This window comes from Orcinus orca, chromosome 2 (assembly GCF_937001465.1).
Source record: "Orcinus orca chromosome 2, mOrcOrc1.1, whole genome shotgun sequence".
Lineage (NCBI taxonomy): Eukaryota > Metazoa > Chordata > Mammalia > Artiodactyla > Delphinidae > Orcinus > Orcinus orca.
In genome coordinates, this window is record NC_064560.1 from 13,437,367 (window position 1) to 14,007,615 (window position 570,249).

Sequence of the window (570,249 nt, forward strand, 5' to 3'; positions counted from 1 at the left end):
CCTATGTTTTCTTCTAGGAGTTTTATGGTTTCAGGTATTATGTTTAGGTCTTTAATCCATTTTGAATTAATGGGTTTTTTTGGGTTTTTTTTTGCGGTATGTGGGCCTCTCACCGTTGTGGCCTCTCCCGTTGCTCAGCACAGGCTCCCGACACGCAGGCTCAGCGGCCATGGCTCACGGGCCCAGCCGCTCCGCGGCATGTGGGATCCTCCCAGACCGGGGCACGAACCTGCGTCCCCTGCATCAGCAGGCAGACTCTCAACCGCTGCACCACCAGGGAAGCCCAGAATTAATGTTTTATATGTTGTAAGATAAAGGTCCAACTTCTTTCTTTTTTTTAAATCGATGGTTGTTTAGCAGTTAGTTGTGATTTGGGGTGTGCTCATGAGAGGAGGTGAGCTTCGGGTCCCTCTACCTGCCATCTTGTCTTTCCTGCATTTCCCAACTCTCTTTTGCATGTGGATATTCAGTTTTTGCAACCCTATTTGTGAAAAGACTGTCCTTTGGTCTAGTCATCCTTGTCAAAAATCATTTGACCATATATGTGAAGGTCCATTTCTGGTCTCTGTATTCTACTGTATTCATCTATATGTCTGTCTTTATGCCAGTACCACACTGTTTTAATTGCTGTAACTTTGTAGTAAGTTTTGAAATCAGGAAACATGAGATCTCTAACTTTGTTCTTCTTTTTCAAGATTGTTTTGGCTATTTGGAGTCTCTTGAGATTGCATATGAATTTTAGGATGGATTTGTCTATTTCTGCAAGAAAAAAGTCATTGGGATTTTGATAGGGATTGCATTGAATCTGTAGAGCAATGCAGTACTTTAGGTAGTATTGACATCTTAACAATATTAAGTTTTTCAATTCAAGAAGACAGGATGTCTTTCCACTTATTAGTGTCTTTCATTTCTTTCAGCAATGTTTTGTTGTTTTCAGTGTATCTTTCACCTGCTTGGTTAAGCTTAATCCTAAATATTTTTTCTTTTTGATGCTATTGAAAGTGGAATTGTTTTCTAAATTTCCTTTTCAGATGGTTAGGTGTATAAAAACACAACTGATTTTTGTGTGATGGTTTAAAATCCTGTGACTTCCCTGAATTCATCTATTAGTTCTACCAGGTTTTTGTTGTTGTTGTTTTGTTTTGTTGTAGATTCTCAGGTTTGCACCTATCTTTGATACTTCCTCTTCTCTCTTGCTCTCTCATTCCTCTACATGCAAATAGCCACCAATTCATTTCAGTTTGTTTTGATTTCACAGTGTTTCTAATCTTTGACACTTTCTTTAGTATCATTATAATCCAGTGTGATTGAATGAATATTTCTATCCATGATATCTAGGGCAATGTGTGAGAAATTAGTTTATAAAATAGTCCTTTTATCTCTCTCTCCCACTCAAATCTCTAGGAGTTCCATATAACAGTAGAGGCTCCAGGCTTCTCTCCCATCGTCTCAGAAGCAACACTGAGGCTATGGGCTCAGGAAGACCTAAGGTGGAAGCAGACATGCAGCTTACTAGCTGTGTGACCATAGGCATGTAATGTAGACCCTTCCTGGAAACTGGTGATGATAATAATAATAACTACCTCAAAGGGTTGTTGGGAGGTATAAACCCATTTGAGCTGCTGTAACAAAATACTGCAGATTGAGTGGCTTCCAAACAACAGGAATGTATTGCTCACAGTTCTGGAGGCTGGGAAGTCCAAGATGAAGGCACCAGCGTGGTCACATTCTGGTGAGAACACTCCTCCTGGTTCATAGCTGATACCTCCTTTCTGCGTCTTCACGTGGTAGAAGAGACTAAAGATCTCTTTTTTAAGAGCACTAACCCATTCATAAGGACTCCACCCTCAAGACTTAATCACCTCCCAGAGCGCCCCCCCCAACACTATCACACTGGGCATTATTATTCCAATGTGTGAATTTGCAGGGGTGGGAGGGAGAGGGACACAGACATTCAGACCATAGCAGGAGGCTTAAACAGGACGATGAACATAAAGCACTTCGTAAAACACCCCCTTTCTCCGACTCCCTTTCTCCAAAGACACAGATGAGATTGATCTCCTGAACCCTCTTGTCTTTATTACTCCTTTGGCACTTACCATCTACTGCCTTGTACTATTATCTTTTTATGTGTATCTGTGTTATCTTCCCCACAAAATATATAAATTCTCCAGAGGCTGAGAGTTTGTCTTTTTTTCTTTTTCCCTTCTTTTGTGCTTGTGGCATATTGTAATACAATACCTTATACATGGTAAATGCTCAGTCAACATTTGCTTTTCAATTGTTTGACATAATGAAATCCTTTATTACCTGGTTTCCAAAGTCTTCAGAATTGATGTTTCATTTATTTCAAGTAGTTTTTTCCCCCATTTTGATTTTAAAACATCTGACAACACTTAAAAATAGCTAACAAGAAAGTAATGAAGACATCACCACTTCCTGGAAGACCATTTGAATGTATTTCAACCTATGTCTCTATCAAAAGTGGAAAAAACAAAGACAGACCAGGGTTGCCAGATAACATACCCAGTTAAATTTGAATGTCAGATAAACAACAATTAATTTTTGTTAGTATAAGTATGTCCCATGTGATATTTGTTGTTTATCTGACATTCAAATTTAATTAGGTGTCCTGTATTTTTGTTTATTAAATACGACAACCCTACACCAAAGGCTTTAAGTTTAAAAAAAAAATTGTGAGCAAGCATTATTCTCTGTTGAAATGAGACTATTCTTATGTGCTTAAAGTGTTCTTGTGTCAAAAGAATACAGTTTGAGACATCATTATGAAACAAGCTTTAACCACAACTATGACCTTACATGGAAAAGGCATGTGATGAAAAAGCTAATGAAAGATAACATTAACTGAAATATCAACACACATTGCTTTGGAATATAAATGAAAACAGTTATGTTTCCGTAAAATGCAATCCTGTACTAAATGAAAGAATTGGTTGGGCTTTAAAACCTTTTATAGTGAGTGTGTAAAATGATCATATTTGCATATCTAAGTCTTCTCAGAAATACTATTGCTCTGCATGTTGAAGACATGACTTAGAACTTACAGGACAAATCTTGAGAAAAATTAGAATTATCTGTGGCATGTCCTATTGCCACTCGGGAGAACATAAATATAAATTGTACCTGTCAGCTTTATTTATTCAAGATGTCAGTGAGAACTTTTATGTGACTGAAGAACTTTTGGACCTAGTCTTCATTTTGGCACCACATTAGAATCTGATTTGTTTTTAAAAGTCATGACTAGTTTAATATATACTGATCAAAATGACTAAGAATACCTACAGTGTCCCTGGGGAGTCAGTGTTACTTCAGACTTGTTACCCAACCACATAGTGCAACCAATGATTTGTATCAATGCAGCATGTAGGTCAATTCATCACATCCTCCACCATGAACCACATGGTTCTACTAGGTAAAACATGGAACTTGTCATGCACGTAGCAGCTTACCTTGAGAGCTGGCTATTCTCCTATGGCTTGAACTCGGGCAATTCTCCAGTTTACTTGATTGTTTTAGAAGTCTGATCCATAATACAATAGATTATTACCCTCGGAGAAAGAAAGGTGTTTTTCTTTTTCAATTCAACAATATTTATTGAAAGCCTAATATGGGCTAGGCACCATGTGGAGGAATGAGCAAGAGAGACATAGTCCTGCTCTCATTGAGCTTGCATTCTAGTGAGTGGAATCACACAATAAACAAATAATGAATGAACAAGGAAGATAACTGAGAATGGTAAATGCTAGGCAGCGGATTGAATAGGGGCGTGATGTGAAAGAGAGCATCTGGGTGCCCTTTTAGGTTCGGGGATTAAGATAAGCCTACCAGAGGTGGTAGAATTTCAATGCAGGTCCAACGGAGGGAAGACGCCAGTCAGACAAAGATCTGGAAGAGTATTGGAGCAGAAGGAGGGCGAAGTCCCTAAAACGGGATGAGCCTGGTGTACTCTGAAGGAGAACCAGTGTGCTGAGAGAGAGGATGGTACAAGGTGAGGCTGCAGGTAGACAGAGTCCAGATTATGGAGGATTTAAAAGAACGGGGATTTATTCTAAGTGTGATGGGAAGCCATGGGATTTTTCAATTAAAAAAATTAAATAAACACACAATGAGGAAAAAGTAAATGCTTTGAAAGAAAATTAAGCAATGGAGAAAAATATTTTTAAAGTTAACCTTAAAATTGACCTAATCATTGTATCATGAAGTATTGATTAAACCAAGATTTTCTCCAAAAATGAAGAATATTATCACCATCTATTTTTATTGAGAGAAAGCTGGTTTAAAATGATGTGTTAATTTAGAAATCTGGTTGAACGTTTTGTGATAAATTAAAGGTCCAATTTTAATTTCAATTTATATAGATGCTTAGTTTGAATGGGTGTCATAGGTGAGAAAGATTCCTCACAAAGAGACATAGATCTAAATGCAAGAAGTGTATGCTTGGCTCTGCTACTAAGTCATAGGCTCTTTTTGCATTTCCATTCAGCAATTGTGCAAAGGTTTTTGCTAAAATTCAGCTTAGTAATTTTCCATCCTCCCTTATGTCAAATAATTATTCTTGAAAACGAACTGAAAATGAAGGGTTTTTATATTAACAAAGAGACTTTAAATCCACTGAAAAGCTACATTTGGAAGATTTAAAACAAGTTCTTAAGAGTCCAGGTAGGAGAATTTTTATTAGTGACACATATCATTTTTGGCAAAAGAAAAAAATCATATTCACCTAATGATGAATTTCCAAACACCCATTTCCCTACTTTCTCTATAGTATGAGATTCTTTCTCAGTCATTTTTAGAATATTGTCTTTACCTTTAAGAGATTCTATGTGGTTTAAAGCTTTTTAGAAAATCGTAGATAGCGTGCTACTGACAACCATTTGCCATTACAAAAGGAGCTCAGAAAACGTGGCCCAAGGCAAGGAGCTTTCTGGGTGCACCTGTAGGAGGCTGGCTGAAGCAGCGTGGGAATGGTCACTGGCCCGAGGTTAGTTTACACATGAGGCAGAGCGGACTTGAAAGGATGCACCAAGTTATCTAACACAGGCTGTCAAGGTTCAGAATGGAAAGGTTAGCCTTCTCCGGCCTGCTGCCAGTGGCTGGGCAACAGCTTGAGGACACACTAGAAAGAAGGATTCCGTCAATTCACACTACAACAAATAGAAAAAAAAGCAAATTGACAACAGAAAAAAACCCGCCCTTTGTCTCTCCGTTTCCCTTTATCACTAATATATAAGTGGTGGGTCATAGAATGTTCTTTAGTGTGTGCCTCTAAATAAACCCTTAATGCTGACCTTTTGCAACTTCTCTTTCTCCTTAAGTTTGTAGTCCATATTTGTTTCAACATGATTTCATCTGGACAAAAATGTTCTGTAGGTGAACATACATACGGTGGTATCTGGCCCAATTCTGCACCCCCTGGAGACAGCCCTGGTGCCAGGGGGAGGGAGAGGAGGAGGGGCGGTGGCGGCATGGGGGGCTGTGGCTGACAATGGAGATGCTGACCAGGCCCCGGGGAGCAGTAGAAGGAAAGAACAGTAGCAGAAGTTACCAGATCACTGTGTGTCCATTCTACTTCAGGCCTGATTTGAAATAGCGGTATCCTTATAATCGATTCAGGGAAATGTGGTTTCAGCAGGTACTTAGAAGCAGGAAGAGGGGAAAGAAAATAAGCCAAGGAATAAAATGTGGTTGTTTGCCTACACCACAGATACCTTGATTTAAAAACTCTCAGTTTCACTTCCGTTACTGGAACATTCATCAACGTACAAGTCAGAAATAATCAAATCTCCTGAAACTTCAGGATCCGGGACTTAACACGTGTTAGACCAAATTTTTCACCTCTGAACAATAATTTACTATACAGATAATTCTGTTTATTGTCTATTCATGACTGTAGTACTTTCTTAGTAAATTCAGCGATACCCAGGTCTCAAAAGAGGTAACTGGTGAATTGATGTGCTTATCAGTTATTTATATCATTTCTCAATTATAAAATTAACAAATGACAAAGCATTAATTGAGTCAATGAACCCAATTTTAGAAGGAGGTAAAGACCTGAGTACATCACTTAATCACATTAAGTTAACAAAAAAGCAGAGCTGAAATACATGCTTAGGAAACCATTTGTCAAAAAATACCATGAGCTAAAAGCCATTTAAAGACCAGCATAGACAAAGGCTAAATTAATATTTCAAAAGTTCAAATTATGTTTTTCCTCCTCTTGTGCAAACATACAAAAGGAAAGGGAAAAGGGAGGTGGAAAATTTCTTTTTAAGCATCTAAAATGATAGTGAATGAAAGGGCACCTGGTTAATGGTAACTTGTACTATTTTATAAACACGATTCTTCCTTAAATTTAAAGGTTTTGGTTAGGATCTGTATCTCTTAATTTGAAGCTATTGAAATTCTAACAACAAAAACTGTGTTCACACGAGGTAACTCCTTTAGAATGTCAAAAATAATCTTTGCCTGTAAAAATGTTCTTTGCCCCCTGGTGGTGAAAATATTATTATTTAATTTTTTAAAAGTTAAAAGACTTTCATTATGGAGTCTTGGCACTAAAAATCCTTCCATGGTTGCAAAAAATAAGAGAGGATTATATATTGAAGTGGGAGAAATGAAGCTAGGCCATAGGTGTGGTAAAGGAATTTAAATTTCTCCTATCTTACCATTTAGAATTGTTGATTGCTAATTCAGTATTATTTCAAAACGCCACCTCCTTTTAATAAATTTAATAGTAAGCATTTATGAGGCATGGAATTTCTATGCATAATCTAATGCCTTAGCTGTGCAGCGTGTTGACCGAGGTGATCAGCAACTTTGCACTGTTTCCTTTGTGTTTCAGTTTGGCATCACAAACAACATTAGAGCTCAAGGGCACAATGCCAAAGCCAGCCTGTTGAGCCTGGAAGAATATGAAGAGGCCTGTTCAAATTTTCTTTTGCAGACTAATTGGAGCTTTTGTGTATGAGGGAAGTACAACGATTGCTGTACTCAGTCTGAATGGAGGAGTCGGGAGAGACTATCCTTGTTGGTTGGTTAAAGGTAAAAGGGGAAAAGCTAATTTTCAAATTTAAAAAGTCAGTGAGTTGATGGAAACCTTTGAAAAATGAAGGATAATCTTGGGATTGTGTAAGATGTTAGGAGAAGGAAATTTTTACATGGATTCTACTGAGGCACGTTAAAGTCTATGTAAAGCAGAAGACTTTATCTGAAAAGACAGAGCTACTTCAGGGTAAGACAATCACCAATGAGTCTTTAATGACTTAATGGTGAATGTATTTTCCTTTCCTCTTGTTCATGTGTGTCACGTGCTTTTAATTAGGTATTTATTAAAGCCGAAGTTGGCAGGAAAATCATGAATAATATGTTTTATGGAGTTGGAACAAAAAAAAGTAAACTGACTTTGAGAACCAGTCATTATTTTGTAAAGGTGGTCTTGTCTGCCACCATCTTGGGCAGACAAGTGATTGGACAAATTTCCGGTGAAGTGGGCATTTGCAGCCTAAGTTTAATAACAAATGACTTTAAACACAAAATCTAAACATTTAAGAATAGATAAGCTTTATTTATGGAGCCCTTAATACAAAGTAGATAGAGACCTTCCATAACATAATGGTAACATTTAAATAGCAATTACTATATACCAGGCTCTAATTATCTCACTTAGCTCCTACAACAATTTTGGTAGTATTTTATGGTCTTGGTAGTATTATTATCCAAATTTTATAGATGAGGTAACTGAAACACAGGGATCACCCAGCTAGTAAGTAATAGAGCCAGAATTCATACAGAATCATCTGGCTCTAGAATCTGTATTCTTTTGCACTATGAGATTAATTGAGTAAACAGTACATTATCCAGAGAAGTAAAAGCCATAGTGTCAACATGATAGAAGTATTTATTTATGAGGCCCTTCAAAAGATTAAAATTCAGTACTGCAATAAAAAAGGGATTATTTTTCAAGAAGGTGCTTCCCCAAAACAATATTTTTCTAACCTTTGTCAACTCAATATGTTTGTGAATGATGTTTGCATAAATGAATTACAAGATAATGTTCCATTAGAGAACAATGATATCTTAGAACTTTAAGTCCATATATTTGAGAAACAGCCAAAAAGGGGCAAAAGAGGGCTTCCCTGGTGGCGCAGTGGTTGAGAGTCCGCCTGCCAATGCAGGGGACGCGGGTTCGTGCCCCGGTCCGGGAGGATCCCACATGCCGCGGAGCGGCTGCGCCTGTGAGCCATGGCCGCTGAGCCTGCGCGTCCGGAGCCTGTGCTCCGCGACGGGAGAGGCCACAGCGGTGAGGGGCCCGCGTACCGCAAAAACAAACAAACAAACAAACAAACAAACAAAAAAAAAAGGGGCAAAAGAGAAAATTTCAGAATAATATTCCATTGTATGGATATACCACATTTTGTTTATTCATTCATCAGTTGGTAGGCATTTAGGTTGTTTCCAACTCTGGTTAGTATGAATAATGTTGCTATGATCACTTGTATACAAGTTTTATGTTTTTACTTTTCTTGTGTATATACCTAAGAGTGGAATTCCTGGGTCATATAGTAACTCTATCTTTCGTTTTGTTTTATTGTTTTTTTTTGTTTTTTTATCTTTCGTTTTTTGAGGAACTGCCAGACGGTTTTCCCAAGGCGCTGCATCATTTCACATTCCCACCAGCAATAAATGAGGGTTCCACTTTCTCCACATCTTTACTAACCTCTTTTTTGTCTGTCTTTTAAATTACTGCCATTGGAACGGATGTAAAGTGGTATCTCTCTGTAGTTTTGATTTACATTTTCCTAATGACTAATGATGTTGAGAAGCTTCCATATACTTATGGGCCTTTTGTATATATCTTCTTTGGAGAAATCCATTGCCCATTCCAAAAAAATGTTGAGTTGCAAGAATTCTTTACATATTCTAGATGTAAGTCTCTTATCAAGTATATGATTTCCAAATATTTTTCCCCCGTTATCTTGGTTGTCTTTTCACTTTCTTGATGGTATTGTTTGTGACACAAAAGTTTTAAATTTCTGTGTAGTTCAATTTATTTATTTTTTCCTCTGTCACATGCTTTTGGTGTCATATCTAAGGGACCACTGGCTAACCCAAGGTCACTAAAATTTACTCTTATTTTTTTAAATAAGAGTTTTATAGTTTTAGCTTTTACCTTTAGGTCTATCACCTATTTTGAGTTAATTTTTTTTTTCATCTTTGGTTTCATGTCTTTCATTGGTTTTGTAAAATTCTTGGCCATTGTTTCTATAATTATTGCTTCTGCTTCTCTCTCATTTTATTCTCTCTCTCTCCTCTTTTTCTAGGACCCCAGTTATATATGTGCTAGATTTATTCACTGTGTCCCACATGCATTTTTTTAAACATCTTTATTGGAGTATAATTGCTTTACAATGGTGTGTTAGTTTCTGCTTTATAACAAAGTGAATCAGCTATACGTATACATATATCCCCATATCTCCTCCCTCTTGCGTCTCCCTCCCACCCTCCCTATCTCACCCCTCTAGATCTGAGCTGATCTCCCTGTGCTACCACATGCATTTAAAGCTCTGTTCTCTTACCATTCTTTTTTCTCTCTGCTTCAGTTTGGGTATTTTTTCTTGACCTATCCTCAAATTCACTAATCCTCTCTTCTGCTGTGTCCAGTCTGCTGTTAAACTCATCCACTGAGTTCTTGATTTCAGATATTACATTTTTAAATTTGAGATTTTCCATTGATTCAATTCTCTGTTGAAATTCTGCATCTTCTAATCCATTTTGTCCACTTTTTCTTTTCTTTTATTTTATAAACTATTGCTCTACTTTACAATAGTTATTTTAAAGTTCTTGTCTGGACTCCAATAGCTGGCTTATCTGTGGGTCTTCTATTATCTATTTTTTTCTCTTGACTATTGGTAAAATTTTCCTGTTTTTCTCACATCTCATAATTTTTTTTATTATGTACCAGAGTTTTATATTAAAAACAATAGACAATAGGATTGATGTTATTTTCCCCTAGAGATGAAAATAGACAAATAGGGTGAGGATCAGGGATGGAGCTGGGTAGGGATTGGGTTGGAGTTTTAGTAAGGTTCATTCGACTTCTGGTTTCTCTGTTTCTTAGGTGTGATTCCTCTGGGCTTTTGATAGAGAGCCTGCAAGGTTTCTATCTCCTCAACCCAGCAGATTCACTTCTGCTTTTCAGAGTTTTAAACTTAAATCTTTATCCTCCTATTCATATAACTTCAGAAATATTGCAAATGTCTTGAGGGAGAAGACTGCCTGTGTATTTAAGCAGGCTCCTCTTTTTCGGTAGAGTTCATTTTGTATGCACTGGTAGAATGTGGGGAGATTTTACTCTTCCTATCCTTCAGTCTTTCGGCCTCCTGCATGACCCCAGAATTCAGCAAATATTCTGTGGGAAAGCTAGCTGTAAGTCTGGGCCTCCTCTCTACGTTTCCAATCCATTACACAACTCACAAGACTGTTAAACATTTCACTGGCTTCTCTCTTCCTGTGTACATTGCCTCTGCCCAGGCTAAGCGTCATCAGTCCATGCCCAGAATCATTAAATGTCACCAGATAAAGAAAACAGCTGTTCATTGTGAGCTCACTTAGTCCTGGCTTCAGCAAAAGAAGATTTACTCAACTGCATTGTCCTCTGGGGGATGAGACTGAACACGTGAAGATGCCAAATTAGAAGTCTAAATGTAAATAGCACTGTGGTCTTTGCAGAGACCTAGACCAGAACAAGCAAGGACATCACTTCAGAGTGGACTAGTGTTATTGGAACTGGTAGGAAGAAGCCTCCAGAGCAATACCTTATAGCAGTGAGAAGCAATAGCAGTGCTATATTGAATAGACTTCAGTTCTGCTTTTCAGCTTGACCTTGGGAAGAGAACTATTCCCTTTAGATGGAGGAAGTCCTTGGGGTTCTTGGACAACATAAGAATAGAGCTCAAGAGGGAAATACCAGATCACTAAAATATCAGTGGCAATATGGCACCAGTTTCAAATGTTATACTGCACTTAATTTAATGGTCAAATTAGGAGAAAAGATGAATATTGGGATATCATGTAAAAGTAGTTCTTAAGATTATTGCTCTCATTTTATTTTGATGTTTTAATCATTGAATAAACAGTAAGCTAACGTAGATGTGGTAAAAATGCCTCTCACTTTAAGAAAACTGATATATCAAAAAATCAAACTAAAAAACTGTAGGGGGAGGCATGGAGGTGGGGAGGTGTTCACAGGATTCCATTCAACTAATTGAATGCTAGCATGTGCTATGCATTGTGCTTGGAACTGGGAATACACAGAAAAGGTGATACCCTTTGCTATGGACTGAATGTTTGTGTCCTCCCCAAATTCATATTTTGAAGCCCTCATTCCCAATGTGATGGTGTTTGGAGGTGTAGCCTTTGGGAGATAATTAGGTTTAAATGAGTTCATGATGGTGGAGCCCACCTTGTGGGATTAGTGCCCTTGTAAGAGGAAATGCTAGATCTCTCTCCCCCTCCCCCACACTCCCACCATGTGAAGGTACAGCAAGAAAGCAGCCCTCTGCAACCTGGAAGAGGGCTCTCACCAGAACTCGACCATGCTGACCTTTCCCCGTTACAGATTTCCCAGCCTCCAGAATTGTGAGAAATAAATGTCTGTTGTTTAAGCCACCCAGTCTATGGTATTTTGTTACAGCAGCCCTTGCTGACTGAGACACCCCTGCTCTTGTATCTTTGAAAGTTAAGCCTCATGATGAATTTAAAATGGGATTAATTCAAGCATATATATTATTTTTAAGCAAGATATACTTGCATTCATTTAACTATTTTAAAAAAATATATATATTTTTAACTCTGCAGTAATGGAATGATTTCTTCAGTAAGATTTACTTCCTGGATCCAGTTATTGTTTTTCTAACCTTTGACAAACATAATATATTTTTACTATGAGAGCTTTATCATTATCCTGTTGAGCTTAATTCAGCTGTCTGGATCCAAGATGGGAAAAGCATGAGATCAAACTCTCAAAACTGGTCAAGCAAAAGCTAAGAAGAAAATATGGTTCACACAAGAGAAAGCAATAGCGGTGAGGAGGAGGATGGAGTAGGAGGTGAGACACTGGTGGGAAAGAGAGGAGGTTTTTAGCCTAAATGTCATTAAAAATAGACCTCAGTTGGGAAGGGAACACCAATTGGAAATCGGCTAAAGCAGATAAACTACACTTCCCCTAAGACTATGATTGAGTCACGCTTATTAATTTCTGCCAGGTTGCCTACTTTATGGTATTATGCCTATAAATCTTAATTCATTATTAGAAGTATGCTTTTTGTCTTGGTTCAAATTTCATTTCTTCTTCACCTCTCTCAAAAGGATACTTTAGACTACTCACTAGATTTGCCCCTTTCAAGTCCTAGGTTCAATTCCTCCTATATCTTTGGGGATGGAATAATGAAATGTGTGGAACAGAGGCCGTAATCAATAAATCAGTTTTCAAATATACTCTTAGTTTTCAATATTTGGGGGAGGGTAAGAAGGTAGCTGTTTCAGGGATATTTGGGATGTTCCAGGTGGATGCGCGATGTCTATAACCGTCCACGTCTCTTAATCTGTGTCAATACACGCACAGCTTCGCAGAGCGCGCCAGCGACTGAGAGGCATTTCGCGGAGGCCCAGCTCTGGGGCGCAGGTTTCTCTACTTCCGGCCCCGCCCCCTCTCCCGCGGTTGCTAGGAGACGTGATGTCACCGGAAGCAAGGCCTGGGATAGGCTAAGGCGAGGGGAAACCTCTCCCACCCGGTGCAACCTCGGCGCCCGGCGCTGGCTCGCCAGCTGTTTGTAGGCCTGGGTAAGGGGCGGGGGTCCGCGGAGGGTAGAACCGCCCGCGGCCCAGCCTGTGCCTCAGGCTAGGACCGGCCGCGGGGCGGGCGACTCCGGGGCGGCTGGCGGTGCTTCCGACTGACAAGCACTGTTCCCAACCCGCGCTGCCCGCCGCGTCCCTGGTCTCGGCCGACGGCGCTGCGCGGCGGGTGACCTCTCCGAGCCCCGCGCGATGACGGCGCCCTGCTCCCGGCTGGCCCGGCTTCCTCCGCGCCGCCGCCTCCGGCTCCGGCTCCGGCTCGTGCCGTTCCCGCCGCCGCTGCTGTTGCTGCTGCTGGCGGCCGCGGGGCCGGCGCGCGGCTGGGAGAGCGGAGACCTGGAGTTGTTTGACTTGGTGGAGGAGGTGCAGCTCAACTTCTACCAGTTCCTCGGGGTGCAGCAGGTAAGCGGGGCCGGCCGGCCGGCAGCCAGCCCGCCCGAGGGCTGCGCCTCCGGGGTAGAAAAGTGCGGGTACGGGCGGAAAGGAGGGGGTGGGGCGGACTCTGACCCAGTTTCCTCCGAGGGAGCCGGGCACGCGGGGCAAGACTTGGTCATACTGGGCTCGTCTGCCGTCCTCAGCCCAATCCACCAGGATCTCCTCGTAACCAGTCTCAGAGGGAATGACCCGCCTTCCCCAATTCCTCACCGCCCGGCTCCCCTTCTCGAGTTCCAGTCTCAGTGACAGCAGTCTCAGTGACAGCCTGGACGGTGCCACCAGCCTGGGGTGGCGATCCCTTCTCTTTCCTCTGCCATTCTGGGGGAGATCCTTGCACCCAGCTGTGCAGGAGGAAGAAGGAAGAGTGGTGTGGGTAGATCTTTTACCCTTTCCTTGCCTGCCCCGTGGATGTGGGAAGGAGTAGTCGTGTCTGCCTCCAAATTTTCACCTTCCCAATTATACTTATCTATATTTTAGCAGCCTCCTTTCCTCTGCCTTTCCGGGAAGATAGGAATACATTTTGGTTGGCCTCTGGGTTGCAGAAATTTTTCTTGCACTGTACTTTGGAATCTATGTAGCCTGTTGGATTAGGCGTTCGTATCATAGTTTAGAAATATGGAGGAACTTGAAGCCTCTACAGTGTTGGTCCTGGAAGTCATAGAAGGAGCCATCAAGTGTTCGGGGCAGTAGAGGCACTTGGGGAGCTCCAGGAAGAGAAGTCCAACCAGTAACGCAGGATCGTTGTCTTTTTCTTTTCCTTTCGTTTCGTTTTCTTTCCTTTTCTAGCTTGAGACTTTAACTTGTAATGTCCGTTTGTTGCTATTTACTTACACCCTGGGAATGGTGAATGAGGGTAGATATCCCGTCTCCGACGCCATTTTACTGGTTTAAGAATTATGGGGTTAAAGACTTAGAATTTCACACGATCTGATTGAGCCCTTCATAAAATGCTTTGAATAGTTATGGGGGGAAAAAAATGTTTACAAACAATTGTCATTCAAGGCACACTTCCCGTGACCAGATGTGAAGTGTACATTTCACTCCTACAGGTTATCATAAATTTGTGTGAACTGTTGAGCTTAACATTAAATGGAAATTCACTTTTCAATTAAATATATATAATTGAATATAAAATAGCAGTTGCCATGGCACCCTGATTTTAACGAATTTCAATTTTGTAAGTTATAAAGTAGTTTAAGAATTTCACACTTCAAATTCTTCTGTGCAAACGATTATGTGGCAATTGTCTTTAGTCATTGTCTTCACCTGGTGCCACTTCCTGCTTGTAGAGATAAAGTATACCTCATTTCAAAGTAAATGGTGTCTCAATATGTGTAAAAATCACTAGTGAAATATAAATCTGAAGACTTTTAAGAATGCTTTTAATATTGAGAATATTTGTTAGAATTTACCATAGTTGATTAAATTCTGTAGCTAGAGTCTTTTACATAACCTATCCAAAGATTTTGAAGATATTTTCCAGTTATTCAAGGAAAATTAAGCCCCTTTCAGAGAATACAGAAACTTAGTAGCAGTGGTTTAAACTTTAGATTATGTAATCTAGCTTGCATGTGAACTCTCATAGAATTTTCATTTATAAATTCATGCAATTAAATTTGCAGAGTTAATTAGGCAGTGTGAACAACCAGAGCATTTAACTATATGGGCAAAGATGGGAAAATAAAGAAGCATAGGTAATTGAGAAGATTCTGTGTGGAGGTAGCATTTTAATAGAAGGATCCAGAAAATTGTTTTCATGTGTGTTTCTCTACCCAGTTGTGTTAAATTGGAAAGAACGCAGAAGAAACTTTATTCTACCTAAGCAGAGAAACTGATTGGAACAAGTGCTTTACATTACATTGAATCTTAACTTTCTTAAGAGACTTTCAGGAGACCAGAAATTTGGTAGAGACAAATGCAGCCTGTCTTATGTCCTTAATGTGTAATTTTCAGGCTAAAGCCAATGAATCTCTTCTTGACTAGCCAGACATGAGGAACCAGAGCAAAGTAGGTAGGTTACTTAAGAGTGGTGACCTGGCTTTACACACTTAATCAGTTTTGTTGTCCATTCAACAGAGATTTGGTTCATACCTACTAAATATTAAACACTGGGAATTGGCTAGTATGTAACACAAAACCCCTAGACTCATTTTAGTAGGGGGAAATAGTAAACAACCAAACAAGTAAATATAAATGTCAGATGGTCAGAGAAGTCCTCAGAAAGAAGTAAGGGAGTGAGCCATGTTGATAAGTGCATTCAAGGAAGGCAAACGGTTAAGCGCAAAGGCCTTGGAGCTTACTTAGTATTTGAGGAATGGCAAGGCAGCCAGTGTGGCTGGAGCAGGGTGTATGGGGAGGACAGTAGTAGATAAGATCAGAGTCATGGGGGGCGGGGGAAGATCTTGTAGGGCTTCAACGTAAGTCATGAGGACTTTGGCTATTATAAGTAAGTTGGGGATCAAGGGGGGTTTTGAACAGAAGAGGTACATAATTTGACTTAAATTTCAAAATGATTATTGAGTTGGAGATCAATGATATGTATGTTATCAATTATTGGATAATTGTGGTGTACAATGTAGAATGGACCTGGGTGGTGCAAAGTGGTCAGATTCTGGATATAATTGGAACATAGAGCTGACAGCATTTTGCTGATTGTTTGAATGTGGGATGTGGAGGCGGGGAGTGGGGAAGAAAAGTTGAGGATAATTTGAAAGCTTTTTCTAAACCTCAGAAAGTGAATAAATACTTGTCTAATTGCACTTGCCAGTTACTGAGATGGAGAAGCCTGGAATAGAAGCAGGTATGGTTGGGGGAAAATCAGTAATTTGGTTTTGGTCATGCCAAATGTGAGGCGTCTAATAAACTTTCAAGTTGGTTATCTAAGCCTGGAGTTGTAAGGAGAGGGTTTGGGCTGTGCATAATAAATTAGGGAGTCCCTGGCACTCCGTAGGTAATTTGAAGCCACAAAACCAGGTAAGTTCACCAGGGGAGTGAATGTAAAAGAGAAAAGAGGGGTCTGGGAGCTGGACCATGGAAGGAACCAGCAAAGGAGAAGAGGAAGGAACAGCCAGCGAAGTAGCAGGCAAATCAGCAAAAGATGGTCTCTTTCAAGTCAGGTGAGGAAAGTATTTTAAAGAGGAGGAAGCAATCAGCTGGGCTAAATGCTGATGATAATTCAAGTAAGATGCGTTCTGAGCATTGACTGTTGAATTCAACAGTGTGGAGGTCATTGGCTACTTTAACAAGAGCTGTTTCAGTGGAGTGGTGAGATCAATAGATTGGTTACATTGGGTTCAGGAGAGAAGGAAGGGGGCGGAATTGGAGACAATTAATAGAAAAAAGCTTTTTTTTGAGATCTCCATACCCCAAACTAGACTCCAGGGATGATTAGTGACTTAATGTGGCATCCATTTTATTCCTTTTTCCACCAGGTCTAAAGTAGTTTGCTCAGTCACTCCCTAAACTCTATAATTGGAATAATCAATTAGATTATTAGACTTTTCGAACTTGAACTAGGCTTGAATTAGACTTTTAGAACTTGAACCAGGCCACTTACTGACTTATGACCTTGTCAAGTTATTACTTCATTTTTAGGACAAATGGTATTTTCTTTCTTTATTTACTTCATAGGAGACACTTAAATATTTATTAAATGAAAAAATATGAACATGGTAACTAAAACTAAACAATAATTCACCGAATGAGTAATTGCTTGACTGTTTTTATTCAATAGGTTATATTTATATTGGTCTTTTATTGCTCTCATCCAGCAAAGGAATCCCTCTCCTTGTATTCCCAAGTTTCAAATTGGTTCTAAAAGCTTTCAGAGGGATTCCAGAAGATTTTAGTGGACGTGTGTGTACCGGTGACATAGCAGAGGCTCACTCTATTTTTAGAATGGCTTTGATTGTTCACAGGGCATTCCAATTTGGATATTGCATCTTTTCAGAGAATACAAGATAGAAGATTAGAAGAATGTAGGAGAAAAGTAGTGTTATTGAAATACCTCTCATTAGTAACTTAAATTCTAGGTCCCCAAACAGTATTTATATTTATTCTAACAGCCCCTGCTCCTTGGATACCTGTATTTCTTGTGGGATCAATTTTTTTCATTGTCTTTTGGGTCCATGACTTTCTTTATACTTTGTACAGTGTTCTAGCCAACAATAAATACTTCATAGTCATTTAAAAATCTGTCAGTTGATATTGTAACAAGCTAAGTTAGCTTAAATTTTGCAGCATTTACTTTCTGATGAAATCAGAGTAATTTTCTTGGTGCCAGTCATTACAGATTCCTATTCATAGAGCTAGAAAATGTGCCTCTTTCTCTTAGAAAATTTTTAATAACTGCATCCTTACATTCAAATGAATGCTAAAACCTGGTTAAAAGAAGAAAACTATTGTTAAGTGACATGTGCTTATAAAATGTTGGATTTTAACTTTTTAATCAGAATTAATAAATCTTTTAAGCTCTTTCAGTCTGTATTTCAGATGCACAGAATGTACAGAGTAGCAGCCTGTATAAGGAAGGGACAGTTACGGCACACTCATCCTACATATACCCAAGGGGAAGGACTCCCTTAAAGAAACAACTGCTGATCTCTTGACTCATCTCTTACATCTTTCCATGGATGAGTTACCTTGTTGGAGGGTGATCACCTTTGGTCTGCTTTGCTTGATTGGGGAGAGCTAACTAACTAAAAAGCTAGAAGTAATGAGGCTCATTCTTAACAGACCAGTAAGGCAGTTGTTATCCTGGCCAGACTTTCTCTTGAGTGTACTGTCTCAAAGTCTAGGCTGGATCATCAAAAACTCTAGAAACAATAAATGCTGGAGAGGGTGTGGAGAAAAGGGAACACTCTTGCACTGCTGGTGGGAGTGTGAATTGGTACAGCCACTGTGGAGAACAGTGTGGAGGTTCCTTAAAAAACTACAGATAGAACTACCATATGACCCAGCAATCCCACTACTGGGCATATACCCTGAGAAAACCATAATTCAAGAAGAGTCATGTACCAAAATGTTCATTGCAGCTCTATTTAGAATAGCCCAGAGATGGAAACAACCTAAGTGTCCATCATCGGATGAATGGATAAAGAAGATGTGGCACATATATACAATGGAATATTACTCAGCCATAAAAAGAAACAATTGAGCTATTTGTAATGAGGTGGATAGACCTAGAGTCTGTCATACAGAGTGAAGTAAGTCAGAAAGAGAAAGACAAATACCGTATGCTAACACATATTTATGGAATTTAAGAAAAAAGAAAAATGTCATGAAGAACCTAGGGGTAAGACAGGAATAAAGACACAGACCTACTGGAGAACAGACTTGAGGATATGGGGAGGGGGAAGGGTGAGCTGTGACAGAGCGAGAGGGAGTCATGGACATATATACACTACCAAACGTAAGGTAGATAGCTAGTGGGAAGCAGCCACATGGCACAGGGATATCGGCTCGATGCTTTGTGACCGCCTGGAGGGGTGGGATAGGGAGGGTGGGAGGGAGGGAGATGCAAGAGGGAAGAGATATGGGAACATATGTATATGTATAACTGATTCACTTTGTTATAAAGCAGAAACTAACACACCATTGTAAAGCAATTATACTCTAATAAAGATGTAAAAAAAAAAAAAAGTCTAGGCTGGGGCTGGGAGGGCCAGAATTTCTAGCAAGCCCACTTGGCTCCTGTACGTAATCTCAATTCTCCAGTAGCTTTTCAGCAATAAAGGTGCTATTTGTTCTCTATTTGCCTGACTTCTGTGTTCAGTTTTTTTGGGTGGGAAAAGCAGAAAGTCATTAATGGGGCCTTCTCAAACCCCGGCATAGGGGTTTGAGAAATAAAGAGGAAGATCTCTTTCATAAGTGACTGGTGAATCTGTACTGTGAGTATCAGTTCTCTCCAGTGATTCTTGTAGATTCCACTGAGTTTGTGGTGTTAGTTGAATATAGTGCAGTCTTTCTCTAGTGAGTGTATTCCCTTGTAAATCTATGTCATGTAATAATCACTCCCCCATTTTCATTGTAAAATCCGAAATTATTTGTTGATTTGGAGAGAGGGAGATGTACAAAATCTGGAATGGTAGATAACCTTCCAGCCATTTATATTTCTGATGTAAAGCATATCATGTATAGAGTTAGAGCCGAATAAATACTTGTTTAGTTGTATACATATTTGCATCAGCTTGGATTATTGTAAAATTGATTTACTTTTCTTATGTGTACTCTGTTTAGTGGAGGTTGCCTGGACATATTTTACAGGAAAAAGCAAGTTTATTGGGAAACTTGCCACATAATCTAGAGCTGATGGAACAGAAATCCTCTTCTAGTTGTAAGTTTCTGTTTTCTTTTTATACTATTTTTTTTACACTAATTATGAGAACAATCCTAGAATAGTTTGTCTTTTATTATTCATAGATACACCCTAAGCTGAACTGGGAAATGGAATTGTCCTTTGTTATTACAATTATTCTTAGAGATACATTCTAAAATCTTTTTAATAAAAGTCACCATTTTACCCAGTGATTGGTGTAATGTGGTGAATTTCAACATCATATGTTTTATTCAGTGTTGGGAATGATACACAGGGTAGGATGGAGGTGAGGGTAGGTACTTGGCTTGATGATTGCTGAGAGAAGAACCTCCGTGGCAGTTATAAGTAACACCAGTTGATAAAATGCTTGGTATCTATATTAAACATGTTCTGACTTATTCCAAGACTATATGGTCTTGGGAATCTTTTTCTAAGTCAGGCATTATTGGGTCTATTTGGACAGTAATGACGTCAATTAATTTTACCCAGAATTAAAAACAAATCCAAAGTCTTTTTTTTTTTTTGCGGTAGGCGGGCCTCTCACCGTTGTGGCCTCTCCCGTTGCGGAGCACAGGCTCCGGACGCACAGGCTCAGCAGCCATGGCTCACGGGCCCAGCCGCTCCACGGCATATGGGATCTTCCCGGACCAGGGCACGAACCCGTGTTCCCTGCATCGGCAGGCAGACTCTCAACCACTGCACCACCAGGGAAGCCCTCAAAGCCTTTCTTGTATAGAAGTGTGCAGAGATGGAAGGAAAGGAGTGGCAGTGAAAAGAGAGACTTCTGATTGGGTGAAGCAGGACCCTAGACCAATTGATAATGAAGCTATGGTCATATGTATTTTCAAAAACCTTTCTTTATTTTCATCAAAACACCTACTTTTGAAAGGTGGGTCCTATACTAATGAATGTAAAAATATGATTATGTTTTACGTAACATCATGGTATTCCATTTGAAGAGCTAAATTTTTTTTTTTACTTATATTTACTGAAATTTTTGTCTAAGAGTGTTATTAGCACTTAATTAGAAACTTAATCTAGGATTTGTGTCTCATTCTCATCCTCCTTAATGCTACATTAAGTAAGGTTAGGACTCATGCACTTACTCAGAAAGTGTTTCTGATTACCATCATCCAGCAACTGGAATCTCACGTGTAATCAGGCATGTTGCAAAAGCAAGGCATGCCGCTGTCTACATTACTGGTTAGAATATGTGCATAAAACAGTATGCTTCATTATTAGACAAAATGCCCATTTTAGTGCCAGTGAAGCAGTGGACATAAAGCTATGTGCAGCTACATGGTCAGCTAATAGAATTTGAATTAAATATTAAAGATAAGAGTTTAAGATCAAGAATTAAATAAAAAGACACATGTCATGGTATAAGCAGCAGTATTTGTTTTTTACATCTTTATTGGAGTATAATTGCTTTACAATGGTATGCTAGTTTCTGCTTTATAACAAAGTGAATCAGTTATACATATACATACGTTCCCATCTCTCTTCCCTCTTGTGTCTCCCTCCGTGCCACCCTCCCTATCCCACCCCTCTAGGTGGTCACAAAGCACCGAGCTGATCTCCCTGTGCTATGCGGCTGCTTCACACTAGCTATCTACTTTACGTTTGGTAGTGTATTAAGCAGCAGTATTAAAATGGAAAAAAAGCAGTATTAAAATGCCACTGAGTGCAAACACTAGAATTCTAAAAGGAAGTAATTAATTAAACAAATTCTGGAATACATACAACTCCTGATTATAGACGGTACAAGAATTTTTAAAAGCTACATGAGACCCCACTGTGACATGTGTAGTAAGCAGTAGTCAAAATGAGTTAAGACCAGAAAAATTGTTGTTGTCATTTATTGGGAAGGTCTGAACAGACCATAGAGAAATCCTAGGGTCCATATATGTGCCTGCTAAGGAAAGCAGAGGCTTCATATTTCTAGCCAATACTTAAGGACTTTATACCATTAAAATGGATCAGGTTAAGGAAACTATCTCATGGCCAAATACCAAGAAGCCTCTGACATTTTTGGAATTAAAAAAAAAAAAAGCAAATCTTATTAGCAGTTATTTTCAATTACCACACTTTTAGTTAACATATAAAAGATTAGTATTTAGGTTCTTCTCTGACTTTAAGTAGTGTTTTGTATTAATATTGGTGATTAAATTTGATTTAAGGAAGTTAATATATGTATGTATAATGTAGGGTGACTGGAACTTGTTGTTCCTTGTACTTAAGTATATCATATAAAGTTCAAATGATTGCCATGCTATGCAGTTCTATAGTAGTTATACAGAATTAGTGTGACTTTTTGTATCACAGATTTGCAAGTATATGTTTAACTTAGAGTAAATTAGATCTTGAAATTAGTTTTGTGGAAAGCTTTGCAGGTTTTCAACAATGCTGCCACCTCTCAAAACATTGTTGAAACCTCTTGTTTTGCGTTGCTTTAAAAGCCTGCAACATATTTGGCCGATTTATTCATTAATAGTAAACTTTTAAGTTGGATTTGATTTTTGCCTATAGCTTATAGTCATTTGGAGCTAAATTTGATGACTAAATTGGGTTAGCAAACTTGGGTAAGTACGCTTTGGATTGATAAAGAGATCTGAAAATAAATTTCAAGTAAGGCTCATAAACTGCTTTGAGGACTGTTGTCAAAGAAGAATTCCAGGGAAGTTTGGAAGGGTATCAACATGAAGTAAATCTGTAACCTTACAAAGCAACAGAATGTATTCCAGTAAATGGCTTTTGGAGTACTTATTACTTTGCGGGTAGCAAATTTTTTAAAGAATTTTTACCTATCAGAGAAAAATATGTAAATAAAAATCATCGTTAATTTTAGAGAGGCGGGAAAATACTGAGCTAGAAGTAAATATTTTAATTATTTGCCTGCTTTTAAAATTAAGAAGGATCATAAAAGTATTTATAATATTTCTCTAATAATGCTAGTTAAAACAGAGTGGTGGAGGAACCAATATAAACGTTAGGGATAGAGACAGTAGCTGAGAATACCACTGAAGGAGAAAGTAGGAAATACACAGAAAGAGGGACATGTACACAGAAAAAAAAATACATCAATACAAATACTGTAATGGAGTAGTATCTCCATCTTGTGGCCTTCTTTGTATATTGTTGTTAAAAATGTTGAGGGGTTGTATTTTCACAACTGTAGGCATAAGTAAGAATAAAATATAAGTCAGATGAAAATAAAATATGGTTCAGAGATTTTTTTGCAATGACCTTTGAGCCTGAGCTTCCCAGTTGGTGTGCAGTAAGTCAGTGTGTTGGGGCGGTGCTGCCCTCCCTGGAAAGGGCTTAACTCCAGTGTGTCTTACAAATGTAATTTTCTGTGAAATGCCACGGTATGGAAAAAGTTGGAAGAGCACTGTGAAGGCATGCAGTTATAATGTTTTTCTTCCAGGGAAAATATTATAAGCCTGTGTATATATGTGTATACATATAAAAATAAAATTGTCCTATGTAATTACTCCTATCAAAATCTTTGCTATACTAAAGATCTTCATTTAGCTCTCATAGAACCAAGAGCATTAGTTAACATATTGGTGAGTGAATCTGGATATAAAAGGAATCAAGGAATCTGATGAATTAGTGTCCTTCAGTTACTACTTGATTACTTATTCTGGATGGTGGAGTGACCCTTAAGTAACTATGGGTACTGCATACCCATAGTTTGCAGTAACTCAGAGGAATACTTTAATGGTTTGTAACAATCTGTGTGAAGAGGATACAAATGTCTTTGGAATGTATAAGTATACCAATTCTGAGTAGCCTATAGTAATACTTTGTGACAGTAGGAGATCAGGATTTGTAAGTAAAATACCACCTTACTGACATATATTTCAGATTTTTGACAGATGACTTTCTTTTTAAAGCCATTGATCCCTTAGAGCAGCACTGTGTAATAGATACATAATACAAGCCACATACGTAATTAAAAATTTTTTTAAAGCCACATTTTAAAAAGTAAAAAGGAAACAGGTAAAATTAATTTAAAAATATATTTTATTTAATCCCATGTATCAAAAATATTATTTCAACGTGTAATCACATTTTTTAAAGTTATTGTGACGTTTCACATTTTAGCTTTTTTACTAAGTCATCAAAATCTGGTATATATTTTTAATTTATACTTCTTAGCACACTTCAATTTGAATACTCAATTTTGATTGAAAATACTTAATCTGTGTTGAGATTTCATAGAATGTGCAGCTAACAAGTAGATTCATGTAATCAAATTCTTCCAAGCTAACAAGCAGAGTCATGTATTCAGGTTCTTCCAAACATACTTAAAAAGCTTTCCAGTAACTGAATCAAGTATCATTAAAAAAATTTAAATATAAATGACTCAAATTAAATAAAAAATTTGATTTCTGTGTTGCACTAACACATGTCAAGTGCTCAGATATGGCTAATGGCTACCACATTGGATAGCACAACCTTAGAGAATGAACATTTCTGTGTTGTATAGATATATCTAAATATTTTTGGATAAAATCACTGATTGCTGTTTCCATTTTGTCAGGGACATTGTTTGTAGGTTTTGTTTTTGTGTCTTAACTCATTGTGGTTTTTACTGTTTTGCTTTTTTTTAGGATTGTTCCAGTTATGCTATATATCATCTTCCTAGTTAGTTTTCTGTCCGTTTTGTCCATTCTTTTCTTTGGCCTGTAAAGGCTGTTAGTATAGTACATGCTGCTCTTCTAGGGACGATGGGTTCTGAACGTCTGTCTGCTGAGGGTGTTTTCAGTAATCAGCTTAATCCAATTTGGTCGTTTACTTTTGCTGACTAGCCTGTTATATTTTATAATTCTTAAAGTGTTATTAAGTTAATATATTAGGTCTTTAATGATGCTTTGACCAAGAAATCACCAGTGTTCCTACTTTGTAATTTTAACTTTGAGGTTGCCTGTTCTCCCTAGTTATTCTGAAACTCATCCATCAAATATATTATTAGTTATGAAATATTCACTATATTCTCTACTGTCATCTATTTTGATTATTATAACATCTTTAATTAAGTAATTTTAAAAAGGGATTTCCAGGTGCAGTTCTATTTGTGTGCGAGTCTTTTGGCTCATTATAATATCAATTAGGGATTCCAGAGTCATCCTTTTCCACTAGCCACCTTTGCCATCTCCACACAGCTCCTAAAAGTACTGCTTTATTTTGGACTGATTAATTGCTGATCTTTTTGCTTTTGTCTTCTGTAATTTCATAAGTTAAGGAAAAGAAGTAAATCTTAATATTGATCGTTCTTATACCTGGCTATTATTGTTTTAAATAGTCCCGTTATAGGAAAGAATTGCAGTGGGGTCAGAGATGTTAAAACTCTATGCTAAGGGAAAAAAAAACAACGAAAATTGGAGAATGGATATAGAATCCTGAAGTTAGAAGAGACCTCACCAATATCTAACTTGTTTCTTCATGTAGGAGTCTCTTCTGTAGCTCTCCCCGAAGATGGTCATCCAGTCTGTCTGCTTTATGTCTAACGATGGGGGATTATGAAACAACCTGTTAAGTTTTTGATAAAGTACTCAATGGGAATTTTATTCTTATGTAAAGCCCAAAATCATAATTCTTATACTTACTTTCAACTTTATTTGCAGTCTTCTTTTGGAGTACCTCTGAGTATATATTCCCTCTAAATTATTTTTCTGAAATGCCTTAAAATAAAATGCACAAGAGAAATAATTACTTGTTGATTCTCTCCACAACAGTAGAGTTATTTAAAAACAAACCACAGTTCTTTGTATAGCAGTTATACCTCAATAAAGTTGTTTAAAAAAAAAATACAGGCAAGCTGAGAAGCCTACTTGGTTTCATGGTCTTTAGATATGTATTAAGTCCACCCTAGAGAAGACCCAAGCATGATTTGAAGTTACTATAAATAATTCCCTGGGCTCATCAAAGTCAGCAACAGGAAATTTCTGAACGTTGAAAGCATAAGATGATTTGGGGTATGTTGGCTTTGATAATATGGACCACAGGGTTGATTTAATTAAAACTGTACCCCAGAGTTGTTACAGACTCTTAAAGCAAGACCTGTGTGTACAGTTGTGCAGGTTGTGTGTCTGCTTCAAAACTATCGTGATACAAAGATGTTTTAGACTGAGGTTTTTATGAAGAATTGCACATAGGTAATTAAACTGTGAAGGAGATAATTTCTCTTTCATAATTAAAATGTTATGTTTCTGTAGGTAGAATTTTAGTTTTCAGGTCCATCTTGAGTGGCTGTTTCTCTCTCCTTTTTATTCACCCGTCCTCGCTTTATAATGGCTTTCACTCCTTTCCCCGAGACACCTAGACAAGCAGTCGGTCTGATATAGGCAGCTTAGGGCTCCCTCCTGAGGTTATATTGAGGCCATTGCAGATCCAGATACCAAGCCTGCAGATTGTTTGGCCTGGTTTCAGCTGTTGGGCTGAAACTATGGCCTCTTAGCATCTCAGATACATAATATTTTATAAGCTTGTAGCCTCAGGCAGCGGACTTCTCACTTTTTTTCGCAGGCGGTGGAGTCCCACTGCAACCCTTGGTTTCCAGCATGAGTTTCCATCAGAGTCTGGCTCTGATCCCAGGCCTTTTGTAGAGTACTTTCAGTCCTCATTACTCTGTGGGAGTCAGACTTCTTATTTCTCCTGCCTACTACAGGTGTAGAGTCCAGGCTTTTAGCTTAAGCTCTGTTGGTGGCTACACGTTTCCTTTAGTTTTTGTCTACAGAGATACTTAACTGGTTTTGGCCGTGGCTATATGTTTATGATTTTCTCTCTTTAAATTTTATCATTGGTACATATTTGGAGTAGGGTTTAGGAGGAGCAGTGCTACTTTGACTCCAGAGTATTTTTTAAAGCTGCACTTTTTAAATTATTATTTTTAATGCCATTTTTCTATTATCTAAGAACCTTTTTACTACTTAACATCCAGAAATATAGTCAGGCCTATTACTCACAGCAATATAAGAGGCTGTTACTTAGGCATTGAAAGGAACAGTAAACCGTCAGTCCCTGTCGCTATCAGTCCACTATTCCTAGACTTGATCCAAGTCTGGGTGCTAAAACAGGCAAGTAACATTTCTAAAATAATCAGATCCCACAGGTTTTGAATATTGTAATAAGTAGATCCATTAGCTCAGAGTGATATATGTGGCCCTGTTATTGGAGGTGTACAGAGGAGAGTCCTGAACTCTGTCTTGAATCTAGTTAGAAAACCATGCCAGGTGGAGAAATAGTTACTGAAACTCAGGTACATGTCAGAAAAACCATTGCTGGAGGAACTGAATGGTCCTGAAATTAAGATATATGCAGATAATTTCATGTTGATGTTTTGTAAATATATACCAATCACAAACCTCTTAAAAAGACTTTTAAGAGAAAAAGTCTTACATATAGTCTTCAAAATTCTCTTACATATAGTTTCTTACATATAGTCTTCTCTTACATATAGTTCTCTTACATATAGTCTTCAAAAGTCACAAAACAAAAAATAAGACAGTGAGGGTTAACCTCACTGAAAAACATTTTCAATAGTCAACTTGATGGACAATACTAAAATCATAGAGTTTCAGTGGATATTAGCTTCATGGAATTGAGTGATCTTTAATCAAAGCTTCAAGCAGTTTGTAGAGTGCACATTTGGAATGTACTTTAAATTATTTTAAGGAAAGAAGTATACAATTCAGACTTACAAGAAAAGATAAAGGGTCTTTTCATATTAGGTCCATAGGATTTAAATATAATCGGTTTACATACAATTTGAAGGACATGTTTATCTTATTATTGTATACCTTTAATATTGAGTTGTTAATCGAAGGGAAATCTTTAAAGATACTACCATGGATGAAAACCATGGTATAATGATCTTCTTAAAAGACATTTCACTTACAGACTGTCATTGTTGCTTTTCTTTAACATGGATAACAATACTCTGTTTCTGCAGCAGTTCTCTGCAATAGTGTTTCTAACCTTTGTTTTTGTGACAAAATAGAATATGCACAGCTATGTAGGTTATGTTATGAAATTCTGATAAAGCCTGTTTTTCATATTTATTAATTCATTTGTTCTTTCTACAGCACACTAATAATAGTAGAGAATGGAAACAATCAGATTCTAATAGTAGGAGAATATTTGAGTGAACTATGATATGTTCTTGGTGTGATATGTAATCATTAATAACAATATAAGTGAAAAGTACATAGCAACATGGAAAAATATGTATAAGTGGAAAAAGCTAAATAGCAAGTTTTATTCACATTTGATTATAATTTTGTAGGAATCATATATATGCACAAGGGTGAGACAGTAACATGGGCTAATGAGAACAGTTTAAATTGTGGGATTGGTAGAATCATTTTATTTAGGGGTGGATATTTCATTTAGAGTCCTGATAACATTACTAATATATGCCCATGTAAATTCTATTACTTTGGAAAAAAGAATGTTATATAATTAAACCACAATTGGATAAACTAAATTAGCAACATATCTCATATTTATGAGATAAAGTATATGGGTATTTTAAAGTTGCTTTTAACCTATAAGCTATTTAAAATTATGAGTGGGAAATTAAGTAAATCAAATAATTTTAGACTAAAAATCCCATGTATTTATTTTGTTATTTAAAAATATTACCAAATAATTTCTAATAATTATTTCAGTGAATCAAACTGTTTCATCATAAGTCTAATCTTCCAGAAAAGACTATAAAATTCTGTTGTTGAGCTTACAACACATAACGATTACTATATATGAAAATGATAGCACAAAGAAAGGGGCAAGAGATGGAGCTGTAATGGAGCAATGTTTTTATATTTTTCCAGAATAAAGTTAGTATTTATCTGAAATAAATCTTTTTTTTTTTTTTAATTTATTTGGCTGTGTCAGGTCCTAGTTGCAGCATGCGGATCTTCATTGCAGTGCACAGGCTCTTCATTGCGGCACGCGGGCTTCTCTCTAGTTGTGGCGCGTGGGCTCAGTAGTTGTGGCGGATGGGCTTAGTTGCCCCGTGGCATGTGGGATCTTAATTCCCCAACCAGGGATTGAACCCACGTCCCCTGCATTGGCAGGCGGATTCTTAACCATTGGACCACCAGGGAAGTCCCTGAAATAGATCTTGGTAAGATACATATTGTAATCCTTAGAGCAACCACCAAGAACATAACTAAAAAACTTATATAGTAAAAATTCTAACAAACGAGGTAACATAGATCACTAGGACATATCTATGTAACTAAAAAGAAGGCAGTAAAGGAGGAGAGGGGGAAAAAGACATGAGGTATATAGAAAACATAGCACAATGGCATATGGTAAATGATATGGTAAATCTGACCATATCAGTAACTAAATTAAATATGACCGGATTAAACATTCCAATAAAAAGGCAGAGAATGTTAGGCTGGATTTAAAAAAAAAAAAAAAGATAAAAGATTCAATGATATGCTTTCTACAAGAGACATACTTTAGATTCAAAGACACAAATAGGTTGAATGTAAAAGGATGGAAAAAGCTCCCAATTTTTGGAACTTAACACATTTCTAAATAACCCATCAGTCAAAGAAGAAAATCATCAGGGAAATTAGGAAATGTTTTGAACTGAATGAAAATGAAAACAGAACGTATCACCATTTATGTGATGCAATTAAAGTAGTACTTAGGTGGAATTTATAGCTTCAAATACCTATAATAGCAAAGAAGACAGATTTTATTTTATTTTATTTTTTATTGTTTATTTATTTTGGCTGCATCGGGTCTTTGTTGCTGCGCACGGGCTTTCTCTAGTTGCGGTGAGTGGGGGATACTCTTTGTTGCGGTGCGTGGGATTCTCATTGCAGTAGCGTCTTTTGTTGTGGAGCGTGGACTGTAGGCACGTGGGCTTCAGCAGTTGTGGTATGTGGGCTCAGTAGTTGTGGCTCACGGGCTTAGTTGCTGCGCAGCATGTGGGATCTTCCCGGACCAGGGCTCAAACCCGTGTCCCCTGCATTGGCAGGCAGATTGTTAACCACTGTGCCACCAGGGAAGTCACACAAAGAAGACATTTAAAATCAATAACCTTACACTTTTGCCTTACAACACTACGAGGGGAAAAAGTGCAAACTAAACACAAAGCAAGAAAAAGGAAGGAACAGTAAAGATAAGAGCAGAAACCAATGAAATATAAAACAGTTAATAGAAAAATCAGTGAAACCAAAATTTGCCCTTTGAAAAGAGCAACAAAATTGATAAACTGTTAGCTATACTGATCAAGAAAAAAAAAGAAAGAAGACATAAACACCAACCTCAGGAATGAAAGAGGTTGTATCACTGCCAACTCTACAGAAATTAAAAGGATTATAAGAGAGCACTATGAAGAACTTTGCCTGCAAATGCGACAGCTTAGATGAAATGAACAAAGTCCACTGACCAAAACTACTCTCAATAAAAAATCTGAATAGAATTATAACCAGTAAGTAAATTGAATTAGTATTTTAAAGTCTTCCCACAAAGAAAAGCCAGATGGCTTCATTGGTGAATTCTATCAAATATTTAAAGAAGAAATAATCACAAATTTTCAAAAACTTACAGAATATAGAAGAGGAGGGGAGGGAATATTTCCTAACTCATTCTGTGAGATAAGTATTACCCTGATAACTAAAGCCAGACAAAGATGTCACAAGAAAAGAAAACTACAGACCAATAAACCCTCATGAATAGAGATGTAAAATTTCCAGCAAAAATGCTAGCCAGCTGTATCCAGCAACATATAAAATGGATTAAACTTAATGATCAAATGGGATTTATCCCAGGAATGCAAGGTTGTTTTAACATCTGAAAATCAATTAATATAATACACTGTATTAATAGAATCAAAGACAAAAACTGCATGATTATCTCAGACACAGAAAAAAAAATTAAAAGAATCTAATACCTATTCATAATAAAAACTCTCAGCAAACCAGGAATAGAAGGTAATTTCATCAGCCTAATAAAGAGAATCTAAAAAGCTATCCGTGTAGACATTTCCCCCAAGAAGATATACAAATGGCTAGTAAGTGCATGAAAAAGTACTCAATGGTATTTGTCATTAAAGAAATGCAAATTAAAGCCATAAGGAGATAAAACATTACACCCACTAGGATGCCTATAATCAAAATAGTGGACAGGAAAAATCATTGGTGAGGATAAACTGGTAGTAATGTAAAATGGTACAGCAACTTTGGAAGACAGTGTGGCAGTGTTTTTGTTTTGTTTTTAAAGTTCAAGTAAACTTAGGATATGCCCCAGCAGTTCCTCCTAGATGTCTATAGTGTCTTAAGACAAAAGTGAAAGTATATGTCCATACAGATTTGTAGATGAATGTTCATAGGGCATTATTCATAAGAGCCAAAATTGGAAACAATCCAAGTGCCCAGCAGCCTACAAATGGATAAACAAAATGTGATATATCCATGTAATGGAATACTATTTAATATTTAGTACAAAAAGGAAGAACTTCTGATACAAACTACAACATGGATGAACCTTAAGAACATTATGCTAAGTAAAAGAAGTCTGACTCAAAAAGACTCCATGTTACATGATATCATTTATATGAAATGTCCAGAAAAGGTAAGTATGTAGTGACAGCAAGTAAGAGTAGTAGTTGTCATAGTCTGGGAATGAGGGTTGACTGAAAATGGCATGAGGGATCTTTTTTAGGGTGATAGAAATGTTCTAAGACAGGATTTTAGTGATGATTGCATATCTTTGTAAATTTATTAAAATCACTGAATTGTGTACTCACAGTGTGTGAATTTCGTGATATGTAAATTATACCTCAACAAAACCGTTAGAAAAAAGATATGTTATTTTATGGGAAACGTGAGGGTTCTTTGAATTGAGAGTCTTGTTTGACAGATTACTCTGTAAGGAACCTAAATTGTGACTTCCGACATGTCTGAGCATTTAAAAGTTCTTATGATTTGTCCTCTTCCGTACAGATGCACACACACATACACATACCTATGTTAACTGAATATACAGACTTGTTTCTACCATTGCATCTTTGCTGTCAGGGACTTCCCTGGTGGCACAGTGGTTAAGAATCCGCCTGCCAATTCAGGGGGCATGGGTTGGAGCCCTGGTCTGGGAAGATCCCACATGCTGCGGAGCAGCTAAGTCAGTGAGCCACAACTACTGAGCCTGCGCTCTAGAGCCTGCGAGCCGCAACTACTGAAGCCTGCGGGCCTAGAGTCCATGCTCGGCAGCAAGAGAAGCCACCACAATGAGAAGCCCACATACCACAAAGAAGAGTAGCCCCCTCTTGCAGCAACTAGAGAAAGCCCGCTCGTAACAACAGACACAATGCAGCCAAAAATAAAATAAATAAATAAATAAATAAAAAGAATTTGATCTCACTATGTTCTGGCTTTGACATTCATTAAAATGTAATTTTTTTTTTAGTGTAAAATGTCCTAAAGACTTGTTAATGTGTATCTTTTTATTAGATTTTATAGTTTTTAGAGGTGACTCCAAATAGTAAAGATGAAAGCTGAAATTTTAGTTATATGAAAAATGCTTTTAAGTATCTGAGGCAGGCTGCTAACCATCTATCTATTTTTCTTTTCTTTAGTAGCAGGACCCGTGTATTATTAGATACTGGAGTTAAAAACAAAACAAAACAAAACAAACAGCATTTTCCTGTCTTCTTTACAGGTAATGGTGGCCAGTGAACAGAAGACATAGGGTTGGGCTTCTAGTGAAGGAAGCCCTTAAAGGGCAATACATCATTTTGTCCTTGTTTCTCGCTCCTTTCTGCTCACTGGAATGTATCAATAGATGAGATGTTAGTAGCTGCTGCAGCAGACATCTTGCAAGTAGAGGTGACCTTGAGAAACCAGGAGCAGAGAGATAGTAGGGGCCTGGGTTCTGGTGACTGTGGAGCCACCATAACTGCCCTGGATGCCCACTTCTGTACTTCTCTATCATTTAAAAAGCCATTTGGTATATTGAGTTTCTATTACAAGCAGCCTATTTTTAATACACTGTTCTTACCTGTATGAGGGGTTGTTCTTTAAATATTTTTTATTAAATTTTTTTATGTAAAAGCAAAGAAAAACAAAATTTTAAAAATCCAAAGAAAACCGCTTTTGACATTTTTACCTATATCATTTCAGGGTTTTTTTCCTCATATATGTTTTTTTACCTAGTAACTCTGCTCATACTGTTAACTGTGCCTGAAGTTTCTTCCACCTCCAGAAATAATCTATGTGAGTACTTTTATGTGAGTACAGCATGCTAACTGCTCTTTTTAAAATTGTGGTAAAATACACATAGCATAAAATTTACCATTTTAACCATTTTTAAAGTATACAATTCATTGTGTATATTAACAGTGTTGTGCAACCATCATCACTATCCATTCCTAGAAATTTTTCATCATCTCAAAAAGAAACTCTGTATCCATTAAAAAAAATTGCTCACTATTCCCTCCTCCCCCAGGCCCTGATAACCTCTAATCCATTTTCTGTCTCATAAGACCTTGCCTATTCCAGGCACCTCATATAAATGGAATCATACAATATTTATCCTTTTGTGTCTGGCTTATTTCACTTAAGTCTTCAAGGTTAATCCATGTTGTGGAATGTCTCCAAATTATATTCCTTTTTATGACTGAATAATATTCCATCGTATGTATACACCACATTTTGTGGAATATATACATTCATCTGTTGATAAACTGGGGTCCACCTCTGGCTATTGTAAATACAGTCGACTCTTGAACAACATGGGTCTAAACTGCACAGGTCCACTTATGCGCGGATTTTTTTCAGTAGTAAATACTACAGTGTTGCATGATCGGTGATTGGCTGAATCTGCAGATGAGGGGACTGAGTTTAAGTTGTATCTAGATTTTCAACTGCACAGAGGGTCCGTGCCCCTAAACACGCCCCCTCCCATCCCCACCAACATCGTTCAAGGGTCAGCTGTAAAGTTGCTTTAGACACCGGTTAACAAGGTATTTGCTGGAGCCCCTGCTTTCAATGCTTTTGGGGATATACCTAGAAGTAGCATTGCTAGATGATATATATGGTGGTGATCTTTTCCACAGTGGCTGCATCATTTTACATGCCCACAAGCAATGAACAAGGGTTCTAATTTTCTCCACAGTATCACCAGCGTTTTTTTATTTGTTTTTGTTTTGATAATAGTCTTCATAATGGATAAGAAGTGGTATCCTATTGTGGTTTTGATTTGCATTTCTCTAAAGGATTGGTGACGTTGAACGCCTTTTCATATGCTTGTTGACCATCTGTATGTGTTCCTTGCACAAATGTGTATTCAAATCATTTGCCCATTTCGGGGGGATTGTTTGGTTTTTTTTGTTGTTGAGTTATGGGAGTCTTTGATATATCGTGGATATTAATCCCTTGTCAGGTATATGATTTGCAAACATGGATTGCCTTTTTACTCTTTTGATAGTGTCCTTTGATGCACAAAAGTTTTTAGTTTTGATGAAGTCCTAACTTATCTTTTTTGTTTCTTTTGTTCCCTGTGTTTTTGGTGTCTGTCCAAGAAGTAATTGCCAAATCCCATGTCATGAAGTTTTTCCCCTATGTTTCTTCAAACAGTTTTATAACTTTAGCTCTTACCTTTAAGCCTTTGACCCCATTTTGAGTTAATTTTTGTATATGGTGTAATATAAGGGTCCAGTTTCATTCTTTTGCATACAATTTTTCTGGCACCATTTGATGAAAAGGCTAACTGCTTGAGTATATATTATTTAATCTCTAAAACAGTTCTATCAAGTTAGGTATTTTATCAATGAGGAAATGGAATTCCAAAGACTTCCCCAAAACTAATAATTGGCGGAGTTAGGATTTACCCTCTTGTTTGTTAGGTTCAAAGATCATAACCATTATTCTGTATTATTTCTTACTATTCAAGTGCTGCCTATTCTTAAAGTTCTAGCCTAAATTTAATCTCTTTATTAAGATTTTCCCTACCCTTCTAATCAGGTATGACCACTCCATGGCAAATTTTTTATATACTCTTAATTCGTAGTACACTGCAAATGGTATGTATTCAATACACGGCAAGTGAGTGATAGAATTGTAATTCAGAATAATCTAACTGGTACCCTTACCAGTGTAAAATATGAGCAGAAACCAGAAGGGTGGAAATAATCACAGAAAAAGGTAACTCCACATTTTGCTGAAAAAAATCACTTGCACAAGTATAGAATGGGAAGATCTAATTTGACCTTACTAAACGCTCAAGTTTTAGTTGATCACAAACTGAATTACGCCAACTGTATGATGCATCTGCTTTTAAAAACCAGCTCTAGGTTGCATTAACATACGTATAGTGACTTGATTGTATGAAGTGAGAAATATAATGCAATCTGTAACTGATTATGTACATTCCTGGTAACAAATGGAGTGTTTTAAAAGGGGAGCTGTAAGTATAGTAGGGGTTCTGGGAATCTTGTCCAATGCAGAACATATTAAATGTGAAAAAGAAAGGCTAAGCGGGTGTATGATCACTGACTTTGAATATTAGAATTAAGAAATATATTTTTTAACTTTTTACTTATCTTTCATTTTGGAATAATTTCAGATTTAATAAAAAAGTGGCAAAAGTAATGCAAAGAGTTCCTTTATACTCTTCTCCTAGTTTTCCCAAATGTCTTACATAACCTTAATAAAATGATCAAAATCAGGAAATTAAGATTGATACAGTGCTATTAACTGACCTACAGATCTTATTCAAATTTTATCAGCTGTCCTGCTAGCATCTTTTTTCTAGTCCTGAATCATACATTTAGTTCTTATCTCATTGATGTCCTCTACTCTGGGACAGTTCCTTAGTCTTTGTCATTCTTGACCTTGACACTTTTCAAGAGTATTAGATAGTTATATTTTAGAATGTCCCTCAATTTGGGTTTGTCTCATGTTTTCTCATAATTAAATTCAGGTTATACATGTTTTGCATGAATACCATAGACTTGATGCTGTGCCCTTTTCAGTGTATCATGTCACCAGGCACATGATATTGATGTATCACATTGCCGCTGAGCTTAACTTTGATTACTTGGTTAAGTGTATGCCAAATTTTTTCATTGTAAAGCTACTGTTTTCCGTTTGTCATTTTTCATATGGGAAAATACTTTAAGATTATGCAAATATCTTATTTCTTTTTTTAAAATAAATTTATTTATTTTTGGCTGCACTGGGTCTTTGTTGCTGCGCACGGGCTTTCTCTAGTTGCAGTGAGCGGGGACTTCTCATTGCGGTGGCTTCTCTTGTTGCGGAGCACGGGCTCTAGGCTCACAGGCTTCAGGAGTTGTGGCACGCAGGCTCAGTAGTTGGGGCGCACGGGCTTAGTTGCTCCACCGCATGTGGGATCTTCCCGGACCAGGGATTGAACCCATGTCCCCTGCATTGGCAGGCAGATTTTTAACTGCTGCGCCACCAGGGGAGCCCGTTTATTTCTCATCATTCTTTTGCCCAGTAATTTTAGCATCTGTCGATGATTCTTGCCTGTAGCCAACATTACCATGGTACTTACCAAATGGTGATTTTTCTATTTCCATTATTCTTTCTGTACTGTAAGGAAGAGATAGCCCTTCTCACTGTTTGGTCAGTTACTTATATCAGTATGAATATTTATTTTAATCTATGGGTTATGCTCCATTACTATCATTATTTTTTTGCTCATATTATACTACATTTGGCCATTAAGAACTCCTTCACATTGGATCCTGTGCCTTTTGTCTTACTCCTGTTGTTTTTCAGGGCACTTATTTTCTGGCACCGTAAGATGTTCCAGACTTATCTTTCACTCTCACTGCCCCAGCTCTGTAATCGGTCATTTTCCCAAGGAGCTCAGGTTCTTTTCGTTGAAGAATAATATTTAGAAACCAAAATATGGACACTAAGTGTGGTTGTTGCTTTGTGGTGCCCTTGCGTCCAGTATTTCTTGATGGACAGAACTAGGAAATACATGTATGCATATGGTTTGCTCAGTGTCTGGATTTTGTGTCTTTTTGTTGTTGTTTACTGCCATTTCTTCAACAATTAGCACAGTGTTTAGCACTATGGTCAATAGGTATTCGTAACTAACAATATAGAAGGGATTCCTCACTTAGTGAGGTTAGACTATATAACCTAAGGACTTTCTAATCCCATAAATCTGTTGTGTTTTGATTCTGAGAAAGGTAAACTGGGGAATTAGACAAAATATAAATTCAGAATAACGAAAATAAAAAGCTGTGGGAGAAGGAAGTTTTGATTATTATCAAAACAGTGAAGGAGCTGGAGGCCTAGGACAAACTTTGCTCAGAGTAGTAGGTAAGCAAGAGAAGATTGATAGTCCTTTTATCCATTATGCCTTAGTCTGGCTGTCTTGAGAAGGTTGTATCAGTAAGCCATGGAGACATCCTCAGAGAAGCAAACGAGGATATCCCCTTCACTGGAATTCTGTCCTTTTATTTGCTTTCCATTATTTTCTACTTTATCCAGGTGGACCAGATCCAATAACAGTTATTTCTGCTACAATACCGTATTTGACTCCTTGTTCTGCAAAATCACACCGTGAAAATAACAGATTTTTAGGAGAAATAGGATTGAGTAGAGCCCTCAAAATCTATGGAACTTTATAAACACTAACAAAAGCAAAAAATACTTAAGAAACAATCTCCCACTGACATTTGTACCTAGCCTCATAGTCAGTCAGTTCTTAGAACCGTTCAAACTCTTCTGTTCATGCTCCTTTATTTGAGATATAGATTTTTTAGGTCATTTGAATAAAAATTCAAAATATGATCCAGAGCAGAACACTTTTCACTGATACACAAGTTTAAAAATGGAGGAAATATACTTCTTCAACTATACTCACAGTTTCATCAGATAGCTTTACATAGTAGAAACCATAGATGTTCTCAGAGCCACTAAACCAGGTACTACTTACATTAAAGGAAGGCATTTCTGTGAATTTTTAGCTTTTTAAAATTTTTTTATTTTTTTAAGCTCTTCAGAAAGAGCTAAGGCTTTGTCTTTAATTGCAAGAAAGCTTGTCTCCAATCATTAAAAAAAAATGAATGAGCTGGGAAAAGATCAAATTGGGCTAACACAACTTCTGCATTATAAGGACATCATACCACTATTTACTAATCACATAATAAGGTAGTTCAAGTTAAAGAAGCACATGTCATAGCAGTAATTAACTAACCTGCAATAAACTGAGTAATTGATTGCTAATATGTGTGCACTTCAATGACAGTGTTTAACCAGAGTTGCTATTTGCCTTTTCTTATAGCCTTAGATGTTTCTGATAACATTGTGCAAGCATATCTTCTAGTCTTTGAATAGAAGATGGGCTTGTGTGATGTATGTAGTACTTTAGTCTCTGGATTCTTGGGTTTTGGAGAGGTGCTTTTGGGTAGTGGTTTTGTGTGTGTTTCCACAGTCTTTTAAATTCTTTTCCCTTTTTTTCTATGCCTCTTTCTATTCCTCCATCTATTCTGTTAGTCCCTGGCACTGTGCTAGGTTTTATGGAATCTTTGAAAGAAGAATATAATATAATTCCTGCCGTTTATAGACAGGAGGTAATTTGGTTTCATTGCAAGACAAAATATAATCAGCTGATGGACTGCTCTGTGATGCCTGTAAACAGTAGGCCTGCCTGTGCTCTGGCATTGCCTAGTTTGGCTGAACACATTTCAAGCTTAAGAAGTTGCTGACCCCAGTCTGAACAGGTTCTGAGCCAATGCTTTCACTTGCTAATTGACTTTCCCACTTTACTGAGAGACTTTCTGAATTCTATAAATTACTATATCAATATGTGAGTACTACGAAATCTTGTTTCAAGAAGTAATGGAGGGACTTCCCTGGCGGTCCAGTGGTTAAGACTCCATGCTTCCACGGCAAGGGATGTGGGTTCAATCCCTGGTCAGGGAACTAAGATCCCACATGCTGCACGGTGCAGACAAAAAAAAAAAAGTAACGGAAACTCTTGTAGAGTTTGCCTGTTGTATTTCTCTCCCTTTCTTCTTCCCTCCCTCCCTGTTAAAATTGCCCTCTCTTAGTGGAGATATGCTTCTAGGTGGCTAGTGGCCTTTTATATTTTGTATTCTTTAGTCTTCTTGACTATTGTATTACCTGTTAAAGAGTTAATCAAGAAAAATCTCTATATATTTGGTTGAAGAGGAAAGAGAAAGGTGTGGAAAGACTTGAAGTAGAAGAGCTTTAGAAAGAAAACTATTGAAGCTTATCTAACTTACAAAATAATTTAAATGTTCCTCTTTAGAAACTAGACACCCTCATTTAAAAAAAAGGGCTTTTGTAGTTATATATTATCTAAATGTTGGCTTGATGTACAGAATGTAGAAAAATAACTTGGGCATGGATTTTATTCCCATGTCACTTTGAAAAGTATTTTCTTCATTTATTTATTACTTTCCTGTTGACTTTTCAAAGAATTTTTATATTAGACAATCTTGTCAGCTTTCCAAAATAGAGAAAAGACTGATTATCAACCCTTATTATCCAGGTGGGGAAGTGGAGATCCAGAGTGATACAAGGATCGCATGTAGGGTCAGCACTAGAACAAAAGCTTGACTTAAATGTTCTTTTGGATGTATTAAGATGTATTTGCTTTATTTAATGTGAAAATATCATGGTAGCTGACTGTCGTCTCCTGGGTATGTGTATTTTGGTCCCCTGCACTGGGGATCAATTCTAAACTCAAGTCTCAAATTGGCTCCAGAGACTAGTGTTCAGAAGAGAAATAGGAAGAGATATCTGTACTTCTTCAAATCACACAAATAATTGCTTGGATTAAATTAATAATTACTACTTTTGGAAACCATTTCTCATTCTGAATTTTATTTTAATTCATATTATAGTTTGTGTTTATAAAACAAGGAAGTGAATTCCTGAAGAAAACCTGATAATAGTTGCTTTAGAGAAACCGAGCTTTGTAAATTAATTAATTAGACTATACTGCAGCTTTAAGCTAAATAATGTTTACTTAGCATAGTCTATTATTCATTTTTTACATTTGGTAGTTTTCTTTTTAAAAAAATCACTAAGGTAAAACCTTGAATCTTGTCTGGCATTGAAGTACTAAGTACGATGACTTGCGTTTGTGAGTGTGAGAATATGTCAAGGGAGCTGGAGGCCAGCTGTGTGAGTGTTCACCATATTCTCTTCCTACCTACAAAGAAGCATCATGTGCCCGACTCATTCATGAGACCAGATTTGGAGTCATCACTGCTCCTTTTTTCTGTCCCTTACCATTGGCCCCATTTCCTCCTCACTGATGCTGCTTGTCTTGATGCGTTGCTTTTGCAGTGGCTGTGTTGGTGCTGTTATGGAAGAAAAGAGAAGTAGGGGAACTTGGTGGGTGGCCTGCATTCAAGAAAAGACTTAGAGAAAGGCAAAGGCTGCTAGCCTTCTCTTCCTCCACTGATTTTTAACATAGCCATAGAAGTCAGTAAACAGCCTCTGTAGCTAGATGAGGGTTGAATTCGCCAGCTCCTTTGCCTTTTGTTACCCATTGAGAAGAACTGAGAAAAGCCACTAGAAAAAGTCCCTTGCTCCCCAAAGCAAGTGTAACCTTTTCAGACAGGTATTGATCTTCGTTGGGTTAAGAAATACAGTGTGTATTCCTTTAAACCCCACTTCAAAACTGTCTGTTGGCATTTTCCCAGTATTCAATTAGCATTTTAAAAATTACTGCTATTAAGACTCTGATAAATAACATGGCTAGGGGGAAGATTTGGCGTGGAATTTTAGCTGATAGTGGGATGATATTGGTACCTTCCGGAGGGAGGTATGGGTAGTAGGGAAAAGAGAGTGTTAGGATTAACGAATAAATATTTATGTAGACTGTCTTAACTTACTATTGAACAACTATATTCTTTTATTATTGGCCCTCTTAGCTCATAGGAGCAACGCCTTTCACATATGCCAAACATTTTACAACATTGGTCATTACCAAATATTTGCATGCCTAGTATATGATACTTTTCTAGGTTTTATAGACTGTGTGGAAGGTACGATCCTTGCTCTCAAATATAATTTAAAGACGATACATGGCTGTATTTTGGAATCAGGAAGATGAATACAGTTTCCAGTGATAAACCTACTATTATCTTTAAAAAAAATCTTATATAGCCCTTCAAGATACAAAGTTTCCTTTATAGTAGTAAATTATAATTAGATACAATTGCTTATGCAGCAGCTGGTTGATTTACAAACCTCTTCAGTGCATATTAGGATAACATTTTTGCCCACTTAAATATGTTACTCTTTTCCTAATTTCCCCCTAATTTGTCTAGAAGAAATTTGAGGTGAACCTAACCTAAAAAAAAAACAAAAAATCATTTAGGCTGAAAAACTTGAGTAGTAGTCAATTCATAGTTTAATAAAGGACATGTGTAGTTTGAATTTCTGGATAACCACTCTTCCTTTGAAAGTGTTCCTTGATTAAATCCAGATGAGAGTAGCGAGGAAGGTATTCAGAATACTAAATAAATAAAATGGATGTGCTTCATGGAATTTGAAGAATTCATCAATACATGTAACAATGATTTATAATTGCATTTGGTCCTAACACATATCAGTGTAGATCTAACAGAGGCACAGTAAGGTAGCTAGTATAAAACGCTAAGGTGAAAGGGTTAATTGGCCTTGCACAGTTCAATTTGCCACTCTAGTGGCACTTTCTGTTGTCTGTGTAAACAGAGCTGCTAAGTACTTTCTCACTAAGCTGCCCCCCTTTTATTTATGCAGTTGAACCACCAATAAGGAATGGATCAGTTTACCAGTTGTTAGGCCTTTTCTTCCTGCCTTTTCTGCCCACTTCATGCTTCCCTCCCCTCCCCCCAAGCTGTTGCTACATGCCTCTCTAATCTTTCCTCAGTCCTTATGCTTTTCGTGGGTTTTATTATTTTTTTTCCAGCTTTTTTCTCTCATTCATTGATTTAACTGTATGGGTGTATGTACACCTGGTTCTGCTCATCTGTACCTCATTCTTTCTCACCCCAACTCCCATTCATTCATTCTACTCCAATTGCTATCTCAAAACTTGCTGCAACTTTTCTTTTTTCAAATAACATTTAAATATTCTTAAAGAATTTAAACATTATATATATAGCTAAAGGCCTCTCTAGCCAGACACTTTACCGTCTGAGAACCCCCCACCCGGCTGTGAGTTAATATATTAGTATATATACACTTCTAAGCCATTTTAGTAATTTTATATTTGTACGTATACCTATTCATAATCATAATATGATTGCTGGAAATCTGCAGAAATGATAAAATTCTGGAAATATTGTTCTGCTTGTTTTCACTCTACATTATATATATGTATTTTTCATTTATTTATTTTTGGCTGTGTTGGGTCTTCGTTGCTGCGCGCGGTCTTTCTCTAGTTGTGGTGAGCGGGGGCTACTCTTCGTTGCGGTGCACGGACTTCTCATTGAAGTGGCTTCTCTTGTTGTGGAACACGGGCTCTAGGAGCACGGGCTGCAGTAGTTATGGCATGTGGGCTCAATAGTTGTGGCTCGCTGGCTCTAGAGCACAGGCTCAGTAGTGGTGGCGCACGGGCTTAGTTGCTCCGAGGCACGTGGGATCTTCCCAGACCAGGGCTGGAACCGGTGTCCCCTGCATTGGCAGGTGGATTCTTAACCACTGCGCCACCAGGGAAGTCCCTACATTATATTTTAAAGATATATACATATTACATAGACAGATCTAATTTAAACAACTTTTTCATAATATTACATTGTATTTTGTATTTAAATTATGTGGTTGTGTGACACGATGGATATATAAGTTGTGTCCAGTTTTTTCTCTATTTTAAACAATGCCACAGTGGACACTTTTACAGATGATGTCTTGCACATATTACTACAGTTTTTTAGAGCAGTGTTTTCCAAACAGCAGGTAGTGAAATCAGTTTAGTAGGTTGGAATCTGCATTTTGAAAAAGAATAGAATGTAATAGAAAGTGTCAGTGTAAAGGGCACTTATTTTTTCATGAGACATGTATCACAACTCAGAACACAATTATATAAAATGTATTCCCTACTGCAGGTCTCAAATATATATTTTGTATGGTGTATCTCAGTCTGTTTTGGATTATACCCAGAAGTGGATTAACTGGATCGTGGGCTACATAATATTTTGAATTTTGTTAGATACAGCCAAATTACTTTCCTTACTGTCTACATTAATTTACACTCCCTAGACCCTAATCGGTATTTGATAGTCTAGTCAGATTTTTACATTTTCTATATTCTTAAGGGTGAAAAATTCCATCTTATTTTCATTTTAAGTAGTGAAGTTGAGCATAACTTCCTTATCACTAAAAATTAAAGTGTTCGGACCCATCTAGTTGGTAAATTGCTATTCTTGCAGATCATATTTCAAACTAGAGAAACCTTCATCTCCACAATCTTTGCCAGCACTTTTTAAAGTAGTGAACGTAAAACTATATGACCTTAGTAAGTAATTGCTACTAAATATAATTTTGTTAACCATGCCACATTGTGTTACATTCAGGTTTATCTCAAATTTGTTTTGAAACACAGTTCTCTTACCCAATGTGAGTAACTTCTGGTAAAACAGCATATTTGAGGAATACTGATATCCCTCAGGGTGTGGATTTAGATTCATTTCAGCAAAATTCTGTCTATCATGCCTATTCCTTCTGTTGTAGAAGAAGAGTTCTAGCCAAGTGCTAGGACGTATTTCGTCACTTAGTGAGGACCACTGTGGACTGATAATGATCTTAGTATTGAGCAGAACATTAGAAAATAATTTTAGTTTGTTATTACTTAGCTACCTTCTGTTTGATTTTCTCGGGTAATAAAGATATTGTCACTTTCTTTCTAGACAGTCTTTTTTGTTGTTAGTGTTGGTTATTAAATTTTAATCTGGGGCTTCCCTGGTGGCGCAGTGGTTGAGAGTCCGCCTGCCGATGCAGGGGACGCGGGTTCGTGCACCGGTCCGGGAAGATCCCACATGCCGCGGAGCGGCTGGGCCCGTGAGCCATGGCCACTGAGCCTGCGCGTCCGGAGCCTGTGCTCTGCAACGGGAGAGGCCACAACAGTAAGAGGCCCGTGTACCGCAAAAAAAAAAAAAAAATTTTAACCTGATACCTGTTGGTTTTATTCATTGGTGCCTTCAAGAGTCACATAGGAAAGACTGTACTTCTTTCATTAGGACAGTTCAATATTGGAAGCAACATAATTCTTTGTTATGGGAGTTTCGATCTTTAGAGAGTTGAGAGACCAGAACACACGACCAATAACACGACTCAATTTTTAGAGAATTGAGAAACGGGAACACACAGCCAATAACACAAGCAGCAACAACACACACTAGTATCACTTCTGGGTTTATTACTTCCTAAGGCTTATTCCATAAATTGCCAGTTTTTAGTATTACTTCACTTAAGTATGTGGTTTGTAAAGCTGTAAACAAAGTTGGAAGCTGATTTGAAAAATGGGGTTATATTTTGAAGAGCCTTTCAGCTTGCTTTCTTTTTCTTTTCTTCTTTTTTTTTTAATAAAGACTTTTTACTAGAGTGTATCATGCTATTTAGGTGATCTGGTTCTGTTTTTAACCTGAAATTGCCCTACTTCTGTTTTCTTGGTGTAGAGCATGAAATATACCAGCAACTCTTCTCAAGTAGTAGAGTCAGGGTAGAAGTAGTTCTGGATTAAAACCAGTCGGTGATCATCAGTCCATTTGATGCTGCCCATGGTAGTAGCCTCCTGAGCGCTCATTTAGAGCGTTTAGAGTTTTATACTGGACAAGTGGGAATTGTTTATAGGACTGCTTGGACAACCCAATGTTACTCTTGAGAGAAACAGATTAGATTAATTTATAGTTTCATTTATTTTCAAGACTTAATATTTTTCCTCATTTAAATTAATTGCATGCTCAAACATAATTCAAACTCAGCACTTGGCTTCAAATGTGATAAAGCTGCTGCTTAATTTTTAAGAAAATTGTATTCAATGCATTTCTTTTAGATTTAAATGTGTACTGTTAAACAGCAAATTTATGGAATACTTAGAACTTAAAGCTTTAGTCACTAATTCCGAATTAATTTCTTATTGTTACCTTCTTTCTTGTTTCTGAGATAGTGCTACTCAAGGTGTGGTCTGTGGACTGGTGCTGGTTTGTAAATTGTTACTTGTTTGCAATGAGATAAACACAGACATTGAGAGTGAGCATTTAGACATTTTTATAGCAATTTGACAGAAATTTTGTGCCTGTTGAATCTAATAATAACAAAATTTGTGGTTATATTTTATATATCCTTGTCTTAAAACTTGTTTTTCCAGTAATTAATTTATATTATATTTTAAAAAGTCTCCTTGAAAGCAAAATAAAGATTAGGTCACATTCCATATCAGTAAACAACTACAGTAGAGTGGAGTTCTTAATTTTATACAGCTGTATTAATATATTAAATAAGGAAGATAAAGGAAAAAGGGGGAGATGATGAGCTTAAATTATAGTATTCCAACTCCTGAAAATTTTTCTAAGAACATTTTATTTTGTATTTGAAATCTGTTTACATGATATATTTAGTCATGCTGTCTCGTCTTTCAGTATGCTCCAGTTACTCTATGCAGCTTATAATACCCTCCAGATCGCTCTAATATTCTAAAGTTCTATAAATTATTGAGTTTTTTTAATGCTATATATTTATATTTGTGCCATTTGCTCTTTAGTTTTAATGTTTACTTTCAATAAATGTAATTTGAATAATGTCAAACTCTCAGTTCCAAATATTTTCCAAATAAGTTTTAGAGGAGTTTCTGATAAGAACAGAAATCAATTATGACAAGTCTTTTAAAAAGTACAGCATATCTTATGTTTCTCAAAGCAAGAACCTTTAAAAATGACTCTGGGGCTTCCCTGGTGGCGCAGTGGTTGAGGGTCTGCCTGCCGATGCAGGGGACACGGGTTCGTGCCCCGGTCCGGGAAGATCCCACATGCCGCGGAGCGGCTGGGCCCGTGAGCCATGGCCGCTGAGCCTGTGCGTCCGGAGCCTGTGCTCCGCAACGGGAGAGGCCACAACAGTGAGAGGCCCGCGTACCGCAACAACAAAAAAAGGAAAACTTAGAAACATCAAAATGCTGACTAGAAAAAAAAAAGCTAATAGAAATCAATGAGATTGTTAAAAATTTTCACGATAACAAGGATAATTTAAGAAAGTAACTTAAATGTCTAAAATATTTTTAGTTGTTTCCCCAGCCTTGCAAGTTATATATAGGTTAACATAAAGAAAACTAGGAATTGTGTAAATTCAAAACTCATCAGAGAACATTATACTTTATGAATCAGAAAAAACTGGGAAAGTGCCAATGCTATATGATCTGGGTTTAACATCAGATTTTTATCCTCCATAATGCATAAGCTCCTGGTCAAAAGATGAGGTTGGGTGGAAGCGGGCATGATTTTATTGATGTTATATATGAAGCTCAATATTAAGATGTCCTATCGTGAATTATATAGTAAGCACTGGTTTTGCTATCATAGCATGTTGTACCATTATTTTATATACTACTTACAAGGAAAGCATACTGTCAAAACTTTTTACCATTTAGAATTTTCATGTTTATCAAAAGAACTCTGTCAGAATTAATAAGACATAGATTTTATTGTTTATAATTCTTACACATACCTGAAAATGGAAAATACATGTGAAAGAATTTGGTTAAGGGATTTTTAAAGTTCTTTACATTCAGAATCACTTTTTGACTCAGTCACTGATGTTCAGTTTTTTCACACGAAGTCTTCCTCTGTGCAGCATTTCTGACAAAGAATCAGGAACCCTTGGTGCTGAGCTCTTAAGCCAGCTTTGCACTTACGTGGAGTGAACCTACTTTTGATATCCACTTTGGGAGCGCTGCTAAGTGTGTCCGATTTTCCCCACCCCATCCTCTCCTCACAGTTGCTTGCTTCTTAGGAATTAAAAGGAGTGTTCCAAGATCATTTCTAGGATTTTCTTCCAACTCAAATTCTGGAAGTCTTGGTACTAGTACTTTGGAGGTTTGCATGCGCACAGGGAGTGACAGTTGCCACATTATTGTCACTTAGAATTGCTACAACAGCAACTGTAATATACCAACAATTTTAAGATTCACCCTGAATTTAGAGTTTCAAGTGTGGGGGAAACATTTATTTTAAAGCATAGTGGCTAAGAGCTCAGAGTTGGGTTGCTCTAATACTTAACTAATTGTATGATCTCGGGTAAGTAGCATAAAAGTCTCTAAATCTTAGTTTTCTTATCTGTGAGATAAGCAGCCCTTACCTTATCAGGTGGTTGTGAGGTTTCAGTATTATGATACATGTAGTACACACTGCTTAATAAATGTTAGCTAATACTTTATCTTAGTTTTTTCGAGAATATAATTTTATTGAGCTCCTTGTATATTCTTTTACTTAACGTATGCTTTTACTTTGAAGGAAGTAATGACTTGTGGAGAAGAAAAGATACTGATAAATTTAGATACTGAGTGAAAATTCTGGAAAAAATTTCTAATGAAACAAGTGTTGGTGCAATATAAAACTATTCAAATATGCGTTATAATTAAAGGATGGTATTGTATATAATGGGTCATTTTGGAAACTTGACACTAAGTTATTTCTGTTGTTTTAGAAGCTAATTAATGATTTTAAGTTGTAGATTTTGAAATGCTACATTTTGTAACCGTTATAAGGATAAAAGCTTAAAGCTATTTTGTAACCTTTGTTTTGGTTTTTGATCTGTGATCGTTCAATGAATTATTACCATCTTGTACAGTTTAAAAGAGTAGGCAGTAAATATTGTTTTTAATGTGGTGGAATGATCCTGAATGATCCTGTCAATTGAAACAATTGAAATCCTGAATGAAATGGGAAAAAAATTAAATGCATTGCTCAGCTAGCCTGAGTTCGCATGCCTTAGAGGGTCAAAACTTGCCTATCTCAACCTGGTTGCTTGGTAGAGAGGCAAAAACATCTCCCCTGAGATTTTGTAACCAGGAGTGAGTCTTCATAAGTTGGTGGTCCTAAGTTATGTTACTTATGTAGGACAAAACCTCAAGTGGGGAATTTAATTTGAAGTGGTTCTAATTGGCACAGGGCCTCTTGTGCTAGTTATCCACAACGACTTCCTAGTTTATAGATGAATATATGGCTTATAGCTGCCAAGCTGGAAACTATTCACTAACTTCCCTTGAAGGTTGATATGGCTAAGGCTAAGTTTTGGCAATTGATTATGAACAGAAGTCATGTGTGGCCCTTCTATGTCTTGCCTTAAGAAGGAATGCCTGTGCATGACCCCCTGCCTATGTCCCTGTTGTGTACTGATAGCTGACGAAAACTCGAATCAGCAGAATCTGGACACAGAGATTGTAGTGTGTATGGAGCTGCCCGTCCAGCTATACACGGCTTATTTCTAGACTATTACATGAGAAGGAAATAACCTTCTATCTTATTTAAGCCACTCTATTTTAGAATCTCTTTGTTACAGCAGCTTAGCCTGTATCCTAACTAATGCCCTTTAAAGAATAGCCAAACAGATTTTTAAAAGGACCAGTTAGTACTTGTATAAATGAAAAAAAAAGAAATAAAAACTCACTGATTAAATTAGAAGAACCAGGGCTACATGGAGAAATGGTTGATTCCAGGGCTGGGTCATGAAAGATAGAAGATGAATCTCGAACACTGTGCTGCAAGAGAATAAGGCAGTGCTTAAAATATGATAAGGTTGGAATACTGCTCAGTAATTTTTTTAATAAATGAATAACTGATACATGTAATGACATGGGTGAACCTCAAAAATGTGCTCAATGAATGAAGCCAGATACGTACGACTAATGTTGAATTATTCCATTTGTATGAAATTTCTAGAAAAGATAAAACTAAAGAGATAAATTCGTGTTTGCCTTGGGTTGAAAGTTGGAGTGGGGATTGACTGCAAATAGATTTGAGGGAATGTTTGGGCTGATAGAAATACTCTAAAACTGGATTGTGGTAAAAGTTGCATAACTGGATAAATTTATTAAAAGTCATTGAGTTCTACACTTAAGATGGGTGAATTGTTTGTAAGTGATAATTTCAGTAATGCTGTTAAAAATATTTGAGAGATACTATTAAAAAAATGATGGAGTGGCAAAAGCTAAATTAAACATAGCAAAAGAAAAAAGTCAGTAATAGTAGCAGGCCTTTAATTGTAGAACAGACTTTAGAGTAAAATTAGAGCCCTCTCCAATTTTGAGGAAGGTTTAAGAAGTGGCATGTCTTAGTAGTTGATCAATAGTTGTTGTTGTTGTTGTTTTTTTTGCCGCACGCGGGCCTCTCACTGTTGTGGCCTCTCCCGTTGCGGAGCACAGGCTCCGGACGCGCAGGCTCAGCGGCCATGGCTCACGGGCCCAGCCGCTCCGCGGCATGTGGGATCTTCCCGGACCGGGGCACGAACCTGTGTCCCCTGCATCGGCAGGCGGACTCTCAACCACCGCGCCAACCAGGGAAGCCCGATCAATAGTCTTATATTAGTGATCAGAATAGTTCACTCTTCATTCACTCAACAGTGATTTATTGACTGCTTACGATGTGCCTGGCACTCTTTTAGGGACACAGCATTGAACAAAATAGACAAAATTCCTGCCATTATGGTGTTTACATTCTAAAGGAAGAGAATGATAATAAATTTGTGATTTATACACACACACACACACACACACACACACACCAGATAAAGTGCAGTGGAGGAAAATAAAGTGGAGAAGAGGGATAGGACATGTTGGGGGAGGGGCTGAGTTTTGAACAGGATAGTCAGGGGAGCCCTTAGTGAAAGGGTGATATTTGAGCAAAGACCTAAAGGTGAGGGGGAAGTCCATTTCAGACAGACGGATCGGGATCAGCAGATGTAAAGGTTCTGACTGTGCCCGTGTGTGTTCGAGGAACATCAAGGAGGTGTGAGTGTGGAAAAAGCCAGAGGGAAAGTGGTTGGAGATGAGATCCAAGAGATAATGAGACATCAGGTCCTGGTGACTTTGTAGGCCCTTTAAAGGATTTTGGAGGTTTTAATGTGATTGTAAAACCTTTGGCTTTTAACAGAAGTGGTTAGGGAATTCCCTGGTGGTCCAGTGGTTAGTTCTCTGTGCTTCCACTGCAGGGGGCATGGGATCAGTCCCTGGTCGGGGAACTAAGATCCCGCAAGCTGCGCAGCACAGCCAAAAAAATAAATTTAAAAAATATAAAGGAAGGAAGGAAGGAAGAGTGGTTAAAATATGTAAAACAAAAAGGTTGCTATTTTAATTTTTAAGTATACAATTCAGTGACATTAAGTGCATTCACAGTGTTGTACATCCCTAACCACCATCTGTTTCCAAAGTTTTTTCATCACCCCAAACTGAGACTCTGTACATATTAAGCAGTAACTTCCCGTCCTTCCTCCCCCAGCCCCTGGTAACCTCTAGTCTATTATTTTTTGTCTCTGTGAGTTTGCCTATTGCAGGTGCCCACGTAAGTGGAATCATACAATATTTGCCCTTTTGTAGCTGGCTTAGCACAGAGTTTTCAAGGTTCATCCATGCTATAGCATATATCAGTACTTCATTGTTTTTATGGTTGAATAATTTTCCATCGTATATATATACTACATTTTGTAGTATTTGCATTCATGTGTTGATGAACTTGGGTTATTTCCACTATTGTGAATAATGTTGCTGTGGACATTGGTATCCCTGTTGTCAGTTTTTTAGGGTATGTACTGAGAAGTGGAATTATTGATCGTATTCTAATATGATGTTTGACTTTGTAAGGAACTGTCATACAAACTATTTTCCATAGTAACCACCATTTTACTTTCTCACCAGCAATGTGTAAGGGTTCCAATTTCTCTATATCCTCGTCTACACTTAACATTTTCCATTTTTAAAAATTACAGCCATCCTAGTAGTTCTGAAGTGGTATCCATTGTGTTTTTTTTCTTTTTTTAAATATTTATTTATTCATTCATTCATTCATCCATTCATTTTGGCTGTACCGGGTCTTCGTTGTGGCAGGCAGGATCTTTTAGTTGTGGCATGTGGACTTCTTAATTGTGGCATGCGTGAGGGATCTAGCTCCCCGACCAGGGATCGAACCCAGGCCCCCTGCTTTGGGAGGGTAGAGTCTTAACCACTGTACCACCAGGGAAGTCCCTCCATTATGGTTTTGATTAGCAGTTCCCTAATTATTAGTGATGTTGAGCATCTTTTCATGTACTTTTGGCCATTTGTATATCTTTGGAGAAATGTCTATTCAAGTCGTTTGCCCAATTTTTAACAGGATTGTTTGCTGCTTGTTGTTGAGTTGCAGGCGTTTTATATGTATTCTGGATATTTACCCCTTATCAGGTATATGATTTGCAAACATTTTCCCTCTTTTGTGGTTGTCTTTTCAGTCTTTTGACAGTGTCCATTGATGTTATTTGATTTCTATAGCTTACGGGTTTTTGTCCCTCAGTTTCTCCATTACTGCCAGGTTTTGTATTTAGTTGAATTTTTGTAGCGCACCATTTTATTCCCTTATTTCTTTACAAATTTTTTTAAAAGTTATTTCTTAGTTGTTACATAGGTTGTTAAAAGTTAAACTAGATTGTTGTAAGTTTAAGGTGTTAATTGTAATCACTAAGGACTTGGACTTTTGATCTGAGTAAAAGGGAAAGCTGTTGGAGGTTTTTGACTGGATCTGTTTTTTGTTTTAGTCTGGCTGCTGTGCTGAAAACAGACTGTTGAAGGAAGGGGCCTGGCAAGGGCTGAAGTCAGGAGTTGTGTTAGAAGTTTTTTTACGATCCAAGCAAAAAAGGATGGTGGCTTTGGACCATTGTGGTAATGGTGAAGGCATTAGTGTTCAGATCCTGAATATAATCGGATAATAGAACCATCAAGAGTCGCTAATGAATTGGATGTGGACTGTGAGAGAAAGAGGAGTAAGTGATGCCAGAATTTTTTGGAGGATGGATTTCTATTTGGAGATAGAATTCCACTTGGGGATAGAATCCCAAATGTTTAGAGACCTGTATTAAATGGATTTCTCATCAATTTTTAAAAAGTATATTCCACATTTAGGAGAAACTAAAACATCTCAGGGAAACGATATGTTCTTATGTGGGATTTCTGTTTTGTTTTTCGATAAATTTATTTTATTTTTATATTTGGCTGCGTTGGGTCTTCGTTGCTACACGTGGGCTTTCTCTAGTTACGGTGAGCGGGGGCTACTCTTCGTTGCGGTGCGCGGGCTTCTCATTGCCGTGGCTTCTCTGGTTGTGGCCCACAGGGCTCTAGGCGCGCGGGCTTCAGTAGTTGTGGCACGCAGGCTCGGTAGTTGTGGCTCACGGGCTCTAGAGCGCAGGCTCAGTAGTTGTGGTGCATGGGCTTAGTTGCTTCATGGCATGTGGGATCTTCCTGGACCAGGGCTCGAACCCGTGTCCCCTGCATTGGCAGGCGGATTCTTAATCACTGCACCACCAGGGAAGTCCCTTGTTTTGTTTTTCATTAAACTATCAGGATATGTGTTGGAGTGGATATAGAAAGGTCCATTCCTTATACCTTCCATGTATACTGTATGGAAAACTGTGGTCTATTAACAGTGATGATCACTAAATACTGTAAGAGTGAAAACTGGCAAAAAGAAGAAAGGAAGGAAAGGAGGGAGGGAGGGAAAGAAGGAAAAGAGTTCAGTTATATTTATAGCATCCTTACCAAATGAGCAAAGCATGTTAACTTTTAGCAAAGACTTCAGCAAAATCTTTATGCAAAAAGTATTTTTTTTTTTGCTACTAACTCTGATATTTAAATATATCAGAAAAACCTCATCCCTTCCATTTATATGAAATGTTCAGAAAAGGCAAATCTATAGAGATGGACATGAGAGATCTTTCTGGGGTGTTGGAAATATTCTAAAACTGGATTGTGATAACCTTGCACAGCCCTTTACATTTACTAAAAAATCATTGTGTACTTAAAACACGTGACTTTTATGGCTTATGCTTCAATAAAGCTGTTTAAAAAAAAGTACCAGAAAGAAAATAAAACCCTAGTTCCTTGATCATTCTGATTAATATTTTAAAACTTAGAGAGAATTTTTTTTTTTTTTTTTTTTTTTTTGCCGTACGCGGGCCTCTTACTGTTGTGGCCTCTCCCGTTGAGGAGCACAGGCTCCGGACGCGCAGGCTCAGCGGCCATGGCTCACGGGCCTAGCCCCTCCGCGGCATGTGGGATCTTCCCGGACCGGGGCACGAACCTGTGTCCCCTGCATCGGCAGGCGGACTCTCAACCACTGCGCCACCAGGGAAGCCCTAAAGAGAATTATTTTTGTTAAACTTTTAAATCCAATTATAGTTTTAGTTTCAGGTCCCTACATATATATTTTATGTTAAAATAGTGTATGTTTTACGCCATGGTATTTTCAATTAAATATTTCCAATAATAAGCCAAATCCTTGGTAAAACTAATGTTACGTAGCATATCTTGTATGCAAATGAATATTAACATCAAAGCCCAGCAAAGCAATGTGTGAATGGACAAAAGCAGACATTAATTATGAGTTCTTTTTTTAATACAAGCAAAGTGCTTTGCTTATTGATGGTATAATATAAAGTGGAAGATTTCTACATGTACACATATGTGAAAGTAAATTAATTAAAAAAAGAAAAAAGATCTAGAAGTGTGTATATGCACCAAACTGATAACCATAATAACTTCTGTTGGAGGAGTGGGCTTTGCCAGGGGGGGTAGCTAAGGGGGATGTTTTACTCTGTGTTATTTAAATTTTTATAATAAGATGTGTGTATTTATTCATCTATTACTTGTATAGCTAATAGCTAGCAAAAGTATAACGAGACTAAACAACTGAAAAGAAAAGGAAAAAAAAGATCAGAGCCTAAATAAAGGCAGTGAGGATAGAGAAGAAGGTAAAAATGTGAAAAATATTTAGTTGCCAAGTTGATATAGTAAAAAATCATTGCAGAGATCAACAGAATGGATAAGTAGATTATACTAAATTAAGTGGAACTGTGAACATTACTTGAACATAAACATTATAAATATTTATTAAATTTATGAAACAAAATGGAAAATTGATATGTATACTGACTAAAAGAAAAGGATACAATGTAGTATGTACAATTTAGTTTACAGTAGTAAAAACAAGTAGGAAAATGAAGGAAAAGAAATAAAGATGACAATGAGAGAATTTAAAGTTAAATGAATAGAAGAGTACTTATTACTCTGTGTTTTCTTTAAAGGATTTCTGAATAATCAAAGTAACTGGAAAGAAAACTTGCTATGATTGGGGATTGGCAAAATGTACATGGTTAAAGTTATTGCACAGAGTTCTAGAAAAAATAAGAATTGTTTGAAAATTGTATACCCAGTTTTATACACATCTTTAAGCAGCACTCTTGAAAAATACACCTCTAGTAGTCTTTTAATTTGTTATTCAGTTTACTAGTTTTCAAACCCATGGTTAACTATCTAGTTAATATTTTTTGTCTAAGTAAGCACGATTATTTTATCATGAATTTTATTATGAATTTGTTGTATTTCCTACATTAGTATGTAAGATAAAACCTAACAGAGAGAAATATGGGAAAACCAGTGAAAACAGCTCATGGGAAAACATCAGTGAAAAAGATTCTTCCAGGCCCAGCACAGAGCATTATGCCCTCTGGAAGAATCGCTGCCTAGGGTGAGAGTGGCGTTTCCTAGGCCGTACGTGGCAATGTGGGCCCTGAAGCAGCCTGGTCTGAGCTGTGGACTGAAGCGCTCAGCTTGAGGTGGACTGATGGGCGAGGATGTGTTCTTTCTCTAGCCTAGGTGGACACCGGTTGCCTGGGTCCTTCCTCAGTCTAGCCTCCTTCCCATCTGCAACCCTGTAGTTAATAAGCATAACTGAAATGCTGATGTCAGAAAGAAAACGTTTTTCCTAAAATTTGGTTTCTCAGAAACTTAGTAAAAAACCAAAATGTTATTTGAAAAAAAAGTTAACACAGTACCAAAATACATAAAGTGAAAGGTGATATTCCCATACTTTGTCCCTCAGTCCCATTTGCCAGAGGTAACTACTTCTATAAATTTGGATGAAATTTATGTATCTCCTTATTATTTTCATGTTTGCCTACATAAACCTTGTATGAGGTTTGCCCCTCATATTATGATTTTTAATTATATGACATGTCATCCCCTAAATGGTAAGACTTAGAGTATTGCTATCCTAAACCATCTGTTTTAGATTTAAAATTTTCTGTATTGTGGTAAATAATTTAAAATGGAGGAAAACTAATTTCAGATTAATTGGTCGTCCTTTGTTTCTGCAGTGTTATAACAGATAAACTAATCTTATATCATTGATTTTTAACTGGGGGCAGTTCCCCACCCACCCTCCCTCCCCCCCCCACCCTCCCTCCCCCCCCCCCCCCAGACATTTGGCAATGTTTGGAGACATTTTTGGTTATCATAACTGGGGGTAGGGGGGTGAGGTCATGTTAATGGCATCTGGTGGTAGATGCCAGGGATGCTGCCAAACATCTTGTAATACACCAAAGAGCACCCTCCCCCCCCAGGTAAAGAATTATCTGGTCAAAATGTCAATAGTGCCAAGATTGAGAAAACCTGCCTTATACCCAGGCAGACTACTTAGGTTCATATCTCATCCCTACACTTAGTGTGTGACTGTGGGTGGTTATTTAACCTCTCTGTGCTTCAGTTTCCTTATCTATATAATATTAATAGTACCTATCTTATAGCTTTGTTGAGAGAATATTTAATACATGTGAAACATCTAGAAAAATGCTTGGCACATATTAGGAACTCCATGAATGTTGGCTGCTATTGTTAATTAACATGGTAATTCATAACTATAATCAAAGCTACAAAATTTTCATGTTCTCTGTGATTTGTAAACAAGTGTCTCAGTAAAAATTTAAATCCAATCAAAAGAATAAAATCAGAGTACTCTGAAATTTTCATGTTACAAATATATAAAACAGAAAGAGTGGTCCATTAATATCTATTTTAGCAATGTTGGAAAATTTCTAAACATGATTATGAGATGAAGTTAACTACATTCCTACATACTATTTTGTATACAGATAATTTTAAAAAATATTTTAAAATTATATCATGAGTGATGCATCTCACATAGCAGCATTCCTTGAACTGAGACATTATTTCATGGGTCTTTTCCCCTAGGTTCTGTAGTTGTAGTTTTGTTTCTTTGACAGTCCTAACTCCTGTAACATAATTCAGGAAGTATATGTTCATTTAAAAAAAAAAAAGGAAAGATATTAAATAAATTTGAATTCACTTTTGACTTGTTTCCTCATGGTTAAATTTTTTACTTTTTCCTTCCACAATGTTAAATCATTATTCTGATCCTTCTCCATTCATAGGCTGTGGAAGACCTTTTGGGGATATTTTGCTATCACCACATCCTGAGAGTACAATGAGAGTGTTCAGTTTATTAAAATCTAGATTATTTGTAGAGGCAATAGAAAATCCTTATTTTAGCCACATCATTTTTTTAAATAACTGTTGTAATGCACTATAAAATTCATCAATCTTAAGTAATTCTTTGTGTTTCTCACTGCTATCCCTATCAGTGAAGTAATTTATGAACTGTAGTTACATTAAATATATCACTAAACTACATAATGACTTAATTCAAAGTATTTTTATGTACCTTGTAAATGTAAAAATATCCAGAAAAGTTTCTGATTTATAGGAAATGACTATTTTCTAGAAACAGATGGCAAATCAATTTTCTCTATAATCACTAAGATAGTAAATGACACAGGAAAAAAAAACAAACTTATTTTTTGAACCAAAAAAAGAGGGTACGTAAGTGGTATAGGTATATCATTTTTTTTCCTGTTTTTTTTTTTTTTCTTTTTTCCTTTCTTCCTTTTTTTTTCTTTCAAAGTTCAGTTTTAGCTTTTTACCACTTGATGGCAGTGATGGAGCTAGAGCTACCCTAAGAAGGTTAGGTCAAGAACTCATCATGAATAACAAAAGGGTATATACAAAAGAAATCTCTGACATTTTAATATTATTCACATTTCTAGGTGATATTACTTATATTGCAAGTGACAGTAATAGGGCGAAAAGCCTCTAGATGGAGCTTCAGTACTTTCTAAGGGAGAATGTTTGCTGTATCTTTCCAAATATATGCTTTATATTGTTTTACATAAGATATTGAAGGCAGAATGGATTTTTATAAAATAATATTTAAGGATGAATATATGTCAGTTTTAACTAGGGAAGCTGATTCAGCAAGTCCACAAATAATTTGAAAAAATGGCTATTTAAGTATCTGTTTCATTGTTATTATTTGTTGAAAAAAGTATGTTAAAATTGTTAGTCAAAGGTTCCTAACTAGTATTAGAATGAGCTTGCATATCTAACAAGTTAGTAAAAGACATTTTATTAGTAGGAAATCAGGTGCTTAAAATCAGTATTGCACCATAATTAAACATGACCATCTATATTATTGTTATGCTTACTATCGTTCAACATTTGAGTTCTTAAGAGAACGTATTTTTCCAATTCAGTTCCCTGATTTTTAAAAAAATAAATCAATTTAAATTAATCCAAATTTAGGAATTTTTTTGTAAAATATTCTTTTTAGGAACACACATGCTCTTTAAGTGGTAAATATTCTTACCCATCAGAAATGGTTTTCTTTCATAGTCAAATAAAGAGTCCATTGTCACTATATGTAGAAGTGTGGTGGAAATAGGGAAAAAATATGGATGTTAATGTTCTCTGTACACTGTTGATTTTAGTGTCTACTTCTTTTAGAATATCAAGAAAACTGGAAAAAAGAATAGTAAGTTTTCTTACCTTCCTACTCATATACCATTACCTGGATTAATTTTGATGTCTTATAAAGCATTTCAGTAGGTATGTGCCATTGGTTTACAATTGGTATTTTTAATCCTCAAAGTATTAGCAGCAAACCATGAGTAATATTTGGTTTGATATTTACATGAGATAATTGTTTTTTGTTGAAGGAGAATGTATAACTGGAAAATCATATTAGAAGTGTGAAAAATGATATACAGTGGTTTTTTAACTTTTCTTCAGTGTCTTAAGTTCTTATTCTCTGTTGAGACAAAAAGCTCACTGAAACAGTCATTGCTAATAACTCTTTTTTTTTTTTTTTTTTTTTTTGCGGTACGCGGGCCTCTCACTGTTGTGGCCTCTCCCATTGCGGAGCACAGGCTCCGGATGCGCAGGCTCAGCAGCCATGGCTCACGGGCCCAGCCGCTCCGCGGCATGTGGGATCCTCCCATACCGGAGCACGAACCCGTGTCTCCTGCATCGGCAGGCGGATTCTCAACCACTGCACCACCAGGGAAGCCCGCCAATAATTCTTTATAATTAACGTTTAATGATAGTGTTAACAACAGTTGATTTTCTTTTCGGCTAAGCAAATATTGTATAAATTCATTTCAGGCTGTGTTATAAAGTCAGCTAAGTTTGCAGCATAGTTTGCTTGTGAATCACCTCAGTAGTAACAATCTCCTAGAAAGCCGTGTGTCGCTTTATTTGTTTCTTATCTTATTAAGTTTTGGGACTCTAGTAAGAAAGAAACATATTTCAAAAGCATCTTGTAATTTTCCAAGCATTTCCTTTTGTTATTAATACCTCCGAAGCCAATATAATTGCATTAAATTAGCTTTTGGTTGTGTAATGACATGAACTTGAAAAGATATAGTCTGTTTATCATTGATAGGCAAACTCCAAATCAAAAAATTGTTATGCTACTACAAATATCTATAAATGGTAACCTTATAATAGTAGTTACTAATGAAATAAATTCATTTTAAGTAGTTATGGTTAAGTTTCAACTTAAGTTTTAACTTGAGAAATCTCTCTTGACAAAGGGAAACTGAAACATTCTCCATTTCTCTGAAGCACTTGCCCTATGACTAAATCAGTTATACGTATATCAAGTTAATTTTACATGTCAAACCTCTTTTAAAAGGAAAAAGGATAAAGGATGCAGTTGTTACTTGCTACAGTCAAACAAGTTTAAAACTGTCTTTAATTCGGTGGAGGAAAAATTCCTCTGTTTTACATTGAGGTTGCTGAGTTGCTTTTTCTCCTTTTAACCAGTATGTTGGTGTTAGGTAGTATCATCTCTAACATTTAAAGTTTACTTAGCTTACCTTTTTATCATGCTGGTAGTAGCGCCGAAACCTGCAGTGAAGCATTCCTATCGCCCAGTACTTACTGTTAAGAGTATTATACTCACTTTCAGTATTAGTACCATAAACATCATTAACAGTAACTTTTGTCGATAAGACAAAAATAAATTAAGTAGAAAAGGACAAACTTCTCATTTTTTTTGTAAACTAGTTTTTTTAAAAAATAAATTTTCCTGAAATGTAGTCTACTTAACAGGTTTTTATTAAACTGTATGTTGAAAGTATAATAAGCACAAGGAAATCTGTAGTAGTTATTATAGTGGCTAATAAAAATCTTTTGATTTGTCAAAGCATTCTATTAATAAACCAAAAAAAAACACCCACTGACACAGCCCCTGCTGTTAATACAGACTTTAAACAATGCAGATTACATTTGTCAATTCTTAGAATGTGTCTGGACAGCTCTGTATCCCATTAACTATATATGTGTTCTAATACTGTCTTCTCACTCTGTGTTGAAGTTTCGATTTTACATTATTATTGCATAGCTTTCAGTACTATCTAAAATATGGTCGTACAGCAACTAGAAAAACAATTTGGCTCTCTAGTTGTTATTTTGTTTCATCAAAAATTTTATTCTTTTCATATATTTAGCATTAAAGATTTCCTGCTTTATTTTGCTTTTGAAAATAAAGTATATGTAGTAAAATAATCTAAGTTTCACTTTATTTTTATATCATCAGGCTACCTAAATAGCTATTGAAATACTTTTCAAAGCTCACTTTCTTTTGAAAAAAATTTTTTTTTTTACTTTTTTTTTATTCATTTATTTTTAATGACTTATTAGAACAAATACCTATAGATATCATTATATATATGATATATAAATTAATTATACAATATATCATGTATTAATTATTAAAACATACTCTGGTAAATATTATATATTCAATATGAAACAGGAGGAAAGGGGGCAGGGCACAACCTTTAAAAGAATTACATAGCCCGAGGACACAACATAAACTGATTAGAACAAAATAGGTCCAAGATGGCGGACGAGTCTACTTCCACTAGACCTTGAGCCTCAGTATACACTCATTGTAACACATCAGCAAGCTAAGCGACACACCCACAGGTGCCACGACAGTTCCAAGGATGACCATAAAGGTCAAAAAGTGGGCGGTGGCTCAATTCCTAGAAATCCCCACCCCTTCCCCAAAATAGCTGGAATACTCCTCCCACTCATCAGCGTATGAAATTACTCACCCCTATAAAACTAACAACCCCATACCCTGGTGCTGCCCTCGCCTTCTTTTTTTTTTTTTTTTTTTTTTTTAATAGGTATACCTGGATTTAATTCTCACTTCTACCGCTTGGTAGCTGGATAGCCTTAGGCAAGTTTCATACCTCCCTGAAATTCACTTAATTCAGTCTGTAAAATGGCATAATAACTTATTATAGCATCCTTTTAGGAATTTTAAATCAGTTCTTGAAATAAAAGTACACAATATATAGACAAGTATGGATTCCTCAATAGATGTTTGATCTTTCATTTCTCCAGTATCCCACCCGCATCAAATAAAGAAAAATACTTTTTAAAATTTACGAATATTTCATTGTTGTAAAGTTAAAGCCATAAAAATAATCAAATGGCCTACTATCATACCGTTAGAAGAAAAAAAAAAAAAAAAAGGTGTTCATGAGAGTTCCATATTAGAATACAAGTTTTCCTTAGGCACCTGTTTATGTATGCTATTCTGCTCTTTACAATAAATAATTAAATTTAAAAGACTTAATTCCTCACTTTTAAGACCTTATTAGTTTACAAATTACATATTGACCTATGCTAAATTTTATACCGACCCATGCTAATGAATTCAGTACAGAAAACAAAAAACACTGCACTCAAGCAAACTACATATATATATATATATATATATATATATATATATAACTTATATGAGAATTGCTACTCCAGCTTTCTTTTGGTTTCCATTTGCATGAAATACCTTTTTCCATCCCCTTACTTTCAGTCTGTATGTGTCTCTAGGTCTGAAGTGGGTCTCTTGTAGACAGCAAATATATGGGTCTTGTTTTTGTATCCATTCAGCCAATCTGTGTCTTTTGGTGGGAGCATTTAGTCCATTTACATTTAAGGTAATTATCGATATGTGTGTTCCCATTCCCATTTTCTTAATTGTTTGGGGTTCGTTATTGTAGGTCTTTTCCTTCTTTTGTGTTTCTTGCCTAGAGAAGTTCCTTTAGCAGTTGTTGTAGAGCTGGTTTGGTGGTGCTGAACTCTCTCAGCTTTTGCTTGTCTGTAAAGGTTTTAATTTCTCCATCAAATCTGAATGAGATCCTTGCTGGGTAGAGTAATCTTGGTTGCAGGTTTTTCTCCTTCAACACTTTCAATATGTCCTGCCACTCCCTTCTGGCTTGCAGAGTTTCTGCTGAAAGATCAGCTGTTAACCTTATGGGGATTCCCTTGTGTGTTATTTGTTGTTTTTCCCTTGCTGCTTTTAATATGTTTTCTTTGTATTTAATTTTTGACAGTTTGATTAATATGTGTCTTGGCGTATTTCTCCTTGGATTTATCCTGTATGGGACTCTCTGTGCTTCCTGGACTTGATTAACTATTTCCTTTCCCATATTAGGGAAGTTTTCAACTATAATCTCTTCAAATATTTTCTCAGTCCCTTTCTTTTTCTCTTCTTCTTCTGGAACCCCTATAATTCGAATGTTGGTGCGTTTAATGTTGTCCCAGAGGTCTCTGAGACTGTCCTCAGTTCTTTTCATTCTTTTTTCTTTATTCTGCTCTGCAGTAGTTATTTCCACTATTTTATCTTCCAGGTCACTTATCCGTTCTTCTGCCTCAGTTATTCTGCTATTGATCCCATCTAGAGTACTTTTAATTTCATTTATTGTGTTGTTCATCGTTGCTTGTTTCATCTTTAGTTCTTCTAGGTCCTTGTTAACTGATTCTTGCATTTTGTCCATTCTATTGTCCATTCTATCTCCAAGATTTCGGATCAACCTTACTATCATTATTCTGAATTCTTTTTCCGGTAGACTGCCTATTTCCTCTTCATTTGTTAGGTCTGGTGGGTTTTTATCTTGCTCCTTCATCTGCTGTGTGTTTTTCTGTCTTTTCATTTTGCTTATCTTACTGTGTTTGTGGTCTCCTTTTTTGCAGGCTGAAGGTTCGTAGTTCCTGTTGTTTTTTGTGTCTGTCCCCAGTGGCTAAGGTTGGTTCAGTGGGTTGTGTCGGCTTCCTGGTGGCGGGTACTAGTGCCTGTGTTCTGGTGGATGAGGCTGGATCTTGTCTTTCTGGTGGGCAGGTCCACGTCTGGTGGTGTGTTTTGGGGTGTCTGTAGACTTATTATGATTTTGGGCAGCCTCTCTGCTAATGGGTGGGGTTGTGTTCCTGTCTTGCTAGTTGTTTGGCATAGGATGTCCAGCACTGTAGCTTGCTGGTCGTTGAGTGAAGCTGGGTGCTGGCGTTGAGATGGAGATCTCTCGGAGATTTTTGCTGTTTGATATTATGTGCAGCTGGGAGGCCTCTTGTGGACCAGTGTCCTGAAGTTGGCTCTCCCACCTCAGAGGCACAGCACTGACTCCTGGCTGCAGCACCAAGAGCCTTTCATCCACAGGGCTCCTTAATTTGGGATGATTCGTTGACTATTCAGGTATTCCACAGATGCAGGGTATATCAAGTTGATTGTGGAGCTTTAATCCGCTGCTTCTGAGGCTGCTGGGAGAGATTTCCCTTTCTCTTCTTTGTTCTCACAGCTCCCAGGGGCTCAGCTTTGGATTTGGCCCCGCCTGTGCGTGTAGGTCGCCGGAGGGCGTCTGTTCTTTGCTCAGACAGGACGGGGTTCTGAAAAAAAATTTTTTTATGAAGTTGTACTACACAAATCATGTCTTGCGGTTGTCCCCAAACCTGGATCCATCCGCTTTCCTTAAATTTTTCATAATTAAGCAGAAAATATATATGATTACTTCTGTAACATCACCATGGCTTTTTAAACTAAAAAGCAAAATACGTCAATGAATAAATACTCTGAATTTAGTCTTCTCTATCCTTTAAATTTTTATGAAGGTAATTAACACTAAATGAAAGGCCATATTAATTAATATAGGTATAATTTTTAGTAAAGGCATTATTTTACTTTTAAATATAAATTTTATGTTAATACTCTTTTAAGTGAAGTAGCCCTGATTTATGAAACAAATTTATATGCATCCAAATACATGTTTGATGGTGTGCAAAATGGCAGTTGTATTTGTATCTCAAATTCATAGATATGCAAAAAAAATTTAGCTGATATCTGTAAAAGAAACTTCAGTATGAATTAACTTATTAATGAAGGTTAACTAAAAAAGTCATGCCATGTGAGGCAAAGAGTGTATAAAGTATGTAGAGTGGATTATATACTGTATGAATATAATTATAATATGTATGTCATATAATATTTTATGACACATTGAGGATAATGAAATAATTAGTTATCAATAAGAAGTAATAGTGTAAACATCAGGAACTGTGTAGAAAATTATCAAGTTTCTGTTCATCTGTTCTATAAATGTCAGCTAGATAGTTTATTATTTTAATATTTTGATAAGACCTTAAATTAATCTGTGTCGACTTAGTCCTCTTGCTAACATATTAATTGAACTGTAGTATAAAAGTAATAATTAATAGCTCAGTAAATTTATGTAACTGAGGATGACCCGCGAAAAGAAAATTGAATGGGCATTTATTATGTGTACGTAAAGAAACTAATAAAATAACTTTTAGGGTTATTTCATAAAGTTTATTTTCTTATAGGCTAGCATAAATACTGCATTTAAAACTAAATACATTTTATCTTAATGGGTATGATGTTTTGATATGAAAAGCTATAACTTAAACCCTTTTATACCAAAAAACCGTAACATGTCAAAGTTTATAAATTAAGAATACTTAAGTACTTAATCAGTTATAGTTATTAAATACTTCATAACAATACATAAAATGATGAGGTTGCAGAATAATAAGAATTTAAGTGCAAAGTGAAACTTAAATCTTGCTTGGTATGCTTTTTTGCATTTAAAGTAATCATGACTTAAAAGATTTAAGAGCAGAGGATTAAAGAAACTTTCTCATCTGAATTCCTGACTTCTTGATCACAGGTACTTTTCTCTGTGTATACTAGTTCCTCTTTCTGATTCATTATATACAAATGATCATTACAAAAATATATGATTGTCGAGGTTTTTAAAGGAGAGTGTTTTGTTCTCAATGTAAGTTGTCTTTTAAAAATTAATTTGGTTTGACTTAAAAATTTTTTATCAAATTATCTTTAGTAGAGTTCCCTGCAAAATCACATAGCCTCACAGAACTGTGTTTGTTACCATTAGCAAAGTAAGCCTAAATTATTCTGATAAGGAACTGTAAGTATAATTAATTATCATCATTCATAGTTTTGTTAGCTTATCAATTAAATTGTTTTCCACATAATTGTGATTTTAATCAATAATAACATCCAAAGGTTTGTTTTATTTTGTTTTAATTTTAAGTACAATTTTTTTTTCAGAAAAGTTTTTCCAATTTATTTTTTTTAATTAATTTTTATTGGAATATCATTGCTTTACAGTGTGTGTTAGTTTCTGCTGTACAGCAAAGTGAATCAACTATACGTATACATATATCCCCTCTTTTTTGGATTTCCTTCCCATTTAGGTCACCACAGAGCACTGAGTTCCTTGTGCTATACAGTAGGTTCTCATTAGTTATCTATTTTATACATAGTAGTGTATATATGTCAATCCCAAACTCCCAGTTCATCCCACCCACCTTCCCTCCTTGGTATCCATCTGTGTGTCTATTTCTGCTTCGCAAATAAGTTCATCTGTATCATTTTTCTAGATTCCACATATAAGCAACGTTATATGATAATTTGTTTTTCTCTTTCTTACTTCACTCTGATGACAGTCTCTAGATCCATGCATGTCTCTGCAGATGGCACAGTTTTGTTCCTTTTTATGGCTAATATTCTACTGTATATATGTACCACATCTTCTTTATCCATTCCTCTGTTGATGGATGTTTAGGTTGCTTCCATGTCCTGACTATTGTAAATAGTGCTGCAGTGAACATTGGGGTGCATGTGTCTTTTTGAATTATGGTTTTCTCTGGATATATGCCCAGGAGTGGGATTGCTGGGTCGTATGGTAGTTCTATTTTTAGTTTTTTAAGGAACCTCCGTACTGTTCACCATAATGGCTGTATCAACTTACATTCCCACCAACAGTGTAAGAGTGTTCCCTTTTCTCCACATCCTCTCCAGCATTTATTGTTTGTAGATTTTTTTGATGATGGCCATTTTGACCGGTGTGAGGTGATACCTCATTGTAGTTTTGATTTGCGTTTCTCTAATAATTAGTGATGTTGAGCATCTTTTCATGTGCCTCTTGGCCATCTGTGTGTCTTCTTTGGAGAAATGTCTATTTAGGTCTTCTGCCCATTTTTGGATTGGGTAGTTTGTTTTGTTGATATTGAGCTGCATAAGTTCTTGTATATTTTAGAGATTAATCCCTTATCAGTTGCTTCATTTGCAAATATTTTCTTCCATTCTGAGTGTTGTCTTTTCGTCTTGTTTATGGTTTCCTTTATGCAAAAGCTTTTAAGTTTAATTGGGGTTAGATCTTTTCTGGGTTGGGGTGGAAGCTATTTAGCTATTGAAGACTAGTTTGATTTCTCAGATATTTCTAATGTCATGATTCAAAGAAATTGGATATAATAAAAGTATTAGTACTAACCATTCCTTATTTCTTTACCAACTTGTAGTCTTAATATTCAAGTCTATGAGTCATCTGAAATTCTGCATTCTGCATATTTACTGCCTTTAAAAATGTCAGAAACCATTGCACAAAGTAATTTTGGGAACAAAATAAATGGCAAAATATTGAATCCAAGGAGCACTTAGATGTAATATCACAACAGTCTCCAAATCATTGCTGGTAGAATCAGTATGTGAATTTAATAATTCCAGGCAGATTGTATTTGGTGACCTGTAGAGTACATTAGGATGAAAGGTCAAAAGAAGCTTAGGACAAGTTAAGAGCAAGCACCTCTTCTTTAAAATACTTGTCACTTGGGGCTTCCCTGGTGGCGCAGTGGTTGAGAGTCCGCCTGCCGATGCAGGGGACCCGGGTTCGTGCCCCGGTCTGGGAAGATCCCACATGCCGCGGGACGGCTGGGCCCGTGAGCCATGGCCGCTGAGCCTGCGCGTCTGGGGCCTGTGCTCTGCAATGGGAGAGGCCACAACGGTGAGAGGCCCATGTACCACACACACACAAAAAAAATGTCACTTATTTCAGCTTCATTCTCCACTTCCTCCCAATTGGAGACTTTCTAGGAAAGCAATGTTACTAAAACACATTTAATTAATTCAGAAGAGTAGCTCAAAGAAATTGTGTCTGTCTTACTGAGAGGTCAGACTCCACCAGTTACACTGGAGGGAATATATTTTTAAATCTTTTACTCACCTTCAGTAGATAAAAGTTTTAAAATTTGGATAAAGTATATTTGGGTTTTCCATTTCTATCTTTTCTGTCTACTGCTTAAAAATGAAACAAACAAAAAACAAAAATAAGTAAGGTTCCAGAAAGAGAAGTGAAATATCCCTAACCAGTGTAAGAATGAAGTTTCAAAAAATTTCCCTTATGTTACCCATGTATGAGAACCAGGAATAAATTACTGCAATAATTTCTGGATTAATTTAAGGATAGGGTTTTTTTCCTCTCTACCTTTAACTGATTTAATAAATGATTTAAAATCATTTCTGGATTCACAAGGATTATGTCCTATTCCCTTTTGAAGACCCCATGTTTCAATAAGTGATTGCTTTCTAACCTCCTTTGTAGCCTTCCAAGAGATAGTACTGTCATACTAATATATTATTTATAAATAAATAAGCATATTTTGGTAATTCATGCTCAAAATTGTTTAGTGACCATTTCATTATGTTATCTTTGTAAGGTCTGATATAGTGACTCAGGCATTGTTCACTGCAGTAGTCTTTTTTCTTACCTTGTTCTCCTATTACTAAATTCTTTAATCTTGTAGACATTTCTAGCATCTAGTTGTTTTTTACCTTGCTCCCCAGATCACATCAGACTCCCAGGTAAACTCTTCTCTGTCTGCATACCACTGAGGCACTTCCTCCTTGCCTTTCATAGTCACTTTCTACTTCAGCTATTGCCATAATCTCCCCAACCCATTCAGGCCATGTACTAATTTATTGAAACGTAGGTGAGATAGAATTTAGATTTTAGTAAGCTATATTTGCCTTGTTTCTTTCTTTTGTGATCTGTGCAAAGGTGGGCTTACAAATTATTATAAATAATTTGACAAAAATTTTGGCCAACAGGTCAAATGTGACAAATATGCTAAAGCAAAATATTTTTTTTCAGAGGAAGAACTATCAGTAGCTTCCTAGAGTATAATGATCATAAAATAATCTATAAGCAGCTATTGCATAATAAAATGCCCCTGAGGAAATCAGAGTCTTCTTAAATTCTCGGCATCAGGAGCTGCTAAAATGCGTAGAAAAGATACATAGTATCAAAGTATATGCTCTGACATAGATTTCCTTTTATTAAGTGTTGATTTGCTTCTTAGAAATTTGCTTCATAGAAATTAGACTACCCTTCAAAAAGGGAGAGAAATTATTGCAAATCTTCTCTCTGGTTACAGCCCTAACTACTAACTACAGAGCTAAGCAGAAGAATAACTCAGGCCTCTATCATTTCATATAGTTTTATCTTTTGGAAGGCTACAAATGAGGTGTCTTTACTTTTTTTGTTTCTTCAAGATAAGGAAAGGGAGGAAGTCCACATGCTCCTTGGAATGAAGGTGGTTGGCAGGTAGTTTTTGTTTAATTTCCGTGTAATTTTTTTTTGTAATAACTATTTTTTTTTTTTTATGAAAGTGTTCTGTTTTTTTGTTTGTTTGGTTTTATTTATTTATTTATTTATTTATGGCTGCGTTGGGTCTTCATTGCTGTGTGCGGGTTCTCATTGCGGTGGCCTCTGCCGCCGTGGCGCACAGGCTCTAGGTGCATGGGCTTCAGTAACTGTGGTTAGAAGGCTCCAGGACACAGGCTCAGCAGTTCTGGCACACGGGCCCAGTTGCTCCGCGGCATGTGGGATCCTCCCGGACCAGGGACTGAACCCGTGCCTCCCGCACTGGCAGGCAGATTCCCAACCACTGCGCCACCAGGGAAGCCCGTAATAACTATTTTTATTCTAAGTTTTTATTGGAGTATAGTTGATTTGCAGTGTTGTGTTAGTTTCAGGTGTACAGCAAAGTGAATCAGTTATACAAATATATATATCCACTTCTTTAGATTCTTTTCCCATACAGACCCCATGTAATGTTTCTTTTTCTTTCGGAAGAGAGGTTGCTTACATGTTTAGGTTATATATTTTATTTTCCATTGGATTGTTGCTATTTCTGTAAGGAGCTCATTTGAAGAGTCAAATCTACCAAAGTAGTTTAAGAGATACACAGTTTTCTGAAGTAAAGTTTTTATTGAAATGCACACTCGTACATTCAGAAAGATGCAAAAATCGTAAGTATATAGTGAAATGAATTTCCACAACTGAATCCATCCATGTAATCACCAAGGACAAAAAATAAAATGTTACCAGCACTCCAAAATCCCCTCTTGTGCTCTTTCTCAATTACTCTCCCCTCCACGGACAACTGTTATCCTGCCTTCTAACATCATAAATTAGTTTTACCTTTTAAAAAAATTTACATTCACATAATCATACGGTATATGCTCTTTTTTTTTTTTTTTTTTTTGCTTGGCTTCTTTTGCTCAACATTATGCTCATGAAAGTCATCCATATTGTGTCAAACAAAAGTTCACTTGTGTTCATTGCTGTCTGTGTATTCCATTGTATGGATGTATCCCAATGTATTTACCCATCCTATTGTTGATGGATATTTAGGTTGTTTCCCGTTTGGAGCTGTTATGAACAGTGCTTCTGTGAACATTCTTGTACATGTTTTTTGATGAGCATATCTATGCATTTCTGTTGGGTTCATACCTAGGAACGAACTTGCTGGATCGCAGGGTATGTGTCTATTCAGCCTTAGCACATACTGCCAAACAGTTTTCAGATGGTTGTACTAGTTTGTAGTCCCTCTAGCAGTGCATTGATGGTGTAGTTGCTCCATATCCTGTCAACACTTGCTTGTTAATTATCTTTTTTATAAAGAGAAAATCTTTTACAAATTTTCATTTTTACAAAAATAAAAGAACTACCTTCTTTATTTTGGCCATTTTGTTAGGTATGTAGTGGTATCTCATTGGGGCTTTAATTTGCTTTTCCCCAATGATTAATGAAGTTGAATACTTTTTCATTTGTTTGTTGGCCATTTGGATATGAAATACAGATTTTAAAGTATTATCTATTTCTATGTAATACTGCTACACAGAGAGAAAAGCTGGGAATTTGAACTTACTGATCATTTCTAGTATATCATTTCTAGTGATTGTCTAGTATAATTTGTGTGTGTGTGTGTGTGTGTGTGTGTGTGTGTGGTACGCGGGCCTCTCACTGCTGTGGCCTCTCCCGTTGCGGAGCACAGGCTCTGGACGCGCAGGCTCAGCAGCCATGGCTCACGGGCCTAGCCGCTCCGCGGCATGTGGGATCTTCCCGGACCGGGGCACGAACCCGTGTCCCCTGCATCGGCAGGCGGACTCTCAACCACTGCGCCACCAGGGAAGCCCTGTCTAGTATAATTTTGATTTTTCACCTGTCACTTCTCAAATTACTAAGTAAACAGTTATTTTGCATAAAATTGGAAATAAGATGAAACAGTAAAGTAGGAGAAAGGGTTAAGGTAAATGTGGAAATAGCCACTATGTACATCAGATCTTCTGTTAACGAATAGCTAGGCAAAGTTGTACAGACTGAATTACTAGTTCTGTCTCTCTGTCTACATGTCCACTTTTTTCCTTAGTATGCCTTCCTACTACCTCTAATGAAGAGTTCAGCCTAAAAGAACTCTCTCACCGTCAGCTTGCATTCTCATTCCTGTTAATTCAAAGAATCCCCCTCAACTTTTATTAGCAATGATATTTATGCATCATCAGGATTTATAACATTTACAGCCAGATACTTGCAGCTTCCCACAATCACCCTACAGACTTACTCTTACGTCTATCCTCTCCTTCTTCCTGAAGGCCAGTTTTTCTCTCACAATTTGGATTCTATCCCCACCTGCTCTGAAACAGTCTGTCAGTAATCCTGTGTATCACTTATATTTAAATTCTCCTGTCAGCTGAATCCTTCTTATCAGTGTCAAAAAGGAAAGAAAACCTTTCTCAATCCCACATCTCCTTTTAGCAGTCAGATCTCTTGAAAATCTGTCCTCATTTCCTCACTTCCCACCCATTCCTTACTGCTCTCTAGTTTGGCATCTGTACCCATTACTCTATCAAAACAGCTCTTCCCAAGGTCGTTGGTGATCTTCAAAATAGCAAATCCAGTCAGTATGTTTCAGTGTTTATTTTACCTAACAGTAGCAGTATTGATACTGCTGACCATTCTTTTATTCTTGGAGTAAAAGAAAACCCTTCTGATTTTCTACCGAACTTTGGTTCTCTGTTATTTATTTAGATTCTTCAGACTCATTTAGGCCTTCATGTCTTACCACTCCATACTTTTTTCTTTAAGCAATCTTATTTGTGCCTGTGTTCGATTTTTCTTCATGTACCAATAGCCCCTAAATCTGTATGTCTAGCACAAACTACTTCTTTGAGCTTCAAACCTGTATATTCAGGTGCTTAATCGACACTTCCACTTGACTACTTCAAAGGCATCTCCTGCTTGGTAAACTCATGATCTTCTCTGCCCTTCTAATCTTACTCTTACAGTATTCCCTATCTCCACCAATGGCACCAGTATCCTTACTTGTGCAAGTCTGACACTACAAGTCACCTGTCAATTTACATCCCTCCCCCAATCTAAATTATCAACAGAAGTTCTCTTAATAACATTTCTTAAAGACTTTTTATTCTCTCTCCCCAAAGATTACCTAAGATAAACTCATTGCTACTTTTCTACAATACTGAATTCTGTCTCCCCTGTGATTATCCTAGACTTTTCCAATATCTCTTAATTGGACTGTACTATGATTGCTACAGTTAGGAAGCTATCGTGATCAGGGAACTGTCATGATCAGTTAGCCACTGCAACTGCTGCACTATACCTGTTCCACCCAAAGGAGTGTCTGGCAGCCATGAAGCTAGTGGTTGAAACAGGACTTCTTATACTATCACAGAAAAACCTGTGACCTTGTTTGGCAGCAGAAGTGGTCTTTGCCTCAGTTTTGCATACTAGATCAGAGTGCGTCTAACTTCTTTAGTATGGGAAGATGCTCTAGAAATTCATTGTTGAACATAGTAGCCGCTAACCACATGTGGCTATTTAAATTTAACTGAATTAAAATTAAATGAAATTTAAATTCAGTTCTTTAGTCATGCTTCCCACATCTCAAGTGCTCTGTGGCTACATGTGCAGGTCTGGAACATTTCTCTCATTGTGCAAAATTCTTTTTAGACAATGCTGGATTAGAAAGAAGGTGGACTGAATATCCACTTTATATACCAGAGGAGCCATGATATTTGAAGCAACATATACTTTGAACAGAGTCCCATAGAAGGGCCAAGAATAGGTTGCTTGGACTAGGATCAGGGGAGTGTTTGGACACCTGACAAATTACATAAGGAAGCTGAAGGAACGAAAATAATTGAGGTTTACCGTTAGATTTTTGGCTGTGGCTACTGAGTAGATAGTGGTGCCATTTACCTAAAAGGAAAAACTGGGAAAGGAGGAAGAACTGTATTATTATTGGGAGAACTGTATTATTTATGCTTTCTAGTGGGAACTTATAAAAACATAAATTGAAAGAATTGGTCTCTGTCTTCTGGGATTTACAATCCATACTATGAATAATTTAGAAATTTACCCTGACAGTCCTTGAAGAAAAGGAAAAATGTAGTGGACTATTACACGTCTTTATTTGGAGATAAAGGTTTCACCCTAAAGAAGTGAGTTAATTTCAGAGATCCAAAGAAAAGCATTCAAAAAGCATTTCCTGGTTTGCACATTTATTTTACAAATTTATCAGCTTTCTTAAATGCTGTAAGAATTTATATATTAAAATTAGAGGATGATATGAGAAAACAAACCTTCTATGTAGTAAATACAGTGGATTGGTTTCAACATTTATTCCTTCCTTCTGGTGTGCTTTACTGCACAAAGTGTGGAAAGTTAATAACTATGTTTCTCAGACTCACTTGCAGTTAAGTGTTCTGGATATAATATAGCTTTGACCAATCAGACATACTCTGGTAAATTTTGGAAGGTGGAAATCAGATGGAGGCTGTGCTTCTGCTGCTTTTACATTTCTGTTAGTAGGCATGGACGCCTATCTGTTTTTCCTTTGGTGTGGCATGGATTTGAAATCATGAAATCACTTCCATTGACTGTAGCCACCTTCTCACTTACCATGTCAGAGCGGAAGCATACCAGTGGGAAAATGGACAAACCATTTAGCAGTAGCAGTCAGTTGACTGTTCTCTAAGAGGTCCAGCTGTGAGCCTTGGGGACTATTCCCTGGGCTGACATTCAGGAGTTGGGGCTTCTGTCATTGGAAAGAAGACTACCAGGGACAAGACATAGTCTGCAAGAAACACAGCAGCAAAAAGCCCTGTAAGGGGAACGGTGCTCTGGTATTAAGAACCAATCTGTCGGGCTTCCCTGGTGGTGCAGTGGTTGGGAGTCCGCCTGCCGATGCAGGGGACACGGGTTCGTGCCCCGGTCCGGGAAGATCCCACATGCCGCGGAGCGGCTGCGCCCGTGAGCCATGGCCACTGAGCCTGCGCGTCCGGAGCCTGTGCTCCTCAACGGGAGAGGCCACAACAGTGAGAGGCCCGCGTACCGCAAAAAAAAAATCTGTCTCTGAAAGGGAGTAAATGCAAAACTGATTAGGTGAAGGACAGACTTTGAAAGTTCCCAGTACCATATCTAGAGCTTGTCTTGGCTGAGCTTTCAGATGAGATCGTTTGGCTCTGCTATTGGACAGTGCAGGAGGCGGGGTCAGCGGAAAGGAAAGGAAAGTTGATATGTGAGAATATTCAAGATACAGAAACTGAGGTTTTAAGGGACCATCAAGGCACTCTGTGTCTGGAACGTTTTATTCACTTTCCCAAAGAACCAGCTTTTTTTCCTTTTCGGTTTCATTACTTTCACCTTTTATGTGTTTTTGTTCTTCCTGTTTTCTTTTGTGTATTTTGTTGTTCTTTTTCTACTTTCTTAGGCTGGGCACTTCATTCATTTTCGGATTGTCTTGTTAAAAGAGTATTTAAAGCTACAAGTATTATCCTCTCAGTAGAGCTTTAGCTGTCATAGGTTTTGATACCAAATATTTTCCTTTTCATTAATTTCTAGGTAATATGTAATTTCACCTTTTATTTCTGCCTTGCTAAATTTTTTTTAAAACATACATTTGGTTCTGTCTCTCAAATCTCTTTAATATAGAACTGTCCATCCTGCTTTGTGCCCCTGCCATTGACTTCCCTTTCAAGATAAATTAGTTACAAAATATAGTCTAAGATAACTAATCTGGTTACCAGAAATGATGATTTTGTTTTGTGAATAGTTGATTTGATGTTCCTGCCAGCTCAGTCCCCCAGTAATTAGATATCAGAAGCAGCTGTCTCTTGAGGCTGCAGTATTTTGTTTATCTACATTTTGGAGAAGGCTTGCATTTTTAATCTTATGGGGAGGGCAGAGGTGTGTTCAACTTAAATAAACATGTTATTAATCCAAATTTATTTTGATGCAAGTTAAAAATAAGAGGATAGAATGCATTCCTCTTTTACTGTACTGGAAATTATCTGATTTGTCAACAAATTATTCTTACCAACCTTGACTCTCAAAAAATAATAAGATGTATGTTCTATATGAGCATCAATAACCAGGATTTTGATATAAACTAGCCCTTTATTGGTTCCTATATATAGTTTAAGGCTAAGAAAAGTGAACTAAAGCTGTCATCTTACATAAATTTTAGTAGTTTTCTCCAAAGGCAATTGACTTTTAACAGTGATCTCCAGTGGAAGAACCCAAAGCTTCTCCCTGCTTCTTTTGTAGCAGGTCAACCATAGAAGCCCAGACTTAAAATTTATTATGAAGTAAATGACTTTATTATTTATTTATTATTGCCATGAAAAATCATTTGAAAAACATTTTCCTTTTTCAGTTTATTTTGATTTTTTTTCCAATTTATTTTGAATTTTCTGTGAACCTGGAAAAAATCCCATAGTCCTGAAGTTACGGTGAGCACAAGTTTCCTGTCTTATCCTCCTGGTCCTTAAATGCCTCCTTAAATGCCTCTATTATTTAGTTCTTCTAGTGGTAAATGCACTTGTATCCAGGCACGTAGTTTTTTGTTTATTTTTTGTTGTTGTTGGCTTTTTTGGGGGGTGGAGGGTGGGAGTGGACTATAAATTTAAGTGCAAAGGCCCGAGTAAAGAGGACGATGTCATTATCAAGAGTTCAGCTTGAGCTTTTTACTCAGTAATATCAGATGAGAAAATGACCCAAGGACTTAGAAAGATTGCATGGAATTAGTAAGTTTGAGGCAGTTGACCTTGGGTAATAACATTACAGAAATTAAAATACCCAGATGTCAATCAGAGTTTGAAGTTCTTCAACTATGTGCCTAAATATATAGTTTGGATAACTATAGTCTTCCCTTTTTACTGAATCTGATATATGTTCTTCTCTTGGATTTAATATTCTTGAGTTTTTTCAAGGCAATAGGAAGTTTTATTAAGAACAGTTTACTGAAGATTGGTTCAAGATGATGGAGTAGAAGGACGTGCTCTCATTCCCTCTTGCGAGAGCACTGGAATCACAACTAACTGCTGAACAGTCATTGAGAGGAAGACACTGGAACTCATCAAGAAAGATACCCCACATCCAAAGACAAAGGAGAAGCCACGAGATGGTAGGAGGGGCGCAATCACAGTAAAATCAAATCCCACAACTGCTGGGTGGGTGACCCACAAACTGGAGAACACTTAAAGCACAGAAGTCCACCCACTGGAGTGAAGGTTCTGAGCCCCACATCAGGCTTCAGAACCTGTGGGTCCGGCAATGGGAGGAGGAATTCCTAGAGAATCAGACTTTGAAGGCTAGCGGGATTTGATTGCAGGACTTCGACAGGACTGGGGGAAACAGAGTCTCCACTTTTGGAGGGCACACATAAAGTAGTGTGTGCATGGGGACCCAGGGGAAGGAGCAGTGACCCCATAGAGACTGAACCAGACCTACCTGGTAGTGTTGGGGGGTCTCCTGCAGAGGCAGGGGGTGGCTGTGTCTCACCGTGAGGACAAGGACACTGGCAGCAGAAGTTCTGGGAAGAACTCCTTGGCGTGAGCCCTCCCAGAGTCCGCCATTAGCCCCACCAAAGAGCCCAGGTAGGCTCCAGTGTTGGGTCGCCTCAAGCCAAACAACCAACAGAGGTGGGACACAGCCCCACCCATCAGCAGGCAAGTGGATTAAAGTTTTATTGAGCTCTGCCCACCAGAGCAACAGCCAGCTCTACCCACCATCAGTCCCTCCTGTCAGGAAACTTGCACAAGCCTCTTAAATAGCCTCATCCACCGGAGGGCAGACAGCAGAAGCAAGAAGAACTACAATCCTGCAGCCTATAGAACAAAAACCACATTCATAGAAAGATAGACAAGATGAAAAGGCAGAGGGCTATGTACCAGATGAAGGAACAAGATAAAACCCCAGAAAAACAACTAAATGAAGTGGAGATAGGCAACCTTCCAGAAAAAGAATTCAGAATGAGAGTGAAGATGATCCAGGACCTCGGGAAAAGAATGGAGGCAAAGATCGAGAAGATGCAGGAAATGTTTAACAAAGACCTAGAAGAATTAAAGAACAAACAAACAGAGATGAACAATACAATAATTGAACTGAAAAATACACTAGAAGGAATCAATAGCAGAAAAACTGAGGCAGAAGAATGGATAAGTGACCTGGAAGACAGAATGGTGGAATTCACTGCTACGGAGAGAATAAAGAAAAAAGAATGAAAAGAAATGAAGACAGCCTAAGAGACCTCTGGGACAACATTAAACACAGCAACATACACATTATAGGGGTCCCAGAAGGAGAAGAGAGAGAGAAAGGACCTGAGAAAATATTTGAAGAGATTATAGTCGAAAACTTCCTAACATGGGAAAGGAAATAGCCACCCAAGTCCAGGAAGTGCAGAGAGTCCCAGGCAGAATAAACCCAAGGAGAAACACGCCGAGACACACAGTAATCAAATTGGCAAAAATTAAAGACAAAGAAAAATTCTTGAAAGCAAGGGAAAAACGACCAATAATGTACAGGGGAACTCCCATGAGGTTAACAGCTGATTTCTCAGCAGAAACTCTACAAGCCAGAACGGAGTGGCATGATATACTTAAAGTGATGAAAGGGAAAAACCTACAACCAAGATTACTCTACCCAGCAACGATCTCATTCAGATTTAATGGAGAAATCATAAGCTTTACAGACAAGCAAAAGCTAAGAGAATTCAGCACCACCAAAACAGCTCTACAACAAATGCTAAAGGAACTTTTCTAAGTGGGAAACACAAGAGAAGAAAAGGACCTACAAAAACAAACCCAAAACGATTAAGAAAATGGTAATAGGAATATACATATTGATAATTACCTTAAATGTGAATGGATTAAATGCTCCAACCAAAAGACACAGGCTTGCTGAATGGATACAAAAGCAAGACCCATATATATGCCATCCACTTCAGACCTAGGGACACATACAGACAAAGTGAGGGTTGGAAAAAGGTATTCCATTCAAATGGAAATCAAAAGAAAGCTGGAGTAGCAATACTCATATCAGATAAAATAGACTTTAAAATAAAGAATGTTACAAGAGACAAGGAAGGACACTACATAATGATCAAGGGATCAATCTAAGAAGAAGATATAACAATTATAAATATATATGCACCCAACATAGGAGCACCTCAATGTAGAAGGCAACTGCTAACAGCTATAAAAGAGGAAATCGACAGTGACACACTAATAGTGGGGGATTTTTTTTTTTTTTTTTTTTTTTTTTTTGCGGTACATGGGCGTCTCACCGTTGTGGCCTCTCCCGTTGCAGAGCACAGGCTCCAGACGTGCAGGCTCAGCGGCCATGGCTCACCGGCCCAGCCACTCCGCTGCATGTGGGATCTTCCTGAACTGGGGCACGAACCTGTGTCCCCTGCATCGGCAGGCGGACTCTCAACCACTGCACCACCAGGGAAACCCTAGTGGGGGACTTTTAACACCTCACACACCAGTGGACAGATCATCCAAGCAGAAAATTAATAAGGAAACAGAAGCTTTAAATGACACAATAGACCAGATAGATGTAATTGATATTTATAGGACATTCCATCCAAAAACAGTGGATTACACTTTCTTCTCAAGTGGGCACGGAACATTCTCCAAGATAGATCACACCTTGAGTCACAAATCAAACCTCAGTAAATTTAAGAATATTGAAATAATATCAAGCATCTTTTCTGACCATAACGCTATGAGATTTGAAATCAATTACAGAGAAAAAAACATAACACAAACACATGGAGACTAAACAATACGTTACTAAATAACCAAGCGATCACTGAAGAAATCAAAGAGGATAAAGATGTAAAAAAAATAAAAAGAAGAAATCAAAGAGGAAATCAAAAAATACCTAGAGACAAATGACAATGAAAACATGACGATCCAAAACCTATGGGATGCAGCAAAAGCAGTTCTAAGAGGGAAGTTTATAGCTATACAAGCCTACCTCAAGAAACAAGAAACATCTCAAATAAACAATCTAACCTCACACCTAAAGGAACTAGAGAAAGAAGAACAAACAAAACCCAAAGTTAGCAGAAGGAAAGAAATCTTACAGATCAGAGCAGAAATAAATGAGGTAGAAACAAAGAAAACAGTAGCAAAGATCAATAAAACTAAAAGCTGGATCTTTGAGAAGATAAACAAAATTCATAAACCGTTAGCCAGACTCATCAAGAAAAAGAGAGAGAGGACTCAAATCAATAAAATTAGAAATGAAAAAGGAGAAGTTACAACAGACACCGCAGAAATACAAAGCATCCTAAGAGACTACTACAAGCAACTCTATGCCAATAGAATGGACAACCTGGAAGAAATGGACAAATTCTTAGAAAGGTATAACCTTCCAAGACTGAACCAGGAAGAAATAGAAAATATGAACAGACCTATCACAAGCAATGAAATTGAAACTGTGATTACAAATCTTCCAACAAACGAAAGTCCAGGACCAGATGGCTTCACAGGTGAATTCTGTCAAACATTCAGAGAAGAGCTAACACCCATCCTTCTCAAACCTTTCCAAAAAGTTGCAGAGGAAGGAACACTCCCAAATTCATTCTATGAATCCACCATCATCCTGATACCAAAACTAGACAGAGATACTACAAAAAAAGAAAATTACAGACCAGTATCACTGATGAATATAGATGCAAAAATCCTCAACAAAATACTAGCAAACAGAATCCAACAACACATTAAAAGGGTCATACACCATGATCAAGAGGGATGCAGGGATTCTTCAGTGTACGCAAATCAATCAGTGTGATACACCATATTAACAAATTGAAGGAGAAAAACCATATGATCATCTCAATAGATGTAGAAAAAGCTTTTGGCAAAATTCAGCACCCATTTATGATAAAAACTCTCCAGAAAGTGGGCATAGAGGGAACTTACCTCAACATAATACAGGCCATATATGACAAACCCACAGCAAACATCATTCTCAATGGTGAAAAACTGAAAGCATTTCCTCTAAGATCAGGAACAAGACAAGGATGTCCACCCTCACCACTATTCAACATAGTTTGGGAAGTCCTAGCCTCGGCAATCAGAGAAGAAAAAGAAATAAAAGGAATACAAATTGGAAAAGAAGAAGTAAAAGTGTCACTGTTTGCAGATGACATGATACTATACATAGAGGATCCGAAAGATGCCACCATAAAACTACTAGAGCTAATCAATGAATTTGGTAAAGTTGCAGGATACAAAATTAATGCACAGAAATCTCTGGTGTTCCTATACACTAATGATGAAAAATCTGAAAGAGCAATTAAGAAAACACTCCCATTTACAACTGCAACAAAAAGAATAAAATACCTAGGAATAAACCTACCTAGGGAGACAAAAGACCTGTATGCAGAAAACTATAAGACACTGATGAAAGAAATTAAAGAAGATACAAATAGGTGGAGAGATATACCACGTTCTTGGATTGGAAGAGTCAACGTTGTGAAAATGAGTGTACTACCCAAAGCAATCTACAGATTCAATGCAATCCCTATCAAACTACCACTGACATTTTTCACATAACTAGAGCAAAGAATTTCACAATTTGTATGGAAACACAAAAGACCCCAAATAGCCAAAGCAATCTTGAGAAAGAAAAACAAAGCTGGAGGAATCAGGCTCCTGGTCTTCAGACTATAAGCTACAGTAATCAAGACAGTATGGTACTGGCACAAAAACAGAACTGTAGATCAATGGAACAGGATAGAAAGCCCAGAGATAAACCCACGGTCAACTAACCCACGGACCATAAACCTATGGTCAACTAATCTATGACAAAGGAGGCAAGGATATACAATGGAGAAAAGACAGTCTCTTCAATAAGTGGTACTGGGAAAACTGGACATTTACATGTAAAAGAATGAAATTAGAGCACTCCTTAACACCATACAAAAAATAAACTCAAAATGGATTCGAGACCTAAATGTAAGACCGAACCCTATAAATCTCTTAGAGGAAAACATAGGCAGAACGCTATGACATAAATCACAGCAAGATCTTTTTTGATCCGCCTCCTACAGTAATGGAAATCAAAACAAAAATAAACAAATGGGACCTAATGAAACTTAAAAGCTTTTGCACAGCAAAGGAAACCATAAACAGGACGAAATGACAACCCTCAGAATGGGAGAAAATATTTGCAAACGAATCAACGGACAAAGGAGTAATCTCCAAAATATATAAACAGCTCATGCAGCTCAATATTAAACAAACAACCCAATCCAAAACTGGGCAGAAGACCTAAACAGACATTTCTCCAAAGAAGACTTACAGATGGCCAAGAAGGACATGAAAAGATGCTCAACATCACTAATTATTAGAGAAATGCAAATCAAAACTACAAGAGGTATCACCTCACACTTGTTAGAATGGGCATCATCAGAAAATCTACAAGGAACAAATGCTGGAGAGGGTGTGGAGAAAAGGGAACCCTCTTGCACCATTAGTGGGAATGTAAATTCATACAGGCACTGTGGGGAACAGTATTGAGCTTCCTTAAAAAACTAAAAATAGGGCTTCCCTGGTGGCGCAGTGGTTGCGAGTCTGCCTGCCAATGCAGGGGACACGGGTTCGTGCCCCGGTCCAGGAAGATCCCACATGCCACGGAGCGGCTGCGCCCATGAGCCATGGCCACTGAGGCTGCGCGTCCGGAGCCTGTGCTCCGCAACGGGAGAGGCCACAAGAGTGAGAGGCCCACGTACTGAAAAAAAAAAAACAAAAAAAAACCCTAAAAATAGAATTACAATATGACCCAGCAATCCCACTACTGGGAATATACCCAGAGAATACCATAGTTCAAAAAGATACATGCACCCCAATGTTCATTGCAGCACTATTTACAGTAGCCAGGTCATGGAAGCAACCTAAATGCCCATCGACAGACGAATGGATAAAGAAGTTGTGGTACATACATACAATGGAATATTACTCAGCCATAAAAAGGAACGAAATTGGGTCATTTGTTGAGACGTGGATGGATCTAGAGACTGTCATACAGAGTGAAGTAAGTCAGAAAGAGAAAAACAAATATCATATATTAACGCATATATATGGAATCTAGAAAAATGGTACAGATGAACCGGTTTGCAGGGCAGAAATTGAGACACAGATGTAGAGAACAAATGTATGGACACTAAGGGGGGAAAGCAGTGGGGGGTGTGGGTGGTGGTGTGCTGAACTGGGCGATTGGGATTGACATGTATACACTGATGTGTGTAAAATGGGTGAATAATAAGAACCTGCTGTTTAAAAAAATAAAATTAAATTCAAAAAAAAAAGAACAGTTTACTTTTGTCAGATTCTGCATAAGGTCTTCTCATTTTTGTTCTGTTAACCTCCTGGCAGACCTAAAAATACGTGGGTCTCAAATTTGCAAAGACACTAAATAGAATGAGTTTTAGATTATTGGTAATCCACTGATATAAATCAGGGGTCAACAAACTACACTCCATGGGCCAAAACCAGGCACTAACTGTTGTTGAAAATAAAATTTCACTGGATCACCACCACACCCATTTGTTTATGTGTCGTCTGTGGCTGCTTTCTCACTACAGTGGCCGAGCTGAATAATTGCAGCAGAGACTTTTTTGCCTGCAAAGCCTCCAGTATTTACTATCTGGCCCTTTACAGAAAATGTTTGCCAATCCCTGATATAAAGTAAAATAAGAAACCCCTCTTGAATCACCTAAGACAGAATTTTCAGTGTTCTTACCTTGCAAAGGTTTTATGAGGATAGATTGGGTTTATTTTGTTCACTACTGTGTCCTCAATGGTGGTGCGTAGTAGGTACTCAATAAATATTGTCAAATCAATAAATAAAAAACATCCAAATTCATTTTACTCCTCAATTCCTTAGTACTCACGGTCTGAAGCACAAATCCAAATAAACTGCAAGTCAGGTTTGGTAAGTGTTAAAATGAAAGAGAAATAGTGACTTTCTAGCCTACATATTATAACAGTTTTCATTTACTCAACACTACTATGTGCCAGATGCTATAATAAGCACATTATGTACATATATGTATGTGTGTATGTATATTTACATACATGTATATATATTTAGGTGTTGTAACATTATTATTTCCATTTTATAGATGAGAACTTGAAACTTAGAGTAGGTAAATCGTCCAAAATCACATAGCTAGTAAGTGGCTTAGTTATTTTCAAGCCCATCTTCATCCTAAGCATCATAGTAAGTGGAAAGGGGCTAATTCTAATATAATCTAGAATACGAGTAAAATTTCTCTGAGATTTGTCCCACATCTAACATCCTTATCAGATCTGTTCAAAAGTAAATTAGATAAGAATTCGTTCATTTAGATTAATGTATCTACCTCTGGAGGAGTGTTCACTGGGAACAATCCACACTTTTTTTTTTTTTTTTCGGTACGCGGGGCCTCTCACTGTTGTGGCCTCTCTCGTTGCGGAGCGCAGGCTCAGCGGCCATGGCTCACGGGCCCAGCCGCTCCGCGGCGTGTGGGATCTTCCCGGACCAGGGCACGAACCCACGTCCCCTGCATCTGCAGGCGGACTGTCAACCACGGCCACCAGGGAAGCCCAATCCATACATTTAAAACATCTCTGGGTTGAGCTATATCAGGTTACTACTAATCCTGCTTTTCAGACTCCCAGAGATAGCTGGCTCCATTTTGATGTATATAGCTTAATTTACATTAGAGGATAATCAAGGAGTGGCCATAGGATATGCAGAAAATAGTCGTTAATTCTAGAAGAGGTAGCATGGGAGGTGAGACTAAATTTCTGTCAGGAAATTTCTGCTATGTAGTATCTATGTAACATTTTGGCAGATTACTAAGCCTTAGTTTAAGCCCCAGTTTCCTCATTAAAATAAAGATAATAATTATACCTATCACCAAGGGTTGTAAAAATCAAGGGAATTAACACATATTGTGTCTAGAATGGTGCCTAGCACATAGCGTGCAATAAAGATAATTCTGCATTGTTTCAATTTTTAAAAATTGAGATATTCATGAAACGTAAAATTCACCATTTTAAGTGTACAATTCCATGATCTCTAGTGTATTCACAGTGTTGTTCAGCCATCATCTAATTCCAGGACATTTTCAGCACCCCGAAAAGAAGCTCTGTGTGTACTAAGCAGTCACTCCTCATTCCCCTCTCTCCCTAGCCCCTGGGAACTACTGATTTGCTTTCAGTATCAATAGATTTGTCCACAAAGGACAAATGGACAGTTAAAGTGGAATCATGAAATACATGGCTTTCTGTGTCTGCTTTTCTCATTTAGCATCGGGTTTTCAAGATTCATTCATGTTGTAGCATATATCAGTACTTCATTCCTTTTATGTCTGAGTAATATTCATTGTATTGATATACCTATACCACATTTTGTTTATCCATTCATCAGTTAGCGGACGTTGGGTTGTTTATACTTTTGGGCTATTGTGAATAGTATTGCTGTGGACATTTGTGTACAAGCTTTTGTTTGGACACCAGTTTTCATCCTTTTCAGTAAATACCTCGCAATATAATTAAAAGGTTATATGGTAACTCTATGTTTATTTTTTTAAGGAACCACCAAACTTGCACAGTGGCTGCAAAGTTTTAAATTCTGATTAAGTACAATTTGTATATTTTTTCTTTTTCTTTTGTTGCCTGTTCTTTTAATATCATAGCTAAGAATCCATTGTAAAAATCCAAGGTTGTATAGATTTACCTCTGTGTTTTCTTCTAAGAGTCTTATAGTTTTAGCTCTTATATTTGGGACTTTGATTCATTTCAAGTTAGTTTTTTTATATCATGTGAGATAAGGGTCCAACTTCTTTCTTTCTTTTTTTTTTTTTTTTGCATGTGGATATCCAGTTATCTCAACATCATTTGTTGAAAAGATTGTTCTTTCTCTATTGAATGATGTTGGCACCTTGTTGAAAATCAATTTGACCATAGATGAATAGGTTTATTTTTGGATTCTGAATTCTTATATTGAGCTGTATGTCTGTCCATATGTCATGACCACACTGTCTTGATGACTATAGCTTTGCAGTAAGTTTTGAAATCAGGACATATGAATCTTCCAACTTTGTTTTCAGGGTATTGTAGCTATTCTGGGTCCCTGGCATTTCCCTATGAATTTTAGAATAAGCATGTAAATTTCTGCAAAATGCCAGGTGGGATTTTGGTAGGGATTGCATTGAATCTGTGGATCAACTTGCAAATTATTGCCATTTTAATATTGTCTTCCAGTCCATGAACATAGATGCCTCTCCATTTATTAAGACCTTCTTTCATTTCTTTCAGCAGTGTTTTATAGTTCATAGTGTACAAATGTTACACTTCTTTTGTTAAACTTATTCCGAAGTATTTTATTAATTTTGATGCTATTGTCAAGGATTTGTTTTCTTAGTTTCATTTTTGGATTTTTAATTGCTAGTATGTAGAAATACAGCTGATCTTTATATATTGATCTTGTATCCTACAACTTAATACATTTACTTCTTAGCTCTAATACTAGTTCTGTGATGCTTTAGGATTTACCACGTATAGGATCATGTCATCTGTGAATACAGAGAGTATTAATTCTTCCATTCTAATTTGGATGCCTTTTATTTCTTTTTCTTGACTAATTGCTCAGGCCAGAACAGATATCCCTCTTACTACTGATCTTGGGGAAAAGGTTTCAGACTTCATTCACCATTCAGGTAGGAGGTTACCTGTGGGTTTTTCGTAGATGCCCTTCATTAACTTGAGAAAGTTTCCTTCTAGTCCTAGTTGAGTGTTTTGTTATTAAATGGTGTTGGATATGCTTTTTCTGCATCAATTGAGATGACTGTGGTTTTTTGTTCTTCATTTAATTAATATGATATATTGATTGGTTTTCATGCACTGAGACACCCTTGCATTCATGGGTTATGGTATGTAATTCTTTTTATATGCAGCTGGATGCAGTTTACTAGAAGTTTGCTGAGGAATTTTTGCATCTGTATTCATAAGGAATATTGATCTATAGTTTTCTTTCTTGAGGAGTTTTTCTGGTTTTGGTATCCTTCCTCTATGTTTTGGAAGAGTTTAAAGAGGACTGTGATTTCTTCAAATGTTTGACAGAATTCAGTAGTGAAAGTCATCTAGTTTTGAGGTTTCGGGCATTTCTGTGTAGGATGTTGGATTTTTTTGGTTTTTATTAACTGATCAATCTCTTTACTTGTTTTAGGTCTATTCATTTTTTCTGTTTCTTCATGAGTCAGTTTGTGTGTTTCTAGAAATTTGTCTATTTCATCTGGGTTTCCTAATTGGCATACAATTGTTCACAGTATTCTTAGTGTACTATTTGATTTGCTTTTTGTTTCTTTTACAGTAGATCTTTATTTTCTTAGTGTTTGCCATGGAGATTACAACTAATGTTAATTTATAGTAATCTAGTTTGAATTAATAGAAAGTTAGTTTCAATCGTATAAAAAATTTGGCTCCTGTATAGCTGTGTTCCCCTTCCTTATATAGTTATTGTTACAGATTACATCTTTATACGTGTATGCACATAGACGTAGATCTATATTATCATTTTATTTGAGACATAGACATTATTTAAGACATTTATTATTATTTCTTTAATAGTTGTCTTTTACATCATATAAAAAATTGGAGTTACTAACTAGAAATACATGAATATTGACTTTTATATTTATCTATATAGTTATCTTTATCAGTGTTCTTTATTTCTTTGTATGAATTGAGTGACTGCCTGGTATTTTTTTCTTTCAGCCTGAAGGACTCTCTGCAGCACTTTTTGTAGAGCAAGTCTACTAGAAATGAATTCTTATCTTTTGTTTAATTGGAATATCTTAATTTCTCTTTCTTTTTTGAGGAGTAGCTTTGCTGGATATAGAATTCTTGCTTAACAGATTTTTTTAAGCACTTTGAATGTGTCATTGCATTAACTTCTGGCCACCATGGCTTCTGATGAGAAATTAGCTGTTAATGTTTTTGAGAATTCCTTGTACATAATGAATCACTCTGCTCTTCTCAGGATTCTCTGTGTCTTTGAACAGTTTGAGTGGAATGTTTCTAGGTATGGATTTCTTTGTGTTTACCCTACTTAGGATTTGTTGAGATTTCTTGGATGTGTATATTCATGTCTTTTATCAAATTTTAGAAGTTTTCAGTCTTTTTTTTTTTTTTTTTGCCCTTTTCTCTATTCTCCTTCTTGGACTCTTATTAAATGTATGTTGGTATACTTGGTGGTGTCCCACAGATCTCTTAGGCTCTGTTCATTTTTCTTCATTTTTTTTCTTCTTTTTGCTCCTATTATTGGAAAATCTCAATTGACCTATCTTCAAGTTCATAGATTTTTTTCTTCTACCTGCTCAAATCTGCTTTTGAGCCCCTCTAGTGATTTTTAAAATTTCAGTTATTGTATTTTTCAAGTCCAGAATTTTTCTTTAGTTCCTTTAAAAATTTTATGTCTCTGTTGATATTCTCAATTTGGTGAGACATCATTCTTGTTCTTTCTATTAGTTCTTTGTACATGCTCTTGAGCATATTTAAAACAGTTGATCAAAAGTCTTTCTCCAGTAAATCCAGTGTCTGGTCTTCATCAGGGACAATTTCTCTTAATTCCTTTTTTCTGTGTGTGTGGGCCATACTTCCTTGTTTCTTTGCATACTTCATAATTTTTAATGAGTACTGGACATTTTGAATATATAATGTAGTAATTAGATTATTTTACCTCATCAGGGGTTTTTTTGTTTGTTTGTTTTTTGCTGCCTGTGGTTGGTGTTGTTTGTCTAGTGATTTTTCTGAACTAATTTTGTAAAGTGTATATTCTTTGCCATGTGTGGCCACTGACATCTGTTTGATTAGCTTAGGGGTCAGCTAATGATTCAGCAGAGATTTCCTTAAAGGTTTGGGACCAGAAACAAACAAACAAAAAAACCTCAAAATCTTTGGCAGTGGGTCCTGCGTATATGTTGGGGCATGCCTTCAACACTCAGCTAGGCAGTTTACAACTCACCCTTAGACTTCACCTGCTGCTTGTATACAGCCTAAAGCTCAGCCAGAAATGAGAATTTAGGGCCGTCTCAGGTGTTTTTGAGCAGCTACTCTTCCTTGGGCGCACACGTGTGTGGGTCTTCTGGTGGGAGCATTTCAAATCCCATATTCCCCAAAGCATCTCACTTCCCAGTTTTTCCTCCTAAGCCTTTTGTTGTGTCTATTGTTTACCCCAGCTGCCATCCCTTGCCTCATTTGGCACCTGCTGATAAATTTGCCATTAAATGTTTTTGACAAATGTCCTGAACAGTTGCCTCTCTGCACTGGGAGAGATCTGAGCTTAGTAAAATAAAGGTAAGCCCTTTACACAGTCTGTCAGGGAACCAAAAGACAGGCCAGAACAAGCAGCCACAGTTCTTGGAGGACAGAAAAGTCCACTTTGCTTACTCTAACACTAGGAACCCACACCAGTAACTCAGATTGGCATCTTCAGGACCCTTACTGCAAATTAGCTACCTTTTGCTTGACTAAGTGTTTGACTGATTGCTGGAATCCTTTGACTAGTTTGAAGAGTTCAGATTAAGTTGATTCTGACAGGTTTTGCCAGGTTATTTGCTGTTTCTCTTTAGTGACAGGCCCTTGGAGTTCCCTACTCTGCCACTTTCATTGATGTCTCATCACATTTTTTTCAATTTTGACAAACATATTATTTTCATAGGTTGTTGTTGTGGTTTTTTGAGTTTTTTTTAAATAAAGAATGACCAGGGACTTCCCTGGTGGTCCAGTGGTTAAGACTCTGCACTTCCAATGTAGGGGGTGTAGGTTTGATCCCTGGTCAGGGAACTAAGATCCCACATGCTGTGTGGCACAGCCCCCCACCAAAAAAAAAACCCCAAAAAGAATGACCATATATCTCTTCTTTATAGAGGTCATCCAAGTATTATGATAATTCATGTCCAGCTTGCCAAAAAACCATATCACATTTAGAAGGAAAAGAATTCTGGCAGTTGAACCCTGTAGATCTCCTGATGTCAACAGTGTTAAAGATGGCCAGTTCACCCATAGTCCTATCAAAAATTTTTCTCTGAAAGCCAGAGAGATAAAACGTCTAATTTACTGTGTATGTGAGATGAATGTTCTAACATTCAGGTCTCTAGTAGAAATACGATGTAAAATGTGCCGTAAAAGCCAACATATATCAGGATCTTTACCATTAAAACTGCAGTTGACCATATTCCATTGTAGTTATGTGGATGTTTTCCACATAGTTTATCAGCTCAGTAGGATTGTAGCAGTTGTTCTCACTGCCTTCCCAAAAGCTTTAGCCCTTGTGAAGTGGCTCAGATGAAATCTACTAACTGAATCTAAAGAATCAACATAGCTATGATTCTGATGCAATATTTTCTGGGTTTGAATTCTGTTTTCCTCTATTTGCCAGTAGTATGAACTTGAGCAAATTACTTCTTTTTGCCTCACTTACCTCATCAGTAAAATGGGCCTGCTAACAACTATACTTATCTTATAGCTTTGTTATGCGGATAAAATAAGTTAAGATTCATTAAGTAATTAACTAAAATTTAATACATACATAAGCTAGTTTGAGGTGCATCTTGTCTAGAGCATGTCTTTTAGATAGGAAGACCTCTGAGTTTTTCAGTTATGTCCACTTAGCATGAAACTAATAAGTTCTTTCCACTTATTAGTAAAATAAACCTACTGGGCAGATTCTCAAGAGGAAAATAGGCAGTATTTCTGTGTAGCCTGAGAGGCCCATTTCTAAGTCAGGAGAGAACTGTCTGTATCCACAGCTGGATGCAAAACAAAAACATCAAGTTGGAGAACAGCATTGTATCGTGTGATGGTTTGGGGGACAAGGAGGATGGACCAAGATAGTGGGATATAAAGCTAAAAAGACTGGAAAAGACAGATGATGAAGGTTCTTGGGCATTACTGAAGGGTTTGAAATAGGAGAGCCATCTGGCCACATTCACCCTTACGGTATATACTGCGGCAGGAAAGTGGAGGATTGGGATCAGCTTGCCAAGACTGGAAGGAGGGAAATGTCTTAGGTGACTGTTACGTAAGTCATAGATGTTCCATAATGAGCATGTATTAATTTTGTAACATAAGCAAATACATACACTCTTATTTTGTAAGAAATCTACTTTTGGAATTTCTGTGTGATATAGTCCCAATTTTAAAAAATCTAAAATTAAAGTCCCAATTAGGGAATGAGAATTCATTTGACACTTGACCTCTTTGCTCAACAAAATCTCCATCACAGAGTTTCAGTAAATAATCATCCTTTTCTGCTACATGCTGCCTATCATTTAAGTATAAGGAACACATCAATTCCATTGAGCAAATGAGAATGGAAATTATAACCATATTACCTGCGAAACTTACTCTGCTAATTTTATAGCTCCTCAGCCCTCCACAAGTCAGAAAAATATTCACACCTAAGTTGAAACTTTAAAGTAGAGTGATTGCCTGGAGCAATAAGCCCCAGAAAATTGGTAATGAAAGTATTGGTTTATAAAAGAGAGCTTGACAGACTAATTGTAGTCTCACTTTGCCTCTTTCCACCTCTGTTTCTTTAACAGCTATTTAGTCCCAGGTACACAGACTTTTGTTATGTTTTGTTTTTTTAGTCATTTGAACTTTTTAGTACATCAGTTTTAGGAATTAATTGAACAAATACTCAGCTAAAAAACAAGATAAAATTTAATAAGCAACTTTATCCTCATTTTGCCCCACTATGAATATTAGTTTTTGCAATAACTTTTACATTTAGTGGAGATCAAGTTTTATACCCAACTTAACAGTGTGTTATTTGTTATTGTCGTGTATTTTTTACTGGCCATGTAAAATGATGTTCTCTGAGTTTACACGTACACACGGGATTACATAAAATTCAACTTTAATATCCACTTTATCCAAAGTACTTTTCCTCAACTATTGTGACCTTTTAAAATATATTTAAACTATGTTAGTAATACATAAATAGTGGGCAAATTTATTTCTGCAAATCAGACTATGGAAACTGGACAGCATTGAAAATAACCTATAAAGTACTAACAAAAAAAGTTAAGGACAATATACATAACTATTTCTAATTATAATTATTTTGGGTAAATGCAAAGTTAACTGCCTTCAAATAGGCATACTTTTTGACATGTGAAATTGAGATTCCATAGGTTGTTGCTTCATGGTAAATTCAATATAAATAGCAATGAAGCAACCACATATGGTAAGCCTGGGCTTCAGACATTGGCTTTAGGATTCTCAGATAAATAAAGACCTTCCTTGAAGGCACACGGATGTATTAATTTTTAATTTGTTTCTTTTTGATCTCTTAATTACTGAAAAAGATTTATTGGTTAATTTTAGGAAGGCAAGTGTTTGAAAAGTTTTGCCAAATACTGTCTTCTTTAAATGAATGTATGGTAATGAAAAGTTAAGAGGAGAGCCAGCCAAATTAGATTGAATAATTGTTCAGTCATGTGGGTCAGGCTAGTTGCATAGCCTGGTTGTTAGACTGATTGCTCAAATTACATTGCCTGGGGTCCTGCACTTGGTTGGCTGTCTTCTCAGATCTTAACAAGGTTCTGGGAATTTCTTTTACTGACAAAGTTTGCTTTGTGTTTTTCCCCTCCCCCCCCCCAGGATGCTTCATCTGCAGACATTAGAAAAGCATATCGTAAGCTTTCACTAACTTTGCATCCAGACAAGAATAAAGATGAAAATGCAGAAACTCAGTTTAGACAAGTAAGTGAAATATGCTGTTATTGTATATGTATTTTTGTGATAATTTATAAATAAATGTTTATGGTAGAAACAGTAACCGACACGTAGAATATTTCCATTTAAAATGAGATTGTAGTTTAGAAATATAATGTATACGTATTTATTCAGTTTTTTACAAAATATGCTTTTACCAACATTTTTTTATATTAGAATCACTAAATTTTGGGGGGGTCATAATTGTCATAATTTTCTTGTCTAAATTACAGTTTTTGCTTTTAAAAATCACACGTTAAGATAATTATTAGTTTCGCGTCTTTCAAAAAGATTTTGGTATCAAGCCTTTTTTAACCTCTTAAGGTGCTACCAAAACCGTAAAATGTTACTTATAATTAAGATTTTATCTGTTCATTGTATATGTGAGTGCATGGGGTTTTTGCATGTGAATTATAGTGTGTTCATCTCCCTAAGTGATTTCCCTTAGTTGAGATTATTTTTAAAGTAATGCTTTTGTTTTAGTTGGTGGCCATTTATGAAGTTTTAAAGGATGATGAACGAAGGCAGAGGTGAGTGTTCATCTGCTTTTGAATTAAGATGTTATATTTTGATGTCTCAGTTTATAAAGGAGAGAATTGTCTCGTTAAACATTTTATTATGTTAGTATTTTATTTTCGTTCCTTTCAAGATGTGCATTGTTTTTAAAATGTATGTTTATAGGAGAGTTAATTTCTATTGAAAATATTCACTAGGTTGATTCAGTACTTATAGACTTCAGGATCATGGCTTCATTAGCTAATAGTTTTAACGTGAGTATCTATGCTCTGGGAAATAAAATTCTACTTGACTTCAAACAAATACCTATTCATTTTTGATATATCAGTAATTGCTCCTATCTGCGCTTGGGGGGCTTTTTTCCCCCCTCTATTTCTTAAATGTTTTGCAATTAGGCGATTAGTGATATTCAAGTTATTACCATTTCTTGGTGTTTCCTCATCCTCAAAATAATAAACCCCATTTGTGAATGAGAGAACAGACTTGTATAAATCTGAAGAAGATAGGAGTAGAAGAAAAATATTTGCTTCTTTCTCCTATTTCTTTTGCCTCCATCCCTTCCCTTCCTCTGCTCCAGTGATTCTGTGTTTAGGGTCGAACGTCAGAGAAGAGGCAGCCACCTCACTTTGAGACTTCTCTGGGCCTCTTTCAGCAGAGTAGTAATGTATTTATACAGTGGTTTATATGCTAGTGACTTAAGAGGAGATTGCAGAGAGACCCCCTTACTCTGCTCTTCCAAATGTGTGGAAGGTAGACACTACTGTGACCGGTTTCAGTTTTTTTAAGTCAGACCCACGGTAAGAAATACATTTTGCATCATGCCTCAGGACACACACACACACACACACACACACACACACACACAGACACAACTGAAACAAAAATTTGACAAAACACTTATTGTGTGTGAAACAGACTGATGTTTTCTATTCTATGCTAGTCTAGACCAGTCTTCTTTTTAAAAACAATGCTGATTGTGGTCCACTAAGTTGGTTTCAGGAGATATTAGTGAGCTACAATCTGTAGTTTGAAAACAGTGCTTTACAGTAAGAGTACCTTTAAAGAAAAAAGTAGGTATTTGAGATTTTAGGCTAACGCCAGCCTAAATATCTGTATCTCTCTATGGAGGCTAATATATCTTAAAGACAATCCAAAAAAGTATGCAATGTGACCTTCTGAATCTTTCTTCGGATGTATTACCTGGAATTATTCTGTATCCTACAATGTCAGCTGCCACTCTTGGTTCTCATCTTAACTCTTTAATTTGAATACCTCAGTTTGTCAGATTGCAAAGCAAGGACTCAGTATATTCTCTTGACGAGTTCTTTGCTTTATAATAAGGGGCTGGCATTGGTCCAGATACCATAGCAGACATTCCTCTGGTTTGAGATAATCCATAGTGTTGAAAGAGTCCTAGGAGTGTGTTGAAAGCAGTGTTGGTCATTCTGTGCATATTTTCTAGTTGGTTTCTCTCACTGAGCCCCTAGTTTTGTTTCACACATCAAGAACGTGTCTGTAAAGATAGCTTTATTTAGTCTCTCTACATCTTTGGCATCAGATTTTGCCTTTTTGTTTGTTGTTATTTTAAAAGTCAGTAAACTTTGTAACAATTTCTTCCAATTACCGAAATTATTTATATCTTTTCAGAACAAATCACTTCTCATGTAAAAATTGTTTCTTCATTAACATAGACTCACCTAACATTTTCTTTTTAGGATTAGTTTCCTTTGCATTTATTGTAGAGTGTTAGTAGAAAAAAATGGATCTGACAGTTACACAAACAGCTGTAGTATTTATACCCCTTGAGGCACAAGTAACTCTTTGGTAACTGGTTTTCCTTGAGGCAAAAGTCTTAGCTAATCAAGCTGAGAATCATTCCTCTAAAGCTTGCGCCTGAGGCCGGGTGACCTATGAGTATTTAAACATATAGGAGAAATGCACCTCTACAGACAATTATCTAATGTTTATAATTCCTTTAGAAAAAAAAAAAAACCATAGTTTTATCTTCAGAAAGAAGATTGTCTTATACTGATATTTAAAAATGCTCTTTGGTATCACAATTATTTATTATAAATATTCATTAAATAAGTAATGTGTAACCTTCCAGGAATTTGTAATTTGGAAAATTGTCATAGACATTTTTATCTATTTATTTCCCTTACAAATAATTGTATTTTCACTGAAATCAGGTGCATTTAAAAAATTTTGGTAGAAAAGAGAATAGCATTGAAATAGATAAAATAACAAACTGGGTAACCTTTTCTTTTTTTTTTTTTTTTTTAAGGAATAGGCAAATTTTATTTTTTTAAACAGCCTTATTTAGGTATAATTTGCATACCATAAAAGTTACCTATTTTAAGTGTACAATTCCATGATTTTTAGTAAAAATACCTATTTTAAGTGTACAATTCCATGATTTTTAGTAAAGTTACAGAGTCGTGCAATCCACAACCAGTGTTAGACCATTTCTGTCACCTCAGAACATTCCCTCAAGTCCATTTGCAGGCATTTCCCATTCTGATCCCAGCCCCAGGCAATCACTGATCTCCTTTATGTGTCTATAAATGTGGTTTTTTCTGGACACTTCATATTAATGAAATCATCTAATATGTAGTCTTTTGCATCTGACTTCTTTCTATTATCAAAATGTTTTTGAGGTACATCCATATTGTAGCATATACCAGTAGTTCATTCTTTTTTATTGCTGAATAGTATTCCACGTTCCACTTTTGTTTATCCATTCACCAACTGATAGACATTGAGGTCGTCTCCACTTTTTGGCTATGATGAACAACGCTGCAGTGAATTATCACACGCAAGTCTGTGTGAATGGGTATTTTTCATTTCTCTTGGGTAGATTCCTAGAAGTATAATTGTGAATAAACTTTTAAGCTTTTTTTCCCTCCCAAAGGCATAGACTATAGCATGAAAAAAAGTTTTCCTGGTTCTTGTAAGGGAGATTAATATAGGAGTCTTCTGAACTCCTTAGGTAACTTGCTTATTTTAGGAAATAGCAGCTCAGCTATGTTCTGACATAAAATTCTATCCAAGTGCCCTGAGTGTTAGCTGGAATAAAGTCCTGAGTAGATCCTAATCACTACATATATACACTAGATTGTGCTTTAGTAATATTAGTATATTTACTTTTGTGTAAAATCTATTTTAAATTTTACCAGTATTCTTTTGCTAATCCTCTTGTGCAACTTAAAATTTTTTTGTCTATTTTATGGTACTATATTTGTAAAAGTTCAGTGTATTTTTTTAGTTTACTAAGTCACATTTTACATACAAATCCAATGGAAAGTATAGTTTTCTCAGCTTTAATCTGTGAAACTTTTACAAATACATTACCTCCTTATTGTAAATTTGATTACAGGTGTGTTTGAATAAAAATAAACATTAACCTGAGAATAAGAAATCTATCTTAGTACCTTCCCTAATTAGGAGATATTATAAGACACATATTATATACAATATATAAAGTGCTGTGTACCACAATTTTTGGCACATATGTACATTTTATAAAGGAGAATAAGATCAATTAATTTAAGCTTGTTTCCTGTTTATGATCTTTGTACAATTAATTTTTATTCTTAAGTTTCAGTGTGTGACCTAAGTAGATGTTGTTACTCTTTTAAGCTAAAAATTCTAACTTTTTACGATGGGAGATTCACAATTTAGGCAAATGCTAGAATTATTTCAGTATTCATTTTCATAATATACATGTTTTCTATTTTAATTTCATAGTTACTATTTTATTCTTCAAAGCATGCTAATAATATTTTTAATTTACATACTTTTTTTTCTTCTGGTAATTTAAACATTTTTAGATTTACTTTCCAATGTTTGTATTAGGCTAAATATATTTGATGAATTGCAGACTATAGAATGGAACTCACATAATTATGTAACCATTATTATGTTCATCATGGGCATTTTAAGAAAATCAAATGATGTAAACATGTATTAGGCCATAGGTAGAATTGATGAATGTTTTCATTTCTAATTAATAGCTCCATATGATTTTTTACATTAGTGATATTTTTATCATAGAAATTTACTTTTGTATTTTCTTGTAATATTCATACATGTGTACATTCTTAATCTGATTTTAACAAATTGTTAAGAGCAGTTTGTATGAGCTTAATTATTTTAACAGTGTTATGTGTTAAATATAGAAAAGGCATAACAGTGATGTTTTAAATTTTATATGTTGTCAACACAACATTTTTTTCTTAAATAACTTACGAATATAATGTCTGTGTATATTTTAAGAAATACCTTTATTTTTTCAGTGTTTCAGGAAAGCAGTGATTTATCTTTTAACAGCATATATTCTAAAAAGTGAACTATAATAGAAGCTATCTTCCCTTAAAATGGCCAGTCGTGTGAGCCATAATGTTCATTGATAGTAAAATCAATAGAGCATTGATTCTAAGCTTAATCCTTGGAGACTGTTGTTTAGAGTGGCAGACGTAGCCTAGTAAATATCTAGTTTTGTTTAATGTGTTCAGTGCATAAGGTTTTGCTATCTTGAATTTAGCTGTGCACTAACAGTTTATATGTGGGGTAGAAAATAGTAGCTATTAACAGACACATAGCATTTCAAAGATGATGGTGATAAAATATTTGATACGAGATTCGCAGCTATGAGCTCAGCTGGGTTTTCTTCCAGTACAGTTTAGATCTAAAACAAATTTAACGCTTAGCAATGCTCTTAGGGAATTGTCGCCACTTTCTTAGATGTTCTTTATTAATAGCCACACTTTTTACCTGAAGTTATTTCGTGGGAGAGATGAGCTGAAAATAATTATTTTTATATTCTGCCTTTTTTCCTCAACAAATCTGAAGTAGAATGTAGATTCAGAATAAATTCAGGACTTCATTCACTGGACTTCATTCAGATGTTGTAATCTTATACCACTTGAAACCTTTTTGCCAATCCATTTCTAATCTAAAATGAGTCAGTTTTTACAGAAATAGATTTAAAGATAAATTTTTTGGACAGGAATGATAACTTTTGATGAAATCGTGTTATTATGTCTTGATATTAGTGTTCAAGAATTGCTATGTAAATATCGAAAAGGAATATTTAACATCAAACTTTGGCCCAGCTACTACACAACCATATTTTAATTAGCAGATTCTTGCATACTACACAATTTGCCTGCCTTTAAGAGTTTAGTACCACTAATGTCCTTTGCTTTGAACATTGGTTATTCTGATCTGCCATTATTATTAATAATCTAAGTTGATCCTAAAAGTCACGTTTTCTAGATAGCCTGATAAAATATATTTTGAATTTATAACCAATATTTTTTGTACCGAAAAAAGAAGTTGCCTGTAATAAATCCTCTGCTTTATTTTTTAAAGCATATCTCCAAGGTATCAATTTAATAACTATCAAAGTAGCTACTGCAGTTGTTGCATTTAAATTGATTTACATGTCAAGACTGGCAGTTTAGCAGCTGCGCTATTATTCCTAGATCGGTCAATTTACTTGAGAAAAACCTACTACTGAGTTCTACTGACCTGCCTGACAATATAGGCCCTATTTCTATTCCTGTAATTAGGCCTGCGACTAACTCAGAATATTTTTAATTAAAATATTTTGGTCAATGTGTTGCACCAAATTAGGCCTTTCAGTGAAGATTTAATTCTGGAAATAGTGTGATTAGAATATTTAATGAGATGTGTTGAACTAAGATTAACAGGTTGTGTGTTTTGAACATTGTTTGTGTGTGACCATTTTGAGTTTTACAATCATAAATGTTATTCCTGATTTTTAACCTTAAAAATATATGCCTCAATAACTGTCTGACGGGTAAATTTAAATTCAGTTGAAATTTCCTTCTAAAGAAAGCAGATTTAAAATGCATCACTAGGAAAGCTGTTATTTGTTATGTTCTTCCCTTTCAGCAAAGCCAAAAAATGAGGAAATTGCCACTTAAATGTTTACAAATAAACAGTTTTATCGAGAAATTGGTTGTTTCCACATCTCCTAATTTGGGAATTTTTTATTCTCTAAAGGAATGTGACCAACATAAAATTAAAAAGTGCTCATTTTATAGGCTCTTTATGTCATTAAGAAGCTTTGATAAAATGATAGATATTTCAACCTTGAACCCTTGTAAAGGGGTGGAAATAAAAGCACTGACTAGAAAATTTATCCTGATTTTGATTCCATTAATATATAATTCATGGTAGCAAATAGAGCTCTTATCTTGATTTTCTCCCATTGAGAGCCTTCCTCTTGTTGCTGACTTTCATGGCGGGGCCCCTCTGCAGCCTGCAGTGGAGAGGTGGACTCTGGCTCCTTCAGCCTAGCTGCCATTACAGGAGTCACATCACTGGGGTTTAAACACACAGGGTCTGGGATCCACAGCAGATCACTGTGTGCCTTTTTGAAGGCTGTCTGTGATTGGATACAATGTTTTGATTTATAGGCCATTGTAATGCTGATAATCTATATAAATGTTATCTCTTCTGGAGAAATTCTTTTCTCTTTCCTCTTTTTACATGTAAGTACAAATAAAGTTTTTTGTTTTTATTTTAAACTCCCTATGAAAAACTGTTATATTTGCTGCTGTAGGTATGATGATATTCTGATCAATGGACTTCCAGATTGGCGACAGCCTGTATTCTACTACAGGCGGGTGAGAAAAATGAGCAATGCTGAGCTGGCATTACTTTTGTTCATAATTCTCACAGTGGGTCATTATGCTGTGGTTTGGTCAATCTACCTGGAAAAACAACTGGTAAGTACTGGTAATAAATCAAATGATCTAGCCTCCTTAATTTTATATGGAATTTCAGACATTTATTTTTTCAACTGATAAAAATTTCAACTTTTCTGTATATACTCCTTATTCTAATATTTTTTGTACTCAGCATTTAGTATTTGATATGTTTCTATTTCAAGAATCCATGACATAAGAAGAAAATGTTTCTTTTCAAAAATGTGGCATTTGAGTTTGTTACAAAATTTTGTGAAGGCTCAAATATCTAGCTGAAAATTAGAAGGTAGAGCTATGTTTTCTTAATTGTCACCTTCCAGATATACATATTTTTTATGTAAAATGATTTTAGAAATTTTTGTGTCGCAGGCCCTTACATAAAGAATGATTATTTTAAAAGCTTTTAACTCAGTAAAACTTGAAATGAGTATAAGTTTATAATTTCAAAGATCAGTTGGTTAAAAAATATTACATTTTTCTTAGCCTAATATACTACTACATAGTTTATTCTGCTATGGGCTTTTATTTATATGCTAAAGATAAACATATTTATCAGTATTCATGAATTAGCATCTGTTTACTCATTCTTTTTGAAGTGACATTATTAAAGTTGGATGAATGAGAAAAAGTAAGTTGAATGCCTTCTCTTCTTAGAAAACTTTGATTGCTATGGAGATACACATGACTGACAGTGCTGAACTTCATGTGTGTTTAAGGACTGGTTACCATGGCAACAGTTATTGTTAAAGATTGATGATTTTACTTAATCATGTTGGACCCTACATACATTTGCATAAATGTTCTTCTATAATGTTTACCCTTCACAGAAGACTCTTGATAACATTTGAAGAGTACATGTTAATGATAACCTGTAACCATAATTTTTTCCACATTAAGGATGAACTGCTTAGTAGAAAAAAGAGAGAAAAGAAAAAAAAGACAGGCGGCAAGACTGTGGATGTATCAAAACTTGGTGCTTCAGAAAAAAATGAAAGGTAGGAGCATATAAAAACATTTTATAATTCAAAGTTGTTTTAAAATATGTCTTTAATGTGATTCAACTTCATATGTATATCCATTTCAGATATGCTAACATTTACATCTGTATTCAGTTTATAAAAGACTAATACTGTGCCATAGTTTATGAAACACATTCTAATCTTAAGCAAAAGTTCTACAGGTTTTTCCCTTTGTAAAGTGTTCATATATATTTACATAATTAAACCCCTGAATTCTTGTTATTTGAAAATTTTATACTGAACTTTAGAAACGAAGTATTACTAGAAGAGTCTATCACTGTAGTGTTTAGCTCAGGAGTGACAGTATGTAGAGAGACAGTGATATGCAGCACACTCAAAGAGATACTACCATTTCTTCTATTGATTCATAGGAAGAAATAAAGGGTTTAAATAGTTCACACAGCAGGGCAGGAACTGGATCAATGTGAGATGGAGATCAGAGACTATTCTGCCTGTCTTCTGTTCTGATGACATCAGTGAGTAATGCTTCAGTGAACTGCAAATGACATTAATTTTTATGTATCGGTTTGTTTATGCTACAGTCTTCATATCTGCTTGTCAGCACTTGGGGACACTCTGATGATGTTTAGTCTTTTACCGCTAAGTAATCATAAGGTCTAAGAATTCATTTTGCCAAACTGATGAAAAGTCCAGGTTAGAAACAGGGCTTTTGTTTCTTTATCTTTATAACTTGATTACAAGTCCCCTTCCCCAAAATCTTAACCTAGATTCTCTTACTTATTATACATAATTGCATTTGTTGTACTAATATATTTTATGATAGAATACTTCAGATTAAGTGATAACTGTCATAAATATTTCATTGAAAAACTTCTTCCTTTGTTGAAATAGCCATTCAAAACAGAATTCATGATTATTATAAAAATATTTTTGTCTGTCAACTTTCTTTCTATATTTTGCTTCTTTATTTTTGCTTTTTGTTTTCCCTTTAGATTACTGGTGAAACCACAATGGCATGATTTGCTCCCCTGCAAGCTGGGAATTTGGTTTTGCCTTACACTAAAAGCATTGCCTCATCTAATCCAGGTAAAATGTACCTCTTTCTTATAATATTAGATGCTTTCACTTTAATTATTCATGAAATAATTTATGCCTGCTATCTGAATGCTGAATATACAGTAGATGCTTCCTAATGCTGATTGAATGAATAGTATAAGTATAAATGTAATTTAGAATAGTTCTAAAATTTATTTAGGTATCTATTCCTATAACTGTCTCTTTTTTTTTCCCTATAACTATCTCTTACACTGCTTTTATAACACCTTAGAATTCCAAGACACTAAAAAAAAGGAAAAAGCAATACTATCTTTTTTTTTTAACATCTTTATTGGAGTATAATTGCTTTACAACGTTGTGTTAGTTTCTGCTGTATAACAAAGTGAATCAGCTATATGTATACATATATCCCCATATCTCCTCCCTCTTGCATCTCTCACCCTCCCTATCACAGCCCTCTAGGTGGTCACAAAGCATCGAGCTGATCTCCCCGTGGGATGCAGCTGCTTCCCACTAGTTATCTATTTTACATTTCGTAGTGTATATATGTCAATGCTCCTCTCTCACTTCGTCCCAGCTTACCCTTCCGCCTCCCCGTGTCCTCAAGTCCATTCTGTACGTCTGCATGTTTATTCCTGTCCTGTCCCTAGGTTCATCAGAACCTTTTTTTTTTTTTTAGATTCCATATATATGTGTTAGCATATGGTATTTGTTTTTCTCTTTCTGACTTACTTCACTCTGTATGAGAGACTCTAGATCCATCCACCTCACTACAAATAACTCAATTTCATTTCTCTTTATGGCTGAGTAATATTCCATTGTATATATGTGTCACATCTTCTTTCTGATAAATTATTATTCTTTTTATGGTTTTCAGTTTTGTAATTTTTACTTCTTTTTTTTTTTTGCGGTACATGGGCCTCTCACTGTTGTGGCCTCTCCCGTTGCGGAGCACAGGCTCCGGATGCACAGGCTCAGTGGCCATGGCTCACGGGCCTAGCCGCTCCGCGGCATGTGGTATCTTCCCGGACCGGGGCATGAGCCCGTGTCCCCTGCATTGGCAGGCGGACTCTCAACCACTGCGCCACCAGGGAAGCCCGACTTCATTTTTTTTAACATCTTTATTGGAGTATAATTGCTTTCCAATGGTGTGTTAGTTTCTGCTTTATAACAGAGTGAATCAGCTATACATATACACGTATCCTCATATCTCCTCCCTCTTGTGTCTCCCTCCCACCCCCCCATCTCACCCCTCTAGGTGGTCACAAAGCACCGAGCTGATCTCCCTGTGCTACGTGGCTGCAGCAGTACTATCTTTAGGACAGATATAAAAGCAATAAAAATTTAATCATTTAAGGCATATCCAGTAAAAAAAGAACAAAGCTCAAATAGTTTGTCACCATGTTTTAATAGCATTTAAGTACATAGTGTGAAAAAAAACACTTTACGTAAGCATTGGTATAATTAAGCAAAAATATATATAGCTTTCCATTTTATTTGCAACTTTAAGAGGAGTCAAGATATTTTGTCTTAAACTGGTAATCAAAGTTTCTGTTGCTAGTCAGTCTTCCTCAAACAATGGGATGTACATATCATATTGATATGGCAATTTCTTTTTTTTTATATTTAGCATACCAACACATATTCTATTATTTATTTGCTAATTTTAATTGTTGCATCTGGTTAGAAAATTTCCAACACATAAACAGAATATTTGAAAGAATATATAATTGTTTTGGTGTACAAATTTTGAAATTCTTTGAAGTTGTAATTTTGGAGGAAATGTCTCATTTCAGAAAATACAAAGAGCAAGAGAGACAGATAATTTGTTTAATTCTACTCACTTTTTTTCATGAAACAGCTGTTTTTCCTAATTGTTTAAGGAAGTGAATGACTCCAACTTCTGTACTTTATTCCTCTTTTTCCTCTAATAATGAAAATTTTATATTTGAAGGGAAAATGAACTAAAAATTACTAGTGTGTTTCTTTCTAGCCTTTGAGAAATTATTTACCAGTTCTTTTGTCAAAATTGTTTATCTTAGTAGTTATTGCTTACAGAATCATATATTTTGTTAATAGAGACAATTGAAGTATTTTGGTAATTTAAAAGCTTTTGTTTTTAAGTTGTTTATTTTAAGTTTTATGTTGTTTATTTGAATAAAAATCCACAATCCTCATATGATACATATGTGAGAGTTAATAAGAGAGAGGGGAAAGTATATTTATCATACTGGTATATTTATGAGAAGATGTGACAGAAAAATATTTTAGGACATGATTTCTTATATTTTTTAAAGAATGATTATTTTTTGTCAGCTTTAGAATCTGTGCAGTAGGCAAACCAGAATGTAGATGAATTTAAAAGTATAGTCATGAGGCAGTATAAATAAAATGTCACATAAAATGTCAGTCTGAAACACTTCTTTGTAATTTTAATCTAAGTCATTTGAAACAAAGTTTAGTTGGTAAAATTAACATATTTCTTGATTAGCGTGGAGTAATTTGCAAAAACAGAATCAATATATTAGATGGCTTCGAATTACAAGTTATTATTTTGCCTTATCACAAATTTGTAGAAAGCTTACAAAAATAAGGAATTTTATAAAAACATTTTAGCCTCTTCAGAAACTTTCTTAAACTGTTGAATCAGTTTGAAGTTTAAAGTTTTACTCATGTTCACTAACAAAATAATGTAATATAGTAGACTCTGATACAAACTGTAATAGTGAAAGTATTTTACATTGATAAACATATAGCTTATACTTTCATAAGCATCAGCAAAGCAATACTGAATAGTTGCTATTAAGATTAGATTGTCTGCTTTTTTTGTCTGCTTTCACCTTTGTATTAATTTATCATTCATAAAATCGTGTAATATGAATACATATGCCTTATCTACAACACTGAAATTTTCATGTGACACTTCTATGAGATCTTCTTAAATAAGGTATTTATGAAATTTAGAGGAAGCCCTTTTTACCCGAAGCAGTCTGTATTAGTAACTGGCACAGTGGTGATAGAAGAGCCCTACTCAATATAAAAAAAATGATACACATGACTTTCAACATTTTCTTCACAACTCTTGTGATACAGGGCCATTGTTTTATTTTTAAGTAGGAGTCCTTTTTCTTGCGTAAACCATACCTATCATCTTGGTTTCTTTAAGGACAGATTTCCAGTTGATTTCTCTAAAGAAGAATTAAACCATACTCTTGTGAAGCAATGTAGTTGTATAAGCCTTAGAGATTTGTATGATATCAGTCGCTCAGTCTTTCATCATCAGCTTATTTACATCTAGTTAACAGCATTTTTAGCAACTCTTTCATTGAGCTTTCCAAAGCATCCACTTGGTTTTCATAGAAACAACTGTCATTTTCTACTCAGTTTTCATCTTTTTAATATAATATTTAATTGAATCGTATAATTACAATAACATGTATCACTGACACAAATAGGTTTAAGAGCTAATACAACCAGCTCATATAAGCATACAGTTAGTTAAATAGGTATCAGTTAAGGGAGTTTTACTTCCGTGTGTGAATCCCTTGAATTTCATGGAAAGTTCATTAAAACTGAGCTGCAGATATTCTGTGTAAGCAGGCAGCTGTTGGATAAGATGGAGTATCCAAGCTAAAAGTGGGAGATTCAGAGACTTCCAGCAAATGGCCTGACACTAGCAGAACTGGTACCCAAATTTTGTCCTTGTCATATCAACAGCTCTTCATCTTCAACTGTTTTCCTCCCACTCTTCCTCTAAATACCCATTCCTTTATTACACTCCACATGCATATATGGTTGGTTATCTAGTAAGATTTGAAAAAGTGGCAGTTCTGGTTCAGCTTGTGCTCCTGAGTTCACTGTTTATTACTTAGTATCTAAGATCCCTAAGAAAATTCCTTGTTCCCTACTTATTTTACCTAAATTCTTTTCTATCCCTCTCCCCAAAAAATTACAGATGAGAATAGTTATATCATAGTTATTTGATGTATAAAACTTCTTCTGGTTATATTTTTAGAAAAACAGTTTAGCAGGTTCGATAAAAATTTATTAAAGACAATATCAGAACAAGAGGCTATAGAGATGAATATGCTTTCTTGGACCTTACAGTCAGGTAGAGGTTATATCACATGAATTAAAATAATTGGGACACAATATGGTATGTAAGCTTCATATGTGTAGTATAAACAATGACTTCTGTAGATGTTCAGAGAAGTAAGATTGTCTCTATTTAGGATAACCAAGGAAAACTGAAAAGAGGAGCCACTTGAATTGAGTCTTGAAAGATGAATAGACACTTGACAGTGAAGTACCCACTCTGTGTACTAGTTTGTGTACAAAAATAATTTGATAGATACAGTAACTCCCATATAATCATATGTGTTAGGACTGGAAGAAACCTGAGGAAAACATTGTACAACTGCTTTTTAAAAAAAAAAAAAAAGAAAGAAAATTCCACATAGCCCATTGCTATCATCTAAGACTATATCCCAGGTCTCCAGACTCTGAATATAGCCATTTAGGAATTTATACCCTAATAGATAAATCTCACAAATCTATTAAAGGACATTGAGACAGAAGAGTGTTTCCATCGCACATGTCTGTCAAAGATATGTATACATTGTTAGGAATGGGAAAGTTAAAGTACATAGTGGGCAGAAAATACTCAAAGTGGTTCTGTGATCAAGCAGGGCAGAGGTAGAAGTATTTCTTTGATAGCTCCCCTTGCTTTTTGAGAAGGTCTTTATTACCTCCAGCACTGGGTTTTGTTCCTTTCCTTTGTTCTGAAAAATATATTGAAAGAATTATAAGATTTGGTAGATTAGAAGAATGAGGCCAGTAACTGAAAATGATTATACTTGATATGTGTAAAATATTCGATGTTAAGTTAATAACAAACATTTCCTAGATTGGAAAATATTGAAGGGAAAGATGTATGGATATTACTCTATTTAGCAAAGTGTATATCCCTATATCATTCATGTACCCACATAGGCAGAAAAGAAAAAAGTCAAATGAGAAACCATAGAAGAAGAATGTGGAGAGTGTTTTTAAATTGATGTGTCCATAGAGAGATGAGAGAACTTTAGAGAGGAGTAAAATGCATGACCGTGTGCAGAGAAGCTTGGGAAACTTGAGAAGAATGTGTTTAGACAGCGAAAACGGTAGGTGGAATGATCAACCGAAGACATGGAATGTGAATTAGAATATAACAAGGAACTTGGCCTATATCAGGAGAGGCATAGTGTGCTTTGAGGCTAGAATTTAATTTTAACGTTAAAAGTATAGCCCTAAAAAAAAAAAAAAAGTATAGCCCTAGTGACACTTTCATATCTTACCAGTGTTTCTTTTTTCACGATAGTTTGAAGGGAGTACACAATCTCTTGGAATCTGACTAATCCAGTCTTCTGTGTTGACTATATTCAGCCTATAACCCCAAGAAATTTTTCTAACCTCCAAAATGCCCTTCTTGGATATTTTTTAATTGACCATATATGTTCTGAAATATATTCATAGCCATGAGGGTAGCAAACAACTGATGAAATATAACCAATGCTATGTGCATGTTTTCATTTTAACTCTTATAACTTAGTTTATTTTTGTCACTGCCTGTTTGTGTTGGAGCTTCATTTATTTAGGCCCATGATAATTTAGGTCATTAACACCACCGATTTCTCATACAAAGTCAGTAAGTACCAAATATCCCAAGTGATTACCAACCTAAATCATAGTTCATAGTTCTCTACATTTTCTGAGATGAAAAAGGTCTTCAGTATTCAGAATTTATTTGCTCGATAGTTTGTTTGATTTTCTGGGAACTCACCATTTAAATTTCTCTCTACCTGCTGTGTTACATTTCTCAGTAACGCAATTTATAAAATGTATAACTCCTTTAGGTGTGCATTGCCTAAGGTTGTTAATTTCTCTCATTGTTAAGTCCCAGTCCCATCTTTTCTCACTACCAAGCTGATCTAATATGAACACAGTTAGACTAGAAATTATTGTAGGAAATTTCCAGCATGTATATCTCCACCCTATCAGGATTTATAGGTTGCTGAGGAGCAGTGGCTGAGAAAATAATCTTTTCTGTAGTGCTATGACTTTTACCTTAAAAAAATTAAAATAAAGCTTGCCTAAGAGCGTAAACGGAATACTGTACTTTATACAACTATTTATAAATGGAGGCATCCTCCCTCCCAAGAAGCTTCTTCCATGGAAACTACAACTGTGGACAAGCCTGGAGGTCACCCTCTCTACAGTCAGGGCCCTTCATTTCTAGCCCCTTTGCTTCTGCTTGCTGGGACAGAAACCAAATAAACAAAACATTCACAGCTAATTAGCAGGGAGAAAAGCTTCTAAAAGGCTAGGAGGCATTTGTAGCAAGCTCAGTTGCCTGCCCTTCTACTCAGAGTTAAACACAGATTTTCCAAGGGATGAGAAAGCTTACTTTCAGTACTCCCATAACTCTTTGGAAAATTTTGCATACAAACATACTTTACATAGGGAATACGTAAACAAATAAAAAAGGTTGGGAAAAACTCGTCTGAATTTTTATAAGGCTGAAACTCTGCTGCTACAGAAGGACAAAGGGATACAGGAAAACTGGAAAGACCTCACAACATAACAAAGATTCCATTCCTTCTACCCTCTGAAAGGAGGCCATAAGATGCAATTATTCGGAGGTCCAAAGGCAGAATATAGAGGTTTGTAGAAAAGATTTTAAAATCACAAAATGTTAGGTAGGATGTTAGAGATGCATAGTCTCATCAATTCCATATTTTGTAGATGAAAAATAAGTTTAAGACTCAGACTGGTGAGACAATTTGCCTAAAGTGACACTACTAGTCAATGGTAGAAATGAAACTTAAAGCAGACGAAAATAGATTTAAAATATAAGAAATATAAAAGCCAAGAAAGAATAAATTTTTTCAACAGCTGGATAACAAGCTAGATATGTTATGGTGAGTGAATAAGCTGTCTGATCTTACATTCTCTATATGAATATTGAGGCAGACTGTAATTGTTATAAAAGTTGTAGAAGGATTCTTGTATTGAGCTGGGGCTGAATAGATGACTTCTGTGGTGTCTTCTGTCTCTTAGCACAAATGGAAAAAGTTGCTTTGGGCCTTCCCAAAGCCCAATACTGCCTGAATACTACTGACTCAGGCAGAGGAAAGCTGAGCTTGATTTCTGCTTTATTTTTATTACTTCTTGTAAATTTAGTGTTATTATCATTCTGTGCAAGAAAATTTACTCTTATTCAGAGTATGAAATTTATAAGTTTTCCTGTATTCTTCATTGTAATTTTATACATTATATGTAATTACACATTAGATCTAATTCTGAGATTATAAGTCAGTTGGAGAACAAAATTTGATATAGAGAAATTGAATTTATGGGCAGATTTTCAGAAGTGCACTTAACGATATTCTCCTGTGTTGATGGTTATATGTAAGCTTCAAACAAGAGATTTGTGCTGTCACACAGTCAGAGAGAAATGTTCCCTATTCCCATTAGGACAGGTGGTACTATTTCCCTGCTTGTACAAATCTAAATTCCTTTCTTTCCTAAGATTTTTTTTGGATTGTTTAATATTTTAAGGTTCATATGGAGAAGTAAAAGAAAACCAAAACATGACGAGCAGTGCCAGCACAGCATGTTATCTTTATCACTTAGATAAACTATGTCGATAGAGTTAAAAAGAAAGATTTATAAGGGATGACTTCCATCTTGTAGCTAACTAACCTTGGGAATACTGCATCTTCAAGGCTTAGCTAAATTGTCATCATCATTATGAAACCTTTCTTGACGCGGCCAACTGAAAATTTCCCATTGTATATTCTCTGTACTAACTTAGTAGCACTTACTATTTGTATTAATCAGGATAGACTATGGTGCAGATCACCCTGAAATTTCAGTGACTTAAAATTTTTTTCCAGTGTATGCCACTTATCTATCACTGGTTGGTGGGAAAAGGGACATTCTGCTCTAACTAGCAGCTCTAATTTAGGGACCCAGAATAATGACGTCTTCACCATCTTCTAGCTGTTCGCATCTGGAGCATGTGGCTTCCTTGCTCCCTGTGGCAAGAGTAGAGAGCTGGAGGATTGCACAAGTTTTTTGATGTTGGGTTTGAAATGACACATGATATTTCTAACCGCAGCCCATCCAGAACTAGTCCCATAACCCCACCTAATTTCAAGAGAATAAGAGAATGTGGGGAAACAAATAGAATGTTGGGAGAGCACCACTCTCTCTTTCAATAATTCATTCAGCAAATATTTTTTTTACTCTATTTTTAATTAGTTTTTATCAGAGTATGGTTGCTTTACAAAGCAAATATTTACTGAGTGCTTACTATGTGCTAAGTATTCTTTTAGGCTCTGGAAATACAAAAAATTTTCTAAAAAAGACCAAAATTCCTGTTCTCATGTAGTTTATATTCCTTATTTTGGTTGATATTCATAGATATTTTTACATATGCTTTAAGGGCAACTGCTTGTCTTATCATATAACCCCCATATATCCTAACAAAGTACAACACATATAATAGTGGTTCAGTAAGTAAGTATAAATAAATATTACTTTTTAAAGACCTTCTTGTGCAGGAGCCCATGCTCTACAATTAGATAAAGAACCACTCATAATATATAAATTCTTTAAGTCATAGTTCTATAATGTAAAATCAGTCCTCTGCTTGGTGTCTATGCAGACAAGCTTTGAGCCCTCCAAGAAATTTTAAGTATTAAGAGAATTGATTCTAGAGTAAAAGCTTTTCCTCATGTTCCATCCATAAGGATTATATAATGCTCCTCGAAGATAAGAACTCTATGTTTGGAACAGTGTAAACTCTGTAGTTTTAAGACAGTATTATGCAGCTAAACCTAGGCAGTCCAGAGTCCTGATTGATTAAGCATTCATTCACTCATTAAATACTTATTAAGCATCTATTATGTGCCAGGCAGTGTCTCCAGAGATGGATGAGAAGTTTATCCACAAGAAATTTATCCTTTCCTGTGTAGGTAAACTGGGGCTTATTCTGGGCTCAAAATGAGACTTTGTGTTTATTTTCCCTACTTAACAATGGTATTCACATGAATTAGCTTCTCTTGAAGAATGGGGTGGGGGGGGAGGTTGCAAACAACTGCTCTTATTCAACCTCTTTTGAATACATGACAGCCCAACCCCCAATCCCTACCCCCCACCCCTGTCACTAGCCTGGTCTTTTCTTGAATATTACCTGCAAAGCCAGTCTGTTTCATTTTCGGGTGATTATAATTATCAGCAAGCTCTTTTTTTGTATTTCTCCAAAATCAAAACTTATCCCTAATCTTCTCATTTCCATTCCCTTTTAAATACAGTTTCAAGCCCAGATTCACAGACACAGAAGACAAACTTACGGTTACCAAAGGGGAAAGGGAGGAGGGGAGGGATAAATTAGGAGGATGAGGTTAACAGATATAAACTACTATACATAAAGTAGATATGCAACAAGGATTTACTGTATAGCACAGGGAACTATATTCAATATTGTATAATTACCTATAATAGAAGGTAATCTGAGTGTATGTATACGTATATAGTTTCAAGGCCCCTCACCATTTGATCACTTTCCTTTTAAAGTCTTCCAGTTTGTCAGTGCATCTTAAAGTATGGGACACCAAACTCTACAGAAGGATGGTTGGAACAAAGAGTTTGTTGAGTACAGTAGAATTATTTGAGATCGTAGGTTTATTAAAGAAGTAATGCTTCCTAGAGTGGACATATTGTAATTATAATTTGCAAGTACAAACAAGATATGAAGGAAAGAAAAAGCATGAGGAACATTTAAATAATTGCTTAGAAATGGGGCAAAAGGGAGATAGGATTCTTTGCCTAGAACAAACAGTGAGTGAGACAAGGGAATGTGTTAAAACTCTTGGAATTAGATGGAGTAGATTAAGGTGATTGGGTGCATTGCAGTCCTCAGATAAGTGTGGTTTTGAATCTAATGCATATTTCCAAAAGGAATTTTTAGTGGAATTCTGTGCTGCAGCAGAAGGAAGAAACATTTGCAGAGAAATGTTCAGATTTGTTAGAACCACTAGGAAGGGATTGTCCAGCAAAAGGTTTTTGCACTGAGCTGAAGAAGGTTCAGGTAAAGAGAAGTCGTGTAAGTGAGAAGATGCAGGATTCTGCAGGAGTTTTGGTTTACTATGAAGCAGAAAAACTCACCCTGTCTTTGTGGTGGAGAATAAGGTTCTTGGCAAAATGATGAAGTAATAATAAAAATAGGTACCATATATAAGGCCTAACTGTGTGCAAGATGTTATTCTAAGTGTTTCCCATATATTAACACATTTAATCTTTCCAACAGCCTTATGAGTTAGGTACTTGTATTATCCCCGTTTGATGGGTGAGAAAATTCGCCCATAGGAAAGTGAAGTAATGCTGAATGTCACATGGCTAGTGAGATGGCAAAGCCGAGATCTTAATCCAGGCAGCTTGACTCTAAAATCTGCCCTCTTCATCACTATATTCTATCTCATTCTATTATACTATGGTGTTTGATTTCAACTCGTCATCTTTCACACCTCATAAATAACTTAATCTGTGCCCTTCTTACATGGTGCAACCCTTCCTACTTCCCTAAGGAGGCAATGCCTTCCTGACCATTTCCCTACTATTAACAATTACTCTCTGGAAAGAAGCTAATAAGCCATTCATTCATTCATACTGAGGAACGAATGACTGATATGGTTTAATATAAAATAAGACTTTTCCAGGGTTGAGATTTTGGGGGTGCAGGGAGTGTTAAGGGACCATAAATTCTTAACCAAAACTCTGTTGAAATTTAAAGTAAATACGGGTAACCAAGAGATCACTGAAGAAATCAAAGAGGAAATCAAAAAATACCTAGAAACAAATGACAATGGGGACACAACGACCCAAAACCTATGGGATGCAGCAAAAGCAGTTCTAAGAGGGAAGTTTATAGCAATACAGTCCTACCTTAAGAAACAAGAAACATCTCAAATAAACAACCTAACCTAACACCTAAAGCAATTAGAGAAAGAAGAACAAAAAAAACCCAAAGTTAGCAGAAGGAAAGAAATCATAAAGATCAGATCAGAAATAAATGAAAAAGAAAAAAAGGAAATGATAGCAAAGATCAATAAAACTAAAAGCTTCTTTGAGAAGGTTAACAAAATTGAGAAACCATTAGTCAGACTCATCAAGAAAAAAAGGGAGAAGACTCAAATCAACAGAATTAGAAATGAAAAAGGAGAAGTAACAACTGACACTGCAGAAATACAAAGGATCATGAGAGATTACTACAAGCAACTATATGCCAATAAAATGGACAACCTGGAAGAAATGGACAAATTCTTAGAAATGCACAACTTTCCGTGACTGAACCAGGAAAAAATAGAAAATATGAACAGACCAATCACAAGCACTGAAATTGAAACTGTGATTAAAAGTCTTCCAAAAAACAAAAGCCCAGGACCAGATGGCTTCACAGGCAAATTCTGTCAAACATTTAGAGAAGAGCTAACACCTATCCTTCTCAAACTCTTCCTAAATATAGCAGAGGGAGGAACACTCCCAAACTCATTCTACAAGGCCACCATCACCCTGATACCAAAACCAGACAAGATGTCACAAAGAAAACTACATGCCAATATCACTGATGAACTTAGATGCAAAAATCCTCAACAGAATACTAGCAAACAGAATCCAGCAGCACATTAAAAGGATCATACACCATGATCAAGTGGGGTTTATCCCAGGAATGCAAGGATTCTTCAATATACGCAAATCAATCAACGTGATACACCATATTAACAAATTGAAGGAGGAAAACCATATGATCATCTCAATAGATGCAGAAAAAGCTTTTGACAAAATTCAACACCCATTTATGATAAAAACCCTCCAGAAAGTAGGCATAGAGGGAACTTTCCTCAACATAATAAAGGCCATATATGACAAACCCACAGCCAACATCATTCTCAATGGTGAAAACCTGAAACCATTTCCTCCAAGATCAGGAACAAGACAAAGTTGTGCACTCTCACCACTATTATTAGCCACAGCAATCAGAGAAGAAAAAGAAATAAAAGGAATCCAAATCGGAAAAGAAATAAAGCTGTTACTGTTTGCAGATGACATGATACTATACATAGAGAATCCTAAATATGCTACCAGAAAACTACTAGAGCTAATAAATGAATTTGGTAAAGTAGCAGGATACAAAATTAATGCACAGAAATCTCTCACATTCCTATACACTAATGGTGAAAAATCTGAAAATGAAATTAAGAAAACACTCCCATTTACCATTGCAACAAAAAGAATAAAATACCTAGGAATAAACCTACCTAAGGAGACAAAAGACCTGTATGCAGAAAACTATAAGACACTGATGAAAGAAATTAAAGATGATACAAGTAGGTGGAGAGATATACCATGTTCTTGGATTGAAAGAGTCAACATTGTGAAAATGACTCTACTACCCAAAGCAATCTACAGATTCAATGCAATCCCTATCAAACTACCACTGGCATTTTTCACAGAACTAGAACAAAGAATTTCACAATTTGTATGGAAACACAAAAGACCCCAAATAGCCAAAGCAAACTTGAGAAAGAAAAACAGATATGGAGGAATCAGGCTTCCAGACTTCACACTATACTACAAATCTACAGTAATCAAGACAGTATGGTACTAGCACAAAGACAGAAATATAGATCAGTGGAACAGAATAGAAAGCCCAGAGATACACCCACGCACATATGGTCACCTTATCTTTGATAAAGGAGGCAAGAATATACAATGGAGAAAAGACAGCCTCTTCAGTAAGTGGTGCTGGGAAAACTGGACAGCTACATGTAAAAATATGAAATTAGAACACTCCCTAACACCATACACAAAAATATACTCTAAATGGATTAAAGACCTAAATGTAAGGCCAGACACTGTCAAACTCTTAGAGGAAAACATAGGCAGAACACTTTATGACATAAATCACAGCAAGATCCTTTTTGACCGAGCTCCTAGAGAGATGGAAATAAAGCCAAAAATAAACAAATAGGACCTAATGAAACTTAAAAGCTTTTGCACAGCAAAGGAAACCATAAACAGGAAGAAAAGACAACCCTCAAAATGGGAGAAAATATTTGCAAATGAAGCAACTGACAAAGGATTAATCTCCAAAATTTACAAGCAGCTCATGCAGCTCAATTTCAAAAAAACAAAAAGCCCAGTCCAAAAATGGGCAGAAGACCTAAATAGACATTTCTCCAAAGAAGATATACAGACTGCCAACGAACACATGAAAGGATGCTCAACATCACTAATCATTAGAGAAATGCAAATCAAAACTACAATGCTATATCACCTCACACTAGTCAGAATGGCCATCATCAAAACGTCTGCAGACAATAAATGCTGGAGAGGGTGTGGAGAAAAGGGAACCCTTTTGCACTGTTGGTGGGAATGTAAATTGATACAGCCACTATGGAGAACAGTATGGAGGTTCCTTAAAAAACTACAAATAGAACTACCATATGACCCAGCAATCCCACTACTGGGCATATACCCTGAGAAAACCGTAACTCAAAAAGAGTCATGTACCACAATGTTCATTGCAGCTCTATTTACAATAGCCCGGAGGTGGAAACAACCTAAGTGTCCATCATCGGATGAATGGATAAAGAAGATGTGGCACATATATACAATGGAATATTACTCAGCCATAAAAAGAAACAAAATTGAGTTATTTGTAGTGAGGTGGATGGACCTAGAGTCTGTCATACAGAGTGAAGTAAGTCAAAGAGAAAAACAAATACCATATGCTAACACATATATATGGAATCTTAAAAAAAAAAATGTTCATGAAGAACCTAGGGGCAAGACGGGAATAAAGACACAGACCTACTAGAGAATGGACTTGAGGGCACGGGGAGGGGGACGGGTAAGTGTATACAGGGACATATATACACTACCAAATGTAAAATAGATAGCTAATGGGAAGCAGTAGCATAGCATAGGGAGATCAGCTCAGTGCTTTGTGACCAGCTAGAAGGGTGGGATAAGGAGCGCAAAAGGGAGGGAGATGCAAGAGGGAAGAGATATGGGGATATAAAGCAGAAACTAACACACCATTGTAAAGCAGTTATACTCCAATAACAATGTTAAGAAAAAAAAGAAAAAACAAAATAATGTAAATATGGGGACTTCCTTGGTGGTCCAGTGGCTAAGACTCTGCACTCCCAATGTAAGGGGCCCTGGTTCGATCCCTGGTCAGGAGACTAGATCCCGCATGCCTCAACTAAGAGTTTGCGTGCTGCAACTAAAGATCCCACATGCCACAACTAAGAAAATAATAATTAAAAAAATAAAGTAAATATGGGCATGGGAGGATAAGTCAGATGTATGACCTCTGTGCCCTTCAAATTATGCTGTTATTTAGCTGGCCCAGGGCTTGTAGAAATCCTTCTATGGGCTTCCCTGGTGGCGCAATGGTTGAGAATCCGCCTGCTGATGCAGGGGACATGGGTTTGTGCCCCGGTCCAGGAAGATCCCACATGCTGCGGAGCGGCTAGGCTTGTGAGCCATGGCCACTGAGCCTGCGCATCCGGAGCCTGTGCTCCGCAACGGGAGAGGCCACAACAGTGAGAGGCCCGCATACCACCAAAAAAAAAAAAAAAAAAAAAAAGAAATCCTTCTAGAAGAAGTGAGGTAGGAACCTAAAAGTGGGAATGGAAGAAATAAGAGGTATATCTTTATTATATTGATTCAGTAATTTTAGAAGTGCCCTGTCGTTTCCCTAATTAATTATCAAGTAAAAGGGTTCTTTTATAACCCTAAGAAACATAGACCCCAGGAGAAAGCTTAAATTTGAACAGTCATAGCTGAAAAGAGATAATCCCATTCTAGGGTAGGTGTTCATGCATTTACATCTGAATTGAGGTAGAGCCAAGGATTGATTTTGTTCCTTCATTTCCTGCAGAACTAAAATCCTCTCAGACAGGTCTATGATTTATATGCTCTAGGAGTCATACAGTCTGGGAATGTTACTCTAGAGTTATCCTTGATATCTTTTTCTTATTCCACACCAGTCATTCATCAAGCTCTTTTACTTCTTTCTTTACTAGGTTTCTCATATATTTCAGTCTAGCTCAGTTCAAAGAATGCTTATTGAGTGCCTGTTTGATGCTAGATACTGTGCTCTGAGCATACAAGTAACCCTGTCTCAGATTTCTCATTTTCTAGAAGAGAATACAGCATGATACAAGCAACCATAGAAATGGGTTTAAATACAGAAGCAGTATACAGGAGAGAATTACTCTTCCAGGGAAGGTCAGAAAGACTTGCAAAAGAGGTGATGCTTGAATAGGGTTTTCAAGGATGAGTAGGAGTTCTTCAGAGTAATGGTAGGGGAGCAAAATGTTCTAGCTAGAATGCAAAGCATACAGAAAGACATGAAAGCATAGCACAGTGTAGCCTGGCAGCTACAAGTAGTATTGCTATAGAACAGATGGAGTTTGAGTCAAGGGGTGGTGGAAGATTATCTGTTTTTGCTTTTTTCACTGTCAGGATCTTCATATGCCTAGAGCACCAACTTGTTTATCTCCATGTCTGTGATTAAAGGCCTGGTCTTTTTTCGGTACTCTGCTAAAGTCTTACCTATCCTATTTGCCACTCCTTGAGACTTTAGCCACTGTATCTTGACACCTAAGTATTTGCGTATAGTGTGTGTCCTCAATCCTCAACTCTCAGTGGAGTGACAACTTTCACTTGTATCTACATGGTCATAGAAGTTTCACAATCAGATTTGCATATAGTAATTTTGAAAATCTTTTGGAGTTAAGGGACTAATATGAAAATAGTGTTAGTACTTTGTTAGTCACAATAATATAATTTACTATGATATCAAATAATTCAGTTCAGCAAGTGTGTTTTTCTGCTCTCTGTCCATGCATAATACTGAGAAAATATACAATGGAAGAAAACAGGAAGAGGATACATCCCTTTCCTATCTGAGAGTAAAGGCTTTACTTAAACATATTTATACTCATGTAGTTTCTGGCTTTCATTAGTTCTCTAAGATAGAGAAATCGTAGATAACTGCTTATTCAGTTTCTTCTGTTCATCATAAAATTTGAAAGCATAAACGCAGAGGAAGACTACTTATTAAATGAATATACTGCTTTAAATAGTTTTTTTAATATTTATTTTATTTTTATTTATTTATTTTCCTTATTTTTTTGGCTGCATCGGGTCTTAGTTGCAGCATACAGGATCTTCCATTATGGCTTCCTTGCAGCACGCGGGTTTCTCTCTAGTTGTGGCGTGCAGATTTTCTCTTCTCTAGTTGTGGTGCACGGGCTCCAGGGAGCGTGGGCTCTGTAGTTTGCGGCCTGTGGGCTCTCTCGTTGAGGTGTGCAAGCTTAGTAGTTGTGGTGCGCAGGCTTAGTTGCCCCGCAGCATGTGGGATCTTAGTTCCCCAGCCAGGCATTGAACCCGCGTCCCTGAATACACTGCTTTAAATTGAAGTTATGTGGAAAATACCATCAAAGCAAACTGACTTCTATGTTAATTTATTTGTTACTTCTTTTTTCAGGATGCTGGGCAGTTTTATGCTAAATATAAAGAAACAAGATTGAAGGAAAAGGAAGATGCATTGACTAGAGCCGAACTTGAAACACTTCAAAGTGAGTTTTAAACATTTTCTTACTGTATTAACTATATTATATAAAACTGATTATTTAAATTTGGATTTTCCCTTAAATTCAATAGTAATTAAATTTTCTGTGCTTTCTTTGCTACTCTGTAAATGGAGTTACTTGTACTTAATATACTATATGTGGAAAATACTATATTAGTAATTTCTGAACCACCCACAGCTCAATATCAGGAGGGGTAAAATTAACATGGGGTCATATAGTTCCTTTAATCTGAGAGGCATCCAAAATCTAGAAAGTCCTTAAATACTCCAGTGCTGCAGTTGTCATTGATATTTAGTGCTGAGTCTATCCAGTTGATCCCCAGCTTGCTGTATTACAGTAGTAAACAGGAAACCTGAAAATGTCGATGATTTTTGTTTTGAAAGCCTTTGTTTCGTTTGTATTATTGTTATATAACATGAAAAACCTTGGCTAAAGTGTCAGTATGTTGAAATCTTCCATTGAACACTAAAGACAGCTCTTGCTGATTTTAGGAAAAGTTGAACATACTATTAAGACATTTTACCAGCCCTGGTCTTTTTGTCTAAGTTTGTATATCTACATCTTTCCCACACGTATACGTTCTGTCCCTTTACGTTGCTTTATCTTTATCCAGAGCATTTAACGCTACTTAACTTTAATTTATATATTCATTTTGTTTACTCTCTGGTCCCCCCAATAGAATGTAAGCTTCATGAGGGTAAGGACTTTATCTGTTTTGTTCACTGTTATGACTATACAAGGACCTTAAAGAGTCCCTGGCACATAGTAGGTTCTCAGGAGGTAATTGTTGACTGAATTCATGGAGGTGAAGTCTATTTTTTAAAAAATTCCAATATGAATGTTTTTGGTTCAGACTTCATTTCTGAATGCTATGCATGGTACCAATCTGGGCACAGAAGACAGTGTAAACACCCTTAATACCTGGTCACTTCACGCCTATAAATGTATATAAATACACAGCATGTGTAGTTTAGAAAACAACTTGTGTGCTTTTAAGGGTATACAGTAAAAGCTTTTCTGCAGCGCATAGAAGTCATTTAGCCAAATCAAACTGGAAAAGAGCAACTGTGGTATTAGTATACCACGCATTCGGTTCACACTTTCAGTATATACAGAAAAATGGTCATGGCCATTTCCCTTCATATACTGAAAGTCTAGCTTTCTGTCTGTACCCTGACGCTGACCATGGTTTGAGAATAGAGGAGAATTATGTTCTCTCCAAACCCAAAGAGTACACTGCTACTACCTAAATGTGTGACTTTGAGGGTTTTACTTTCCTTATCTGTCAGAAAAACATGTTGGACCAGATGATCCCAGTATTAGTTTTCTATTTTTGTGCTAACAAATGGCCACAAATTTAGTGGCTGAAACACAAATGTATTATCTTACAGTTGTATGGCTCAGAGTCTGACATGAGTCTCGCTGGGCTAAAATCAAGGTTATCAAGCAAGGCTGCATTCCTTTTCCAGCTTCTAGAGGCCTTCCACACTCCTTGGATCTTGGCCCCCTTCCTCTTTCTTCAGATCCAGCAATGTTTCATCTCTCTGACTCTTCTGTTGTCACATCTCTGGCTGATCATAACTGGGAAAAGCTCTCTGCTTTTAAGGACTTGTGATTAGATTGGGCCAACTTGGATAATTCAAGATAGTCTCCTATCTCAAGCTTAATCACATCTACAGAGTCTCTTTTGCCATGTAAGGTAAAATATTCCCAGGTTCTGGGGATTAGAACATGGTCATGGTTAGGGGACCATTTTTTTGCCTTATACAACCTTCAGGTGTCTGGGCAGCTTTAGAACAGGGACTTTCTTTTTCATCTTTGTGTCTGCAGCATTGAATATAGTGTCCTGGCACAGAGTAAATGTTTAATAAATGGATGAATGACTAAATATATGAATTAATATAATCCCATGAATATTAATGAGCATTAATATTAGTGAAGAAGAAAACAAACTTACGGTTACCGGAGGGAAAGGGGTGGGGAGGGATAAATTGGGAGATTGGGATTGACATATACACACTGCTCTATATAAAACAGATAATAAGGACCTACTGTTTAGCACAGGGAACTCTTCTCAATACTCTGTAATGACCTATATGGGAAAAGAATCTAAAGAAGAGTGGATATATGTATATGTATAGCTGATTCACTTTGCTGTACAGCAGAAACTAACACAGCATTTTAAATCAATACTCCAATAAAAAAATAAAGTTTCAACAGTTACAAACACAAAATAATATTCAGATAAACTATATCATTGTTTAAAGCAGACTTCTGTTTAAGAGGGAAAGTTTAGGATGTTAGAGAATTACGTATTAAGGTTGACTGATGTGTGTTTTGCAGAGCAGGGTAAGGGTGGACAAATGATTATTATTGTTATTTTAAACCAAAGATTGAAACAGAAGTTGATGTTAGAGCAATTGTTGAAATAGTTTTAATGAAATTGAATAAATCAATGAATAAATGAAACTTTAAATGTAATTTTTATATAATTGTTACTTTTAAGTAAAACTGTTACATAAAAATTTTCTAAGCCTTTTAAGACTAGTCAAAAGGAGCAGGGGGAAGGGGCTTCCCTGGTGGCGCAGTGGTTGAGAGTCTGCCTGCCGATGCAGGGGACACGGGTTCGTGCCCTGGTCCTGGAAGATTCCACATGCCGCGGAGCGGCTGGGCCCGTGAGCCATGGCCGCTGAGCCTGTGCGTCCGGAGCCTGTGCTCTGCAACGGGAGAGGCCACAACAGTGAGAGGCCCGCGTACCGCAAAAAAAAAAAAAAAAAAAAAAAGGAGGGGGGGGAATGACATTTACAAGAAAAGAGAAAAATATCAAACTAAACCAAAATTTACCTGTAGAGGCAGTATGAATACACTAATTTCATTGCTTTCATAGTCATGTTTTCATGACTATTTTTCCAAAATTGTTTAGAGACTTTTGTTCTGCCTAAGAATTTGATAATAATTCTCAAGCAGATTTGATAATGCTCTTTTAAAAAAATTTTTTTTAATTTTTATTTTTAAATTGAAGTAGAGTTGTTTTACAGTGTTTCAGTTATACAGCAAAGTTATTCAGCTACACATATACATACATGTCTATTCTTTTTAAGATTCTTTTCCATTACAGGTTATTATAAGGTATTTAATACAGTTCCTTGTGCTATACAGGAGGTCCTTGTTGTTTATCTATTTTATATATAGAGGTGTATATCTGTTCATCTCAAAGACCAAATTTATCCCTCTCTCTCTTTCCCCCCGCTAACTGTAAGTTTTTCTATGTCTGGGAGTCTCTTTCTGTTTTGTAAATAAGTTCATTTGTATCATTTTCTTTAGATTCCACATATAAGTGGTATCATATGATATTCGTTATAATAATTTGTTATTATTTAATAAAAATATTGTGTAAAGAAACATTAATTTTAAAATAGGTAAGTATCTGAAAACTCTGTATGCCAGCAAAAATGTGTGATAGTCTTCTAAAAAGTTGGAAAATTCATTACTAGCTTATGGTTTCTTGAAACTGAAAATGAGGAAATTAATTGCCAGAAACTTTATTAAAACCAATACTCATCCTAGGCTCTGAGTAATAAGACTTCTGTCGCTCATGTTTTGATATCAGTAGTATATTTAGAAAAGGTGATGGTATCAACATTAAGAATGTTAAAGAACAGTCACATTACTCTTAATAACGTCAAAAGCTGTCATGTATTTTTAAATGTAGTCTCTAATGGTTACATGCAAAGAATCTTTTAATTAATTTTGTTAACTTCATTACAGTGTTCTACATTGTATACTTTAGAACTAATACATAAAGGCCCCAGATCCCCCAGTGTGCATTTCATTTGCCCCCATCCTTCTTAATTTTAAAGACCATCATTGGAATACTGAGTTCATAATAACATTTCCATCTGCTTAATTGAGTAAATTCATCTCATGCAGATTAACAATAGCTATTTTATGCTGCCTGTTTTTCATGACCTAATTGCTAATCTGCCCTCAAGTCTATTTGCTTTACTGCTGAGATTGTGCAGAGTCCTCTAAGAGCTACACTAGAACTACACTGAGTAGGGTGTGGTGGTGTTACTTGCTGAAATGGTATTTTAGGGGGGAAATCTGAAAAAGGGTAATTTCTTAAAAATAAATATCATTCTTCTGGAAAGTCTTTATGGAAAAAAATGTGATGATTTATTTGGAAATTTTTGAGCATTTCTTTCTTTATTATAAACTTTTAATCAATTTTATGTTTTAGGTTTAAATCCAAGTTGAATATTTATAAATATAAGACTTTTTCAGTGTTAATAATATTTTTATACATTCTCTAATTGTATGAGTTTTAATCTAAGTCAATAGATGTGAGTTCTAAGTACTATAATGAAACAGCCCATATTGTGAATGGAAAAAAATGAGTTATTTTATGAAGAAGTTGATTGTAAAGGTTAAAATTTGAATAGAGAAAAGAGGGGAGGAAGGGTAGAAGGAAAACGCAATATTTCCCTTTTTTACTGTGTACTTTATATGAGTTAAGAACAAAAGCAAAATCAAATAATCAAAACCCTACTGTCAAGTACTTCTTTTTTGTGTACAGAGATAATCATTCCAGACATTATATTTTCTTCTTGTTGTGTGGTCCCCACTCCATGCCCCCGTGATGGCCTAAGTAGGGGTGCCAAGGGGACAGTAAGAACATGGTAGACAGAATATATCTCTTTAGGGTGGCAGGCTGGGAAAACATTCACCTTCCCTAAGGTAATGGAAGACTGGTTTTCTAGAAAACTTAGGTTCATGAGGAAAGGAGTTGCTAGTGCTGATTTGTAAGCTAATTCAGGGCTTGATGGAGAAGGAGGTCAAAGGAGGTAGGGCAGATGTAATCCCAATGGGTTCGAACATTTTTCCTTTGGTAATATAGGGTGCTCATGGATGGGAGATTACTCTCTGAGATAATTTATGAAAAGGCATATGACACATCACTAGCTCCAGTACATTTGGAAACATGACCAAATAGAAACTCTGTACCTTAACTTATTATATAGTGAAACCTGATAGGAACCCTAGCCCCAAGAGTTTATATGTAGGCAAAGAATATCTTTAAAATAGTATTATTTCCTACGTACCTTGTTCTAATAACAATGGAATGTGAATTTTTAAAATCATATAGCTCAAATACAAATTACAGTTGCTTCGATATTTCATAATCATAATGCTGTGATGCTTAAATATAATGCAATCTCAGTTTTCTCACTGAAATGATTCAAAAAAGCATTTATTCAATTTAATATATAAACAATTATGGCTATAGATTAACTGGTCAAATTTCAACTAAAATTTTACTTACTAATCTGGAAATGAGTACCTATTTAATGTAACTGTATATAAAATGATACATCACTTTATAAGATCCACGCAGGCAGGTATTTTCGTCTCTCTTGTTTATAGTCATAACCCCAGCACCTAGAATAATGCCAGGCATGTGGTAGCTCCTCAGTAACTATTAATTGAATGAATTAATGAATTTAGAAATACCGTATTGCTCTTTTCTACTTCATACTTCTTAAAGCAATTTATTTAAACTCTTCAGTAACATTTTTGACAAGAGGATTCCTGTCATCAGTAAAACTACTTTTTGAGTCATCAACACAGAGTAAATCATCTTTATTTCCATATATAATGAGGTATGATCTTTTTGATTCCATGTATGAGACTGACAGTGAAAATTTTATTCCAAGTCACAATTCATCTAATACTAGGATTTTTTCCTTTTTTTAAAATATATGATTGTTACAATAAAACCAATGTATTGCTTTATCCCCTCAATAATTTTCATTGTGGTAAAATATACGTAACAAAATTTACCATCTTAACCATTTCTAAGTACAGCAGAGTTCAGTGGTATTAAATATATTCATAATGTACAACCATTACCCCCCTCCATCTCCCATAGCTCTTTTCATCTTGCAAAACTGAAACTGTACCCATTAAATAATAACTCCCCATTCTCACCTCCACCCACCCTGTGGCAACCACTGTTCTGTGATTTCAGCTACTCTAAGTATCTCACATAAGTCTAATCATACAGTATTTATCTTTTTGTGATTGGCTTATTTCACTTTGCATAATGTCCTCAAGATTCATCCATGTTGTGGCATATGTCAGAATTTCCTTCCTTTTTAAGGCTGAATAATATTCCATTGTATGTATATACCACATTTTGTTTATCCATTCATCTGTCAATGAACACTTGGGTTGCTTCCACTTTTTAGCTGTTGTGCATACTACTACTGTGAACTTGGGTGTACAGATATCTCTTTGAGTCCCTGGTTTCAGCTCTTCTGGATATATATCCAGAAGTGGAATTGCTGGATCATATGATAATTCTATTTTTACTTTTTTTTAGGAACCTCCATAATGTTTTCCATAGCACTGTACCATTTTACATTCTCACCAACAGTGCACAGAGTTCCAGTTTCTCCATATCCTTGCCAATGCTTTTTATTTTCTGGGGATTTTGTGTGTGTGTGTGTGTGTGTGTGTGTGTGTGTGTTTCCTATAGCCATCCTATTGCGTGTTTCTTTGGAGAAATTACTATTCAAGCCCTGTACCCAATTTTGAATCAGATTGTTTGTTGTTGAGTTTTAGAAGTTTTCCATATATTCTGTATATTATTCCTTATCAGATACATGATTTGCAAATATTTTCTCCTATTGGTTGCCTTTTTACTCTGTTGATATTCTCTTTTGATGCACAAAATTTTTTAATCTTAATGAAGTCTAATTTGTCTATTTTTTCTTTCATTGCCTGTGCCTTTGGTGTCATATCAAAGAAATCATTGCCAAATCCAGTGTCATGAAGCTTTTGCCCTATATTTTCTTGGAAGACCTTTAGAGTTTTAGTTCTTAGACTTAGGTAATTGATCCATTTTGAGTTAGTTTTTATATATGGTGTTGGGTAAGGGTCCAACTTCTTTATTTTCACATGGTATCTAGCTTTCCCAGCACTATTTGCCTAACTGTTGCTATTTTTGTTTTAATTTTTCTTTCTTTTAAAATTTTGGCTGTGCCGTGCAGCTTGTAGGATCTCAGGTCCCTGACCAGGGATTGAACCCAGGTCACAGCAGTGAAAGTGCCAAATACTAACCAGTAGACCACCAGGGAACTCCCATGAACTGTTGCTTTTCTATTTAACTTTTTACTTTGAAATAATTATAGATTCATAGGAAGTTGCAAAGATAGTACAGAGAGGTCCCATGTACCCTCCTCTCAGTTTCCCCCATTGGTTATCTTATATAAGTATAGTATAATATCAAAACTAGGAACTGACATTGATAGAAAATGTATGTATAGTTCTCTGCCATTTTATCACATGCTTGTATTAATGTAGCCACCACCCCAATTATCCACTACTGATGATAAAGCAGTTTGTGATGATAAAGCATCACAACCATCACCTTCTCCCATCCCCCCATTATCCCTAACACCTGGCAATTACTAATCTATTTTTCATCTGTCTAACATTGTAATTTTGACTGTATGATTTAGAGAACGTGAATTCGAGAACCATACAGTGTGTGACCTTTTGAGACTGGCATTTTTCACTCATTGTATTGCCTTTGGGATTTATCCAAGTTGTTCCATGTGTCAGTAATTCATTTCCTTTTATTAATGAATAATATTCCATAGTATGGATGTACCACCGTTTGTTTAACCATTCACCTATTGTAGGACATTTTGGTGGTTTATGGTTTTTGACCGTTACAAATAAGGCTGCTATGAACAGTCATATGTAAATTTTTGTGTGAACCCAGAAGTGCAATTGCTGGGTCATATGATAAGTTTATGTTTAGAATTTTAAGAAATTGCCAAACTATTTTCCAGAGTTCCCGTACCATGTTATACTCCTACCAGCATTGTATGAGAGATTTAGGCTCTTTGCAGCCTCACCAGAATTTGATATTCTCACTATTTTTTATTTTAGCTATTCTGATAAGGTGTGTAGAGATATCTCACCATGGTCTTAACTTGCATTTTCCTAATGGATAGGGATGTTGAAACATCTTTTCACGTGCTTATTTGCCACGTGTATATCGTCTCCAGTAAAATCTTTCTTCATGCCTTTGGCTTGTTTTCTAATTGGATTTTTATTTTTACTATTAAGTTTTAAGAATCCTTCATATATATGTTCTAGATATGATTCCTCTTTTAGATATGTGGTTTATAAATATGAAATCTTGATTATTGCAGCTCTACAATAATCTCAAAATTAGGTAGAGTGATTCTTCCCACTTTCTTCTTCTTTTTCAAAATGTTTTAGTTATTCTAGTTCCTTTGCCTTTCCGTGTAAGTTTTAGGGTAATCTTGTGTGTATCTACAAAAAAAATCTTGCTGGAATTTTGATACGAATTACGTTAAACTTGTATATCAATTTGGGGAGGATTGACCTATTTACTGTGTTGAACATATCTCTTCATTTATTTATATCTTCATTAATTTCTTTAGTGTTTTGTAGTTTTTAGCTTACAAATCATGTATGTATCTTCCTAGATTTACATCTGTTTCTTTTTTTTTATTTTGAGTGATTAAATGGTATTGGGTTTTTAATTTCAGTCTCCAAATGTTTACTTTAAGTAAAGAAATTCAGTTGAATTTTGTATGTAGATATTGTATCCTGCACCTTTTCGGATTTACGTATTAGTTCTAGGAATTTTTATGTAGATTCTTTGCATTTTCTATGTAGATCGTCATGTCAGTATGACAATAGGGATAATTTTATTTTTTTCCTTTTTAACTTGTATGCATTGTATTTCCTTTTCATGCCGTATTTTGCTATCTAGAACTTCCAGAACTATGTTGAACATGAGTGGGGAGACAGGGCATCCTTCCTCTGTTCTAAACCTTAGGGGGGAAGCATTTAGTGTTATACCATTAAGTAGGGTGTTAGCGGTATGGTTTTTTGTTGTTGTTGTTGTTTAACATCTTTATTGGGGTATAATTGCTTTACAATGGTGTGTTAGTTTCTGCTTTATAACAAAGTGAATCAGATATACATATACATATGTTCCCATATCTCTTCCCTCTTGCGTCTCCCTCCCTCCCACCCTCCCTATCCCACCCCTCCAGGCGGTCACAAAGCATCGAGCCGATATCCCTGTGCCATGTGGCTGCTTCCCACTAGCTATCTACCTTACGTTTGTTAGTGTATATATGTACATGACTCCCTCTCGCTCTGTCACAGCTCACCCTTCCCCCTCCCCATATCCTCAAGTCTGTTCTCCAGTAGGTCTGTGTCTTTATTCCTGTCTTACCCCTAGGTTCTTCATGACATTTTTTTTCTTAAATTCCATATATATGTGTTAGCATACGGTACTTGTCTTTTTCTTTCTGACTTACTTCACTCTGTATGACAGACTCTAGGTCTATCCACCTCATTACAAATAGCTCAATTTCGTTTCTTTTTATGGCTGAGTAATATTCCATTGTATATATGTGCCACATCTTCTTTATCCATTCATCTGATGATGGGCACTTAGGTTGTTTCCATCTCCGGGCTATTGTAAATAGAGCTGCAATGAACATTTTGGTACGTGACTCTTTTTGAATTTTGGTTTTCTCCACCCTCTCCAGCATTTATTGTTTCTAGATTTTTTGATGATGGCCATTCTGACTGGTGTGAGATGATATCTCATTGTAGTTTTGATTTGCATTTCTCTAATGATTAATGATATTCAGCATTCTTTCATGTGTTTGTTGGCAGTCTATATCTTCTTTGGAGAAATGTCTATTTAGGTCTTCTGCCCATTTTTGGATTGGGTTGTTTGTTTTCTTGTTATTGAGCTGCATGAGCTGCTTGTAAATTTTGGAGATTAATCCTTTGTCAGTTGCTTCATTTGCAAATATTTTCTCCCATTCTGAGGGTTGTCTTTTGGTCTTGTTTATGGTTTCCTTTGCTGTGCAAAAGCTTTGAAGTTTCATTAGGTCCCATTTGTTTATTTTTGTTTTTATTTCCATTTCTCTAGGAGGTGGGTCAGAAAGGATCTTGCTGTGATTTATATGTCATAGAGTGTTCTGCCTATGTTTTCCTCTAAGAGTTTGATAGTTTCTGGCCTTACATTTAGGTCTTTAATCCATTTTGAGCTTATTTTTGTGTATGGTGTTAGGGAGTGATGTAATCTCATACTTTTACATGTACCTGTCCAGTTTTCCCAGCACCACTTATTGAAGAGGCTGTCCTTTCTCCACTGTACATTCCTGCCACCTTTATCAAAGATAAGGTGTCCATATGTGTGTGGGTTTATCTCTGGGCTTTCTATCCTGTTCCATTGATCTATCTTTCTGTTTTTGTGCCAGTACCATACCGTCTTGATTACTGTAGCTTTGTAGTATAGTCTGAAGTCAGGGAGCCTGATTCCTCCAGCTCCATTCTCAAGATTGCTTTGGCTATTCGGGGTCTTTTGTGTTTCCATACAAATTGCGAAATTTTTTGTTCTAATTCTGTGAAAAATGCCAGTGGTAGTTTGATAGGGATTGCATTGAATCTATAGATTGCTTTGGGTAGTAGAGTCATTTTCACAATGTTGATTCTTCCAATCCAAGAACATGGTATATCTCTCCATCTATTTGTATCATCTTTAATTTCTTTCATCAGTGTCTTATAATTTTCTGCATACAGGTGTTTTGTCTCGTTAGATAGGTTTATTCCTAGATATTTTATTCTTTTTGTTGCAATGGTAAATGGGAGTGTTTTCTTGATTTCACTTTAAGATTTTTCATCATGAGTATATAGGAATGCCAGAGATTTCTGTGCATTAATTTTGTATCCTGCTACTTTACCAAATTCATTGATTAGCTCTAGTAGTTTTCTGGTAGCATCTTTAGGATTCTCTATGTATAGTATCATGTCATCTGCAAACAGTGACAGCTTTACTTCTTCTTTTCCGATTTGGATTCCTTTTATTTCCTTTCCTTCTCTGATTGCTGTGGCTAAAACTTCCAAAACTATATTGAATAAGAGTGGTGAGAGTGGGCAACCTTGTCTTCTTCCTGATCTTAGTGGAAATGCTTTCAGTTTTTCACCATTGAGAATGATGTTGGCTGTGGGCTTGTCATATATGGCCTTTATTATGTTGAGGAAAGTTCCCTCTATGCCTACTTTCTGCAGGGTTTTTATCATAAATGAGTGTTGAATTTTGTCAAAAGCTTTCTCTGCATCTATTGAGATGATCATATGGTTTTTCTCCTTCAATTTGTTAATATGGTGTATCACATTGATTGATTTGCGTATATTGAAGAATCCTTGCATTCCTGGAATAAACCCCACTTGATCATGGTGTATGATCCTTTTAATGTGCTGTTGGATTCTGTTTGCTAGTATTCTGTTGAGGATTTTTGCATCTATGTTCATCAGTGATATTGGCCTGTAGTTTTCTTTCTTTGTGACATCCTTGTCTGGTTTTGCTATCAAGGTGATGGTGGCCTCGTAGAAGGAATTTGGGAGTGTTCCTCCCTCTGCTATATTTTGGAAGAGTTTGAGAAGGATAGGTGTTAGCTCTTCTCTAAATGTTTGATAGAATTCGCCTGTGAAGCCATCTGGTCCTGGGCTTTTGTTTTTTGGAAGATTTTTAATCACAGTTTCAATTTCAGTGCTTGTGATTGGTCTGTTCATATTTTCTATTTCTTCCTGATTCAGTCTTGGCAGATTGTGCATTTCTAAGAATTTGTCCATTTCTTCCAGATTGTCCATTTTATTGGCATAGAGTTGCTTGTAATCTCTCATGATCTTTTGTATTTCTGCAGTGTCAGTTGTTACTTCTCCTTTTTCATTTCTAATTCTATTGATTTGAGTCTTCTCCCTTTTTTCTTGATGAGTCTGGCTAGTGGTTTATCTATTTTGTTTATCTTCTCAAAGAACCAGCTTTTAGTTTTATTGATCTTTGCTATTGTTTCCTTCATTTCTTTTTCATTTATTTCTGATCTGATTTTTATGATTTCTTTCCTTCTGCTAGCTTTGGGGGTTTTTTATTCTTCTTTCTCTAATTGCTTTAGGTGCAAGGTTAGGTTGTTTATTCGAGATGTTTCCTGCTTCTTAAGGTGGGCTTGTATTGCTATAAACTTCCCCCTTAGAACTGCTTTTGCTGCATCCCATAGGTTTTGGGTCGTTGTGTCCCCATTGTCATTTGTTTCTAGGTATTTTTTTATTTCCTCTTCGATTTCTTCAGTGATCACTTCATTATTAAGTAGTGTATTTTTTAGCCTCTATGTGTTTGTATTTTTTTTTTTTTTTTTTGCGGTATGTGGGCCTCTCACTGTTGTGGCCTCTCCCGTTGAGGAGCACAGGCTCCGGACGCGCAGGCTCAGCGGCCATGGCTCACGGGCCCAGCCGCTCCGCGGCATGTGGGATCCTCCCGGACCAGGGCACGAACCCGCGTCCCCTGCATCAGCAGGCGGACTCCCAACCACTGCACCACCAGGGAAGCCCATGTGTTTGTATTTTTTACAGATCTTTTCCTGTAATTGATATCTAGTCTCATGGCGTTGTGGTTGGAAAAGATACTTGATACAATTTCAATTTTCTTAAATTTACCAAGGCTTGATTTGTGACCCAAGATATGATCTATCCTGGAGAATGTTCCATGAGCACTTGAGAAAAATGTGTATTGTGTTGTTTTTGAATGGAGTGTCCTATAAATATCAATTAAGTCCATCTTGTTTAATGTATCATTTAAAGTTTGTGTTTCCTTATTTATTTTCATTTTGGATGATCTGTCCATGGGTGAAATTGGGGTGTTAAAGTCCCCTACTATGAATGTGTTACTGTCAATTTCCCCTTTTATGGCTGTTAGTATTTGCCTTATGTATTGAGGTGCTAGCCGTATGTTTTTTATAGATGCCCTATATGAAGTTAAGGAAGTTTCCCTCTGTTCCTAGTTTTCTGAGTTTTTCATCATGACTGGGTGTTGAATTTTGTTAAATTTTTGTTACCTTTTTTCCATCTATTAATATGATCATGTGATATTTCCTCTTTGGCCTGTTAATGTTGTGGATTACACTGATTGAATTTTGAATATGGAACCACACTTGCACCCCCCCGCAGTAAATACCATGATGGTATATAATTCTTTTTATATATTGCTGAATTCTCTTTGCACATATTTTGTGAAGGATTTTTGCATCTATATTCATGAGAGATACTGGTCTATAGTTTTCTCTTTTTGTACTGTCTTTGTATGATTTCAGTATCAGGGTGCCCCCATATAATGAATTGGGAAGTCTTCTCTTCTATTTTCTGAAAGAAGCTGTGTAGAATTGGTGTTAATTCTTTAAACATTTGGTAGAATTCTCTAGTGAAGCCATCTAGGCCTGGATATTTCTTTTTGACAGTTTTTAAATTATAAATTAAATTTCCTTTATAAATACAAGGCTATTCAAATATCTTATTTCATATATCTATTTAATGATTGAATTAAGGTAGTTTGTATTTTTCAAGCAGTTGGTCAGCTTCACCCAAATTGTCAAATTTGTGTGTTTAGCGTTGTTCACTTTATTATCCTTTTGATGTCTGCATGTCCTGTGGTGATTTCTCCAGTTTCAGTGCTAAAATACTGCTAACTTCTGTTTTCTCACTTTTTTGGTCAGTTTTCCAGATGTATATCAGTTTTATTGATCTTTTCAAAGATCCAGTTCCTTGTTTCATTGATTTTTCTCTATTGCTTTTCTTTTCAGTTTCATTGATTTTTGTTCTCATTTTTATTATTTTCTTTCTTCTGCTTGCTTTGGGCATCTTTTGGGTAAATTCCTTTGCTCTGAATTCTATTTACCTAATATTAATTAGCTACTCCTGCTTTCTTTTGATTAATGTTTTGATTAATTTGTAATAAGTTTCTTGTAGATAGCATATACATAGGTCCTGGTTTTTCATCCACTGTACCAATCTTTATCTTTTAATTGGTGTATTTAGACCATTTGCCTGTAATGTAGTTATTGATATATTAGGGCTTAAGTGTGCCATTTTATTTTTTGTTTTCTATTTGTTCTGTTTTCTTCTTTCTGCTTTCTTGTGTAGGTTACTCGAATGTTTTTCTTTTTAGAATTCCATTTGAATTTATCTATAGTGTTGTTGTTGTTTTTTTTTTTTTTTTTGCGGTATGCGGGCCTCTCACTGTTGTGGCCTCTCCCGTTGTGGAGCACAGACTCTGGACGCGCAGGCTCAGCGGCCATGGCTCATGGCGCAGCTGCTCCACAGCATGTGGGATCCTCCCAGACCGGGGCATGAACCCGTGTCCCCTGCATCGGCAGGCGGACTCTCAACCACTGCGCCACCAGGGAAGCCCTATAGTGTTTTTTTAATATATTATTTTGTATAGCGTTTTTAGTGGGTGCTCTAGGTATTATGTTATACATACATAACTTATTACAATCTACTGGTGTAAACAATTTACCATTTCAAGTGATATATAGAAACATTACCTCACTTTACATCCATTTATGTCTCCCACTTATAACTGTCTTAAATATTTTCTCTACATATATTGAATGTTATAATTTCCATTCAGCTGTCAGATATAACATAGAAAACTCAAGAGGAGGAGGAAAATCTATTGTATTTACCCATATTTTTACTCTTGTTCTTTCTCCTTCCAGCTATTTTAAGATTTTTTTCTTTTATGATTTCCTTTCTGTTCAGATAACTAGCCATTATTATCAGATAGGTCTGCTGGTAACAGATTCTCTTAGTTTTCCTTCGCCTGCAGAGGTCTTGGTTTCCCCTTTATTCCTGAAGGATATTTTCACTGAATATGGAATTTTGAGTTGACAGTTGTTTGCATTTTGCACTTGAAAAATGTGCCAAATTCAGTTAGCATACTTCTCAGTTCTGGTATTTCTATTTGGTTCTTCTGTATATCTTCTGTTTCTTTGCTGTTGACTTTTTATTTCTTCCTCTGTTTTAAGAATGTGTGCTATTGCTTGTCAGACCATTTTTATATGCTGTGTTAAAATCCTAGGCGGATAATTTGGATGTCTCTTTCATCTGTTGGCATCTATTGATTATCTTTTTCATTCAAATAGAGATATTCTTGGTTCTTGGTATGATGAGGGACTTTTTTTTAATTAAAACTTGGACATTTCAGGTATTACAAGACTCTGGATCTTATTTAAATCCTCTATTTTACCTGGTGTTCTCTAACAAAGCCTAGCAGTGGAAAGGGGAGGGCTGCTGCCCTGTTACAGTCAGGTAGGAGTGGAATTCCAGGTTCCCTTCATGACATGTATTACAGCTGAGGGGGAGGCTGGTTGTGAATCCTTTCAGGGTTGGGTGGGTGTGGGTGCTCTTGCTTGCCAGTAGGTCTCCACTTACCCCAGCCTTACTGCTCGCCACCTGGCCTCCTCTGACATTGTGGGGGGCAGGGGTGCCTCAGCTGGACAGTTGTGAAAGCCCTGATTGCCCTCTAGGCTTCCTCTGAAACCACCCTGGCAGGGAGGAGGAGGGACACCTCATTATTCCAAATCTACTATCCCTGGGTAGATTTGGAAACCCAGACTACCAACTTAGTGTCTGCTGTTCCCACATGGGAAGGGGGATCCACATCACCTCTCAGCAGACATGAAAGCTTGGCTTCTTACACAGCCTTCTCCCACATCACCCTGAGGTTGGGGTGCCTCATTACAGCCTCACTATGGCAGAAGTCTAGGCTTCCCACTAGCCTTCGCTGGCATGGGGGTGGGGTGTGGCCATAGTTTTTTCTGTGTTGTTTGCCTGAAGTAGATCGGTTATTATCTAAAAGTTTATCTTGATATGCTGCTGCTTTTCTGGTCCTTTTGGCTGGAAAGAGAAAGCTTTTTAAATTTTTTAATATTACCATTATTATTTCTGTGCCTTTCAGTGTTTTTAGGCTGCAAGCTTCCCTGGGACCAAGTCTGCGATATATGAGGCTGTAAGAAACCCAGGGAAGTTACCACCTTGGTGCTCATTGGGTCCTGCCATTCCTAGTTGGTCTGTCTTCTCTCCAACATTCAGATTATTCTTCTATTTGTTTCATACATAACATTTAGAATTTTTAGTTTTTCTTAGTGAGAGGACTATGAAAAAGTACTTCTTCATTTTTCCAGGAGTGGAAGTTTTGTATTATTTTTTTAAGTGATTTTTTTAAATGCATATTTTAAAAGATTCAGATACTTGCAATTGTGGTCAACACCCCAGAAATAAACCAAATTTATTTGCTTCCTTTTTATAATTGATTCTCTATAAGCAACCAAAACTACATTCTAGTTTATGTGTATTTTCCCTTAGCAATAATTTGTTGCTCAAAATAAAGAAATTGTGAAAAATTGAGTAATATGACCAACTTCATAAGGAATCTTTTTTTTTTTTGAATTTGGCTGCATTGGGTCTTCATTGCTGCACGTGGGCTTTCTCTGGTTGCAGCGAGCAGGGCTGTTCTTCATTGCAGCGCGGGCTTCCCATCGTGGTGGCTTCTCTTGTTGTGGAGCATGGGCTGTAGGTGCACGGGCTTCAGTAGTTGTGGCGCACGGGCTTAGTTGCTCCGCGGCATGTGGGATCTTCGCGTACCAGGGCTCAAACCCGTATCCCCTGCATTGGCAGGTGGATTCTTAACCACTGCGCCACCAGGGAAGTCCCCATAAGGAGTCATTTATACGGTTTCTTCCTCTTTTCTGAAAAACAATTTTGAAAAACAAGAAAACCTGGCCTCCTATTTGGGCTCATATTGTACTCTGGTGACACTATGTTTTTATACTTTTAAATTAGACTCATATATCATTTAAGTTACTAATTTCCTATTTTGGTATTAGGGTGTTTTGTTTTTTTTTTAAGTCACCATTTCAAAAGCCTGGATGTATAAAGGTACTGAAGCAGTAGAGGATAAAATATGGTATTAGATACCATGTAATTTCTAGAAAGGTAACAGCCTTGTTAAGTAGAACTGTTCCCATAACACTGTATTCTTTTTTTTTTTTTTTGCGGTACGCGGGCCTCTCACTGCTGTGGCCTCTCCCGCTGCGGAGCAACAGGCTCCGGACGTGCAGGCTCAGCGGCCATGGCTCACGGGCGCAGCTGCTCCGCGGCATGTGGGATCCTCCCGGACCGGGGCACGAACCCATGTCCCATGCACCGGCAGGTGGACTCTCAACCACTGCGCCACCAGGGAAGCCCAACCCTGTATTCTTAATGCACATTATTTTTGGCCATTTTTCTCTATTGGGCTGCCTATCCTTTTGTCAGTTTATAAGATCTCTTTATGTATTCTGTATATCAGGCTTCTGTTTGTACTCTGAATTGTAGATGATCTTTCCAAATCTGTTATTTCTCTCTTGATTTGTTTATTCTGTCTTTTATCTTTTTTTTTTATATAGCATTTGGGTTTTCAGTCTTAGTTAAGATTTTGTCTTCCTTTAAATAGTACAGGTAGTATTTTAGATTTCTTTTTGCAAGATTTTTATTGTTTTGGTTTTTAAAGTCAAGTCTCTTATCCAACTGGGATTTATTTTGGTATATATTGTAAGGTTGTGTCCAATTTTCTTTCAAATGGGTATTCATTTGTGACAGCATCATTTAATAAATCCTTTTCCCACTGAACTGAAACATTTATGAATTATCTGTTCTATTCTAGGAATTTGTCTCTTCATATGCCAATATCATATTAATTTTATTACATTAGTATTATAACAGATACATAGAGGATGGAGAAGATATGGTTATAAGGATGGATGAGTTTGACAGTAGTAATCAAGAGTGAAGTTGCTTCTCAGTGTTAACTTTCTAATCAGAAAGGGATTTAATGGAGAGGCCAATTGATAAATTGATAAGTATCTATTGATAACTACCCTTGATGTTGCCAGGTTATATTTTGCATTTGTAAAATATTGAAAAGATGAATGTATACCATTAAGAGCTAATTTTCTGCCAAGTAGTATGTTAGGGGATATATAATTCTCCTCACATCAACTTTATGAGGTTAGATGTAGCTCCCTTTTACAGAAGAGAAAATGGACACTTGTTCTAAGGGTTAAGTTACTTGCCCAGTATTGTGCAACTATTAGATAGTAAAGGTAGGATTAAAACACTAATGACCAGGCTCTTTTCACTATGCCATAATGAAATGTTTCATGAACAGTACTTTGAACACTAAAGATATATACAAATTGATATGATGGTTATATCATAATCTTCTATCATTAGCACCCGTGAGTTTTATTTTAAAACAATGCAGTGGATAGGGCACAATAAAACTTTACAGCTAACTATTTATAGCAAAGCAATTCTATTTTGATGAAAGAACAATATATATTTATGTGTTCTTTCAAGAATGGTCTATGAATAAAATGTTAGAAGCTATTATGTTATTGATTGGTTCTTTTAAACATTTTTTTTTTTAGAGCAGAAGAAAGTTAAAGTAAAAAAACCAAAACCTGAATTTCCTGTATATACACCTTTAGAAAGTACATATATTCAATCTTATGATCATGGAACTTCTATAGAAGAAATTGAGGAACAAATGGATGATTGGCTGGAAAATAGAAACAGAGCACAGAAAAAACAGGTAAATTTTTAAAATTTTGTTTTAATTGAGTAAAATACATACTGAAAAGTACATAAAATATAGATGTACAGCTCAGTAAACTGTCACATGGTAAATCAAGTTACCATTGCCAAGATCAAGAAATAGAACATTGCCAGTGTCCAGAAGCCACACTCATGCTTCATCCTGGTCACTACCTTTCTTTTCTTCTACAAAGATAATGATCATCCTGACTTCTAACCATAGATTAGTTTTTCCGGCTGTTTGAAGTTTATAACTGGAATCGTCCTGTCTTAGTCCATTCAGGCTGCTGTAACAAAAATATAATAGACTGGGTGGTTTAAACAACAAACATTTATTTCTCACAGTTCTGAAGACTGGGAAGTTCAAGATCAAGATGCCGGCAGATTCGGTGTCTGGTGAGGGCCCTCTTCCTATTCATAGACAGCAGTCTTCTTGCTGTGTCCTCACATGGTGGAAGAGGTGAGAGAGCTCTCTGGGGTCTCTTTCATAAGGGCACTAATCCCATTCATGAGGGCTCCACCCTCATGACCTAAGGAACCCCCAAAGGCCCCACCCGCTACTGCCATCACATTGGGGGTTAGGATCGCAACATATGGATGGGGGGACGGACACAGACATTCAGTCCATAACACATTCCATATGTACTATTTTGCATCTGCTTTCCTCTATTCATATAGTATTTGTGATAGTTATTCATTATTGTGTGTAGTGGTAATTTGTTCATTTTCATTGCATTTAGAAATATAGCACAATTTATTTTTGTTGGAGATTGATGTTTCCAGTTTTTGACTATAATGAGTAAGTTTCCTTTGCACACTATTGTACTTTCAGTACACGTATGTGTAAATTTCTATTTTTGGAGTTAAGTTGCAGGGTCAGCTTTAGTAAATAATTCTGAATTTTTTCTGAATAATAATTCAGAAAATAATAATAGTATTATTATTATTAATTATATATATAATTATATATATAATTATATATAAATATATAATTATATATATATTTATATCAATATATTAATATATAGTAATAATATAATATATATTAATATATTATATTATATATATTTTATTATATATATTATAAATAATATATATTATATATATTTATGTATAATATAATATATTTATATATATTATATGTAATTATAAATAATATATTATATTATATATATAAATATATATAATTATATATTATTATTTTATTAATAAAATAATAATAATTCAGTAAATAATTCAGAATTTTTTTTTTCAATGTTTGTATCAATTTATAGCTCAGCAACAGGATCTGAAAACTTCAATTACTTTACATCCTTGCCAACACTGGGTCAAGTCTTTTATGTTTTTAACCCTAGAGTTAGGTGTGTAGTCATATTTAATTATGGTTTAATTTGTATAACCTTTGATGAATAAGTTTAAACACTTTTTCTTATGTTTATTGGACACTGATACTCTCCTATGTGAAATGCCTTTTCAAGTCTTTTTTTATTATTGGGTTGCCTTTGTTTTTTCTTACTGATTTGTAAAGAGGTTTTTAGTGTATTTCAGAAGTGAATCTTTGCACATTTTCTCCCACTTTGGCTTGCCTTTTCATTCTCTTAATGGTGTCTTGATGACCAGGGTTATTAATTTTAGTCATCAGTCTTTTCCTTTCCTTTATTTGATGTTTGTGTTGTGTTTAAGAAATCTTTTCCCACTTTGCAGTCATAAAGATATTTCCAAATTTTTCTAGAAGCTTTAGTATTCTACTTTTTACATTTAGATTCATAATCCCCTGGACTTTGTGTTTATTGTAAAGTAATGATCAAGTTTAATATTTTTTCAAAAGTTTTCCAAACCAACTGACCCAATACCAGTTAAAGAAAAGACTGCTTCCTACAGCTCTGCAAATGCCACCTTTATTGTAGAACAAGTGTCCATAACCATGTGGTCTGTTTCTAGACTTTCTGCTTTGTTCCATTAATCTATTTCTCCATGCTTGTGCTGATACCACACAATCTGAATTACTGTAGCTATGTACTAGATATCTGGTATAGTAATTTTCCAACTTAGTTTTCCTCCTATAAGATTGCCACTTTACATTCACATATAAATTTTTTTATTTTATTTTATTTTATTTCATATTTGGCTGCGTTGGGTCTTCGTTGCTACACGTGGGCTTTCTCTAGTTGTGGTGAGTGGGGGCTACTCTTCCTGGTGGTGCGCAGGCTTCTCATTGCAGCGGCTTCTCTTGTTGCGGAGCACAGGCTCTAGGCGCGCGGGCTTCAGTAGTTGTGGCTCGTGGGCTCAGTAGTTGTGGCTTGTAGCTCTAGAGCACAGGCTCAGTAGTTGTGGCACACTTGCTTAGTTGTTCCACGGCATGTGGGATCTTCCCAGACCAGGGCTCGAACCCACGTCGCCTGGCAGGCGGATTCTTAACCACTGCGCCACCAGGGAAGCCCTTACATATACATTTTTAAAGTAATTTGCCATTTTCCACAAATTATTCAGCTTAGATATTCAATTGGGATTACATTGAATATATAGATTAATTTTGGAAGAACTGGCATCCAGACAGTATTGACTCTACAACCCATAAATAAATCCATTCATATAGGTCTTTAAAAAATTATTTTTAATGTGTTACAGGTTTTTGTGTGTATATACTGCACGTTTAAAAAAATATTTATTCCTGGTCATTTAGTGTTTTTAGATGACATTATATATGATATTGTTTTTTTAAACTTCACTTTCCAATTATATTTGCTATATAGAAATACAATTGATTTTTGTATAATAACCTTGTGTCCTGCAACCTTGCTAAATTTATTTTATAATTTTAACAGTTTTTCTGAGTATTACACTTTTTTTTTCTTTTGTGCTAAGGATCTCTAGTACATGTAGAATAAAAGTGATATAATAAGTATCTTTGTTTCATTTGCAATCTCAAAAAAGCTTTCTTTATTAAAAGTTTTATTTCATTATTAAAATTATATATTCTTTTATTTAACTGTTAAATGTGATATATGCTGTAGGCTTTCTGTAGCATTTTTTACTGAGACGCACGTCACATAACATAAAATTCACCATTTAAAAGTGCACACAGTTCAGTGGTTGTCGTCTATTCACTATGTTGTGCAACCATCACCACTATCTAATTCAAGATTTTCATCACACCAAAAAAATAAAGAAATAACCCTCTACCTGTTAGCAGTTAGCTCCAATTCTCCTCTCTCCCCTTCCCTGGCAACTGCTAATCTATTTTCTGTCTATGGATTTGCCTGTTCTAGACATTTCACATAATTGGTATCATACAGTATGTGGCCTTTTTTTTCTTTTCAGTATGTGGCCTTTTGTGTTTTGCTTGGCATAAAGTATTCAGGGTTGTGTTATTTAACAGTACTTCATTTCTTCTTATGGCTAAATAATATTCCATCATGGATATATCACATACTGTTTATCCATTCTTCAGCTAATGGATATTTAGTTTGATTCCACTTTGGGGCTATGATAAAAATGCTATGAACATTCACATACAGGTCTTTATTCAGACATATATTTTGTGGTTTCTCTAGGGATTACATTAACATCTTAATTTATAACAATCTAGTTAGGATTAATGCCAACTTAGTTTCAGTAGTGTTAAACTTTCTGCCATATAATGTGTTATTGTCACAGATTAAATCTGTATATATTGTGTGCCTGTCAACTTAGATTTATAACTATTGCTTTATGCAGTTGTCTTTTAGTGAGATTAAAAATGAATTACAAACAAAAATTACATTTATGCTCTTTTGTATATTTACCTGTGTAAATACAAAAACACCTATCCTGGTGTTTATTTCTTCATATGCCATTGAGTAACTGTCTAATGTCCCTTCATTTCATTCTGAAGGAGTCCCTTTAAGCACTTGTAGGGCCAGACTGCTAGCAACAAACTCTCTCACATTTTGTTTATCTGGGAATGTCAAAATTTTTCCTTCATTTTTGACGGATAGTTTTGCCAGATAAATAATTTTGGTTTGACTGTTCTTTTCTTTCAGCACTTTGAGTACATCACCCCACTACCTTCTACCTTCTGGTTTCTGATTAGAAATCAGATGTTAATCTTATTGATGATCGCTTTTACATGATGAGTTACTTGTCCTTTCCTGTTTTGAAGATTCTTTCTTTGTCTTTAGCTTTTGATCAGTTTGATTGTGATGTATGTAGATGTGGATTCCTGTGAGTTTATCCTTTTGGAGTTCATTGAGCTTCAAATTTTAGAAGTTTTGACCATTATTCTTCAAATATTCTCTCTTTCTCTCTCACCCCCCTTCCCCTTCCTCCTTTCACCTTTCTGTTACTCATATTAAGCATATGTTGATATGTTTAATGGTATCCCACAGGCCTCTGAGGCTTTGCTTATTTTTCTTAATTCTCTTTTCTTTCTGTTCTTCAGACCAGATAATCTCAGTGGGTTTATTTGTCAGTTTGCTGATTCTTTTTCTGCCTGTTCAAACCTGCTGTTGAGCCCCTCTAGTGAATTCTTAATTTGTTATTGCACTTTTCACCCTCAGAATTTCTGTTTTATTCCTTTTAATAATTTCTACCTATTTATTGATTTATTCTCAACTAGGTGACACATTGTTCTCATACTTTCCCTTTAGTTTTTTGGGCATGGTTTCCTTTAGCTTGTTGAATATTTAAAATAGCTGATTTACTCTTTTTTTTTTTTTTTTTTTTTTTTGCGGTACGCGGGCCTCTCACTGTTGTGGCCTCTCCTGCTGCGGAGCACAGGCTCCAGACGCGCAGGCCCAGCGGCCATGGCTCACGGGCCCAGCCACTCCGCGGCATGTGGGATCCTCCCGGACCGGGGCATGAACCCATGTCCCCTGCACCAGCAGGCGGACTCTCAACCACTGCGCCACCAGGGAAGCCCTAAAATAGCTGATTTAAAGCCTTTGCCTAGAAATTCCAGTGTCTGGTCTTCCTCAGGCACAGTTTCTATTTATTTTTTCCTTTGTTTGGGCCATACTATATTGTTTCTTTGCAGGTATGGCAGTTATCGTTGTTCCTGTTGAAGACTGGGTATTGTGACAGTTATTAGTTGCAACTCTGAAAAAATCAGATTCTCTCCCCTTTCCAGGATTTATTGTTATGTTTGGCTTATTGTAGTTGTTGTTTGTTTGTTTACAGACTTTTCTGTACTAATTCTACAAACTCTGCTTGTTTTGTGTAGCCACTGAAGTCTCTATTCAGTTAACTTAGTGATCAGCTAATAATTGGACAGAGATTTCCTTGAATGCCTGTAGCCAAAATTTCTTCCAGTCTTTGCCATGGGCTCTGTGTATGTGTTGGGGCTCAGCTTCCACACCCAGTCAGGCAGTTGACAATTCTGCCTTAGCTTTTACTTTCTGCTTCCAGAGAGCCTCAAGAGCAACAGCAGGTGAGAACTTAAGTCCTTCTCAGGTCTTTTCTGACCATGCTCACAGCCTTGAGCATGCACATGGCCTAGATTCTCAGAGCATCTTATTCCTCAGCCTTTCTTCTCAAGCTTTTTGGTTAATCTGTTGTTTGCCCAGCTTTTTTCTGTTGCTTCAGGAAGCAGTGGCTAAGATACTAGACAGTAACCATTTTCCCAAAATGCCCCCAGGGAAGAGCTTTTAGCATTAGGCCAGTTTTCAGTTAAGCAAAATAAAGACAAGCCTTTTGATCTTCCAAGGAGCCACGAAACAGATCAAAACAAATGATTACAGTTCCTTGAAAATTAGTTCATTCTGCTCCCTCTACAAGCAAGAATATGGTTGTTATTTTCATAGGTAGTGCTGAGCTGTGGAACAGGGAATAAGACTGGGGTAAGTTAATGTAGCCCAGAGGTTGCTGTTCTTATCAAGAATCAGCTGTCTTTCTTTAGTACATGTTACCCATAGTACTGCAAGCCTTTGATTAATTTCCAGAGTTTAGAAAAACTTGATTCTGATAGATTCTGACCTTTTTTGTTGTTGCTTTTATACAGAGAGTAAGTTTGGAGTTCCTTACTCTGCCATTTTTGTTAACGTCACACTGTGAATTTTAAAAATCAAAATTTCTTCCTAGATTTGCTAAGAATTTTTATTTATTAAAAATGAATGTTATAAAATGTTATCAAATATTTTTGTGTCCGTTATGATTATAGCTTTTTAACCTTTATTTTGTTAATGAGATGAATTATATAGATTGTTTTTCTAACATTAAACCACCTTGCTTTCTTAAACCCATTTGATTTGATATGATTTGATAGTACACAGAATTCTAGTGTACCTTTAACCCAGTTTTCCCTGATAGTTATATCTTATATAACTACAATACAATTTCAAAACCAAGAAATTGACATTAAGTACAATGGCTGTGTATAGTTGTATGCCATTTTATCACATGTGTAGATTAATGTAACAACCACTGCAATAAAGATATAGAACTAGTCAAGATACAGAACACAAATACATCACTCATGCTTCTTTATATTCACACCCATCACCTTCCCACCATCCTTAACCTCTGACAACCATTAATTTATTCTTTCTCAGGAGTTTTGTCATTTTGAGAACGTTATATAGACGGAATCATTCATTGTGTGACCTCTTGAGGTAGACATTTTTTAATGCCTTTTCATTTTTATTCCTTCCTTTTTTTTTTAGTGAGATGTAATTGGCATATAACATAATAGTTTCATATTTACAACATAATGATTCGACTTTGTATTTTTTATTTATTTATTTTTGGCTGTGTTGGGTCCTTGTTGCTGTGTGCGGGCTTTCTCTAGTTGTGGGGAGAGTGGGCTACTCTTTGTTGCAGTACGCAGGGTTCTCATTGCAGTGGCTTCTCTTGTTAACGGAGCATGGGCTCTAGGCACGCGGGCTTCAGTAGTTGTGGCACACGGGCTCAGTAGTTGTGGTACGCAGGCTCTAGAGTGCAGGCTTAGTAGTTGTGGCACATGGGCTTAGTTGCTCTGCGGCACGTGGGACCAGGGCTCGAACCCATGTCCCCTGAGTTGGCAGGCGGATTCTTAACCACTGCGCCACCAGGGAAGTCCCTCGACTTTGTATGGATTGCAAAGGAATCACCACAGTAAGTATAGTTAACACCCATCACCACACATAGTTACAAAAATTTGTTTTGTGATGAGAACTTGTAAGATCTACTCTCCTAGCACCTTTCAAATATGCAGTACAGTGTTATTAAGTATAGCCACCATGCTGTACATGACATCCCCATGACTTATTTATTCGTACCCTTTCACCCATTTCATCCACCCCTCACTGCCACAGCCACACCTCTTATAAAAACCAGTCTGGGCCTTCCCTGGTGGTGCAATGGTTAGGAATCCACCTGCCAATTCAGGGTACACGGATTCCAGCCCTGGTCCAGGAAGATCCCACATGCCATGAAGCAACTAAGCCCATGCGCCACAACTACTGAGCCTGTGCTCTAGAGCCCGTGAGCCACAACTACTGAGCCCGTGAGCCACAACTATGGAAGCCCGCACGCCTAGACCCCGTGCTCTGCAACAAGAGAAGCCACCGCAATGAGAAGCCCGTGCACTGCAACAAAGAGTAACCCCTGCTCACTGCAACTAGAGAAAGCCTGCGCACAGCAACGAAGACCCTACACAGCCAAAACTAAAAACAAATAAATAAGTTATAAAAAAAAAGAAAAAAAAAACAGTCTGTTCTCTTTTTTTTTGAGCTTAGTTTTCTTGGTTTTTGTTTGTTTTTGTTAAGATTCCTCTAAAAAAGTGAGATCATCTGGTATTTGTCTTTCTCTACCTGATTTATTTTACTTAGCATAATGCCCTCAAGGTCCATCCACGTTGTCACAAATGGTAAGATTTCCTTCTTTTTATGGTTGAATAATATTCCTGTGTGTGTCTGTGGATCTGTGTGTCACATTTTCTATATCAATTCATCCATCAAAGGACACTGAAGTCCTTTACATACCTTGGCTATTGTAAATAGTCTGCAACAAACATTGGGGTGCATATATCTTTTCAAATTAGTGTTTTCACTTTCTTTGGATAAATACCCAGAAGTGGAACTTCTAGATCATATGGTAGTTCTATTTTTAATACTTTGAGGAATCTCTGTACTGATTTCCGTAGTGGTTGGACCAATATACATTCCCACCAACAGTGCACAAGAGTTCCCTTTTCTCCATATCCCCGCCACCACTTGTTATTTCTTGTCTTTTTGATAATTGCCATTCTAACAAGTGTGAGGTGATATCTCATTTTGGTTTTGATTTGCATTTCCCTGTTGATTAGTGATGCTGAGCGTCTTTTCATGTGTTCAGTATGATGTTAGCTTTGGGCTTGTCACATACGGCCTTTATTATGTTGTGGTGCATTCCCTCTATACACACTTTGTTGAGAGTTTTTACCATAAATGAATGTTTTTGCCCAGTTTTGTCAAATGCATCTATTCAGATGCTCATATGCTTAATCACCATACATCTGTGAGTTTTGCTTTCTTGTTGTAATTGATTTCTAATGTCAATACCATTGTGGTAGGAAAAGGTGCTTGATATGATTTCAATCTTCTTAAATTTAGGACTTGTTTTGTGGGCTAATTAACATCTGATCTATCCTGGAGATCCATGTGTACTTGAGAAGAATGTGTATTCTGTTGCTTTAGGATGGAATGTCCTGTATATGTCATTAATTCAGTCTGGTCTAACATGTCATTTAAGGCTAGTCTTCTTTATTGATTTTCTGTCTGGATGATCTACCCATTGATACAAGTGGGGTATTAATGTTTCCTACTATTATTGTATTGCTGTCTGTTTCTCCCTTTATTCTGTTAATATTTGCTTTATAGATTTAGGTGCTCAGATTCACTTTTTTTTTTTTACTCACATTATGCCCTTAAGATACCTCCAAGTGTTTGAGTGTATCAGTAGTTTGTTTCTTTTTATCACTGAATAATAATCCATAGTGGGTTAGTTTGCATGATCTAACATGTTATGTATATAGGAGCATACAGTGCATACTCTGTTGTGAGATTTATTCATGTTTCTATAGTTTTCCCTTTTTAGTGCTGAGTAATATTCTATTGTATGGATACACTACAGTTTTTTAAGTTTATTAGTTGATAGACATTTGATTTGTTTCTAGTTTCTGGCCATTATAAATGAGTCTTCTATGAAGATTCATTGTACATGTCTTTGTATGGACTTATGCCTTCATTTCTCTTGGGTAAATACCATGCAGTAAAATGACTGGAAGGTGTGATGTGTGTATATCTAAATATTTTAAAAGTTGCCAAAGTGTTTTCCAGAGTGGCTATTAATTTTACATTCCCACCAGCAATGTGTAAGAGTTGCAGTTGCTCCACATCTTGGCCAACCTTTGCTGTTAACACTCTTTTTACCATTCTAGTGGATGTGTAGGACTATCTCATTGTGATTCTCATTTGCAGTTCTCTAATGATTAATAATGCTGAGCATCTTTTTATCTGTTTTTCATTAGAGTATCTTTTTTATGAAGTCTCTCTTCAAATCTATGGTCCATGCTTGTCTTATTATTGAGTTTAAAATTCTCTACATATTTTGAACACTTTTGTCACCTGTATGTTTTGCAGATATCTTCTCCTTGTTTATAACTTGCTTTTTTAAATATATAAATTATTTATTTATTTATTTTTGGCTGCGTTGGGTCTTCGATGCTGCGTGTGGGCTTTCTCTAGTTGTGGCGAATGGGTACTACTCTTCGTTGCGGTGCGTGGGCTTCTCATTGTGGTGGCTTTTCTTTCTGCGGAGCATGGGCTCTAGGTGCATGGGCTTCACTAGTTGTGGCACATGGGCTCAATATTTGTGGCGCATGGGCTTAGTTGCTCCATGGCATGTGGGATCTTCCTGGACCAGGGATCGAACCTGTGTCCCCTGCATTGGCAGGCAGATTCTTAACCACTGCGCCACCAGGGAAGCACCCTAACTTGCTTTTTATTTTAGTAATAGTGTCTTTTGAAGAGCAAAAGTTTTAAATTCAGATGTTCAGTTTATTAAATATTTTCTTTTATACTAAGTCCTTTTCCTGTCCTAATTAAGAAGTTTTTACCAAACCCAAAGTTACTGAGAGTTTCTCCCATGTTTCCATTTAGAAGTTTTACAATTTTAGCTCTTAAATTTAGGTCTGTGAGATTTCAAGTTAATTTTTGTATATAGTGGGAGGTAAGCGTTGAGGTGCTTTTTGTTTGTTTGCTTGACATTTAGATATCCAGTAGCCCCATTTGTTAAAAAAGTTATACTTTTCCTATTCAGTTGGCATGGGACCTTTGTTGAAAATAATTGACTGTATATGTGTTGGTTTATTACTGGGCTCTCTGTTCTGTTTTTTTTAATCTGTATGTCTATATTTACACCAGTACAATTTGTCTTGATAATAAGCCTTGAAATCAGATAGTATAAATCCTCCAACTGTTATCTTCTTTTCAAAATTGTATTGGCTATTCTAGTTCTTTACATTTCTTTATAAAATTTAAAATCAAGTTGTCAATTTGTACAAAAGATTCTGCTGGAATTTTTATTGCAGTTGAATTGATCTGTAGATAAATTTGGGGAGGTTTCGCATCGTAACAATACTGAGTCTTTTTTTTTTTGGCTGTCTTGGGTCTTTGTTGCTGCACACGGGCTTTCTCTAGTTGCGGCGAGCAGAGGCTACTCTTTGTTGCATTGCGTGGGCTTCTCGTTGAGGTGGCTTCTCTTGTTGCAGAACACAGGCTCCAGAGCGCAGGCTCAGTAGTTGTGGCACACAGGCTTAGTTGCTCCACAGCATGTGGGTTTTCCTGGACCAAGGCTCAAACCCATGTACCCTGCATTGGCAGGCGGATTCTTAACCACTGTGCCACCAGGGAAGTCCCAGTATTGAGTCTTTTGATCCATTAACATGTATATCTCTTATTTTATTTAAGTCTTCTTTAATTTCTCTTAGGAACATATTTTGTCAAATTTATATCTAAATATTTCATATTTTATACTATTCTGAATTGTATTTTTAATTTCAGTTTCTGATATGAGTATATTGAAATACAATTAATTTTTGTATATTAGCCTTTTATCCTGTAACTTTGCTATGCTCACTTATTAGTCCTAGTAGCTTTCATGAAGGATAGGTCTACAATTTTGTTATATTTCAATGTTTTTGTGTCCTCTTCATATCAGGTAATACTGGCCTCATAGAATGCATTGGGAAGTGTTCCTTCCTCTTCTCTTTTCTACCAGCATTTGTGTGGAATTCCATCTATTTTTTTCTTAAGGTAGCTTTGGCTGTTTTTCTTTTTGAAGGGATTTGACTGTTTTATCCAGGTTGTTGAATATACTGGAATAAGTTGTTTATAATATTCCCTTATTATCATTTTAATATCTGTAGTGATGTCTCTTTCATTTCTGATATTGGTAATTTGTGTCTTCTTTTCATTTTTTTTTTTTAAAGAGAACGAGGAGGGGGAAGAAGGAAATACAGGGTGTTGGGGACTGCAGTTTTTTAAAATTTTTATTTATTTATTTATTTTTGGGTCTTTGTTTCTGTGCGTGGGCTTTCTCTAGTTGCGACGAGTGGGGGCCACTCTTCATCGCGGTGCGCGGGCCTCTCACTGTTGCGGCCTCTTGTTGCAGAGCACAAGCTCCAGGCGCGTAGGCTCAGTAGTTGTGGCTCACGGGCCTGGCTGCTCTGCGGCATGTGGGATCTTCCCAGACCAGGGCTCGAACCCGTGTCCCTTGCATTGGCAGGCAGACTCAACCACTGTGCCACCAGGCAAGCCCCGTGTCAGATTCTGTTTTATTTTTGGTCAGGGTCTCTAGAAATACATCCATTTTACTGATTTTCTTTAGAAATCAGCTTTTGGTTTCATTGATTTTCCTCTGTTGTTTTTTAGTCTTGTGTTCATTGATTTACGCTATTAATTTTTTCCTGTCTCCTACTTATTTGGGGTTTAATTTGCTCTTTTTCTAGTTTCTTAAGGTGGATGTTTAGGTCATTGATTTGAGAACTTCCTTCTTTTCTAAGTATTAATGCTGTAAGTTTTTTCTGAACACTGAATTATTTAAATGTAGAGCTTTATATTTGGTATTTTTAATATTTATACATTTGTATTTTAGCTGTATCCCACAAATTTTGATATTATGTATTCATTTTCATTCAGTTTGAAACAGTCTAATTTTCCTTGTGATTTCCTCTTCAACTCATGTTTATTTTCCTAAAAGATAGGTATTTCCAGATATCTTTCTGTTACTGCCTTCTGTTGCATATAGTTTTTTTATTATTTAAGTTTACCATTTTAGGTTTTTGGGATGAGCATTTAATTCATCTATATTTAGTATAATTAGTGATATTTTGGGGTTCAAATTTATCATCTTAGTATTTGCTTTCTATTTGTCCCTCTTTATCTGTTTCCTCTCTTGCTTTCTTTTGGATTAATTTTAAATTTCCATTTCTCCCTTCTATAAACTTGATGTCATTATACACTCTTTTAGTCTTCCTTTTGTGGATAATATGTAGTATTCAATATGCCTCTTATTATAGTCTTGCATGAGTTTCTGTTGCTACTCCCCAGACAATAAAATGACCTTTGACCCTTTACTTCATCTATTTTGTGGTGTATTTTGTGTGTTATTTGTTGAGCTGTGTCCCCCTAAAATTTATATGTTAAAGCCCTAACTCCTAGTACCTGAGAAAGTGACATTTGTAAATAAGGTCATTGCATATGTAAGTAGTTAAAATGAAGTCATACAGGAGTTTTTTGTGTGTAGAACTGTGTGATGATACAGCATTTCATTTCCTGGATTCCTTTGTTTCAAAGCCTGTATTCTTTTCTCATTAGAATTTTTGCCTATGGTTTCTTTGGTTGAACTGACCGTAGAAATGTGCACACCTTATACTCTCAGTAGATATTTGTTAAATTGATCAAGTGTCCAGAGTAATTTATCATGGTGACTTCTGCTGAGAGACCATAATAATGGGGGGAGTGGGAGACAAAATACTGGATTCTTAAGATTTGAAGACCTAAGTTCTAGTTTTAGCATCACTGTTTATTACCTATATGATCCGGGTTTTTGTTTTCTTATTACTTAACACCATACAAAGAGTGTGAAATTATCTGATCTTTCTACCTTAGAGATAAAAGTATGTATGTTAAAACATTTTGTAAACTGAGAAACCCTAAACCAAAATGTTCCTTTTATTCTAGCCTTCTTTGGGATCTTCCTGTCATTTTCAAAGTTTTCATCTACATTAAAATTTTTCTTTTGTCCTTTTATTAGTAGAAACCAAATGAAGAGAAATATATGTCCCAGTTGACCTCTCTGCTGTTTGTATTAAGAAGTTGACTTTGTTCAAGAGCTTCTCCAATAATCTCCCTAACTCGTTTTTGTTTTGTCCAGTATATATTTGGAAAGGTTTTAAGTACCATGTTTGTAAGCTCTCACAAAATATTACTGTAAAATGATGTAATGGAGAGATGAACTTCTAGGAATGGTTACCCTGGGCATATGACATGGTGGCAAATGACCGTAGACAGAGGCTATACCTCTGTATAGCTCATATAGACAAATTGCATAAGGAAAATACCATAGCAGAAAGCTAGCTGTTGACTTTACTGATAATTCCATGTCAAATAGGGGAAATACAAATTTTTATCATTATCATCATCATTCTTGACATCTTGTGTCAGATATTGTCCTATGTCCTACTGAACATTGAGTTGCTCATTTAACTCTCACAACCCTGGTAACATTTTTTCCATTTTGCAAGGGGTGTTTGATTATCAGGGGCACTGTGCAATATTTAGTTCATTCATATGCAATTGTTGTTATTTAGGGTAAAAACATTCAAATATCAGGAATTTTACATGGCTCAACCAGTGTAAGTATATTAGGCATGAATCCATCTATGGAATTTCTTAACCTTCTTAAGCTCTTGAAAGGGTCAAACCCAGGTGATTTCTCCCAGAATTTGCCACAGCTTTCATTAGTGGCAGTGCCTGTAGCACTTTAAAGCAATAAGTAAAAGATGACAAATAGTAGGAATATTAGATAAAAAGTGAAATACGAAAAGTTATTTCTGATTATAATTGCCCAACATTATAAGTTAAGTTGGTGATAGTAATTTTTTTTTCATTTTTGAAACAATGTAGTTAAGTATTTTAAGTCCAATGAGCAGATGTCAAACATTTTTTGTGCGAAAACAATCCATGTATATGATTAATAAAAGTGAGGTTTTAATGAGTCATTGGTAAGTCAAACAAAATAATTTTCCACCATAAATACTATAACAAATAAACTCTTCTAAAATAAAATAGTTTCTTCTTTTTCCCTCCTGTGACCTAGTGGTAATGTTCTGCAGTGTTTTACGTAGGAGACTTGGATTTCATTCCTGTTCTCGTTATCTCTCTCCCTGGGGCTGCAATGAATAAAATAAGAAATAAAATCACTATCCTGCATCCTTATTGCCATAGGCTGTACCCATGTCAGATTTCATAAACTAAGCTAGATGGGGCCTGATTAGTATTGGGATGGAAGACCTCAGAACAAAGTCTGTGGAACACACATCTTCCATACAGCCAGTATTTCATCTTCCTTGAACCCTTGTCTTGCAGTCATTATTGCACTTTACTCTTTGATTGATTTACTTGCTGTAGGAAAAAAGAAAAGAAAAGGTCTTTAAAGTAAATGCATTTCTAGTAATTTAAATCAATGAATTTATTTATTTTCCCTTTTCAAACTTGAAAGACTATTTAGTTTGAAAGGTGTTTGGATATATTCTTGAAAAGACAGTATTCCAACCAGCAATGTGTTTTATTGTCTAAAAATTTACTATCTCAGGGACTTCTCATTTTATTTATCTCTGTAAAGTGTTCTTTGTTTCTGTTTGTTTTGAGAGATAGTGTTGCCCTTGTTTTATAAAAAATATACAACACATGAACTTATTTTTTAAAACATATAATGTAATTATGTGAAGATTCAAAACTTAGAATTGTTTTCTTGTTCCCTTTAAAACTTAGATTATCTACATACTCTGTAACTTTAAATTTTAATTTAAAAAAACCTCGAATATCAGTAATTTAAATCAGTTAGATCTTTGTGTAGGTGTATATATAAAATATAATGCGTATAATTCAGTTAAAAATGCACTTGTGTTTTAACGATGAATAGACCCAATCTACCTATACCTGTTCCTCCCAAAACACACACAAACACACCTTGCATAATTACAGGTGGTACACATGCATGCATATGCACACACACACTCAAACATTGGCGTACCTAAGTTCTCTAACACACTGGTTTTCTTTTCTTTTCTCTTTCCACCTCCCTCCCTCCCTAGTGACATTTTACACATAACCCCAATATATGAAAGACAGCTACAAATGGCTGAGCTTCTCTGGTTAATGTCAGAATGAGGGAGGCTAGGGTCCCATCCGTATGGCCTCTTCCTCACCCCATGAGGCAAGGCATCTTGGAAAAACCCTGAAGTTCTAAGAAACATGGCTGCCCTCCTCAGTTTCACACTATTCCATATACACAAAAACTTAATGTTTTGAAAGAGTTATGGTGAGTACAGAAAAGTGAGTAAACAAAAACAACAGAAACAAAATCAGATTATTGTCAGAAAAGAGATACTTGAGTAGGTGTGTGAATGTAAACAAGAGAAAGTTATTTAAGTGGAAAAGGGCATGTATCTTCATCAGGAAAACAACTTCCAGAATGCTGTTCCTATTTAAAAATGTTGATGGTAACACTTAGAGCTGTGAGCATGGGCCTGTGAAGTATTCATCAATGACTCTTGGTGGTTTCTTATTCTGCCCTTATGCCACATCCTCTTCATTTCCGTTTAGAATGACTCCAAACCAAAATTAAACCCCCAAAGTCATAGCAGTCAAAGAGGGGTGGCATATTTTTCTTTATAAAATAAAAAATCATTTATTTATATTCTGGAGTATTCCAGGATTGATCTAATTTATATTTTAGTAGCATTTAAGAGAATATTCCCTATTTGTCATCAATGATTTTTTCAGGAAGTAGTTTTTTAAGTATTTCACAGTGTTACTGCTTTTAAACCAGCCATCCTTATACATATTTTTAGAATACCCCATGGTACTGGTAGGTAGGTGAATTTTTTAAAATTGATTCTTTGGAGGGAAAAAAGAAGCCTCAATTTGTAGCATTTGCCAATTTTACTGGTAATTTACTCTCATCATGGCTGATTTGAAATTATCAACATGAAGTCACTGAAAGTGGAGTTGGGAAAAGATGTGGAGCAGTAGTTTACCATTCTGTAATATTTCCATCATGTAGATACACTAGATGTGAATATCCTCAAAGGATACATAATAATAAAATGTAAAAGAGGAAGCAATGAATTTTGACTATTACCTTTTTTAGTATAATTTAATTAAAAGTTTATATAATCTAATTTTTAATAATGGGTACGTTTAATAACTGGCTCACACAGTTCCTGAAACTTTGGCAATTGGCTCTCATGAGCTGGTGTAAGTGGGCTCCAGCACACCACTGTCCTTGGGAAAACTCCATTTCTTTACCTTTTACTGTGTGTTTGATTCAGCCATCCGTCATCTGTTTCCAAGATTCACTACAGTTATGCAAATTATTTGACTATTGGTATTTAGGGGATACATAGAGGATATAAATATCAGCCTGTTTTCTTTCTTCTTTTTATCAGTTTGTCTCTATTATTAAGGCACCTACTATATTATCCTGAAGTCATTTAATATCTTACCTTCCTGTTACTTGCCTAGCAAGGTGACTTTAAACCATTCAAAATTATTATCTTTCCCATGTCTTAACAACAGAACCAAAAGAAGCGATCCCTAAGTACATTGGAGTATTGGTGAGATTTTTTTGTTGCTAGACCGTCACCTACCTAAAACTGCCTAGATAGATCTGTTTTATTTGTAAGAACAAGGTTTTCATTTTAAAAGCTTTTTAATGTAATTAGTTTGATAACAGCTGAAGTCTCCGGTGAAAGGTCCCAGTCTGTTACCCAGCAGTTAACTGTTTGTGTTCATCGTTGATAATAGCAGCTTGCCACTGAATATTTTCATCATTCATTAGTTTACCCTTTAATAAAATTGTTTTACATACATTTTCTAAAGTGTATTATATTTTCAAAATAATTCGGCCATGGCCATATTAGATCTAGAATATCTGCCTTTTCCAAAAGATAAATTTGAACTTTGCATGTTAGAAAATCTTATATTTTGCTGAATTGGCCCTTTGTATTAAAGCTGTTTCTCACTTAAGTAAAGCTTCAGGAAGAAAAGGAAAACTCTTTTTAAACATTGTCTCTGACTATTATAGACTGGATAGCAGAAAAGACATCCCAATGAATGATTTACTATATGGTGCTGTTAAAAGTGCATTTCATGGTTTTCTTGATCATCAAGACAGAAAATGGCCAGTATATTTGAGAGCACGAAAAACTGAGATATTTATGTGTCTGGTAGTCTTATTTTATTAAAATCCTGTTTTAAGTCTACTAAAATCACTTTCAACAAATATTAAACACCTATATTTTATAAGATTCTTTTAGAGGTAACTTGTTTGATAACACTAGAGTACAAAAGATGTCAAATCTCTCAGTTTTTCCAAAGAAATTTCTGACTTTAAGCCCTCCCCCATCAGGGTCTGTGAGAAGCCCACTGTTAGTCATTCTTTGGGCCCTGGCCCCTTTCCCAGTTGTCTCTCCAAAAAGAAGTCACTCGGTCTGAGATTACTGCTTTGTTGATTATCTGAGAATGCCCTCTAATTTCTTCTGAAGTGAGTCCCCTTTGCTTGTCCTCCTGGTTTCGGCAGTGTGGTGTCTGTAGTCTCTGATACAGCAAGAGGCCCACTGGCAACTGCTCTCCTCATGCCAAGCTAACCAGGGGCCTCGCCACCGCTCTCAAGCTTGCCTCCAAGTGCAAGTATGTCATCATATCCTGTTACCAATTTTAGGGACTCTTCTGTCCCCCCAATTGTCTTGCCCTTTTCTTCAACGCTTCCATTTGCACTCAGATCTTCTTTTCCACCCTCATCTCTTCACACACAATTGGAGCCTAATGGCTTCGGTATGCACTGGATAGTCCTGAACTAGGACACATTTCTTTTAAGCAGTAAAAAGTAAACAATACAGCAGGTTTTCAGATCCTGCTGTATTAAATTCTTAGTAACTCATTTTGTTATAGAAGTTTTCTCTGAGTGGGAAAAAAGAATGAATATCACAGTCTTCAGTTTTACAGACTAAGATAAAATGAAAGCACAACATAAGAAACTACTTTTGTGTGGACTGAAATATGTACACCAGATTTATATATCTGTTTGTGTATATCACATTCATGCATATATTCAAGTACATACGTGAGTAGACAACAAAGAATACTATGAGAATTAAATGAAACATATGTAAAAGTGGCAGACACATCGTAGCCCTTCAATAAAATTAATCTTAATTAGATAATCTTCTAAAAGAATTAGTGGTTTTATGGTTCAGGTGGGTGATTACCAGCATGTGTTATTCTACCAATATTCTCTAACACTGTCTTTAGTTTCATAATGTCTTAAGACTTTTTCCTAGATAGCTGAGAAACTTTTTTTTAAACAGTCATTTATTTTGTGATGGCTATTTGACTTTAACTTTTATTTATAAATTTGTTTTCTTCTTAGAAACTTTCTACAGTGGCAACAGTTTACAGTCAATTTGAAGAATGCTAAGATAATTGATAAGTCTTTAAAGTGTGTCTTTTGTTAAGCCCAGCTACCTTATAATTAATGACTGCTACCACACCACCTGCTCTCTTCTGCCTTGAGTCTTATCACATCGATGTTGCTTTGAAATCTGAGAATCCTTTCCACTTCCTGACAACTAATATGCTACTAGTTTTAGTCCGACATCATATTACTGATTAGCTGAATACTATTTCCTGGTTTTCTTTCCCTGTATCTCTAAATAAACCACTTTTGTCTTAGGATTATGATGTTATAGAAAAAATACTTAAATTAGATTTTTTTTTTTTTTGGCAGAGGGAAGGAGATCATAGAGAAGGTGAATCATAGTATACTAAATGCTTTCTAAAAGGAAAATTTTGATAATATTTAAAATATAATTAGGTATACCTATGGAGAGAGAGTTTTTAAAAATCCACATTTGTTTCTCATCTTCCTTTTATAATGTAAGGGTTTTTTTCTGTATACTGTAGTATAGGATTTAGTTTTTGTGCTTTGTATTGTTTCCCCTGCATCCAGTCTTATTAATAATAAAAGTACGTATTTTTAGGAATAAGCTGAGATATAATTCTTATATTATAATTACCTGGGCACTTGTATTGTTCCTCTCCTCCACTGTAAACCACCTGATGGTTGTGCTCATACCCTTTTAATTTTATATCCCCTGTAGTGTCTATAGGGTAAATATTAACTGAATTCACTTGTTGAATTAAACTGATCCCACTAATTTATTTCACTCCATCACTCAATACCATTACATGTTCTTATCCTTTGTGTGTTTATCTTTCAAAAGATAATCTTACTTCCATGAGATGAAAGTTCCTGGGAGTATCTCACTGTATTTGCCACTAGGAGTCACAGGGATAGGGCCAATTTATTTTGATACTGGATTAGATTCAACTTTCTGGACCAGAAAAGCAGTTTTCCAGTGTCGTTCTTTTAAGAAGAGATAACTCTGCTACAACAATATGGTTAGTATTGAGAAAATAATAACTTCCTCTGCCTGAGTAAAATGCCCACAAGGCCAGAGTGTGTTCCCGATGGCTAATTTATTCATTTGTTGTGTGGTTCAGTCTACTCCCATAAATGTGATCAGTTTATTCTCTCCCATGCTTAATCTGTAGGTTAAGCTAAATTACATGTAGAAGACCCTTTATCAATATACCATGAAAATCACTTTCTCATGACTCAGAGATACTCAAAGTAGAGAGGAGAGTGAATTCTTGGAAGAAAGACATGTTGAGCAAAGACACAAAGGTAAGACATTTCAAAACATGTTCAAGATGAGATGGCAGAACATTGTGTCTGGCTTCCAGAACACAGTGGGAGTAGACTGTGACCTAAGGCTGGAAGGACAGGTAGGTAACAAAATACACAAGTTTTTGAATGCCAGACTAAGAAGTTTATATTTTAGGTAGTAGGGAATCTTTGGATTTTGAGCTGGAAGGAGTGAGGTGGTGATGTGCTCTGATTTTTCTTTTTTTTTTTTTCTGGCATGCCATGCGGCCTGTGGGATCTTAGTTCCCCAACTAGGGATTGAACCAGGGCCCGGCAGTGAAAGCTCCAAGTCCTAACCACTGGACTGCCAGGGAATTCCCAATGTGTTCTGTTTTAGAAAGACGACTCTAGCAGCAGTAGACTGAAACCGTAGAGTGAGAGTAGAAAGAAAAGAAATTCCAGAAATGATACGGAAATAAAGTTCAGATTTGCCTGTAATCATAGCTAACTAGTCAGTAGTGGAGCCAGGGCTTAAATGGTCTGTCTGACTCTAAAACCAATACACTGTGCTCCCCTACAGTGTAAATGTGGTCACCCCTCAGTATTCCGAGGGGACTGGTTCCAGGACACCGCTCCCAACCCCAGGACACACAAATCCACAGATGCTCAAGTCCCTTTATTTGTGTAGTATTTGCATATAACCTATGTACATCCTTCTTTATACTTTAATCTCTGGATTACTTATAATACCTAATACAATGTAACTGCTATGTAAATAGTTGTAAATACAATGTAAATGCTGTGTAAACAGTTGCTAGCATGCAGCAAATTCAAGTTTTGTCCTTTTGGAACTTTCTAGAATTTTTTTTCTGATTATTTTCAATCCGGAGTTGATTGAATCTGCAGATGTGAAGCCCACAGATACAGAGAGCCAACTGTGTACTGTTATTATAATTATTTAAATGTCTGTTTATTAGGAGAGAGAACCATGACTTTTCATTTTTATGTCCCAGGGTCTTAGCACAGTGCCTAAAAAAACAGTGGGAACTTCATTAGTTCAATCAATAAACATTTATTGAGCACCTACTAGGCATTGTGCTAGGGTGTGCATATGATTCAGCTCTAGTAGATTACTGCCAGTTTTCTGAAGTAATTATAACCAATGTATGCATACACACCAATTTATGAGAGTTCCTGTTGTTCCATATCCCTGCCCACAGTTGGTATTTATGTCTTTTTTTCATTTTAGCTCTTCTAGTGGGTGCTATACCAATGTGGGTTTTTTAAACAATTTTTTTTAATTGAGGAGAAATTCATATCGCATAAAATTAACCTTTTAAAAGTGAACTCTTCAGTAGCATTTACATTCACATTGTTGTACAACCACCTCTGTTTAGCACCAAAACACTTCATCACCCCAAAAGGAAACTCTGTACCCATTAGGCAGTTGCTCCCTATTCCCTACCCCTGTCCTCACCAGCCTATAGCAATCAGTAATCTTCATTTTGTCTCTGTGGATTTACCTATTTTGAATATTTCTTTATTTGTTTCTTTCTAAATTAATTTATTTTTTATTTATTTTTATTTTTGTCTGTGTTGGGTCTTCGTTGCTGCGCGCAGGCTCTCTCTGGTTGCGGCCAGCGAGGGCTACTTTTCATTGCGGTGCGCGGGCTTCTCATTGTGGTTTCTTGTCCTGTTGCAGAGCACGGGCTCTAGGCACATGGGCTTCAGTAGTTGTGGCATGCAGGCTCAGTAGTTGTGGCTTGTGGGCTCCAGAGCGCAGGCTCAGTAGTTGTGGTGCACAGGCTTAGTTGCTCCATGGCATGTGGGATCTTCCCGGACCAGGGCTTGAACCCGTGTCTCCTGCATTGGGAGGTGGATTCTTTTTTTTTTTTTTTTTTGCGGCACACGGGCCTCTCACTGTTGTGGCCTCTCCCATTGCGGAGCACAGGCTCCGGACGCGCAGGCTCAGCGGCCATGGCTCACGGGCCCAGCCACTCTGCAGCATGTGGGATCCTCCCGGACCGGGGCACGAACCCGTGTCCCCTGCATCGGCAGGCAGACTCTCAACCACTGCGCCACCAGGGAAGCCCGGGAGGTAGATTCTTAACCACCGAGCCACCAGGAAGGCCCTTGGTGGAGATTTTTTTGAATCTGTAGATTGCTTTGGGTAAAACTCATATCTAACGATATTGTCTTTTAGTCCATGAACATGGGATGTCTTTCTATTTATTTATGTCTTTAATTTCTTTCAGCAATGTTTTGTAGCTTTTATTGTACATGTCTTTCACCTCTTTGGTTAATTCCTAAGTATTTTATCCTTTTTGATGCTATTATAAAAGGAATTGTTTCATAATTTCCTTTTCAGATTGTTCATTATTAGTGTATAGAAATGCAACTGAGCTTGTTGGTTTTTTGGTTTGTTTTTACTTCTTCCTGTTTTATAAACCCAGTTTATTCTGGCTTTGTTTTCTCTCTCTGTTTCTATCCCTCCCTTTGAAATCCCTCAGTGCTAACCATCCTAGTCCAGTATCTCATGGCCTCATGACTGCTAATAGTTTCTTAACTATTATCCTATCAGTTCATCCTGTTTGCTTCTCTCTGATTAGAACTTTTAAAATACAATTTCAGTGGGGAGTCACTCTTTCCTAGAGTATTTTCTTACTCATCTTACTTCCCTTATCTGAGTTCTTATAGCACTATTTCTGTACCACTTAATCTTATATTTGAGTGTATAGTGCCTTGAACTACCTAGTATTCTATTGGTTATAATTTTTTCCAATTAAAAAAAAAAATTGCTGACTGCCTGCTATGTGGGAAATAATGTGAATGGGTGATACAATGATAAATAAGACGTGCCCAATTTTGTCCTTAATATTAGATAGCATTTATTAAGTGGCTACCATGTGTCTGATACTGTTCTATGAACTTTATATATAACTCAGTCCTCACAGCAACACCATGTGGTCTACACTATTTTCTTCATTTTACACAGGAGAAAACTGAGGTACAGAGAGGTAAAATAACTTTTTCCAAATTAGTTAGCTAATAAGTGACAAAACCATGATTCAAACCTACTTCACCAGCTTGAGAATCCATGCTGTTAGCCACTACCACTATATTATCCAGTTGAAAAGGCAAGACAGAGACCTAAATAAGCATATTTTGAGGTTTACTATAACAGCTTTGTGAGAAGGTTAAAGAACTTTTACAGTTCAGCAGGTGGCAAGATTACTTCCACCTAGGACAAAAACAAAGGCATTATGAAGGATTTGGAAGTGGGGTAGGGAGAAACATTCCACAGACAGGAACTTGCGTGATATAAAGCACTCTTGCGAGGAGACTCTTCAGAACATATTACCAGGCACAGTGAGTAATGTAGTTTAACTGCAAAGGATGCGTGAAATGGTAAAGGGAAATAAGTTTATAAAAGTGGGTTGCAGCCAAGTCATAGTTCTTGAATGTGAGATTAAGATGTTTAAGTCATATTTTGTAAGTAGTGCAGTGATATTTTAAAGTCTGTGTCATAGAAATGTTTGACTGTAATTATGCAAAAGGTCAAAGAGAGGAGAAGGACTAACTGGAAAGTTATTGCCGTAGGCTAAGTAAGAGATAATGAAGCCCTGAATTAGGTAGCTAGCAGGGAAAGTAGAGACTGGAGGAGAGACTGTGTGAATCTTCCTGAATCTTCAAGATTTATCAACTGATTGATTGGCTATACAGCAAGGGTGGTGCTGGGAGACTAAAAGTGCCTAGTGGGTGGTTGGAAGAGGCAGATGCCATTAACAGAGATAACAAAGAGCACAGTTAGGACATGACAGTTTGGGAGAAAGGAAGATATATAATCAGTTTGAGACATGCCAAGTTTATGATGCCAGTGGAAGGAAACATTCAGCGATAATGTAGATTGTTGGGGTTTTTTTTGGCTGCATTGGGTCTTAGTTGCGGCACGTGGCCTTTTCGTTGCTGCGCGCGGCCTCTTTGTGGCGCGTGGTCTCTTCGTTGCGGCGCTCGGGCTCCTCTCTAGTTGTGGCTCGCGGGTTTCTCTCTAGTTGTGGCGTGCGAGTTTTCTCTCTCTGTTTGTGGCATGCAGGCTCCAGAGTGCGTGGGCTCTGAAGTTTGCGGCACGCGGGCTCTCTCGTTGAGGCGCGCAAGCTCAGTAGTTGTCGCATGCGGGCTTAGTTGCCCCGCAGCACGTGGGATCTTAGTTTCCCGACCAGGGATTGAACCCAAGTCCCCTGCATTGTAAGGCGGATTCTTTACCACTGGATCACCCGAGAAGTCCAATAATGTAGAATTTAAGAGGTGAAAATTAGAGGTGTGACTATTAGAGACCTTGGTGTACATTTGATACCTAAATCCAGGGAAGCATGTAGAGGAAAAACATCTAGGGGACATATGGAAAAATCAGAACCACCAAAGGAATATTCCCAGGGTAAGGAGAGCCAGAAGATTACGGTGGATTAAAATCGGAAGTGAGAGAGTGGAATGTTTCAGAGAGGTAAAACACGTGTGGCAGATTTCATAAAAAGCATTTATGAAATCTAGGTTGTGAGAACATGAGTTTTTGTGCTTATACATGCTATTTCGTACTGTTTTTCCCTTAGACCTTTGTTTTTCTTTGCTTCTATAATTGGCTGCTCTACTTCAAATTATTTTCTAGTTGTTATATCTTACGAGTGAATTCTAGATTCCTTCAGAGCACTCAGAAATCATAGACTAACTGTGGTATCTACACATGTTATATAGACATGGATAAAGTGAATATTAGGTTATTAACTTAAGAGTAAATATAGATTAGCCCTCAGTAAGGCTCCCTTGGCAGATTTCTAGCAGCATAAAAGATGGAGCTGATATGAATGAGCCCTGCCCTTCCAATATAAGATTAAGTGTTACGAACAAAAAAAAATAATCATAGCCTTGATTAAAGGAATAAAAGGGAAATCCAGTTTCGTTTTAAGGCCAGCAACAGCTCAAAACCGTAGTCAAAAGCAGGAAATGACACCACAGAATATAAGCCTTGGTGCCTGGGGTTTTAATACTTACTTCAAGCAAAAATTGTGCCTTTGGGTCCACAGGCAGCTGGAATTGGGCCCCCTGCATAAAGCCTAGTCTCAAAGGGCTACTGTTTTGTGAAAGAATGAGAAAAATTCAGTGGTCCAGAGCTATTAAAACCCTTAGGACCCTGACAGAAGCCAATGCAAAAACTGTTCTCTACCACAAAACTTAGGGCTTTGGGAGCTCCTGTTAAGGAAGTATTTTTTAAAACATCAAAAACCTCAGTGAAGATGTGCTCACAATATAAATATAAACTGTGAGGATAGTCAACAGATGCAACAAAGAAGAAAACTGTCCCTCTAAGAACAGGAGATAAGAAACCTAATCTGAAAGATGCCATAAAAATAATCATTTTAAAATAAACAATTAAAGAGATAAAAGAAGGAATAAAACCTTAATGAAAGAACATGACAGGATAAGAGAAAAAAAAAGAACTATAAATGAAATGTTCATTGATTTTTTTTTCTTTAATGGTTGGATTAAACTACTTAAATGAGAATTAGTGAATTGGAAGATGATCTGGTCAAATCACCCAGAATACAGAACCAAGAGATAAGGAAGGAAAATATGAGAATGCTTAGGAGACATGGGAGATAGAATGAGAAAGTACAGCATATATCTGTCTAATGACAGTTTAGAAGAAGCGAATGGGAGATACAATATTACCATGAAATAATGGTTGAGATTTTCCAGAAATGGCAAGAAAGACAAGTCCTCATATTTAAGAAGTACACAGTATCCTGAACAGGCTAAATAAAAACAATCCACATTTAAACAAACCATAGAGAAACTGTTCAGCATTAAAGCAAATAGAAAATTTTAAACCAATTGTAGAGCAAAAATTAAAGAACACCAGTTATACTAACAATTACCTTCCCATCTGAAACAAAAGGTATCAGAAAAAGATAGAAAAATATCTTCAAATTGCTTAGAGAAAATAGTTGTCAATGTAGCATTTTATACCTTGTTAAAGTATTAGTTGAGAATAAAATAAAGATATTTTCAGGAAAATTAAGACTTATCAATTTGCCATTGACAGACCCTCACTTTGAAGGCAAATAAAGGGTATACCTCAGCAAGAAGAAAATTGAATACAGAAGGAAGGAGAGGGCAGCAAGAAAAAGTTGTAACTCAGAAAAAAGTAAACATGTTGATAAATCTTAAGCACTGACTGTAAAAGAAATTATTGTAATGATGATGACTAATTTGGAGGGGGTTAAAAAGAGTATGACAGCAAAACTTAGAAGATGGGAGAAGAAAATCAGAAACATTTTAGCACCCTTGTATTGAGTGGGAGGAGGATAGAGATACTAATTAGACTTTGTCAATGATTATTTTTTAAATATAGGGGTAAAACTATAGTATGTACAATTTTCAAACCAACAGGTGGAGAAAAACACAGTAAGAAAAATAGAATATAGGAAAAGAGAGAATAAAAGATACATAAAAGAAGATACAAAAGCATAAGTTAACATAAAGAATAAATCCAAATATTTCAGTAATCACAATACATGAAAGTAGTATTTTCAAATTGAAAAACTAATACAAAATGTGGCCACATGTTATTAGAGAAACATCTAAAACAGTGTCACTGAAAGATTGCAAGTAAAGAGAAAGAAAAAAATCAGAATTCTGACCCTTATAATCTTTATGCATCTAACAACATAACCTAAATTTACATGGCAAAAAAAGGCACAAATACCACACCTTCAAGGACCAGATAACCTCTATCTTATATAGGTATTCTAATATTTGTAGAGGAAAAACTCCCCAAGTTCTTTTATGAGGCTAATGTAAATCTTAATTTCAAAATTAAATATGTATTATGAAAAGGAAGAGATCACTGTTACATATGAACGTAGATACAAAAATTTCCTAAAAATGTTAGATATTGAGTTTTAAAAAGTCATTTTCTAATACCTGAGGTTTGCTTTAAAAGTTTCTGCTCTGTTAAATGAGTATGATAGTAATACCAACTTGGAAACATGTAATATAGGCAATCCGCCGGGGCTAGCCCAGCCTAGATCAGCCATCTCTGAGTGTCCCACAGACTCATGTGATAAATAAATGCCTGTTGTTTTATATACTGAGATTTTCAGTTGTTTGTTTTGTAATAACAAGCTAATACATCTGGCAAAGTTAAAATTTAGATGTTGCCTGGCTTCCCTGGTGGCACAGTGGATGAGAGTCTGCCTGCTGATAAAGGGGACACGGGTTCGTGCCCCGATCCGGGAAGATCCCGCATGCCGCGGAGCGGCTGGGCCCGTGAGCCATGGCCCCTGAGCCTGCGCGTCCGGAGCCTGTGCTCCGCAACGGGAGAGGCCACAGCAGTGAGAGGCCTGCGTACTGCAAAAAAAAAAAAAAAAATTTAGATGTTGCCAACTCTGTGGAGGAAACATGGGAAATTTCCATTGCTTTTTAAAAAATATTTATTTTATTTGCTTCTTGGCTGCATTGGGTCTTAATTGCGGCACATTGGATCTTCATTGAGGCATTCGGGATCTTTTGTTGTGGCACACGGTCTCTTCATTTTGGCGCTGGGGTTTCTCTCTAGTTGTGGCGTGCGGGTTTTCTCTCTCTAGTTGTGGTGCGCAGGCTCCAGGGCGCGTGGGATCTGTAGTTTGTGGCATGTGGGTTCTCTAGTTGTTGGGCGCGAGCTCAGTAGTTGTGGCGCGTGGGCTTAGTTGCCCGTCAGCATGTGGGATCTTAGTTCCCTGACCGGGGATTGAACCCGTGTCCCCTGCGTTGGAAGGTGGATTCTCTACCACTGGACCACCAGGGAAGTCCCAAATCTCCATTGCTTTTGATGGGAAAGTGAATTAATACAATTACTTTGGAGAAAAGTTTAGTGATACCTAATTGCAAATTTGAAGATACCCACATCCTATTGTCAGGAATCAGTAAACACACAAGTAGGTAAAGAGTCATTTAAAGGATATTCATTGGCGGGAGGAGCAGCAGCGGCCAGGCAGCCCAGCTTCGCGAAGGCTCTTGGCGTGCCGCGGCCCATAGGTACCCGGCAGGCGCCAGCCCCGCCGCCACGATGCCCAAGAGGAAGGTCAGCTCCAAGGAGGGGGCAGCGAAGGAGGAGCCCAAGAGGAGATGGGTGAGGTTGTCAGCTACACCGACTCCTGCAAAAGTGGAAACGAAGCCAAAAAAGGCGGCAGGAAAGGATAAATCTTCAGACAAAAAAGTGCAGATAAAAGGGAAAAGGGGAGCAAAGGGAAAACAGGCTGAAGTGGCCAACCAAGAGACTAAAGAAGACTTACCTGCAGAAAATGGAGAAACTAAAAACCAGGAGAGCCCAGCCTCTGATGAAGCAGGAGAGAAAGAAGCCAAGTCTGATTAATACCACGCACCTGGTCCTATCAGTGGTCCCTGTCTCCCTTCTTGTACAATCCAGAGGAATATTTTTGTCAACTATTTTGTAAATGCAAGTTTTTTAGTAGTTCTAGAAACATTTTTAAAAAGGAGGGAATCCCACCTCATCCCATTTTTTAAGTGTAAATGCTTTTTTTTAAGAGGTGATATCACTTGCTGGTTGTTTATGTTTTGGTACAACCAGAAAATAGTGGGATATTGAATATGGGAGGCTTTGATTGTCTTGGGTGTGAGCTTAACATTCCACAGATGGTGGGGTAGCTTTTATATCCTATAATACAAAGCATAGTCAGTTGTGCATTTAATGTCTTAAACACTTTAAATTACTACTCTTCCCACGTTGTTTTTGGTAGAATTGTTTCCTAAAGCAAACCACTCACCCCTTGACCTTGGCTCTCCTGGGCAGAATTTTGTGCACTCTGTTAACATCTTTGGTCGTGGTAGTCCAGTTCTTCTAGTAACTGTTAATGCGCTGTGAACGATTGACAATTTGAGTATGTAGTGTATATGATATTAAATTGCGAATTAGTGGCACTTACGATGTAACAGCATATCAATATTTGAAGATATTGGTACTTGATATCCTGTGAAGGAAAATTTGCCTCCAAATTTTAAGCTGGAAAGTCACTGGAATAACTGTTGAGAAAAGAATCACAACTACATGATTTTTTAGATTTTTGGTACGTATGTTGAGAATTGTGTACAAATTGAAATGTCTGTGTACTGATCCTCAAAGCAACCAATAAAATCTCAATTATGAAAGAAAAAAAAGATATTCATTGCAGCATTCTAATAGTGAAAACTTGGAAACAACCTAAATGTCCATCAACAAGGGGAATGAATAGATAAATGAATTACACATTATAGTCATTTAATGTATAGTGAATAGTGCCCTCCCAAAAAGGGCACTATTCATGTCTACCCAGAACTTCAGGATATGATCTTATTCAGGAATCGGGTCTTAGTTAATATGAGGTCGTACTGGATTAAGACAGGCCCTGAATCCAGTAACTGCTGTCCTTATAAAAGGTGAAGATACACAGAAACACACAGGAGAGATTGGAGTGATCCAGGTACGAGCCAAGGAACACAGAGATTACTGGCAACCACCAGAAGCTGGAGAGAGGTGTGGAACAGATTCTCCCACAGAGCCTCCAGAAAGAACCAACCTTACCAACACCTTGACTTTGGACTGCTAGCCTCCTGAACTATGAGGGAATGAATGTTTAAGCCACCCAGTTTGTAGTGTAATGTTTTATGGCAGCCCTAGGAACGAATACTACATAGCAGTTTAAACAAATGAACTAGAACTGTATGTATCAATATGGGTAAATCTTGAAAACTTAGTGTCAAATGGGAAAAAGCATATCTCATTACAATTTATGTAAACCCAAGGCAGACGGTGGGGGAGGGAGGAGACTGTGACCTCCAGTAAGCAAGTGGTACTGACTGGACAAAGTGGCTTTGAGCTTCATTTTAAAGATGAATGAAGTACACTGAAAACTACAAATCATTGGTGAAAGAATCTAAAGAAAAATAAATTGAGAGGCATCTTGTGTTCATGGATTGGAAGACTTGCTACTGTTAGACGTGAATACTACTCAAAGCAATCTACAGGTTCAGTGCATCCCCATCAGAATGGAATCTCAAGGGACTCCAAATAGCCAAAACAATCTCGAAACTAAGAACTAAATTGGAGGACTCATATTTCCTGATTTCAAAACTTACTACAAAACTATAGTAATCAAAACAGTGTGGGACTGCCATAAAGACAGACATATATATCAATGGAATAGAATAGAGTAAAAAAATATCCCTCGCATATATGTCAAATGATTTTCAACAAGAGTGCCAGGACTGTCCAATGGAGAAAGGACAGTCTTTCCACAAATGGTGTTGGGAAAACTGGATCTCCATACTGAAAAGAATGAAGTTGGACCCTTGTTTTACACTGTTTAGAAAAACCAACTCAAAATGGATCAAAGACATAAATGCAAGAGCTAAAACTATGAAACTCTTAGAGGAAAACATGGGGAAAGCTTCATGGTATTGAATTTGGCAAGATTTCTTGGATGTGACACCAAAAGCACAACAACAAAAGAAAATATAGATAAATTGGACTTATCAAAATTAGAAACTTCTGTACATCAAAGGACACTATCAAGAGTGAAGATGGAACAGAATGGGAGAAAATATTTGCAAATCATATATCTGATAAGAGATTAATACACAGAATATATAAAGGACTCCTAAAACTCAGCAACAAAAAACAGCCCAATTCAAAGATGGGCAGAGGAGATATACTGATGGCCACTAAGCATGTGAAACGATGCTCAACATCATTAATCATTAGGGAAATGCAAATCAAAATCACAGTGAGATACCACTCACACCCTGTAACCATGGCCGTATGAAAAAGAGGGGAAAAGGAAAATAACAAATGTTGGCAAGGATATGGAGAAAATGAAATCCTCATAAATTACTGGAAAGTATGTAAAATGGTTCAGCTGCTGTGCAAAACAGGTTGGTGTGTCCTCAAAATTTTAGCATAGAGTTACGGTATGATCCAGCCCTTCCATTCATAGGTATATACTCAAGGGAGTTGAAAACAAGAGCTCAAATATATACATGCACATGCATGTTCATAGCAGCACCATTCACAATAGCCAAAAGGTGGAAACAGCCCAAATGTCCATCAGTTAATGGATAAACAAATGTGGTCTAAAGGTACAATGGAATATTACTCAGCCATAAAAAGGACTGACACATGTCACAATGTGGATGAACACTGAAACATTATAAGTAAATAAGCCAGAAACTAAAGGTCACATATTGTATGATTCCATTTATATAAAATATCCAAAGTAAGCAAATCCATAGGGACATAACGTATGTTATGTATATTTTACCACAATAAAAACCATGAGTAAGGGCAGGTTTGTGACACTCCTGGGAGCTGGGTGGGAAGCGGAAGCTGGAGGGGAGCAGCATGGTGGCCCAGGCTGGTAGGAAGCAGACAGCAGACTTCCCTCACCCTCACCTCCCTCTGGAGGGCTGTTTGGAAATTCAGTAACCCACGGCTAACATTTATTAAATATTATTGGCCTTAATATATGTCCTTAACTTACAGCCTCACTTCAAATGATGGTAACTTTATCTGATTTACCATCGTGTGGTGCCAGATCTTTCCCGAAAGATTTGAATAATCTCTTACTCAGGTAGTGTTACGGACCTATAATGTCTGTGGAACTGGAACACTTAGCTGCACCGAGCAGTGAGAAGAAAGCCTCCGAAGCCCTTGTCCAGCTGTTGCTCCTCCCATTCTCTTCTCCCCAGCCTAGTTTTTGGTGTAAGGCTGTACCAACGGCTCTTAGTATTACTGTCTTTTGAACGGAAGCTTGACTCTTCCCTCCCTTAGCAAAGCGAGTCTAGTCTGCTTGGTTACGTGCAAGAACTGTTGAGTGCCAAATTCCAGCCACTGTCAAAATGGCCGGAATCTTTATTTCCGACATTCACTCAGCTAGTCAGTCAGCCATTCATTCAACATAATTATTATAAGCCTGCTATGTGTCAGGCACAGTGGTAGGTATGCTCAGGTAATCAAGGAGTTTTCCATACCTTTTCATTTGCTGGTACATTTATTATGTCTAATTTTTATTCTCAAGTATGGAAACACATGAAGGAAGGACAGAGTACTTGATGTATTATTATTGTTCAAACTAAAAATACTATTGACTGGTATTGTCTATATGTAAGTGGAAAGCATATCAGAAGCCATAAATTTTTAAGACTGAATAAGGAATGAAGAAAATATGACAGTTGAATAGCTTTCTCTTGAGAGTAAGGAAAATACACATCAGTGAGAGAAAAATCACAACTGTTAAGAAAAAATGGGAAAAGAATCTAAAAAGAATATATATGTACATACGTGCATATATATGTATGTGTATATATATAACTGAATCACTGTGCTCTGTACCTGAAACTAACACAACATTGTAGATCAATGATACTTCAATAAAAAATTCTAATTAAAACTACCCCATCTAAAAGTGCACTTAAATATATGGTGGCACACGTATGGGTATGAAGGTATCATTTATGACTTGATCCTGGTGTGAGATTGGCTTTTATACTTTTCACATCCATTTCCCTTATCCTGGGAACCACCTTACAGACATATACCACTGGTCATAAGGAAATCTGGATAAAACACGAAAATTTAAAGCCTTCACAAAGAAGCAGCTCTTCAGTGCACACTTCATCTAAGTTCTTATTTTCACTTAAAAAGCTCTAATAGGTTTGTTTGTGGTTTTCTAGATGTCAGTTCAAGTCTCCTTGAATTTGCAGAGATGAGTAAAGACCTAAATAACACATATTTTTAAAACTTACTATGATTTTATAAACTATTCCTATTTTTCCTAGCTGTATTCTTGTCTGTATCCCTCTTCTGCAAATTACGTAGGCCTTCCCTTGTTAGTGGTTAATACTCGAGACTATTCTATGGTATTCTTTCAGTCAATTTAACAAGTGTTTTCTGAGTACTTAGTATGTGTCTAGTGTCAACCAAAAAATAATGCAGGAGGCTGCAAATAAGAAAAGTGTTTATTTGGGGTCTTAAGGATCACAAATCAAGAGACACAGATTCTGGTAACTCTGAAAGAATGTTCCGAGGAAAAGAGTCAGGGGCTTATTAAAACAAAAAGCCAGAGGGTGTTGAAAGTTGCCTGGTGAGAATTATGATTGACTCTGACCTGAGTCAGACAGTATTTGTCCTTAAGAGATCACAAGTTTGTTTTTATTTATTTTTTTATATTATTTTATTTTTTTGGCTGCGTTGTTGGGTCTTCATTGCTGCGCCCGGGCTTTCTCTAGTTGCGGCAAGCAGGGGCTACTCTTACTTGCAGTGCATGGGCTTGTCATTGCGGTGGCTTCTCTTGTTGCAGAGCATGGGCTCTAGGAGTGTGAGCTTCAGTAGTTGTGGCACGAGGGCTCAGTAGTTGTGGTGCATGGGCTTAGTTGCTCTGCAGCATGTGGGATCTTCCTGGACCAGGGATCGAACCCGGGTCCCCTGCATTGACAGGCAGATTCTTAACCACTGCACCACCAGGGAAGTCCCGGGATCACAAGTTGTTTTAGGGTAGGGGTCTGATAAGTAGATAGACTGTCACAAGTTATTTTAGGGTAAGGGTCCTATAAGTATCTTGAGTTTCTGGCAGGTGTTCCGGATGACTTCATCAGGTCCAAAGGTCAGATTCCATCCAGGCTGAGACTTGCATAAGTCATACTTCCTTAATGGCCTCCCAGCTCCATTTAAGAGAGCTATCTGAGCCATACTGACTCTATTTTTATTTTCCTTTCACACTAGGACTTTGCTATCAGATGACATAAAACTGGAAAGGAAATTATGACATTTATACTAATTAAAAGAATTTGCAAGTACTGTCCTGACTGTGATGCTGTCTAAAATTATGATCCTACCTTAATTTTGCAGAAATATTTAAAAGGTATCCCACTTTCAGCAGTTTGGCTAAATATGCTTTTATGATATTGCATGATACAATATATATGCTCACTGTCAGCGATAACTTAACACTTTTATTTGTAATTTTAAAAACTCAGAATGGATTACTGGGCTAAAATTGGGAAACCTGAGATCTTATCCCAACTCCATCGCTGATTGCCCAGTGAACCTGAAGAAGCCTTTTCGGCTTCTGTAGGCTTCAGTTTCTTCTATCTTAAAAAGAGGGTGTTGGGCTAGGTTGTCTCTGTGACCCCTTGTAATTCTAAAATATTATTAAATATTACAGCATATAGATAAACCATTGAAATGAGGCTGTTTTAAGGGAATGTAACTACTAAAAGTGTTACCCTTTAAGAAAGCTAGTTAGATTTCAGTGTATATACATGATTCCAGTTACTAAACTAAGAATCAGGTGTCATTCTGTTGAATAATATGACCTTTGACAAATACTGGATGCATTATAGTTGAACAACATGGAAAGAGTACTACAAATTTCCAGCTTCCCCCGTACTATTTACCAATACATCCTTTTATCATACGTCCTGATTTTTTAAAAATCCCTTCGGTTTCTTTTGTTTCAGTTATTTTTTCTCAAATAGGATAATGCAGAAAAATTTCTGCCTGTAGACAGAACAGTTGGTCCTTGAGGTCACATTTAATGTTAATAGCTATAAATCTATAAATTAAAATGTCCCTTAAGACATGAAAATGTCTCTGGTGGAATTCTAACTTTACTAAGCAAGAGATCTACATTTTGAGTATCACCAATCCTAGAGAAATACGTAATTATTGTCATTTTCCACTCATGTATGCGTTATCCACTTCTAATAATACATATAGAATTTATTGTCCTACCTCCAAAGGGGCCTGGTATGCTTCGCCTCTATTTTTCCTTTGGGTTTTTCAACTTTTTCCCAAAATACTCACTCAGTAATTATTCACTGACTTAATAATGTGCTCCAGGCATTGAGAATATATGCAGGAAAGGCATAGTCCCTAAGCCTTAGGAGATTATAATCCATACAAAGAAACAGTTATATAAAGAGGCCATCACAATATAATGCAATAATTTTTATAAAAGTGTATATAGTTATGGAGGAAGCATAGCAGAGGGAGTACTTCAGTGTCTTGGGAGTTAGAAAGGCTTCACAGAGGAAACTTATTCTTAATGTAGGAGTAGTTATTAGATAGAAAATGCAGAATAGTGTATTCTAAGCATAGGGAAAATATTCAAAAAGGCACAGTGATATGAAACATCCTCCATGTTCAGCCAGTAGTTTCAGATGTCTGAAGCATTAGGATAGGAGGCAGAGATTAAGATGAAATAAAAGTGGAGAGGTAGGCAGGGGCCAGATACCCAGTCTTTAAATGCCTTGCATAGGAACTTGGATTTCTTCCTAAAGGAAATGAGAAAAATTGGTGGATTTTTAACAGTGGATCAAATCTGGGATGTCAAGGAGCTTACTGCCTATGTTGTCTTCCAGGAGTTTTATGGTTTCAGGTCTTACATTCAAGTCTTTAATCTGTTTTGGGTTAAGTTTTATGTATGGTGTAAGATAGTGGTCCACTTTCATTCTTTTGCGTATGCCTGTCCAGTTTTCTCAGCACCATTTATTGAAGAGACTGTCCTTTCCCCATTGTATATTCTTGGCTCCTTTGTCATAAATCAATTGACCGTATATGAATGAGTTTATTTCTGTGATCTCTATTCTCTTCCATTGATCATATAATCTGACTTTATGCCAGTATCATACTGTTTGGTGGTGGTGGGGTGGCCATTTATTTTTTATTTTTCATACAATTTTTCATTCGTTTTTTCCATTTACGGTTACTACACAATATTGGCTGGGTTCCTTACGTTGTGCAGTACATCCTCGAGCCTGTCTTGCCCCCAGGAGTGTGTGCCTCCCTCTCCCCCACCGTTTTATTGCCGCCCGCCCACTCCCCCACTGGTAACCACTAGTTTATTCTCCATATCTGCGAGTCTGCTTCTTTTTTGTTTTATTCACTAGTTTGGTGTGTCTTTTAGATTCCACATATAAGTGATATCATATAGTATTTGTCTTTGACTTAGTTCATTTAGCATAATATCCTTCAAATCCATCCATGTTGCTGCAAATGGCAAAATTTCATTCTTTTTTTATAGCTGAGTAGCATTTCATGGTATAGATATACCACATCTTTATTCATCTGTTGACGGGCACTTAGTTTGTTTCCATATCTTGGCAATTGTAAATAATGCTGCTCTGAACATTGAGGTGCATGTAGCTTTCGAATTAGTGTTTTTGTCTTTTTCAGATGTGTACCCAGGAGTGGAATTGCTGGGTCATATGGTAGTTCTATTTTTAATTTTTTGAAAACCCCCCATACTGCTTTCCACAGTGGCTGCATCAGTTTACATTCCCACCAGCACTGTATGTGGGTTCCCTTTTCTCCACACACTCACCAACATTTGTTATTTGTGTTCTTTTTGATGATAGCCATTCTGACAGGTGTTAGGTGATATCTCATTGTGGTTTTCATTTGCATTTCCCTGATGATTAGTTATGTTGATCATCTTTTCATATGCCTCTTGGCCTGCATATGAAAAATCTGCATTTCCTCTGGAAAAATGTCTGTTCAGTTCTTCTGCCCCATTTTTTAATCGGGTTTTTTTTTGTTTGTTTTTGGTTTTGTTTTTGCGGTACACGGGCCTCTCACTGCTGTGGCCTCTCCCGTTGCGGAGCACAGGCTCCGGACGTGCAGGCTCAGCGGCCATGGCTCACGAGCTCAGCCGCTCCGCAGCATGTGGGATCCTCCCGGACCGGGGCACGAACCCATGTCCCCTGCATCGGCAGGCAGACTCTTAACCACTGTGCCACCAGGGAAGCCCTTGGGTTGTTTTCTTGATGTTGAGTTTTATGAGCTATTTATATGTATTGGATATTAATCTCTTATCAGTAATATCATTTGCAAATATTTTCTCCCATTCAGTAGGTTGTCTCATACTATACTGTTTTGATTACTGTAGGTGTGTAATATAATTTGAAATCAGGGAGCAGTTTTGTACTTTGCTCCAGTTTTGTACTTCTTTCTCAAGATTGCTTTGGCTATTGGGGGTCCTTTGTGGTTCCACTCTAATTTTAGGATTGTTTTTCTATTTCTGTGAAAAATACCATTGAACTGTATTGAATCTGTAGATTGCTTTGGGTAGTATGGACATTTTAACATATTCTTCCAATCCATGAGCACAGACTGTCTCTCCATTTTTTTGTGTCTTCTTCAGTTTCTTTCATTAATGTCTTACGGTTTTCAGTATACAGATCTTTCACCTCCTTGGTTAAATTTATTCCTAGGTATTTTATTTTTTTGTAAATGGGATTGTTTTCTTAATTTCTTTTTGTGAGAGTTCATTACTAGTGCATAAAAACACAACAGGGCTTCCCTGGTGGCACAATGGTTGAGAGTCTGCCTGCCGATGCAGGGGACACGGGTTCGTGCCCCTGTCCGGGAAGATCCCACATGCCGCAGAGCGGCTGGGCCCGTGAGCCATGGCCGCTGAGCCTGCCCGTCCGGAGTCTGTGCTCCGCAACGGGAGAGGCTGCAACAGTGAGAGGCCCGCGTACTGCAAAAAAAAAAAAAAAAACCACACAACAGATTGTTTTGTTTCCTGAAACTTTACTGAATTTACTAGTGCTAACAGTCTTTTGGTGGAGGCTTTAGGGTTTTCTATATATTATATCATATATCATCTGCAAAAAGTGACAGTTTTACATGTTTGCATGCATTTTCCAGTTTGCATGCATTTTATTTCTTGTCTACTTGCTTTGGCTAGGACTTTCCATACTATGTTGAATAAAAGTGGTAAGACTTGGCATCCCTGTCTTGTTCTTGATCTTAAAGAAAAAGCTTTCAGCTTTCCACCATTGAGTATAATGTTAGCTATGGGCTTGTCATATATGACCTTTATTATGTTGAAGTACATTCCCTCTGTACTCACTTTCTTGCGAGTTTTTATCATAAATGGATATTTATGGATTCTGTCAAATTCCTTTTCTGCATCTACTGAGATGATTATATGATTTTTATCCTTCATTTTGTTAATGTTGTTAACAAACCAATGTTGTTAATGTTGGTGTATCACATTGATTTGCACATGTTGAACCATTGTTGAATCCCTGGAATAAATTCCACGTGACCGTGGTGTATGATACTTTTACTGTATTAATGAATTTGGTTTGCTAATATTTTCTTGAGGATTTTAAAATGCATCTGTGTTCACCTGGGATTTTGGCCTGTAATTTTCTCTCCTTATGGCTTCCTTGTCTGGTTTTGGTATCAGGGTAATGCTGGCCTTGTAAAATGAGTTTGAAAGTGTTCTCTATTTTTTGGAAGAGTTAGAGAAGGATTGGTATTACAGTTGACCCTTGAACAACATGGGGATTAGGGGCACCAACCCTTCACACAGTGAAAAATTTGCATGTAACTTTATAGTCAGGCCTCCGTATCCCCAGTTCCACATCTGTGGATTCAACCAACTGTGTTTCGTGTAGTACTATAGTACATATTTATTGAAAAAAATCTGCATGTAAGTGGACCCATGCAGTTCAAACCCATGTTGTACAAGGGTCAACTATAATTCTTTATAGTTTTGGAGGACATGCATTAGCCCATCAATACACTGACTACAAGAGACTGACTTCAGATACAAGGACACACATAAACTGAAAGTGAAGGGATGGGAAAAGATACTCTATACAAATGGAAACCAAAAGAAAGCTGGGGTAACTATACTTATATCAGACAAAGTAAACTTTAAAACAAAGATTATCATAAGAGACAGAGAAGGAGTATTACATAATGATAAAGGGGTCAATCCAACAAGAGGATATAATTTTAATTATGTCAGTGGTAAATCAATACTTTTTTTCCCTAAAGATTTAATTTTATTTTATTTTTGGCTGCGTTGGGTCTTCGTTGCTGCTCACGGGCTTTCTCTAGTTGCGGCGAGTGGGGGCTACTCTTTGTTGTGGTGCGCAGGCTTCTCTTTGTGGTGGCTTCTCTTGTTGCGGAGCACGGGCTCTGTAGTTGTGGCTCGCGGGCTGTAGCGCGCACGCTCAGTAGTTGTGGTGCACAGGCTTAGTTGCTCCGTGGCATGTGGGATCCTCCCAGACCAGAGATTGAACCCATGTCCCCTGCATTGGCAGGCAGATTCTTAACCGCTGTGCCACCAGGGAAGTCCCCAATACATTTTTTAAGCTTGAATTTCAAAGTGTGACTGACAAGCTGGTGGGCTAATGCATGTCCTCCAAAACTAAAAAAAACTAATTTGTACTGCTTTTTCATGAGGTCTTAAATCAAAGCCAGTGTCATGTTCTAAAGTTTTTCTGTTAACATTATGTTAATCTTAAATATGATATAACTTTATCCTAGGTAGTCTAACAATATATATATCTAACTTTGGTTTTCTACGCTTTACTATTCATTTTTCTCAAAAAAAGTTTTAGGCAGTAAATAGTAATGTAATTCTTTATAAAGCTTTTCCTACTTTTCAACATTGAAAAAAAAACAATAGAGAACAAGTAATAATGACGGCACAAAGATTTTCTAACATAAATTTACCAATGCTCATTTTCAAAGAGTCTTTCTTTTGAATAATATAGTAAATGCACACTCACACATATCTTTTATATAATCTTAGTAAATAATATAGTAAATGTTGGGTCTCAATCATTTATAATTTTATCCAGAATACTTTTTTTTTTCTTTAAGAACTTTGAATCTTTGGCTTCTTGTATTGACTTTCTAGGTGGCCTTAAGAAAATTATTACATCTTTTTGCCAATTCCCTAACCTTATAGGTGATGATAGTGTTATTATTTCAGGAAGAGTAAGACAGGATATAAGTTTTGTAGAGCATTAGAAAGGTGTAGCTAAAAAAGACAACAAAGACCCCAGGTCCTGATTTAGGTCCTTTTGCAGACTATATAGCATTATTCCACAAGCAGGAATAAAGATTTAAATAGATGGAATATTTATTTGTAATTTAAAATAATTTTCATTCCCCCCCAAAAAAGAAAGTTGTGATGTGCTACATCTTTAAAAAAATTAGCAGCACAACACTACAATTTTCTTACCTTATAATGGAAATTATATGGCATCCAATAGATAAATAGATCAATGTAACATTAAAAGAGCCCTGAAGTAGACACATACATACAGTTGATTTTTTTTAAGAATTTAAAATGTTTATATTTGCCTTTAGTGATTACATTCCTTTTCTTCTTGACTTCTCTTTGTTTCTCTTGTCTTTTTTTTTTTTTAATTTTTATTAGAGTGTGGTTGCTTTACACTGTTGTGTTTGCCTGCACTGCACAACATAATGAATCAGCCATACACATACAGATATCCCCTCCCTTTTGGACTTCCCTCCCATTTAGGTCACCACAGTGCATTAGGTAGAGTTCCCTGTGCTATACAGTATGTTCCCATCAGTTGTCTACATAGTATCGATAATGTATAGTGGCAATCCCCGTCTCCCAATCCCTCCCACCACCCCTTTCCCCCTTGGTATCCATACATTTGTTCTCTACAGTCTATCAACTGATTTTTGACAGTGATATCAAGGCAATTCAGAAGGAGAAAGAATGTAGTCTTTTCAACAAATGGTATTGGAGCAGCTGTGAAATAGGAAATGAACCTTGACCCCTACCTTACCCTTGAGATTGATAAAGCCTTTAGAGACAGGGCACTCAAGTCACTAACCATAAAAGAAAACACTGATAAATTGGACTTCATGAAAATTAAAAACTTCTGTCATTCAAGAGGTACCATTAAGAAAATGAAAAGGTACATACTGTCAACAACTGTGAAGGGTCTACAATTTCACACTATTTGCACACTAACAAGTTAGCCTGCCACAGTTTCATGAATGGTGATAGAAGAATAAGACTCCTGGTCAGAGATAAAGGACAGTTTATTACAGCAACAGCAGTAGTCAGAATATCAGCATTTTTAAGCCAGTTCCCCAAGCCTCTGGTATAGCAGGATGCTTTAGCAAGCTTCCGCCCTGGCCCACAGGAGGAATCTGTGGCAGTGGGGTCACCAGTAACAACCCTGGCCAGAAAGTTGAGGCTGATCTGAGTGTCTTCCACCACCATGGTAGGTAGTGTAATTGGTCAATTCAAATAGTCAGGAACAAATTTCATACCACCTTTTAAAATAAGATGATTCCCATCATAGGGATACCTTCCTCAATGAGCACATGAACTACAAGTCAGTTATCCCTCATTTCGGAGGGATCTTCTCAGTCATCTGAGGGCTACATAACCTGCTGGTGGTGTTTCCTTAAACACTTGAATGTCTCTTATGACTACTCCCAGGGCGCAAGTCATTGTATTTTCAGGAATAAAGGAAAAAAAGATGGCTTGCTTCTGCACCAAAGTGTAGTCCTGAGGTGCAGGCACATGATGACCCTGTAAAGAAAGTTTATTTACAATTATTAGGGCAGTGGTAGTATATTACATATGAGACTTTTATGAGTCAGGGGGAGGAACAAGTCGACCCTGCTTCCTACACACCTCTCAGCTGGGCCAGTTCACTTTTAATAATGGAGTCTAGTCCTTGTTTTGTTGAGCAACTACCTGAAGTCGTCAGCCCAACCTGTCATGTTGGTCAGTGCCACCAGTCACATTTTTCTTCCCCACAGAATGATTGAGTGTGATGGCCATGGGGATGAGGATAGAGATGACACCCAAAGGTGCTGATGTACGTTTAGCATGGGATATACAGGATCTGGGCCATCTGCTATTTTTAATGGCATTGTCAGAAATATTTAAGGCAATAATAATCAAATTATGGTACAGCCAGCTAAATTTAGGGCACTTGGAACAGTTTGAGAGAGTAGCACCAGGGTGTTTTCCTTCATGAGGAAGGTTCCAGGGCCTATTCTGAAAGACAAAATTATTAACACTCCTCCCTTCCCCATATCTCTCAGGATCTAAGCTGTTCCCTTTCCAGATTTTGAGATTGTTGTTCTCCCTCCATTGCCACAAAATTGGGGTATCTCATTCCAGAAGCTGTAGCTTCACCTTTTTTTCCCCCATTCACCCCTGACCTTGTACCAAGATCTTTTCCCCAGAAGGGTCAAGTACGAGAGGAAAAAGTCATTTTTATACATCTTATAGAGTTCCATTAGATCCCCCCACTTTGCACTGTATTGGTGACAAGTCTATTCACCTAAGTGATCATGACCTAGGACCATGTGACTCTAACAAGAGAATCCAGGTAGCTGAACCAGAATCGAGGTTGAAACGCCTATTCCCCCTTTTGGCTGGACTGCCACCCAGAAGGTATACCAGCCAGACTGGGCTGGGATTGTCATAAGGGAAAGAAGCATCATGCCAGAATCAGGTGGGAATCCCAAATTTTCTAAATACGTCTCTATAACCCGCATCTCCTTTCATCCTAATCATTACTCATTACCCAGGAAGTAGCTAAGAAGATAAGATTCCTTTCTAGAGAAAGTGACATTTAGTGACCAAACTGCTTTATTATAAGGTGTAAAGACCTGGAGGAGGTGAGGGAGATAGAGTCAAACATTTTTGAATCAATTTTTGAGTTTCATCAGATACGGTAACTCTTGAGTGGCTGTTGAGTGGCTTTTGCAATAAAAGGTGTAACTGCGGACAGACCGTGAATGGTCTGGAAAGCTGAAAAAATGGCAAAGACCACCTTCGAGAGCCATAATGACGTGGCTGATCGGATGGGAATGGCAGCTCAGTAACCTGGAAAAGTGTCGGTGGTGGGGAAGCGCCCCGCCTCCCGCCCCCAGCTCCACTCTCTCTACACAGCGACATCTGTTTTGTTTTTTCATAGCTGCTAACTGAGGTTGGATACCGTCAGGTTTCTCATTAGCCCAACCATCAGTGAACAAGGCCCAGGCATTTAATGGAACCTTTGTGAATTGAGGGCCCCACTGAGCCAGCAGCTTTGCTTCAGATGGTGGAATAGAGTAAAAGTTTCTCCCAAAGGGAAAGCTGCCACTTTTTCATGTAGAGACCAGATGCCAGTGGGCCGAGGCCAGCTGTGTTCTTGAACTTACCGTTTCCATTTAACAAGCAAGGCTTGTTAGGCCCCCTCAACTTATGAGTCATTGAATCTGCATTGACTCACCCCAAAATGGGAATATCAGACTGGAGAGTCACAAGGCTTCCTTAAACCAGGCATTCCTTTTGAAAATAGTTCAACAGCAAGCTAGTAGTTGCTTTTCAAAAAGGGTGCACCTCAGAATTCCCTGGTGGCCCAGTGTTTAGGACTCTGCGCTTCCACTGCAGGGGGCACGGGTTTGATCCCTGGTCAGGGAACTGAAACCCCACATGCTGTGCAATGAGGCCCCCAGAAAAGGGGGTGGTGTGCCTACCTGATAGCTGTGTCAGGGAGGCAGCAAGTCCAAAACCCAAGAGATGCCTCCAGGTCAAGGCTGTTTTCCTTTGTCATAGGCTCCAGGTCACAGGGTCATTAGTCATAGAGACTTACCTCCCAAAAGAGTCATGAAGATGTGGGACTTCAAAAGCAGACAGCATGTCAGCAGCTTGCTGGACAGGTGCAAATGCAGCCTGCTGGTCTGAGTCCCTTCAAAGTACTGTGATAAGTAGTTTAGTCCGTATAAAGTACCAGGTAGAGTGCTGAAATGAGACACATACTATCTCCAGTACTCAGAGATTTGGATAAGGTGCTTCTAATTCTGAGCTGCACAAACCAAGTGCAACTCCACTGTTTTGGGCGACCCGTGATCACACCACGTGCGATCAGGTGGTGAGGTCCTCATGGCGGATACCATCTATTTCAGCTTTGAGAACTCTCTGACTCAGTACCGTAGCCACAGGGCTTTCTAGCTGAGGTCATGGGGTTGCCACTGGCTGGCTCAGGCTTGCACAGTGGTGACCTTCTTTGCCGAGTCCATCTTGATCCAGAGCAGTTGCTCTCCCATCACTAACATCTCTTAATTCTCACTCAGTTTCTACATAAGGGCTAGGGGAGTTTTCCAGGGTGGTAGGCTGACCACAAAAATTTACCTAAGTTTCTCTGGGTTAATTTCTCATTCTCTAGTTGGTCACTTATATCAGCATTCTAAATCCAATCTGAGGTAATAAGAACCTGAATACTAAGCAAGGCCTCATTCTTGGTTTCCTACAAGAGTTTATCTGTCTCTGGGAGACCTCCTGAAAGGATAAAAGCAGCCATGACCCACTTCCAAAACCTCTGAGACCTTTTACTGTCATTTCCAAATAGACTTGAGGTGGACAAGACAGACTGTAGGAAAGACAGCCCAGCTGATACCATTTGTCCTTAAGACCATTACACACCCCGCCCCCTCAACTCCCAAGTAAACCAGACATTGTTCTAATGACTGGCCTGATTTATGCCCATGAATTTCTCTCCTTTCATGGTCATTATAGATATGTGTCTCTGTAATTGTCTGAAAGAGAGCAGAACCTTTTGCCTGAAAGGGAACAGTACTGAAATGAATCTCCTGGTTGTTACTGTGGGACACACCTGAGGCTGATTAACAGGATGGTAAGGAAGTGCCCCAGCCCAGAAGAGATTTAGCAGCAGTGAGGACACCTGTTTCCTGGTGTTCAGCCTGCAGCCACCTCCGCAGTTCACCCTCAGTAATAGGCAGCGAAAGGAAGGGCCATTTGCTTCCATAACTGACTGTATGATTTGGTCAACGTGTTTACTGCAGATTCCCAAGGCCTTCCCTCAAGTCTCTGCAAGGCTCTCATCCTTCCTCTTTCAGAAAGTCGTGTCTCAGTCAGAATCCTATCCTTGTCACCCAAACTGTAAGGCATTGGAGATTCTACCCCACTTGCAAGTACATAAGTTAGCCTGCCACAGTTTCATGGATGCTGGTAGCAGACATGAGACTCGTCGATCAGAGGTAAAGGACAGTTTGTCACTCACAGCAATAGCAGTAGCTAGAGTATCAGCATTTTTTCTGCTGGTTCCCTGAGCCCAGTTCCCCCAGAGCAATGCAGAGGGACAGATGACCCCCTCTGCAGCCAATGGGTTGTGGTGCAGAAGAGGAATCCTGAGCTTAAGGAACCCAAATCTTTTATAACAGGCAATAAGCATGGCTGTCCTCTTCTCCAGAGGGAGGCAATTATCTTCACTACACCAGACAGTAAGAATGCTTGCCCCTTGATCTTGAGGGAGACACTGTCTCTTCCTATCACTGCCTGTCTATTGGGCTGCTTGAATGCCCTCACAACTGGGCAGTTGGCCTTCAGAGCCAAGTGATCCCAAAGACAGCAAGGCAGAAGCTGCAGTGTCTTTTATAAACTAGCCTTGGAAGTCACACACTGCCATTTCTACAATATCTTGTTAGTTACACAGGTCAGCTCTAGGCACTGTGGAAGGGGACTGAACAAGGAGGTAGACATCACTGAGGACCATCTTGGAGGCCTGTAACCACAGTAATTACATAAGCTATTAGCATTGTAGTTAGCTAGATAAAGAGTATATGGGAATTAGGTAAGTCTTCAGAAGTTGAAGAATTTTAAATGAAAATGTAAGTTACAGACTGGAAGAAAATATTCACAAAACATATATCTGACAAAGATCTTGTGTCCACAAAATATAAAGAATTCTTACAACTGACTGATAAAAAGACAACCCAGTTAACAAATGAACACATACTTCACAAAAGTAGATATTCAGTTGGTCTTTAAACACATGTAAAGATACTCAAGATCATTTGTTATCTGGGAAATGCAAATCGTCACCACAATAAGATACATTTCATTCCCACCAGAACAGTCAAAATAACTGGAGACTTCCCTGGAGGCCCAGTGGTTAAGACTCTGTCCTTCCAATGCAGGGGGCACCGGTTCGATCCCTGGTTGGGGAACTAAGATCCCGCATGCTGCATGGCATGGCCAAAAAGTAAAATTAAATAAAATTAAATTAATAACTAAATTCCTGATTATTCTTTTAAAATAAATAAATAAAATAACTGGTGATATCGAGTGTGGGTGAGGATCTGGAGCAACAAGAACCCTCAGTTATCGCTGGTTAGAGTGCAAAGCAATACTTGGGAAAAATACTTACCTAGTTTCTTGTGAAGTGACATGTATACTTTCTCTATGACCTAGCGATTCCACCAGTAGGTATTTATCCAAGAGAAATTAAGACACATGACCACTAAGAGAGTTATACACAAATATCCATAGCGTCTGTATTCATAATACATTGTAACCCAGAGCCGGCAGCTACCCAGGTGTTTATCAGTAGGAGAATAGATGAACAAATTGCGATACAAATCTTGTTTTCTGATATGTGCTGTGAATATTTGCTCCTGGTTTGTGGCTTTCTTTTTCATTTTTTAAGCAGTTTCTTTAAAAGACCAAAAATTTAATTTTAGCAGTCCAAATACTTACGGTTTTAACATTTTAAAGTAATTAGCTGTACACAACTGGTATTCTAACTCAGAGAGAAGGTTGCCAAAACCTCTACAGTGAAGGAGTCTCTGGGGGGCACTAACAGGAGTGTCTGTTATTTTGCAGTTGGGACAGATTCTAGAGCCCTTTGTTAGAGGGGGCCCCATTCAAAGTGAGCTAATTTGCAAGTAACAGCATAAATGGGCTTGTGTACAAGTTGTAAATGAGAAATATGTTTCCTTCGGAACACAAAAAAAAGCCTAAAAGACGTTGTGGGTGCTGAGAGTCAACAGCTGTTTCTTGACAGTGTCACAGAGAGAGCAGCCTTCAGTTTCCCCAATAATTTTCAGGAATCTCATCGAGGTGGCAGGGGGGCCTTACCCTGTGTGTGAGGCAGTGGCCCATCCTCTTTTTGTGAGCACCTTGTATTATTTGTATGTCCCAAACGAGTGTGTCAAAGAGGAAATCAGGGTAATGTCATACCTGTGTCCCTAGAGAAAGAAGGATGTAGTTAAGGTCTTGCCCTCAGAGACTGTGTGCAATGACAGGGCTGTGAGCTACCCGCCCTGGGAGCTGGGTAAAGTATGTCCTAGCCCTTTGGAGGGGAAGGCAAACTTCAGTCAAGAGGCTGTTGAAATAGGCACCGAACAAAAGATATGCAGCAAATTCTATAATAGAAAAATATTTACCATTCGCTGATTGGATGAATTTGGTCAATTCAGTAGTACTGGCTACAGGGACCTTAACGCGGCCCACAGCAATCCAGGCTCATGGGTAATCCACTGTGAGGCACATTCATTCTTCCCAAGTTTAAGAGCAGGGTGAACTGGGCTCTTAAATGGCAGAGCAGTGGGGATACTCACCACTTCTCTAAATACATCTTGTCTAAAGGGTTTCAACCATGAAAGACTTTGTTTTAATTTACACTGGGCCACATTAACTATTTTAATGGGGGAAGAAGAGGTTCATGGGGTTCCATTTTATCAAGATAATTTGTGACAAATATTTATTACTCGTTGAGTCAGAGAGTCCATGAGCACTGGCACATTTTAGGACAATGGGTACTGTGATCACGAGAAATTTAGGCAAGACAGTAGTTCCTGTGGTTAAGGTAAGGCATACCTGTTTGTCCTCTTTATCACCTTTAGTGACTGCCCGATGATTATAGGGGGTACCTTATTTAAATTTAGTGGGATGCCCAGTGTAACTGTAATTTGAGCCCCGTTACTGATTAAGGCCATGAAGGTTATCCAACTGCTGTGTTTCAGCAAACGTTAAACTAATTCAGAACTAGTGTTATAGAGGTACAAAAGCCAATCTGCCCTTTTAATCTTTTTGTTGTAGAAATTCTTTTAGTAAAATTTCAGTTACCAATTGGGCCAAATTACAGACTTCCATTTCGGTTTTTGTTTGTTTCCTCCTTGTTACTGACTGAATTGTGTCCCAACTTCATATGCGGAAGTTCTAACCCTCACATGACTGTACTTGGAGATGGGGCCTTTAAGGAGGTGATTAATTAAGGTTAAGTGAGGTCATACGGGCAGGGCCCTAATCTGATAGGACTGGGGTCCTTATCAGAAGAGGAAGAGAGGCCAGGGATCTTCCCTCGCTTTGCGTGGGCACACACAGAGCAAAGGCCATGTGCAAGCCAGAAAGAGAGGTCTCATCAGAAATCAACCCTGATGACACCTTGATCTCCTACTTCTGACCTCCAGAACTGTGAAGAGATAGACTTCTGTTGTTTAAGCAACTCAGTTGCGGCAGCCCTAGCAGACCGCTGTGCTCACCCTGTAGGTTTTTTTTGTTTTGGTTTGGGGTTTTTTGGTGGTGGTAGTTACTGGGTATCCTTCAGGGAGGTCTTCTCTGCACTGCTCATATTTATAAATTTCTTCCTCCAGAAAGCCTCCAATCAGTATTGTCAGGGTTAGCGTCCTTCGCCGTGACAGCAGTTGAATTTACAACTTGGCTGTGCCACAGGGATGCCAGGGGTGTTCTTCTCTGTAACCCTGAGGATCAAGGTCTTTTTTTGCAACAGAGACACAAGCAGCAGAAGCAAACGTATCTTACAGGGTCCTAGTGAGCCATCTGCCTTTAGGAGCATGAATCTCAGTAATTCAACTGCTCTTCAAATAGGGACTGCTGTTCCTCCATACAGGTGACTACCCAGTGGGCCTAACCAAGCTCTTTCCCCCTGAGCCCTCTTTAGAACAGGGCCAACACCACCTGCCTGAGACACACAAGCAGTATCTCACAAGTTAAGAGTCTTTCTCCTGAGTCCATCAATCAAGACACACAACTCAGTCTAAGACACAGATGAGTCTGGACTGAGACACACAACCCAAGGCTACTTAAAGGAGCTCCTTGATCCCATACTCTTCTCTGTGAACACCAATCACTGACGCTTCCAACTTAGGTGGGTTAAATCTATGACAGAGGCTTGGTAGGACTCAGCAAATGCAGCACCAGGCAGCAGATCCAGTCAGCAAACCAAAGCAAGAGAAGATAACCCCGGGTGGTGGTCGCCCCCCTCTAGACATCCTGCTCCTAGTGTCAACTGCTGTGGCCACCTTGCAGGGACAGCATTACCACCTCCATACCCAAAATTTGGTTCCAGTGTCAGGACTGATAATGTCACACACACACACACACACACACACACACACACACAAAACCCCCCTCCCCCCCCCCAAGATAATACAAAAAGGTTGATTATGTAACGAGGCTTTCTGGGGAAAACAGGGCAGGCTTTCCATGTTGGCCCAAAAATTACCTGAGAAAGGAAAGGAGGCTGGTTTGGGATTTTTTTTACTGCGGTTGGGGTGGGGCTGGGATGAGGGTTCTCACACACACGGAGGGACGGAGGGATGGAGGGACGGAGGGACGTGCGAGGTTTCAGCCTCCCAGGCTTCCTTCAGGCTTTAACCCAGATGTGGGGCACAAGGGGGACGGGAGAGGGGAGGCTTCAAAGCTATCGGCAGTCAAACATCTTCGATGGTGTCAGCTCTTTATTTCAATATTAAATTACCATGAATAGATGATTCTAGTACGTACTCTTTAGGTTAGAATTTGAATAATGTATATCATAGTTTTAAATAAGACTTCACAAATCTTTCAGGTAAAATCATATTCTTCTGGGTAAATATATCCCCTTGATCACATTTATGATTACTCCTTTCTGAATCCCCACAGGAGAGTAAAGGAATAAAAAAGGCAGAGATTAGTACTGTCATTAAAGACCTCAGAGATTCTTATCACACCCTGATATTGTTCCTTCTCATCAACTGTGGGGCCTGTGCAGTAACTCATCACAGACCTAATTAGCCATGGTTCTGGATGTGGTCATCTCAGGCCAGTTGCTGCCCTGCACCTGATTTCACTCTCACTTCGTAAGCAGGCTGACTCTGGGCGTCTTCTCTTGCGGGTTTGAGCTGTCAGGACTGTCAGTGCACGAGCTCCTGTGGCTCCCCTCCACTCACACCTTTGTAAATAGCCCCTTTTGTAAATAAGCTCTCCACCAACTGAAGGGAGAAGAACCTCTCCAATAGCTGTGTGTCAGGCAGAGTAAATGAGTCAGAGTCCTTGTGGCCTCTGAGCCCTGCTGTGATTTTACCTCCTTGCCCCTCTGACCTCACCTCCTCCCCCTGCCACCTCGGCTTGCTTTGTTCTGGCCACCCTGGCCATCTTGCTGTTCCTCAGACATCCTAGACGTGCTCCCACTTCAAGGCCTCTGCAATTTGCTGTTCCCTGTACCTGGTGTAATCTTCTACTACGTGCCAAGTGCCCCCCCAACACTTAGTGGCATAAAATATTTTGCAAAGGAATGGATCAAACATCTTTGTTTCCATTTCTCAAGAGCTCCAAGTATTTACTGTTGCTCCTAAAAAAAAAAAAGGAGGTAAGAAGGAATTTGAACTATCTGCATTGTCTTGAGCAGTGTTTCTCAAATGATCTATAGTGAAGGACCAGGTTTTAAAAATTATTTCCGGCTACTGCTGACCAGGCTGTAGTCCTGCTGTGCCGAACGAGATTGCAGCTCGCACTTCATGGGACGCACATGCTAGCTTGACAACTAACCCAACTGGCTTCTAGTCTCTAAAGGAAGAGCCTGCTGATTGCTCTTGGTTGTGGTGGCAGCGGTCAACTGCTGTAAGTGTCGGAACTTCGTCACAGGTGGGTAACAAACTCGTTTGCCGGTTCGCGCCAGACCACACTTTAGGATCACTGGTCCAGAGGGGATCTCTCTTTTGGCAAGGCAGCTAAATCATAGATGGGAAGACCTTTCTGGTCACAACGACTGCTGCTAAAGGATCACAACACTATAATAATAGGTTAGGATGAGTTGCAAGTTTTCTTCAAAGAAGAGTTTCTCCTCCTAAGAGTGAAAAGACATTAGAGGTGATTTGTTTTGTTTGTTTGTTTTCGGTATGCGGGCCTCTCACTGTTGTGGCCTCTCCCGTTGCGGAGCACAGGCTCCGGACGCGCAGGCTCAGCGGCCATGGCTCACGGGCCCAGCCGCTCTGCGGCATGTGGGATCCTCCCAGACCGGGGCACGAACCCGTGTCCCCTGCATCGGCAGGCGGACTCTCAACCACTGAGCCACCAGGGAAGCCCCGAGGTGATTTGTTTTTAATTTTGTTGTTTGCGTTTTTTAATATACCATTTATCCACATATATAGTCAAGGTCAATTAACTGCTCAATTTTCAAATTGGAAATGAAAATTGTATAGCTGAAAGCCAAATGCACATTCTAAAACAAAATGTCGGTACAGAATGTAGAATGAGAGGGTAGCAGGTTATTCGATCATTAGATATACCATCCACATTATTAGATGCATATGTGATATTTTAACTGGGTGATACTAAGTAAGGATATTATTTCTTAGGTAAAATTTGAGAATGCATGAATTGAGCTGAATCTATTAAAAGTTGTTGAATCCAAAATTGTAAGGTCTGTAATTACATAAATTACATTAAGTCATTTCAACAGAAATATTCTTCATTAGGCAGTTTCAATAAAGTATGAAAATGCAGTAAATAAGTACATTTAAAATTTTTCTTTTAATTGGGTCATAAGTTTTCAGTACCAAATAAATTGCATGACAGTTTGTAATTAACATTTTACCGTCTAACTCTGTGAGGGGAAAGGTATGTATAGGTTACTTTAAAGGTACAGTGTGCTTTCCCCTACAGCCTCCAACTCCTATCCCCAAGAATATTAAGGATTTTCAAAGGCACTGAATCTTTGAACATTAGCTGGTTTTATGACAAAAATCTATCCCAAAGGGGTAGAGAGAATACAATTTAAATGTTATATCAGCTCTTACTTTAGCAGATATATTTTGGGGTCATTACATAAATATATTAAATAATTTGAAAACTTTTTATTTTTTATTCAGTATGGAGATTTATTCCCAGAGCGGGGCTTTTCTGATGCAAAATTGGAATGCTTGTGTAGTCAGAACAGCTGTCCCCACCCCATGGGGTGTCTTCCATTACTTTACAGTAGAGATGAATTTTTGGCCCAATGTCTCAGTAGTATTGGACACACGTGGTTTTAAGTGGCAAAGCGGTATGCGTATGCATTCATTTGACTTTCAGAGCTACAGTTGGCTCCAGATTAGAACAAGGAGAATACATTCACACCAAGGCCACCCTCATGGCTGCTGCAGTAGCTGGATCACAGTAGGCTCTGTTGCTTCTAAAGACACAACCAACTATTGCTGAGGAATTACACATTCACCAAAGTGCCGTACAGCTGGAAGAGAGAGAATAATGAACTGCTAAAAGGATTCTTTCAAAGATTTCAGATTATGGTCCTAGTTATTATTGATCTAGTTTTTTAATATTAATAATAAAATCATGGCTGTGAAATAACAGTGAAACTAAAAGGAAGGATTTTCAAGGAAGTAGATGATTTTTCAGGATATTCATCCAAATATTTGATTTAAATCTTTTCCTTTCCAGAAAAAAGTGGCACTATCCTTTTAGACTCATTCACAAGGAATTAAAATTAGATTGATTCTTAATGCCCATTGTTGATATATGCAGCATATTTGGAAGGCCAATCTATTAAAAATAGATTAAAGAATTAGTTTACTCTGTGAAAGAATGGCTTATATTATTGACATTTTAGACAATTTTGTTTCCTACAAAAATGTGTTTGTTATAATTAATGCAGAAATAAGATCTGATTTAGCGTGAAATTGCATTGATACACTATATGGTTGGAATACTCTGTCTCTGTGCAGCGTCAACTTAATGCTGTTTATGTATGACCTTGTACTATAAGCTTATATTTAAATGCTTCGTAACTTTTGCATTTTGAAGCCAATTGGTATAGTTATTCAAGTTTCAGCTTTTTAGCAAAAGTGATTTCCTAGAAAATCCAATTATGCCTGTCTAAATAATATCTGAATAATGCTTTTTCCCCTAAGTAAAAACAAACAAGCAAAAAGTAAAAAACCTTCAGTGTAAATTTTTAATTTATCTGATATGGAGAACTAGATTTCTGATATTCATTAAATATCAAGGAAATTCCGACCATACTCAGTGTAGGCTACCTTTTTATAGAAGGGAATTTATGCATGTTTCGTAAGGGTTGTACTGATGAATATGTTTGAGGCTTTCAGCTTTTAGTGGATACAAAATAGAATGATTGATAAAATCCTCCCTACTATTGGCTATTATTTACTGACTCTTAAGTGGCAGGTTGTATTTATGCCAATTTATCTGCTTCAGGGAACATTCTTGATAGCAGAACAAAGTGAATAAAAGTAGTTTGCTTTGCAAATGAATGCAAATGGGAGAGCCTTTCGGAAAGCCCTTTAACAGGGGCAGTGCACTTTGATTATGAGTGAAGCTGCCATTTGGACATGGTGAAAAGAGCACGCTTGAACCATTGATTGGGGGAGACAGTAAAAAGTCAGGAAGGGCCCCCTTAAGCTTGCGGTGAGGCAGGCGGATGTCAGTGTGGTTAGAGCACAGTGGGAGAATGACAGGGAGGATTAGTGTCAGGGAGAAGCTTTGCTGTAGCTGTGGAGATAGTCCCTGGGGTCACTCACCTCTGGCTGTTGTCTGTGCTGATGGTCCTGTAATGCATACGGCCTGATGTATGCCTGTTCATTATCGGAAACAGTGATTAGAAAAGGTATTTGTCTCAGAGGTTTCCTTCCTTCTTTCTTTTTTCTTTCTTTTTAATTAAAGGAAAATAAGGTGGCTTCCTCCATCTCTCTGCTGACTCCTGGAGTCTTGTGTTGTACCATTGTGGCTACTGCCTCTGGTAGGAAACGGTTTAGTGCTGTAATGTAAAATAATTGTAACGTGGCTATCTGTTCTTTGATGATGGTTTCTTTTGCTTTGCTCAACTTTGGGTTTCACCAAGTGGTAATGCTGAATAAAATGCAGAGAATATGCTTGCTCTGAGAATTTTGGCTTTTGCAAAAACAGATTTTTATCATCTTTAAGGTATTTTATTATTCAATTTAATAATCTGATCAACTTTTAGAAGCTATTTACCTTCTCAAAAAGGAAGTGTTGCTTTGCATGGACTGGGTGGTTTAAGTCTTGGCTGCAGGATTTTCTAATTTCTATTCTCAAGTTTTACAAAATGCTAGCACTTGATAAATTAACTTCTTGAAAATACATGCTTTTTAGAATTAAATATCGTTACGTAGAATGAACAAAAAATATATCTTTGTCTCGGTTCTGATTCTGAATCAGTCCATTTACTTGTTCACATTTTCATTTACACTTATAAAGTTTTTTTGCTTTTTTAATCATTTGTCTTAAAAACTTCAAGACCTTCTGTGGTAAGCTCACATGAGGCATTTGTGAGCATTAGTGACACAATGCACTTCAAAACAACTGTCTTTCTTTTTTTAATGTCTTTAAGAGCCTGGGTTCACAGTACTTCTTCTTTATTATTTGGTGTACATTGGAGCATTTAAAAGGCTGCGGGAGCTTTGCATTCTAATGTTAAATATGCAACTCAGACCTTCACCTAAACTAGTAGATACGTTTTAACATTGTTATTTTTGCAGAAAGCATAATGCCAATACTTGGTTTCACAGGTTTATTAAATGTTTTAGCGAACATTCTCTGAATTATTTTTTTTCTTTAATGTTTTGCAGGCACCTGAATGGACAGAAGAGGACCTCAGCCAGCTGACAAGAAGTATGGTTAAGTTCCCAGGAGGAACCCCAGGTCGATGGGAAAAGATTGCCCACGAATTGGGTCGATCGGTGACAGATGTGAGTTCACTCAGATTTGCACTGTATGGAGAGTGACAAACCAGAATAAGCCAACTATGTAGAAGGCAGACATAGATGCGTCCAACATTATCTTTGGAGAAAGCCTACAATCTTTTTAAGGACCTGGAAGTGAACCGTTAACAAAATAAGCAAGAAGCAGATGTCAGCTAGTCCCCTGGTCTACAATTAACAGCTGTGTGAGGCATTCTGGTGTTTAGAGACTTAAGCTACTGTAACCTAATCACAGAAAAACAATGCTAGTTTTTGTTTCGAGTGACCCCTTTAGCTGTGGGGAAAAAAAATAGTTCTCTGATCAGAATTAGAGAAGTTACATTTCAGCTGGATCTTTTTAACACTGAAGTACAGATTGCTATAGGTAGTTGACAGGTGGTTTGCATTAATTAAATGAGCAATAGTCCTATAATGTTTTTATTTCAAGGATGATACCTACGATTCATTTTGACAAGTTGTTTAACCAAAAAATTGTTCTATGCATATAGCTTTATAATTATATATAATGTACATTAGAAGTGTATAACTATAGATTTACATATATACTATAAACAATATATATTTAATTTATATATGATTATATGTGACCAGTAATACCTACCATTTAAAAGACAGTGTTTACCGGGAAAGTTTTCGATTTAACACTTCAGAAATATAGGGCAGAGAATCTTATAAAAGCACCTACTAGAGCACCTGATATGTACTAAATATTCAGTAAATGTTTACTTGAAATGGAGGTCTTTATTTTCATCAATATGATCCTCATTTTCATAAATGATAGTAAATATTTACTGAATTTACTTTAAAATAAATCCTATAGCTCTAAAATATCTAAGGATACTGAAAGCAAAGATTCAGATTTCTTATGTTCTCTTCAATTGTATTAGTATACTTTGGGCTGTTAGACCTACGCGGTCTCCTAGGAGTTTCGACTCGCCCAGGAAACAACAAGAGTCGGAAGCCGATGCAAAACGCAAGAGGTTTATTGAAGGCCGGTGCACCGGGGTTCCTTGGTCCTCACGCAGGAGGTCGAAGAAGGAACCCCTTTTGGGCGCGAATATGTCAGTTTTCTAGGTTCCCACTTCCCCGTATGTAAATTATAGATTTGGTTGTGTTTTCCTGCTGATTGGTCCCGGCTTAGGCTCGGACCGGAGAGGGAACTTGTCCCCAGCTTCCTGATTGGTCTTTGACAGACACCTTTTTTACCTTTTTTACATTTTGTTTATCTCCCTCCTTCTCGGAAGGGGGCCGGACATCCTGGAAATTCACCCATTGTCTAAGAAGCCCCTGTTGTCTGGAGAGTTCTTAATCATTAGCTGGAACAATGTCCCTCGAGTCCCACAGGGCCTTTTTTGATAATGAACAATTTAAAAACCCTGCAAAATGATTAATAAGCACAACCACCAAAAAAATAACCTTTTAATTTAGAAACAAATAATACGTATTACTGTCAATTTTTTTTCTTGGGTTTTTTTTCTTTTTTTTTTTTTTTCCGTTTCAGATAGGAGCTGCTTTGAGAATTTTAAATTATATAGGAATGTTTTTACTACCATATGGTAGGACTTTTTAAAATCACATTTTAAAGACACAGATTTTTGTAAGATGTTTTACATGATTTCGACTTAAGAGTTAGTCTGATCATGTGGAAAGTTAGCCCTTGTATCTTGTAACTTTTTTTTTGGCTATTTCATGATGAGACCCGTTATCTTAGGTTACTGGAGGAAAACCATAAGGATACCTTTTCCTCTGCTAAGAATGTTACTGGGATGTGCATTTTATCTTGTTGCAAGGTTGTAAAAGATCTAATAATGCCTTATCAGTAAATATCTGACCAGGTTAAAGATGTTCCATGGTTACTGATGTTTTAAGTACTATGATCCTCTAAATGTATAATTACTGTTAATATAGTGATTGATTAACAAAAATGACTGAAATACTTTTTAGAAAGTTACAAAACAGGCATTGGTTTAAAAGGGCCTCAAAACTTGTAGTTCAATTGGTTGATGAGAGAGAATAGTTCACTAACTAACTTAGTGTCTCTGTTGAAGATAGCACTGCCTTTAACTTTTTATTTATTTATGGCTACATTGAGTCTTCGTTGCTGCATGCAGGCTTTTTCTAGTTTGCGGCAAGCGGGGGTACTCTTCGTTGCAGTGCGCGGGCTTCTCATTGCGGTGGCTTCTCTTGTTGCAGAGCACGGGCTCTAGGTGCGCAGGCTTCAGTAGTTGTGGTGCACGGGCTCAGTTGCTCCGCGGCATACGAGATCTTCCCGGACCAGGGCTCGAACCCATGTCCCCCGCATTGGCAGGCGGATTCTTAACTACTGCATCACCAGGGAAGTCCCAACACTGCCTTTAACTTTTTAAATAATATTTCTATGAGACATTATAGTTAATAATTCCAAAGGCAGATAAGAAATTGAATAGAGCAATATTTTACTTTGTTGTTGTCATTAAAATCTGGTTAAATTTTTAATCTATATTTTTAAGAGGAGCGAGATGAAAGTTTAAATGCTAATATACGTGATGTAACCAACAGAGCCTTGGGATGGCTGTTTAGTATCATAGATCTCGAAAATTGACGTAACTTACAAGAGCAGTCTTAGTGCAGCCTTGGTGTAGGTAAAGGCATCTTTTCACACTTTTGCAAATTCATCCCATAGTTTTTTTCTTCTTCTTCTTCTATACTTACCCAAGGAAGACTGATTCCATGTAATAGATATTTTTTCCTTTTATCATGGAAGTAGCAAACATGATTTTTTTTTTTTTTTTTTTTTTTGCGGTACGCGGGCCTCTCACTGTTGTGGCCTCTCCCGTTGCGGAGCACAGGCTCCGGACGCGCAGGCTTAGCGGCCATAGCACACGGGCCTAGCCGCTCCGTGGCATGCGGGATCTGTGTCCCCTGCATCGGCAGGCAGACTCTCAACCACTGCACCACCAGGGAAGCCCCCAAACATGACTTTTTGAGATATTTTTTTCCCCCTCCAAGTATTAGTTCTATTTTCATAATACCAAAAGTACCTTGGAAATACTTAGTAAACCTAAAATTTTGGGCACCAAAAGTGCCACTGTAACTTTGCTTCTATATCAGTATATACATATATAGACTCACACTGTATTTTCATTCTGTGAGCATCATCTCCATAGCTAGACTGTACGTTTCATTTCAGTAACTACATTTCAGTACCATACACACAAACACAAACTGTAAAGCACTCTCTCTCTAAAAGAGAACAAGTGTCTGAAGACAAAACTCATTTTACCGAACACACAGTGAGTTACACTGAAGCAGCTAAGATGGGTTTGGCTAATACAGTTCCTTTAGTAGAATGTTAAGTGAAAGCTAACCACACTTTAGAAGATCACTTATACTTCTTTTTTGGCGTATGGTGTTAATTAGATTTGTTTTCATTAAGTGTTCCACTATGAAAAAGAAACCAAGTTGAGTTTGCTGTTATTGGAACCTCTACATACCGACCGGATCACCTGTACCAATTCACCCCAGCTCTGCACCATCTGTTCTTTGACCCGTTTTCCTTGCTAAACGTGTAGCTTCAGGCTGAGTTCTCTTTCCTTCGAGAAACAATTGACCTTTTTGGGAGGGGTGACAGTGTGCCGTGGTGGAATCTATATGTTCCTTATTTGGGTTGACAGATTACAGTGAAAAACCCATTTTGTTCCTCAATTAAGAAAGGAGTTTTCAGTGTATTAATTGTCATAATTCACTAGTTAAATTGCTAAATACTACTCCGGATAAATACAAAGAATTTGTTATTAGCTTTGTAAAAAAAAATCAATGCAAAGTATATTTTAACTCAGATATACCTAAACCGTAAGACTTACTTTATTATAGATGCGATATTTTAAATGTTAATATATGCCTTTTAGCAAATAATTTTGGTAACCACAAAGAACACTCAAATTTTAAAAACAGGAAGCAAAACCTGTCTGGCATGTAAAACCAACTTTAGTGTGATTATTAACTGCAGGTTTTCTAAATTAAGGTCAGGAAGCCTCACATTTCTTGCTTGTGCAGTAATATCATTCTCTTGCCTGTAAGGATGTAAACTGATTCTGCCCCTCTCCATAGTCACTAATCTCCTGCATCCTAGTTGTGATAACAGACTGATTGGAGATGTTCTGCCTGCTTGGAAAAGGCCCAGGTAGGTAGCAAAACAAAAGATAGGTGGATAGATTTAAACAGACTTTTGTAATTAGCTTAATGCCACCGTGAGATGTGTAGTTAGAGAAGCATTTCATATGCAGGTGAAAAGGAGGGAGAATAATAAAATTCCCAATTTTATTTTATATAGCCACAACTAGAGAGGAGATACCTGTTGGGGGAATATTTATATGTTGTTATGGCAGTTGTTTCAAAAAATGTAAGCAGATTATTCAATAGAAAATAAACTTTTGTCAGTGAACTAAACATATAGTATATATAATGCTGAAAGGCATATATTAACATTTAAAATACTTCATCAATAGTAAAGTAGTTGTTACAGTTTAGGTATATCTCAGTTAAAATAGACTTTGCATTAATTTTTTAACAAAGCTAATAACATTCCTTGTGTTTATCCAGAGTAGAATTCAGCAATTTAACTCGTATATATTTGGGCAAATGTATCATTGCTATTACTTTTATTTAGAGTCAGACTAGTCCTACACAGGCTGTAAAGGGGACAAGAACTGTCGCCACCCCCTGCATCTGGCTCCCTGCCACAGCGGTTCTCCAGAGCAGCCTCATCTCCGCTCCTCTCGCTCCCCCACCTGCTCAACCCCACGACCTTCAAGGGTACTTAAATTTTTAAAAAGGAAGGGGTCCTTTATACCATTCTGCTTGCTAGATGAGTCACTAAAATCTAATAATCAGTTTTCAATCTGACATTAATAGATGATAATAATGTGTTATCAAATCTCTCTCTCACGCACACACACTTCGTTGTATGTCATTCCAGACTTTAGTCTTCTTATATAGGCATATGACTACATAATTTTAACAGTATTAATCTGTATCCTGCCCTTTTCACTTTGCTATAAGCTTCTTTCCACAACAAAGATCCACGTCATCTTTCTAAACACCTGTACAATACTCCATGTTGTCTGGATATAATTAAGGAGCACCCAGGTGATTGTCACTTAAATTGCTTCCCTTTTTTTCTTCATTCATCTTTCCATTTATATCTGTTTCCTTAGCTTGTATGCCTAGGAGTAGAGAAGCTTGATTCAAGACTATGGATGTTTTTAGAACCTTTGGTGACTCTAAAATTGGCCTCCAGAGAGGTGATAATATTATACAATGCCCCTGGTGGTATGAGAGGACACCTCCTCATAGTCTCATAAACACAGAACGTTTGTTTTCTTTCCATCATTGCTCATCAAGTAAGTGAAACGTGCAATGGCACTGATTTTTATAACTTGCCTCCTTACTTACTGGTCTTATTTCGAATAGAGTTTGTGTTAATTCATTATAATTCGAGGATAGATAGTCCTACCGTTTTTTGTTGTTGTTTTTTTGGCTGTGTTGTTGGGTCTTTGTTGCAGTGCACGGGCTTCTCCGTGAGGTGGCTTCTCTCGTTGCAGAGCATGGGCTCTAGGCGCACAGGCTTCAGTAGTTGTGGCTCATGGGCTCTAGAGCGCAGGCTCAGTAGTGGCAGCACATGGGCTTAGCTGCTCTGCAGCATGTGGGATCTTCCTGGACCAGGGCTCGAACCTATGTCCCCTGCATTGGCAAGCATATTCTTAACCACTGTGCCACCAGGGAAGTCCTACCTTCTGCAAATAATACTTTGCCATTTTCTTCTGTTATATTGAGTGTATTAGCTAACAATTCCAGAGATATATTATAGTAAGAGTGATTCATGTAGACTTTTTGCTCAACATTTTAATAAGAAAACCTAATGTTTGGTCATTAATTTTAATATTAGTCATTGATATGAGAAATCCATTATTATGCTAGGGAAATTTTCTTCACTTTAATTTTTCCAATTCTAATTTATAGATGTGAAATTTTAACAGTGGTTTCTTCAACATCCCTTGACATGATCATATGACCTAATAAGGATGAATATATTACTAAGGTCCCCCTTTGTATTTCTAAGATAAAGTTTACTTGGTCATATAATATTATTCTTTCAATAAACAGCTGGATTTGATTTGTTAATTTATTTAGGATTCTTGCATTTATATATCTTAAAGTAAAAATATTCTAGAATTCTTGGTGTTTTGTTAATTGGATATCTTTAGGTAGGGTTATACCAGCCTTCTAGAATTAGTTCATTATACCTACCTTCTAACATCTAGAGCAGCGGTCCCCAACCTTTTTGGCACCAGGGACCCGTTTCGTGGAAGACAGTTTTTCCACACATGGGGCTGGGGGGATGGTTCAGGCAGTAATGTGAGCAATGGGGAGCGGTGGGGAGCGTCAGAAGAAGTGAGATGCCTCACTCACTTGCCTGCTGCTCACCTCCTGCTGTGTGGCCGGTCCTAATCAGGGGTTGGGGACCCCTGATCTAGAGAGTCAAGAAAATACTGAATTCATAAAACAAAAAAGTGTGCTATGGAAAAAAATCAGAACAAAAATAAGTATCCAAATAAATGAAGTAGAATGGTTGAAAATTATCATCTGGAAAATCTCCTAGAGAGCAGAACAAAAAGACAAGAAATACAGGGAATCAGTCCAAAAGGTCAAAATCTGATTAAAAGGAGTTCCAGTTAGACAGAGAAAACAGACATGAGAGCATTTTTCAATAAATGATACAATGAAGTTTTCCAGGATGAAGAAACACCTGAGACCAACAACGCATGAACACTGAGACTACACAGAAGATCTTTAAAGCTTCTAAGGAGAAGAAGCCTCCAAAGTAAGGCAGGTCAGAGTGAGAGCAGATTGCTTGGCAGCACTAGATTCCGGGAGACAAGAGAACATTGCCTTCACAGTTCAAGGCAGAAGGGTTCTGAATGTAGAACAGACCAACCAGCTATGATGGTCAATACGTGGGGTCCTCACGTATTGACCTCTCATTCTTAAGACAGTTTCCTGAGACTGCACACTCCAGCAAATGAGGGATAAGTCACCAAAGAGGAAGACACAGAATCCTCGGAATGGTGGACTGAGCCCAGTGAATGGAAATCCTGAGACCCCACGGCGATACAGCAGGCGAAGAGTGCAGAAAGTCCACGCTGGAGCAGGAGAACAAAAGACTGTGAGAGAGCAACCACGTGAACAAAAGGCAACTAGAAACTCCACCAACAGAAAACCATACAAAAAAGGCATAGTCCAAATTTAAGTTCAGCCATACCTCAGTTTCAGTTCCAGACCACCGAAATAAAGCAAATATCACAATAAAGTGACCTACATGAATTTTTTGGTTTACACTATATTGTAGTCTGTTAAGTGTGCAATAGCATTATGTCCAAAAAATATACATACCTTAATTAAAGATAGTTTATTGCTAAAAAAAATGCTAACCATCATCTGAGCCTTCAGGGAGTCATAATCTTTTTGCAGTAGTAACATCAAAGACCACAGATCGCCATAACAAATATAATAATAATGAAAAAGTGTGAAATATTGTGAGAATTACCAAAATGTGACACAGAGACACAAAATGAGCAGATGCTACTGGGAGAATGGTGCCCACAGACTTTGTCAACAGAGTTGCCACAAACCTTCAACTTATAGAAACCGCAATCTGCCTGTGCAGTAAAAAAGTGGAACGATAGAAACAGCAAAAGAATCTGACACTGAGAACATTCTCCTTTAAGTGACACAAGAAGTGCGATCACAGTGCAGTACTTACCTCTACAGTGAGTAATGTTTACCATATCACAGTTATGTAAGATCTTACATAATGGCTATATTTTAAACATTTTATATACTTTCAGATGGTTTTTCAATTTTTAAAATCAACAGATTGTGGAAGACTATGGCAAGTTGTCCATCAAAATATGTTATCCCCTTTTCTAGTAATAGAGAAGGTAGGCACATATTTGCCCAGCAACACTGCACTTCCAAGCCCTCCAAGCTCTGCTATGGCTAGGTTACTAATTTCTTCTCAGAGGGACATAACTGAAGTAATGTGTGTCTCTAGGAGCTCTTGCTCACTTTTCCCTCCCACTGAACTGGAGTACCAATTTGCCTGCAGCTCAGCTGCGACCATGCAGGCAAAGACAGTTGCCCTAAAGAATGGCAGGGAAGCACAATGGAAAGAACACGAACATACGGAGTAAAATAAAAATTGTAAACAGTGAGAAGCTCCATGAAGAAAAATAAAGCAGAGTAAGAGGTTAGAGACCTAACCTAGGGAGTGCAATTTCAAGTGGGATTCTGAGGAAAGTCCTCTCTAAGAGGTAACATTCGAGCAGAGGCACAAAGCAACTGAGGGAGCGAGGTTGTCTGAGAAAGCGTTCCAGGTGGAGAGAACAGCAGTTGCAAAGGCTTTGAGGCAAGAGCCTGCTTTGGGTGTGCAGAGTCCAGCAAAGAGGTCAATACGGCTGACGAGGAGTGAGCAGGGGGGATTACAGAAGATGAGGCCAAGAGATAGTGGAGGACCAGAACACCTAGGACCTCCTTGGTCAAGGTAAAGATTTTGGATTTTACTCTGAGTGAGACAGGAAAGCACCAGATTTTGAGCAAAGGAGTGCAAGATCTAAAAGGGTCATTCTGACTTCTCTGTGGAGAAGATGCTGTGGCAGGGCAAGTGTGGGAGCAGGAAGGCAGGCCAAGTAAGAGGCTGTTTCAGTTGTCCCTGCAAAAGACAGTGGTGGTTTGGACCAGGGCTTATTGGTAGAGGTGGGAAAAAGGCTGAATTCAGGATATAATATACCAAAAGCCTGTTAGTTAATTATGTGTACTTGTAAGCATCAGAAGAACTGTGAACATACAGATGGCCAACAGGCACATGAAAAGACACTCAGTATCACTAATTATTAGAGAAATGCAAATCAAAACTACAATGAGGTATCACCTCACACTGGTCAGAATGGCCATCATTAAAAACTCTACAAATGGGCTTCCCCGGTGGCGCAGTGGTTGAGAGTCTGCCTGCCGATGCAGGGCACATGGGTTCGTGTCCCGGTCCGGGAAGATCCCACATGCCGCGGAGCGGCTGGGCCCGTGAGCCATGGCCGCTGAGCCTGCGCGTCCGGAGCCTGTGCTCCGCAACGGGAGAGGCCGCAGCAGTGACAGGCCCGCGTACCGCAAAAAAAAAAAAAAAAAAAAAAAAAAAAAAAAAACTACAAATAATAAAAATGCTGGAGAGAGTGTGGAGAAAAGGGAACCCTCCTACACTGCTGGTGGGAATGTAAATTGGTGCAGCCACTATGGAGAACAGTATGGAGGTTCCTTAAAAAACTAAAAATAGAGCTACCATACGATCCAGCAGTCCCACTCCTGGGCATATATCCAGAACTGACAAAAACTCTAATTCGAAAAGATACATGCACCCCAGTGTTCATAGCAGCACTGTTTACAATAGCCAAGACATGGAAGCAACCTAAGTGTCCATTGACAGATGAATAGATAAAGATGTGGTATATGAACACAATGGAATGTTACCAGCCATGAAAAAGAATGAAATAATGCCATCTGCAGCAACATGGATGAGCCTAAAGATTATCATACTAGTGAAGTAAGTCAGAGAAAGACAAATATCATATATCACTTATATGTGGAATCTTAAAAAATTGTATAAATGAAGTTATTTACAAAACAGAAACAGACTCACAGACATAGATAACAAACTCATGGTTACCAAAGGAAATGGCAGGGGGGAGATAAATTAGGAGCTTGGGATTAACATATACACACTACTATATATAAAATAACCAACAAGGACCTACTGTATAGCACAGGGAACTATATTCAATATCCTGTAATAACCTATAATGGAAAAGAATCTGAAAAGTGTGTGTGTGTGTGTGTGTAACCAGGTCACTTTGCTGTACACCCGAAACCAACACAACATTGTAAATTTATACTTCAATTTTTTTTAATGGTTAAAAAAACAATGCTCAGAAAAAATATTTTAAAATTTCAAAAAAAGACTGTGAACAGAAATGCATGTTCTGGGTGTAGGGTACATGGCTTTTCATCAGAAGCCCTGGTTGTAAACTGACTTTTTTTTTTTTAAAGCTGTGTGCATGTATTACCTTGATTTTTAAAAATCTAAAGAAAAAATATTTTGTATCTTTCCATGTCAGTATATATAGGCCTACCTCGTTCTTTTTAATTTTTTTTTAATTATAAAAGCTTTACTGATTTACAGAAATAGAAAAAAAATCCTAAAATTTGTATGGAACCACAATGGACCCCCAAATAGCCAGAACAATCTGGATAGAGAACAAAGCTTGGAGGCATCACATGTCCTGTTTTCAAAATATGTTATTAAGCTATGGTAATCAAAACAGTAAGGTACTTGACAGCCGACAGCTAGGCCGGGAGGGCAGTAGGAACATTCAGCCTCTACTGAAACACTTGCCAGACCATCCCCTCACCGAAAACAGCTTTACTAGTAGAATTCTAGAGCCATCTATTAATATTTTTGCTTGTCTATATTCCCCCATCAAAGGGCCTTGAGGGCTAATTTGAATGTTCTAGCAAAGTAATAACAACTACTTGCAGACCCTTGTCCAGAGAATGTCCTTCTTTTATCTGGTTCAGTTGTCTTCTTCCACAGAGGACACAGCTTAAGGAGGGGCAAACAGAATAGTGGAGAGAGAGAAACAAGATATCCACCCAACCTGTTTATACATCAATAGTGTGACAGGTATCACCAACAGATCTCTGTGACACACACTGGGGAAATTAAAGTACAAAGGGCTTGAATCTTTACTAAATTCACCTAGTTGGTGATTGGCAGTAACTCGGGTAAAGTAGTACAGAATTGGCCTTCATGAGAGGTGAGGCCAGACTCCCAAACTGTCAGTACACAAGCCTGTTTTGGATTGCTCTTTCCTTACTTTAGCCAACATTGATTTAGAAGTAAAAAACTTTTAAAGCAGTAAACAATGATTTTCTTTCTTATAAGCACAGTCCTAATTAATTGGAAATCTGTTGAATGAGTATGCAAGGGAATAACCACGTTGGAAGCTCCTTGAGGTGGATAAGACTAGGTCTTATACATACACCACTGTTCTCAGTATAGTGATATGCTAAGTCAATACTTAATAAATCTTTGGTAATTCACCTAAATTGAAAGATAGTTCATTAATAATACCACATCTAGGGAATTCCCTGGCAGTCCAGTGGTTAGGACTCCGCACTCTCACTGCAGAGGGCCCGGGTTCAGTCCCTGGTTGGGGAAATAAGATTCCATGTGCCACGTGGTGCAGCCAAAATAATAATAATACTAAAATAATGTCACATCTAGTGAATCACAGAATATTTGATTTAAAAAGAAACCATTAATGCAATCTTTTGTTTTATGGATAAAGAAGTAAAGTGGAAAGAGAACAGAATTTAAAAGAAAACCTGGCTTTGGTGTCCTATGCTACCATTTTATGGGCTGTGTGATTTTGTAGGTCCCCATGTCACTCTGAGCTTCTGTTTCTTCGCCTGTGATATGAATTTCACGGGGTATCTGGCAGGTGAAATGTGATAGCGTCATGAAAATACTTTGTTATTATGAACCATTACACAATTGTAAATCACTATAATAATCACTTATTACAGATGTGCGTTCTAGAAAGAAATAAAAGTTCAAGGCCATGGGCTTCCCTGGTGGCGCGGTGGTTGGGAGTCCGCCTGCCGATGCAGGGGACACGGGTTCGTGCCCCGGTCCGGGAGGATCCCACGTGCCGCGGAGCGGCTGGGCCCGTGAGCCGTGGCCGCTGAGCCTGCGCGTCCGGAGCCTGTGCTCCGCAACGGGAGAGGCCACAACGGTGAGAGGCCCGCGTACCGCAAAAAAAAAAAAAAAAAAAGTTCAAGGCCACAGAGCTAGTTAATGGCAGCCTGGAACTAGAACCCAGATTGACTCTTATTTAAGCCCCTCTGGCCTCTTAGTTCAGCAAAGACTTGATTTTTACACCCTGACCCTGTGTGTAGGACAGCACTACTGTCAGCCATGCCCTAGATCCCATATCATCTTCAAAGTGAAATCTCTTGGTTTTCTGAGGTTCTGGGCCAAAGGAGGGTAAATTTGAGAGCAAGGTATTTCATGTCCCAAGACACTGGCCAGTCCATGGGGCTGGAACTCCAGAGAGCTCCAAAAGCAGTTGCTTTCCTTTGAATATTTGAACCACAGAAATATTCAGCATTTCGTTAAGCTCTAACTGAACACTTGTTCATTTCCTCAGTGATTCATTCAAGCAAAGCATACTTGCAGATTGCATGAAAATTTTTCTATATATATCTCCCATTTACCATTCTTATATGTTTTCTCCTGGATCTTATTTAGTGTCCTGTATTACTAATATATTGAGTTTGTAATTTGTACTCACTCATCAGAACCCTGTATCTTACCAAGAGGACAGTATCCACTTTAAAGTCTAGATCTAATTTACTAGTTACAATGATATTCACTTTGAATACCATGGATGTTTTATTCATGAAGGAACTGGTTTCTCACAGTATAATCTGTGGTCTGGGGATAGCATCGTACTTTATGGTGGGATTTCTTTTATTACCCTGAATTATTTGCTTAACTCTGTCTTATGTATAGCTTAGAGATGCAGCGAGTCAATAGATGGTGACCCTTGAGCAGATGCTAATGTGCTAATGCAATGTAAAATCACTTCCTTGTGCTAAAAATTTGGGTAACCCATTTAAAAAAGAGGAAAGTGGGTGAATGTATGTTGGCTTGTTGCAATATCTTGCTGATAGACTAAAAATATCTGCAAAACTACACTATTGTCTGTTGGCATAAGTATTTTCTCCCAGTAATTGGCCATCTACATTACTTACAGAGGTGATCAGGAAGTTAATGGAAGGCCCTCTTTGTCAATGATTAAGATGTACACTATTATTATTTCTTGTATTTTCTATCCAGACAGAGGATCCAGAGAAAAATTTAAAGACATTGGAGAAATAATAAGAATGAACAGCACTGCTCTCTACCAGCTGGAAACATTTTTCAGGTGGTTTATTTAATGTTCAGGTAACAGAGTGCCGTTTTTATTTGAAAACTACAGTAGCTCCTGGTTATAACGAGTGCTAGATTCAACAGAAAGTTGGCCAAAATTAAATACAACTGAATGAAAATACAGTTGATCCCTGAACAACATGACAGTTAGGGGCACCAGTCCCCCACACAGTTGAAAATCCACATATAACTTTACAGTCAACTGTGTATCCATAGTTCTGCCTCCTCAGATCCAACCAGCGGTGGATTGTGTAGTAGTTTAGTACATATTTATTGAAAAAAAAAAACACGTAAGTGGATCTGCTCAGTTCAAACCTGTGTTACTCAGGGTCCAACTGTAATGAACTTCACAGTTACATAATTTTTATTATTAGAATACTTAAAATATCATTAAGTTAGCCAGAATTTGAAAAATATGACTTGAGGTTATCACTAATAGCCAACATTTATTTTCTGAGTTATCTGAGGATGCCAGGAATATGAGTATACACTTTATATAGCTCAGAAAAATGGAAAACTCTTCTGTATGTTGAGTAGAAATGTGCCACTATATAACTATCCACTGATCCTAACTGTACCCTATGGAATACAGTTTTCATTTTGTTAATTAATTTTCTGTTACTTTCATCAGTGTTTTCACTGGAAGGAATGAAACCTATTTTAGGTCTCTTTCATTCACTCCACCCTAACCTATATATCCCAGATTTGCTCATAGAGCCCCCATTTCATAAGAATTTTAAAGATAGCTTTAGGTATAACTACATTAAGAAGAAGAATTATAAAAGTATTTTCTGCTTGGAATCAGAACATGATGAAACAAATTTCCCTACAATTCTACAATCCATGTAACTGTTAATACACATGTGGGTAGTGTTATCCAAAAGCCCACCTAAGCCAGTAGCCCACAATATTATTTGTTCACATACTGAGGAAGAAGAGAAGTCTTGTCTGTATGGACCTATAGGTCTTCTCCCAAATGGAGGCTAGAAAAAAGTCATAAATCTCCATTAAGCCAGACAGAGCCCATACCTTCTACAATTGCACATGATATAAAAGCAGAATGAGTAACTGAAAAATTCATTATAGAATAGGTGAGAAGTAATACTAAACATTCATGACTAAATTGGCACCCATGTTATCCAAGTCATCTAGATCTATCAGAGAGAAATAAATTTGGTGATGAATATGTCACCTCCAATGTCATCTCTATTTGCAGATGACATGATATTACATATAGAGAACCCTAAAGACTCCACCGAAACTGTTAGAATTAATGAACTATTTCAGTAAAATCGTAAGCTACAAGATCAGTATACAGAAATCAGTTGTAACTCTGTACACCAACAACAAACTGTCAAAAAGAGAAATTAATTCCATTTACAATAGCATCAGAAAGAATAAAGTGCTAGTTTTACATTTAACCAAGAGGATGAATGATCTATACACTGAAAACTCTCAAGACACTCACGAAAGAAATTGAATGAGACACAAATAAATGGAAAGATATTTTGTGTTCATGACTGGAAGAATTTAATATTGTTAGAATGTCCATACCACCCAAAGCAATCTACAGATCCAGTGTAAACGCTCTCAAAATTCGAATGGCATTTTTCACTGAAATAAACAGTCTGAAAATGTGTATGGAACCACAAAAGATCCCAAATAGCCAAAGCAATCTTGAGAAGGAAGAACAACCTGGAGGGATCACATTTCTGATTTCAACTTTTAAAGTGATAGTAATCAAAACAGTATGGTACTGGCATTAAAAACAGAATAGAGAGACCAGAAATAAATCCACTGGTTTATTTTACTAGTACAGGCAACTAATTTTTGACAAAGCCAAGAATATACAATGAGAAAAGGATAGTCTCTTCAATAAATGGTGTTGGGAAAACTGGACAGCCACACGTAAAAGAATAAAACCAGGCTTCTATCTTGTACTGTACACAAAAACTAACTCAAAATGGATTAAAGACTTGAACATGAGACCTGAAACCATAAAACTAGCAGAAAATATAGGGAGTAAGCCCCTTGACATTAGTCTTGGTGTTGATTTTTTTGGATTTGAAACCAAAAGCAAAGGTAACAAAAGCAAAAATAAGTGGGACTACATCAAACTAAAAAGCTTCTGCACAGCGAGGGAACCATCAACAAAATGAAAACCTATGGAATGGGAGAAAACACTTGCAAAGGACACATCCAATAAGGGGTTAATATCCAAAATATATAAGGATCTCACACAACACAATACCAAAAAAAAAAAAAAATTCAATTTTAAAATGGGCAAAAGAGCTAAATAGACGTTTTTTCCAAAGAAGACCTATAAATGGCCAAGTATATGAAAAGATGTTCAACATCAGTAATCATCAAGGAAATGCAAATCAAAACCACAATGAGATATCACCTCAAACCTGTTAGGATATCTGTTATGAAAAAGACGAGATAACATGCTGGTGAGGATGTGGAGAAAAGAAAACCCTTGTAGACTTTTGGTGGGAACGTAAACTTGTACAGCCACGATGGAAAACAGTATGAAGGTTCCTCAAGAAATTAAAAATAGTACTACTATATGATCCAGTAATCCCACTTCTGGGTATATATCCAAAGGCAACAAAATCATTATCTCCAAGAGATATCTGCACTCCCAATTTCATAGCAACAATATTCACCACAGCCAGTGTATGGAAACAACTTAAGTGTCCATCAACTGCTGGATGTATACAGAAAATGTGTTTATACACACACACACACACACACACACACACACACACACACACAAAATGGAGTATTATTCAGCCAAAAAAAAGTAAAGCTTCATAGAAAAATTGTAGAAAAGTGGTTGCCAGGACTAGGAGATGGGGGAGATAGGGAGAGGTTGGTAAAAAGGTACAAACTTTCAGTTATAAGTTGAATAAGGTTTGAGGATCTAATGTATAACATAGTGACTACAGTTGACAACACTGTATTATAGAATTGAAGTTTGCTAAGAGAGAACTGAAATGTTCTCAACAACAAAAGTGAATATATGAGGTGATCGATATGTTAATTAACTTAATAGGGGGAATCCTTTTAAATGTATACATATATCATCATGTTGTTCGCTTTAAATATCTTACAATCTTATTTGTCAATTATACCTTTAAAAAAAAAGCAAACTGACACCCATGTAATTGAAGTTATCTAGATCTATAGGAAAGAAATAGAATTGGTGGTGACCAATGCTCACTGAAGGATGACTTTCCTTTCCTGAAGTGGCATACTGCCATACTCAGAGACACCCTGGACAGTGAGCTTTATTATTAGACTGTCACTTATTTGGAAACTTCTTAATCTGCCTAGAATAATAAATGATCTGCTGAGGATGCCAAATTTGCCCCCAAAACAGAACTATTTTGCCATATACATGCCTTCTCCTGAGATGGAAACTAATGAAAAGAAGAGAAATTCTCAAGAAAAAAAGGATCACTTAGAGTTATCATTGTTATACAACCATCTCATGGCACCAGGAGATATGGACTTGGCAAAGAGGATAGAACATTAAAATAAATCTTGGACTACATAGAATTGGAAAGTTGACCAGTTGTGCTTTTTGCTTCTTTCTTATAGGTTCTAAGTTGCCTTTTTAAGTGAGAGAAAAGTTTGGCTCAAAGGTGACTATAGTGACATCCCATTCGTTTTATTATTTAGAACTGAGAATCTGAAAGACTCAGATTATAGCAGCTATTTGTTTTGTGTGGTATGGATAGGCCAGATTGTGACATATGCAGATGGTCCCCTACTTACAGTGGTTCAACTTAACTATTTTTCAACTTTATGATGGTGCAAAAGCAATACACCTTCAGTAGAAACCATACTTTGAATTCTGAATTTTGGTCTTTTCCTGGGTTAGTCGTATGCAGTACATACTCCTCGTGATGCTGGGCAGCGGCAGCAGCTGCAGCTCCCACTCAGCCAAGCGATTATGAGGGTGAACAACTGACACACTTACAACCATCCTTTTTTCCACTTTCTGTACAGTATTCAGTAAGTTATGTGAGATATTCAATACTTTATTATAAAATAGGCTTTGTGTTATATGACTTTGTCAAGTTTTAGGCTAATGTAAGTGTTCTGAGCATGTTTAAGGCAGGCTAGGCTAAAAGCTATGATGTTCAGTAGGCTAGGTGTATTGTAAGCATTTTCAACTCACTGAAACTTGTTGAAACTTTATTGGGCTGTAACTCCATCATAAGCTAAGGAAGACATGTACTGTATTCAGAATCCTCTGTCAGTACAAGGAATAACTAACCATGGATTCTCAAACCAACTCATGGATAATAACTCCTTCTCTAGGAGGAGTCCTCCAGGAGTCAGAATAAATATCACACATTGCCTTCAGAAACCATTCCTTCAAAGAAGCCACAATTTGATTTGATGTGATTGTAGAGCAGTTTATACCCTGGGGCATTTTGTAAACAATAAAGTGTCAGCCAGCAGTTAATGTAGTTTATTAATGGGTGTGGTTAGGTAAAGAGAGGAAGAGAGTCCTACAGATACCACTAGCATCCCAAGATGACTGGGGATACCCATACCTGCAGTACCTGAGGAGTGACATCAGAGGCTTAATGCTGTAGGGGGCAGAGGGACATAGGCTTCGCTAAATCCAGCCATCCATTAAACAAACATGCAAATAACAACGACAGACCCTAACTTGGGGAGGGGTGTGGCGAGAGAAAAATCACTAACCAGAATTGCTGCAATATATTATCTAAATGTTCAGTTTTGAACAAAAATAATGAGCCATGAAAAGAAACAGGAAAATATGACCCGTACATTAGAAAAACAGAAGGCAACAGAAGCTGCCCTATAAGAGTGACCAAATGTCAGATTTCACAGAAAAAGACTTCAAAGTAACCCTTGTAAATATGTTCACAGAACTGAAGGAAAGGATGATGAAAGAAACAAGGGAAGATATAATGACAGTGTTGCATCAGACAAATAATATCAATAAAGAGATAGAAATTATTTTAAAAGAAATAAACAAGTGGAAATTCTGGAGTTAAAAAGTACAACAATTGAAATTTTAAAAATTCGGGCTTCCCTGGTGGCGCAGTGGTTGAGACTCCACCTGCCGATGCAGGGGACACGGGTTCGTGTCCCGATCCGGGAAGATCCCACATGCCGTGGAGCGGCTGGGCCCGTGAGCCATGGCCGCTGAGCCTGTGCGTCCGGAGCCTGTGCTCCACAACGGGAGAGGCCACAACAGTGAGAGGCCCACTTACCGCAAAAAAAAAAAAAAAAAAAATTCACTAGAGGACTTCCCTGGTGGCACAGTGGTTAAGAGTCTGCCTGCCAATGCAGGGGACAATGCAGGGTTCAAGCCCTGGTCCGGGAAGATCCCACATGACGCAGAGCAACTAAGCCCGTGTGCCACAACTACTGAGCCTGCGGTCTACATCCCGCGTGCCACAACTACTGAAGCCCGCATGCCTAGAGCCTGTGCTCTGCAACGAGAGAAGCCTGCACACCACAATGAAGAGTAGCCCCTGCTCACCACAGCCAGAGAAAGCCCGCACACAGCAACAAAGACCCAACACGGCCAGAGATAGATAAATAAATTCACTAGAGATGCTCCACAGAGAGTATTCAAGCTGAAGAACAGAGAGGAAAACAAAAGAGGAAGTGAACAGAGCCTCAGAGAAAAATGAGACACCATTAAGCACACCAACATACACATAATGGGAGTTAGGAGAGGAGAGAGAGAAAGGAGGGGAAAAAAAATCCAAAGAATGGTGGGTGAAAATTTCCCAAATACATTGAAAAAAGCTAACCTATATACATCAGGAAACATGCTGAATTCTGAGTCGGATAAGCTCAAAGATATCCACAAAGGATGCATCATAATAAAAATGCTGAAAGTAAAAAATAAGGAGAAAACCTTGAAGGCAGCGAGAAGTGACTTGTGACTAACAGGGAACCCCCCCCCCACACACACACACACCAATACGATTAACAGCTTACTTCTCAGCATAAACCACGTAGGCCAGGACAGTGGAATAACATATTCAGAGTACTCAAAGAAAAACTTGCCAACCAGAAATCCTACATCCAGCAAAGCTATTTATCAAAATGAATGCAAAATAAAACATTTTCAAGATAACAAAAACTGAAGTTCTTCAATCTGAAAACAAGTGACCCCAGATTGTAATTTGAATCCACATGAAAAAGAACACCAGTGAAGGTAATAAGGTAATTATGAAAGACAGTATTAATAAATGTTTTCTTCTTAACTGATTTAGAAAGCAATTGTATCAAATAATAGATATATGTTACTGTCAGACCTGTAACATATAGAAAGGTAGTATTTGTCTAATATATTTGCCAATAACAGCACAAAGGAGGTGGGTGGGAGCAAAGCTGTATGGGGCTGAGTAAACCATTACAGATGGTAAAGTAGTAATTATAAGAATATTACTGAGTTTGTAACATGAATAGATACAATATGTATAATGGCCATACTACAGTATGGGGGTAAAGGGAATAGCGCTAGGGAATTCCCTGGCAGTCCAGTGGTTAGGACTCCATGCTTTCACTTCCGAGGGCCTGGGTTCAATCCCTGGTCAGGGACCTAAGATCCCACAAGACACGCAGCATGGCCAAAAAATGGTTGGGGTTGGGGCTGGGGTCGGGGGCCGAGGGATAGAGCTATACTGAAGTAACATTTCTGTATATCACTGGAATTAAGGTAGTATAAATCTGAAGCTGACTGTCATAAGATGTATATAGTAAACCCTAGAGCAACCTCTTAAAAAAAACAAAACTCAATATAGTAAAAAAAAAAAAAAAAAAAAAATCATTAATTAAAATGCTACATTAGAAAATACTTATGCAAAAGAAAACAATAATAGAGGAATAGAGGAACAAAAAACACATTAAAAGTTAAAAGAAATCAAATTCAACTATATCAACAACACTAAATGTGAATGGATTAAACAATCCAATCAAAAGAGAGATTATCTGACACGATAAAAAAAATCATGATTCATCTCTATGTGGTCTATGGGAGACACACTTTAGATTCACAAATAGAAATAAAATGAAAGTAAAAGGATAGAAAAAAGATAATCATGCAAATAGCAATTGTAAGAAAGCTGGAGTGGCTATACGAATATTAGATTAAGTAGACTTTAAAACAAAAAAATTACTAGAGATAAAGAGGAACATTTTATAATAATTAAAAGGCCAGTCCAGGAAAATATAACAGTGAAAATCATGTGCATCTAATAACAGAGCACCAAAATACTTTTAGCAAAAATTGAGATGGATGAAAAGAGAAACAGATGATTCAACAATAAGAGTTGGAAACCTCAATGCCTCCACTTTTCAATAATGGATAAAACAACTAGACAGAAGATTAACAAGGAAAAATGGAATGATAATAAACCAGCTAGACCTAACAGACATCTCTATAACACCTCATCCAACAAAAACAGAATATACATTCTTCAAGTAAACTGAAATATATTCCAAGATAGACCATGTGCTAGGCCATCAAACAACCTCAATAAGTTTAAAAGGATAGAAATAATACAAATATATTCTCTGATCCCAAAGGAATGAGATCAGTGTCAGGGAAGAAATAGGGAAAATCAACAAATATGTCTAAATTAAACCGCAGACTCCTAAACAACAAATGAATCAAAGAAGAAATTCCAAGGGGAATAAAAATTCTTAAAGACAAATGAAAAATGAAGACACAACACACCAAAATTTAAGAAATTCAGCTAATGTAATTCGTAGAGGGAAATTTATAGCTGTAAATGCCTTTATTAAGAAAGAAGGCCTCAAACCAATAATTCAATCTTCCACATTAAGACAATGGGAAAATGACAACCTAAACTTAAAGGAAGGAGAAGAAAGGAAATAAAAAAGTAGAGCAGAAATGAATGAAATAAGACTAGAAAAGAAATAGAGAAAAGTCAATGAATCCAAAAGCTGATTCTTTGAAAATATCAATAAAATTGACAGACATTTAACTAGGCTGACAAAAAAGAAAAAGGACTCAATACAGTCAGAAATGAAAAAGGAGATCACTACCAACCTTACAGAAATAAAAAGGACTGTAAAGGAATACTGTGAACAAATGTATGCCAAGAAGTTAGATACCTGTTTTTCTAATAGATATAAATGAAATGAACAAATTCCTAGAAAGACATAAACTACTAAAACTGAATCAAGTTTAGAAGAAATAGACAATCGAAATAGGCCTATAACAAGTGAAGAGATCGAATTAGTAATTAAAAAAAAAAAAAAAACTATTCAAAAAGAAAAGCCCAGGGCTTCCCTGGTGGCGCAGTAGTTGAGAGTTCACCTGCCGATGCAGGGGATGCGGGTTCGTGCCCCGGTCTGGGAAGATCCCACATGCCGCGGAGCGGCTGGGCCCGTGAGCCATGGCCGCTGAGCCTGCACGTCCGGAGCCTGTGCTACGCAACGGGAGAGGCCACAACAGTGAGAGGCCCGTGTACCGCAAAAAAAAAAAAAAAAGAAAAAAGAAAAGCCCAGGCTCAGATGGCTTCACTGCTGAACTCTACCAAACATTTAAAGAAGAATGAATACCAAAACTTCACAAATCTTCCCCAAAATAGAAAAGGATGAATACTTCCCAACACATTTTGTGAAGCCAGTATTACTCTAATACCAAACCAAAGACATGAGGAGAAAACTACATACTAATAGTTCATATGAATATGGATGCAAAAATTCTCAACAAAATACAGCGAACCAAATCCAGTAACTTATAAAAATAATTATATACCCTAATCAAGTGGGTTTTATCCCAAGAATGCAAAGTTGATTCAATATCTGCAAATCAATTAATGTAAATTAATCATATCAATAGAGTTAAAAAACAAGATCATCTCAATAGGAGCATTTAACAAATCCAACATCCTTCCATGATAGAAACACTCAACAAATTAGGAATAAGAGGGAAGTGCCTCAACCTGATAAAGAACATCTACTAAAATCCCACAGTTAATATCATGCTTATTGGTGAAAGAGGGGATGTTTTCCTGCTAAGATAAAGAACAAGACAATAATGTCTGCTCTCACCACTTCTATTCAACATTATATGAGGTTCTAGCCAGGGCTGTTAGCTGAGAAAAAGAAATAAGATTGAAAAGGAAGAAGTAAACTGTCCCTATTTGCTAATGACATGATTTTATGTATACAAAATACTAAGTAATTAACTAAAAAACTACTGGAATTAGTACATCAAGATTGCAGTAAACATAAATATACAAAAATGTTTTAGTTTTATATACCTACAATGAACAACCTGAAAATGAAATAAAGAAAATAATTGCACTCACAATAGCATCAAAAAGAATAAAATACTTGGGAATAAATTTAACAAAAAATACAAACTTTAAAAACTACAAAACATTGTTGAAAGAAATTGAAGAAGATCAAAATAAGTGGAAAAATATCTCCTGTTCATGGATCAGAAGATTTAACATTGTTAAGATTGCAATATTCCCCTAAATGTAAGAGCTAAAACTATAAAACTCTTAGAAGAAAACAGAAGGGTAAATCTTCATGACCTTGAATTTGGCAAAAGGATTCTTAGATAGGACACCAAAAGTCCAAGCAACTAAAAAAAGAAAGAAAGAAAGAAAAAAAATGTGTATGTCATCAAAATTTAAAACTTTTGTGCTTCACAGGACACCACTAAGCGGGAAAAGACAACCCACAGAATGGGAGAAAATATTTGCAAATCATTTATTTGATGAAGGACTTGTATCCAGAATATATAAAGAGCCCTTACAACTCAATGATAAAGACAAATCACCCCAATAAAAAATGAGCAAAGGATCTGAATACACATTTATCCAAAGAAGATATACAAATAGCCAATAAACATGAAAAAAAATGTTCAGTATCACTAGTCATTTGGGAAATGCAAATTAAAACCACAAGATACCACTTCACATCCACTAGGATGTGGGATAATACAAAAAGTTGGGTAATAACAAGTTTTAGGAAAGATGTAAAGAAATCAGAAGACTCATATACTGCTGATGTGAATGTAAAATGTTGCAGCCATATTGGAAAACAGTACGACAGTTCCTCAAAAAGTTAAACACGGCTACCATATAACTCCTCAGTTCCACTCCTAGGTATATACCCAAGAGAAACGAAAACATATGCCCCCACAAAAACTTATACACGAATGTTTATAGCAGCATTATTTATAATAGCCAAAAGATGGAAGCAATACGAATGTTTATCACCTGATAAATGGATAAACAAAATGTGGTATATCCATACAATGGAATACTATTCTGCAATAAAAAGGAATAAAGTACTGATACATGCTACAACTTGGATGAACCTGGAAAACGTTACCCTAAGTGAAAGAAGCCAGCCACAAAAATCCACATATTGTATGATTCCATTCATATGGAAGTCCAGAACAGAGAAATCTGTAGAGACAGGGATTTGTAGTTGCTTATTGCTTGATGAGGGATGGGGTGGGATAAGGAGGATGGAGAATGATAGCTAAAGGATATGGGGGTTCTTTTCAAAGTGATGAAAATGTTCTCAAGTTGGCCACAATGATGGCTGCACATATCTGAATTTAGTAAAAACCACTGAATTATACACTTTAAGTGGATGAATTGTATAGTATATGAATTGTATCTCAGTTAAGCTGTTTCTTAAGAAACAGAACAAGGGAGGTCTTTGTGTACTATTCTGGAATAATCTCCAAAATATTTTGTTAAATAACAAGATGCAGGAGAAAAAAAAGAATTATTCCATATCCTATATGGAGGTTGTGTATCCTATAGTTACATGAATCTATAAATGTGTTAAAATTCATAGAACTGTGCAACAGAAGAGGAAAAGGTAATTTTATTGTATTATGATGTAAAAATATAGAATCTTTAAAAATACAGTAGAAATTGAGAAAGGAGAGGTATTGTCACCAGACTTGGTAGTCCTGGTGGTGGGCATCTGGGAAGTCTTCAAGAAGAAAGTCACACTTGCAAGTATCTCGAAGGATGACTTGGCTCTGGACGGATAGATATTTAAGGAGAGGTTTGATGAAGAAAAGAAAATCATTTAAGACAAATGTTAACAATGGCCAAGAGTACAGAGCAGAGAATTTCTGACCATCTGGAGAGCATTAATTGTTTAGTTCGCTGAAAGGAAGGATGCACATAGGAAAGAAAATAGATCAGACTGTGGATTTCCTTGTGTGTCAGGTTAAGAATTGAACACTTTGTTGTATGGTCATTGATGAGCCATGAAAGGTATCTGATCAGAACTCTGCCTTGGGGATATTATTCCATGGGAACTGCTAATAAGTAAGTTGTAGACCAGTTAGAAGGCTGTTATATTAATTCAGTCAGAGAATGAAGGACTAATACAGGTGGTGGAGATCTGAGAGAGACGGGAACACATGGGGTCAGTATTGTGAAGAACGTGGCAGCTGGTTGAGGAGGGAGAAAAAAGTCCAAAAATTGGTTCTTTGGTTTTGCCCCTACGTGACTGGGATGATAGTACTGTTAGGAAAAGGAAGGGGGGAAAGCAGAGAAGTTGATGAGTTTAGGTTGGGAGTTGTTTAGTTTCAGGAGCTAGGAGACGTCTAAATAAGACACTTAACGGCAGTTACAGACGGAAGCCCCACGGTATGGTCGGCACCACACCTGCATATTCAACCAACCTCGGATGGAAAATATTTGGGGGGTGGGGGGGGAATCCAGAAAGTTGTAAAAAGTGAAACACGTATTTGCCTCACAGTAGCAACTATTTACATAGCATTTAGATTGTATCAGGTATTGTAAGTAATGTAGAGGTGATTCAAAATGTACAAGAGGATATGTGTAGGTTATATAAAATGTGGGAAAGATATATGGCGGTGCAATCAGAAATTTGAGTTGGGAAAGTTGGAAGTCAGGGAAGCTCATGTTGGATAACTTCAAGTTTTTTTCCCATAAAATACGAAGCAAGGTCATCCACAGAGAGGGAATAAAATTGAAGAGTGTTTCTAAGCAGCTTTAAATATTTTCTCTAATTCTGCCCTTTTGCATGAATGGAAAACAAATGATCCACATCAATTATAATAGGTAATTATAAGCCTTTACCATTTGCTAGGTAGCATGCTAAGAGCTTATTTCAAACTTAAAACATCCCTACCAGACAAAAGGTATTAGCAATTTTATCCACATATTACAGAGGGTAATACATGAGAGAGAGGGGGAGAGAGAGAGAGAGAGGATTGGAAATAGCTCAAGGTTACCCAGCTAATCAGAGGTGGAACCAAAACTGAATATGAGCTCTAACTCCGAGCTCTGAGGATGTTAGAGCATGCTTTCTGAGGTTTTCCTTTCAAATTTCATTAAAGCAGCAAAATGTTTGTTCAAGAATTTACACGGATTAAGGGGATAGAATACAAAGTATGTATTCCATGTATACAATGAAATGTAATTTTAATATAATTTTAATAAAGTTAACTTTTTAAATAAATGGAGAAGGGATGGCTTGTTTAATAAGTGCATTGGGGCAGTTAACTATCCAACTTTAATTTTTTTTAATTAATTTTGATCTCCTGTTTATATATAATAGAAATCAGAACAGTGGTTGTCTATGGCAGGGTAGAGATGGATTTAGGGGCACAGGGAACTTTCTAGGATAACAGAAATTTTCTATAATTTGATTAGAATGTAGGTTGCATGGGGTTTTTTTGGTCAAAACTCATTGAAATGTACATTTAAAAATCTGTACATTCCACTCTATGTAAATTTTATCTCCGTTTTAAAAAGGGAAATCTATCTAGACCTCCAATACATCATTAAATTAAAAAAAGCAAGCTAAAGGGTGAGACGTACAATATAATACCATTTATACAGAAGAAAGAAAACATTATTTCTGTGGATCCACACTTGTGTATGTAAATGTCTCATGGGTCTTGGGTCCATCTACTACTCCACCAAGAGGTCCTTCTGCTAGTGTCAATCTTGGTGCTCTTAGGGTTTCTTTCTGGGATACGAAGAAAAGACTTTTGTATTATAACATCGTTAGCTTAAGAGTAAATTTCCCCATTGTTCATAATACCCCTATGGTATAATATTCTCCAGTGAAGAAAGATACTCTTTCAGGAAATTCTAACTAAAAAACACGACGTGTTTGTATAGTGATTCTGGAAACTAGTACATCTTCACAGGCAGCCTTGTATAATGGGGCTGTAATCAGGTGATCTGAATTCTTGTTCTGACTCTGCTACTTGATTAGATGGATATTTTGGAGTAATTCATTTAATCTCTCTGGGCTTCAGTTTCCATGTTGGTTAAGAAAATGGACTGAACTGATGACTGAGGGTCCATCCAGGCCTAAGATTCAGTAAACTCTGTTCCTTCACATGGACCTTCTATGAAAGAGGTCACTTGACCTACAGTAGACATATGGAAAGTCAGATTTTCTCTGCTTTTATATTTTGAAACAGGTGACAACCAAAGCCAAGCAACTGAAGGATTCAGTTACCTGCTCCCCAGGTGAGTCAGCACCCACTCCATCCCATTAATCTAAAGCCGTGCCTTCAAAATAAATCCCTTTTTCTAATAACTTGTTTTGCCCAATGGACTCTACTACTGGTCATCTCTGTGAAAGGGATCGAATTACAAGCACCCACAAGCCAATGCAGCCCTGCACACACAGTGGTGCTAAGATGTACTTAATAAGTTTGAAGAACTGTAAAAACCTTGTTCTTCTCTAGTATTGGGGGGAGGGGGGCATGCAGGGGAAAGCCAGTCTGCGCCATTTCCCCACACTGTGCACCATTGCCACCACACACACAAAGCGTCCTTCGGGACAGGCCAAGCAGCTTCTCCAAGAATCTATGTTTCTCAAAATCCATTTCCTCCAGGGACTTCCCTGGTGGTGCAGCAGTTACACGAGTTCAAGCCCTGGTCTGGGAAGATCCCACATGCCACGGAGCAACTAAGCCCGTGCACCACAACTACTGAGCCCACATGCCATAACTACTGAAGCCCCGTGCTCCGCAACGAGAAGCCACCACAGTGAGAAGCCCGCGCACCACAACGAAGAGCAGCCCCTGCTCTCCACAACTAGAGAAAGCCGGCGCAGCAACGAAGTCCCAACGCAGCCAAAAATAATTTTTTTTAAAAAAAAAAAATCCATTTCCTCCAAGACTAAGTGGAATTTTGTTCAAGTCCCCATACTTTTTGCTCGGAACCAAGAAGAAAATACCTCCTAAACCTTCCAACTCCACTTAAATACAGGTCCGTGCACTCGATGTAACCTACTAGGGACCAGCAAACCCTGAGATCTCGAAACGTCTCCCCTGGAGAGGACGGGGCGTGCGGTTCTGCGGTCTCCAGCGAGGAGGGCATTTCCAGATTGCTCTCCTGCCAGCGCGGCTGTTGGTCTGCGTGTGGAGGCCCAAGCGCACAACGTGCTTCTGTGAAAGACGCTCCCCTCCGACACAGTCTCCAGAAACCTGCTCCTGAAAAGGCGGTGGGGCACAGACAGCTCTTCCTAGAGCACAGGAGGGGTCGGGAGTGTGTGAGCAGGGCGGGAAAGGCGTGGCTGAACACACCCGTGGGTGGCACGAGGAGTGTGCTTTTCTGTCAAGCGAGGCATCGCGGTGGCACAGGAAGCAGCTTGGCGGGGGGGGGGGGGGCGGTCCCCCGTGCAGGGTTAGCCCAGCGGGAGGTCTGACGGATTCACTGTACTTGCGCTCGCGGAACTAATAACAACCCTAGATTCTGAAGAACATCTTTCCATACCTCGAGAGTAGCCGCTTATCCCCTCTCAAAGGGACCTTCTCATCCTCTGATCGCAACCTGGCCCTGGGAGGCCCCCGAAGTCCTCAGAGCGGTGGAAGGACAAAGGCTTGGAATCAGACAGAAGTGGGTTCAGATCCCACCTCTGCTGCTTCTGAGACTGACTTCCCTCCTCTGTGCAGTTGGGGTCACGATGGCTGTCTTTATAGAATAGTGTGAACATTAAGTATACAATACATGCAAAATGCCCAGCGCACTGTCTGCTGTGGTGAAGGCAGCTGTCCTGACTCTTGTCACCGGAACTGACCTTGCCCTTCCCCTCCGTGTGTCCTTTCTCACAGGGATGGTCAGACTCTCCGAACTCAGATCCACAGCCCAGAACTCCCGGCCCCCCAAGGCCGCCACCACCTTGCCGGACGACATCATCACTCAGCGGGAGGAGGCCAAGCAGGCTGGGGAGCTGGAGGAGGAGGACGGCGAGGAGGAGGCCGATCCGGAGGCCGCGGAGGAGAGCTGGCCTCGGAGGCGGAGGCCAGCCCGGCCGCCCGAGCCGGAGGAGAAGGTCCGGGGAAAGAGGCAGAAGGACTTCGACATGTCGGAACAGCACGAGTCCAGCGACGATGAGAGCCAGAAGAGAGAGCGAGCGCGAGCCACGGAGGAGCCCTGGACTCAGAGCCAACAGAAGCTTCTGGAGTTAGCATTACAGCAGTACCCAAAGGGATCCTCTGACCGCTGGGACAAAATCGCCAAGTGTGTCCCGTCCAAGAGTAAGGTGGGTGACGCCGGGAAGGAAGGCCTCCGAGCGGGTCTAGATCACACGGGAGCGGGTCTAGATCACACGGTCGCGGGCTGCAGCGGGTCCACCGGCTTTCCCTCCTACGCGTCTTTCTATCCGCCTCATCTCTTTCCTGCCAGTTACCTTCCACTAGATGTCTCCCGAGAGCCTGTGAATCTGCACTCGACTGCTTAGTGTAAATGAGGTCAAGATTCCAAGCTGAATCGTTATACAGACCAGTTATGTTTTCTCAGCGAAAACCCCACGCATAGATCATAACCTGCCCCCACAGCAATCCCGCCAACCTTCTGGAGCGTTCGCTCGGCAGGGGCGGGGCGGGGACGGCCGGGCAGCATCCTTGTCGCTGTGAGGGCCGCGCAGGGCCAGGCCTCCCTCGCAGGCGGAGGCTCCCTTCGGCCAGCAAGGAGAAGGTTTCCCACAGAATCACGAGCCCCTCCAGCGCTTCACAGCTCTTTAACCCGGGGAACACGTGTGGCGGCCGGCATCGCCATGGTCACCAGTTCTGCCGTGTAACTTGTCTAGTCTCAGCGGTGGCACCTGTGGACCAAAGGCTGGAAGTAGTGTTGGGGGCGGGGTCAGGGAGAGGTTGCCCTCAGGATCAGGATCCCGCTTGTCCTCTGTAGCCCTTTCCTCCTAGTGTACAGCTTTTAGTGTCTGTTTAAACACATCTGCAGAGAGTTCCCAAATGCCAACTCAGATAGGAGGGAAGGGGGCAGCCCCTGTGGGAAGTCAGGCCCTGTCCGGCCTCTGTCTTCTGCTCCGACAGTTGGGAGCTGCAGAGCCTCCGGTGTGATGTTTTCAACCCAAGCCTTTCCTGATACAGCCTCCTGGGCGTCTTTCCTCGTAGCCATACCCTTCGTCTGAGGCACCAGGAACACCGAGAAATCAAAAGAGCCAGTCTCCTTTGCCTTCTCCGCCCATCACTCAGTAGCCTGTGGGCACACTGATGTTCATTTACATTCCTTTTTTTTTTTAATTGAAATTTGATGTCGGAAAATCTAGCTCGTGGCCATGGATGTCCCCGTGCGTACAAGTCTAGTTATCTATCACCTACTTTAAAATGAGGAAGTTGAGAATTCCCAGGGAGAAAAATAAACCATTAGCAGTTGATCTATTTGAGAAACACAGATCCTCCCAGCCCCTCCAACTGGTTTGCCAGAAGTAATTATTTTCCCTGAATTTCTTTAGCATCTGTCGGGACACAGGCATTTACATGTGTGATGAATTGACACTGGCTTAAAATGAAGGAGCTGGAACCGTGGATTCCTGCGGACAGCACACTCAGAAACTCATTGCCTTGGAAACCTTCCTGGTTCAGGGAGGAATGAGCAGCATGGTTTATTATCCTGCAGGTGTTCCCCTTACGCCTCCACGTCAGAACCAGGTCCAGGGGAGATTGCCTGCTGGCTCGCCCGCTACAGGGTGACTCCCTGGAAGTGGCCTGCAAGCCGCTGGGAGCCCTGGGCCTGAAGGAGGAGCCTCTGCCTGAGGCCCACACGGGGCTGGGCTGGGCCGCCCACCCTGGCAGGCCTGCTGCTCAGAGCCCCCGCATCCCCCCACAGAGCGCTGGGCCGGCCGGGCAGCTTGGCTGTTAGGGAAAGGGTGACACTTTAGGCAGGTGGCCCTTGGGGATGCGGAAGAGGCACTTATTAGAAGATTCTCTCAGAACACTACTAAGCCAAAACTCCAGGAAGAGAATGAACACCCGTTCTCTGTCCAGGGCCTCTGGTAAAGTCGTCTGCTGTGGAGCACAAACCAGTTCACGTGTGACCGTAAGTTAGTGAAGGCTTACAGTGCCTTTGGGGTGTTTTTGAACAGAAACAGAAATGGATTCTGGAAAGTACCTTGTGATAAACAAGAGAGCAATGAGGCCCTTCCCCTGCTTCATTAGGGGTCCTCACCCCAAGGGGTGACAGCGACAGGCAGCTGGCGTCTGAAGCTACGAGTTCTGTAGCCTGACTGGAAGGCTGGAAGACCTCGGTGGGGCTGGTACGAGCCGGAGGAAGAGCGGGGCACACTCCCCGCAGTAGCCCGTGGGGCTGGGCCGACGTGGCCCTACCGCAGGAAGGTCCCAGGGGCCCCCAGGGAGAGGCAAAGCATAATGAGAATGACGTTGTGGATGCCTGGCCTCAAGGCTTTTCGTTTCTCTGAAGTAATGTGTTGTGATGAAACGGTGAAATGTTAAGTACCACTGGTGAGTCGAAAGTCACCATCACAGTAACCAAAGTCCCCGTCCCACAGACAGCAGCCACCAGCCCCTCCCCCAGGGTGCACATCACACCTCCCGCCCGGGCACCCAGGGAATTCCAGGTGGACAGGACAGCCCTTGGTCAGCGCTGGGCACGGCAGGCTCACCCCACGAGGGTCACTCTGATTGTAACTGTCAACTCTCTGTCTCTCTCTCTCTCTCTCTCTCTCTCCAGGAAGACTGTATCGCTAGATACAAGCTGCTGGTTGAACTGGTCCAAAAGAAAAAGCAAGCTAAAAGCTGAATCCTCTGGAAGATGATGTTTACCTTATTTTCCAAAAGGATTATTTTAAAAATCTTATGCAGAAATTTGCATTTTGTACCTCACTATTTCTATACGTCATGTGCCTTAGTAAAAAAAATTAAAAATGTAAAATAAATGTTGTGCTACATTGTTTAAACAAATACTGTGTTAAAGGAGAAAAAATCAGATTTGGGTATTTTATAGATTATTTTCTCTCTCATCACTGCAAAGTTTAATTTCCTGGGGAACAAACTGAATAGTGCTTTCTAACAGTGAGGCAAATGGATGATTTTGAAGGAACATATGAGTGAACTAATGTGTAAGAATGAAGACTTAATGTGTTTCTTTGACCAAAGATCACACCAGCTAATGAGTAGCAGGATGCCAGTATTTGGGAGAACAAACCAGCTTTGTATTGAGCTAGCTGGCTGGGAGTAGTGTGGGGTTATCTTAACTGTATGTATATGCATATGTTACATGTATGTAGAAAAAAATAAGTCTAAATGCACAAGGACATAATAAACTCTTAAGTTTGGATGGTTTGGTAGAAGTGCATACCCAACGGATAGAATTTCCAGACAACACGTAGGCAAGGTTTTTCAGATCTGATGACACTGGGTCCCACTTTTCAATACCTGAGTTAAAAATCACTATTTTGTGCTGTTACTTTTGACTGAACCATCACCATCAGCTGAGTGCTCCTTTTTAAATCTGTCATTTGCTCAGGGCTGAGAGCAGTTTGCTGAAGTACAGATTGCCTAAACTTGAAAACCATTAAGATCACCAGAACAGTGCTTCCCTGGTGCCGCAGTGGTTGAGAATCCGCCTGCCAATGCAGGGGACACGGGTTCAAGCCCTCGTCCGGGAAGATCAGGTGCTGCAGAGCGACTAAGCCCATGAGCCACAACTACTGAGCCTGCGAGCCACAACTACTGAAGCCCGCGCACCTAGAGCCCGTGCTCCACAACAAGAGAAGCCACTGCAATGAGAAGCCCGCACACCGCAACGAAGAGTAGACCCCGCTCGCTGCAACTAGAGAAAGCCTGCTGCGCAGCAACGAAGACCCAACGCAGCCAAAAATAAATAAATTTTAAAAAAAAAGATCACCAGAACACATTTCAGGGAGGTGATTTGATAAAATGCTGTAAGAAGTCATTTTTCTCTAAGGATTGAAATGAGGTTAGATTCCCGGAGAAGGTTTGGGTGGCAGCAGCCACACTGGCTCTGTAACCTTTCAGCCTGAGCAGGACACACGTGGCTCCAGGTAGGCCCGCCTCTGATGCTGTGGACGACCTGCCACCTCTGCGACGTCAAAAAGAGCAGTGGAGAAACTGTTCCAAGTCATTGTTTTCATGAACTGAGTCCTCGGGCAGCAGCTCCCCTGAGCCTCATCCTGGTCGGGAAGGGGAGGCAGCTGGGGAGGGAGAGGCTGCCTGGCCTGCATGTCAGGAGGCCTCTTTCTAAGAACAAACAGGAGCCGGTCACAGGCGGCACCAGAGCCAACAGCTTCTGCCCCAGAACTTTCTCCTGGAGCCAATGGGGCCATGAGGTTATTACTGTGCATTCGCTTCGGGCCAAGGCCCACTCCCCATTGGTGTGGGACGTCTCAGAGGAAGAAGCTGGTGCATGGAGGGAATCAGGAAGGGATTGTTCTGGCTGCTTTCCAGGCCTTGGGTCCATCCTGTCTCCGAGTCCAGGGTCAGGCTTGTCACACAGCTTGGTTGTCCAGCCTGTGACATTCTGTGAGCATCCTTCCATGAAATCACCCTTTTCACTTACGGTACTTTGAATTGGGTTTCTGTTGCATGCACCCCCAAATCCCATGACCAGATTTCTGGGCTTCCAGTGTGGGGAGAGACCCACAGGGGTCCAAAGATGCCTTAAGAGGTACAATTTAGGATGAAATGCCCTAATTTGCCTACCAACCTCATCTTTTGCACACTCACTAAGGAGGAGTCTTCTAGCATGGTTTTCTACTATCCCTGCCACCAGCCCCTTTCTGCGTGGCCTCCCCTATTTGGGGGACCTGGAGCTGCTGAGTTTTGTTGAAGTAGGACCAGTGGGCCAGGTGGGGCAGGGCTCAGGAGCTCAGCTGCACACAGGAGACCCGTGGGGTTCAGCTTGAGTGAGGTCACGGTCGGGAAAGCAATGGCACCTCCAAAAGGGGTTCCCGACACAGGTCTCATGGGGACCAGGCACGGCCCCCCTCTCCTTCCTGACGCCCCAGGGAAGTGCTCTCTAAACCCACCCCTCAGCCCCGCCTTGTGACCTTATCTATCTGTTCACACCTCCGAGCTGTGTGACATCAGTGCCTTGTCTTACCTCTTTGTCTCGATTCCCTATCTGGAAAAATAGGGAATAACGGTGGCTGCTGCATAGGTTGTTACGATGATAATCTGGCTTGTTGAACACAATAAATGTTCTTTTTCTATCTGACCATCCAGGCTTCCTGTTACCATCATTTTCAGCAGCTGCAGACGCAGGTAGCAGGGCTGACAGGCCACCAGCCACGCTTATTTGGTCCCTCGCGGGCGGGAATCCCTAGCCTGGGCCCCAGGAGTCCTGGGCACTGTACAGGCCCCGGTGGTCTGGGAGCCCTGCCAAAGGTATGCAAAGTCTTTATTCTTTTGGACGTGTGGTTTTCTGGAGAGAGGGTACACATCTTTCACCAGTTGCCCCAAAGGTTCCTTACCCAAAAAGGTTAACTCAGGCCTCTGCTCAAGTGTTTACACTGACTGCAGCCCACCAAGGGCCCACGTGGTACAAGGACGATCCTCAGACTTGGCCTCTGACAAAGAGGCCCAGAATTCAACCTCAGAGTCGCCACCCCACTCAGACCCTGGCAGAGGGAACGGCAGGAGGTGTCTCTTCGTGCGGGGCTTGGAAAGCGCTGGCCTGGCCCCAGCACACGCCGCCCACCTGCGCCCCCTGGCCCCACACGGCTTGGGGTGTCTGCCCCCATCTTCCCGGAGAACTGGGCCCTTTGTCCTGTAGTAATTGACACTTACTTTCTCCACTGGGGCAAAAGCTTACAGCTCAGTTCTTCACACCACCGACGGCACCAGCTTTTAAGCCCATTCACACGTTCCCTCCTGTGTCCTCACGCAGCCCCTGACTGTTCTAGCAGGTTCCCACCAGCAGCCAGCGCTGCTTCGAGGCCAGGTGCTGTCACCCGCTGCCCAGGGCCCGGCGGGGCTGGCAGGCCTGTGCCTCACGATGCTTTGTTACTAAGAACTGAGGTTCCCAGTGGACGACCTGGTGCTTCTGTGACATTTGCTTAGGAACCACCTAGAAGTCTTGCGCTCTTATCTCCCCGATTGACCCATGTGTGCTTGGCAGACGTTCCACCCCACAAGACGGGATCCGTTTTGGCTGGAATATTGCCCCCCGTGGGCCGAGTCTTCTCCTGGGTTCCTATCTCAGTTTTAGAATAAATCATAAGCAGCTTTCCCCAGTCCATGTTCCGGATGCCTTAAAAAGGCCTCTTGCCTCTTGGTTATGTGCCAGCCCTGCCCTCACACCAAGTCCACCCACCCCTTTTGAAAGTAGAGAACTCATCCCTTTAAAATACCAACTACCTCAGCCTTACTTCCACCTGTAGGGTAGTTGTTGTAGTTGTTAGGTTTTTTTCCTAACACTTAAACGGCACAGTTTAAGTTGTGATGTTCTATACACACACAGTGACCACAGGTCCCAAGTGGCCCAGGACAGTCCCAGTTTATACCTGTCTCCGTGTACTCAGTCTGGACTGCACGTTACATGGTCACCTGTCTGTGAGGGGCTGCTGGAGGATGGCTGGTCCCAGAGGTCCCTGGGGGGTGGGGGGACGGACTCTGAACCACACCCCCATCCCAGATGGCTCTGAGGCGTCCGCGTTCGTTTTGCTCGCCTGTGGCTGAGAAAGCACAAGGACGCAGCGACTGTGCTGACCCTGAGCCCTGGTGCCCCCAGGGGCACAGGGACCCGCCTGAGTCGGGCCCATCCCGACCGGGGGGCTCCTGCCAGCGTCAGGCAGGCTCCCCCTGCACTCCCGCAGCTGCCCGGGCCGTGGCCCCCTTTAGCGGTTTGCCGCACAGCCTCCCCTCCCGCCGCCCCCGCCGCTCCACCTGTAGCTGGGATCACGGCGGGGCTGGCCTGGAAGCCACCCCACTGTCTTGGCAGGAGTCCCAGCCTCCTGTTTGAATAAACTGCTTGGCCCTCAGCCTTCGACTTGATTCACCAGAGAGCTAAATTAACACGCTGTAAAACTGAACGGCTGCAATTATTTTCCCCTCTGGTCTGGGGAGAAAAAGAATGGCTTCATGTAGGACAGAAAAAGGGAAACCACGTTCGCAATCGTATCCCCAGGGGGAAGCTACCAGTGTGTCCAGAGAGAGCCAGGGGCCAGCCCCGGGGCCGCCACCTGCCCTGGTGGGGGGGGGGGGGGCAGGGCAGCCCCTCCTCCCGCTGCCCCCACTGAGCACCTGGCCTGGCTGCTCTGGGACCCTCCAGCCTCAGCAGGGACCCGCGGGTCCAGCTCCCTTCCTCACGCCCTCCGTGCCCTCCCACTTCAGGAACTGCTACACGAACGAACAAAAAGACACCGGATTCTTCTGTAGGGAAAGTTGCCTGTTCACCTCTTGCCTTCACCACCTGTCATAAGCCAGGAGCCTGAGGGTCAGTATCCCCTGGATTATTACAGGAGTTCAACTCAATTAAGCCCATCTTTGGTTAGTACAGTTTAAAATGAAATCCTACTTTTACAAAATGAAATGGACAAAGATTTGAGCGGCAATGAGGGAGTCGTCTTTTTTAATGAAGTATAGCTGACTTACAATGCTGTGTTAGTTTCTGAAGCACAGCAAAGTGATTCAGTTATACATACACACATATATATATATTCTTTTTCATATTTTTTTCCATTATGGTTTATTACAGGATATTGAATACAGTTCCTATCCTATACAGTAGGACCTTGTTATCTACTTTATATACAGTCGTTAGTAACTGTTAATCCCAAACTCCTAATTTATCCCTCCCCACCCCCTTTCCCCTTTGGTAACCAGAAGTTTGTTTTCTAGTCTGAGTCGTTTTTTAATTTTGTATGTCCTAAGTTACAAAGGAACACGAACAATCTCTGCCATGCTTTCTTTTCTGTTGTAACTCAAAAAGAAATATTTTGTAAAATTTAAGATAAAATATCAAATTGTTTATCCCAAATTATCTTGGTTCCAATCTGTCTCACAAAGGATGATGTTCCTGCAGTGACAACTAGATGCCTCCAGACGTCTGACCCAAGCTGGTCTCCTGTTTTTAAGAGGCCTGGCATAGGAAACTCCCTTGGAACTCTCCTCTGGCTAAACTAAGATCTATCCTGTTATGTTAAAACTGGAACCAAAGCATCGGATGTGGACGTTTTTGCCTGGGGCTGTGTTTCCATAACAGGAGAGAGGCCGACTCTGGCCTGGGGTGGGTGACGACGAACCCAAACTTGAACCCAAACTTGCTTTAATCCTGGGACCAGTCGGCTCCAAATACCTCTCCCCCCCGACCCCCCACCCCCCCACCCCCCCACCCACCCCCCACCCCCGCCGCCGCTCAGCACCAGCTCCTGACAGCAGCAAAAGCAGCTGTTTGCAGCCAGCTGAGTGGCCGGAGGGGCCACTTCCTCCCGGAGCAAAGCCTGGGGTGAGGCCGGGCCGCTTGGTACCTCCTTCCGGGTCTTGGCTTGGACATTAACTCCAAACCAGAACGAGGGCTGCAGTCATGGAGAAAGACTGTTCTGAGGGAGGAGTTAAACATGGGTCGTAAATCAGAAGAAAGTAAAGAAGCTTCCAAGGACCTGAGAAGCCCGAAGCTGTGAGAGCTGCGGGCAGGGAGGGCCGACGTTTACAAGGTCACGGGCCTGCCCACTGCGATGCTGAAGGCCACAGAGCTACCCTGGGCCCCCAGTAAAACCCAAGACCGAGCACTGACGCCTGCGGTTGAAGTGTCAAAGGCTCACATCGGGGTGAACAACAAGGCCACCTGATCCGCAGCTGGGACAGGCCAGTTCTTGAAATAGCCGCAAGGCCCACGATGGGCAGCTGCGAGGCTTCGCCCAGAGCCTGGGAAGGACGGGGGGCGTCAGGAGTTGGGTGGGGCAGAGGGCCTGGGAAGGGCAGGGAAAGCAGCCTGACGGCCCAGCAGTTTCTCACCGGAGCCCCCAGACACCCAGGGCAGGACCCCAGTCCACACTCTGCCTTCACAGGCGGCTGGAGGGAGGAGAACCACTGCACCAGGCCAAGAGTTTGCAAAGAAACTCTGCACCTTATTTTGTTCACAGACTGCCCGCACACGAAGGGTTCAGCTGCGGAAACACCTGTCCATCCTTGCTCCGGGAGGAGGGGGAGAACCAGCGAGATCGCTGCGGCAGGAGCAGCGGCGATGCCAAAAATGTAAAATCTCCTAATTAATCCGTCTGCTTGTTCAGTGAGCCAAGTGAAAAACAGCAGATGCATCAATCAGAATCTGAGGGAAACCAAATTAACTCCATCAGCAAAAAAGTGAACGTCTTGCTTCAAACTTCAGAAGGACCAGCACAGCCAGAACGCTGTGCACTCACAGCCGCCAGTCGCGAGGTCCCCGCTTGGCCTGGCTGTGCAGCCCATCCTCCCTGACCCCTGCAGCTCACACCACCCAAACTGCTCCTGGTCACATCACTTTCTAAGCACTGGATCCAGGAGGCGTTTTCAGGTTGGATCTTCAGTCCTCATGAGCAGCGGGCGGTGTCACCTTTCAACTTTCTGCAGCCTCAAGTTTTTCGGGAATGAAGTGCGTGTAATTCAAGAAAACGGGGAGCCCTCCCGGCCCGTCCTCAGATCCCTGTACAGGCGCTTTATCTCCCACCTGCCTTCTAAACCTCAGGGTCCCCAAGGGCCAGCCTCCAGCACACCCTCCTCGCGGCTGTTGCCTGTACCGCCTGCACTGGCCTGATGGGGACCAGCCTCCCCGTGCCCAAGCCAACCATCATCCCCTATGCTGAGGAAGCCTGGGGCCTCCCTCACGTCCAGTACCGCAGCAACGCTGGGAAGTCTGCCCCTCTGGGTCCCCTCCCTGGGAAGCAGAGGTTAGAAGCCCTCCCACAGAACCGAGAAGCAAGACAACGCATCTCCAGCCCAAAGCCAGCGATGGAGTCTGTTCATTCCTTGCCCCTAAAGTCCTTAGCTTGGTCGAAACACCGCTGCATTTCCAGATCCTACTTGGGGGTCACTTCCCCCACGGGACCCAAACGTGCCTGTCTTCCCCATCCTCCATTTGATCTCATCTGAACCTTCAAACCAGTTCAGTTCAGTTTGTCTGTTCCCCAGTTCTGCATCTGTGCCCAAAGCAGCCAGAGGTCTGGGGTGGTCAGAGTGGCCACAGCTGCAAGGATGTCACAGCACCACCCGGGCTCTGCCCCTGAGGACAGACTCACCAAGCCTGAACTGTGACCAAAGGCAGCTCATAGTTCACTGAAGTCTTTACTGAATTTACGGGATTGTAAACATTCAGTGATGGGTATGAAAGAGACATTTCCTTTGTTGCCAATACCAAGGTGAGGGGTGGGACTGTAAGTGGAACAACAGTTGGCGTGAATTCTTAACAAGGTAAAATTATCTGAAAAAATCTAAAGGCTTCCCAATGTTTACAAAAGTTCACAACTATTTCATTTGGAAAGGCCTACTGTGATGTATACCAAAAGTGGTTTTCATCAGTGTGTGTTTTGTTTCCAGTAAGTGAAGTTTAAGATTAATGGTATGTGTCTCACTGAGAGTTGTCAAATTCGAAACAAAAGTCCATCCCCTTCCTTTTTTTTTTTTTTTTTTTGCGGTACGCGGGCCTCTCACCGTTGTGGCCCCTCCCGTTGCGGAGCACAGGCTCCGGACGCGCAGGCTCCGGACGCGCAGGCTCAGCGGCCATGGCTCACGGGCCCAGCCGCTCGGCGGCATGTGGGATCTTCCCAGACCGGGGCACGAACCCGTGTCCCCTGCATCGGCAGGCGGACTCTCAACCACTGCGCCACCAGGGAAGCCCCATCCCCTACTTTTAAAAGCAAAGCTACATTCTGTCGTGAGGCACCTTTTGCCTACAATGCCAGGGCCTCTGCTGTCTGTCTTGGGGAGTGTCCAGGGGCAGTGGTCATTCTGTCCTCTGCTTGGTTGATGGAGTGCTTAAGAAAGCCACCTGGCGACCTGCGTTCTCAGCCGTCCCGCCCGGCACCTGCTCTTGACCCTATGACCCAGCACACTCCCACAGCACTTCTGCAAAGAAGTCCAGACGGGAACCAGCCCATGGCATCCCGAGTCACATGCCGAGCACCCCTGCCCGAGGCTCTGTGCTGGGCAACGAGCAGTAGCTGCTCAGAAACGTCTCTGAGCAAAACCCAACAGGGAAGCAGGAAGCAGCAGCCCAGGCGCATTTCATGCGGTGGGGGGACGGGGCTGCCCAGCACCTCGGGCGAGTTCCAACAGCGGCTTAAGCACGTGGAGCCACACCAAGACACAGGCACAAGCCAAGAGCCCAGACGAGTGTCACGTGGTTAAGAACTGAAAAGGCGCACGGCCGGCTAACGTTCTGTGGAGGGCTGGGAGAGTGAAGACTGGGGCGGCGGCTAACAGGGACGAGGCACCGGCCCTCTGGAGGAAGGCGAGTCCTCAGACCTGCGGGAGACAAGACTCTGCAGAATCAGATCATCATTTTTCTATTCGTGTATCAAAAAGGAAGTCTTCCCAGGAACCTGAAATGCGCTCCTTAGTAAAGTTAAAAGCCTAAACCAGTTTTCCTTGTTTATTCAACTCTTAATTAAGAGGACCCAGTTACACAGATGAGGTATATTCTGGTTCAATTAAGTCTGAACCTTTGCAAGGCCCACAGGTGATCCTGATGCACACTGAGAGCCGGCAACCACCTGGGTTTCGCTTTGATTTAAATGCCTCTGGTTAAAGCTAACTGTGTAAAACAAGAATTTACTCTTTACCAAGTATGAATACAGCTTTACTGATGTGCTGTAATTCTCATCGGGAATTTACCTTCCTTTCACCTTCACTGCGATTATTTCCTTCCTCTTTCCGCTGCGGCAGTTTGCAGGGCTCTCTCTGTCTCACCTAATGATGTCTAAGAGTCGGACACAAGGTGGTGTGTTCGGCCGCTGCGCAGCGTCTACTCCCGAGCGAGCTTAAACAACCTCAAGATGGAACCACCCTGCTGCCGAAGCACAAAGCGCCCAGAGGCTCCTGGAGCGAATCGTCGCGAGGCACCAACGGCCTCAGGAGCGTCATCTTCTCCAAACAAGAACGGATGTCACCAAGCTGGTGATACAGGTCCTTCCTGACCTCACTGCCCTCACAAGAACAACGAACAACTGTTCATGGACAACACACCCCTCAGAAAATCCTAGACTACGGGCGTGAGGCTGGAGCACCGCCGGCACCACAGAGACCACGGCGCACCTCACCTGGCAGAGTCAGAGGAGCCGCCCAGGCCCACCCAGCACCGCCCAGCAGGGCCCCTGAGCCCACCGCTCCTCCGGCGGACATCTAGCGCCCTCGCCCCAGCACTGTGGGCTGCTTCACGGGAGCCCCTACTGCAGCCACCCCGCCGCGTCACCGGGGGAGCTGCGGGGCTCGACCCCTGGGCATCTGTGGTGGAGAAGACCGTGGGGCTTCCGACAACCGGCACTCGGCCGACCGAGCTCCTACCTGCTAAGCCCAGGCGGCGGTCCCTGCCAGCGGCTCTGCCCGGCTGCGGCAGCACGTCCGACCAGGTAGCCCGGCAGGGCGCAGGGTGTGGGCCTGTGGGCCCGGAGCCGGCTTTTGCCCCCGCACGGGCGGCAGTTTACTCGGAGCCCCGCCCACCGGAGAGGCAGCTGGGACGCGAGCACGAGGGCGCCGAACGGCCGCTCTCACAGCCCCGCCCACCGCCGAGTGGAGCTCTGCGGGCCCCCTGCCCAGGAAGGCGGCCGCAACGCCGGCAGAGCCGCACCGCCCACCCCTGCTGGAGCCCTGGAGCCGAGTCCAGCAGGGGCAGAGCTCTGACGAGCAGATCCAGCGGCCCTGTTCAGCCAGGGAACTTGAGACACCGGTCGGCTTGAGTGGAGACCACGAAGCGCCTTACCTGTCTTGGAGCCAGTTCTCCCACTCCACCTGGGCAGGGGAACTAATTTGTAGCCCCACCCACTGCTGAATACAGCTGCCCACCCTCTCACCCAGGAAGCCTGACCAGAGCACACAGCAAGCTGTGTAGCCCATCCGAGAGCCGTGCTTACAGTGGCACTTAAACAGTGCACAGCTTGTGCTTCCCTGTCCGCAGAGCAACACCGGCGGCCCTGTCTGACCAGGGAATTCAGCGCATAGTTTAGCCTAATTAGGGCCCCCAAACAATGCTGCCCCGCCAGGGAGGGAAGCTAACTCAGAGCCCTGCTTAAGACTGGGCAGAGTACCCCGTCCCGACAGTCTGATGAGCCTGACCAGAGACCCCAGGCAACAGCAAAGCCCATCCTACAGCCTTACTAGGGCAGGGAAACAAGCCAGCTTTCCTATCCAAGTGCTCTCAGCAGCACCACCACCCCTGCCCCCCACCTCAGGGTTCTGGGCAGTGGCCTTGCCCCAAAGTAGACCCTGATATAGCAGCCCCCCCCCCCCAGCCCACAAACATTACCAGCAGACACATCCAGAAACCCCAACAGGGCTGACTGGTGATAAACTGTCTCTGCCAAAATGAACCTGTAAAATCTGGAAGAGGAGCCCACTTACTCAAATGCTCAGATACCAACATAAGGAATCAAGGATCACAAAAGTTCAGGTAAGCATGACACCACCAAAGTAGACTAGTAACTGATGCTAAAGAAATGGAGTTCTATCAGACGAAGAATTCAGAATAATCCTCTTGAACTTTAGTGACCTACAAGGACACACAGCTAAACGAAATTAGGAAAACAATATGTGAACAAAATGAGAAGTTGAACAAAGAAACAGAAACCATTAAAAGCAAACAAAAATCCTAGAGCTGAAAAATACAATGACCGAACTGAAGCATTCAACAGAGAGCTTCAAAATCAGACGACCATGCAGGAGAAACAATCAATGACCTAGAAGACAGGACACGTGAAATTACCCAGTCAGAGGAGCAAAAGGAAAAAAAAAGTGAAGAAAGCCTTATGGGGCACAATCAAAAGAACCAATATCTGCATTATGGGAATTTCAGGAGAAGAGAAAGGGAAAGGGACAGAAAGTATGTTCAAAGCAATAATGTGGAAAAGCTTCCCAAACTTGGGGAGAGAAAATAACAGATCCATGAGGCCCAGTAGACCCCAAACAGGTTGAGCCTAAATAGGGCTACACTGAAACACATTAAAAATATCAAAAGTCAAAGACAAATAATTTTGAAAGCAACAAGAGACAAGAGAGAAGTTACATACAAGGGAAACCCCATAAGACTATCAGCAGATTTCTCAAAAGAAACTTCAGGCCAGGAGAGATGGGATGATACATTCAAAATATTGAAAGTAAAAAACTGTCAACCAAGAAGCCTGTATCAGGCAAAACTGTCCTTCAGAAATGAAGGAGGGATAAAGATTTTCCTGAACAAGCAGAAGCTGAGGGAGCTCATCACCAGGAGACCTGCTTTACAAGAAATCCTAAAGGGAGTTGAGTGGAAGTAAAAGGATGCTAATTAACATTATACAATATAAGAAGGTACCATAAAATTCAATGGTAATGGTAAATATACATTCAAAATTAGATTCTGTAATATGGTAATGGTGGTGCATAATTCACTTACAACTCTAAAAGTTAAAAAACAGTAAAAAGAATCATAACTATAAAAATCTGTTATTGGATATACAATATGAAAAATATGTAAACTGTAATTATCAGTAACATAAAATGTGAGGGGAAGAGAAGTAAAAGTACGAAGCTTAGGACAGCTATCTAAGTTAAGTTGTTGACATTTTAAAATAGGGTGTGTTATAATTTTAAGGTATTTTATGTAAGACTCATGTAACCACATGGGAAAAATCTGTAGTAATTACACAAAAAGAACATGATAGAGAAGTCAAAGCATACTGGTACCCAAAGACATCAAAACACAGAAAGACAGCAGGATAAGGAACAAGGAACAATGGGTCTACAAAACAGCCAGAAAACAATGAACAAAATGGCAACAGCAAGTCCATACCTGTCAATAATTGCTTTAAACAAAAACAGATTAAATTCTCCAATAAAAATAAAAAGAATGACGGAATGGATAAAAACACAAGATCCAACAACATGCTGCTGCCTACAAGAGACTTGCTTTAGCCTTTAAGACAATTAACTGAGAGTGAAGTGATAGAAAAAGACATCTCAAGCAAAACTAACCAAAAAGAAGCAGGGAGAGGTAGCTATACTTACATATATCAGACAAAATAGATTGTAAACTAAAAATGATAAAAAGAGACAAAGAAGGTCATTATATAATGATAAAGGGGTCAAACCATCAAGAAGATATAACAACAAACTGAAAAAGACAACCTATAGAATGGGAAAAAATATTTGCAAATCATGCATCTGATAAGGGATTAATATCCAAAATACATAAAGAACTCCGACAACTCAACAGAAAAAAATAAACCAAATAATCCAATTTTAAAATGGGCAAAGGACCTTAACAGACATTTTCCAAAGAAGACATACAGATGGCCAACAGATACATGAAAAGTCCCTTGAAAAGTTCCTCAACATCACTAATCATCAGGGAAATGCATATCAAAACCACAATGAGATATCACCTCATGCCTGTTAGAATGGCTATTATCAAACTACCATCTGATCCAGCAACCTCACTTCTGGGAACATATCCAAAGGAAACAAAACCACTTATGTTGAAGAGATATCTATACCCCTATATGTTCATAGCAGCATTACTCACAATAGCCAAGATATGGAAATAACCTAAATGTCCACTGATGGATGAAGTTGTGGTATATGAGTCTGTACGTATTTGTGTGTGTATATATATGTATGTGTCAATACACACACACATATACATACATACATATGATGTATGATGGAATATTATTCAGCCATAAAAAAGGAAGGAAACCCTGCTATTGTGACAACATGGATGGACCTTGAAGGCACTGTGCTAAGTGAATTAAGTCAAACAGAGAAAGACAAATACTGTATGATCTCATATGTAGAATCTTATTAAAAGAACAAAATTTAACTCATAGAAAAGAGGTGGGGGTTGAGGGAGGGGGAACTGGACAAAGGTGGTCAAACAGTTCAGATTTCCAGTTATAAGATAAGTACTAGGACTGTAAAAAGTACAACACGATTACTGTCGTGAAGTCTGCTGTACATGATATACAGGAAAGTGGTTAAAGAGAGTAAATTCTAAGAGTTCTCATCACAAGGAAAACACTCTTTTTGTCATTCTCTTTTTTTAGTATCTGTATGAGATGATGGATGTTAACTACACTTATTGTGGTAATCATTTCACAATATATGTAAGTCAAATTATTATGCTGTCCACCTTAAACTTATACTGTGCTGTATGTCAAGTATATCTTAATAAAACTGGAAAAAAAGCAGAGTTATAAACATTATTAAATTTTATTAACAAAAACTTTGTACATTTTAATACATGTGGAATTTTACATCTAAGTAAAATAACAACACGTTCAAAATTTACCATTTATACAAATTGTTACAGAATAACAACCAGTGGGTTAAATAAGTAAAATAAACCACACCGATTTTTTTAAATTATCTACAAAAGATTTGACTTTCTTTAAAATTCCCCTGAACATATAAAAATAAATTAATTTTACTTTTCAATTAAATCTACCAATTAGAAATATTACAAATCAAAATATCAATGTTATCTTATGAATTTTTCACAATACAAAACAGATTCACAAAACCTTATTTACAGAAATGAGGTAAGAACTGTGCAATGTTTATTAACCAAGAGACATATTGCAGAATTAACATGTTCTTCCAGCTAAGTACACAGTGGAGGTCTAATTACAGCTGGGTCTTTTCCACTAATAATTCACACATTTAAGAATAGTTCAATGATTACATCCCCAATTGTTTAATTTATACTCTGCTATACTGTCATACCAGAAGTGGGGATACCCAACATGGAAGGGCTGTAATACAGATTTCACCTGTTTCAGGAACTGCAGTGGTGGGTTTTTTGTCTTGTTTTGTTTGTTTCAAATCATTGTCAATAATGGGAAGTTGTCTAACTTAAGAAAAAAAGAAAATTCTTACCAAATCCACTCATTTTTCTTGTGACTCATTAGTGGATAAATACCCAGGTAATAGTTTTGCCTGAGCTAGCTACAGTGGCATAGAAAGTTCTTAATAAAGGCAGAACCATGGGGAAGGCTGCTGGTGCAACGCCGACTGTCCCTACTACTCCCAAGGACTGAGAGCGCAGGCTCAGCTGTCCAGAGCCACTTCAGCACAAGGCAGGTCCTAACAGGCACTTGATTCAGGCCAAACCCTACCAGCAGTTTCAGAGTGGCCCCTCTTTCACTTTGAATTGAGCTGGTTCCCTCAGCAGCCTTAGAAATCACTGAACTCAAGCTTTCTTTAAAATATGAGTAGGTCTTAACACTAAAGAAAAAGCATTTAGCAAAAGAAAATTACCTTTAGCAGAAGCAGACATTTACCATTCTAACTTGATTACCAAAATTGGCCAAATCCCATTAGAAAGGAAATTTTCATAATAAAGATTGCCAACTCCAAGTGGATGACCTATTTATTTGTAATATTTAACCAATAAAACTCCAATAGAAGAAATTAGACAGTTCCTTGAAATTTGTTTTGACTCACAGAGCAAGCATACTGTAACCCAAACAAAAGATCATATTTCACGTTCCAACTTTTACATTAAAATCAAATGGTTTAAAAATGGAACAAGTCTTTAGTTTTGCTATTCATCTCGCCAATTCATAACAAAATTAGTTGTACACCAACTATATTAAATTCCTCTTAGGCTGATAAATTCATTGCATGTAAATTACTTCAATGACAAAAGTTAGCTATTAAATTTTCTTTCAAAATTCAAAAAATGTGGGTGAGGGGTGGGGGATATGGGAATTCCATTTCAGTGCAACAAAGCAACAAGAAAATCAATCAAAGCCTTACAAGAATGCTCTTGGGGCAATTAATCCTTTGTCGTGCAGCTGGTTTCTTGTTGCATTTCTTCATAGGTGTAGTAAGGGGACTGCAACAGCAGCCAGATGAAGTGCTAGAATAGCAGGATAGTCCATTTCTAGATGTTTCTCAAGTGTCAACTTTTTTCTTGAGCAACAGGCCCAGTTTTATCACTAAGTCTCTGCAGTTAAAACAAACAAAATAAGATGCATTAGCTAAATGAATTTTTGGCCCCCACTTAAGATAATATCCTCTTACTTGAAATTTTAACTGAGATAAAAGGTCATATACACGGTTATTCCTTTTTTTCTAAAAGTCAGCATGGCTACTTTTCAGCATAATATAAAGACATGAATTTACTGCTAAACATTCAGTTGCTTTATATTAAATTCAGCAGTATACAAAGACAGAAGTGCCCCTCTGAGGGAGGATTCATAAGGAATGAATGTAGAAACCATCCCCCCAGACTGACTTTTCCACAGAAGCAGTAACACAGTAGTGTGGAAAATCAACTAACAAAGTCTTGGGTTCTGATCCCACATGTGCTATGTGTCCTTTGAGCTTTAACCTCTTTGAATCTCCCTATTTAAAAAATGGGGTTACAGCCTATTAATATTTTAAAGATTGGAACCACGTATACTATTGTATCTAACAAAGATGCCTGCCACATAGCAGGATACTCATAAATATTATTTCCCAGCCTTGCTTTTCTACATTAATTAATATTGTTTATTTTATAGTGTTTACTATTGTGATTTTCCATTAAAAATACATTTCATACTGTATAATTTTTTAACACAAGAAAAGCTTAGGAAAAAACGGTTAAAAAAAATTCTAAATTAATACAGAATCAATGAAATTTTCCATGTCTGCAAAACTAGGTTTGTGATAATGACAGTATTCACAGTCAGGAAGTCAGAGGAACAGTGGGGCAAACAAAAAGCATTGAAGAGTTAATGAAAACCAATAATTCTATATTTTGAGCCAATTCTTGTTACTAAATACAAACTAAAGTTTCTGAAAACTAAAAGCACAGTAAAGAGCAAACTTTCAAAGTAATGGGAAAGAGCAAACATTGTGACTTTTAACACCATTTTTTGCCAAGTCTCCCACCTCATTCTTTCCCTTCTTCCTTTTCCTGATGTCCAGTCTCCATTCTATATCCCAATATCCTTCCTCTAACAGGGTTCTGCCCTGAACTGGAATTTAGGGGAAACATTTATACTCCAGTAAAGTAGACCTGATTGAAGGGGAGAATTAATAGAAAGAAACAGCCTTAAAATGTGTGCTACTATATGTATAGTATACTGTTCCTGCACCCATTTTTATTTATCTTAACTTGTACATTGAAAGGGTAAGATGCTATCACTTACATGAGATTAATAAAGAATTTAAATTTCATTACAAATGTGATGATTTACTTTCTATCAGGTAGAATAACTGGATTGCCCTAAAGTTTATATATTAATTTTATTATAAATATAATTCAATTTTAGCATGTCTGAGCAAAATAATAAAAATATTCCTAAATTATCTAGACTATTTCTATAATTAAACAAATTAGTTAAACAAAGATTCTCAAAACACCAACTACTATCTTCTGATTGGACTGTCCAATACCACTTACCATACCATACTAAAACACATTTTCATTTTGAAATTATAAAACAGTCTTCCAACCTTACATGCAAATTCAAACTGATATACTTAGAGGATATATAAATTGGCTTAGGTCCTTTGTGTTTACAATATCCAGGTGCTGAAACAACTGGTTTTAAGAAGAAATTATCAGGGGGATAATATATTTTAAGGGGGGTGGGGAGGAAGAGAGGGGCTGGACAGTCATCTCTGATTAATCAATAAAATTCGTTTTGGTATTTCACTAGCTGTAACAAAGCACAGACACTTACTGTTACCTTCTGACTTGCATTATCGCCATGGATGGTGAGGAACGGGTTGGTGGTGGCTGGATGAAGCGGAGGCGCCTGCGTGCCTGCGAGCAGGTTGTTGATGGGCATCTGCGTGGGTGCCGGGATCTGCAGCTGCTGGAGATCAGGCTGGTGGTGCTGCTGCACCAGCTGATACAGAAGGGCCTGGTGCTGCTCCTTAGGTAAGAACATGCAGGAGAGGGTGAGTCCCAGTGCAGACCCGGCCGTCAGGACAGCCTGCTTTCTCTCTTCTTTGCTCTGATGTTATTAGGTATTTAAATGACAGCAAAGTCATACTACTAAGAAAGACAACAAGAGTCTCATCTGGAAGAACACACTGCACTAGATAATAACCATCTACTGTAAAATGTCAATATCATCAGGGAATGGCCTTATTTTCAAAATGGGGCAAACAAACGTAGGAGACCCCTATTCATATGCGGTTGCCCATGATAATCAAGGAGAATGGCAACTTAGAGCAGCCATGTGACCTGCATTTGGCTTTAAAATGCACTGCATGGTGAAATCCCTCCCATAATTCTGGGAACTTAAAATAACTTTTAAAGTTCTCATTCATGCCAACAGAAAGAGTGCTTTCTTGATGCGGTTATGAGACCATGCCTTCCAGTGAGCACCCCTGAGCGCGTACTATGATGTGCCAGGCACTGTTCTGGGGTGAAGAAATGTTAGGAAATGAGTACTGCCCAGGGTCGGGGGGAACAGGAGTGTAAGAGAGAGGACAGCAGGGGCGGGGGTCAGGGTGGTTCTCACTTGGACACAGACACGAGGAGATGAGGGAATTCTCTATGTGGATATGGGGGGGCAAGGGTGGGTGGGTTCCAGGCAGAGAGAGTGCTAGCCAGTGCCGAGGGGCCCTGTGGCACACCCAGCATGACCCAGGATGAGCAAGGAGACCGGGCCGGAGTGCAGTGAGCAGGAAGGAGGCCAGAGAAGGATGAGGGCCTGGAGTGTTGGCCGAGAGAGCTCTGGTTTTTCTCAAAGTAATGCGGGAAGGCAAAGGAAGGTTTTGAACAGAGGAGCGACACAACCTGACCCAGGATTCTTGATGGATTCAATGTGAGGTGTCAGAAAAAGAGAGGGGTGAAGGAATAACTGCTTGAGCAGCTGGAAGGATGGAGGTGCATCAGCTGAGGTGGGGCAGCCATGTGGAAGGTCAGCAGTTCTGTTTGGACACATTAATTATGCCTGCACCATCTATTAAGAGAGCCAAGTGGTGGCAACTAAGTAAGCAGTGGATATGGGAGCTTGAAATTCCAGAGAGCGGCCCGGGCTGGAGACGTTGGCATCAGCACAGACAGTATTTAAAGCTTTGCGGCTGGAGGAGATCCTGAATTCTAGGATGCTCTGAAATGAGTGGGGCTGAGGAGAAGAGGAGGACCCAGAAAAGGAAGCTAAAAAGGAAGAACCAGTTAGGTAGGAAGAAAACCAAGATAATGTGGTATCTTGGGAGCTAAGGGAAGAAAATGTTTCCAGTGGGCAGAAGCCGTTACCAGGTCAGGGAAGAGGCCAGGCAGAAATGGACAGGGCTGAGCATGGGGCAGCAGCTGGTGGGGAGGAGGGTCAGGAGGAGGTCGAGCAAGAGTTTTCCTTAAGGTGGGAGGAGGGAGGTGCCTCACAGCACCACTCCTGACTATGTGAAGTTTGATGCTTGTAAATAAACAAACCTCACGCCACAACCTTGGCTGCAAAGGAAACGTCAAGTCTAATCCACTCAGTCTTCCTGGTCTCTGGGTAATAATTTGTGCTAAAAATTCCTTGATCAACCACGTTCCAGAAACGAGACACCTGTATGTGCTGTTCTTAGAGTAAAATCTTGATTAACAGGAAGAACCCCAAATAAACTGAATTCCAGAACTTCATATTAAGATGAGGCAAGAGATAAGAAAACAGGATTACATTTTAGTGTAAGCGTTTAAGAATTTATATAGACTCTATCCTTATACCACTGTTAAGAACAGTGACAGTGACAATGATCCAGAATTGTAAAACAGACATTTTCAATACATTTTTGACTAAAGCAAGAAAGTAGGTAGATGTATTTTAGAAAGAAGTTACAAACAAAGGCTGAAACCCCAAAGTTAATTAAATGGGTGTTCTCCTAGCAGTGAGGTGTGCTAGACACACCCTCCCACATCTGCCTTAGTTCTCTCCCCACCTCCAAGATATGTTCCACACCTTCCTTCTCTCCTCTAACTACAATATCCCTATCCCCCTCAGCTGATGACTTTACTTATAATTCCCATTTAAAAACTACAAACATTAGAAGTGGGTTTCCTCAACCTCCTGTCATAAAACCCACCGACAGCCTCTCTGCCTCCCTCTTATCACAGGGGAAGCTGCTCTCTGCTGAAGAGCTCTGCTGCCCTGGCGTTATCCCTCCTCTCTTTGCACCAGAAAATTCCCCATCAACATACACATACGCTGTCATTTTCAAAATGATTAGAAACTACCCCCCTTAGACCACGTCTTTGTAACGCTAGCTGCCGATTCATTTCTCTGCTCTTTACGGTAAAATATCTTGAGTTGCCTGTACCCCATCTTCGCTTCCTCTCCTATTTTCTTCCCAACCACTCAGTGAAGCTTTTCACTTCTCAGCAAAACCACGTTCTCAAAAAGCTCCAGACACCCAAATCCAATGGGCAGTTCTTACTTGTCTCACCAGAAGCATTCTATGCAGCTGAGTCCTCCCTTTCTTGAAATGTTTCTTCACACGGAACTAGGCCACCACTCTCTGTGCTAACTCACTGGCCACTTTTTCCCTAGACCCTTGACTAGATTACTCTCCTCCTCCAGGGTGCCCAGGGCTCAGTCCTGAGACATTAGATTTCATTCCCTACTGACTTCAGAGAATCCCGCGAATCTAAACGTCACTGTATGTCATGTCACTATTGTGTTCAAAGCCCTGCAATTACAGGACTTCCTTGGCAGTCCAGTGGTTAAGACTTCGAGCTTCCACTGCGGGGGGCGCGGGTTCGATCCCTGGTCAGGGAACTAAGATCCTGCATGCCATGCTACGCGGCCAAAATAACAAACAAACAAACAAAAGCCCTACAATTAATTCTTTAAAATTCTGAAAGGAAAAATGAGGATATACGAAAAAAGAGTTTTTTAACTGGGATAATTATTAAAGCTAGGCAATCAGTATACCATACTCTCTACTTCTTATACACCTGAATGTTTATTTCCACAAAGAAAGGTTTTTTAAAAAAAAATCACCAATGGCTTTCCATCACACTTAAGGTAAATCTAAATTCCATGCCATGGAGAGCCAAACAAGGCAGCCCACAACCTTGCAGCCCACGCTCACCCGTCTGACTGCTCTCCTCCACACCAGCCCAGTCACACAGCACACAGGCCCTGGTCCCTCCACCTTGAGTGCATGTTCTCTTCCACACACCCCCATGTCAGAAAGTCATGCTCCTTCAACTTTTATTCAGGTGTGTGCTCAAAAGTCACCTACTCAGAGGCTGGACCATCCTATCTAAGATGGCTCTCATCCGACTGTTATCTACCACCTTATCCTGCTGCATTTTCCTTCCCAGTACTCATCACTACCAAAAGTTGTGTATGTATTTATCGTCCATCGCCCCTATCAGAATGAAGCTCCATGAAAATACAGAGTCTACCAGAGCTGCATAGACCACGTTCTAGTATTTGTCGATGAATCAATATAATGTAACTGCAGGTATCACAGACTACAGCACAATGTCATTTCACAAAGTGGGCAATCTATACCTATGCTGAATAGTTATTATAGCTTGGATCACTTGCTCCTAATAAAGATCAAGTATTATCAAAAGGAAGAACTTACTGGTGTGAGCTGTTGAGAATTTAACAACTGCTGGAATTGCTGTTGATGAAGAAATATTTGTCTTTGCTGGTCAGAAAGTAATCCGAGTCCTGAGGCACTGAAAAACGATGAAAATTCTTACTTTCTACCGTACACCTTTTAATGTTTTTTTTTTAATGTAAAATGAACAATTGTTTCAATTTGATGTTTAATAACTTAACAACTTTCTAACCATAACACTTTTTGAAAACAATGATGCACAAATTTCTTTTATCTCTCTTTCTCTCTCTCTCTGCACATATACAGGTAAACAAGAATTCACATTGTCAGTAAATGTTTTGTTTCCCTTTATACTGTAAACCAAGCAGGCACTCAGTTGTTTTATGGAATAAAAATTTCCATGTGTTTATAACATGAACATGTAATACTTTATTTTTAATCATTCAAGGATAATTTAACCCACACTAAGTGACACATATTTAAAACAAAGAAAGAATCCAAACATACTACTAATTGATTTGACCTAAACTTTTTTTACATTCCCAATGGTCAGTAAAATTAAGCACCAATGAAAAGAGAGCCAGAAGAAACAGTTTACTACTATCGATTGCAAATCCATTTAAAATGACTTATTCCTCAAAAGTATGTGCAATAACAACATGGCTTTGCCATTCAAATGAAATTCCACTACAGTGAAACAGTGAGTCTCACTCCCTGGAAATTCAAGATAAATATTTGACCTTCATATTATATCAAAATCTTTGACAACAAAGCTAACAAAATTACACAGCTGAATTTTAAGAAACCAACATTCCTATGTGATCTTCATTATAATATTACTTTTCTTCAGGATTTATGACACATGAAGGCAATATACACGGGGATAAGAAAAATTAGCATTTAAAACACACATCACAGATCAAAACTGAAATTTTCAGTATAGAATATACCTAACGCTTTGTTACGAAAGGTGATTTAATTTTGTTTTAACCTGAATTACTTAAGTGTCAAAAATAAATGGCTCTTAGTATAATATATTAAGTTTGGTGGGTTTTAATTTCTTAGAGTACATCTAACAAGGAACACATTTAAAAATCCCAATCTAAAGTATGGACAGCACTGGTACCATGTTGCACTAAAAAACCCAAAAGGTATTTAAGTAAGTTTCTTACCTGTTAGTCAGTGTAGTTGGCATTGGATGTGCTGCATTAGGTGGTACAGTTGTGTGGGTGAGGGGGGTAGGGTTCTGGGATATTGTGACAGGGGTCTGAATAACCCCATTTAAAGCTCCTACAATGCCATTAATTGCCAGTTGGTTACCTGGCAAAGCTCCAATTATTCCACCCACTCCAGGCACGGCAGGAATGGTGGATGTTACAGTCTGCATTCCACTAGCCAGTGCCCCCACTGTCACACCATTGACCTGCTGAACTCCACTAAGGCCTGAGCCCTGCTGAGCTGGACTCTGCCCAGCAGGAGGTGGAGTAGAAAGAGCCGATGAGCTGCTGGTGCTTTGTCCACTGGAGGTTAAGTCCTAACGTAAGAAAGAATAGAAACTAAGTTGTAAACAACACAGCAAAACGGTTTAAAATAATTTTAAACCATCTAATGTGATATACTACTGTTCATAAGTGAAACACACAAATGAAACTAACCACACCCAAATTACCTGATTTAATACAGGAAGAGAATTATCAGGTAGAAAGCTGTTTCCTAGATGAGGGCTCTTACTGCTGTTCAAGGAATCAGTAGTAGGAGCTAGATTAAAAAAGACGAAGAAAAAGAAACCTATTTACCTGTTAAATTACATTATGTGTAAGATTAAAGGCTTGTCTAAAAAAGCTTACCCTGAAGCCCGCATTAAAAACACTTAAATATTAAGCCTTGTTATTCTTAAGACCAATTTGAATGAAAAAAATCTTTATCTATACTGAATATCATGGCTTTAAATCAATAAAGAGATCATTACATATTTAAATTTTACCATTAAATTCTGTACTAAAGAAGTTAGAGCAAATTCAAATTGAACACTGAACAGGATTCTTTTTTTTTGAATTTTTGAATTTTATTTTTTTATACAGCAGTTTCTTATTAGTTATCTATTTTATACATATTAGTGTATATACGTCAATCCCAATCTCCCAATTCATCCCCCCACCACCACTTTCCCCCTTGGTGTCCATACGTTTGTTCTCTACATGAACAGGATTCTTTATGCTCATAGAAAATAATTTATCATTCCTTTTCTACATCTGCATATAACTGGTGACCAGTTATTATTCAGTTATTATGAAAAAGATAATGGAAGTCCATCCTACTTTCTTTAGATCCACAATAAATTCATACTTACCATTCTGTGCTGAAAATGCATGCATTTGATGAGATGGGCTGGGATTTGTTGTTATTGTTGGAAAAGGCACTGAGAGCTGTGCATTCAATAATTGAAGGCGTTCCTTTTTGGCAGTCAAGTTTTTAATCTGTTCCTCTAATCTTCGATTTTCTACTTGAAGTTGGTGTAATGACTTCAGCATTCCTAAAACTAGCAGACATTTGAATGGTTTTTAATAAAGAATTTCATACACAGGACTAGGTATTTTATGGACTTAAGTGTCAATAACTTTAGAAATAAATTAAAATAGAAAAGTAGAAATTCTATAAAGCATTTCTAAGTGACTAGGTTCTATTCCTAAATTTATATGTAGATATAAATATACCATAATATATTTGTACCTATGTAAGCATAAAGGGATACTGTTCCTAGATATACCATGTGGAAACTTTGTCGCCACATACCAAAAAAACCCAACCTAGTTCAGGTAATTTCCATTCTCAAAGAAAAATCATGAGAACACTTTATTTTCATCAAAATGAAAACCTAATTAAAAATTCAAGGTGCTCGCCATGATTTTTCATTAAAATCATATTTCAAAGGGCAAAGAATCACACCAATATCCTTTGCCACAAATAAAGAGCACAAGTATTTGTTTGTTGCTTGGTTGAGTTAAGCAAGCCACCTGACACAGGACTAGGAAGCCCAGCCGCTAGGCCTGTGGATCCACACTCGCCCAGCAGAGAGCAGTGTGTGTGCACCGCAGTCCCTCTCCCGGCTCCATGGGAAGGCACGTCATCTGCATACAGGCTCAGCTTCTGTCCTGCCTTACCACCTCAAATACCGTTTCTGTTCCTGCCACAGCTCTCAGACCTCTCGACACAGCAGAGAGAGAGGCCTGTGTGATGCTGCAGTGAATGACACTTTAAAAGTTCTATGTATTAAAAAGTTGTATTTGTTTAACATGCCCTCAGGGCCTTGAAAACACACAATTCTACTGGTACAGACACATACGGTCATTTCCCAAGGATTTAACTTTTATCCCTCCTCTTCAAGATCCCACAAATAAACCCTTAGTATACCCAAATGAGATGCAGTAAGACTAAGCTAAACCTGTCCTCCAGCTATCATGTTCAAAGGATTATCCCGGCATGAATTTCCTCACAATTAGCACTTTTTGTCAGAGCACCATTCATAAAAATACCAATTTGTGGCACCTGTGTAACAATAAGCAAAATATTTTGTTTTGTTTTAAAAAATTAAAGCAGCAAAAGCTTATACCTCCCACCCCCAAAATGATTAAAAACCAAACCAAAACACCTATTATTTCCTTCCCCCAGATATATATATATATATCCTTAACATTAGGCCACTTCTCTAGTTAACAGTATCTGTAGTAACAGTTTTTGTGTTTGGCATTTTTCACCCATGGCTCTCCTTAATACTTAAAACTGTAAAGATACTAAATATGTATATGTAATATATATTACATAATTTAGCAAGTAAATGATATAGATAATATATATAAGTTATATATATAATTTAGTAATTATTCTCCTTTCTCACCCAAATTGTAAAATCAAGAGAGTTGGCCATACTTGACTATACACATTTTTTAAAACAAATTCTCCAAAGATGAGCAAGTTTGATTCAAACAACTAAGCTAAAAGAAGCTATAACTCATATTTTAGTAAAACTTTTAAAAATTGATTAGAACAAAGTACAATGGAGAAACAATGTACCAATATTTTAATAATTATAAAAAGTAACAAAAACCAGTGAATTCCATGAGCCAGGCAACGTTCTTTATATATTCTATGTCATTTAACCCTCAAAACAATACTATGATATAGGTAATTATTCCCATCCTACAAATGGAAATCTAAAAGCACAATGACATTAAGAAACTTGCCTAAGATCACACTGTTAATAACAGGTAAAAACAAAATTCAAGTCCAAGCAGTAAACCTGTAGCATTTGTTCTACTGAGCCACTACATTACACTTTCTCACCATATTATGTAAGACATATCATAATTTCAATGCTATTGTTGATGAAGTGTGACTTCAACATCTATCCACCTATCTGTTCATCCATCCATCCATCCATCTATTGATCTTTCTTTGAAGACAAGAAGAGAATACTTACTGTCACTAGGAGTGCCCTGTTCTAATAAAAACTGCTGTCCTTCACTCCACTGCCTCTCCAGAAGCTGCTCTATGCTGGCTGCTACTGGGGGCAGGTTTTCCAAACTGCTGTTGCCTGGTTGATCGTAGCGGATCTGTAAGCTACTTACAGGGGACCTGTTGGAAACATTAATCCTCAGGTTAAACAGAAGAAGGACCCTTTGAAGGAAGCACATTCACATTTCTCACCTTACGCTGAGCCTTCTCCTGTACAAGTTTTCTAACACCGGGCTGCCTATGTTAGAACAATAAAACCATAATCTACCCTAAAATTTAGTAATTACCATCCTTCCTCCCCAAATGGTAAAAATCAAGGGAATAGCTGGCCATGCCCAATAATTAAAAACCACTAGAAAATATATAAACACACCACTAATAATCTCTGAAATAGGCTGTAAAAGAACTTGATGCAACTTTATAAGACAAAAGGGAGAAAGACAGGACTAGAAAGACACCGTACAATTATAATAAAGTAGAGAGCATTTTAATTCATAACCACAAAATCTCAAATATCAGTAAAAAGAATTTTTAAACAATTTTGAAGGAGTATTTTGTTATAAATTCAAAAATACTTAGTTTCAAGTATTTTTAGAATTAGGGAACATTATCCAGACCAAAGCAATTTTTGAGCCCTTTATACAAATTTTTTCTAAAATGTCTTACATCTGTACTTCAAATGATAACAACTTAAACCTCTTCCAAAACAAGTATCACTTATATTAAGATGAACATGTTATGTTCTCTCATCCACTTTTTGTTTTAAATAAGTAAATGTGGCCATTTCTGTTCTCCAGCCTCCATAAAAATATAATAAATTAGTAAAGGGCTTTAGAGTTTCTGAAGTGTTTCCACCCAGTTAACTTCACAACAACCTAGTGAGAAGTCAAAACCTGCCTTACTGGCTCCATTTCTATCTGAGGAAACAAGATGGGGCTTTAGTGACTTGTCCAAAGATACGCCGCTAGTAAGTGACAGAGCTGGGCTACAGCTCAGGTCTTCCAACAGCCTGAGAGTGCTCTGCCGCATCCCTGATATGCATCTCTCCAAAAATCTCTTTAAATTAGAAGTTAAACAAATGAGCCTTTTTATTCCACATGTAAACATCACATGCTACATACAGCTGCCCATCCCTTTCCAAATAGTATATTATTGCCAGGATAATTTAGGCCATTATATTTCAGGCTGATTTTTAAAGAATAATATACAGTTGGAAATATGTGCTAAAGTAATTTAGTGCCATTTTTTTGTGTTAAATACCATTTAGCTAATGAAACACGAAGAACTGCACAATGCAAAATTGCAGTAAGGAATCCTGAATAATTTCTAGGTAGCTTGCATGATATTTTAAGTTTAAAAGGAGAACACAGGGGGGCTTCCCTGGTGGCACAGTGGTTGAGAGTCCACCTGCCGATGCAGGGGACGCGGGTTCGTGCCCCGGTCCGGGAAGATCCCGCATGCTGTGAAGCGGCTGGGCCCGTGAGCCACAACTACTGAGCCTGTGCGTCCGGAGCCTGTGCTCTGCAACGGGAGAGGCCACAACAGTTAAGAGGCCCGCGTACCGCAAAAAAAAAAAAAAAAGGAGATCACGGGGACTTCTCTGGTGGCGCAGTGGTTAAGAATTCGCCTGCCAAATGCAGGGGATACGGGTTTGAGCCCTGGTCCGGGAAGATCCCACATACCACAGAGCAACTGAGCCCGTGCGCTGCAACTACTGAATCCCGCGCGCCTAGAGCCCGTGCTCCACAACAAGAGAAGCCGCCGCAATGAGAAGCCCATGCACTGCAAAGAAGAGAAGCCCCCGCTTACCACAACTAGAGAAAGCCCAAGCGCAGCAACAAAGACCCAATGCAGCCAAAAATAAATTTAAAAAAAGAAAAAGGAGAACACAGAGACGCTTCCTCCACTAAACATATGAGCAAAAAAAATCCATTAACTTTCTTCTTTGAAAAAAAAAGAATAAAACAGTACAGAAGTAACACAGCATAAATTATAAATTGGTCAGATGATGTTATAATCGTACTTCAAACTCCTAGTTTCAAAAGAATACTATTTAATTTTCTGCAGAGTTCAATTAGGAAAAACAATACTACCTTTAGTTCACTCAGGGATTAGAAAAAAGGCACTACTAATGCAGCACTAGAAAATAGCAAAATTAGAGGTTATTGGACTAATCTCTCTAACGTTAAAGATGTTCCTTAACAGACATTCCCATATATATTAGCAACATAACAACAGTGATATTTACGGTAGCCATGGCAGAAAAAATTTTATTTTTAATAGAATTTTAAAATTTCCACAGTTGAAAAAGATTCTTGAATGGGCTTCTTCCTCCTTCTGCTCCATTCTCACCCAATCTAATACTATGCTTGAGGCACTTTACAAAATTAGAGAACAGAGAGAAAACAAACTAGAAAAAGGTATAGGAGTTGAGAGTGGAATAAAGTTAATAAAACGATAGCCTAATGTGCTATTCGCAGGAATAACCTTATATATTATATATTAATAAATGGTACCTGAACTCTTTCATATAATATCTAAGATAATTTCACAGAACAATGTAACATATTTGCTATACTTTGCTTCAGACAATTTTAAGAACTAGAGGGATTTCAGAGATGAGCCACAAGAACTTCATTTACTGAATTAGGAACTAGAGACTAAAGGGTTAAGTGCATTGCCCACAACAGAGCTAAAACTGGAACCCAAAGTTGAAAGCCTGGAGTCTGCAGCTTTAAGAGACTTTTTTTGTTTGTTTTTGTTTGTTTGTTTTGTTTTTATTTTTGGCTGTGTCGGGTCTTTGTTGCTGCGTGGGGGCTTTCTCTAGTTGTGGCGAGCGGGGTCTACTCTTCTTTGCGGTGCACGGGCTGCTCATTGCAGTGGCTTCTCTTGTTGCAGAGCATGGGCTCTAGGCGCAGGGGTTTCAGTAGTTGTGGCACACGGACTCAGTTGCTCCGCAGCATGTGGGATCTTCCCGGGCCAAGGATCAAACCCGTGTCCCCCCTGCATTGGCAGGCAGATTCTTAACCACTGCACCACCAGGGAAGCCCTAAGAGACTTTTAAGACTATTTTCTAACCAAAAAGAATTACCCAAATTAATACATTAATAGTACCAGGAGCTAAATATACAAGAGAGCTGAAATTCATTAGAAATCCAAGAAAAGGTATATCTTTTACAAAGCTTACAAATCTAACCATGTGTTTAAATTAATATTCAAGTCAATTTAGAATCATTTTTCTTGACTGTCCAGACATGCTTCTTATCTATATAATGCTTTTATAGCCTCACAAATGTATGCTCTGCTGATATGCGTTAAAGAAGTTTCCAAATCGCGAAATGTTTCCTTTGCCGATACTTTGCAGTGCAAATAACGCTTACCTTGGTGAGAGACTCCCTCTGGGTGAGCTTCCTCTGCCACCAAGGCTGCGGCTATTGTCTCCGAGTTCTTGATCTGCAGTGTAAATATTTCACAGCTGATAAAGTGACTCTCACTAGATAACAGGTTTTAAGCTCTGGCCCTGATTTTTTCTAAAACATACATAAAACCTTTACCACTATCTTTGCAGTTCCTATGAAAGTAGAAGATCTAGTATGTTGCTAGTTTAGAATTGCTGAACTGTGGCATGTAAGGCGTTGTCCCTACACGTTTTTTGTGGGTGGAGAAGGCCATGGATTATGTTCGTTCTTTCATTCCTTTCAATTTTACAGCACAGAAGCGTGGTTTCCATTTGCAGTACCCTCCCCTCAGCCACTTTTAATTTCTACGGTTAAAGTAATGAATCACAGCTGTGGACAGCTAATCTGTATGCTTATCACAGCAAATCCTTATGCTTTGTATATTTTAACACTTTGCATTCCAAGACAAGTCATAAAATACATATGTATTACATAGAGCTACACACTAAAAGTGTATCTATTATATGGATCATTTCACATAACACTAAATATCCAAATGGACAATAACAAGTAGGAATACAGAATTCTGTATTTAAAAGGAAAAAGAAATTAATTTCTTCAAAATATTCCTTAGGTAACACCGAATATCTCTGCTTGAAAAATAACTTGTATTTCCCCTACAGTTAGTTCCTTATAAAATCATCCTATCTGGCCTCTTTAAGGTTGTCCTCCCCTTATTCTGAGTCAGGTAACCTCTGACCCTTAAAGTGTAAAGACATGACTGATCCATTCTTGGTGAACTGCTAAACCCATTCCCTTCCCCCAAACAGGCATGACTACTTGGACATGTCAACAAATCCTTAAGGATGGAATGAGACAAAGCAAATCCATTGGCTCATTAAAACAGTACAAGAGGCAAACGCTACAAAATGTCAACTGGTAAAAATTCACAGGATTACTAAACACTGTAGAAATTCTCTAACAGGATTTTTTTACCAAGTTTGTGTAATGCAATTTCATGAATTATGCAAATAAAGATTGAGGCTATTCACAGAAAAGCCCAGTGTTATGTTACTTTCATTGCACAGAACTGAGCACTGAACACATCAATCACAAAAGTCACAGGAGACACTAGCATTCCTGCCTGCTGATGGCTCTGCTTAAACATTTACATTTCAGACAGTAAAAAAGCACATCACTATTTTGCAGCACAGCATACTATTTACTTCCAACTGTGATTCTTTTGATTTAAAAAGGGAGGGGCACCCCCCACCCACCCTTTAGATTTTACTTATTAACCACACCTTTAGATCTTTCAAATCAAATGACCTGAAGGGGGTAAAAATTACATTGGGGGAAGGGAACAGAATTTTAGAGTTTAAAAATTCTTGAAATCTTACCTGTTTGATTATTTTCAGACTGAGCTATAAGAGCTGCCATTGATGAATTTGGATTTAATCTATTGCCATATATATGAGATGATGCCTGACTAAGAGAAGATCCAGCTAGAGTATTTGCCTAAATGAAAAGAATTACAAAGACAAATGAATTATACTTAAAAATATCTTAATACTCTTCCTCCTAATAGAACTAGTAACAACTACTTTCTCCAACCTAAGAATATAAGCAAAAATTTCTGACTTTCTGAAGAGCAAATTTCATTCTTGTTTCACCGTTCCAATATTCCAGTTTCTGGAAAGTTACATAACTCTAAATTTAAAAAAATAAAAAAGTGAGAGAGAGAAAGAAAAAGGATTGGCACAAAGTTAACTATTCATGCTTTAATTTCAAAGTACCTATTTGATACCAAAACCAGTGGCATGGTAACCATGTGAACATATGACTAGTTATTTAATCTTATTAAACCATTTACAAAATAAGGGCAGGGAGACAACAGATGTCTAACAAATGTTTCAATCTCTTACCTCACAGGCTGGCTGAGGAGGTCAAAAGGTCCAACTTCTACCTTTAGTATTTTAACTATACAGAGCCATATTTCTATTGCTTAACTCTGTCATTAGTAAAACCTGCACACTATTTTGTTACTTCCTATTCTGATAGACTTGGAAGCCTGCTGCTTTTTCTGTTTTGTTTTGTTTTATTTTAAAAGAAAGCAAACAGGCATCACAAGTATGTTTTCTATACAATGCAGGGCTCAACGAATCACAGCTTTGCCCTGACCCCATATAAGGCACTGTCTTTTTGGCAGTAAGCCAGCTCTACAAACTGAAGAGCTAGTCCACAGTTTGTGATTCATTCATGTTGCTAACCACAATTCTGAAGGCCTCCACTGGGACTTGTGCCAAACAAGCGAAAATGAACCCTTAAACAGATGAAGCTAAGGAGGCTGGCCAAAGTCTTGCGTAATCCAAAGTAATAAAAATGCCTTCTTTGATGTGAATACTTTCTCCCACTTTCCAAGAATATTATAACCTTAAAAATGTGGCATTTTAGAAGCAAATCTCTTGTACACAAAACACTGTTAACTCACAGAAGGCTATTACTAGCCTGAAATACTTTTCAGACTTAACAGAACCACGAATTTCAAAGTAGATTTCTTTTTCTTTTTCATGAATGAAATCAAACTTAACCTTTCATAAAAACAAAATCATTGTGTAGTTATTGCAAAACAAAATTCTGGAAAACAATTTAAAAGAACTGAGGCATTTTTAATATAAAGCAGCTGAATAACAGCAGAACAAAAGATGTGGGACATTTTGACATGTTTAACTGCACAAAAGAGAACAAGACAACATAATAGTGACAACAAGCAAAATATAAACAAGAGAATAAACTGCGTTTCTGGAAAGACTCAGACCCTGACATTAATATTCGGCCTCTAGCCAACTTCCTAAGCATAAAAGTTGGCCTTTACAATTCATAGTAATAGTCCCCGTGATGTAGAATCCTGTCCTTGCTTTCCATTGTTTCAAAGGGTATATTTCATAGTTCATACTGTAATGTCTAAGTTCAACTGGTCAATTTCTGGGCTTCATTTTTCCTCTTATTAAAGATACGTATACGAAGTCAGTAGTTTGGATTATATAGTACTGTTTAACAATCAATTAGCCCTTGGCAAAAGCTAAGTCGGCACTTTAACCTAAAGATCACACTAGACACTTACCATGTATAGAATATATAAAATATGAGTCAAAAATGGAAACATAGGAAGACTTTTTTTTTTAACCTCTCCAGAATTTAACTACTTGGGAATCTTGGATACTTATAAAATAACTTAGAACAAGAAAAATCCAAAGAGACACGCAGAAAGATCAGATGTTACCAGTAACCCAGTTTAAAATCTTGGGCACCTCACACTTAAAAATGCTCTTTGCAGAGCGAACTTACTTACTCTAGACACAATTCTAAAAAGATCAACTAAGCATATAACAGATTAGAAGTGGAAAATTAATTAGAAAGACGAAGAAAAAGTAATATCTTGAGACATTTTGTTGGCAGCAAGAAGTAACAGCTGACAGCAAGAGAGGAGAGAGAAAAATACCAGCAAGAATGAGTGCATTCCCGACTGCTGGTGGGGCTGTGCTCTGAGTACATGGACAGGAGGGGCCTCTGCACCTGCACCCTATCCTTTGACTCTCGTGTTTGTGCACTCATCCACTGGCTGAATCAAAACTATTATCATACCAGTTGAACTGCTTTTCTAGTTCCAATTATCAGTTTTATGAGCTGCCTTAGTCTCTTGACAAGAATCAAAGATCCTATTCTCTTTCAGGAAGGGTTCCTTCTGTCAAGAGCTTTATATTTATCCTCGTTAGCTTCAAATTTCTTGATGTAGTCTCCAAATCATCTTACTTTCCGAATCACACACTACGCCCACTACACTAACGGATCAAAACGCAAAGCAGCACACCATAACTGATTTCCATAATGACTATCAACAGGAAGAGAATCAATCATCGTTAGCATGATTCCAAAGCAGGAAACATGTATTTTATAAGGATGGCAGGAAAAGGAAAAATTAATAATAAAATAATAAAATAAATTAGAAATACATTCTTCATTATCCTGAATGATAAATTTCCCAAATTTTCTGAATGTTTAAAAATTATCTGGTAGTTTTGTCTTTTAAAAATTATTGTATTTATCTAAACAAGAAATTTCCAAGAGAGACAAAATAAATGACTAATTTTACCATGTAGGATTCTGTGGTATATGAAAACATCTAAAGCACTCCACATTAAAATTCAAGTCATTACCATCATTTTAAGCAGGGAACATGAGCTACCAAAGATTCCACAAATGTCTGACACTGCTTGGCCAACACTTCTGAAATGGTATTTACAACGGTTACTGCTGGAAACTCTTGATAACTCTGTAGGCACCTTAGGACCAAGAAACTCCCAACATTTTAGTAAAAACATTCTTCAACTTAGTAGCAATAAAGAAGGATAAGTGAGTGAGCAGGGAAGAGACACACAACTTATGAGGACAGTATACATATAATGACTGGCATTTTGTAGACTCAAAAAAACCTTCGTTATTAATAAGTGAAAGCATTAAGATTCATGGAAGTCCATGAGAACCTAAAGAAGCTAGTTATGAAGCATAAAGGGCACTGAAAGCTTTTATATAAAAGGAATCTGGAAAAAGGAATAAGGGAAACAATATATACACAGTTCTCCAAAGCACACTTTGAACATGGATTTTTAAAGTGCACCGAAAGCAAATTAGTAATGTACCACAGGTCTGCTTCAGAAGACCTGGTATAAAAACTGGCAGTTGTTATTGCTGGAGACGGTGTGGAGATAAAGGAGCCCTCCTACACTGCTGGTGGGAATGTAAATTGATGCAGCCACTATGGAGAACAGTATGGAGGATCATTAAAAAACTAAAAACAGAGCTACCACATGATCCAGCAATCCCACTCCTGGGCATATATCCAGAGAAAACCATAATTCAAAAAGATACATGCACCGCAATGTTCATAGCAGCACTATTTACAACAGCCAAGACATGGAAACAACCTAAATATCCACTGACAGATGAATGGATAAAGGAGATGTGGTACATATATACAATGGACTACTACTCAGCCATAAAAAGAGTGAAATAATGCCATTTGCAGCAACATGGATGCACCTAGAGATTATCATACTAAGTGAAGTAAGCCAGACAAAGACAAATATCGTACCATAGAGCTCACATAAGGAATTTAAAAAAAAAAAAAAAAAGAGAGAGAGATACAGATGAACTTATATACAAAACAGAAACATATCCACAGACATGGAAAACAAGCTTATGGTTACCAAAGAGGAAAGGGGAAGGGGCAGAGGGATAACTTAGGAGTTTGGGATTAACATATACACGTAACTATATATAAAATAGATAACCAACAAGGACATACTGTATGGCACAGGGAACTATACTCAGTATTTTGTAATAACCTATAAGGGAAAAGAATCTGAAAAAAAAAAAAGAAATATATGTATGTATAACTGAATCACTTTGCTGTACATCTGAAATTAACACAACATTGTAAATCAACTAGACTTCAATGAAAAAAAACCAAAAAACTGGCAATTGTGTCTGAAAGGAAGTACATACCTTATTTCAATTCTATCTTGCCCTGGGAAAGAGAGTGTCTACTGTGGGCAAATATGTTCTCAGGCCTATTGGCACTATAAAGAGTATGAGTTGTTAAACACTGGGGGTGCTGAGTGAAGGTATCCACAAGACACATAAACTCTGTACTGGTTTTGCAACTTTTCTATACACCCCAATATTATTTCAAAATAAGAAGCTAAAACAAAAAAGAATATGTAAGTGTCCATCGACAGATGAATGGATAAAGAAGATGTGGCACATATATGTAGTGGAATATTACTCAGCCATAAAAAGAAATGAAATTATTTGTAGTGAGGGGGATGGACCTAGAGTCTGTCATACAGAGTGAAGTGGATCAGAAGGAGAAAAACAAATACCATATGCTCACACATATATATGGAATCTAAAAAAAAAAATGGTTCTGATGAACCTAGGGGCAGGACAGGTGTAAAGCCACAGACGTAGAGAATGGACTTGAGGACACGGGGAGGGGGAAGGGTAAGCTGGGACGAAGTAAGAGTAGCATTGACATATATACACTACCAAATGTAAAAATAGACAGCTAGTGGGAAGCAGCCGCATAGCACAGGGAGATGAGCTCGGTGCTTTGTGACCACCTAGAGGGGTGGGATAGGGAGGGTGGGAGGGAGACACAAGAGGGAGGGGATATAGGGTATATGTATGCATATAGCTGATTCACTTTGTTATACAGCAGAAACTAACACACCACTGTAAAGCAATTATACTCCAATAAAGATGTTTAAAAAAAAAAAAAAGAATATGACCGCCAAAAAACTGGTCACTTGGCTTAATAGTGTCCTGATGAAATGAAGTCATCTACTCAAAATGTAAAAACCGGTTTTAGATCAAGATAAAAATATTTTATGAAATTTTAAGTTCATATTGCCTTAATAAACTTCTGCTTTCACTTCCAAATACATGATACCTTAGACAGGTTCTTTTTTCCCTCCCCAAGACTAATAACTGAAGGAACCACTTCACACAAGATGTTATATCTATTCTAATACCTTAGTAAAAGTCTCACTAAGTGTAACAATTATTTTACAAGATGGACCCAGAGCCAAGTAAAGTAAAAATAAACTGAATAATTACTGAGGTAAATCTAAGTCACGGTGAAGCAAAATATGCTTAGTACCTGAGTCAAAGAATACCCTTAGCAAATTTAGAATAACATACTATGTTAAGCATCTAGAAAGATATGCAAGTCCCTAGACCAAGGCAGTAGTGAAACTCAAAATAAATCATAGAAATTTAGTGCTTCCTAAGTAGACTGACATACCCTATTAAAATATTAACAAGATTAAAATTATATTTCAGCTTGAAGTTCACCTCTTACATTTCAAATGTCCCCTTAGGACCACAGAGAAGTTTTGAAAGAGTTCTAGTTGTAGAGTGAAGTAAGTCTACCAAATTCCTAGGCACTTGGCTCATTCTAAAGGAGTTAGTAGTAGAGAGGGAAAAAATCAGGCTAAATCTACTCAATTATCTGAGTATCAGACTTAAAAGTGGGTATTGTTTTGGTAGATTTTTTTTTCCTCCCTAATGTTGGTAAAGGCAGAAAAATAAAGTATGAAGAAGAAAAATTAGGTTTGAAAGAACAGTACCTATCAAAATTTCACCTTTGGAAAGTATCATAGCAATGCATCATCTAGAGGTGAGTATGAAACTTCATGCTTCAATCATATAGGAAGAGGTCATAGCAAGCATTTTTTAAATGCACAATTAACCTGTCAATAAACATTAAAGTCAAATGATTCAAACAAGCTCTAAAACACAGCAGCTTCTTCTTCAAACTTTCCAACACTGACACATGATTTAAAAATGCGTTCTTCTGAAATACTGTCGGCTCACTAAACAGTATTATTTTTAAAAATTCCTACTTCGTCCATACTCTTACAAGAAAAACTCTTTGTTATCACTGTATCGGCCATAAGACAAACTATCTCACCTTGGGTGAGGGACTAAAGCTCTCTGTCCTCAATTTCCATCTGTAAAAATGGAGATAGAAATAGTACCTTCATCATAAGAATACTGTGAGACTTAAGTTACTGCACGTAAGGGCTGAGAAGAATGCGTGGCAGATGGCAAGCACTCAAACTTTACCTTGTTATTTAAAACTTCTTTTCATAAACTATTATGGTTTCCATCTTTTCCATTAACTTCATTAGAGAACGTAATTTGCCCATTATATTCTGATATTAACATGGCTATATTTCAGAGTAAAACATTTCCCTAAGAAAAATTAGATAGTACTGTCTCATTATGCAATGATATCTTAATCTATATATTCTATAATAACATAGCAATACAGCAAATATAATGTAAGGATTCAAATATTTTAATGATAATTTATGCACAGTTTGTTTGACTAGAAAAGTTTCCAGGAAAAACTGGAGAACAGTAGAAAGTTTCATATATTCTCCAACTCAATCCTAACTTTGTACTCTAAAATGTATCCTGATAACAGACCCATTTCTGTGTCAGCTACCACCATCGGGCTTTAATACTCAGCATGTGATGAGAGAAGAAACCATGTGTGAACAACTTTCAGGTCCCATGAGCAGGCTGACTGTTAAAGCTGTCAGGTTCAATTGCATCATTCCACTTTATTCAATGCCCCAAACTGCTCCCTAATTGTTAGGAGCTTAACGTATTCAAAACCATTGTTTAGGCTAATGCTGAAATGCCCCACAATTGAGTTTATAAAGTAGTGGGAGGGATTAAATTGTAGTTAAACCATCAATGAACACCGATGATTGAGCAACAGGACTGTGCAGAATAACCACCAATTCTAAGCAGGTTTCTTAATTGGCCAATATCTAATCAATATATCACCTACCTTTTGGGGTGGAAATTAAGTCCCTAGGACTAAAGAGGCTATTGAAATAATTTAAGAATGAAAAGACCTTAGTCAACAGCTGTATGTGAAATGACTAAATGGGTGTAATAACCATTAATTCCAAAGTACTTCATGGTCTGCAAAGTACTTATTCTCGCTTGAACTTCAGAATATACCTGTACTGCAGGTAGAACAGGTATTTAAAGTATTCAATTTCACATATGAAAAAAAAATTAAAATCCACAAATGTAAAAGACCTACCCACAGACACACTAGTGAGCAGCAACGCTCCAGGAATCTAGGATTTTGGACCCCAGTTTCTGCTATTTTGCATTGTGCCACACAAACAGACACAGTAAAATTCCTAAGAATGTTTTTTCAAAGAGATACCCCTTAACACAGAGGCTCATAATCTATGTCACTTAACCTCTTCATCATCCAAAAGTAAGTAACATTAGAAAGCACTTATAAAAACTTATTCTGCTCAGAATGTGGACTTCCTTAAAATTACAAGTCATTATGCAATTATTTAAAACAGGGACTTCCCTGGTGATGCAGAGGTTAAGAATCTGTCTGCCAATGCAGAGGACACAGGTTCAAGCCCTGGTCCGGGAAGATCTCACATGCTGCAGAGCAACTAAGCCCTTGTGCCACAACTACTGAGCCTGAGCTCTAGAGCCCGCAAGGCACAACTACTGAGCCCGCGTACCACAACTATTGAAGCCCACGTGCCTAGAGCCCATGCTCCACAACAAGAGAAGCCACCACAATGAGAAGCCCGCGCACCGCAACGAAGAGTAGCCCCCGCTCGCCGCAACTAGAGAAAGCCTGTGTGCAGCAAGACCCAATGCAACCCCCAAAATAAATAAATAAATAAATTAATTAAAAAGCAGGATACAACAATAAAGTAAAGTAAAATAAAATAAAATAGATGAAACTTTCGTTCTGACCAATCAAGTCAGAGCTCCTCCAAAGATAGATGAATCGGCCTGGGAAACTGAACCATTTTCCCAAACAGAATTAAAGTGCCCTATCAGCCATCATCTGAAAGGAAATCAGGATTATATCTAAGACAGCTCCCCAACACACACACCAAAGTTAAGATACTTGAAGTAAAAGTCTCACAGAAATCTGCAAAACATTAGTCACTAAATTATACCCTTAAAATACTTAAATTTATCTGCATTTAGTAAATATCACATAAATAAACCTTAGAAGTTCCTTCAATTACTTTTAAACCTGTATCATTTTTATAATAGTAACACAGAGTAAACAAGGAACCATGATTATCTACATGAAGACTGTATCCAAAAGCAAAACTCAGAATGCAAGACATATTAGAATACAATTATTTTCATTACATTCTGTCTTAAACTCTATTAAAGCAATCATCCTTCAAACAAAACCACCAGGATTCTTCCAAAGACAAAACAGAATGAATGCAGAACTAAGAAACAGTGGAATTTGAAAGGCAAAATGAAATATTAATGGCACACCTATAGAAACTAATTTATACCTCTACCCATGATACAAGAGCAGAGCACCCATCATTAAAACATCACAAGGACAGCAGTTCTATCTTCCAATAATGTTAAGGAACTATAATTGTAACTATACTGCTGATATCTGTGAAGGAATAATTACCCTAAAAACAAGTTTATCAAATAAAACAAAAGGATTTGACATCAAACAATATAAAACTAGGTTATCAAACATTTTTAAAGGTTTTTTTCAAATTAGGGCTGCTAAGCATCAGACTTTGTCTCCCCACATTTTTACAAGTGTCTCCTTTTTGCCCCATTAAAGGCACAAATCTAGTTTCAGTTTTTAATTTCTATTAGCTCTTCCTGATCTTACTTCCCTGACCACTTGCCTGGGAACAATCCTTAAGACAGCAAATAAACCAAAGAAGAGGCCTGTCTATCTTACTTAAAACCAAGGCCAGAAAGATCAAGAATGACCTAGGGATTTTTATCCTGCTGGCACCAAGCCCATCACTAAAAATTACTGCTTTCATTAAGGTTTTGGGAGGGAAAGGAGGAAAGTCAAAACATCGTTCAAATTTAACACTTCTATTCTCTGATTTATATTTTTTAAAACATTTGCTTGCTGGTGTGATGGTTTTCTCAGTAATTGTAACAAGGCTTCTATAATTATATTTTAAACATTGATAGTTTTAATTTACACACTTATAGCACTACTCTCTTCATTTTTAAATCAACTACCTATAAAGAAACTCTAAATAAAAGGCTAGGGTGTGATTATCTAAACACAGTGAATTGCATGATCTGAAAACATACAAGGCCTAATACAAAAGTTAAACAGAAATAAACTTCTGTCATTTGGAAAGAAGACTGAATTACCAAGTGCATCACAATTTTAGGAGTTCTACCTAAACATTCGATTTATTCTAAATATTTCTGTATCCTTTCCTTTGCACATTGCCTAGAAAATTCACACTTTGCACATTCAACACCAATACTATTGTCTAAGGCAGCTAAACTGAAGTAGTTCTGCACTCAGTTCAACTCAGAGGTCAACCTGCCTCAGTTGCCTGGAGACTGATGGTTGCTACAGCAGCACCAGATAAGCCAGGCTAAATAAGCTCCGGCTTCAAGGCAGAAAGTGTTTACTGCTGGACAGAAACACAGATGCAGCTGTCTCGGCATGCAGCATGGGAGTCTCACTGGATGATCATATTTATAAGAGACCCACCTTACTGAAACAGGGAGGAGGATAAACAGTGAAGATTTTAATTGGACTGAATCCTGGATTACTTGAAACTATGATTTCTTTGTTCTTCAGCTGAGTCATATGTTAAGTGGAATTTTCCCTCTAGCTATAAATTTCTCTTCACTACCACTTCCCCCACCCACCTCCCTAAAGTCAACCCCCAAAACCACAAACATAATGAATGGGAAGAAATGAGATTTTTGCTTAATTCAGCCTGGAATTAACCAGAGGGTAATTAAAACAGACTTTTAGAAAGAAAGGAAAGGAAAATGCACATTGAAAATGTTCATGTGAGACTCTTTCCAAGGATATAAAGCTATCAACAGCATATGGTTACACTTAATTAAAAGAGATAAAACTATTAATAAGAGCCATTTTCTCATTTATCCTTTCACCCTCTCTAACCCCAAACCCCTATCATTATGCCTATACCTCACCAAGGCTAGTGAAATGAGCTAGAGAAAAACTCTCCTAAACTAGTCAAACTTCCCTTCTTCAGGTTGAGAAGTTCACCAAATTGTTAACTTTCATTTTCAAAGACAATACCACTAACCATGCCATTGTTTTTCTGTGCTGAACTGTTGTTTATTCTAATTCTTGATCTAATTATAATGGTGATCGTTTGCACTGCACCACTACATACTTTAAAAATAACTTAATGCTGTGCTCTGATGTACAACTTACAGAAAATGCTGGAAAAGTGTACATATATTCTAAGGCCCGTACAATAGAAATTATGAACACATACATAAAGCAGAAGTTTACAGCAACTTACAAACAACTAACTACTTAACTAGTTGTTTATAACTAGACATTTGTCTTTGTCATAATTTTCTTAAAACTCTGAGACTATTAGAGGCATTGGGTAAAATGAAAATAATAAAATTATAAAGAATTCCAAATAAAGAAAAAATATATATACTTTAGGAATTTTAAATTATTACCTTTGAGGAAACATGGGGGTTGGGGATGGGGAGTGAGTGTGCGTGCTTGTGTGTGAGTGTGTGTGCGCACGTGTGTGTGTGTGTGTGTGTGTGTGTGTGCACGCACGTGCGCAGCTGTGGCCATTTACTATTCTATTTATATAATTATGATTTCTCTGGTTTGACTCTGGCTCTTAGAGCATTCCTGTAGACTAGGTCACCCATCAAGTTCCAGCTCTAAAATGAAGGAAAAGGATAAATAAATGCAAAACCACCAACACATAGTCACCATTATTTATAATATTATAAATATCCCTTCTTTCTCACAAGAAAGAACACCCTATAAGTACTTAAAAGAATCATTCACTCTTAATCCTATACTCTCCTTCACTGGTTTTTAAAAATTTACACCACAGATATTCATATATTATTTCTGCGATTTTAAAATTATGAAAGGAATTTTTAAAACCACAGAAGTCCAAAAGTGGTTCATACTTTGTAAGTCCTACTTTTAAAAGAGGGAATAAGAGCTCCCCCCAAATTACTATTTTACATCATTAGGACAAAATCAGGAACTCAGAAACTGAAAAGAATCAGTTGGTGCCAACATATTCTTTTGTGCTCTCCCATGAATATCATGTAAACGTGTGTATCATTTCCACTCGCGTCAATACAGATTGAGATATTTTATAAATTCCTATAGGAAGCCCTATTTCATTTATCTCCCCTATAATCTAACTTACTTTCATTTGCAAATGAAGAAACTGACAAAGGATTAATCTCCAAAATATACAAGCAGCTCATGCAGCTCAATATCAACAAAACAAACTACCCAATCCAAAAATGGGCAGAAGACCTAAATAGACATTTCCCCGAAGAAGACACAGATTGCCAGCAAACACATGAAAAGATGCTCAACATCACTAATCATCAGAGAAATGCAGATCAAAACTACAATGAGGTATCACCTCACACCGGTCAGAATGACCATCATTAAAAAAATCTACAAACAATAAATGCCGGAGAGGGTGTGGAGAAAAGGGAACCCTCTTGCACTGTTGGTGGGAATGTAAATTGATACAGCCACTATGGAGAACAGTATAGAGGTTCCTTAAAAAACTAAAAATAGAACTACCATACAACCCAGCAATCCCACTACTGGGCATATACCCTGAGAAAACCATAATTCAAAAAGAGTCATGTACCACAATGTTCATCACAGCTCTATTTACAATAGCCAGGACATGGAAGCTACCTAAGTGTCCATCAACAGATGAATGGATAAAGAACATGTGGCACATATATACAATGGAATATTACTCAGCCATAAAAAGAAACGAAACTGGGCTTCCCTGGTGGCGCAGTGGTTGAGAGTCTGCCTGCCAATGCAGGGGACACGGGTTCGAGCCCTGGTCTGGGAAGGTCCCACATGCCGCGGAGCGACTAGGCCCGTGAGCCACAGCTACTGAGCCTGCGCGTCTGGAGCTTGTGCTCCGCAACAAGAGAGGCCGCGACAGTGAGAGGCCCGCGCACCGCGATGAAGAGGGGCCCCCGCTCGCCGCAACTAGAGAAAGCCCACGCGCAGAAAAGACCCAGCACAGCCAAAAATAAATAAATAAATGAAATTTAAAAAAAAAAAAAAAAAAAAAAAGAAACGAAACTGAGTTATTTGTAGTGAGGTGGATGGACCTAGATAGAGTCTGTCATACAGAGTGAAGTAAGTCAGAAAGAGAAAAACAAATACCGTATGCTAGCACATATATATGGACTCTAAAAAAAAAAAAAAAGGTTCTGAAGAACCTAGGGGCAGGATGAATAAAGACGCAGACGTAGAGAATGGACTTGAGGACACGGGGAGGGGGAAGGGTAAGCTGGGACAAAGTGAGAGTGGCATGGACATATATACACTACAAAATGGAAACAGATAGCTAGTGGGAAGCAGCCACATAGCACAGGGAGATCAGCTCCGAGCTCTGTGACCACCTAGCGGGGTGGGATAGGGAGGGTGAGAGGGAGACACAAGAGGGAGGAGATATGGGGATACATGAATATGTATAGCTGATTCACTTTGTTATACAGCAGAAACTAACACACCACTGTAAAGCAATTATACTCCAATAAAGATGTTTAGAAAAAAAAAAAAGACAAATGGATGTACATGTTACTTTGTAACACTGTAATAATTTACCTGAGTTGTAGCAACAGCAGAGGGTGCAGACGACCCAGCAGACGGGGAGAGCGCTCCCACTTGCTGTAAATGCCCAGAAGGTTGCTGAGGTAAATGAGAACTGGAGACAGGAGTACTGGATCCTGAGCCAGATGCTACATTTGGAAATGATACTGCTACATCACTGCTGCTATAAATACCTACAAGAAAAAAATCTTATTTAAATATTTTATAATTTAGCAGTCAAATTGGTCACAGACACCAACATTAATCGATGTTAGAATACCCACATTTCCTCCTGATCCCTCCCACAATGATAAATTTTATTGATGTCAAAAAAAAAAAAACACGGTCCGGGAAGATCCCACATGCCGCGGAGCGGCTGGGCCCGTGAGCCATGGCAGCTGAGCCTGCCTGCGCGTCCCGAGCCTGTGCTCCGCGACGGGAGAGGCTACAACGGTGAGAGGCCCGCGTACCGCAAAACAAAAAACAAAAAACACCCAGTAACTAAATGTATAAATACTGACTTTTCATAAAGTACTTGTCTTAAAGAAACTAAGACTTTTTTTATACGTCAAAGATGATTTGTTAAGAGACAGAGATCACATCAGGAAGTGCTTTGTAAGAATAATAATAAGGGTTTTAGGAATTCCTAAGAGCAGTGACATGTTTCTGAAATAGGAGAATGAAGAAATTAGAGTTGTATAAAAATCACTTGGTAAGCCTTTCAAAAATGCAGATACTAGAGCCCCAGCACCCATGATTGAGAAGGTATGAAATGGGAAGAGACTCTGTTTTTGAAAGGTCATCCACATTACAGAGCAGAAAATAAAATGGAACAGGACTAGACTTGATATTCCGAGAACAACAAAGAGCCTGATGCCACTGGTGGGACACAGCAGTGAGCATAAAGAATACAGGTGGATTCTATAGATATTCAGGAGGTAGAATAAACAGGACTTTATGACTGACCGAATGAGGTATCTAAAGTAGCAGTCGGGGTGGCCAGGGAACAGAGCATGAAGAGATGATGGTGACGTGGAAAGCTAGGTGGTGGTAGCATTCACTTCAGAGAACACAGGAAAAGAGGAAAGAGATTTGAAAGTATTTTCAGTAGCACCACAGGGTTAAAAAGCCAGAAAGAAAGAGTAGAAGCAATTCACTCTAGAAAAGTGGATGGACAGAGGACAGAAAGAGAAAATGAGCAAAAGTTAAGAAGAAACTAGGAGTTACTTTAAAAAGTGTTTTGTGGGTTTTTTTGGGGTTTTTTTTCCCCCCAAGATGGGTGATCATGCTCTTATGCTGATAACAAAAAGTCCACAGAGAAGGAAAGGCTCTTTGAGGATAAAGGTTAAGAGACAGGAATCTCTATAAACCAGTGGGGTTCTGAACCAGGGGTGATTCTGCTTCACAGGAGACATATGACAATGTCTGGACACATTTTTGGTTGTCAAAACTAGGAGGTACTACTGGCATCTAGTAGGTAATGGCCAGGGATGCTGCTAAACATTGTACAATGCACAAGCCAGCTCCTCACAACTAAGAATTATCTGGCCCATAGAGTTAATAGCAATGGAGGCTGAGAAATCTTATAATAAACCAGGGCTCTTGGGAGGGTGGGAGGGAATAAGACCTCAAGAACTTGACACTATAAACAAGAGGAAAGCAGAAAAAAAGAACCTAAGTATGCCATAGTCAAAAAAATTTTTTTGAGAACACACAGTGGTTATATCAACAGTAAAATTTACTTTGTTCTAAAGAATATAAATATTATTGATTCATAATAAATAGAAGTACCTATAATCTTCAAACAAGGGGAATACAAAAATTGGGACATTTTTAAAGGCCTTACAACTATAATTGAGGCTCCTAAGATCCTTTTTATATCTACAATTTCTCCAGAATAATGATAATTTGTCCACTTAACAAATACATTCATTCCACAAACATCTGAGAGCTCACTGTTTGCCAGACATTATTCTAAGCCCTAGAGATACAAAGCCATTTGAGATATGTGGTCTCCGCCTTCAAGAAGCTTAGTGGAAAAAAGAGACAATTACAAAAGACCGTGAAGAGTATTATGATAGAGATATCCTCAGGAGGCTGTGAGTGCATAAAGAGGGTTATCTAACCCAGACCTGGAGTGAGAAAGGATGAGGTCAAAAAGCGAACTGGAAGAGATGGGTGCCTTTAAAGCTAATTTCTAAAGGAGCTGGAGGACAGAGGTGAAGGGCATTCTGAGGAAGAAACATGCGCCACAGAGCCAGGTAGATTCTAAGAACTTATAAGTGCCATCCGTGTAGCTTAAGCAAGAAATGAGGCTAAAAAATAAGCAGGAACCAAATCAAGAAGAACATTAAAAGTTAAAATGTTAGGGCTTCCCTGGTGGCGCAGTGGTTGACAGTCCACCTGCCGATGCAGGGGACACAGGTTCGTGCCCCGGTCCGGGAAGATCCCACATGCTGCAGAGCGGCTGGGCCCGTGAGCCATGGCCGCTGAGCCTGCGCGTCCGGAACCTGTGCTCACAACGGGAGAGGCCACAACAGTGAGAGGCCCGCATACCGCAAAAAAAAAAAAAAAAGAAAGAAAGATGGACCACAAAGAACAAAATAAGGAAACAGAGAGAATCTCAGAAACCACCTAAGAGAATTTCAAAGGAAAAGGTCAAATGATTCTATTGATCATTTAAGGTAAGGCCAGAAAAAGAAGTCATGAAAAGTAACAAGAAATTTTGGCAAGATAACTCTTTTAAGAAGTTTGGCTGTGGAGGACAGAAAAGAGCACATAAATGCAGTGAATATTTATAAACCTACATTCCAAAGGACAGGCCCGTAGGTGAAGAAAAAAAATTGTTTTAAGTTGTTTACCCCATAGTTCTTTCAACAAATACTTATTGAGGTTCTAATAATAATTTTTAAAAAGGCAATGAAGATGGCAAAGAACAGAAAGGAATTCATCCTTCAAAGAACTTATAGTCTCACAGCACAGCTAATAAGTACTCCCAAGCTACTATGATACAGGAGGGAAATGCTAAATACCATAAGGACATATGATACAAAAAACGACTTAAGTTCAGAGGAAGAGACTGGGGTGGAAGAGTTCCAGAGAGAAGTACTTGAACTCAGCTTTTTCAAAGTACCTTAAAAGGTAGAGTGCTGATTTTTTTTTAATGTCGAAAAGCATACTATACGTGGAATCTCCAATTCCCAAAACCAAAAGACAAAAGCGAGCTGGAGGCAGTAGGCTGAAATCACAACAGGACAAGTTTTTGACTGAGACAAACGTCCTGGCTCTCCCAACCTTGTGATCTTAAACTTTGTGAGCCTCCATACTGTTCTTTTCTAAGAACCAAGATAATAGCTACCTTAAAGGTTTTTGGGAATACTCATGTAAAGGCTCTAACAGTGCCTAATACAGAGTAAGTTGCCATAAATGGTAGCTATAGCTATTTTAGAGTTAGCGCTCTAGTTAAAAATTTATCTTTAAGTCAGGGAAGTATAGTATTTTAATTGTCAGGTCCTCTACTGTCCGTACTACACTTTGAAAACTGCAAATACCATTACCACATGCAATAATATATCATGAAAGTATAATACTGAGAAGCAAAACTCTGGTGTGTTTGAGGATCTTCAATCTCTAAACTTAAGTCTGTTTTCTAACTGCATTAGCTTAATCTTAAACGGGAAACTGCACAGCTAAAAACGCAGCAATCACACTCTGAAACTGGTACTCAGGTTACTGTAATAAAATAGAACAAATCAAAATTTTCCTTTCCTATCAAGTCAGGAAAGCATGGAATTCTAAATCTTTTTCTGAAAATGCGGATCACTGGCTCACCTCAACTCCCTCATACCCCGGGTACGATGGTGCAGCATTAACCGTTCACTAAGACCTCTAGATCCTTTTTCACAAGGCAAATAATCCTCCTTAGATTGTTCTGTACCTGCTTTCTATTTAACTTCACTCTATTTTCATCTTTTACAAGTTATATGCTATTTTAATCTAAATCAAGGTGACATTCATCTAATTAAATAGAACTGAATCCTGCAATGCACAAGCTCAAGGAAAATACCCTCAAATTCACCTGTTCAGGATACAATACTGTGCACCTGCCGTTCAGGGCAGTTGTACCGGTTTACACTTTCCACCAACAGAGACCAAGTGCCTCTTTTCCACCTCACACTCAATTTTATCTAGTCCTTAGATCTTTGTTAATCCAATGGGCAAACAAAGGTGCACTACCACACTTTTACCTGTGTGTAACCAGGCGTGGGAGGACGTGTGGAATGAGCACTGTCAGGAGGAGCGCTCCTCGTGTGGAATGAATCTTGGCGAATGGAACTGGAGAGAGAGGAGGCCCGGACTTGAGACCAGCCCGGGTCAGCCGTCGCATGTGACAGTGGCGGTGAGGACGGAGACCTGCTCACCCACCCACGGGCGCCCGAGGGAGAGAAGCAGCGCAGGTATAACGTGCAGCTGTCCCAAAAAAGGCTCCCCTCTGAGGTTCTTAGGGTCAGCGCGTGCCAGACAGACCGTGCTTGCGTCTCCTCCTCTGTCCGAAGTTTCCTTGGGTTCCTCACAGATGTCTTTGCACCCTTCAGGTCTCGGCTCAAATGGCACCTTCTCAGAGAGGACTTCCTTGACCACCCTATTGAGTACTGCAACCCCCTCACTGCCTCCATCTACTCCCCTGCTTTATTTTTCTCCATACTCATTATCACATTTATCATTCTGCATGTTTTCCTTATTCCTTTTGTTCACTGTCTTTCCCATGTCCCTCTGGAATGTACTCTCCATGAGGATGGGAGTCTGCTTTGTTCACTGCCTTATTCCCAGTATTGTACTTAGAGCAGTGTCAGGCATACTAGATTTGCAATACATGTTTATCATTATCATTCAGTACTGAATGAGTAAATTCTATTTGGCAAGGCAGTATAGCTTAGTAATTAAACTTGCAGGATGGGGCTCATTTGGACCTCAGATCAGCTGCGTGACTTTGGACAAGCAACTTAACTTCCCTAAGCTTCTTTCCTTAAAGGTGAAGTGGGGGGCTTCCCTGGTGGCACAGTGGTTAAGAATCTGCCTGCCAATGCAGGGGACACGGATTCGAGCCCTGGTCTGGGAGGATCCCACATGCCAGGGAGCAACTAGGCCCGTATGTCACAACTACTGAGCCTGCACTCTAGAGTCCGCAAGCCACAATTACTGAAGCCTGCGTGCCACAACTATTTAAGCCTGCATGCCACAACTACTGAAGCCCGCATGCCTAGAGCCCGTGATCCGCAACAAGAGGAGCCACAGCAATGAGAGACCCACGCAGCACAGCGAAGAGTAGCCCCTGCTTGCTGCCGGTAGAGAAAGCCCACATGCAGCAGCGAAGACCCAATGCAGCCATACATAGATACATACATACATAAATCTATTTTAAAAAACAAAAAAACGAGGTGAAGTGAGGTTCGTAAGAACACCTTGTCTTTTATTGGGTTGTAAGGATTAAATGCCTGGCACACACTAGACACTTAGAGGCTATTGTTATGTTTCATAAGCTGTGTAGACTAGGAGTCTTGATTTATCTTTTCTGTTTCTAGGCAGCTCATTTGAGGCAAGTGTGCATGTGTGTGCAAATGTGTGTGTGTGCACACATACGATCTAGCAAATTTATCATGCTGTGAACGAACTAGGCCACCTTCACAGGTACTTTTAAGAACTGGAGTTATCAGCACAGACAGTCCCCATTTTTTACTCATGACAATGGGATGTTTTATAATAAAGACACTGTAAATCAACTATATTTCAACAAAAAAAATTTTTTAAAGGATGAAATGAAAAACGAACAAAAAAGAAACAAAGATGCAGAATGATACAGAGAGTGGCAGTAACATACTGATTCATTTATCCATCCACCCAAGAAATATTTATTTCATATGTACTAAAAGACAGGCACTGTGCTAAGAGCAGAGAATAAAGTAGGGAACAAGACAGAAAAGATCTCTGTTCTCCAGGAATATACAATTAGGGAGGCAAACATCAAAACAAACACATGGGACTTCCCTGGTCAAGACTCCATGCTCCCAATGCAGGGGGCCCGGGTTTGATCCCTGGTCGGGAACTAGATCCCACATGCATGCTGCAACTAAGAGTTCGCATGCCACAACTAAGGAGCCCGTGAGCTGCAACTAAGGAGCCTGCTGGCAGCAGCTAAGACCCAGAGTAACCAAATAAATAAGTAAAAAAATAAAATATTAAAAAAACCAAACACGACTATAAATTGTTGCAAACACTATATGATGGAAGAGAAAGGGTATAATGAGGGTGAAAAATTAAGAAGCAGAAAAGATCTGTCTGAAGAAATGATATAATAAGACCTAAAGGTTAGGTATGTAGTTGTTAACTGAACAAAGAATGAAGCAGAAAAGCTCGTTCAAAAAACAAGTTAAGGGCTTCCCTGGTGGCGCAGTGGTTGAGAGTCCGCCTGCCGATGCAGGGGACGCAGGTTCGTGCCCCAGTCCGGAAAGATCCCACATGCTGCAGAGTGGCTGGGCCCGTGAGCCATGGCCGCTAGGCCTGCGCGACCAGAGCCTGTGCTCCGCAGCGGGAGAGGCCGCAACAGTGAGAGGCCCACATACCGCAAAAAAAAAAAAAAAAAAGACAAGTTAAAAAAAAAGGTAATATGGCTAAAGTATAGTGGAGAGAGTGGTAGAAGACAAGGTTAGAGAGGGGAAGTAGATCTCACAGGACCTTGTAAGCCATGTAGAGGTGTTTAGAATTTAAGATCAATACGAAGGGGACTTCTCTGATGGCGCAGTGGTTAAGAATCCACCTGCCAATGCAGGGGACACGGGTTCAAGCCCTGGTCCAGGAAGATCCCACATGCTGCAGAGCAACTAAGCCTGTGCACCACAACTACTGAGCCTGCACTCTAGAGCCACAAGCCACAACTACTGAAGCCTGCGTGCCTACAGCCCATGCTCCGCAACAGGAGAAACCACCACAATGAGAAGCCCACACACCACAACGAAGAGTAGTCCCCGCTCTCTGCAACTACAGAAAAGCCTGTGCGCAGCAACAAAGACCCAATGCAGCCAAAAATAAATAAATAAATATTTTTTAAAAAGATCAATGGGAAGACAATAAAGACGAATAGTGAGAACTGGATTTTTAAAATATCATCCCTCTAACTGCTGTGTAGCAAATGAATAGAAAGGAGGAAGAGTGGAAACAGAAAGATCATTTAAGAGGCTATTACATAAACTAGATGAAAGATTATGATCCTCTAAAAATGGTAGTGGAACTGACCATGGAGAAAGATGTGTCTGAAGTGCATCTACAAGTTAAAATCACCTAAACTTGATAAGCTATACTTGGTAGACAGTGTAAAGTATTTTGCATCAATCCCAATTTCGTTCATTATGTGTTGTTTCTTTTGAATTTACCCATAAAGACAACACATACTCATTATTAAAATTTTTAAGTAGATGGGATAAAGTAGGAAAAAAAAATCAACCACAAAGACTGTTAATATTTTTATATATTTTCAAACTTTTTGGTGCAGAGTTTACGGTTTTGCTCTATATAGTTGCCTATATACTGGACATAGAATTTTTAATCCTCTTACACTTACCATACATATTTTCTGATTTCATTTTAAAATATTTTTAAATGTTTTGAATATCATTTTGATATCAATTGAATACTGCAGAGTTGACCTGACTGTACAATATTCTACAAATATTTATGCACCTAATATGCCCAGATACAATACTTCCTGCTAAAGATGCTACAAAGAAGAAAACAGATACCATCCTTGCACTCGTGGAGCTTAAAGTAAAGGAGTCACACGTTAAATAATCACACAAATATTAGTGCTATGATGAAAAAGTAGAATGTGCTATGACAGAATACGAGGGGTAACTTAAGATTAGCAGTACCAAGAACAAAAAAACAAAAAAAGAAAAAAATTCGCAGTAAAGGGTAGGCCTTTGTAAAGTGACACATAAACTAAAAGGAAGTCCTTAGGGGAAGTTCTAATTTTACTTGCCTAGACCTCTTTCCCATTTCTTTTCCAAATAGCACCCTATTTTCTATTAGGGAAGTACCCATCCTCCACTTCATGCACTCCTGGCCCAGGGATGAACATGTAATCCAATCTGAGGTGAACCGTCTCTGCTGGGAACTTACACCTTGAATGCATGCTCATAAGGGCAGAGAATGATCAGACCTAAGTTAGTCTAATGGTAATAATATTAGGAGTCTATTAGTTCTTGTTCACCTTGCCCTTTAAACTACCCTTATTTCTCTCCTCCAAAAGTTTTAGAGTAAGGTCTTTCTACTAATTCTCTAAAATAACTGTATATATCCAATAAATTACTTTTTGCTTACATTCGACAGAACCTACTTCTGTGGCTTACATACAATGGACCCTAACAGACACAGCCACTGTGGTATAATAAACAAAGAAACAAGATACTCAAAATGAAGCTAGGGACTTCCCCCAGTGGTCCAGTGGTTAGGACCGCTGAAGGGGGATTAGGACCCATTCCAAGCTTCCAGTGCAGGAGGTGTAGGTTTGATCCCTGCTTGGAGAACTAAAAAAACAAAAGAAGCTAGAATCCAGCCCAGGAGTCAGCTCAGGTAAAACCTTGCAGGCCATAAAGGACTTCCCAATTTTGTAGTAATGGAAAGCCATTAAAGCGTCTTAACCAAGAGTGACAAGATCATAATAGTATTTTTAAGAGATCACTTTGAATACAAAGTGAACAATGCCTTAAAAGAAAACAGAAGAGTAGAATCAGGGAGATAAATTAGGTCGTTACTGCAATACTTTACACAAAATATTTTTTTTTTTAGTTTCATTTATTTATTTATTTATTTTTGGCTGTGTTGGGTTTTCGTTGCTGCACACAGGCTTTCTCTAGTTGCGGCGAGTGGGGGCTACTCTTCGTTGCAGTGCGCGGGCTTCTCATTGCAGTGGCTTCTCTCATTGTGGAGCACGGGCTCTAGGCACGTGGGCTTCAGTAGCTGTGGCACGTGGGCTCAGTAGCTGTGGCTCACGGGCTCTAGAGCACAGGCTCAGTACTTGTGGCACATGAGCTTAGTTGCTCCGCGGCATGTGGGATCTTCCCAGGCCAGGGATTGAACCCGTGTCCCCTGCATTGGTAGGCAGATTCTCAACCACTGCACCACCGGGGAAGCCCTACACAAAAGATTTTAAGTAACTTAAATTTGGTGAGAATTATGGAGTGACCAAATCAGAGGCTCAGGAGTGAGTCCCAAGGAATTTCAACACCAAATCAGGATAAAGGAGAAGTCACAAAAAACTAAAAAGAAATGGTCAAAACAGTAGGACAACCAAGTTAGGGAAAGTGGAAAAAGAAGAGAAGGGGAAGTGATGTAAGATGATCATGTAAGAAGAAAACTGAAAATACTCACTTGGACTTGACAGTGTGAAAGCTATTCCTGACCCGAGTGGAGTAGTAGTTGCAGAAGCCAATATGAAGTGGTTTTAAAAAATCAGTCAATCAATCAATGGGGAAATTTCTGTTTCTGGCAACAAGGCAGACTCGACAACCTAAAAACCTTCCTAATTAAAAGTACCTAAATGTGAATAGTTAAACCCACAAAAAAAAAAATTAAGGGGTCCAAATAAAAAGGAAAGGCTTTAACAGCTGCCCTAAAGCAGCCAGCCTATGTCAGGAGCCTAGGACCTTTGGCTTTAATGCCCACCACAAGGAAAAGAGATAAAACCCTGGGTCTCCGATGGAGGGAAAGCTGAAATTGATGAGACCCTGATTATATAGTTTAGACTTTCCCATGGCTACACTTTCAGGGGAAAACTAACCCATCCCTTCTCCACTCCACACCCAAAGACCCCCACAAAACACAAAACCCCCAAATCACGGCATACACAGGGAGAAAAATAAAATAAGGAAGTTTGTCCAATTTGATCTGAGCTTTGGATAGAGGACAGAAGATCTGCCTTGAGAATTTACAGCCACAGCCTTGTCTTCAAATAGGTTTTGGGTCTGAACTTACACCATCTGCCTGGTCTGGTAAATCCCAAATGCTGAATCAATATAAGGGGTCAGGCAGTACCGTCACTTGAATATATTAGCAGAAGCAAACGCAAAACCTCTTTGAAGGGATATATCCTCAACCCAGGCTAGAAAATGAGTTTGCAATCCAAAATTAGAAAACATGGAAAGAACAATCCCCTTGATCACAAGTTAGCGGACATTAAGATTTGACTATCTTCTAAGAACCTTAGAAAACAGAAAACAGCAAATAAAGATTATGAGATAAAGATTTTAAATGATTAAGAACCTAAGAGAAGAAATCAAAGATATGAGAAAGGAACAACATTCTATATAAAAAAGAAGAACCTGGGATATCCTTCTGTGGTAAGCAGAATTCCCCAAGTTTCCCATCTCCTGGTTATTCAATCAAACACTAATCTAGGTACTGCTCTGAAGGCACTTGGCAGATTGAATTAAGGTACTCATCAGCTGACCTTAAAATAGGTGGATTATTCTGAATATGAGGGTGGGCCCAGTGTAACTGAATGAGCCCTTAAAAACCAAAGAAGGGCAGAAGAGTCAGTGGGAGATGCAGCAGAGAAAAGCAAGGGAAATGTGGCAGAAGGGGATGTCAAGAGAGACTCTAGGTGTGAAAAGGATTCAAATCATCACCTTTTCTGGCTCTAAGATATAGAGACACATGTGCAAGGCTGGGAGAGAAGGCTCTAAGAGCTAAGGGAGGCCCTTAACTGACCGGAAATGGTGACCTTGGTTCTACCACTCCAAGGAAAGAACTAGATTCCACCAACAACCTGAATGAGCTTGGAAGTGGGTTGTTCCCAGAGCCTCCTGACAGTAAGAGCTGGCCAACACTGTGACATCAGCCTTGTGAGAATCTAAGCAGAGAAACCAACTTACCCAACCCAGACTTCTGACTGTGCACTAAGAAATTTGTCTGGTTTTAAGCTGCTAATATTTGTGGTAATTTGGTAGAGCAGCAAGAGAAAACTAATATACTTGCAGTGTCAGAAAGTAAAGAAGCATTAAAAGAATAGAGGGGACATATCAATAGGACATGGAGTCAGCTTACAGGGCTCCCAATGCCTAACTGTGAACAATCTAAGCATCACAACAAATGGATTATAACCCATACAAATCCGTAAGTCCATACTGAAATAAACTGAAAGTTTGATGAGGAATGGAATATTTACATAGTCTCACAGTTTATTCCACAAAATACTAATTATAAGGGGGAAAGAAAACCTTTTCATTGGAAAAGTCTCATTATATGCCATGTGACAAAATGCAATGGAAAGATCACTTCTAAAATATATAACCCTGGGACTTCCCTGGCGGTCCAGTGGTTAAGAATCCACACTTCCACCACAGGGGGCACGGGTTGGATCCCTGGCTGGGAACTAAGATCCCTGCGTGCCACGTGGTGCGGCCAACAAAAAAAATAAATAAGATAAAACAAATAGCCTGAACCTAGTAACTTAAAAAAAATCCAAAACAACTGGCCTATAATCCTCAAAAATTTAGGCAGCTGTCAAAACTCAGATGGTGTCTAAAGACTAGATGCTACTAATATGGCGATATTAATTTCCTGTTCTTGATAGCTGTACCATGATTTTGGAGGAGAATATCCTTGTTTGTAAGAAATACTTAGGTATTAAGGGCTGATGGGGCACTATGAGTGTAACCTACTCTCAAATGGTTGAGGAAAATAAAGTTCTCTATATTTGCAATTTTTCTATAAGTTTGACACTGTTTCAAAATAAAAATATTTTTAGATGTGAGGAAAGAGCTAAACACTCTTAAAAAACAAGAAAGAAAAACAAAACCAGACCAGGTCCATTAAAAAAAACAACAACAAAGAATTCCTAAAATTTAAAAACACATTCACTAAATAGAAACAATTAATAGAGCTAAAGAAATGATGAGTGAACAAAAAAGAGTTAAAGAAATTACACAGATACAGCACAGAGAGATTAAGAAGTGGAAATTATAAACGAGAGGGTAAGGGACATGAAAGACAGATGAAAATCTAAAAAAAATTGCTCAAGAATAGAAAGAATAAGAAGAGTAATAATTTAAGATATAATGGCTACAACTGTGTTCAGAATTGATAACAGACATGAATTCCCTCAATGAGGAAGTACAAAAAGATCTTAAACAAGGGAGTGTGGGGAAAACAACGTGAGGTTTAGGCACACAAATAGGAATGTGGGATTAAAGACAGTTTGGGGGCTTCCCTGGTGGCGCAGTGGTTGGGAGTCTGCCTGCTGATGCAGGGGACGCGGGTTTGTGCCCTGGTCCAGGAGGATCCCACGTGTCACGGAGCGGCTGGGCCCGTAAGCCATGGCCGCTGGGCCTGCGCGTCTGGAGCCTGTGCTCCGCAACGGAAGAGGCCACAGTAGTGAGAGGCCCGCGTACCGCAAAAAAAAAGAAAAAAGACAGTTTGGGTTTTTTGGTGTTTTTTCCAAGAGGAAAAGACTAGAGCATGTTTAGATGTAGATGGGCAAAGATAAGTGATAGTGAAAGAGACAGTAAGGAAACTAAAATGGCAAGGTCTCTGAGAGGGCAAAAAAGGATGGATGAGATCCAGACCATAAGTAATGATTAGCCTTTGAGTGTAGGCAGGACTAGAGAGAAGGAAAAGAAGATGGACACAAATCAAGTAGGTTGCAGAACTGAGTTATGAGAAGATCAAGGTTTTTCTGGGAGTAAGAGGCAAAGACATCTAATACACTGGGGATGGGGAAAGGGGAGGAAAAGTTTTAAAAACAGAACAATCAGGGGCTTCTGGGAAGATTGCAGAAGAGTAAGACGCGGAGATCACCTTCGTCTCCACAGATACACCAGAAATACATCTACACGTGGAAAAACTCCTACAGAACACCTACTGAACAATGGCAGAAGACCTCAGACCTCCCAAAAGGCAAGAAACCCCCCACGTACCTGGGTAGGGCAAAAGAAAAAAGAATAAACAGAGACAAAAGGATGGGGACGGGACCTGCACCAGTGGGAGGGAGCTGTGAAGGAGGAGAGGTTTCCACACACTAGGAAGCCCCTTCGCAGGCGGAGACTGCGGGTGGCGGAGGGGGGAAGCTTCAGAGCCGTGGAGGAGAGCGCACCCACAGGGGTGCGGAGGGCAAGGCGGGGAGATTCCCGAACAGAGGATCAGTGCCGATCGGCACTCACCAGCCCAAGAGGCTTGTCTGCTCACCGGCCGCGGCGGGCGGGTCTGGGAGCTGAGGCTCGGGCTTCTGTCAGAGCGCAGGGAGAAGTCTGGGGTTGGCGGCGTGAATACAGCCTAAAGGGGGCTACTGCGCCACAGCGAGCTGGGAGGGAGTCCGGGAAAAAGCCTGGAGCTGCCGAAGAGGCAAGAGACTTTTTCTTCCCTCTTTGTTTCCCGGTGCGCGAAGAGAGGGGATTAAGAGCGCTGCTTAAAGGAGCTCCAGAGACGGGCGCGAGCCGCGGCTAACAGCGCGGACCCCAGAGACCGGCAGGAGACGCTAAGGCTGCTGCTGCCGCCACCAAGAAGCCTGTGTGCGAGCACAGGTCACTATCCACACCCCACTTCCGGGGAGCCTGTGCAGCCCACAACTGACAGGGTCCGGGGATCCAGGGACAACTCCTCTGGGAGAGAACGCACAGCGCGCCTCAGGCTGGTGCAACGTCACGCTGGCCTCTGCAGCCACAGGCCCCACCCTCCTTTCCCCCCGGCCTGAGGGCCTGAGTGAGCCAGAGCCCCGGAATCAGCCGCTCCTTTAACCCCTTCCTGTCTGAGCGAAGAACAGACGCCCTCCCGCGACCTACGAGCAGAGGCGGGGCCAAATCCAAAGCTGAGCCCCGGGAGATGTGAGAACAAAGAAAAGAAAGGGAAATCTCTCCCAGCAGCCTCAGAAGCAGCGGATTAAAGCTCCACAATCAACTTGATGTACCTGCATCTGTGGAATACCTGAATAGACAACGAATCATCCCAAATTGAGGAGGTGGACTTTGAGAGAAAGATTTATGATTTTTTCCCCTTTTCCTCTTTTTGAGAGTGTGTATGTGTATGCTTCTGTGTGAGATTTTGTCTGTATAGCTTTGCTTCCACCATTTGTCCTAGGGTTCTATCCGTCGGGTTTTTTTTTTCTTAATAATCATTTTTTTATTTTAATAACTTTATTATATTTTATCTTACTCGATTTTATTTTACTTTATTTCCTTTCTTTTTTTCACTCCTTCCCCCCTTCCTTCTGTCCTCCCTCCCTCCGTTCTTACTTTCTTTCGTTCTACTTCTACTGATTCTTTCTTTCTACTTTTTCTCCCTTTTATTCTGAGCTGTGTGGATGAAAGGCTCTTGGTGCTGGAGCCAGTAGTCAGTGCTGTACCTCTAAGGTGGGAGAGCCAACTTCCGGACACTGGTCCACAAGAGACCTCCCAGCTCCACATAATATCAAACGGAGAAAATCGCCCAGAGATCTCCATCTCAACACCAGCACCCAGCTTCACTCAACGACCAGCAAGCTACAGTGCTGGACATCCTATGCCAAACAACTAGCAAGACAGGAACACAAGCCCACCCAATAGCAGAGAGGCTGCCTAAAATCATAATAAGTCCACAGACACCCCAAAACACACCACCAGATGTGGACATGCCCACCAGAGAGACAAGATCCAGCCTCATCCACCAGAACACAGGCACTAGTACCCTCCACCAGGAAGCCTACACAACCCACTGAACCAACCTTAGCCACTGGGGACACACACCAAAAACAATGGGAACTACGAACCTGCAGCCTGCAAAAAGTAGACACCAAACACAGTAAGATAAGCAAAATGAGAAGACAGAAAAACACACAGCAGATGAAGGAGCAAGATAAAAACCCACCAGACCTAACAAATGAAGAGGAAATAGGCAGTCTACCTGAAAAAGAATTCAGAATAATGATAGTAAAGATGATCCAAAATCTTGGAAATAGAATAGAGAAAATGCAAGAAACATTTAACAAGGACCTAGAAGAACTAAAGATGAAACAAACAACGATGAACAACACATAAATGAAATGAAAAATACTCTAGATGGGATCAATAGCAAAATAACTGAGGCAGAAGAACGGATAAGTGACCTAGGAGATAAAATAGTGGAAATAACTACTGCAGAGCAGAATAAAGAAGAGAGAATGAAAAGAACTGAGGACAGTCTCAGAGACCTCTGGGACAACATTAAATGCACCAACATTCGAATTATAAGGGTTCCAGAAGAAAAAGACAAAAAGAAAGGGACAGAGAAAATATTTGAAGAGATTATAGTTGAAAACTTCCCTAATATGGGAAAGGAAATAGTTAATCAACTCCAGGAAGCACAAAGAGCCCCATACAGGATAAATCCAAGGAGAAATACACCAAGAGACATATTAATCAAACTGTCAAAACTTAAATACAAAGAAAACATATTAAAAGTAGCAAGGGAAAAACAACAACACACAAGGGAATCCCCAAAAGGTTAACAGCTGATCTTTCAGCAGAAACTCTGCAAGCCAGAAGGGAGTGGCAGGACATATTTAAAGTGATGAAGGAGAAAAACCTGCAACCAAGATTACTCTACCCAGCAAGGATCTCATTCAGATTTGATGGAGAAATTAAAACCTTTACAAACAAGCAAAAGCTGAGAGAGTTCAGCACCACCAAACCAGCTCTACAACAACTGCTGAAGGAACTTCTCTAGGCAAGAAACACAAGAGAAGGAAAAGACCTACAATAACGAACCCAAAACAATTAAGAAAATGGGAATAGGAACATACATACCGATAATTACCTTACATGTAAATGGACTAAATGCTCCCACCAAAAGACACAGATTGGCTGAATGGATACAAAAACAAGACCCATATATATGCTGTCTACAAGAGACCCACTTCAGACCTAGAGACACATACAGACTGAAAGTAAGGGGATGGAAAAAGATATTTCATGCAAATGTAAACCAAAAGAAAGCTGGGCAATTCTCATATCAGACAAAATAGACTTTAAAATAAAGACTATTAGAAGAGACAAAGAAGGACACTACATGATGATCAAGGGATCGATCCAAGAAGAAGACATAACAATTGTAAATATTAATGCACCCAACATAGGAGCACCTCAATACATAAGGCAAATACTAACAGGCATAAAAGGGGAAATCGACGGTAACACATTCATAGTAGGGGACTTTAACACCCCACTATCACCAATGGACACATCACCCAAAATGAAAATAAATAAGGAAACACAAGCTTTAAATGATACATTAAACAAGATGGACTTAACTGATATTTATAGGACACTCCATCCAAAAAAAACAGAATACACATTTTTCTCAAGTGCTCATGGAACATTCTCCAGGATAGATCATATCTTGGGTCACAAATCAAGCCTTGGTAAATTTAAGAAAACTGAAATTTTATCAAGTATCTTTTCCGATCACAACGCTATGACTAGATATCAATTACAGGAAAAGATCTGTAAAAAACACAAACACATGGTGGCTAAACGATACACTAATTAATAACGAAGTGATCACTGAAGAAATCAAAGAGGAAATTTAAAAATACCTAGAAGCAAAAGACAATGAAGACACGACAACCCAAAATCTATGGGATGCAGCAAAAGCAGGTCTAAGAGGTAAGTTTATAGCAATACAATCCTACCTTAAGAAAAGAAACAGGAAACATCTCGAATAAAGAACTAACCTTGCACCTAAAGCAATTAGAGAAAGAAGAACAAAAAAACCCCAAAGTGGGCTTCCCTGGTGGCGCAGCGGTTGAGAGTCCGCCCTCCGATGCAGCGGACACGGGTTTGTGCCCCGGTCCGGGAAGATCCCACATGCCGCAGAGTAGCTGGGCCGGTGAGACATGGCCGCTGAGCCTGCGCATCCAGAGCCTGTGCTCCGCAACAGGAGAGGCCACAACAGTGAGAGGCCCGCGTACCAAAACAAAAAACAAAAAACAAAAAACAAAAAACCGTGGGGAGGGTGGGAGGGAGGGGGGCGCAACAGGGAAGACATATGGGAACATATGTTTATGTATGACTGATTCACTTTGTTGTGGGGCGGAAACTAACACACCATTGTAAAGCAATTATACCCCAATAAAGATGTTAAAAAAAAAAAAAAAAAAAACCCCAAAGTTAGCAGAAGGAAACAAATCATAAAAATCAGATCAGAAATAAATGAAAAAGAAATGAAGGAAACAATAGCAAAGATCAATAAAACTAAAAGCTTGTTCTTTGAGAAGATAAACAAAATTGATAAACCATTAGCCAGACTCATCAAGAAAAAAAGGGAGAAGACTCAAATCAATAGAATTAGAAATGAAAAAGGAGAAGTAACAACTAACACTGCAGAAATACAAAAGATCATGAGAGATTACTACAAGCAACTCTATGCCAATAAAATGGACAACCTGGAAGAAATGGACAAATTCTTAGAAATGAACAACCTGCCAAGACTGAATCAGGAAAAAATAGAAAATATGAACAGACCAATCACAAGCACTGAAATTAAAACTGTGATTAAAAATCTTCCAACAAACAGAAGCCCAGGACCAGATGGCTTCACAGGCAAATGCTATCAAACATTTAGAGAAGAGCTAACACCTATCCTTCTGAAACTCTTCCAAAATATAGCAGAGGGAGGAACACTCGCAAACTCATTCTACGAGGCCACCATCACCCTGATACCAAAACCAGACAAGGATGTCACAAAGAAAGAAAACTACAGGCCAATATCACTGATGAACATAGATGCAAAAATCCTCCACAAAATACTAGCAAACAGATCCAACAGCACATTAAAAGGATCATACACCATGATCAACTGGGGTTTATTCCAGGAATGCAAGGATTCTTCAATATATGCAAATCAATCAACGTGATACACCATATTAACAAATTGAAGGAGAAAAACCATATGATCATCTCAATAGATGCAGAGAAAGCTTTCGACAAAATTCAACATCCATTTATGATAAAAACCCTGCAGAAAGTAGGCATAGAGGGAACTTTCCTCAACATAATAAAGGCCATATATGACAAACCCACAGCCAACATCGTCCTCAATGGTGAAAAGCTGAAAGCATTTCCACTAAGATCAGGAACAAGACAAGGTTGCCCACTCTCGCCACTCTTATTCAACATAGTTTTGGAAGTTTTAGCCACAGCAATCAGAGAAGAAAAGGAATCCAAATCGGAAAAGAAGAACTAAAGCTGTCACTGTTTGCAGATGACATGATACTATACATAGAGAATCCTAAAGATGCTACCAGAAAACTACTAGAGCTAATCAATTAATTTGGTAAAGTAGCAGGATACAAAATTAATGCACAGAAATCTCTGGCATTCCTATACACTAATGATGAAAAATCTGAAAGTGAAATCAAGAAAACACTCCCATTTACCACTGCAACAGAAAGCATAAAAGATCTAGGAATAAACCTACCTAAGGAGACAAAAGACCTGTATGCAGATAATTATAAGACACTGATGAAAGAAATTAAAGATGATACAAATAGATGGAGAGATATACCATGTGCTTGGATTGGAAGAATCAACATTGTGAAAATGAGTCTACTACCTAAAGCAATCTACAGATTCAATGCAATCCCTATCAAACTGCCACTGGCATTTTTCACAGAACTAGAACAAAAAATTTCACAATTTGTATGCAAACACAAAACACCCCGAATAGCCAAAGCAATCTTGAGAATGAAACACGGAGCTGGAAGAATCAGGCTCCCTGACTTCAGACTATACTACAAAGCTACAGTGATCAAGACAGTATGGTACTGGCACAAAAACAGAAATATAGATCAATGGAACAGGATAAAAATCCCAGAGATAAACCCATGCACATATGGTCACCTTATCTTTGATAAAGGAGGCAGGAATGTACAGTGGAGAAAGGACAGCCTCTTCAATAAGTGGTGCTGGGAAAACTGGATAGGTACATGTAAAAGTATGAGATTAGGTCACTCCCTAACAACATACACAAATATAAGCTCAAAATGGATTAAAGACCTAAATCTAAGGTCAGAAACTATCAAACTCTTACAGGAAAACATAGGCGGGACACTCTATGACATATAAATCACAGCAAGATCCTTTTTTACCCACCTCCTAGAGAAATGGAAATAAAAACAAAAATAAACAAATGGGACCTAATGAAACTTCAAAGCTTTTGCACAGCAAAGGAAACCATAAACAAGACCAAAAGACAACCCTCAGAATGGGAGAAAATATTTGCAAATGAAGCAACTGACAAAGGATTAATCTCCAAAATTTATAAGCAGCTCATGGAGCTTAATAACAAAAAACAAACAGCCCAATCCAAAAATGGGCAGAAGACCTAAGCAGACATTTCTCCAAAGAAGAAATACAGACTGCCAACAAACACATGAAAGAATGCTCAACATTACTCATCATTAGAGAAATGCAAATCAAAACTACCATGAGATATCATCTCACACCACTCAGAATGGCCATCATCAAAATATCTACAAACAATAAATGCTGGAGAGGATGTGGAGAAAAGGGAACCCTCTTGCACTGCTGGTGGGAATGTAAATGGATACAGCTGCTGTGGAGAACAGTATGGAGGTTCCTTAAAAAACTACACATAGCACTACCATATAACCCAGCAATCCCACTACTGGGCATATACCCTGAGAAAACCATAATACAAAAATAGTCATGTACCAAAATGTTCATTGCAGCTCTATTTACAATAGCCCGGAGAAGGAAACAACCTAAGTGTCCATCATCAGATGAATGGATAAAGAAGATGTGGCACATATACACAATGGAATATTACTCAGCCATAAAAAGAAACGAAACTGAGCTATTTGTATTGAGGTGGATAGACCTAATGTCTGTCATACAGAGTGAAGTAAGTCAGAAAGAGAGAGACAAATACCGTATGCTAACACATATATATGGAATTTAAGAAAAAAAAGTCATGAAAAACCTAGGGGTAAGACAGGAATAAAGACACAGACCTACTAGAGAATGGACTTGAGGATATGGGGAGGGGGAAGGGTAAGTTGTGACAAAGCGAGAGAGAGGAATGGACATATATACACTACCAAACGTAAGGTAGACAGCTAGTGCAAAGCAGCTGCATAGCACAGGGAGATCAGCTCGGTGCTTTGTGACCGCCTGGAGGGGTGGGATAGGGAGGGTGGCAGGGAGGGAGATGCAAGAGGGAAGAGATATGGGAACATATGTATATATATAACTGATTCATTTTGTTGTAAAGTAGAAACTAACAAACCATTGTAAAGCAATTATACTCTAATAAAGATGTTAAAAAAAAAAAAAGAACAATCATGGCAAAAATTAAGAGCTTCCTAGAGATGTGTACTAACACTGTGAAGCAATTTAAATATCACTCAAGGGTAATATCATGAATCTACAATGGCAGGAATTCGTACATGGTGTGATTTTGTCTACAGAAACACTTAGCTAAGACGAAGTATAAAAATATAGGTGGGAGGGCTTCCCTGGTGGCACAGTGGTTAAGAGTCCGCCTGCCGATGCAGGGAACACAGGTTTGTGCCCCGGTCTGGGAAGATCCCACATGCCGCGGAGCGGCTGGGTCCGTAAGCCATGGCCACTGAGCCTGTGCGTCCGGAGCCTGTGCTCCGCAATGGGAGAGGCCACAACAGTGAGAGGCGCGCGCTCGGCAAAAATATATATATATATATGGGAGGAGGAACGAAGATGGCAGAGTAGAAGGACATGCTCTTACTCCCTCTTGCGAGAACACAGAATCACAACTAGCTGCTGGACAATCATCGACAGGAAGACACTGGATCTCACCAAAAAAGATACCCGACATCCAAAGACATAGGAGAAGCCACAATGAGACGGTAGGAGGGGTGCAATCACAGTAAAATCAAATCCCATAACTGGTGGGTGGGTGACTCACAGACTGGTGAACACTTATACCACAGAAGTCAACCCAGTGGAGTGAAGGTTCTGAGCCCCACGTCAGGCTTCCAAAACTGGGGGTCCAGAAACGGGAGGAGGAATTCCTAGAGAATCAGATTTTGAAGCCAAGTGGGAACTGATAGCAGGACTTTGGCAGGACTAGGGGGGAGGGGGGGCTGTGGCTCGCCGTGGGGACAAGGACACTAGCAGAAGAAGTTCTGGGAAGTACTCATTGGCGTGAGCCCTTCCAGAGTCTACCATTAGCCCCACCAAAGAGCCCAGGTAGGCTCCAGTGTTGGGTGGCCTCAGGCCAAACAACCAACAGGGAGGGAACCCAGCCACTCCCATCAACAGTCAACTGGATTAAAGTTTTACTGAGCTCAGCCCACCAGAGCAACAGTAAGCTCTACCTGCCACCAGTCCCTCCCATCAAGCCTCTTAGATAGCCTCATCCACCAGAGAGCAGACAGCAGAAAAAAGAACTACAGTTCTGCAGCCTGTGGAAGAAAAACCACACTCACAGAAACATAGACAAGATGAAAAGGCAGAGGGCTATATACCAGATGAAGGAAAAAGATAAAACCTCAGAAAAACAACTAAATAAAGCGGATATGCAACCTTCCAGAAAAAGAATTCAGAATTATAATAGTGAGGATGATCCAGGACCTAGGAAAAAGAATGGAGGCAAAGATTGAGAAGATGCAAGAAATGTTTAACAAAGACCTAGAAGAATTAAAGAACAAACAGAGATAAACAATAGAATAACTGAAATGTAAACTACACTAGAAGAAATCAATAGCAGAATAACTGAGGCAGAAGAACGGATAAGTGATCTGGAAAACAGAATGGTGGAATTCACTGCTGTGGAACAGAATAAAGAAAAAAGAATGAGAAGAAATGAAGACAGCCTAAGAGACCTCTGGGACAACATTAAACGCAACAATATTAGCATTATAGAGGTCCCAGAAGAATAGAGAGAGAAAGGACCAAAGAAAACATATGAAGAGATTATAGTCGAAAACTTCCCTAACATGGGAAAGGAAATAGCCACCCAAGTCCGGAAAGCACAGCGAGTCCCATACAGGATAAACCCAAGGAGAAACAGGCTGAGACACATAGTAATCAAATTGGCAAAAAATAAAGACAAAGAAAAATTATTGAAATCAGCAAGGGAAAAACGAAAAATAACATGCAAGGGAAAAACGAAAATAACATACAAGGGAGCCCCCATAAGGTTAACAGCTGATTTCTCAGCAGAAACACTACAAGCCAGAAGACAGTGGCATGATATACTTAAAGTGATGAAAAGGAAGAACCTACAACCAAGATTACTCTACCAGTCAAGGATCTCATTCAGATTCGATGGAGAAATCAAAAGCTTTACAGACAAGCAAAAGCTAAGAGAATGCAGCACCACCAAACCAACTCTACAACAAATGCTAAAGGAACTTCTCTAAGTGGGAAACACAGAGAAGAAAAGGACCTACAAAAACAAACCCAAAACTATTAAGAAAATGGTCACAGGAACATACATATTGATAATTGCCTTAAATGTGAACGGATTAAATGCCCCAACCAAAAGACACAGGCTTTCTGAATGGATACAAAAACAAGACCCATATATATGCTGCCTACAAGAGACCCACTTCAGACCTAGGGACACATACAGACTGAAAGTGAGGGGATGGAAAAAGATATTCCATGCAAATGGAAATCAAAAGAAAGCTGGAGTAGCAATACTCATATCAGGTAATATAGACTTTAAAATAAAGAATGTTACAAGAGACAAGGAAGGACACTACATAATGATCAAGGGATCAAACCAAGAATAAGATATAAAAATGATAAATATATATGCACCCAACATAGGAGCACGTCAATACATAAGGCAACTGCTAACAGCTATAAAAGAGGAAATCGACAGTAACACAATAATAGTGGGGGACTTTAACACCTCACTTACACCAATGGACAGATCATCCAAAATGAAAATAAATAAGGAAACACAAGCTTTAAATGACACAACAGACCAGATAGATTTAATTGATATTTATAGGACATTCCATCCAAAAACAGCAGATTACACTTTCTTCTCAAGTGGGCATGGAACATTCTCCAGAATAGATCACATCTTGGGTCACAAATCAAGCCTCAGTAAATTTAATAAAACTGAAATCATATCAAGCATCTTTTCTGACCACAACCCTATGAGATTAGAAATGAATTACAGGGGAAAAAAAGTAAAAAACACAAACACATGGAGGCTAAACAATACGTTACTAAATAACCAAGAGATCACTGAAGCACTCAACCTAGAGACAAATGACAATGAAAACACAGTGATACAAAACCTATGGGATGCAGCAACAGCAGTTCTAAGAGGGAAGTTTATAGCTATACAAGCCTACCTCAAGAAACAAGAAACATCTCAAATAAACAATCTAACCTTACAACTAAAGGAACTAGAGAAAGAAGAACAAATAAAACCCAAAGTTAGCAGAAGGAAAGAAATCATAAAGACCAGAGCAGAAATAAATGAAATAGAAACAAAAAACAATAGCAAATATCAATAAAACTAAAAGCTGGTGCTTTGAGAAGATAAACAAAATTGATAAACCATTAGCCAGACTCATCAAGAAAAAGAGGGAGAGGACTCAAATCAAAAAAATTAGAAATGACAAAGGAGAAGTTACAATAGACACCGCAGAAATACAAAGCATCCTAAGAGACTACTACAAGCAACTCTATGCCAATAAAATGGACAACCTGGAAGAAATGGACAAATTCTTAGAAAGGTGTAACCTTCTAAGACTGAACCAGGAAGAAACAGAAAATATGAACAGACCTATCACAAGTAATGAAATTGAAACTGTGATTAAAAATCTTCCAACAAACAAAAGTCCAGGACCAGATGGCTTCACAGCTGAATTCAATCACACATTTAGAGAAGAGCTAACACCCATCCTTCTCAAACTCTTCCAAAAAATTGCAGAGGAAGGAACACTCCCAAACTCATTCTATGAGGCCACCATCACCCTGATACCAAAACCAGACAAACATACTACAAAAAAAAATTACAGGCCAATATCACTGATGAATATAGATGCAAAAATCCTCAACAAAATACTAGCAAACAGAATCCAATGACACATTAAAAGGATCATACACCATGATCAAGTGGGATTTATCCCAGGGATGCAAAGATTCTTCAATATATGCAAATCAATCGTGATACACCATGATAACTAATTGAAGAAAAATCATATGACCATCTCAATAGATGCAGAAAAAGCTTCTGACAAAATGCAACACCCATTTATGATAAAAACTCTCCAGAGGGCTTCCTTGGTGGTGCAGTGGTTGAGAGTCTGCCTGCCGATGCAGGGGACACGGGTTCGTGCCCCGGTCCGGGAAGATCCCACATGCCGCGGAGCAGCTAGGCCCATGAGCTATGGCCGCTGAGCCTGCACATCCAGAGCTTGTGCTCCACAACGGGAGAGGCCACAACAGTGAGAGGCCCGTGTACTGCAAAAAAAAAAAACTCTCCAGAAAGTGGGCATAGAGGGAACCTACCTCAACATAATAAAGGCCATATATGACAAACAGCAAACATCATTCTCAATGGTGAAAAACTGAAAGCATTTCCTCTAAGATCAGGAATGAGACAAGGATGTCCACTCTCACCACTATTATTCAACATTGTTTTGGAAGTCCTAGCCGCAGCAATCAGAGAAGAAAAAGAAATAAAAGGAATACAAATTGGAAAAGAAGAAATAAAACTGTCACTGTTTGCAGCTGCCATGATAGTATACATAGAGAATCCTAAAAATGCCACCAGAAAACGACTAGAGCTAGTCAATGTATTTGGTAAAGTTGTAGGATACAACATTAATGCACAGAAATCACTTGCATTCCTATATACTAATGATGAAAAATCTGGAAGAGAATTTATGGAAACACTCCCATTTACCATTGCAACAAAAAGAATAAAATACCTAGGAATAAACCTACCTAGGGAGACAAAAGACCTGTATGCAGAAAACTATAAGACACTGATGAAAGAAATTTAAAATGATACCAACAGATGGAGAGATATACCATGTTCTTGGATAGGAAGAATCAATATTGTGAAAATGACTATACTACCCAAAGCAATCTACAGATTCAATGCAATCCCTGTCAAATTACCAATGCCATTTTTTACGGAACTAGAACAAATCATCTCAAAATTTGTATGGAGACACAAAAGTCCCCGAATAGCCAAAGCAGTCTTGAGGGAAAAAAACAGAGCTGGAGGAATCAGACTCCCTGGCTTCAGACTATACTACAAAGCTACAGTAATCAAGACAATATGGTACTGGCACAAAAACAGAAACATAGATCAATGGAACAAGATAGAAAGCCCAGAGATAAACCCATACACATAGGGTCAACTAATCTATGACAAAGGAGGCAAAGACATACAATGGAGAAAAGACTGTCTCTTCAATAAGTGGTGCTGGGAAAACTAGACAGCTACATGTAAAAGAATGAAATTAGAACACTCCCTAACACCATACACAAAAATAAACTCAAAATGGATTAGAGACCTAAATGTAAGACTGGACACTATAAAACTCTTAGAGGAAAACATAGGAAGAACACTCTTTGACATAAATCACAGCAAGATCTTTTTTGATCCACCTCCTACAGTAATGGAAATAAAAACAAAAATAAACAAATAGGACCTAATGAAACTTCAAAGCTTTTGCACAGCAAAGGAAACCACAGACAAGACGAAAAGACAACCCTCAGAATGGAAAAAATATTTGCAAATGAATCAACAGACAAAGGATTAATCTCCAGAATATATAAACAGCTCATGCAGCTCAATATTAAAGAAACAAACAACCCAATCAAAAAATAGGCAGAAAAAAAAAAAAATAGGCAGAAGACCTCAATAGACATTTCTCCAAAGAAGACATACAGATGGCCAAGAAGCACATGAAAAGCTGCTCAACATCACTAATTATTAGAGAAATGCAAATCAAAACTATGAGGTATCACCTCACACCACTTAGAATGGGCATCATCAGCAAATCTACCAACAACAAATGCTGGAGAGGGTGTGGAGAAAAGGGAACCCTCTTGCACTGTTGGTGGGAATGTAAATTGATACAGCCACTATGGAGCACAGTATGGAGGTTCCTTTAAAAAACTAAAAATAGAATTACCATATGATCCAGCAATCCCACTACTGGGCATATACCCAGAGAAAACCATAATTCAAAGACACATACATGCACCCCAATGTTCACTGCAGCACTGTTTACAATAGCCAGGTCATGGAAGCAACCTAAATGCCCATCGACAGAGGAATGGATAAAGAAGAAGTGGTACATATATACAATGGAATATTACTCAGCCATAAAAAGAAACGAAATTGAGTCATTTGTTGAGATGTGGATGGATCTAGAGACTGTCATACAGAGTGAAATTAAGTTAGAAAAACAACTATCGCATATCAATGCATATATACGGAACCTAGAAAAATGGTACAGATGAAGCGGTTTGTGGGGCAGAAATTGAGACACAGATGTAGAGAACAAATGTATGGACACCAAGGGGGGAAAGCCACGGTGGGTGGGGATGGTGGTGTGATGAATTGGGCGACTGGGATTGACAATGTATACACTGATGTGTATAAAACTGATAACTAATAGGAACCTGCAGTATATAAAAACAAACAGAAAAAAACAACTAATATTAAACTTTCTTTCAAGTATTTGTATGGAAATATGTTAATATAAATGTTTCAGACATTACATGAAATTTCTAAAAATCTTATACGTTCTGGTATAATGTTGTAAGTCATAATTCTAGCTATTACTTTAAAATGTATATCTCAGAAATAACTAAATTTCCTTGTCAACTGCATTATTATGAACTTTCATCAAATCTTTAACCATGGTCATCTTTAAGTCTTTTGTCATTTACAGACAGTTCTGGGTGTACTCTGATGCTTTTGCAAATATGTTCCTATAAACGGGTTTCATCTTCAAGGAATTCACGGAAGAGACTCTGACAAGTACAGGTTTCTGGTAACTGACTATAATGCTGAACTGAATGAATAAGCATTTTCACAACTCTAATGGAAAACTGATGAATTCATAAAAGTGCTAACAAAAGATCAAGATGAAAAAAAATTAATTACATGGGACTGAGTGAACTGATGAGGATGATTATAATTTTTTTGACTTTCTGTTTGAATAAAAAAAAAATCCCACAAGGATTCAGAGGCAAAAAATATACAAATCAATTCTCACTGCAAAGTAAAGGAGCTGTTACAGAGGAGGATTACTGGAATGAATGTCAATATTATGACACAGTATGAGTGTGTTTCGTGTTTGGTAATTGCTGTCATTGTTGCTTTTCTTGTGGTCATCCATTTAAAAAAAAATATATATATATATATATGGTCAGTTTAATGAAGAGAGTACTTCACTAAGAAGAGATAAGACACACATAAATTAGTATCAATCATAATCCTAGATGAGAAACATGAAGTTCATTACACAGTGATTTTTTTGTTCTGTTTCTTTAGCTTAAGGAAGTTAAAAGGAAGGTTTAATAGGAAAAGAAAAATTGCCAATTAAAATGAAGAACATAATCTTATTAGGTGTGGCAGCTATTAAAACAATTTGCCATTCTTCATCAAAATGTTTTGTGATTTAATTGAAAACATAAGGACTTCCCTGGTGGTCCAATCGGTAAGACTCTGTGCTCCAAATGCAGGGGGCCTGGATTCGATCTCTGGTCGGGGAACTAGATCCCGCAGGCATGCTGCAAGTAAAGAGTTCGCGTGCAGCAACTAAAGTCCACACGCCGCAACTAAGAAGTCCGCATGCTGCAATGAAGACCCCACATGCAGCAACTACGACCCGGCATGGAATGAATGAATATAATGACCATATTCAATTTTAGGAAATGAAGACAAGGAAAAAACTACTCTCAAATCTATAACATAAATCTTTAACATATCCACTATGATAATTTTGTCTAACATTTTATTCTGTAATTACTCATTTACATTTCTGACTCTTCCAACTAGAATCTGAGCACCAAGAAAACAAGCATCATATTATAAGGAATCAACAGTCCTTTACCATATAATTATTATTTATGCATAATAATATACAATTTGTTGTCCTGGGTTTGGTGTCTGGGAAAATATATCCTGGATATATTTTCAAGTTACTTAGGTAAACTTCCTAAATAAAACTTGATAATCAAATCCAGGAGATACTACAAGAAATAGGAGTATAATTTTCACATTCCCAGTCCTTCCACTTTTTTTGTCATGATAAATCTATCTGTAAGTCTAGCTTTTTCATATGTTGTACCATTTCCTTAGAATAGTAATCACTTCTATTTAGACCTTTTAAATCTCCCCAAGAAGCACTTCACAATAGTCCATGTATTTCTTTCTTTTTTTTTTTTTTGCGGTACGCGGGCCTCTCACTGCCGTGGCCTCTCCCGTTGCGGAGCACGGCTCCAGAAGCGCAGGCTCAGCGGCCATGGCTCATGGGCTCAGCCGCTCCGCGGCACGTGGGATCTTCCCGGACCGGGGCACGAACTTGTGTCCCCTGCATCGGCAGGCAGACTCTCAACCACTGCGCCACCAGGGAAGCCCCCATGTATTTCTTTGATATGTCTAAATTTCCCAATAATGTGTCCAGATGAAGATTGTTTGTTTGTTTATGACTGCGTTGGGTCTTCGTTGCTGTGCACAGGCTTTCTCTAGTTGCGGTGTTCAGGCTTCTCATTGAGGTGGCTTCTCTTGTTGCGGAGCACAGGCTCTAGGCGCGCAGACTCAGTAGTTGTGGCACACGGACTCAGTAGTTGTGGCTCGCGGGCTCTAGAGCGCAGGCTCAGTAGTTGTGGCACATTGGGCTTAGGTGCTCCGTGGCATGTGGGATCTTCCCGGACAAGGGCTCGAACCTGTGTCCCCTGTATTGGCAGGCGGTTTCTTAACCACTGTGCCACCAGGGAAGCCCTCCTTCACTCTTTTCTTTGACACTTCATGGGCTGTTTCAATCTAAGACCTCATTTTTTTTTTTTTTTAAGGAAGTTTACCTCCATTATTTCTTCAGGTTATTTTCCTCTTCTCCATCCTTCTCTCTCCACCTTTCTGGGGCTCCTGTTACCTGGATTCTACTTCTATCCTCCATATGATATTGTTTTCATTTTTTATATATAGATCCTCTCTGCCTTTCTAGGGATTTCCTTAATCTGAACTTTCCATTAATTATTTTCTTCCTTGGCTGTATTTATCCCATATATTGCATTCTTTACTTCAACCATTAAAATAGTCTTCCATACCTAAAATTTCTACTTCTTTCCGTTTATAATATTTTCTTTGTTTCAAATTATTTTCCCTTACGTCTTTATATGTTTATTACACTGATTTGTTTCCTCTCCAAAGTTGCTTTAAGGACTGATCTGGGTAGATCAGATTTTTAGTCTCCTAAATCTTGACACACGCAGAAACAACTTTCAATATAAGTTTCCTAATACACTTTTGAATAAAAATATTAGTTGCACCTAATATTACAAGCATCCTGGAGAGAAATCTGAGAAACATAATTCCAAATACTGAGTTGTTATTATATAAATATACTATTCTGTCAGAAATAGGTATATACATAAATCTAGATATCCTGAAATAAAATGACCCTATGAATGTGAAACAAGTAATATCGGCCATCTATAGAAACAGCTCACCATAAGACATGGTCTATAACTCCAGGTTTAATCGAGGTGATTGGGACAGATTTTCAGAAAACACATGACCTGACATTAATGTAAAAGGAAGCTGCAAAGCAATGAACTGCATTATAAAGAGAGAAAAAAGAATGTTATCAAGATGGTGACAGTCTTTAAACATAAACTAACTCCTTATTCTGGTAGCAGATTCACTAAGCAAGTAACTTCCCAATTATGATGTGTTTCCCAAGATTATTTTAAGGAAGAATAAGACAAGCAACATTTGGCATTCTTGACAGTTTATGTTTTTACCATTAATGATTAAATAACATTCTTTCCTACCTTCATTTCTGAGATAGTGTCTTGGGTCAGCCCACCTGACCAACTCTAGGTATACTGACAAAACCAAAAGGAGTCTAGTATATCACAATAATCTGTGAAAGAGGTTAAGTAAGGATCTGAACCAACCCATGGCCATGAAGAAGAAGATGGAGTCTGAAAATAATAAAGAAATCACATATAAAAGTCATATCTAGGAAGCTTCAAATTAATTAATTAGAAAAAATATTTAGAAGGGTACCACTTGGTGACTGATTCAGTTAGGCGAAGGCAGAGAATACAATGAGAGACAGACAGACACATTTTTGACAAAAGGAGAGGAGGTAACTTCTCAGGAGACAGTATTACAAAAGAAAATACTGTAGCTCAGAACCATAATCTTTACATATATAGGTATCATTATTTGTTACTCATATAATCATTAAAACATTATTCTGAAGTACACTAAAAGGATACCACTTTTGTAGTAAACACATTCAAGTTACTACACATACCTGAAAGTAACAATCATTTCTTTTGGAGGGAAAAGGCTACTTTTAAAATTTCTACTAATTTAAACATGCATTAATCCAAAATTATGAATACTGTGGGGTTTTTTACATTGAATGTTTCTACTTGTTTTCTACTTGTTCACTTGATCTCTTCCTATCTGTCCACATTCTTTGGTCCATCAAATATTCTCCTCTTATGTCTTGATCCTTGATCTTTCTAGAGTCTTCCTTTCCACCCTGACTTTCCTATCTTAAAATAAACCTGATCCAACCTTTCTTCTTCTTCTCTATCAATATTTCTCAGCCTTGACCAATCTTGGAGTTTTAGTTATTTACCCCTATGTGGAGGACTACTATCAATACTCCTTCATGCGCAAACTCTAATCTCATCTATCCATTTGCATGCTAAACGTCTCTACCTAAATACCTTGTTAGTAAATGAATACCCATCCTTCCCAAGCTCCTGCCATTCAGTTCATTGACAATTACTACCAGTTTCTTCCTGGGTAATATATGTCCCATCAGTCTGACTTCATTATTCTCATTCAGGCACTCAATACATTTGGCTACGTTATATTAAAAATCTAATTGGTTTCTCTGTTCCAGCATTAGCTCCTTTTAATCTTTTTATATGCTACAGCCAGATGAACCTTCCTAAACAACAGGTTTTATCTTTTTTTCCCAGCTCAAACACTAACTACTCTCAACCCTTTGGCCTAGTATCTAAGGGTGTTATTTTTCTTAATTCATATCAAATAGCAGTATCACCATCACTTTACACAGCCTGCTTATTCTCTTTTTTTTTTGTTTTTGCGGTACGCAGGCCTCTCACTGCCGTGGCCTCTCCCGTCGCGGAGCACAGGCTCCGGATGCGCAGGCTCAGCGGCCATGGCTCACGGGCCCAGCCGCTCCACGGCATGTGGGATCTTCCCGGACCGGGGCACGAACCCGTGTCCCCTGCATCGGCAGGCGGACTCTCAACCACTGTGCCACCAGGGAAGCCCCTGTGTATTCTCATTTATGTGCCACTGCTTGTGCTGGTTTGTATTCCTGAGATTAGGAGTCTGGCCCCGATCCCTATTCTCCATATAGCTAAATTCTACATGCTCTTTAAGCATCAGGTAAAATGTTACATTCTCTGGACATCTCCTTCCCTCAGTTGAAAGTAATTTCCTCTGACCCTGAACTCTTATTATACTGTAGATCATTAAAGAAGTTAAAACTACGTATCTTGAAATTATTTATATACACATTTCTTTTCCTTTTAGATTTTATCTTTCCTAAAGGCAGGATCCATTTACAGTATATACTTATTTCTGCCAAAGCAACTAACCAGGATCTTAGATATAGAAAGAACTTAATACATACTTGTCAAATGAAAAATAGTTTCGACACTCTTTAGAAGGAATGCATCGTATTGCAGATACAGCCTGCAAGATTCCTTTTATTAATATGTGAAACTAAGGGTTTAAGGAGAGAGAAAGGGGTGGAGTAGATGCATACATTAATTGGTTAAGAGTAGTGGATTCAGAATACACACGCTCACTCTCAAACTATTCCAGAAGTATTAGAGACACATTACAGAATTAGATAATTATTATAAATCATAGAATATGGTTCAGATTCTTCTTTCACTCAGTGAGAGAGAAGGGTCACAGTTGTAGAAAGTGTTCTTAAAAAATCAAAGTCTTGGGGCTTCCCTGGTGGCGCAGTGTTTGAGAGTCCGCCTGTCGATGCAGGGGACGCGGGTTCGTGCCCCGGTCCAGGAGGATCCCGCATGCCGCAGAGCGGCTGGGCTCGTGGGCCATGGCTGCTGAGCCTGCGCGTCCGGGGCCTCTGCTCCACAGCGGGAGAGGCCACAGCAGTGAGAGGCCCGCGCACAGCAAAAAAAAAAAAAAAAAAAAAAAAAAGAAAGGAAAAAAAAATCAAAGACTTAAGGTGTCTAGACCCTGACAGGTAAATAGTTAAGGAACCCTAAAACCCACCGTACCATGTCTTAATATAACAAATCCAAACAAGTAAAACAATAAGAACATCATAAAATTCTTCATCCCACCAACCATCCAAAATTATGGAGAATTCCTTTCAGCTATCATTTCTGTGACTACAGATCTCTAATACTGCTTTATATGTGAAGTCTTCCAAGGTACATTAGGATTAATTTAACACTATTACCTTTAGAATCATGCTTGAGTTTGCTATATACCTATGAATTTAAGTTCCTGCTTTGTTAGTGTAGAATTGTCATCTCTGTCTAAAGAAAGGACACACTTTAATTTTGAATTTTTAATAACCAGTTCCTAAAAACTACCATGATAGACAAGTTGAGGAACTTAAGACATTATGAGGAGGAAAACTCAGTAGGGTTAAAGTCAAAAAGGGGGGAAGGGGAATTTTCAATCATTATAAATTTATTTTTCACTAAAATAAAAAGGTAGCACCCTAAATAAAGATATTATCAATGGCAGTACCATTTAATTAATTTAAAGCTCGGTGCTTTGTGACCACCTAGAGAGGTGGGATAGGGAGGGTGGGAGGGAGGGAGACACAAGAGGGAAGAGATATGGGAACGTATGTATATGTATAACTGATTCACTTTGTTATTAAGCTGAAACTAACACCCATTGTAAAACAATTATACTCCAATAAAGATGTTAAAAAAAAAAAGAGCAACTTCTTACCATTTCCAGCAGGGTAGAAGAAGGGTTGGGGATAGTGTCTGCTGCATGTATGGAGAGGGATTTGGCCTGCTGAGATTTTATTTGGGTTTGTTTTGGATGAGAGGATAAATGGACAGACATGATCAGAAACTAGAGTTTAAGGGGAGCTGCCGGAGTACTGAGGGGATATAAATGATCAAGGACACACCTATAATATACTAAACACAAATCATGTGTGCTAATAGCTTCTCATTTCAACAGCCAAGGAATCTACCCTGAAAAAAAGTATTTGATTAGACATTTTTGACATTTGAAAGGTGATTTTTTCAAACAAATTTATATATCTTAGTGGAAATGTAATAGCCTTGGCATTTAAAAATGGACAGTGAGTATTTGGGTCGACTTTTCAAATTAATAAATGCAATGTTCTTTTAAAAAAAAGTAATTCTTATAAATTCATTTCCATTTACACTAATTCCTTCACTCAATAAGAACTTTTCAGGGTCTTCTTCTCTTGGAGTTTCAATGAGATGCTTATAAATTCATTTCACTTTATAAGTACATGCATACTGAAAATGACTTTATCTCCCCAGTGGCTGATTCACCATCCAAATGTTAATATCCTTCTCTGTTTATCACTTAAGAGTCTCTGAAGGCTACCTTTCAGGAACTTAAAGAGATCCAAGAGACAAAGTAGCTTGGATGCTTTGAAATAGAAAAAGTCTTACTGTCTTATCTATAGTATATGTCTTATACTACTTAGCAAGGCTATACAGTAATCAGTCAAATTCCTTCCTACACAGGAACAAACATTGAAACAAACAGCAGCATTTGCTGTATCCTGGGATGTTAACAATTTATTGTATAAAAATAACACACCAACTAATTGGGTAAGAAGGAAAAACAAGTCTATTGTGATTAAAAAGAAATTAGATCTAGAATAATCTAGATCCACTGTTCTCAATCTCCACACTGTTCACAGAGACAGCTTCTGCCATCAGTAATGCCTCATTACACATAGTGAATCTTTTTTTTTTTTTTTGGCAGCGCCGAGCAGCATGTGAGATCTTAGTTCCCCAACTAGGGATGGAACCCACGTCCCCAGCACTGGAAGCTTGGAGTCCTAACCACTGCACCGCCAGGGAAGCCCCCACACAGTGACTCTCAAATGATTCACAGATGTACTACAGAACTGTTCTGTCTGATAACTACTCATCTTTGTTCTTAAATCCCTACATCTCAATGCTTCCCTGAAACGAAAAGGGGACACATATGAAGAATAAAAATCTAGTTTCCTACAAACTATTCTGAAAAAACCTGGATAGGATCCCATATTTGAGGGAGAATGTTCACCCCCAAAATCAATTAGCATCCCTATTACTCTCAATCCTATAGGAGAAATCTATGAATAACTGGTTGGCATTACTTTGCCGCCTCCATCAAGTGAGATGTGTTTGATGAGCGTGGCTGTGACAAATTCCGGGCGCCATAATTAAAGGGCATTCAACAGCGTAGGAAACAGGCACAGAAATCAATTAGCAATGTTACTGTGGTGAAAACAGATCCAAGCTCTCTAGCTACTTTTATCTTCTATTTCAAAGTTATATTAAAAGTGAGAACTGCCAAGACAAACAAATGAAGCAACTCCATTACTGCAGCAAAGAACCAAGTTCCTACTCTGACAGAAACAAGACTGCCTAAGGCAAAGTTTAGTTCCTGAAGAAAATAAACACATTACAAAGAATATATAAAACCTATTCAAGGGCTGTGTAGTAACTGACGACAATTTATTCATTTAACATTAATGGAGAGTCTATTAGATGATGAACTAAATACCAATGAAATAAAGAAAAAACTCAATTCCTATGCTAAACAGCTTTATACTCCAGTGAGGAAGAAAAACTATGAACAAATAAATAAATTATTAAACCACCTAGAAAGCACTAGAGCAAAATCATACCTGAAATAGGATGATGAAAACCAGGCTGATGATGTGCTAGTTTTTAACTGGACTATGAAACTAAACTGTAATCCCTATATACATAGTACTTGTTTCATCATTATTATAAGAATTTTAAATACACCTACCAAATGAAACAGAAATTAAACTTAGAGTTTAATAATATTGTGAAATCTAAATTCTCTTACTCAAGCTGGCTAGTTCCAAGGTACCACCATAAAGCAAAATGTTATGAAATACAAGGCACTTCACTTCATGGACATCTATTCAAAGTTTACAGCCCCCATACATTGTTTTCTAAAATAGTCAAATGACTATTTTGCCTTTCCAAATTGCCTTAAAAGTTTCAAACATTTACTAAAAGATTTTTACATTATATCTTTCTCCTACCTGTTCAGTTTTCTTTCTCCTCTGTTAGTACAATAATTTTATTTCTTCAACTCTTAAGTTTCCTAAATTTCTCTGATGACATAAAATTCAACCCACTGGGCCTATTTTTTACAAATATACTGGTGAAGTGTTTTCCTGCAAGTATTTTGCTTTGTATTGATGATATTCTTATTTCCTTATTGAGAAACACAAATTTCAACGTACAGCTGATTCATGTTGCTATACAACAGAAACTAACACAACATTGTAAAGCAACTATACTCCAATAAAAAAAATAAAAATACACACAATAAAGGGAAAAATTTATATGCATTAAAAAAAAGTTTATGGAATATTTTACACACATTCAAAAAACCCGCCACCATTAAGTCCTAAGATCCTCTATGAGAAACACCAAGTCAAGATAGATGCTTAAAATTCAACATCTATGACTATTAAACATACAATATTTCCTTGGTTCTTATAGTTTCCAAAACAAGTCTCAGTGAAATACTAAATTTTAATTTTATAAAGTTCTATATAATAAAACATTTTGAGATGTATCAGATACTAGAGAGTAAATAATGAAAGTAATCCAGTCTTCAACTTTTCAGAATTTCAACTTTCTAACGGAAGAGTTTATGGGTTTGTCTTTTTTTTTTTTAAGTTTCACAAATGTGCGACAAATATGACTAAGATATAGATCACAGAAACAAAAACAACTGTCCGGAGGAGCAGTAGAAATAGAATGAAGAAAATATTAGATCACTATGTACAAGAACCCAGAAGTGTTTTCTTTGTTTTTGTTTTTTAGTTAATAATTCTATCAAAAGACTTTGGAAAAAACTCTGTAGGAGATAAATCTATGCTTAGTTTTAAATTCTACTTTCATTAGTAAGGAAAGGAGGAAGGCCATACCAGCAGCAGACACAACCAAAGTCTATATCATAGATTTTGCAGAGAACAGTCTATCGGGAAACTATGAGTAGATTATACTGATGCAGCAAGAAGTGGGAGAGAAGAAATGAGACTGGAGAGGCAGGTCAGTGCCAGAAAAACTCCTTATGCCTTGCTAAACAATATAAATTTATCCCATTAATACCAGAAAATCCTTAAAGGATTTAAGTAAGACAGTGACATGGTCTGATCTGCATCTTTATTTATTAAAAAAAAATTTTAATATTTATTTATTCATACATTAATTTATTTTGGCTGCACCAGGTCTTAGTTGCGGCATGTGGTATCTTTAGTTGTGGCATGCAGACCTCTTAGTTGCGGCATGCACGTGGGATCTAGTTCCCTTACCAGGGATGGAACCTGGGCCCCCTGCATTGGGAGCCTGAAGTCTTACCCACTGGACCACCAGGGAAGTCCCTGATCTGCATCTTTACATAGACCCTAATAGATTCTGGTAACACCTAGAGAATGAGCTGGATAACAGAATAAAGGTTAAGAGGTTGCTGAAAGAGTTCATATAACAAATTACGCAGAATTGCCAAAGCAGGAGCAGTGGAAACATAAAGGAAAAGACAAGTTAAAGTGACGAATAACAGGAAAAACCTTTAAAAAAACAAATGGTGACAAACTAAACTCTTCCCTCTCATTTCTTTAAGTCCCTAGCATAACTCTGGTTTAGAACTTTTAATTCTTTTAATCTATCATATACAGATAAGGAACACCAGAGAAGAAGCAGGCTTAGAGTGGGAATGTAAGAAGAACTGAGGTTTATTACGTTGTTGGGAATGAGTCTGAAAATCAAGATAAAATTCTACACTGGAGGCAGAGATTTGGCAATCTAACGAATATAGATGACTGCTCAATCTGTAGGTATGAATAAGATATCTTCCAACAGAATAGGCATAGAATGAGAAGTGAATAAGTAGAGGAGAGGATACTGGGAATAAAACAAGAGGTACACAAAGAAATCGTAAAAGATACTGTCAATACTCTCAGGAAGACATTGCTGTAAAGACCTACTTTCAAAAAAAAGATCTGAAATAAATAATCTAACCTCCTATCTTAAGGAATCAGAAAAAGAAGAGCAAATAAAACTCAAAGCAAGCAGAAGGAAGAAAAAAAATAAATAGCAGAAATACAATAAAGAACAGGAAAACTATTTTTAAAAAAAGAATGAAATCACAAGTTGGATTAAAAGAACAAAATGGCATATAAAGCAATTATACTCCAATTAAAAGAAAAGAACAAAATTGCTAAACTTCAGCTTAAATGACAAAGGAAAAAGGAAAAAGGACTCAAATATACTATAATCAGGAATAAAAGGGGATATTACTACCCATATTACCAAAAAAATTTTTAAAGGATTATGAAGAGAATACTATGAATAACTGTATGCCAACAAATTTAAAAATCCAGATGAAATGGGCAAATTCTTAGAAATATCCAAACTACAAAAATTGATACAAGAAGATATAAATAGATTTTTCTCAAAAGAAAATATACAAATGGCCAAAAAGAACATGAAAAGATGCTAATTCATTAGTCATAAGGTAAATGCAAATTGAAACCACAATAAGATACCATTTCACACTCACTTGGATGGCTAGGGAAAAAAAATAGAAAATAACAAGTCTTGGTGAGGATGTGGTGAAGTTAGAACCCTCATATACTACTAATGGAAATGTAAAGTAGTACAGCTGCTGTGGGAAATAGTTTGGCAGTTCCTCAAAAAGTTAAACAGGAGTTACCATAATGACCCAGCAATTCTATCCTAAGTATATACACAAGACAAATTTAAAAAATATGTTCACACAAAAACCTGTGTGAAAGTTCACAGCAGTTTCATACCAGTCAAGAAGTGGAAACAACCCAAATGTCCATCAACTGATGACTGGATAAACCAAATGTGATGTATATTCATATAATTTGTATCATCAAGCCATAGAAAAAAGAATGAAGTGCTGATATGTGCTACAACATAGACAAAACTTATGCTTAAATATGGAAAACATTATGCCAAGTAAAAGGAACCAGACACGAACTCCCTCTACATGTAGTGTCAACTCAACAAAAGGCAAATCCACAGAGACAGAAAGTATATTACTGATTACCAGGGTATAGAGGGGGAGGGGAATATATTGGGATGTATGTGATTTATTTCCGGATTGATAAAAATGTTCTAGCATTAGGCTTCCCTGGTGGCGCACTGGTTAAGAATCCGCCGGCCAATGCAGGGGACACGGGTTCGAGCCCTGGTCTGGGAAGATCCCACATACCGCGGAGCAACTAAGTCCGTGTGCCACAACTACTGAGCCTGCGCTCTAGAGCCCGTGAGCCACAATTACTGAAGCCCGTGTGCCACAACTACTGAAGCCCATGCGCCTAGAGCCCGTGCTCCACAACAAGAGAAGCCCACACACTGCAACAAAGAGTAGCCCCGCTCTCAGCAACTAGAGAAAACCCCCGTGCAGCAGTGATGACCCAATGCAGCCAAAAATTAAATAAATGAATAAAATAAAATTTTTAAAAAATGTTCTGGCATTAGATAGTGGTTACAGTTGCACCACATTATGAATACAGTTGACCATTTACCAATATGGATTTGAACTGCATGGGTCCACTTACATGTGAATTTTTTTCAACAGTAAGTACTGCATTACTACATGATCCTCGGTTGGTTGAATCCATGGATGCAAAACTGACAATAGGGATGAAAGCTGTATACAAAGAGCCAACTATAAATTTTATCCAAATTTTTCTACATGTGAGGGGCGTCAGGGCCCCTAACCCCTGAGTTATTCAAGGGCCAACTGTGTACCAAAAACCTTTGAATTATATACTTTTAAATGGTTAAAACTGTAACTTTTATATTACATAAATTTTACTTCATTAAAAATTTTGGGGGGAAAAGATAAGATACTAGAGAAGTAGAACAAGAACCATTTACTCTGAAAAAGGATGAGAGAAGTATGAAAAAAGAAAAAGAAATAAGGGGTGTAATTTTATACGTACATGCAAAACAATTAATTAAATCAAAGGAATGATAAACAAAATTCAGGATAGTCATTAACCTTGGGGAATGCAATGGTGAAAAGCATGCACTATATTCAACAGTGCTGGTAACATTCTATTTCTTAAATTGGTGGTAGATTCCTGAGTGCTCATTTTATTAGTGTGGCCACATAACTTATACATATTGCTTTCAATGTATCAAATATTTCAGAATAAAAGCTGAAAAGGGATGTATGAAAATATGGCAAAATATTAACAGGTGTTATATTTCTAATAAATTCATAATCTCTGTACTTTTCTATAAATTTGAAGTATTTTATAATTTATAAAAAAGATAGAGGAGAATGCTATAATGGAATACAGAAAGCTTCAAAAGAGAATGGCCGGGCTTCCCTGGTGGCGCAGTGGTTGAGAGTCCACCTGCCGATGCAGGGAACGCGGGTTCGTGCCCCGGTCTGGGAAGATCCCACATGCCGTGGAGCGGCTGGGCCCGGGAGCCATGGCCGCTGAGCCTGTGCATCCAGAGCCTGTGCTCCGCAACGGGAGAGGCCACAACAGTGAGAGGCCCGCGTACCACAAAAAAAAAAAAAGAGAATGGCCAACAATTTCTCTGAAATGAAATCAAGTAAGATAAAAACCTGTCTCCGGGAATTGGCAACCAGAACTGGTCACTAGTAATTTATCGGAAAAAAGCTAACAAAAAAGGTGCTAAAACCAAAACTATTCAAAAAATACATGTACTAATAAATCCTAACCCTGGAAATGATTTTAGTAACATCTTCTTAAAGTATGGCAGTTAGAATAATTGTGAGCAGACATGGTATACAGAATAATGCCCCCCCACCTGTCCCCAAGGTGTCCATGCCTTAATGTCCAGAACCCGTGAATACGTTACCTTAAATAGCAAAAGGGACTACACAAATTTATCTAAGTTAAGGACCCAGAGATGCAGAGCTTATCCTGAATTGTCTGGGTGGGCCCAACCTAATCATAAGAGTTCTCATAAAGTGTATCTGAGAACCAGACGGACTGAAGCATTAGAGGGACTTCCCCATAATTGATGGCTCTGAAGATGGAGGATGGGGGCCACAAGGCAAGGAGAGCAGGCAGCCTCCCAAAACTGGAAAATATAAGGAAAGAGATCCTCCTCTAGAAATTTTGAAAAGGTTCAAAGCCTGCCAACACCTTAATTTTAACCCAGTGAGGTCCATGTCAGACTTCTACAGAACTGTAATAAATTTGTTCTGCTTTAAGTTTGTGATAAGTTGTTAGAGCAACCATAAAAAACAAATACAGAAGAATAAAATGGAATGTAAATTCTTCTTTTTCTTTCCTCCCCCCAGAGACAAGTCTCACAGTTTTTATTGCTTGATACTCAATATAATGAAGAAGAAAAAAAATTTTAAGCTAACATTTGACACCTCACACCCATTAGGATGGTTACTATCAAAAAAAAAAAAGCAAAAACAATTAAGTGTTGGCAAGGATATTGAAAAATTGGAATCCTTGTACACTGTTGGTGGGAATTTTTAAAATGGTGCAGTCACCTTGGAAACAGATTTTGAAAATCAAAAATGTAAGTGTATATTGGGCTTCCCTGGTGGCACAGTGGTTGAGAGTCCGCCTGCCGATGCAGGGGACACGGGTTCGTGCCCTGGTCCGGAAAAGATCCCACGTGCCACGGAGCAGCTGGGCCTGTGAGCCACGGCCGCTGAGCCTGCGCATCCGTAGCCTGTGCTCCGCAACGGGAGAGGCCACAACAGTGAGAGGCCCGCATACCACCAAAAAAAAAAAAAATATATATATATAACTGTATAAAATAAATATGCTACAAAGATCTACTGTACAGCACAGGGATGTATAATAGCCAATAATGTATAATAACTTTAAATGGAGTATAATCTATAAACATTTTGAATCACTATGTTGTACACCTGAAACTAATATAATATTGTAAATCAACTATACCTCAATTAAAAAAATTTTTAAATATAACTACCATATGATCCAGCAATTGCACTTCTGGGTAAAATGGAGATTTGAAAAGATATCTGAACATCCATGTTCAAAGCAGCTTATTTACAACAGCCAAAAGGTGAATGCAACCCAAGTGTCCCTTAACAGATAAATGGTAAGATGTGGTATATAATACAATGCAGCATTAGTATTATTCAGACTTAAAAAGGAAGGAAATTCTGACACATCCTATAACATGGATGCACCTTGAGGACATTATGCTAAGTGAAGTAAGTCAGTCACAAAAAGACAAATACTACATGATTCTAACTCACATGAGGTATCTAGAGTAGTTGAATTCATACAAAGTAAAATGCTCGTTGTCAGGGGCTGGGGGGAAGGGGAAATGGGGAGCTGTTGTTTAATGACTATAGTTTCAGTTTTTGTAAAATTAAAAAATTCTGGAGATTGGGTGTACAACAATGTGAATATATTAAACACTACTTAACTGTACACTTAAAAATGGTTAAAATGACAAATTTTATATTATGTGTATTTTACCACAATTAAAACCAAAAAAATGGAATACATTTGAAAAAGGAGAAAACACAAACATATGGATTTTTCCAACTAAGTCCAAGCAACTCTCCTTCAATCCTCCACAGGCTAAATATTACTTCACTAGGTGCCAATTCTACACTTGTCTTTGTAATTAAAAATATAAGTCCAGAGCAATTAGGCAAGAAAACAAAATAAAAGACATCAAATTGGAAGCGAAGACGTAAAACCGTCACTATTTGCAGATGACATGATACTATATATAGAAAACCCTACAGACTCCACAAAAGAAAACGTTAAACAAATAAACAAATTCAGTAAAGTTGCAGAATATAAAATCAATATACAAAATCAGTTGCATTTCTATATACTAATAACAAACTATCAGAAAGAGAAATTAATAAAACAATCCCACTAACAACTGCATCATAAAGAATAATACATAGGAATTAATTTAACCAAGGAGGTGAAAGATCTCTACACTGAAAACTAAATGACATTAATGAAAGAAATTGAAGGCACAAACAATGGAAAGATATTCTGTAGTCACGGGATGAAAAAATTAATATTGTTAAAATGTCCACACTACCCAAAGGAAGCCATAGATTCAGTGTAATCCATATGAAGATTCCAATGGTACTTTTCCGAGAAATAGAAAAAACAATCCCAAAATTTGTATGGAACCACAAAAGGCCCCAAATAGACAAAGCAATTGTGAGAAACAACAAACCTGGAGGCATCATGCTCCCTGATTTCAACTATATTACAAAGCTACACTAGTCAAAACAGTATGGTACTGGCATAAAAGCAGACACATAGATCAACGGAACAGAACAGGGAGCCCAGAAATACACCCAAGCGTATACGGTCAATTTGTGGCAAAAGAGACAAAATGGATTAAAGACTTGAATGTAAGACCTGAAACCATAAAACTCCTATAAGAAAACATAGGCAGTCAGCTCCTTGACATTGCTCTTGGTGATGATTTTTTGGACTTGATACCAAAAACAAAAATAAACAAGTGGTAATACATCAAAAATAAACAAGTGGTAATACATCAAAAATAAACAAGTGGTAAAAAGCTACCACAAAGCCAAGGAAACCATCAACAAAATGAAAAGGCAACCTACCAAAAGGGAGAAAATATCTGCAAATCATACACAGCTGACCCCTGAATATGGGTTTGAACTGTGCAAGTACACTTAATGTTTTGTTTTTTTTCAATAAACATAGTACCTGGGGCTTCCCTGGTGGCACAGTGGTTGAGAGTCCGCCTGCCGATGCAGGGGACACGGGTTCGCGCCCCAGTCCAGGAGGATCCCACATGCCGCGGAGCGGCTGGGCCCGTGAGCCATGGCCGCTGAGCCTGCGTGTCCAGAGCCTGTGCTCCGCAACGGGAGAGGCCACAACAGTGAGAGGCCCGCATACCGCAAAAAAAAAAAAAAAAAAAAACATAGTACCTGTATTTTCATTTTACAAATCTTTAAGTGTGGGGGAAAGTTTGTGTGTGCTTCTAAATCATAATACGTGGAATCAAATGAACCAGGGTTTAAGTTTTGATTCTATCTAAACTGTTTCTGCTTCCTGCTTTGGGTGAGTCATTTGTCATTTCCTTTGTTTCTGAGGCAGAGATAGCAGTACTTGATTTTCAACTGCTCAGGGGTCAGCACCCCAACCCCTAGTTGTTTCAACTGTTGAAGGGTCAATTGTATCTGATAAGGGGTTGATATCCAAAATATATAAAGAACTCCTATAATTCAAGAGGGAAACAAAATCCGATTAAAAACTGAGCAGAGGATCTGAAGAGACATTTTTTCAAAGAAGACACACAGATGGCCAACAGACATATGAAAAGATGCTTAACATCGCTAATCATCAGGGAAATGCAAATGAGAGTCACGAGATATCGCCTCACATCTGTTAGAATGGCTATTATCAAAAATACAAGAAATAAGTATTGGTGAGAATGTGGAGAAAAGGGAACCCTTGTTGGTGAGAATGTAAATTGGTGCAGCCACTACTGGGAAACTGTTTGGAGGTTCCTTTAAAAAACAAAAATGTCCTACCATATGGATCCACTTCTGGGTATTTATTTGAAGAAGACAAAAGCACTAATTCAAAAAGATCTATGTACCCCCATGTTCGCTACAGCACTATTTACAATAGCCAAGACACGGAAACAACCTAAATGTCCATCAATGGATGGGATGGAATGGGTGATGGGGGTCAAATTTCCAGTTACAAAATAACCCAAGATTTTAAAGAAAACCTGTGTTCATTATATTAATCCCATGACATTAACTTCATTCACCAATGCAAAGAAACATGACAATTTGCCTGTTAAATTAATACAACCCAGTACTATGTCAGTTAATAACGACAAAGGATTTAGGTGGCTCCCAACAGTATCTACTTCCTTTTTTACCCCAAATATACTCTTTTCAAACTTTCAGCATGCCTCCAAATTCTAATATTCCAAAATTAAAGAGCAAGTCTAAATTTACCTATGCAAACTGAAAATGATGTTTTATACTTTCCTATCAAAGAATGGTAACATATTTGGTTTATTCTTAAGAATGCTTCTAATCCCTTTCCTCTAGATACCCAATATTCAAGAGTTCCTTTTTATCTGGAATATTTATTCTAAGAGTCTGCAGTTCCAGGTTACACAGGGAAGCAAGAGTTATTTTAAAAATGTACCCATTAATAAAATGCTCATTATGGGTTTCCCATCCCAACCACACTAGCCCTCAAATCAACACAGTGTCTATGCCTGTTCATCGTGCCATTAGTCTCTTGCTGGCTATAGATTTGTAAACACCTGACAATTTAATCCAAATGCAATGCAAAACGACGTGCAAATTAAATTACATTAGCAAAATATGCAAAATTTCAGAAAGTTAATGAAAATGTGTTGGGAAAACTGCTTGGAATCATTTAAACAGTCTTGAACAAATAAGAGGTATGTCAGCTAATGACTAAAAAAGATAATCAACAAAGATGATACTAGATTCAAGAATTTTCTTTAAACAGCAAATAATTAAGGAAGGTTCTTGGAACTGAAGAAACTCCCTACCACTTTTGCAAAAATAAACTCCATTATAATTATATCTTAAAAGTTAAAAAAAATGATAGCATTTGCCTTATATTCTGATTTCAGAACCCAATCCTGCAAAAGATGCAAGTCCCTGTAAAAACCTGGCCTCAAATTAGACATAATGTAAAAGGTTATCTTATGTTTATTCACTAAATGGAATAGAGAAATAGAATAATAAAACTATTATTATTATTTTAATCCTAAAAATAAAATTCACATTCCCAGTTGTGGAAGAAGCAGCAAATTCCTGATGTAGGTACCAATCACCAACTGCACTGGCAAGCCAGAGCTCATAAGAACTAGAAAAAACTATCTGCAAAAATAGAAAAATGACTTTCATAAAGGTAGAACAACACTATCACCATTTTGCCTTACAAAGAGACAACAGAAGCCAAACTGATGAACTAAGTTGACCTATAATCCTCCTGTAGGCAATCCACAAAAAGTTTTCACTAAGGTGCTAAACAATTGATTCAGAGCTAGGTTTCACTTCATCAATGGAACATGCAAGCTTTCAATTGGGAATCTCTACAAAAGGCAACCTTTGTAATAAATGAACCACCAGAGAAGATTCTAATAAAACTTACCATTGTGTATTGCATTCAGCAACTCTGAGAAAGCTTTTAAGTAAGGAAAAAAGGACTTCAGGTTAAGATCATTCTCAAACACACAAAAGAAATACATAGGCATAGGCTGCATCAGTATAATAAAATCTCAGTAAATCTACCTTGGATCATTGCTTAAATCATTAAAACTACAAGCTTGGCTCAGTCTTCACATGGTATAAATTTCTAGATACTGCATTTCACTTGCCAATATAGTACCTACTAAATTTAAATAACATGTCAGATATACTGTCATAATGATGACAAATCTCCTTAGTAATAAATAAAGCTACTTTTAAAAAGACATTTAGTAGTCTAACTATGTAATGTCTTTCTGGCTGAAAGTCAGTATCTATAAGATGCAATTCTATACAGGTAAATCCACCTTTGGTCACACTTAATAGTATTTATTATAACGAAAAACCTCATTTTATCATCTAACCTGATCAAACATTCTCAATTCCTAGACTTTAGTATAATAGGCTCAAGATATGCAGAGGCCTAAGCAAAAAAAGATATCTAAAGACAATATACAAATATTAACATTAAGATTAGTGAAAAACAAAAAAATTGGAAATATTACTTCATTGGGGAACAGAAGTCACAATTCTACAATGGAAGCACCATATTAAAAGGTCAGCAATCAACAAAATTTGGTCACAATTTGACTCTAATATGGATCCTGAACACAGGACAAAGCAGCAAGTTAAGCTACCTTTGTAGGAGAAAGAAATCTATTCAATTAAGAACCAACTGCATCTGAGAAAATTAAAATTTAAAGGTTCAGAAGTGGCATAATATACTAGAAAAAGCACTAGAGTAGGAGTCAAAAAGTCTGGGTTACCAACCCAGTTATACAACTTACTAGTTGTTGGACAAGCTCCATCATGCCGATACTGCATGGAAATTTCTGTTGGGAGGGAGGAGAAAGGAAATCAGCAAAGAAGTTGCCAGTGAGTTAAGGGCAGAAAAGAAACAGGCCAGAAAAACAGGAAAACATTCACCTAAAAGTCTAGCTGAGCAGGGCAAACAGAAATGCAAGAACAGAAATTATGAGCCAGTAATTGGGACATAAGGGGTAGGAGGACCAAACATGATGGCATTCTCACAAATCTTAACAGGACAGTGTAGAAATGTGTGTGCATGTATATGTGTGCAACGAATGAGGAAAAGACAGAAGGGCTTACAAATGAATCTGTATAACAAGCATTTAAGAATAAATGGATTCACTTCTATGAGGAAGTAGAGTTAGGCAATGAGATAAACTAATGTGCTTTATGTAATTCATTAGATGAGAACAGTGTATCAAACACATTTGAATGCTATGTTCAATTAGAAATTACAATTTAAGTATGAAAATTATTTAGTTTATATCTGAGCAGAAATCCATTATGACTTACATAACAATAAAAAACTCATTAAACTACAGTCTGCTTACTTTCTTCTACCTTTCATTTTTGATGATGATAATGAATGAAAAGCCATTACTCTTATTCTTTTACTCCACCCAAATGAGGAGAACGAGCAGAGGGTGACATGAAGCAACAAAACACTGCTAAAAGCAAAATCTGCTCAGAAATGGGAAATAAATTTCCATATGACACTCCAAAGGAAAAGTAATCGATAAAACCAGTGCTAAGGCTTTGACTCAAAATTCCTGGCCTGGGAACTCCCTGGCGGCCCAGTGGTTAAGATTCTGCACTTCCACTGCAGGAGGCAAGGGTTCGATCCCTGGCTGGGGAACTAAGATCCCGCAAGCCGCCGCAGGAAGCCGCAGGAATTCTCTGGCTATTACTTAACCAAAAACATGACTTCTAGGAACCATGTGCACAGCAGAGCCTTCCAGGCAACCATCACTCACACATCTACCTCAGAACTCAAGTCTAATCATTGGCCCACTCTGAATAACTTGAGCTTAAGAAGAAAGACAAAGCAAGGTAGAGGAAGCCAGCACTCACTTGCAATCACTGTAATGTTAAAAGAACTTGACATTAGATACTGTTAAAAAATCAAACACTTAGGCCAGTTTAGTGTAAGTCCTTTCCAGATGACCCTCGAAAATGAGTCATGGTGGGAGAATTTGCCACCTTAATGCTTCAGTAACAAATGCAATACAAGTGAGATTTTAAAAGGCTATTAAAGAGATAGACATGTTACATTATAGAGAAATGGTAGTTGTTTGGAATGGTCCTAAAAAATAATCAAAGGACACTCATGCAGAAGGATTTTCTCAGTGGGGACAAAAAACTGGAATATGGCTATTCTGGCCTTTGATCTAGTACTTTTATAGAAAGACAGCCATGACATAGGGCCAGCAAATTTTCAGATCATCAAAAGCCAAAACAAAATCAGGGGATTTTCTAAGAAAGCAAATTCCAAGGTATATCCTGGTCTTAGCAGCATCCAATATCCTTTATGATTTTCATTTATAACCCAATATAATCAATGTATATAAAATCATGAACCTGAGTCATTTAGATGTGAATTATGTTCACTAACTGTAACTACTCCTTCATCTACAATACTGTGTTAGTAACTCTACTCTCATGAGTTTATTAGATTAATATTTCATCTATATGATTCCCTTACCTGTTTACAGAATCAGTCTATTTCTAATTAAAATATTTTATCAAAAAAAGACTCCTCAGTTTCACTTTACCAACAGAAGTAGATATGACATAAACAGGGATACATTTAACAAGTTCCCTTTCATAGTTACACAGGCTCAAGTTAAACTTTCATAACCTTCATATTTCAGGAGAAGCCAGAAGAAACTTCTATTGAGGCGATCTACTCATAGTAATAACTTGTCTTTGTGAAATCAGGAACAATTTAAGATTAAGTACATAGTCTCACAACCAAAGGACTGCCTTTCCAGAATCTCCTTTTATAGCATGTATCACCACTAAAGAATTCTATCACTGAAATAGATTTCAGGTATCTTAACTGAGAAAGGTATAGAGGCATTCTATTAAAGAATTAGAGACTGAGTTTAAAAAACAAAAAACAGGGAACCCTATACTTTGAAAGGACAGAGCATGCCCAAAGAAAAGAAATTAATGTTAAACCACCATCATTTAACGAATACCAAACTTTTCTCAGAGAAAATAAGATGATGATTTTTGTGAAGAAAAAATGCTAACCTTCACTTTACTAAATCATAAACTCTCCTAATGTGGTTGAGATAAAAAGGAAAACAGGGACTTCCCTGGTGGCGCAGTGGTTAAAAATCCGCCCGCCAATGCAGGGGACACGGGTTTGAGCCCTGGTACAGGAAGATCCCACATGCCGCGGAGCAACTAAGCCCATGCGCCACGACTACTGCGTCTACGCTCTAGAGACAGAGAGCCACAACTACAGAAGCCCGTGCACCTAGAGCCCGCACACCACAACGAAGAGTAGCCCCCGCTTGCAGCAACTAGAGAAAGGCCGTGCATAGCAACGAAGACCCAACGCAGCCAAAAACAAACAAACAAATAAATAAATAAATAAAAGGAAAACAGAAAAGGACAAATACAGCACGTCAACTCTTCCAAAATATTCAATGTTTTCAACATCTTAATTTTCAATGTTTCAAAAGACCAGGTGCCTATTAAGAGCTCAAAAGAACATACGTAGGAAAGAATTCAATCAAAAGTTTAATATAATTTGTAAGCCAAAACTTACAACCTTTAGTAGCCATTTAAAACATTTGGTACAAGTCAGTATAAAACAGTAGGTCATTTATCAGGATGTACTGTGATTTAATAAAAATCTTACAATACAAATCCTTGATCAGACAAGTTTAGAGGTGTTTTCTGGGTTTCTATTCTGACTGGATCTAGGCCTCCTAGAATAAATATCTTGCTACATATGCTCTACTATAATTTGAACATGTCATGAGAGAATTTTGATTACTCTAAAATTCTTTTAATAGTAAGTTGCCAGAATTAAGTCCAGAATGCTAATTCTAGGAGAAAGACCACTAGCCTCAAAGTCTGATTTCTTCAGCCTGGCATTCAACTCTCCATAAACTCATCCTGCTCTATTTAATCAACATTACTTCTAACTATCCCACAAACACAAGTTTCTTGTTTCTATGAAGTTTACCCTTCAAATATACCTTTACTATCTTTTCTGATAATAATGTTGGCCTTCTTTTTCTGCCTACTCCAAAGTACAATTCAAATTTCATCTTGTCCATGGTCTTTTCCAACTAATTATATATCCTAAAACTGGTCTGTAATACTATTGATACGTGAAAAGCTTTACAATAAATAATTTCACTTGCAACCTGGCAAAAACATTTGAAAGACAAGTACAAAATCACACAGGATACTACCAAACACATGATAACATTCTCAGTGATTACTAATAGTATTCATTCTTTTTTTTGTTTTTTAATGTTTAGCATTTATTATGGTCAAAGCACTGTGCTGGCAGTGGGGAGACAGTAATGAACATGACAAACACAGCCCCTAACCTCCTGGAGCTAGGATTATACTGCTTGTTACAGTCTAACCTTATAATTAACAGGTGTTTACAAGGTCACCTGCATTGTTACTTGCACATGAATCTTTAAAAGGGCATCATGGAAAACAATTCTTGATAACACGGTACACATTTTCTCCTTCTGACTTATTTATACAGGAGTGAGTTTTCTGCTCTTACAATTACTAAGTGCTTTCTCAATCTAAAATTAGGCCAAAGGAAAAATTAACATTTTGATACTAGTAGGAGGTACTATTGTTGCAAGTTAAATTATTGGCTCAAACTCTCTTGTTGATCCCATTGCTTAAAGCATGACTGACAGTATACTAGCAAGGTTTTACACCCTCATCAGCAAACATCCCTTGAATTTTATAATTAAGTGTCTCTGGAATCAAGGAAAATGCATAGCTCCACCACTTAGAGCTGTGAGAATTCTGTCTCTGTTTCCTCTTCTATATAATGAGCGATAATACTTGATGCTTGTCAAGTGCTTAAGACAGTGTGCAGCACATGCTAAGTTTCAACAGCAGTTAGCAATTCTTAACTTATGGTAAGAAGGCATAATTCCTAAATACTCATGGCATTTAGCCAGCTTCTTCTAGATAAGCATAGACTTTTTAGTACTAAGCTTATCAGTGAGAGAGTGCTCTGATCTAGTCATAAAACTTTTATTAAAATGTGTAAGATTAAATAATATATTACCTCAAATAGTTTTCAACAACTAATCTTATTTCCTAAGTATGGCTTTAACAAGATACATACACTCTTCAGAGTGATTTTAAAACTCAAGTTTAAGAAAAAAAAAAAAATCCTAGGGCTTCCCTGGTGGCACAGTGGTTGAGAGTCTGCCTGCCGATGCAGGGGACGCGGGTTCATGCCCCGGTCTGGGAAGATCCCACATGCCGCGGAGCGGCTGGGCCCGTGAGCCATGGCCGCTGAGCCTGCGCGTCCGGAGCCTGTGCTCTGCAACGGGAGAGGCCACAACAGTGAGAGGCCCGCGTACCACAAAAAAAAAAAAAAAAAACTTGACAAGTCTAAATTTAAGTCATTTATTTTGGTGAAATAATATTTATGGGAATTTCTCCCTAAATTTCTGTCTACCTACTGGTGAGGTAAAAGGGATACAAATTCATATTTTTCTGCCACAGATGTACCACAGACACTGCCCTCACAAAGTAATCAGTAATCAGTAAAAAACATGATTTCCCACACACAAAATTTCCCTAAATCAATAACAGCTAGGAAAATCTTTTAAGAATTTATCTTTTAACTATTTAGCCTATATTAAGTAAAACTGGATTAGTGCCAAATGTCTTTTCCAAAGACCAAACTGTCCTCCTAAGATCGTAACACTTTTCATTAAGATAATTAAACGTCACTTAGCAACTCACAGTATTATCATAATGATAGTTTAAAATGAATTTGTGGGGACTTCCCTGGTGGTACAGTGGTTAGGAATCCACCTGCCAATGCAGGGGACACAGGCTCGAGCCCTGGTCCAGGAAGATCCCACATGCCGTGGAGCAACTAACCCCGTTGAAGCCCACGTGCCTAGAGCCCATGCTCCGCAACAAGAGAAGCCACTGCAACGAGAAGCCTGCACACTGCAACGAAGAGTAGCCCCAGCTCGCCAAAACTAGAGAAAGCCCGTGCGCAGCAACAGACCCAATGCAGCCAAAAATAAATAAAGTTTTAAAAAAATAAAATTAAATAAATTTGCTTGGTGGTGGTGGCAGTGGCAGTGGCAGTGGCAGTGGCGGTGGGTGGGTGGGTGAGAGGGAGGGAGGGAGGGAGAGAGGGAGGGAGGGAGAAAACAAGGGGCCAAGCCTACCTGAACCAAGTGGAGAGGAGCCCACACTAAGACTCTGCACACTCCCATTCCTGAGCGGCGTGGGGGATTTCTGGAGACTAGAGCTGGTTACACTTCCTGCAGCTGACGCTACAGATGACGTTGGTGAAGCAGAAGAAACTGAGAGATGAGAAACATTCTCTTGACTTTTGTTTCCTTTGGGTCTACCAGGCCCATGCTTACTTTGTTTATTTCCTTTTCTTTTCTTTTCCTTTACAGTTTCTTCTTCTATGCCAGAAGTTTGAGCCCGCTTATATCCTGCTGTAGGAAGGCTGGAATTACCCAAATCTCCAGGTGAATTTTCAAAGTTTTTAGGCTGCGGAATAACAGCTGAGGTTGAAGGGAGACCAATTATGGAACTAAAACTATTTACCCCCCCTTCCTGGCTTCCAGACTCTCCTTTATGTACATCTTTGGTTGATGATGACTGTTGGGAGTGAGTGTAACTGTCATTACGCAGATCTGAGTCTGTAAAGCTCAAGAAATCCTGGGGAGACTGTACTGAACTTCCCGAAGATGATTTTACACTGCCTGGAGTTCCTGAAAAACTGCCTGTAGTGGGGGAAAAAAAAAAATGGGGTAGGAAAAGAAAAAATTGGATGCAAAAGTTCCCATGAGCAGTAGAAATGACACAATCATCAAAAAGAGAGGATGAAAAAAATTATAAAACTTAGGACATCAGTATGTAACAAAGCTAGATTTTTTAAGGATTATTACTGAAATCAAGTTTATCTATAAAATTATGTTTTAAAAATACTTTTTATAGTTATTAAACTGAATATTAACTCTTGAATTATACGCTATTACTTGTACAATTACCAAGATATAAGATGTGCTTTATTTAACCTACCTTTTACCATGGCAGCATTCCTCTACTCTCCCCCAAATGCCTTGTGTATGCTTGAGGAAGGACCAAAGAAAAGCGAAGTCTCAAGGAGACTCTGAAATGACTATGATTGAACTCTGCATGGCTTTGGGAACTTCCTTTCTTGCAATTATTGAAGGTATGATTATAAATGTTCCCAACATACAATAAGATCCAAAAGATGTTGCTCAGGTCGTTAAGTTCTGAGTTTTAACTTCAAGATAATGTTGGCGAATGTTATCTTTCAGTTATATCTACCCCACCAAAACACGGATTTGATATAATCATCATCATATGGAACCTAATCTATATAACTCACATTCTCCCAGTCCACCTCCCACGGAGATGCATAAAGAAAAGAAACCAGCCACTTATATTCTACTATTGCTTTTATGAAAGTAAAATCATAGGAGGGGCACCTCTCATGAATCTCTCACAACTGCTTATTTTTTCCCCACTCTTTAAAGAATATTAGTAAGCCCACCGTGCCATTATGAGATATAAAAACCTCAAGGTTCTTATTTACCAGGTTAAAACTAATGGCTGGGCTGAAACAAATTCGATCCACCATCCCACTTCATCAAACACTCTCGCCACGCTTGCCAAATGAAGTAACAAGTGTTTAGACTCAGTTTTGACCAACATCTATTGTGTTTCATAAAACTAAACTATGTCATGTTTTACCTAATGTCTTCAAGAAACGAAAGCTCAAAATAAAGTGTTCTGTTGGCAGTGGAAAGGAAATTCCAAGCTAAGTGTTAAATTTTACTGTAGAGAACATTCGTAAGTAATCACACATAAATCTGCCTAAATATTTACAAAGATATTTTTTCCCTACACATAAGAAATAATTTTTTTAACTAAAGTCTCAAGGTTTTGGTTTTTAAATTTTAAGCTCTTCTAAAATGGCTCATTAAAAAAAATTAATAGTTCTAAAATTTAACTCCTTCAAGAGAATATCTGCCTTATTAATCTACAAAATTACTTGTACCGATGTGACCATTTTCAGGCCATTTCTGTGTAAAAAAAATATATACATATTAAGAAGCCATTTACATTACATCAATCATTTAAGGATAACTGCAATTTGCCACTTAATTAACAGCTATAAAGAAGTTCTTTATTATCCATTCTGATCTGTCACCATCTGTTTTTTTTCCTGCACATTTTTGTTTTTACAGCTGGTGTTAAAAGCTCACGACAGCATAGCAAATACTTTAAAACACTTAGTATACACAATATTTTAAATGTGTATTTTCTAAAATTCACATACTACCTGCAATTTAAAAAAAAAAATTACCTTAAATGCCCTACCTTTAAATTTCAACTTTTAAAACTTTTCAGGATATTACTTCAGATATAAAAACATAACACGTTCTCTACCATATCTTAACAGAAGCAGGGAAAGACTCTCCAATATTGTGAAATTTAAGAAAATGAGAGCTCGCTTTTCTAAATGAATTAGTACTTCAAAGATAACATTAAAAACTCAATGCAGTTTTACAAGTACAAAATAAGGTCTTAGTTATAGAGAAGAGATGACTGAATTCTGCTAATCACATTCAAAACGTGAATGAAGTTACATTAAAACTTAGTTTTACAGGAATTCCCTGGTGGTCCAGTGGTTAGGACTTGGCACTTTCACTGCCGTGGCCCAGGTTTGATCCCTGGTCAGGGAACTAAGATCCCGAAACCCAGGTGGCAAAAACAAACAAACGAAAAAACCAAAAACTACAGTTTTACTATTTGTTTTTCAAAGTATCATAAAAATAATATACAGTAAATTTATTAAACATAAAACAGCAAATTTAGCATTTCATTTCTTTTCTACTTGTCTAACTTTTTGTTATATGAGGCAAAAAGAAAAAAAAATCTAGGACTTGAAAATCTTGAAGCACAAAATAACTTAGTTTAAAAATATATGAATATACTTTTTAATGAAGAGGTCAGCAGACAGCATCTCTCTACATATTCAAATTATGTCCTGGTAGATTATGGGCATAATTTTTATTGTCAGCAAAAGCTTTAACAGGGTAAAGAAAAGGACAACTTTTTCCCTCATTTACTCCTAGGGGACAAAGGGCTGGGGTGGGGGCGAGGGAGAGGAGGCCTTTATTTTACTAAATGTTTTTGTCTCGAACAGTTTTAGCACTTACATTTCTCAACATATTTATTTCAAAATAAAAACCTAGAACATTGGGCTAATGTATTCTAAGGTTTAGCTGAGTTATTTTGTTCTCCATAAAACAGACTTGTCATATAAAACACAAAATGCCTAGTTAATTCTGAATATCAGTTAAACAACAAATTATTTTTCAGTATAAGTATGTCCCAAATAAATGCATGGGACACACACTGAAAAAAATAATTTGTTGTTTAACTAAAACTCAAAACTAGCTGGGCATCCTGTACATACAGCAGCCATAATTACCAAAAGATATGTAGGCTGAGCAGAATTCTACTTTCATCTTCAAGCTTTATAATAAATGCATTAATAATCAGCAAGTATTATTTACCGAGAACTATTTAGCTCCCCTAAAAATTACTGAGTACTTATTCACTTATTGAAAATGTATACCTTAACCGTTTTAGTGTTCAACTGGAAAAGACAAATAAAAACAATTTATAAATTAGAATGACTTTTCTGTTGAGCAGAAAGGAAAGGAAAACTCCAGCTTTTATTGTTTTTCTCCTCAGACTTAAACTTTATTCCACATCTATTTAAACATTAAAAAAAATTACAGTTCAACTTTAGAAGCACAGGCCATAACACAAAAAGAAAGCAAAGTTCCCAGAAACGTTTGAAGAAGGAATACTAGTCTTTAAAGTAATCTTACTATAGCAACTAATCATAAAATAATCTCTAATTATCCAATAGTTATAAGTAAAAGGTAAATTCTTTTATAAAACTTAACTACTATTGATCATCACAAGAACAAGTATTTCAACTAAAATATCATAATTAATACCTTGCTGGAAAGGACTAGCTGCTGATACAGTCGTTCCTGGATTTCTTCCACCAGGCTTTCTTCCCCTTTGACCTGAGCTGTGAGCTGAAGATTTCTTCCCTTTGCCCTCTGACCCTCTAGCCTCTGAAACATCTTTTGCACTAGTAGTGTGCGCAGAGACTTCCTGGAAATTTGCATTTGTAAATCGTGCTGCAGTATCTTCCAAGCGCTTCAATGATCCAGATATAGAGTTGCTGCTAGTGCTTGTATAAGTCTAACATTTTGATTGAGAAAGGAAGTAAAAGGAAAAAGAACTGATTACAATTTGGCTACAGGGGGAAAAAAAGATGGCACATTAATAATAAATAATTATTGGACTTGAAAGATAAACATATGAAAGTTTCAGTTATAAAAACATGTCACTCTGCCTAAGAAAATCATGTAAGAACAATTTAGAGTCTGGTACAAATATTTCTTTTAAAAATGTAGATAATTTATAATATGACTGAGCATCAAATTGCAGCGATTAGTAAAAGTACATATTAGTTGTTTTTATTAAGTGACACACAGTAAGTAATACAGAAGATACTTGTTTCTCAAGCAACATAATTTTCAACAAGAACAATCTACTTCTTAGACATGAAATTAAAATCAGCTTTAGTGTTCATCACTGAAAGGCAACAACTAGAGAGAAGTAAGGTACTACAATTTCACTACTGGACTATATCCTTGATATTATACAGATCTAGCATAGGTCAGAGCAAGAATTTATTAAATTCAGATGAAGGCTGCTTTTCAAAAGAGAAATATTTAAAACCTTGAAACAGAAAAGATTTCTTCCCAGTATTAAGTTGAGGAAACAGTTACATTTTGCAGTTAAGATTTCTAAAAAAATTAAAAGTACAATTATACCATAAAATTGATTCACAATCACCCCCTATAATTAGTTATGGTAGGGAAACAAAGCAAGATAAAGACAAACTTAAACAGTTTCCAGTTTTTAATAATCATTTTAATATAAGGTGCATGCAAATAATGACAAATTAAATGACTATTAAAGTGTGATGCCAGATGTAAATTAATCAACATGCTTTGAAATTAAAGATTTATATGGGGGCTTCCCTGGTGGCGCAGTGGTTGAGAATCTGCCTGCGAATGCAGGGGACACGGGTTCAAGCCCTGGTCTGGGAAGATCCCACATGCCGCGGAGCAACTAGGCCCGTGAGCCACAACTACTGAGCCTGCGTGTCTGGAGCCTGTGCTCCACAACAAGAGAGACCGCGACAGTGAGAGGCCCATGCACCACAATGAAGAGTAGCCCTCACTCACTGCAACTAGAGAAAGCCCTCGCACAGAAACAAAGACCCAACACACCCAAAAATAAATTAATTGATTAATTTTAAAAAAAAGATTTATATGGTCCAAAGGGTCAGGGATTTTTGTTGCCATTGTTAAACTGGTGTCTGAACTATAACTAGCCCTAAATTTCTGTTGAATAAATAAATAATTTTCTAATACTTCTATCTGATATCTCCAATGTAACACAAGTGAAAAATCTGAAAATATGCAAAACTGAAATCTGCCACATATTAACAACCACTCAGTACAAAACATCAGAAAAATTTTAAAAATGAAAAAGTGACAATAAAAATCAGGTTTGTTAGCAAATCAGTGTTCAGAAAAAAGGAGTAAGAGGAAACTTCAACTGTTTTGAAAACCAAATCTTTACTACTACTCTTCTGCTACTTGCCCAGTGTTGCTGCTGCACCCCACAGCATCTCACTGCCAAGAACAGATTTTCACCATCAAGTACAAGAGACATTATGATCTCATAAAAAACTAATCACTATTGTAATAAACTATAATCCACAAATAAGAAAAAGGTTTTCAAACTAAATTTCAGGAGGAAACACACTCCCATTTAACAAAACAATCATATTTAAGCTGATTAAACTTCATGGATGACTACCTTTCCCAGCCAGACAGGTCACTTTCAAAATCACCTGACACTTCACTTTTCCAATATTTTAAGTTGATCCTGAGATTTTCCAACCCACTCATTTGACCCTAGTAAAGTTTAAAAGTCATCTAAAAAAACCACAATGGTGTTCTTCATTCAAGTCCTCTATGTGTCAAATAAGGAAAAGGAGAGAAAACTGGGTAGAATACCAACAACAGAAATATGCTGTTTCCACATAACAACCTAAATTAGGGTTGGTCAATTTTCCCAGTCATTTAGTAGAATATACTGGCTTACCCCTGAAGTATAAATATGTCCATAAATCCAATGAAAACATGATATTTGGAAGAGAAGGTATTACAAAGAAAGCATTTAATGAAAATTACACAAATTTCAGTGACCAAAGTCATATTAAATAAAACCATAACATTTTATTTTTTACAAACCTCAACACCTTGTAAGTTTAAAAAAAAAAAAAAAAAAGTACTACAGGGACTTCCCTGGTGGCACAAGTGGTTAAGAATCCATCTGCCAATGCAGAGGACACGGGTTCAAGCCCTGGTCCCGGAAGATCCCACATTCCACAGAGCAACTAAGCCTGTGTACCACAACTACTGAGCCTGCGCTCTAGAGCCCGCACGCCACAACTACTGAAGCTCGCCTGCCTAGAGCTCATGCTCCACAACAAGAGAAGCCACCACAATGAGAAGCCCACACACCACAGCGAAGAGTAGCCCTCACTCACTGCAACTAGAGAAAGCCCGCGTGCAGCAACAAAGACCCAACGCAGCCGTAAGTAAATAAATAAAATATACATAAATTTTTTAAAAAAGATACCACAGGTTTCTTAGTAAGAAAAAAAAAAAACATAACAAAAATAACTTTAGCTGAAGATTCTAACAGTTAAAAAAAATTTTATACATGCCCCCAACATCACAAACCTGTTTTCTCAGTCAGTTTCACAACCTAAGTAACTCTCATAGCATTAGCATGTCATTGCTCTGAGAGCCACTATAGTGCTTAAAAATACATATTCATGTAAATTGATCATAAAATACAAACTAACTACATCAATTGGTACTCAACTAAGTAAAATATAGCCTTCCTTTTTTTTATTTTCCACTAGAGAGAAAATTGGATATCTGGCTATATTGATAGTCTTTAGAGAAGTGCATAAACACTTTGTGATTTACAGGCAACTTAATGAATCTTTCAAAATAGACATCTACAATGTGTTTGATTTTTCTTTCATGGCCAACTAAAATTATTAGTCCTCAGATGAGATGCAAACCCTATATACCTACTAAATAGCATTAATTAGGAACAAAAAAATATTTCTAACTTCAAATAGAAATTTTTAGACTCATAATTAATCAAAGGCTATCAGAGGTAACCAAAGAAATAGCAGTTATTATATTTTAAAGGTATGGTTGCCTTAGGTTTTATTCTACAAGGCTCTGTAATCCATGTTTGGAAGAAGGAGGCAGAGGGAAGGAAAACAACCAATAGCTTTGCCTTTCACCAACATGGTGAAACAGAATAATGCTTGTTAAAAATTTTTTTTTAATTATATACTATTCAAGTCTCCCATAAAAGTCACATTTTTCACTAGCCCAATTCTTAGAATACAGCACAGAAACTATCAAACATGAAGCACAAAAAGAATGAAAACTTTTTAAGGGGGGAGGGGTGCCAGTAAGCTGTGGGACAACATTAAGAAACCTAATGTACATGCTATTGCAGTACCCAAAAAAAAGCAGGGGGGAGGGACTTAAAAATAATAATAGCAGGGGGAAAAAAGAAAAAAAATAAAGAAATAACAGAAAAACTATGAAATTTGATGAAAACTATAAACCTACAGATCAACTAACCCCAAGTATAAGAAACATAAAGAAAATGCCATGAATGCACATCATAATCATATGGCTTCTCGCTAAAAACCAACAATAAACAGAAAATGATAAAAGCAGCTGGGGGGGCGGTTAAATATGCCTATGTGCTAAGAAATAAGGATGAAAACAGATTTCTCATGAAAAAGATGCTAGCTAGAAAAGAGAAGAGTAAAATCTTCAATGTACTAAAAGAAACAAACTATCATTAACCTAGAATTCTATACCGAGCTAAAATACCTTTCAAAAACACAGGCAAAATAATTGTTTTTCAGATAAAAAAGCTGAAAGAACTAATCACCAGCGGTTAACACTATAGTAAATGCTAAAGGTTGTCTTTCAGGCAGGAGGAAAACAACAAAGGAAATGTGGATGTACACAAAGTAATTAAGAGCACTAGAAACAGTAATTACATGGATAAATACAGAAGATTTTTTAATTATTTAAGTCTCTTTATAAGGTAACTGATGATCTAGAGCAAAAATAATAACAATGAATTGTGAGGTTTATAAAATATGTAAAAACTTTAAAACATGACAAAAATAGGCCCAAAGCCAAAAGGGTAGCAATGGAAGTACACAGTTGTAAGGTTCTTATATAATATGTGAAATGGTATAATATCACTTGAAGGCAGACTGTGACAAGCTAAAGATATATAAACCCTAAAGCAACTAATAAAAAAATACAATTATTACTAATCAGCCAAAATGCAATCATACAAAATATTCAATGAGAAAAAAAAGAAAATAGGAAGATGAGAAATAATGGGCAAATTAAAAAGGACTAACAAAGGATAGATTTAAATACAACCATATCAATAATCACATTATATGTAAATTACCTAAACATCCCCACTGAAAGACAGAGATTGTAACAGTGAAAAAAGAAACTCAAGACTTTACGTTGTCTACAAGACACCCATTTAAAACATAAATACAGAAAGATATTAAAAGTATGGGGAACACATATCAATCTAACACTAATCCAAAGAAAGCTGAATTCACAACATTAATATCAGACAAAGTACACTTCAGAACAAGAAATATTACCAGGATAAAGAGGTCTATTAAGAGGATATAAAAATCCTAAATGTTTCTGCAAATTATGAGACCTTCAAAATAAATGAAGCAAAAACTGAATAGAGAAAACAAAGAAACAGCAAAATGTATAGTTATAGTAAGAGAGGTTCATTCTTTTTCTCAATAACTGACTGAACAAATAGACCAAAAAAAATGAGGATATAAAGAAACTTAAACAATATAAGTCAACTTGACCTAACTGATATTTATAGAAAAACTTCGTACAATAAGAGCAGAATGAATACACATCCTTTTGAAAAGCACACAGAAAAACAAAATAATCCATGTTCTGTGTCATTAAGAAAATCTCAAAAAAATTTAAAATAAATTATAACACAAAGACATTAAATGAGAAATCAACAAGAAGATACGTGAAAAACCCCTAAATATTTCAAAAGTAAATAAAATGCTTCTAAGTAACCTATGGTCAAAGAAGAAATCAAAAAGAAACCTTAAGGTATTTGTTCAACTAAGTAAAAATGAAAATACAACATATAATTTGCAAGTGGAGCTTAGAACAAAGTTTTTAGCATTAAATGTCCATATTAGCACTTTCTGGTCAGCATGTAATAAGGAACTTTGAAGTCTTCATTCCATCCTAACAAGTAAAAAGCCTAACAAACTGAAAAGTCAATAACTCTTCTTAGATCCATCAGAGAAGTGAGGTCACAGAGCAAACCACTGCCACCAAAATTAGAGAGACAGACAGACAGATACAGAGAATCAGAGCGTACCCAAACAGAAATCTCTATGGCAACCAGTATCAGGGTAGGAAAACCTCAAGTATAATTGACAAATTGTTGAAGGCTCAGTGTGGACAAGTCTGAGAGATTAAAAACTCCAGGAGGGGCTTCCCTGTTGGTGCAAAGGTTAAGAATCTGCCTGCCAATGCAAGGGACATGGGTTCGAGCCCTGATCAGGGAAGATCCCCCATGCTGCGGAGCAACTAAGCCTGTGCGCCACAACTACTGAGCCCGAGCTCTAGAGCCTGGGAGTCACAACTACTGAGCCTGTGTGCCACAACTACTGAAGCCCGCGCGCCTAGAGCCCATGCTCCACAACAAGAGAAGCCACTGCAATGAGACACTCACGCACCGCAACGAAGAGTAGCCCTCGCTGACCGCAACTAGAGAAAACATGTGCACAGCAACAGACCCAACACAGCCAAAAATAAATAAATAAAATATATAAATTTATTTTTTAAAAAAGATAAAGGTAAGGCAGAGATAGGTCTCATTAAAAAAAAAAAAAAAAACCCAAAAAAAAGAACTCCTCACACTTTTCAAGTTTTACCTCCAGGAGCTCTACCAAGTCTTGACAGTGAATACCAGAAGAAAAATATACACTCATGCTTCCAGCAGGGGAGGCAGAAAGGAACTATTCTAATATGCCAAGGTATTCTGTTCTTCTTAATAAGGCCTGTTATCAGGAGAATATATTTTACCAGAGCATAACCTGCTGAGGTTGTATCAGAGCCTCAAGTATGTGAAGGAAGGGAAATACCCAACTACAACCCCCAACAGTATCCTGTCCCAGCAAAGCTGGGTAGGGGGTGAGAATCACTTGTGAGGTTTACAGTCCAGGGGCACAGGCTCACCAAAAGACTGAGAACTAACCATAGGACTATAGAATGCTTCCTGTCCCTCTTACCATCACATTATTAAAGGCCTATTTACCACACTTCCTTTTATCCAGTAAATTATATACATCTTTTAACAAAAAACTACAAGGTGCACTAAGAGGCAAATAGACCGTGTGAAGAGAACGAACAAACATCAGAACCAAAGACAGAGATGGCACGACTGTGGGAATTACCAACCCAGAAATTTTTTAAACTATGATTAGTATGCTAAGGGTTTTAATGTAAAAAATAGACAGCATGCAACAACAGATGGATATTGTAAGCAGAAAGAAATTCTAAAAAAAAATTTAAAAGGACTCTTTGAGATAAAAAAACCCATAACAAAAATGAAGAATTCCTTTGATGCGCTCATTAGTAGACTGGGCATGGCTATGGAAAGCATCTCAGAGAGTGAGGATATGAAAATAGAAACTTCCAAAAATAGAAAGCAAAGAGAAAAAGAAACTATGAAACAGAGAACAATATCCAAGAACCACAGGACAACTACAAAAGGTGTAACATAGGTGTAATGGGAATACCAGAAGGAAAACAAAGGAACTGAGGCAATATCTGAAGCAATAATGACTAAGAATTTAACCAAATTAATGTCAGAAACCAAATGACAGATCTAGGAAGCTCTGAGAATACCAAGCAAGATAAATGCCAAAAAGCAAGCAAGCAAACAAAAACAACACCTAGGCATATCATATTCAAAATGCAGAAAATCAAAGATAAAAGAAAAAACACTCAAAGAAGCCAGAAGGGGGGAAAGCCTTAACTACAAAGGAGCAAAGATAAGAATTACATCTGACTTCTCTTCAGAAACAATGCAAACTACGGAGTGATGTGAAATATTTAAAGTGTTGAGAGAAAAAAAACAACCTAGAATTCTGCACACTGCAAAATTATCCTGTAAGAGTGAAAGACAAAGACTTTCTCAGACAAACAAAAATTGAAGGAATTTGTTGCCAGTAGGACTGCCTTGCAAGAAATGTGAAAAGTTCTTTGGAGAGAAGGAAAATGAAACAGGTCAGAAACGTGGATTTACATAAAAAATACCATTAGAGAATGAATCAGTGACGGTAAAATTAAACTTTGATTTTTTTAATTCTTAATTGACCTTAACAGCTTGCTCAATGATGTATTTGATTATATAGTTTTATGCATTCATATGCTTATGTATGTTCATGTATAAGTGAAATGAATGACAGCATTGACAGAAAAGATGGGAGGGAGAAATTAGGAATATTTTGTTATTATAAGGTACTTGTGCTACCATGAAGCAGTATAGTGTTACTGAAAGACGCCTTAGATATGCCGTAAAGATATATTGCGAGCATGAGGGCAACCATGAAGGAAAACAAGTATAACTGATATATTAAGAAATGAAAAGAAAATGGAATCGTATAAAATGCTCAGTTAAAACCACAAAAGTTAGAAAACATGTGGAAGACAAAAACAGGAACAAAGACCAAGAACAAATAAAAAACAGTAACAAGTTTTGTAGATACTAACCTAACTGTATCAACAATCATCCTAAACACAAATGGTCTAAATATGCTAATTAAAAAACAGAAATTGTCAGAGTGGATCAAAAAGCAAGACTCAGGTACAGTAAATATAGAGACACATCATGATTTAAAAAAAAATCAATGGATGGAAAAAGGTATAACATGCTATCACTAATCTAAACAAGGCAAGAATAGCTGTATTTCAGACAGAGTAGACTTCACAGCAAGGAAAGTTAACAGGGATAAACAGTGACATTATATAACAACAAAGGAATGAAGACTACAAGATGACACAACAATCCTTCATGTGTATATGCCTAAAAACAAAACATTAAATACATGAGGCAGGGACTTCCCTGGTGGCACAGTAGTTCAGAAATGAAAGATGGAACATTAACTACAGATCTCATGGACATTAAGGGATAATCAAGGAATTTTACACACAAAAAGAAACAGACAATCTGAACAGACCTATATCTATTAAAGAAATTTAATTAATAATTAAGCATCCCACCAAAACACACAAAGCACCAGGACCAGACGGGTTCACTGTTAAATTCTACAAAATTCTTAAGGAAAAAAATTATACCAGTTCTCTACAACCTCTTCCAGAAAACAGAAGCAGAAGAAATAATTCCTAACTCTCTCTATGAGGACAGCAATACTATATCAAAACAGATAAAGACATTATAAGAAAGAAAACACAGAATAATATCACTCATGAAATAGATGCAAAAATTCTCTACAAAGTATTGGCAAATCAAACCCAAAAATGTATAAAAAGAATTATAGAGACTTGCAAGATGGCGGAGGAGTAAGATGTGGAGATCACCTTCCTCCCGACAAATACATCAGAAATACGTCTACACGTGGAACAACTACAGAACACCTACTGAACGCTGGCAGAAGACCTCAGACCTCCCAAAAGGCAAGAAACGCCCCATGTACCAGGGTAGGGAAAAGAAAACAACGAAAAACAGAGACAAAAGAATAGGGGTGGGATCTGCACCACTGGGACAGAGCTGTGAAGGAGGAAAAGTTTCCACACACTAGGAAGGCCCTTCACTGGTGGTGACAGGGGCTGCTGGGGTCGAAGCTTCAGAGCCAAAGACGAGAACACAGCAACAGGGGTGCAGAGGGCAAAGTGGAGAGGCTGCCACACAGAGGATTGGTGCAGACCGGAACTCACCAGCCCGAGAGGCTTGTCTGCTTACCCGCCGGGGCGGGCGGGGCTGGGAGTTGAGGCTTGGGCTTCGGTCGGTCGAGCGCTGGGAGCGGGAGGACTGGGGTTGGCAGCGTGAACACAGCCTGCAGGGGATTAGTGCACCACGGCTAGACGGGAGGGAGTCCGGGGAAAAGTCTGGATCTGCCTAAGAGGCAAGAGACCATTGTTTCGGGGTGCGCAAGGAGAGGGGATTCAGAGCACCGCCTAAACAAGCTCCAGGGATGGGCGCAAGCCACCGCTATCAGCACGGACACCAGAGATGGGCGTGAGATGCTAAGGCTGCTGGTGCAGGCACCAAGAAGCCTGTGTGCAAGCACATGTCACTATCCACACCTCCCCTCCTGGAGCCTGTGCAGCCCGCCACTGCCAGGGTCCCGTGATCCAGGGACAACTTCCCCGGGAGAATGCACGGCGCGCCTCAGGCTAGTGCAACGTCACGCTGGCCTCTGCCGCCTCAGGCTCTCCCCGCATCCGCACCCCTCCCTCCCCCAAGCCTGAGTGAGCCAGAGCCCCCTAATCAGCTGCTCCATTAACCCTGTCCTGTCTGGATGGGGAACAGATGCCCTCAGGCGACCTACACGCAGAGGCGGGGCCAAGTCCAAAGCTGAACCCTGGGAGCTACGAAGAAGAGAAAGGGAAATTTCTCCCACCAGCCTCAGGAGCAGCTGAATAAATCTCCACAATCAACTTAAGGTACCTGCATCTGTGGAATACCTGAATAGACAAAGAATCATCCCAAATGGAGGCGGTGGACTTTGGGAGCAACTGTAGACTTGGACTTTGCTTTCTGCATCTAATTCCTTTATGATTTTATGTTTATCTTAGTTTAATATTTAGAGTTTAATATTCAGACTTTCTTATCACTGGTAGATTTGTTTACTGACTTGGTTGCTCTCTTCCTTTTTTTTTATATACAGATATATATTTTTTTCATTTTTCACTTTTAGTGAGAGTGTATGTGTATGCTTCTTTGTGTGATTCTGTCTGTATAGCTTTGCTTTTACCATTTGTCCTAGGGTTCTGTCTGTTTTTCTTTTTTTTTTAAGTATACTTTTTAGTGCTTGTTATCATTGGTGGATTTGTTTATTGGTTTGGTTGCTCTCTTCTTTCTTTTTTTAATTTTTTTTATTTTTAATAATTTTTTTATTTTAATAACTTTATTATTTTTTTCTTTCTTTTTTTTTCCTCCCTTTTCTTCTGAGCGTGTGGCTGAAAGGGTCTTCATGATCTGGACAGGTGTCAGGCCGATGCCTCTGAGGTGGGAGAGCCAAGTTCAGGACATTGCTCCATCAAAGACCTCCCGGCTCCACATAATATCAAACAGTGAAAGCTCTCCCAGAGACCTCCATCTCAACGCTAAGACCCAGCTCCACTCAGCGACCAGCAAGCTACAGTGCTAGACACCATATGCCAAACAACTAGCAAGACAGGAACATAGCCCCACCCATTAGCAGAGAGGCTGCCTAAAATCATAATAAGGTCACAGACAACCCAAAACACACCACCTGATGCGGTCCCGCCAACCACAAAGACAAGATCCAGCCACATCCACCATAACACAGGCACCAGTCCCCTCCATGAGGAAGCCTACATAACCCACTGAACCAACCTTACACACTGGGGGCAGACACCAAAAACAACGGGAATTACGAACCTGCAGCCTGTGAAAAGGAGACCCAAAAGAGAAACACACAGAAGATGAAGGAGCAAGGTAAAACCCACCAGACCAAACAAATGAAGAGGAAATAGGCAGTCTACCTGAAAAAGAATTAAGAGTAATGAAAGTAAAGATCATCCAATCTTGGAAATAGAATGGAGAAAATACAAGAAAACTTTAACAAGGACCCAGAAGAACAAAAGAGCAAAAAACAATGATGAACAACACCATAAATGAAATTAAAAATTCTCTAGAAGGAATCAACAGCGGAATAACTGAGGTAGAAGAACGGATACGTGACCTGGAAGATAAAATAGTGGAAATAACTACCACAGAGCCGAACAAAGAAAAAATAATGAACAGAATTGAGGGCAGTCTGAGACACCTCTGGGACAACATTAAACACACCAACATTCTAATTACAGGGGTCCCAGAAGAAGAGAAAAAGAAAGAGACTGAGAAAATATTTGAAGAGATTATAGTTGAAAATTTCCCTAATATGGGAAAGCTAACAGTCAATCAAGTCCAGGTAGCACAGAGACTCCTATACAGGATAAATCCAAGGAAAAACATTCCAAGACACATATTAATCAAAGTATCAAAAATAACTACAAAGAAAAAACATTAAAAGCAGTAAGGGAAAAAAATAACATACAAGGGAATCCCCATAAGGTTAACAGCTGATCTTTCAGCAGAAACTCTGCAAGCCAGAAGGGAGTGGCGGACATATTTAAAGTGATGAAAGGGAAAAATCTACAACCAAGATTACTCTACCCAGCAAAGATCTCGTTCAGATGTGACGGAGAAATTAAAACCTTTACAGACAAGCAAAAGCTAAGAGAATTCAGCACCACAAAACCAGCTTTACAACAAATGCAAAAGGAACTTCTCTAGACAGAAAACACAAGAGAAGGAAAAGACCTACAAAAACAAACCCAAAACAATTAAGAAAATGGTCATAGGAACATACATACCCATAACTACCTTAAATGTAAATGGATTAAATGCTCCAACAAAAAGACACAGACTGGCTGAATGGATACAAAAACAAGACCTGTACATATGCTGTCTACATGAGACCCACTTCAGACCTAGGGACACGTACAGACTGAAAGTGAGGGGGTGGAAAAAGATATTCTGTGCAAATGGAAATCAAAAGAAAGCTGGAGTAGCGATTCTCGTATCAGGCTAAATAGACTAAAATAAAGACTACTACAAGCGAAAAAGAAGGACACTACATAATGATCAAGGGATCAATCCAAGAAGAAAACGTAACAATTGTAAATATTTATGCACCCAACATAGGAGCACCTCAATACATAAGGCAAATGCTAACAGCCATAAAAGGGGAAATTGACAGTAACAGGATAAAAAGAGGGGAATTTAACACCCCACTTTCACCAATGGACAGATAATCCAAAATGAAAATAAACAAACACAAGCTTTAAATGATACGTTACACAGGATGGACTTAATTGATATTTATAGGACACTCCATCTAAAAACAACAGAATACACTTTCTTCTCAAGAGCTCATGGAACATTCTGCAGGCTAGATCATATCTTGGATCACAAATCAACCCTTGGTAAATTTAAGAAAATTGAAATCGTATCAAATATCTATTCCGACCACAACGCTATGAGACTAGATATCAATTACAGAAAAAAAATCTGTAAAAAATAAAAACACATGGAGGCTAAACAATATACTACTAAATAACCAGGAGATCACTGAAGAAATCAAAGAGGAAATCAAAAAATACCTAGAAACAAATGACAATGAAAACACAACGACCCAAAACCTATGGGATGTGGCAAAAGCAGTTCTAAGAGGGAAGTTTATAGCAATAAAATCCTACCTCAGGAAACAAGAAACATCTCAAATAAACAACCTAACCTTACACCTAAAGCAATTAAAGAAAGAAGAACAAAAAAAAAACCCCAAAGTTAGCAGAAGGAAAGAAATCATAAAGATCAGATCAGAAATAAATGAAAAGGAAGTGAAGGAAATGGTAGCAAAGATCAATAAAACTAAAAGCTGGTTCTTCGAGAAGATAAACAAAATTGATAAACCATTAGCCAGACTCATCAAGAAAAGAAGGGAGAAGACTCAAATCAACAGAATTAGAAATGAAAAAGGAGAAGTAACAACTGACACTGCAGAAATACAAAGGATCATGAGAGATTACTACAAAAGCTCTAGGCCAATAAAATGGACAACCTGGAAGAAATGGACAAATTCTTAGAAATACACAACCTGCCAAGACTGAATCAGGAAGAAGTAGAAAATATGAACAGACCTATCACAAGCACTGAAATTGAAACTGTGATTAAAAATTCTCCAACAAAAAGCCCAGGACCAGATGGCTTCACAGGTGAATTCTTTCAAACATTTAGAGAAGAGCTAACACCTATCCTTCTCAAACTCTTCCAAAATATAGCAGAGGGAGGAACACTCCCAAACTCATTCTACGAGGCCACCATCACCCTGATACCAAAATCAGACAAGGATGTCACAAAGAAAGAAAACTACAGGCCAATATCACTGATGAACATAGATGCAAAAATCCTCCACAAAATACTAGCAAACAGATCCAACAGCACATTAAAAGGATCATACACCATGATCAAGTGGGGTTTATTCCAGGAATGCAAGGATTCTTCAATATACGCAGATCAATCAATGTGATACACCACATTAACAAATTGAAGGAGAAAAACCATATGGTCATCTCAATAGATGCAGAGAAAGCTTTCGACAAAATTCAACACCCATTTATGATAAAAACCCTGCAGAAAGTAGGCATAGAGGGAACTTTCCTCAACACAATAAAGGCCACATATGACAAACCCACAGCCAATATCATCCTCAATGGTGAAAAACTGAAAGCATTTCCACTAAGATCAGGAACAAGACAAGGTTGCCCACTCTCACCACTCTTATTCAACATAGTTTTGGAAGTTTTAGCCACAGCAATCAGAGAAGAAAAGGAAATAAAAGGAATCCAAATCGGAAAAGAAGAAGTAAAACTGTCACTGTTTGCAGAAGACATGATACTATACATAGAGAATCCTAAGGATGCTACCAGAAAACTACTAGAGCTAATCAATGAATTTGGTAAAGTAGTGGGATACAAAATTAATGCACAGAAATCTCTGGCATTCCTATACACTAAGGATGAAAAAATCTGAAAGTGAAATCAAGAAAACACTCCCGTTTACCATTTCAACAAAGAGAATAAAATATCTAGGAATAAACCTACCTAAGGAGACAAAAGACCTGTATGCAGAAAATTATAAGACACTGATGAAAGAAATTAAAGATGATACAAATAGGTGGAGAGATGTACCATGTTCTTGGATTGGAAGAATCAACATTGTGAAAATGACTCTACTACCCAAAGCAATCTACAGATTCAATGCAATCCCTATCAAACTACCAATGGCATTTTTCACAGAACTAGGACAAAAAATTTCACAATTTGTATGCAAACACAAAACACCCCGAATAGCCAAAGCAATCTTGAGAACAAAAAACGGAGCTGGAGGAATCAGGCTTCCTGACTTCGGACTATACTACAAAGCTACAGTAATCAAGACAGTATGGTACTGGCACAAAAACAGAGAGATAGATCAATGGAACAGGATAGAAAGCCCAGAGATAAACCCACCACATACGGTCACCTTATCTTTGATAAAGGAGGCAGAAATGTACAGTGGAGAAAGGACAGCCTCTTCAATAAGTGGTGCTGAGAAAACTGGACAGGTACATGTAAAAGTATGAGATTAGGTCACTCCCTAATACCATACACAAAAATAAGCTTAAAATGGATTAAAGACCTAAATGTAAGGCCAGACACTATCAAACTCTTAGAGGAAAACATAGGCAGAACACTCTATGACATAAATCACAGCAAGATCCTTTTTGACCCACCTCCTAGAGAAATGGGAGGGAAGGAGATGCAAGAGGTAAGAGATATGGGAACATATGTATATGTATAACTGATTCACTTTGTTATAAAGCAGAAACTAACACAACATTGTAAAGCAATTATACCCCAATAAAGATGTTTAAAAAAAAAAAAACTGAACCCTAATGCCAACTGTGGATTTTAAGCCTTAATGATGTGTCAGTGGAAGTTCACAGATTGTAACAAATGTATCACTCTGGTGTGGGATGCTGACAGTGGGGGAAGGTGTCAGGAGTTATATAGGAAATCTCTTTACTTTCCAATTTTTCTCTGAATCTAAAACCACTCTAAAAAATAAAGTTTTTTTTAAGCTGCCTATTTTAGAGAAAAGAAAGGTCTTGAATAAATTCATATTACACCTTAATAAATTAGAAAATGAAGAGGAAAAGAAACCCAAAGCAAGCAGTTAAAAGGAAAACATAAAATTAGAACAGAAATCACTAAAATATAAAACATAATAACAACAGAGAAAAATCACTGGAACCCAAAGGTAATAATTTAAGATCATAAAAATTCATAGCCAGCCTGGTTACAAAAAAGAGAAAAGACTGTCAAAGCTCACTCAAGAAGAAATAGATAACCTGAATATAGCCCTGTATCTATTTTCTTTTAATGAAATTACAGTTGAAAACGTTCCCCTACAGAAAACTCTAGGCCCAGATGGCCTTAAAAGAGAATACTAGCAGGAGTTCCCTGGTGGTCCAGTGGTCAGGACTCTGCACTCTTACTGCCAAGGACCCAGGTTCAGTCCCTGTCAGGGAACTAAGATCCTACAAGCTGTGCAGTGCAGCAAAAAGAAAAAAAAAAAAAAAGTGAATAATATTAAACATTAAGAAATATTACCAAATTTACATAAACTCTTCCAGAAAACAAGAGTGAATACCTGCAATGCATTCTATAAGGCCAGCATTCCTTTTAACACCAAAACCAAAGACATTGGGGCTTCCCTGGTGGCGCAGTGGTTGAGAGTCTGCATGCCAATGCAGGGGATGTGGGTTCGTGCCCCGGTCCGGGAAGATCCCACATGCCACGGAGCGGCTGGGCCCGTGAGCCACGGCCGCTGTGCCTGCACGTCCGGAGCCTGTGCTCCGCAATGGGAGAGGCCACAACAGTGAGAGGCCCGCGTACCGCAAAAAAAAAAAAAAACCAAAGACATTGTAAGAAAACATGGGTCAATATCCCTCATGGGCTTTCCTGGTGGCGCAGAGGTTGAGAGTCCGCCTGCCGATGCGGGGGACGCAGGTTCGTGCCCCGGTCCGGGAGGATCCCACAATGCCACGGAGCGGCTGGGCCCGTGGGCCGTGGCCGCTGGGCATGCGCGTCCAGAGCCTGTGCTCCGCGACGGGAGAGGCCACAGCAGTGAGAGGCCCAGGTACCGCAAAAACAAAAACAAAAACAAACAAACAAATATATATATATATCCCTCATGAATACAGAGGCAAAAATTCCTGTAAAATTTCTAAAAGTAGAATCAAACAGTATATAAAAATGGTAATACATCAAGACCAAGTAGGATTTCCCCAGGAATGCAAGGTTTTTCAACACTGGAAAATCAACCCTCGGAAAATCAACGTACTTCATCATATTAACAGATTAAAAAGGAAAAAAAATCAATCAATATATCTATTAAAAATATATAAACAGTCTCTTCAGCAAGGGGTGCTGGGAAACCCTCATGTCAATTAATGAAATCAGAACACTCTGACACCATATACAAAAATAAACTCAAAATGGCTTTAAGATCTAAATGTAAGACATAACACTATAAAACTCCCAGAAAACATAGGCAAAACATTCTGTGATATAAATCATAACAATATTTTCTTAGATCAGTCTCCCAAGGCAAAAGAAATAAAAGCAAAAATAAACAAATGGGGCCTAATCAAACTTAAAAGCTTTTGCACAGTGAAGGAAACCATCAACAAAACCAAAAACAACCTACAGACTGGGAGAAAATGTTTGCAAATGATGCAACCAACAAGGGCTTAATTTCCAAAATATACAAACAGTTCATACAACTCAATGTCAGAAAAACAACAATATAATCAAAAAATGGGCAGAAGACCTAAACAGACATTTCTCCAAAGAAGACATACAGACGGCCCAAAGGCACATGAAAAGATGCTCCACACTGCTAATTATTAGAGAAATGCAAATCAAAACCACAACAAAGTATCACCTCACACCAGTCAGAATGGCTATCAAAGAGTCTACAAATAATAAATGCTGGAGAGGGCGTGGAGAAAAGGGAACCCTCCTACACTGTCAGTGGGAATGTAACTTGGTGCAACCACTACCGAAAACAGTACGGAGATTCCTTAAAAAACTAAAAATAGAGCTACCATATGATCCAGCAATCCCACTTCGGGGCATATATCTGGAGAAAAACTTGGTTCGAAAGTATACATGCACGCCAATGTTCACTGCAGCACTGTTTACAATAGCCAAGACATGGAAACAACCTAAATGTGCACTGGCAGATGAATGGATAAAGAAGATGTTGGGTACACACACACACACACACACACACACACACACACACACACACACACACACACACACACACACGTTCACAGGTTAGAAGACTCAATGTTATTGAGGGATCAATTATCCCCCAAAACAATTTGAAGATTCATTACAGTTCAAGTCAAAATACCAGTAGTTTTATTTCTATAAATTGACAATTCTAAAATTCATATAAAAATGCAGAGAACCTAGAACAGATCAAACAACTGAAAGAGAACAAAGTTGGAAGTGGACCCTATCTGACCTCAAGAGTCATTATAAAGCCACAGTAATCAAGATTGTGTGGTATGGAACAGAACAGAGTCCAGAAATAGACCAATACATATATGGTCAACTGTTTTTATACAAATGGGAGTAAAGGTAATTCAGTGGAGAAAGGGCAGTCTGTTCCACAAATGGCTCAGGAAAAACTGAATATCAGTATTCAAATAAGTGGATTTTGATGTGTAACTCACATCATATGCAAAAATTAACTCAAAAAGGATCATCGACCTAAATGTAAAACATAAAAATATAAAACTTCTAAAAGAAAACATATAACATATCTGATAAAGGATTTGCATCGGAACATATAATGTCTCACAAAACTCAGTAATAAGAAAACAAACAAACCAATAAAAAGGAAAAAATAAATAAATGGCAACTATTCACATGAAAAGATGTTTAACATAATTTAGGTCATTAAGGAAATGCAAATCAAAACCACAATGAGAAACTGATACGTACCTAACTAGAATGGCTAAAATTAAAACAACTGATTATACCAAGTGTTGCAGAGAACATAGAGGAACAAGAACTCTCGTACACTGATGGTAGAATTGTTAAATGGTATAACCACTTTGGAAGATAGTCTGACACTATCTTAAATAATTAAGGACATACCTACCATGTGACCCAGCTATTCTGCTCCTTGGTATTTATGCAAGAAAAATTAAAGTGCATGCCCATACAAATATTGTACAATGTTCCTAGCAGCTTTATTTTTAATAGCCCAAAACTGGAAACAACCTGAATGTCCATCAATTGTTAAATGGATTAACAAATTATGGTAAGCCCATACAACAGAATACTAGTCAGGAATAAAAGGGAATGAACTCTTCATACACACAATATGGATGAGTCTCAAAATAATTATGCTGAGTGAAAGAAGTCAGATAAAGAAGTGTACATACTATATGTTTCCATTTTTAAAATTCTAGAAAATTCAAACTAATTTACAGTGACAGAAAACACAATAGTTGCCAGGGCAAGGGTAGTCGTGTGAAGGCAAGAAGGGCATTACACTAAATCACAAGGAAACTTTTGCTAATCATTTAGCAAATCAATTCACAAGTTTATGGAATTTTCCACTTCAAATATGTGCAATTTATTGTATGTCAATTTTACCTCAAGAAAGCTAACAGAAGGTCCAATGTATTTGATACAATAAAATTTTGAATACTTTTATTATCATAAGATTATTGTGTATGTGTGTGTATTTCCTTAAAAATTAAGTCTCCAAAAAAATTTGTTTAAGCATGATTAGCATTCAAGGGTGTTGTGTTGCTGAATAACACAAGAAAAGAACAGAGATTGACATATACTAAAAACATAGTGGATAAATCTACACCTGGATTTCTTAATAAGTTAAAACTTCTACAGATTTCTTTAAAAGTTAATCTTTAAAGAAGCATATTAGAAGTTTTTAAACATTAAGAAATCAATTAACCTACTTTACAGAAAAATGTTTGTTCTACTATCAAAAAATCTTAGAAAAACAGTATAAACTGTAACAGTTTTATTTAAAAGTTATACTTACTGAAAGGCCAAGAGATACAAGAAAACAGAACTTAACTATGGCTTTCCCTCATTCAAATATTTTTTTCAGAAAAATAACACGGACACCAAACAAATCGGCACAAGGTAAAGAGCTAAGACTTTCTTCTCTTATCCTTCCTTGACAATACACCCTTCTACTAACACTATGGAAAGAAGGAAACAGATTTGAAGTGCTCAGAAAGACCAAACTGAGGAAATCAGGGGAAGCGACCATGCTGTCCTACAAACACAAGGTGAGCCTCCTTTTCTGCTTTCTCAACTTGATGTATTATATTAAAGGATTCCCTTAATTCAAGTCTCTGCAGAATCTAATCCCATCTGTTCCATCTAATCCCCTTATACCTAAAAACCTAAACCTCCCAATGACAGAAACAACAAGCTATGTTTTCCAGGAAGGACACTTATATATACAATCTTAATGATTAATATGAAAATCCTACTCTGTTCCTAGTGACTTTTATATATCTATGTATCACCAGTAGTACACTACCATGGTTATCAAGGATTTATGTGAAAATATTATATTGATAAATTAACGTTGCAGTATTTAAAGGATTACAGTGACATCACACTGACATGACATCGAGGCATTTACCTGCTGCTAATTCCTAGCCTGAAAAATGTTTAGAGTCAAAAAAGGGTTAAAAATTATACATAAAGTACAATTAAAAATTCTAAGACCAGCAGAGTCGATTCTAAGTTAATAAAGAAATAAACAAAATGGAATTTTGCCTTAAGGTGTAAGAAATGACAAATGCAAGGTTCAAAAATGTACAATCAAAACTGGCTATAGGGCTTCCCTGGTGGCGCAGTGGTTGAGAGTCCGCCTGCCGATGCAGGGGACGCGGGTTCGTGCCCCAGTCTGGGAAGATCCCACATGCCACGGAGCGGCTGGGCCCGTGAGCCATGGCCGCTGAGCCTGCGCATCCGGAGCCTGTGCTCTGCAACGGGAGAGGCCACAACAGTGAGAGGCCCGCGTACCGCAAAAAACAAACAAACAAACAAACAACAAACAAAAAACTGGCTATATAGTACAGGTATTTAAAAACTGCAATAGTAAATTAAACTTCCCAGTGACTCAATTTAAATATGCTCTACAATTTTATTATTTATTTTTTTTTTTGCGGTACGCGGGCCTCTCACTGTTGTGGCCTCCCCGGTTGCAGAGCACAGGCTCCGGACTCACAGGCTCAGCGGCCATGGCTCACGGGCCCAGTGGCTCCACGGCATGTGGGATCTTCCCGGACCGGGGCACGAACCCGCGTCCCCTGCATCGGCAGGCGGACTCTCAACCTCTGTGCCACCAGGGAAGCCCAAATGTGCTCTACAAATTTGAACCATGGGATCTAAAAGGAGCCTTGAAGATCAAAATAAAACTCAGCCTTACATTCCTTGATATAGTCCTATGTTTCCATCAATAGAAGGTAATAAAAAGTGTGGTGCACCAACAGTAAAGGAACACTCTCCTCCTAAAAGGAATCTATGGCTCAAATCCTCTACCATCCATCCACCAGGTCAAGAAGGAGCCCACACTACCTGCCCCTTTCAAATACTCAAGGCCTGGGCTTCCCTGGCGGCGCAGTGGTTAAGAATCCGCCTGCCAATGCAGGGGACAAGGGTTCGATCCCTGGTCCGGGAAGATTCCACATGCCGCGGAGCAACTAAGCCCGTGAGCCACAACTACTGAGCCCATGGGCTGCAACTACTGAAGCCCATGTGCCTAGAGCCCGTGCCCCGCAACAAGAGAAGCCACCACAATGAGAAGCCCGCACACCGCAACGAAGACTGAACACAGCCATACATACATACATACATACATACATACATACATACTCAAGGCCTCACCAGATTATTTTCCTTCAATCTCCAAGGGTTAATCTGATTACGACTTTACCAAAAGACAGACTCCAGGTCAATCCTCACCTGCCTCTTTGCCACTCACTAACAGAAAGCCCAGAATCCAGTTTAATCCTCTCCTCCGTCTTTCCCACTCAGCCATGAACATTTTGTCCACACACCCCCGCTGCTCCCTCTTCAACAGCTGAAACCCTTCCACTGTTCTCTCTGGAACTCAGAATGATCAAGAAAAGCTGCTATATTAAACTCAAACTTGGGACTGCCATGGTGGTCCAGTGGTTAAGACTCCACACTCCCAATGCTGGGGGCCCAGGTTTGATCCCTGGTCAGAGAACTAGATTCCCACATGCCACAACTAAGACATGGCACAGCCAAATAAATAAATAAATATTAAAAAATAAATAAGCTCAACCTTTTCTCAGAATATTCCCTGCAGATTCTTGCTCTAAGAAAATCAGGGATCACCCTGAACACCCTGTTTACCTCACAGCTACTTCAAGTAATGGATACTCTACTCCAGCTACTCTACTCTGGTTTCACTGGCTATGCAGGTGGGCTGGGTTCTCTTGCTCTTCCATGCGGATTCTAAACCCCTCTCTCTCTCTAAAGCCCTCCAGGTATAAAACCTCAAAACATCAGACCTTATCACTCACTAGGTCTCACTGTTACAGTTATTATCAATCTCTTAGAGCAGAATTTGGAAAAGTATAAGCTTAGTTGTATCTTGGGTCTTATTTGAGGCACACAGGATCTTTGCTGCCGAGTGCGGAATCTTCATTGCAGTGTGTGGGATCTTTAGTTGCAGCATGCAGGATACAGTTCCCTGACCAGGAATCAAAGCCAGGGCCCCTGCATTGGCAGCATGGAGTCTTAACCACTGGACCAACAGGGAAATCCCAGGCTTTTTTTGTTGCTGTTGAATTGTATGAGCTGTCGTATATTTTGGAAATTAAGCCCTTGTTGGTCGCATCATTTGCAAATATTTTCTCCAAGTCCGTAGGTTGTCTTTTTGTTTTGTTTATGGTCTCCTTTGCTGTGCAAAAGCTTATAAGTTTATTTAGGTCCCATTTGTTTATTTTTGCTTTTATTTTTATCGCCTGGGGAGACTGACCTAAAAAAACACTGCTACGATTTATTTCAGAGAATGTTTTGCCTGTGTCCTCTTCTAGGAGTTTTATGGTGTCCTGTCTTATATTTAAGTCTTTAAGCATTTTGAGTTTACTTTTGTGTATGGTGTAAGGGTGTGTTCTAACTTCACTGACTGACATACAGCTGTCCAACTTTCCCAACACACTTGCTGAAGGGACTGTCTTTTACCATTGTATATTCTTGCGTCCTTTGTCGAAGGCTGCCCATAGATAGGTGTGTGGGTTTATTTCTGGGCTCTTTATTCTGTTCCACTGACCTGTCTGTTTTTGTATCAATACCATACTGTTTTGATTACTGTAGCTTTGTAGTATTGTCTGAAGTCTGGGAGAGTCATAACTCCTGCCTTGTCCTTTTTCCTCAGGATTGTTTTGGCAATTCTGGGTCTTTTATAAAGTTTCCATATAAATTTTCTGATTATTTGTTCTACTTCTGTGAAAAATGTCATGGGTAATTTGATAGGGATCACATTAAATCTATAGATAGCTTTGGGTAGTACGGCCATTTTAACAATATTAATTCTTCCAATCCAAGAGCAGGGGATATCTTTCCATTACTTTGAATCATCTTCAGTTTCCTTTATTAAGGTTTTGTAGTTCTCAGCATATAAGTCTTTTACCTCCTTGGTAAGGTTCACTCCTAAGTTTCTTTTTTTTCTTTTGAAGCAATTTTAAAAGGGATTGTTTGCTTGCATTCCTGTTCTGTTATTTCACTGTTACTGTAAAGGAATGCAACCGATTCCTGTATGTTAATCTTGTATACTGTTACCTTGCTAAATTCGTTCATCAGTTTTTGTGTGGAGTCTTCAGGGTTTTCTACATATAGCATCATATCATTTGTGTATATGACAACTTTACCTCTTCCCTACCAGTTTGAATACCTTTATTTCTTTTTCTTGTCTCGTTGTGGCTAAAACTTCCAATATTATGCTGAAGAGAAGTGGTGAGAGTGGGCATCCTTGTCTTGTTTTGGGCAGGAATGCTTTCAGCTTTTCAACACTGAGTATTACATTCGCTGTGGCTCTGTTGTAAATAGCTTTTATTATGTTAAGATATGTTCCCTCTAGAACCACTTTTGCAAGATACTCATCGCTAATTATTAGAGAAATGCAACTCAAAACTACAATGAGGTACCACTTCACACCAGTCAGAGGGGCCACCATTAAAAAGTCTACAAACAACAAATGCTGGAGAGGGTGTGGAGAAAAGGGAACACTCTTATACTGTTGGTGGGAATGTAAATTGGTGCAGCCACTATGGAAAACAGTATGGAGGTTCCTCAAAAACTAGAGTTGCCATATGATCCAGCAATCCCACTCCTGGGCATATACCCAGACAAAACTATAATTCGAAAAGCTACATGCACCGTTATGTTTATAGCAGCACTATTTACAATAGCCAAGACATGGAAGCAACCTAAATGTCCATCAACAGACAAATGGATAAAAAAACGTGGTATATACTGGGTTGGCCAAAAAGTTTGTTCCGGTTTTTCCGTAAGATTTTACAGGAAAACCCCAACGAACTTTTTGGACAACCCTAAACACAAACACACACACACACACAGGAATATTGCCCAGCCATTAAAAAGAATGAAATAATGCCATTTGCAGCAGCATGGATGGACCTAGAGATTATCATACTAAGCGAAAAAAGTCAGAAAGAGAAAGACAAATATCAGATGATGTCACTTATATGTGGAATCTAAAATACGACACAAATGAACATATCTATGAAACAGAAAGAGACTCACAGACATAGAGAACAGACTTGTGGTTGCCATGGGGCAGGGATGTGGAGGAGGAAAGAATTGGAAGTTTGGAGATTAGTAGATACAACCCATTATATATAGGATGGATAAATAACAAGGTCCTACTGTACAGCACAAGGAACTATATTCAGTATCCTGTGATAAGCCATAATGGAAAAGAATATGAAAAAAAATATGTATATATGTACGGCTGTGTCACTCTGCTATACAGAAAAAATTAACACAACACTGTAAATCAACTATACTTCAATTTTAAAAAATTTTAAAAAGAACAAATACCATACCCAAAAGTGAATTCCTCTTCTTCCCCTAAACCTACCACACCCACAGTCTTTCACATCTTTGTCAACAGCAGTTCCATTCCTTCTAGTTATGTGGGCTAACATCTTTGGAATCATCTTTGGATCCTCTTTCTCTTACACTTTTTATCTATAAGAAAGTTACGTGGGTTCTACTTTTGAATGTATTCATAACCTGATCACCTTTCACCACCCCCCAGTGTCACCACCATCCCTTTCTGGATTATTGCAATAACCTCCTAATGGCCTCCCTCCTTTCATTCTTGACTCTCTACAGTCCATTTACAACAAAGCAGCCACAATTTCTTACAAAACTTAAGTAACACCATGTTACATCTCAGATCAGAACTCTTTAACGGAGGGGTCCCCAATCCCCGGGCTGGTACCAGTCCGTGGCCTGTTAGGAACCGGGCTGCACAGCAGGAGGTGAGTGGCAGGCGAGCAAGCGATGTTTCATCTATATTTACAGCCGCTCTCCACTGCTCACGTTACTGCCTGAGCTCCGCCTCCTGTGATCAGCAGCGGCATTAGATTCTCATAGGAGCGCAAACCCTACGGTGAACTGCACACGCGAGGGATCTAGCTTGCGTGCTCCTTATGAGAATCTAATGCCTGATGATCTGAGGGGGAGATGAGGTGGTGATGCTAGCACTGGGGAGCGGGCTGCAAATACAGATTATCATTATCAGAGAGGTTTGACTGCAGAGACCATAATAAATCAATTGCTTGCAGACTCCTATCAAAACCCTATCAGTTAGTGGCAAGTGAAAACTAGCTCAGGGCTCGCACTGATTCTGCATTATGGTGAGTTGTATAATTACTTCACTATATATTACAATGTAATAATAACAGTAATAAAGTGCACAATAAACTTAATGCGCTTCAATCATGCTGAAACCATCACCCCACCACCCCCCATCTGTGGAAAAATTATCTTCCACAAGACCAGTCCCTGGGGCTTCCCTGGTGGCGCAGTGGTTGAGAATCTGCCTGCCAATGCAGGGGACACGGGTTTGTGCCCTGGTCTGGGAAGATCCCACATGCCGCGGAGCAACCAGGCCCGTGAGCCACAACTACTGAGCCTGCGCATCTGGAGCCTGTGCTCCGCAACAAGAGAGGCCGCGACAGTGAGAGGCCCGCACACCACGATGAAGAGTGGCCCCCACTTGCCGCAACTAGAGAAAGCCCTCCCACAGAAATGAAGACCCTACACAGCCAAAAATTAAAATATAAATAAATAACTTAATTTAAAAAAAAAAAACAGTCCCTGGTGCCAAAAAGGTTGGGGACCGCTGCTCTAATGGCTATCTTTACACTCAGACTAAAAACTACGTCCTTCCACTGGCTTATACAGCCTTATGTGATTGGTCTCTCATCCTGGCCTCTTCTACTGCACCCCTCCCACCTCCCTTTCTTACTCTGTCCCAGCTGCCCAGCACCATCCCCACTTGTTTTCCTGTTACCCACATGATTATAATCTTAATAATATTTAACATTTACTAAGTAATACTTACTATGAACTAGACATTGTTGTAACTGCTTCATATGCATTACCTCATTCAATTCCAACAATTATCTCCCCCACTTTAACGAATGATGAAATTGAGTTACAAAGAGGTTAATTAACCTAAGAGCTTGGTCTGTAAGTGATGAAGCCAAAATTCAAAAGCACAGGTGGACAAAGCCCACTGCACAGCCCAAAGTTTACATCTCAATGATGCCCCCCACTTGTTATCCTCACTTAACATTCTTCAGAAATCAGCATAGAATAAACAGAAGATAGAATAAAGGACTAAGAATAGAAAACCTAAAGCACTTGATGTAGGGTTAGAGAGGTGGAAATGCTTAGAAGGAACCAGGACACTTCCTCAAGTATTTTCAAAATTCAGCACATAACTAGTTAAACGGTAAAAGTCAGCACATAACTAGTTATTATGTAGAACAAAATATGACACTTAAAACTTACTTTTTCTGTAGTAACAGTCAAGGAAGGAACCAATGCAGGTGATGGTTCTGGTTGCTTCTTGTGTTTTTGTTTGTGTTTGTCCTTTTCTTTATATTTCTAAAAGTGAATAGAAGTAAAATCCAATTTAAATTTAAATCATAACCCACATATACATAATAAAGATGAGATTTCTATATAATTGTGTTTAAGTAATTTACAATGTTAACAAATATTTGTCAAAAATAACAATCACTTCTAACCATGATCATATTATTTTATATATAAACAATACTAGTAATATACTTATGGCATTACTAGATATATTACTATATATTAAAATATATAGTAATACTAGTATAACTTATTTTAAGGTGACTTCAGTTCCCTTATCCTTGACCAACGTAGAACAATATATAAACAACTAAAGTCTACAATTATTTGCTACTTTTATATCTGACAAACTTTTTCTTCTGTTAAAAACACCAAATACTGCTGCGTACATTTCATAAATAGCACTTTAAAATTTACATAGCACTCTGACATGCACTATCACATCATAATGATGTCGGATTCTCCAACACCATGCATTAAATTCTATGGCCCACAAACTACAAAACAGAGCATAGAAACTCAGGCAAAAAATTCTTTCTGAGGTTTACTCCAAAAATAGATGAATTAGTTATCTCTGCTAAAACTGATGAATTGAAATATAACAAAGGAATTCAATTAATAAGAAATTAATTACATATTAGGAGCCCAACCTTATTTAACACCAAAAACTTTTAACGAAATCACTCTCAGATGTTTGAATCAGTAGGTAAGAGTCAGTATTGGGTGTGAAGTTTACTACTATTTAGTTAATTCAACTTATTTGCAATAGTTCATAAATTTAAACATTCGGAGAACTTAACCTATTCAAGGCATGAAAGAGTAATATCACTGGCTCTGCCCTAAAAGAGAATACACACCAGCAAAACAAAAAGCATAAAAATTAAGGATAGATGTTTTACTGTAATACCCAAGAGTACTGCCACTCTTTGCTTTTAACTCCTGATTTAATAAGTACATTAGATACCTCTTGACTGCAATGTTAATACTTTAGTAAAAGAAAATGTAAAATAACACAATAATAGTTTTTATTCAGATTTTTTTAGGAAACTTTCTTACTATGAAGATATTTTAACTGTGACAGATCATAAGGACTCATGCCTCCAATTCTTTGTAATAGGATGTCATGTACAAGTTCTGGAGCCAAGAAGAGCCTTGAGAAGTCTTCTACGTCTTTCACCTTTGCCCCCTTAGATCCCAGTCATCATGTAAAGAGTCTGAATAAGAACAAGATAAACAATCTCTACAATCTTGGAAAGCACACGAGAGTAAAAAGTAAAGTATGCATGTGTAAATCTATGAAAATGTGAATGTATGGAACTCATCATGAAATAACACAGAACTTTGGTCCTTTGTAATACGCCAAGAAATACATCCTGAGATGAGGATTTCAAATGCTCAGTGGAAGAGGCTATCAATAGATTATATTCATAATATTGGCCGGTAAGATATGAATCAACACAGTCTAATGACTTTCACACTAAAAAGATAGGCTGATTTTAATAGAACAATAGAACAAAAGGAAATTCCAGGAAAATATTCAATTAATATAAATATTTAGCATATGACAAAGATGGGATTCCAAATCAGCAAGGAAAGACTGAAATTATTTAGTAATGGTACTACAATAACTGGTTAATAATTTAGGGGAAAGTATCATACAAAGTAAGACAAAATCCAAATGGATTACTTTAAATAGTTAAATAAAAATTAAAATAATCTAAGAGGTTTAAGAAAATATTTTTTAAAACTTTAAAGAAAGACTTTTTCTAAGAGTAAAAAACTCACTAAAAAATCAGAAATGGATACCGTATGCTAACTCACATATAAGGAATCTAAAAAAATGGTACTGATGAACCTAGTGGTGGAGCAGAAATAAAGACACAGACATAGAGAACAGACTTGAGGACGCAGCGGGGGAAGGGGAAGCTGGTGAAGTGCGAGAGTAGCGTTGACATATATACACTACCAAATGTAAAATAGCTAGCTAGTGGGAAGCTGCTGCATAGCACAGGGAGATCAGCTCAGCGCTTTGTGACCACCTAGAGGGGTGGGATACAGAGGGTGGGAGGGAGGCTCAAGAGGGAGGGGATATGGGGATATATGCATACATACAGCTGATTCACTTTGTTGTACAGCAGAAACTAACACAACATTGTAAAGCAACTATACTCCAATAAGATTAAAAACAAAATCAGAAATGGAAAAGGCAGTTTTAGCTATTCAAATTCAAAATACTTCTACATCAATTTAAAAACCATTAAAAAGCTAAAAACAAACTGAGAAGTGAGTTAATATGTTCCGTATTTCAGTGCTGTTTAAATTTTTTATAAATCAGTAAGAAAAAATATATATGCCATAAAACAATGTACAAAGGGCAATTTATAAAAGAAACTGAGTCACTAAACAACAATAACAAAGAATGTGCAACCCAACTACTAGAGAACTTAATGGTAATATTTTTCTATTACCTAGTGATCAAAATTGTTGGGTTTTTGTTTATAATAAGACCCAATGTTGCCCAAGTTACAGTGAAATGAGTACCTGCATACATTACTTGAGAGAATGTAAAAATGCAAAGGACCATTTTAAAGGTAAGAGTTAGAAACCATGAATACTTTATCTGATCTAGTAATTTCACCTCTAGGAAGTGAACAAAGGATTAAATACAGTTTATTATGCTACTATTTGCAATGATAAAAAACCTGAAAACAATCTGAATGTCCAGTGACACAGATGTGGTTGAAAAATTATTATACAACCATGTAATGGCCACTTAAAAAGCATGTTCTAAAGGAATATTTAAAGATTTGGGGAAATGGTTAATATGATATGAATTCTGCTTTAAAATTTTATGCAAGGAGCCAAAGAAATCTGAGAAAGAAGAACAAAGCTGGAGGTATCACAGACCCTGATTTCAAACTATACTGCAAAACTATGGTAATCAAAATACTATGGTACTAGCACAAAAACAGACACACAGATCAACGGGACAGAACAGAGAGTCCAGAAATAAACCCATGCTTACATGGTCAGTTAATCTGTAACAAAGGAGGCCAGAATATGCAATGAGGAAACGACAGCCTCTTCAATAAATGATGTTGTGAAAACTGGACAGCTACATACAAAAGAGTCAAACTAGACTACTTTCTTACACCATATACAAAAATAAACTCAAAATGACTTAAAAAGAAGACCTGAAACCATAAAACCAGAAGAAAACATGGGCAGCATGCTTTTCGAAACTGGTCTTAGCAGAATCTTTCCAGATATGTCTCCTGAGGCAAGGGAAGCAAAAGCAAAAATAAACAAAAGGGACATCAAACTGAGAATGAAAAGTTTTTGCACAGTGAAGGAAACCAGCAACAAAATGAAAAGGCCACCTACTGAATGGGACAAGATACTTGCAAACAACATATCTGATAAGGGATTAATATCCAAAATACACAAAGAACTCATACAAATCAACATCCAAAAACCAACAACCCAATTAAAAAATAAGCAGAGGGGGCTTCCCTGGTGGTGCAGTGGTTGAGAGTCCACCTGCTGATGCAGGGAACATGGGTTCGTGCCCCGGTCCGGGAAGATCCCACATGCTGCGGAGCGGCTGGGCCCGTGAGCTATGGCCGCTGAGCCTGCGCGTCCGGAGCCTGTGCTCCGCAACGGGAGAGGCCACAACAGTGAGAGGCCCGCGTACCGCAAAATAAAACAAAATAAATAAGCAGAGGACCTGAATAGACATTTTTCCAAAAAAGACATACAGATGGCCAACAGACACATGAGAAGATGCTCAATATCACTAATCATCAGGGAAATGTAAATCAGAACCACGATGAGATACCACGTCACACCTGTCACAATGGCTATCATCAAAAAGACAACAAATTATAAGTGTTGGCAAGGATGCAGAGAAAAGAGAACCCCTGTGAACTGTCGGTGGTATTGGAAATTAGTGCAGCCACTATGGAAAACAATGTGAAGATTCCTCAAAAAATTAAAAATAGAACTGCCATATGATCCAGCAATTTCATTTCTGGGTATTTACCCAAAGAAAACAAAAACACTAATTCAAAAAGACATATGCACAATGTCCATTGCAGCATTATTTGCAATAGCCAAGATATGGAAGCCATCTAAGCGGCCATCAGTAGATAAATGGATAAAGAAGACAGTGTGCGTGTCATATTACTCAGCCATTAAAAAAATAAAATTTTGCCATTTTACATGAATGGATTTAGACAGTATTACACTAAGTTAAATAAGTCAGACTAAGAAAGACAAGTACCATATGACCTTCCTTTTATGTGGAATCTAAAAAACAAAACAAACAAACCGAACAAAAACAGACTCAGATGCAGAGAACAAACTGAGCGGGGTGGGGGAGAAAACTTCCAGCTATAAAATAAGTGAGCAAAGGGGCTATAATACACACCATAAAGAATATGGTCAATAACATTGTTAAGAAATTTGTACAGGGACAGATAGTTACTAGACTTATTATGGCGATCATTTCATAATGTATGTAAATATCAAGTCACTACATAGTACGCCTAAAACTAATATACTTTACATCAACTATATTATTTCCATAAAAAATAAATTTAATAAATAAGTGAATAAAATTTTATGCTAAAAGAGAGTACCAACCAGAAGGAAATAAACAAATACTGAATATTTTTATGTAAAACCATAGGTAAGGACAACCAGTGTCACTCCTAAATATATTAGTGTGTATAATTAACAATAAAAATAATCAGAATTGTAGCAATTTGTAATTTACAAATATATATATTATCTCATTTAATCTTTAAAACAGCCCTGTAAGGATCTGTTTTTACAGATCACAAAGGAATGGCTTAAACAAGCACAAAATAGACTTTAACCTACACCTCCCAAGAAAGTTAACTGAAACCTTTAAAAATATATATATATTTTTTAATTTAAATAAAAATATAGGTAAGTTACCCATGATGACGAATTATAAAATGGAAATTTGGACTTCCCTGGTGGCGCAGTGGTTAAGAATCCACCTGCCAACGCGGGGGACACGGGTTCAATCCCTGGTCTGGGAAGATCCCACATGCTGTGGAGCAACTAAGCCCATGTGCCACAACTACTGAGCCCACACACCACAACTAATGAAGCCCGCGCACCTAGGGCCCGTGTTCCGCAACAAGAGAAGCCACCACAATGAGAAGCCCATGCACCACAACGAAAAGTAGCCCCTGCTCACCGCAACTAGAGAAAGCCCACGTGCAGCAACGAAGACCCAACACAGCCAAAAAACAAAAAAAAAGGAAATTTGAAAGAGTAGGGAAAAGAAGAAAAGATATAAAAGAAGGGAGAGAAAATGTTTCCATTTTAAAGTAGCTTTAGCTCCAGAATGAACTACTTTCCATGTAGAAGTTAGGGACGATACAGGAGTTTTTAACCTAAGTTTAGAGCAAGATAAACAACTAAGAGACATCCAATGTTTCCAGTGTTCAAACTGGAATGGGTAAAGAAATTAACTGTTAAAGGAAAACTAAAGTACAATACAGTAGAGATAACACCTGAAATAAGTTCATGTCTTCAGACACAGAGAAATCAGATATCTCAGAGTTTGAAAAGTACACGTGCAATCACTGAACAACTGGTAGAAATATTGGGGGTAAATCAGAAAGTGAATTCTAAAAGGAATGCAATATTTGGCTTGAGGTTATTACTTCCCCAGAAAAATTCTAAATTATCAACAAAGATTTGCTCATATGTAGGAAAGAATTTCATCATCACTAAGTGCAAAGAAGAGTTCATCAGGAAGCCCAATATTAGAAATTAAATTTCTAGTAAGGAGAGTGTGTCTAGATTTAATAACTCCTAACGCTTAAAAAATGGTGATCTGAAATCACATCAAATTTTTCCAATGTTAACGATTCAAAATCTAACAAACAAAAACCAGTGAAAACAACAAACCAAACAGCAACCAAAACTGGGGGATTCGCAGAGGCAGATAATAATGCATTAAACAAAAACTGGCAAGCAAGCAGTGAAATAGAAGACTTCAGAAATAGAGGAGAAAATGCCCTGGACTGAACTATAGAATTCAGCTATTAATAATCCTGCTTCCAAAATTAGTTAAAATTCTGAGAATATCACAAAAACCCCTCATTCTGCAGAGAAGCAATCTTTTCGTTTTGTTTTCCTGCCTACTTAATTTGTTCTCTGCCTAAAGAGTAGTGCAAGCTTCAGGGCAGAAACAGGAAAAACTAGAGGAAGAGAGAGTACTTACTCTTTGGAAGTAAAGGATCTAGGCTAGGAGTGAATTATATAAAATCAGAGGGTATTCTTAACTGTATGAGATACCCCCACACAGTTAAGAGATTAAAATCTAGTATAAGACATTTAATCAAAAATTAGAAAAGAAAGCTGAGCCTGAGGTTTTACCAAAAACTATACTGCCCAGCTGAGCTTCTACACTGCATCCTTGCCATTCCCGCTGGCGTCAGAAAAAGGCAAAATACTTAGCCCTCAAACCCTAGTCTCAAAAATGGTGAGAAGAGATTCAAGAAATTACCTAAACTATAGTGGAGCAAATATCTACAAGAGCCTCACAAAAATGAGCAAGAGGGAAAAAAGTTGCATGGCAAAGAAATCACAGCCAAAAACGAAACAATATAAAGAACACAACGTGCATAAGAGAACCAAAAATCTTACCCTACAAATAAATATAACTCAGCATAAAGATATTTCTCAGAATTCTCTGGCGGTGCAGTGGTTAAGAATCCGCCTGCCAATGCAGGGGTCATGGGTTCGAGCCCTGGTCCGGGAAGATCCCACATGCCGCAGAGCAACTAAGCCCGTGTGCCACAACTACTGAGCCTACGCTCTAGAGCTCACAAGCCGCAACTACTGAAGCCCGCGCGCCTAGAGCCCATGCTGCGCAACAAGAGAAGGCACCGCAATGAGAAGCCCATGCACTGCAACGAAGAGTAGCCCCCGCTCGCCACAACTAGAGGAAGCCCGCGCGCAGCAACAAAGACCCAACACAGCCATAAATAAATAAATACAATTTTTTTAAAAAAATGCAATTTGAAGATATTTCTCAAAACTGCTTCACGCTAAATAAAACTTCAAACAAAGCACAAAAATGAGATAATGAAACAAAAAAAGGTCAAAGATAGGGATTATACAACCAAAGTAATTTAAAAACTAAAACAGAATTAGTAAATAACATAGAATCAGCAAGGAAAAAAATATACATTCTTGAGAATAAAAATACTGCTTAAAAAGGGGCATGAAACAATCCTAGTAATGCAAGTGAAAAATCAGCAGATATTAAAGTGGTTATGTCCAAAAGGGAAGGGATATCTGTATGTGGATGGCTGATTCATGTTGTTGTGTAGTGGAGGCTAACACAACATTGTAAAGCAACCATACTCCAATAAAAATTTTTTAAAAAAAAGAAAGTTGTTAGAAGGAATTCTCTGAGGGTCCAATGGTTAGGACTGGGCACTTTCACTGTTGTGGCCCGGGTTCGATCCCTGGTCAGGGAACTAAGATTCCACAAGCCACGGAGCGTGGCCAAGAATAAAAGGGGGGTGGGGGGTTAGAGAGGAACTAAGAGCTACATAAAACAAGATAATCAAACATAAGTATAACCTGTGTCCCTAAAGTAGAAAATCCAATGAATGGAGAACAGAAGATGTATTCAAACATAAAAGCCCACAAAATAAAAATTGGAAAAAACGCATTCTGAAAAATTCAGTTACAGAATGTTCAACGGCAAGACTTACTGTAGTTAAACTCAGTTGACTGCAAGGGGGTCAGGGGGGTGGGACTGTCCCTGGTCCTCCCCACAGCAATACTCTCCAGGTCCACTGCTTGAATTCTTAAAAGGAAAGAAAGTGTGACCTAATGATATTATATATAGCCAAGATACAATTCAAAAATTAGGACAATAAGGAAATACTTTCCATTATGAACAAACTCAGAATACAGGTCTGCAGAACTTATTCTTGAAAAAAGATACTGAACAATAAAGTTCTGCCAATTTAAGACATGATATAAAGAACTCACTGGAGAAGCTGTGGTGAAAGGACTGGTAGTGACCATCCTACAAATTTAAATTAAATACAGAACAAATGGGACTTCTCTGGTGGTCCAGTGGGTAAGACTCCATGCTCCCAATGCAGGGGCCCAGGTTCCATCCCTGGTTGGGGAACTAGATTCCACACACATGCACAACTAAGAGTTTGCATGCCACAACTAAGAGTCTGTATGCCACAACTAAGAGCCCACATGCCACAACTAAAAAAAAAAGATCCCATGCGCCACAACTAAGAAGCCCATGTGCTACAACTAAGACCCGTCAGAGCGAGACTTCCCTGGCGGTCCAGCAGTTAAGAATCCATCTTGCAAAGTGGGGTACACCAGTTCAATCCCTGGTCGGGGAACTAAGATCCCACATGCCATGGGGCAACTAAGCCCACACACTGCAAATACTGAGCCCGCATGCCACAACTAATGACGCTGCGCACCGCAACTAAGACCCAACGCAGGGGAAAAAAAAAAAAGAAGACCCGCCACAGCCAAATAAATAAATAAATATTTTTTAAAAATACAGAACAAATCCCTAAAACAACTCTGAGGATTGTGTTTACAGAAGAGAATGCCCCAGACCTGAAAAATATAACATAAAGATCTTTGAAAAACAAACAAACTGGAGGGCACAGGAAATGAGAAGAGTATGGGGATGCTGTTAGCCTTTCAAGGCAGGAGCTCAATACAGATTTTGAAGCATGTAGTTAAAACAAAATAGTTTGCCACCAAATAGTAATTACACATAAATCCTCTCCTTGTAGACAAAGTCTGGTTTTCTTTGGCTAATCACCCTCTCACATCCTCAAACTCCAGCCCAGAGGTGAACATGGTATATCTAAGTCAATTTAGATAAATCTACCCTCCCTACCCACTGACTGCCTTAGGTCCAGGATAGATTTAGGTCAGGATAATAAAACAGAAGGGTAAATTTTCTGTGAGATGGCTGGGAATGTTCTCTCTCTTAAAAACGTACTCCCTTCCTGCCTTCAGATGCTCAAGTGTTAGGCCATGACCCTTGGAACAACTGTAATGACCTTACAACTATGCCTAGAAAAGCCAAGAGAACCAAAAGAAAGACAACAATGCCCTGCTACTGTTGAACTGGCTATTGTTAAATTAACTAATCTTAGAAAAGCCTCTGAACATCTTATGCAAAACAATAAATTTCCTACTGCTTTAGCAATATTCTGTTACAGCTAAAAGCATCTGAACTGGAAAGACAATCTTACCTCTCAATGTTTTGTTTGTTTTTGTAATCTCTATTATTAAGCTTCAAGGTATAAATTTAAGGAAATAATATCTCTTGTGGTAAGGAAATTTTATATGAAGTTCAACATTATCTATTTTGCTTCACTTTCTTTTTCTTCTATATAGCCAAATAAATCTAACTAATATTTTAAAAATTAAGGTATTATATCATTTTAATATTTTTTATTGCTCTAACTACCCTTTTTAAAATCTATTTTCCATCTATATATAAAAATCTGGATTATATAGCTATCTATATATAAAAATTTACTTAGTAGTAATAATGGCTATTTCTGGATGGTGGATTCTGGAGTGGGTCTTTTTTTTTTTTTTAATTAACTTGCATTTTTTTAAATGCTTTGTCTTGTTTGAATTTTTTTTTTTTTTTGCTGTACGCGGGCCTCTCACTGTTGTGGCCTCTCCTGTTGCGGAGCACAGGCTCCGGACACACAGGCTCAGCGGCCATGGCTCACGGGCCCAGCCGCTCCGCGGCATGTGGGATCTTCCCAGACCAGGGCACGAACCTGTGTCCCCTGCATCGGCAGGCGGACTCCCAACCACTGCGCCACCAGGGAAGCCCTGAATTTTTTTTAATAATTACATATGGCTTAACAAAAAGAATGGGCTAAAATGAGGTAGAGACAGCTAGCTATTCACCAAACCCATTTCCTTTTCTTATTCAGAGTATAACTAGATATTTCCCAGTTTCCTTTTGCAGTTCAATGTGTCACTCAACTGGGTTGAAGTCAAACGCAATCTGAATGAAAAACGACGTGTGCTGCCTCTAGGCCTGGTCCTTCATAGCCCCAAGTATTGAGTGTCCATGCTCCTTCCTCTTCCAGAGATTAATGCAAGTGAACACGGCAGCCATGACGGAACAATGAAAAGAAGGCCGAGTCACAAGGTGGAAGGAACTTAAATTCCTGATTCATGCCTTATAAGAAAGAAAGCTGTCTGCAACATCCATTCTGGACTTAGCTGTGAATGAAAAATAAACATTGTATTAATCCTCATAATCTGAAGATTGTCATGTGTTAGGAGAAAGTTCTTACATGAGTCTCTACTGTTCCTGTATGTCTTGAGAATGAGGCAATGACTTGCCCGTCATTCTGAACTATCTTTTCAAGGTTGTTCATATAATGATCAGACTTAGAAAACAGAATGTGTACCTTAGGAGCAAAGGGCAGCCACACTTACTGGCTATTACAAAAGATTCAGGTGCCCTAAGATCACCTCTACTGCAATGCAAAAGACTGCATGAGCAGATGTCATCTGGTCCTCTTTGCACTGCCCTATGGAAACTGGATCTTGGGGGAGCAGTGCAGAAACACTGATACTCTGGCTACTTCTACTGCTTTAAGTAATAAACTATACTTCATCTCTGACTCAGAATTTTCTTGTCTCCTAACTAGTTACCTTATAAGTAGAGTAAAATCACAGACCTCTTTCAAAGTTCTTGACAGTTTGGTAATAGGAATGTGATGCTGTTAGAGACATGGCTTTCTGGAAGAGGAAGAATAAGGGCCTCAAGGGCCAATTAATGGGATTTGAGGGAAGTCTGCGGGAATGACTAACAAACATTGAGCAAATCATATGGTCAATCAAGTAGTAAATGGTCCTTCATTTTACTGCCTGATATGAGGAAGAACTGAGGAGGTGGCTGTTAAAACCTCCTCCAGGTTACAAGGATATATTGTACAACACAGTGAATATAGCCAATATTTTATAACTATAGAGTATAAACTTTAAAAACTGTAAATCACTATATGTACACCTGCAACATATATAATTTTGTACATCAACTATACTTCAATTGAAAAAAAAAAAAACCTTCAGGTAGGATGATTTCCTCACCAATCTGGCAGTTGGCTTCAGTTCCATCCTACCGTAATAGTAACTAGTGAACAGAAAGTTCTAACCCTTTTCAGACAACAGTAACAGAGCCACTCACCTATACTGGGCATGAAAGGAGGGAAACTGGCAAGCAATCACTATGGGCAGAAACAAGGTGAATCATAGGAACCCTGGTTCACTTGAAAAATGCAGGTAGAGGGGCCTTAATGTATGTTAAGGAAGAATGGCAATAGCTGGGTTGCCTCACAGCTCAATACCACCTGCGATCTATCGAGCCAACTTCAAATTCAATTAGAGATGACAATAAAAGACTTCAGATATTTTTGCAGTGGATCCTGGTTGCTATAAGGCAGCTTTGGTCAGGAAATCTCAGGGAGATTTCCCAGAGGCAGACCAACACCCATAAGAAATTACAGTTGAGACTTAGAAGAGTAGTATTCAGGCTCTTGATGCCCCAGGTTGGATTTACAATATTAATAAAGCATTTACAGTATAATAAAGATGACCCACTGGAGAATGAGAAATCTAGAAAAATTCTTCCAATCACCACTGCCACCCTGAAAAACTCTCCCAGTCTTTATGAAACTAGCACCTTATTGAAACTAGGTGAAAACCTGAGAGTTTAACTTTGTATTGGGTGGCAGATACCCTGGACTGAGGAGAGCTCTCCAAAATGGGTTCCTACTGTGTGAGCCAAAATCAAGTTGACCAGAGAGTGCAAAGTGGCTGCTGAATCACGGGGTCCCCTGGGCTGAAATAAATGGTGTCACCCATGAGGATGTCACAATATGGAGCACTGTGAATGCTGAAAACACGGGAAATTTGTTTGGTTAACCCACCAGCAGCCGTCATGCCCTTGGAAATTGAAACTAAATCCAAAGGTGAATTTAACAGTGTGGAGCCATCTCTACCCCCCGAGTCTCTCACTCTTCCTCAACCTCCTCAGCCTTTAAGGTGATCACAGTTGCTTTAATAAGAAAAATGATTAGAGATGAGGATAAGACTTCCCAGTCCCCAAAGAGAAATCAAGTAATGGCCACAGGCGCCCATCCAAGTATGCTGGAGAATTTGGAGACAGCAGAGACACAAATTTTTATGGTTCTGTCACACAGAGTTACCCAGATTACTATCTTACCGGGACCTATGGCAGAAAAAGGCACCAGCATCAGTGGAAAGATTCACAGTGGGAAGAAGGAAGCTAATACTTTCTACCTTCAGCGCCCCACAATCCTCATTATGCACTTGAGCTACAAGTTTTGTGACTGATGATTTTGCTCATTTGAGACTCTGGCAAAAAGCCTCTACCCAGAGGCTCCCATTGGGGTTCTAGATTTGTTGCCTCCCTGACACAGCTATCAGGGGCACCCCTTTTTGAAAAGTAGCTATTAGCTTGCCAGTGGGCTCTTGTCAAAACTAGACCCACAGAACAATGTGACTCTCCAGCCTATGATGTCTAATATTAAGTCAGACTTAATGACTAACAATGTGGCAAGGGCCCCAAATTCCTCACTTGCCAAATGGAAATGGTATATTCAAGAACACAACTGCCCTGGTCCCATCAGCATCTCAGCTTTGTATTTAAAATGTGACAGCTACCTCTGTTCTGTCACCTGATGCAAAGCTGTTGGCTTAATGTGGACCTCAATTCATAGAGCTTCCCTTCAACACTGAGCTTGGTTCACTGACTAGTTCAACTAAACCGAAACCAAATGGTATGTGGTATGCACTGGGTTGCAGCAGCTATTCAGCCTCAGTACCTGCTAAACTGATCCAAAAATACATGTCATCACTGCACTAGGAGGCAGAATTCAAGCCATTCTCACAGCACCAGACAACACTTCTGTGGAAGGTAAAATAATGGTACTGAAAGACGTCTAAACCCTAACCCTCAGAATCTGTAAATATGTTACCTTACATGGCAAAAGGCACTTTGCATATATAAATATATTTACTTATCCTGGATTATCCAGCAGGCCCAATGCAATCACAGGGATCCTTAAAGTGAAAAAAGGAGGCAAAAGAAGAGAGTCAATGGAAGATATATGACTACGGAAGACTGATCAGAGAGCTGCAACGTTGCTGGCTTTAAAGAGACGAAGTGGGCCATGAAGCAAGGGATGTGGGCATACTCTAGAGGCTGAAAAAGTTAAGGAAACAAACTATGTAATCACACAAAGGAATGAATAATAAATGATTTAATGCTCACTTCAACTTCTCTCTGCCTGCTTAACAAGTATATCCATTTTGCAACATTAAATACTAAATCATTTTCTTCTTCCATGGATAAAAGTCCATCCCTTCTCAACGTCTCATCAGAGATTATCCCTTTTCATGACCTCAGCAGACCCCTCTTACTCCCTTAACATCCTGTGCTCCAGTTTCATATTCCTATAAATGTATATGTAACTACTACAGTATAGTCAATGCAACTAAAACTATAAATCCTCCCAAATCAGTTCTTAATTACTCAAAAGTTGTCAATAATACTACCTTTATTTCATTACTCCTATACTTAAAACTCTGGGTTTGTTTAAAAAGCAAGCATTTCACATGGTTTCACTGTGTTCAAGAAACCATATTTTTAGGCACTGTGGAAAAAACAGTAAAGTACAAAAGATACGGATCAGTTTTGAAACACAATGTAGGGAATTCCCTGGTGGTCCAGTGGTTAGGACTCCGAGCTTCCACTGCAAGGGGCATGGGCTTGATCCCTGGTCAGGGAACTATCCCCCAAATGCCACACAGCACGGCCAAAAACAAAAAACAAAACAAAACACAATATAGCCTGGCAGTTAGACATATACTAATGACAACTAGTAGTAAAAAAGTGAAATGAAAACATAAGAAAATTGTGTAAAAGATATCCAAAGCAAGAGATACAGCGTGAGTCACACAAGACAAAGTCTAGCTTCATGAGAAAGCCAGAACTAAGTGCTGGACTTGAACTGAGATGGAAGAAAGAAAAGAAGAAGATGAAAACTGAAGAGCATCATTATTTGACAAAAAAAGAATAATTGGAGCACATAGAATAATGTTTAAAAAAAAAAAAAACCAAAGCTTGTTTGGAGGCAATGGGTAGAATATGATTCAAACAAATTGTTTTTCCCTTCTGTTACGTGTAATGTGCCAATACCTCAGTCCAAGCAAAGCCTCATCACTTAAGTCTTTCTGACAACGCTTCGTTTTTACTATCAAATCAATCTCCTTATTTTACAATATTAATCATAATTTACAACTCTTAAAATAATAATAATTTCACTTATTTGAATCAAATATACATCTAGCCTAACCCATCTCAAACTCCAGTCTCACACTTCTAACTGCCTTTAAAATGTTTCCCATTCCACCAGACCTAATGTGACTAAAATCAGAATTATCAGTTCCTCCTTTTTATAATGTTTACTCATTATAATGAGTAATTATAATGTTTATTTTTTCCTCAAGGCCCTACTTGTATTTATGGTGGTAGCATGTCCCCTAGTGAAGACAGCCTGTAACCATCTATCACTTACAATGCACTCTTCCCCTTGCCCCACTACTACCAATCAGATCCCGGGCCTTATAGATTTTATTGCTTCAGTGCCTTGAATATCATTTCCCGTATCTTTCCATTCACATAAACTCAGTTTAGACTTCATTACTTTTAATCTGATTCAGGCTAACGTGCTTAAGCAACATAATATAGTGGTTAAAGAGCATGGACTCAGGAGCCTGACTATGTGGGTTCACATCTTGCTCTATCTTATTCACTATTAGCTTGTGCACGCTGTTAAACTTCTATGGCATAGTTTTCATATCTGTAAAAAATAATAATAATTGTACTTATCGCACAAGTTTGTTGTTGGGGATTCTATGAGTTAATAATACATGTAAAGTACCTAGAACAAGGTCTAACATACAGTAAATGTTAATTATCGCTGCTTGGTTGTCATTGTAGTTGTCATCATCATCATTCTACAAACTGGTCTCCTTATTTCAATTACTTATTAAGTAAAATTATTTATTTATTCAGTACACAAATGCTGATAATACAAATGTAAACAGGACAAAAATTTATGGTGAAATTCCATTGTTTCAATGGGGAAGACAAATACATAAAACTTAGATAAATGTTATAAACAGAACTATCAGTCATCATAGTAGTTCACAAATTCTGTCCCCTCATACAAAACTGGGTGAACAATCTTCCTCATACCACTATTAAATGCAAACTCCTCTTACTGAAATTGTCATAAATGGCCCCAACCTATATTTTCACGCTTATCATTCTTATTCCCCTACCCCATGTTTTCAACAAACTGAACCTTCTCCATGTTCAAAATACTATGAAGTTTCTAGCTTTTGTACTCTGAAGATATTGTTCATGTAATTGAGAACACTGTCCTCTCATATCTCCTTAAGAAAAATCAATGACAACATTCAAAACGTTTCTAAAATAACACTGCTTTCATTTAGCATTTCCTACTTCCTCACAGGAAACTTCTGCCAAATTTCCACAAGGACTTTATTTTCTTCTCACTGGACCAATCTCGCTCTGACTCACGTGTATATTTATTTTAACCATTCAGCCTAACCTAAGCTAGCAGTACTCAATTTCAGAAACCACTACCACTTCACATTTCTTTTAAAAAAATTCAGCTGTGTTTACATATGACAATTAAGGTTTGAAAAAAAATAGGCCTACACAACAATTTATTCAGTAAAAACGTTATTGAGTGATTGATTTTACCACACAGAATCATAATAGGTAACTATCCTCTAAGCAGAGTCACCTAATAATTCATCAATTAAGAATAAATTATTATTGGGGACTTCCTCGGTGGTCCAGTGGTTAAGAATCTGCCTTCCAATGCAGAGGATGCAGGTTGGATCCCTGGTCGGGGAACTAAGATCCCACATGCCCCAGGGCAGCTAAGCCCAGGCGATGCAACTACTGAGCCCATGCCCTCTAGAGCCCACGTGCCGCAACTAAAATCCAACACAGCCAAATAAATAAATATTTTAAAAAAGAATAAATTATTATTATGCCCGTTATTTTTTTATCACAAAAACTTTCCAGTCTACTGGTTACCTGGAAGACTTAGTACAAAGTAATTCCTTACCTATTAGTGGTTGAACCTAAAGCTTTTTAGTGCCCACGTGATTCCCACATTTACTTCATGATGAAGTAAACAAAACAAAAAACTGAATAAAAACACTTCATAATTTAAACAAAGTAACACTAATATTTATCCAGAAACCGTAAACATGAACCAGGCTCTCACTATCTTCTAAAGCCATGCTTCCAATATGGTATCTACTTGCCACATGTGGCTATTTAACTTACTTAACTGTGGTCTAGTCTAGAACTTCACAATAAATCAATAAAAATTTACATTTGAATGTACTCCTCTCACTTTTCCTCTAATGTAACTATGAGACAAAGTTTATTTAACAATAATCAGCCCCAAGAAAATAAACAAAGAGCTGAAGACCAAATAACTTATCATAATGAAGGAACAAAACTACCACTGAGAAAAGCAAAAACAAAAAATAAGTGTTGGCAAGGATGTGGAGAAACTGGAAACCCTGTTGGTAGAAATGTAAAATGGTACAGCTGCTATGGAAAATAGTATAGCGGCTCCTCAAAAAATTAAACACAGAATCACCATGTGATCAGCAATTCCACTTCTGGATATATACCCAAAAGAGCTGAAAGCAGAGGCTTGAAGAGTTATTGTATACCCACCCATGTTCACAGCAGCATTATTCATTCGCAACAGCTAGAATGTGGAAGCAACCCAAGTCTCCATCAACAAATAAATGAATAAGCAAAATGTGGCATGTACATATAACAGAATATTCCACTTATAAGAGGAATCTAGAGTAGTCAAATTACTAAAAGCACAAAGTAGAATAGTGGCTGCCAGGGGCTTGAGGGGGGAGTTGGGGGGAGGGGGAGTTACTGCTTACTGGTTGCAGAGTTTCCGTTCTGCAAGATGAAAAGAGTTTTGCAGATGGATGGTGGTGATGGGTGCACAGCAATATAAATGTATTTAATGCCTCTGAACTGCACATTTTAAAATGGTTTAAACAGTAGATCTTATGTATATTCTACCACTTTAAATATTAGGAGTGATAACTACTACAGACAGAGAGAAACCTAGGGCCCTTGTCATTATCACTATCATTAAAGAATTGAAACAAGCTCACACAGAGAAGTTTAAGCAGTTGGAGAGCTGCCCCAAACTGTTTATATAATACATTCTGTCTATACACTGTTTACTTTTTCTTCATCCATTCCCCCACTTAATTGAAATGCTACAACTGAGATTATTTTTTCAGTTTAAAAATAGGGAATAGCAGGGCCTTCCCCGGTGGCACAGTGGTTAAGAATCCGCCTGCCAATGCAGGAGACACGGGTTCGAGCCCTGGTCCAGGAAGATCCCACATGCCGCGGAGCAACTAAGCTCGTGTGCCACAACTGAGCCCGCGTGCCACAACTACTGAAGCCTGCACGCCTAGAGCCTGTGCTCCGCAATAAGAGAAGCCACGGCAATGAGAAGCCCACACAAGGGAGAGTAGCCCCCGCTCGCCACAACTAGAGAAAGCCTGCGCACAGCAACAAAGACCCAACGCAGCCAAAAATAAATAAATAAAATGAATAAATTTATTTAAAAAAAAATAGGGAATAGCAGAAACAAACCAAACAAAACAAAATCACTTGCTTTTAAAATACAACTGTTATGTCACAAAGTATTTGGTACAACAGTACTGTAAAAGTACTTTGTACTACTACTACCTCAGACAATAAGATAACTGATATACGATTAACATATGAAAGTCAATAGTCTTTATAAACAGACAATAAAAGAAGATACAAAAAGAAGATAAAAGAAGAATAGTGAACCCCCTTTTAAAGTAACAAGAAAAGGCTTCCCTGGTGGCACAGTAGTTAAGAATCCACCTGCCAATGCAGGGGACACGGGTTCGAGACCTGATCCGGGAAGATCCCAGATGCCACAGAGCAGCTAAGCCCATGTGCCACAACTACTGAGTCTGAACCCTAGAGCCCATGAGCCACAACTACTGAGCCCACGTGCCACAACTACTGAAGCCCATGAGCCTAGAGCCCATACTCCGCAACGAGAAGCCACCACAATGAGAAGCCCACGCACCGCAACAAAGAGTAGCCCCAGCTCACCACAACCAGAGAAAAGCCCGCGTGCAGCAACAAAGACCCAACTCAGCCAAAAATAAAATAAATAAACAAATAATAAAAGAACAAGAAAGAAATTAACAAAGGAAAGATGGTGGCAACAGAGTAGTTTCTCAATCTCTCTGAATCCCCATATAAAAACAGACAATTTTGGAAAACCAAAAATCCATGGAATAACATTTTACAACAAAACCAAGTGTCAAAGTATTTCCATCAACCCCAAAATACAAACAGAGTGGAACAAAGAACTACAAGATCTGCATGGTAACAGCATTTGTGAGGGGAGAAGGAAACCACAAGAAAACCACAAAATCACCAACGGTATCCACTGCAAAGCACTAAGTGCTAATTTGAGGACAGCAGCTGAAACAAGAAAGGGTTTTGCAATGGCCAATACCAGATAAATGCAAGCAGCCTCCTGTAAGAAGGGCTGAAGTAGGGTCTCAATTAACCTTCCATGTAAGGGTCCATTCTAGGACAGGGACTTATTCCAAAGAAAAATGGTTTCTAAATACCATCCCCACTGAAAGAATATGATACAATGATAGCCAAAAAAAAAAAAAAAAAAGGTTATGAGGCACTGTGAACAATACACCACTTATGTGGTATTTCTACCAAGTATGCTTAACATAAATCTAATCAAAAGGAAATGAAAAAGACAAATCCCAGTTGAGGGACATGCTGCAAAACAACTAGTATAGAACCTTCAAAAATGTCAACATTGCGAAAGGTAGAAAAGCTTGAGGACTAAAGAGATGTAACTAAATGCAATGTTTGACACTTAACTGAATCCTGGATCAATTTCTTTTAAGGCAGCTACAAAGAACATTATTGGGACAACAGGAAATATTTGGATATGGACTATATAAAGTAGATGCTACATAAACATTTATTAAATTCAATTAAACATTAATGTCCCTATTCTTCATCTATGGAAAAGGAAATTAAACTAGATAGTGTAACATAGGAAATAAGTATATTAACAAATTTTTACTATTAATGGAAAATATTTGTTACAGTCACCATAATTCTAAGATTTTAGACAGTTGGAATTCAACTCTAAACACCTAAATGAATTAAGTCTTCACATTATGTGTAATCTCAACTTTATAAAAGATAGTAACTCTACTGAATAAAGAAATTAGTCCCTCAGCCAATTCAATTAGTCACAAAATTCCATTTCATGGGCATGGTATTTAATTGATGCAAACTGTATTAATGTTTATCTTTAATATCTAAATTCAAGCAAAATTTCAAAAAGGCTGTTCACATCTACTTGTAACTTGGCTGTTAATCCTCTTTTGACAAGGAATCTTTCCCTCCCAAGTTACAAGCTCTTTATAAATCTCTTCTCCCAAACGCTAGTCTAAGTAAGAACTTCCTGGAACAAAGCAGAGGATTCATGAGAGATTCTTTGTATTAGAATTCTTTTTAGAACACGTGAAAACTGCACCATTTGTACTAAGACCAAAAAAAGTTCAATTTGTAATACATCTGATTTATCTAACTTTTAAAGAAATGTGATTATTAAACCTCCACGTAAAAGGCAGAAAGACTTGTGAAAAAAAGATCCACAGACTTTGGAGTCAGGCATGCCTGGTCTTAAATCCTTGCTCCATCATTTATTAACAGATATCTCCTGTTTTTGTCTGCCCATTATTTTTCTTTAGGTAACTCTTCCCTACTCCTTGTGACCTTGCTAAGATCTTCAACCACAGTAACCCAATACTCCGGACCACAAGAGTGGGTGTGTTAAACAGATAAGGCCAATCCTATGTGGACAACCCTCAGGGTCCCCAAACATTCTCAGTTCCAATGGCTTTCACTTAAGATTCTCCTTTGGTATGCCTATAATCACATCTTGTGCCCCAAAACTTGAAAGGTCTAAGATCTTACCGTACTTACAAGCTAACAATTAGCCCACCAGTTTCATGAGTGCTGGAAGAAGACACAAGACTCCTGGGTTGGACACAGAGGGCTCTATTACTCATAGCAATAGCAGTAGCCAGAGTGTCAGCATTTGCATCATTCCCCAACCCCCAATTCTGACAGGATAACCCGAAGGAGGCCAGATGACACTTGCACACAGAGGGGGTTGCATTTAAGGAGAGCAATCTTGGGCTTAGGGAACCCAATTCTGAACAGTAAGCATGCCTGCCAATTACCCCAGAAAGAGGTATTATCTCTGTATCTCCCAAGACTATATGCAACTCTGCCCTTGCTCTGGATGGTGCCTCCATTTTCCAAGGCTATTTATTATATAAAAACTTCGAAAAGATAAACAAAGGCAGTTGAAGTCTCTGCTCACAAGACGTGTACAAATGTCAGAGTCCCATGGAGAACTGTCTCCCAACAACTGATGCCAAAACAGACCAATGAAATATTCAACCACTATGATCTATTCTTTCTTCACAACCTTGAAGTTAACTCACTCTCTTAACTTGTTCTTGGGACCTCACTGAGTTCTTCCAGGCCCTTGCTCCAACACTTCCTCCAAATCTATATGCCCCATTCCCTAGTTTCACTTTAAACACTTTTGAAAATAACTTGTCTCCTTATCCTAATACCCAACCTGCTTAGCAATATCTCCCCTAGGATTCTGCCCTCGTCTACTTTCTCTGCTCCACTATCCAGGTGACCCGAAGTTGTAAGCACATCGGGTAGGGGGTCTCGGAGAAAGAGAACCAGGCATGGCTTTCTTGACATAAGAGAAGCCATTTCTGGCCTAAGCCATTTTGTGATCTAAGCCTGGCCGCAATGGAACAGGTCTCCATAATTATTGATCTTACAGGAAATGAGGGAAATGCAGGAACAAAGGAAAATTAACAGGGAAGAGCTAAATCAGACTGCAAGTTCGATCTGTTTGATTTTAACCTTTGCTTTTTGTTGCTTTTGTTATTTTAATCATATATAATGGCCTGCCTCAGGGAACCCTGCCCCTCTGCCTGAATGTTAAACTAAAGTGCCTCTGTTCAGCTCACCGGGAGACAATCTGACCCTGCCCGCCTGTGGATGGCTGCAAGAAAGAAGAAATTAACACACTCCCTCACAGAGGCTGGCCATTCCAGGGGATATTTGCAAAACTTACAGCCTTTTTACTTTACTTCCTCATCTCCCCCTCTCTGTGCTATAAAAGAAACTGGCATCCAAACCCCATATATAATATGGTTTTACGGAGACACCAGTCTGCCACCTTCTTGGTCTGCCAACTTTCCGAATAAAGTTGTATTCCTTGCCTCAACACCTCGTCTGCGCTTCACTGGCCTGTCTTGATGCAAGTAGAGCGAGCTTGGACTTGGTAACAGAAATGCAGTCAAGAACCAATAATTCAAGACTTCCCTGGTGGCGCAGTGGTTAAGAATCTGCCTGCCAATGCAGGGGACACAGGTTCGAGCCCTGGTCAGGGAAGATCCCACATGCCACGGAGCAACTAAGCCCGTGTACCACAACTACTGAGCCTGTGCTCTAGAGCCCGCGAGCCACAACGACTGAGCCCATATGCCACAACTATGAAGCCTGTGCGCCTAGAGCCTGTGCTCTGCAACAAGAGAAGCCACCGTAATGAGAAGCCCACGCACCACAAGGAAGAGCAGCCCCTGCTCACCACAACTAGAGAAAGCCCACGTGCAGCAACAAAGACCCAACACAGCCATAAATTAATTTTTTAAAAAAAGAAACAAATAGTTCAGCAATAAAACAGGGTCCTAGTTCCTCCTCAAGGGATATACATAACAATCTGATACCTGTCTTGAGTTCTGCAGGAATTAAGGCCCCCCACCCAAGGTGGAGGATGAAACAGATGATGTCGACCTTTTCTGACCCCTCCTGACTTTAATCAACTAAAGCTTGGACTCTCAACTTCTGCCCCAATTCTATGCTGAATTCTCCTCTGCTCAAGCCCCTTCATGAATATGCATGTACCCTTGGCTTAAAACTTCCCCACTTCTGCTGTTTGAAGAGATACCACTTTGGGAGAGATCCCTGGTGTTCTCCTTACTTGCTGTAAATAATAAATCTTTCCCCCTTCCCAGTCTTTGGCTTGGTTGTGTCTTTTGGCTCAACACCCACCAAGAGGCGAACCCAGTTTTCAGGTAGCGAAGTTACTCACATACACGCCACCTCTTTTCTTCCACCCCTCCCACCACCCCCCAAACAGGGCAAGACAATATTCTTCTTTGTCCATTACCATACCTTAATCTTACATATTCCTCCAGGTATTACCCTATTTCTCAGTGGGCAGGAGCTGGAAGAATTTTTAGGAGATGATGCGTGAAAGCCTAACGAGCATGGAAGAGACTATTCCTAGCCTTTCAGGAGGCTGCTAAGGAGGGCTTAAAAGAGAAAAAAATGTACTTGAAAATTAGAAAGGGGGTTCTTGTTATGTAGTAACAACATTTAGCAACATTATGCCCATGGTAACATAGAAAAGAGAAAGTGTACTCAATGTGTTGTATGATTTAACAAGGAGATTTTCTAGGTAATATGTTGAAAGTGCAGTCTTTTTGCTATTTATAGTAAAAAGCAGTATAGAGATAAACTAGGAAAACCACTGACAAAAAAGGAACCAAGACCTGCTGGTTTTATAAGTTGCCAGTCTTTCCAGACAGCAAACAATGCTAAAGTAAGGACTAGCTTCCAGAAAAACATAAAATCTAGGCTACTGTCAGAAAACCACTATATGAGAGCAAAGCAAGGGTATGACTGTAAAATCCACTGTTAAGATTTAGTGAGCCTCAGAGAACCTGAAACAATGTCAGGTGTCAGGGTCAGGAAAGACAAAGAAAGAATGAGGAAATATTCCAGACTGGGAAAAACTAAGAGACAGGACAACTGACTGCAACGTGTCATCCTGGATTGGATTCTGAACCAGAACTAAAAAAGTCTCCCTCTTTTAGTTAGTATGGAGGACATTAGTGGGTGGAATTCAAATAGGATCTATAGATCTAATAGTTCTGCAACAATGTTAATTTACTGCCTTTGATCATTGTACTGTAATCATGTAGGAAATTTCCCCTTTTATTAAAACTACACATTAAAGGACTTAGGCTAACAGGGCATTATAATTTACTGTCTCAAGTTCAGAAAAAAGATTATACATAGAAAAGTGAGCGAAAGAGGGCAAAGGCGGGAGAGGAAGGGAGGACATGATAAAGCTAACAGGATGAAATGCTAACATCTTGGGAGTCTGGGTGAATGGTGCAGAGAAATAATGTGTAGTATTTTTGCAACTTTTCCCACAAGTCTAAAATTACTGCAAAATCAAAAGTTTAAAAAAAAAAAAAGATGTTAATCCTTCTGGCTGGCTGCCCAACACCCCAGGATGAAGGATAAAACTAGCATTACTTATAAAACTATTCATGAAATGACACCTTTTTTTTTAATTGAGGTATAGTTGTTTTACAGTGTTGTGTTAGTTTCTACTGTACAGCAAAGTGTAGTTCCCTGTGCTATACAGCAGGTTTTCGTTAGTTATCTATTTTATACATATTAGTGTATATATGTCAATCCCAACCTCCCAGTTCATCCCACCCACCCCCTTTCCCCCTGCGGTGTCCATACGTTTGTTCTCTACTTCTGTGGAAATGACCTTCTTAATTAAATAGTCTCATCTCCTGTCACTCTTCGGCCCCACCACACACTCCAAACATTCTAAATTACTGTTCCTGCAAAGCCCTGCCCTCTCCCCCCTCTTAACTCTTTGCACACATAGAAGCTTAAAGCTTTAACCTGAGTGGAAGATTTCCAAAGGGAAGTACAGAAAGGGTGTGTGTGTGTGTGTGTGTGTGTGTGTGTGTGTGTGTGTGTGTGTGTGTGTGTGTGTGTGTGTGTGTGTGTGTGTGTGTGTGTGTGTGTGTGTAAAGGGTGACTCTCAAACTGAAAACTTAAAAAAAACCCAAAAATACAGAGAGGTAATGACAGCTCTGTGATTGAGTTTTATTCCTCCAAGGACCAAAGAAGTAGCCCAGTTCTCTTCGAAGAGATGAACAGTCCTAAACAAAAGGGAAGTCCAGTCAATTCCCTGAGGTTCACAAAACACTAACCAAAAAGCCTATCTCCCCCAACCTCCCAAAGCACCCTAACAGTATTTATACTAGCAATAACTCCTTCATTTGTTGCCAGTTATTAATAACATAATGGAACCAAGGGCAAGTAAGGGGGTGGAGTACAGGATGGGAGATAAATCCCTCTAATTGTAGTAGGGGACAGCTGGATTTCTGTCATACCTATTTGGAACTGAGTAAATTTCCATAAGATACACTGCCACTAATGTTAATGTGGCTGTAAAGTATTGTAAGTCTAGTCTAGCATAATACTGTACTACTGATACAATGTAAGTTAACATTGATGAGTGGGAAGAGCATAAAGTGAGGATCAAATGAACTGGTACAGATTATCTCAATGCAAAAAATAAGCACTGATTTCTAAATGATGACCTCCAACATAGCCTTTAGAAAAAATATCCTTTCTGAAGCTCGGAGCCTCGCAAAACAATGGCATGTCTCCAAGTCTGATATGCATCTCCATTTCCTAACTTTTGCCCACATCTCACTCTATGGCAGTGCTTCTGTAAACACAAAAACACTAGGCTTAAAAAAAAAAATTCTATTTTACAATGAGCATTAATTGACATTAATAGTCTTAGAAGATATTCTTCTTAAATAGTAATGATCATGATCCAAACTATTTCATGATTGAATTAAGACCCTCCTATAATATGCATAGCTTTTCATTCATTTCAAACATGTACTTTGATTCTTTTAAAAATATATAAGCCAATTTTTAGAGAAACTGTCTCTAATTCAAAGGTATATCTCACCATTAGCTTTTCCTCTCTCCTTGCTGGCATTTCACAGTTAATATCTAACCAGTAATAATATATCTTAGGCCACACAGAAATTCTCTCAAAAGCAAAGGCTAAATATTGGGTTGGCCAAAAAGTTCGTTCTGGTTTTTGTAGCTTATGGAAATCCCGAACGAACTTTTTGGCCAGCCCAATATTTTTTTAATTTTCTTATAGTTATATATAAAAAGTTAACTTATAAATTGATTTGATTTAAAAATAAGTGAGTTGGATAATACAATATTTAGTATTAAATATTCTTTATCATCACTTATTTATAACTTAATAAACATGTGACAGAATGAACACGGATAAAAGAATTCACAGGGAACATGATTCTAACATATCTTATGAACAATATCACCAAATTTTAGTTCATAATATATAGTATTTTAAATTAGTAAAATCCAAATAGATTATAAGTACTACTTGTCAAAACATTTTATAACACAATATGCATATTTTCAAGACAACCCTATTAGATGTTAAAGTCTTAAAAGAGGTAAGGAGGGATGAAGAGAAAGACAGTCTGTAACACCCTATCTTTACAGCTACGTCATCACTTAACATCCTACCATAATAAAAAAGTCCCTCCCCGAATATTCCTAAGGCAAGCAAACAAGTCTAACAATAATAATAAATTTATAGTATGTTTATCTCACAGCCTTTATAGATTATCAGAAAATCTTAATTATTAGAAAATAAAATGCACAAACTGATTTTAAGTCTGACAACAAAATCAAGTTGTACTAAACTTATACGTGCTAAAAGTAAAATTCAAATAGTATTTATATACTAATGAAAATACCAACAGCTAGAATTTAAAGTTAAACAAGTTTGACTAACTTAATACATTGTTTTTTAATACAGTATTCAACGACTGCAAAAACTCATAAAATGAAAACTTTAATTCATTCCTAGAAGGAAAAAAAGATTAATAAATAGTCACCAGTACCGTATTTATTAAATACTGTACTACATTTAATAATTGTCCATTAAAAATAACATGACAGGGCATAGATTAAGATAAATATGGTCATACAGCAAATACTTCTTTAAACAGATAATCCTCATGAAATGGCAGAATATAAGAACATCATTGGTATGACTTCCCTTTTCACAATTTATAATAAGCCCTACCTAAGACTTCCTCAATCATGATTAAAAAGTTTAAATAGAATCTCACAATGCTTGTTACAAAAACTGCTAATTAAACCAAATCTGCCATTTTTCCATGAGCAACACAAGCAACAATAAACAGCAAAATCAAACCCTACTATTGTCACTATCACAAAACCACCTCGTTAAAGAACTCAAAATGAATATGTGTACTTGTTGCCTAAGATCTACCAAAAATATATAAACCTAACAAATGTTCGGAAGGAGAATATAAAGTTATAATTATTATTCACTAATAATTGGAAAATTAATCTCAAAACAAAAAATTTAAGCTTTCAAAATGTTTACCTTGAAAAAAGAAACAAATTCTAACCAAATTCCTAAGTATTTACAAACATGAAAATGTTAAGTGATTTAGTTTTTCACACAATCTGTAGAAATATCTTCCAAACTAGTTTATACCAACTGTTTAAAAGTAATATTCTTTCCTAATTGAAGAAGTCCTCTGTATCTTCACTTTGTTGAAAACAATCCATAGCAGTATCCTTTTCTTATGTGGGCAATATGTCCTATGAATGACTCTACAGTACTTATCATTAGTTCACTAAAAATTACTCATATCCTTTACAATAAGTAAAAATGTAAGCAGAAAACAGGTAAGTCAGAAGAAGACAGATTAGTATTAGGCAAGCTTTTAGTGTTTTAATTAAAAGACAGAATATTCTCAAACAAATGGTATGACATTTGGTCATTAAAAAAAATAATAATCCATTAGTACCACTGGGGAAAAAATAACAGTCAAGAATATATAGAACTTCAAAATTGTTCTATATTATAAAGGGAAAAGGCTGATGAGATTTTTACTTACATGTGAAATAATCAGTTAATAATATCTAGCAACAAACCATTATTGCTAAAGTTACCCAAAGATTTCAAAAGATGACCAGAGTAACACATGCAAGAAATCCCTCACATGCCTTCAATAAAGTTTTCAATATTTCAAATTTTCAGTTGAAATGGGTACAACCATATTCACAAATATGGCGTATTATTTTAAACCTACTCTTTGACTTAATACTCTGTATTAGCCAAAATTTTTCAGTATTTCAATGTTTTCATTCAGCTATCAAGAAACTTAATTTTATCTAAAAACGGGAAAAAAATCTATTAAGTAGATGTGCTACATATTTAGCAACAACAAATCCACTTACTTTTTTCTCTTTCTCATGATGTTTATCCTGAGAGTGAGAGGAAGAATCACTTAAACTTTGATCATATGACCTATTACATCCCCGTTTGCTCTTTTTCTAAAAAAGAAAATATGTATACATATAGGTATATGTATATAAAATTTGAAATCTTTTGTTAGGTTTAAACCAATTCAAGTGTGAAGTACTATAAAATGTCTACTGAAGGAAAAAAAAAGTCTATTTCAAACTATATACTCCAGACACCATCCATATATTATATATTGCATTATAAAGGAAAATCTAACCCTAAATCTAAGATTAATGCCATGTTTTTGTACGTTTATTAAAAAGTGTGAAAACAGACTATACTTTCAAACAAGCAGTAGCTTATTTGTCATTTTATTACAAAACCACCTCATTAAAGAGATCAACTATAGTTTTCAACATCTGGTTTAAAAAACTAAAGATGTTTCAACCAAAAATAGAGAATGCCATATTGAAAAAGGATGCCAAGACTAGAAGAAAAGAAAAGAAAATATCTGAAGAGTTACTTTATGCCACTAGGAAAAGCAAGAAGCCTTTTAATCTCATACGTTCAGTATTAAGGCATACGATTTTCTAAAAATTTGTCTCTGCAGTTCATATAGAAAAAAAAAATGAAAGGAAATGTCAGCATTAGACCCATGCATTTTTCAAAGCATTACTAAAACTATTACACATTTCTATTTAAAATACTTACACAGATTCATAATAAAGTATGACAGAGTTACTGGAGGTGTTAAAATTTGGTGGTACCATAACTAATTAAACTAGATAAAAGTGACTATAAAAGATGATCAAATTCCATGCAAACATAGATCTTATACAATCTTATTAAATTATTAAACAGACTTTTTCCCCCAACCACCAAATGGGATAACAGCATATTAATAAGTAACAATGGAAAAATTATATTTACGCAAAGGTCAAAATCCACTTTCATTATTTCTATATTTTATCTATATCATCTCTGATTTAGAAAATGAACATTCCAATGTGGTTTTAAAGCAAATTTTCAATTTTACTATCTCAAGATTTCTCTTAGAACACTTCAATGTTCTTTGACAGTCATTAAAATAAATCAAAGTCTTCAATATTAAACAATATATATGTACAATCTTAAATATTTTATATGCACAAACCAGAATACTGGAGTCATGAGTTGCTCATTTCTTAAGAAAGGGGCCCCTAATGATATTATTTATTTTTAAAAAAGAAAGAAATAGCCCTATTCACAGGGGAGAGGTAACAATAAAAAATAACAATGAGACACTAAAGAAAAACAAAGAAGCCTTATATTTTCAGTATACAAATCTGATACCACTAAAGACTGAGAAATAGACAATGGGGCATTAAGGAAATATTGATCTGTCAAAGGAACATGGACACAAAATACGTAATGGTTAATCAAATAATACTAACTCATCCATGCTACTATGTGACAGTAAAGAGTGATCAAATCTAAAATATTTCCAAAGTTGTATTTAAATATATTTTTCTCAAGATCTTTAACCAAGAAGTTACAAAAGAGCCTTGTTTCAGGTTTACTATCTCCAAGTAAATAAAAATGAAAATAAATAATAAAATGGGTAATAGTAATAAAGCAAAAAGATGAGAAACAAGTGATAATCACAAAATACATAATCAAACATCAAAAATTAAATTAACTGAAAACGGTGGTAAATTACAAAGAGTTCTTTACACATTTGTATTTTCTACTAAATGTATACCAACATTTACTATTAACTATTAATATATATTCTAAAGTAGAATATTCACCTTCATAAATGAACCCAAGCAAAGCAAAATCTTTTAAAATTACTAGAGCTTTTAATTCCCAACAAAGAACACGCTAAGCAAACTTAATCTGAAGCATAAACAACCAAAAAAAGTAATGGCTATTATGCCTTTTCTATAAAAGACTCAACTCTATTGTCAAAACTAATTATTATCATTTTAAAATTAAATTCAAGACAAACTCTTACCAGCTTACTGAAATGGTATTTACAGTAGCCACAGTATTGGACGTTATCTGCACCATTACCTTCTTCTTCACAAAGTAGTCCTGCAAACTGAGCACTGAAAAAGAAAGCCAAGTATATCAACAAAATTTCAAACCATGGTGTGTGTATATATATCTCTATATATTATATATATAGATATATATAAAACTTAAAATTCACTTCCAAGCATGTAGGGTTTATAAGAAAACCTTACATCTCCTAAGAGAAAAAGGGAAAATAAAAGGCTTTACTCTAGCTGAGACCAAGAACATTTCATCCCATCCTATGACTGATATATTTTTAAAGTTATATACATGGTTTAAAATAAACTTTTTATCCATCTCTAACAAGGATGAAGATTTATTCACGTTTTATGTCACCAAGCAGACATTAAATTTCTTTTAAGATATCTCCACACGCCAAACTTAACACTTCATTTTACTTTTTCAATCTCTATCACAGGTACAACTGGAAAGGCCAGGCGTCTAAAGGGCTGACATGACATATGATGCAGATTACATACTGTTAGAAGGAAAATGCTTCAAGTCATACCATAGTACAGTAGGTAAGAGAAACGTAAACTGTGTTTTTCTAGTTAAAAACAATGGAAGAAATGGAACTGAAACCTAAAGCTATGATATTCATATTTTTAAAAAACACGAAGTGCTAAAGTTTAGAATCATTATCTTGTCAATTTGACCTTCCACTTTTAACATTCCAAAATTAAAGTACTAGTATGTATCTCATACCCAAAAAAGGTCTTTCATCTTTGGAAATTTAAATACAATATTAAGAGAATTCTTTTTATTTTTTATTGAGGTATAGCTGAATTACAATGTTGTGTTAATTACTGAGGTACTACAGCAAAGTGACTCAGTTATACACATATGTACATTCTTTTCCACTATGGTTTATCACAGGATACTGAATATAGTTCCCTGTGCTATACAGTAAGACCTTGTTGTTTATCCATTCCATATATACCAGCTTGCACCTGCTAATCCCAAACTCCCAATCCATCCCCCTCCCCCTTGGAAACCACCAGTCTATTATCTGTGTCCCTGATTCTGTTTCTGTTTCATTGATAGGTTCATTTGTGTCATGTTTTAGATTCTACATATAAGTGATATCATATGGTATTTGTCTTTTTCTTTTTGAATTACTTTGCTTAATATGATAATCTCTAGTTGCATCCATGTTGCTACAAATGGCATTCTTTCATTCTTTTTTATGGCTGAGTAGTATTCCACTCTGTGTGTGTGTGTGTGTGTGTGTGTGTGTGTGTGTGTGTGTGTGTATACACCACATCTTCTTTATCCATTCATCTGTCGATGGACATATACGGTGTTTCCATGTCTTGGCTATTGTGACTAGTGCTGCTATGAACGTAGGAGTGCATGTATATTTTTGAATTATACAGTTTTGTCTGGATATATTCTCAGGAGTGGGAATGCTGGATCATATGGTAATTCTAGTTTTAGTTTTCTGAGGAACCTCTATACTGTTTTCCACAGTGGCTGTACCAACTTACATTTCCACCAACAGCGTAGGAGGGTTCCCTTTTCTCTACACCCCCTCCAGCATTTGTTATTTGTAGACTTTTTAATGATGGCCATTCTGACTGGTGTGAGGTGGTACCTCACTGTAGTTTTGATTTGCATTTCTCTAATAATTAGTGATTTGAGCATCTTTTCACGTACTTAGTGGCCACCTGTATTTCTTCTTTGAAGAAATGTCTCTAGGTCTTCTGTCCATTTTTCAATTAAGAGAATTTAAAAGAAACAAAAATCTTTTCCATGGGACTTCTCTGGTGGTCCAGTGGCTAAGACTCCATGCCACAGGGGGCCCATGCCGCAGGGGGCCCAGGTTCAATCCCTGGTCAGGGATTTACATCCCACATACCACAACTAAAAGATCCCGCATGCCGCAACTAAAGATCCAGCAGGCTGCAATGAAGATCCCGCATACCGCAACTAAGACACAGCGCAGCCAAAAGAATAAATAAATATCAAAATATATATATTTTCCATTCCCCAAAAGTAATCTAAAATGGACTTCATAAATCCACATACTAAAAGCTCAGGAAATAAAGCCTGTTCCTATACTGGCTGATAAATATAGACTGATTTTTAAAATTAATAACTATATGAGTTACACCCAAACTTTTATTTTTTATTTTATTTATACTTTTTTGGCCGCACAGCATGTGGGATCTTAATTCCCCAACCAGGGATCGAATCCGTGCCTCTTGCAGTGGAAGCGTGGAGTCGTAACCACTGGACTACCAGGGAAGTCTCGTCAAACTTTTAGTTTTAATTGTTGTCTATTATGTTGAATGTTTTGTTTTAGGATAATTTGTGCTTTTGAAATTTTATGCTCAAAAAAACATATAAGTACAAGTTTTAGTATCAATTTACACTGCCTCCAAAAATTTAGTAACACGTGTTAAGAACAATAATAATGTTCACAATTTTTGCCCTGAAATCCGACTCCATGGAACTGTGCCCACTTCATAGTAAATACTCAATACATAATAGCTATTAATTATCATTAGTTACTATTCTAAGGAAATTACATTTATGTTTGTTGAATGCACAAAATGTTCTTTACAGCACCACATATTATAAAACAATTTGGAAACAATGTGTCTCAAATTGGTGAAACATTAAATAAAATACTAACATTTGATAGGATATAATGCAGCCATTTCCATGTTGCTAGTGGACTATATCATCTTACCAAAATTTTTGGTGAAAAAATTATCAAAAAACAATGTTACATTTAAACTGTGATTTTAACAAATTATGCAACAAATAGGTACATGGATAAAAACTGAAAAGAAACATGAACAAAATAAAACTAGAATGTTATTTAAAAAAACATTTAAGTAACTTTTTAAGGAACAGCCACTATAATACTGAGAATCATGGCGATTGCTTTTTTTTCCCCTCTTGAAACACAGACAGTGAAAAAATGCTGTCATTCATTAAATCCTTACTAGTATTTCAGGTACTGCACTAAATTTATCTACATCAGCTCTTTTAATCCTAATGACAAATCCAAGGGTAGGTAACCAACAGAAGTATTTTAAACAAAATGTAACTGAATAAGGCACTAGAACCAGGGTCCACCTACTAGACTCTGGTAAATACACTCAATTATTAGAATTATCTTTATTACAGTAAATATAAACATAGACACTATCCTAACAAAATTTACTTTAATAATATTTGGGTACCTAAGTTTTTAACTTACAAGGTATTCCCAATTTCACTTCTGTACAATGACAGAAACATACTTACCATGTCACATGGAAAGCCTGTCGACATCCATGTTTATTACATGTCATGCAAGCACCAGTGGCTGCTTTGCTTTCTCTTCCTTGTTCATCACAAATGTAGCAAGTCTTAGGGTAAAGAAACAAAACAAATTGAAAAGAAAACAAAAACTTTACGAGTGCTTCACACAAATAAGGATTTTATAGCTATCTTCAGAAGTCAAGATCAGGTTTACTATCTAACCTACTCCAAATCATGAATTCATTTTTTTTCTGACTGTAATCTAATTTTTCCAAACATGAAAACATCAATACAGACATAAACGGTCCTAGTACGATTTCACAAGGCAGTGTTTCCTTAGACTCAAAAACCCCACAAGATAAGAAGAATCTTCGCAGGAACTGAGGCCAGGGGGCAGGACACAGCCTACCCCACCTCAGTATTAATATACTCCTCCTCACCAATATTTAACTGATTCCTGTAACAAAGGTGTAAAAAGAGGTTTGCTTTCTTTTCTGCTGGAAGTAAGCATAAATAAAGGAGGTTGATACAGGGAGTTGGGACTTAGAGGTGAAGGACAGTCCTAAATGAGTGAGCAAGGTTTAGGTCATTCCAACTGTCCACAAAATCCCACATGACCTATCATTCAGCCCTGCCAACCTGACAAAACAGGCCTGGGAGGAAGACACTTTAGGAGATCAGAGATGTCCCCAAGAGGTATTGGCCAATGAACACTCCCAGCAACTTTGACATCTATCTGGTCCTTCTCCCAGTTGAAAATAGCTGATAGACCGCACCACATATTCATGAAAGACTAAATTATAAAAATGGCAATCTACAAGTGTATAATGAATAAAATTATCAACTGACTGTAAGTTGAGTATACAAAAATTAATGCCTAACTACATATACTCAGATGATACAATTCTAAAAAGAAACCAATTTCTCAACAGTAACAAGGTATAACCTAGCAAACTTCAATAGGACCACATGTATTTTTAAATTTGGAGAAGTTTCCCCCACTATGCACTGTGGTGCCAAATAACACCGTTCAACAATATTGATAAGAACACAGTTTCAAAAAAAGAGTAATATATAGTAAAGTCAGGTAAATGAATTTCAACTCCTCTGCTGAAAGACATGGATTCAGACTGAACTGAATTACAAAAATTATCTTATATCTCTAAAAAGTAAAATCCTTAGTTACAACAAAACTAACCTAGACACACTGAATAAGAGCATCTCTAGAGACCTCCCTGGTGGTCCAGTGGCTGAGAATCTACCTTCCAATGCAGGCGACGTGAGTTCAATCCCTGCTTGGGGAACTAAGATCCCATGTGCCATGGGGCAACGAAGCACACGTGCCACAGCTACTGAGCCTGCACGCTCTACAGCCTGCACCATAACTAGAGAGAAGCCCAAACACCGCAACGAAGAGCCCACTCGCTGCAACAAAACTAAGCCCACATGCTGCAACTACTGAGCCCATGCACTCTAGAGTCCACGTGCCACGCTAGAGAGAAGCCCACTCACCGCAACAAAAGATCCCACATGCCGCAACTTAGACCTGATGCAGCCAAATTAATTCATTAATTAATTAATTTTTAAAAAGAGCATCTCTAACTGTTCAAATTACCAGAAGGCAATATCAAACAATTACAATGGAAACATTTAACATACATCTTTTAGCCTATAAATGATCGATAAAATTTTAAAAAGAAAAGTACAGAGCAGATTGAAACAGTAACTTTTTTTTAATTAATTTATTTTATTTATTTATTTTTAGCTGCATTGGGTCTTCGGTGCTGCGTGAAGATTTTCTCTAGTTGCAGTGAGCGGGGGTTACCCTTCATTGTGGTGCACAGGCTTCTCATTGCAGTTGCTTCTCTTGTTGAGGAGCACAGGCTCTAGGCGCATGGGCTTCAGCAGTTGTGGCACACAGGCTCAGCAGTTGTGGCTCATGGGCTCTAGAGCGCAGGCTCAGCACTTGTGGCACATGGGCTTAGCTGCTCCACGGCATGTGGGATCTTCCCGGACCAGGGCTCGAACCCGTGTCCCCTGCATTGGCAGGCAGACTCCCAACCACTGCACCCCCACAGAAGTCCCGAAACAGTAACATTTTAAATGGCAAAATTCAGGGAAAATATGCAAATAGGCCTCAAAGAATATCTCAGTAACTTCCAACAGAGCTGACAGTGAAAAGACACCATCATCTGACCACTCAATAAAACTAAAATTATGACAGATTTTTTTTTTTTAAAGAAGTTAGGCCTTCCAGACTTCTGAAATACCAGAGTGAAGAGGTCCACGGATCCTCTCCTCAGTAAATTAACCATTTCATAGGTGAAAAAGAACCATTTAAAGTCTCTGTATAGAATAAGCTACAAGGATATATGGTACAACACAGGGAATATAGCCAATATTTTATAATAACTATAAATGGAGTATAACCTTTAAGAATTATGAGTTACAAAAAAAATGAGTTACTATATTGAAAATCTGTAACTTACATGGTACTGTATATCAATTACACTTCAATAAAGAAAAATAATAAAGTCTCTGAAAATTGTCCTGAAGACATGCAGAAAGCAGAATATTTTACCCAAGACAATCTACTAAATCTCAATAAGAACAGTGAGAGCCGGTGGCATTTGAGCCATGATCTGCCCCCATCACCACCAACACCCCCACATACTGCTTCCTGTGATGGAAGTTCCTTTCTGGGTGGCGCTGTCAAGAAGATGAGGGCTCCCTCTCTCCACAGATCCTAGTCTAAGGCTACAATTTTACCCGAGGAGGGCCAGGTCTCCAGTGACTCTCATACTACTACTCATCCTGGTAGCTCCCACTCATAGCCTCCCACCCTAAAAACAGGCCAAGTTTCCTGGGGCCCTATCATTCCTTCCCCAGCTTGCTAGCAGAATGGAAGTTCCATGCTAGGAGGGATAAGCTGGGCTACTATACCCTTCCCTCCTTCCAGCACCCTGTCAGAGTACACGTGCCTCTTCAGGAGAAGCAAAGTGCTGTCACCATCCCCAGCTCCAGAGCACTAGTGCAGAGGTTCTGTCTCTACAAGGAGAAGGAAGACTCATTCTCTAGAGGGGCTACTATCTAAAATGTCTAATTTTTAGGGACTTCTCTGGTGGTCCAGTGGTAAAGAAACTGCCTTCCAATGCAGGGGACGTGGGTTCGATCCCTGGTAGAAGAACTAAGACCCCACATGTTGCAGGGCAATTAAGCCCACATGCCACAGCTATTGAGCTCACATGCCTCAACGAGAGAGCCCACGTGCCGCAAACTACAGAGCACACGCATCACTAGATAGAGAGAAAGAAAAAATAAATAAAACCAGCACGCCACAATTAAAGACAAGCCTGCGCGCCGCAACTAGTGAGAAACCTGAGCAGACCACGTGCCTTAATGAAAAAGATCCCACGTGCCTCCACAAAGATCCCGTGTGCCACAACTAAGACCCGACGCAGCCAAAAAAATAAATAAAATAAAATGTCTAATTTTCAACAAAAAATTATAAGACATGCAAAGAAAGAGAAAAGTATGACCCATTCATAAGAAAAAAAAAAAAGCAGGCATCGATAACTGTCTTTGCGGGGAACCAAGATGTTGGACTTAGGAGACCAAAACCAACCAAACAGAAATTCTCGATTTTAAAATTCACTAAAAGGGGGGCTTCCCTGGTAAGGCAGTGGTTGAGAGTCCGCCTGCCGATGCAGGGGACACGGGTTCGCGTCCTGGTCCGGGAAGATCCCACATGCCGCGGAGCGGCTGGGCCCGTGAGCCATGGCCGCTGAGCCTGCGCGTCCGGAGCCTGTGCTCCACAACAGGAGAGGCCACAACAGTGAGAGGCCCGCGTACAGCAAAAAAAAAAAAAAAAAAAAACCCACACTAAAAGGGCTCAATGGTAGATTTGAGTTGGCAGTAGGGAAAGAATCAACTTTAAAAATAGATCAATAGAGAATTTACAATCTAAGGAACAGATTTTTTAGATTATACTACCTAAAGAACAGTTTCAGAGAAACGTGGTATGCCATTAACTGCATTAACAGATGTGTAATGAGAAAATCAGGAGAGGAAAGAAAAGGATAGAAACTGTACCTGAAGAAATAATGGTCGAAAACTTCCCAAATGTGATGAAAAACAATAACGTACACATCCAAAAAGCTCACCAAACTCCATACAGGATAAATACAAACAGATGGACACTCAAAATGCTGAAAGGCAAAATAAAGAAAAAAATCTCGAAAGCGAAATGAGGGAAATGGATCATCAAATACAAGTAAACCTGAGGTTTCATTAGGAATAAAATAGGGGACAGAAAGCAGTGGAATAACATTCAAAATGCTGAAAGAACAAAACTATCAGCCAAGAATCCTATATCCAGAAGAGCTATATTGCAGAAATAATGGCAAAATAACATTCTCAGGCCCAAAAAAACTGAGATACTTTGTTGCTCCAAACCTCACTAACAAGAACTACAAAAAGAAATTCCTTAGGCTAAAATTAAGTGACACTAGACAGTAATTGCAATCCACACAAAAAAACAAAGAGTTCCTCAATAAAGCTGAAATTTTAAAAAATAAATATATAGGGCTTCCCTGGTGGCTCAGTGGTTGAGAGTCCACCTGCCGATGCAGGGGACACGAGTTCATGCCCCAGTCCGGGAAGATCCCACGTGCCGGGGAGCGGCTGGGCCCGTGAGCCATGGCGCCTGCACATCCGGAGCCTGTGCTCCGCAACGGGAGAGGCCACAACAGTGAGAGGCCCGCGTACCGCAAAAAAAAATAAGTAAATAAATAAATATATAGACCAATTAAAAAACAAAGAAAGAGTTCTGAAAAAGGTAATTATATACGAAATGATAAAAGATAGTATGATGAGATATTTCTTTCTCATTCTCTTAATTTAAAAAACAATCACATAAAACAATGTCCATAAATTGTATTGTTGGGACTATAACATATAGAAATGTAATATATGTGACAATGACGACACAATGAAAGAGAGTGGGAATAAGTTATTTTGGAGTAAGGAAATAACACGAGATGGTAACTGGAACCCATAGGAAGAAATGAAGAGAAATAAAAATGGTAAACAGGAAAACACACACTCTATAAATATATCTGTGGTCTTCATCTCTTAGCTTCTTTAAAAAATGTAAGATTATATAAAGCAATAATTTTAACTACTTTGGGGCTTGTAGTATATATAGAGACATGATATCTATAATACTAATGGCACAAAGGTGGAGAGGAAAGAAATAAAATGAATGCTATAAATTTTTTATATCTTACTGGAGTTAAGTAGATTCTGGTAAGTTAAGATGAATATTGTAAGCCCTAGAGCAACCACTAAGAATATAACCCAAGAAAATATAATTTAAAAATCATGAAAGGAATGAAAACGGTACACCAGAAAACATCCTCTTATAAACATTAAAGAAGGTAGTGTACAAAGAGAAAAAACAAAGTAGTCACAAGACAAAGAAAACAAATTAAGGGACTTCCCTGGTGGCGCAGTGGTTGAGAATCTGACTGCCAATGCAGAGGACACAGGTTCAATCCCTGGTCTGGGAAGATCCCACATGCCACAGAGCAACTAAGCCTGTGCGCCACAACTACTGAGCCTGCACTCTAAAGCCCGTGAGCCACAACTACTGAAGCTCATGCACCTATAGCCTGCGCTCTGCAACAAGAGAAGCCACTGCAATGAGAAACTCACGCACCATAACAAACAGTAGCCCCTATTGGCCTCAACTATAGAAAGCCCACGGACAACAACGAAGACCCAGCACAGCCAAAAAAACAAAACATTGCTGTTAATAAAAAAAAGTAAAAAAGAAAACAAAGTAAAACGGCAGATGTAAACCCAACCACATTAATAGCACTGAATATGAAAATAATCCAATCAAAAGGCAGAGACTGATTAACTGAATTAAAAAAAAAAGTTCCAGGCTTCCCTGGTGGCACAGTGCTTGAGAGTCTGCCTGCCGATGCAGGGGACACGGGTTCGTGCCCCGGTCCGGGAAGATCCCACATGCCGCAGAGTGGCTGGGCCCGTGAGCCATGGCTGCTGAGCCTGCTCGTCTGGAGCCTGTGCTCCGCAACGGGAGAGCCCACAACAGTGAGAGGCCCGCGTACCGCAAAAAAAAAAAAAAAAAAAAAAAGTTCCATATGCCATCTATAGGATGCATACTTTAGATCTGAAGACACAAGTAAGTTAAAAGTAAAACGATGAAAAAAGATATACCATGCAAAAGGCAAGCAAACACAAGGCAATGCATACTTTAGATTTGAAGACACAAGTAAGTTCAAAGTAAAAGGATGAAAATAGATATACCATGCAAAAGGCAAGCAAATACAAGTGGTTTATTATCAGACAAAAAAATAGACGGTTGAGGGACTCCCCTGGTGGCGCAGGGGTTAAGAATCTGCCTGTCAATGCAGGGGACACCGGTTCGATCTATGGTCCAGGAAGACCCCACATGCTATGGAGCAACTAAGCCCATGTCCACTACTATAAATAAATAAATTTATTTTAAAAAAAAGAAAACTAGACTGTTGAGAGAGATTTTATAATAATAAAGCAGATATAACAATTATAAGCATATATACATGCAACCAACAAGAGCTTCCAAGACACATGAATCAAAGGAGGAAAAAAGTGATTTGCAAATTTTAAATTTCGCAATTAAATAGCTATTGGATCGAGAAGAAAAATTATAAACTAACTTGAGGATTATTTAGAAAATGATCCCAAACAACAAAATCGCATCTAAATAAAATGTCAAGTATGTGAATAAAGCTATACTCAGAGGCAAACTTATAGCCTGAAAACTTTCATTTTAAGGGGGGAAAAAGTCATAGTTTGACCTAATATTTTGAATAAAAGAAACAGTGTTCATATCAAAAGGATTCAGGGGCCAAATTCCACCTCTACCTAAAAAGTAGAGAGCTGAAAGAACATCACTCTAAACCTATCAAGAAAAAGCCATTTAAACTATAAAACCCACAACTTTTCTTGAAACTATGAAAGATTTGCACCTGCAAAGGCAACCAAATAGTTTGAAATCCAAGGGCAGACACACTCTCCTTCAGCTGCCTAAAAACCACAAGACACTCAGACTATCCACTAACGACAGAGCAAGGGAAGAAAATGTGGAGGAAGACATGCAGATAAGAAACCAGCTAAAATTTTAACAAATTGCTCAAGGCTGATTGTGGGCTACTGCAGTAGTACAGAACCACTGGAACCACAGACAGGAGTTCACACTCACTCACAGGCTCTACTCCATGAAGATTTACAAGGAGCTCTTGGGGAAGACTGGAAGCAAGGAGACAAAACAACCAGAAAGAATCTCCCTTGGTGGTGCAGGCATGAAGGAGAGGATCAGGTGCCACTGAGGCAAAGATATGAAATCCCATCTCTTGCCCAGACACTACTCTCAAAAGCCTTGAGCGTCTGGGGGATTGGCAGCAAATCCTGTCACACCCAGGGCATAAGTAAAGACCCATGATGGCTAGGAGGACAAAGGAGAAAATCTTTTTCCCCTAAACAAGGGGCAGGAAAAATTCCTGACCCCAGGATCTGTTATCGGAGATCTTCTAACACTTGGGGAGAGACAGGAAGCTGTCTCCCTCCCAAGTCCTTCCACAGATGTAAAGTCTGCCAAAGGCAGGAGGCAATGAATTGGTGAAACCCTGAGGCCCAGATATACAGAGCCCACCAAGGACTGAGGCTGGACCAAAACCACCAAGAAATCAAAAGCCCAAAACATCAAATAATAAACGACAGCAGTCTAGCACTAACAGGTGGGACAAAAGTGTGGTAAAAGGAAGAGCACAGAAAGAAACCAACCTCTGTGGCACCAAATCGCCCAATATTCCAGCCCTCAACCTAAACATAAGGTATCATTAGAGGAGGATGAAGGGGCAGGGCCACCCCAATGGACTCAGAAAACAGATCATCAAGCCACAGAGAGAGGTCACACAATGTTACTTCCACCGCACTTTATTAGCCAAAACAAGTTACAGAGCAGCCTAGATACAAGAGATGAGGCATTTACTTTTGGTACGAATGTAAACTGGTGCAGCCACTATGGAAGACAGTATGGAGGTTCCTTAAAAAACTAAAAATAGAGTTAACATATGATCCAGCAATCCCACTCCTGGGCATATATCCAGAGAAAACTATAACTCAAAAAGACACATGCACCCCACTGTTCATATTTACAATAGCCAAGCAGCACTATTTACAATAGCCAAGACATGGAAGCAACATAAATGTCCACCATCGACATATAAATGGATAAAGAACATGTGACACACACACACCCCACGTGGGGGATAAATTTGGAATTGGGGATTAACATATACACACTACTATATATAAAATAGGTAAACAACAAGGACCTACTGTATAGCACAGGGAACTATATTCAATATCTTGTAATAACCTATAACAGAGAAGAATCTGAAAAAGCATATATATGTATGTATGTGTATACAGACATAGATATAACTGAATCACTTTACTATACACCTGAAACCAACACAACTTTGTAAATCAACTATACTTCAAGAAAAAAAAATTCTTAATAGCTTTCCACATCTATTCCTTTAGAAAAAAGATAAAGGGAAGTTGGGCTAGCAATTTCTAAGTTTTCCTCTACCGTTATCCTCTTATAGTTCAATGACACCATGTTTTATAGTATTTTTGGTTTGTTTGGTTGGTCTGTTATGATCCTTCCTATACTTATAAACACTCATTCCTTCATGGCCATTCAGTAAATAAAAGCTATTCAAAAGGATAAATCCAGGATATACCCATCATCTGCCAACTACTTTCTATGGAAATTGCAGCTTTCTAAACTAAATGCTTCCTTGACTCTAAAGAACACAAGACCACCCAAAAAAGTTCCCAAATATCTATGTTGCCCCAATCTTCCCATTTCTTAAAAATTATTGAAACGTAATTAAAGGTAACATATGCCACTCACATTTATTAACAAAATGTATATGTTAGTGAAATAAGGAATTGATACAAGAAAATATGAGAGGTCAAAAAATAAAAACAAGAATCTGATGACAAATGGTACAGAAACTGGCCACTATATATATAATGACGTGGAAATTTTAACAAAATAAGTCAACACAGTGAGTTCTCTGCAACTGGATATACTATACAAAATAGTCTAGAAATTTTCCTTTTTTTCTTCTAAATCTTACAGTGTTCCAGCCACACAGGATTTATTATTCTCTGAACTGCCTAGCACCTCCCCTTTGTACCTATTACCCTAATTTATGCTACTTTCTCTGTCTAGAATTATTATTTGATTCTTTCTTCCACAGGTCAAATTTCTTATTATCATGCACAGCCGTTATATAATATCTTTGTGTGCCTTATTCAATTCCTTAGACAAAAATAATCCCTCCTTTCATTATGTTCCATAATACTCTATTCAGATTTTTTATTATTTATAATTTCTTATTATTTTCATACATCGTAGTTATATATTTACTTGACTAAGTGTCACATGGAGATAAACCCTGTATTTTATGAAACTCTGAACTCTTAGCGTCTAGCACAATGCAAAGCAGGTCCATTTTAAGTGCCCAATACATTTATTAATAATCTCCACATTATCCTTTACTACCACTCATTAAGGACTGATGTATTCCAGGGGAGCTCCCTGGCAGTCCAGTGGTTAGGACTTGCCGTTTTCACTGCTGTGGTCCAGGTTCAATCCCTGGTCAGGGAACGCCCCCACACGTCCCCCAAAGAGAAAAAAAAGATTGATGTCTTCCAAAATGCAACAATCCATTTTCCCATTGTTCCTATCATTTCAGAATTCCATGTCCCCTATTAACCATACTGAATATTCACGAACAGAATATTATTCTTTTTAAGGTTAACTATACAGACCAACAACCATAAGAATCCAAGAAACATATAAGGAAAAAATTTGACAGAGAGATACACCATGCTTCTGGAAGGGGAGATGCAATATTCCAAGAAGATTAATTTTTCCCCAAAATAGTATTTCACTGTAGCACCAGTAAAATTAAAATTGTATTGTTACTCTTAAGGTTCATCTAAAAAAAGAAATACATGACAATATTTGTTCTACCATGTACCAAGATGTATTTAAAGCCATAATAATTTAAAACAGTGTGGTAGTAGACTAAGAATAGAAAGACACATCAATGGAACAGAAAAAATGTCAAGAATAGCCAAGAATTTAATAATGATTCAAACAGTATTTCAAATCACTGTGCAAAACATAGATTATTCAATAATAGTGCTGAAAAGGTTGACTAAACCACATGGGAGGGGAAAAATTACACACACATCTCACCATATTCTAAAATTAACTCTAAGTGGATAGAAGATTTATACCTAAATTAATTCATTCTGCCTCTATACTCCCTCCCTTACTTCTTGAGTACTTTAGTCTTAAAGCCATGAGGTGGGGCCAAGCATGCTAGCATCTATCCTGGGAAGGAAGGGGCAGGCCAACTCAACTATCAGAGCCCCAGTAGTGTTGGCGCTCATGAGAGTGTTGGGGGCTGGGGTGGAGGTAGTGTCCAAGTGAGTTGTAAGAACCTGAGCAAAGTGAGCAAAGTGAGGGGAGAAGGGGTAGTTCTGGACTGAAGCTGGGTGTCAAACCCCCAAAATGGTTTTAAAAAATAAAGGCAGACATGCAGGGAAGCAGCAGCAACCCAGAGTGAGGTCTGAGCCTGAAAATGGTTAGGCTGGCCTCTGTATTATGGGATGGTAGCAACAGAAGATTTGTCAATATAAGAGAGAATGATCAAATAAATATATTGAGGATAATGGGAGTCACGTTTCTCATTGTCTGGCATGAGAGTCATAACACAAAAACAAAAAAACATTAGAATGAACCCTGTGCTGTTGGATTAGGTTTAGGGAAATTACTAGGAAATTCCTAGGAGTTTATGGTTCGATAAATAAATAGATACAAAGACAGACAGATACAGAAATACATACAGATATGTTTGTGTTTAATACATAAATCCATATACTAAATCAGAAGTATCTATGTGACCTCACCAACTTCAAAATATAAAGAAGATATAGATGTGAATGTGCGTTTATCTCTGCATCTATACACACTGAGAGGGTCTGGAAGTAGCAACATCCTAATAGCAATGAGCACACCTAGTGTCCACTTTGGTTTCTAAATACCATTCTCACCTAAAACAAATCAAGGCTCCCTGGAGAAATGTTATTCTAGGGCTAAGACAAGGAATGGTTCAAGATGTGCCTAGAACATACTGTCATGTCAGAAGTAAAGAAGTGCTCAAACAATGACAGAACCATGTCAAAAGACACAGGAACCCACATGAAGAGGTACCACTGGCCAAACCTGAGACAATATGAACATCACAATAAGTGACAGTAATGGGGAATGACCCATTAAAATAAAATATTAACATGTAAGTCAATATTAGTCCATACTAATATAAATAATTGCAGAGTGGAGAAAGCTTTTCCTTAAAATGGAATGCCACCTGATGAATGTAAAAGATGGAATTAGGAAACCACCACTTGCCATCAATCTAATAGACTAATTAAGCAAAGAAACAACAATGAATGCTAAAATTAGTGAGTAAAAGGCACAAGGAACAAGATATTTACATAAAAAGTACTTCCCGGGGCTTCCCTGGTGGCGCAGTGGTTGAGAGTCCGCCTGCCGATGCAGGGGACACAGGTTCGTGCCCCGGTCCAGGAAGATCCCACAGGCCGCGGAGGGCTGGGCCCGTGAGCCATGGCCGCTGAGCCTGCACATCCGGAGCCTGTGCTCCGCAACGGGAGAGGCCGCAACATGAGAGGCCTGCGTACCGCAAAAAAAAAGAAAGTACTTCCCCACAAAATGCTTACTGATTATAAACGGAATAAAGGTTAACCTCCCAGTGGAGAAATCTTGTAGACACTGCCTTAACCAAGTGATCAAGGTAAAATCACCAGTAATGGGAAAAGTTGAAATCATGTACCACCTGACAGGATGCAATGAGAAGAACATAGCATCGTGTCTGTGATATTCCTGCCAAAAACACATAATCTGAATTTAATCATGTGGAAACATTATAAAAATCCATTCTACAAATAACTGGCCTATACCATTCAGAAGTATCAAAGTTATGAGAGTCAGAGAAAGACTGAGTTACTATTCAGGAGACCTAAGAGACAAAAAGCAATCTGTGATCTTTTTGCTATGAAAGGGAAAAAAGAAAACATGAATGAAAATTAGGCAAATAATGATGGGGTCTCTGGATTAGACAGTAATAATGCATAAATGTTAATTTCCTGATTTTGGCTGTATTCTGGTCATGCAGAAAAAAGTCCTTCTTTATAGGAAATACAAACTAAAGCATTCAGAGGTGTCAGTGTTATATGATAAATTACTCTCAGATGGTTTAGGAGAGGAAGAAGTCTTTGTACTATTAATGCAACCTTAATTTAAGTTTGAAATTATTTCAAAATTGAAAGGAAAAAAAGTATTTTTAGAAATGAATTTTGAAAGTACTAAAAAAATAGACATTAGTGTAGAGAAAGATTTTCTTTGCATGGCAACAAAGGCAGAAACAATAAAGAGTAGTTGTGTAAATTACATAAAAATTTTAAACTTCAAACTAGAAGAAATTAACCTGCTAGAATACCGACAACAATAAAAACCATCAAGACTTAATGAAAAATAAACAGAAAATGTTAAGTTATGGGCAAAAGCATCCACAGCAAGTATATAAGAATAAAAAATAACATCTCCAATATAAAAAACATTTTGTAAGAAAAAATTAAAACATTACAATATTAAACTGAACGAAGAGCTATTCAAGATCAATTAACAAACATGAATAACCTTTTTAAAAAACTTTAAAATATCTAACCTTACCAATATTCAAAGAAAATCATTCAAACACTAATATTTTTCACTAAAAAGAATAGCAAAGCCTGTTTTAATGGTAATATACAGTGCACTTAACAGGATATAAGATTATGTGCACTCTCACATATAACTAGTGTGATTAATAAATGAGAAACTACATTCTAGAACAACTTCACACAATATATTTACTGAAGCCTCCAAAATGTTCATACTCGTTTACACAGAGATTTGGCTGGTATGTACATGCCAAACACCAAGTGAGGCTCTTCAACAAGAAGGTGTTCCTAAGGCGTTCCTAATAAATTATATTTTATCAAAACTAATAATACTTTGTATTAGATGCTAAATATCCACTAGAAATAATGGCAAAATATAATTTATTAACAAAAAATGATGTTCAGGGTTATTAAGTTTCAAAAACAGAACAGTATGAGCACTATGATCCAAACTTTTTACAGTTATATAGTATATGTAAAAATGCACACAAAAAAGATTTTAGATGATTTCTGTCTCGCATTTTCCTTTTTTTTATCCATATTTTCCATTTTTTTTTTAATAAATACTAACGATCTACATTACAAAATGTTTAGTATTTTGAAACCTTAGAACTGGCTGCAGTGACACTTTCTTCACCAATGGAATAAATCAACAGGTACCTTTAGTTAAAAATGGTAACACTATATTTAAAGACACAGTGGTTAATAGAAAAAAATCATCCAATAATATGCAAGAGAATGAAACAATAATATAAATGTACTAAATTAATAAAAAGATACAGGAAAAAAGTGAACATTAACTAAGGTTTTTAAAAAAGGCAACAATAGGGCTTCCCTGGTGGCGCAGTGGTTGAGAGTCCGCCTGCCGATGCAGGGCATGCAGGAGGATCCCACGTGCCGCGGAGCGGCTGGGCCCGTGAACCATGGCCGCTGAGCCTGCGCATCCGGAGCCTGTGCTCCGCAACGGGAGAGGCCACAGCAGTGAGAGGCCCACGTACCGCCAAAAAAAAAAAAAAAAAAAAAGGCAACAATAAAAATCCTATCTCGGGGGAACGAAATAATGTGGAGAGGAGAGATGAGCAAATAATATTCTGTGATAAGACAGGATGTGTAGCATCATAACAAATATTATACCAAATAATGATTAATTCAAATTTAACAGATCCTCAATGTCTGAAAGAACATAAAAGTTAGTAATTCTTAAAGAACAAATCTAAGGACTTCCCTGGTGGTCCAATGGGTAAGACTCTGCGCTCCCAATGCAGGGGGCTTGGGTTCGATCCCTGGTCGGGGAGCCAGGCATATATGCATGCTGTGACTAAGAGTTCACATGCCACAACAAAGAAGTCTGCATGCCGCAACTAAGAAGTCCACATGCCGCAACTATAAGATTCCACATACTGTAACTAAAGATCCTGCATGCTGCAACGAAGATCCCAAGTGCCACAACTAAGACCTGGTGCAGCCAAAATAACAAATAAATATTTTTTTTAAAAAAAGAACAAATCTATACAGATTAAAATGTTAGAAGCTTAAATACTTAGGTTAATGTAAAAGGTAATATAGTTTTGTTTGTGTGTGTTTGTTTTGTACTCCTGTGACCTTAATAACATATTTTAATACTTGTAGTTTACCACAGTAATTACACTTTTTCCAAATCAATGGAGGCATTTAATTTAAACTTTTTAATGAAGGGCTATAATAAAACAAAATTTAAAAATTCCTTTATACTTCCCAGTTTTAAAACAAAAAAATTATATTCAAACATCAATAAAATAATATCTACTATACCTTATTATAACGATCATGTGGCACAGACTGTAAAACAATTGGTTCCATTGTTGAAACATTGGCAAACTGTACCTCTGGAATATACAGGGCACAAACCACATGAGCCCAACCTAAAAATAAACAAAAATAATGTCATTTTTCAATAAAGCTTTTTCAAAGATAAATTAAATTATTAACTTTATGAACAGGTCCCTTAAATGTCCATTTTAGGAAATGCACAACAAAAACATTAACAAATTATCACTACTGACTGATCATCAAACCACTACTGATAAGACTCTTAGTCGTTTCTCCAGTTAATACACACAGTAACACAAATAAACAGAAACTTTGGGAGTTTTTTTGGCTGTGCCACAAGGCTCGCTGGATGGATCTCAGTTCCCCGACCAGGGACCGAACCCGGGCCACAGCAGTGAAAGCCCAGAATCCTAACCACTGGACCACCAGGGAACTCCCCAAGGGAAAATTTTTTTTTTCTTTTTTGGCTGTGTTGAGCCATCGTTTCTGTGTGAGGGCTTTCTCTTGTTGCGGCGAGAGGGGGCCACTCTTCATCACGGTGAGCGGGTACTCACTGTCGCGGCCTCTCTTGTTGCGGAGCACAAGCTCCAGATGTGCAGGCTCAGTAGTTGTAGCTCACGGGCCTAGCTGCTCCGCGGCATGTGGGATCCTCCCAGACCAGGGCTCGAACCCATGTCCCCTGCAATGGCAGGCAGAACCTCAATCACTGTGCCACCAGGGAAGCCCCCCAAGGGAAATTTTTAATTCAGATGCTGGCACTGACACTTTTCATAAGAGTAAACTGAATAATTCAGATCAATAATTCCTCTGAGAACCACTATAAAAGTATGAAGTTTTGGGACTTCCCTGGTGGTGCAGTGGTTAACAATCCGCCTGCCAATGCAGGGGACATGGGTTCGAGCCCTGGTCAGGGAGGATCCCATATGCTGCGGAGCAACTAAGCCCACGTGCCACAACTACTGAGCCTGTGCTCTAGAGCCCACAAGCCACAACTACTGAGCCTGTGTGCCACAACTACTGAGCCCGTGTGCCACAACTACTGAAGCCCACGTGCCACAACTACTGAAGCCCGGTGCGTAGACCCCTGCTCCGCAACAAGAGAAGCCACTGCAATGAGAAGCTCACACACAGCAACAAAGAGTAGCCCCTGCTGGCTGCAACTAGAGAAAGCCGGTGCACAGCAACAAAGATCCAACTCATCCAAAAATTAATTAATTGATTAATTAATTTTAAAAGTATGAAGTTTTATAGCTGAAAACCTATAATAAAAATTTTAATACTTTAAATCTTAAATGTCAGTATTAAATTTTTAACTGTTATACAAATGTTGACATTTTAAACACTAACGATCATTGTTCTACTATTTTAAGATTTCACTTAAAATATATTAACAATTTATCAATTTAAATATTAATATTAAATGCTGTTTCTTTTAATTTTCAAAACGTGACTAAAGGTATCAAAGAGCTGATGTCATAGTAAGGAATTACTGGGCCAAAACTTGAAAAGGATGGAAGTCAAGGGAGTTTAGTACAACTTTTGACCATTTTGTCACCCAGGGGACATTTGCCTATTTCAAAGAAAGCAGCTGAGAGAGTGAAAGGTACTTCTGACAAACTCAGAAGGCTGAAAGTACAGGGATCTACATCCATAGACAACTAAGGGAAAAGAAGAACACTAGTAAATCCCTTCCCTCTTTCAGCGGCAACACTGAGGGGCTGCAAGCCAGGAATGACAATAAACTAAAAGTACATAGGCCCACCCAGAGACTGCAGCTGGGCTTTGATCATCTCAAACTCTGAAATTTGACTCACATAACCCTAAATTACAAGTGCCCCCAGACACCAGACAGAAGCTAATATACATCCTCTTTAGAGAAAAACAATGTCATTTTGGCTACAAATAATTTCTAATACTAGTTCATTACCATTTTCGGCACAATGAAAAATACTAAACACATGAGAGTCAAGACAACATGAATGAAAACCAGTAGAAACATGAAGATCAAAACATATTTGTATTTTGGAGTTTCAGATACAGACATTTATAAAAAGTATGTTTATTATGTTCAAATACACACAACACAAAATTTAAAATTTCTTCAAAGAACTGAAAACTCTAAATCAAAAAATTACAGAAGTAAAAACAAAAATTATAAAATCAATAAATGGGATTAACAATGGCTGAAAACAGCCATTAGCTGAAAACAGAATTAGAACAACAACAAAATAGGTCAGAAGAAAATATTCAGAACATTAGCACAGAAGTATGAAGAATAGGGCTTCCCTGGTGGCACAGTGGTTGAGAGTCCGCCTGCCGATGCAGGGGACGCGGGTTCGTGCCCCGGTCTGGGAAGATCCCATATGCCACGGAGCGGCTGGACCCGTGAGCCATGGCCGCTGAGCCTGCGCATCCGGAGCCTGTGCTCCACAACGGGAGAGGCCACAACAGTGAGAGGCCCGCGTACCACAAAAAAAATTAAAAAAAAATAAAAAATGAAAAATACAAAAAGACAGGAAACGAAAACAACATGATGGGCAGGCCTAACACACATGTAATTAGAGTCCCAGAGAAATATGAGAGGGAAAAAAATGGTACAAAAGCAATATTTAAAATGATAATAACTGGGACGTCCCTGGTGGTCCAGTGGTAAAGAATCCGCCTTACAGTGCAGGGGACGCGGGTTCAATCCCTGGTCAAGGAACTAAGATCCCACATGCCGTGGGGCAACTAAGCCCACGTGCCACAACTACTGAGTTCATGCGCCTCAACTAGAAAGCCCGTGTGCTGCAAACTACAGAGCCCACACGCTCTGGAGCCCGTGCATCACAACTACAGAGCTCACACGCCCTGGAGCCTGTGTGCCACAACTAGAGAGAAGCCCGCACGCCACAACAAAGAGTCCAAGCAACGCCACGAAAGATCCCGCATGCTTCAACAAAGATCCTGCATGCCTCAATGAAGATCCCGCATGCCACAACTAAGACCCAATGCAGCCAAAAATAAACACATAAATAGATATAGATAAATAAATAATAAATCTTTTAAAAAATGATAATAACTGAAAACTTTCTAAAACAGAAGAAAGATGGCAAGTCATAGACTGAAGAACCACAATAAATCCCAGGGTAAATAAATATAAATCCACACATAGGCACATTAATAAAACTACAGAAAACAAAAAGAGAAATAAAAATCTTAATATAACCCAAAGGGAAGTTATCACTAAAAGAACTGGATAAATAACAAAGCCAAAAAATATCTCTAAACAAATTTCCATTAAAGGGAATACCAAACAATTTTCCTCGGGCAGAAAACAATGACCCAAGAAGTAAGCTCCAAGATGAAGGGGAAAATGAAGCATGATAAACATGCAGGTACTTTTGATAGATTATTGGCTGATAAAACAATCATAATACCTCCTTTCACTTAAAATACATATGACTGCTTACATCAAAAGTTAAAATGCTGTCTTGTAAAGTTTTCAATGTGTGTAAAACTATAACAAAGATTGGGGAAGGAGCAGGTAAAAGAGATCTATACAGTTTCAAGGTTTCTACATTTTGTGTGAAGTGGTACACATAGTAGACCGAACTTATTTGTATGAAATTTGTAATCCCTGGAGCAACCACTACACAGATATTAATACTTGTATATACAGAAAGAGATATGGCCCAAAAGGTAATTTAATTTACAATTACATTTAAATGCAATATTAAATAACCGCATTATTAAACTGATTAAAATGCAATGTTAAAAATATTCATTATAATCACAAATAAGGAAGAAAAGAGGGAACAGAAGAATAATAAAATAAGAGAAAAAAATCAAGGCTAAGGAGAAATAGTAGGAGATTGGTCAAGATGGAATAACAAGGACCAAATTTATCCTCCTGCATGAAACAATGCATACCCCACACACTCAAAAAAAAAAAGGACAAAATAATTTAGACAGTGGTTCTCAAGATACCTGTGTATCAGCTACAGAAAGACAACAATCTCAAAGAGTTAATAGACAAATGAGGTGAGCCCTCTGTTTGCCCCCTCTTAATGTCTTGAGAGTTCTTCCAGGCCAAGACTCAGGGAGAGAAACTGAGGCCAAGCCCAGGACACTCTCAAAGTATAGGAGATGGGTGAGACCAAGAAAGCTAAAATTGGCAAAGCCAAGTACCAGAAATGAAAGCCCTTCAGAGAGAGAACACTCAAAGACAGAGAAAGAGAAACAGCACTACATGAGTATTAAACAGAGAACATGTGAGTAGAGAAATTACCTGAGGCTGGAAAAAGAACCAGCCAAAAAGATTAGAGCGAACAGTATCCAGCTGGCACAAAGGTCTAGGAACAGTGCCTGTTCCCTGAGCCAGACTGGAAAAACTCCCAACTCACAGGGCTTTCACTGGGTAAAAGACTCATAAAGGTCTTGCCTCAGTAGTGGGAATAAGTACCCCTAGACTGAGCACTGCTCTGGACCCACTGAATAAATCATAAGAGCAGGACCTGAAAAGATCAAACTGTTTCCAAGGAACATAACTGTATTTCAGAACAAAACTCAAGGAGACTTACAGGGATGCAAAAATGTCCAGATTTATGTTAGCAAAAATGGGGGAGAAGGCAGCTCCAAGGGCACATTCCACCACAGAAACATCAAGAAGTCAAGCAGAAACTATCAGAACCAATTTTGTCAGGACTCTGGGAAAGAAAGTGAAAGGTTTGCAGCAACCAAGCAAACGCTCAGTCAGAAAAAAGCAACTTAAAAATGGCAGGAAAGGGCTTCCCCGGTGGTGCAGTGGTTGAGAGTCCGCCTGCCGATGCAGGGGACACGAGTTCGTGCCTCGGTCTGGGAAGATCCCACATGCTGTGGAGCGGCTGGGCCCGTGAGCCATGGCCGCTGAGGCTGCGCGTCCGGAGCCTGTGCTCCACAACGGGAGAGGCCACAACAGTGAGAGGCCCGCGTACAGCAAAAAAAAAAAAAAAAATGGCAGGAAAGTGGGGAGTTCCCTTGAGGTCCAGCGGTTAGGACTCAAGTGCTCTCACTGCCATGGGCCCAAGTTCAGTCCTTGGTCAGGGAACTAAGATCCTGCAATCCACGCAGCGCACCCCCCCCCCAAAAAAAAAGGCAGGAAAGCTTTGGGAATTTTTACTTTCCCTTGACCCATGGATTCAGCAGAGGTCTTGAAGATAGCATCTTGTATTCCCAGTGAAGAACCCCAGCTTCTGGTTTCAGAAGGAGCAGAGCAGACTTTATTTGCAAAGAATTGTGTTTCTCTAAAGTGTCTGTTGGCTACTGAAGAACTGACACAACATGCTTATTCTTTTGACAAGCTCAGAACTCACTCAGGGGAGAAAAGTGGTGGGTATCCTCAAATCACTGTAAGGCAGACAAAATACCCACAGGTCCCTGGGGCGAAAGATCATGGTTCAAGCAAATAACCTAGTGCCAAGAGCCTAAGAGGAAAAGCTGGGGACAAAGTTTCTCTTGGAAATTGGGGCACTGGAAAGTGTCTGTTCATTCTAGGGAATTTAGAGAGCACCACATGCCCAGGGCAGGATGCATATTCCTAAAAGACCTGATGAGACACTAACCTTTCATCTCTGGTCTATCTCCTGGTACAGGGCAAGTAGGGAGTGAAGGCTAAGTAAGGGAGAGTGGTAAGAAGACTGGATAGCCACTGAAGGAACAGTCCTAGCACAGAGCCAATCTGCAAAGACTGGAAGAGGTGTTGCTTTTTTGCTTTTTTTTTTTTTTTTTCTTTTTGATTCTCCCTCTCTCTCGCTATTTTGGCACCTGGTATTCAAGCAAAACTCTGTCAAAAAACTAGTTGAACACAAACTACAGAAACAGACTTTAGAGAACAAAGTGACAAAGAATGTACACTTTTTTAAAAATTACATAGAAGACCACTAAAAAGGCAAATAACTGCAGCATACAGCAAGCAACATAATTAAACCGTGAGTAAAGAACCCACTTTCCAGAGTTACCATATCATAATATTCAGTACATCCAGTTTTCAAGAGAGTTACAAAGCATGCAAAGAAAAAGAAAGTACAGCCCATTCACAGGAGAACTGAAGAGAATCTGTCTCTGTAGAAGCACAGACATTTAGTGCAGACTTTAAATCAACTGTCTTAGATCTGCTCAAAGATAAAGGAGAGCAAGGTCAAGGAGCTAAAGGACACCAGGACAATGATGTCTCAACAGAGAATCAACAGTCATTTCAAAAAGGAACCAAACAGAGACACTGACATTGAAAATTGTAATAACCAGAATGAAAACTACACTAGAGGGTCTCAACAACAGATGTGAGTAAGTAAAGAAAAAAACTCAGTAAACTTAAAGGTAGACCAATTGAAATTATCCAGTTTCAGGATCATTTAAAAAAGGGGAGCAGAGGAGTTCCTATGAAACCTGTAGGACACAATCATGCCTACTAACATACAAACAATGGGAATCCCAGAAGAAAAGGAAAAAGAGGAACAGAGAAAATATTTTAAGAAATATTGGCCAAAAACTTCCATATTAGATAATTACGTGAATCTACACATTCAAGAGGCTCAAGAAACCACGAGAAGAATAAACACAAAGAGATCTGCACTGAGATAAAATAATAATCACTGCTAAAAGCCAAGAAAAAAGAGAATCTTTAAAAGATTAACAGAAAAGCAACTTGTCACATACAAAGAATCCTCAGTAAGATTAAACAACAAATTTCTCACCGAATTCAACAGGGGCCATTAGGGTGTGTACAATGACATTTTTAAATTTCTGAAAGAAAAAAACCTGTCACCCAAGAATTCTAAATCAAGCAAAGCTATCCTTCAAATATGGAAAAAGACAGACATTCCCAACGAAACAGAAGGTGAGGGAATCTGTTGCTAAGAGACCTGCCCTACAAGAAATTGGAAAGGGGGTCCTTCTGGCTAAACGAAAGAACACTAGACAGTAACTAAAAGCCGTACCAAAAAAAAATTTTTAACGCCAGTAAAAGTTAAATATAGGTAAAAATTAAAGCCAGCATTATGATAGTTTTGATTTGTAACTTTTCTTTATATTCCCTGCATGGTTTAAAAGACAAATGCATGAAAAAAATAACTATATGTCTATGTTAATGGGCACATGATATGTATAAAGACACAAATTTTGAAAAAACAATAGAAAGGTGGGGGAATGTGAGCAGAATTTTTTGTATGCTACTGAAGCTAAGTTGGTATCAATTCAAAGTGGGACTTCCCTGGTGGCGCAGTGGTTAAGAATCCGGCTGCCAATGCAGGGGGCACGGGTTCAAACCCTGGTCCGGGAAGATCCTGCGTGTCACGGAGCAACTAAGCCCGTACGCCACAACTACTGAGCCCGTGCTCTAGAGCCCACAACCCACAACTAGTGAGCCCACACACCACAACTATTGAAGCCTGCATGCCCTAGAGCCCATGCATCACAACTACTGAAGTCCATGCGCTCTAAGGCCTGCATGCCACAACTACTGAAGCCCACATGCTGCAACTACTGAAGCCTATATGCCTAGAGCCTGTGCTCCGCAACGAGAAGCCACCACAATGAGAAGCCCGTGCAATGCAACGAAGAGTAGCCCCCACTCACCACAACTAGAGAAAGCCCACGCACAGCAACGAAGACCCAACGCAGCCAAAAATAATTTTTTTTAAAAAATTCAAAGTTATTACAAATTTAGGATGTTAATTGTAATCCTCATAGAAACCAGCAAGAAAATGAAGTTGGCCCTTGTAAAACACAGGTTTGAACTGTGCAGGTCCACTTACATGCAATTTGTCCATAGTAAATACTACAGTACTACACAATCCAGAGTTTGTTGAATCCGTGGACGTGGAACCTTGGATATGGAGGAATCACATATATATAGAGGGCCAACTATACATTATACTTGGATTTTTGACTACACAGTGGGTCAGTGCCCCTATCTCCCATGTTGTTCAAAGGTCAACTGTGCCTTAAAAATATACACACAAAAAAAAAATAATAAAAAAAAAAATAAAAATATACACAAAAGAAAAGGAAGGCGGGGGACTTCCCTGGTGGTCCAGTGGTAAAGAATCCACCTTGCAATGCAGGGGACATGGGTTCAATCCCTGGTCAGGGAACTAAGATCCCACATAATGTGGGGCAACTAAGCCCACACGCCACAGCTACTGAGCTTGCACGTCTCAACTTACAGCCCACGTGCCACAAACTACAGAGCCTATGTGCTCTGGAACCTGCACAACACAACGACAGAGCCCACACGCCCTGGAGCCTGCGAGCCCCAACTAGAGAAGAGAAAACCCGCACACCACAACTAGAGAGAAGCCCGCACACCACAACAAAGAGCCCTCACGCCGCAACGAAAGATCCCATGTGCCTCAACAAAGATCCCACATGCTACAACTAAGACCCAACGCAGCCTAAAATAAATCTTAAAATAAAAAAAAAAAAAAAAAAAGGAAGGCAGGACTTCCCTGGTGGTCCAGTGGTTAAGACTCCACACTTCCACTTCAGGGGGCACGGGTTCAATCCCTGGTCAGGGAACTAAGATCCCGCATGCTGGGGGAGGAAACGAAAAAAAGAAAGAAAGAAAGAAATGAAAATAAAAGAAAAAAAAAAAAGGAAGGCAATCAAAAGGGCACAAAGCCAAAAAAATTAATTTAAGAAAAAAGGCAGTATTGGAGAAATAGAAGAACAAAGGGGGGCATAAAACGTACAGGAAAAATAGTAAAATGGCATAAATTATCAGTACCTACTTTAAATGGAAACGGGTTAAACTATCCCGTCAAAAACAAGAGAGAGAGATTGGCTAAGTGAATTAAGAATACGCTCCAGGGCTTCCCTGGTGGCGCAGTGGTTGAGAGTCCGCCTGCCGATGCAGGGGACATGGGTTCGTGCCCCAGTCCGGGAGGATCCCACATGCCGTGGAGCGGCTGGGCCCATGAGCCATGGCTGCTGAGCCTGCGTGTCCAGAGCCTGTGCTCCACAACGGGAGAAGCCACAATGGGAGAGGCCACAACGGTGAGAGGCCCGCGCACCACAAAAAAAAAACAAAAAAAAAACACAATGCTCCAACTATACAGGCATACCTCATTTTACTGCTCTTCACAGATGTTGCATTTTTTATAAATTGAAGGTCTGTGGCAATTCTGCATCAAGCAAGTCTACTGGCACCATTTTTCCAACATTTGCTTGCTTCATGCCTCTTTGTCACATTTTGTAATTTTCGCAATATCTCAGCTTTTTCGTTATTATATTTGTCATAGTATCCATGATCAGTGATGTTTGACGTTACTATTTAATTGTTTTGGGGTGCCACACCCATTCACAACAGCAAATTTAATTCAACAAATGTTGTATGTTCTGACTGTTCCATTGACCAGCTGTTCCCCTCTCTCTCTCCCTCTCCTCAGACCTCCCTATTCCAAGACACAACAATACTGAAATTGTGTTCAATTCAAGTAGTGTTTAAGCGAAAGGAAGAATTGCGCATCTCTCACTTTAAATCAAAAGCTAAAAATGATTAAGCTCAGTGAGGAAGGCATGTCAAAAGCCAAGGGAGGCTGAAAGCTAGGCCTCTTGTACCAAAGAGCCAGCTATGTTGTGAATGCAAAGGAAAAATTCCTAAAGAAAATTAAAAGTGACACTATTGTGAACACACAAATGATAAGAAAACAAAACACCCTTATTGTTGATATGGAGAAAGTTTCAGGAGTCTGGATAGAAGATCAAGCCAGCCACAACAAAGCCAAATGCAGAGCAAGGCCTTAATTCTCTTCAATTCTAAGAAGACTGAGAGAGATGAGGAAGCTGCAGAAGAAATGTATAAAGCTAGCAGAGTTTGTTTCATGAGGTTTAAGGAATGAAGCTGCCTCTGTAACATCAAAGTGCAAGGTGAAGCAGCAAGTGCTGATACAGAAGCTACAGCAAGTTATCCAGAAGAGCTAGCGAAGATAATTAATGAAGGTTGCTACACTAAACAACAGATTTTCAATGTAGATGAAACAGCCTTCAATTGGAAGATGACATCTAGGAGTTTCATAGCTAGAGAAGCCAATGTCTGGCTTCAATGTTTCAAGGGCCCTGACAACACCCCCAACTATCTTACTAGGCACTACTGCAGCTGGTGACTTAAAGTTGAAGCCAATGCTCATTTAGTACTTCAAAACTCCTAGAATCCTTAAGAATTATGCTAAATCTACTCTGTCTATGCTCTAAAAATGGAACAACAAATCCTGGACGACTGTACATCTGTTTACAACATGGGTTACTGAATATTTTAAGCCCACAGTTGAGATCTACTGCTCAGAAAAAAGATTCCTTCCAATATAATACTGCTCAATGACAATGTACCTCATCACCCAAGAACGCTAATGGAGATGTACAATGAGTTTTATGTTGCTTGCAGGCCTGTTAACATATTTTCCATTCTGCAGCCTATGGATCAAACAATAATTTCAAAGTTTTAAAAATTAAGAAGTAAATTTTGTAAGGTTAGAGAGAGGAGTCAAGATGACAGTGTGGGAAGATGCAGAGCGCGCATCTCCCCACAACTGGGGCACTTGCCAGACACCAGTGGGGGACCCTGATGCCCAAGGAGACGGGAAGAACCCCCAAGAAAACCGGTAGGATGTGGGGGCACTGAGGGGGGAGGAGAAGTGGAGGCCGGACAGGACCGGCACCCCTGAGGGGTGGCTGAGGTGGGGAAGGGTATCCACGCCTGGAGGGACCCTCAGGGGCTCGGATCAGGGGGCAACAGGCCCAGCATTTCCCCTGCCCAATTAGCCGGGGATGTTTGCCCGTCTCGGGCTAGGCCGGGTCCTATGCTCTCAAAGGTCCCCGCTGGGCTGGGTTGGCCCTGGGGGCATAGGAGGAAGGCTGGGGAGATGTGGAGAGGCAGGCGCAAGGGGCCCTCCATGACTGTAGGAGCAGGAGAGGAAGGCGTCTACCCCATCCACTCAAGCCAGAAAGCCTTCTGGGCTCCCAGGTGGGGTCCCCCAGCCTCTGAGACCAGAGGCAGGAGGCATGCCTGGGCCCCTTCTGTTCTGTTGAGCCTAAGCCGCCCCCCCCCCACACACACACACACCCCGGGCCTTTTCCACCCCTGTGGGTACTAAGCATACACCCCGCCCACCACCCAAACCTCACCCCTGCTTCAGCCCCGCCCTCCAAAGCCAAGGCCTTTTCCACCTTTCTTACTTTTTTTTTTTCCCTCCTCTTTTTTACTATCGTGGTTCTCTTTTACCTTTTGGTTGTTCTTTCACCTATATCTTTATTTTTGTATTTTTTTTAACATAGGTGTTAGTTCCCTAGTCTAATTTTATTTTTCACTTTGTTATTGTTATCCTTACTTTTTCCCCCCCACCCGGCCAGCATGACTTGCGGGATCTGACTTCACAGCAGAAACTCTATAAGCCAGAAGGGAGTGGCATGATACACTTACAGTGATGAAAGGGAAGAACCTACAACCAAGATTACTCTACCCGTCAAGGATCTCATTCAAGATCTCATTCAGATTGTCTCTTTCTTACAGACAAGCAAAAGCTAAGAGAATTCAGCACCACCAAACCAGCTCTACAACAAATGCTAAAGGAACTTCTCTAAGTGGGAAACACAAGAGAAAAAAAGCACCTACAAAAATAAATGCAAAACGATTAAGAAAATGGTCATAGGAACATACATATTGATAATTACCTTAAGCGTGAATGGATTAAATGCTCCAACCAAAAGACACAGGCTTGCTGAATGGATACAAAAACAAGACCCATATATATGCTGTCTACAAGACACCCACTTCAGACCTAGGAAAACACACAGACTGAAAGTGAGGTGATGGAAAAAGATATTCCATGCACATGGAAATCAAAAGAAAGCTGGAGTAGCAACACTCATATCAGATAAAATAGACTTTAACACAAAGAATGCTACAAGAGACAAGGAAGTACACTACATAATGATCAAGGGATCAACCCAAGAAGAAGATATAACAATTATAAATATATATGCACCCAACATAGGAGCACCTCAATACATAAGGCAACTGCTAACAGCTATAAAAGAGGAAACCGACAGTGACACAATAATAGTGGGAGACTTTAACACCTCACTTGCACCAATGGACAGATCCAAACAGAAAATTAATAAGGAAACACAAGCTTTAAATGACACAATAGACAAGATAGATTTAATTGATATTTATAGGACATTCCATCCAAAAACAGCATATAACACTTTCTTCTCAACTGTGCATGGGAACATTCTCCAGGATAGATCACATCTTAGGTCACAAATCAAGCCTCAGTAAATTTAAGAAAACTGAAATCATATCAAGCATCTTTTCTAACCACAACGCTATGAGATTAGAAATCAATTACACGGGAAAAAACGTAAAAAACACAAACACATGGAAGCTAAACAATACGTTACTGAATAACCAAGCGATCACTGAAGAAATCAAAGAGGAAATCAAAAAACACCTAGAGACAAATGACAATGAAAACACGACGATCCAAAACCTATGGGATGCAGCAAAAGAAGTTCTAAGAGAGAAGTTTATAGCAATAAAATCCTACCTCAAGAAACAAGAAATATCTCAAATAAACAACCTAACCTTACACCTAAGCAACTAGAGAAAGAACAAACAAAACCCAAAGCTAGCAGAAGGAAAGAAATCATAAAGATCAGAGCAGAAATAAATGAAACAGAAACAAAGAAAACAATAGCAAAGATCAATAAAACCAAAAGCTGGTTCTTTGAGAAGATAAACAAAATTGATAAAACATTAGCCAAACTCATCAAGAAAAAGAGGGAGAGGACTGAAATCAATAAAATTAGAAATGAAAAAGAAGTTACAACAGACACCGCAGAAATACAAAGCATCCTAAGAGACAACTACAAGCAACTCTATGCCAATAAAATGGACAACCTGGAAGAAATGGACAAATTCTTAGAAAGGTGTAACCTCCCATGACTGAAACAGGAAGAAATAGAAAATATGAACAGACCAATCACAAGGAATGAAATTGAAACTGTGATTTAAAATCTTCCAACAAACAAAAGTCCAGGACCAGATGGCTTCACAGGTGAATTCTATCAAACATTTAGAGAAGAGCTAACACCCATCCTTCTCAAACTCTTCCAAAAAATTGCAGAGGAAGGAACACTCCCAAACTCATTTTATGAGGCCACCATCACCCTGATACCAAAACCAGACAAAGATACTACAAGAAAAGAAAATTACAGACAAATATCACTGATGAATATAGATGCAAAAATCCTCAACAAAATACTAGCAAACAGAATCCAACAACACATTAAAAGGATCATACACCATGATCATGTGGGATTTATCCCAGGGATGCAAGGATTCTTCAATATATGCAAATCAATCAATGTGATACATCATATTAACAAATTTAAGAATAAAAACCACATGATCATCTCAATAGATGCAGAAAAAGCTTTTGACAAAATTCAGCACCCATTTATGATAAAAAATCTCCAGAAAGTGGGCACAGAGGGAACCCACCTCAACATAAGAAAGGCCATATATGACAAACCCACAGCAAACATCATTCTCAATGGTGAAAAACTGAAAGCATTTCCTCTAAGATCAGGAACAAGACAAGGATGTCCACTCTCACCACTATCATTCAATCAACATAGTTTTGGAAGTCCTAGCCATGGCAATCAGAGAAGAAAAAGAAATAAAAGGAATACAAATTGGAAAAGAAGAAGTAAAACTGTCACCCTTTGCAGATGACATGATACTATACATAGAGAATCCGAAAGATGCCACCAGAAACTACTAGAGCTAATCAACGAATTCGGTAAAGTTGCAGGATACAAAATTAATGCACAGAAATCTCCTGCATTCCTATACACTAATGATGAAAAATCTGAAAGAGAAATTAAAAACACTCCCATTTACCATTGCAACAAAAGAATAAAATACCTAGGAATAAACCTACCTAGGGGGACAAAAGACCTGTATGCAGATAATTATAAGACACTGATGAAAGAAATTAAAGATGATACCAACAGAAGGAGAGATATACCATGTTCTTGGATAGGAAGAATCAATATTGTGAAAATGACTATACTACCCAAAGCAATCTACAGATTCAATGCAATCCGTATCCAATTACCAATGGCATTTTTTACGGAACAAGAACCAAAAAAAATCTCAAAATCTGTATGGATACACAAAAGACCCCAAATAGCCAAAGCAGTCTTGAGGGAAAAAAACAGAGCTGGAGGAATCAGACTCCCTGACTTCAGACTATACTACAAAGCTACAGTAATCAAGACAATATGGTACTGGCACAAAAACAGAAACACAGATCAATGGAACAAGATAGAAAGCCCAGAGATAAACCCACGCACCTATGGTCAACTAATCTGTGACAAAGGAGACAAGGATATACAATGGAGAAAAGACAGCCTCTTCAATAAGTGGTGCTGGGAAAAATGGACAGCTACATGTGAAAGAATGAAATTAGAACACTCCCTAACACCATACACAAAAATAAACTCAAAATGGATTAGAAACCTAAATGTAAGACCAGACACTATAAAACTCTTAGAGGAAAACATAGGAAGAACACTGTTTGACATAAATCACAGCAAGATCTTTTTTGATCCACCTCCTAGAGTAATGGAAATAAAAACAAAAATAAACAAATGGGACCTAATGCAATTTAAAAGCTTTTGCACAGCAAAGGAAACCATAATCAAGACAAAAAGACAACCCTCAGAATGGGAGAAAATATTTGCAAACGAATCAACGGACAAAGGAGTAATCTCCAAAATATACAAACAGCTCATGCAGCTCGATATTAAAGAAACAAACAACCCAATCCAAAAATGGGCAGAAGACCTAAACAGACACTTCTCCAAACAAGATATACAGATGGCCAAGAAGCACATGAAAAGCTGCTCAATATCACTAAGTATTAGAGAAATGCAAATCAAAACTACAATGAGGTATCACCTCACACCAGTTAGAATGGGCATCATCAGAAAATTCACAAGTAACAAATGCTGGAGAGGGTGTGGAGAAAAGGGAACCCTCTTGCACTGCTGGTGGGAAGGTAAATTGACACAGCCGCTATGGAGAATAGCATGGAGGTTGCTTAAAAAACTAAAAATAGAATTACCATATGACCTAGCAATTCCACTACTGGGCATATACCCAGAGAAAACCATAATTCAAAAAGACACATGCACCCCAATGTTCACTGTAGCACTATTTACAATAGCCAGGTCATGGAAGCAACCTAAATGCCCATCGACAGATGAATGGATAAAGAAGATGTGGCACATATATACAATGGAATATTACTCAGCCATAAAAAGGAACGAAATTGGGTCATTTGTAGAGACACGGATGGATCTAGAGACTGTCATACAGAGTGAAGTAAGTCAGAAAGAGAAAAACAAATATCGTATATTAATGCATATATGTGGAACCTAGAAATATGGTACAGATGAACCAGTCTGCAGGACAGAAATTGAGACACAGATGTAGAGAACAAACATATGGTCACCAAGGGGGGAAAGCGGCGGGGGGTGGGGGGGGGTGTGATGAATTGGGAGATTGGGACTGACATGTATACAGTGATGTGTATAAAATTGATGACTAATAAGAAGACTAATAAAATTGATGACTATACTGCTGTATAAAAAAATTAATTAAATTCAAAAAAAACTTAAATTACATACTTTCACTGAATTCATCTCACAAATATAATGCTGAGCAAAAGAAGCCAGACACACAAAAAGTATTTACTAAATGAGTCCAATTACTAAATTTCAAAGATACACAGAACTCACCTATGATGCTGTAAGAAGTCAGGATACTGGTTACCCTTGATTAAAAGGGGGGCATGAGGGCTTCTGGGGTAATGGTCTGTTTCTTGATCTAGTGCTGACTATATAAATGTGCTCACTCTGTGAACATTTATTGACTTATACATTTATAATTTGCAGACTTTTCTGTATTAGTATTATGTTTCAAAAAAGCCTGTGTTAGAAAGTTAAAAAAAAAAAGGCTCAGATGATGGCTATCATTTTCTGGCAATAAAGTATTTTTTAATTAAGACACGTACATTGTTTTTTTTTAAGCCATAATGCTATTGTACGCTTAATATAGTATAGATGTAACTTTTATATGCAGAAGGAAACCAAAAAATTCATGTGATTCACTTTACTGCAGTGATTGGAACCAAAATCAAAGTATCTCCAAGCTTTGCCTGAATACTGTCTACAAGAAACTTAATTTGGATACAGAGGCACAAACATTAAAAGTAAAGGGATGGAAAAAGATATTCCATGCAAATAGTAACCAAACCAGACCTTGATGGCTACAGTAATACCACACAAAAAGACCTTAAGTCAAAAGCTGTTGAGAGAGAGAGAGAGAGAGAGGAAGGGAGGGAGGGAAAGAGAGGAGGGAGGGAGACTAACAAGGACATTATATGTTAATTTAAAAGTCAATTCATCAGTGTTAAAATTATAGTGTTAAAAGTTTAAAAACACACACACCAAACAACAGAGCCCCAAATTACGAGGCAAAAATGGACAGAACTGATAGACAGTTCTAATACTTAGAGACTTCAACACCCCACCTTCAATAATGGATATAACATCTAGACTGAAGATAAACCAGGAAACAGAAGACGTGAACAACACTATAAACCAGCTAAACCTAAAAGAACAATCAACCCAACAACAGCAGAATACACATTCTTCTCAACTGCACATGAAACATTCTCCAAGACAGACTCTATGTTAGAACATAAATCTCAATAAATTTAAAAAGAATTAAAGCATACAATGTATCTTCTCCAACTCCAGTGGAATGAAGCTAGAAATCATTAAAAGAGGGAAATGAAAAAATTAGAAATATTTAGAAATTAAATAACACAGTCTTAAACAACCAGTGAGTTAGACAAGAAATGAGGGTAATAGGAAGCAAATGTTTAAAGGGTAGAGGGTTCCCTTTTGAGGTGATAAAAACATTTTACAATTACGTAGAGGTGGTGGTTGTACAACGTCATGAATGTTCTAAATGCCAATGAATAGTTCACTTTAAAATAGTTAATTTTGTTATGTTAATGTTATCTGTTTTTAAAATTGCATACACACAACAAGCCAGCACCCAAAATAGTATAATCCACAATGTCTGGAATCCATTCAAAGATTACCATGCATGCAAAGAAGCAGGAAAACACAACCCACAATGAGAATAATCAATCAAGAACTGATATAAATGACAAAATTAACAGAAAAAGCAATAAAACAGTTACTATAACTTTACTCCATACATTTAAAAAGTTAAGTAGAGTCATGGAAGAGTCTAACAAATAATTATTTAAACAAAATTAATAATTCATTGTGGGGTTTATAACAAAGATAAATACATGACAACAATTGCATAAAGGCCAAAAAAAGAGAAATGGAACTGTATTATTTTGAGGGTCTTATACTATAGGTGACATAGAATAATAACATCACTTGACGGTAGACTGTACTGAGGAAAAGATTTATTATACTTTAAACCCTAAGGCAATGAGTAACACAACAAAACAAAATATATAGCTAGTAACACAACAAAGAAGATGAAATAGAATCATAAAAATCAAAAGCCAAAAAAGAATACAAGAGAGCAAAAGACAGTTGGAGCAAATGAAAACAAGTATCTAGATGATAGATTTAAATCTAACCACATCATTAATCACACTAAAAGTAAATGCACTAAACACTCCAATTAAAAGGCACAGATTGTCAGAACACACGTAAATAAGTGGTCAATAAGCACATGAAAACATGTTCAACATCATCACTCATTCAATAAATACAAATCAAAAAATGAAATACCACTTCACATCTATCAGGATGGCTAAAATAAAAAAGACAAACATTAAAAAGCGTTGACAAGGATCTGGAGAAATAGGACATCTAACACACCAGTAGCAGGAATGTAAAATGGTACACCAACTTTGGGAAATAGACTGGCAATTTTTCAAAAGGGTATGAGTTTTAACATATGACCCAGGAATTCCACTCCTAAGAATAACCTGAAGGGAAATTAAAACATATTTACACATACACCAAAAAAAAAAAAGTGGAAACAACCCCAAATATCCCTCCACTGTTGAATGGATAAACAAAATCTGGCATATCCATACACTGGAATATCACTCGGCAATTAAAACAAATGAAGTACTGATACATGCTACAACATGAATAAAAGTCAAAAATAGGAAACCAGTCACAAAGGACCACATACTGTAGATTCCATTTATACAATATGTCCAGAATAGGCAAATGGACAGAGACTGAGCTAATAGCTGCCTAGGTTGGAGGTGTTGAAGGCAAGTGAGAAGTGAATGCTAATGATTAGTGTATATTTTTGGCTGGATAAGTATTAATTGTGATGATGGTTGCACAAGTCTTTGAATACTGTAAAAAAAACATTGAATTACATGCTTTAAATGGTTCAGTTGATTGTATAATAGATGAATAAAGCTGTTATATTTTAAAAATCAACAATAGAGAACTGATTTTTTTTAAAAGGGCAAAAGATTTGAACATACACATCACCAAAGAGATGTGAGAATGGCAAGCACATGAAAAGGAGCTCAAACTTATTTACTCATTAAGGAAATTCAAATTAAAACTACAAAGATACCACAGACATAGAAAACAAACTTATGGTTACCAAAGGGGGAGGGGGGGAGATAAATGAAAGTATGGGATTGATACCCACTACTACATAAAACAGATAAGCAAAAATGATTTACTGTATAACACAGGAAGCTATATTTAATATCTTGTAATAACCGATGACAGAAAATCATCTCAAAGATGTACATATACACATACCTGGAAAAAAAAACCCACAAGGATACCAACTGTACACTTCTTTAATGGCAACTTTAAAAAAAAAAAAAAGCCTGACTATATACTGAGTGTTGAACAGGATGCAGAGCAAGTGGAACTCTCACATGCTCCTGATAGGAATGTAAAATGTTACAACCACTTTAGAAAAGAGTTTGTCAGTTCCTTAAACAATTAAGCATGCACTTACTATAAACTAGCCATTTCATTCCTATTTACCCATAGAGTATGTGTCTATTATATATTTGTGTGTCTAGACACACAAACACACGTATAGATTCCATTTATATAAAACTCTAGAAAATGCAAATGAATCTATGGTAACAGAAAACAGAACACTGGTTACCTGCGACAAGGCTGAAAGGAGGAACAGGTGGTTCAGATATAGTAAAAGAAATCAGAGTAAAGTTTTAGGAATGATGGATATGTTCACTGACTTGATTGGGTGGATGGTTTCATGTACATACATTAGTCAGAACTTTTCAAATTGTTCACTTTAAATATATGTCGTATACTGAAAATCAATCATATCTGAATAAACCTGTTTTTAAAAGAAAAATCTTAAAATAGATCTCAATCCAAATTTTAATTTACATTAAATGTTATATCATTTATACACAACAGTTGATGGGACAAGGTAAGATTAAAGACAGACTGAAAAGGACAGAGTAGATTTTTTTTTTTAATGACCAAATGATATGCTGCCTATAAGAGAAACACTTTTAATAAACAAATACTCTGATAAGTTTAAAGAAAATAAAGCAAATGGATGGGAAATTAAATACCCTGCTAACAGTAAGAATATAAAGCCTGGAGTGACTATTTTGAAATCAAATATACACTATAAAACACTCTATAGAAAGGGACATTTCATAACAATAAAGGAATAATTTAATAGAAAGACATAACAATTAGAAAAGTGTATGAACCTAACAATAAAGCCTTAAAATACATGAAGCAACACTTGACAGGATTAAAGGAAGAAACTGACAACGTTCCAATCATAACAGATTTTTAACACACCATTTTCAGCAAATGACAGGTGTACTAGACCAAAAAAAGAAAAAAATCGGGCTTCCCTGGTGGTCCAGTAGTCAAGAACCTGCCTGCCAACACAGGGGACACAGGTTTGAGCCTTGGTCCGGGAAGATCCCACATGTTGCAGAGCAACTAAGCCCATGTGCCACAACTACTGAGCCTGTGCTCTAGAGCCCACGAGCCACAACTATTGAAGCCCGCACACCTAGAGCCTATGCTCCGCAACAAGAGAAGCCACTGCAATGAGAAGCCTGCGCACTGCAACCAAGAGTAGCCTCCACTCACTGCAACTAGAGAAAGCCTGCGCGCAGCAACGAAGACCCAACACAGCCAAAAATAAATAAATTTATTAAAAAAAAAAAAAAGAATGAAAAAAATCAATAAATACATAAAAGAGCTTACCTATAACAAGCATCTTGATCTAACTAATTAGAACACTATATTCAACAGTAGAGGGACTTCCCTGGTGGCGCAGTGGTTAAGAATCCGCCTGCCAATGCAGAAGACAGGGGTTCGAGCCCTGGTCCAGGAAGCTCCCACATGCCGTGGAGCAACTAAGCGATGTGCCACGACTACTGAGCCTGCGCTCTAGAGACCACAAGCCACAACTACTGAGCCTGCATGCCACAACTACTGAAGCCTGCGCACCTAGAGCCCGTGCTCCACAAGAGAATCCACTGCAATGAGAAGCCCGAGCACCACAACAAACAGTAGCCCCCGCTCGCCTCAACTAGAGAAAGCCCTAGGGCAGCAATGAAGACCCAACACAGCCAAAAATAAATAAATAAATAAACAAATATTTTTTTAAAAAACAGTAGAATACAGATGCCTTTTCAAATACATATGGTACATTCACCAACGCAGACCATATGCTGGGCCCTAAAATAAGTCTTAGTGAATTTTAAAGGACTAAAATCATCTAGAGTGTAATCACTAACCACAATGAAATTAAATTAGCAACCAACAATAATTAGCTATCTAGCAAAACCACTAATATATGGCAAATAAATAATAGACTTCTAAATAATTTATGGATCAAAGAGAAAAATCACAAGGCAAATTTGGAAAACATTTTGAAATGAATGGCAACAAATACACAACATATCAAATCTTGTGAAATGCAGCAAAAGTGTTAGGAGGGAAACTTGCAGCTTTAAATACTTTTACTAGAAAAGAAGATCTGAAATCAAAGACCTAAAGTGCCCCATGAAGAAATTTAAAAATTAGAGCTAAATACATACAAAGTAAGTAGAAAGAAGGAAATCATAAAGATTAATCAGTAAAACAGAAAACAGGCAGATGACTTTAAAAATTAAAGCCAAACACTATTTCTTTAAAAAGGTTAACAAAACTGACAAATTCTAGGTACACAGGTTAAAGAAAAACCAAACAAACTCCAAAACCCAAACCAAGAAAACAACAAAAACAAAATAAAGCAAAACAAAAAGCTGAGACCACAAATTACCAATATTAAGAATAAAAATAGGGTTATGACTACTGACACACTACTGATCCAACAAACATTAACAGGCTAATAAAAAAATACTATATATACTTACTCTTCAAAAATAATTTTTTTATCAAAAAATCTTCCCGAGAAAAGTTTCACTCTAACACTAAAAGGTTTAGCTGGTAAATTCTGCCAAACCATTCAAGTAGAAAGTAACACCTATTACACAAACCTTTTCATTTCAAAGGACTATTATAGCCCTTGCATAAAAAATCTGACAAAAATATTACAATTTTTGAAGAAATGGAGAATTAAAGTACATAACAACAATAAGATTTATGTCAGGAGTTTAATAAATGAATTTCAAATTCATAGGGTTCAGAAAGAGCGTAAAAGCAAATATAAATATTAAATTTTATCAAGCTAACAGAAGGGGTAGAACAGAATAAGAAGTAATCCAATAGGAACGTCTGCACACCTATTAACATGGCCAAAATTCAGAACACTGACAACACGAACTATTGGCAAGGGTGAAGGGTAACAGGAACTCTCATTCCCTGATACTGAGAATGCAAAAGAGTACAATACTTTGGAAAACACTTCGGCTATTTATTAAAAAAATGAAACATACCTTTCCCATACAATCAAGCTTATGCTCCTTAGTATTTACAAAAATAGTTGAAAACTCATGTACACACAAAATCTTGCACATGGATGTTTACAGCAGCTTTATTCATAATTTCCAAAACTTAACAGGCAACCAAGAGGTCCTTCCACAGGTGAATGGATAAAATGAGGTACCTCCAGACAAACAATAAATCCGCATTAACAATAAGTGAGCTGTCAAGCCATGAAGAGACATGGAGGAAACTTAAAAGCATATTACTAAGTGAAAGAAGTCAATCTGTAAAGGCTACATAACTATATGATTACAAGTATATTACATTCTAGAAAACACAAAACTATGAAAACCATAAAAAGATCAGTGGTTTTCAGGGTTTAGGAGGTAGTGAGGGATGAATAGGCAGAGCACAAAGGGTTATTCAGGGCCATGAAAATACTCTGTGTGATATTATAATAATATAATATTATATTATATTATAATGACATATGTCATTATAAATTTGTCCAGACCCAGAGAATGTACACCACCAAGAGAGACCCCTACTGTAAATAACAAACTTTGGATGATAATTATGTGTCATTATAGGTTCATCAATAGTAACAAATGTCCCAATCTGGTGGGGGATGTTGATAATGAGAGAGGCTATGCATCTGTGGGGACAAAGGACATATGGGAAATCTCTGTACCTTCTGTTCAATACTGTTGGGAACATTCAACTCCTCTAAAAAATAAAGTCTATTTTTTAAACATGTAATTCAAAAAAAGACAAGAATGAAAACGAACATAAAACAAGAAAAACAAATAGAAAACATTTAGTAAAATGGAAAGTGTAAATTCAAATACAAATACACACACATGCACACAAACACACAAAAACCCACGTGCATACATTAAACGTAAACAAACTAAAATTTACTTAAAATACAAAAACTGTTTGATTAGGGAAAAAGGCGACTATTTGCTGTTAACAAGAGACAAATCTAACACATTCAAATAAAGAAAAATTAAAACTAAAAAGAAGATATACCATTTGAAAACAAAAACTGATAGAAAGCTGAGGTAGTTATGTTAATATAAGTTGAAATATACATACTTTGAGGTAAAAAATAGCACCAGAGAAAAAGAGTATTCCACAATGAAAAAAAAATCAATTCTTAAGTAAGAGAGAGTAATAGTAAATATGCATGCATTTAATAACATCATCAAAACATATAAGGCAGAAACTGAGACTACACAATTACAATGAGAAATATTAGCATACCTTTCTTGGTAAATGATAGAACACATTCAACAAATCAGAAAGGATACGGAAACTGTTAACAACCCAAATATCAAATCCAACAAGCCAAATATCAAATTTTATGTAAATGCAGATTTATATAAAATACTACATTCCAAAACCACAGAACTTTTTAAAAGCACACAGAGAACTTCTTTAAAAACTGACCATATCCTATCCATAAACCAAGTCTGATAACATTCCATAGGATTAAAATCAAAGAGTATGTTTTCTGACAATGGTGAAATTAAACTAGAAATCGATAATAAAGATAAAAATACTCATGTATTTGGAAATTAAGAAATAAACATCTTAATTATCAATAGGTCAAAGTAGTAATTAGAAAGGAAATTATAAAAGTTTTAACTTACGATAAAAATATCTAAGTTGTAGGTTAAACTAAATTTCTCCCTAGAAATAAGGTTTTTAAAGCAGTATTAGAAAGACTGGAACTTAATGAGCTAAATAAATTTGCATCTTAAAATTTTTAAAAATAGCTAAATAAACCCCAAAAAAGTAGAAGAAAATAAAAATATTTGCAAGTATTAACAGCTTCTTGTAAATAAAGACATATGGGTAAACCCATCACTAGACTAACTTAGGAAAAAAGAGATGGCACTAATAACCAAGGACATTTTAACTCTGCAGATAGTAAGAAGGTAATGAAGAACTTTCGTCAGTAATTTTAAAATTTAGATGTGAAACTGATGGATTCCCCAAAAGTATAACTTATCAAAACTAACCACAATAAAAAATAGAAATTTTAGGGGCTTCCCTGGTGGTGCAGTGGTTGAGAGTCCGCCTGCCGATGCAGGCGACATGGGTTCGTGCCCCGGTCCGAGAGGATCCCACATGCCGCGGAGCGGCTGGGCCCGTGAGCCATGGCCGCTGAGCCTGCGCATCCGGAGCCTCTGCTCCGCAACGAGAGAGGCCACGGCAGTGAGAGGCCCGCGTACCGCAAAAAAAAAAAGAAAGAAAGAAATTTTAAACAGTTCTTTAATCACTAAAGAAAATAAATACATAATTATAATTTTGGAAAACTCAAGACACAGACAGGTTTGCCAGAGAATCCTATCAAACACCAGGGATAAAATGTGCCAACCTTATACAAATGCTTCCAGAAAATAAAAAAAGAGAGAATACTTCCTAACCTGTTATGACATCCTCATAACGTTGAAATCAAAATCTGACAAGGCCATAATAAGAAAAAAAAATTACATACTAATGTCCCTCGTAAACACGGGTGCCAAAATTATAAATAGCCAACTGAATCCCAGAATAACAATTTGAGCTTACTCTAGGAAAACAAGGTATATTTAACATTCAAAACTGAATCAATTCCTAACAGAATAAGGTAGAACAATTATATCATCTCAGTAGACACAAAAATATCTCCTCTTTTTTTTTAATTGAAGTACAATTGATTTACAATGTTAGTGTTAGTTTCAGGTGTACAGCAAAGTGATTCAGACGTATTTTATATATATATATATAATATTCTTTTTTCAGATTCTTTTCCATCATCTGTTATTACAAGATATTGAATATAGTTCCCTGTGTTATACAATAGGTCCTTGTTTATCTGTTTTATATATAGTAGTGTGTATCTATTCTTGATTAAAAAAAAAAAAAAAACTCGTATCAGGGTAGAAATAGTTACCCAAAAACTAAACAAAAGCCAAGAAAAAACCAAAACAGGGAATTCCCTAGTGGTCCAGTAGTTCGGACTCAGCGCATTCACTGCCATGGCCCAATCCCTGGCCAGGGAACTAAGATCCTGCAAGCTCCGTGGTGTGGCCAAAAAACAACAACAAAAAAAATTTTTAATAAAATATACACATATCAGCATAATTAATGGTGAAATGCTCAACACAATGTCTTTGAAATGGAGAAAAAGAATGCTTGCTATCACCACTTCTATTCAATGTTGTGTTGTAAGTCCTGGCCAAAGTATTAAGGCAAAAAATAAATAAATAAGATGATAAAGATTTACTTTTACTGTAATTTTTTAAAGCACATAACCAAATTCAGTGTATTAACCATGCTTTAAGTGTACAGTTCAGTAATGTTAAGTATATTCACGTTGTTGTGAGACAGATCTCCAGAACTTTTTTATCTTGCAAATCAATATCCAATAAACACCCATTCCCTTTCTACCCCTCCCTCCAAACCCTAGTAACCACCATTACACTTTCTGTCTCTATGAATTTAACTAAGCACCTTATATTGTGGAATCATACAGTATTTGTCCTTTGTGACTGGCTTATTTCACTTAACAATAATGATCTTAAGGTTCAACCATGTTGTGGCACACTGCAGAATTCCCCTCCTTTTTAAGACTGAATAATATCCCATTTTATGTATATACCACATTTTGCTTATCCATTAATCCACTGATAGACATTTGAGTTGCTTATACTTCTTGGCTACTGCAAATAGTGCTGCTATGAACATTAGCACACAAACCTCTTAAGAGACTCTGCTTTCAGATATATACTTGGAAGTGGAATTGCTGGATCATTTTTTTTTATGGTAGTCCTTTTTAAATTTTTTGAAGGAACTCCATACTGTTTTCCATAGCGGTTACAACATTTTACAATTCCACCAAGAGTGTACAAGGGTTCCAATTTCTCCACAGCCTCACTAACACTGGGTTTGCTTTTTTTTTTTTTTAAATAGTAGCCATTCTAATGGGTGTCCTGTCATCTCACTGTGGTAATGTTGAGTATTTTTTTCATATGAGTGATTTCATATGGATATCTGTACCCTGGATAAGATATGATGAGACAAGGACTTAACTTTTGTGGTATTCTTTCCCCAAACCCATAAATCCAATCTAATCATGAGAAAAACATCAGACAAATGGAGATTGGGGACATTCAACAGGTACCTGGCCCGTATTCCTCAAGACTGTCAAGGTCATGAAAAACAAGAAAAGACTGAGAAATTGCTATAGACCAGAGGAGATCAGGAGACATGGCAACTAAATGCAAAAGGACATTAATGACAAAAATTGATGAAAACTGTTTTAAAGTGTAGCATTCAGTTAATAGTAATATATCATTGTCAGTTTCTTAGTTTTCACAGATATACCACAGTAATGTAAAAAGTTAATAATGGGAGAAACTGGGTAAAGGGTATACAGGAACTGGAACTTCCCTGGTAGTCCAACGGTTAAGAATCCGCCTTCCAATGCAGGGGATGCAGGTTCAATCCCTGGTTGGGGACCTAAGATCTCACCTGCCGCAGGGCCACTAAGCCCATGCACCGCAACTATGGAGCCCGCGTGCCACAACTACAGAGCCCACACGCTCTGTAGCCCAAGTGCCACAACTAGAGAGAAGCCCATGCACCACAACTAGAGAGAAGCCCACACGCCACAACTAGAGAAAGCCCGCATACAGCAACGAAAGACCCAACGCAGGCAAAATATTAATTAATTAATTAATTCTGTTTTTTTAATTTTTTTAATTATTCCAAAACAAAAAATTAATTAAAACAAATTAAACAAACTGATTAAAAAGTTTCCTAAAGGAAAATTAAACGAGTAGAGCCAAAAACACCATTAGTAGTTTTTTTAAATTAAAAAAAATTTTAAAGACAAGAAAATGTGGGAGAGAAGAAAAAAGAAGGGAGGAGGAGGAAGACAGTAATAAGGAAGGGCTATATCTGCAAGATATAAAACTAAAACAATTAAAACAGTGTGGTGCTGGCCCATAAAAAGACACATCACTGAATACAATGAAAGTCCAGAAATAAAGTCAAATCACATGTGAACTTTGTATTTAAAAAAGTGTCGTTTGGAATCAACAAGGGAAAACAGATTATTCAAAATAGGTATTTGGAACAAATGGATAGTCATCTAGGTGAAAAATAAATAGCTCCATACCTCACAGCTTACATTACAATAAATTCTGGATGGATCAACAATCTAAATTTTTTTTTTAACCACCTACTAGAAAAAAATGTACAAAAAGTTTAAAATAATCTTGGTGTAGAAAACAGTCCTTCTAGTGTGCTACAAAATTAGGAAAATATTTGTTAATAATAATAATAAGCATGATTATAAACTTAAATTTCTGTATGGCCAAAAGCAAAATCAAAACACAAACCACCATCTAGGAGGAAAAAATTCTGCAATACCCCAGACAAAGGACTAATTTCCATAATACATTAAGAGTTCTTACACAACAATCAACAAATCTGCCAGGACTTCCCTGGTGGTCCAGTGGGTAAGACTCTGCGGTCCCAAGGCAGGGGGCCTAGGTTTGATTCCTGGTGGGGGACCTAGATCCCACATGCATGCCATAACTAAGAGTCCGCATGCCACAACTAAGAAGCCCACATGCCGCAACTAAGAAGCCCACATGCCGCAACTAAGAGTCCGTGTGCCACAACTAAGAAGTCCACATGCTGCAACTAAAAGATCCCACATATTGCACCTAAGACCTGGCACAGCCAAAATAAATAAATATTAAAAAAAAATGTGCCATGAGGAATGTACCAAGAGGAAAATGAGCTAACAATATGAATGAATACTTCACATAAAGAAAATACAAATAGCTTTTAAGCATATGAAAAGTTGCTCAACTTCTCTCATAATAAGAGAAATACAGATTAAGGCTAGCTTTACATAATTCTTACCTACCAGAATGGCAAATATAAAAAGATTCTTAATACTGACAGATGGAAAGAGTTAAAAGCTGTATTTTGAATCTCTCTTTCAGGCCCCTGAAGAAAATATCTTCACAGTTCTTGCAAAATCAACCCTGAAGATAGACGAGAGTCCTATAGTGTCTGCCATGTACTAATAATGTATCCAAGAATGCTCTTTAGCCTGCTGTACTTGGCTGTCAGGAATGTATATTGTATAACTTATAATTTATAGTCTATACTACATTAAAATAAAAGAGCTAACCACTTACAGATACAGAGGCTATATGGCAAGTAGGCATATTTAAACTGAGGGTCCCCAAACCTGGAGGCTTCCCTCTGCTAATGGGACCTGCACTCGCATTAGCTTCTTGTCAACCTTACAATCAAAATGCTGGAAACATCAAAACCTGCATCAGAGTTTGGAGGCCTCTGTATCGCAACAGAGTATGCTTTTCCTTTATAGTATATTTGGTGCTGGAAAAGCCGATTGTGACTTGTGAGTCTGATCAACAATCCAGAACTGAAACTGACTCGGGTGGTCATGCAACTGTGCTGAGGAAAATATGATGAAAACAGGCTCTTTGCATGTATTGTGAATATACTGTGAATTAGTACATATCAATAGCGGGGAATTAGGCAAAATCCACTGAAATTTCAGATGCACATACCCTCTGACCCAGCAATCCCACTTCTAGGAATTTTTGCCTATAGCTAATCACCCACTTATCCATGATTACATTGTACATGGTTATTCACTGCAGTACTGTTTAAAAATAATAACAATAACTAAATGTTCATCAAGAGAATGGTTAAATAAATTACGGTTCATTTTTACAATTAAGTATCTTGCAGATGTATATGAGAGTTTTTTATTACTTATGTGCAATGATCTCCAAGGTATATTATTAAATGAAGAAGGAATTCATAAAACACTATATCCTACATTTGTGTAAAAAATGTTTATGTATGCAGAAAATAGCTCCGGACAGATATCAAGAATGCAGTAACCTCCCCAGGAAGGAAACTACATGGTAAGGAAGCAGGAACAGTAAGAGCTAAAAGCTGGTAATTATATCCAATTTCCTACTGACATATACATTTTTCAGCAATCTCACCATCACCTTAAACTCAACACATGAAAAGTATATCTCAACATTGATCTTTACTCCCAAAACAACCCTCTGCCCAACACTCTCTACCTCAGTTAAGACCATCAACATTCAGCTGTCCACAGAGAAATCTGAGCAGCTCCCTTCCCTCATCTCAACCCACATCCATTAAGTCATATGATACTACTGTAGATAGCCATGATTTAAGCTTATTCACGGGCTTCTGTGGTGGCACAGTGGTTAAGAATCCGCCTGCCAATGCAGGGGACATGGGTTCGAGCCCTGGTCCAGGAAGATCCCACATGCCGCAGAGCAACTAAGCCTGTGCACCACAACTACTGAGCCTGCGCTCTAGAGCCCATGAACCACAACTACTGAAGCCCGTGTGCCTAGAGCCCGTGCTCCGTAAAAAGAGAGGCCACCGCAATGAGAGGCCCGCACACCGCAAGTAAGAGGAGCCCCCGCTCACTGCAACTAGAGAAAGCCGGGCGCAGCAACGAAGACCCAACGCAGCCAAAAATAAATAAATTTAATAAATAATTTTTTTTAAAAAAAAGCTTATTCAGTATCCATTTCCTCTTCTTGTTAGAATACCACGCTTCAGGAGATTCTATTCATTTCTGGTTCCAGTCACTCCAAAATGCAAACACTCGAGCACTCAATTTTTCCTGAAGTCTGTGAGTTATATCTTTTCATATATTATTTTTGCTTCAGTTATCCAGAATCTATTTCTGTTACTGGCAACCAAATAATATACCTGTCTCTTGAAAACTGGTAAATAAGAGTTAAAAATGAAGCATTTGGACCTATGGCATCTCCAAGAGCCTGTGCTGTCACAGAAACACCAGAAAATGGAGAATAAAATGTCACAATCAACTTTGTCAGAACTCTGGAAGATAGTCAAAAGTTTCTGCACCCAAGTAAAAAATAAAGAAAGAGGCAACCTGGGACTTCCCTAGTGGTCCAGACTCTGCACTTCCACTGCAGAGGGCACGGCTTCAATCCCTGGTCGGGGAACTAAGATCCCACATGCCACACTGCGTGGCCAAAACCAAACAAAAAAAAAAAAAAAGAAAGAGGCAACTTAAAAACAGTAAGAGTTTTGCGTCATTTTTACTTGCCCTGGCTCTACCCCTCATTGGCTTGACAATGGTCTTGAAGACAGCACCCCACGTTCCTAGTGCCAAACTCTGGTCCCTGGTTCCAAAAGAGGTTGAGCAGAGCTTGTTCTCAAAGAACTGTGATTTTAAGTTTTGACCTAACTGTGGGAGGGGGACAGAAAGAACCCAAAGGACTGACTCAAGGCATTTGCCTTTGTATCCCCTAACCTGGGTGTTTCTCAGGGTGTTATAAGTTTAAGAAGTTAATTGCAATCCCCAGGATAGCTACTAGAAATATATATATGGAAAATGAAATAAGAATTAAAACCTGTTACAAGGAACAGAGAAGAACATTATATATTGAAAAACAGGTCAAAACACCAAGAAGAGGGACTTCCCTGGTGGCACAAGGGTTAAGAATCCACCTGCCAATGCAGGGGACACAGGTTCGATCCCTGGTCCAGGAAGATCCCACATGCCACGGAGCAACTAAGCCTGTGGGCCACAGCTACTGAGCCCATGTGCTGCAACTACTGAAGCCTGCACACCTAGAGCCCGTGCTCCGCAACAAGAGAAGCCACCGCAATGAGAAGCCCGCACACCGCAAAGAAGAGTAGCCCCCACTTGCCACAACTAGAGAAAGCCCACGTGCAGCAATGAAGACCCAACACAGCCAAAAATAAATAAATAAATTTATTTTTTAAAAAACACCAAGGGGCTTCCCTAGTGGTGCAGTGGTTAAAAATCCTCCTGCCAATGCAGGGGACATGGGTTCGAGCCCTGGTCGGGGAAGATCCCACATGCCGTGGAGCAACTAAGCCCGTGCGCCACAACTACTGAGCCTGCACTCTAGAGCCTGCGAGCCATAACTATTGTGCCTGTGCTCCACAACGAGAAGCCACCACAATGAGAAGCCCATGCACCACAACGAAGAGTAGCCCCCGCTCACCGCAACTAAAGAAAGCCCGTGCACAGCAATGAGTACCCAAAGCAGTCAAAAATTTTTTTAAAAACGCCAAGATAAAACAATGATAAACATATATGCACCAAACATCAGAGCTCCAAAATACATGAAACAAAACTGAAGGGAGAAACAGACCATTCTTTAGTAATAGCTGGAAATTTCAGTACCCAAGTTTCAATAATGGATAGAACTTATCAGAAAATCAGTAAATAAATCGAAGAATTGAATAACACTACAATACATCTAGGCCCAATATATATATATATAGAACACTGAAATAAAAACAGCAAAATACACATTCTTCTCAAATACCCATGAACATTCTCCAAGATCACAATTAATTCAGGTCACAAAACTAGTGTCAATAAATTTGAAAAGATCTGAAATCAGATCTTATCAATCCACAGTGGAATGAAAATACAAATCCACAACAGAAGGAAAACTGGAAAATTCACAAATACATGGAAATTAAACAATATTCTCTTAAATAACCAATGAGTCAAAGAAGAAACCACAATGGAAACTAGAAAATACCCTAAGACAAATGAAAAACACAATATACAAAACCTCATGTGATACATAGGAAGCAGCACTCAGAGTTAAATTCATACCTGTAAATATCTATGTTGGAAAGAAGATGCTTGAGGGGGTGAAATGGGGTAGGGTGGACAGATAAGGGAGTGATAGTTTAAAAATACAGGGTTTCTTTTGTTTTTTTAATTGAAGTACCGCTGATTTACAATTTTGTCTTAGTGTCTGGTGTACAGCAAAATGATTCAGTTTTATATACATATATATTGTTTTTCAAATTCTTTTCCATTATAGTTTATTACAAGATATTTATACAGTTCCCTGTCCTATACAAAAACAAACAAACAAACAGGGTTTCTTTTTGAAGTGATGAAAATGTTCTAAAATTGACTGTGGTGTGTTGCACATAACTGTAAATACTTTAAAAAAAAAAACTGTTGCACACTTCAAATGAGTGAAACACATGACATAAACCATCTCCTAATAAAGCTGTTTAAAACAAAGCAAAAATGGGGCTTCCCTGGTGGTGCAGTGGTTGAGAATCTGCCTGCTAATGCAGGGGACACAGGTTCGAGCCCTGGTCTGGGAGGATCCCACATGTCGCGGAGCAACTAGGCCCATGAGCCACAACTACTGAGCCTGCGCGCCTGGAGCTTGTGCTCCACAAAAAGAGAGGCCACGATAGTGAGAGGCCCACGCACCGTGATGAAGAGTGGCCCCCGCTTACCACAACTAGAGAAAGCCCTCGCATAGAAACGAAGACCCAACACAGCAAAAATTAATTAATTAATTTAAAAAAAAAAAAAGATGATCTCAAATTCATAAACTAATTATACACCTATGCTAAGGAGCTAGAAAAAGAGCAAACTAAACCCAAAGCCAGCAGAAGGAAGAAAGGTGTAAAAATCAGAGATAAAATGAGAATAGAAAAATAACAGGGACAATCAACAAAACCAAAAGTTCTTTGAAAAGATCAACAAAATTGACAAACTTTTAGATTGACTAAGAAAAAAAAGGACTCAAATTACTAAATTCAGAAATAAGAGTGCGAACATTATTACTGACCTTAACAAAAAGACAGAGAATTATAAGAGAACACCATGAGCAAATATAGACCAACAAATTAGATAACCTATAGGAAATGGACAAATTCCTAGAAACACAAACTAACAAAGCTGACTCAAGAAAGAGAAAATCAGGGCTTCCCTGGTGGCGCCGTGGTTGAGAGTCCGCCTGCCGATGCAAGGGACACGGGTTCGAGCCCCAGTCCTGAAAGATCCCACATGCCGCAGAGCGGCTGGGCCCGTGAGCCATGGCCGCTGAGCCTGCGCGTCCGGAGCCTATGCTCCGCAACGGGAGAGGCCACAGCAGTGAGAGGCCCGCGTACCGCAAAAAAAAAGGAAGAGAAAATCTGAACAGACCTATAACAAGAGATTGAATCAACCAACAAGCAAAAACCTCCCCACAAAGAAAAGCCCTGGACCAGATGCCTTCATAAGTGAATTCTACCAAACATTTAAAGAAATATTAACAAAAATCCTTCTCAAACTCTTCCAAAAATCTTGAAGAGGGAACACTTCCTAGCTCATTCTATGAGGCCAGTATGATAGCAAATGCCCCCAAGGTCAGACAAACATAAGAAAACAAAATAACAGCCCAATACCCCTTATGAATATAAATGCAAATATTCTCAAAACAAGTGTATCAGTGTCCTAGAACAGCCATAAAAAATGTCAACAAATTTGGTAGCTTAAGAAAACAGAAATACATTCTCTCACAGTTCTGGAAGCTCTAAGTCCAAAATCAACATGCTTCTCTCCTACCTCCTCGTGGCTCTCACAATCCTTGACATTTCTTGGTTTATAGCTACATTACTCCAATGTCCACCTTACTCTTTTGTTTTTTTAACCTTAGTCTTCACATGGCCATCTCCCCATCTCTGTGTCTCCACATACTTTCACAAGGACATCTGTCATTGGATTGAGTGTCTACAACAGGCCAGGATGATCTCATTCAAGATTTTTACACTGAAAACTACAAAACATTGCTGAAAGAACTTAAAGACATAAATAAATGGAAAGACATCCTGTGTTCATATTATGGAAGACTTAATATTGTTAAGACAGCAATACTATCCAAAGCAATCTACAGATGCAATGCAACCCCTTATCAAAATTCCAATGGCCTTTTTCACAATCCTTGAATTCATATGGAATTTCCATAGAACACAAGGAGCCAAAGCAATATTGAAAAAAAAAGAGTAAAATTGGAACAAACTTCCCAATTTCAAAACTTATTACCAAAGCTACAGTCATCACAACAGTGTGCACTGGCATAAGAATACATAAAAAGAGCAATAGGATATAATAGAGTCCAGGAATAAACCCATGCATATATAGCCAACTGATTTTTAACAAGGATACCAAGACCATTCAATGGGGGAAAGAACAGTCTCTTCAACAAATGGTGCTGGGACATCTGGATACCCACAAGAAAAAAAAATGAAGTTGGACCCCTAACTCACATCATATACAAAAATTAACTCAAAATGGTCTTCACTGGTGGCACAGTGGTTAAGAATCCGCCTGCCAATGCAGGGGACACAGGTTCGATCCCTGGTCCAGGAAGATCCTACATGTCATGGAACAACTAAGCCCATGCGCCACAACTGCTGAGCCTGCACTCTAGAGCCCATGCTCCACAACAAGAGAAGCCGCTGCAATGAGAAAAGCCCGTGCACTGCAACGAAGAGTAGCCCCTGCTCACCACAACTAGAGAAAGCCCGCACGCAGCAACAAAGACCCAAAGCAGCCAAAAGAACAAAACAAAACAAAAACTCAAAGCAGATCAACAGGGGAATTCCCTAGCAGTCCAGTGGTTAGGACTCTGTGCTTCCACTGCAGGGGACACAGGTTCGATCTCTGGTTGGGGAACTAGGATCCTGCATGCTGCACAGCACAGCCAAAAGAAAAAAGAAAAAAAGATCCTATCTCTGAATGTAGTCACATTCTGAGCAGCTGGGGATTAGGACTTCAACCATGAAGTGTGTCAACTTCCTTGTCTGTTAAAATAAAGAAAAAAAAATTTTTTTAATGGATCAACAACCTAAAAAGAGCTAAAAACATAAAACTCTAAGGAAGGAAATGGGTGTAAAATCTTTATAACTTCGGGTAGTAATGGATTCTTAGGACACTAAAAGCATAAGCAACAAAAGAAAAATTAGATAAATTGGACTTCATCAAATTAAAAACTATAGTGAATCAACGGACAATATAAAGAAAATGAAAAAACAACCCACAGAGTGGGAGAAAAGATTTGTAAATCATGCATCTCTGATAGGTGTCTAGAATCCAGAAGATGTAAAGGAACTCTTATAGCTCAACAAAAAAAAAGACAAACAACCCAATTACAAAATGGACGAAGAATATGAACAGGGGGACTTCCCTGGCAGTCCAGTGGTTAAGACTCCACACTTCCACTGCAGGAGGGCATGGGTTCGATCCCTGGTCGGGGAACGCCCGACACAGCCAAAAAAAAAGAATACGAACAGGTATTTTTCCAAAGAAGATTTACAAATGGCCAACAAGCACTCATCATTCATGATTAGAGAAATGCAAATCAAAACCACAATGAGGGCTTCCCTGGTGGCGCAGTGGTTGAGAGTCCCCCTGCCAATGCAGGGGATACGGGTTCGTGCCCCGGTCCGGGAAGATCCCACATGCCGCGGAGCAGCTGGGCCCGTGAGCCATGGCCGCTGAGCCTGTGCGTCCGGAGCCTGTGCTCCGCAACGGGAGAGGCCACAGCAGTGAGAGGCCTGCGTACCACAAAAAAAAAAAAAAAAACACAATGAGGTACCACTTCATATCCACTAAGATAGCTATAATCTAAAAATTCAGAAAATATTAAGTGTTGGTGATAATGAGAAGGAAATGGATCCCTCATACACTGCTTGTGGGAATGTAAAAATGGTGTAGCCACTATGAAAACCAGTTTGGTGGTTCCTTGAAAAGTTAAATACAGAAGCATCATATGACCCATCAATGCCACTAGTATATACCCCCCAAAATACCAATGTTCTAACATCTATACCAGTGTTCACAGCAGCACTATTCACAACAGCAAAGAGATGGATACAACCCAAGTGTCTTTCAACGAATGAAAGGACAGATAAAATGTGGCCTGTATATATACAATGGGGTATCAATCAGCCATAAAGAGGAATGAAGTACTAATACAGACTGCAACGTTGCTGAATCTGAAAATGCATCTAGACACTGATAAACAGTTGTTAACACACACACACACACACACACAAAACAAATATCATATGCCTCCTGAAGGAAATATACAACACTATCTATGAAGTATTCTTGACTGTCCCCACAATAAACTGATTATGATCAAGTCTCTGAATATATCTAACTACTAATGTACAGAAAATACATGGAACAAAGTGACATGTTAACACACACACACACACACACACACACACACACACACACACACCCCATCTAAGATTAATCAACAAAGTCTGCTGTGTACAAACTCTACAGGACAAATGACCTAGATTTTTTCCATAAGTAAACTGACAAATGGGGGAAAGAAGACAAAGGAGATTACAGAGAGACCTAAGAGACATACCAAGCTACTGCAATGTATGCACCTTATTTGGATCCAGCTTATGGACCTTACGGGATCCTGATTCAACAACTATAAAAGAAAACAGGAGACAGTCAGGAAATTCTGAACAATGACTAGATATTTGATGGGTTTAAGAAATCCCTGTCAATTATTTTAGGTGTGATAATATATTGTACATTTTTAAAATATACACGTAAACTAGAAATGCTCACAGAATTCAAAATAATCAGAAGACTGGGGTAGGGAAGGGTATAGAAGAAACAGCTGGCCATGACTTGGTCACTGTTAAAGCTAGGTACCAAGGTGGGGATTCTCTCTATTTGTATTTTTCAATAATATTTTGAAATTTTTCAATAATAAAAGTATTTTTGAAATTTTTCAATAATAAAAGCATTTTTTCAATAATAAAACTATTTTTTTTTAATATACCTGTAAAAATTTACCACTTTAGTATCTCTGATGTCCATTCCCTCATTTTTATCCCTCTTCCTACTTCTGACTCAAACAGTTCCTCAGTATCTCTCCCTTGGACTTAATACAATAAAGCAGAGTCTTACCTCTGTGGAGCGTAGATTCTAACATCAGAGTACAAAACCCAAAACAGTATGTATAATCAAAACTATCCTTGAAAAACCCCTTAAAATCCCAATAGAGAAAGTGCATGACACTGTACGTCATTTTGAATACACAACACTGCTTTATTCAAGTTCTTCTAACTGCGCTGTCAGATAGTATCTATCAACGATCCTCAACTCACTTTAAAACTTCCTCTTCAAGAATATAAGTAAGCCGACACCACCTCTTGCCTGGCCCCCTCAATAATAGTATACTTCATGTCTTTGTCAGCGATGGTTGGGAAAGCTTTACAATAATTCACAAGGGATTTCCATAGAGGTTTGCCTAGAGCTCAGTGAGTAAAATGGCAGACTGAATTACCTCCATAATTTATTTTTTTTCTATCTCCCCCCACCCGCTAGGCCATATAGCTGGTTTTAAGCATGTTAAATGCACTTATGATCCAGCTCTGCCTTTCTTTTTTATAGTTGGTCTGGTCTCATGTCCTTCCAATCCATTTACCACAACGCTGTCAGAGTGATCTTTCTAAAACAGAAAACTCATACGTTATTCCTCAGTTTCAGTGGCTCCCCATAATCAACAGGATCAAGTCCTTAGTATGAAAGGGTGGAGCAGGGGCCGGAAGAAAGAGGGAGGGGGAAGGTGGGGAAGGAGGGAGGGAAGGCAAGCCAAGGCAAGGGGAGGGGAGGATGGAAGGAAAAGGATGAGCAGGGGAAAGGGAAAAGAAAGAAAATCTTGCCTATACCATCAGCTCCACCTCTCAGAAGGCCTACTATTCAAACTCTACAATGCAAATCCCTGATATACCTGTGTCTTTTGTCATTTACTTCTCCCTTTGCCTATAATAACCCACTTTTCACACACCGATCTATGTTAAAACACTTACCTTCAACAACTGAGAACTATGGAGTGATTAACACTGAAGAAAAGTAACAGTTAAATTGAAAAATTCCTAATCCTGATCACCAGAAAAACAAAACTAAAATTTGGAACATATTTTCTGGTATGAAAAATGGGTATTAGATATTAAAGAACAGCATCACTGATACTATATACATCAGGTACATTGTGAGGTTTCGCTAACCAGTCTGGAAATACAATTGGCATTTCTAAAATAAAATGCATTCCAGGCTCCAAAATAATTTTGGAACACAATTTAGTCAGAATTTTTTAAATACACATCAAATTTAGACTATAACAAAGATGGCATTGCAAATCAATATGAAAAAAATGAACTGTTCAATAAATGGTGATGGGACAAATGGTAGCATTTTAGCATCTAGGAAAAAATTAAGTTGGAACCATACCTCACATTGTATTTGCTGCATACATTCCAAATGTATCAAAGATTAACTGTTAAAAAAAAAGAAAAGAAAGAAAGAAACTATAAAAATACTAAAGGAGGGAGGGGCTTCCCTGGTGGTGCAGTGGTTAAGAATCCGCCTGCCAATGCAGGGGGACACAGATTCGAGCCCTGGTCCAAGAAGATCCCACATGCCGCAGAGCAACTAAGCCCGTGCGCCACAACTACTGAGGCTGCACTCTAGAGCCTGCGAGCCACAACTACTGAGCCTCTGTGCCACAACTACTGAAGCCCGCGCTCCTAGAGTCCCTGCTCCACAACAAGAGAAGCCACCACGAGAAGCACAAGCACCGCAATGAAGAGTAGCCCCTGCTCGCCACAACTAGAGAAAGCCCACACACAACAAAGACCCAACGTAGCCAAAAATAAATAAAATAAATAAATTTACTAAAATATATATATATATATATATATATATATAAAAGAAGAGGGAGTTCCCTGGTGATCCAGTGGTTACGACTCTGCATTTCCACTGCAGGGGGCACAGGTTCACTCGCTGGTCGGCGAACAATCCTATATGCCATGCGTTGTGGCCAAGAAAAAAAAAAAGCTTAAGGAAAAACATGAAAGAATTCCTTTATAACTTTGAAGTAGGGAAAGCCTTAACTAATGGTTCAAAACACAGAAACCAAGAAAGACAAGATTAAGAAATTCAACTAAATAAAAATCAAAATTTTCTGCATGAGAAAAAGCCACATGAGCAAGATCAACAACAGAGCCAAAACTAGTCCAACTCATCACAAAAGCCTAATATATGAAGTACTCCTATGAAAGCTCCAACAAATCAAAAAGGAAAAAATCAACAACCAAACAGAAAAAGAACAGATCACATATGGGACAATACCAGTTGAATTGCTCTTAAAAACATGAAAAGATGCTCAGATTCACTCATAATAAGAGAAATGCAAAATGCATGGTTTGAGACACCAACTTTCATCTACTGGATTACAAAAGATGTGTGCTGCTGGGAACACAAATTGGTACCACCACTAAAGAGAATAATTTGGGAATATCTACCAAAATTAATTGTAAAATCTCTCTGACCCAACAGTTCAACTGTTGGGAATTAATAAAAACCTACAGTTGTCTTTGCACAGAAGCAAAATGACATATATATATACAAGCATTAGTCATAAAAGCAAAAGATTAGAAACAGGCAGCTGATTATATAACATATGATAATAAAGAAAGCTCTATACTAATAATAGATAAACTGTTCAGGAAAACTTAAGATGCAAGAGAGTATATATAATATTCATCCATTTGTATAAAATTGCAGAAAATTTTTGTTTCCTCATATTTATTTGTGTATCCAAAAAAGTAGTAACAGCAACTATGTTGGTGGCAGAAACTGTACTGAGAAACTGTGCAGATAATGGTGTAAGGGGTAGGAGCGAGGATTTTTTTTTTTTTTTTTTTTTTTTTTTTTTGCGGTATGCGGGCCTCTCACTGCTGTGGCCTCTCCCGTTGCGGAGCACAGGCTCCGGACGCGCAGGCTCAGCGGCCATGGCCCACGGGCCCAGCCGCTCCGCGGCATGTGGGATCCTCCCGGACCGGGGCACGAACCCGTGTCCCCTGCATCGGCAGGCGGACTCTCAACCACTGCGCCACCAGGGAAGCCCAGGATTTTTAATATTTAAAATTTTGGATAATGTGACTTATAGTCTAAACATCAGATTTAAATATTTATATATATGTATATAGTGCTAGTCAAAAACACTGTATTTTCCCCGTTTATTTACTCATGCCATGAAACTATTCTATGCCAAAAATACTTTAGAGCTGGCTTCCCAAAATGGAAGTATATACTAATAGTACTAGTTTTATCTCTACTATTTTGAGTTTCTCCATCAGTTACTTAATTTTCATAAAATGCCACAGTTTAATAAATTGAAGTCTACACATTTAAGAATGGTACTGAGCTATAAAGAAACATGGATTTCTCTAAGAAAGGTAACTAAAAATGGAAATGGGGCTTCCCTGGTGGCGCAGTGGTTGAGAATCTGCCTGCCAATGCAGGGGACACGGGTTCGAGCCCTGGTCTGGGAAGATCCCACATGCCGCGGAGCAACTGGGCCCGTGAGCCACAACTACTGAGCCTGCACGTCTGGAGCCTGTGCTCCGCAACAAGAGAGGCCGCGACAGTGAGAGGCCCGCGCACCGCGATGAAGAGTGGCCCCCGCTTGCCACTAGAGAAAGCCCTCGCACAGAAACAAAGACCCAACACAGTCATAAATAAATAAATAAATAAATAAATTTATTTATTTAAAAAATAATAATAAAATAAAAATGGAAATAAAAATTAGAAATACAAAAGGGGTCTTATGAAAGCACACCAAAATTTAAGAAAAGTCAGAATTTGTTTATATTCAAGCAACAAGGATCCACAGGGTGTTAAAATTAACATGCATTAGAAACATCATTTGTCTAGCAATACGCAAAACAGGAGGAAAAGAATATAAAACAGATTTTTATCTCTAACGAAGAAAAAAAAAGAGTGGCTTATTTTCCCAACAGTAATATAAGAAACTGTATCCATTAAAAAAAAAAAAAATCAAGATTTTAATTAGAAGTATCTGGATCATTCTGCACCAAAACAAAACAAAACTTAAGTTTGTCCAGAAAGTAGAAAAGCTGTTTCAATTTTTAAAAATTAAAAATTACATCCAGTACTGTTAAAAATATTTGAGCAGCAAACAGTTTGATATAATATGAATTACCAGATATTTTAAAATACATCTGCACTCCAGTGTTCAAGAAAATTTTTCTCAGAATTCTCTGCACTTACCGCCATTATCTGTTCTTTTTAAAGCTCCATCCTTATGAGGACACAGTTCACATCTCTATTAAAAGGGGGGGGGGAAACAAAGAGATTTTTCAGATTACCAAAGTATAACATCTTCCCTGTAACTTGAAAACTATTAAAAATATGGTAGTGGCATTTGTACTAGTTGCCACCAAGAGTGTATCAGAAAGATCCTCACAAAGTAATTCTCCTTGACATTTGGTCTTCCTCAGAGTACCAGACAACAACTTTTAAAAAGTAATTTTACTTAACATTTAAATTCCTGCCACAATTTTTTTTCTAATGTTATATTAATAAAAATAAAAAGATTCTCTCAACATAGGATTGGGGCACAGTTTTCAACCTGTGCCTCTACTCCTTTGCTTTCTGAGTAGAATCAACCAGGATTATTACATACTCAGTTGGATCTGGTTTCTCCTGAAATAAAGAGCCAAACTCAAATTCAGAATTTTGATTCAAGTAGCAAGGCATGATCTCACATGTGCTTACCTGCCTTTGGAAGAAAAGAACTGCTCTAATTATTCTAGTTACTCTTTTTATTCACAGCCCAATGATACTCAGAATTATTATGGATCCCTCTCTACCACTCCCACAATTTAAAACCAGAAATAAACACCAAGCCAGTACTGCCATTTCTTTTCACTACTGACAAGAGGACTGAAATAATTGTAAAAATAATAAAGAGTTTCAGTGGCACTGCCTTACTGTGAAGACTACATTCCTAGAAATCATATATGATACTTATTATTTGTACCCTATCTTACTCTCCAAAGAGGTTTGAAGCATATAATATAGTAATATAAATGAGTTACACAGTAAAATATGAGCAAGAAATTAAAATAAAATAGTGAATAAGCACGCAATAAGCTGGTAGGGGGGTTAAAAGACAAAAGTACTAAAAATCATCTATATCCACAATAAGCAGTTAAGGGATACACAAAACAATTAGATGTAAACTATGATATCAGAAACAGTAATCATGGGCTTCCCTGGTGGTGCAGTGGATAAGCATCCATCCGCCAATGCAGGGGATACGGGTTCAAGCCCTGGTCCGGGAAGATCCCACATGCTGCAGAGCAACTAAGCCCGTGTGCCACAACTACTGACCCTGCACTCTAGAGCCTGCAAGCCACAACTACTGAAGCCCGCGTGCCTAGAGCCCATGCTCTGCAACAAGAGGAGCCACCGCAATGAGAAGCCCGCACACTGCAACGAAGAGTAGCCCCCACTCGCCACAACTAGAGAGAAAGCCTGCGTGCAGCAATGAAGACCCAATGCAGCCAACAATTAATTAATTTTTTAAAAAAAAAAACAGTAATCATGAAGGGAGGAGAATACAGATGCAGAGTTTTTTGAATGCATTTGAAATTAAGAGATCAGCAACTTAAAACAATCCCGTATATATATACAGACTGCTATACCAAATCCTCATGGTAACTGCAAGCCAGAAATCTATGATAGATATACACATGAAAAAGGAAAAGAAATCCAACCATAACCCAAAAGATAGTCATCAAATCATGAGAAGAAAACAACAGGAGAAGAAGAATGGGAAAAAAAGACCTACAAAAACAAATCCAAAACAACAAAATGGCAATAAGAACATACATATCGATAATTACCTTAAATGTAAATGGACTAAATGCTCCAACCAAAAGACATGGGCTGGCTGAATGGATACAGAAACAAGACCCACATATATGCTGCCTACAACAGACTCACTTCAGATCTAGAGACACACAAATACTCAAAGTGAGGGGATAGAAAAGGTATTCCATGCAAATGGAAAAATGAAAAGAAAGCTGGAGCAGCAATACCGGTATCAAACAAAACAGACTTTAAAATAAAGACTGTTATGAGAGACAAAGAACACTACATAATGACCATGGGATCAGTCCAAAAAGAGGATATAACAATTGTAAAAGTATACGTACCCAACATACAAACACCTAAATATACAAGGCAAATACTAATGAACATAAAATGAGAAATTGACAGGAATACAATAATGGTAAGGGACTGTAATTCCCCACTTACATCAATGGCCAGATCATCCAGACAAAAAAGCACTAAGTAAACACTGGCCTAAAATGACACATTAAAGCAGATGCACTTAATTGATATATATAGATATGTATATCTATATATATGAGCACTCCATCCGAAAGAAGCAGAATACACATTCTTTTCAAGCGCACATGCAACATTCTCCAGGATAGATCGCGTACATACTAGGCCACAAAACAAGCCTCAGTAAATTTTAAGAAAACTGAAATCATATCAAGCATCTTCTACAACACTATGATTGGAAATCAGCTACAAGAAAAATCAGCTACAAGAAATTGGAAATCAGCTACAAGAAAAAAACTATGAAAAACACAAACACGTGGAGGCTAAACAATACGCCACTAAACAACCAATGGATCACTAGCGAAATCAAAAGAGAAAATCAAAGAATACCAAGAGACAAATGAAAACAAAAACATGATGATCCAGCGAGTTCCCTGGTGGCCTAGTGGTTAGGATTCCAGGCTTTCATTGTCATGGCCCAGGTTCAATCCATGGACAAGGAACTGAGATCCCGCAAGCCACGTGATGTGGTCAAAAAAGAAAAAAAAAACACAGGATGATACAAAACGTATGGGATGCAGCAAAAGCAGTTGCAAAAAAAGGGAAGTTTACAGCAATACAAGCTTGTATCTCAGGAAACAAAAAAATCTCAAATAAACAACCTAACTTTACATCTAAAGCAACTAGAGAAAGAAGAACAAACAAAACCCAACATTAGTAGAAAGAAAGAAATCATAAGGATCAGAGCAAAAATAAATGAAACAGAAATGGAAAAAACAACAGAAAAGATCAATAAAACTAAGCTGGTTCTTTGAAAAGATAAACAAGTGATAAACCTTTAGCCAAACTCATCAAGAAAAAAAGGGAGGACTTCCCTGGTGGTCCAGTGGTTAAGACCTCCACTGCAGGGGGCAGAGGTTCAATCCCTGTTCAGGGAATTTCCACATGCTGTGGCGTGTGGCCAAAAAAAATTAAAAAGAAAAAAGGGAGAGGGCTCAAATCAATAAAATGAGAAATGAAAAAGAAGTTACAACTGACAGGACAGAAATACAAAGCATCATAAACTACTACTACTACTAGCAACTATACACAACTAAAATGGAAAATCTAGAAGAGATGGACAAATTCTTAGAAAGGTACAGTCTCCCAAGACTGAAGCAGGAAGAAGTAGAAAATATGAACAGATCAAGTACTGAAATTGAATCAGTAACTTAAAAACTCCCAACAGGAAATTCCCTGGCAGTCCAGTGGTTAGGACTCTGCACTTTCACTGCTGAGGGCCCAGGTTCAATCTCTGGTCGGGGAACTAAGATCCCGCAAGCTATGCAGTGCAGCCAAAACAAAAAAGTTAAAATACATAAAAAATAAAAGCTCCCAACAAACAAAAGTCTAGGACCAGATGGCTTCACAGATGAATTCTACCAAACATTCGAATATTTAAAGAAGAGTTAACACCTATCCTTCTTAAACTATTCCAAAAAACAGCAGAGGAAGGAACACTTCCAAAGTCATTCTATGAGGCCACCATCACCCTGATACCAAAACCACACAAAGACATCACCAAAAAAAAAAAAATTGCAGGCCATTATCACTGATGAACATAGATACAAAAATCCTCAACAAAATAGTAGCAAACCATATCCAACAATACATTAAAAGAATTATACACCATGATCAAGTGGGATTTATCCAAGGGATGCAAGGGTTTTTCAATGTCTGCAAATTAATCAATGTGTCATATAACACATTAACAAATTGAAGAATAAAAATCATACAATCATCTCAATATATGGAGAAAAAGCTTTTGATAAAGTTCAACGTCCATTTATGCTCCCCAGAAAGTGAGCGAGAGGAAACCTACCTCAACATAATAAAGGCCATATATGAAAAACCCACAGCTAACATCATACTCAATGATTAAAAGCTGAAAACATTTCCTCTAAGATCAGGAATAAAATAAGGATGCCCAATTTCATTATTCAACATTGTTTTCTAAGTTCTAACCACAGCAATCAAAGAAAAAAACAAAAAAAAGAAAGAAAAGGAATGCAAATTAGAAAAGAAAAAGTAAAAATGCCACTGTTTGAAGATGGCATGATACTCCACATAGAAAATCCTGAAGACGTTACCAGAAAACTACTAGGAAAAAAAAAAAAAAAAAAAAAAAAAAACTACTAGAGCCCATCAATGAAATTCAGTAAAGTTGCAGGGAACAAAACTAATATACAGGACTTCCCTGGTGGCGTAGTGGTTAAGAATCCACTTGCCGATGCACGCGACAAGGGTTCGAGTCCCGGTCCGGGAAGATCCCACATGCCACGGAGCAACTAAGCCTATGTGCCACAACTACTGAGCCTGTATGCCACAACTACTGAGCCTGAGCCCTAGAGCCCGTGACACAACTACTGAGCTCGCATGCCACGACTACTGAAGCCTGCGCACCTAGAGCCTGTGCTCTGCAACAAGAGAAGCCACCGCAATGAGAAGCCCGCTCACCACAACAAAGAGTAGCCCCCACTAGCCGTAACTAGAGAAAGCCCACGCACAGCAATAAAGACCCAATGCAGCCAAAAATAAACTAATATACAGAAATCTGTTACATTTCTATACACTAACAACAAACTATCAAAAAGAGAAATTAAGGAAACAATCCCATTTACCACTGCATCAAAAAGAATAAAATACCTAGGAGGTAAAAGACCTGTACTCAGAAAACTATAAGACACTGATGAAAGAAACTGAAGATGACCCAATCAGATGGAAAGATGTTCTTGGATTGAAGAATTAATATTGTTAAAATGACCATACTACCCAAGGCAATCTCCAGGCTCAATGAAATCCCTACCAAATGAGTAATGGCATTTTTCACAGAACTAGAACAGATGATTTTTTAATTTCTATGGAAACATAAAAAACCCCGAATAGACAAAACAATCTTGAGAAAGAAGAACAGAGCTGGAGGAATCCCACTCCCTGACTTCAGACTGTACTACAAAGCTACAAAACAGTATGGTACTGGCAAAAAAAAAAAAAAAAAAAAAAAAAAGACACATAGGTCAATGGAACAGAATAGAGAGCCCAGAAATAAACCCACATACCTATAGTCAATCTATGACAAAGGAGGCAAGAATACACAATAGAGAAAAGACAGTCTCTTCAACAAAAGGTGGTGGTAACGCGGCACAGCTACATATAAAAGAATAAAATTAGAACATTCTCTAACACCATATACAAAAATAAACTCAAAATGGATTAAAGACCTAAATTTAAGGCAAGATACTATAAAATTCCTAGAGTAAAACAGGCAGAACATTCTTTGACATAAATCACACCAGTTTTTTTTTAATCTGTGTCCTAAATCAAAGGAAACACAAGCAAAAATAAACAAATAAGACCTAATTAACTTAAAAGCTTTTGCACATCAAAGGAAACCACAGACAAAACAAAAGACAACCTGCTGAATGGGAGGTTGAATGAATGGGAGAAATTTTTGCAAAGATGTGACTGATAAGGGGTTAATACCCAACATATATAAACAGCTCATGCAACTCAACATCAAAAAACCGCCCAATTGAAAAATGGGCAGAAGGGGACTTCCCTGGTGGCACAGTGGATAGGAATCTGCCTGCCAATGCAGCGGACACGGGTTCGAGCCCTGGTCCCGGAAGACCCCACATGCCGCGGAGCAACTAAGCCCGTGCGCCACAACTACTGGGCCTGCGCTCTAGAGCCCACGAACCACAACTACCAAGCCCGCATGCCACAACTACTGAAGCCCACATGCCTACAGCCTGTGTTCCGCAACAAGAGAAGCCACCACACTGAGAAGCCCGCACACCGCAATGAAGAGTCGCTCCCGCTCGCCACAACTAGAAAAAGCTCACGCACAGCAACAAAGACCCAATGCAGCCAAAAATAAATGAATTAATTTTTTTTAAAAAAAGGGGGGCAGAAGAACTGAACATTTTTCCAAAGAGGAAATGCAGATGGCCAACAGGCACATGAAAAGATGTTCAATATCACTAATTATTAGAGAAATGCAAATCAAAACTACAATGAGGTATCACCTCACACTGGTCAGAATGGCCATCATTAAAGTCTACAAATAGGAGTTCCCTGATGGTCCAGTGGTTAAGAATCCGCCGTCCAATGCAGAGGACACGGGTTCGATCCCTGGTCAAGGAACTAAGATCCCACATGCCACGGGGCAACTAAGCCCATGCGCCACAACTACTGAGCCCACGCACTCTGGAGCTTACACACCACAACTAGAAAGAAGCCTGCACGCCACAACTAGAGAGAAGCCCGCGCACCGCAACAAAGATCTCGCGTGCCACAACTAAGTCCCAATGCAGCCAAATAAATAAATTTTTAAAAATATTTTTTAAATCAATGAAAGCATTCTGTGAGAATCAATGTACTATATGAAATTTACAATAAAGACAATAGTATCATTCATTATAAAAAAAGAAAAATACTGATTCAATTACTTCACTTCTACAGAGCCAAAGGAAATATGATAGAAATGGCAATTATTAAGTACTGTGTCATCTTCATATCACTTACACACTTTAATTTCAAGATATGAAAAGACATGTGTACAGAAATATTTTATATCACTGTTTATGACTATAAAGTTTTTATTATAAGTCCAACTGTATAACAATGAGGGAACTAATGCTATATTCACAAATATTTTAAATGAGTTATAAAATGCAGAGAAGAAAATTCTAAAAGAGAACTACATGCTAATAAGTAAAATACTATTACTATGTCTTTACCTTTAGTCTTCTACTAAAGGTAAAAATAGATATATAGAAGACTTGAGAGAAAGAAATAACTACAGACAAAGAAGGTTAAGTTATACTTAGAGGCTATACCCTAAGCTCAGGAAAAAAGTATCAGGTTCTGGACAATAGAGATTCCAGACCCTACAGTAAACTAATCCAACCTGAAAAGTTTCACAGGGCAGGCTGCAGCTGTACATGTTACTATTAAAGTTCCACAGATGCATTCTTATTTAATAAGTGAGAGGTACTGTTTAAATGCACAAGTAAATCCTGTAAGAGAGTACACAGATTATAAGGAGACCAAAAAAAAAAAAAAACACACACATTGAAGATCTTACTTTTTTTTTTTCTATTTTATACATAGTAGTTTATATCTCTTAATCCCCTGCCTTGCCCCTCCCCTGCTCCTTCCTTCCCCACTGGTAAACACTTGCTTGTTCTTGGTATCTGTGAGTCTGTTTCTGTTTTGTTTGTTTCTATATTATTTTACTATTTATTTGGCTGCATCGGGTAGCAGGATCTTCACTGAGGCATGCGGGATCTTTAGTTGTGGCATGTGACTTCTAATTCCCTGACTAGGGATCAAACCAGGCCCCGTGCACTGGGAGTGCGGAGTCTTAGCCACTGGACTACCAGGAAAGTCCCTCTGTTTTGTTATATACATTCATTTGTTTTATTTTTTGGATTCCAAGATCTCACATTTTAACAAAGGGGGGGAAAAACGTTTTAATTGAAACGGTCCAAACAAGCGGAAGTTATATAAGGTGGTTCCTTCTTTTTTACATCACGTAGTATACTAAGAAAGCATGCAACTACTTTCCATCTTTATAACACAGGCATCAATTTCCAAATACTTTTCCTACTTTACTTTAGATTATTTTCCAAAATATAAAACTCAGTATACTTCACTAAATCAAGTTCACCCAAAATAATGACTTTTAGGAGGTTGTGGCTATTAACAAGCCATTCAGGGCTTCCCTGGTGGCGCAGTGGTTGAGAGTCCGCCTGCCGATGCAGGGGACATGGGTTCGTGCCCTGGTCCGGGAAGATCCCACAGGCCGTGGAGCGGCTGGGCCCGTGAGCCATGGCCGCTGAGCCTGCGTACCGCAAAAAAAAACAAAAAAACAAACAACAACAACAAAAAAAAGCCATTCAGCTATACTGGTTTACTCAGACTTCGAACACCATTGTATTACAGAAAGCAACAAGATAATAATTATTTTTTTATAAACAGTATAGGCTAAATAAGAAGAATAAATTCAAGCTTTAAGTTTGATCTTCCTCATATTATATAAAAGATGTAATTGTGGCATTAAAAAAGTATGTGTAGGGAGGGGCTTCCCTGGTGGTGCAGTGATTGAGAATCTGCCTGCTAATGCAGGGGACACGGGTTCGAGCCCTGGTCTGGAAGGATCCCACATGTCGTGGAGCAACTAGGCCCGTGAGCCACAACTACTGAGCCTGCACGTCTGGAGCTTGTGCTCCGCAACAAGAGAGGCCGCGACAGTGAGAGGCCCGCGCACCACGATGAAGAGTGGCCCCCGCTTGCCACAACTAGAGAAAGCCCTCTCACAGAAACGAAGACCCAACACAGCAAAAATTAATTAATTAATTAATAAACTCCTACTCCCAACATCTTCTTTAAAAAAAAAAAAGTATGTGTAGGATAAAACATTTACCATCATTACTTCTTCTTTTAGGCAAAAGATAAAAATACATATTAATTAACCTATTTTTTCTTGTGTTTTAGAAAGACTCGTGACTACCAGAGTAGAAATAAGCACCCAGAGCACCCAGGCTGGGGTCTCCATACAGCATTTCCCAAAGGAACCAGAACTGCTGAAAGAAGTGGATGATTCCAGGTCTAGGTCAAGTATGCCCTGAATACCTCATTCTATCAAATAGCAAGGAAGCTATAAAAGACTGCTTTAGTCATATGAAAAGGACCTATGGTCCAACCTAAAGAGGCTCCTGATGGCCAAAGATGAAATCATCTAATGCTAACAGAGATAAAAACTGCAATAAACTGAAAACTACCAAATATTTTTAAATCCATCATAAAATGAATTTCTACTTCAAAAATTGCTGAGTGGACTACCCTGGTGGCACAGTGGTTAAGAATCCACCTGCCAATGCAGGGGACATGGGTTTGAGCCCTGGGCTGGGAAGATCCCACATGCTGCGGAGCAACTGGGCCAGTGCGCCACAACTACTGAGCCTGCGCTCTAGAGCCCATGAGCCACAACTACCGAGCCTGTGTGCCACAGCTACTGAAGCCCATGCGCCTAGAGCCCGTGCTCTGCAACAAGAGAAGCCACCGTGATGAGAAGCCTGCGCACCACAACGAAGAGCAGCCCCCGCTTGCCGCAACTAGAGAAAGCCCATGCGCAGCAACAAAGACCCAACGCAGCAATCAATCAGTCAATAAATATTAAAACGAAAAGAAAAGGAAAGAACTAAACAGGGAATTCCCTGATGGTCCAGTGTTAAAGAATCCGCCTTCCAATACAGCGGATGCGGGTTCGATCCCTGGTCGGGGAACTAAGATCCCACATGCCACGGGGCAACTTAGCCTGAGCACCACAATCACTGAGCTCGCACGCCTCAACTAGAGTCCGCGTGCCGCAAACTACAGAGCCCATGGGCTCTGGAACCCACTCATGACAACTACAGAGCCCCCATGCCCTGGAGCCTGCGTGACACAACTAGAGAAGAGAAAACCCACAGGCCACAACTAGAGAGAAGCCCACGCGCTGCAACAAAAGATCCCACATGCCTCAACAAAGATCCTGCGTGCTGCAAATAAGACCCGATGCAGCCAAAAATAAAGAAAATCAATCTTTAAAAACAAAAAAGAACTAAATAAAAATTCTTAAACTTAAAAATATAATACATGAAGTGAAAAATTCATTGGATGGGCTTAACAACAGAATCAAGATGACAAAGGAAAGAGTCAGTGAGCTTGAAGCTACATCAATAGATAGGATCTATCTGAAAAAGAGAAAATGGTAAAAAAAATGAACAGAGCTTCAGGGACCTATTGAACAGTATCAAGAAGCCACCATATATAATTGAAGGCCTGGAAGAGGAGGAGGAGGTGAGGGAGAGAATATGAATATGAGAATATGGCAGTAAAGAAAATTTTGAAAAAACAATGGATGAAAATTTCCTCTATTTGAAGACAAATTTATGGATTCCAGAAGCACAGTGAATCCCAAACAAGCAAAACCACTTCATGAAAAGCAAACAAAAGTCTTCAAGAGGCAGCCAAAAGAAAAGGACACACCAAAGACAGGGAAACAGTGATTGAATTAATAGCTGATCTCTCATCATAAACTATGGAAGTCAAAACAGTAAAACAAACATCTCTAAAGTGCTTGAAGAAAAAGAACTGTCAATCCAGAATTCTGTATCTAATATATCCTTCAAAATGAAGGTGAAACAGACGTTTTTAGGTAAGAAAGAGCAAACAGAATTCATCACCAGGTGATACAGACTACAATAAAGGCTACAAGAAATTCTTCGGAATAAAGGGAAATGGTACTAGATGAAAAACACAAATCTTCAGGAGGCAAAGAAGAACACCATAAATGGTAAATATCTGCGTAAATATTGCATTGGCCAAAAAGTTCGTTTGGGTTTTTTCGTAAGAGCTTATGGAAAAATCCGAACAAACTTTTTGGCCAACCCAATATAAAAGACTTTTAGTTCTTAAATTCTTAAAAATACATATGATTACTGAAAACAAAAATTGTAATACTGTCTTCTGGGGTTTATAATATATGTAGCTCTAATATATATGACAATAGACAATAGCATAAGTAACAATGGACAGAGGTGATGTGATGTAAAAGAATCTCTACAGTTACAAGATTTCTACACTTTACAAGAAGTGATACAATATTAACTATAAGTGGGTACGCTAAATAGACTGTAAAAAAGGTAAGGAAAGATACTGAAATTGCTAGAGAAACACTAAGAAACTAATGCAAACAGAAATAGCTCTATAAAACTGGTACATTAAAAATTCTGTACATGCAAAAAATTAAGTTGGACCCCTTATGCATATGATATATAAAAGTAACTCAAAATGGATCATATACTTAAATGTAAGAGCTAACACTATAAAACTCTTAGAATGAAACTGGAGTAAATTCTTCATGACTCAGGGCTGGATAATGGTTTCTTAGATACAACACCAAAAACAGAGGCAACAAGAGAAATAATAGATAAATTGGAATTTTCCAAACCTAAAACCTTTTGTTCTGCAAATGATACCATCAAGTAAAAAACCCCATAGAATAAAATACTTACAAGATATATATCTGATAAGGGACTTATACCCAGAAAATATAAAGAGCTCTATAACTCAATAATAAAAAGATATATAGGGACTTCCCTGGTGGTTCAGTGGTTAAGACCCCGTGCTTCCACTGCAGGGGGCTCGAGTTTGATCCCTGGTTGGGGAACTAAGATCCCACATGCTGCAAGGCATGGCCTAAAAAAATAAATAAAATCTTAAAAAAAAAAAAAAAAAAGATAAATATCCTAATTAAAAACTGGGGCAAGGATCTGAATAGCCATTTCTCCAAAGAAAACACATAAATAACCAAAACAAGCCTGTGAAAAGATGTCTAACATTCATTAAAGAAATACAAATCAGGCTTCCCTGGTGGTGCAGTGGTTAAGAATCCTCCTGCCAATGCAGGAGACACAGGTTCGAGCCCTGGTCCAGGAAGATCCCACATGCTGCAGAGCAACTAGGCCCGTGCGCCACAACTGCTGAGCCTGCACTCTAAAGCCTATGAACCAAAATTACTGAGCCCACATGCCACAACTACTGAAGCCCGCGTGCCTAGAGCCCGTGCTCCACAACAAGAGAAGCCACTGTGATGAGAAGCCCGTGCACCGCAACAAGAGAAGCCACTGTGATGAGAAGCCCGTGCACCGCAACAAAGAGTAGCCCCCACTCGCCACAACTAGAGAAAGCCCATGCGCAGCAACGAAGACCCAATGCAGCCAAAAGGAAATAATTAAAATAAATAAATTTATAAAAAAGAAAAAAGGAAATACAAATCAACACCACAATGAGATACCACGAGGATGGCTAAAATCAAAAGATAAACAAATCCTGTTAGCAAGACTGTGGAGAAATCAGAACCCTCATATATCGCTGATGGGAGTTTAAAATGGTGTGGCTGCTTCGGCAGTTCCTCAAAAAGTTAAACACAGTTACCACATGGGTCAAAAATTCCACACCCAAAAGAAATGAAACCATACATTTACACAAAAAACATGTATGGAAATGTTCAAAACAGCATTATTCAGAATAGCTAAAATATAGATAAAATCTAAATGCCGATCAACTGAGTGAACAAATAAAATGTGCCAGATCCGGACAATGGAATGTTATTCAACAAAAAAAAGGAATAAAGTTCTAATACATGCTAAAACATGAGTGAACCTTAAAAACATTTTGCTAAAAGCAAAAAGCCGCTCACACAAAGTCACCACACAGTGTATGACTCCATCTATATGAAATGTCCATTCCTTTCAAGTGACTATGGTACATTCACCACAAAATAAGACACAATGAATTAAAAGGAATGAAATCATACGAAGGCAACTTCCCTGGTGGTGCAGTGGTTAAGAATCCGCCTGCAACACAGGGGCCATGGGTTCCAGCCCTAGTCTGGGAAGATCCCACATGCCATGCAGCAACTGAGCCCGTGCGCCACAACTACTGAGCATGCGCTCTAGAGACAAGCCACAAATACTGAGCTCGCATGCTGCAACTACTGAAACCCACGGGCCTAGAGCCTGTGCTCCACAACAGGAGAAGCCACTGCAATGAGAAGCCCGTGCACCTCAACAAAGCCCACGAGCAGCAGCCAAGACCAACGCAGCCAAAAATAAAATTAAAAAAATAAGGAAAGAAAGAAATCTTACAAAGTATGTTCCCTGACCATGCTAGGGGAAAAAGCTATAAAATTAATTAATAACCTAAGATTTCACCTAAAGAATCTACAAAGGTGCAAACTAAACCCAAAGTGAGAAGAAGAAAGTAAATAGTAAAGAGCAGAAAAAGATGAGATAGAAACACTAAAGAAAATTTTAAATCAAAGACTGTCCTTTGGAAAAATAAAGTTGATAAACTTCTAGCTAATTTAAAACATACACAAAAATTACCAATATCAGGAATAAAGGAGGAATTATCACTATAGAACCCACAGATACTAAAAAACCAAAGATTATTAACTTTACACTAACCAATTCAACAACTTAGATGAAATGGAAAAATGCCTTGAAAAATACAATTTACCAAAATTGACAAGATGAAACAAAATTTGAAGAGCCCTTAAGTTGAATCCATCATCAAAATCCTTCCTCAAGGGCTTCCCTGGTGGCGCAGTGGTTGAGAGTTCGCCTGCCGATGCAGGGGACACGGGTTCATGCCCCGGTCTGGGAGGATCCCACATGCTACAGAGCGACTGGGCCTGTGAGCCATGGCCGCTGGGCCTGCACGTCCGGAGCCTGTGCTCGGCAACGGGAGAGGCCGCGGTAGTGAGAGGCCCGTGTACCGCAAAAAAAAAAAAAAAAAAAATCCTTCCCCAAAATACAACTCTAGGCTCAGATTTTTTCACTGGTAAATTCCATCAAACACCAAGGAGAAAACAGAATCGATCTCACACAAACACTTCTAGAAAATAGACTACTTCTGAAATCATTTTCTAAGTTCAGCACAAAAAATACTAATGAATATACCAATACTACCAAAACCTAAAAAGAAACTACAAAAAAAATTACAGACTAACATCTCTGAAGTACACAGATGCAAAAATATTTAATAATAATACTAGCAATGTAAATACTGCAATACAAAAAAAGAATAATACACCATGACCAAGCAGAGTTTATCCCAGGAATACAAGGTTGATATAACATATGAAAATATTAATTCTGCAAAAACATCACATAATCATCTCGAAAGATGCAGAAAAGGCATTTGACAAAACAACATCCACTCATGTCATAAACTGTCACAAAACTAGGAAGAGAAGAGATCCTACTCAACCTGTTAATCATACCTTTTCATTCTGTATTTTTGATACTTGGAGGCCTTGCTGACCCTGGAGGGCTGTCCCTCCCAAGGCTAGCTAATTCCTGGAGATAGCAAACAACTCCCCAGCTTGCTTTCATATGCAAACCAACCAACTCAAAGCTCATACCCCCAACCATCTCTATCTATTTTACACTGGCTATTATATTCCCCTGCCCTAATCACCCCAGGGCCAGGTACCAGACAACTAGGGGCAGGCCCCATACCCCAAAGCCCTTGATATTATTCAAACTAGACAATCCTAAACCTGATTACAAGTTCTTCACTATTTCTTCCCACAGAAACCAAAATAAAGGCTCTTGCCTTTACTTTCCCCCCACCCCCACCCCGTTCACACCTGCTGCATCCTAATTAGGGTGCTTCCCCATGTGTCTTCCTAGGCTGTGGTATACCCGCCCTCCTCTGGGGAATCTGTGAGTATAACAAATTATCTTTTCAATGGCAATCATCTCCTGATCTGTTAGCCTTCCCTGCCATACTTAAGCAATAATAAAACCTGTATTTTAAAACAACCTGATAATGATCATCAATAAAAGTCTACAGCTCACATAATTAATGGCATAAAACTGAATGCTTTCCCCCAAAGAATGGGACCAAGACCTAAGTGCATGTGATAAGGGAAGAAAATAAAAATACAAATTGGAAAGAGGTAAAAAGCTTTATAACGTGATCACTATTAGAAAAATCGAATTAAATTGTCTACCAAAAAAACTCATAGAACCAACATGAGTTAAGGTTGTTAAGACACAAATCAATAAACATAAGTCAATTCTATTTCCATATACTAAGAATAACTAAAAATTGAATTCTTTAAAATACTCCCTCCAATAATATCAAATAACATGAAATATTTCTAAATAAAAATAACTTTAAAAACAAAAGACATGCAAAACCAAAGGCTGAAAACTACAAAACACTGCTCAGGAAAACACAAAGATGACCTAAATAAATGGAGAGATATGCCATACTAATGAACAGGAATATCTAACATTGTCAACATGTCAATTCTCCTCAAATTGATCTACAGATTCAAAGCAATTGCAATCATAATCCCATCAGCCTTTCAGAGAAATGCAAAAGCAAATATCAAACTTTTTATGGAAGTGCTAAGGACTTAGCAAAGCAATCTTGAAAAAGATGAAAAAGACTGAGACTTGCAAATCTGATTTCAAGACTTTCTATAAAGTGACAAATAATCAAAAGTTTGGTAATGATATAAGGACAAACAGATCAGTGTAACAGAATAAAGATTTCTGAAATCGAACCCACTTCTGCAGCCATGTAATGTTTCACCAAAGCAACCCAGTGAGGAAAGGAAACTCTTCTCAATAAAATAGTGCAGGGCTTCCCCAGTGGCACAGTAGTTAAGAATCTGCCTGCCAATGCAGGAGTCATGGGTTCAAGCCCTGGTCCGGGAAGATACCACAACTGGTGGGATCCCTTTAAAAAAAAAAAGATAAAATTCACAACAACTAAAAGAAAAAAAGACATATACAGAAGCAGGAAATTATACCCCATAATAAAACAAAAACCAAACCTTGAAAGGTCAATCTTGAAATGACAAGAAGAATTAGTATACAAGTCCTTTCAAACAATTATTATGAATACAGTTCATAAAGATCTTCTCTTAGTTGCCACAGAGCAACTAAGCCCATGCACCACAACTACTGAGCCTGCACTCTAGAGCCCGTGAGCCACAACTACTGAGCCCACATGCCACAACTACTGAAGCCTGCGCACCCAGAGCCCGTGCTCTGCAACAAGAGAAGCCCTCACTCGTCGCAACTAGAGAAAAGCCCACGTGCAGCAACGAAGACCCAATGCAGCCAAAAAATATTTTTTTAAGTTACATTTTCATAAAATGGTGCAGAAACAATTATGCAAAAAACCTATAAAACTTAATTTGAGATGCATCACAGACCTAAATATAAATTAGCAAAACCAAAAAGTTTTAGAGGAAACAAAGGAAATTACCTTCATGACTTCAGGGTTAGGCAAAAGTGTCTTAGCTCACAGTAAGCAATAACTATAAAAGAAAAAACTGATAAATTAGACTTCATCAGACTTAGACATTTCTGCTCATCAAAAGGCACAGTTAAGAAAATAAATAGGAAAAAACAGACTTGGAGAAAGTACTTACAAAACACTTATCTAACAGAGGACTGGTATCCAAGACATATAAGGACCTTCTGCAATGCAAAAAAAAAAAAAGAAAGAAAAAACAGACAAAGAAAAAATAAGGAGAGAAAGAAGGAAAAAGGCTAAAGCTTTAAACAAACTCTTCCCAAGAGAAACACATGAATGGTCAATAAGCAAATTAAAATGTGTTCAATATCACTGGTCAATATGAAAACACAAAATAAAACCACAATAATACCACTTCCAGTCAAGATGGAATGAAAGAGACCAGATTTAGCCTTCTGCATGAAATAATAAAAACCTAACAAAATGTATGAAACAATAATACTGAGGATTTTAGACATGTAACAAAAGACAGTGATCCCTGGGAGACAAGAAACAAATAACACAAGCATACATTTGCCCAGCTTACTGCCTTGAGAGTCTCCAGGCCGTGGAAGGAACCCAGGCAGAACCTGTGGGCTCCCCAAGTTGAGGAAATGGAGCTGGGAGTCCAAGGAAGCCAAGGTGGCTAGAGCTCACAAGGGAGACCAGCACTGAGTAGAAAGCTGGAGAGAGAGAGAAAAATGAAGAGATCTACAGAGGCTCACCCTACAATATGTTGAGTAACTAATCAGCACTTGGGTGTGAGAGAACTATTCAAGGCCAGGGAAAGAACCACCAAATATTTAGAAGTGACAGCACCCACACCTCACACAAGGATACAAATAATGGCTGTTCTCGAGAGCCAGAATAGAAAACCAACTAATTCATACTGCATTAGAGTACTAAGAAGCATAATGCCTCAGAAGGAGGGGAAAAATTAACCTAGACTAAACCTAGCTCTGGTCCATTCAAACAAAACATAAAAGCAAGACCCAAAAGCAACAAACTGTTTTCCAGTAACTTAACCATGTCATAGAACAAAGTCCAAAAATATTTTTAGGCATACTTTATAAAACAGAGAATCTAACAAGATAAAATTCACGGCCTTTCTCACCTTCTGAGATGGCCCACACTCCGCCTGTGAAGTGTGTTTCTCTCTAAATAAATCCACTTTTTACCTATCACTTTGTCTCTCACTGAATTCTTTCTGCGATGAGACATCAAGAACCTGAGCTTCATTAAGTCCTGAAACCAGTCATTCTACAGGAACTGAGACCCCCACACTCAGGTGGAGGGTGGCGACTACCTGCTGAGCACAAGCACTAGACCCCAGACTGTTCGGACCACAAAGTTGATGGTTAAGATTCCTAAAACACCACACTGTTACTTCACAACATATCAATGAGAAGAAAGTCATGAATCCTACAGCCTTCACCCCCAAATGTTGCCTTTAAAACTGCTCCCCTGAAAGCCACTGGGGACTTTGGGTCTTTTGAGCATGAGCTGCCTGTTCTCTTTGCATGGCCCTGAAATAAATTTTTCTCTGCTCCAAAAGAAAAAAAAAAAGATAAAATTCACAACAACTAAAAGAAAAAAAAAAAAAAAAGACATATACAGAAGCAGGAAATTATACGCCATAATAAAACAAAAACCATTCAAACCTTGAAATGTCAATCTTGAAAAGAGAAGAATTAGTATACAAGTCCTTTCAAACAATTATTATGAATACAGTTCATATGTTCAAGGAGACAGAGGAAATATTAAACTTGTTAAGTAGAAACATCAAATTAAAAAAAGTGAACTTCTAAAGATGAAAATCATTAAGGTCTAAGAGGAAAAACATACTGTATGAGATTTACAGCACATGAAACCAAGTAACAGTTACTAACCAAAATGAAACAGAAAAAAGTACTTTTAAAAAATGAATAGAGGGGCTTCCCTGGTGGCGCAGTGGTTGAGAGTCTGCCTGCCGATGCAGGGGACACGGGTTCGTGCCCCGGTCCGGGAAGATCCCACATGCTGCGGAGCGGCTAGGCCCGTAAGCCACAAAGGAGATAATACAGAAAAATATACTTGAAGAAATAACATCAACCATTTTCCAAATTTGATGAAAACTTAACAGCTAAGACAAAGCACTCTTTAAATAAACACCAAGCAATAAAAACATGAAGAAATGTAAACCAAAACATATTATGATCAAATCGCCTACAACCAGAAATAAAGATCTTTAAAGCAGCCAGAGAAAAAGGACATATTACATTACATACTGCAGAATCAAAGAAAATTGAAATGGTTATATTAATTTCATATAAAGTAGAATTAATAAAAATCAACAATATTGGGACTTCCCTGGGGGCACAGTGGTTAAGAATCCGCCTGCCTGTGCAGAGGACACAGGTTTGAGCCCTGGACCAGGAAGATCCCACATGCCGCGGAGCAAGTGGGCCAGTGCGCCACAACTACTGAGCCTGCTCTCTAGAGCCTGCGAGCCACAACTACTGAGCATGTGCCACAACTACTGAAGCCTGGGTACCTAGAGCCTGCGCTCCGCAACAAGAGAAGCCACCACAATGAGAAGCCCGCGCACCACAACAAAGAGTAGCCCCCACTCGCCGCAACTAGAGAAAGCCTGCACAAAGCAATGAAGACCCAATGCAGCCAAAAATTAAACAAAATAAAATTTTTAAATTTAAAATCAATAATATTATCACCAAAAAAAGAGGATCATTTCTCAAAGATAAAGGGTATAACTCATTAAGAAGATACGAAAAATCCAAAACATTTATTCACCTAATAACAGCTTCAAAAAACATAAAGTAAAAATAACAGAACTATAAGAAGAAAAGTTCCACAATTATATTTGGAGATTTCAACAAACTTCTCTCAATAATTGATAGAACCAATAAACATAAAATCAGTAACGATACAGAAGTCTTGAACAATACTATCAACCAGAAAAATAGCATCAACCAAACTGATGTTAAGTGACATTTATAGAACACTAATACAAACTAGCACAATATTCTGTTCAAGGACATAGGGAACATTTACCAAGACCAATCATATTCGGACCATGAAACATCTCTTATATTTAAAAGATTTTAAGTCATAAAAAGAATTTTCTCTGACCATAATGTAATTAATTTAGAAATAAATGATGGAAAAATCTCAATATTTGGAATCCAAATATACCTCTAAATAACCAATGGGTCAAAGAAGAAATCCAAAAAGAAAATATACAGTATTTTTAAATAAATGAAAATGAAAAAAAAAATTTACTGAACTTTGTGGAAGGCAGTTAAAAGCAATAAATGAGGGGGAAATTTATAGCACTAAATGCCTGTTTTCTAGAAAAGAAACAACTCAAATCAATAACTTCACCTTGCACCTTACAAACCTAGATAAGCAAAGAATAAAGATCAGAACAGAAATCAATGTAATATAAAACAGAAAAGACAAAGGACTTCCCTGACTCTGCCATTCCACTGCAGGGGGCGTAGTTCAATCCCTGGTCAGGGAAGTAAGACCCCGCATGCCGCAAAAAAACAATACAGTGAACGATGAAATCAAAGGCTATACTTCATCCATTTCTGGGAGGATGGAATAGAAAGAAGTACTTTTTCCTATTCCTCCTACTAAGTACAAGCAAAAACTGTGAACACTAAAAATAAAATAAATATATTCTGAAAGGTGGTGAGAAGGCAAATTAACTAGAGACCACAGGACCCAAGAAACCAACATGGCAGTGAGCTCCCTGGACTTTCTTTTTGCCTAATATATCTCACTCTTGGTATGGAAGAATTCAGCAACCCAAAAGCACCACCAAGCAGAGCCCAAAAAAAAAGTCCCAATGAAAGGCTTCTCTCTCTAGACAAAGGACCAGGAAGAGGGCATAATAGGTAGAAAGAAAACTGTTAGACAGTAGCTGCTCATCACAGGAAAAACTGACGCTACCCACTCCTGCAATGGTCAAGTGGGGAACAAACCTAGACATCCACCTTTGTGATTCTATAAATCAGCTGAAGACTCCCACTGGAGTAGTGTAAGAGCAGGTCAAGTAAGGAATCAGAACTTTCATCCTCACTAACAGGTAATGAGCACCTTTCCCCATACTATTGATGAAGACAACACGGGAAGCCTGGACTTCCACCCCCATCTGGCAGTAATGAGGGAACCCACCCTGTCCTCACTGGTATGGTATCAGTAAAAGTCAAGCACAGAATCAGGCCTTTCACCAAAACACAGTGTTAAATGAGGCCACATCCACTGTGGAGATCAAGTATGGAGCCATAACTCCGAACTCTGCTTGGCATTAATAAGCAGTTTCCCTCAAATGTCAACAGAGGCCAAGTAGGAAACCTGAACTTCACCCCTACCTGCTATAAGGAGAAGGTGTCCTCACTCTTCCCGTCAGACAAATGTCAGAGAAAGAAAGCCAGGTAAAACAGGTTTATAAAAGATGCAAAGTCCCATAATACAAAAATGTTCAAGTTTCAATGAAAAATCAACATTGAGATGTTTGTAATCTTTTTGTTTGTGTTTTTTGGGTTTTGGCTGTGCAGTGGGGCTTGTGGGATCGTAGTTCCCCGACCAGGGATTGAACCCGCACCCTTGGCAGTGAAAGCACAAAGTCCTAACCACTGGACTGCCAGGGGATTCCAAGATGTTTGTAATTTTAACATCTGACATGGATGTTAGAATCATCTAATGAATATTTTAAAGCAGTGCTGATAAAAATTATTCAACACACAATTATGAACATAAAAATGAAAACTAGAAAACTTTAGCAAAAAATTGAAGATCTACGGAAGAACAAAATGGAAATTTTAGAACTGAAAAGTACAGTAAGAAAGAGCTCTCTGGGGGCTTCCCTGGTGGCGCAGTGGTTGAGAGTCCGCCTGCCGATGCAGGGGACACGGGTTCATGCCCCAGTCTGGGAAGATCCCACATGGCGTGGAGCGGCTGGGCCCGTGAGCTATGGCTGCTGAGCCTGCGTGACCAGAGCCTGTGCTCTGCTACGGGAGAGGCCACAAGAGTGAGAGGCCCGCATATCGCAGAAAAGAAAAAAAAATGCAAAATCAGTGAATGTAATCTACCATATTAACAGGCTAAAGGAAAAAGATTACATGCATCAATTGATGCAGAATAATTAACAAAATTCAGCACCCATACATGACTTTCAAAAAGCTGAGAATAATAGGAAAATAGGTAAATTTCCTCAACTGCATATAGAACATCTACAAAAAAACCTACTTAGTGACATCCTACTTAGTGATTTGCATCACTGAGTGAATGCCTTCCCCCTAAGGTCAGAAAAAAGTATGTCCACCCTCAACAATCTTAATGAACATGGTGCTGAAATTTCTAGTCAAAACAATTAGGGAAGCATAAAAGGGCATATAAATTGAGAAGGAAGAAATAAAAATAACCCTATTTGCAGATGACACAATAATCAGAAAATAAAACTCCCAGAATAAGTAAATTCAACAAGGTCATAGGATGCAAGGTACATATAAAAATCAGTTGTTATTTCGAAACACTACCAATAAATGCGTGGACACCAAAATTAAACATACAACATTATATACAATTGCTTCCCACAAAATTAAATACTTATAAATCCACAAAACATGCACAGGACTTATAGACTGAAAACTATGCCAAACTGAACAACAACAACAAAAAAAAAAACAAGGAAGACCTAAATAAATGGAAAAACACAGAACGTTCATGGATTAGAACACTCAACAGAGTAAAGATGTCAGTTCTCCACAAATTGATATTCAGTTTAATGGTATCCTATCAAAATTCTAGCAAGATTTTTGGACAGATAAAGACAGGTTATTCTAAAATATACTTTTTTTGGCTGCTTTGGGTCTTCATTGCTGCGTGCAGGCCTCCTCTAGTTGCAGCAAGCAGGGACTACTCTTTGTTGCGGTGGCTTCTCTTGTTGCGGAGCACGGGCTCTAGGCGCGCAGGCTAGCGGGCTCAACAGTTGTGGCACACGGGCTTAGTTGCTCCGCAGCACGTGGGATCTTCCTGGACCAGGGCTCGAATCTATGTCCCCTGCATTGGCAGGCGGATTTTTAACCACTGCGCCACAAGGGAAGTTCCTACACATATTTGTAAAAACCAACAATGCGGACTTCCCTGGTGGCGCAGTGGTTGGGGGTCCGCCTGCCAATGCAGGAGACACAGGTTTCGGCCCTGGTCCAGGAGGACGCCACGTGCTGCGGAGCGGCTGAGCCCCTGCGCCACAGCTGCTGGGCCTGCACTCTGGAGCCCGCGTGCCACGGCTACTGGGCTCGCATGCTGCAGCTGCTGAGGCCTGCGTGCCTGGAGCCCATGGTCCGTGGCCGGGGAGGCCACCGCAGTAAAAGGCCCGCGCACCACGGCGGGGAGTGGCCCCCGTTCACCGCAGCTGGAGGGGGCCCATGCGTGGCAGTGAGGACCTAACGCAGCCAAAAATAAAATTAAAAATAAATAAGGACTTCCCTGGTGGCGCAGTGGTTAAGATTCCGCCTGCCACTGCAGGGATCGAACATGGTTTCGATCCCTGGTCCAGGAAGATCCCACATGCCATGTAGCAACTAAGCCCGTGCGCCACAACTACTGAGCCTGCACTCTAGAGCCCAAGCACAACAACTACTGAAGCCCACACACCCTAGAGCCCATGAGCAGCAGCTACTGAGCCCACGCACTGCAACTACTGAAGCCCAAACGCCTAGAGCCCATGCTCCACAACAAGAGAAGCCACTGCAATGAGAAACCCGCACACAGCAACAAAAGAACAGCCCCCGCTCGCCACAACTAGAGGAAGCTTGTGCACAGCAACGATGCCTCAACGCAGCCAAAAATAAATTTAAAAATTTAAAAAAAAGAAAAAGAAAAGAACACAAACAACAAATGTTGGTGAGGATGTGGAGAAAATGGAACCCTTATGCATCGTTAATGGGAAGGTACATTGGTGCAGCCACTGTGGTAAACAGTATGGCGGTTTTTAAAAAAACTAAAAATAGAACTACCATATGACCCAGCAATTCTACTCCTAGATATACACCTGAAGAAAATAAGAACACTAATTTGAAAAGATATTTGCACCCCAATGTTCACAGCAGCATTATTTACAATTGCCAAGATACAGAAACAACCTAAGTGTCTATCAACATGAATGGATAAAGAAGATGTGACACATACATTACACACACACATATACATGTATATATATATATACCATGCAACACTACTTGGCCATAAAAAAGAATGAAATCTTGCCATTTGCAACAACATGGATGGACCTGGAGGGTATTGTGCTATGTGAAACAAGTCAGAGAGAGAAAGACAAATACTGTGTGCTTTCACTTATATGTGGAACCTAAAAAACAAAACAAATTAATGAATATAACAAAACAGAACAGACTCAGATGCAGAGGAAAAACTAGCGGTTACCAGTGGGGAAGGGCAAGACAGGGGTAGGGAATTAAGAGCTACAAACTACTATGTATAAAATAAATAAGCTACAAGGATATAATTGCACAACACAGAAAATATAGCCAATATTTTATAATAACTATAAATGAAGTATAACCTTTAAAAACTGTGAATCACTATGTTATACACCTGTAACTCACATAATATTATATATCAACTATACCTCAACAAAAAACAATAATTAAAAATATATATATATAAGTAGTTACAAGGGACTAAGCCTGGGGGCAGAAAGGAAACAGGTGTAGCTGTAAAAAGAGTACCATGAGGGATCCTTGTGGTAATGGATATATTCTGTTTGTTAACTGCATCAATTTCAATATCCTGGTGGGGATACCATCCTACAGTTCTTCAAGATGTTATTAGCATTGGGGAAAATGGATAAATGGAAACTGGGTAAATAGTAATTATATTATTTCTTACACCTGTATGTGACTCTACATTTGACACAAAAGGTTTAATTTAAAAATAATTGTAGGGACATCCCTGGTGGCGCAGTGCTTAAGAATCCACCTGCCAATGCAGGGGACACAGGTTCAAGCCCTGGTCCGGGAAGATCCCACATGCTGCAGAGCAACTAAGCCCGTGCACCACAACGACTGAGCCTGTGCTCTAGAGCCCGTGAGCCACAACTACTGAGTGTGCGTGCTGCAACTACTGAAGCCTGCATGCCTAGAGCCCATCCTCGGCAACAAAATAAGCCACTGCAATAAGAAGCCCGTGAAGCACAACAAAGAGTAGCCTCTGCTTGACGCAACCAGAGAAAACGCACACGCAGCAACGAAGACCCAATGCAGCCATAAATAAATAAATAAATTTATTTAAAAATATAATAATAATAATTGTAGGGGACTTCCCTGTTGGCACAGTGGTTAAGAATCCGCCTGCCAATGCAGGGGACACGGGTTCGAGCCCTGGTCCAGGAAGACCCCACATGCCGTGGAGCAACTAAGCCCATGCACTACAATTACTGAGCCTGCACTCTAGAGCCCATGAGCCACAACTACTGAGCCTGCATGCTGCAACTACTGAAGCCCACACGCCTAGAGCCCATGCTCCGTAACAAAAGCCACCACAATGAGAAGCCTGCGCGCTGCAATAAAGAGTAGCCCCCGCTCACCACAACTAGAGAAACCCCACACAGCAACGAAGACCCAATGCAGCCAAAAATAAAATAAATAAATAAATAAAAAGTTTTTTAAAAAAAAATATTGATTAAAAAAAAAAAATTGTAGGGACTTCCCTGCTGGTCCAGTGTTAAAGAATCCGCCTTCCAATGCAGGGGACGTGGGTTCAATCCCTGGTCAGGGAACTAAGATCCCACATGCCACGGGACAACTAAGCCCGCACACCGCAACTACCAAGCCCTCACACCTCAACTAGAGAGGCTGCACACTGCACGCTACAGAGCCCACACGCTCTGGAGCCCGTGCACCACAACTAGAAAGAGAAAACACACCACAACTAGAGAGAAGCCCACACGCCTCAACGAAGATCCCGCATACCACAACTAGGACCCAATGCAGCCAAAAAATAATAAATAAAATAAATAAATAAAATATAATTATAAACGAACAATCCGAAAAGAAAATTAAGAAAACAATTAACTGCATTTATAAGACCATCAAAAAAGAAAGAAAGAAAATCTTGGGAATAAACTTATCCAGAGGCAAAAAACTTATACACTGAAAACTACATAATGTTGCTGAAAAAAATTAAAAGTGACACAAATAAATATAAGTTCAGACTGGAAGAATGGTAATATGTCATCACTATCCAAAGTGATCTACAGATTCAATGCAATTGATACCAAAATCCCAAGAACATTTTACGCAGAAATAGAAAAATTATTCCTAAAATTCGTTTGGAATCTCAAGGAACCCTGAATAGACACTAAAATCATGAAAATGAAGAACAAAGTCAGAGGACTCACACTTCCTGATTTCAAAACTTACTGCAAAGCTACAGTAACCAAAGTGGTCTGTACAGGCATAAAGGCAGACATAATCAAAGAGAATAGAGAGCCCAGAAATAAATCCTTGCACGTACTACGGTCAAATGACTTTTGATAAGGACGCCAAACCATTCAATGGGGGAAAATCACCTTTTCAATAAATGATGCTAGGAAAACTGGATATTCACATGCAAAACAATAAAGTTGGACTCTTACCTTACACCATATACAAAAATTAACCCAAAACGGATCAAAGACCTAAATAAATGTTAAGGGCTAAAACTTAAAAAACACTTAAAAGAGAAAATGTTAAAAAAAAAAAAAAAAAGAGAGAGAGAGAAAGAAAATGTAAGGGAAATCTTCATGACACTGGATATGGCAATGATTTCTTGGACATGACACCAAAAGCACAGGCATCAAAAAACAAAAATAGATAAACTGAACATCATTAAAATTAAAACTTTTGTGCATCAAAGAACATCAGCCTAAGAATGAAAAAACCCACAGAATAGGAGAAAATATTTGTAAATCGTATATCTGATAAGGGTCTAGATCCAAAACTAGATAAAGAATTCTTACAATTCAACAACAAAAAGACAAACAACCCAAATACAAAATGGGCAAAGAATTGAATAGGCATTTCTCCAAAGACTTACAAATGGCCAAAAAGCACATGAAAAGACATTCAGCATCACTAACCATTAGGGAGATACAAATCAAAACCATAAGGAGGTAATACCACTTCATACCATTAACATGGTTATTATCAAAAAAATGAGCTGGAGGGGATGTGGAGAAATTGGAACCCTCATGCATTGCCAATAGGAACGTAAAACAGTGCAGCCATGGTGAAAAACATTTTGGCAGTTCCTTGGAAAGTTGAACATAGAATTACCATATGATCCAGCAATTTCACTCCTAGTATATATCCCAAAAAAACTGAAAAGAGGGACTCAAGTAGATACCTGTACACCAATGTTCATAGTAGCATTATTCACAATAGTCAAAAGGTAGAAACAATCCAAGAGTCCATCAAAGCATGAATGGATAAATAAAATGTGGTACATACATAAAATGGACTATTATTCAGCCATAAAAAGTAAACTCTGACGCATCTACAAAATGGATGAACATTAAATGCTTTAATAACTAAGTGAAATAAAGGACAAATATTGCATGATCCCACTTAAATGAGGCATCTATAGCAGACAAATTTCATAAAATAGAAACTAGAATACTAGAAGTTACCAGGGGCTGGGGAGAGGGTGGTAGGGGGATTTCTTTAATGGGTACAGACTGTCTGTTTGGGATGATGAAAAAGTTCCAGAAATAGATACTGGTGATGGTTGTAAAACATTATGAATGTACTTAATGCCACTGAACTGAATTGCATACTCAAAGATAGTTAAAATGGTAAATTTTTTGTTGTATACATTTTATCAGAATTAAAAAAGAAAACCTAACAACTAGACATTACTATGTTCATAGATTGAAAGATTCAAAACTGTAAATAGATGTCTCAAATTGATTTACAGAATCAATGCAAAACTAATCAAAACACTAAATGGATTTTTCATGGAACAATAAGATTCTAAATGGTTATCAAATGCAAAGAGCAAGAGGCAAAATATTAAAAAGAAGAAAAAGACAAGAGGGAAATACTAATTTTATCTGACATATGTCCAGACTTTAAAAAGCTAGAGTAAAAAAGAAAAGTAGAAGCTAGAGTAATTTTAAAACTGGTATCGGCATAAAGAACAGAACAGCAAGTCCAGAAACAAATATACACATATATGAAACTGCTAATTCATGACACAGTGGCACAGTACAGCAAAAGTGGAAAGAATGGTGTTAAAGTAACTGGATGTTCCTCTTTAACATAATATGTAATATACATTATGTGTACAATATGTATAAAACATATAAATATATAATGTACGTAAAATAAATACGTTTTTCCCCCATTTCATTCTATACATAAAATCAAATCCAGATGAGTTGGTTACAGACCTAAATGTAAAAAGCAGTTAAAAAAAATAATTCTTTTATAGGAAAATCATTTCATGCCCTCAAGTTAGTAAAAGATTTAACAGGTTGCAAAAAACACTAAGCACCAAAAAAAAAAACCCTGAGAACAAAAAAAACCCACCTGAAAATTTTGACTACAGTGAAATTGAGAACTTTGCATTAAAAGGATAAAAAAATGAACCACTGACACAGAGAAGCCATCTGCAAGTCACAAGTAAGAAAATCTTAATGGACTATAAATATACAAAAAGGGTTTCACCATCATTAGTAATCATGGAATTGCAAAGTAAAAACCACAGTGAGACTACCAAAATGACTAAACTTAAAAAGACTGACATACTAAGCACTGGGTAAGGATGTAGAGCAAAAAAGCCATTCACTGGTGGGAAAGTAAAGTGAAATAACCACTTCTAAAAAAGGAGTGGCCTCCCTGGCAACCCAGCAACTCCACCTCTTCGTACATATCCTAGAGTAACATTTCTCAAGCTTTTTTGACCACGAACCACTCTAAGAAATATGTTTTATACTGCAACCCCACTACACAGAATACTAAAACTGCACTGTCAATTTTTTTCTGCTCTAGTTCATTTTTTAATGCTGGTTGCTCCCCACTAAATTGATTTTATGACCCTTTTTGGAGCAACCCCAGCAGTTTGATTAGTAGTGAGCTGAATTCCTGCAAATGTACAAGAATATTCACAAAAGTGTTCATAAATTGCAAAACACAGACAAAAATCTACATGGCCATCAACAGGAGAATGGACACTGGTGTAATTCAAATGCTGAAATCATGGAACAAAAGAAATTAATAAACTACAGCTATATGCATCAAATAGATGAATCTCAAAAACAAAATGTAAATCAAAAAAATCAATACAGCATTACTCCATTCACATGAAGTTCAAAACAGCCACAACTAAATAAAATACTGTTTAGAAGTAAAGGAAGAACAATTAACACAAAATTCAGCAGTTTCTCCCTCAGGTGAAGAGAGGAATGTGCTCAAAGGGAGGCACACAAGAGTCAAAGGTATGGGCAAAATGCTCTCTTTATTAAGCTTGGTCGCTAAATATATGAATACTGACTTTATTATTTTAAGTGTCCATATACTGGGTACACCCTCTTTTCTTTGCATCACAGATCTTACAATTAAAAATAAGTAAAAAAAATAAAATAAAATAAGTGATGAGGGGCTTCCCTGGTGGCACAGTGGTTAAGAATCCACCTGCAATGCACGGGACACTGGTTTGAGTCCTGGTCCGGGAAGATCCCACATGCCATGGAGCAACTAAGCCTGGACGCCACAACTACTGAGCCTGCGCTCTACAGCCTGCGAGCCACAACTAATGAAGCCCGTGCGCCTAGGTCCCATGCTCCGCAACAAGAGAAGCCACCACAATGAGAAGCCTGCACACCGCAACGAAGAGTAGCCCCCGCTTGCCGCAACTAGAGAAAGCCCGCGCACAGCAACGAAGACCCAACACAGCCAAAAATAATCTTTTAAAAATAATAATAGGTGATGAAAATTCTACACATAAACACACACAAGTGAGAAAAGTAAATTAAAATGCACAGGGTTGGTCCAAAGAAATTAGGAGTCTTTGAATATGAGTAAAATATCAATACTCTTACGGTTTATAATGCACAACTATTTGTGCAAAGGACAAAAGAAATATATTTTGACATACATTATCCATATATCAAAGAAACACAAAGGATGGAGTGTGTTTGGCTGAGAAAACTAGCACTTCCCCCCAAAAGTCAGTCGCCAAAAGCACTCAAACATCCATAAATATTAATCATATGTTGCCAAAGAAGTGAAGATAAAAAAAGCTTCTGGAAAGTCCTTTTTATTTTTTTTTAATTTATTTATTTATTTTTGCCTGCATTGGGTCTTCGTTGCTGCACACGAGCTTTCTCTAGTTGCGGCGAGCTGGAGCTACCCTTTACTGCGGTGAGCGGGCTTCTCACTGCGGTGGCTTCTCATCTTGCGGAGCACGGGCTCTAGATGTGCGGGCTTCAGTCATTGTGGCACATGGGCTCAAGTAGTTGTGGCACACGGGCTTAGCTGCTCCATGGCATGTGGGATCTTCCCGGACCAGGGCTCGAACCCGTGTCCCCTGCGTTGGCAGGCAGATTCTTAACCACCGCACCACCAGGGAAGCCCTGGAAAGTCTTAAGTGAAATGAAACTTTCATGTACAGAGATACAGCTCATCTAAACTACCCCATCCTAATTTGTTTTTTTTTGGCCACACAGCACGGCGGAACTTCCCCAACCAGGAATCAAACCCTGTGCCCCTTGCAGTGGAAGCGTGGAGTCTTAACCACTGGACCACCAGGGAAGTCCACGCTATCCTAATTTTAAAGACAAAAGGAATCAGCTAGGAACTACGGGGGTTAAAACGTACACATACAATAGCAGAAACTAATGAACCTCAGAAATGATCCAAACATGAGGGAATAGTGTCCTTATTATTGATAATATACTTCCTAATCCTACCATATTGATGCTATTTCACTTTCTCCTATCCTAAAATAACACCAAGGACTTCCTTGGTGGCACAGTGGTTAAGAATCTGCCTGCCAATGCATGGGACAGGGGTTCAAGCCCTGATCCGGGAAGATTCCACATGCCGCGGAGCAACTAAGCCTGTGCGCCACAACTACTGAGTCTGTGCACTCTGGAGCCCACATGTCACAACTAGAGAGAAGCCCACATGCCACAACCAGAGAAGCCCACACCCCGCATCGAAAGATCCCACATGCCGCAATGAAGATCCTGCATGCCGCAACTAAGACCCGATGCAGCTAAATAAATAAATAAATAACATCATCTCTGGAGAGCCCATAAATAAATAACATCATCTCTGGAGAGCCCAGGGTTCAAAACCTGGCTTACCCATTTTTATGTGACCCTGAACAAATCATTAAACCTCTTTGCCTCAAGTTGCCTCCTCATTAAAAAAATTGAGATTAAAATAGTACCTCTAATTTCATTGTCCTGTTGAGAGGGTGAAGTGATGTATTCCTCTGTATTAAGCACCTGACACTACTTGGCACGTTATTAGAGCTCCATGACATTTTGCACATGAGGAAACTGAGGCTTACGAGATAAAATTGCACAGGCATAAATCTAGTCCGTCTGACTCCAAAGCCCATGATCTTAACACTACTACCATACTACTTGGATATCTCTGCATGAGATTATGGATTTTTTTTTTTTTTTGCGGTACGTGGGCCTCTCACTGCTGTGGCCTCTCCCGCCGCGGAGCACAGGCTCGGGACGCGCAGACTCAGCGGCCACGGCCCACAGGCCCAGCCGCTCCGCGGAACCTGGGATCCTCCCGGACCGGGGCACGAACCCGCGTCCCCTGCATCGGCAGGCGGACTTTCAACCACTGCGTCACCAGGGAAGCCCTGGATTATGGATTTTTTTTTTCCAGTTATCTTTCTTTCTTTCCCTAATTATCAAAAATGAGTAGGCCTGCACTATACTAAAATCAGAGCAAAATTTTTTTTAGAAGATAACAAATACTCTGCGCTTTGGGAGTCAGAGAACAGAAAAGCACTTGTAGCATCTGAAAATAAAATGCTGAAGTAATCTTTTGGGGTTATCTGTCTATTCATGGCTATGTGGAGGATACAGTGCAGAAAGTGAAAATAGGAGGGGTAGGGACAAGACAGATGGAAAAAGAAAAATTTACATCATGTTAGGGCAGCTATAATTTCTACTTGTCTCTAGAGCAATACCACCATAAATTTCTGACCCTACTATGTAACTACAGAACTAAATTTTTTATTGTTGGGGCCGGGGGGCGGTGGGGGAGGTTACCCAGCCATACCCTGTGCACATGTGTGAGAGTGGAAATACTGTGGACCTGACAAAAGAATTTTCACTGCACCAACAGTTAAGTAACACTATAGGAGATTGGGAAATAACAATCATATTTGCTTTATAGGAGATAATCTTGAAATGTTGGGGAGGGGGACAGTACTGGAAGGAGAGAGGTAAAAAGACAAGGGAGAAAAGTTCACTCTGAAAGTGTGTAATATGCTACCTTTTTGTAGAAAAGGAAGAAAAACAAGAGTCTATATATGTAGAAATATATACATACATGAATAAACTAGAAAAATGAATTAAAAACTAGTAACAACAGAGAAAGATGGAAAGCTAAACTGGGCAAATAAGAGGCAGGTTTAGGAAGAATTTTCACTGTGTATCTTTTTATATTTTTTGAGCCATGTCAATATATTATCTAACCAAAAGTTACATAATTTAAGCTGTTGAAATAATCTAGACAAAAAAATAATCAAGATTATGTCAGTGACTACAGAAGTAGAGAAATTAAATTTAAGATGCCTAGGATATCTAAACAGAGATATCCAAAAGCCAACTGCAAATATGGATCTAAAGACTAGAAAATTGTTCAGGTGATAGTGATGCCTCGAGGCATCCATCAGCATGCCTAAGTTTACCTAGTGTGAGGTAATCAAATAAACGGCCAGAAAAGTAATCATCTAACATAAATTTTAAACAAGTAAATAAGTAATGCCAAATAGGAATCCAAAAGGCAATGTTTAAAGAGGTACAAGTAGAAAACAGTTTATCAGAAGTTATGAGTAAAGAGAGTTGCAAGAAAGATGAGTGATCATAGTTTTAAATGCTGAAAGTAGATCAAGTATAATGAAAAGTGAAAAAAAATTTTTGAATTTGGCCATGTGAAGTTAATAGCAAAATCAACAGAGTGGGAGACTTAAGAGTCAAATGTAACAATGTGAAGAATGAATGAACAGCAATTTGTGATATTTTATTTACTTATTTATACCTAAAATTTTTTTCAGAAAAGGATTTGAGGCAGACTACAAATAAAGGACCTGTATTATAACAATAAAAAAAACAGAAAAATGAACAGTGAAAGCCAGTATGAGGGACATCCCCTGATTTAGGGAAACTGCTCTTACCCCTGACTCCAACTATGTAGTTCTAGTGAGGGTTGTCATTCATAGCACCCTCCCCACTCCAGCCACAGGGATGGTGGGTACATGATCCAAGACAGGCCAATCAGAGTCCTTCCCAGGATTCTTCAAGACAGCCCCTTCTTCTGGTAGAAGGGGCTAGGAAGATGAGAGCCAAGAGCTGCCAGCAGTCATGGTTCCAGCCTCATGAAGTAGAGAGTCTGTAGTATGAGAGAATGAAATCAACACGCAGAGAAACAGAGATAAGAGGTGAAGTCCTAAATCCCACAGGACGAGGAGGAGAAAACAAATATATCAATAATCAGATTAACATAGCTGATGTAACTAAAGACCAGATTTGGTTCTGGGCTGCCTGATAGCCAGAACAAAAAGAAAAACAGAATACGTATCATAGAGCTGTCAAAAAGGAGGAAATATACCAGATTCTAATGGGAGACACTTTTCCTTATGCTAAATTATTAAAAGAATCTCTTGTACATGGATTTTCATATAAGGGTCACTGAAAGACAAAACGGACAGTGTCCATAATGAGAATGTTACAGCAAATGCTGATTTCATATGCTACTGCTTAAAATGACAATTAAGGGACTTCTCTAGCAGCCCAGTGGTTGTTAAGACTCCTTGCTTCCACCGCAGGGGGCACGGGTTCAATGCCTGGTCAGGGAACTAAGATCCTGCATGCCACGCAGTGCGACCAAAAAAAAAAAAAAACAATACGATTAAGTTACACCTTAATCATTAAGCACAACTGGAAGGCTAGACCACAGTAGGCAGTTGAAGAAGCAGAGATAACAACTAATGGTTTTATTCTTCCAGGAAGCCTGCAAGTAAAAGGTGAAAAATGTAAAGGGAAAGTAAAATCCATGGGAAGATTGAAAACGACTGTGAGCTGCGTGGGAAAAAATCAAGTAAAAAGGACAGAGACTAAAAGGAAAAACAAGACCCTGGAAGAAGTGGGAAAAGACTACATCATGAGAACAGGCAGTTAATTCCACTTGAAAACGAACTCCTCTCCTTCCACTGGATGACATAAAAAGGGCAAAATCACAAATCACAAAAGGGAAACAAACATAAAGAAAGACAACAGTTCTAAAACTATGGAAGCTAAAAGGAAAAGAGTAGCAAATGACTTAGCAGATGAGAAAAGGCTGCTGCAGTAAGGCAAGTCCAAAAGCAACACGTCTCGGGCCACACGGCACCCCAGCTGAGGGACCTCAGGCGCCACATCACAGTGGTGGTGCATGCCCCTGAGAGGGACGGGTTCAAGTAGGGCTCAAAACACGAGGAGGGATAAGATAAAACCGGAAAGATAATCAACACCCCCCACACACAATCCCTTCTCTACACACTACCAGGTAACTCTCTCTCCCACAGCCGAGAAAACTGCACAAAGGGTAAGCAAAAGGAAATCTGGACCTGGAGACATCTGAGCAAAGGCATACTGAAAAATCTAGTTCTAGATCGTGAAATTCCAGCAACCAATGCCTCAAGGAATACTGGTAACCAGGTTGTGAATCCCAAACAGCTGACTGGAGGATTTTTCTCTGAATAAACTAACCAGTTGGTGGCATCCCAATAAAAGAACCCAGCTAGACACCTATAATGAAGCCAATCTGCCAACAATTTCTGCCACACACACAGAACTTCCAGTCACCTCATTAGGAGCTTGTCTTAAATTCAAATGTACGGCTACCAGTCACTAGATTTGTAAGCAAAGTCCGTAACAAGACAGGCCAAAACAAATGGTACAAAGGAACTCTGAGGAAAAGAGTCCCAGGAGCAGAAGAAAACTTCAGAACACTGAAACAAAACAAAAACAACCATCTGGTTAACATCCTCAGAGAATTAAGAGAAAATATTGCACTTAAGAAACAAAAGCAGAGGATAAAAAATAAACATTCAGAAAGCATAAAAGAGCCTCTGGAAATTAAAAGTATAATAGAATTTAGAAATTTAAGTGAAAGAATGGAAAATAAAGTAAGAAACTGCCTCAGAAAGTAAAACAGAAAGAAATAGACTAACTTAAATGCAAGATCAGTTCAAAAGGTCCAACATCCAAATAAAGAAAAATACAGAAAAAGCAAACAATGATAATAGAACTGAGGAACTGTCAAAAATAATTCCAAAAAATTCTCCCTTAACTCAACTCATGTTCCCTAACACAATTTACCAAATTGAAAGGGCCACTGTGTGCCCAGTACAATGAGTGAGGGACAGTACACTAACTACCATGAGAAATAGCTGGTAAACTGGCCACAGAAAACACACCAAATCCAGAGAGAACAATCACATATAAAGGATTAGAAATCAGAACTTCACTGGTCTTCTTAAAAGAAACACTGACAGCTAAAAAGTAATGGAGAAATACCTTCAAAATTTTGAAGGAAACTTATTTCCAACCAAGAAAGAATTCCATACTCAGGCAAACTATCCATCAAGTAAGATGGTAAAACTTTTTTCCTTTTTGGAATTTTATAATGTATAGAAAATTGCATTTATAGACTACCTGATTCATTAAACAAGTGGAAAATTACATGAAGTGACTAGAAAGTATGCAAAGATTTAGCCTTAAATAAAGAACACAAGGAAAATGAAAATACAAGACAATTATTAATCCCAGGGAAAAAAAAATTTAAAAAGAAAACAATCTTAGTATGCTTTTGGCTCAGAAATGAACAAAATACTTAAATAGTCATAATAACGTAAAATTTTCTGTTTAATACTCCTGACTTAACCAAAATTTGTGATATACTGAAAGACAACATCTAAAACTGATATGTCAAGAATAGCTGCTTCAGGCTTCCCTCATGGCACGGTGATTAAGAATCCACCTGCCAATGCAGGGGACACGGGTTCAAGCCCTGGTCCGGGAAGATCCCACATGCCACAGAGCAACTAAGCCCATGCACCACAACTACTAAGCCTGCGTGCTGTAACTACTGAAGCCCACGTGCCTAGAGCCTGTGCTCCACAACAAGACACCGCGATGAGAAGCCCGCACATCACAACAAAGATTGGCCCCTGCTCGCCACAACTAGAGAAAGCCCACGCACAGCAATGAAGACCCAGTGCCACCAAAAATAAATAAATAAAAATAAATAAATAAATTTATTTTTAAAAAAAAAAGAATAGCTGCTTCTACATTCCTCGTCAAGAGTCAAGCAGCAAGGTACTGTTTTACTGTGTGTGCAAAAGAATCTTTTGGTACTACTGACTGTGCATTTTTCACTTTGATAAACATAAAAATTAAATCTAAACAAAAAATGGAATAAATAGGTACAATGGGCAATGTATCAATGTACCCAATGTTTTCATTTCTCTTACTAGTTATGTAGGCAGGTTAGAAAAGGATACAAGCAAGTACTAAACACCTACTTCATGTCAGCTGTTATGCTAAGTTTTTCTCACAGTAAAAGAAAGCAATTCAAGAAGTGAGACAACGGAAATTGGCTATTTGCTATTTTATGTATGGTGGTAAGCACTAAATCTGTTAACTTTTTAAAATCACCTCTTTCAAAGCTATAGGAACTCAGGATGCTACACTGAATTTAAAAGCAAAGAGTAGACATGAATCATCAGTAAGTGAAAAAAACGTTAGCAAATGTTAAACTTTGAAGGCATTCTATTTAAAGTATATAGGCTGGGACTTCCCTGGCAGTCCAGTGGTTAAGACTTCGCCTTACAATGCAAGGGGGTGCAGGTTCGATTCCTGGTCAGGGAGATAAGATCCCACATGCCTCACGACCAGAAAACCAAAACATAAAACTGAAGCAATACTGTAACAAATTCAATAAAGACTTTAAAAGTGGTCCACATCAAAAACAAAATTTTAAATAAATAAATAAAGCATACAGGCTAAAAAGCTCGTACAGGAATAAAACGAAAAAAGTTATATATAATTTTTTTTTTTTAATTTTTGGCTGTATTGGGTCTTCGTTGCTGCACGCAGGCTTTTCTCTTGTTGCAGCAAGCAGGGGCTACTCTTCACTGTGGTGTGCAGGCTTCTCATCACAGTGGCTTCTCTTGTTGCAGAGCACGGGCTCTAGGCGCACGGGCTTCAGTAGTTGTGGCACACGGGCTCAGTATTTGTGGCTCGCAGGCTCTAGAGTGCAGGCTCAGTAGTTGTGGTACACAGGCTTAGTTGCTCCTCGGCATGTGGGATCTTCCAGGGCCAGGACTCAAACCCATGTCCCTACGTTAACCACTGCACCACGAGGGAAGCCCCTACAATACCTGTAGGAAGCCCCTACAATACCTGCGCGGAGCACAGGCTCCAGACACGCAGGCTCAGCGGCCATGGCCCACGGGCCCAGCCACTCCGCGGCATGTGGGATCCTCCCGGACCGGGGCATGAACCCATGTCCCCTGAATCAGCAGGCGGACTCTCAACCACTGTGCCACCAGGGAAGCCCCACAATACCTTTTTTAGACTGCCACTGAAGACGCCCCATCCTGGCTTCTTGTACTCTTAAGTCAGAGGTATATAAGATAAATAAATTGGAAAACAAATTTTTAATTATGTAGATAAAGGTAAATCTTCTTGTGGTACAAATAAAAAAGAACTTAAAAGCTAAAAGAATCAACATTAGTTCAAGCTGAGGCAGTCAATGAAGATACCTGATCTAATATATACCTTAGAGGCTGGGATTGACTATGACACCAGCACAGACCCTAGATGTGCTGTGTAAGGACAGGAAATGGAAAAGGCCAATCCTACCGAAGGGGAATCTATCTCAAAAAAACATGGACTGGACCACTAAGACTAGAGAAAATTGATTCAAGAGGATAACTCAGCTGGGAGGAGAACCACTTTCAACCTTGCCCTCCCTTCTTTCTGCCTGGAACACCTCTCTGCAGTCACAATGACTGTCATGCTGTGACCGTAGAACAATGCTGAAAATGAAAACTATCTGCTAAGGTTGGTATAGTAGAAAGAAAGAAAGTCTGATCCCTAAAGATTTCACAGAGGGACTTCCCTGGTGGTCCAGTGGTTAGGACTCCATGCTTCCACTACAGGGGGAACAGGTTCAATCCCTGGTCAGGGAACTAAGATCCCGCATGCCATGTGGTGCAGACTAAATAAATAAAGACCTCACAGAGCTATCATAAAAGCTTCAAAGGAGTTTCTCAACTCCTTTCAAATAAGAAATCAGTAAATTTGTAAATTGCTAATCTGTAGAAGCCAGATTAATCTGTAATCTGGTCTTTGTTACTAGTAGCCAAAAGCAATTCTTAACAGTTACAGAGCAAATGCAAAAACTTCCCTCAGTGGCACCTCCACAAACCCAGGTTAGAGGACCAGGAATCCCAAGAAAGAAAACAACGATTAGCTCACAGTCAAAAATTACAAAGTATGTGAAGACATCTACCACCACAGTTAAAAAACAAAAAAAATGAAAGAATTCCAGAATCTCTGAGAAATTTTAAAGTAAGTATGTTTTGGGGACTTCCCTGGTGGTGCAGTGGTTAAGAATCTGCCTGCCAATGCAGGGGACACGGGTTCGAGCCCTGGTCCGGGAAGATCCCACATGCCGCAGATGAACTAAGCCCAGACGCCACAACTACTAAGCCTGCACTCTGGAGCCCACGAGCCACAACTACTGAGCCCACGTGCCGCAACTACTGAAGCCCATATGCCTAGAGCCCATGCTCTGCAACAAGAGAAGCCACTGCAATGAGAAGCACGTGCACCACAGCAAAGAGAAGCCCCCACTCGCCTCAACTAGAGAGAGTCCACACGCAGCAATGAAGACCCAACGCAGCCATAAATAAATAAATAAATAAATTTATTTTTATAAAAAGTACGTTTTGGCCACGACTAAGAAGCCCGCATGCCACACTGAAGATCCCGCATGCCACAACTAAGACTTGGCACAGCCAAAATAAATAAATAATGAATACTTCTTTCTTAATAAAGTTTTTTTTTTTTAAAGTGAAAGAAGGTTTTATTCAGGCAGAAACCCACTCCATAGACAGAGTGTGGGCCGTCTCAGAAGGCAAGAGGCCAAAATAAGTTATGTTTTAAATATTCAAATAAATAAATATACTCCTTAAGACTATAATAGGGACTTCCCTGGTGGCGCAGTGGTTAAAAATACACCTGCCAATGCAGGGGACATGCATTCGATCCCTGTTCTGGGAAGATCCCACATGCCGTGGAGCAACTAAGCTTGTGCACCATAACTACTGAGACTGCACTCTAGAGGCCATGAGCCACAACTACTGAGCCCACGTGCCACAACTACTGAAGTCCGTGCTCCTAGAACCCGTGCTCTGCAACAAGAAGCCACCACAATGAGAGGCCCATGCATCGCAACGAAGAGTAGCCCCCGCTCGCCACAACTACAGAAAACCCACGTGTAACAACAAAGACCCAAAGCAACCAAAAATAAATAACTAAATAAAATTGATTCTTTAAAAAAAAAATAAGGTGGAATTAAAATGTAAACAACAATAACACTGATTTTGCAAGATAAAGAGAGTGAACATAAGGTGTCCTAAGGTCCTTGGTTTTGTTCAAAAGGAGTACAAAGATTAATCTTAGGGCTTCCCTGGTGGCACAGTGGTTAAGAATCCGCCTGCCAATGCACGGGACACAGGTTCGAGCCCTGAGCCAGGAAGATCTCATGTGCCTCGGAGCAACTAAGCCCGTGCACCACAACTACTGAAGCCCGTGCACCTAGAGCCTGTGCTCTGCACGCAACAAGAGAAGTCACTGCAACGAGAAGCCCGCGCAACGCAACGAAGAGTAGCCCCCGCTCACTGCAACTAAAGAAAGCCCCGTGCACAGAAACAAAGACCCAGTGCAGCCAAAATTAATTAATTAATTTTTTAAGAAAAAGATTAATCTTAGACTCACAGAAAAAATATAAAGTATGCACATTAAAATATTAAGGGCAATCACTAAAAGAAAAGAAATGGAACATATAACCTCCAAATCAGACCAGATTTTTTAAAAGAAGAATAAAGAATAATCACTCCAACTGAAGAAAATAAAGAGGAAAAAAAATAAGCATGGTAAATAGATAACACAAAAATAGATAACACAAAATAGATAACACAAAATAAAAATTTAAGAAGCCCAAATGTATCAGTCATTACTATAAATGTAAACAAATAATCTGTAGACCATGTTAATACAGATTCTTAAACTACATTTTTTTAAAAAACCAAGCTTCACTATATTTACAAGGATGTTCACTGCAGCACTATTTGTGGTTATGAAAAACTGGAAACCTAAATGACAATCAATAAAGGAATTAAATAAATTACAGTACATTCTGTGACAGAATACTAAAAAGCAGATAAAAAGAACGAACTAGATCAATATATATCAGTGTAGTGATGTCACAAGTAGCTATGTCACAAATCACAGAACACATATAGAATTTACCATTCCTGTAAAATAATACACTAGTTGGTGGTGTGTATGGATATATGCGTGTAATAAGAAGGAGTAAAACATAGATGGTGGTATATATATACAACGGACTATTACTCAGTCTTAAAAACAAGGAAATTCTGCCATCTGTGACAACATAGATGGACCCTGAAGGCATTATGCTAAATGAAACAAGTCAGACAGAAAAAACAAATAGTATATGATCTCACTTATATATGGAACCTAAAAAAACCAAACTCAGAAACAGAGAACAGATTGGTGGTTGCCAGATGCAGTGGGTAATGGGTTGGGGGAAATGGGTGAACGTGGTCAAAAGGCACAAACTTCCGGTTATAAGATAAGGGAGCTCTGGGGATGTAATGTACAGCATGGTGACTGTAGTTAACAACACTGTATTGTGTATTTGAAAGCTGCTAAGAATAAATCTTAAAAGTTCTCATCAAAAGAAAAAACAATTTGCAACTAGGTGAGGTGATGGATGTTAACTAAACCCTCTGTGGTAATCATTTTGCAATACATACGTATATCAAATCATTACGTTGTACACCTTAAACATTCTGGTGTTACATATCAATTATAGCTCAATAAAACTGGCAAGAAAAACATATAGAGAGACTGGCCCCACAGACATTAAAAGGGTAATGGCTGGGCTTCCCTGGTGGCGCAGTGGTTGAGAGTCCGCCTGCTGATGCAGGGGACACGGGTTCGTGCCCCGGTCCGGGAAGATCCCACATGCTGCGGAGCGGCTGGGCCCGTGAGCCATGGCCGCTGAGCCTGCGTGTCCGGAGCCTGTGCTCCGCAACGGGAGAGGCCACAACAGTGAGAGGCCCGCGTACCGGGGAAAAAAAAAAAAAAAAAAAAAGGGTAATGGCTGACCCAGACTGGGGAGAATACAAATAGTACTTCAACTTAATTTTTTAATTTATTGTTCTTTTTAAGCAGAAGGGAAGATTTGAAGCAAATATGAAGAATGGACATTTGTTCATTCTGGGTAGGGAACACACAGATGGTCATTTTATGTTTTATACTGCTCAGAACTACTCGTGATAATCAAATGCATATTAATATAATTTTAATTTGTAGAATTAAATCTAAATATACTTACTGTGATTAAGTGTATTTCATATGGTTTTACAGATTTATAGTAATTTATTTGCATTATGTATCTCAATAAGAAAAAAATTTAAAAATAAAATAGTGCATCCCTAGATCAATCCCTAAAGCCCTGGTTTTGAGTCCATCCAGTGGTTCCTCCTGAACAATGTAAAAAGCCAGGAAGAACTGAAATAAAGAGAGGCAGAGCAATAGAAGAAAGTTACAGCTCACCTCCTGGAGGAAAGGAATCATCTTTCATTTAGAGCAAGAAGAGCAAGACCTAAACAATGCAAATACTTAATGAGCTTTTGGCCATTTTATTTATTACACAATGCACTGTCAACACATTTTCCAAGCAGAATAATTAAATATCTAAAATATCCTCTCTCGGGCTTCCCTGGTGGCGCAGTGGTTGAGAGTCCGCCTGCCAATGCAGAGGACAAGGGTTCGCGCCCCGGTCTGGGAATATCCCACATGCCGCGGAGCGGCTAGGCCCATGAGCCATGGCCGCTGAGTCTGCGCATCTGGAGCCTGTGATCCGCAGCGGGAGAGGCCGCAACAGTGAGAGGCCCACGTACCGCAAAAATAAATAAATTAATTAATTAAATTAAATATCCTCTCTCTGTATCTCATTAAAATTGTATAAGTAGGTAAAATTTCTAATAAATCTCTTCAGCCTGTGGTAGTTACGAACAGATACACAATAAACACAAAAACAGTCATCAGAATTTCCCTGGTATCACAGTGGTTAAGAATCCACCTGCCAATGCAGGAGACATGGGTTTGATCCCTAATCCAGGAAGATCCCACATGCCGTGGAGCAACTATGCCCATGTGCCACAACTACTGAAGCCTGCGTGCCTAGAGCCCATGCTCTGTAACAAGAGAATCCACTGCAATGAGACGCCCACATGACACAATGAAGAGTAGCCCCCCCCGCAACTAGAGAAAGCCCATGCGCATCAATGAAGACCCATCACAGCCAAAAATAAATAAAATAAATTTACTTTTTAAAAATGTTAATTTAAAAAAAAAAGAACACATACACATTAAATACAAAAACAGTCATCAGAACTTCCCTGGTGGCACAGTGGTTAAGAATCCACCTGCCAATGCAGGGGACATGGGTTTGATCCCTGACCCAGGAAGATCCCACATGCCACGGAACAACTAAGCCCATGCGCCACAACTACTGAGTCGGCGCTCTAGAGCCAGCGAGCCACAACTACAGAGCCCGTGCACCACAACTACTGAAGCCTGCGCGCCTAGAATCCACGCTCCCCAACAAGAGAAGCCACCGCAATAAGAAGCCTGCGCATAGCAACAAAGAGTATGAAGCCCGCAACTAGAGAAAACCGCACTAGAGAAAACCCACGCACAGCAACAAAGACCCAATGCAGCCAAAAATAAATAAATAAATTTATTAAAGGAAAAAAAAAAAACAGTCATCAATGAGTGTTTTAACCTCTAACCTTGGGACTGACCTGGTGGTGCAGTGGTTAAGAATCCGTCAGCCAATGCAGGGGACGAGGGTTCGAGCCCTGGTCCAGGAAGATCCCACATGCCGCAGAGCAACTAATCCTGTGCACCACAACTACTGAGCCTGTGCTCTAGAGCCCACGAGCCACAACTACTGCAGCCCGCATGCCTAGAGCCCGTGCTCCGCAACAAGAGAAGCCACCGCAATGAGAAGCCTGCGGACCACAAGGAAGAGCAGCCCCCGCTCACCGCAACTAGGCGAAAGCCCACGCTCAGCAACGAAGACCCAATGCAGACAAAAATAAATAAATTTATTTTTAAAAACAAAACCTCTAAACACTGTGACAGCAGTTAGTAAACAATGAAGTCTAATGAAAATATTTCAATAAAAATTCTTGGGCTTCCCTGGTGGCACAGTGGTTGGGAATCCACCTTCCAATGCAGGGGACACGGGTTCGATCCCTGGTCCGGGAAGATCCCACATGCCGTGCAGCAACTAAACCCGTGTGCCACAACTACTAAGCCTGTGCTCTAGAGCCCACGCGCCACAACTACTGAAGCCTGCGCACCCTAGAGCCCGTGCTCCACAACAAGAGAAGCCACCCAATGAGAAGCCTTAGCACCACAACGAACAGTAGCCCCCACTTGCTGCAACTAGAGAAAGCCTGCACACAGGAACCAAGACCCAACGCAGCCAAAAATAAATTAATTTTAAAAAAAAATTCTTATTCACTTGAGGTGAATAAAGCAATTCGAGTGTTTTTTCCGAACAATGAATGCCTAACAAAGAGCTTCCCTTAAAAACCAACCAAACTTTCCCTCAATTCCCCATCTATTTTTATTTTCCTCTTTCCTTATTTTCAACATTCAATCTAACCCTGCAATCCTTACTCTTTTCGATGCCCTATCATGAGGGTTCTGCCCAAACCAGAGAACTACAATTGCTGTCTCAAGTACTTATCTTAGTCCTTCAGCATCCTTGGCAGCAATGTCACTATCAAAAACTCTTTCTTAAAAAAAATAATTGTGGACCTCCCTGGTGGCGCAGCAGCTAAGAATCCACCTGCCAATGCAGGCAACACAGGTTCGAGCCCTGGTCCGGGAAGATCCCACGTGCCACGGAGTAACTAAGCCCGTGTACAACTACTGAGCCTGCGCTCTACAGCCTGTGCGCCATGACTACTGAAGCCCGCGCACCTGGAGCCTGTGCTCCGCAACAAGAAAAGCCACCAGAATGAGAAGTCCCCGCACCACAACAAAGAGTAGCCCCTGCTCGCCACAACTAGAGAAAGCCCGTGCGCAGCAACGAAGACTCAACACAGTCAAAAATAAATTAATTTAAAAAACAAATTAAAAATAAAATGGGGGTCTTCCCTGGTGTCACAGTGGTTGAGAGGCCGCCTGCCGATGCGGGGGACGCGGGTTCGTGCCCCGGTCCAGGAAGATCCCACATGCCACGGAGCAGCTGGGCCCGTGAGCCATGGCTGCTGAGCCTGCGCGTCCGGAGCCTGTGCTCCGCAACGGGAGAGGCCACAACAGTGAGAGGCCCATGTACCGCAAAAAAAATAAAAATAAAAATAAAATAAAAAATAAAATGGGTATACAATGTTAATATTAAAAAAAAAAAAACTGTCTTTGTTGCTACTGGACCCTGCAGGTTCTCCTTTCCTGACAGTTCATTATCCATCCTTGGAAACTCGTTCTTACTCTCCCAAATGTGAACATTCACCGTAGTTCTGTCTTCACTCTTCTTTTCTCTAACAAAAAATGTCACTTGTTTCCCAATCTTCCTTCTATGCAGCTCCAACTCTAACTTGTCCTCATTACTTTAACCCTAAATTTCCAATGAAAAATCCTAGCGGCATCAAAACCAACATGCCCAAAACAACTTTCCTTACTCTTCAAATTTGCTCTCCTTCCTTTGCTACTGTTAATGGTATCACCATTCCAGAGTGCTCAACCTTGACATCTCAGAATCATCTCTGATTATTCCCTTTCCTTCACCCCACATCCATTTGTCATTTCCTCCTTCAAAATGCTCCCTCTTTCTTTCTACTCCCTCCCTTTCTACTCTCACATTTTTATAGTAACAGCATCCTAAGACTTTCAGTTTCTAACCTCCCCTTTCAAAGCCATTCTATATACAACCAAACTTCTTGTCTAAAAATACTTTATTTGTTCTGGATTTTTACTCCTCAGTATCTGTCAAGGTACCACCAGTTCATAATTCCCCCTCTTCTGAAAAGTGAGCTATCCCAAACCCACAGAGATCTCCCTGTGTCTGAGCAACTCAACCCTATTGTCTAGCCATGGCTAGCTAACTGGTCCAGAACTAGACAAGCCAAGACAGTTTTTTTTCCCCCAAGAGGAACATGAGATTCACACTGCGATTTAGCCTCTTGAGACAGGAGACAGAAAATATTAAGAGCTGAAGTATGGCCATCTTTCACCACAGGAGGCAATATACAACACCTTGGTTGAGAGCTTCATCACAGCCCAGACTCCAACTAGATATGTATTTCTCTTAAAAGTACGATATCTTGGGCTTCCCCTGGTGGCGCAGCGGTTGGGAGTCCGCCTGCCGATGCAGGGGACATGGGTTCGTGCCCCGGTCCGGGAAGATCCCACATGCCGCGGAGCGGCTGGGCCTGTGAGCCATGGCCGCTGAGCCTGCACGTCTGGAGCCTGTGCTCCGCGACGGGAGAGGCCACAACAGTGAGAGGCCCGCGTACCGCAAAAAAAAAAAAAAAAAAAGTACGATATCTTTATCTATGAAATGAAAGTAACAGAATATCTACCTCATATATTTGATAGGTAAAGAAAATAATTGGTATAGAACATTCAGCACAGTATCTGACAAATGGTAAACAATCAAAAAAGTTAACTATTGATTTTTGGAGTAAGTAGCAGAGAAAATCTGCAGAAAAGAAAGGAATGAAGCAGACACACAGAGAAAAGCAGAAATAATATTAAAACTAATTCCATTCCCGTTCTAATTCATGGGTACATTTTCAGGTTAGGTTTCTTGGCTACTATATCCTTATAACAAAATGCCCTTTCTTTGCTTATTTAAGCTTGGAATGAGTTTTTGTTTTTTACAAACAATCCTACCTTGTATAATTGTACACTACAGGAATTTAGAAGACTCTGTGCCTCTTCTTTCATTAACGACCCCCACCATCCTACCAAATAAAGCTAAAATAAAATGGGTCCTCCAATATACCTTTATATACCTTTTAAGATAAATACTTTATTCACCTAAATATCCTGACCATGACCTCAGAGAGAAAAAAGAAATAGAAACAGGCAACAAGTGGCATTTGAGGCAAATAATGCTGCCATTTTACCACTCCCCATTCAACTCTTTATCCTCCCTCTCTTGATACCCACTTTCCTATTTTCTAATCTTTCTCTGGCCATGTATCTACTGTGACATCCCCTGGAAGAGCCTCACCTTACTGTCAGTGTTTACTAACAAATTAAAGCATAACTTCCTTTGCTTGGTGACCCATCAACCCCAAACCATAACATGCTACAAAGAGGAAAAAAGACAGACTAAACCTATACATACTTTAAGTCCTAAAATTTTCATTATTAATTTCATCCTCCACTTGCCAGTTCCCATTTCTGTAACACTAGAATAGCTGAAACTCTGGTACAGTGCATTCCCACACACAAAGAAAACACATCAACAGAATATTGCTCTGAGTTTCACAATCCTATATAAGCTACTCAGCCATTATTTCTGATCAAAAATTGCCCAGACAAAAATAAAAGCTTCTGTTCATACTATCCATGTAGGTAAAGAAGTTGAAATATTTGTTTTCTACCTTCTGTCACATACTCTAGTCAACAACAAAAGGAAGAAACTATCACACTGCAAATGGTAATACTTTCATGTGATTAATGAAGATTAAATCTTTTTCTCCCTCATATTTCCAGAAGTTCAACTGGAAAAATGATTTTGGCCACAAAGAATAAACATTCCTCCCTCATTCTTACAGAAGGTTTACAGAAGTGTTCAGAAAGAAGGTTAGCCAGCCAAGTCAAAAAAAGGAAGATTTTTATGTTGCTTTGCCAAAGGGACTGAATGTCTGAAAATACTGAGCAAAGTTAAACTTTACCTGTATAGATATAGTAAAAAGAAATATGAATCATTAAACACTTTTTTTAACTCAGTAAACAGAACCTAGCAAAATTATCTCAATATAATTTACTTATGTCCTACTGCCATTATATTCCAACTATGATTAGCCAATTTAACCCTCAAATCAGTAGGCACGGCTAAGAAAGCCCAAATACAACTTTATATTTTACCTGTTCTAAATATCCATCAGTATATACTTATGTGATTCAATTTGTTTTTCAGATCTTATAAAACCAGTTTAAAACTGTAAGTCAATACTTGGCCCAAATTCAATATTTGAACAAAAGACTGAAAACCCTTCAAACTGAAACATGAGTGTGTAGCATCCTAAGCTACTCACTGAAGTATTTTAATGTTTTTGATAAACAGTCCTTACCACTCTGGCTGCTCTCTCCTGAGATTCACATTTCCTGCAAAACCATGGTCCAGTGGGTACTTGAACAATGCCATAGCAAGCTGTTGGGAAATAAATGTTTTAAAGTAAGTTAAGATTTGAATAATTATGTAAAATCAAATACCCTTTCAAAGCCCTATTAAAGTAATTACCTCTGAAACTATTCACATAAACCACCTGCTTTGTAAAGAACTTAAACATGATATATTTATGTTTATAATTTATCACCTAGTTAAAATTGTGACATTTTAACTAAATACTAGAAAAATAATCTTTTTCTATTCTATTTCAATTAAAAAGTATAAACACAAATTTTATTCTTAGAAAAAATATTAGATAAAATTTAACATTTTTCTTTACATAGAATAACTCAAATTAATTAATTCATTCCTATATCCTGAAATTTAAATAGCAAGCATTTTAGATACATGAAAGTGACAATTATTTCCAAATCACCTTTCAAAACAAACAAGACATTGCAGGAAAGAAAATGAAATGTAATGTTAAAAGTAAAATGCTTCTATTTAAATGAAATGTCCAGAATAGACATTTGTCTATCTGTCTATAGAGACAGAAGGTACATTACTGGTTGTCTAGGACTGGGGGAGTTAGGAAGAAATGGGGAATAACTGTTAACAGGTTCAAGGTTTCTTATTAGGGTGATGAAAATGCTCTAAAATTGACTGTAGTAACAAATCCAAAACTGTGAATATACTAAAAACCAGTGAATTGTACACTTTAAGTGGGTTAATTGTATGGTATGTGAGTTACATCTCAATAAACCCGTCAGAAAAAAAAAGTAAACTACACGTTTATTTCTAACATATAATGTTCCAACAAGTGATCTGTATATCACACATCCAAATCACAGTCTAGTTGCGTACAAAACTGTTTTTATATTAACATTTACCTAACTCAAAACTTAACATTTTCCAAAAACCTTAAAACACTAATATCCAACTGACATTCTCTTGAATGAGCTTGCTCAGAGGTAACTTGAAAATATATCAAATATTGGAAAGCACTTAAAGAATATAAAATCAGCACAAATTTTTAAAACTCCAAAAGCTAAACTTCTAATCCCTTTTAAAATGTATCGAAGTAAAAATATTCTATCAGCCAAGAAATACAGCATCACAGCCCAAAAACTTATATTTTAATTCAGAAATACTTCTAAAAAAGAAATTTTAACACTTAAATGAACACCTTCTAAATTGGGAGATGAGACTACTTAGCATCATTTATCATCCAATTCATAAGAAATACCTCTCTACAAGTGCCAATGAACACTATAACGGAAATACACTATACCAGTTCTGAGACCTTACAATCAGTACCTAGTTTTAATACACATGGTTTTCACTCCTTAGAAGAGTAAGGTGTGCAACTCCGCCCTTCTTTAAAAGAACTGGGGATACATGCATGCACAGGTTCGGTTACTCACTATCTCCTAAGTCCCCCTTCCCAGTTCTGAGATTCCGTTCTATAAAGAATACAGTTTAGTCCCTTACGCTCAGGCTTTCTCTCGTTTAGTAGCGCCCGATACACTACTGAATCTCTGCCTCACTCAACGCCAGATTTAGAAACGGGAAGGGGGGCCGGGTTGGTGCACAACAAGGGGAGTACAAGAGCCACCAAAAAAAGTGACCTGTTTTTCGGCCCCCAAATTTTCAGCCTCAATTCCTTACCACGTGAAATGGAAAAAGTCAGAACCTTCAAACGGCCAGAAAACTACCTTAACTAGTGTCCTCGGCTTTTCTGTATATCCCCAAAACTCACCCAATGGAAACACCCAGACACAAACTAAGATGCTCCCCGAGTCACTGGCGGCGCCACCACCTCCTCTTCTGTCCAGTCACTGAAGCTGAGGAAGGGGCCCGATGAGGCCACTCAACAGCCTCATCCACCACCCCGAGCAGCTCAGCCCAGCCGCGCCCGCGGCGGCGCGACTGCGGCGACGGCCTTCCGCCTCTTCTCCGCGGGAAGCTCCAGTCCGCAGGAGCGGCAGCAAGGTCTCGGCCAGAAAGCTTGGGGTGCGGCAGCCGGCGCCCTCCCCCCCAAATCTAAAGCGGCAGGGCAGACCCCCGAGCTCCGGATCGGCCCCGGCGCCGCGCGCCGCGCTCCCGAGCCCGACTCCATGGTACAGGAAGTCTCCAGACACTGCGGCAAACGGCGCGGCGGGAGGGGGAGGGGGCTCCCCACTCCCCAACCCGAACCCACAGCCGCGGGGCCACGGCCGAGGGGCGCGTGCCCGGGCCCCGACACCCCCTCGCCGCCGACCCCCGCCTCCGAGAGTCCGCAGACCCGCGGCTCCGGGCGCAGGCGGCGGCCGAATGACACTTGAGAGTGAACGCAGCATCACATGACAGTCCAGGCCACACACACTTTCTCCCACATGCGCAGCCCACACCCCTTCCGCCCCGCCGCCGACCCTCCGAGTCAATCCCCGGCCGCAGAACGGGGCGGGGGCGGGGGCGGGGGCGGGGGCGGGGCGGGGGGAGGGGCAGGAGGGGAACTGGCAGTTGCTGCCAAGGTGGGGGAAGTGGTGACGGTTGGGAGAGGCCGGGTTCGGCCCGGAGGGCGGTTGGGTGTTTACCTTGATGCACCGCGACGCTGCAGCCGTGCCCGTCGCAATAAACCAGCGGGTTCTCGGCCCAGCCTCTCTCGTCTGAGCAAACGCAACAGCCTCCAATCATCTCCTTCATACTATGGGAGACCTCGTCCTCCAGTGACACGGGCCGGTCGCTAGAGACCATCTAAGAGGGAGTTGGGGGGGACCATTAAAAAACACATGCAAGCCAATGAGTGCTTCCCCCCGCCCAGTCCCCCGCGCCCCCGCTCCCTTCCCGGCGCCCCGGCCCCCGCCCGCCGCTCGGCCGCTCGCTCACTCGGGCTTTGCCGCTCAGTCACTCACGTTCCGCACAGGAGTCAGGAGCCATGTCCTTGCTGACTCCCCCCACCTCCCCTCCACCGCCTCCTCCGCCTCCTCCTCCTCGTCTTCTTCCCTCCCCACCTCCACCCGGCGGCTAACGCTGGAGCCCGGAGAGGGCACACATAATCAAGTAGGCCTCCGCACAGGCGCACTGGGGGGGCTCCCGCTGGGCCAGGGGCAGCGAGGGAGGGGAAGGGGATTGCGCTTCCTCCTCCGAGCGTCACTCGGCGTGCGCGCCCGCCCGGCGACCGGCGTGAGGGAAAAGGCCCGGGAGAGGCGAGGCCTGCGTGCGCGTCGCCGCGTCCGGCCCGCAGCCCGGGCCTGCCTCCCGGCCCCTTCCCCTCCCCCGCGCCGCTCGCAGCCGCCGAGGTGTGCTGAGGGGGAGGGGGCGAGGGGAGCCCGTGGCGCGCCGAGGCCGGAACAAGCCAACTGGAGGGCGCGGGGGCGCGCACGCGGGGGCGGGGACGTTGCGGCCGTCTTCTGCAGTGCCGGCCGCGCGGGCTGCGTGTGCACGTCGCGAAGAGGCCTCGGCGGGAGGGAGGGTGGGAAGGGAGGATTCCGAGGACCGGCAGGGAGGACGAGTTTTGTCTGAGTAGCTGGAGGGGACTCCCAGCGGGCATCTGAGAACCTACCTGCAGGCCTTTTCCTCAACAACTGGCCCGTGGGTAACAAGGGTTGGGCAAGTCGGCCAACTTCCATGAAGGGTGCAATGAAGCATGGCTTCCTGCAGTTGGCCGCGCGAACTTCACTGTAGTGCCGAAGCCTTTCCACCCATTAAGTTCACATCCTGGACTCTACCCAAAGTTCACCCAGTGGAAGTGCCACCAAGTCGGCTGCCCGTTTACACACCACACTGGGCCCAGTGACAACTGAAAGTGCATCACAGACAGGGTCAAAAGCCTAGGTTGGGTTGTATTCGAAGAGGGAACACCTATGCTACCCGCAACTTGCTGTGTAGGAGTACAAACGGTTGTTAATCAGGAATTAGCAATATAATGTGAGGATCAGGAAATCGCAGTTTGAGGGAACCCAAGTTCTAGTCAGGCACCAAATGATCTCTAACACCATGTGACAGTGGAGTCCTTTCAATTGAGGATTTCTCTGATCTGGCTCTGTACTCCAAATTTACTCTTGAAAATTTGTCAATTTTTTATTAAGGCCACTTAAGTGGCAGGAAGATGGGAGCTCACTCACATACAAATAGAAAATGGATCAGGCCTATCTGAATAATTAGCTGGATATTGAGCAGTTTTGAGCTGTGAAATCTTCCGCTGTTGCCCTACCCCCTATGTATCCTTTTTAGTCCAATATTGATTTTAGGCCAAAAAAGTTTAGCATGAAATAGGAATATAGATAGATTGTTTAAATGACAAGCATAGTTACAAGGCGAATTCATGACTTTGATAAATACCTTACAGGTACAAAATGACTGTTTATCAGGAATTAGCAATATAATGTGGGGATCTGGGAAATGCAGTTATATAAAATGCTAAAAGATGAAGGAACCCAAGTTCTCCTAGTCAGTCACCAAAAGATAATGGTTTAAGTTCTAAAAGCTTTCCAAGTGTTCTCATAAAGAAAAAAAAAAATTGGTGGCATGGCTGCTTTTTCTATTGCAAATTAATTGCTAGAAATCTATTTAAGAATTATAATAGATATACTACAATGCAAGCATATATCAGCAAATATATTCAAACATTCTAAAAGCGAAGTGAGATGGCTACAGTAATGCAAATCTAGAAGTGTAAGATAGGGGAAAAATGTACACTAAAGAGACCAAAAAATGAGAATTTAGTTATATTAGTGCATTTTAAAAAGGTGACTACAAGATTACATACTTATAAAATGCAACTTCTTTTGGAGGGTATGGTAATAATAAATTTCCAAACATATAATAATGATGTTCTTAAAATACCACTAATATTTTTAAAACTAAAACCGTGTTCAAACAAATCTATATTGTTTTGTGTATCTCTACTGTATATCTTATCTTTACCCCTTTACAAGGGATACCAGTTCAACATCCAATTCCTGATCAGGTTCACACTCTTAATGAAGAGTAATTTTTAGTTAAAATTAATGTGAAATTTCCCTTGCTAAACACTGCAGTCGAACCTTAATGAAATAAATTATTTTAAAATACATTCATTTTATTTTTAATGCATTGGAGCTTAGTTCTTGTGATGGAATTAATTTATATGTAAAGAAAGATGGGTACTTTACCCTATCCTGTAACACTTAATAGAAGAAATGTAGGTAAACGCTTACTGTTTCCAAAACAAAACAAAAAAGTTCATCATTTGTAATACATTTTTGAAATTTAGAAAAATAGAGAAAATACACTATTTCTTAAGAACAGGCCTATATATAAATAATAGTATCTGAAGAAGAAATTTTATTAAAGATGTACATATAAATGTTGACAAAATATAAGCCAAATTATTTAAAACTGATATTTAACATGTTAAATGTTATGAAAACTGTAAGAAAAAGCATAATGAGCTAAATAGGGCCTTCTAATTTTAACTCATGTACCAGATATAGAACTTTTTCTTATGTTATATATCAGAAGTATAATATTTAATATATTTCTAAAAAATATTAGGTGATAAGAATAACAGACATTACAAAATAGTTCAGAGATACAATTAATTATTCATTCAGTAAATATTTATGGAACATTTACTGTGAGCCAGGGAACATTTACTAGATACAGGAAATACAGCAGTGAGCAAGTTATATTTGTCCTTTGTGCTATATGTATGTGTATGATTGGCTGATTATGCTAATTCTCATAACTCAGAATGGATACAACTTATAAAGTGCCAGAATCGTTAAAGTTCGAGCAAGTTTTTAACAACACATGGTAATGTTAAAAAAAAAAAAGTTCATGGGATTTATAGAATAACTTCATAGAAAAGTACAATTTCAATCTTAAAATAATGTTATCCTTTAAATCTGATTCCACATTCTCAAAATATTCTTTGAAAAAGTACACCTAGTACCTGTAGAATAAAACAAAAGCCTGTGGTCCCAGTATACTTCCTCACATAACAACAGCAGCTAACTCAGTAATGGCTCATCTGTTTCTCTGAACTAATCATCTGAGGCAAACCACAAAAAACTCAAGTAAAGTATTTTATGATGTAACCTCTAACCCTACTATAATGGGAAACTATATTTTCTTCCTGTATGGGTAATATATCTTCTTATAATTTTCTTTATTCCTCATCCTGGGCACCAAATTTTTGGATTTGCTTTTCCATAATCATTTACATTAGTAGATACTTACGAACGAAATATTTAAAACCAAACTTGGTTCCTAGGTTAATATTGCTTATATTTATCTCCTTTTTAAATTGAAGTTTTATTTGCCTTCTGCTATTTGCCTGTTATGTTTAGTCTATTATACCCATTGTTGAAGTATATTTCTTTAATGAGGTATAGAAATTGAGGTATATTTCTATAATGTTAAGACTAGATGCACTTTCCTTAACTCAGATTCTTAACTTCCATAAAGTGTTTAAAATTCTGTATTGGCTCTGATACCTAGGTTTTTAAACAAAAAGCAATTATCAGAATTCATTCATCTACTAAACCTCATCAGAAACTATAATTTTCTTTCTAAATAAATTAGTTGGAAAAAGCAATAAGGCAATTCCTTATGATCTGCACAAACTTTAAGATACGCCCTCTTCTAAAGGAATCTCTGAATAAAATTTTGTTTTGCTCATTTGGTATCCACGGTTTCTTACCTTTTACATGAAAAGTTTATGAGCCATATGTTTATACTAGTATGATTAAAATATTGAGGTATTTGTGATACTAGTTTTGTTATTTATCTCACAATAAGTGAGTATTGTGTCTTTATAGGTACAAACCCATGCATGGCACCTATATCATGGAGCACTATCAGAAATTTCATTAAAAGGTATTCATTTCAATTATATTTTCAGTTGATATTCCGTTAATGGCTTTTGGAAAATTCCATTTAACGAAGCATATTAATCTTACTAGGTGATTTTTTTAAACTCACCATACTGCCTAGCAAGTGTCCTGCACGTAGTAGGCCCACAATAAATATTCATTTAATGTACAGTATTGGTGTTTAAAAGTTAATTGCTGTCTGAGCTTTATTCTTCAGAGTAAAGCAAGGCTTTATTTTGTATGTACACCTGAACTAAAATTTCTAAGTAATGATTAGGAAATTTTCAGATAAATTGGCTTTAAAGATTTTCAATAGTTGAAATTAATATAGGTGAAGAGTTTTTATTTACCGGGTAATTTAGAATTGTCTGTATTTAAATAGCCCTCAACTGTTAACCACCTCTCCATGTAAAAGTCATTTTCTTACAAAACAGACTCTAACTTAGAATCAATCATAATTAATATTATTGTTACATACACTTAATTGTTAAAAAGTTTAGTTAGGTAATTCTGAAATTTAAATTGTATGTAATTTAAATTTTAAAATCTTTTTAAGAATCAAGGCCTAATATTTACTTTAAAGGGTTTAGTTTGGTTAATCCTGTGTTTGGCTTCAGAGCCACGCCTTTTGCTATAAAATTGATATGCATTGGTTATATTTACATTTTTGGGTAAAACACCGTGTAATTACCAACAGAAAAATAATATCTAAAAGATGCCTTTAGATCCTCTAGGCGTTACACAAACCCCAATAACATTTCAGAGCTGGGGTATTTTTTTGCATGATGCAATAATACTTAAAGGTGTTACACTTTAGACTTTTCAGAGTATCATCAATATAATGTAAGGGCAGGAGTGTAAGGTCCATGTTCCCATTTTTTTACTGACACTGAAGATTTGCATTTCTGTTATAATTAAAGTGTGATTAAAGTGACATATTTAAGTGTCTGTTTATAGGATACAATAAGGTTATCCAAGTGAAAAGATTCTGGACATGGAAAAGAGGAAAATCAGTTTTTGAAATGGAAGAGAACCTTGCAAGAAATGAAACATATCTTGGACTGAAAAAAAAGAAGAATCAGAAATTAAACTGAATTGCTAAATACTATTTGGACCAAAGAAGACTACTTTTTAAGATTTAAATGTTTTCCTCTCTGAAAGGGGCCACTGCTTACCAAATCCAGAAACAAGCCCTAGAATATGTTAATTAACTGCATTGTGTCCCAGAAAGAATGAGGTTGACAAATTCATTTTTTTATTCCTTCAATCAATAAACTGTTTGCCTAGTACATCTTAGATTTTTTAAATCTATAATGTGTATATTTACCTCTTGGAATTGTACAGTAACAGTGCCAAATACCACCATGGCCCCATAGGGTGCATCTTATGAAGCTTAACATTCCTGGCGAATTAAACACACAAGCCTCCGATCACTTTTTGTCAGTCTTTACTGTGGCGCGTAACAGCCAAACTGTAGGTAATTTTTATATGGTGGCAATTTACCCCAATTTAAAAAGCAATGATCTTTGATGCAAGCAGAAGTGGAAAATATAATGACAGAAAACTAAAGAAAGGTATTACAAAGACTGACCTGGAACGCTTCTTGTCCCTCTCCATCCCCACCCCCATTCATGCCCTTTTTTTCCGCCCATTTGTTGTTTTTCTCACAAGTATATCATGACTTGCAACATATTTTTTTTTAATTTAAATAAAACCCCCAAATGCCTGAAACACTAAAAGATGTAAAAAGATTCACCTTCTGCAATCAACTACATAGCAGATAAACTTATAAAGCTATTCTAAACATCCAAAGACTTATAAATAAAAAATGTAAATTGAATCCAAGTAGTTGGGGAGGGGGACGATGGGAGGATGAGTGTGGGAGGAATGAACAGATTGAGAATATCTAATTTCAACACCAATTTTTTTTCCGTTCAAACCTTTCCATAGTTACACCTCAAATGATTTCTTATATAAGAATTTCTCCCTATATCTCGAAATAACTGAATGATTTCCGTGAGGAAATGCAAGTTTAGGAAGATCCGCAAAATGAAAGTGTTAAAATGCAAACCACTTCTATAGCATTTCAAATGCAAAATCACAACCACCACTACCTTTAACTGACTCTTAAGGGTTCTTTTCAAACAGAGGCTGTTTATGAACATCATCTGTTAACTTCTTTCTGGTAATTCAAAACTCTTGTCAAATGATGTTTTCAAGATGACGTGTAAATATAATATTCCACTAGAGATCAATTCTAATTGGTTTTTAAAAATCCACCTTGGGAAACCAGTGCTGTATAATACACAGACTAGTAATGGGCATTTTAGAAGGAATTTCCGCAAAGTCTATTATCAATCTAAGTCGAAATTACTGTCTTGCCCCAGTAAGGTTTGGGCAAAAGGACTGAAATTATTTCTCCATGAGTTTTCACGCACGATTACTTTGGTCTTGTCTTCAAGATTCGCGAGCACTTGTTGGAAATCTTCATTTTTTAAAACTGTGATGCTTGCCAGAAATATTTTTTCCACATGCCTCACAAAGGAAAACAGGCAGAGTTTCGTAGGTTGCTTACAATTATTTCTTTCTAAAACGTGGTATAAAAGCTAATGACACGTTTTTCCCTTTTGAATTTCACTGTTATTTTGAAAATGCATTTCACGTTAAGAAACCAAGCCTGTTTTTGTTAGGGGTAGCTCAACCCAGCCTTTTAAAATTAGACTCCTTGTATACAACAAAGAGCTGAATAATAACAAATAGAGACAGCGAAACGTGCTTTTCCGAACTCCTTTGAATCCCGACATTCATTTTCGAATCCATACATTTAAAGAGATTTAAAATAGGATATGATGGGCTCTAACTTTCCAGATCCAGAAAAAAAAATCGCCCACATTTGTCTCTATCTACTTATCACTTTGCAAACATATCTATGCTGCTTTCCCTCTTCTTTTCGTGTGTGAGTCGCAGCCTTGCCCAGCTTCCTCCAATTTAGCGGCACGTTGTAAAGCCTCCTTCCTACGCGGTCTGGAGTTGGGAACCCCTCGCCGGCCGACACTGATCATAAAACTTGCCGCGCCGACCCGACCCGGCCCAAGCGTTGCAGTTCGGGGAGGTGGGGGTGGGGGCCGAGTCGGGCCGGGGGACCCCTCCCTCGGGAAGGACGCACTCGGCGAACTGCCGCACGAGGGCCGAACAATGGGGGCGTCCGGGCGAGCGGGACCCGGCTCCCGCTTCCTCGGCGGCGCCGGCCGCGCGCCCGGCCGCCCCCGCCCACCGCGGCCCTCCCCGCCCGCGGTTTCGCGCTCTCACTGCCGGCCTCAGCCTTCCTCCCGAGCGCTGCGGCCCGGCCCGCCGCTCGCCCCGCCGCCGCGCGCCTCCTTCCCGTCCCCGGGCTGTCCCTCCTTTCTCCGACTGAGACACCGAGGCGCTGCCTTCGGCTACTCCAGCTTTCGCTGCGGCCGCCTTCCCGCTATTTCCTTAATATATTTTCTAAATTTCTCCTTTATTTTCGGAAGTGGTTGAGATGTCTCACTTCCACCTTAATTTCCATTTGCTATTTCCCTCAGGAAAAGATTCCCCCAGGAAATCCAAAACCTAGACGGAACTACAGCAAATCCCATAAAACCTTTAACTCTAAATACGTTTTTTTTTTATTTTAACGCATTTATGTCGTCTAACCTGGCAAAAGAACTCTCTTCTCTTTTTATTTCCTCCTTTAAATATTGTTATTTTAAACTCTCCATCAAGTGCATTTTGATGAGAGGGCAGAGAATGTGTCCGGCAGCACGCAGCAAATCAGAGGTTTTATCTTACGCCTCCTGGGATGGTAAAAAAGTGGAACGTGGACGAGTAACCTTCTAGGGAAGAAAAGCAACACAATTCGCTGGAGACGAAGCCAGGCCAGGCGGGGGGAGGCGCAGCGGGGGCGTCGAGGGCCCTCGGGCTCCGGGCAGGGGAGCTAGTCTGGGAAAGAGAGAAGGTTTTAAATAGCGGGGGCCGGGAGGGCGGCGGGCCCGCGCATGACGGTACTTTATGAGAAAGGATGGCGCAGCGGATGAGATTACTTTGCTTTCTCATCCCCTAAGAAAAAACTAAAGTTGGAGGGAGGCGGAGAGAACAGCCATCCTTATTTCCTCCCCACGTTTCCGCAGAACGACCGGGACTGCGGCGGGCAGGGAGAGGGCGCAGGACGAGGTGGACCAATAGCAGTCAACAGGTCCAGGCCGCCGCAGGGCAGCGGGGCCGGGCCTCCGGGCCCCCCTCCTCTCAGATCCCCTCCCCCCTTCCCTTTCCCCTTTCCTCCCCTCCCCCGCAGGCCCGGCCCGGCAGGGGAGGCCGGCTCTGCACTCCCCGCCCCACCCGGTGAGACTGCGGCCGCCTAGGCCTGGGCTCTCGGGGTGGGGGTGGGGCGGGGGTTCCCTGCCGGAGAATCCTCCCCCGGGGCTGGCGGCGGGAGGGGGAGGGGATGGAAATCGGGGAATGGAGGATTAAGAAGGACTCGAGCTCGGCACGAGCGTGGCCCGCGCGAGGGATCCTGGGTAAAAAGTGGCCGCGCGGCACCGGGAGAGCGCGGAGAGGAGCCGGGGTCAGAGGTCAGGGCCCTGGAGCCCTGCGTGCAGATCCCCCCCACGTGAACGCAGCGAGCAGGAGGAACCTTTTTGTTTTCGACCGCGCCAGCATGCTCCCCTATTGACCGCGCTGCTTTTCCCGGGCCGCTGGAGCAGAGGAGCTCCATCCCGTATCTCCTAACCCCACCCACCCCCCCTTCCACCACCAACACACTACCCAACTCTACCCTTCCTCTCAACTCACTTCCCAGCCCCCCGTACCGGGCTTGCAATAACGCAGTAAATTTGCTTTAACAACAAGTGGGGGTGGTTGCATTTACTCCTCCCTCTCTTCTCTCCTCCCCCTTCTCTTGCTGCGGCTCTTGACACTACTACAAACCAGGACTATAAACATAAACATGTGTCACTGTAACTGGGCAGGTAATATACGGATTTGGGGGTGGGGTGGAGAGGGGCTTGGTCGCCGCTTGGGGGGCAGTAAAAAAATGTGTGTTTCACGTGCTCGTCGGCTGTGGGGGCTGCCCCCACACACCGATCCATTTATATAATGCCGACTGCACTCGGTCACTTACTCATTCAGCCACACAGACCCACAAAGGCAGACTTGCCGATAACCACCATACCCAAAAGCAAACACATTTAAATACGACTCTCTCTCCTTTCCCAGCCACCGCTGCTGCCATTTCTTCTACCAGCAAACAGTAGTGTCAATTCTTGAATCCCCTTTCCTTTAGAAAAATTTTTTTCCACATAGCAATAGAGAACATTTTTCGAGCTAAACAGTATGCCGCTCTTTTTTCCCATAGACAGTAACCTACATATTTTGTGCGCAGAAATCATTTCAAAAAGCAAGTAAGGCTATTTAAGTGACTGAGTTTGAAATCTGTAAAGGTTCTTCCTTGGGCTTTCCCTTCCTGCATTTAGCAACTTCTGCTCTAAGTTGTTGCGACTGGAGCTGTGGAGATTAGCCACAGCGAGCCTTTATTATTATTATTTAGTCTATATTTACACTGCCGATCAACTTCTTTCTCTTTCTTAGTTCAGCAAGCCTAGCAACAACTGCTTACGGTAGAGTAAAGCGAATCCTCTCGCAAGCTTTCTGGTTTGAAACGGAGGGATATTCAGAAAATGTTCAGATGGAGAAGTGGTTCCCTTTGTTCTTTCATTGTTTCTCTACGAACTGGTGGATACAAGGACAAACACTTACCTTCTCTTCTTTTTGCTCCCAAAACCAGACGTTCCCATCAGCCTTAAAATACACAATCCACCTTGAAAGTAACTACGAATGTCGGGAGAGTTTGTATTCCATTCTTTTTCGTTCTCTGCCCTCTTTTAGCGTAGGATTAAGTTGCCGAGCACGTTGCTGCAAGCTGTAGCCCCCCGCCTTAGTGAATCGGTCACGTTTAGGACCCTCTAAGTCCATCCTAATTCTGCCAGTAGAACTGAGGGTATTGGAGCTCTAAACTTTCAAAAGGAAAGGGGCCCGCAAGTATCCAGAAAACTTATGTATCCCTTGAAATTTTTTACCAGTGTATTTTTGTACCACATCACCAAATAGAATTTGCCAAGAAATATTAGATATTTCTTCGAGGAAAGTGTGTGTGTGTGTAAGTTTCTTCTTAGCAATGTGCTGCTTAGACAGATGGAGTAACAAGGCAGGTTTGTATGGACATTTAACGGAACGAGTGGGTTTTCCATAACGTTTGTTATGCCATGTGTTTTTTCAAAACACTACTGGAACTGAGAAAGGAAGCAAAGAGAAATTTGAATTATAACGTTGCGGAATGACTTAAAGAGGGGCGCTTGCTTGAAATGAATTAGTGTAAAAATTGGCCTCAAAAGCAAAAAGTGAGATTTTTTAAGTTGAAAGACAATTTTAAATCTATGATTCCAAAATTTAGCAAGTGACTTTTCTGGTTAGCGTGTTATACATGTCAGTGTTTAGTGTCCAGCCTGGTGGGCATTCCTGCCCAAACCCTGTTTAAATCTGATTATGATGTGATTTGTTGAAGTCATGAATACGAAATGATCCTTGTGTATCCATAAATGTGAACTTGGGGTTTTTTGATCTCCCGCTTTTTTGTGTGCGCCCAGTAGCTGCAGCAGTGGAAGACAGTGATTGGCTCCAGTGCTCCTAGAAGGATTTGGGCTGAAGCCAGGGGAACAGAACCAGAGGATTCCCTTTCCAGAGACCATCAGGCCCCACATGCCTTATCTTTCCCTTCTCCCCTCATGGGTGCTCAGAATTTCAGTATGGCTTCAGCAGCCCATAGGTAGGCCTCAACACTGAGTGTCATCACTTAGGTTTCTACACGTTTGGCCCTGATGGGAAATAAACAAAAATTGGGGTAATCCAAATAAATTGTGGGTCTTGAGGTTTGTGTATTATTTGATACACCAACATTGAACACTACTTTCTCAGATTTTTTTTTTCTACATTCAGGATCAATTGTGAGAGGCCCTGGTGTCTCATAGGAAAATATTGCAACAAAACAAGATAATTGGGGGAAAGGCGTTGCAGTAGGAAAAGTGGCTTTTCTTTGATGGCATTTAATTGGAATTAAAAGATTCTTGAGCTGTAAACATTATTTATTCAGCACACATAAGCAGGCATTGTTTTATCACCATCATAATTATGGTGTCCTTTAAACTGGCTGATAGCAGGAAAGATAAGGGAATGTGCCTGTAGATTCAGATCAGGTCCTGCTCCTTTCTTTTTTTCCCTGCCACCCTCCCTCCCCTCTCTCTTTGCTACCCTCCCCCCCCATTCCTTCCATGGTCACTAGGGTCCCCCACAGCCCTTGAGATGAGGAGAGCAGGAAGATTGTGGCCTAACCATTTCTTACATCGTGAAAGTGATTTGTACCACACTCTAATTTGACACAATCTATAACCTTCTTGTCTCCCATGTTTATAACTGCTTTTTAGCTTGCAATATGTGTTACCTGAAGAGTTGCCTATTGCTCACCTGTATAAAATCTTGTCCACTAGGGTTTGTTGCTTTACCTTTGTCTAATTTAGAAAGCACACTCTTAGGGCTTTTTCAGAACAAAGCCTCACAAAACCCCCTTTACCTCCAAGGATTTGCAAATTTATAAAGGCTGCATTGAATTCAAGATGGGTCAGGGGGCAAAAAAGGGTAGAAGGTCACTGCATTTTGATTATGGGTCAGTAGACAACATGGCATATACTCTGTGTCCCAAACTTCTGTTAAAAACAAGATTTTTAAATGCCTAAGAAGAGAAGGATGGGCCCTTTTGGAGACTTACCCTGATTTGTTTGGATGAGACAAAAAAGAAAAATATTAAAGAAAATGTACTGAGTTATAATTTAAGTTGTTCCTTAATTTAGCCATTTCCTCCTCCTCCGTTCTCATTTTCCTCTCCCCAAAAGCAGAGAACATGTGATATGACATAAATTTAGGTAAGGAACTGTTGACTCTCACACAAGATTTTATTGTCCTATAACCTCAATTAATTCAGCCATATAAGACTTTAAATTATTATTATTTTAGACTTTGTTATGTTGTAAGTATTATAGTTACTTTTGGCTAACAGTACAAGGGACTTCTTTTATTCTTCTAACCAGTATACTTACATTGTTGAGGCCTTTGTGATGTTCCTTAGTCTTTTCTGTCTGAATTCATTTTGAACAAAATGTGCCAGCAATCACTAAAACAAATGTATATGGTGAAGAGTTAGGTGATGGTGGTGGGGTTGGGAGGGGGGGCGATCCTCATTTAAATTATGTATGTATGGGTGAAGGCTGGGAAGGGAAAGGATTATTTTAATGCTCTTCAGTACTTTAATTATATGACATTGTAGTGTAGAAATGGAAAAGTACTCTTAGGTTTTCCTTCAGGTTTTCAAAAGAACTTTCCCCATTAGTAAACTACTTCTGCAAATTGCTATTGCATTTCCCAGCTAACCATTTAAAAGACTGTAAATGCCGTGTGCATTACTTCGCTCCAGAGGAAAGAGGTCAGACTGAATTGCAATGGTATTTAAACATAAAATACAGTGAAAATAAATCAAAATAGAACATTTGAAGATAAATGTAGCACATCAGCACAGGATAAGTAAAGACAAATATGTTCATGTTTTCATAGCCCATCACTTTAAAAACTGAAAGTGCTGATTTTTTACAATAAATGCAGAAGTAAGTGGACATTTATGTATTTCTGTCTGTATTTGCCACAGAGGATTTTCCTCTAGCAAGCAGCTTTGTTTTCAAAGCTAAAACACTTTTTATGATAGTGTGTAGGTTATGCATTCCTCACTGACTAAATAATCGCATTTAATTAACAAACTCAATGCATATCATATATATGCCTAAATTCTCAGTTAAGTAATCCCCTGGACCCTCAGAGATGGATAGACACATAAATGTTAATTTGGGCGTATCCACCCACGTAGGTATATGTGTTTGAGAAACATAGAAGTTGATATATCCTTTCTTAAAAAAGAATTTGAATACAGTCCATCATCTGAATTGGGTTCATCTTTGATTGTAGAAGCGGCTGACATGGTCAACATATTTATCAAAGAAACCCCCTGGCTTTTGAAGAATAGTACTTTATACATCTGGATCTGCACATCCAGGCAAAGTAAGTAAATTATTGCATAACTTTAAGCATAATTGATAACAGACACCTTTAATTTTTCATCCCCATTCTTTTGGCCAGCTTTCACATTAATAATCTAAGCCATAAATGTTGGTAGCTATTGATCGAAATCCCCTGTGTGCATGCAAATCCATCTTAAAGTCCCCTGCCTTTCATGTGTGAGCGCTCAGGGGCCTCTGCTAGATCTTTTTATCGGGATCGACCCCCAATGTGCCTGGAGAAGACCCCGGATATACAACGTGTCCTGATGGCCACAAGAAAGCTGTCTGTCACACTCTGTGTGTGTGTGTGTGTGTGAAGGCGTGAGCGCGCGCGCGCGCTCACGCCTTCTCACACACACACACACACACACACACACACACACACACACACACACCCCGATGGGGAAGTTAAAGGAACAAAAGAATGTATTAGACAAGAAGAAATATGTGTAATAGGAGTATTAAAAATGTATAAGTGTGAAGGTACCTGAGTGCACATACAAAGATATTCACATAAATTGTATACATAGACCCACTTCCCAAATCTTTTGGCCTTTATTTTTCTCCATTTGACCCAACAGATTGTAACTTTAGTTTAAAAAATACTATTCTGTTAGTTTTAAAAACCACCCATATTGCCAGTATTTCAAAGGTGGAAGGGGAGGAAGGAGAGGAAAAGGTGATTTTGAAATGGTTACTAAGTCATGTTGCCTTGTGCAGGAGGAATAGGAGTGTGTGTGTGTGTGTGTGTGTGTGTGTGTGTGTGTGTAAATCTAAATAGGAATTGAGAACAACTAGAACTACCTGGCCAAAAAAAAAAAAAAAAAAAAGAATGCTCTAGCCAACCTTTTGTAATGTCTTCTCAGAGGCTTTTTTTGAGTTTACTATTTCTTGGCTGTTTGATTCTTTGGTGGAAATCTTAAAGCTGGGGGAGGGGAATTGGACGGGGTGGGGTGGGAGGGAGAGGGCTGGCAGTATATAAGTGCATCAGGAGGAATTTTAAAACGACCTTATTGTCGCTTGTAGTAGACTCTGGTCATTATACTTTAAAAAAAACACCAGCATCTGCTTTTCCTGGAAACTTTGCTTTCTGCTTAAACCTTTACCATTTTGCCTCCTGCGAAAGTGAAAGAGAAAAACGCGGTGTGATAGATCCAGATGCAAAAGAAAGCCAACTCGGTGGATGGTATTAGCTGTGACGAGGCATTGTTCATTGCTGCCTCTCGGTTACGTTTAAAGCCTGAAATATCACGAGATCCATTCAATGATCCTTCTCTCATTCAAGGGACAAAAATGTAATTTGCTGTAGCTCTGATTTCTTGGATGGAAATGCTAGCCTTAGATTTCAAAGGCAAGAACTAGACATCGCGGTTTGTACACACATTGATTAAGTTGAAGAGCGGCGATTACATCTGTGCTGAGTGCAACAGTAGTCCAGGGCTGACTTTTCAAATCCCAACCTCTGAGTTACAGACTCTCGTAAATAGGCTTCCTTAATTTCCGGATGCACTTCTTGAAATTCCCAATTCTCTTCAAAATTCCTGGGAAATTACAAGGAAGATGAGGGTGGGGGTGGGGAACTATGGCCGAGATTTCATTTCATGCAAACTACCTTTTTGTATGTCTGATTCCTCGGTTTTTAATCTCTTTCTCTGTCTCTCTCTGTCTCTCTCTCTTTGAGCCATACCTGCTTGTGCTAGCCAGACCAGAGCAGGGGAAGCTGGAACTTTTGAATGTGAAGGAAGAAATTATTGTACATTTTTTTTCTTGCAGGCTCAGAAATATCCGTTTATTCTTTTAAGCACACGGATGTGTCTATTTTTGGAAGAACAAGGAAACATATAAATGCTTGAGTTGCATTTATGCTGTAGTTCCAAACACCGAACAGTTAAGAAGATTTTGCTGAATTTTGCAAAGCAGCCAACAAACTGCCTTGGGATCGTGGTAATGCGACTGGGAAGACCTTTGCTCTCATTTGGCAATATTTTGGATATCCTTGAAAATGACACCAAAATATACTTTAATTTGACTAAGAAGAGGTTAAACAATATTGATATTCATCCAAAGTGATTTTTTTTTAAAGCAGATGCTTGGCTTTCATGGAGAAAAATTTGGGAGTTGTGGAAGATTCATTTAAACTACCAATCAAGAGCATCACAGACCACTGAAATAGTCTGCATCGTACATCAACACTTTCTTTTCATCGTTATTACCTAAAACCTATGGAAGCACCTTGGGCGTTTTACATTTTCTTTTCTTTGCTACAGAAGCAATCTGCTCCATGGAATTCTGACCTGTCGTGAACAGGACCCTGGCTAAGGCTGTGCTGGGGACTCTAGGACCATCCCGCCTCCAATCCAGCCTGGTTAATTGTGAAAAGTGTACACATTTCTGGCTTATCTATGCTTTGTTATGGGTCTGACGTGAAACTACCTCCTCCCCACCCCACCCCCCAGCAGAGAACCAAAATCCAGTTGAATTGTTACAGTGTTTCGGAGCTGGAGCCTTGAACTGCTTCCTTGGTCAAATAACTTTGTTTCTGGTTGTAAAAAGGCATTTTAGGGCGGGGGGGGGGAACAAGGATAATCGAGAGAAATTCAAAACGTAAGTCTGTACTGGGGTGGTTCACCGCGCGGATTTAACTTTGGAGCTCCCAGCCGGGTTCCTTGCCCCACTCCCATAAGGGAAATACCAGGCTATTCTGCACGTTTTCACTTAAGCTCCATTTTCCAAAGGACAAGGGGGTGGGGTATATGTATTTAGGCTTGATAATGTTTTAAAACTGCTTTTCTTTGAAATGATAATAGCTATAGCGGTAAAATGCAAATAAAGCAAAAATAGGCAATATTCCTTTAAAGGCGAATATACAGGGCTTTTTTTTTTTTTTTAAAGCGTACACACACTGCTTCTGATGAAGTCTGTGAGTCAGCCTGTTTCTGAGCTCCGATAGTTTAATGGAAAGATTTATATACCGACTGTATTATTTACTTTGGGAGGGGAGGTGGCAGTATAAGGGTATGCTAATTAGTGGGAGATTTTGGGGGGAAGGGGTGGAATATCAATTTTTATTGCATCACCTGTCAGGAGTGTCCAATCAGCGCTGGCTTTAGGGGAATTAATTGATGAAGGTGTCTCCGGACGAGCTCACTTCACTCTGTCATTTTATTTGTAGCTAAAGCAGCGGCGGGAATAGCAGCTGCATTTCTTTTCTCTTTCTCCCTTCACATTCCATTATCATAGTGCTCCAATGGAGAAGGAAGGAATAGAGGGGCCCAGGTACTGATCTGCATCGGGGACTTAGACTAACACACTGGCAGATCAGAAACCGGATGGTTTTTTCCCTCTTTTTTAAAAAAACGAAAACCAAAAAAAAAGCAAGAATCAAGTCAGTGTAATTTCATAGTTTTTTTTTTCCCCCCAATAATTTCGCCTAGAGTTTGGCACTCCCTTCGCCGGGAATAACAGTCTTTGTTATTTTATTAGCAGGATGCCTTGAGACACACGCAGCATCTGGTGGAGGATTAACATACATACATGTGTATGTATGCGTCACGTATATATTTACTGCAAATGGTGGGGATCGTTTAGTGCCCGAGATGGGAGACCTGAAGTCAGGTTTTGAAGAGGTGGATGGCGTGAGGCTCGGCTACCTCATCATTAAAGGAAAGCAAATGTTTGCCCTCTCCCAAGTCTTCACGGATCTGCTGAAAAACATCCCGAGGACGACCGTGCACAAGCGCATGGATCATCTGAAAGTGAAAAAGCACCACTGCGATCTGGAGGAGTTGCGGAAACTCAAGGCAATCAACAGCATCGCCTTCCACGCCGCCAAATGCACTCTCATCTCCCGGGAAGACGTGGAAGCGCTCTACACCTCCTGCAAAACCGAGCGCGTCCTCAAGACCAAGCGCAGGAGGGTCGGCCGGGCCCTGGCCACAAAGGCGCCGCCGCCAGAGCGCGCCGCCGCCGCCGCCGCCGCCGCCGCCAGCCCCCGCCCGGGTTTTTGGAAGGACAAGCACCAACTTTGGCGGGGCCTGAGTGGAGCCGCGCGGCCCCTGCCAATCAGCGCGCAGTCCCCGCGCCCGGGCGCCGCCGTCGTGCGCCCAGCCGCCCATCTACCTCAGATTTTTAGCAAATATCCGGGCTCGCACTACCCGGAAATCGTGCGCTCGCCTTGCAAACCCCCTCTAAACTATGAAACTGCCCCGCTCCAGGGAAACTACGTCGCTTTCCACTCGGACCCTACTTATTTTCGGAGCCTGCTGTGCAGCAAGCACCCGGCTGCCGCCGCCGCCGCCGCAGCCGCCGCGGCCGCCGCCGCCGCCGCCGCCGCCGCTGCCGCCGCCTACTACCAGGCGTCGGCGGCCGGGCCCCAACCCAAGGCGGCGGCGAGCGCCGGAGGCCCCGTGAGCCTGACCTACCGGTGCAAGCGCAAGCGCGGGGGCGCCAAAGACTGCCTGCTGGAGCCCCACGCCGGCGCCCGCCGCCTGCTTCTGCTGCCCAGGTCCTATAAAGCCAAGGCGGCGGCCGCAGCGGCGGCCGCGGCGGCGGCGGCGGCCGCCGGGGCCAGTTGCCTGGAGAGGTTTCATCTGGTTAACAGCTTCTGCCCGCCTCCCCACCACCACCACCACCACCACCACCATCACCACCACCACCATCACCACCACCACCACAGGGCCCAGCAGCCGCAGCCGAATCACCACCCCCCTCATCACCACCGGCCGCAGCCCCATCTGGGCAGCTTTCCCGAGAGTTGCAGCAGCGACTCCGAGTCCAGCTCCTACTCGGACCATGCAGCCAACGACTCAGATTTTGGCTCCAGTTTGTCTAGCTCCAGCAACTCTGTGTCCTCCGAGGAAGAGGAGGAGGAGGGAGAGGAGGAGGAGGAGGAAGAGGAGGAGGACGAGGAGGAGGGGGGCAGTGGGGCCTCGGATTCCAGTGAAGTCAGCTCGGAGGAGGAGGACTCGTCCACGGAGTCGGACTCCAGCTCCGGCTCCAGCCAAGTGTCAGTGCAGAGCATCCGTTTCAGGCGCACCAGCTTCTGCAAGCCTCCCAGCGTGCAGGCGCAGGCCAACTTCTTGTACCATCTGGCCTCCGCCGCCGCTGCAACCAAACCCGCTGCTTTCGAGGATGCCGGCAGACTTCCCGACCTCAAGAGTAGTGTCAAAGCGGAGTCGCCCGAGGAGTGGAATCTGCAGAGCTGGGCCCCCAAAGCGTCTCCGGTGTACTGCCCGGCCAGCCTGGGGAGTTGTTTCACAGAGATAAGGAACGATAGGGTATCTGAGATTACATTCCCACACTCTGAAATTCCCAGTACTGTAAAGAGAACTGAGCTGACAATTAACTGCCTGGCGGAGGGGGCCTCTTCACCTAGCCCAAAGACAAACAATGCATTTCCACAACAAAGAATACTCCGAGAGGCTAGGAAATGCCTACAAGCAACTCCTACTACATACTGTGCAGATAACAACACAATAGCTGCTAGGTTCTTAAGTAATGATTCTTCGGGAGTGGCAGCAAATTCAGAAAAAGATTCCAAAATCCCTCATTGCACTGAATTTGCTACGGATTTGCCCTCTTCGCCAACTGATCCCGAGGTGGATGCAGCAGCAGCAGCAACTAAAGCCGAGAATCCCTGCACTGACACAGGCGACAAGACATTGCCATTTCTGCACAATATTAAAATCAAAGTAGAAGACAGTAGTGCTAATGAAGAATATGAACCTGACCTTATTACAAATAAGCTAAAGTGCGAGTGCAATGATACAAAGGGTGAGTTTTACAGTGTGACTGAAAGTAAAGAGGAGGACGCCTTGTTAACCACAGCCAAGGAAGGTTTTGCCTGCCCTGAAAAAGAAGCTCCTTCCTTAAGTCCACTGGCTCAGAGTCAGGGCCTTTCATGCACTTTAGGTTCTCCACAACCTGAGGATGGGGAATATAAATTTGGTGCCAGGGTGAGAAAAAATTACCGGACACTAGTACTGGGAAAGCGACCTGTACTTCAGACACCTCCAGTCAAACCAAATCTGAAATCAGCTAGAAGTCCTCGTCCTACAGGTAAAACTGAGACACATGAAGGAACACTGGATGATTTTACAGTTATAAACAGACGCAAAAAGGTAGCCAGCAATGTAGCATCAGCAGTGAAAAGGCCATTTAATTTCATGGCAAATTTTCCTTGTCCACCATCACTCATTATTGGGAAGGATGGGGATTTGTGGCCAGCGTATTCCTTAAACACCACTAAGGATTCCCAACCTCCTCACAAGGCCCATCCTATATGGAAATGGCAGCTGGGCGGTTCTGCAATACCTCTTCCACCTAGTCACAAATTCAGGAAATTTAATTCATAAAAGTGTTTTGGAAGATATTTTCTTGAACCATATTCCCTTCCTTTTGTTGTAAACTGCACAGGATGGTTTGTACAAGTCCATTAATGTGTTACACCCCTTTTGGAGTCCTGGTTTATCGCATTTTGAAGACAGAAATCGGATTACTTTTTTTTCCATTGCGGGTTTTTTTTTTTTTTTTGGAGTAGGGTGGGGGCGGGGTGGGAGAAGGGTTGGTTTACATTCCACAGACTATACTTCAGGCTAAAGACTCAAGTAAAACTCAGTTATTACGGTAGAGCTGGAACACTTTACTGTTTCAATGCTAATAATGCACCTGGTACCTCAATTCAACTGCTACAAATAAATGTCAAAAGGTTGAATAATAAATATTACAATGAGCCATTAAGTTTATGCACTAGATTTCAGACCTGAAAGTGTAACTGTTAATTCAGTGAAAGTTTGTTAGGTTACATGGTTACACAGTGAGGTAGCAAGAAAGCCCAAAGTGTTCTCTACTGGAGCTCTTGTTTGTGGGGTATCTTTTTCTCCCCTCATTTCCTCTCCAAGAGTCATTGCACTTATTTTTTTTTTGAGTGGAAATATTGGGGAGTCCTGATTGAATGCTGGTAAAAGCTGCCTCATATATACTGAGTAAAGTAAATATAATATTGTCTTTTCTTTTTTCTTTTTTTTTTTTGTAAAGGGTGTGATTTTACTTTTACAGGCACTCCTTGCGATTGGAAAATTCCTTTTTTGTGTTCTCACCCAAAATTTTAAATTAGGTGACTCTTACTACTGTCCTGCTTACCTTGTGGTCTGAACATGACTCCTCAAACTTGCAAAACAATGAAAATATTTCTCTTAATAGCAGAATATGTTATGGTCTCTTTATAGTGACAAAGCAGTAAAAGCGACCGAGAAAAGTAAAATGGGTCAGAAGTATAAGAATACCCCAAATGAAAAATAACAGTTAGTTCAGGGCTTTTTGGTACCAGAACTCAGGCACTTGGATTTTATTACCTTTTACTTTCTCTGCATCTCTCTAAACTTCTATTTTCAGACCATCCTGTGTATAGAGCAGGAGAGTTTCTACTGCAAGTGACAATCAGAGGTGACTATCTATATTTGCACTTAAAATCAAAGTAGTTCAACATGCAAATGGTTAGGGTCTAGCCCTTGGTAAGGGCCATGCTGGTGTACTATGTTGTGATGATGGAAGCAGTAAATCAAAATTATGGAAATTTGCACTGTTGAAAAGCATGCTTTAGCTTTATTTTCAATTAAAAACACTGTTTAAAATTCCTGGTTCCATACATTTCTACTTATTCCAGATTGGAGAACAGTTAACAGGAATGAATGGTTTTGTTGACATTTTCACTTGTAATGTTTTTGCCTGAAAGAAATGCATTTATTGGGTGTAATGTTTTGTTGTAACACCATGTGATGAGGCCAGTCAGGTTCTGTGCAAAACACTGGTGGATTTCTTCCTAAATAACAACAAAACTTTACACACTTGTTACAAATCAATTGCAAAAAGTTTCAGGTTTAAGAAAGTGAAGCAGAGATCACTTGCTATTTTGATGAAAGTTAAACCTAATAATTTTGGGTCCACCTCCCCTAGTCTGACAAATTATATATCTCAGATCTTTGCCATCTTAAACCTAAGAAGTTGCATATATAGATCATAAATCAGAAAACAAAACATCAATGAAATGTTTACTGTGTGAATTTAAGTCACTAGTTCTCATGGAAATTCAGTTTTTTTTCTTAACCTTTTAATTCCTATTCCCTTTGAAATTTTCCTTTTGTCTATAAATGTTTCAGATAGATCTGGATGGTCTCAGCCCTAATTGTTGTATATGCTCTGTGGTTTTACTCTTATTGTAAAGGACAGAGTCTGAGAGTACCTGCATCCAAATACATTTGGATGGAGTAAACAGATGCTTTGAACTGCCTCCCTTCCTTTCCTTCTTGAATGTTGCCAGATGTAGGTTCAATGGATCTTTTTTTTTTTATTGGGATGATAGATATGGTCAAAGCAAAAATTGGGGGATGTTATCCTTGAATTCATGTTTGTGTAATTTCAAAGACCGGTACAAGTTACAGTTAAAGCTCCAGAAAGCTGAACCATTGGCTTCTCAGTCAGTTCCTTCCTCTTTGGAAGGCAATACAGAATTTGGGTGCAGTGAGTTGTCCTGCAAAATCAATCTGTAAAAAGTGTGACATACACACACTGGAAGTCTGTGATTTCTACTCTTTAATTACTGCTAAGTCAAGAAAGTTCAAAGTATGACTACTACATTTAGACTAGTACTTTTCTTGTTGGCTATGGAATCATTGTGCCTAAATTACAAATTGAGAATATATTTGAAGCTTACAGATCTTGGGTGTGGGAGGACTGCGAGATGGAATAAGCACAATTTAAAACAAATATACCCTATGGAATTTTTGACATAAAATATTGGCCTCCAGCTTTGACACTTGGTCTCCAGCCCTCAGAGAATCAATAGTTTCAGTTTATAGGAACTGAAGAATGAGCAGCATGGAGGCCGAGGCATTCCAGAGTGATACCATCAAAAGGAAAGAAATGAAATAGTCAACACAAATTTCACCCCACAGTACTACCACAAGACAGCCAACCACAGCAAAACCTGAGTTGGGGCTTCTGTTAGGAAAGTGTACCAAACGGTATTCAGTAACTTGTAAATTCAAGGTATTCTTTCAATTTCTGGGAGCCCCTTAGCTGTTTTCCTATTCTGCTGTATTCTTAGTGCAGTTTACTTCATTTTGGTTGGTTTATGATTAATGACAGTATCTAGATTTTCTAAGATGTTATAAATGTCCCATTTGTTCAAAAAGTTAAGCCTTATTGAGAGAAAAACAAAAGTTACCTCCATTGATAGACTGCATTTTTACATTTAAATGTTTTCAGGTGAGAGAATTTTTTTTTAAAGGCACTATATGGTTCCAGAGTCACCGATTCCTGTGTCTAAAGCTCAGCACTTATAGGTGTAAGAAAAATGCAGGAAAGGGCTCTTTTTCTGACTTTTTTGTGGAAACAAGTTATTTTTGGTCTCCTGTAAAAGTAGTTTCCTGGTAAGACTGTGAAATGAAGATTTAATTATTTTTTTAAGAGATGTGTGTACTCTGTCTTCCACAGTCAGGTTATCTGCCTTTTTTAGCAAATGCAGCTTGCTCTTTCTCAACTATTTACTTTTTAAAGTGGGTATTCTTTTGTACTGGCTTACTTGATTACAGTGGAGTATACTCAATAATGGTTGTTTATTTTAAAATCAACAACAAGGAGCCACCACTAAACAGCAATAACATAAACTAGATGGGCTGGTGTGTGGACTTTTATCTTATCCATGTCTGGGTGACTTTCAATGGTCTAGAAATTCCTCAAAGTTCCAGTCACTAGAATTGGAAGTTTCTGCTGATATGAGAATGCTAGTTTTGTGTGCATGCAGGAGGAGATGTAGACTAATTCCTCAAAAGCATTTTTTTTCTTTCAAAGAGAACAAAAATCCTCTATGGTAAAACAAAAACAAAAACACAACCATTAAAAAAATAATAAAGTATTAGCATCTACAAAAGACAGAAAATGTGGTGAGTTTTGCTTCACCTTGAAAATACTTCCTGCTGAAAAGAATGTGAAAAAGGGAGCTCCTAGAGTCAAACTGACGTGGCGGGGGGAGCGGGGATTTAAAGGCTCCCCCATCAACTAACCTCAGGAAACTGGCAAGGAGGAACAGGGCTTCCACCTTAGGGAGTCCTCCGGGTCACCCGGGCCTTCGCCACGATTTTCCCCTTCCCTGTAAGGAAGCGCTATTTTTAATGCTAGCTTTGGTTTTGGTTTGCTCCCGAGGCCAGAGGGCATTTTGCAAACTAGCTTGGGGGGTGGGGACGTAGGGCAGATCTAGGAGGTGGGGGAGGGCTGCATCTTACCTGTTTGGCCCTCGTTTGCTGGAAAAAAAAGGAGGGGGGCCCAGCTATCATTCTTTGCCCATGCCCTAGGCCCCCGCTCCTCTCTCGCTCCTTTTCAAACTGTGGCGGCCTCACAAGCTCCTACTTTAAAAGGCCTGAGATGTTTTGCATGAAGCCCTCACAATAGGGGTTGAGGGAATTGACAGTTTCAAAAACAAGGCGTTCAGTCCTTTCCAGCTGCCGGGCCCGCTCTCTCGCACCAACTCCTCGTCCCTCTCTGCTGGGGGCGTCCTCGGGAGCGGGCCGCCTCCCCCGCCCCGCCAGCCCGCGTTCCGGCCGCCCCACCCCGCCCCCAGGCTGTGTTTGTAAACAGGGGTCAGTGTCCAGGGGCTGCTGGCGCGGGGTTGGGGACTGGCAGGCTTGGGGGTGGGGGGGAAGGCAGGGGACAACCGAGCGGGCTGAAGACCGGCCCGGGAGCCGAGGGGGCGTCAGGGTCCCTTTTTCTCCGCCTGCCCCGGCCACCGCGCTGACCCAGGGCAGCTCCCGGCTCTCAGGCCTGGGCCACTGCCACCACCAGAAAGATGTGCAAATGCCGCCATTTTGCACGGTGGCAAACAAATTTCTTTGTGACTTTTTTTCCCGCCCAGCTCTTGCTCTCCTCGGAATGAACCAACCCGCTCCCCGGGCGGAAAGGCCCGTACCCCCGTGCACACGGCCCCCTGCGCCTTTCGTGCGGCCTCACTGCCTGGCGACCTCGTGGCCGGGCCCACCCGGAGCAGGGCAGGGGCGCCGGGGCGCGCGGCCGGCCTGGCCTTCTCCCCGGGGCCGGCCCTCGGGGGCTGGACCGCCTTCCGTCCCTAGGCGCTCCTTTTGTGTGGCCCGGAGTCATCTCCCACCCCCGCGCACGCACACGCCGCCTGGCCATTTCTCACCTTCTCGCCCAGGCCTGAGCTCTCTTCCCCAGGCAAATGGGGCCCAGCTTTTCGCCTTGGGCGGAGGGCTGGCCAATGCCTCCAACTGAGTGTGCGGAACGCAAGTGGCAAAGAGATGGGGCTTCACTCGGGCTGCCGGCGGGGCTGCGAACGCCCCCTGGGAAGTGGCCCAAGAGCCCAGACCGGGAGTCGGGGGAGGGCGCGGGCGCGCAGGCGAGGCCCGGCGGAACCCCCCAAGTCGGGGAAACGCGATGCGGCCAGGCCTACTTCCTTTGGCGCCGTGGTTCCTGTCCCTTGGAACCGCTCAGTGCATCTGAAAGTGGAATGATGACCTGGAGACGGGAAACGTGAGACAGTGACCTGGAAAACCAGCCTGGGTTGGGGAGGTTGGAGCGCAGCAATGCAAACAAAGCTGCTTCGAGAGGAAGAGGGGAAACAGAGGTGCACCGCAGACAGGTCACAGGAAAGTGCAACAAGCTTGTTTTCCCGGGTGTTTAAAATGCAGCCCCAGTTGTAAAGTGTGTGAAATTACGCACTGGTCTCTTAAAGAGTGCCTAATTTATAGTAAATAGCAAGGTCTTTGTAAATGGCTTTATTATGTTGTTTCTTGTTAATTGTTGAGAAAATCCCCATTGTTGAGTGTGAAAGGCTTTATGAGCTAACCTGGTCCTGGCGCAATCAGAGGGCAGTAAATGGCCGCTCGGCCTCCGAGGCCCAGGGCGGAAGCGGACTCCGGCCGGGAGCGCCACGGCGACCCCTGGAGACGCTGCGGGACCTGGAAAGAAAGTGGCGAGGGGGTCCGGGCTTTCGTGGATGAGAAGGCGTGTTTTGAACTCGCGAGCCCACGAGAGCAGCTTGCTGAGTGCTGCGAGGAGAACCGGGCGGGCCAGGGCGACCCAGGCGGCGAGGCCGCGGGCGGGCGCAGGAGACCCGGCGCCCCTCTCCGGTCACAGCCTGGACCGCAGGCCGCCGGCCCCGGACGCGGGCTCGAGTCGCGCTGCGGGGGGGTGGGGGGTGGGGGGGGTGGAACTGGTTCTTGGGCTTTGTCTCCAGTTCTCCGGCCGCGTGGAGCGCGGGATCGGGCCGGTTCGGCCACGCCTGCCGAACGCCCAAAAATGCAGGGCCGGGGACTGGAGAGGCTACAGGCAGAGAAGGTCCCTGAAGGAGGGCTCCAGACCCCTGCCTGAGCCAGCTCGTCTTTTGTTTAAAGCTTTCTTTCTCCTTTTCTCTCTCCCTCTTTCTTCCTTTCTCTGTCACGCGCGATCTCTCTCTCTCTCCTTTTCTCCCTCTCCGTCTCCTTTAGGAACCTGAACTGGACACAGAAGACAGGAGAAATAAGAGGAACCGTTTTTGGTTGTGTGTGTGTGTGTTTAAACAAGGGAAAGGATTTATTCTTTATTTTAAGATAAGATATTCCCATCTCCTTTTCCCATCTCCTCCAGTTCTCTTTCCAGCCAGTTGGGACCCGGGAAGGGTATGGGCTAAATCAGGCAGGCGCTGGGTTCATTTGATCAACTTGGAGGCGAATATCCCGCCGGGCCCTGCAGGCCTGGAGTGGGCGGGCGGAGAGCGCCTCCCTGGGCTCGGCCCCGCGGCCTTTCCAGGACTTAAGACCCGGTGGGTCGGGGGGAAAAGCAGCAGCAGCCTCTCCGCAGCCTCTGAGCTCTGAACGTGCAGCTCGAGGGAAGGGAATTTCTTCGAGAGAGCCGGCACTGAGGGGTGGAAAACCCTGGGTTAGGTGGACGTAAGGGCTTGGACATTAGCGAATGCAAATCACAAGGAAATGTTAATTCCAGTCAGAAAAACCTATATTCAGCTATCTTTCTTCCCTTCTAAGATGGCCCTCTGCTTGCGCACTCTCGCTCTCTCACCAAATTAGCTATTACGCGAAATCCCCTTGGGTTTAAAGCACTTGTTTCGCGGATTCGCGTACAACCCATATTAACTATGCACTTTCTGCTATTCCTCTTGTGACTGTCCCTGCCTCTTCCTTCTTTGCGGAGAGTATGATGAATTTTATTTTAGCCCAATCGATGCGTGCAAATACTGGGATAACACAGCCCATACTCCTGCGATGGAGGCTGTTTTCAAAATTGAGTTTAGGGATCAATATTAAGTCGAAATGCTCCAAATTGCACGAATTCACCAAATTCAAGCCTTGCGCTCCCAAGCCCCTTTCCTGATTAACGCACTCGTGGGCAGTTAACTGCGGTTCCACCGTTCCTGCTTCTCAAAACAGGATGTTTTCATCATGTGTCTTTGGCTTTCCCTAAAGATCACTCCAGTTTGTTTAGAAAAACAGGATCCCAAAACGTGTGGAGTTAAACCTCCGTCAGTGGCTTCCATGGGGGAACTGCTGACTGCCATTCCTTTTCTTTCTCTACCTTGAACCTAACCCTGTCCTGGGCCACTACTTGACTCCCACGACTTCTTCCCCCAGAGCCGAGCTATTCGGGCTGTAGCACAGCAAGCTCCCTATTCTTTGGTGGCTGCAGCCAAGGCTTCAGGACAGACTTGTGCCTAACTGGGGGAAGGGCACTGGTTGTCCCCTTGCAGGGGACATTAAGGCCAGAGAGGTGGAGGGAGAGAGGTTTCAAAAGGGAATTAGGAGAGCCTGCTGCCTGCAGGGGTGTGTGTGTGTGTGTGTGTGTGTGTGTGTGTGTGTGTGTGTGTGTGTGTCCATGTAGTCTGAAAAGAACAGCTACAAGGGAAACAGGCCAAGTACCTGAGATGCTAGGGTATTCCCGATTCCTTAGCTCCTGCTACCTGGATCTTCCTTCAGTTGGGAGGACTGGAGCAAGACAGGAAGAGGTGGAAAGTGGCAGGCAGCCTAGAGGCTCTCCAGTAAGATCCAGTTATTCATCGAATCAGTGCCATCAGTATGTTTGTGTTTGACCCTCTTGGATGGAAGAGGCTTAGCAGTCAATACACTTAGACCCTAAAATGTCGCCAGTCTAGCGGAGAACAACTGCTCATGGGTCTGCAAGGCCCTCCTCAGCCAGGATGCTCAGAAGGAAGGGAGGGAAACGGAGGGGAAACCATCTGAGTGGCTGCCTGCCCTCTTCCCCAAGCCATCAACACAAACAAGCAGACAAACAAACTCAATTTTCCTGGAGTCTGGGCTGTTGGGCAAGCGCATGTGGGGCATGGAAGGGTTGGAATATAATTCCCATTGTTAATGCTTGCCCTCTTTAAGATCAGTTTAAGTTAGCTCCGGGAACAACACAATACTTATGATAAGTGATGAGCAGTAGCAAGGAAAAGCAGTAAGGAAGAGAGAGACTGCACCAAGCTTAGGCAGAAGCCCTCCCTCCTTCCTGTGAAAGTTAGACATGACGCAAATATGTAAGAGATCTTGAGGCTACAACTTGGTCAGGAGGCAAGAGTTTCAGTCTGAAATGACTGGAAAGGACCTAAATTCTTGGATCTCCCAGGAATAAAGGCGCATTTTACGTTCATTCTCCCTTGTGTTTCTCTAGATTTCTCTTTTTCCCTCCCTTTCAAAATGAATACCCTCATTGTCAGTGGTGCAAATGTGCAAGATTAGTTTTCTTCCTCTACATTGAATCCAAATGTGCAAACCAGGGGATGGTTAAGCTTTCAAATGCCTGGTTATTAGATCCACTCAAAGTAAAAACCTGCATGCTATAGTAGAAATTGCCATAGCCAGTTTTTGTTTTCTTTTTCCTTTATCATCACTTTTTTATCTTCTACCTTCTCAGCTTGTCCTCTTCTTCCCCTCCCCCTACCTAACCCTGCACCCAAGAGAAGACATCATGGGGGAATACCAACAGTTAGCAACATTTTCTCCAGAGGTGGAAAGAGAGTAAAATCTGGACTTAAAACAATGCTGATAGAGGCGGTGTAGGAGCCTGCGGTGACCCTGAGCTTCCTTGCTGGGGTGAGGGGCCAGAGCTTCCCAGCCTCTTGTCCTGCATGTGCTGAGCTATTCCGGTTAGGCTATAAAAAACAGCGTGGAGGAGGGTTCAACTCCATAAACACCCAGCTATGGTTCTAACATGGAGTACATTGCCAGATGCAAATGCAAAGAGATACTTTTAATTTTGTTCCATGTGTTATACATCATGTGGCAAAGTGGTCTTCAGAAAGCCAGATTTGATTTTTATCTGTTATAATAAAGACTTTTAAAAAGCGACCTTAAAAATATATGATTGAGAATTAAAAGGGTGTATGTCACTAATACCAGAGTGTTTCTCATCTGAGTTTAAAAAGAGGTGGAAAAAAAAAAAGAGAGGTGGTACTTTTCCACCCCTCCTAAATAAGGAAAAATTTTAAGTAGAAGAGCTTGGTTAACATGTGAATTGTTCAATTGCTTTGCTGCTCATACAATTTCAGGAAAATAAAAATATTTCAATCCTTGTTTTTAAAAATCTTTTTACATCTTATGTTTTGTAAATTCAAAAGTAAATTAGGGAATCAGTCATACACGCCTGCCATCTTCTTTAGAAAAAGGACCTCAGAAACATCTACTTTCCCTGAAATATCAACATTTCCTATTATATTATACATTTTGGTCTGTGGTTTGTAGTTTAACAGTACCATTGAATAGGAGAAAAACAAAACTTATTTTGTATAATTTAAATGGGAGGAAAAGATACCTTATTATATAGACTTAGGGAGGTTGCCAAGGGCTTCTAAAATCTTGTTCTTTGTATCAATCTCTAGCTGATTTATCTGAATAGGATCCAATCTTACATAACATGTGGACTACATATAATATTCTGACACAATAGAAGGATTTCTAGAGGAATTGGAAGCATCCCGATGGTGGATTTCCTATCTCTTCCTGTTTTGAAACATTACTTTAGTGTATACTCCAAGGGTGATTTTAAATATGATCTTCTTCAAATTAAAAAAAAGTGCAAAAATGATTATTAAGAGAAAGAAAAGCAGGAAATCTTTTATAAATACTTTAGGACCACTGATCCCAGTTACCTGCTATAATGTGAATGGAATCATTATGGCTGTTCCATTGACACTGTTTCTTCATTCAGGATCCTGGCCAAAGGAATAGCATGTCGATGTGTAAAATTCTAGCCAAAGATAAGCCATTACAATGGAAATCGCGATGTGCAAAGTCTCATTGAAGCCTATGAAATTGAGTGTAATATCCATACCGCATTCTCATCTGCTTGCCCCAGGATTTAGTATGCGGCTCTGCATTGAAATGAGATTATGCATATAAAATGCCAATATAGAATACAATGCCCAATAAAACATTAGAAAAGCAACTTACAGCCCACATACATGGGCTTTACTTAAATTGGAACTTCATGTGCAAAGTAAACCATAGCGCCATCAGAACACTAAATCTACACAATGTCCTCACTCTGGTTTTTCCTGCTGCTTTCTGCATGATTCCCCCCCACCCCCTCCTATCCAAACACAATTCTTTTAAGGGCACTCTTCAAATCATCTAACAATTCCCAAAGGATATTCCAGGAGTCTCTTAAAGTGTCTTTCTAAATTAAAAGACCCCGAACAATTTAAGTGCATTTTTGAACCAAAAATATCAGAAAGTATTTGGACTTGCAAACCTATGGGGGTGTGTGTAAAAAAGAAGAAAGGGGCCAAAGAGAAACCGGCCCCACAGTGGATTACAAGGTTATGGGACAGGTCACTAGGAAAGGGAAATAAAACCGAACGTTAGGTTGGGCTTGTAAATTATGCACCTTTCAGGGAAAGCGGTTTTAAGGTCTCTTCACTCAAGGGTTTTTTTTTTCCCATCCATTTTACTATTAATTCTTAACTCTTGGTAGGCAGCTCTTTAATGAGGTTGTTTGTGGCAGGTTAATTTTCTCCAAACTACTGAGCTCCTCATTTTCCCTTTTAAGTGCAGTGCTGCCTAGAGCTTTCAGTATTTTCCATACCAGAAAACAAAATAAACGTGAAGTTGTCGGCGGCGCTGGGCTGAGAATTAAAGGCTTTATGTGGACAGAAAAACAGAGGGCCTGGACAGATGGGAGTGGGAGGGTAGAAATCAGGCTGAGTTGAGGGCATGAGGGAGAGAGAATTCGGTCTTAGGAGAGCGATGACCCAGGGAGTGTAATATATTAAATATTGCAGCGATCGATTTCAATATCCCAAGTGGACACGGGAATAAAAATTCACCAACAAGCTGAAGTGATTAGGAATGCTTTGTTGCAAGGGAAAAAATGTGATTTTCTTCAGATCCTTTTTGTTCAGGTTAGAAGAGGCATAGACAATCCACGTCTAAGCTTTGGACTCCCAGTTTGGGATATAACTCTAAAGGTTAGTCCTATGTCAACGGTGCTTCTGCGTCGTGAAAAGATGAGCCTTTGTACTAAGGAGGATTAAATATCAACCACAATTACAGGCTGGTGCCTCTAGGAGCTTTCCTCCCAAATCAGAAGAGGGTACATTTTGGAAATGTCCTTCCCTGTGTATTAGTCTTTGTTTCAGTGGCTCTGGGACAAAGCAGTTGCGTTTGCACAGTTCTTTCACTAAAATCCAGGGGGAAATGCACAATATAGTTTACAGAGGGTTGCTTCACAATAGCAGGACATAAAAACAGCAGTTGGTGCTATGTAGGGAAGAAATATTTTTGAAATGTCATTCCGGGGCCAAAAGTATGAAACCCGTCATATATCCAGGCACAAATACTCACTGCTGCACATGATTGTATTAGTGACTTCAGAATTGGGTGGGATTTTCTGTTCCTTTTTCTACCAAATCCAGCTCTTAGACATTCATGCTAGGAACCGTGTTTCTCTCAGTCCAGGAATCTGTTTAGGGATTTGGGGTCGTCACTGAGGAGGCTGCTTGGGGTGGGGGATTGTTTCCAGTCACAGCCTAACAGGCAGGGCCTGGGCTCTTCACACTGGGGACACCGGGTCTACTGCTAGGGACACACTGCTGGACGTCTGCACGCGGCGGCCACCACAGCTGCCTCCTCCTTCGGTGTGTCTGCCACAAATCTGGGAAAGAAATGCAGCATCATACGAGGGATTTCTTTAATGAGGATGAGTTCCTCGGAGTGACTGAGGGCTATGGCTGCTGCTCAGGCCTCTCCTTCCCTCTGCCAGATCCCATTATATCCTTCCTTATACACCAGCCTGAGGTTGGAAAAGCACACCCTCATGCCCCCGCTGCTCCCTGACCCAGAAACTGATCTCAATTTCACCCTGGTAGCTGAGTGAGGATGAACTGGAAGGTCTGAGTAGGCTGGAATCCCTGAGTAGGGCAAAACAAAATATACCTATCTCGGTCTATCTATCCCCTATCTCCCCCAGTCCCTTCCAGTCTTCTAATCATCTTCCATCCTAGTTGGGAGGACTAGCTCCCACTTGGAGCATGGCCCTAGGGCCTAGCCATATTTCCATATGAAGCTCTTCTTCATAGCAGGAGAAGGCAGTAGAAGGAAGCCTAAATCTCCCATTTCCTTTGCCCCTAAGTTGGGCCGACCCAAGTTGGGCTGGGTTAAGGCCGAGGTTGGTTGTGCAACCGAGCACTTAGGCTCCTGCAGCTGGAAACTACCAGGCTCTCTGTGGAATGATGACCGCCTACAGGGAGGCTGATTCTGCCCTATAAAGCTGTTTACTTCCCTAAAGCTATATAGGTCCTTCCTCTCTTGAGGTTGGGTCCATTCAGGTCCAGGAGCAAACTATCACTCAGAAAAGTTACTTTGAGAAGCTAGGGTTCATGAAACCAGTTCTCTCTCTTCCCGAGTGTGGGAAAGACTGAGTTAGGGGCAATTTGGATAAGAAAGGAATCTCTGTTTTGCTATGGTCCCCCTTTGGCCTTTTAGTTTGCATTTCTTTTTCTTCTCCTTCTCCTTCTTCTTCTTCATCATCATCAATGTCACATCAGGGAGAACAGCAGGCTGCAGGCAGCAGCGGACTTGCACCTTGAGGGCCTCTGCTGAAGCTGACTTGAGGCCTGGCTGTGTCTGGACAGGTGGCTCAGAGTGCAGAGATTCCTGCTCTTGTGTGAGGAGAGGAAAGCTGCAGAGAAGGAATCTCCTGGGTAGGGACTCTCTGTCCCAAGTTACCTAGGAGCAGGTTCTGCATCCAGGCCCTAAGCTGGGATCCTGGAAAACCTGCTCTGCTCTGCTGTAAGGTACCTGTTGCTTAAAGCTGCCTGGGGAGCCTTTGGGCCCCTGCCCTATTGTAAGTCTTGGGGGTTAGGTCTGGCTTCCCCTGGGGCTGCTGGATTCACCTGTCATTACGCTCACTGCCCAGGGACCCTGACAAACCTCCACAATGTGGGTCTGAAAAAGGGCGCTTAAGGTTCACTGATCTGTGTGTAGAACTTTGCAAAACTGCAAATAAGCGAGAAAATTTGTCTATTCTTGGGAAGGGAACTACAAGTTTGCACTTCACATGGAAGCATGAGAAAAAGTGTGTGTGTGTGGGGGTGACTTCTGGCCAAAAGCCCCACTGTAATCTCCAGAACAATTTCATTTCCTCTGCGGCACCCTGGCTACCCTAGCCGAGGCCTGCGAGAAGTCTGGGAGGAGAAGCAGCTTAAAAGCGGGGATGGGGCAGAGGAGAGGTGGTGAGGCCCTTAGCAAGGTCTCAGGTGAGGGCCAGGCCGGCTGCTGAGGAGGGGACCGACAGGATGGAAGGCCGCAGGACGGGGGGAGGGACAGAGCCACGTCTTTTGGAAGGTTTTGGTGTTTTCGAGAGGGGTTTTTCGCAGGAATTCGCACGGCCTGCCTCCGGGGCAGCCCGCTGGCGCTCCCCCCCCGCCCCTTCTCGCAGAGCAGGTCGCAGGGAGCTCGGGTTTCCTCGGAGGCCCCGCGCCCTGGCCGCCCGCGCTCCGCCCGCCTCGGCGCGCAGGCCTTTCCCGCTTGCTGAGAAAGGGAAAAGCGCGCGCCCCGGCTCGTGCGGGCTGGAGCGTGTCCGTGCCGAGGGAGAGCCGGTGCTCCGGGGGGAGCCAAAGTGCCCAGGCAGGCCCTATAAACCCGGCCGGCCGCGCAGGCGGGAGAAGGGACTCCTGTCGGGGCGGTCGACATCCCAGGCTGTCGCGCGGCTTCTGGGAACCCGCGGGCTACTGAGAGAGAAGCAGGCCCTGGGAAGCTCGTTCTCTCTCCCTCCAAAGGGTGGTTGGAACTTTTGAACCCTTTACTTTAAAGTGATTGATCGTGTCCCACCAGAGAGCGGCTCCACCCCCGTCCCCATCTCCACCGCCTTCCCTTGTCACCTCGGCTCTAAGTGTGCGCGGAGACACGCGGGCGCGAGGGTTGGCGCGTTTGGAGATGTGAGCCGCAAACGCGAGCATTTGTGTATGAATGCGTGTCAAACAAGCAGGGCCAGAGCGGCTGTCGCGATTTTGGATGAATCCTGGTGTAAGAACCCATTACGGGAGGGTAGGAATCGCGTCTCTGCGCCCAAAACCCTCTAAAAGAAAGACGCAAGCGACAGCTATTCCCAGGAAACCGTAGCGGCACGCCTACCTCCCAACATGGAAGTCCTCGCAGGAGCCGGGCTCCGCACTGGGAGCCTTCAGGGAACTCAGGATGAAGGCTCACAGCCTCTACGTGAAGTTGGTCATTAATTTGGGCTGCTCGGAGCCAGTAACACACTCAAGGCCTCTGGCTTTGGGAATTGTCTCGGAGCTGGGATCCCGGCGTAGGCGACCCAGGGCTGCGGATGGGAAATGCGAGTGTTGGAGGCTCTGGGATGTGTCTGAGTGGGCTGGGTAGAGTTCCCGGGGCAAAGGTTGGCTCTTCCTCGCCCCAAATAAATTCTTGGTTAACTAGTGTAGACTAAACACATTAATGTTATTAAATGGGGTAAAACAGAAGGGGTTGAAAGTGGGGGGCATGCCAACTGGACCCAGACCCGGTCCTACTTCTCTCACGGTGACAAGTCAGGATGCTTCCAACACGAAAATAGAAATGTAACATTCAACTGGACGAATTAATTTTTGACGGATTTACGGTATGATTTTCTTTCCAGCGGTATTCGTCGGTTCTTTCGATCAGTAGTGCGGTCCAAAGACAGAAATATAAACAAGCACTTTCTGCTTTGCGGAAACCCCTTAACAGTATCTCCCAAAGAAAGACCAAGACACTTTGTGAATTTTCCCCAGATAATGCCTCATATTCCGAATGACTGATCAGAGAACTCCGGTATTGTTAAATAAAATGAGAGGAAGGCGAGTGACGTGGGAGCCGAACAATGGCATTTCTGAATCAGTTGGCTTGATTGACGTTTGGGAGCTTCACGACCCCAGGGAATAGGACTCTTTACGGTGAATACACCAAAACATCAACCAAGATTAGAACTCTAGATCCTGTTTTAATCCCATTTCAGTCTAAATGACAGTGGGAAAATATAAAATCTAAGAGGAGAGAATTACTCCATCATATATTGACCTAAAGTTTTAATTGCTCCAAGGGGGAAATAAAAGTGGAAAACCAATATTCTTTTCATCACTTTAGGAATAGCACTGACAAGTAAAGCGTAAGTGTTTGGGAGGGTAGGTACGAAGAATATGTAAGTGGTGTAAAATATTTTATATTTATTTCGGGAGACATACTGGAGAAATGTATAGGGAGATTTTATGCATATGTAAGAGAAAAAATATAACCCCCTCTATTGGATAAAAAGTGAGGGTCATCAGCAAACTGATGCTAAGAAATAATTAGATACCTTTAAGGTGGAGTCTAAATTTCCATTATTATTTGGAAGTCTTCTCTATTTCGTGGGAGGGGAAATTATTTTAATGCCAAAAGTTGTGTTAAATGTAAATTTAACCCAGGAAATTGTTGAGAGCCAATCTTCAAGTTGGAAAAACGGAATGTGTTTGAGCAAAGTCTATTTTTAACCACAGAAAAGTGTGAGATAGTGTGGGCTCTGTGTTAGGTGGGAGTAGAGCCTATGGCAACTTTGCTTTACAAAAAACACTGATTCTTCAATGGAACTTATCCTCAAACCTCAGAAACTTGAAAAATAGGAAATTTTAAGTATTATATATTAAACTGAACCGATGGAACACAGAAAGACGAAGTTGTAGTAAAAGATGTTAGTTATATTCTCCCAATTTTTAGCACATAAACTACAGCAAAGGGGAATGTAACAGGAAGACATAAAAATAGACCAAATATGTTATAAATAATGGAATAGAAAGGGCTGTTGCACAATATAGGTTCACAATCTTATATTTTGAGTAGATTTTAATGAGAAGCCTCTCTGTTGCATGGAAACTGGGAATCATAAGAATTATATACGCAGCAAGAAGGAACAAAAATTAATTATTAGGAGCTCAGTAATCACCAAATAAACTCTGAGCTTTGAGGTTAAAAATAGACGACTATCTTCATGTTCAATTATACAGTATCAATTACTAATACAACTGATGTTTCAGCATCTCAGCGAGACAAGATACCATCTTCTATGGAGATATCTTGGTATTAATTAATGACTGCTTTATTCTCATTATTCACAAGGAAAAATAGGGGTCGTGTCACATTAAAATTAAGATTATCTTAGTTTATCTGGACCCTTAAACAAAGGTCATTCAAAGTAATTATATTTTGAATTAACAGAGGTAGGCAATTTATCTCGTTATTATTTTTGTTGTTGTTCAAAGACAGAAAATAAAGATCAGAAATAAGCAAAGTTTCATTTCTGAAGATAGAAAGAACCAAACAAACATGTCTTGACTTTTGCAATATTTCCCTTGCTAAAGGGGGAATGAGGGAACTGTATAAGACGTGACTTTGCAAAGTCAAGTCCTTTTTAACAGACTCGGATCGAAATTCTTGCTATGCAACAAGGATTCAGGTTTGATTAATTTTCTGCAAGCAACGTGACAGCGGTGTTTTAAAAGATTAATTAAAATTGAAGTGATAGGGAGCAGGAATTCAACCTGCAGAGGCGTCCCAGGCGCCTTGGGGGGTTTTGCAAGCGAGTCCCAAGCTCAAACTACGGGCTTTCCCGAGCCTGGGACGCAACTCCCCGTCTCCTGGAGAGGAACGCGGAATTTGGCAAGGCGCCCGCCTGGCCGCCTGGCATCCCGAGCTGGCCGCCAGCTCTCGGGGGTGGGGACGGGGTGTGTCCCGGGGAACCCACTGCCGAGAGGACTGCTGGCGCGGCTCTCGACGAGCCAGTGAGGTCCAGGGTCACGCTGAGAGGCCGGAGGGGACTCCAGGAAGCCTCACGCTGATGGCCCCGGGCCTCCCAATCTCCGGGGAGAGGGGGACACCTATTTTGTACCCGGGCTCGTGCGGAGCCCCCTCTACGGTCGCGACCGTGCGGGGCGCGTGGAAGGCGAAGGCGCATCCCCAGAGCCGAGGACGTGAAGGGCTCAGCCGTTGGGCTGCGGCTGCCGGGCCGGGGCGCAGGCCTGCACCGGCAGTCCTGCCTCGTCGGCGGAGACTCGGGACTCTGGGAGGCCCTTCACTGCCCGACTCCCCTTACCTCTCCGCTCACTCCCGCCCCGGCTTCTCCCTCCCCCCGCCCCCCCCGCAACCCTGTCCCCTCGCTCCACTACGCGACGCCTTCGCCGGAGTAAGAAATTAGCTGCTTGCAACTGTAACTGTACTGAAGGAGATACAATCGCGGGAGCCCTCGGGGTCGCGCGCGGCAGAGAGGCGATGCGGGTGGCGCCCCAGAGGGTAGGTGGGGGGAAGCCGGGGGCGTTTGTTTGCACTTCGCCTCCCCGGGGCGCCAACTACAGTGTCCCTTTCTCTCTAGCTGAGGGGCTCAGGTCCTGACCTTGAGGCCGCGCCGCGCGGGGCTGTCTCCCGGCTGCAAGGGCGGGCTGTGTTGCGCGCCAGCGGGTCTCCGGGCCGCCCGGCGGGGGCGCTGGCCGGGCGGCTTCCCGGCTGGGGCGGGCCCTCCGCCCTGCGGCGGCGCCGGGAAACCCCTGCCTCTGCGGCGGGTCCCCGGGGACGCAGCCTGAAAGTGTCCCCGGGGATTCTCCGTGCCGCGGTGGCAACGTGGTTTCTCCTCCTCCTCGCGTCTGCCTCTCCCACCCTCTTCCCGGAGACCTCGGAGCGGCGGCGAAGTGGGAAGGGAGGCGGGTAAACAGACGGCGAAGGCCTGGGAGCGGGAGCTGGGGGACTCCGGGTCGAAAAGGAGGCACTGGGATGCGGAGAGGGGGCCGGGGGCCAGGGGGACTCGGCTGGGGAGGGCTGGGGCGGGGGGCGAGGCGAGAGTCCCCTCCCTTCTGAGTGGCGCAGGGGGAACCTCTTTCCTGGGGAACCCCCACCCAGGAGCTCCCAACGTCGAGAACAAAGGGTCTGGGAAGCACGGCCGGGGTCGCGGAGCGGAGGTGCAGGGAGGCAGGAAGGCAGGCGGTGGGGGCAGGGGAGGACGCCTCGCCACATTTCCTCTCCCGGCCGAATGACGGAAAAGCTCCCTCCAGCCAACGCCTCACTGAGGCCGCTTCAGAATCCGGGAGGGTTCGGGTTCCTTACCTAACGGCTGCACTCGCTCCCTTCCTCCCCCAGCGTCCCCACCCCCTCCAGGGACTGCGGCCCGGGAGCCGCAAGGCAGGCGACGCGCCGCGGCGCGGGCGGAACCGCGGGGCAGCAGCGCCCCCTGCAGGTGCCGGGCGCCTCTGCAGCTGCCGCTCCGACTCTTTAAGGTGGAAACGGCCTCGTTCCCTACCCGCGCGTTCGGCTCTCCCGCAACCATGCTTCCACCCGCGGAGTCTCCCTCGAGAAGCGGGCCTGGCAGTCCAGAACGGTCGGAGGCTGCTGGCTCCTACTGCTATTTCCTTGACCCCCTTGGCCCCACTACCTGTAGGTCCTCGTCCGCGGATGAGCCGGTATCGATTTCGACAACCACCATTGATAATATCCTGCTGGTATAAAAAGAGGCGTAAGTCACGCGTCAGGGCTGAAAGCCGAAAACGGCGTTTCTTTAACTTGAAAGAAAACTTTTATTTTCGTTTATTAAAAGCAGAAGGCCACCAGGAAAGGGTCGCGGGGGGTTGGTGACCTGTCCATGGGCTTTTCAGATCCAAGTGTTCAGGATGAGCCTGGCCGGTCCCGGAATCGCATTCAGCGCCCACACCCCGCAAACTCTTGGGCAGGTGCCGGTGCAAGAGGCCGGGGAGGAGCGGCGGGCCCACAGGGAACCTCTCCTTGTGCACCTCCGGCGCCCCCGGCTTCAGCTCACTCTCGCCCGGATGCTTTGTTTATTTGGTGAAAGCAAGGAACGTGGAGAGGATCGAAGAGCAGTTTTTCTTTCTTTCCTTTTTCCCTTTTAACTAAAGAGTGTGCGTGTGAACTCATCGTTTCTTGGGTATAAGTGACCTCAGCGAATTCGAGATTCTTGGGGAAAACCTACGAGCATCGAGCAGGACACGAACAAGCCAACTCCGGTTCCGGTGCCATCTGCAGTAAATTCCTTTTCTTTGCTCTTCCCTCCTCCGCGTCTTGGAGAGGGGTCCCCCAGGGGTTGTCACAGGATTTCCGCACACCCAGGATCCGGACTCTCAGAGGAAAGCTCAGGTCCCGGCGCCGGGAGGGCGTGGGGGAGGGGAGGCGGTGCCGGCCCGGGGAACGAAGTTTACCTGCACGGAGGGAACCGGCTTTCCCCCTCCCACCCCCCACTCCCCACTCCCCCCGGCGCGCAGCCTCGGCTCCGCCCTGCCGGGCCCCGCCCCAGGAGAGCCGAGGCCGCAGGTCGGGCCGCAGCGGGAGGAGCTCGCCCCGGCAGGTGCCGCAGGGTCACGCCTTCCCCGGGGGTTGCAAACCGCAAGCGAAAGTCGAGAAGGGCTGGAGCTTTCCCTCTAATCCGTTTTACACTGTGAAAACCGCAAAGCTGTCGCCTAGCCGGCCACTTTTTAATTGGGAGGCAAACAGACGAAAAACCAAAACAAGCGCGCGAGCTGACTTTCCCTGTGTTTTTCCTTCTCAACGAAAAGCCCGCTCTCTGGTGAAGCGGGAAACGGCTCCGCGCTCGTTTGCTCCCTTTGAGGTCTGGACTGGCGGCGCCCCCAGCGCGAGGGGCAGCCTGGACTGGGCCCTCTCACCACCCTCTTCCCCCAACTCTTGGGTCTCCACGCGCATCTCGTCTCTCCACGGGTCACGCCGAAGCCATACGAGCCGTGCAAGCTCCATCCTGCGCTTTCTCGCTCGGGCAGATGTGGGTGCTTGGGTGTTGGGGACTCCGAGGGCTTTGAATTATCCCCAGACGCAGGTTCCCCCGACGCCAGGCGCGGGAGGAGGAGGGCTTTGGGCCTCCAGTCCGGGGGCTCGGAGACCCCCAAGCCGACCACAAGAAGCACTTGCCGACGCGCTTCGAGTCTCGCAGTTTTCCCTGGGGGAAAGCAGAAGTTGGTGGCCACACCGCGCGGCGCCAGACCAAGCTCTCAACTTGCCGAGAGACCTGCCGGGGGTGTTCAGCCCCCGGGGGAGGCGCCGGAGAAGCAGGAGAGCAGAGGGCGGGGTACGGGGGAGACCGCCCGGGTCAGGTGGGCCGAGTCCCAAGATAGTGGGTGTCCACTTATCACGTTGATGTGTTAAGAAAGGTCCTATGTGTTAAGAAGGGTCCTTTGTGGAAAATCCTTTTTAGTCAAATTAGTGGTCGTGGACGTACAAGGAGGGAAGAAAGGCCAAAGAAAGGAGACGGACCTTATTTAAAAAGAAAAGCTGGGGAAAATGGAGTGGTCAAATTGTGGAGAGGAAGGGAGGGAAGGAAGGATGGAGAAGGCTTTCCTTCTTTGTTCTTTAAAAAAGCCCGAGCACTTTCTTTCTAAATCAAAATACAGAGAGCCAGTCTTTCTTGGAGCATGGTTAGGTAACTAAGAGATACTGCTCATTAGTTCACTTTTAAAGCACTTGCTGGGTTGAGCAAAATTTTGAGAAGGTTCTTTCTCACCAGCCCCAGACTGAGCTCAACTCATTTTGATTTAAAGCAGATTTGAAATAAAAATTTCAGAAGAGAAAATGTGTGTATTGTATCTGTACACGTATGCACATGCAACAGAGTTTGTATTCCCTCTAGTCTATTTCTAAGACAAGCAATTCTATAGTAAATTACATATGACGCCTGATTTTTTCCCTAGTATTGTATTGTCACCAGAGAGAAGAGTCCTGGGTTATCTTTCTCTCCATTCCCCATTAATAAATCTAAGAGAGAGAACCATTATACGATTGTGGCTCTTTTCCCCTCTCTTTCTGGCTTTCGTTCCCACACATGAACACACACACAGAATATACATTATGTGCAGACTTTTCCCTAGTCAGCCTGTAATGTATCATCTATAAATCCATGCCCATGTCTTGTTTCCATTGAAATTTGGAACATGTTACATGTTGAGGACCTAACTTTTGTTCTTGGTGGTGTGTGCATTTCATCAGGGATCTTTGGTAAACCAATAAAACAATTATCTTTGCTTTGAATTTACTTCTTTGTGACTAATGGAAAATAGCATTAATGAGTGGCTTAAACAGTATTTTTATATCAAATATCAACAAATAATTTTTTTAAAACTATAGTTTCCAAATGTTCAGAATAATGGCTTCCCATTTACAGTTATATTTTGGCAAAACTACTTCATATTAATTGAAAATGACTAAAACATGCATTCTATTTAGAGAGGCTTATTCACTGAGATTGAACTCCAACAACATAAACTATCTGGATCAAATTACTTAAGTCATTCCTACTGAAGGAGGGGTTGGAAAATTAGAAACTGTGGAATACTTTTTAGCCTTTTCATAAAGCTTTAATTAAACCTGACTTTTGTGAAAAATAAAACTAAAATACAATTATCCGTTAAGTGGTCTTGTAGAATATATGTTATAAAATTGTTATAAAAAAAAGAGTGCCCAAAGTATATTTTAATGAAACTAGATGAATACAAATATAACTGTTGTTTTCCCAGTGATTTTTCTCTCTCAAACATAAGACATGTAGGACTTCAGAACGTGCTCTTTAATGTGCTCTGATAATAAGAAAACCATTGCTGCTTTTCTCAGAGGAGCACAGTTATCTAGGGGCAATGCCAAAATCATTAGATAAGCCTCATCTTTCCTATCACATCATTGTCTACATGAAATTCCATCTTAGGAAATATGCAAGAATATTAGATTTTCCCGAAGCTTGAAAATACAATAAAATTTGAAGTGTTGAAAATATGATTCTTAGTTGACAGTATCTTAGAAGTTGCAGAAGTATCCATCTCTTTTTGAGATGGCTTTAATAATGACTGACTTTAATAATGTTGGAAAGTAAGGAAAGATTTCAGTAGCAGGCAAGATGTGATGAATGGACACAAGGAACAATGAAGCTATTGACAAAACGTGCTAAGTTCTTAGAATTCTATCTAAATTATTATTTTTTCCTTCCAGTGCAGAGGAAGAAACCCAAGTGCATCAATGTTCATCAGATGTAGGGTAATAAAAATGTGGGCGGGTGACAGTCAATGAACTGTGACTGTAATATGGTTGTTAGTGTAGGTGAGTGAGTGCACTGAAACATTTGTTCCTGTTTTAAAAAGGTCTCTGGTCCTCAGTGGAAATAGGGGAATTTTGTAGAAAATTGAGGCCAAGAGGGAAAGAAGACTAAAAAAAGAATAAAGGAAATTCAGTAATTAAAAAACTATTTGTTTTCTATTTTAGATTTGATTTTAGTCAATTGTTCCTGCGAGCTATTTAGATGAAATAAATGGAATGTCGCTTAATAGGCAGATGCTCTGATACATTTTCTTCTTCAAGGATCTGGTTCCTGGCATTCAAAGGAAACTAGGATTCAAGTTAGTATTAGAACTTGAACTTGTTCTGCCAGAGTGAAAATTGGTTCCATTAGGCGTCAGTCACAGAACTCTTACAGACCTGGCTAGAGCTGTGGTTATGATGTATCCAACTAGCTGAAATAATAAAGTCGTAAGTAATGCTGGATGTGCTTTGGGAAGCCATCCAGGGGGTTTAATTTTTTTAATGAAAGTTTCCTAATTTTACAGTCCTCATAAATCTGAAACAAATCTGATTAAGGTCATCAGGGTAAATTAAAACTTAATGCCTGACCCTTTGGAGATAACAAAATAAGAATAACTTAAAATGCAAAATATTCAGTTGTGTGCAATCTTTAGCACGGATTCATTCCTGGACGTTTTTCTTACTTGCTTGCCCATACTTCCTTCTCATTGCAGATTTATAGTGCTCTGGGGGAAACGCTTGTACAAAGTGATATATTAGACAGATCTAACCAAAGCTTAAAAGTTAGTGTCTGACTATATAAATAAAAATCTAAACAAAAACAGCCACTAAAAGGAAAATTAACTGTACCTTAAGTGAACAATTGTACCCAGTATGGTCAGAGGAATGGGACAAATATGCATGTTTTTCAAAAGTTCATAATTTATTAAATATAGGAGAATTTTAAATAAATCCAATTCATAAGACACATGTGGATTTATGTATATAAATATAATGATCATTCCTAAATTAAATAAAATTGATTGGAACCCTGGGGTGTTCCTTATATGAAAATATGTGATAGCTTTCATTAAATAATGAATTGCATATTATAAAAATTTAAAAAATACTAATAAATAGAATATTAGACTCAATAGAAAAATTAAAATAAATTTAAATTCTCCTAATTAATTATAGAAATCTGTTTTCTCTTACTTTTCCTTTTGAGCAGAAAATTTGTCAATCGGCCTATAATGGCCGATTTTTAAGACATGTTAAAAACAAACGCTGGGACTTCCCTGGTGGCACAGTGGTTAAGAATCCGCCTGCCGATGCAGGGGACACCGGTTCGAGCCCTAGTCTGGGAAGATCCCACATGCCACGGAGCAAATAAGCCCGTGCGCTGCAACTACTGAAGCCCGCGCTCCTAGAGCCCGTGCTCCGCAACAAAAGAAGCCACCGCAGTGAGAAGCCCCGCACCACAAGGAAGAGCAAACCCCCGCTCACGGCAACTACAGAAAGCCCACACAGCCAAAAATAACTAATAAAAAAAATGCTATCTTCAACAATTTTTGTAATTTGGGACTTGAACTGAACCTGCCTAAGTTTTTAAACAAATGGTTAAAAGTAGATAAAGGGAGTAGTTTGAATTTTTTTTTTTTTTTTTTTTTGCCAATTAAGGAAAAAAATTGAGGACTATTTCTCTCAGTAAATTTAGATTTTTTTAGTTCTTACAAAATATCTGTTGGCTCCAAAAATCACTGAACAACTAAAAAGGCCACATTGACAGTTAATGGTCACCCAGCTATTAAAAGTAGCTCTGGGGCTTCCCTGGTGGCGCAGTGGTTGAGAGTCCGCCTGCCGATGCAGGGGACACGGGTGCGTGTCTCGGTCCGGGAAGATCCCACATGCCGCGGAGCGGCTGGGCCCGTGAGCCATGGCCGCTGAGCCTGCACGTCCCGGAGCCTGTGCTCTGCAACGGGAGAGGCCACAACAGTGAGGGGCCCGCGTACTGCAAAAAAAAAAAAAAAAAAGTAGCTCTGTAGACTACCAGAAGCTGAATGTCAGAGTTCGCTCTTCCTGTTTTTTTTCCCTTCCAGATTCAGAGGAGATTGCTTTGCCCTATGGGGACACTTGCTCTTCCTAAGTGTGGAAAAAAATGTGATAGGCAGTTCCAGGAATGTTGCCTTTGACAGCTTGTCTCAGAGGACTTAATATTCTAGGTGGCAATTGGCCAAAATAAGTAGGAAACTTAGGTAACTGCCAAGCTACAATACCGATGAAAATTCTGCCACAGCTAATTAGAAAGCGGAAGGAAAGTTTTTACATTAAAAAAGAACTAGGAGGGACTTCTCTAGTGGTGCAGTGGTTAAGAATACGCCTGCCAATGCAGGGAACACGGGGTCGAGCCTTAGTCTGGGAAGATCCCACATGCCACGGAGCAGCTAAGCCCGTGCGCCACAACTACTGAGCCTGCGCTCCAGAGCCCGTGAACCACAACTACTGAAGCCCACGTGCCTAGAGTCCGTGCTCCGCAACAAGAGAAGCCACTGCAATGAGAAGCCCGCACACTGCAACGAAGAGTAGCTCCCACTCGACGCAACTAGAGAAAGCCTGCGCACAGCAACGAATACCCAACACAACCAAAAAAAAAAAAATTTAATTAATTATAAAAACAAAAAAGAAGTAGGAATTAAATGGCTAGTGGTGAGGGACAACTATTCCTGGTGTGTGTGTATTTGTAGGGAAAGGATAAGCATTTGTTGATTTTTATAATAATCTTATTAAAAAAGCTATTTGACAATTGATTTAAAAATGTTATAACAGTGTTCGCTTTGGCAGCACATATACTAAAATTGGAATGATACAGAGAAGATTAGCATGGGCCCTGCACAAGGATGACACGCAAATTCATGAAGCGTTGCATATTTTTAAAAAGAAAAAAATATATATTATAACAGAGCTATCTGAGAATAGCTTTACTTGAACGTTGCTTTCAGAAATCAGAAGCACATTATTAACAATACTTGCCTTTGTCTGAGCTATGAAAATAAGATAATGTGGAATCTCGAAAATTCTTTTCATGGTTGCAAGTTTGTCCCATTCCAGAATGCACAGCCCTTTGCAATGTGAGTTTGCTGCTCCCATCCAGAAGTGGACTCTATCCTCCACTCCCTGGAATATGGGCTGGCCTTGTGACTTTGACTAATTGGATAAAGTGGAGATAATGTTGTACAAGTTTTGGAATTAAGGCCTGAGGAGATCCAGCAATCCCACTCCTGGGCATATATCTAGATAAAACTCGAAAAGATACATGCACCCCTATGTTCATAGCAGCATTATTTACAATAGCCAAGACATGGAAACAACCTAAATGTCCATCGACAGATGAATGGATAAGGAAGATGTGGTATATATATATATATATATATATATATATATATATATATATATATATATATATAGTGGAATATTACTCCGCCATCAAAAAGAACGAAATAATGCCATTTGCAGCAACATGGATGGACCTAGAGATTTTCATACTAAGCGAAGTAAGTCAGAAAGAGAAAGACAAATACCATATGATATCATTTATATGTGATATACAGTGGAATATTACTCCGCCATCAAAAAGAATGAAATAATGCCATTTGCAGCAACATGGATGGACCTAGAGGTTATCATACGAAGCGAAGTAAGTCAGAAAGAGAAAGACAAATACCGTATGATATCACTTATATGTGGAATCTAAAACATAACACAAATTAACATACCTACAAAGCAGAAACAGACTCACAGATGCAGAGAACAGACTTGTGGTTGCCAAGGGGGAGAGGGTGGGAGTGGGGGAAAGAATGGGGGTTTGGGATTAGCAGAGGCAAATTATTGTATATAGGGTAGATAAACAAGGTGTTATTGTATAGTATGGGAACTATATTCAATATCCAGTGACAAACCATAATGGAAAAAGAATATGAAAAAGAATATGTATATATGTATGGCTGAGTCACTTTGCTGTACCAAAGAAATTAATACAACACTGTACATCAGCTAGACTTCAATAAAATTAAAAAAAAAAAAAGCCTGGAGAAACTTTGCACCTTCCATCTTTATCCTCCTGGAACACCATGCCACAAAGAAGACTGGGATGAAAGATCGTGAGGAGAGAGAGGGGCCCAGCTGTGTATCAGCTGTTCCCATCGAGCCCAGAGCCTAGCATATCCACCAGCTGAATACCACTACGTTAATGAACCCAGGCAGAGGAACCACACAGCCAACAGAATCATGAAAAATAATAAATCTTCTTGTTTTAAGCCACTAAGCTTTGAGGTGATTGGTTATACAGCAACAGACAACCACACTTGTCTTGTTAGCTGCAGTTATTACAATCATATAAAGTTGAGAAGGAATTTGTTGATATAGCAAGTGTCCAAATCATGATCAAATTAAAGAGCTCTCCATATTTTTAAGAGCCCGAGTTAGCACCACAGGCTCAAGGTTACTATCTGTGATTGTTATCATGATAATTAATTTTCATCCCTGAGGCTGGTGAGATTTAAGGAAGTCACATTATTTTATATCATTTGCACAGCAACTCAGTGAAGCAGGCAGGGTGGTTATTATCTACATTTTAAAGATGAATAAACAGGCTCAGGGAAGTGACAGAAGTGTTTGAGACCAACATGTGGCTTGAGAAGGGATATCCCCAGGGAAATGTCGGTGACCTCATTTTTCTTAGTTGGAAAATGAAAGGATTGGATTAGAGGATCTCTGAAGTTCCTTTAGTCATGTCAGAGGTCTCAGGCTGGGTCACATTAATCAGAGCCAGTGGAGAGGAGAAGGAATCTGGGACCATCAGAAATAAAAGCTGAGACCCCAGCCTGCATGAGGATTTGATGGAAAGCCATTCATTCACTTCATTCATTCAACAATAATTTTCTGAGTGCTTTTTACATGCCTAGGCATTGGAGATGTAGTGGTGAATAAATCCCACAAAATCTCTGCTTCTATGGGACTTACATTCTGGTAGGGGGCTTATGACAACAAGTAAACAAACACACTGATTTCAAATAGAGATAGGTGCTATGAAAAAAATGAACGAGTAACCTAATAAAGAGTGATGGTGGTGGGTGTGGAGGGCACCTTGGAATAGGTGGTCAGGGAAGACCTCTCTGAGATGACGTTTGACAGCCATGGGTTCAAGTCCTGGTGATGCTACTTACTAGCTATGTGAAATGAGACAGCCAAGTTACCTCTCTAGCCCCCTTTTCTGTTAAGTGGGGCTAAGCATAGATGGCTGTTGCATAGAATCAATGAAGTAATGCATGTAAAATGTCTGGTACAGATAACCCACTTAATAAATACTAACTTCCTTTAACTCTTCTCTCTTCCAATCAGGGTGGCAAGCTCAGACATAGTTGTGGTGTTCTCTGGTGGGGACCCTACTGGCGATTGGGTGGAATAATTCTTCACTGTGCAGGACTGCACGAGTGCATTGCTGGACATTTAGCCCACCTGGCCCCTACCAACTGAATGCCAATAGAATTCCCTAGTCATTTTGACAATCTAAAACCACTGTGTACCTGTTAGCTTTTCCCGAGTAACAAATCATTCAAAACTCAGTGGCTTAAAGCACACACAAAATATTTGTTCTCATGCTTCACTGGGTTGGGGTGTGGAACACATACTGTGAGTCAAATTGACTGAGGCTGAATGGTCTAGAATGGCTTCCCTCACATGTCTGGAGTTGGGATGTGGGGGCCTCTCATTTTCTAAGAGGTTAACCTGGGCTTCTTTACAAGGGGGTTGCAGTGTTCCCAGAAGCAAGAGAAGGCAAGCCCCCAAACATAAAGACTTTTCAACTCTCTGCTTACATTACCTGTGCTAAATCCTGTTGACCAACAAAAGTCATAAGGTTAAACTCAGGTGCAAAGAGTGGACTCCGACTCTTGATGGGCAGGGAGCTGCAAAGTCACCCAGCAGAGAAACACACACACGGGAAAACTCTGTGGCTATTTCTTCAGTTTATCAAAGTCCATGCTCTGGCTATAAATTATTCACGTTCCTCCCAACTATGAAATATACCTATCCACATCCTAAGACCCTCAAAACTCTCATGCCAAGTGTTGTGTCAGACTTGAAGTAGTGAACTTTTTAAAAAAAAAAATTTATTTATTTATTTTATCTTTGGCTGTGTTGGGTCTTTGTTGCTGTGTGCGGGCTTTCTCTAGTTGCAGCAAGTGGGGCTACTCTTCGTTGTGGTGTGTGGGCTTCTCACTGTGGTGGCTTCTCTTGTTGTAGAGCATGGACTGTAGGCACGTGGGCTTCAGTAGTTGTGGCTCGTGGGCCCTAGAGCACAGGCTCAGTAGTTGTGGCACATGGGCTTAGTTGCTCCGCAGCATGTGGGATCTTCCCGGCCCAGGGATCAAACCTGTGTCCCCTTCATTGGCAGGTGGATTTTTTTTTCATTTTTCCAGCTTTATTGAGATATTATTGACATATAACATATGTAAGTTTAAGTATACAACATGATGATTTGATACCTGTATATACTGCAGAAAGATTACTGCAGTGGTGATAGTTCAAACCTCCATCGCCTCACATAATTACCTTTTTGTGTGTGTGTGTGGTTGATAGTAACATTTAAGATTTACTCTCAATAATTTTCAAGTGTATAATACAGTAGTATTAACAGTAATCACCATGCTGTACACCAGATTCCCCAGAACTTATTCATCTTAAAGAAGAAAGTTTGTACCTTTGACTAACATCTCCCCATATCCCCCCCTCATAACTTGCATCCACCATTCTACTCTCTATGTGTATGAATTCAGCTGTTTATTTATTTTTAACATCTTTTTTTTTTTAAGTAGATTTTATTTTTATTTTTGTGTGCGTTGGGTCTTCGTTACTGCACATGGGGTTTTATCTAGTTGCGGAGGGCTACTCTTCATTGCGGTGCACGGGCTTCTCATTGTGGTGGCTTCTCTTGTTGTGGAGCACAGGCCCTAGGTGCGCGGGCTTCAGTAGTTGCGGCACGTGGGCTCAGTAGTTGTGGCTCGCGGGCTCTAGAGCGCAGGCTCAGTAGTTGTGGTACGTGGTCTTAGTTGTTCCGTGGCATGTGGGATCTTCCCGGACCAGGGCTCAAACCTGTGTTCCCTGCATTGGCAGGTGGATTCTTAACCACTGCACCACCAGGGAAGCCCATATTTTTTAACATCTTTATTGGAGTATAACAGCTTTACTATGGTGTGTTAGTTTCACCTTTATAACAAAGTGAATCAGCTCTACATATACATATATCCCCATATCTCCTCCCTCTTGCGTCTCCCTCCCACCCTCCCTATCCTACTCCTCTAGGTGGTCACAAAGTACTGAGCTGATCTCCCTGTGCTATGCAGCTGCTTCTCACTAGCTATCTATTTTACATTTGGTAGTGTATATATGTCCATGGCAGATGGATTCTTAACCACTGTGCCACTAGGGAAGTCCCAAGTAGTGAACTTTTGATCTTCATCAGATATCAATGTGGCTAAGGCTCTTTGGGTATGGTTATTTTTTTTCTTTTAAAAATTGTGATAAAATACACATTACATAAAAAATTTACCATTTAACCATTAAAAAATTGAGGTATAGTTGATTTACAGCATTATATAAGTTTCAGGTTTCACATAGTGGTTCACTATTTTTAAAGGTTATCGTCCATTTATAGTTATTATAAAATATTGGTTATATTCCCTGTGCTGTACATTACATTCTTGTATCTTATTTATTTTATACATAGTACTTTGCATCTATTAATCCCCTACCCCTATCTTGCCGCTCCCCCTTCCTTCTCCCCACTAGTACCATTTAACCATTTTTATTTAAAATTAATTAATTAATTATTTTCTATTTTTGGCTGTGTTGGGTCTTCGTTTCTGTGTGAGGGCTTTCTCTAGTTTCGGTGAGCGGGGGCCACTCTTCATTGCGGTGCTCAGGCCTCTCGCTGTCGTGGCCTCTCTTGTTGCGGAGCACAAGCTCCAGACACGAAGGCTCAGTAGTTGTGGCTCACAGGCCCAGTTGCTCCATGGCATGTGGGATCTTCCCAGATCAGTGCTCGAACCTGTGTCCCCTGCATTGGCAGGCAGATTCTCAACCACTGTGCCACCAGGGAAGCCCCCATTTAACCATTTTTAAGTGTATAGTAAGTACATTCACATTGTTGTACAACTGTCACTACCATCCATGTCCAGACCTTTTTTCATCTTGCAAAACTAAAACTCTGTACATATTAAACAACAACTCCCTATTCCTCTCCTCCTCACAGCCCCTGACAATCACCATTCTACTTTCTGTCTCTATGTATTTGACTACTATAAGTACATCATATGCATGGAATCATACAGTATTTGTCTTAGATTATTTCACTTAGCGTAATGCCTTCAAGGTTCATCCGTGATGAAGCATGTATCAGAAGTTTCTTCCTTTTTCAGGACTTCCCTGGTGGTCCAGTGGTTAAGAATCCACTTTCCAATTCAGGGGACACAGCTTCGATCTCTGGTCAGGGAACTAGGGTCCCACATGCTTCGGGGTGGCTGGGCCTGAGCGCTGCAACTGCCGAGCCCACGCACTTCAGAGCCCATGTGCCACAACTAGAGAGGAGCCCGCACATCGCGATGAAGAGCGCGTGTGCCACAACGAAGAATCCTGCGTTCTGCAATAAAGATCCCAGGTGCCACAACTAAGACCTGATGCAGCCAAATAAATAAATAATAAAAAATAAAAACAATAAAATCTATCAAGAAAATTAAAAGAAAAAAGAAATCTCTTCCTTTTTAAGGCTGAAAAATATTCCATTGCCTGCATATACCACATTTTGTTTATTCAACTGTGTACATAGCAGTCATTGGTTCATAGCAATTCTGAAATTCAACTGGGCACGTGTAGCCAAACCCCCCTACTCTGAGGAGAGGGAATGTTCCTAGATTAGGGCCTGGTTCTGCTCTGTGAGGCGGCTTCTTAGTCCACTGCTCTTTGAGGTTCTTAGTTCTACCCTTGGGGATCTTGACTTTGCTTTCTGAGATATCCTATTTTCCATAAAAAATGGCCTCTGTTTGTAACTGAGTAGTTTTCTCACCTGCTTCCTAGCCATAGAAACTTGGGGGACAAGAGGTCTACTTGCAATTTGAATGACCTCAGTCTTTTTTAGTCTGAGCTGACACAAGTCCCTTAAAAATCTTTGTGGGCTTGGGTGTTCCCTGGTGGCTCAGTGGTTAAGACTCCGCCCTCCCAATGCAGGGGGCACAAGTTTGATCCCTGGTTAGGGAACTAGATCCCACATGCATGCCACAACCAAGGTGTCTGCCTGCCACGACTAAGACCCGGCACAACCAAATAATAAATAAATAAATTTAAAAACAAAGAAGTGAAAACAAAACAACTTTGTGGGCTTTCTATGCATCAGATTGATAGTCTACTCCATTAGATAAAATCATATCCACAATTATTTTTGAGACAGGCCCACCCGTTAGACTTCTTCATAGCTATTTTAGGATTAGGCTTCTTTGGGACCATGTTCTTAAGATTCCTAGAAGCCCTTTTGTCTAACTGAAAGTGTCTACTAGGCACCACCTTTAATGTTTCTGAAGTTTTGGTAAAGGGTCTTACAGCCAAATCCTTGATTTGATCTTTACCTGAGGCTCTTTCTTCCTCAGAGAATCTTTCGCTGCCTATATCAGCTGGAGATGTGACACAGTTTTGTTTTACAACATAAGCAAGTCCTGGATTTTTTGTTTCTTCTAAATTCTACTTGCAAACTAGAGTTCCTTCTTGTCCCTCCTGCCCTCCCTCTCGTGTGATACTTTATTAAATGCAGCTAGGAGTAACCAACTGGTGACTCATTTCTGTACTGATAACTATCACATCTTTCATCTCCACTTCAAACATTCTGCTTGGAAATAAACTTAGCTAGATCCAAAAATTCATTAGGTACATTGTCTATCTTTCTAGTTACCACAGGAGACAGCGTTGCCAATTGTTTTACTGATATGTAACACAAATCACCCTTTCCATCTGCGAAAACAGGTATTCACCACCTTTCCAACCTCTACTAATGATCCTTTCACCATTTTTCCAGCCTTTGCTAACAGTTTCCGTGCTGCTTTTTCAGCCTCTAGGCATTGCCCCATCCCCAAGCCAAAGCCACATACTGTAGGTTTTGTTCTGGCTGCACTTCACTCCCAGTATCAATATTTGGGTCAATGCGAATTCAATCAGAGAAACAGAGCCATCAATAGCATTGTGGGGAGAAGGGATTAGAAATCAGAGACTCTACACAAATGTAAGAGAAACTAAGGAAGTGAGGAAGTGGAAGTCTGGGAGGAGACTTGAAGGATCAAAAGAAGAGTCATTACTCAGTTTGTCTGTAGCACTGAAGTGGGCAGACAAATTGGAACTGCAGAGAAATTTGAGAGATCATGCACTGTCCAGACCCTGAAGTGGGACCACAAAGGGAGAGCTCATGGACAGGTTTTTGGGAGACTCTTTCCTCTGTGGGTCTGTATCCACACATCTGGTGGTTTACCTGGGGCTGCTGTTGGTCTTAGGGCCAACAGTTGGGATGATGATCTGAATGCAGAGTGAAGGAAGATGATGACCAGCTGAGGTCTGCCAAACACTTCTGAGTCTGTCCTTCACCATCTGACTAAAGACCTCCTGAAGATAATGGTTGCTGCTTCACTTCTGCCTCCAATTTCACTCAAGTTCCTGTTCTGGGCAGTTCCAACTTGGAACACACAGGGAAGGGGATTCTGGGAATTGTAGTTAACCAAGTTGACAGCCTCACAATCCAGCACATACCCTATACATTTTCCCATGCTTCCTGGGGAAACGGTACCACTTTACTTGGGGTCCATTGCGAGAAACACAGAAGTACATAAATCTAGGTAGTTATGTGTGTGGGGAGTGGAATGGGAGTGAAGGATAGTATCATTATGGTTTTTTTTTTTTTTTTTTGCGGTACGCGGGCCTCTCACTGTTGCTGTCTCTCCCGTTGCGGACGGACGCGCAGGCTCAGCGGCCATGGCTCACGGGCCTAGCCGCTCCACGGCATGTGGGATCCCCCCGGACCGGGGCTCGAACCCGTGTCCCCTGCATCGGCAGGCGTACTCTCAACCACTGCGCCACCAGGGAAGCCCTATCATTATGGTTTTGAATGATTGGTCCATCTCTATTTTCTGTTGGAAAATAGAATCCAGCCTGATTATTCTTGGTGTCCAAGAATTATCTACAGTTGTAGTTTCCAAGCCTTGATTTCACATTAACCTCTAGGCCCACTGTCACCTGACTCCATTAAAACTGATCTTACCAAGGATACTAAAGACCTCTTGATGCTAAATCCAGTGGACACATTTTAGTGTTTATTTTATTTGATTTTTTGGGGTGTGTGTGTGAGTTGTCGACCATTTCTTCCTTCACATTCTTTCTTTCTGTGGACTGTAGGATGGTTTCTTCTTTTGAGATTTCTTTTGTTCTGCGCATTCCTTAAATATTCGTGTTAGGGTTATTTGCAGGCTGTCTGCTATTCAGTGGTGTGCTGGAGCCAGCTCCCAGCAGCTCTCTAGAACCAACTGAGTGCATCTCTTCAGAACTCCACATTCGGACTTCCCTGGTGAGGCAGTGGTTGAGAATCTGCCTGCCAAGGCAGGGGGACACAGGTTCGAGCCCTGGTCTGGGAAGATCCCACATGCAGCGGAGCAACTAAGCCCATGAGCCACAACTACTGAGCCTGCGCTCTAGACCCTGCGAGCCACAACTACTGAAGCCTGCGAGCCACAGCTACTGAAGCCCGTGCACCTAGAGCCCATGCTCCGCAATAAGAGAAGCCACTGGAAAGAGAAGTCCGCGCACCTCGATGAAGAGTAGCCCCCACTCGCTGCAACTAGAGAAAGCCCTCGAGCAGCAACAAAGAACCAACACAGCCAAAAAAAAAAAGAACTCCACATTGTGATGACAAGTTAGTAGTTTGAAATTGACTGCAGTGGGAGTAGTTACACCACAGACATTAGCAAATGCTACAAATCAGGGCTTCTTTTGCTGGAGAGCTGATCGTTAAACACTTAACAGCACATCACTGCTTCCATTTTGGCTCTTCACACCCCCCTGGATAATCCACAGTTAGAGTTTTAAGCACCATCTTTATATTGATGACTATCACATCTTTCATCTCTGTCTTTAGCCCCAGCTTTTCAAATACCTTCTGGCTTCCCTTGGCTGTTCTACAAGCATATCATATTTCCCCTTAAAATAGCTTTTTGTTTTGTTTTGTTTTTTAAAACTGTCTGTCTCAGTGAAAGGCACCGTCCCGGCTCTCTTTCTCACCCCTCAACTCCCCACTCCTTGTCCAATCATCAAATATGCTCAGTTACCACATCACATCTGCATAAAGTCCACCTGCTCTTTTTCATACCCATTGCCACAACCCCAGATCAGATCAGAGTTTCTCTTCTAGAACACTGCAACAACCTCCTGACTTTCCTGCTTTTGGTCTTACCTCTTTCCAGCTGGCTCCCTACACTGCAGCCAGAATGAGCTTCCAGAAAAACGAATATGGTCATGTCACTCCCTTGTTCAAAATGCTTCAAAGGCTTTCGTCACTCTCAGGATAAAAGTCCACTTTAATTTACGCGGTGCCCAGACCCTTTATGATAAGGCCCTGCTTACCTTTTTAGCCTCATGTCTTATCACAACTTCCCCTGATATATTTTATTCCAGTCATTCTACACCAAGATCTTTCACCTCTGGGATTTTTCCTCCACAGGGCCCTCTATCTGAAATGCTCTGTCTCTTCCTTCTCACCTTCTCCCTTCACCTTCCTCACCCTTTAACTTAGATATTGCCTCTGCCGTGTGGCAGAGATAATGCTATGTGGCCACCACGTCGTTTAATTTTCCTCCTGGAGACCAGGAAACCCACATGACCCATTTCTTTTGCATCTAGGTGGGGCCACGTGGCCAGTCCTGGTTAATGGAACATAAATGAAAGTTACGTGTGTTACTTGCAGGCCCAAGTTGTTGAGAATGTGACGTGCCTTTCCCTCACACACCACCATCCTCAACCCCACTTGTGCCCTGTATGCCGGCTGGATGATGCGGGGGTAGCCTTGAAGCGCTAAGCTGGTGTGGGCACAAGGTAGAAGCTGTCCTTGGGACACTTTGGAGGAGAATACCAGGAAATCTGCCTGAGCTGAACAAAACATAAATATTGTGCTGAAACACTGACAGTTAAGAGGTTGTTTGTCCTCCCGGCTGGCAATTAATGTCCTGATTAATGCAGTTTGGGAATCTGTTTCTACATCCCCTTTTGAGACCTGGTTGAGTACTTCTCTATCTGTCCCCATAGCACTCTGTACTTATTCCTAATATAGAACTTCTCTCTATGGAACACAAGTGCCTATTTTATTTATTTTTAAAATAAACTTATTTATTTATTTATGGCTGTGTTAGGTCTTCATTGCTGCGCCCGGGCTTCCTCTAGGTGCAGTGAGCGGGGGCGACTCTCCGTTGCGGTGCGCGGGCTTCTCATGAGGTGGCTTCTCTTGTTGTGGACCACAGGCTCTAGGCATGCAGGCTTCAGTAGTTGCAGCATGTGGGTTCAGTAGTTGTGGCTCTCTGGCTCTAGAGCACAGGCTCAGTAGTTGTGGCACATGGGCTTAGGTGCTCCACAGCATGTGGGATCTTCCTGGACCAGGGCTTGAACCCGTGTCCCCTGCCTTGGCAGGTGGATTCTTAACCACTGTGCCACCAGGGAAGCCCCCACAAATGCCTATTTTCTGGTTTCTTTCTGCAGCTGTAAGCAGTTTGAGGCCAGGGATTGTATCTTGTTCATGGCTGCCCAGCACAGCATCCAGCACAACTGTAACTGGCTTGTCGGCATGCTATGCTAATACAAACACGTTTTTTTAATCCTTTCTTTCATTTTTTTTTTTTAAAGTAATTTTTTGGCTGCGAGGAGCAGCATGTGGGATCCTAGTTCCCCGACCGGGGATGGAACCCTTGCCCCCTGCATTAGAAACGTGGAGTCTTAACCACTGGACCACCAGGGAAGTCCCTATCATTTCTATGAATCAGTTGAAGTCTCACATGTGCATGATGTCCAGAATCTCTCCTTTGAAGCTGACTTCTCCCCGCCAATCTTCCCAGGATAGTAGGGACTTATTCAGTCCAAAGGGGTTAGTTCTGTTTTCAAACATCAGGCAGAGAGAGTTAGAGAATTGAATCAGTTTGTCAGTGGGCTCTGGGTTAAGGCTGCTGCTCCTTTAATCACAGGTCTGTGATCTCACTGCACAAGAGTGGTTCAACCCAGGCCTGGCCCCCATTGCTGGAAGAATGGCCCCACTAGTCCAGAGGCCCACATGTGGGTTCCCAGGGAACAGCTCTTCTGGTTCACATTCATTCCAATCATTATTCCTGAGGCTGAACCAAGGGGACAAGGTAGCTGGATCCAAGGAGGTACAAAGTATGTGGATCCATCCTCAGGTTGACACTCAGTGGGAACTCTTCCTCTTTGTGGCCTTCTAGGTGCTGCTATAGGACCGGGGTCACCTGTGCAGAATTCTCCATCACAGTGAGCTCCTCTCTGAAGACTTTGATGGTCTTTGTTCCCACCAGTTCTCATGCCTTCACAGTGGTTGGTTGCAAGGACACTGACTCTCACAAGGAAGGGGTCAGGGTTGGATCACTTGCCTCCCAGGATGCATCTTGGTCCCCATGCAAATTTGCACACAGTGACCACCTCTGTATACTAAGCTTTGACAGACAGCCTTTTTCAGGCCAGAAAAGGTCCTCTTACCCTTTCCCCCAGAGCAGCAGGTGCCTGTTCATTGTATATTTCATAACTAATAAAGGCCACTCATGGATTTTTCCTGAGCAAAAAGCAGGTACATTCTAAAGTGATTTTCTGTGTTCAGTTAAACCAACAGTTCTCAAACTTTTTGGTCTCCAGACCCCTTTTCACTCTTAAAAATGACTGAACTTTTATTTCAGGGTTCTGTTTATCTATATTTACTATGTTAGAAATTAAAATAGAGAAACTTTAAAATATATATATATTCATTCATTTAAAAGTAACAGTAATAAACCCTATACATGTTAATGCAAATACGTTTTATGAAAACAGCTATGTCTTCCAAAATAAAAAGGATTTAGTGAGAAGAGTCATGTTGCTTTACATTTTTGTAAATCTCTTTATTATCTGGCCTAATAGAGGGGACTAGATTCTCATATTTGCTTCGGCATTCAATCCATTGCAATATATTGTTTTAGGTGAAGTAGTTGGAAAATGGATGAGTATTTTAGTAGCCTTTTTAGATAATCATAGATATTATTCTTTGATATCACACTGAAACTTGATGAGTGGTAGTTCCTTAAAATTTAGTTGCAATGTAGAATCTAAAATCATATCAAACCCATTGAACTACTCTGCACTTTGGTTTTTTTTTAGATTAATTAATTAATTAATTAGGTTGCACCAGGTCTTAGTTGCAGCAGGTGGGGTCCTTAGTTGTGGCACTTGGGCTCTTTAGTTGTGGCATGTGAACTCTCAGTTGCGGCTTGCATGTGGGATCTAGTTCCCTGACCAGGGATCGAACCTGGGCCCCCTGCATTGGGGTCGTGGAGTCCTAACCACTGCGCCACCAGGGAAGTCCCTACTTTGCACTTTGAATGGATATTTTACCCACACATAATTTTGTCACATCATGCATTGGTCACATGCAAAATATTGGTCCACCTAATTGTGCAGATCTTCCAAATTTTGACACACCTCCTTAAACAATATTAAAAGATTTGAATTGTCAGTGTCACCACTGGTCTCAACAGAAAACCCTTAAGTATTGGGAAACTGTTAAGCTCAGAGTAGCTGCTAGAAGTTTCCCAAAATTCTAATTTTCACTTAAAGGCTCAAATTTTATCACTGGCAACCAACACTGTCAGTTGTTTTCCTTGAAGTGACAGGCTCACTTCATTTATGTTTGAGAAAATGTGCCAAATACCCAAGTCAAAATAATCATAGTAAGTCTGTCAGTTCTCTCAAGTAAAAACAGCGATCCATGAAAAAACCGCTAGTTCAACTCAGACCACATACAGTCACACAAGTGCTTTCCCTTGGGGCAACCATCCCACTTGGGTATGAAGCAGAAGTGTTTTATTTCCATTTCATCACACAGGATAGTAAAAAGATGTATAAATAGGTTTGAGCTTTGATATAATTAATGATTAAAAGCACCTTTATTTTTATCCGTTGTCTTTTTTTTTAACTTTTTATTGTGAAATAATTATAGACTCAGAAGAAGTTGCAAAAATAGTACAGAGTTCCATGTACCCTCACTCAGCTTCCTCCAATGATGACATGTCATATAACTAAATGCAGTACAATATCAAAACCGAGAAACTGACATTGTCTAACACCATTAAGTAGCTTATAGGTTACAAGAGGTCTTACTCAATCTTCACCATTTTTTACATGCATTCGTGTGTGTTTGTGTATGTGTAGTTCTATGCAATTTTATCCCTTCTATAGGTTCATGTAACCACAGCAATCAAGGCATAGAACTCTTTCATCTGTACAAAGAACTCCCTCCTGCTACCCTTTTATATATGAACCCCTTCCACCCTTGCCCTGTCCCATGACAACCACCAATCTGTTTCCATCTCTGCAGTTTTTGTGTGTGTGTGTGTGGTACGCGGGCCTCTCATTGTTACGGCCTCTCCCGTTGCGGAGCACAGGCTCCAGACGCGCAGGCTCAGCGGCCATGGCTCACGGGCCCAGCCGCTCCGCGGCATGTGGGATCTTCCCAGACCGGGTCACGAACTCGTGTCCCCTGAATCGGCAGGCGGACTCTCAACCACTGCGCCACCAGGGAAGCCCCATCTCTGTAGTTTTATCATTTCAAGAATGTTATATAGAATCATCCAGTATGTAACCTTTTGAGGTTTACTTTTTTCACTAAGCGTAGCGCATCTGAGACCCAGTTTTTTGCCTCACCAATAAATAGTTTAGGCCTTTTTATTGCTGAGTAGTATTCCATTGTATGAATATTCCAGAGTTTCATCCCTAGAAGGACATGTGGGTTGTCTCTTTTTTTTTTTCTCTCTTGCTATTACAACTAAGGCTGCTATGGACATTTATGTACAGATTTTTCTGTGAACATAAATTTTCATTTTTCTGGGATAAATGTCCTGGAGTATAGCTGCTGGGCTGTATGATAGACACATATTTAGTTTTATAAGTAACTCACAAACTCTTTTCCAGAGTGACCATACAATTTTACAATCACACCAGTAATGTATGAGAGATCCAGTTTCTCTGCATCCTCCCCAGCAATTGGCATTATTCCTCTTTTTTTTTAACATCTTTTTTTTTTTTTAAACATCTTTATTGGAGTATAATTGCTTTACAGGGTTCTGTTAGTTTCTGCTGTATAACAAAATGAATCAGCTATATGCATACATATATCCCCATCTCCACTCTCTCTTGCATCTCCCTCCCACCCTCCTTATCCCACCCCTCTAGGTGGTTGCAAAGCACCCAGCTGATCTCCTTGTGCCATGCAGCTGCTTCCCACCAGCTATCTATTTTACATTTGGTAGTGTGTATATATGTCAATGCGACTCTTTCACTTCGTCTCAGCTTACCCTTCCAGCTCCCTGTGTCCTCAAATCCATTCTCTACCTCTGTGTCTTCACTCCTGTCCTGCCCTTAGGTTCATCAGAACCTTTTTTTTTCTTAGATTCCATATATATGTGTTAGCATACGATATTTGTTTTTCTCCTTCTGACTTACTTCACTCCGTATGACAGACTCTAGGTCCATCCACCTCACTACAAATAACTCAATTTTGTTTCATTTTATGGCTGAGTAATATTCCATTGTACATATGTGCCATATCTTCTTTATCCATTCATCTGTTGATGGACACTTACGTTGCTTCCATGTCCTGGCTATTGTAAATAGTGCTGCAATGAACACTGGAGTACATGACTCTTTTTGAATTATGGTTTTCTCTGGGTATATGCCCAGTAGCAGGATTGCTGGATCACATGCTAGTTCTATTTTTAGTTTTTTTTTTTTGCGGTACACGGGCCTCTCACTGTTGTGGCCTGTCCCATTGCGGAGCACAGGCTCCGGATGCGCAGGCTCAGCGGCCATGGCTCACGGGCCCAGCTGCTCTGCAGCATGTGGGATCTTCCCGGACCGGGGCAAGAACCCGTGTCCCCTGCATCGGCAGGCAGACTCTCAACCACTGCGCCACCAAAGAAGCCCTATTTATAGTTTTTTAAGGAACCTCCATACTGTTCTCCATAGTGGCTGTACCAACTTACATTCCCACCAACGGTGCAAGAGGGTTCCCTTTTCTCCACACCCTCTCCAGCATTTATTGTTTGTAGATTTTTTAATGATGGCCATTCTGACAGGTGTGAGGTGATACCTCACTGTTGTTTTGATTTGCATTTCTCTAATGATTAGTGATATTGAGCATCTTTTCATGTGTTTGTTGGCAATCTGTATATCATCTTTGGAGAAATGTCTGTTTAGGTCTTCTGCCCATTTTTGGATTGGGTTGTTTGTTTTTCTGATATTGAGCTGCATGAGCTGCTTGCATATTTTGGAGATTAATCCTTTGTCGGTTGCTTTGTTTGCAAATATTTTCTTCCATTCTGAGGGTTGTCTGTTCATCTTGTTTGTGGTTTCCTTTGCTGTGCAAAAGCTTTTTAAGTTTCATTAGGTCCCATTTATTTTATTTTTATTTCCACTTCTCTAAGAGGTGGGTCAAAAAGGATCTTGCTGTGATGTATGTCATAGAGTGTTCTACCTATGTTTTCCTCTAAGAGTTTTATAGTGTCTGGCCTTACATTTAGGTCTTTAATCCATTTTGAGTTGATTTTTATGTATGGTGTTAGGGAGTGTTCTAATTTCATTCTTTTACATATAGCTGTCCAGTTTTCCCAGCACCACTTATTGAAGAGTCTGTCTTTTCTCTTCTCCATTGTATATTCTTGCCTCCTTTATCAAAGATAAGGTGACCAAAGGTGCGTGGGCTTATCTCTGGGCTTTCTGTCCTGTTCCATTGATCTATATTTCTGTTTTTGTGCCAGTAGCATACTGTCTTGATTACTGTAGCTTCTGAGTATAGTCTGAAGTCCGGGAGCCTGATTCCTCCAGCTCTGTTTTTCTTTCTCAAGATTGTTTTGGCTATTCGGGGTCTTTTGTGTTTCCATACAAATTGTGAAATTTTTTGTTCTAGCTCTGTGAAAAATGTCATTGGTAGTCTGATAGGGATTGCTTTGAATCTGTAGATTGCTTTGGGTAGTAGAGTCATTTTCATAATGTTGATTCTTCCTATCCAAGAACATAGTGTATCTCTCCATTTGTTTGTATCATCTTTAATTTCTTTCATCAGTGTCTTATAATTTTCTGCATACAGGTCTTTTGCCTCCTTAGGTAAGTTTATTCCTAGGTATTTTATTCTTTTTGTTGTAATGGTAAATGGGAGTGTTTCCTTAATTTCTCTTTCAGATATTTCATCATTAGTGTATAGGAATGCAAGAGATTTCTGTGCATTAATTTTGTATCCTGCTACTCTACCAAATTCATCGATTAGCTCAAGTAGTTTTCGGGTAGCATCTTTAGGGTTCACTATGTATAGTATCATGTCATCTGCAAACAGTGACAGTTTTACTTCTTTTCCAATTTGGATTCCTTTTATTTCTTTTTCTTCTCTGATTGCTGTGGCTAAAACTTCCAAAACTATATTGAATAATAGTGGTGAGAGTAGGCAACCTTGTCTTGCTCCTGGTCTTAGAGGAAATGGTTTTGGTTTTTCACTATTGAGAATGATGTTGGCTGTGGGTTTGTCATATATGGCCTTTATTATGTTGAGGTAGGTTCCCTGTATGCCTACTTTCTGGAGAGTTTTTATCATAACTGGGTGTTGAATTTTGTCAAAAGCTTTTTTCTGCATCTATTGAGATGATCATATGGTTTTTATCCTTCAATTTGTTAATATGGTGTATCACATTGATTGATTTGTGTATATTGAAGAATCCTTGCGTTCCTGGGATAAATCCCACTTGATCATGGTGCATGATCCTTTTGATGTGCTGTTGGGTTCTGTTTGCTAGTATTTTGTTGAGGATTTTTGCATCTGTGTTCATCAGTGATATTGGCCTGTAGTTTTCCTTTATTGTGACATCTTTATCTGGTTTTGGTATCAGGGTGATGGTGGCCTTGTAGAATGAGTTTGGGAGTGTTCCTCCCTCTGATATATTTTGGAAGAGTTTGAGAAGGATAGGTGTTAGCTCTTCTCTAAATGTTTGATACAATTCGCCTGTGAAGCCACCTGGTCCTGGGCTTTTGTTTGTTGGAAGATTTTCAATCGCAGTCTCAATGTCAGTGCTTGTGATTGGTCTGTTCATATTTTCTATTTCTTCCTGGTTCAGTCTCAGAATGTTGTTCTTTCCTCAGAATTTGTCCATTTCTTCCAGGTTGTCCATTTTATTGGCATAGAGTTGCTTGTAGTAATCTCTCATGATCCTTTGTATTTCTGCAGTGTCAGTTGTTACTTCTCCTTTTTCATTTCTAATTCTATTGATTTGAGTCTTCTCCCTTTTTTTCTTGATGAGTCTGGCTAATGATTTATCAATTTTGTTTATCTTCTCAAAGAACCACCTTTTAGTTTTATTGTTCTTTGCTATTGTTTCCTTTATTTCTTATCTGATCTTTATGATTTCTTTCCTTCTGCTAACTTTGGGGTTTTTTTGTTCTTCTTTCTCTAATTGCTTTAGGTGTAAGGTTAGGTTGTTTATTTGACACCTTTCTTGAGGTAGGATTGTATTGCTATAAACTTCCCTCTTAGAACTGCTTTTGCTGCATCCCATAGATTTTGGGTCGTCGTGTTTTCATTGTCATTTGTTTCTAGGTATTTTTTGATTTCCTCTTTGATTTCTTCAGTGGTCTCTTGTTTATTTAGTAGTGTATTGTTTAGCAGCCATGTGTTTGTATTTTTTACAGTTTTTTTCCTGTAATTGATATCTAGTCTCAAAGCATTGTGGTCGGAAAAGATACCTGATGTGATTTCAATTTTCTTAAATTTACCAAGGCTTGATTTGTGACCCCAGATATGATCTATCCTGGAGCATTCTTCATGAGCACTTGAGAAGAAAGTGTATTCTGTTGTTTTTGGATGGAATGTCCTAGAAATATCAATTATTCCATCTTTTGTAATGTGTCGTTTAAAGCTTGTGTTTCCTTATTTATTTTCATTTTGGATGATCTGTCCATCGGTGAAAGTGGAGTGTTAAAGTCCCCTACTATTATTGTATTACTGTCGATTTCCCCTTTTATGGCTGTTAGCGTTTGCCTTATGTATTGAAGTGCTCCTATGTTGGGTACATAAATATTTACAATTGTTATATCTTCTTCTTGGATTGATCCCTTGATCATTATGTAGTGTCCTTTTTTGTCTCTTGTAATAGTCTTTATTTTTAAAATTTTATTTATTTTATTTTTGGCTGCGTTGGGTCTTCGTTGCTGCACGCAGGCTTTCTCTAGTTGTGGGGCTACTCTTTGTTGCGGTGCACAGGTTTCTTATTACAGTGGCTTCTCCTGTTGCAGAGCACGGGCTCTAGGTGCACGGGCTTCAGTAGCTGCAGTATGCAGGCTCAGCAGTTGTGGCTTGCGGGCTTAGTTGGTCTGCAGCATGTGGGATCTTCCCAGACCAGGGCTCGATCCCATGTTCCCTGCATTGGCAGGCGGATTCTTAACCACTGCGCCACCAGGGAAGTCCCAATAGTCTTTATTTTGTCTGATATGAGAATTGCTACTCCAGCTTTGTTTTGATTTCCATTTGCATGGAATATCTTTTTCCATCCCCTCACTTTCAGTCTGTATGTGTCCCTAGGTATGAAGTGGGTCTCTTTTAGACAGCATATATACAGGTCTTGTTTTTGTATCCATTCAGCCAGTCTGTGTCTTTTGGGTGGAGCATTTAATCCATTTACATTTAAGGTAATTATCGATATGTATATTCCTATTACCATTTTCTTAATTGTTTTGGGTTTGTTTTTGTCTACCCTTGTGTTTCCTGCCTAGAGGAGTTCCTTTAGCATTTGCTGTAAAGCTGGTTTGGTGGTGTTGAATTCTCTTAACTTTTGCTTATCTGTAAAGGTTTCAATTTCTCCATTGAATCTGAATGAGATCCTTTCTGGGTAAAATAATCTTGGTTGTAGGTTCTTCCCTTTCATCACTTTAAATATGTCCTGCCACTCCCTTCTGGCTTGCAGAGTTTCTGCTGAAAAATCAGCTGTTAACCTTATGGGGATTCCCTTATATGTTATTTGTTGCTTTTCCCTTGCTGCTTTTAAATTTTTCCTTTGTATTTAATTTTTGATGGTTTGATTAGTATGTGTCTTTGCATGTTTCTCTTTGGGTTTATCCTGTATGGTACTCTCTGTGCTTCTTGGACTTGATTGACTATTTCCTTTCCCATGTTAGGGAAGTTTTCGACTATCATCTCTTCAAATATTTTCTCTGACCCTTTCTTTTTCTCTTCTTCTTCTGGGGCCCCTATAATTCGAATGTTGGTGCATTTAATGTTGTCCCAGAGGTCTCTGAGACTGTCCTCAGTTCTTTTCATTCTTTTTTCTTTATTCTGCTCCTTGGCAGTTATTTCCACCATTTTATCTTCCAGCTCACTTATCTGTTCTTCTGCCTCAGTTATTCTGTTATTGATTCCTTCTAGAGTATTTTTAATTTCAGTAATTGTGTTGTTCATCACTGTTTGTTTGCTCTTTAGTTCTTCTAGATCCTTGTTAAATGTTTCTTGTATTTTCTCCATCCTGTTTCTGAGATTTTGGATCATGTTTACTATCATTACTCTGAAATATTATTATTTTTTAATAAACTTATTTATTCATTTATTTTTGGCTGCGTTGGGTCTTCGTTGTTGGGTCTTCATTGCTGCGTGTGGGCTATCTTTAGTTGTGGCGAGTGGGGCTTCTCCTCGTTGTGCTGCGTGGGCTTCTCATTGCGGTAGCTTCTCTTGTTTCAGAGCTTGAGCTCTAGGTGCGCGGGCTTCAGCAGTTGCAGCACATGGGCTCAGTAGTTGTGGCACACAGGCCCAGCTGCTCTGCGGCATGTGGGATCTTCCCAGACCAGGGCTCAAACCTGTGTCTCCTGCATTGGCAGGCGGATTCTTAACCACTGCGCCACCAGGGAAGTCCACTCTGAATTGTTTTCTAGGTAGGTTGCCTATTTTGTCTTCATTTATTTGGTCTTGTCGGTTTTTACCTTGCTCCTTCGTCTGTAACATATTTTTTTTTGTTTCTTTTTTTTTTGATGGGTGGTGCTGTATTCCTGTCTTACTGATTGCTTGGCCTGAGACATACAGCACTGGAGTTTGCAGACAGTTGAATAGAGCTGGGTCTTGGTGCTGAGATGAGGACCTCGGGGAGGCCTCACTCCGATTGATATTCCCTGGGGTCTGAGGTTCTCTGTTAGTCCAGCAGTTTGGACTTGGAGCTTCCACCACAGGAGCCTGGGCCCGACCTCTGGCTTGGGAACCAAGATCCCACGAGGTTCATGGTGTGGTTAGAAAAAAAAAAAAAGAAAGAAAGAAAAAAAGGAAGGAGCAGTGCAATATCGAAGAAAAAAATAAAATAAAACTAGAATGATAAAAAATATATTAAGACAAATAAAACTATAATTGAAACAACTGCAACAAGGGAAAATAAAACCACAACAGAAAGAAGAAAAAAATAAAAAGGTGTGGGGAACAAGCCAAAAGGAGAGGTCACTAACAAAGTACAAAGAACAAAATTAGAAAAATAAAAGATTTATTAGGAAAAATAAAAATATAAAAGAATCAATAACAATGAATCAACAGGTAAAACAGAACCCTAATCTAAAAGAGAAAAAAGAAATGAAAAGAAAAAAAAGCCTTGGCTATTGGGGTGGAGTTTAGGTGGGGGTGGAACTTAGGCAGGGGTGCAGTTTAGGGTGGGGCGGGACCTAGGCGGGTGGGGGAGCGATGTTCAAGCATGGGGCGGGGCCTCTGCTTAGGACTTGCAAGGAAGGGGAGAGGTAAACTGTCCAAAGGAGGGCGTCTGGAGTGTGGAGTTCTGGAGTTTGGAGGTAAGACCCTGAGTGAGGGTGTGTGGGTGGGGTTTAGTCCCACCTAGTTGGAGGGGGTCTCCGAGTGTAGAGGTGGGGCCCTGGGTGGGGGTGTAGGGGCAGGACTTGGGTTCTGCATGGCAGGAGGGAGGCTCCGAGGGCAGAGGTTTAGGCTGGGGAGCCCAACAGGCTTCCCGGTGCCTAAGTGGACAGGGAAAGCACTGGCCGTGTTCCCTTCCGTTCCTTCGTGCCCCTCCCCACTGTCTCCCCCAGGGTCTCTTCCATCACTGCTGGACCCCTAACCGTGGGTGGGTCCCCCTCAGTGTAGGAACTCCTTCCCTTGCCCAGCCACTCCTCAGAGGTGCTGGTCCCGGAGGTCTGGCCTTTACTTTTGCTCCCCCTTCCCCACCTCACACCCCCTCAGGACCTGTGAGGCTGGAGGGGACCTTGGTGGGCAGAGGATCAGGCCTGGGATCTCAGCAGGTTCCTGGGGGCCCAAGTTGGCAGGGGAAACCTGGCCATGCTCCCTTTTGATCCTCTGCCCTCCCAACGGTTCCCCAACTTCCCCCTTTGGGCATGGGATCCCTTCCCCTCCCCCAGCCACCCCTCAGGGGTGCCAGTCCTGTCCCACCTCCACTTCTCCTCCTCCTTCACTCCCCCCATACCCCACTTCCTACCTGGTTACTGGGGGTTCCTCCCATCCCCTAAGGTGTCTGTGGTCCCCCACCGGTGCCTGGTAGGTGCCCTAGTTGTAAGAAGACACGAATTCTGCGTCCTCCCAGTACGCCAACTTGACCCTGCCTCCATCTATCTTTTTCTGTTTTGTTCATTTTCTGTTTTTGCTGTGAGTTCATAATAATAAAGAACACAGGGAATTCCCTGGTGGTCCAGTGGTTGGGACTCGGTGCTTTCACTGCTGTGGGCCTGGGTCCAGGTTCAATCCCTGGTTGGGGAACTAAGATCCTGCAAGCTTCGTGGGCACAGCCAAAAAAGAAAAAAGAACCCAGTGCCTACCAGTACTGGTTGGTGCTAAGTGGCCAGCATTTTTACCCACCTTTGCTTTTGTAATATCAGTGTAAATGTAAGTAGTGGAAAAAAGGCAAATAATATTTTGGTAGTATTATAAAACTAGTTTTGACCTTGCAGATCCCCTGAGAGGATCTTGGGGTCACCCAAGATTTTCAGAATATACTTTAAGAACTATTGAGTTATATAGTTATTTTCCTGTTCCTTCCTCCTAATTAAAAACACTTTATTGAGGGCTTCCCTGGTGGCGCAGTGGTTGAGAGTCCGCCTGCCGATGCAGGGGACATGGGTTCGTGCCCCGGTCCGGGAGGATCCCACATGCTGCGGAGCGGCTGGGCCCGAGCCACGGCTGCTGGGCCTGCGCATCCGGAGCCTGTGCTGTGCAACAGGAGAGGCCACAGCAGTGAGAGGCCCGCGTACCGCAAAAAAAAAAAACACTTTATTGAGGTATAACTGACATACAATAAACTGCACATATGCTATTGGCTTCTTTACCCAGGGAAAGTCTTGAATTCTACTTTATCAGGCACACAGCACATAGTAGCACTTATTCCAGCCTTACCATGTATTCCCTGCCTCAGACTTGGAGTTAGCTATTTCTCCAAGCAGGCTTGCTCCCATTTAGAGGAGGGTGGTATTCAGAACACAAAATGTGGTTACTAGGCACACTCATTGCCACTGGTTTAAGATTGCTTCCAGGTCCTTTGAGTGACTAGAGTTAGGAGATAGATAGATAGGTAGTATGGGGGAGGAAAAATCATTTTTCCTGCTACCCTGTGTCTTGGCTGAGACCCCTGTAATAAAAGACAGATTAAAAAGAGAAAAAGAAACAGAAATTTGTCAACGTGTATACGTCATATATACATGGGAAATACCTGGGGAAAAATGAGTAACTCTCAGAGGTGACGTAGACCTCTAGCTTAAATACCATCTTCAGCTAAAGACAAAAGAAATAAAGGTGTGGGGGAGACCAGTTATGGGGAGGTTACAAGGAAAAGCATGGTAAACAGGAGTACAATTTGTTATTCAGATTTAAATCGGTGCCTCCTCCATTGATAAGGGTCTAAAGTTGCCTCCAGGATCAACCTTTGTCCTTCTTGATAGAGAAGAGAGGAGGGCCCCCTTTGTAAATTTATGTCCTGCCTTAGAGGGAGGGTAGGGAGCTTTTCTTGTATCTGCTTCTTTTCAGTTGCTTTCAGCTCAAAATAATGCTCATGTTAAAGTGGCGTATTTTGGGGTGGCATATTCTGCTACCCTTCAATAGATAGACAGATAGGTTTAAAAATCAAGTTCATGTTGATATTTCTAATTAAAATTTAACAAGTTCAGGATATTTATTTCTTCTTTTATTTTATGCTTTTTTTTTTCTCATGCTGAAAATCTTGGTACCAAACAACAGTAATGTAACTATTTATTTTCTTGATCCTATGATATACCTGAAATAGTTTTTTTTTGCCTTAATTTGTGCTTTTTATTTTTATATTAAAATTAAAAAAAATTTTATATTGGAGTATAGTTGATTTACAACGTTGTGTTAGTTTCAGGTGTACAGCAAAGTGACTGTTATACATACATATATATATATATATATATATATATATTCTTTTTCAGATTCTTTTCCCATTTAGGATATTACAGAGTACTGAGTAGAGTTCCCTGTGCTCTACAGCAGGTCCTTGTTGATGATCTATTTTATATATAGTCGTGTGTATATGTTAATCCCAACCTCCTAATTTATCCTCCCCCACATTCTTTCCTTTTTTAAATTGAAGTATAGGTGACCTAAAACACTATGTTAGGGAAGCAAAGGAGTCTAAAGTAGTCCTTTTTTTTTTTTGGTCCCACTGTGTAGCTTGTGGGATCTTAGTTCCCTGACCAGGGATTGAACCCGGGCCCTCGGCAGTGAAAGTGCCAAGTCCTGACCACTGGACCGCCAGGGAATTCCCTGGAGTAGTCCTTTTCAAGAATGGGTAAGGGAATTTGCCAGGAGGTATAGTAGGATGGTCTGGCAGTGTTAATTCTGTACCTGGGATTTGTAGTCATTAATTTAATGTGGCAACAATCAGCATGATTCTGAAGCTGCTGACATGCGGTCACGGGATATAGACGTAGGAGTCTAGTCAGGGCTGGGGTTTTCTCGGCAAATGCAGAGAAGAAAGAGAGGTGCAAAGGGGTTAAGTGTATTTTCAGGGGAGGAGTGCTGGATCATGACATCTAAGATGAATACGGAGGGAAGTGAGAACACGTACGCAGTTATAGAAGTGAAAAAACAGTTATACCTATGGATTAAAGAGCCCCGTGAGGGCTTCCCTGGTGGCTCAGTGGTTGCGAGTCCTCCTGCTGATGCAGGGTACGCGGGTTCGTGCCCCGGTCCGGGAAGATCCCACATGCCGCGGAGCGGCTGGGCCCGTGAGCCATGGCCGCTGAGCCTGCGCATCTGGAGCCTGTGCTCCGCAACGGGAGAGGCCACAACAGTGAGCGGCCCGCGTACCGCAAAAAAAAAAAAGAGCCCCGTGAGGTCAAAAATAGCTAGAGCAGGGGATCTACGGTTAGTAAGTTTGAAGGATAAGAATAAGAGGGAGTGGTCAAAGGGTGGGATGCTTTGAAAACACGATTTTGAGGCGGAAAAATCTTCACAGGATGACATGTGAGAATCCAGCAGAAGTCGGGCATTAGAACAAGAGATGAGGAGAAATATGTTTTTCTCAAGAATCCCCAGAGGGGATACTGGAGGCGAGACCCTAGACGTCCAACCACACACGGGATGGTACTTGAGTCATCTGAATTTAAATACCATGGTACAGAGTAAGCCCTGCAGCCTGGAGGACTGGGAGACACCCAGCTGACTGACTTCTGGGTTACGTTTTAGGAGCCTGTCTAGAGCAGTTTTGAACTCTGGTGCAGTACCAGATGCACGTTGGATTCAGTCATCGCTCTAGACTTAAGCCAGGAATACATCTTTGCTAGGACTACCACACGTAACCAACTCCTGGTGATAAATTAACCTGCACAAGATATGTTGATTCTTGAACAAGACTTCAAAGTCAGAGAACTTATTGAAACTACTTGAGATGCTCCTTGAAGCTATAGTTCAAGAAGAAAAGTTTTAGGGGGAAGAGAGCATTGTGTATGCAGGATTGTGTGCGTTTCCTAGAGGGATTAAGACCAAGAAATTCCAAAAATAGCTAGTGAGAGAGGATCTGGGAAAATAGTGTGTAGATAGTGTGTAGGCCACAGAATTCCTGAAGGGGGAAAGGTCTTTGACAGGTGTGTTTTGATTGATCCAATGTTCCTACCCTGCTGCATTTGCTGGGAGAGGATCCTTGACAGGCTGGGCTTATACTATAGGGCAGGCAGCTAGACAAGCAGTAGAGGACCTGGAGGAGGCCATATGCGGCCAGAGACTGTGGATATTGGATCAGGACAAGAGTCAAGGACTTCAATTTGTGACTTGGCCACACCTCAGAGATGCTCAGTAGTGGCAGCTCTCTGGGAAACGGTAGTGAAGGACAAGGACAGGATGCTGATACTGCTGGCACCACTGGGATGGAGGCAGCTGGGACTCATACATCAAAGTGTTTGATTGTGCACTAACCAGAAGTAGAAACTAACCTACTTGAAATGCACTAACCTCTGCATTTGTGTTACTACTTTTTAAAAAAATATTTTTCTTACATGATTAATAATTTTTTAGTTTTTATTTTATTTTTGGCTGCGTTGGGTCTTTGTTACTGCTCGTGGGCTTTCTCTAGTTTTGGCGAGTGGGGGCTACTCTACCTTGCAGCGTGCGGGCTTCTCATTGCGGTGACTTCTCTTGTTGCGGACCCCGGGTTCTAGGCTCATGGGCTTCAGTAGTTGTGGCTCGTGGGCTCTAGAGTGCAGGCTCAGTAGTTGTGGCACAGGGGCTTAGTTGCTCCGCGGCATGTGGGATCTTCCCGGCCCAGGGATCGAGCCCGTGTCCCCTGCATTGGCAGGCGGATCCACTGCACCACTAGGGAAGTCCCTATGTTACTATTAAAGAGAGTTTTACAAAGAGCTCTGAGACCAGGACAGGGAGCTTTTAAGGAAAAAACAGGCTGAATTAGAGTCAGCAACTGCCGCTACTGTTCACAGTGATGTGTAGCATATGTAGAAGGCCAGACTCAAAGTTGAGCCTAAGAAGCCAGAGAAATCAAGATCCCAGAAGAGGAGGTGACTGGGAGAGATGTCAATCCCTGTTTCCCTCCAAGAATTCTTGGAGTTATTGGGAGGGACACTAGATTTCCCCCTGTATATAGGAGGGGACAGTGAGACATTTTTATAAAAATATTTTTCTTCACCTCATTTGTAAATGTTTTCTTGCTTTAAAAAAATCTTAGTGATTGCTTATTCTTTAACTTTATTTTTTGAACAGATATTGCATACACATGGTATAAAATTAAAAAAGCAAAAAGAGGTATACAGTGAAAAGTAGGCATCCTTCTCTCCTCAGTTTCCTAGCTATTCAGGCCTCCATTGTTATCAACTTCTTGAGCATCTTTCAAGAGATATCTCAAGCATTTTTATAAACATGTGAATTTACACATTATTTTTTCCTTATACATATGGTAGCATACTTTACATAATCTTTTTCACATCTTTTTTTTCACTTAATGGTATGTCTTGGGTATATCTTTTAATATCTCCACATAGAGTTTTGTTTTGTTTTTTTTAAATTTTGGCTGCATGGTATTTCATGGTCATGCCCTCAAATAACTTTAAGAACAGTTGGACATAAAAACTTCAAACTTTACATATTCATGGCTCTCTGAGGAATACAATCACTGTTAGCTTGAGAAAAAGCTGAGTATTTTTTTTAGTTGGAAAGCTCTAATATTACATGTTTGCACATGCTTGGTACGTTACTCTTAGTCTGCTGATGAAAATTGATATGAGACTTTTATAGCATATGTGTAGATGCTGGGTTTTTACTTTATTTACCATGTCTTAGAACTTACAAAGGCATATGGAATTTATGCTGTAACCTTTACAATGCAGTTCAAACTTTACATCTGTTCAGCAATATAAAAACAGAGATCCTACCACGACACTGCAGAAGTCATGTAGAAAATCTTACGAAGGTGACTCCAAGAACTGATCTCAGTTATGTTCATACCCCATCAAAGTAGGCCTGAGTGTTCTGGCACTCCATGGGAAAGGTTTTTTTTTTGGAAGGCTTCATAAGAGATTTTCACACACATTCCGGATAGAGTCCTACAAAGACTGCTGATTGCTAGTGTGGTCAGCCTTCTGACACTTGGAGTTTAAAAATAACTTTCATCAAAGTTCTATTTAAAACATGGAAGGTAGTTAATTCTTCACTGCCTCAATATATAACCCCCTGAATGTTTGGCCACCACCCAAAATGCAAGCCCTTTGTATCGTCTTCTCCTATGGTCTGAGGTCCATAATATTACACATTCTCTTTTCCCCATTCATCTTCCAAATGTTGTACTCTGGTCTCTGGAATCTCTTCCATCATAAGCAAACCCTCCTGTACTCTAAGCCTCTTTCCAGAAGTCTTCCTCTATTTACTCAAAGAGATGCTACTCCTTCTTACTACATCCCTTACGGCTGCTGGCAGTGTTATTTTCCTGGTACTCTCCATCCCTGTAAAAATCTTTGTAATACCAAAATAATAAAAGAAAATAAAAGTAAAAACTATCCTTAACCCCCAGCCACGAGATAAACATGGTTGCATATTTGAGTATATCCTTCAGAACATGGGTAGTGATAATATTATGTGTATTTTTTCGCCATATAACAATATACTATAAGTTTCTTTTAAGATTTTTACTGTGAATTATTTCAAATATATACAGAAAAACATAAGGAACTCTTGCATATCCACTAGCTGGTTTTATGAGTTTTAATAGACAATCTACTAGTTATCTTCTGCTTATCACTCCAGGTTCATTCTTTACCTTTATGCAGCCCTGCAGAGGGCCCCAGGAGGCTGGCCAGTCTGGACTGATCCACTGCCTTGTTCTCTGGCTTCCACCTGGTTTGGCTCATAGGAGGAACCTGCAGGGGGAGATGGAAGGTGGGAGGTGGGTGAGGTCAGGGCATTTATTCCCTCCACTCTCCAGCTCTATCCAGGCTGCTTGTTGGCTAAATCCTTTTACTCAAAGCCCTGGTTCCTATATGACAGTCATCTCCACCTACCTCCTCTCTCTCTGGGTTCTGATAATCTCTTCACACCTAGGGCTGAGACAGCTTTCTGCTGTGATTAGTCCCAGGATACTGTGCTATCCCTTGGCGGCTTTCTCAAATGCTGTACACAGCTGTTATGGGTTCAGTGATGTCCTTCCAAAACTCTTATGTTGAACTCCTAACCCCCAGGGCCTCAGAATGTGATCTTATTTGGAGATTGGATCTTTACAGAGAGAATCAAATTAAAGTGAGTTCATCAGGGTGGGCCCTGATCCAATATGACTGGTGTCCTTGTAAAAAGGAGAAATTTGGACACAGAGACAGACACACAGAGGGAAGAAGATGTGAAGACACAGGGAGTAGAGGGCCATCGACAAGTCAAGGAGACAGGCCTGGAACAGACCCTCCCCGCACAGTCCTCAGAGGAAATCAACCTTGCCGACACCTTGATTTTGGACTTCCAGCCTCCAGAACTGTATAAACAATAAAATTCTGTTGTTCAAGCCATCCTGTCTGTGGTACTTTGTAACAGTGGCCCTAGCAAACAAATACAGCACCTTTATAAATAGGCCTTTCATAGGCCTTTCATTAACATTTAATTATCCAGTTTGAGAGTGATAGCTATTTCCTGTTAGAATTGGACTGATCTAGATCTATAATCTATCAATCTACGCTTTATTTACTTCAGATTTTTTTTTCTTCTGTTAAGGAATTGAACAGTGGGGATTCATGAACTGCTTTCATGTCAATACACGTTTGCACAACACTCTGAACATATTTAGGGAGCCTGATCTGGAGTACTCCTCTTACATTGGCCCACGTCTAGACTATTTCCACTCACATGGAGGTAGGACGCCTCTGGAGCTCTCTGTCCCTCCAGGGTGCTGTGATTCATTGGCTCCTTTGACCAAAATCACCTGTGGAATCAATTGGTAACAGTGCTGTTTCTGTGCATTATGAATGTTTTAATCACCCCCAAAATTAGACCAGTAAGCAATTGTTGGCTTACTGACAACCAGCACATCTGTTTGTGGAAGTCTCTTTTATTATAAAGAGGCAATATATTTGTCTTAGCATTTCACCTCAGGCCTTTTAATTTCCAAACTGTCATTTCCTTATTTGTCTCCAGTAATTCATTAAATCCTTTTTTTTTTTTAAAAGACCACCACTAAAGAAGAGGAAACTTTTGGTGTTCCTGATTTTTAAAAAGGGAACAAAAATGCAAAAAGCTTGGGACTTCCCTGGTGGTGCAGTGGTTAAGAATCTGCCTTCCAATGCAGGGGACATGGGTTCGATCCCTGGTCAGAGAACTAGATTCCACATGCATGCCACAACTAAGAGTTTGCATGTCACAACTAAGGAGCCTGTGAGCCGCAACTAAGGAGCACATATGCCATAACTAAGTAGCCCGTGTGCTGCAACTAAAGGAGCTGGCGAGCCACAACTAAGGAGCCCGCCTGCTGCAACTAAGACCAAAATAAATAAATAAAATTTTAAAAATGCAAAGTGCTTTTCACTGGAAATAACGTATTAAAACAAATAAAACTCTTCTCTGCCAAATTAAATTTTAATACTGTCCTAGGTAGTGAAATCAAGTTTCATGCTCACTTGCCTACCCTAGGTAATTAGCAAAGCAGTTCTTTTAAACAGAACTAACTGAAGAAGAATGAGCAGTTCAGGAAAAAAGAAATTTAAACAGCCTTGGGGAAAATATAACTGGAAATTGAAAATTCAGTCCACATTACATTTTGAGCTACTGAGTGTGATGTGACTATATAGAAGAGTGGCCTGGTAAATCCCTCCAACCACCGTCCATCTTAAAACATGGCACTGAAAGCAATGCTTGCCACTTAGGTTAGTATTTCACTGTGGCTTTCAAGATAATATGCTGTCCATTTTTAAATAACATTTAACATGTTCATCTCCCTTTGACTGAGCACTTACAGCAAAATTATTAGTGCTTACGGCTTGCTGCAGACAGTATTTATGCTGTTTCTAGAAGCCACTTTTATCTGTTGGAAAAAAAAAAAATCCCACCGCAGGATTTCCAACCTTTTAGGCTAACGTCTGACTCTATTAGCTCCTGAAGAGAAGAACCATAAATAATCTTCCCATTTTACATTCTATGCTTTTAGCTCAAGCATTAATCACAGAGGTTTTTTTCCTTTGCCTCATGAGAAAAACCAGTCTTACAGTTTGAAAATTTGGTTTACAAAATATGCTTTGTAGGGTAGGCAGGAGCGGGGGTTGGACATAGACAGAAGAAGGGGTCTTTGCTGCGCTTTATGAGGGAAAAAAACCTTGGGACAAATGGGCCTTTTTCCTTCCAGCACCAAATAATATCCCAGCGAGCTCCCTAGTAATACATTTGGGGGAGGGGAATCGTATTAACTCTTTCAGGTCAGAAGGGTGCTATTTATTCATCACAGTAACAATGCAGTCAAGTCACCCTGGGGCCCTGAGCAGCTTATGTAGCTCTGGAAGAGCTTAGTGTTTAAACCTGCCCCACAGGGTAACATAAGAACAAGATTAAGGCTGGTTAACCTTGTTTCTCTAAAATTCACATGCATACAATTTAATTATTATTATTGTTGTTCTTCTTGTCATTGAAGTGACAGGTGTTCTTAGATATATTTTATTCAGTAAACAGGCAGTTCCTTTTTCTTACAAGGTGATCGTGGGAGAGCAGTTTTTTTTTTATTTTTTAATTATTTTTATTTATTTTTTTCATTTATTTTTTTGGGAGAGCAGTTTTTAACCCAATTCTATACTTTTCTTTTCTTTTTTTTCCAAAAGACACTACATCATCCTTAGGAGTTAGCCTGGCAGGGCTCAATGGTGCTAGTTCTGGTTCAGCCATTAATTCCCTACATCATTTGCTCTTGAACTAGGTTTATGCTAGGTCCGTAACATTTCTGAGCCTTGAAAATTGCTTGCTTGATTTGATGTTACCTACTGACAAAATTTGCCTTTTGATTTTTTTTTTTTTTTTTTTTGCGGTACACGGGCCTCTCACTGCTGTGGCCTCTCCCGTTGCGGAGCACAGGCTCCGGACGCGCAGGCTCAGCGGCCATGGCTCACGGGCCCAGCCGCTCCGCGGCATGTGGGATCTTCCCGGACCAGGGCACGAACCCACGTCCCCTGCATCGGCAGGCGGACTCTCAACCACTGCGCCACCAGGGAAGCCCCTGTCTTTTGATTTTGTTAATGCTTCCATATTATTTCTGATATGACTTAGGTTAGCTCAAACTTTTAAGGAACAATTTCAATTGACTTGGATTAATAGCAGTAATAATTTACTAAATGGCAGTGTTATTCATCCTTAAATATATACCTGTTCTTAAAGTCTCCAATTTCTGTAACAGCTGTAAGTGGGAATAAAATGACTAAACTACCACATACAAATTTTTCCTATGCTTCTCAAAACTGCTTTAACAAACAACACACCGTATTAGTTTTTCTACTTTTCATGAATCTGGAAGAACTTTATCACAGTTTTAACTTCAGTATCTTTTTTAATCTCATTCTGTACACCATTAAGCAGCTAGTCTCTCATAATTTAAATATTTTTGTCCCCAAGAGACTCAACTTAATTGATAAGTAAAGTAAAACATTCTTTCCATTAAGGAGTAGTGTTATTTTTTCTTTTCTGATAGCATGAACTATAGACTCCCACATTTCCTCCTTGCCTTGGCTACTTGGGTGCTTAGAACAAAAGGCTATTCTCAATTCTTAGAAACATTTTTTCTTTTTATTTCCCTCTCATGATTCTGATTTTCTTTGTGTTTTAAATCTTTAGTATAGATACCTTTGTTATTCTGATCATTCTGAGAATGTGGTGGGCTACAGATAAAAACACTTTCTAGGTGTTTTTCATAAATCAGTAGATCAACAAGTATTTATTGAGCAAATGGAATGTTGTAAAATCTATATCAAATGATCTGAGGAATGACTTGCTTTTCTAGTGCTTTGGTAGAAAGTTCCCTGGCATTTTGACATGACAGGGAAGGGGATGGGAAATCTGCAAAAGTTAACATTCCTTGTCAGACTAATGGAATGAGGACTCAAAATTGCCTGAGACTGTAGATTAAGATTGGTGCTCACTGCATACAGAATCCAACAGAGCCGGCTCTGCATATTCACGGGGGGGGGGGGGGGGGATAGGTTCCAGGACTCCCTCAGATACCAGACTCTGAATTCGAACGTTCCTTATATAAAATGGCCTAGTACAGTTGGCGCTCTAAATCCTTGGGTTCCACATCCCGGATTCCACCAACCTTGCACTGATTTTGTTCTAAATTGATCTGTGGTTGGTGGAATCCATGGATGTGGAACCTACGGGTGGAAGGCGGGGTCGGGCAACTGTAATGTTGGTGCTGAAAGAGGGGAACATAAAGGTCAGAGAGTCCCATTTCCTCATTTTGTACTGATTCCCAGTGACAGTGTTCAAAACATGCTACCTTAAAAAAATGGCACCTTGGCATATGGAATATTTTAAGCTGAAGAAATTTGAGGAACAGAAGATGCAGGAAGTATTCTCTGACTTCTCCATCTCCCCTGAAGCGCGTTTTGAGATCCTCATGTGAGAGATGTCCTCCCCATTCCCAGAGGAAAGGACCATCCTTATCTCGCAAGACGGAGGGACTGTGAGAGGGATTTGAAGATCAAGCCTTGCTGTTTCCCCAGTTTTCTACCTTTAGCTTGTATCCTTTTGTCCTATCAATTTTTCTACAAGGTTACACTCTTCATCAAACTTAAGTTATAAAAAGGCTCAGGTTTAACCACTTCTTTGGATTTCCATTTCCTTATGAAGGCTCCTGTGTCATGTAAATCTTATAGTAAATAAATTTGTATTCTTTGCTCTTGTGAGTCTGTCTTTTGTCCCTCCAATTTACAGGGCCCCAGCTGGAGAACCTATTATGGGTAGAGGAAGAGATTTTTCTACCCCTACACTATCTCCCCAGACATTTTTAACATACTTACTTTAAACTCTCTTCCTAATAGTTTTACTAAAATCAGTTCTTGGGTATAAAGGATCACCTTTGTCCTGTCTGCTGACTTTTCCTCAGTGGTTTATTTTCTGGTGTGGTTTCTGATTTTTACTGTGAAGTTACTTCAGCAGGGGTTGCTCTGTTTTCTATGAAAGTCTCTTGAGCGTTAGGTTGTTGGAGTATTCCTACAGAATGGTTTTGCTTTTCCCCCTGACTGGGGACCTGTGGGTTCCATAGTGTCAAACCAGTTTATACGTTAATTTTTCAGCCTTGAGGTCCCAGTATCATGCAAAGAGTGTGAATTCCAACCTCATTCTGCACACGGCAAAGGCCTGGGTTTCGGATTTCTCTCCAGTGACTGTTTTTCTATTCATGGTAACAGCAAGTTTCCTTGCTGCTTCCTCAAATGGGTGGGCCAAGTTTTTCTAGGCTCCATTTCACAAGGGCCAGCCCTGTGTGAGTCCTGGCTTGACCTAGAGTCCTCTACTCCCATCCTCACATAGGTGTTAATGTCACAAACTCCAGCTGTTAAGGCTTATATTCAACTGATTCCCCTGTGAGCATTTTGACTTAGTTACCATCCTAAATTTTGCTGCATTCCTAAGAGTTTCACTTCTTGATTTCAAGCTCATTTATGTCTTAACATAATAAAACATTAATACAGCATTCCTATGAGGTTGAAGTGGAAGGATTTCTTACATTGGCTCAGTCGTCAAGTTGACTAGAAAAGCAAATTTATTAATGGAAAATAAGGCCTAAAAAGACAGAATATCTTGCAGGTGAGGAATATAGTGTTACGAAGCTAAGGTATAGATCATGCCATAAATACTCAGATTCTACTTTCTTCAAAACCTAAAATACCTAGATTTTTGCCTTGTATCCTCAGACCAAAAAACAAATAAAAACAAAACAAAACTCCCCAAAACAAAACAAAAAACACTATATCTTCCTTTTTTATTGCTTTTACTTTCAAAATATCATATGTCATTACTTTAATTGAGTACTGTACTTGAATTGAATGATAGAGGTGGTAGGAACACAGCGATGCCTTGGGAAATTACTTGCTGATACTATTTAATTGGGATCTTGGATGAGTTGGAGGAGAATTTGGAATAGGTGGCAAGATAAGGAATTTTAACGGTCAAAAATGTCTCATAAGAAGAAGAAAGAAAGACGCAGTGGGCTTCCCTGGTGGAGCAGTGGTTGAGAGTCCGCCTGCCGATGCAGGGGACACGGGTTCGTGCCCTGGTCCGGGAAGATCCCACATGCCGCAGAGCGGCTAGGCCCGTGAGCCATGGCCGCTGAGCCTGTGCGTCCAGAGCCTGTGCTCCGCAATGGGAGAGGCCACAACAGTGAGAGGCCCACGTATCACAAAAAAAAAAAAAAGAAAGAAAGAAAGATGCAGCAACATCAAACTGACCCAGAGGTTTGAGAGGAAAGCCTAAAAGATCAGAACAGAATTGGGTGAGATGTTCACACAACCTGTTAAGTGATAAGGGGAAAACAAAATTTAAGCTCTCTGGGTATGGACATGGGAAGTTCCAGCTGATTGGTGGGGGCAGGAAATCCCCACCAACATGGTAGGCAAGCAGGCAACTGGCCTGATAAACCTGGCTCAAGTTAGGATCATCCAAAGCACCAGCAGGTCCCAAGATCTGGCCAGAGATTCTGGACTTCAGCTGCAGAACCAGCTGTCTCAAATGGTGACGCTGCCCCACTCCATGTATAAGTAGAGGAATAATCGGAGAATAAACCCAGTCTCATCGTAAGGAAAAATCAAGGGTGATCCATATTGAAAATTCTTGGCCATGTGTTTTAGGAAGAGCAGAGAAGAATGGACTTTTGGAATTGGAAATGGGACTTATTTGAAACAGCTCTTTTTACTGGAATGAACATATAATTTGGAATTAATCAGGATTTGGTTCTGACTTCAGGTTTTCCCCTTCTGGTTCTATATACTTGGGCTAATCGTTTGACCTTCTTGAAACTCATGTATTTCATAGGTGTTTCATTAGCAAAATGGGGATGATGCAAAATTGTTTCTGTGAGAATTAAATAAGGTACCTGGCACCAGTAGACTCTCAATAAATGGTAAATATTATTTGGATAAATACTTCATAAGAGGTGAGTGTCAATACTGAGGAAAGTTAAGAATGTGATGTCCTTAAAGAGATCATGACTGACCCTCAATCTAAATTAGTCCCCCTCTTACATTCTCTTGAGAATAAAGCTCTGTATTTTCCCTTTATAGCATTTGCTGCTATTGGTAACTGTGCATTTATTATTTCTGTGACTGTTAACATAGCATTTGCAAACAGTGCTGAGGGAGATTGTGTGAGGGCTGGGAAGAACTCCATGTATCCAACCAGGGCAGTTCCTGCTTGGATCTGCTAGTTGTTCTTTTGAGGGAGCAAGGGGCTCAATGAGACTGGATTTTCCAATTTTTCATATAACCCAGAACTCTGACTTTTTGTGGGAAATGTCCCGGCCTTAAAATGTAGGTAAATAATTCAGTTGAAAAAAGACATGGTGTGGGCCAAACAAAATTCATTTGTGGGTCATGATACATCTGAAAGCTGCCAGTTTACAATCTCTGGTTTATATCTGTCTCCATGACCAGAGCTATGACTATGTTATGTTCACTACTGTTTGTGTAGTGCCTGGTTCAGGGGGGCCACATAGTGGGCACTAAATGTTAATTGAAAAGAAGAGGAAGAAGAAAGAAAGGAAGGAAGGAAGGAAGGGAGGAAGAGAGAAAGAAAGAAAAGATTACAACTGGATTTCTTTTTCCTTTCTGTAAAGAATTATGTTGGAAAAATTGCCAATATTGAGAATATTATTAGACTCTGGGCAAGTTGACAGATTTCATATTTAGGAGTTTTAAGTTAGTTAATATAAACTATAAGAAAGAAAAACCACTCACTACCTCTCTGTATTATTTTCAGGCAAAAAACAGAATTGTGAATTTGTTGCTTTTATAACCAAATATTAATAAAAATGAAAATGTTTTGACTTCAGAAGCAAAATTTGCCATATATATCATATTGAACAAACTGTTGGTTTGCATATTGTCAACCAATTTTTATCTACTGGGAAACAGACTTTAATCTCTGACATCAAGTTTTATTGTGTAATGAGCTCACCAAATACGCTGAACTGCGGATTTCCATGGTAGTATGATATGTGTACTGATTTGAACTCTGGAAGTCACTGCAGCTGTCATTTGGTGTAAAATAGGATAAAAAAGGGGGCTTTGGGGAGCTTAGATTTCTAGAGCTAATGGATGGTGGGGAAAACCTCAAATGCTAGATTATTTAGAGACTGTCTAAATTGAAGTGGCTATCTTTGACATACTTGTGTAAATTTAAGGATTCCTAGAGATTTGTCTATGGGGACAGAAAATATGCATTGGTAACTAGAGTGGTCTGCTGATCAGATTACTGAATTGCAAAACTGAAGATCAACAAATGTTCCTAATAGATACTTATGGTGAATCCTGCACTACATTAGGCACCATAGCCCAAAAAGAAAGTATTAGGTGTGGTAGTGGAGGGGCCATCTCTATACTCAAGGAGTTTATAGCTTAGTTGAGGTGCCAAGACACATTAACTGAGGAAGGATAAAAGACTCTATGATTAAGGGCTAAGCCATGTGTTAGACTATAAGTGTAACAGGAAATCACAGAGTAAAAATCACAGCAGGCTTCATAGATTAGGCAAGACATCAACTAGTGCTTCAAGAAAGAACGGTTATGATTTATAGAAGGCTATCTTGAGCCTCTCTGCTTTTGAAAGTATGCTAATTTCTGTCTTGGGCTTTTCTTTAAAAAAAAAAAGTTGTTTCCTTGTCTACTATCAATTTACATATTTAAAATATTTTTTCTCTGTCACATTTAACCATCAACAAGTCCTAGGGTTTCTTTATTCAAACTGGGTTTCTTACCAATAATACCCTAGTAGAGGACTTTTCAACGTCATACATAGATTTTGATTTGTCTAAGTTCACTCAGCAAATGGGAAAGCCAAGAGTAGAACCCGAGTCCTGGGCTTTGTCTCTGACCTGGTATGGTATGGCCCACCTTCCACAATCTTAAAACAAGCTCTACTGATGGGTTAAACAAACCACAGGACATCCTTCTGATAGAGTACCATGCAGCCATCATAAATTATGATTTATACTTATATTTACTGTTGTGGAAGTTGTTCACAGTGTATTGTTAAATAAAGAAAGCAATTAGTAAATATGATACCATCTTTGTAAATATATATCTTTATGTATATTTTGCATGGGAAAGATCTGGTGATTTTATTTAAATCATTAACAAGAGTTGCTCTTTGTACTGGGATTTTACATAATTTAGATTTTTTCTTTGTAATTTCTCATTTTTTGACATTATTTATTATTTGTGTAACTAATAAATGTTAACATCCTCTCCTTCAGAAACCACGAAGAGCTCCTTATTGCTTACGCCAGTAATTAGAAAGATTAAAAACCCTGGTTGCATATTTTAATCACCTGGGTTATTTAAAAAAAAACAACAGGGCTCAGGTACTTCAAGCCGATTACATTAGGATCTCTAAAGGGTAGGGCCCTGGCTTTGGCTTTTTGAAAAGCTTTTTAGGTGGTTCTAATATGCAACTAGCATGACCTAGAAACACATTAGAACTGTAACATTTCAGGTCCTACCCCAGATCTACTGAGACAGAAACTCTGAGACTCGGGTCCAGTAAGGTGTGTAAAAAGTCTGCCAAAGTTTGAGGACCATAGCATATAGGCTGGGCTTGACCCTCACGCTTCTTCATCCAGCCTTGACCTCTCCAAACTTACTCTATTGCTTTCCAACCCACAACTTGCACTCTAACCAGGCGAGCTTACTGTATGTCTCCTGAGCTTGTGTAGCCAAGTCCATCTCTTCTCCCATGCTCTTCACTCTTCCTGGCATGCCTGGTTGCTCTCCCTTTGAGACACCCAAATTTTAGCCATTCTTCAATGCCCAGCTCAGGTCTTCCAACCTCCGTGAAGACTTTCTGCAGCTCTCTAGTCCTCCCACTACCACATCTCCCTCTTCTCTAACAATGACTTCTTCAGTAAGTGTTTTTTTGTTTTTTTTTTAAACAGGGTTCATTATTCATTTAACAAAACTTGCTTTTTAAATTTTTATTTATTTTTATTTTATTTTTTTTTGCGGTACTTGGGCCTCTCACTGTCGTGGCCTCTCCTGTTGCGAAGCACAGGCTCTGGACGCGCAGGCTCAGTGGCCGTGGCTCACGGGCCCAGCCGCTCCGTGGCATGTGGGATCTTCCCGGACCGGGGCACGAACCCACGTCCCCTGCATCGGCAGGCAGACTCTCAACCACTGCGCCACCAGGGAAGCCTGCTTTTTTAAAATTAATTAATTTATTTATTTTTGGCTGTGTTGGGTCTTCGTTTCTGTGCAAGAGCTCTCTCTAGTTGCGGCAAGTGGGGGCCACTCTTCATTGCGGTGCACGGGCCTCTCACTATCGCAGCCTCTCTTGTTGAGGAGCACAAGCTCCAGACACGCGGGCTCAGTAGTTGTGGCTCACAGGCCCAGTCGCTCCGTGGCATGTGGGATCCTCCCAGACCAGGGCTCGAACCCGCGTCCCCTGCACTGGCAGGCAGATTCTCAACCACTGCGCCACCAGGGAAGCCGTCAATAAGTGTTTATTTTGTTCCCATTATTTGTTTTGTTGTTGTTGTTTTTTGCCTGTACTGCATGGCTTGCGGGATCTTAGTTCCCTGACCAGGGATTGGACCGTGGCCCCCCGCGGTGAAAGTGCTGGACCACCAAGGAATTCCCTCATTCCTATTATTTGTGAAGCATTGAGTGAAACTGAGAAGAACTATGTCAGGGTCCCTTTAAAGGGCTTTAACTTGTTTATATATGGGATTAAAGGAAGGAAATCAGTTGTTGAAGGAGATGAGATGACAGCTGATAGGATGAGAAGTTAGGACATGTGAGAAAGGTGGTTAGAAGAGCTGTGAGGCAGGGGCACTGGCAACCTGAATGTGGGTCACTTGCTCCAGATGACAGTTGAAGAGAGGAAAGGAATAAGCTCTTCCAAGTACCATGTCTTTTAAAGGAACACATTTTTACTCCTATTTACAAAAGTAAGGGGCTTAGCGTAGGACATTTGGAAAATATAGAAAAAAAACAAAAAAATCACTTGCGTTCCTACTATCTGAAGATAAACACTGATGCTAATTCTTTCCTCTTTAACCTTTGTCTTTAAAAAATAACTCAATGTGGGCTTCCCTGGTGGCGCAGTGGTTGAGAGTCCGCCTGCTGATGCAGGGGACGCGGGTTCGTGCCTCGGTCCGGGAAGATCCCACATGCCATGGAGCGGCTGGGCCCGTGAGCCATGGCTGCTGGGCCTCCGCATCCGGAGCCTGTGCTCCGCAAAGGGAGAGGCCACAACAGTGAGAGGCCCGTGTACCGAAAAAAAAAAAAAAAATAAAGACTCAATGTGAATAGCCATAGATAAATTATATTTTATAACAATATAATCATATTTAACATACTATCCTGTAACCTGAAAATTTTACTTAAAATTTTAAGTAAATACGATTTCACATATTTTCATGTCAATTTTTAATGATCATAATATTTTTCAGTGGTCATGGACTGCTTCACAATTTAGCCAATCCTTCTGTTGTTGGATTTTCTCCCCCATTTGATCATTTTTCTACTTGTGGGTTCCATCTGTTCTCTTAAAATTCTCCTTTAAAATGCTCAAGCAAATGTTTGTGTATCACAAAATATTTCTTTAGCATACTTTTAGCATACAATTGTATAATTGTTTGGGAATCCCCCTCTTTCTCTTCTATCACCCTTCTACAGATTTTGATCATCTTTCTGAGAAATTTCCTCAATGTTAGTTTTCAACTCTTCCATTGAATTTTTAGTTTCTGATAACGTATTTATAACTTCTAAAAACTTTTTTTCTGATATTTCATCTTTTTAGAATATTCTATTCTTGTTTTGTGCTACAATATCTTATCTGAGAATTTTTATTTGTTTTGTTTTTTAACACTTTCTTCCTACATAGTTTCTTTTTCCTCAAGTTGTTATTTTCTCTTTTTTTTTTTTTGTGGTACGCAGGCCTCTCACTGTTGTGGCCTCTCCCGTTGCGGAGCACAGGCTCCGGACGCACAAGCTCAGCGGCCATGGCTCACGGGCCTAGCTGCTCCGTGGCATGTGGGATCTTCCCGGACCGGGGCACGAACCCGTGTCCCCTGCATCGGCAGGCGGAACTCTCAACCACTGCGCCACCAGGGAAGCCCCCAAGTTGCTATTTTCTGTTTGTTGCTTTGGTGTCTGTGAAGTTAGAGGGAATAGTACACAAGACCACCCTCACTTCTGATACCAATTGCAAAAATTCAAGGGTTCATGAGACCACCCTTAGGTCTGGTAACTCACTAAAAGAACTCACAGAACTGAAAGCTATGGTTTGGGACGAGGAAGGATGAGAGGGTGTGGGATGATGAACCTTTGATTCCTGGATGGCTACAGGGTCATCCATGCTATGGAACTGCAATTCTACTGCCATCAGTTACTGGAGGTAAAAGTTAACAATGGAATTTAGAAATGATGAATCCAACTCCAAGGAGCTGGCTCACTGGATGCATATAGAAATGC

At 39.1% G+C, this 570,249-nt stretch overlaps 4 protein-coding genes and 2 non-coding genes across 21 annotated transcripts; 5 read left to right on the forward strand and 1 right to left on the reverse strand.

Moving 5' to 3' along the window:
- Positions 1-12,760: 12,760 nt before the first annotated feature.
- On the forward strand, positions 12,761-223,260 carry DNAJC1 (DnaJ heat shock protein family (Hsp40) member C1). 2 transcript variants are annotated; one of them, XM_033407847.2, is made up of 13 exons: positions 12,761-13,275; positions 90,444-90,545; positions 91,041-91,087; positions 97,666-97,831; positions 98,708-98,805; positions 99,783-99,876; positions 116,456-116,546; positions 134,933-135,096; positions 161,125-161,226; positions 189,538-189,657; positions 216,237-216,285; positions 217,878-218,308; positions 220,756-223,260. In XM_033407847.2, the coding sequence occupies exons 1-13, from the start codon at positions 13,066-13,068 to the stop codon at positions 220,822-220,824; spliced, it is 1,743 nt and encodes a 580-aa protein (XP_033263738.1). In that variant the 5' UTR covers positions 12,761-13,065; the 3' UTR covers positions 220,825-223,260. The 2 variants fall into 2 exon arrangements, with proteins under 2 accessions (XP_033263738.1, XP_004280989.1); XM_004280941.4 differs by lacking the exon at positions 161,125-161,226 and having other exon boundaries at positions 12,766-13,275.
- LOC117197039 (non-histone chromosomal protein HMG-14-like) lies at positions 161,233-171,850 on the forward strand. Its single transcript, XM_049705575.1, has one exon. It carries the CDS (start codon positions 163,129-163,131, stop codon positions 163,432-163,434), a length of 306 nt encoding a protein of 101 aa, XP_049561532.1. The 5' UTR covers positions 161,233-163,128; the 3' UTR covers positions 163,435-171,850.
- An 11,137-nt stretch (positions 223,261-234,397) lies between the features above and the next one.
- Positions 234,398-484,987, reverse strand: MLLT10 (MLLT10 histone lysine methyltransferase DOT1L cofactor). 15 transcript variants are annotated; one of them, XR_004477508.2, is made up of 24 exons: positions 484,558-484,987; positions 484,266-484,425; positions 481,652-481,731; positions 434,699-434,753; positions 393,667-393,776; positions 378,979-379,082; positions 375,659-375,752; positions 373,656-373,751; positions 346,019-346,114; positions 319,745-319,997; positions 315,893-316,462; positions 310,457-310,501; positions 309,574-309,606; positions 263,892-264,070; positions 251,023-251,140; positions 249,605-249,677; positions 246,190-246,344; positions 244,063-244,251; positions 243,382-243,470; positions 242,885-243,246; positions 241,734-241,830; positions 237,890-238,078; positions 237,087-237,213; positions 234,398-236,154 (listed from the first exon to the last, which is right to left on the reverse strand). XR_004477508.2 is itself a non-coding variant. In XM_033407836.2 (23 exons), exons 2-23 carry the CDS (start codon positions 484,423-484,425, stop codon positions 236,110-236,112), a joined length of 3,198 nt encoding a protein of 1,065 aa, XP_033263727.1. In that variant the 5' UTR covers positions 484,683-484,987; the 3' UTR covers positions 234,398-236,109. The 15 variants fall into 15 exon arrangements, 13 of the variants coding, with proteins under 13 accessions (XP_033263727.1, XP_012392617.1, XP_033263726.1 ...); XR_004477507.2 differs by having other exon boundaries at positions 237,884-238,078; XM_033407836.2 differs by lacking the exon at positions 237,087-237,213 and having other exon boundaries at positions 237,884-238,078; positions 484,683-484,987.
- On the forward strand, positions 318,383-318,454 carry TRNAE-UUC (transfer RNA glutamic acid (anticodon UUC)). Its single transcript has one exon. It is a non-coding gene; the product is annotated as a tRNA-Glu (tRNA).
- Positions 484,988-492,463: 7,476 nt separating the features above from the next.
- On the forward strand, positions 492,464-504,222 carry SKIDA1 (SKI/DACH domain containing 1). Its single transcript, XM_033407834.2, has 3 exons — positions 492,464-493,516; positions 497,610-497,702; positions 499,475-504,222. The coding sequence occupies exon 3, from the start codon at positions 501,298-501,300 to the stop codon at positions 504,052-504,054; it is 2,757 nt and encodes a 918-aa protein (XP_033263725.2). The 5' UTR covers positions 492,464-493,516; positions 497,610-497,702; positions 499,475-501,297; the 3' UTR covers positions 504,055-504,222.
- Positions 504,223-529,082: 24,860 nt separating this feature from the next.
- On the forward strand, positions 529,083-529,189 carry LOC117197045 (U6 spliceosomal RNA). Its single transcript, XR_004477513.1, has one exon. It is a non-coding gene; the product is annotated as a U6 spliceosomal RNA (small nuclear RNA).
- Positions 529,190-570,249: the final 41,060 nt, after the last annotated feature.

Coding starts and splice junctions, on each gene's coding strand:
- DNAJC1 (XM_033407847.2), top strand. CDS start 13,066: ATGACGGCGCCCTGCTCCCGGCTGGCCCGGCTTCCTCCGCGCCGCCGC. Junction 13,276..90,443: donor AGTTCCTCGGGGTGCAGCAG/GTAAGCGGGGCC, acceptor CCCCCCCCCCAG/GATGCTTCATCTGCAGACAT. Junction 99,877..116,455: donor CATTGCCTCATCTAATCCAG/GTAAAATGTACC, acceptor TTCTTTTTTCAG/GATGCTGGGCAGTTTTATGC.
- LOC117197039 (XM_049705575.1), top strand. CDS start 163,129: ATGCCCAAGAGGAAGGTCAGCTCCAAGGAGGGGGCAGCGAAGGAGGAG.
- MLLT10 (XM_033407836.2), bottom strand. CDS start 484,425: ATGGTCTCTAGCGACCGGCCCGTGTCACTGGAGGACGAGGTCTCCCAT. Junction 375,753..378,978: donor CAGGCTTTCCATGTGACATG/GTAAGTATGTTT, acceptor TTTCTTTTTCAG/TGCTCAGTTTGCAGGACTAC. Junction 244,252..246,189: donor ACAGGGCACTCCTAGTGACA/GTAAGTATTCTC, acceptor AATGTCTGCTAG/TTTTAGGAATGCTGAAGTCA.
- SKIDA1 (XM_033407834.2), top strand. CDS start 501,298: ATGGGAGACCTGAAGTCAGGTTTTGAAGAGGTGGATGGCGTGAGGCTC.